General features: G+C 40.1%; 63 protein-coding genes, 1 long non-coding RNA gene, 1 other non-coding gene and 1 pseudogene across 92 annotated transcripts; 36 read left to right on the plus strand and 30 right to left on the minus strand.

The window, feature by feature from the left end:
• Positions 1-15,502: 15,502 nt before the first annotated feature.
• Positions 15,503-23,754, plus strand: LOC133839339 (beta-alanyl-bioamine nonribosomal peptide synthetase ebony). The gene is made up of 7 exons (XM_062270786.1): positions 15,503-15,836; positions 20,296-21,406; positions 21,462-21,629; positions 21,960-22,731; positions 22,792-22,882; positions 22,944-23,119; positions 23,180-23,754. The coding sequence occupies exons 2-7, from the start codon at positions 20,311-20,313 to the stop codon at positions 23,502-23,504; spliced, it is 2,628 nt and encodes an 875-aa protein (XP_062126770.1). The 5' UTR covers positions 15,503-15,836; positions 20,296-20,310; the 3' UTR covers positions 23,505-23,754.
• On the minus strand, positions 23,536-29,833 carry LOC133839337 (negative elongation factor A). Its single transcript, XM_062270784.1, has 7 exons — positions 29,430-29,833; positions 28,513-28,767; positions 26,934-28,454; positions 25,755-26,876; positions 25,205-25,630; positions 24,972-25,127; positions 23,536-24,904 (listed from the first exon to the last, which is right to left on the minus strand). Exons 1-7 carry the CDS (start codon positions 29,637-29,639, stop codon positions 24,773-24,775), a joined length of 3,822 nt encoding a protein of 1,273 aa, XP_062126768.1. The 5' UTR covers positions 29,640-29,833; the 3' UTR covers positions 23,536-24,772.
• Positions 29,834-30,028: 195 nt separating this feature from the next.
• Positions 30,029-31,414, plus strand: LOC133839340 (ATP synthase subunit C lysine N-methyltransferase). Its single transcript, XM_062270788.1, has 2 exons — positions 30,029-30,472; positions 30,531-31,414. Exons 1-2 carry the CDS (start codon positions 30,205-30,207, stop codon positions 30,890-30,892), a joined length of 630 nt encoding a protein of 209 aa, XP_062126772.1. The 5' UTR covers positions 30,029-30,204; the 3' UTR covers positions 30,893-31,414.
• LOC133839338 (protein O-GlcNAcase) lies at positions 31,350-34,822 on the minus strand. The gene is made up of 6 exons (XM_062270785.1): positions 34,446-34,822; positions 33,610-34,369; positions 32,831-33,551; positions 32,697-32,773; positions 32,222-32,643; positions 31,350-32,161 (listed from the first exon to the last, which is right to left on the minus strand). Exons 1-6 carry the CDS (start codon positions 34,702-34,704, stop codon positions 31,350-31,352), a joined length of 3,051 nt encoding a protein of 1,016 aa, XP_062126769.1. The 5' UTR covers positions 34,705-34,822.
• Positions 34,823-35,320: 498 nt separating this feature from the next.
• LOC133836721 (uncharacterized) lies at positions 35,321-37,381 on the plus strand. Its single transcript, XM_062267312.1, is given in 3 exon segments — positions 35,321-35,768; positions 35,770-35,978; positions 36,626-37,381. Coding segments are annotated over 3 exon segments (1,314 nt in total). The 5' UTR covers positions 35,321-35,354; the 3' UTR covers positions 37,317-37,381.
• Positions 37,382-38,245: 864 nt separating this feature from the next.
• Positions 38,246-38,972, plus strand: LOC133838492 (glutathione S-transferase 1-1-like). The gene has a single exon (XM_062269613.1). The coding sequence runs from the start codon at positions 38,281-38,283 to the stop codon at positions 38,911-38,913; it is 633 nt and encodes a 210-aa protein (XP_062125597.1). The 5' UTR covers positions 38,246-38,280; the 3' UTR covers positions 38,914-38,972.
• Positions 38,973-40,211: 1,239 nt separating this feature from the next.
• Positions 40,212-40,935, plus strand: LOC133837251 (glutathione S-transferase 1-1-like). The gene has a single exon (XM_062267936.1). The coding sequence runs from the start codon at positions 40,248-40,250 to the stop codon at positions 40,893-40,895; it is 648 nt and encodes a 215-aa protein (XP_062123920.1). The 5' UTR covers positions 40,212-40,247; the 3' UTR covers positions 40,896-40,935.
• Positions 40,936-41,957: 1,022 nt separating this feature from the next.
• LOC133836722 (uncharacterized) lies at positions 41,958-44,635 on the plus strand. The gene is given in 3 exon segments (XM_062267313.1): positions 41,958-42,320; positions 42,322-42,604; positions 43,732-44,635. Coding segments are annotated over 3 exon segments (1,353 nt in total). The 5' UTR covers positions 41,958-41,973; the 3' UTR covers positions 44,455-44,635.
• Positions 44,636-45,608: 973 nt separating this feature from the next.
• On the plus strand, positions 45,609-46,298 carry LOC133838468 (glutathione S-transferase 1-1-like). Its single transcript, XM_062269584.1, has one exon. It carries the CDS (start codon positions 45,633-45,635, stop codon positions 46,263-46,265), a length of 633 nt encoding a protein of 210 aa, XP_062125568.1. The 5' UTR covers positions 45,609-45,632; the 3' UTR covers positions 46,266-46,298.
• A 1,098-nt stretch (positions 46,299-47,396) lies between these two features.
• Positions 47,397-48,118, plus strand: LOC133836974 (glutathione S-transferase 1-1-like; the record flags this gene model as incomplete). Its single annotated transcript, XM_062267608.1, has 1 exon — positions 47,397-48,118. A coding segment is annotated over one exon (663 nt), but the record flags the coding sequence as incomplete, so codon positions are not given.
• Positions 48,119-49,105: 987 nt separating this feature from the next.
• LOC133838731 (glutathione S-transferase 1-1-like) lies at positions 49,106-49,835 on the plus strand. Its single transcript, XM_062269951.1, has one exon. It carries the CDS (start codon positions 49,138-49,140, stop codon positions 49,768-49,770), a length of 633 nt encoding a protein of 210 aa, XP_062125935.1. The 5' UTR covers positions 49,106-49,137; the 3' UTR covers positions 49,771-49,835.
• A 1,383-nt stretch (positions 49,836-51,218) lies between these two features.
• LOC133837913 (glutathione S-transferase 1-1-like) lies at positions 51,219-52,177 on the plus strand. Its single transcript, XM_062268827.1, has one exon. The coding sequence runs from the start codon at positions 51,261-51,263 to the stop codon at positions 51,891-51,893; it is 633 nt and encodes a 210-aa protein (XP_062124811.1). The 5' UTR covers positions 51,219-51,260; the 3' UTR covers positions 51,894-52,177.
• An 816-nt stretch (positions 52,178-52,993) lies between these two features.
• On the plus strand, positions 52,994-53,787 carry LOC133837912 (glutathione S-transferase 1-1-like). The gene has a single exon (XM_062268826.1). It carries the CDS (start codon positions 53,048-53,050, stop codon positions 53,681-53,683), a length of 636 nt encoding a protein of 211 aa, XP_062124810.1. The 5' UTR covers positions 52,994-53,047; the 3' UTR covers positions 53,684-53,787.
• A 1,558-nt stretch (positions 53,788-55,345) lies between these two features.
• Positions 55,346-56,093, plus strand: LOC133837389 (glutathione S-transferase D1-like). The gene has a single exon (XM_062268133.1). The coding sequence runs from the start codon at positions 55,392-55,394 to the stop codon at positions 56,034-56,036; it is 645 nt and encodes a 214-aa protein (XP_062124117.1). The 5' UTR covers positions 55,346-55,391; the 3' UTR covers positions 56,037-56,093.
• Positions 56,094-56,243: 150 nt separating this feature from the next.
• LOC133837388 (uncharacterized) lies at positions 56,244-58,322 on the plus strand. The gene is made up of 3 exons (XM_062268132.1): positions 56,244-56,465; positions 56,548-56,703; positions 56,757-58,322. The coding sequence occupies exons 1-3, from the start codon at positions 56,343-56,345 to the stop codon at positions 57,222-57,224; spliced, it is 747 nt and encodes a 248-aa protein (XP_062124116.1). The 5' UTR covers positions 56,244-56,342; the 3' UTR covers positions 57,225-58,322.
• On the minus strand, positions 57,901-69,699 carry LOC133837380 (actin-binding LIM protein 3). Of its 8 annotated transcripts, none has more exons than XM_062268118.1 (10): positions 69,148-69,699; positions 62,523-63,541; positions 62,194-62,250; positions 61,464-62,032; positions 61,231-61,404; positions 60,434-60,573; positions 59,531-59,637; positions 59,250-59,316; positions 58,433-58,674; positions 57,901-58,367 (listed from the first exon to the last, which is right to left on the minus strand). In XM_062268118.1, exons 1-10 carry the CDS (start codon positions 69,149-69,151, stop codon positions 58,254-58,256), a joined length of 2,493 nt encoding a protein of 830 aa, XP_062124102.1. In that variant the 5' UTR covers positions 69,152-69,699; the 3' UTR covers positions 57,901-58,253. The 8 variants fall into 8 exon arrangements, with proteins under 8 accessions (XP_062124102.1, XP_062124100.1, XP_062124101.1 ...); XM_062268116.1 differs by lacking the exon at positions 69,148-69,699 and adding an exon at positions 63,668-63,906; XM_062268117.1 differs by lacking the exons at positions 59,531-59,637; positions 69,148-69,699 and adding exons at positions 60,198-60,286; positions 63,668-63,903.
• A 332-nt stretch (positions 69,700-70,031) lies between these two features.
• Positions 70,032-74,675, minus strand: LOC133837382 (ubiquitin thioesterase trabid). The gene is given in 10 exon segments (XM_062268125.1): positions 70,032-70,843; positions 70,927-70,988; positions 70,990-71,076; positions 71,134-71,345; positions 71,406-71,650; positions 71,714-72,440; positions 72,511-72,736; positions 72,800-73,478; positions 73,537-73,767; positions 74,512-74,675. Coding segments are annotated over 9 exon segments (2,445 nt in total). The 5' UTR covers positions 73,665-73,767; positions 74,512-74,675; the 3' UTR covers positions 70,032-70,764.
• A 101-nt stretch (positions 74,676-74,776) lies between these two features.
• Positions 74,777-77,882, plus strand: LOC133837381 (protein dalmatian). The gene is made up of 3 exons (XM_062268124.1): positions 74,777-75,455; positions 75,520-77,162; positions 77,412-77,882. The coding sequence occupies exons 1-3, from the start codon at positions 74,912-74,914 to the stop codon at positions 77,679-77,681; spliced, it is 2,457 nt and encodes an 818-aa protein (XP_062124108.1). The 5' UTR covers positions 74,777-74,911; the 3' UTR covers positions 77,682-77,882.
• Positions 77,220-77,350, plus strand: LOC133839726 (small Cajal body-specific RNA PsiU1-6). The gene has a single exon (XR_009894136.1). It is a non-coding gene; the product is annotated as a small Cajal body-specific RNA PsiU1-6 (non-coding RNA).
• Positions 77,883-78,305: 423 nt separating the features above from the next.
• LOC133837384 (protein VAC14 homolog) lies at positions 78,306-81,369 on the plus strand. Its single transcript, XM_062268128.1, has 9 exons — positions 78,306-78,472; positions 78,548-78,698; positions 79,073-79,303; positions 79,365-79,830; positions 79,887-80,213; positions 80,284-80,383; positions 80,444-80,740; positions 80,793-81,035; positions 81,092-81,369. Exons 1-9 carry the CDS (start codon positions 78,375-78,377, stop codon positions 81,231-81,233), a joined length of 2,055 nt encoding a protein of 684 aa, XP_062124112.1. The 5' UTR covers positions 78,306-78,374; the 3' UTR covers positions 81,234-81,369.
• Positions 80,878-82,867, minus strand: LOC133837386 (pre-mRNA-splicing factor RBM22). Its single transcript, XM_062268130.1, has one exon. The coding sequence runs from the start codon at positions 82,758-82,760 to the stop codon at positions 81,477-81,479; it is 1,284 nt and encodes a 427-aa protein (XP_062124114.1). The 5' UTR covers positions 82,761-82,867; the 3' UTR covers positions 80,878-81,476.
• Positions 82,868-82,942: 75 nt separating this feature from the next.
• Positions 82,943-85,051, plus strand: LOC133837385 (ATP-dependent RNA helicase abstrakt). Of its 2 annotated transcripts, XR_009893804.1 has the most exons (2): positions 82,943-84,969; positions 85,036-85,051. XR_009893804.1 is itself a non-coding variant. In XM_062268129.1 (1 exon), the coding sequence occupies exon 1, from the start codon at positions 83,032-83,034 to the stop codon at positions 84,889-84,891; it is 1,860 nt and encodes a 619-aa protein (XP_062124113.1). In that variant the 5' UTR covers positions 82,943-83,031; the 3' UTR covers positions 84,892-85,002. The 2 variants fall into 2 exon arrangements, 1 of the variants encoding a protein (XP_062124113.1); XM_062268129.1 differs by lacking the exon at positions 85,036-85,051 and having other exon boundaries at positions 82,943-85,002.
• A 167-nt stretch (positions 85,052-85,218) lies between these two features.
• LOC133837383 (gelsolin) lies at positions 85,219-91,595 on the plus strand. Of its 2 annotated transcripts, XM_062268126.1 has the most exons (8): positions 85,219-85,327; positions 86,882-87,174; positions 87,656-87,848; positions 88,449-88,523; positions 88,906-89,101; positions 89,166-90,892; positions 90,952-91,077; positions 91,380-91,595. In XM_062268126.1, the coding sequence occupies exons 2-8, from the start codon at positions 87,131-87,133 to the stop codon at positions 91,437-91,439; spliced, it is 2,421 nt and encodes an 806-aa protein (XP_062124110.1). In that variant the 5' UTR covers positions 85,219-85,327; positions 86,882-87,130; the 3' UTR covers positions 91,440-91,595. The 2 variants fall into 2 exon arrangements, with proteins under 2 accessions (XP_062124110.1, XP_062124111.1); XM_062268127.1 differs by lacking the exons at positions 85,219-85,327; positions 86,882-87,174 and adding an exon at positions 87,181-87,350.
• Positions 91,596-92,115: 520 nt separating this feature from the next.
• On the minus strand, positions 92,116-94,441 carry LOC133837387 (serine protease snake). The gene is given in 7 exon segments (XM_062268131.1): positions 92,116-92,672; positions 93,255-93,419; positions 93,475-93,584; positions 93,712-93,827; positions 93,893-93,968; positions 93,970-94,122; positions 94,189-94,441. Coding segments are annotated over 7 exon segments (1,197 nt in total). The 5' UTR covers positions 94,330-94,441; the 3' UTR covers positions 92,116-92,236.
• Positions 94,442-94,455: 14 nt separating this feature from the next.
• Positions 94,456-94,970, minus strand: LOC133837390 (uncharacterized). Its single transcript, XM_062268134.1, has 2 exons — positions 94,819-94,970; positions 94,456-94,743 (listed from the first exon to the last, which is right to left on the minus strand). The coding sequence occupies exons 1-2, from the start codon at positions 94,831-94,833 to the stop codon at positions 94,507-94,509; spliced, it is 252 nt and encodes an 83-aa protein (XP_062124118.1). The 5' UTR covers positions 94,834-94,970; the 3' UTR covers positions 94,456-94,506.
• Positions 94,971-96,145: 1,175 nt separating this feature from the next.
• LOC133838885 (uncharacterized) lies at positions 96,146-97,085 on the plus strand. The gene is made up of 2 exons (XM_062270134.1): positions 96,146-96,288; positions 96,356-97,085. The coding sequence occupies exons 1-2, from the start codon at positions 96,274-96,276 to the stop codon at positions 97,019-97,021; spliced, it is 681 nt and encodes a 226-aa protein (XP_062126118.1). The 5' UTR covers positions 96,146-96,273; the 3' UTR covers positions 97,022-97,085.
• A 1,285-nt stretch (positions 97,086-98,370) lies between these two features.
• On the plus strand, positions 98,371-99,709 carry LOC133838346 (bromodomain-containing protein DDB_G0280777). Its single transcript, XM_062269418.1, has 2 exons — positions 98,371-98,482; positions 98,546-99,709. The coding sequence occupies exons 1-2, from the start codon at positions 98,459-98,461 to the stop codon at positions 99,617-99,619; spliced, it is 1,098 nt and encodes a 365-aa protein (XP_062125402.1). The 5' UTR covers positions 98,371-98,458; the 3' UTR covers positions 99,620-99,709.
• Positions 99,710-101,199: 1,490 nt separating this feature from the next.
• Positions 101,200-102,813, minus strand: LOC133838378 (transcription factor SPT20 homolog). Its single transcript, XM_062269452.1, has 3 exons — positions 102,619-102,813; positions 101,830-102,556; positions 101,200-101,602 (listed from the first exon to the last, which is right to left on the minus strand). The coding sequence occupies exons 1-3, from the start codon at positions 102,631-102,633 to the stop codon at positions 101,400-101,402; spliced, it is 945 nt and encodes a 314-aa protein (XP_062125436.1). The 5' UTR covers positions 102,634-102,813; the 3' UTR covers positions 101,200-101,399.
• Positions 102,814-105,898: 3,085 nt separating this feature from the next.
• Positions 105,899-107,207, plus strand: LOC133837398 (GATA zinc finger domain-containing protein 10). The gene is made up of 2 exons (XM_062268145.1): positions 105,899-106,220; positions 106,286-107,207. The coding sequence occupies exons 1-2, from the start codon at positions 106,206-106,208 to the stop codon at positions 107,126-107,128; spliced, it is 858 nt and encodes a 285-aa protein (XP_062124129.1). The 5' UTR covers positions 105,899-106,205; the 3' UTR covers positions 107,129-107,207.
• Positions 107,208-108,459: 1,252 nt separating this feature from the next.
• Positions 108,460-110,475, plus strand: LOC133836723 (odorant receptor 82a). The gene is made up of 6 exons (XM_062267314.1): positions 108,460-108,801; positions 108,948-109,144; positions 109,621-109,965; positions 110,024-110,128; positions 110,191-110,343; positions 110,425-110,475. The coding sequence occupies exons 1-6, from the start codon at positions 108,492-108,494 to the stop codon at positions 110,473-110,475; spliced, it is 1,161 nt and encodes a 386-aa protein (XP_062123298.1). The 5' UTR covers positions 108,460-108,491.
• A 1,277-nt stretch (positions 110,476-111,752) lies between these two features.
• LOC133838215 (omega-amidase NIT2-like) lies at positions 111,753-113,127 on the plus strand. The gene is made up of 5 exons (XM_062269233.1): positions 111,753-111,821; positions 111,884-112,224; positions 112,328-112,508; positions 112,600-112,833; positions 112,901-113,127. Exons 1-5 carry the CDS (start codon positions 111,779-111,781, stop codon positions 112,990-112,992), a joined length of 891 nt encoding a protein of 296 aa, XP_062125217.1. The 5' UTR covers positions 111,753-111,778; the 3' UTR covers positions 112,993-113,127.
• Positions 113,128-114,097: 970 nt separating this feature from the next.
• Positions 114,098-115,458, plus strand: LOC133838257 (uncharacterized). Its single transcript, XM_062269303.1, has 2 exons — positions 114,098-114,398; positions 114,451-115,458. Exons 1-2 carry the CDS (start codon positions 114,191-114,193, stop codon positions 115,410-115,412), a joined length of 1,170 nt encoding a protein of 389 aa, XP_062125287.1. The 5' UTR covers positions 114,098-114,190; the 3' UTR covers positions 115,413-115,458.
• Positions 115,080-130,946, minus strand: LOC133838260 (ankyrin repeat and protein kinase domain-containing protein 1). Of its 2 annotated transcripts, none has more exons than XM_062269308.1 (4): positions 130,497-130,946; positions 116,565-116,810; positions 115,797-116,001; positions 115,080-115,729 (listed from the first exon to the last, which is right to left on the minus strand). In XM_062269308.1, the coding sequence occupies exons 1-4, from the start codon at positions 130,506-130,508 to the stop codon at positions 115,482-115,484; spliced, it is 711 nt and encodes a 236-aa protein (XP_062125292.1). In that variant the 5' UTR covers positions 130,509-130,946; the 3' UTR covers positions 115,080-115,481. The 2 variants fall into 2 exon arrangements, with proteins under 2 accessions (XP_062125292.1, XP_062125291.1); XM_062269307.1 differs by lacking the exon at positions 130,497-130,946 and adding an exon at positions 118,122-118,716.
• LOC133838264 (complexin) lies at positions 120,590-153,644 on the plus strand. 11 transcript variants are annotated; one of them, XM_062269317.1, is made up of 7 exons: positions 120,590-120,604; positions 124,563-124,818; positions 126,946-127,108; positions 131,011-131,022; positions 142,493-142,650; positions 143,016-143,148; positions 145,758-146,559. In XM_062269317.1, the coding sequence occupies exons 3-7, from the start codon at positions 127,054-127,056 to the stop codon at positions 145,829-145,831; spliced, it is 432 nt and encodes a 143-aa protein (XP_062125301.1). In that variant the 5' UTR covers positions 120,590-120,604; positions 124,563-124,818; positions 126,946-127,053; the 3' UTR covers positions 145,832-146,559. The 11 variants fall into 11 exon arrangements, with proteins under 11 accessions (XP_062125301.1, XP_062125300.1, XP_062125297.1 ...); XM_062269316.1 differs by lacking the exon at positions 120,590-120,604 and adding an exon at positions 120,809-120,824; XM_062269313.1 differs by lacking the exon at positions 120,590-120,604 and adding an exon at positions 121,454-121,568.
• On the minus strand, positions 139,726-142,124 carry LOC133838253 (uncharacterized). The gene is made up of 2 exons (XM_062269300.1): positions 140,865-142,124; positions 139,726-140,808 (listed from the first exon to the last, which is right to left on the minus strand). Exons 1-2 carry the CDS (start codon positions 141,760-141,762, stop codon positions 139,913-139,915), a joined length of 1,794 nt encoding a protein of 597 aa, XP_062125284.1. The 5' UTR covers positions 141,763-142,124; the 3' UTR covers positions 139,726-139,912.
• Positions 153,645-158,460: 4,816 nt separating the features above from the next.
• LOC133838258 (melanization protease 1) lies at positions 158,461-160,327 on the plus strand. The gene is made up of 5 exons (XM_062269304.1): positions 158,461-158,666; positions 158,984-159,147; positions 159,210-159,426; positions 159,495-160,067; positions 160,125-160,327. The coding sequence occupies exons 1-5, from the start codon at positions 158,609-158,611 to the stop codon at positions 160,274-160,276; spliced, it is 1,164 nt and encodes a 387-aa protein (XP_062125288.1). The 5' UTR covers positions 158,461-158,608; the 3' UTR covers positions 160,277-160,327.
• Positions 160,328-160,471: 144 nt separating this feature from the next.
• On the plus strand, positions 160,472-161,573 carry LOC133838262 (large ribosomal subunit protein bL9m). The gene is made up of 2 exons (XM_062269310.1): positions 160,472-160,633; positions 160,701-161,573. The coding sequence occupies exons 1-2, from the start codon at positions 160,562-160,564 to the stop codon at positions 161,391-161,393; spliced, it is 765 nt and encodes a 254-aa protein (XP_062125294.1). The 5' UTR covers positions 160,472-160,561; the 3' UTR covers positions 161,394-161,573.
• On the minus strand, positions 161,410-163,092 carry LOC133838259 (39 kDa FK506-binding nuclear protein). The gene is made up of 3 exons (XM_062269305.1): positions 162,937-163,092; positions 162,508-162,720; positions 161,410-162,448 (listed from the first exon to the last, which is right to left on the minus strand). The coding sequence occupies exons 1-3, from the start codon at positions 162,950-162,952 to the stop codon at positions 161,604-161,606; spliced, it is 1,074 nt and encodes a 357-aa protein (XP_062125289.1). The 5' UTR covers positions 162,953-163,092; the 3' UTR covers positions 161,410-161,603.
• A 439-nt stretch (positions 163,093-163,531) lies between these two features.
• Positions 163,532-165,138, plus strand: LOC133838255 (ferrochelatase, mitochondrial). The gene is made up of 5 exons (XM_062269302.1): positions 163,532-163,674; positions 163,733-164,114; positions 164,175-164,276; positions 164,341-164,662; positions 164,724-165,138. Exons 1-5 carry the CDS (start codon positions 163,560-163,562, stop codon positions 165,036-165,038), a joined length of 1,236 nt encoding a protein of 411 aa, XP_062125286.1. The 5' UTR covers positions 163,532-163,559; the 3' UTR covers positions 165,039-165,138.
• Positions 165,139-165,532: 394 nt separating this feature from the next.
• LOC133838254 (solute carrier family 52, riboflavin transporter, member 3-A) lies at positions 165,533-170,030 on the plus strand. Its single transcript, XM_062269301.1, has 3 exons — positions 165,533-166,209; positions 168,435-169,602; positions 169,671-170,030. The coding sequence occupies exons 1-3, from the start codon at positions 166,112-166,114 to the stop codon at positions 169,866-169,868; spliced, it is 1,464 nt and encodes a 487-aa protein (XP_062125285.1). The 5' UTR covers positions 165,533-166,111; the 3' UTR covers positions 169,869-170,030.
• On the minus strand, positions 169,971-170,912 carry LOC133838263 (uncharacterized). The gene is made up of 2 exons (XM_062269311.1): positions 170,773-170,912; positions 169,971-170,712 (listed from the first exon to the last, which is right to left on the minus strand). The coding sequence occupies exons 1-2, from the start codon at positions 170,807-170,809 to the stop codon at positions 170,048-170,050; spliced, it is 702 nt and encodes a 233-aa protein (XP_062125295.1). The 5' UTR covers positions 170,810-170,912; the 3' UTR covers positions 169,971-170,047.
• A 1,086-nt stretch (positions 170,913-171,998) lies between these two features.
• Positions 171,999-237,706, plus strand: LOC133838250 (DDB1- and CUL4-associated factor 5). Of its 3 annotated transcripts, XR_009893920.1 has the most exons (8): positions 171,999-172,364; positions 172,424-172,610; positions 172,673-172,939; positions 173,002-173,276; positions 173,336-173,466; positions 174,236-174,893; positions 177,647-178,509; positions 178,556-178,942. XR_009893920.1 is itself a non-coding variant. In XM_062269295.1 (7 exons), exons 1-7 carry the CDS (start codon positions 172,148-172,150, stop codon positions 237,696-237,698), a joined length of 1,740 nt encoding a protein of 579 aa, XP_062125279.1. In that variant the 5' UTR covers positions 171,999-172,147; the 3' UTR covers positions 237,699-237,706. The 3 variants fall into 3 exon arrangements, 2 of the variants coding, with proteins under 2 accessions (XP_062125279.1, XP_062125276.1); XM_062269295.1 differs by lacking the exons at positions 177,647-178,509; positions 178,556-178,942 and adding an exon at positions 237,694-237,706; XM_062269292.1 differs by having other exon boundaries at positions 177,647-178,942.
• On the minus strand, positions 174,888-177,715 carry LOC133838252 (uncharacterized). 2 transcript variants are annotated; one of them, XM_062269299.1, is made up of 2 exons: positions 177,611-177,715; positions 174,888-176,013 (listed from the first exon to the last, which is right to left on the minus strand). In XM_062269299.1, the coding sequence occupies exon 2, from the start codon at positions 176,004-176,006 to the stop codon at positions 174,921-174,923; it is 1,086 nt and encodes a 361-aa protein (XP_062125283.1). In that variant the 5' UTR covers positions 176,007-176,013; positions 177,611-177,715; the 3' UTR covers positions 174,888-174,920. The 2 variants fall into 2 exon arrangements, with proteins under 2 accessions (XP_062125283.1, XP_062125282.1); XM_062269298.1 differs by having other exon boundaries at positions 176,549-177,647.
• Positions 178,237-184,686, minus strand: LOC133838245 (bromodomain adjacent to zinc finger domain protein 1A). Its single transcript, XM_062269285.1, is given in 6 exon segments — positions 178,237-179,157; positions 179,225-179,666; positions 179,728-179,906; positions 179,973-183,328; positions 183,331-183,589; positions 184,225-184,686. Coding segments are annotated over 6 exon segments (4,455 nt in total). The 5' UTR covers positions 184,347-184,686; the 3' UTR covers positions 178,237-179,060.
• On the plus strand, positions 185,425-189,995 carry LOC133838251 (histone-lysine N-methyltransferase Set8). 2 transcript variants are annotated; one of them, XM_062269297.1, is made up of 3 exons: positions 185,425-185,625; positions 185,954-186,432; positions 186,637-189,995. In XM_062269297.1, the coding sequence occupies exons 2-3, from the start codon at positions 186,099-186,101 to the stop codon at positions 188,364-188,366; spliced, it is 2,064 nt and encodes a 687-aa protein (XP_062125281.1). In that variant the 5' UTR covers positions 185,425-185,625; positions 185,954-186,098; the 3' UTR covers positions 188,367-189,995. The 2 variants fall into 2 exon arrangements, with proteins under 2 accessions (XP_062125281.1, XP_062125280.1); XM_062269296.1 differs by having other exon boundaries at positions 185,428-185,625; positions 186,538-189,995.
• On the minus strand, positions 188,361-196,379 carry LOC133838246 (uncharacterized). 2 transcript variants are annotated; one of them, XM_062269286.1, is made up of 5 exons: positions 195,782-196,379; positions 194,470-195,728; positions 194,233-194,410; positions 192,695-193,111; positions 188,361-192,435 (listed from the first exon to the last, which is right to left on the minus strand). In XM_062269286.1, exons 1-5 carry the CDS (start codon positions 195,951-195,953, stop codon positions 190,784-190,786), a joined length of 3,678 nt encoding a protein of 1,225 aa, XP_062125270.1. In that variant the 5' UTR covers positions 195,954-196,379; the 3' UTR covers positions 188,361-190,783. The 2 variants fall into 2 exon arrangements, with proteins under 2 accessions (XP_062125270.1, XP_062125271.1); XM_062269287.1 differs by lacking the exon at positions 192,695-193,111 and having other exon boundaries at positions 195,782-196,351.
• LOC133838265 (ATP synthase subunit e, mitochondrial) lies at positions 196,519-197,309 on the plus strand. Its single transcript, XM_062269324.1, has 2 exons — positions 196,519-196,669; positions 196,787-197,309. The coding sequence occupies exon 2, from the start codon at positions 196,820-196,822 to the stop codon at positions 197,057-197,059; it is 240 nt and encodes a 79-aa protein (XP_062125308.1). The 5' UTR covers positions 196,519-196,669; positions 196,787-196,819; the 3' UTR covers positions 197,060-197,309.
• LOC133838261 (DNA repair protein XRCC3) lies at positions 197,434-199,405 on the plus strand. The gene is made up of 4 exons (XM_062269309.1): positions 197,434-197,635; positions 197,715-197,876; positions 197,933-198,276; positions 198,333-199,405. The coding sequence occupies exons 1-4, from the start codon at positions 197,581-197,583 to the stop codon at positions 198,792-198,794; spliced, it is 1,023 nt and encodes a 340-aa protein (XP_062125293.1). The 5' UTR covers positions 197,434-197,580; the 3' UTR covers positions 198,795-199,405.
• On the minus strand, positions 200,115-240,926 carry LOC133838249 (GATA zinc finger domain-containing protein 14). Of its 3 annotated transcripts, XM_062269290.1 has the most exons (5): positions 221,594-221,742; positions 221,468-221,526; positions 217,495-218,615; positions 214,663-215,039; positions 200,115-201,724 (listed from the first exon to the last, which is right to left on the minus strand). In XM_062269290.1, exons 3-5 carry the CDS (start codon positions 218,570-218,572, stop codon positions 200,657-200,659), a joined length of 2,523 nt encoding a protein of 840 aa, XP_062125274.1. In that variant the 5' UTR covers positions 218,573-218,615; positions 221,468-221,526; positions 221,594-221,742; the 3' UTR covers positions 200,115-200,656. The 3 variants fall into 3 exon arrangements, with proteins under 3 accessions (XP_062125274.1, XP_062125275.1, XP_062125273.1); XM_062269291.1 differs by lacking the exon at positions 221,468-221,526 and having other exon boundaries at positions 221,594-221,743; XM_062269289.1 differs by lacking the exons at positions 221,468-221,526; positions 221,594-221,742 and adding an exon at positions 240,783-240,926 and having other exon boundaries at positions 200,166-201,724.
• LOC133838247 (dynein axonemal assembly factor 5) lies at positions 232,103-235,048 on the minus strand. The gene has a single exon (XM_062269288.1). It carries the CDS (start codon positions 234,860-234,862, stop codon positions 232,325-232,327), a length of 2,538 nt encoding a protein of 845 aa, XP_062125272.1. The 5' UTR covers positions 234,863-235,048; the 3' UTR covers positions 232,103-232,324.
• On the plus strand, positions 236,822-367,536 carry LOC133836724 (uncharacterized). Its single transcript, XM_062267316.1, has 3 exons — positions 236,822-236,842; positions 365,879-366,899; positions 367,363-367,536. The coding sequence occupies exons 2-3, from the start codon at positions 365,934-365,936 to the stop codon at positions 367,534-367,536; spliced, it is 1,140 nt and encodes a 379-aa protein (XP_062123300.1). The 5' UTR covers positions 236,822-236,842; positions 365,879-365,933.
• On the minus strand, positions 254,792-255,516 carry LOC133838000 (male-specific protein scotti). Its single transcript, XM_062268922.1, has one exon. The coding sequence runs from the start codon at positions 255,306-255,308 to the stop codon at positions 254,841-254,843; it is 468 nt and encodes a 155-aa protein (XP_062124906.1). The 5' UTR covers positions 255,309-255,516; the 3' UTR covers positions 254,792-254,840.
• Positions 268,699-364,874, minus strand: LOC133839304 (uncharacterized). Its single transcript, XM_062270730.1, is given in 18 exon segments — positions 268,699-269,968; positions 270,037-270,216; positions 270,284-270,556; positions 270,618-271,104; positions 271,166-272,819; positions 272,889-273,040; positions 277,086-277,157; positions 286,127-286,169; positions 287,324-288,278; positions 288,351-289,009; positions 294,347-294,904; positions 305,362-305,669; positions 305,725-305,901; positions 305,904-306,104; positions 310,391-311,718; positions 330,736-330,781; positions 342,259-342,427; positions 363,742-364,874. Coding segments are annotated over 15 exon segments (7,137 nt in total). The 5' UTR covers positions 311,694-311,718; positions 330,736-330,781; positions 342,259-342,427; positions 363,742-364,874; the 3' UTR covers positions 268,699-269,853.
• Positions 296,323-300,911, plus strand: LOC133839302 (uncharacterized). Its single transcript, XM_062270729.1, is given in 4 exon segments — positions 296,323-296,600; positions 296,602-297,059; positions 299,250-299,653; positions 299,897-300,911. Coding segments are annotated over 4 exon segments (1,839 nt in total). The 5' UTR covers positions 296,323-296,423; the 3' UTR covers positions 300,697-300,911.
• Positions 367,537-387,612: 20,076 nt separating the features above from the next.
• LOC133838516 (proteasome subunit alpha type-7-1-like) lies at positions 387,613-388,466 on the minus strand. The gene has a single exon (XM_062269642.1). It carries the CDS (start codon positions 388,360-388,362, stop codon positions 387,613-387,615), a length of 750 nt encoding a protein of 249 aa, XP_062125626.1. The 5' UTR covers positions 388,363-388,466.
• Positions 388,467-402,888: 14,422 nt separating this feature from the next.
• On the minus strand, positions 402,889-404,638 carry LOC133836004 (serine protease HTRA2, mitochondrial). The gene is made up of 2 exons (XM_062266243.1): positions 403,462-404,638; positions 402,889-403,403 (listed from the first exon to the last, which is right to left on the minus strand). The coding sequence occupies exons 1-2, from the start codon at positions 404,559-404,561 to the stop codon at positions 403,238-403,240; spliced, it is 1,266 nt and encodes a 421-aa protein (XP_062122227.1). The 5' UTR covers positions 404,562-404,638; the 3' UTR covers positions 402,889-403,237.
• Positions 404,639-404,985: 347 nt separating this feature from the next.
• Positions 404,986-412,349, plus strand: LOC133836002 (phosphatidylinositide phosphatase SAC2). The gene is given in 14 exon segments (XM_062266242.1): positions 404,986-405,405; positions 407,116-407,344; positions 407,408-407,525; positions 407,527-407,619; positions 407,621-407,824; positions 407,886-408,007; positions 408,065-408,430; positions 408,488-408,815; positions 408,877-408,947; positions 409,421-409,636; positions 409,902-410,135; positions 410,190-411,272; positions 411,646-411,796; positions 411,861-412,349. Coding segments are annotated over 14 exon segments (3,441 nt in total). The 5' UTR covers positions 404,986-405,308; the 3' UTR covers positions 411,990-412,349.
• Positions 412,350-417,007: 4,658 nt separating this feature from the next.
• On the minus strand, positions 417,008-417,703 carry LOC133839006 (C-type lectin 37Db-like). The gene is made up of 2 exons (XM_062270296.1): positions 417,578-417,703; positions 417,008-417,515 (listed from the first exon to the last, which is right to left on the minus strand). Exons 1-2 carry the CDS (start codon positions 417,663-417,665, stop codon positions 417,082-417,084), a joined length of 522 nt encoding a protein of 173 aa, XP_062126280.1. The 5' UTR covers positions 417,666-417,703; the 3' UTR covers positions 417,008-417,081.
• A 927-nt stretch (positions 417,704-418,630) lies between these two features.
• On the minus strand, positions 418,631-419,386 carry LOC133838651 (C-type lectin 37Db-like). Its single transcript, XM_062269821.1, has 2 exons — positions 419,257-419,386; positions 418,631-419,201 (listed from the first exon to the last, which is right to left on the minus strand). Exons 1-2 carry the CDS (start codon positions 419,345-419,347, stop codon positions 418,765-418,767), a joined length of 528 nt encoding a protein of 175 aa, XP_062125805.1. The 5' UTR covers positions 419,348-419,386; the 3' UTR covers positions 418,631-418,764.
• A 1,637-nt stretch (positions 419,387-421,023) lies between these two features.
• On the minus strand, positions 421,024-421,652 carry LOC133838652 (C-type lectin 37Db-like). The gene is made up of 2 exons (XM_062269823.1): positions 421,548-421,652; positions 421,024-421,483 (listed from the first exon to the last, which is right to left on the minus strand). The coding sequence occupies exons 1-2, from the start codon at positions 421,636-421,638 to the stop codon at positions 421,119-421,121; spliced, it is 456 nt and encodes a 151-aa protein (XP_062125807.1). The 5' UTR covers positions 421,639-421,652; the 3' UTR covers positions 421,024-421,118.
• Positions 421,653-422,382: 730 nt separating this feature from the next.
• On the minus strand, positions 422,383-423,053 carry LOC133837191 (C-type lectin 37Db-like). Its single transcript, XM_062267867.1, has 2 exons — positions 422,913-423,053; positions 422,383-422,847 (listed from the first exon to the last, which is right to left on the minus strand). The coding sequence occupies exons 1-2, from the start codon at positions 423,004-423,006 to the stop codon at positions 422,414-422,416; spliced, it is 528 nt and encodes a 175-aa protein (XP_062123851.1). The 5' UTR covers positions 423,007-423,053; the 3' UTR covers positions 422,383-422,413.
• Positions 423,054-441,983: 18,930 nt separating this feature from the next.
• Positions 441,984-453,070, minus strand: LOC133837964 (homeobox protein slou). The gene is given in 6 exon segments (XM_062268879.1): positions 441,984-442,501; positions 442,564-442,841; positions 450,094-450,268; positions 450,270-450,359; positions 450,466-451,698; positions 451,700-453,070. Coding segments are annotated over 6 exon segments (2,157 nt in total). The 5' UTR covers positions 451,790-453,070; the 3' UTR covers positions 441,984-442,210.
• Positions 453,071-465,217: 12,147 nt separating this feature from the next.
• LOC133836725 (fatty acyl-CoA reductase wat-like) lies at positions 465,218-468,949 on the minus strand (annotated as a pseudogene).
• Positions 468,950-485,274: 16,325 nt separating this feature from the next.
• LOC133837321 (uncharacterized) lies at positions 485,275-485,790 on the minus strand. Its single transcript, XR_009893798.1, has 2 exons — positions 485,422-485,790; positions 485,275-485,358 (listed from the first exon to the last, which is right to left on the minus strand). It is a non-coding gene; the product is annotated as an uncharacterized LOC133837321 (long non-coding RNA).
• A 1,220-nt stretch (positions 485,791-487,010) lies between these two features.
• LOC133837645 (salivary glue protein Sgs-5) lies at positions 487,011-487,743 on the minus strand. The gene is made up of 3 exons (XM_062268483.1): positions 487,478-487,743; positions 487,218-487,406; positions 487,011-487,153 (listed from the first exon to the last, which is right to left on the minus strand). Exons 1-3 carry the CDS (start codon positions 487,695-487,697, stop codon positions 487,092-487,094), a joined length of 471 nt encoding a protein of 156 aa, XP_062124467.1. The 5' UTR covers positions 487,698-487,743; the 3' UTR covers positions 487,011-487,091.
• Positions 487,744-508,779: 21,036 nt separating this feature from the next.
• Positions 508,780-521,319, minus strand: LOC133838164 (homeobox protein Hmx). The gene is given in 4 exon segments (XM_062269160.1): positions 508,780-511,070; positions 513,127-513,236; positions 519,889-519,992; positions 519,994-521,319. Coding segments are annotated over 4 exon segments (2,214 nt in total). The 5' UTR covers positions 520,714-521,319; the 3' UTR covers positions 508,780-509,790.
• Between the last annotated feature and the right edge of the window lie 6,603 nt (positions 521,320-527,922).

Consider the following 527,922-nt stretch of genomic DNA (forward strand, 5'->3'; position numbering starts at 1 on the left):
CCCAAAGTTTAAGTTTGGACAAAGCCACAAGGAGCTGGAGTTAAAGTGGTTATCAATATGGCAGGCAAAGCTGAGAGTCAGTTTCATGGACAGCACAGCTGCCCCCCCAAAGCAAAAACAAAAGCAGCAGCTGAAACAACAACTAAAACAACAACAAATGCGACCACAAACAGGCGGCGGCCTGCATGTAAATCTCAAACGGTTTATGGTTACGAGCAAATCCCAACTGCTTACATGTCGAGCGTGTTGATGTCGAGTGTCGAGCGGCAGTTTGATGGATAACTTGTGGGCGTGTGTGTAAGCGCCTGACTGCCTGTCTCTGTCTCTATGTCTGTGTATGTGTGTGTGTTTAAGCTCAGATGTCTGTGTGTGTGTGTTTCGTCAAGTATTTTTGGTATAATTTAGACGAGATTTGAATAAGGTTCAAAGCTGTTGATGATAATGGAAATTGAGCGCTTTGGCCTGCTCCACACGAAATGCGACTGCGACTACAATAAGAATGTGTCGACTAGCTGCGTCTTACATATATCGATGTGTGTGTGTGTGTGTGGAGTGTGGAGTGTAACGTTTTTTATGGTATTTAAGATTGAAGGCAATTTATAGCTGACACCCCTAATAAAATTAACATTGAAATGGCAATTCGAGGCAGCAATAAGCATCACTGCCAGCCAGCCAAAAACTCAAGAAAGTTGTCATCAACACACACACACACACACGCACACACTGCGTATGCGTAATGCGAGTGTGCGTATAGTATTTGAAGACACACACGCATATCTAATCAATTTATCGTTCAATAATGGTCGAGTTAGTGGGCTTGCGAAGCTACTTTGACAAATCGCAGTGTTGGCTAAAATAAAGCCGAAATACAAAAATAAAAATAATAAATTAAAGACAGACAGCTAAATTGATTTTGATCACTCTGCGCGGCTTTAATGAGCTATGTAGATGCCAACGCCCGACAGCAGCTCCATCTCAGTTCTCAGCTCTCAGCTCTCAGTTCTCACTTCGCAGCTTCTTAGCTTCTAAGCCAACCCCAGCCATGTTTGTGGCACCCTCATTGTTGCGGCTTTTTTGCTGGCTTGGGGTGCCATACGCTAAATAAATTGAAATGACTTCGTAATTGTATTTGTGACTCTCTCTCTGGCTGTGGCTCTGGCTAAATTAATCTAACTAGTTCGCATGCCAGCGCAGCGCTCGTGTGGAACCAGCAACAACAACAACATTATTTGGGACTACAAAACACTTGACGAACAAAGCGCCATAAAACCAAAAGCTTGTTTTTCAATTGAAGCCACCAAGTGGCGGTGGTAGCAACCAATGGCTCTCTCTTGGTCTCTGGTCTCTGGGCTCTCGTCTCTCGACTAAAGGTGATGGGGTAGAAAATTGGTTTTGTGGAAGCCCCCCAAAAAAAAATTGACATATCCCACGGCCAAATTGCCGCCGTTCATGGCCATGTTCTTGATGTTCTTGGTAATAGTCCTTTCAATGGCAATTAGTTTACGGCTATCGAAACTATTTTTGGCCTTTGTCGTGACTCCTTCTCCTCAGCGACTGTTGCTCTGTGATTTAATTCGAGTATACTATACTATATATATATTTATTTTTTTCGGGGTGTCTATTGATTGTGTTTGAAAGTTAAGTTAGTTTGCGCCCTTGATTGTTATTCATGGAAAATACCAGAGCGCCAGACAACTGTCAAGAATTTTCCATGCTTTGCTATTTTCAATTTCAGTTACAGTTTCATACCTAAAATTCCAGTTGAACTCCAGAGCTAAGCGCAGCATCGTTTTGATGCAAGTCAAGGATATTTGCTCGCTCTAGTTGCCACTTGCCACTAGCGCTTATTTATGTGTGTTCTCTTTGCCCTGTTTCACCTCCCCCTCCCCTCCCCTCTATGTCACAGACTGTGCGTTACAGTTACAGTTACAGTTACTGCGACTGTTTGGCACTCAAACAATGCTAGAACAAAGCGAGTTGTGTACTACAAGTTTTGCACTTTATTATCATTTATTTGTTGACTACTTTTCAAGCACACCTCGCTTGGCACACACAACTAGTGAGTATTATTCTTGGTCGTTCAACTAATGTGCGTTTGGTCTGCACTTGCTGAGCCATCTCTTGTGCTGCCAGATAAAGGCCCGCTGCTTTTTAACGCGAAATTTCACTTTAAGTTGCGCATACGTCGCGTTGGCCCCGTCGCTGTTACATCTTGGCAGCAACTGATGAATGAAATGGCATCCCTTTTCTAAGTATTTAGCGTGCGTTGGCATTGATAAGGCATTGGCCCCGCAGGCAGGCATTTTATCGCCGCTGTCCTGCAGCGGGCCAAGGCGGGGGTCAAGGGGAGCGGGGGCGGGGGCGTGTGTGGCCATTGGCTGCGGGCCGGGAAACTCGGCAGCTGCTGTTGCTGTCGCTGCTGCTGTCTGCTGTTTGCTGTTTGTTTATTTGTTTGCCATGAGAATTCAAACACTAACACACACGTACACACACAATAAAGCATAGAGGATAGATAGACAAACCATATATAGCAGAGAGATAGCAAGTGCTATTGTTTTACGATTGCGTGGAAATTGAAAACAAAAAAAGCGCAGAGAAAAAAGTCAACAGCATGCACGGTTATTGGGCGGGTGGCTCGTGACACCCGACGCTAAAGACACTTTAATTGCTTCGATACACAACAAAAACATAAACATAAAAACACATTTTCGTGTGTGTGTGTGTGTGTGTGTGTGTGTGTGTGTGTAAATATCAGCATGACTGTTTGAATATCTATCTCCCGAATATAGCTGGCCCTAATGTGCGTTCATTTCACATTTGCCTGACCTTCAAACTTATCAAATTTCCCACACACAGACAGAAGCAGCAGTGTGTTTCGCCTGATCCGCATCCATATGGGATGCAATGCAATAAGCTCCCATGGCACACTTCGTCTTTATGTATATATATAGTATGTATATGTGATTGGTATGCGCGTATACTTAATATTGCATTGCTATGCTTTGCCATTAGTCGCTGCCCTCTCGACCGCCTGACTGCTCGACTGCTTTGTCATTTCCGGCGCGCGCGTACAAATTGAAAAATGGCGCTTGCCGCACTTCCGTTCGCATTATTGAGCAGCGCGTCGTTAACTTGAGGTTAAGCATCTCCTACAGGTCGTCGGGGGTTAAGAGGAGCAGCCAGAGCAGCACATGCTGCCTGCCATTTCACTTAATTTGTCAAAGCGTGCCCCAGCGTTGTGTCCGCCCACACTTGATGGGGGCGTGGCCAAGTGCGTGTCGCTGACGTCAGCGAATGCTCCCCATCAAAGTGCCACTTATGACTAACTCACTTATTGAGAGCGAGCTATGCCCAGCAACTGTGTGAATTTGTGAGTGCAGTTGCTGGATTTGAGTGCAAACTGCAGCAGCAAGACAAAAGCGAACACAACCACTTGATTAACTATTGATATTAATATTGTTATTGCTATTGTTATATTGGATGACAGCCAAAGTGTTGCTCGGTAATTACCATTACCAGTTTATTAGCTGCAATTTAATGAGCCCGCTGGTTGCATAGTTTGCCAATGGCTCGCTTTCACTGCTCTTTTCTTTTTTGGCCAAAAACATTTTACGAGTTCACTGACCTCTGCTTAAGCAGAAGCTGCTGCTGGGCATATGCAAAGAGCACATTGTAATGACCGCAGGATACAAGTGCAAATGGCTGCGAACGCAGCGCATTTTGGTTACATTCCTCGTTTGGTTTTTGGCCACACATTTTTTATGGCCATCACCCGACGTCGTCGTCGTCGTCAAGTGCGCCATGAAAATTGTATTTATTGTGGCATAAAAATATTTATCAGTAAATTAAATACTTTATGCCGTTTTGTAGCCAGTGACCAGTGCGAAATAAAAAGTATTTGACAAATGCTCATCAAGCCAAAAGATTGCATCATAAAACCTGCAGAAGTGCTCACAACACACACAACAAATTTTTGCTAAATTTAAACTGCAATCTCAAGTCGAGAATCGCAAATCGCGGAATGCGAAACGCGAATCGTGATTACTTTCACTCGCTTCCCTGTTGTTGTACAACACACGAATCTCAGGCAATTAATTTGTGCATTTGCAGTGTATATGTGCTTCGGCTTAACTGAGTTATCACGCGAGTTCTTCCTGTTTTTGTTACCAATACGAAAATAAAACCAGAAAAACGCGTTAATACGCACCAAAAAGGAAATGGCATTCGAGCAAAAATATTACAAACCAACGGCCTCTCGGACGTGTGGCGGGGGCGGACGGGGGGCTTGAGTATTTTTTTAAATTAAACGGGCATCTGTTTGCAATTAGAATTGCAAATGTTTGGCAGCCAGCGCGCGGTATGAAGTCCAAAGGGAGAAGGCTGAAGTGCTGGAGAAGGCCGCCTACCAAAAATAACTACATTTAAAACGCGCACTCAGAGGATGGGAGGATGGGGAATGTGAGATTGCGACTGAGATGCGATGAGAGTGATGCTGATGCTGAACAAGAGGCGCTAAGTAGGCGTGGCTGCCTCAGCCGGAAACCGACGCCAAAGTGCGGAACAAGTGGCTGCGCCTCGATTCCAAGGATTGCGTAGGCTGCACATTTTTATATACTCTGTAAAAAGAGTATACAGACCTTTTGGTAATACCTTTTAGTAACAGGGAACTTAGTTTTTAAGCAAAGCTCTCAGTTAATTATAAAATTAACTAAAATTTGTTGAATATTGATATTAACTAACTATTTTCCCATAAAATAAACTATCAATTAATTCATAAAATCGCACTTTGCTTGACATTTTCAACTAAAGTGGTTAGTTTATTATAAAATCAACATTTCAAAAATATACTTTATATCATAGTTTGATACCATATGATTTAAATATTTCAATATAAAAAAGTTTATATTTATTTAATTTCAAAACTAGCAAAAAATTTAATTTGCATAGCATTAAAAATTGACTTTATTTCACAGTTTGTTAGTCAGAAGCCTTTTATTCGGGTATATTAAAAATATGTTATTTATATTAAGTTACCAAAAAGTTTTACTTTGAAATTTTAAATTAACTTTATTTCACCGTGTCTTTACATTAATTATAGAGCTAAGTCTAGCCAACAAACCAATAATTTGTACATACAGAAAACCTTTATTCACTTCTATTTAAAACTAGATACAAGTCACACTTTTCCCCTGCATATTAAATGATATTTTTTTGGTTGTTTGACACTACAAAACATTACATTATTCATATAGTTGAATTGGTCTAATTAAGAAACTGTTTACATATAAGGAAAACTGTGTCTCATTTCTAAAAGTTCTACTCTTTTTTTTACATTTTAATTTTACTTTCTTTCACTGTTTGTCAGTACATTATTTTCATAGTAAATTTAACTAAATAACTAACTATTTATACCCAAAGAAAGCCTTGATAAAAAAGATTTTTTTTTTGTTGTTGTTAGGCACTATATTGTAATATTTACACAAGAAGAAAACTGCTTCTTAATGTGAAACCTTTTACTTTGTTTGCCACTTTAAATTAACTTTATTTCGCTGTTTGACCCCACATTATTTCTAAAGCGAAGTTGTTCTCATTAACTTAATTCTTTCCACATAACAACCAACTATATTCGTTTTTAAAAAATAACAAATATTAAATTTTCAGCCTATTAAATTTAAATTTTTTCACTTTTCGCCAGCACATTATTCACACAGTTAGAGTGTTTAATCTTCTGTTTGCTGTCGTCTGCAGTTTCTGTGTGTTTCTCTTTTATTTTTTACTTGTTGTAAGAAATTCTGATGCGCCCAGAAACAATTTGAACGTAATGACGAAGAAAGTTGTTACTTAGCCTGTGGCTCATTTGTCAGCGATTGCTGAACACACAGAGAGAACCCAGCCGAGCAGAGAGTGTTGTGAAAGGGAAAAGGAATCCTGTAAGGAGGAGAGTGGAAGCATAATCCGAATGGCTCATACAAATAACCATGCATAAATTTTATAAGTATGGCGTGAAAAAGCGGCTGTCTGTTTACTTATAGATATTTGCTTAGTCGAATTTTGCTGTTGAGTTGCTTTTACACTCTCTCTGGCATTCAACAGAAATAGTAGAAAAGGATACATTCGCAGCTGTCCTTAGAGGACTGCGAATTTGACTGAACTGAATCAATATTTCATCGATTTATATTGGTAATTGCCCACTTACAAAGCTCCCAATTTAATTGGATTCTATTTAAAACGAATTAAAGTCCATTTCCACATAAATAATAACTTAAATAGGCCATGTTTGTCCTTGTTTCGCGCGCCATAATGATGGAAATTTCCCTACGAAATTTCTTTGAATTATTTTTGCAAAAGTCTATGAAACTTTCGACACATTTCAATTGATTTTTTTGGCCAGTTCGGATGAGTCCAGAGCTGGCCAATAAACTTAATAGGCTGAATCAATAAATATGCTATAAATAGTGTGCTTAATTATGGTCGTAAAAAGACGCTTCCTCTGCCCCCCTGCTGTCTTGTTTGCTCCTCAGATCAGGTACAATAGGTTCTAATTGCGGCAATTGCCACTGAATGGGAAATTTGTTTCTAATTGTTCAGTTTGACGTAGACGTAGCCAAAAATGAGTTTTGAAGAAATGATTATACATTTTAGTAGTAGCCATATGGCAAGCAAAGCCTTTACAGATTGAGTTTATTAAATGGCAGTCATAATTCAACTAGTTGCCCAAGGAGAAAGGAACGAAGAGCGAGAATCGAGGAGCGTGTGCTTTTATCCTGGACGTCAGGAAGTCACGGCACAATCTTAATAACTCATTTGTTATAGCGCACAACACAACAAGCTGCAGTCGAGTGTGGCCATAAGACCCATCATAAAAGCCACACACACACTCGCCCACACACACACAGACAGACACACACACATATGCTGTGCTGTGCGTAAAAAACAGTCGAAACGGCCTTGCCTGGCAGCAAACATTTGACTTCTAATTAAGAGCCAAAAGGCCAAACAGCATAAGCTCAAGTGGCAAACAGAAAAATACCTTCACACACACAAACACACACAAAGCACGAAGCACGGCGATGATTAAGTGGCCCACGTAGAGAGAACCTTTCAGCAGAGAGATGTTCCCACTGTTGTTGGTCGAGTGGGTGGCGTGGGGAGGCGTGGGGGGTGGCGTTGGGTGGCGTGGACGACCGCCTCCTGACTTGGCCTTCATTTGCTATGCGCGTGCTAATCAAATTGGGTCTAGTCCGTGTCTACGCTTTTGTCTATGCCCCCCACCGGTGTTTGTTGTTGTTGTTGTTGGTGTTGCAAGTTACGCGGTTGTCTTTGGAGTGTGTGTTTGTGCGTGTGAGGTCGCTTTCGGGTTGTTTATCAGTTGTCTGCGCCTAATGTGTAAGTATGCCAAAAGTGATTGCATAATTATGCAAATGCCTCGGCACAATATACCTCTAATGAATTACTCAGACACTCAGCTCTCTCTATCTCTCTCTCTCTCTCTCTCTCTCTCTCTCTCTCTCTCTCTCTTTCTCACTCCTTCCTCAAAAGAACAACGTCTCAGGCATCTGTCGAGTCGAGTGTAAACAATTTTCAACTGCCAAAGCTGCCAAACTGTCGACTGCCAAACTATGTTAAAAGAGCTGGCACCTCCTTCTAAACTTGATTATGTAATAATTTGTTATAGCTCCTGGCACGACAGCCAAAACGGCTTGAGACTATAATTACACGCGACTCGTTGCGGATTGCCTGTTAATCGAATTAGTAGTGAGACCCAAAAACTAAGCCAAACGTGTTGCGAGACAATTAACAGGACCCAACTACGATTAAAGATCAATAATTGGGCACGAATTGGAAATGCAAATGGCTTTCGATGGGTCATCGCTGCTTTCAACAGTTCAGTTCACATACTCATACTCATAAACTATATACGATCATTTTGTTCCATGTTTTTGTTTATTTAGCCAACTATAAAGAACGCATTCGCCAAAGTTCTATCGAAATTTTAGTCATAAAACTGTTTTAGCACGTCGGGCAAAGAAAGAAAGAAAAACTAAAAGTAAGGTAAATAAATATGATATGAATAACATAAATTGTATATTCCAATGATGGGTTATAGTTTTTCTACTATATATTTTTTCTGGGTTAAACAAATGCAATAGGCCCCGCCCCAGGGCGTCTTTTTTTGTGTGTGTTTTTGGGAGGGCTGTAATAAAAAACAAAAACCACGACACGCCTTTTATTTGCATTGCCTTGTGACAGTTTGACTTAATTTTGAAAAGAAATTCACGATGATGAAAATGTTTTCGTTTTTTTTGCGCGTTTTGTGACTCACAATAGCAACGATAACAACAACAACAACAGAAGAAATTTCTTATTCAAGTGGCGTGCAGGCGCGATCAGGCCCAAAAAAGAAATACAACGAAAGCAGATATTCGAAAGGTCTCTTCCACACGCGTGTGGCAAATCAAACGGACAACTCACTAACTGTCTGACTGATCGCTCTCCATTTCATCCTCCTTTCCGCCCCTCCTCCCCTTGGACAACTACATGATTTGTCTGCCTCACATTTTTCCTTTCGTTTGTTGTGTGTCTATGTGTGTGTTCGTTTTTTTTTTCCAGCTCGTAATTAGGCACAACAATATGCGTAAAAAATGAGACGCTGCCAAAACGCAAGCAAAGCAAAAAAGATAAATTCGCAACATGAAAGAGTAGCGCATAAATCAGCATTTAGACTCGTATAAATAAAGTCATTTGATTTGGAACTCTGGCGGCTCTCTATCTCACAAAACGTATCTTTCTGTTTGTCTGAATGTCTTTCATTCTCTGATGAGAATCGCAAAAGGCAAAGCCCAATCAACTTGTGTGTGCTGCATGAGAAAGATGCCCAAAGACCAGTCAAACAGTCAGAGTCACAGCCACAGAGTGAGGCGCCGGTCTGCGTGGCGTATACGCAATAAATTTTCATATTTCATATTCGTACGTTCTGTTTCATATTCGTACGTTTTCGGACTAAAACTGATCCATATGACGTTGCAAAGCAATAACAAAAACAAAAAAACAACAGCACAAAATTATAAACAATAAACTTGCCAAATTTTCGAGGGGGGGTGCCGAGGGGAGGCGTTCATAAAAAGTGTTTGGTATGAGTAGAAATTTTGTTGGATTGTAAACAAAAGAAAAGGCGGTAAAGCTGGCTATAACAGATGTTGCATATATAGGCATTTAAGTACGCTGATGATGTCTTCTTAAACAAATAAAGCGCCGGGTATTTATATTTATAAATAGCACGTGCTTATAAATATTTAGTTGATTGCCACACATATTTCATGCACTCGTACTTAGACTAAGCCAATGTCAAAGTTTGCTTAGCGTCTGTCCATATGTGGCCACAGTTGGCATATGGAAGTCGAACACACACATCTGAAATGAAGTCGAAAAATGTTGTGCGACAGCTTGCCGGAGGCTCAAGTGCGTCACAAGGTCTGATAAGGTAAGCGAGGAGAGGCAGATGAAAAAAAGGCTGCCACAGTTTCTCAAGTGCAACAAATGGCAAGGCAGCAACATCAACTACTTCAGCTTTAAAGTTGAGGGGATGATGACGGAGCGAATCACAATCGCAAACGCAATTGCGATTCGCAATCGCATTCTCATTTAACAGGCAATGGCATTAATTTGTCAATGTTTATATTAACGTCTTGAAATCAATATTATCAACAGAATTAACATTAGGCATTAATAATGATGCTTAAACGCTCTAGACTCGAGACTACGACGTGTTGGCCTGGCCCAGAAGGTGGCAGCTCGCACTTGGCACTTGGAATTGAGAGTACGGGGCGGGGTGGGGGGCTAGAAATGTGATTAAAACACGTATGTATGCAAATGCCGGTGAGCCGTGAGTTTAATGAGTTGTGAATCAACAAAAGTGACAGCGCCAACAAGCGAACAGCCTCTCAGAGGTGTGTTTCAATAATATTCGCTATTATATAGATACATATATTAAATGCTGCGATCGAGAGAATGCTTTTACTTGGGGGAGCATGGTTGACTCATAGATAAAAACAAAATATATTCTCTGCATTTTTATCGCTCACTTCAGTTTTATGTTATGCTGTTAATACTATTAAGCTTTATCAGCTCAAATGCAAACTTTGCTATCATTTAAACAAATATACAACGATTTTAACCGCATTTCAATCACGAATAAAATACCCGAAAAATGGAACTTACCTAGTTTAATATTTGCAGAAACGATCAAAGGGAATTTCCGTTGCGTGTTTAGAATGTGCAATACTCGTATGTGGGGAATTGTCTTTGCGTTGCATTAATTTCAGAGATGTCAAACTTCACGGCAACAACGAAACGAAATACTTTTTTTATGTTTTGAATATAATTAAGAAAACATTAACACGGCGACCACGACAACCACAACAACCACAGTGGGGCAGTGACAACGGCGTTGACATTAATGGCAGCCACAAAGTGCATCGAGAAATAATAATCACACAGACAGACAACACGCACTCACACTCACACTCTCACTCACACACTCACGCACTCCCTGACACACTAGAGCGATAAAGACAAAGCGAAGAAGTGGCCCCAAAATTATGTCGGGGCATGGACAATGCAATGCACCTGTCACTGCCACTGCCACCCCTGTGTTTTGTGTCTGCCGGGATGTCACTCATCCACACTGATGTACCATCAAATTCAAAATGCGACCAAACACCGGCAGAAGTAACGCGCTATTTTTTGTGTTTCTTGTTTTGTGGGCCACGCCAAGTGATCCAGTCAACCGCTCGACGGCAGGTTTTCCAAAAGACTGAAAACACAACATTTTCTAGCAAAACAATTTTCATACACCGACCACAATTTGCCGGCTAGCTTCAGCCAACTGTGCGTTCGGCAATAAAAGCTTTTCGTGGTCAAAAAGCTTTCGCCAGCTAGCAGCACAACAGTGGGGAGCTTTTACGGCCAATGCTTTCGACTACTACTATTGCGAATACTATGCATGTCATTTTATGTTTTGGCGCGCAAAAGCACAGCATGCCATGGGCTTTTGTGAATGGCGGAGCACAACAAAACGTTGCGCTAATTGAGCGTGACAAGTGCTGCAGGGCGAGAGCGAGTGCGAGACGAAGACGGAACGATGCGATGCGATGCGGCGATGGAGCAGAGAGAAAAACGTAACAGTAGCAGCAGCGCTTGAATAAAACGTGCGTAAAAGCTGATTTAGCTCGATTACGGTACAGGGTGACGATGACAATGTGAATGATTGAAAATGCGACTTGCGACTACGACTGCTCTTTTGTGTGCAGGCATTTGACACGCCATCCATCATTATCGAGGATTTGGGTTTTCAATTGCAGTAATCCACCCATCATAGGGGGGAGTCTCAGCTGTATACTTGGTCTTAAATTATGTTTTGAATATATTTTAATGGAAATTGAGTAATAGCAACATCTCGTCACATCGATTCTTCATAGTATTTTCGAACTATTAAGTAAATTATTCAAGATAAATGTTGGAGGAACAAGTATTTCATTATGTATACAGAAAGTCAAACCTAAAATAAATTTTACATTAATAAAATTTATTAACTCATAATTTTTTATACTTTTTGTTATATTATTAATTTTAATAAAATTTCAGGTTTTTATAAGCCTTTTTAAATTTATATGAATGTCAACATAAGTAATTATTAGACTTTTATATTGTTTTTATTTCTTTAAGTTGAAATCCATTTACTCATGAATGTAAACTATTAACGTATACCACATTTATTTCTCTAATCAAACAAATTAATTTAAATTTATAATTTTATTATGTATATATTAAAAGCATTATGTAATACTTTATATTTATACTTTTCATTTTAATTTTAATTAATAAGAGTCAAGTTGAAAGAAACAATTTAAATATTATTTATTACTTAAGCCTACTCAGCATTTAGGCTTCTTTTCATAAGCAAGCTTGATCACTTTACTTTTGTGTTTCTATTTTTAGCTGATATTAATATTTTATTGGCATTTTTGACAATAGAACTTCCACGCGTGGGAAATGTCAGTCGAGGTTATATTTGCCAAATATAGTGCAAAGAAAATCTATCATTTGTTATTGAAAAGATGACAAATGGGCAACACCCAGTTTACGGCATAATAACAGTTATACTTAGAAGAAGATTGCTGCAATTAAAGTGAAAGACCAAGATCATGTTTTTACCTATTAGGTAAAGCAATTGCAATTCAAGTTCATAATGAGGAAGTCTGGCTAGATAAATGATTGAATATGGCAATTGGGTGGAAAGTAGTAGCTACGATTAAGTATCCATTTAGGCGCAGTGCAAATCTTATCTTGTTGTCAAGTTAATGACGGCATAAGTATGTCGTTTTCACTATATTGATTTAGCAAGTGTTAGACTGTGAGATAAACCGTCTAATGTGAGGCGTGGGGCGAATCGGTTGTTTTAATTACTTCATTAACATTTTGTGACAGTTTTGCATAGATTTTTATCGAAAGTTGTTGGAGCTTGTTTTAGCTCGCTGAGTGTTTGCTATTACTATTAAGCAGCTGCAGCTGCGTGCACGTAAGTCAAGCAATTTTAATTAGTTTAACCATTGCACACACATTAATAAAGCAGAGCTCAGTTGGATTCTAATGATTATTTAATTGCAGCTGGATTTAACTTATGGATATGTGTTTGTAGTCGAACATGTTCTAAGCCAGCGCAGCGCAGCGGAGCTCAGGCGAAGGCGTTAAGAACTTCACTTCCGTATGAGAATAAGAATTCTTGCAAGTAATTCCGCACGCGAAGCCAATTTCTGTGGCGGTCATGGCGCCAAAATCGACAAACAATACAAGAATTGCCATAAATATTGATAGCATGGCCAAAAATTGACATATTGTCATTGTCATTGTCATGTTTATCATGACGTATACTTGATATCTGGGAACTAATCAACAATTCGAATTTGGCTCGGATTAAGCCAACGACACAGCAGCACAATAACAACAACGTATTTGTCTAGCTGCTGCAAATATGGAAAACAATTAACACCGTCGAAATGTTTGATTACTTGCAGCCTCAATCAAAAAAACTGTAAATTGTCTTGTCATTGTTTTTGTTTGTCTTTTTTTTTTCTGTTGATACAATGTTATTAAAGTTGTTTGTCATTTCGCTGCGGGAATAACTTGCAAGACTGATAATAAAAACAAGTTGGCCCGCAAGTGCCAAAAGCAAAAAAAAAAATCACAAAACTTGCAACAACAAGATGAAATTCGAATGGCGTTCGAGGAAACATCTCGACGTCATGAATGCGTCACACTTTCTTTGGGGAACTCCACAATGTTTTGACCGCAAAGCTGTTTTAAGTCGCTCGCGAACGTGACTTTGCCACGAGCCACATAAAATCACGATTGTGATCTCGTCCCGACTGTTTTACTGGATTTTGTTACGACATGTAGGAGTTGAAAGTCTGACCGCACCCAGGCGACTCATTTGCATTTGAGATGCTTCAAATGATATTGATAATTAGAATTAAGTTTTCAATTTAATGCCGGATAATTGCTTGACAGCAGGAATTAGAGAGAATCAGAATCGCCAACGATCTGAAATAGTTGAAATGCTTAGAGAGCATTAGTTATATAAGAATTCGATTCACCGACATGTACATACGTATGTAACTTTTAGTTAAGACTTGATAATTATCGACACGTAAGTGTTAAGAAATCTTGCAGTAAAAATGCACATGGCTAGATTAATTAATTAACAATGGCATAAAAATCATTTAAAATGCAAATTATGAATTCGTTTCGACAATCAGAGGAAGCAGTCGTTGCTGGTTTATGGTCAGTAAACAAGAAAATCAACAAACAAAAAAGAAGAACTTCAAAATGGTTAATTGCATTTGCCACAACAAAACGAACATTATTGTATTATTAATAGTTGAATTTTATCATTATTCTGTTGCTGCAATTAACTACTCCACTATAAAAAAAAGAATAATACTAATGTAGATTTTATTTATGCTTCGATGTACATACGAGTGCTTTGATATCCTATTTGACTATGAATGCTAACACACTGTCAATAACTCAATAAGCAAACTTAATGCGGGTCTAGCTGAAATGCAAATCGTGTGATCATTTATTACTTATAGAATGGCAATTATTTAACGGAATCAATCAATATATTTGAATAGTATTTGCATACATTCCAATTCAGATCAAAACATATTAAGCCACATCATATCACATCAGATTAAGTCAGCCCACTTGCATGTAACTTAATAACCAACTGCAATCTTTTGTAGTCTTCACTTTGGTCTCTTGCACACACTCGTACATATACAAATAATAGAAAACTAAACAATATTATTGAATAAAAAAATATGTGTATTAAGCCCATGCATTATTTATGACTGAGCTGTGCGCGAGTTTATTTTTAATGCGCCATACATATGTATATACCATTATTTATGATTGATCTTAAGTATAGAAGCTCGACGGCGACGCGGCTGCAATTTTCACACTATTCCTACTTAAATAATACAATGTTCGTAGCAGTAGTAGTAAAAAACGAACAACATAAGGTCAACTACTGTAGGAATATTATTGAATATGCTATTAAAACATTCACTCGTATATGGACTCGAGATCGAGATCGAGAGTGCTAAAAGTGAATGACAGCTAACAACAATGATTTACAAATTGTTTCGAGAGTGTAATTGAAATTTCCCCCAAGCGATTTGCACGCACAAACAATTCCAGCTAAGAAGGCGCAAATTTTTAGTGTTGCATTCGACACAATCTGACAATCTGATTTATAAACCGCAGTGCTCAAGACCTTTATCGTATGCGTCATTAGATGAGCTACCAAGGGATTTCCACAACGTTTCGCTTCTAACGAGAGCCTAAACTATTTAGTCATACGCTGCACACACTTGCGATCACTTAATCAGTCTGGGTGTGCGTATGTGTGTGTGATCAACCAATTAGCGATTGGCATTGCCAGGAATTCAATTTCATTTCCTACGTCACTGAACTCGAATCGAATCGAATCGTATACGAAACAAGCGCACATAAGTTGACTCGTAAAAGGCAATGCAGCTCGAAAATAGTTAGTATAAACTCGAGTATATTATGCGAAAGGCAACTGCAGGTGCTTTACGTGTAAGAGCAGGAACTGGTTTCTAGTGTCAGCCTCAGCAGCAGCAGCAGCACCAAAGCGAACCAAGAGCAAAGGCGCCGCTGCCGCTGCTGTTGCCGCTGCCGCCGACGTCGAAGCCGTCGTTGCCGATGCTCTTGACGATGTCGATGTCGCTGTCGCTGTTTTGCTGCCGCTGTCGATGCTGAGGCTGAAGCTGAAGCTTAAAACTGACAAGAGAACAACGCTGGCGTCGCGATGCCGCGCTGCCCGCTGCCTGCTGTCCGCTTTCCGCTGCCGCGGCGCTGCGCTGCCGGTGAGCGTCCCCTTCGGTGGGATATAAAAGTTAGTTGCGTGCTGGGGTTCTGATTAGTCTGCGAGCGCCGTTTACGTGTTGATAATACGTTCCAAAATACAAACGAAGAACATTTTTTGGGCTGCCACAAAAGCAAAGTGAATCACAAGTGAAGTGAGCCAAGTGCTGGAAAACCCAAAAAAACACAAAAGAAGCATACTAAGAACATAATCTAAATTCAAGTAACGCATTGCTGAAAGAAAATTTAAAATTTCCTCGAATATCGAAATAAAAAAAGGAATTATTAAATCGGAAACTAAAACGCGTAGTGAATTTTGCACCTAAAACGAAAAACGGATAACGCTTGCAAATTAATTTCATTTCACAACAAATAAATATCTAAAAGTACGTATACGTAATATTTAAGATTTATATTTTTTAATGAATGCTAATCGCTCTATGCTTAGTTAACAATATTTTCTCAACATTAATTGAGATTACACAATTTGTAATGTTGGACATAATACTTCACGACATGCAAATTATATGAATAGTTGGCAAAACTTAATTGATTAAGACGGAACCCCAACTATGATTAAATCAAAATATTTTAGTTCAATGCACTAAAGATAAATGCACATAGAAATCGTGAAAAATGCTTCCCAAGCCAGTTGCGTGATTGCGAGCAATTCATAATAAAATTCATAAGATTCCTATCGGAATGAGCTTAATTCTCAATTCTAGAGATTATCTAATAATCCTAAATTCACTTTCAAATTCAAAAACAAAGCGTTTTCAAGTTATACAGAGTGTCGCTGAAAGTGTGTTGGCGAAGTTAAGGAAGTGCAATGAATGAGAATTCCGTTTAATTAGCTAAAAATACGCGCAATCTGAAAGTCAATTGACAACACTCGATGTTGAGATGTGAGATGTGAGGGGCCTGTCGATAATGGGAGGGGTAATGAATTTATGCCAAATGCAAAAAGCAAACAAAAAATCTCAAGGCGAGGCCGTGTCGTAAAAAAAAACACCAACAAAATAATACAATTGCTTAAGGAAAAATTTAATTAACAAATCGTTAAAAAAGCTGGCAAAGTTTCATTTCAGTTACAAACGAGTGCCAAGTTGTCATAAAAAAAATGCAAATAATACACATACTTCGAACAGTGGTGCAACTTTTGGCCAAAGCAGCGAACTCTTAAGCTCATAAGCATGTTGAGCATGCAAGTGAGTCGTAAACAATCAGCATGATTTATGTTATCCCCTCTGTACAATTGACATTTAATTTGTGTCAAGCGATCACTTGACTAATGAGCGACTAACACTGCGTATACATAATCAGTGCTACTCACTTAGTTTGATGGCTTTTTAATTGCACTCGCATTCGAAATTTCGAATTGAGTCATTTACAATGTTTACCGACTATTACCACTTATTAATTATGACAAATACACATATTTCGCACTTATGCAAAGCGCATAACTAACTAAATATGATATATGGCTTACAAGCGATTTTCAACTAGCGAACGCTTAATGATTCTACTCGCAAGTTGTTGATGATGATGAAGGGTATTTGCACTTGACGTAAGAACTGTTAATTTTCTGCAGAAATCTGTGTTGTTTCTGTGACTGTGTCTGTGTTTGTGTGTGTGATTCTCACAGTGCAACTTGTCATTCAATTGACTCACAATCGGAAATACGAAAAAGCGACAAGCTGGAAAACAAAAATCACAAATATAGTCACAATGTTACCCCGGTTCCAGAACCATATCCAGACCTAGGTCATGCCATGCCGTGCACCCTGCCGGGCCATAAATTGGACACTTTTTACTCAATTAAGCAAATCAACAGCCTCAACAGCAGCAGCAGCATGCAGCAGCATGAGGAACAATAATAATAACAAACATCGCACAGCCAACCAGCGAACGATATGATTATGATTATGATTGGTCTGCTCTGGTCTGGTTTGGTAACTCTCACGAATCTCACGACTCGAAGCGACAATTCGACAGATAGAGAGAGACATAGATAGGCTGACATTCAGAGATTTTAATTGGATCTACACTCTTTGCAATTAACCAGAGAACGGAAACAGATTCCCTTTAGATAGCGCACAAGTGCTGTGCGACTGCGAGTCTACAATATGTAGTCTGGCAGGCTTTGGCAGGCTGGCCAACTGCCTGATTGATTGGATAGCAGTGACCTTAGGCAATGTTGTTGATCTACAAATTGTTGCTTGGTCACTGCAACACTGCTAACCGAAAAGCAGTTAGTAATTATGTAAATTACAAATTACATGGCACGCTGTTAATTATGGAACGATTTTCCTAAAGCCTCAAAACTCACTGAAAACAATCTAACTCAAATGCAACCTTGAGCGGAAAAATAATAAAAAAAAATAAAAAAATCACAAGCCACACTACTCTAAACGATTTTCAATTGAGCTAGCTGCTGCACAACGGAACCGAAAAGAATAAAACCAAAAGAACAGCAACAGCAAAAAAAACACATTAAAGTCACTTAGATTTCACCTCATCAACAGAAGCAGCGATGCGATGCGGTACATTAAATCGATGATGTGAAAAGCCAAAGCCAACTAGGCAACAACTATTGCAAGCTATTGCCTTAAGAATACACATGCTCACAACAATGGACAACGACAGCGACAGAGATGCGGATAGAGCGATACTTACATACTTGTTCAACGGACTTGTTCAACGCTTTGAGTCTTTGAGCATTTCAGCGCATGCGCCCAGCTTGCATTGTATGCAGATGTACAACAACTCACACATAATCACAACATGTGTGTAACACTGTGCAGCATGCCCAGCTAATTGGGCCCACACGGCGCATACGTAATGCGCGCGCTGGGAAATGTTCTGTGCGCATTGAATTGCCTTTACTTTTGCGCCTTTAGCATATTACGTATACGTTGTGTATACAGTCCCATAACCATTTTGTCGACTGCTTAAAAGACAAGCCAAAGCCAAAGCCAAAACCAAAGACAAGCCAAACAACAACGGCTGTCAGAAATGTGTGCCAACTAAGCAAAAAAAAAATTAAATTAAAGAAAAAACAAGAACCAGAAGCCGACGACGTGTATTAAAAGTTATGCCGAATATTCAAAGCCGTTCTCAAAATTGCGCAATTTTCCAGAGGAACTTGTTTGCCACCATTAGAACAAGCAATTGGCCGAGTTTCGTAGAAAACGCGCCCCACCAACAAAGCGCCATTAAAAATCGGAAACAATTTAGTAATTATAAGTATCACCTACACTAACATATGTTCGATTCAAAGAATTAGTTACTAAAGGGAAGAAGAGAGCATCCGTTTGCTGCTTCCTGAATGCGCTTGGGCAATGCCACAAATTGATTCACCTCAATGCACTTTTTTCACGCGTAATGAAAACAGTTTGCAAGACAACAGACCGCAGTCAGAGATTTCAGGGAAAAAAGACTACCGGCTATTAAGGCGAGTGAATTTAATGAGATTTGAGCTGTACAGTAACACAAGTAGTGTTTCAGTGTTTTAAGCGCAATTTAAATTTGAAATGAAGCCAGACTAAGGACAGAGTAATTGCCACTGTGCTCCGCTATACACCACTAAACATATGAGTTTATGTCTTTGATTGGAGCGGCGACTCGTGCGTTGACGTTTGACATTGGAGGCGACAACAACTAAAGACAGACAGAGAGAGAACTAAACACATATTATGACTGAAACACAGATGGAGATGGAGACAGAGAATTGGAATTGAGATTGGAATGAGAGTTGAGTTGAGTTGAGTTTAGTTTGTGGCTCGGAACCAGAAGTTGTCTGCTCAATGACATTCAAGTTGGATTTTATGGCATGAAGCACATTCTTGATGTGACTGTTGCTGCTGCTGCTGCTGCAGTGCCTAAAGAGCTTTAACCAACTAAGTCCGACAGTTAAATGAGGTTTAATATTAACGTTGACGAGGGTCGGGAATCGCTTTAATTTATTTCACAACTCGACTTAATGCAATTAACAAGTTTTCAACAAAATTTGTTGGATTTGCAACAATATAGTTAATCCATTAATCTATTATTAGACATCGCTCCATAAATAAGCCAATCACTATGCCAATAATATTCATATATTTAATTCAAATTTTACGATCGTTTTACGTACGTCTTGCAAAGGTCCATTAAGAAAGATAATGTCGAGTGTGCTCGACTGTGAGATACCGGCTACCCATTTTGAATACGGTATTATTCCTAAAATATATTATTATTATTATTACTGTTCCTATTAATATAAAAATACGAGAATTTACCGAAGGCAATAAATCGAATCTTGATATATTACTATATTTAAAATATTCCATAGAGTACAAAATATACCAGACTGTCAGCAAAACATAACAAATGTTGTCGAAAACATTTATACTTTATCTTTTATAGTCTGTTAGAGCTAGGTGTTCATGCGGATGGATAGACAGACAGAACGATATACAGACTATATCGTCTAGGCTGTTGACTCTGATCAAGAATATATATATTTTATGACTCCTTCTGCCTGTTACATACATTTCCTAATCACACAATGTTATAATACCCTCCTACCCTATGAGTATCACGTATAAAAGCTCAGCAACAACAATAGTCGATAGTTTAGTTGAAGCCCTGCTGAGTTGTGAGCGAATGGAGCTTGGGCACGCATCCATCATTAGCATTGAGTTCGACTTCGAGTACGAGTATTTCCCCTTCATTCAAAGATCGACTCGTATACTCGTATATGCATATAATTAGCACTTTAATGCCATTACCTCAATTGTGTAATTGAATACAAATGATGTTATCTACTGACTAATCAAATTATACCGCATTGTTGTTCCGTAGAAACTCTAACGCAAAATGGGTTCGCTGCCACAGCTGTCGATTGTCAAGGGCCAGCAACAGGACTACGTGCCCCGTGCGCTGCATCGCATCTTCGAGGAGCAGCAGCTGCGACATGCCGACAAGGTGGCACTGATCTCTCAGAACCAGGGACTGGCGCCCAGCCAGAGCAGCTATCGTCAGATGAACGAGCGTGCGAATCGTGCTGCACGTCTCCTCGTGGAGGAAACGCATGGACGCTTCTTGCAACCGAATAGCGATGGTGATTTCATTGTTGCCGTCTGCATGCAACCATCGGAGGCGCTGGTGACCACGCTGCTGGCCATTTGGAAGGCTGGTGGCGCCTATTTGCCCATTGATCCCAGCTTCCCAGCGAATCGCATTCATCACATTCTCCTCGAGGCGCGTCCCACGCTGGTACTGCGCGACGATGACATCGATGGGCAACGCTTCCAGGGCACACCGACGCTCTCGGTGACCGAACTCTATGCCAAGTCGCTGCAGCTGAGCGGCGCTAATCTGTTGTCCGAGGAGATGCTGCGCGGTGGCAACGATCACATTGCCATCGTTCTGTATACGTCGGGCAGCACTGGTGTGCCCAAGGGAGTGCGTCTGCCGCACGAGAACATCCTCAATCGCTTGCAGTGGCAATGGGCCACGTTCCCCTACACTGCGGCCGAGACAGTGGGCGTGTTCAAGACCGCCCTCACCTTTGTGGACTCGATTGCCGAGCTCTGGGGTCCATTGATGTGCGGTCTGGCCATTCTGGTGGTGCCCAAGGCAGTGACCAAGGATCCACAGCGTCTCGTTACCTTGCTGGAGAAGTACAAGATTCGTCGTTTGGTGCTGGTGCCGACTTTGCTCCGTTCCCTGCTCATGTATCTGAAGATGGAGGGCGGCGGTGCGGCCCAGAAGTTGCTTTACAATCTGCAGATCTGGGTCTGCTCAGGTGAGCCTCTGGCCGTGCCGCTTGCCAGTAGCTTCTTCGATTACTTCGATGAGGGCGTGCATCGTCTGTACAATTTCTACGGATCCACCGAGGTGATGGGCGATGTCACCTATTTTACCTGCGAGAGCAAGAAGCAATTAAGCATGTACGACAATGTGCCCATTGGTAAGTCGACTGATCTTTGTATCTTTGAAGGTGTTTATACATATTCTCTGCTTAGGCATTCCTGTGTCCAACACGGTCATCTATCTGCTGGACTCGGATTATCGCCCAGTGAAGAATGGCGAGATTGGCGAGATCTTTGCCTCTGGCTTGAATCTGGCTGCTGGCTATGTGAATGGACGCGATCCGGAGCGTTTCCTGGACAATCCGCTGGCTGTCGAAAAGAGTAAGTGATTTAAAATTTCCTAGAAGTAGAACAAATCGAATTTAAGTTCCGGTTGCAATTTATATTTAAGAGAAAAGAATATTGAAAGTACAAGCATTTAGTTGAAATTTTTATTACATAAAAACTTCCGAATAACTTCTAAATTTTCAATACTAAAAACATCAATTAAAGTGAACTCGCAAATGTTTTCCGCTTCAAATAGAAATTTATTGCAGTAAATTAAGTAGTCATCATTTGAAAGGTACTTTCGATTTGCGGTTGTGTCACAAGTTTTTTATAGAACCCATGTAAAGCCCCCATTTAATTATAATCTATTTCTCCACTTCTTAGAATACGCTCGTCTGTATCGCACTGGCGACTTTGGCTCGCTGAAGAACGGCAACATCATGTATGAGGGTCGCACCGACTCGCAGGTCAAGATTCGCGGTCATCGCGTGGATCTGTCCGAGGTGGAGAAGAACGTCGCAGAGCTGCCGCTGGTCGAGAAGGCCATTGTGCTCTGCTACAATGCCGGCCATGTCGATCAAGCCATTCTGGCCTTTGTTAAGCTGCGCGATGACTCGCCCATGGTGACGGAAATGCAGCTGGAAGGTCGCCTCAAGGACAAGCTGGCCGACTACATGACACCCCAGGTGATTATACTGGAGCATGTGCCACTCTTGGTCAATGGCAAGGTCGATCGTCAAGCGCTGCTCAAGACTTATGAGACAGCCAACAACAACGAAGGCGATTCGAGCATTGTGCTCGACTTTGATTACTCCGAGGTGCCAGAAGAGCTCAAGCTGACGGCACGCGATCTTTTCGAGACGGTCGGAGGTGTCATTGGTCGCTCCACGCGCGCCAGTCTCTCGCCGCACAGCAACTTCTATGAGCTGGGTGGCAATTCGCTGAATTCCATTTTCACCGTCACATTGCTGCGGGAGAAGGGCTATAACATTGGCATTTCCGAGTTCATTGCGGCCAAGAATCTGGGCGAGATAATTGAGAAGATGTCCGCCAATCACGATGCCGTGCAGCTGGAGGAGGAGACGCTTAACGCATGCCCGCATCTCAAAATGGAGGCGGTGGCATTGCGTCTGGAGCATCGTCAGGATGTCATCGAGTAAGTCTATTTTGCAACGGCAACAGCAAACTTTACATTCAACTATTTCCATTCTTGCAGCATTATTGTATCGAGTTTCTACAACAAGGCGGACTTGGAGCAGTGGCTTAAGCCCGGAGTTCTGCGCACGGATTACAGCGACATTCTCAACGTAAGTAATTCCATAAAAATTGGTCAGCCAATATATATAATCCACACTTCTATCTCTGCAGGACATTTGGACCGCTTTGGTGGAGCGTGATCTGAGCTTTGTGATATATGATCGGAATACAGATCGCATCATTGGCACTGCCTTGAACTTTGATGCACGCAATGAGCCCGAGGTGGACATCAAATCCAAGCTGCTGACTGTCTTTGAGTTCCTCGAATTCTGCGAGGGTCCCATACGGTAAAGTGTTATACTGACTAACTTCACAACGTCAACTAATCCTTTGCCCACTCTTTGTAGCGACAACTATTTGCCCAAGGGTCTGAATCAAATACTTCACTCGTTCATGATGGGCACCGCCGAGTCGCTGAATCCGCGCGAAAACATTGCCTGCATGCACTACATGGAGCACGAGGTGCTGCGCGTGGCACGTGAAAAGAATTTCGCCGGCATCTTCACCACCAACACGAGTCCACTGACCCAACAGCTGGCCGATGTCTATCACTACAAGACGCTGCTCAATTACCAAGTCAATGAGTTCGTCAGCGCCGATGGCAGCCGACCCTTTGGTGAGGCGCCCGATGAGCAGCGTGCCATCGTGCACTGGAAGGAGGTGGGCAAATGAGCTGGGAAGGGGACCATTTCGTGTCGCCAGAATCTATAACGAATTTAAGACGCACCTGTGTTGTATGTAACTCGTAGCATAGTATGTAGTTAAACGTACCTTCTAGTATTAGCCTTAGGCATCGTATTCGTATTCGCATACGCAAACGTAAACGTAATTTGTACTCTCGTATATATGTAATTCCATCAATTTATGTTGACTAGTTGTAAGCTTTCGAATGCAATTAAACAAAATAATCAACAATAATTAACGTGACTTTGTCTCGTTTGTCTTTCGATTATTGCATTTGGATAATTGATCCAGCCTTTCTATTGATTGCGTTAGTCAAACGATAGACGACAGGTTTAAACATTAAAGCCATAAATATGGTTGGTTTATTCTAGACTATTACACATTTCTCATGATTACAAGATAGTTTTGCTGCGGTTGCTCTTGCCAATGGTTTTTTTTATACATATACATATATATTCATATTTAATAATTAGTTTTTTTCTTGTGTTCCGTTTTTGTTTATTTTATTTTTTTTTTTTTTGTAATTTATAGTGAGCACTTTTCGTAGCTCGAAATATTTATGCTTCTTGCTAAATTAATTATACACTTTTTTCGCAAACTAATTACATAATGCTAAGTTTATAATATGCATCTGCATACACAAATAATTATATATATATAAATTTATATAACTGTGTGTGTTTTGTATGGTTGTATGTGTGTGAGTGGAGGGTGTTTCTGTGTATGGGTGTGTGTATGATCATGTTGCTGTTCGCCATTCCCAATGTTTGCATGCCTCGATCATTTATTCCTCTTCCACTGCACTCCAGTCAAGCGTGCAGTCAAAGCTGAGTGTAATCATATGTATCATATGCATATATCTCTCTACATACATTTTTGCTTTGTGTATGTGTGATTACTAAACATTTTAAGCAATAGCATATACTATATATTATGTATATATACTAAAAACTGTACAGCTACTAATTTACGTTAATTGTTTTATAGTTCATTATTACTTCCCGCATGCAATTTGCATGTGAAAATCGGATTAGTTGCCTAATTAGCGAAGCTGTTGCCCATGCAGAACGGATGACGATGACGACGACGGCGACGACCACGACGAGTAAAGCCCAGTATCAGAATTTAGAGTCCGAATCAGCATTCAGCCCTTAGATAAAAGCATAGCACATGGAAGCGTATACGCAATGTGTCACAAGTAAACTGCCCACAACAAATGCCTATTACTTGCGCACTATGCGTATAACCCTTGTGGACTATGAGGCCGCGCTCTGATCCATTACACTGTAGTTCTGGAATGTCTTCCATTCGCCGGTGTTGTAATCCAATCGTATGTGCGACTCCACCAGGCACAGTGCCGTATTGCCATCCTCCTGCTGCACTTTTTCCTACAGACATACAAATACAAATGCATTAGAAAATGTTCGTAAATGGTTTTCGAAATTAAAAACTAACCTCTGTTTCACCTAGTTTAATGACCAATACATTTTCTGTATTGGGCCGCGGATTCTCACGCAGACCCGCCATGAAGCCCAAGATGAGCGCCTTATCGGGCCGCGAGACACGATTCGCCTTGCGGAACATCTCGTGCGCTTTGTGTACGTGTTCGTTCTAAATGAAAGTGAGATATAAACAAATTTCAGCAATGCAATGGATTGTAGCCAAATTGGCAGTAGTTTCGTGCTCACCGAAAGTGAAAGTCCTCGCCTCTGCGGCGCTTGCTGTGTTTGTTGGGCTGTCGGCGCAGTTGTTTGCTGTTGTTGCGTCTGCTGCTGGGTGACCTGCACTTGAACTGTGCGGGGAATGGCCGTATTGTTGCCGGGCTGCAACTGGGCGCCGCCTGTCGTGCTCGTTGAGGTGACCAAACGCTGCTGCAAGGCCGGCTTATGCTGTACCAGTATCTGTTGCTGCTGCTGGCGCGGCTGCTGTTGCGGCGCCGACGCGGCTGACTGCGTGATAATCGTACGCTGTGTGCCATGTGTTGGCGCCGCCTGCACCTGCACCAGCTGCGGCTGTTGTCCTGGCCGCTGTATCAACGTCAGGCCCTGCGGCAGCGTGGTCAAACCTCCACTCACATTCGTCATGACCGGCCGTATAATCGTTTGCTGTGCCGACTGAAAAGGCAATTTATATATTAATCAAATTTCAATAAACAAATGTGAATAGATCGAAGCACAACAATCTTTCTATTCTTGCTAAGATTCCCACAACTGTTACTGCTTCGGTTCTGTCACTTACATTGCCAATGACACTCGTTGGCGTCTGCTGTTGCACAATAACATGCTGACCACCTATGGGATTGGTTGGTATTAGCGTGGGCATCATCTGCTTGCCAGACTGTGTCTGCTGCTGCTGCAGTTGTATAGTTTGTGGCTGGGCGCTCGTCGATGCCGTCGTCTTCACCAGGCTGGGCGGACCGGCCGCCGATGTGGTTACGAGCGTGGTGCCAAGTCCCGGCAAAGTGCCCACATTACTCATGGGTATTTGTTGGTACATGTCGCCGCCAATGTTTCGCAGGATGACGCCCTTCTGGGTGAGTATGATCGTTTTGTTTTTACCCGCTGCCGCCGGCACATTCAATGTGCTGCCCGCAATGGTGCCGCCTGGTTGCATCAACACCTGCGACAGCTTTGGCTGTTGCGTGGTCGTTGTGTTGGCCACAATGGTGTGCTGCGGATGCGGCTGCTGTTGCTGCAACTGTGCCTGCAGATGCTGTTGCTGGGCAGCCTGTGAAGCTGGCTGTATGGTGACCGGACGATTTGGCAACTGTACATTCTGTATGTTGAGCGTCTGCTGGCCAGGCTGGCCCACAGCTGCCGTGGTGGCCACAAGCGGGGGCGGGTTATTGGATTGCACCAATGTGGGTGCTGGTTGTTGCTGTCGCAGTGGTGTCATTACCACTCCCGATGCTCCACTTGTCTTTAGCAGTATCTTTGTCGGCGTGCCGCTGCTGCCGGCCGCTGAGGTCTGGTAAAGCGTTGTTGTCTGTGGCGCTGGTCGCGCCTGTGTGAACGAGGTCAATGTGGGTAGCGTAGGTTGCTGTTGCGGCTGTGGCGCTGCCAGAATGTATTGCGTTGTAGTCTGTGGCTGTGACGAGGTTGCAATCAACTGTTGCTGCTGCAGTTGTTGTTGCTGCTGCTGCTGAATTGCTGCTGCTGCTGCGCTGGATGTGCCTGCCTGTTGTTGCTGCTGCTGCTGTTGTTGCTGCTGGGCACGCTTGGCCGGTTGAATGATGGTCTGCGAAATAATGACCGGCCCACTGTTGGCTGCTGTCTTCAGCTGACTCAGCGGCATCGTCTTAATAGCCTGCGAAGGTATGGTTGTGGTAGTTGTTGCACTCGTGGACGCCACAATTGGTTTCTGCAAACAATGTGCTATTAATGACAAGTCTTTGAAGCATATAAATCGTACACTTACCGCACGCTGCGTGCTTGGCGAGGAGGCCAAGATGACGGGCGTCGAACTATTGATTAGTATGGGTTGTTGTTGTTGCTGCTGCTGTGACGTGGCTTGTGTTCCGCTGCTGCCAGCACCACTGCCAGCAGCTGCTGCGGCGGCAGCCTTGGCCTTTGCCGATGTTATCTTCACAGAGATATTATTGGGCAGATTGGCCAACGGACTGGCTGCCTGTCGCAGTTGCTGTGGCGTCAATATCGTAGTGGTGGTGTTGCTGCTGGTACTTGTATTTGGTGTGCTGCTTGAGGCCGATGTTGCTGCTGTTGCTGCCCGCAGTATGGGCTTTATTTCCAGTTTCTCCATTTTTATAGTCGTATTGCCAACGGTAGTTGTCGTTCCTGTTGTGCTGGCAGTGACTGTGCTATTGTTGTTGTTGTTATACGGCCGCTTCTGCTGCTGAGTGCTGCGTATTAGCAGTTGTGAAGCACGCTGCGCCTGCTGTGGCTGCTGCTGAATAATGATTCGCTGCTGTGTTTGAGGAGTTACTGGAGTAGTTGGCGACGTTGTCTGCGCTTGCGTGGCGCGTGTGGGCGTCGTTTGCGACGGAGGATCAATCTTTTCCACCTTGATGTTGGCTGGCACAATAATTTCCTCGCTCTTGATTTCAATCTCCTGTTTAATGCGTTTCGGCGTATTGTGATAGCTATTGTTATTGTTATTATTGTTATTATTTGCCTTGGCCTTAGTTGTCTTTGCTTTCGCTTCCGCTTTGTTGGCCCTTGTGGGCGTTGTGGCAACAACAGTAACCGCTGGCGTTGCTGCTGCTGTGGTTGTCTGTGCAAACTGAAGCGTAGCAGCTGCATATTCAGGTGTTTCAGGCGTCTCTGGTTGCAACGCCTTGGCCACCAGCTCTGGTGTCTTGAAATCTTCATCTGGTTGCTCCTCCAAGCTGCCGGTGCTTTGATTCAACTGTGGCTCCAACTTGATTTCGAAACTATTGTTAGCCGACGTGGGCGTTGTTGGAGTCTCGCCACCAACTGCAGCAGCATTTACAGCAGCGCCGCCCTCAGCAGGCGGACTTTCATCGCTATTGTTATTGGTGGCCGCAGCAGCTGCAGCAGCCGCCGCTGCTGCCTGTTGCTTTTGTTCCTGCTTCTTGGCCTGCTCCTCCAGCTGTTGTTCACGTTTACGCTTTTTAGCCGCGGCATAGCCTAACGGCTGCTCTGTGAATTCGAGTATCTTGATGCCACCATCCTTTCGTCCGGCCGGTGTGCGACTGAGATTTGGACGCTGCGCATTGCCGGGCACACTAGGCGAACGGAAGCCTGTGGTGGGCATGCGCGATGGAATGCCCTTTAGTGGCGTAGTGTCCGTCATCTTACGTGGCATGCCACGCGAACGCAACGGAATAGTTGGTGCCGATGATTTCTTGAGCGACGATTGCGCATCTGCGGATTTGTGCAGCAACTCTGTGCGCAGTTGAGCGCTCTTGGGCTTGCGTTTAAGTGTGAAATGCTTCACTGGTGCCGGCTGTTGTCCAACCTGTTGGATTAGAAATGGAATTAACGATTTGCAATGTTACAAGCATAAGTAAACTTACCACCGAGATCAGTGTGTTTTTGTTTAGATATTGACACTCTAGCGGCAACATGCCCAGGTCAGAGTGTTTGTTGACCAATTTACGTAAATCGTTAACCATGTCGGTGAAGATTGGTCGCGTATCCTCGTAATCGGAGATTTCTGTATTCAGCGAACTGGTCGCCGGAAATGTTTTCATTGTTTCCGCCAGCATGGAGACCCATAACTCGGAATCGAGACCCGCAACTTCGATCACCTCCTCTAGCTCGCTTTTCCACTAAGAATAAGAAATATATTTAAAACCCGATACAATAATAACAAAATTCCACTGCAAACAGGTTTTCCAGTGATGATGCTACTTTAACACCACTCTTATTTAACATGTATAATTAATGTAATGTCTTGAAATTAAATTCGATGGCATCTATCTGTATTCAACAGATTTGTGTTGACCACCCGCTTAACGCCCACAGCACATACACAGAGATACACAGACACACACATGCATTGCCAATACGCAAACACACACTTGTATATCAAAAACACCAACACCAACACTGTATTGAATTGTCACACACGCACGCATACATTTGCACACACACACAAGTCGTTCGCGCAGAAGTGGCGGGAAATATTTCTTATTTCTTCGGGGCCACAAAACAACAACAGTCCGACTTAAGTATGTGTGCGATACAGATAATATAAATATGAGGCAATTTGCAAGCATATTTGCCATTTCATTTAATCACATATATAAACCGATTTCCACGCATCATCATAAATTTAATATACACTTTACTTTACTTCATTCACCAACGCAACGTAAACGCAGCATGTAACTGAGCATGTGTACGTATGCGTGCATGTGTGTATGCGTGTGTACATGCTAGTGTACTTTTTTCATTTCATATTACAACAACGACAACGAGATAGATTTACCTCTTCGACCAGACGGCGCGGTATATGTAGAAAACTGAGTAGCAATTTTAGCTTGACTTGTGTCTGCAGATCGGGAAAACACTCTTTGATGTTGCGCAAAACCTCTTTGTTTAATTGTGAGCATATTGAACCATTTATCCACGAATCATTTGATGTGCCCAGTTTATTATGCAGCCACAGTGATGTGTCGCTGTCCCTTACGTTCGCCATATTTTTAACGTTTACGTCAATTTACACGCGGCGCACATACAACTTAGCACGTCTAACGTTTAAACACTTTATTGCACCGCAATTATCAATTAATATTCGTTTTTATTTTAGTTTTCGACGAAAACACACACAAAAAACCCGTGAAAATTGTAATAGGAAGCTACGACTGAAAAAAGTGTTGCCACATCTCGACTAAAAGTGTGTACTCCGAATGCTGTACACGATAAAGGCATTGCAACGCTGCACTACCGATAAATATTTTACGGTCAGTGTGTACACATCCAAATATTTTTGAATTATATCGATAAATATCGATTTATATTTTGATTAAAAACTAGGCAGTTTTTAAGTAATATGAAATATTAAATATTTATTACTAAATTTGATTTGTATTAAAGGTTTTAATTGTATGACAATTAATAATAATATTTATTAAGGTATCGATTTAAACCGATTGCTACTAGTTAGTTGCAATCATAGTACAACGGCGATCAGCTGTGTTTTGTTATGCGAGTTTTCAGAATTCTTATATGAATTTATCATAACAAATACATAAATATTTACAATGGAAGTGTTAAATGAAAGTGATCATAAAACTGTACCTAAGCGGGGTATGTCAACAGGTGGCAAAGTTCTGATTGGAGTTACTGGCGGCGTGGGCCTTGGACTATCTATTGTTTGTGCTTCGTTTGTGGCTCCGGCATTTCGCAAATTCTGTCTTCCATATGTGCCGGCAACAACAGAACAAATACAAAACGTGCTCAATTTCCTCCCCAAAAATGCCACCGGTAAACTACTTGATATTGGATCGGGAGACGGACGCATTGTTGTCGGTTAGTTGTCATACTCCATCACACAGCGACTAGTATGCACTTATGTAATCTTTTCTAGCGGCGGCTCAGCATGTGAAAGCCCTGAAAACTGATGGAGTTGAACTCAATCCCTGGCTGGTCTACTACTCCAGGCTAGCTGCACTACGCTACGGCGTTGGCAAGCAATCCCGTTTTTTTCGCCGCGATCTCTGGAAATTTAATATTAAGGAGTACAACTATGTGGTTATCTTTGGTGTTGAGCAAATGATGCAGGATCTGGAGCACAAATTGATTGCCGAGTGTCCACACAATGCCAAGATTATTGCCTGTCGTTTCCCATTGCCGCAGCTGGAGCCGCAACGCATCATCGAGGATGGCGTCAATACCGTATGGTTCTATGATCTAAGCAAACAATCCCGTCCAGAGAACAATAATAGTTGATAATGTTATTTCATATTTAGTCATGTTTTATTGCTTATGGCGCAAAGAGAAACTAAATAGTACGTTCATTACTTAAGTTTAAAATGCTAGAGAATCGACAGTCGGCATACGCATTCATGGGTACGCAGGACTGTTTGGTCAATACTACGCGTTATACAAAAATAGGAGGAGATACACGATAATACAATAAATGGATGTTACCAATGAGAGACACCTAATTATTAGTAATGCACATACAAAAACATTCACACATACAGTCAGTAGATTAAGTATGTCGAACCGATTAAATAATAAGGAAACCATGTAGATCAAGATTAAAATCAAAATCAAGATAAGCAGCATAGGCAGTGATAAATTGGTGACCGTTTACCGTCTGGTTGAGAAGCTCTTCGAGTTTTGCTTAAAGAATCAAGCAGCACTTTCTGAGCACAACAATGCATAATCTTAGTCCCGACTGCTAAAAGCGTCGTCCCAAATAAATGCACTTACTGCTCTCGTTCCGATAAATCTCAATAAAGCCAATCCGTGTGTAAAAACTCAGCTGCTCCCCATCATTTTCGGGAATGCAGACGTGCACACCAAAACAGCCATTGGCACGCAAAGCGGCCAGTAAGACTGTTAACAGTCTTTTGGCGAGGCCATTATCCCGCTGCTCTGCTTCCTTAAGGGTGGCGGCGCTAATCACCGCTGGGAAGGAACCGCTAACCTCTGTGGGACATGCTGCTGGACTACTGTGAAATGCTTCCACAAATTGTGCCACTAGTTTATGTGGATTTGTGCCTACATCACCGTCAGTTTCCAGCAGTGTTTTGGGATACTTCTCACGTAGTTCGGCCAGCCAACAAATATCCATATTGCGTTGAAAGACATTCACATCCAAGGCACCGCAGGCATAGCCAACCAAAGCATTCGAATTATCGTAGGCAACCACACAAAACTCTGGATGCAGCGTTAAATGAGCTCCCACAACACCATCGGCTACAATGTCCGCCAAGTCAACGGGTAGCAGAATCTCATCATCATCCTCTTTGCTCTGCCATTGCATATAGGTGCGCGTACAGATCTTGTAAATCTGAGTTTCATCCGTATTGCAATAGGGCCTCAATTGATAATAATTGGCAGTGGGCTGTTCAGGTAACTTGTAAACAAACAAATCATTGCCCGAATCGACGGGCATTAGGCGTTGCAAGTCAGCTGTGAGTCCGCCACGAAATACCCACGGTTCCTGATCTCCAGACATGAAAGCCTCTTTCCAGCCTTTGCTAAACCCTGCAAGCAAATAGTGTAAGCAATTTTTCAAAGTACAATTCAAACTTGCAGTGCACTTACACGTATAACTGCCCTCAGTGTATGAGGCTGTATTCTGCGGGAAGTGTCCCAACGCCAGCCACTTGACGTAGCAATTTAGCAGCGACAATGCCCCCAAGATGTCCCACACATATGAGTACAGATCATGGCTGATTTCCTTGTTGTCACAGTCAGCGATTTTCATCAGCAGCTCTTGAACCCCAGCGCAAAGTTTTGAAAACATCTCGCTGCGCTGTAACCATTCGCTAACCTCCGGTTTCATGGATTTGGCAGCATCACCACCACTGCCTGAAGCACGATCCTGGAGCATTACATTTGCATTGACTTTTATCCATTGAAACTCATTGAGCAATTTCAAGCCACGTATGCCGTGCTCAAAGGGTAAATAAAATAGATCACAGAGCAGACTTAAATCATCTGCATTTATCCTCAGTCGGGAAGATCTGTAAACGTAAATATCAATGAATAAAGCTTTGGCATTAAATACAATGCTTACTTGGCGTCCAGCTCGTCTTCCTCATGCATCTCAGCAGTTGATACAGGTGACGAAGAAGGACTTTCTACGTGCATGCTCTGTAACGAAGTGAAATTAGTTTTGATATATTAAATGTATCCTAATGACTAGCTTACGTTAACATCGTTAGTCGAGTCTTCCATGATTACGTCATCTGCAACCAGTTTGGTGGCCTCTTTAGGCGATATCTGCGAGTTAATGCTGCTGCATTCCATGGGCTCATTGACGCCTGCGCTCAATGGACTCAGACTGCTTTCATCCAACATTGTTTCCACGCTCAAATTATTCACTTGGTCTCGCTTCTCATCTATTGGAATATCTTCTACAACAGGCGAGCCGTCCAACTTGCTGCTAGCCTCGATGACAGCCTCAGTGCCCTTTGCCAGCGGATCAAAAAGATCGCAGCTCAGCTCAATAGACTCTTCAACTCCTTTAGCCTCCATAATGGGCACTGGCACAATTGAAATGGGAATTTTCTCGGGCAGCTCAATATTAGACGCAACTGTGGTTGGTATGGGATTTATAATCTCATCGTTGGTTACAACTTTAGTTGGCGAAACTAGGGAGTTCATCACCGGATTAGATATGGGTGTTAGTGTAGAGCTAACGGTGCTGCACACATCCGCAAGAGCTTGCAACTGCGTGGTGTTGACTTCGGGCACTGTGCGCGTGTTCGTGGACGTTGTTGTGGTTGTTGTTAAACTCATGCAGGTGTTAATCGACGGTATGATAGGTATAATAGGAATCACCATTTCCACTTGAGGTTGCGGTTTTGTAATGGGTCCCCAGGCTTCCTTTTCCACAAAAAACTCCGGCAGCCATTCGCTAATGGCATTTCTAAATACGTAAAAAGATATTAATTAGGTTTACAAAATAAATGTAGTTTCAAGTATACTTTAGAGCTAGACGCGGATGATATACGTTCTTGGAGATGCACTCAACGGGTAAATCGTCTTCGTTCTCTGTTTCCAGCTTGATATCCGCACTCAGCGAGCTATCCATCTTGGAGTCAATGCTGCAGCGTGACCAGAATGCCAACGTATGAATTGCCACAAAATTGCCATAAAACTCACAATTAGGGTTAGTCATGACGCCGCGCAGATGCGGTATCAGCTCTGGTGAACGACCCGAGTAAGGACCCAGAAATACACGCTTTTGATCGTAATCGTTGGCATGCAAATTATCCCAGATGACCGGCGGGCGCCGTAGAATCTCAGTTATTTCTCGTACCGATTCGATTGTTATAATCTTGGATATCACTTTGTCGCCAGTCCAGAGAATGTCAATATCATTGTTTAGCTTGGAGCCCAATGTGTTCAAGTATTCAGAATCGACGACGCTAGGCACAGCACGTGACGCACAGTATTGGGTGGGGCAGAAGAGGAACTTTGGACCACTTAAATGCGTAAAGATGTCATTGGTAACCGACACTTGGGCGTTGGCGAATGTTTGAAACACTTCTTTGTCGGCTTTCGACAACTCCGATTCAATATCATCAAATAGTAAAGCATATGCTTCACAGCCGAATTGTGACACTTGATCCAGTTTGCGTTTAAGCGTTGCAATCTCCTTCTGACTGCTATAAGTCATGTCCAGACCTGGCGATAGCGCATAATAAAACACAATACCCGCCTCTTTGGCAGCCGAAATCAGACCTGCAAAAATAATTACAATTTGCAAACTCAATTTACACGAAAAACAAAAAAGTACAAAAGATAACAAGATAAATACTTGATAAGTGATCTGCTTCTTCGACCGTATACAGTTCTCGCCAGTAGGCTCTGTGCTTGTAATCATCTTTCGGAGCATACATATACGAGTCCATGCCCATTTTTTTTAATTTGCGAAACAAATCTTTTCGTTGCTCAGTTGTCCAGGGTCGACCATAAAAGCCTTCGATTACACCGCAAATAAACTGTCTTTGCTGATCCGGCGAGGCATGCTCCAAGGATGCACATTTTTCCCCCATGTGGCCGTCTTCCATTTTCATAGAAGCAGGATGATATGCGAGTTAAAATGCTAAAAATGAAGAACGTAAAACGCGAATGCGGCAAAATGAAATTATTAGTTTTTGTCAGTGTGACCGACGCCAGCAATATTAAAATCGGCAGAACATAATATGTTTGATATCGATATTTATTATTTGTTGACGATAGAAATGACCGATTAGCTTGTGGCACGTTGCTATCGCAAATTTAAAATTCAAATTACAATGTAAACAAAAACAAACAAAAGGTTAATAGCTGATCAATATGGAAATCAATGAACCTATCAAATGCTGGGGTAATAAATACTTAGATTAAGTGAATCTTATCAATCTTAATAAAAATAGTGTGTCCAAATAGTATTTATTTACTATATGTGGTCGTGTTAATGCAGGCGAGCTGTTTTCCTGAAAATTATTTTTTTTTTAACCAAAGGTGAGTAATGAAATATCACAAACTTTCCCAAAAATAATTATCATAATATACATATAGAAAGTTATGTGCCAGTCATTACCCCTTAATGACATACAAGTGCATGAAAAAAAAACATAGAGAAGATAACAAACGAACATACCATCAGTGAAGTGAAAGGTATATAAACCGTACTTCCCTACAGAGCCGAAGTAGTTATTTCTCAACTTGTAGCACCATCACTATGGATCTTTATTATTCGCCTTACGCTTCATCGACTGGTGCCATTCTTTTACTTGGCAAGGTTTTTGGTGTGGAAATTAATAAAATTCCGATCAATATCCAGGCAAAAGAACAGCTAAAGCCTGAGTTTGTGAAACTGAATCCTCAGCACACCATTCCTACAATCGTCGACAACGGATTCTCTCTTTGGGAATCTCGTGTTATTCTCACCTATCTGATCGAGAAGTACGCAAAGGATGATTCCCTTTACCCTAAGGACCCTCAAAAACGTGCTGTTGTGAATCAACGACTCTACTTTGATTTGGGAACACTACACAAGGCTCTCGCAGAGTACTACTATCCACAGTTCCGAAAGAAAGAAGCTGATCCCGAGCTATTCAAGAAGGTAGAGGAGGCCCTAAGTTTCCTCAATAGTTTTTTTGGAGGGCCAACAGTACCTGGCAGGTGATTCTCTCACCGTTGCTGACATTGCCATTCTCTCCACCCTTGCTTTCTTCCAAGCCGTCGGTCTAGACATTAGCAAATACAGCAATGTTGCCAAGTGGTACGAAAATGGTAGCAAAGTGACTCCTGCATGGAATGAGATCGAGAATACTGTGGCTGCTTCGAAGAAATTGATGGAATCACTAAAATAAAACTCAGTATACTCATTGTACTAGTCCTTAAATAAATTATTTAATTGCAATTCAAAAAATAAAAAATAAACTGATATTTAAGAAGGTTTGGAAGAATAATTTTGAATTTCCACCATTTGTACAGAACCAATTTGGAAAGCAAACCCTCTAAAAATACATTGCTTGATTTTTTTAATGATATGTTTTTAAATTTTCATTTATTATTAGAAGTCTTAACTATAAGAGTTTATTCTGAGACTACTCAACTTAGAATATTCTCTTCTCTTTGTCTATCAAACAGTCAACATGACCATAGCATTTAATTAAAGTAATGAGCAGGAGCATGTGAGTAAGTTAGACCGTTTGGGTATTCCTTCCTATACACCACATTTTCACATTCTGTATGAGGTCGGTTAACTAAACGGATCTTCATTCGACCCTCACTTAAACCATAAGTGTAAGAAAGCAACCGTCGAGGGAGCTCGACTGTAAATACCCATGGTGCTTTTGCTTTTTTTAACAAAAGGTGAGTTATTATGAAATATCACAAACTTTCCCAAAAATAATTGTCATAATATACCTGTATTCGCAATCTTATCGTATGTTTGAGGAGCATGATAATAAACACCTTATCTGTGTAGCGACACGTATAAAAGTAAACCTTTTTGCTGAATCAAATTAGTAAACTTTCAGCTCGGCAACCCATCGCAACAAACATGGATTTTTATTATTCACCTTACTCTTCAATGGGTGCTGCTATCCTTAATACTGGAAAGGCTCTTGGTCTCGACATCAATAAAATTCATGTCAACGTTCACCAGCAGGAACAACTGAAGCCGGAATTCGTGAAGCTCAATCCACAGCACACCATTCCCACGCTCAACGACAACGGTTTCGTTGTTTGGGAATCTCGAGCGATTCTCACCTATCTGGTTGAACAGTACGGAAAGGATGATTCTCTTTACCCGAAGGATCCTCAGAAACGTGCTCTTGTAAATCAACGCCTCTACTTCGATATGGGAAAGCTTTATAAAGCCTTCCTGGAGTACTTCTATCAACAAATCCAAAAGAAACCAGAAGATCCCGAGCTATTCAAGGAGGTGGAAGCTGCCCTAGAGTTCCTCAACGTTTTCCTCGAGGGTGAAAAGTATGTGGCAGGTGATTCCTTCACTGTTGCCGATATAGCTATCCTCGCAACCGTGGCCAATTTAAAAGTCATTAATGTAGACTATAGCAAATACACAAATATTGTAAGATGGTATGAGAATGGTAGAAAAGAAGCACCTGGATGGGAAGAGGTTGAAAATACCGCTGATAATTTCAAGGCAGTCATTGAAGCAAGAAAGTAAAAAACCATATATTAAGAAAATCTATTAAAAAAAATGTAATACTCTTTAAATAAATTATTTACACATAAAACGATTTTCTATTGGCCTTTCTCGTAAATGTTGTACTCCATACAACATCTAAATATTCCAGCTAACATATTCGAGGGTGGACCAATTGGTTAAAGATAATAACAAAAAATGTTTTACGCTAAGTTATAAGTTAATTTATAGTGTATGCCTTTAATAAATAAATAAAGAAATGTTTTCTTAGCCGACAAAAGCTGACTGACGTGATTCATTCTACCCTTGCACAAATTCAATAATATTGGGATAGGTTCTGGACATTTACGCACGCCTTAACACTCATGTTATTTAATAAATTATAAAAGATTACTTACGAAATGGTCTCAGAACTATTTCGACAAACTGTGATTATGAATTTCATATTAGAAATTAATTGAATTAATTAATTAAATTAATTAATTTATAAATTGGAAATAAAATCTATTAAACTGTTTATAAACTGAAGATTTATTAAGGCGTTCTATATAATACCTTAAAATAGACTTAGATAAAACAGTGTATATACCTGCATGCATTAATGATCTTTACTAGATTAGAGTTGATTGGTGGTCCGATAAATATAAATACATATGTGTGTTCAAAATATATTGAACACGTATTTATTTAGGTTGAACCTTCTAGAATTATTTTATAGCGTCGAAACTGTGGTAAATAATTATGAAATACTACTAGCATAGTCAATTTATTCTTAATGTATTCTAATGATGATATTTCAAAAACTCACAATCATAACAAACCTACTATATGTGCCAGTCATTACCCCCTAATGACATACAAGTGTATGAAAACAATATTTAGAAGATAACAAACGAACACACCTTATCAGTGAAGTGAAAGGTATATAAACCGTAGTTCCCTACAGAAGCGAAGTAGTTATTTTTCAACTTGCAACACCATCACCATGGATCTTTATTATGCGCCTTACTCTTCATCGACTGGTGCCATTCTTTTAGTTGGCAAGGTTGTTGGTGTGGAGTTTAATAAAATTACGGTCAATACCCGGGAGAAGGAACAGCTAAAGCCGGAATTTGTGAAACTGAATCCTCAGCACACCATTCCTACAATCGTCGACAACGGATTCTCTCTGTGGGAATCTCGTGCCATTCTCACCTATCTGATCGAGAAGTATGCAAAGGATGATTCTCTTTATCCTAAGGACCCTCAAAAACGTGCTGTTGTGAATCAACGCGTCTACTTTGATTTGGGAACACTCTTCAAGGCTCTCGCAGAGTACTACTATCCACAGTTCCAAAAGAAAGAAGCTGATCCCGAGCAATTCAAGAAGGTAGAGGAGGCCCTAAGTTTCCTTAATAGTTTTTTGGAGGGGCAACAGTACCTGGCAGGTGATTCTCTCACCGTTGCTGACATTGCCATCCTCTCCACCATTGCTTCATTCCAAGCCGTCGGTCTAGACATTAGCAAATACAGCAATGTTGCCAAGTGGTACGAGAATGGTAGCAAAGTGACTCCTGCATGGGAAGAGCTTGAGAATACTGTGGCTGCTTTGAAGAAATTAGTGGAAACACTGAAGTAAAACTCTGTATACCCATTGTACTAGTCCTTAAATAAATTATTTAATTGCAATTTAAAAAACTGATATTTAATAAGTTTTATAATAATTTTGTATTTCAGATGATACGTTTATTTTATGGTAGATAATGTCATGCTTTTAAAATTTAACGATTTAATTTTAATATATTGATTTGAGCAAGTATGAGATGGTACGACAATGTTAGTATAGTTGGTTGTCGCTAGAATGAGACCATGGAAACTGCTTCCTAGAATTATTAAAGTCAACAAATACTCTAAACCCTCCAAAAATGAGTTGATTGATTTTTTAAAAAAGTGTTTTTGAATTTTTTTTAACAACATTATTGAAAGTTCAAACTATAAGATGATCAACTAACGAGTGTATTCTTCTATGTCAGCCTATAATATTTTATTCACTTTATCCATTAAACGGACATAAACTTGATTATGTGAGTAAGTTAGTCGATAGGGGATTCCTAAACGCAACATCTTCACATGCTGTTTGAGGTCGGTTAACTAAACGAATCTTCATTCGACCCTCACTTCAACGAAAGAAGTAAAAAAGCAGCGGTCGAAGGAGCTTTGACTGCCAATTTCCATATTGCGAAACATTTATGTAAAAAGCGTCATAAGCAACAAATTTTTAAAAAAATATACCACATATAGTAGGTTCTTAAAGCTGGTGTAGAATACATTTAGTATACTTCTTGTGATCTGAAATGCTTTCTTCTGACTGTTAATAATTCCTTTCTACCCTGCGGATAGTGAGTATCAAGATAGAATTTACACAAATGCATTCTGCGCACATGTGTATATGTGTATAATTTTTAAAATAATAAAAATCGGATTACTTGGCGTCAGTTTGTTAAACATGAAATTTATAAAGCTCTAATAAACTTTAAAGCTTTTTAGAAGACAACAATTAAAAACAGAAATTAACTAAATTATGCGGTTATTTATTTGTATTCATTGACAAATTGGTTTAAAGATAAGAGGACTTATCTTATCCGATAGTAATACGTGGGAGGACAATATATATTTGTGCTTCGATTTGTTAAGCTGCTAACGTTATCAATCCATTTGTTAAATAGCGAGGCAACTGCAGGGAGTAATTATGAAATAGGACTACCATTTAAAAATTGTATTCCGCATGTGTGGTAATGATGATATTTCAGAAATACAATACACAATCATAACAAAAAGAATTACGTGTCTATATCCCTCTACTATATTGATAGAAAACCAACGCATTGACCTAATCACCAATGCAAAAACTATATAAGCACAATATCTGTGCAGAACCGCAATAGTTACCTATCAACACTCACTACCGTCACGATGGATCTTTATTATTCGCCTTATTCTCCAACGACTGGTGCCATCATTATGATCACCGCGGCTCTTGGCCTGGAATTCAACAAAATTCAGGTCAATCTTGCTGCGAAGGAGAATCTAACGCCAGAATTTTTAAAGCTCAATCCTCAGCACACCATTCCAACTATCGTCGACAACGGATTCGCACTGTGGGAGACTCGCGCCATTCTCACCTATCTGATTGAGGAGTACGGAAAGGATGATTCCCTTTATCCTAAGGATCCTCAGAAACGTGCTGTTGTGAATCAACGATTATACTTCGATTTGGGAACACTCTTCAAGGCTCTCGCAGAGTATTATTATCCACAGTTCCAAAATCAACCAGGTGATCCTCAGCTATTCAAAAAGGTGGAAGAGGCTCTGAATTTCCTTGACAAATTCTTAGAGAGTAAACAATACTTGGCAGCTGATTCATTCACCGTTGCTGACATAGTCAGCCTCTCCACTATTTCATCATTCCAAGCTCTTGGTCTTGATATTAGTAACCATGAGAATGTTGTAAACTGGTACGAGAATGCCGGCAAAGTTGCTCCTGCGTGGAATGAGGTCGAAGAGGGCGCGGCTAATTTGAAGGCGTTGTTTAAATCATTTCAGGAAAATGCAACCGATTGATTGTATAGCTCTTTAAATATTATAATAAATAAATATTACTTGCATTCATAATGAGATATTTTTATATGTTATATAATATAATATTTCTATAGGTTCGAGAAATTCAAGCACACATTTATTAAAATCACACATTTTTAATCAGGCGTATTTTTATTTTTTGAGAAATACTGACGATCTTAATCACAGTTTCAGCATGATAGCACTATTTAAATTCTTACTTTTGTTAAACGTTAAAAGCTCGAATAATTTTAAACTTAAACTTAAAGTTTTTCGTAATGAACCATTCATAGTAAAAAGCTTTCATTCATTAATCAGTTCGTGTATATGTATAGTACTTTAGTACTCTGATAAGTATATATCATTTGTGCATAATTACGAGAACCATTTCTATACCTGTCACATGTAGGCTAGTAGGGTATTATATATAAATTGCATACATATGTATGTATGTATATATTCTTGATCAGTATCATAAGCAAAATAGATTTGGCGTGGTGCTTTTTTTTCTCCATCTGCATATGTAAGTGCGTGCAAGAGACAGGTACACCATATTTAAATAGTTCCCACAACTTATCATTATTAAAATAAAGTTAAGGATGGAATATTGCTAATAATTTCAAAATTTAATGATATATAACATAGCTATTTCCTAAAATATAATCTTTCAATAAATTGAAAAACAACTACATTAATATTTCTACATTTGGAAAATATTTATTGCTTTGAGGTCTATGTATGTATGCATAAGTTTTATATGTGACTAGTGCGATTGCAAGCCAATGAGCACGAGGTATTTCGTATTCTAAGACTCAAAAGTAATCCATGCCAGCGATGAAACCGGGTTGAGTAATTGTGAAATATTAGTATCATTTCAAAACGGTATTCCTCATACATTATAATGATGATTTTCCAAAAATTCACAATCATAACAAACAAATAGATGTGCCAGTCATTAAACCTTATGATCCCGCAATCAAGAGATAAAAAAAACGCTGATTAATTTAGTAGAAGAAATAGTATATAAGCTGCATTTCTCCATAGAACCGTATTAGTTATCTTTCAACTGTCTACTACCACAATGGATCTTTACTACTCGCCCTATTCTGCATCGACCGGTGCCATCCTTGTAGTTGAGAAGGCTCTTGGTCTACAATTCAATAAGATTAAGGTCAACCTAGGCGCAAAGGAGCATCTAACACCAGAATTCCTAAAGCTCAATCCTCAACACACTATTCCCACGCTCGTCGACAACGGATTCTCTCTATGGGAATCTCGCGCCATTCTCACCTATCTGATCGAGAAGTACGGAAAGGATGATTCTCTTTACCCCAAGGATCCTCAGAAACGTGCCCTTGTGAATCAACGTCTCTACTTCGATTTGGGAACTCTCTTCAAGGCTCTTGCCGATTATTATTATCCACTGTTTTACAAGAAGCCTCTTGATCCAGAGTTATTCAAGGAAGGTGGAAGAGGCCTTGGATTTCCTTGACACTTTCTTGGATGGCAAGCAGTATGTGGCAGGAGACTCCCACACCGTCGCTGACATTGTCATCCTGTCAACGATTTCTTCATTCAAAGCATTTGGGCTGGACATTAGCAAATACAACAATATTGTGAAGTGGTACGAGAGGGGTACTAAGCGTGCTCCCGGATGGAATGAGGTCGAAAATATTTTGGCAGATTTGAAGACATTGGTGGAATCGTTGAAGTAAAATTCTGCGGAAATATTCTACAAGTGCAAGTGGCTCATCAAACGATTATTCGTCATCGGTCTGATGACTTGGATTCAGCAAATTTGATCCAACTAGCTTGGCAGCTCTCATCAGTTATTGTATATCCAGCAGTACACGGTCTCGGATCTAAACTCTACTGCATATTCCCATTTTGTGTATCGAACCTTTGTATTTAATTTCTATGTATCCTTGCCTGTCCCTTTAGTCTAAACTAATTTTTGCATTTTTCTTAACCATGAACCTTAACTAACATAAAGCTTATATCATACGATTTAAAAATAACTCTCGAGGTTCAAAAGACGAGAATTTAGCCTTTTAACAACAATTTTCTGCGAAGAGTTTAAATGTGAGATAATGGAAGAGATCAATCTGTATGAAGAGCCCTTAGAAATTTAAAAATAAAAAGGCAACATATAAACAAACTAGTACTTTAAACTTTGTTAACAAGAGTTTTTATTCTTTAAGAAACAACTTCAATGGATGTCTCTAGCAAGGGATGTCTCAATTGCTTTGATTGTTGTTATTAACAACTTTTTGAATTTTTGCGCTTAACTTTTTCTCAAAAATTGGTATATACCACACTAAAATACCTTGAAACAGGTTGGTAGCTACCGCGTTCGAAATGGTTATCGATAAATCGATTACCTACGTGTCGTATGAAATATTTCTATTTAGTGCGGATCTAAGCTTAGAACTCTAAACTTAATTCATTTGTATTCAGTTGTGAAATAGTGAGAGCCCAAGCGTGATCTTTTCTTCGACATCGTGAGTATATACAGGTAATTAAAATGATGTCATGACATCAAACTTCGGAGTTTTAGCAGATTATGAAGATTCTCTTGAGAAGTTGGTGTTCTTTCTTATCACTAACCTCAACAATAAAACAAATTTAATATATTTTATTACTGCGTTTAGCGGAGCCGAATAATTCAAAGAAATCTTTCAAATACTAACTAAGCGAGGGTCGCTCATAAACTTAATTAAAGTTATACCTAATGCATATTTATTTATGGTTTCGAATTATTATGAAATGTTCACTCACAACGTGAAAAAATTATCATCCATGGCATTATCGTATGCATTAATTAGCCTGATAAAATAAGCCTTATCTGTGTAGCGACAAGTATAAAAGTACACATTTTTGCAGAACCAAAATTAGAAATCGTTCGGCTCGCAAACCAATCACAACAAACATGGATTTTTATTATTCACCCTACTCCTCCTTGAGTACTGCCATTCTTATGACTGGGAAGGCTCTTGGGCTCGAATTTAACAAAATTGTGGTCAATGTCCGCCAGCAGGAACAACTGAAGCCGGAATTCGTGAAGCTCAATCCTCAGCACACCATTCCCACTCTCAACGACAACGGATTCGTTGTTTGGGAATCTCGAGCCATTATCACCTATCTGGTTGAAAAGTACGCAAAGGATGACTCTCTTTACCCGAAGGAACCTAAGAAACGTGCTCTTGTCAATCAACGTCTCTACTTTGATTTGGGAACCCTTTTCAAAACATTCGCTGACTACTACTATCCTCAGATCCAACAGCAACCAGCTGATCCTGAGCTACTCAAGAAAGTGGAAGAGGCCTTGAGTTTCCTCAACATTTTCCTGGAGGGTCAAAAATATGTGGCAGGTGATTCCCTCACTGTTGCCGATATTGTTTTGCTTGCAAACATTGCCAATTTCAGAGTCGTTAACATTGACTTGAGCAAATACATAAATGTTGAAAGATGGTATGTGAATGGTAAAAGAGTAGCACCTGGATGGGATGAAGTGGAAAAGACTGTGGATAAGCTGTCGGCATTTCTGGAAACATTGAAGTAAAATTTGTCTCTCTTAAAATTATGCAACTCTTGACATTATGTAACCCTCGTAGAAATTCAAATATTCAATTAACAATATTCGATAATATCTACATATCTGAACAATGAATATTCGAAATGTGTATCCCAACTAGTGCTCTCTCCAAATAAAGTAATCAACTGCAATTTAAAAAGTAAATAACGTATATTTGAATTGTTTTTGGGAGAAAAAAGTATACTTCGAATCGTTGGTGACTTTGGTAATTACTCGTAAGTTAATAGATGTTTGATTGTTGTTGTGAAGGTCCAGCTTTTATTTTTATAGACTAGTTTGTTAACATAATATATGTAGTATGTGTGTAATGTATGTCTCAATTTAAATTAAACGAGTGTTCAAACCACCCATATTCAATCGTAAAAGCTTTTTCAAATAACGTATATTGGGCTAGGTTAGGCACAACAAAATGCGGTAAACATGTAATACAAAAAGCTCTAGAAAACTTTAAAGCTGTTTTGAGACAGACATTGAAATTAGATTAGATTAGATTAACGGTAGATTTTCAGTATTCATTGATAAGTTCGTGAGTAGTATGTGTTAAAGCACTTTAGAATATTTAACAGTTGATATATCAAATCACATGATAGTAGTAATATACTATGTACTACGAAAATTAAGTTTATTGCCATCGACCGAAACTCACAAAAGTTCAGAACGAATCATATTTTTTATGCAAATTTCATATACTTTAAAAAGCTTTTCATATAATGATGTATAATTTGGTAAACATAATAAACATACATACATACCATACATGGAAACAAAATTTCTTAAACACCAAACATTTGCAATACGAGTATGTTTAATGCTTATGATTTTAAGTTAATGGCCGTAGGGTATTTCGAAGTTCAGCACTCTCGAGTAGTGTATTTCTTGCCAAAAAAATAGCCAAGAAACCGCAGTGAGTCATTTGAAAATAGTAGTATCATCTGAATGGTATTCCTCATGCATTGTAATGATGATGTGCCGAAAATACACAATCATAACAAACATCTGAATGTGCTTATCATTGTCCCACTACTTTTTATGAACAAGCTATTGAGTGATAACAAAATCGCAAACCTAATCAGTCAAACAAAAGGTATAAAAGGCCAATTTTTCTAAAGTACCGTGTTAGTTATCTTTCAACTCCCGGCATCAGAATGGATCTGTATTATTCGCCCTATTCCGCAACAACTGGTGCCATTCTTATTCTAGGCAAGGCACTTGGTCTGCAATTCAATAAAATTGTGGTCAACCTTGCTGCGGGGGAGCATCTACGACCAGGATTTTTGAAGCTTAATCCTCAGCACACAATTCCTACTCTCGTCGACAACGGATTCTCCCTGTGGGAATCTCGCGCCATTCTAACCTATCTGATTGAAAAGTATGCAAGGAATGATTCCCTTTACCCCAAGGACCCCAAAAAACGTGCCCTTGTGAATCAACGCCTCTATTTCGATCTGGGAACACTCTTCAAGGCTCTTGCAGATTATTACTATCCATTGTTCTATAAGAAACCTCTTGATCCAGAGCTATTCAAGAAGGTGGAAGAGGCCTTAAACTTCCTTGATACTTTCTTGGACGGCAACCAATATGTTGCAGGAGATTCTCTCACCGTTGCCGACATTGTCATCTTGTCCACGATTTCTTCTTTCAAAGCTTTTGGTCTTGACATTGGTAAATACAACAATATTGTGAAGTGGTACGAGAATGGTACTAAAGTTGCTCCTGGATGGAATGAAGTCGAGAAAGTTTTGGCTGATTTGAAGACGTTCGTGCAATCATTGAAGTAAAACTCAATAGATCTATATAAATAAATTATTTAATTGTTTTAATAAATTAAACGATTTTGAATTACACTACATCACCTATAAGCGAAGTTTAGGATATCTATGCTTTAGTAACTGAGCGAGTTGGGAACAACATTTTGCTATGGATTGAGATAGGTGTGAAATGAAACACATTTGATAATCTCGAGCGGATTAATCGATGACTAGATGAACAGATGTCTAACTGGCTTCATTGTTTACTCGCAGGGTGCCTGAAAGATGAGTTTGTTCTGATGCTCTCCTGGCTCAGTTCTGGCTTACTACTTGAATGTCTAAATATGTACGCTCTATTTATCTTTTTACAAATTTTAAAAAATTAACACTTAAACTTCTTTTTACTCGCAGGGTGCCTAAAGATGATGTATATTATTAATATACATACTTGTTGATATAAAGTTAATAAATCTTTTATTAATTAGTTACAAATAAACTAAACCGTACCCTTATATGCGTAAATAGATTGCTATATGTATATGGTTTATAAAAATTAAAGTAAATAAAAATGTAGACTTATTGACATTAATCTGCTGGTACGGAATCTCCCATTATTTCAAATTTAAATGCGGTTATAATTGAACATAAAAGCTCTAAAAGGAAAAAGTCGGGAAATTTCAAGTTAACAACTTTCATTCAACAACTTTTATTAGCCCTGGACTCGGGCCTGGAGTCGTTGGAAAAATATCGATAACCATTAGCTGCTGACTGTCGATAAATTCAAACTGCGATAATTGTTGATTACATTTTAGTGCGGCAATTTTCAAAACAATAAGGGGAAGCTTCTCCTACAATCATTGCTGAATTCTTGTATGGATTATAGCTATTTGTTGATATGATTACTTTACTTGAGTGCACAATACATAGTGCATCTCTTTCTTCAGCCTCGATAGTTCGAGACATTTTTTTAATGGTGATAAAACCGTGGTGAGTTATTATGATGATGATATTTCAGAAATACACAATCTTAACATACACATGCGCCAGTCATAACCCCTCTTGAATGGGTTGACACGGTATTGAGAGATAATAAAATTGCTGACCTTATCAGTAAAACAAAAGCATATAAAAAGAAATTCCCTTCACAATTGCAACAGTTAACTTTCAACTTGCTATACCATTACAATGGATCTTTATTATTCGCCTTATTCCGCATCGACTGGTGCCCTCCTTTTAGTTGGCAAGGCTCTTGGTCTGGAATTCAATAAAATTGAGGTCAGCGTTGCCGCGAAGGAGCATCTGAAGCCTGAGTTTGTGAAGATCAATCCTCAGCACACTATACCTACGATCGTCGACAACGGATACGTTCTGTGGGAATCACGTGCCATTCTCACATATCTAATTGACAAGTATGGAAGGAATGATTCCCTTTACCCCAAGGATGCTAAGAAACGTGGTGTTGTGAATCAACGACTCTACTTTGATGTGGCAACGCTTTATCCGGCTCTCGCCGATTATTATCACCCACAATTTCAAAAGCAGCCTTTTGATCCTGAGCTATTCAAGAAGGTGGAAGAGGCCCTAAATTTCCTTGAAAGTTTCTTGGATGGCAAACAATACCTGGCTGGTGATTCTCTCACCGTTGCTGACATTTCCATTCTCTCCACCATTGCTTCATTCCAAGGTATTGGTCTGGACATTGGTAAATACAACAATATTGAGAAATGGTACAAGAATGGCAGTAAGGTGGCTCCCGGATGGGATGAGATCGAAAAGAGTGCAGGCGCTTTGAAGGCTATACTCAAGGTTATACAGCAGAGTTAATTGTAATACTCAAGAAATAAAAATGTCATTGCTATTATAAAACAACTGTTTTTTATTCCACTTAAATGTTTACAGCTGGCCAAAGAATCACAATTAAATACTACCATCGTACTATTCGGTTAATAAGTTTATTATCATTGCTTATAAATAAAACGACTTTTAATTCTTTTTGGGTGGTCAAACTACAAGCCGTTTAACTAAACTAAAGCGTCGATGATTGCTAGATGATTGTTAGTCGTTAGAAAATGATCACATGACATATAGACAGTGGCTTGATGGCTTACACCGAAGGTGCATTTTTTATTTTATTTTATTTTTGTTAATTGCTGCACTTGTGCACATGCGCGAGGGATAACGCTTCTTCAGTGGGTCCTGCCGCACTGTGCATCCTTACGGTCGAAATCTTGTACGGATGTTGTGAGGTGGACACAACTAATGCTTATGCAGCCTATTCTTTTAAATTTAATTTTTCCATTGCAAACGTCAATTGATTCTGAAATGTTGAGCTTTAACTTTTATATTTGACGACACTTTATTCTTTGTGCTTGCTCCTTAATTCACAGAAATTTATAATAGGGTTCGCACTTAGAATTTATTAAACTAAGTTCTTCAAAAAAAACTTGGCAGATCTTGAGCTATCAAGCAAAAGTAACTTGTCTTCCACTCTCTACTTAGTACATGTAAATATCGATAACAATTATCTGCTGCCTGTCGACAAATCTAACTTTTTTAATGATGAGTTCGAATATGGATTAAAGAACTTTATTGCTATGATTGAACACGCAGTAAAGCTGTTCAATAAATCTTTAATTAGCTTTGATCATTCTAGAAAAAATGTTCAAAATGATAAAATTGGAATAAATGATTACGATGATGATATTTCAGAAATGCACAGGCTTCACTTACGTATTAGTACATATACATACATACATATGTGCCAGTCATAAACTCCCATCAATGGGTCGAAACGATATTGAGATAACAAACGCGCTGACCTTATCAGTAAAACAAAAAGCATATAAAAAGAATTCCTCTTCACAACTGTAATAGTTAACTTTCAACTCGCTATACCATCACAATGGATCTTTATTATTCACCTTATTCTGCATCGACTGGTGCCCTCCTTTTACTTGGCAAGGCTCTTGGTCTGGAATTCAATAAAATTGAGGTCAGCGTCGCCGCGAAGGAGCATCTAAAGCCTGAGTTTGTGAAGATCAATCCTCAGCACACTATACCTACGATCGTTGACAAAGGATACGTTCTGTGGGAATCACGTGCCATTCTCACATATCTGATTGAGCAGTATGGAAAGGACGATTCTCTGTACCCCAAGGATCCTAAGAAACGAGGGGTTATAAATCAACGCCTCTACTTTGATGTGGCAACGCTTTACCCGGCTCTTGCAGATTATTACCATCCACAGTTCTACAAGAAGCCTCTTGATCCTGAGCTATTTAAGAAGGTAGAAGAGGTCCTAAATTTCCTTGAAAATTTCTTGGATGGCAAAAAGTACCTGGCTGGTGATTCTCTCAGCGTTGCGGACATTTCCATCCTCTCAACTATTGCTTCATTCCAAGGTATTGGTCTGGACATTGGCAAATACAAAAATATTGCGAGGTGGTACGAGAATGGCAGCAAAGTCGCTCCCGGATGGGATGAGGTCGAGAAGAGTGCAGCTGCTTTGAAGGCTATACTGAAATCATTGCAGTAGAAATTAACCTATTGCATTACTTAAAAAATAAATAAATAAATTGCTATTATATTTAAGAAGATTTTTATTACGCTTGCTAAGCTAAGAATGTAGAAGAGGATCCGATTTTTAACTCTTGGGAATGTTTTTTTACAACTCTCCTTTAAATATATTAACTGTAAAAAGTTACTTGAAAGTATCCAGCTTACCAAATAATCATAGCTAATCAAATACTATTAACATACATACATCGTGTGAGAATGGTGGATGCGTCTATCCGGAATAAGGTCAAGAACCGTTAATGTTATGAATTATTTCCTTAGGGAAATGCAGTATAATTTGTATATATTGCATTCCACATAAAATTGTTATTACACTTTAAATAAATGAATTGTAATATAAATGAAATGACTTTTATATGTTTCTTGGGAGCTCCAACTAAATTCAATTAGGGTCTCAACGATTGTTTCACAGCTTACTATATTTCAGATTGTCCCTAGTAGTTTTGTTCATTAATGTAGCAATGGCTTCAAGGTTGTATCGTAGGCTGTTTTCCTGTATTTTTACTTGAACATCATCAAAAGTGGTGAAATGGCAGTTGTTCTGTTTGCTGTGTTAGATACTCATAAGTTTACACAGAGCACCTGGTCGGGACAATTTTAATTCCGTCTTGTCAATTCAGTGTTTTAAATAATATGGGAAATACACAATGCAAACTCAAGCCAATATTTCTACAGATTGGGATGTGCTTGGAACAAATTATTTTAGTTAGTTGCGCGTAAATACACAAATTATACAAAAATTTAGATAGGTCTATAAAACGCCGTGTAGCATTAAATTTACCTAAATTGTGCCAGTGTGGAATCATTAGTCGCCGAAATTTGTGCGTTTCTTTCTTTTCCTGACGCTTCTTGTTTCTGAAATTGGAGCATATTTGGTAAATAATAATCAATGGAATATTTTTTGAATAAGTACATATTTTTAGAGGACAAACATTATATGACCTCTAAAATGCACTTTCAAAACTAAAACGAAAGTTTTCCATTAATGTTTTCAACAATTCAAGCTTTCGACTTATCGACCTATTTTAGTATTTTTTTTTTTAAATAAGTATAGCTATAAAATAAAATTGTGTGTTTTTATTAAAATATCACTTAAATGAAATCCTGAGCAGTCATTTTATGCAATTGTTATAGACGAAGTTAGTTCTGCAAAAGTGGTGCTCAATTTTTCGATGAAGCCACTGTAGATACCAAACATATTAGTATATCTGTTCGATGAATATTCCAGATCGCTGAGTATTCCAGAACCATTTGGAAAATAGCGATAATACTGTGGTAAATGATGATGATGATTCTTCAGAATCACATAAGCTGAACATATCTGCCAGGTGTCGACACAGTATTAATAGATAACAAACGTGTTGACCTTATCAGTAAAACAAAAAGCATATAAAAAGAATTTCTCTACACAACTGCAATAGTTAACTTTCAACTTGCTATACCATCACAATGGATCTTTATTATTCACCTTATTCTGCATCGACTGGTGCCCTCCTTTTACTTGGCAAGGCTCTTGGTCTGGAATTCAATAAAATTGAGGTCAGCGTCGCCGCGAAGGAGCATCTAAAGCCTGAGTTTGTGAAGATCAATCCTCAGCACACTATACCTACGATCGTTGACAAAGGATACGTTCTGTGGGAATCACGTGCCATTCTCACCTATCTGATTGAGCAGTATGGAAAGGACGATTCTCTGTACCCCAAGGATCCTAAGAAACGGGGTGTTATAAATCAACGCCTCTACTTTGATGTGGCAACGCTTTACCCGGCTCTTGCAGATTATTACCATCCACAGTTCTACAAGAAGCCTCTTGATCCTGAGCTATTTAAGAAGGTAGAAGAGGTCCTAAATTTCCTTGAAAATTTCTTGGATGGCAAAAAGTACCTGGCTGGTGATTCTCTCAGCGTTGCGGACATTTCCATCCTCTCAACTATTGCTTCATTCCAAGGTATTGGTCTGGACATTGGCAAATACAAAAATATTGCGAGGTGGTACGAGAATGGCAGCAAAGTCGCTCCCGGATGGGATGAGGTCGAGAAGAGTGCAGCTGCTTTGAAGGCTATACTGAAATCATTGCAGTAACGATCAACAGATTCATTTTACTTATAAAATATAAATTATTTGCTTACTATTTTAAATTAACACATTAGAAATTTCGTTTGAAAATTATAAATTGTATTCAATTTGCTCTTTAACTTTTTGTATATTTTTGTTTCAAATATTTTAAATGGATGAATAAATTGAAGATAAATGGAGTAGCTTGATGCCCACGTTGCTGAGCTTTCACTTTTAAATTCGATATGTATTGAATATTACAACTTTTGGTAAAATTATTATAAATGAACTGCCTTGGACAAGTTATACCTTCTAAATGAGTAATCTTTATTGTTTGTAGAAATGTATTGGAAGATAAGAACCGATAGAAAAATAATTGTTAAAATAGATTTTAAATCGAATAATTTCCACATCTATTGTATTTTTCACTCGATATCATTAAACATCGATACTACTGAGAATGTTGTATGGTAATAATGTAGAACACGGTCGCCCTAATTACTGATGTATTCGATTTGAATTTTGATTTGCTTTATCTTAACCGAAACTCTATGTGTCCGACTCGACAGGTACATATAAATAGTTATATTTCTTTTCTCAAAATTCTTTCTATTGCCAAAATAGTTTCTGCTTCCAAGAGAAACATTTATTTGCTATTGCTATTTTACTTAAAATTTAATACATCTTTAACACAAAATTTTATTTAATATTTATCTATATTTTTAGCAATATTAATTTGCAGAAACAAATACTATTAATGATAATTTTTGAAACCAGTACAATACTATTGTTGCTATCAATAGGCATATCAATCCATGGTTAAGAGCTCTTGTATCTCTATTCATTTATCAGTTCAAGTAAGAGAATAATTTTGAATTTATTACCGAAACAAATTTCGAAAATTCTAGCAAAAATATTCTCATAATAATTTAATTGGGGAATAAGTGTGTTTAACTATTATGAAATAATATAGACATTTATTAAATTTTAGTTAGACTTCCGAATTGTAATGATGAACTTTCATAAATCCACAATCTTATCGTGTTGCTCGTCCAAAATGCATAAACGAGAGAATAAATGACTTGGTCTTATCAGTGAAGCGAACTGTATAAAAATCGAATTGCTCTGCGGAACCGAAATAGTTATCGTTCAGCTCGTTAGCAATCACATCTCAAATTAAAATGGATCTTTATTATTCGCCTCTTGCCGGCACTAGTCGTGCAATCCTTATGATTGGTAAGCCTCTCGGCCTCGAATTCAACAAGATTGAAATCAACGTAGTCAAGGAAGAACACTTGAAGCCAGACTTTGTTAAGATCAATCCTCAGCACAGCATTCCCACAATTGTCGACAACGGTTTCACGCTGTGGGAATCCCGTGCCATTCTCACCTATCTGATTGAGAAGTACGGAAAAGATGATTCTCTCTACCCCAAGGATCCTCAGAAACGCGCTGTTGTGAATCAACGTCTCTACTTTGACCTGGGTACCTTGTATAAGGCACTCGGAGATTATTACTATCCTCAGTTCCAAAAGAAAGCTCCTGCTGATCCTGAGCTATTCAAGAAGGTGGAAGATGCCCTCGGTTTTCTGAATGCATTCCTGGAAGGTCAAAAATATGTGGCAGGTGACTCCTTCACCGTAGCTGATACTGCCATCTTGGCCACTATTTCTTCATTTACCATTGTTAATCTGGATCTCAGCAAATACACAAATGTGGTTAGCTGGTACGAGAATGCCACTAAAGTAGCACCCGGATGGGAGGAAAACTTGAAGGGCTTGGCTGCTTTGAAGGCATTGGTTGAAACAATGAAGTAAAGCAAACAAAAACCTAATACTCATACTTGATTTACAAAAGTGATATTCGTACACTGAAACAATAAATTATTAAATTGCATGCATAAACCGATTTTAAATTTCATTTAAAATAACAGTTGGTCTGCTGACAATGTTACCGATAACAATAACGCGACACGCGACAAGCTTGTAGCAAATAAATTCATGAGTATTTTTAATATTTTCTACTGAACTTACGTTGTTGTGGTCGCACTGCTTGCTGATGTTTTGACTTTGGTTTTTATTTTCGTTGGAGTCTGGGTTTAAAACATTTTAATTTTGTATTCATAACTAACGAGAAGATGGCCCCAAGGACCCTAAGAAAACATGCTGTTGTGATATACCAACGCTTTACCTATAGAAACCTTTTGATCCTTGGCTACTTAAAAACGTGGAAGAGATAAATTTCTTTGTTCTTCTCACCGCTACGAACATAAGCATCCTCTCCAATTTACAAGACTCTCACTACCCATTGTTTTTCAAGAATACATTTGATCCTGAGCTATTCAAGAAGGAGCTCTCAATTTCGTTGTTAGTTTCTTGGAGGGCAAACAACATCTCGCTTGGAGCCCAATAAATAAATAATTTTCTTTCTATTATAAATCAACCACTTTGTAATTTTGATTGACAGTTAAAAATTCTTTTCGATTTAAGCTTTTCAATTAATTTAATTTATTTTTATTTGCATCGAAGAATACATGCAACCGATAAATTGATTTTAAATGGAGTAACTCTAGGAGTAACTAATGCTCATGTTATCGAAGTTCAAACTATTTTTAAAATTGCGACGAATAAAATAGATAAAAGTTATTGAAACTGCAAATATGTTTTTTTTTACCGTAGTGCCGCGGGCAAATTATACCTGTAAATGAGTTACTTTTCTTATTCGCAAAACATTTTGGAGCGATAATCGATTGAACAAAATCGCTTAAGCTGATATATACATTGAATGATTGTCATGCACCACGCGATACTACAAAACATCGATATTACCAGAAAATGGTATTGTATAGTATTTGTTGAATGCGGTCGCACTGGTTACTGATATTTTCAAATTGAATTTTGTTTTGCTTAAGCATAACGAAAATGGGTATGGCAATGTGATTGATTCGACAGCTAAAAATGTATATAAAAAGTTATATTCTCAATTGGTATCATTATTATTTCATTAAGCTTATATATAAATTGTATATCTTAACTAAAAAAATAATATATAAAATAATATATACAAATTATTGTTTAAGAACTTTTAATTACTGTGACACTATTAATGATAATTCTTGAAACTATTAAAACTCAGTAGTTATTTATCATTTCTTTTGGTGACTAGTTTTCAATTTATAAAAATCATGTAAAATATAATAATTATGCAATAAAATAAATTTCTATCGGAAATACTTTTATATGAGAATTCTATTTGATGGTAAATGTGTTTAACTATCATGAAGCAGTTCAAACTTTTTATTCAATGTTAATCGTAGAAATACCCCCGAACTGTAACGATGAACTTTTAGAAATCCACAATCTTATCATATTGAAAATAATGCTTGCCCAAAATGCATCATCGCGATATTGGCAGATAATAAAAGGCTTGGCTTATCAGTGACACAAACAGTATAAAAATCGAGTTGGTTTGCATAGTCGAAATAGTTATCGTACAGCCCGTCAAACAATCACATTACAAAGTAAAATGGATTTTTATTATTCGCCTCTGGCCGCCACTTGTCGTTCCATCCTTATGATTGGTAAGGCTCTTGGCCTGGAATTTAACAAGATCGAAATAAACGTAGCCAAGGAAGAACATTTGAAGCCAGAATTCGCTAAGCTTAATCCTGAGCACGCCCTTCCTACGATTGTCGACAACGGATTTGTTCTGTGGGAGTCCCGTGCCATTCTCACCTATCTGATTGAGAAATACGGAAAGGATGATTCTCTCTATCCCAAGGATCCTCAGAAACGCGCTATTGTGAATCAACGTCTGTTCTTTGATATGGGTACCTTGTATAAGGCTCTCGGAGATTATTACACTCCTCAGTTGCAAAAGAAAGCGCCTGCTGATCCAGAGCTATTCAAGAAGGTGGAAGAGGCCCTCGGTTTCCTGAATGCTTTCTTGGAAGGTCAAAAATATGTGGCAGGTGACTCATTCACCGTAGCTGATACTGCCATCTTGGCCACTATTTCTTCATTTACCATTGTTAAGCTGGATTTGAGCAAGTACGCTAATATTGTGCGATGGTACGACAATTGCTCTAAAGTAGCACCCGGTTGGGAGGAGAATGAGAAGGGTTTGGCTGCATTGAAAGGGTTTATCGAGATAATGCAGAAAAAGGCCTAATTCTCATATTTGCTTTATAAAATTGATGTGCGTACTCTATAAATAAATAAATTTGATTGCATACACATAATCCGGATTTTAAATTCCATTGGACGTTAAAATAACAGTTGGTCTACTGATAATGTTATCGATAACAGTAACGCAACACGGCGATATGTTCGTGCAAATAAATGCATAAGTATTTTTAGTATTTTGTACTGAAATAATGTTGCTGTGGTCGCACTGCTTGCTGATGTTTTGATTTTGTTTTTTATTTCGCTTGGAATCGGATTTTAAAGATTTTTAATTTGTGTTAAGTGACATTAGATGCAACCATTTATTGTTATTCGCAACTATCGGGAAGATGATGAGCTCAAGTGCCAGGAGTTGGTGCGGGACTACATTATGTCATTCTCCTCAAAATCTTTCTTTGCCTTCTGCTTTCGGGAGGTGAGCTCAGCTTTCTTTTGCCATACGTGACTTATCTGACTCGGGCGTGGATGCATCTTAATAGCCTACATCTTAATTACAGATAACACTACAATTTATAGTCATCACTTGGGCAATATTCTTCATTTTTCTGGGTGTGCCACTTCTATTCTGCGTCCTCACAATACCCGGCTGCGTATTCTTCCTCTTCACCAGCACCTACTTCTCCTTCTATGCTAAGGCAGTGGAGCTAATGAGGGTAAGTACTAATGGTAATGTAAAATATTTTAATTATTCAATTTCCTGCCGCAGGTGAAACCCTCGCAATCGCTAGTTGCTGAGTGCTATGAACCATTCATATTTCGCTGTGCTCCCAACGAGGCGAGCTATCAGATATTCATGGATGAAGCGCCTTTTGATGAGACGTACAAGAACAAGTTTCGACGACGCATTGTGGCCACGATTAGCGTTAAGAATCACCATGCTGTGTACAATGCAGCATGGATCTATCGTTTCGCCATTGCCAAGGACTATCCGCATCAGAAGATCATGGAGCCAATGATTAATCAGATTTCAAATACATGTACAAATGCCGGCTACGCCTCATTGGAGTGCACCATCTCCGAGTGGCAGGAGCATGAACGGGACTTTTACGACGATATGGGATTTGTGACACGACAAATCTATCACAAGCAGATCATTGGCAGCAGCGTTACCGTGATGAAGACGCAGCTAACCTTCAGCTTACGCACAGATGACACGTTGCAAAAGCAAAACTAGTGCAAAACACTCAAGAGAGAAGCCATCAATAGAATCTCCGAATAACTGTGAAACATAGCGCAATATATATTTATATACTCGAAATGTTTGTATGTCCTCCATTAGTACATTCCAGTCACGCAAAGCAGGCAAATTTTTATACTTGACACAGCATATAAGATATTCTATATATTATAGATGTATTTATTGAAACACATTTGTAGGATATTGCTTCGTTTTGTCCTGTTTTATTATATCTTGTTTATTCTTTGACATATTCTATTTAAATAAATAAAATATATAGTAATAAATTAAAAAGTTTGCAAGTGTTTAGCGTAATGTTTTATAATGCCACACATCTAATTGTTGCTGTTGGTTTTTGAATTTGTTTTTGTTTTTGTAGGTACATTCATTTCTCGTTCTTTGATGCATTTTAACTGGATTAGCCGCTGTTTATAAAAAGCTTTCATGCAATTCAGGACTTGCCTTGACTGCCAAAGTTTAACTTATTGAAATTTGTATACATTGTTTTGTAATACCTCTGCAGATCGCATTTCACTTTCAATACATTCAAACGCAAATAGCTTTCAGATTGATCTAATTAGTGAAATATTAGTTCTTACTCTAGGAACAATATGATAAGTGTGACGATCTGCAAGAGTATTCAAACTTCGTCCATGCCGAAGTTGAGTTTTAGTTCTTTTTTTTTTTGGTTTTCTTATAGAATTTAAATAGTTATCTGCGCAACTAATGCTTAAAAAAATAAACTGGATCTGCAATTACTGCAGTCCGCACTTCAAATGTAACTATTTCCCTTTCTTTCAATTATATATTTAAAGCGTGTTTCAAAACTGGCTGTGAAATTAGCATAGTTTTATCAATTCATTAACTTTTGTATTGTTTTTGATGTTGTTGTTGCTGTTTTGCTTTGCTGCCATTTGTTTTATAGTTAAGAACCCTCAAATGATTAGGTAATTGTTTTTTCTTTTGTTTAATTTGGTTTCGTCGCAAATAGCCAATCTGGATCTGGTTCTATCCAGGCTGTAGCATTTAGAAGAGCTTCACACGTCGCTTGAGCTCATTGCGCCTCCACTGGGGCAGCCTGTAGAATTCGGATCTGGCGCACTGTAAAATGTGCTCGAACTCGATGTCTGACAAGTGACGCTGTAACGAAAAAGATACAACTCGATAAGTATCTCACAGATTGACAAATAATTAATTTCACTCACCTCCAGGTTGCAGCGATCAACGTCTGATGGGAGACGATAGTTCGTAATTAGCAAAATGTGATAGGGATAGATTTTGGCAGGCTCGTGCACCAGCATCGAGTGCGCCATGTTGGGCAAACTGCGTCGAATGAGTCCCGCCTGCGGATAGTGATAGGACAAGGCGCCCGAGTATGTGCTTGAGGCGGGCAGATCGCCGCCCATCAGAGCACGCCTATCGCCCTCAGTAATCGAATCCACTGAAGCTGTAAGTTAAAAAAAGAAATTCATTATTAATACATTAATTTTACATACACAAAACACAAGTAGTCTTCATTATTTAGTATTTTCGTTTGAATATTTTACTAATTACATTTTTATTTTACTTTATTTTTTTTTAGTTTAGATTGAATTTTGTAGTTGCACTTCACATTTATGTTAATTTTGATTTCTTTTTATATAGACTTTAATTTATTTAGATTTTTATTTATTATAATTTTTTTAGTTTTTAATTTCGGCTTCAATACTTATCACATTTTACTTTTTTTTATATTTTTGCCATCTTAATTTAATCCATTTCGCTTGGGATTCTCTTTTTTGGAAGCTTTAATTTTTCAATTATTTAAATTTGGATTTTGGTTTTTTAATGTGGTATTAGTCGCATGTCATCTTAATTTAATTAACTTCAGGTTTATCGTATGTTTTTCTATTTTAATTCAATGTAGTCTATACATAAATTTATTGTTATTTCTTTTCAGTTATCGAATTGTATTTATTAATTTCTTTATAGTTTTGAGTCGTGTTTTTTCTTTTAGTTATTTTCATTAGTTGTCGAACTTACCCTCTGATTTGCCGCAGCTCAGATCTGTGCTATGTGTTTTGTCGCCCAAACCTCCATAGGAGAAATCCTGCATAAGATGACAAAGCAAAAGAGCGATTAATTCCCCATATTAAATTGTGATGGAAACATGCCAAACCAAAAACAAAACTAAAATTGTGCGTTGCTACGAAACGTGTGAGTGTTGAGTTCGCCTTTCAGAAGGCAATAGATTGGCAACCAAACTAATCTAGAATAAAGGATTACAACAAAAACGGGATTTACAACAACAAAAGCATTCTTACAGTGGCACCATGCATCGTGACGGCGGCTGATGTTGTGGAACTGAATGTGTGAGAGCGTGGAGCCAAGCCGTATCCAGGTTTGGGCACATGACGCAGCGCACTCACCACTGGAGTCGCCAAGGTAATAGATGATGTATGTTTTGTTATGTTATGTTATGTATGATATATGTTGAGTGTTAATGTTGTGTTAGTCAAGTTGTATTGTATTGTATTGTAGCAACAAATACGAGAAAGTAGCATATAGCAAACACACACAGAGAATAGTCGAATAGGAAAGATACGAGTGTAGTATGTTAAGGCACAACACAATGAAGCAGCAGACCAACCAACCAGTTGAGTTATTAACAATATTATGTATTGTATTAGTTGCACCCAGGCACCAAAAGCAGTCATCATCAGTAGTAGCAGCAGCATTTGGCATATCAGCAGCAGCAGCAGTAATTACAAATTACAAAAGAGACAAATTGATCAAGAGTGAGCAAACAGATGAAAGTGAGAATATGATAGAAATTGAGATAGAGAGAGAGAGTACTTAATATCAAGTATACGTAATGCTATAGATTAGTGGATGGCCCCAGAATAACAGAGTTGATTATTAGCTAAACAGATAAACGAATCTCGCACCATGAGCAACAGGCAATAACAAATTGGCCAAGTCAGCACTTACGGAGCTGTAACCATTGCGTATGTAAGGCGGCAAGGTTGTGGTTTTGAATCCATATCCGGGCTTGGGCGGCGAGCGATAGGAATGTATGGCTATAAACGTAATTGGGCTAAATATAATATACAATTTGGCAAAAAACGGAAAAAGGAAACAAAAACAAAACTCTCTGCACAGCTTATAGTATGAGATAACTCTAAGCTAACTCTAAGATTCGCTCGCTAACAGTTCAATGTGTTTACCATTGTAGCTGGGCGCATTGCCCAGAGATTTGCCCAGGGAGCCGCGATAACTGGTCGAGCGATCGAACATCTCGTCCTCATAGAATGGCTTCTGGTGGTCCAGATTGCGTGAAGGCGATGCGCCAATGGGCGATTCATATCTGCAAGGGAATGAAAGAATATTAGTACTAGTCTATATATTAGAAACAGTGAATTACTAATAAAAGAATTTCTTTTATAAAAAATGTTATCCAACATAATAATTAACAAAAGCAATATTCATTTAAATACAAATATCGTTTATCCAGTTTAAGAATTTTTAAATATCAGAAATAATCATTATAATATATATTAGCATTATAGTAATATTCGTATAAATATGGTCTAAAATTTGAAGTTCTTTTTTATAAACTTTCGAGTATTCTTATTAAATATTCATTTTAAGTTTATATACTTAAGTGCCCATTAAGTCATTTTAAAATACTCATTTTTAAAAATGAAGAAAATGTCTTCTTGAATTTACGTCTTTTAATGAACTTTAGTTAATATAAAATTCTATTCTATTTTATAAGAATAATTCTAATAAAAATGTAAAAAACAATACTACGCATCTCATCCTTTAACTACAATTTTACTACATGAAATGAGAGCAATCAATTCTGAAGTTAATATTGTTGTCACAATGCTTCATTAATTTAATTGCTGGTTTAGGAATTTGTGTCTTCTCTTGGCCTATGCAAACTTGCTATTCTACATTCCAGTTTTATTATTGTTAATTTTTACTCCAATTTAATTGCTGATTTAAGTCTGTAGCTTACCTCAACTTGTAGATGGGCTCCTTGGAGGCTGAGGGCGTGCGTGATGCATTGCGTGGATCTAAATTGTTTTGCTTCCATTTCCTGTACTTGGCATGCTCTTTCAGATCCTTGGCAATCACAGAGCCAATGCCCGAGTTGAGTTTCTCCAGTTGCTCAGCCTCGCGTTGCAGGCGCCTATTCCAAAGATACAATTAGTCAAGTAACTTTTTTATGAATGTACTTCATCAGCTCACGTTTGCTCCTCGCCATTCTTGGCCTTGCCATTGGTTTGTTTGCCGTTCTCGCCATCCTCGTTCTCCACATCATCGTCGTCATCCGAAACAGGGACTCCCTTGTACGTATCGCTGTAGCGTCGCCGGCGCTCGGGATCCGTGTAGGGATAAGGAGGTGCTGGGAAATCATCTCGCTCGATTTTGGGCTGTTCGCCTGGTGGCGGCTTCTTGGCGGCCGGATAATGCGACAGCTCAATGGGCTCCTCGTTGTTCATGCCCGGACTCTTGGGCCGCGGCGTCTCCGATCGGATGGCATCCACCAGCACCTTCATGGCGCTGCGCGTGCGCGAATGTGGACGCGATGGGGATCGACTGCCGGCAACGGAGCCGGCATTGCTAGCGGTCGTGGCATAGGAGGCGGGCCTATGGAAATGCGGTGACAGCGGTGTCTTGTCATATGGATCGATCGGCTTGCGCAGATAATGCGGCGCATCTGTCAGATAGCTGTAGGTATAGATGCGCGATATATCCTCGCCAATGGGTCGTCCATATTCGCGCAGTATCAGCCCCGGGCTGACGGTGCGATAATGCTAGAAGGGATTAGGAAGTTGGATTAGTTGAAATGTGATAGGGTGAAAGTTAGGCGCGGTGTTTAGCATGCAGTGCATGGGGAATTAATCAAGCCAAAGTCTCGAAATCATAATCATCGTAATGCTAATCGGAAATCATAAAAATTAAAACGAAAACAAACCTTGCGGCTACTGGAATAAAGTGAACCATTAAAACTCGGTGTTCTGGAGCGGATGTACTGAAAAAACGAACGAAAAATCGAAAGAAAGAAAGAAAGAAAAAAAAACGCAAGCGCAAAAAGAAAACGAGGTTAAACAAACGTAAAATGCATAAAACAAAATCGAAATGAAAATCATAAAAATCATAAAGGTGCAACACTAAGGTCACTCGTTTGCGTGTGTGTGTGTTGAAAGGTGTGTGCGTGTGTGTGTGTTGAGCATTCTCTTGGGTCGCAGGGAGAGTGGAGGCATTCCCCTTCCTCTCCCCCTGCCCCACTCTCCTCTTACATACCATATCGCTGAGCGCACTCGAACTCATGCGATCACATTCGGTGTCTGTGAAGTTGCCATTCGAGGCGCCGCCCGTGACCGATGTGGTTGTGCCTGGCCTGCCACCAGTTCCGCCTCCGCCATTGAGTATGATGCCCGACTCGGAGGGACCGGGACCGCAGCGGGGATGCCAAATGGCGCTGCCCTGCAGGTACATTTCCTCGCCATCGCCGAATGGATCGCCGCACTTGGTGCAGCGAGCGCACGTTGGATGGAAGTGATGATTATCGCCGGCCTGCAGCACCTTGCCGCTGATGAAGCGATTGCAGTAGGCGCACTTCACGCCAAAGCTCTTCTGGTAGCACTTCTCGCAATACGGCACCGCATCCTTGCCCATGTACTCGCCATTGAGCACCGCATTGCACGCCTTGCAACGGAAGCACCACACATGCCACTGGCGATCCAATGCGACCAGCGCCTGGCCCTCCTTCAGCAGCTCCCCGCAGCCGGCGCAATCATTCGGATCGTAGTCCTCCTTGAGGTGCGCCTTATGCGACAGCACGCCGCTCGTCACCTGCTGATGCGCTGTCGCCCGTGTTGGACTCTCGGCCGGCGGAGCGGGTGACGTCACAGCCGCCTGACGGGCAGGCGATGCCGTGGCGCTGCCCGTGGCTGGGGCGCCACCGGAGACGCAATTCTCGCAGAGCACCTCTTTGCCGGTGTTGGTCACTTTGCTGCCGGACTTGAAGGGCTGCGAGCACTTGGAGCACGTGAAGCACTTCTGATGGTACGTTTTGCCCATCGTGCTGACCACCTCGCCCTCCACATACTGCTGGCAGGTGGCGCACTTGGTGCCATACAGTCGCTGATAGTCCGGTATGCAATAGTAGGCGCCATCCTTTGTAAAGAAGCCGCCGGTGGCCAAGGACTTCTTGCACTGGCAGCACTGGAAGCACGCCTTGTGGAAATGATTGTCAGCCACGCGCAGCACTTCGCCGGAGCATTTTTTCGTGCATTTCGCACAGTAGATCTTTTGTTTACCTGCAAAATATAATGGAAACGGAACATTAGTTGAGTTTACGCTCGCGTTTTTCATTCAATCAACTTAAATATTACGTATACGCATGCGAATGCGAATGCGAATACGTATGTAGAATATCAGTTTACGTGTTGTATTCGCTGATGTCATATGCATGTGATGCGATAATAACGGCCCCCTTCAGCCTTGTGCCGCTTTCCCAGAGCACAGCTCAAAGCCCCAGTTCAATACGAAATATGTATTTATGTATTTTTATGTATGTTTGTGTGTTTTACACACGCTCGCGACTTGTTTTGTATTCAGATTTCTCAGAGTTCTATGTGGGTGTCGTTGTTGTGGCTTGTATCTTATGTGACAGTCAATCAGTCAATTTGGAGTTTGCGTTCATGTATTTTGTGTGTCTTCGAATGTCGAATGTCGAGGCATACTCAGACTTTTGTGTAGGGTGAGTCATGACTCATGAGCGTGGCAAGCAATTAATCTTATCATTGATAAGGCCAAGGGCGACACACACACTGAAGTAGTCTTGACAGATACGCCCTACACACATTCGCACACCACCTCAAGTGGCCCCAACACTTTTGTATCTCTTCTGTGTTATGTACACAAGTGTGAGCAGCGCACTCTCAACAGGTACAACTCAAAGTACTCTAGCTCTCTCTCGCTTGGGGCACAGGTGAACAAGTTTCTCAGCAGCTGTCGGCTATATAAATATCGTTATATAGCAGATACTATATGGAGAGTCAACAGCAGATAGTTAAGAATGCAAAGATATAGATGCAAGTATAAGGAAATCTATCTACAGCACTATCTATATTGTTATATAGTTAAAAAGCAAAGAACGTAATGATCGTAGATAAAGATCGTAAGTTAAAGAAATGTTTAAAGTAGAAAAACTTAAAATGGGAAATTACTAAAATAAATTAATAAATATATAATAGGGAAGTGAAAAAATATGAGAGATGCAAATATATTGATCTCCCTTTGTATAAGAAATTTTAATATAATATATAAAATTATTAAAATAGAAAACATGATGAATTAAATTTGTATTGAAGATGGAAAAATCTTAATATAATATAAATATTTTTATTAAAGATCTGAATTAATTAAGAGAAATTATTAAAAACATGAAAAACGAAATATAAAGAATTCCTTTCATGATGAGGATCGAAGCATTTTAATACATTTAAAAGAATATATATCAAACTTAAAAATCTTTAAACTTTTAAAAATTAATATATCATATTCCTTTAAAAATATTACATATACATATGTTTATAAATAGACTTGCAGAAGTTAAATCCAAGCAGATATGATAAAAGCAAATATTTGCAAATTTAAGGACAGATTAAGATTGGTAAACCAAGCGAATGATCGATAAGCGATAAGCAAGGGTTTAACCGATAATGCACACCATAAGTTATCTGTCCGAGGAATAAGCAAACGGATTGTTTAAAGTTTATTAACCGAGCAACAGGCAATTCAATCAACTTGAATATCATTAAACAACTTTGCAACGCTTTCACGTTGCCCCAAAGCGAATGCTGATAAATAATCTAGCAACTCCCTTGCCTATAAATATTATTGTTTATAACAAATTACAGCTTAAAATTTACTATAATATATAGCCGCGGCAGTCGTGTAATGAAGGCGGCATTATAAAATCAAACAAAACGAAATGCCGGCCATGACGACGAATCTGTTGATCGCTTGAAAGCCCCAACCCCAAGTCGATTGTTTCTATAGATAAAAGCAGAACGACAAAAAAAGAAGAAGCAAAACGAACAAACCGAACAACAAAACAACGGCAACAATTCCCCCTGTCGTTTTCATGTGAAAATTACAAAAATACTCGACGAATATTTTTCATGGAAATAACAATATGCCGAGACCTTTTGGATATGCTTATTATGAACAGTGTTTTTATTTTATATATTATATTATATATACATCTTTTTTTATTGTTTTTGCTCTTTACTTGTTTTCATTTTTAGCCTTTTTCGGTGTGTTGCTTGTTTTACGTGCCTTTTGTTTTGTACGCGGCCATTCTCTTTTGTGTGGCTGCTTCGTCGCTTTGCGGGTTTTACGTTTTGGGTTCCAAAATAGAATTTATTGATAAGCTAAAGCCCCACAATAGACGAGAAACAACTACAAAACCGTTAACTAGTCGCATTATAATGGTGACGTACGTCTAATGAATGAGACCCGCACAATCTCACACACACACACACACACACACACAGACACAGACACACATGCAACGGCGCGACAATCTTACACATATAGATATTACGTATACGTACGAGTATACACATACGTGTTTCGTTTTCAATTAATTTTATTTATGCTGCTGTCTTTTTTTTTTGCTGTTTGCTGTTTTGTTTATTATGCAATCACAGACAGTTTTTTCCAGCGTCTCTCGCATATTGATTTTGGCATTTTGTTTATTGACTTTTCAACAGTTTTCCCCCATTTAGCAGTGCCGCGTTAATTACATTTGCCGCAAACTCTAAACAGATCCAGATGAGCATGTAAAGATGGCGAAAATTAAATTTTCATGCCAGTTCCTCATATATGATATGTTGTACTTAGTATAGCTTCCATCATGGCACGACTTTGAGTACGATTGCGAGTCTCGAAGTACGAAGTATACATAATAAAAGTTAGAGCGCTCAGTTTGTTTCTTTTTTTATTGTAATTACGGCAGCGATTTTAGTGCCCCCGGTCCGAATGATGTCATCCTCATCGTCATCGTCGTCGACATCGTCGACAGCCAAGCAAACCAACCACGAAGCGTGAATAGAGTTGAAGTTGTGAACGCACAAAACTGGTTATAACTACAACCAAAATAAAAAAGCATTCGAATTTGAATTTGCATTTCAATTCGAAATTCGAAGCTGAATCTGAATCTGAGCAGCAAACAAGCGCAAACAAAAAAGAGACACAAACAAACGGGGGGGCAAGTCCAAGGTTAAATTGCGAGTGTGTTTTGTGTCTCTGCTCGCAGTTGATAGTTGTTCTCTCACCAAAGGTCAACTGCAGGCCACACTCACACACACATTTGTGTGTGTTTAATTAATTTCGACCGCGCCCCAAAAAATATTTCGCATTCCTAACCTCAACAGTGAAATGGAAATGAAAATGGAAAGAAACTGTGTGACGACCCTGAAGAGGCCAATGCCAAACAGACACAACAAAACAGATAGAAAGCATTTCCCGTACATTATGTGCAAGCCACACAATTCTAAGCGGAAAGTGCGTCAAATCCCTCAACAGTCTGACTGCGCCAGGATAATGTCGAGGACAATGCAGGTCAAGGTGCAACACATCCACAAACAGCTCTCAACACACAGCAAACTCAAAGCAGATGATGACGCTCGGTGGCAGTGGCATTGCCATATTTTCCGAGCATTTTCCGATGAATTTCGGCGAAACGAGAAATAATAAAAACACCTCGCATTCGTTTTAGTATTCGCATTCGCATTCACATTCAAAGTTCTTTGGCCACTCCCACACACTCACAGAATTTTGGGCCATGGAAATGGCGGTGTTTATTTATGGGAAAAAAGCAATAACATAATCAAACATCGTCCGATTACTCATTCAAATGCGAATTGCGAGGCAAGTGTTTCTCGACTTTTTATGTGGCTGCGTTACCTGGCGTATACGCAACATTTTCAATCTAAAGAGTTTCAAGTAAATGCCTATGCATAAATTATGTTTGATTTATGGCTTAGCACTTGGCAGCACTTGTAGTCGAGCATGCTCTGGCTTTTATGTGTTGTTGATGCCACAGCCCAAGTTGAAAGTGCTTCCTGTATGCTTATTAGACGAAAAGTGAAAAGCGCAGCGCAGCCAACGAAAATTACGTGAGTAGATGTTGTTGTTGATGATGATGATCACGATGATGACGCTGCGTCTACAAAAATAGCATTCAATTAGTCGAACGTCGGACGTCAAGTCGTCTTCGCTATGTGTGTGTGTGTGTGTGTGGAGGAAGAAGAGGAGGAGGAGACCATCGCCACTTTCTATGCAAATGCTCTGACCTATATAACCCCAGCATAAAGGGGGGAGCAAGAGGGGTTCGAACAAAATGGGATGCAGGCAGGCAGGCAGGCAGGCAAAGCGAATGCACACGATGTGAACAAATCAACGATCAAATAAATGAGAAAAATGCCCCCAAAGTGGGATGTGCGGAGGAGTGGGAGGGGGCAACTCGTTTGCCCCTTTCGTTTTCATTTGTGAAAAAGGCAACTACTAAATAAAAAACCACAAGCAAAACCAAAAGCGAAGCCGACGCTGAAGCTGAAGCCAAAGCTGCAGCCCAATGGAAGTCAATGTGCTTGTCATGAATTCATGTTGAGCATTTGTTTTGTTGTTGTGCTGTTTTTTATGGCTATTGTTAAGCCTTTTGCGTAGAGATCGCTGGTCGTTGACTGCTGCACATCTCCCTCTCTCTCTCACTCTCTCGCTCTGCAGTATTTGGGGGGTAGCCCAAGTCAATTAGGCATTTTGAGCACGCACACAACTACAAGTGTTTGCTGTCTCGCTGCCGCTACCGCTGCCGCAGTCGACGTCGCTGCCCAAAAGGCAAAGCATATGAACTTAATTAGGGACAGCGAACAGAGAAGGAGAAGTAGCTATAGAACGAACAATTAATCATTGACAATGGGCTCTAACAGTATGAAAGAATATATGGCTATGGAATTACGTTACATGTAAGCGACTAGAGTTACAATAGCCAACATCGGTTCCCACAAGCTGCCAAAGCAAACGGTAAATTTACAGGTATTACTTGTGACGACGACGACGCCCTAACGGCAACGTGTGTAATTGCAGTCGCCCGACTCAATGACTGATTCACTGCCTGACTGCATGCTATGCACTTTGTAGGTTTATTCGGTCAGGTATTCTCAGATTCTCTGATATCAACTCAATTTGGGGCGCTGTCGGGCAGTCGGCAAAAGCAAAATCAAAATCAAAAGCAACACTGAAAAAACTTGTTCTTACAACAACACTGACGTCATCGCAGCTGAGAACATAAAATGGGGAGTGGACGAGACCACCAATCATATGTGTATGTGTGTGCGTGTCTGTGTATTGTTGTCTCGTCGTGCGAGCGTGTGTGTGTGTGCGGTTTCAGAGTTGCCCTCTCAGATGATGATGGGCTCCACCAGCTGGCCAATATTGATTAACAAATGCAACAACGCAAACGACAAGCGACAGCGCAACTTTACTGCCTTTTCGCCTTATGCCGTGCCATAATACGCTACTAATGCGATAATACCATCAAGTAAACTAAGTATATATGTACACACAAATACACACACAAGCACGTTTGTGAGTAAAAACACGGGAATGTACAACAACACAACAGCACAGGAGTGTCCAAAAGGGAGAGCGAGCAAGAGCGAGAGCGCGTGCTATGCAGAGAGAGGCGAAGCCAGGCCACCCTCTTTCACTGGCGCTCATCTTTGCCTTTGCGCAATTTTGTTCGCTCACATATGCACATACACAGCTAAACAGTAGTCTACGTGAGCACGCGTGTATGTGTGTAGCTAGATAATCGTATTCACTGTCGGCATACAACTACAAACAAACTTACCCATAGCGAGGAGATACTGCTATGCTCTTCACACTTGCGCCAGCAAAATGGGGGAGGGAAACACACACGGATAGAAAGCACAACAACTACAGGCGCACAGGTCACCACTACTTCTGCCTTCCCCTTCACTTCACTTCACAGCACAGCACTACACAACACTACACTTCACTAACAATTTTTCTTCTGCTTAGATTTTGATTTTCTATTTGTATCTTTCTCATATGCATTCGCAATTCACTTGTAGTATTTTTATGAGGAATTTGTAGGTGGCTTGCGCTTCAGAACCGAATTGTGTGTGAATGTGTGTGTATATCTGTGTGTTTGTCGCGAGCTCGATGAGTATTCGGCTTTTTTGCATTCACAAGAATGCTTATTTATTTGTGTCCAAATTTACCGATCAAATCACAGTGAAATTTATGGGGTTTTTCTTCTTTTTCTTTTTATAATATAAACTTCTTGCTTCGGCTGCTTAGCAAATTCATGTATATATTCCAATTTTAAGCTATCAAAAAAAAAACCCCGCGCACCAACAAACGGCACCGACAAGCGACGACGACGGCAGCAACAAAACGACTAAATATCCATCTGAAATGAACCGCAATGTGAGAGAGCAAGTATCTCAGATACAAATAGGGATGAGCACTCAACACTATCGATTACCGAAAATGTCTATCGATATCACAGTGCACTACAAAGGCGGGTATTATGAACCTGAACCGTTTTTTGTTTGTTTTGGTTTTTCAATATTTTTTCTTATATGTTTTATTTTGTTTTTAATGCGTTTTGCGTGTACATTTGCACAATAAGCTTTCTTAGACATTAGAATAATAATAATAATAATAACATTACTAACAAAACTATTACAATTAGAATAAAATTCATAATTCAATTCACCCCATGGTGCTTTTTCACAAGTTAAAATTTAATAGTACATCGAGATTTTTTGCGTAGTTTAAAAGTACATACATACTTAGATAAATATATATAAGGATCATACATATATATACATACATATATCTGGATATATATGTATATGTTTTGAATTTTTTTTGCTGTTTTTTCTTCTCAATTTGAATTCGCGATTCGGCCAAGCATTGTGTTGACTTAAAAAAGATTGTTTCTCAAATTTAATCTACTACTGTATAATATTGAATTATGATTTCATAATGTTTTGACAATGACTCTCGTTGACCCACGGCGAACAAATTTGACTAAAATCCACTAACATTATTGTGTATGTGTATGTGTGTGTGTGTGGAAACGGATATGAAATATTATTGTGTGTGTATGTATATCAATTTATGTATTTTAGTACTTTTTTCGCATAACCTTCACAGTTTTGCCTGCAACTACAACTTAATAATTGCTGTATATGTGTACATATATGTATCTATATATACGTTTTTTTGCTTTTTCTCTATAGATTCCATTAGCTAATTGCATGTGCATAGGAGCTGCTATCATCGCATTTAAATCAACCGTTTTCAACCGTTGCCTGCTACCAAAAATTAAGAATAAATTTGAATAATATAATAACCTTCATAACCAATTCAATTATCCATTGATCGATCAAACGAACTTGCATTAAGAAGACCTTTGACCTGTGTATTTTGTGTGCTATTCCTCATCAGAGTCACCATCACTCGAATAATGGGTAATATGTGGTCGACGTACAAATGGTGCTGTTATCACTTGTCTGAGAAAAGAACGTGGGTCAAAAAATCAATCAATCAGTCAATACAGCACGCTATTAATAAGAATTAATTGAGCTATACTCACGCAATGCGTCTATAATGATTCAGCCACTCCTCCAGCATTTGTGCCACGAGAAGTGGTCGCTTGGGACAGCTTTTGCTGGGCCACCAGCAGACCGCCATCGGTTACACAGACATCCAACCACTGCCTCATCATCGTCTCCTCGTTGCCCACCTGCACGAAATGTGACGTTTGAATGTCTTCAATTTGCAAATCATAAATGATAATTACCTCGGACTGAGACAGAAAGTGGATGGGCAAGAGTTTCAGCTCACAGTCCATTAGTGGCAAATAGGTAACGTCCTCGGCATCATCCCGACGCCCATCAATGCGTGAGAATGGCTCCATGGGCACCAGAGCACTAAAGTGGCCCCTAGTGTAGCCTAGTGCAATGGGTGATTTGGTACAAAAGTTTTGTTCCCAGAATAAAGGTAGATAGACGCCTAAAAAATCAAATGGTTAACATTAAAAGCCTGTTGAGTGCGGAAATATTATTGTCTTACCTTCAAATCGGGCATAGCCAATGTCCTCGCCTCGAAAACTCTTTACGTACTTGACGCCATACACAATTATCGGACGTCGCAGGATGTGGGCGAGAGCAAAAATGTGCAATTGCTCCAAAGAGGAACCCGGCTGACTTGCTAGCGATAGCAAGGTGCTCCAGTCCTCCTCCCACTGCGAATCCTCCAGGGTAAAGTGTAACATGGACGCCTGCAGCATTTCATATTCCTTCCAACGCGCAAAGAAACTAAATGCATAATTTGAATAGTAATTAGCGAGGAATAATTAAAAATGTTCTCCTTCAACTTACACATGTCCGCACTGATGCAGAGTGTCGGCGAGTGCACGTCTCAAGATGTTGTCGCGATCGAAAACGCCCCAAGTGGCTTGCATAGCTGAATCCAGCAGACAATCACCAGCACTGCGATTCCATAGCACCAGCAAACGTGAGCTCAGACGTGCTGTTATCTCCAGCGACCAGTTTAGAGCCGGCGGTGGCATTTCCAGCTGCTTCTGTGCATCACGATCCAACAGCTCATCGTACAACTGTTCTTGTATGGGTATGGGCAACTCCTCGATCTCCGAGGGCAGCGCAAATGTGGCATGTTTCTGCACATAGTGACATGGGAGGCCGGATTTACGAATGCGCAGTGTATTGGAAAAATGTCGACGTATATCTGCTGCCAAATCGGGAGCAACATACGACGGAACACGCTTTATACCCGGCCCAGAGCCAGAGATCTGTGCGAGCAGCATGGGTAACATCTCTTCCCGATGAAAGCGTATTGCCAAATGGATGAGAGTGTGGCCCACATCGAAGGCCGAGTTGCGATTCAAGGCGGCAATCTCGTTGCTGGTCAATGATCGCGCCGGATTGCCGCCACATGACAGATACGCCTCGACGGCACTGTAGTTGTTCTCGACGACTCCCAGGCAAGCGTTCAACCACTGCCAGTCGACCTGCCGCCTGATCTGACGCTGACGACGCTCCTGGCGTTCCTGCAGCGTATCACAGTTGTTAATGGTTTCCGAAGAACCTGAATAAAGAAGATAGAAGACTGCATTAAAGACTTGTTCTATAATCGACTGTGTCTTATCTTTGTTTACCTAGTTGGTAAATATGCTTTTTATTGAAGGAGTTGTTGACACTGACAGTGTCTGTGTTCTGTTGTTGTTGCTGCTGCTGTTCATCCTGCAGGTTCAACTGCTTATTGCTGCCCGACATGCTGGCGCAAGCATGCAAATCCCCCTGTGATCCAGAACCGCAAATCTCTCGCGTCTTACCGCACATCGAGCACTTCAAGCTCTTGGGCCAGTTCTCATATGTGCACGACTACGAACACAAGCAAAGATTATCAGATTTACATTGGAATAGCTATCACAGTTGACGACTTACGTTGCAGGCCCATTTGGCGATAAAGCAATGCTTCTGCAGTCCGGCGGACGATGAGGAATTCTGCTGCTGCTGTTGTTGTTGATGTTGCTGCTGCTGTTGCTGATTTGTCAACTGTTGCTGTTGTTGTTGCGGCTGGCTTTGAGATGTGTTTGCTAGATTATTGAGATGCGTGGAGTTGCTGCAGATTTGCTGATGATCAATGCTCGGACTGAGGTTGCGTCGATTTGAATTCGAGGCAGTTGCCCCAATTAGTTGCCTGCCACTCTCTGCGGCATCCACGCCGCCACGTGCATTAAGTTCAGTGTCAGACCCACTGATGCGCAGTGCTTGCAGCGCTTCGCCAGCACGATCCACACAATCGATGGCGTCTTTATCGCTGGCCGTGGTTGCATATGTGTCCATGGCGGCGCCGCCGCGCTTCGTGCAGCACTGAACACAACGCAGGCTGCGTGGCCAATTCAAATAGGTGCAGACCTTGCAGGCCCATTTCTCGCTGTCAGCTACATTGCTCTGACGCGCCTGTTGCTGCTGCTGTTGGGGTTGTTGCTGATGTGGTTGCTGCTGACGAGCAAAGCACGTTGATGTTGGCTCCACGGGCAGACCAGCTGCCGCCTCCTCTGCGCTGTAGCTGCCGCTGTCTTGAATTGTTGTTGCTGGTGCTGCTAATGCTGGACTGAGACTGCAAAGGAGACACAGTGATGAATCGGGATATTGTGGGGTAAATTTGCAACAACTACCGAAAGATATCCTCGTTCAGCAGCGGCTTGGACGCCTGGCACATAGTGCATTTCAGTGAGGATGGATAGTTCTCATAGGTGCAAGTTTCACATTTCCATTTCTGCGCCTTGTCGCTTGTATCGCACATCTTTTGCGCGACAACACAGCTCGGTTCTTTAGCTTATCGGACTTGGTTCTTCTGCTGCTGCTGCTTCACTCTTTCCTTGCTCCCGTTCGACTTGGACGGCCAACTACAGTTATTGAAAGAAAAACACATACACACACACACATATTTAGATACACATATTGAATTGTATTTGTATTCCGTCTGAGTATTTGTTTTGTTTATGTATTATATATACAGAGGGGGGAGGACGACGATTTAATTGAGCAAAAGCATGGCCTTGACCCCCAACAAACATTTTGCAGATATGCGAACAATTCGTTCGATGGCTTGATTTTCTTCTTCTACTGTCGTCACAGGCAGCCTTCAGCTTCAAAAGCAGCGCTCTGCTTGCGCTGCTCTGCTGACTGCAGCGAGTGTGGGCGGAAAGGGGGAAGCAGGTTGTGTGGGCTATGCACGGGATTCGATGTAAATAGTTTCGCGCTACTTTTTTTGCTATCTCTTTTATTGCTGGTACCTGGCGCAAATAACACAAGGCCAATTCACGGGGACGCGACTCACGTTTATATATACATAACAACATACACAATAAGTGAGCGAAAAAAATTAATGTCAGCCACACGAGAGTCGCTCACACTGTGTGAATATTATTTGTTGGGCTCAAAATGGCAGCAAGACGACAGCCAACTAAATGTAATTGCACTGCTGCAAATGGCAGCCAGAAACAGCAATAACAGCAACAACAAAGCACAATTACAGTTACAAAACAAAGGCGAGAAAACTTTCACTCGTTGTTGGTGCGTTTTCTTCTCTTCGTTTTTGTTGAGTTAGTGGGGGCAACAAAAACAATTAAATTTTTGGTCCAACTTGCCCGTGGTGCTGGAGAGAGACTGGCTCAGCACAGCACGCAGTCTTTGTGTGTTTTGCAAGCACTCGCGCACTGCACAATTTGGAAATTTTGAATTTTATTTAAACGTCGTAGCGTAGCTGTTATGTTACATATTAATAAAACGTCGAATTTTTTCGTTTTTTTATTTATCGTCACATCACCTATCAGCTGCTGCTGCTTGCAAGACGTACCAAAAGCTATCGATAACAGTTTGTCGATAAAATGATCAGCTGCAACACTGCGCATAGCTCTGCCCCTGGCCACATAAATAAAAATGGCGGGAACAAGATAGTTGAGCTGTTTGTGTTGTGAGTGTTTTTGGTTTGTTTTCAATCAAATCAAAATAAATAACAATGTATGATATTGTGAAATGGTTAAGTAAATGCAAGAAACTATAAGAAAAATGCCCGCTATAAGAAAAGCTGTAAGAGACCGCAATTCAAAATGCGTTGGGAGCTTCGCATGCGCCAGTGCCGCAGAGACCGTCCTCGTACGAGTTAGCGTTAAACATATTGCGCATAAAGTGAATACCAATATAAAAAGCGGTTCTCGAAAAAATATGAAGAAAACTGAAGCAGCCAATGCAGAGGAAGCTAACACGCAAAAGTCGACTTGTAATTCCAAGAGCGCAGATGCTTTTCACATTCGAAAATGTTTTGTGCGTATTAAACGCTTCCCTATTAAATTAAATAAACATCCCTTGAATAAAACAGGCATTGAAGAAGAAAATGCAGAGAAAGTTAACACGCAGAAGTCGGTTCCTAAATCGAATGGCGCAGAAACTTTTCACATACAAAAATGCTGTGTCCGCATTAAACGCGTCACGCTAAAATTAAATAAAAATCTCTTGAATAATACCGTAGCCGACAACAGTGTTTTTGAACCCGCTCGTAATTCTACAATGTACCTGACCAAGCCCCTTAGAGGTAAAGTTTTTTGTCTGATATATGGATAAAATATCCTTATTAAAGTTTGATATTTTCCAAACAGTTAGTTTGAAACGTCTGAAGACTCCGGGGCCAACTGAGGCGACAACAGAGAATATACCAGAAAAAGCAAAGACAGCACATCGTTTCTTTCACAGGGATCAGCCGCCCACAAGAACGCGATCGTCAGTGACGCGCAACGTTTACGAATTTCTCTCGGAATCGCAGATCGATGACACAGCGACGAATCATCGCAAGGATGCAGCTGCTGATATCATCAAGAAAATGGTCGAGGATGGCAGAGCGTGTGCAATAATAAGATCAAAAACGGGCAAGAATCGTGTACGACGCGTCGTGAAGAAAGTTCGTCCAGTGGGCAAAAGAAAACAATGCTCATTAAAAGCCACAACAGCAAAGTCGCAAGTTGAACAGCCGATTCACATGGAAATGCGACCGTTGTCGCCCATCTATGAACCAGAACAAGATGAGCAGGACAATCAAAGTGATGCTGCCCCCGTTGCCATTGAGGCAGAAGCTCAGATTCAATCGCAACAATTACAGGAGCCTCTAAAGCGGATATCAATGAATAAGAGCAAGACAACGATGGAGGGCGCTTACAGCCCTTTAGCTCGTTCGTTGCTGTTGAATCAAACCAACAATCAGAATGCTCAGAGCTCATTGGATCGACGACGACAGCTTCTGCAAGTTGCAAGAAAATTCTATAGCACGCCAATGAATCGTAAAAATGTCACGGCCCAAAACAATGTAACATTTTCACCAATTCCCCATCAAGCGGAGAATACTCAACCAGTAGTAGTAAGAAGCCCCAGTGGAGGCTCATCGCCCTGGCGAGTTCCAGACGAGGCGCCCTTGCCGAATACCTTCATGTTTGGTTTCAACACATCACAGTTGCCTTCGTATTCCAGTGATCATATTCGCAAAAAACATGTCTACATACCTGATAAACCCCTTGAGCATATGGAAAATGATGGCAATGATATCGTAAGCGAGACTAGCATTGACTCAGCTGCCAATGATTCAAATGGCGAAAATGTACCACCAGCTATGCCATCGGTTAATATAACAGATAACAACAATTTGGAGAAGACAATTCCGCCAATTGAATTAAGCGGACAGGAGAATGAGAACGATGAGAACTTTGTGCAATTACCAAATCCACGACGAACGCTTCAACAGCGCACTCCTCTAAAAGATATAAATATATTGGACGTAGTCGTGTTGCCATCGTGGAAGAACAAAATGCAGCTTCCTAAGACGCCAGTAAAAAATCATGTTCATTTCGAGAATTCCATTGATAAGACTATAAGCAAAAGTCCGCGGCAGCAATTAGGTGTTCAGGCTGCAAGGCAAACGCAATCACCTCGTAATCTCTTTGGCTTTGAAGAGTTCCTTAACGAGGATGAACAGCAATGTAATAGTGTGCACACAAATCAAACGAATATTACGCTAGTTGATAAAATGCAGCGGCTGAAGGACTTACGCCCTAAAGACAGGGAGCTGCCACAAGTGTCGAAGGCACCACTGCGCTACGACTACGATGATTTAACAGCTGGAACGCCCAAGCAGCGCAACATTAAAGAGATGCTATGCTCCACCATGATTGCGACGCCGCTTCCTGCTCTGGCAGCTAATGAATCAATTGGTTTGTTTACGGATACGGATCCAGAAGTAACATTCGATGAAAAGGTGAGGCTACATTGTACATTCTATTCAGCTAATGCTCTCGAGACCCGATAACGTTGATTAGTTTCTAGCGCTGTCGTTTCTCATGGAGCTAAATTAAACAAAATTGAATAGTTAGTCATTTCGATTGAGCCAACAGGGCCGTGAAGATTTAAGCTTTTCTTCAATCGGTAGTAAGCAGCTCGTACAATTCAAATATTACTTTATTTTTTATTCGCAAATAACTAATTTATATACTTTTTTGCTCTTCAGAAACCAAGACGTACCTATGTTCGGGAGCGACCTAAACGGAGGCGAAAACAACGTGTGCAAGTGTTATTTATCGAAACTGATTCATCAGACAACGATGAAAACGAAGAGCAGGACTCAAATGACAAAAGCGCCGATTCTCCAAGGAAAGCGGCGCCCGAAAAGAAACGTGTGAGGAGAGATGTGGAACATGAAGCCAAGTTGAGGCAGTTCATCAGTAGTTTCAGGCAGGAGTGTGAAGAAGTGGAAAAGTTTCCACTCATCATCGAATAATAGCTGCCCCCTTTAAAGTGGGATTTTTTTGTTTTGGGTTTAATATTAATAACTTAAACATTAACTTGAAGTTAAATATCTATTAGTTGATAATTAAGAAGTCCTTATTTTATCGAGATAAGTATATAGTATTATCTACAGCAATACATGGAACATATTTAGTTTATTGATAACAGCATTAACGTTATATGCCCGAAATTGAATGATTTGCAACTTTCCTTTAACTTTTCAAGAAATTTTCTAATTTTTTTCTAATATTCAAAAATGTGAGCATCAGTTCTGTTTTTGCTTGGGCACATGAAATATGAAAATTATGGCAAACTAAACTATATTATTGTGTTAGTTTAATAAACTATTAAATGAAAATTAAACGAAATTGAGGTTCTTAAAAATGTTCGCTCTCTATTGGAAATTGATAGAAGATAAAATTCATAATATTCAGAATAACTCGAAAAATAAAAAGACAATTTAAAATTTTATTTGATTTCTTAAATTTTATTTTTCTGTGTAAAGAAAAAATAATAGGGTATTTTGAAGCGAGTCGCATTAATGAAGACCGTTTTTAGTTGCTTAAGTGGCAGCACTGGCAAAACAGCTGTGCCAATTGCGAAATATTGGCAACACTGTTTTACAATCAAACAAGCTTTGAATAATTATCTTGTGCTTAGTCTTAGAATACATTACAAACAAAAAATGGAGCCGCACTATGCGCCTTTAAGTGAGTCCTGTGCCAAGGCACTGGGTGACAAAGTGTACGAGAAACGAAAAGTTGCCTCCCAGGAGATTGAGAAGTATATAAAAGCAAAGAGACGCCCACCTGCGGCATTCCCAACGATGGATGATTAAATTGTTTATTCCCTGAATAGAATGGTCATAGAGTTTAATAACAAGAACAATGCTGGCCAAATCAGAAAGCTGATCGAGGTGCTCTCCAATGACTATGCCACATCACGCGATGCAAATCGACGTAAGGGCGCTCTCATCGGCCTGGCGGCGACGGGCTTAGGGCTGGGCAAGGTATGTGGTTGTATTAGTCACGGTTTCATTTATACAATCATTTATATACATGTACATCATCATCCTATACCTGAATAAGGTTAAGGGGTATTTCCGGACATCGGAAAATTTGCCCTGATACAATGATATTAAATGCACTATTGTTTAGCTTCGCCGCGACTCTAAACTGAAGAGTCCTTTGATCCAGCTGCAGTGTAGATGTATCAGTTCTGTTGACTACAGCTCCTAAGCTAAAAAAAATCTTAATCTTCATAATTATTATTTGTGTACTATAAAAACGTGCAGCGGGTATTACACAGTCGATCATTTTATATGGTAGTTTTCTAACTTACTTGCACATACTTCACTCGTTTTTTTTTTTATCGCTCGCTTAGGACTCTGATAAGTATGTGAATGAACTGGTGACGCCCATTATGAACTGCCTCTCCGATCCAGACTTGCGAGTGCGCTACTTTGCCTGCGAATCTCTGTACAACGTTGTTAAGGTGGCTCGCTCAGCAATCATACCATTCTTTCCTGAGATGTTTGCGGCGCTCTCTCGCCTGGTTACCGACTCCGATCAGATGGTCAAGGACGGCAGCGAGCTGCTGGATCGTTTGCTGAAGGTTTGAGAGCAACAAAGTCTGGCTAACATATTTTAACTAAATGTTTCCTTTACTTTTACAGGACATTGTCACGGAGTCGTATGAGACCTTCAATTTGGAGGCATTTATACCGCTGCTCAGGGAGCGTATGTACGTAAAGAATGCGTTTACACGACAATACGTCATATCGTGGATATCGATTCTGAATGCCGTTCCTGACATCAACATGATCAACTATCTGACGGAGATTCTCGATGGTCTCTTTGTCATGCTTGAGGATAATACGCCCGAGATACAGCGCATGTGTGAGAACACAATCAGTCAATTTCTTAAGTCCATACGCAAAGATTCGTCCTCAGTGAGAATGGAGGACACGATCAATACGCTGATCACACACGCACAATCTCTCAATGAGCTTATCAAGTTTATTGCCATTTCGTGGATACGCGAATTTGTCCAGATCTTTGGTCTAAATGTGCTGCCCTATGCCAGCGGCATCTTTACAGCTATTCTACCCTGCCTCGAGTATGGTGGGGAGTCTAAGCGCAGTAAGTGGAATGGTAAAATGTCTTTATAAAATTGATGCTTTAATTGCTTTTAATAGGTATCAAGGAGTGCGCCGTTTCGGTGAACCAATCAATGACGGATTTGTTTTCATCAAAGGAACTCAAGCCACAAGATGTAGCCAAGATTGATTTACGTTCAATTATGGAAGTGCTGTCACAGTATCTCACACACAACTCCATGCACACTAAGATTGCGGTGCTCAAGTGGATACATCATCTCTTTACCAATTTCCCAAAAGAAATGTCTGCACACGCCAACAATTTAAATAATAATTTGCTTCTGACTCTTGCCGACAACTCGGACGAGGTAGTGCTGCAAAGTCTTTATGTGCTGGCTCAAATCATCAACTCGCAGGATACAGAGAGTAAGGATAGTATATATATATTTCCCTTAAATCAATTTTCTAATTACTAATTATTTGTAATTTATTGTAGATTTCGATAAGACACATTATCGCAAGTTTTTGCTAAGTTTGCTAAATTTATTCAGCGAGGAGAAACTGATATTGGAGAATCGCGCCAGCCTCATTATCAGGTAGATTTGCAAAGACAAAACATACAATAAAACTTTCTACAATAAATTAATATTCCCCAGACAACTTTGCGTGCTGCTTAATGCAGAGTATATTTATCGCACATTCGCTGAGATCATCGCTGAGGAAATCTTAAACTTGAAATTCGCATCGACAGTTGTGCGTTTGCTAAACATGATTTTGCTGACATCAACGGAACTGTTTGAGTTGCGCACCAGCTTACGGGATATATCCAATGAGAAGTCAGCTGATTTATTTCAATGTCTGTACAAAAGTTGGGTTCACTGTCCAGTCTCAACGCTGTCGCTTTGTCTGGTTGCTCAGTGCTATCAGCATGTCTCCGAGTTGGTGATTCTATTGTAAGTACTTCAACAAAAATTTATTCAATGATGTTAATGTCTAATCTTGCAGTGCTGATGTGGAAATCACTTTGGAGTTGCTTAGTGAGCTGGACAAGTTGGTGCAGCTAATTGAGTCACCCATTTTTGCTCCACTGCGTCTAACGCTAGTGTCTAAATCAAATAAATGTGCTGATGCCCAGTATTTGGCACACGCACTTTTTGGAATTCTCATGTTGCTGCCACAAACAACTGCCTTCGATACGCTGCGTAATCGCCTGCAATGCGTGCCCAACTATTGGGGCCAACAGCCTGTGTGAGTGCATTTTAAATCTAAGAATTTTATATAGATTAATTGTTTATATTTTACAGTGATGAACGCAATTCGCTGGAGTATAAGAGCGGCATTGATTTCGCAGCACTTCGAGAGCATTTCATCAAGCGACAAAAGGCATATCGGGATCAGCGAATAACTCTGCGAAAGCGCAACGTTTCTATGCCAGAAAGTAATTAATTATTATTAAAAAACAAAATATATTTTAGCACATATGTATGTTATATCTGTGATTAAGCTGCTTATTAGGCATATATGAAAGTGTAATTATTAATTCAAATATATAATTGTGTATGTGTCGCCTTTTGAAATTTAATTGAAATTACCATTTGTATAGGTTTTCCTTGTTTTTTTTTTTATTACGGTCTTGTCTTTCATATACAAAAATAAAAACGAAATTCCCGCTTGTCGATGCATCAAATATTATTTCTTTAGAGCGCCCATGCGACTAGCATCCTGACTAGGATACGGTATCTGCCCTGGCGGCGGTGGAATGGAATCGAGATTCACATTTGATGCCGCCGCTCCAGATCCAGATGCGGCTGCTGCTCCGCTCGTGCTTGCCACACCGAGCCCACTGTAGGGCGCTGCGTAGCTGGGTTGGGCGTACATCTGATAAGCAGAGGCAGGTACCAGATTAGAGGGAAGCTGATGTAGTTTCATGCCCGCCGGCATCACATTAATTTGCTCCTGACGCAGATTGAAGTAATCATTGGGCTTCGCACTCGGTGGTGGAATGCCGGCGACATCGAAGCGACGATCCGTCTTGGCTGCTGTGCCCTGTTTGGCTTGGGAATGGGCCCACTTGATGCTGACTTTGCGACCATGAATGACCAGTTTGTTGAAGGTGCGTTCGGCAGCCAATTCGGCGGCACTGCGTTTTGTGTACTGCACAAAGGAGCATTGCTGGCGCGGCACTAGCGCAATGGAGCGTATTTCGCCATACTGATAGAATTGATCGCGGATTTCGGGCTCAGTAATCTCTTCAGGCAAATTGCCCACATACAAGGTGGTTATATTGCGATCCTCAGGTGGTTCTAGCGTCGGCAACGACGCAGCACGTTTCATAATTTTCTCAGCCACAGGATCATTACGCCCATAGTAGCGATCTTTGATGTTCTGCTCGCACAACGGATCATCAGGTTCATTGGGCTTGTCGTGGCGGTAGGGGCACTCCTCGCCACGCTTACACTCGCCCTTCACCCAGAATGAACAGATATGCGGTCTGTTTCTCTTATAATAGGGTGCAGTACGTGCCAATTTCGACAGCATTTCATTGGCTGCCAGGGAGCGACCAACAGCACCGGCGGCCTCTGTGCCATCGCCATCCTGCAACTGGGCATCGATGTTCTGAATGTAGTACTCCTTGTTCACATCACTCTGTGGCATGTTGTCAGCCACCTTCAAGGCTGCATCACGCACTTGAATCGGGAGTCCGAATTCCAGATCCAGCAAGCATGTTTGGCATACATTCTTGAGACGTGCACAAGTCTGGCAGACCTCAGTCTTTTTGAAACGCATTCGGGCACCAGGACACCAACGGAATATGGTGAAGGGCCGCGTGCAGATTTTGCATTCTTTGCCAAAACGCTCTTTTATCATGCGCACATAGGGATTGTCGCCCAGGCACGTCTGGCACAAAATGGGGAACTCCGCATCCTCCCAATTCTGACGATTGTACGTATTGGTTGTCTTGGACATAGACATGATTGCAAACTGTACACTATTTTTCCACTATTTAATTATATCTTTAAGCAAACGAAGTTCAGTCGTAAACGAAAATTGTGTTGCTTACGAAACAGTGTGACCGCAGTATGTATTTCTAAAAATGGCAACTTATTTTCGATAAGTATCACTATGTTTTGTTATCGATATTGTGCTCACCGTATACTTCTAGCCGTCTGGCAACGCGATATTGGCCAAAACGTTTAGTTGAGCAGTGTTTGTTATTGTTTACAAAATAAGTAAATTAAGTAAAATGGCTACGCCTGTTAAACGTTATAGGCGCGCCTCGAAGTCCTCTGAAGATGAGGAGCAAGATGACAATTATGTGCCCTACGTGCCCGTGAAAGAACGGAAGAAACAACACATGGTGAAACTTGGTCGGATCGCTCAACTAGCTACAGAGACAACACAACCAAAGTCGTCGAGCGAAAATGAAAATGACGATGACACACAAGGCGCCCAGGATGCGGAGACATGGGGCCGCAAATATAACATTAGTTTACTTGACCAGCACACCGAACTTAAGAAGATTGCCGAGGCGAAAAAACTGAGCGCAGTTGAGAAACAGCTGCGTGAAGAGGAGAAAATTATGGAGAGTATCGCCCAGCAAAAGGCTCTGATGGGTGTTGCTGAATTGGCCAAAGGAATACAGTACGAGGACCCCATCAAGACCTCATGGCGACCTCCGGGCTACATCGAAGCCATGACCGAAGACGAGCGGCAAGCGGTCCGCAAGCAATTGAGAATTCTCGTCGAGGGCGAAAATCCCAGTCCACCAATCTGTAGTTTCCGCGAAATGAAGTTTCACAAAGGCATACTGAATGGCCTGGCGGCCAAGGGCATTAAAAAGCCAACACCTATACAAGTCCAAGGACTGCCCACAGTATTGGCTGGACGGGATCTCATTGGTATTGCATTTACAGGCTCCGGCAAAACGTTGGTTTTTGTGCTGCCCATTGTGATGTTTGCCCTTGAACAGGAATATAAATTGCCCTTTGAGCGCAACGAGGGACCCTATGGCCTTATCATTTGCCCATCCCGCGAGTTGGCCAAGCAGACGCACGAGATCATCCAGCATTATAGCAAGCATCTGCAGTTGTGTGGCATGCCAGAAATTCGCTCCTGTCTAGCCATGGGCGGACTGCCGGTGAGTGAGGCACTGGATGTAATCTCAAAGGGCGTACACATTGTGGTCGCGACACCGGGTCGCCTCATGGATATGCTAGACAAGAAGATATTGACGCTGGACATGTGTCGTTATCTGTGCATGGACGAGGCAGATCGTATGATTGACATGGGTTTCGAAGAGGATGTGCGCACCATTTTCTCCTTCTTCAAGGGTCAACGACAGACGCTGCTCTTCTCCGCTACTATGCCCAAAAAGATCCAGAACTTTGCGCGTTCAGCGCTCGTCAAGCCGGTGACCATCAATGTGGGACGTGCTGGCGCTGCTTCGATGAATGTGACACAGCAAGTAGAGTATGTGAAGCAGGAGGCGAAGGTGGTGTATCTGCTAGACTGTCTGCAGAAGACGGCACCGCCTGTGCTGATATTTGCAGAGAAGAAACAGGATGTGGACTGCATACATGAGTATTTGCTGCTCAAGGGCGTCGAGGCGGTAGCCATACACGGTGGCAAGGATCAGGAGGAGCGTTCGCGTGCCGTCGACGCTTATCGCATTGGCAAAAAGGATGTGCTCGTTGCCACCGATGTAGCGTCAAAGGGTCTCGATTTTCCAAACGTGCAGCATGTTATCAACTACGATATGCCTGATGACATTGAGAACTATGTCCATCGCATTGGTCGTACAGGTCGTTCGAATACCAAGGGATTGGCCACCACATTAATTAACAAAATCACCGAGCAATCGGTGCTGTTGGATCTGAAGCATTTACTGATCGAGGCCAAACAGGAGGTGCCCGACTTTCTGGACGAATTGGCGCCGGAGGCGGAACATCAACACTTGGATCTGGGCGATTCACATGGATGCAGCTATTGTGGTGGCTTGGGTCATCGCATCACCGAGTGTCCCAAGCTGGAGGCGGTGCAAAGCAAGCAAGCATCGAATATTGGACGACGCGACTATCTATCAAACACGGCAGCCGATTACTAAGAAACATGATTCCTGTTTACTCAATTTGACGAAAGCACTTGAAATAAACATTTGGGAATTGGGATGCATACTGCAAATGTATGTGTACCTTTTAACCTCGTCTTCTAGGAATGCTTCAAAAAATTGTTTTCATTTTGTTTATAGCTTTCGGAAGCTGCGACTCGCGAATGGGATTTTTTCTTGTCTCTCCCGGCTTATCGCTTCAGTTTTGGGGTCTTATCAATCATCGGTACTTGCGACGCAATCGATCCAAGTCTAGAGAGCGTAGTCTAAGCCACATAAACAGAGAGCTCGACTTTGACGCTGAGCGGCCATTTATAAAGACGACGGCGATCGACGAGTTTCGTTCAGTGTCACAAACTGTGTTGTCTCGATCATACCTCAGTCACTCTCCCAACCTGGAAGCGAGCAGTTCAGATTGATCAGATCCAAAACCGTAAGTCGTGACTGATTTGCATACATAACATAGTGTGTGTATGTTTGTGTTTGCTGTGTATATTTTGTTTTATTGCTGTGGCTTTCTTGAACGTCATCGCGTTGATTTGATCAGTGTTTACAATTGAATCAGTTCTTATTGAAGGCAATTAAGTGCGATATCATTATAAACTCATAAACCAACTGATAAGTTATGCAAGCCTTAAAAAACGTTTCCAAATTGGGTTAATTGGGTTAGACAAGACAATAAAAATTATACTATAATATTTACATATGTAGGTAGGTAGTGATCGATAAAGTATGTGCCTATTTAATTGAATTAAGTGCCGATTGAGCTTATCAATTCTTTAGAGTCAAGCTTATCTCGGGTGACAACCTTCAGGATTATATTTGTTTAGTTGTTGGTCAGTAAATAGAATAAATACAACAGAGACTACTTAAGTATATATGCTTACAATCTGTATACACACATTTTTGGATTTTCTAGAAAAGCATTGCTAATGCAATTAAAATGGAATAACATTAGTATATTCATAAATGGTTTTTTCTCTATGCACAATGTTTCATTTTTCTCAGAAAATATATAGATGAAGTAGACTACAAACTGTAGTATAGCAAAACAAATTTAATTGCCGAATAGCACTTAATTAAGATCCTATCTTTAGAGGACTATAAATTGCAAAATATAAAATGAAATAATTATTGAATAGCAAAAGGTTAATGCTGACACATTCGCAGACTTCAAAGTTTTCCAAAATCGTTTCGCAATGAGAATCTTTAGTACATTTTTAATGACATGTTATTCAAACAGAGTAATTTTTAGTGTTATTTATTTCGAAGTTAGCAACTTTAAAGTAAACTCATCAATAACTCGTTGTGTTATAAGGAAATTTGAAGAACCTTTTGTTTGTTTTGTTCTCGAAGTACAAAATAATGGTGATCGATGATCTAGCCGGAGTATTGTCAGATTGTCAGCTCTGTGCGTAGCCTACAAAATATTTATTAGTAGTTGTAGTTGATGATAATTAAAATTCAAAAGGCATCCGCATCGGCGAGTCGACTTCACGCTAAATAACAAGTCGAACTTGAAAATGGCACAGAAAGTGAACGAAAATGGCAAATTAACGTTGATGTTGTTGTGCTGCGTGATCATAAATATAGTTTTTATTGTATTGCTGATGACCCACATACGAGTAGTTGTTTTTAAAATTATCAAGAAAGAAAAGGGCTTGCCATATATGGCATATATACATACATAACTATCTGCGTTTGCTATCTCTTTAATTGTGATATCATACAAGACAACCCATATCATCATCATCATCATCGTGTTGTCATACCGCAAAAACTAATTACTTTCAAAAAAATAATTTGCCCAAGAGTGTGCGTGACATTTTATGATTTACGCCAACATAAAACTTAATACATAGCGCATAAAAACAAATATTACATGTGTAGCATTTGTTTACAATTATGAGTAGGGTGGCAAGAACTATTTGCGAGCACTGTGACAATTCTAATAACTTGTTGATTCTCTCTCTCTTCTCGTTTGCAGCTGTCACTTGCGTTCTCTTTGGGAGACGATAAAAACAAAAAGTCGAGAAAAGGCAAACACAATATAGAAGCAACAATTAATAACGAGCTATTATATATAGTATTTCGTTATATACTACAAACATCACAACAATAAACAAAAGCGCCGCTGTGCGTTCACATCCAGCCACTAGCCACCGCACTCCCCACACCGCAACCCAACCACAGCACCCCGCATCAGCGACGTTAGCGCCGCCGACGACGACGCGAAATGGCAACGCGAGGCGACGCCAGTCATCTGGCAGTCATCTGCAGGTAATGCAAGCGAACAGTTCACTGGCTAAAGTAGCCGCTCTCTATTACTAGTGTAAACAAGATCAATTTCACACCAAATTATACTATTTAAATCGAGTGCCAAAAAAGTTTTCCCCAAGAGTTACTCATACGCAGTGTGCTCAGCAAATAAACCCATTAATCATCGTATTATAATTGTAAGTTAAGGCACAAATATTGTATATGTGAATATGTCGCATAGTATATTCATCTGCTAAGTAAATTCTACGCATTTTGTGCTCTCTATTTTAACGACCTTTTATGGTCATGACTCATGACACGAAGGCTATTTCGGCTGTTTGCCTGTACAAGGCGTCGTTATTGTGTGTTTGTCGACGGATATCAACTTGACAATTCGATGTGCTTTGCTCTTGTAAATATTATTTGTACGCTGCCCCGTTAGGCAAACACACAACATCGAGGAAATACAGAAATTATTACGTTGTTTGTGTTTACTTTGTAGGCTGCTGGTGTTTATCTCCATTTCGGCAACTCTTTGCTCAGCCGGCACCTTTAATACGCGCCCCGCATTTCCTGTGCAAACCGGTCAGATACAGCCGTCGAGTGGTAACAGCAAGCAGCCAGGTCGTCGCGTCATGCATCCCGCATTTGCCAATGCCGGCCGTACTCCTGGCCTGGAGATCTGGCGCATCGAGGTAAGTTTTAGTTCAAAATTTCACTTTTCATACTTGCCCCATTTCTCGAAAGAAACATGGAGTATAAAAATAGTTGCTGCATGTTTACATCTCTTTGGGGGAAAGTTCGTCCGTCGCCCACGCACGAATGCGTTGCTCATCCAGCGGTGCCCAGTGGCAGTGGAAGTGGCAGCAGCTGTGCGGGTGCCATTTGGCATGCAAAACCCAGCGCCATCTAAAATGAGTACACACATGAATACATATTCGAAGTGTGAGGGAGACTTCATTTGTCTTCTTGGTATTTCTTTCGACTCGCTGAATTCACGCAACATGAAAACAAAAAAAGCAGATGTTTGTTTAGCGAGTGCCCACTGTAAACAGTGCCACATGCCGTTTTCAACGCTCGTGTTAATTAACTCAGAAACATTAGCGAAATTTATTAGCTCCTTGGTGGCAGCAACAAAGCTTTCTGTTTATACGGAATTGCTTTCGATTTCGCTAAGAAAAATGTTTTGACAGGGCGCCGAAATACCAAAATAGAATACGCTTATTAAAAAAAGAGCCTATAGAACAATGCAAATTCGACATATATTTAACATATGATTTCTCTCATATTTCCAGAATTTTGAACCCGTGCCATATCCCAAGAACAATTATGGCAAATTCTTCACTGGCGACTCTTTCATTATTCTAAATGTAAGTAATTGCTTTCAAACTGCGGTTAGCTTTAAAGTTTTCAATTTAATTTTAGAATTTCTATATGTTTATAAGAAATTAATCTTACCATTACGGTTTTAATTCTTGCTTTAAAAAACCAAAATGTAAAGATTATTTTGTTATGAATAATTAGAAATTATATAATTTGGACCTGTGTGACTGTTGCTGTTATAATTAACTAACCTCAGGCGCGATATAAATCACCTTGTATATGCTGTGTCATAATTAATCATTTGAAAAATGTTTCTGAAAATAATTTGGCTGAATTCAAACAGGTTCTTGGGAACATCGAATTCATTAATTTCTCTTTAATTATACATATATTTTAATATGAAATATATGAAATTAATATTTTCTTCAGACCATTGAAAATCAAAAAGACAAAAAACTTACTTGGGATATTCACTTCTGGCTGGGTTCGGAGACTTCCACCGATGAGGCTGGCGCAGCTGCTATTCTCACCGTGCAATTGGATGATCTGTTGAACGGTGGCCCAGTGCAGCATCGCGAGGTGCAGGATCATGAGTCGCAGCTGTTCCTTGGCTACTTCAAGAATGGTAAGTCAATCTTAAAAGATTAAGATCTTTTATACATTTGAGCTAACATGTAAACCTTACGTAGGTGTGCGTTATGAGCAGGGTGGAGTTGGCACCGGCTTCAAGCATGTGGAGACGAATGCTCAGGGCGAGAAGCGTCTGTTCCAGGTCAAGGGCAAGCGCAATGTGCGTGTGCGCCAGGTGAATCTTTCGGTGTCCTCGATGAACAAGGGCGATTGCTTCATTCTGGATGCTGGCAACGATATCTATGTCTATGTGGGCGCTCAGGCCAAGCGCGTTGAGAAGCTGAAGGCAACCAGCGCCGCCACCCAGATTAGAGATCAGGATCACAATGGACGTGCTCGTGTGCAGATCATCGATGACTTCAGCACCGAGGCCGACAAACAGCAGTTCTTCGATGTGCTGGGCTCTGGCTCGCCCGATCAAGTGCCCGAGGAGTCTTCGGCCGATGAGGATGGCGCCTTTGAGCGCACCGATGCCGCCGCCGTGACGCTCTACAAGGTGTCGGATGCCAGCGGTAAACTGCAGGTGGACACCATTGGCCAGAAACCGTTGAGCCAATCGATGCTCGATACACGCGATTGCTTCATTCTCGACACTGGCTCTGGCATCTTTGTCTGGGTGGGACGTGGCGCCACACAGAAGGAGAAGACCGATGCCATGGCCAAGGCACAAGAGTTCTTGCGCACCAAGAAATATCCCGCCTGGACCCAAATACATCGCATCGTTGAGGGCGCCGAGTCGGCACCATTTAAGCAGTACTTCTCCACCTGGCGCGATGCTGGCATGGCGCACACTCGTCTCATTCGCTCCGCCTTGAGTATTGGCTCCGACGAATCGCTGGATGCGGATGAAATCGATTCGGTGGTGCAGAAGTTGAAGAAGAGCGGCGGTCGCGCAATTGGTTTCATGCCCGATCATGGACAGAACCCCATCAAGATGATCACACAATACGTGCAGCAGCCTAACAGCAATGAGGTGGCCACTCACACCGTACCCTATGCCGAGAACACGCCGCTCTTGGGCTTCGCCTCCTATGTGCTGACCTACAACTTTGAGGCCAACAACGGTGAAACTGGCACCATTGTCTATGTCTGGCAGGGTGCCAAGGCTGGCAAAGCAGCCAAGGCGCAAGCTTTAAGTGAAGGCTTGTCGCAGGCTATGAGCCATGCAGATGCTGGAGACAGTGCTCCCTATGTGATCACCCATCAAGGACACGAACCTCGTCACTTCTACAAGATCTTCAAGGGCAAGTTGGTGGCTTCGTACACAGCTCTGCCAATCAGCGCACAACTCTTCCGCATTCGCGGCACCGTTGAGAGCGATATTCATGCCAGTGAAGTGCCAGCCGATAGCTCATCGTTGGCTTCGGGCGACGCCTTTGCTTTGGCTTCCACCAAGACACACAAGGTGTTCATCTGGAATGGTCTGGGTGCCTCTCAGTTTGAGAAGGATGCAGCCAAGGAACGCTTTTCCCACTATTGGCCCGATTCGGAAGTCGAGATCATTGAGGAGGGTGCCGAACCAGAAGAGTTCTGGGATGAACTTAGCGGCGAGGGACAGTATGATCGCAGTCTGGAGGATCGCTCGGCGCCATTGCTTGAGCCACGTCTCTTCCACTGCCGCCTGTCACCCCGTGGACGTGTCAAGGTCGAGGAGGTGGCCCAATATCAACAAGAAGATCTCGATACTGACGATGTTATGCTGCTGGATGCTGGCGATGAGATCTACGTGTGGGTTGGCTCGGGCGCCACCCAAGAGGAGAACGCCAAGATCTTCGATATGGTCAAGGTAAGACATTGCTGAACCTACACAAGAAATTCCTTACTTACTTCCATTATCTCTTACAGCGTTACATCGAGGTGGAGCCCACCGAGCGTACCATGGACACCGTGACCATTGTGCGCATCTCTCAGGGCTTGGAGCCGCGCTCGTTCAAGCGCATGTTCCCCAGCTGGGAAGATGACTTGTGGAAGGTTAGTAAATCGACAGCCGTTTGAAGCACACTCAACTGCATGTTAACTCTATAACTAACATAATTTACAATTTATCATTGAGTTTGTCGCCTTGATCAAATCAATTCATTACGTTGCCTGCTCATAATTGAACTTAATTAATTCACAAAACACAATTAAAACCAGATGACAGCTGACAAAGCTCTACGTGAGTATTGAAGCGCTAAAAAAAACATTAACACACAAATCGATGCATTTAATATAAATTGTTGTTATTGCATTCTTTATAGACCTATCGTTAACTGCTTCTACTCTCTTCACAGAATCAGCCCTCTTACGAGGAACTCAGACGCCAAGTTTTGGATGCCAACAATGAGGTCTAAGCTCCTGCCCACGATGCTAGAATACTCAGCAAAATTGACCAAAAATCTATGTTCGTTTTTTGCCTTACATACAAAAATAACAACTCTTAAACAATATAAATGTAATCTAATTGTATATTAAATGAAAATGTTTTTTATGGAATTTGATAATAATAATCTTATTTGTTTAATTACTATATGTTTAAATGCAAGTTGTTTTCAAATTTTCCAGAAGATTTCATTCTATTATTTAAAATTCTCAAATAATTTGAGCTTCATACAATGTTGATATTCCTATTAAATATAAAATCGATGTCTACTTGTAATTATTTTAAATACACAGTTTGAATTGACTTTATTATTTCTCTAGATTACCTAAGTAAGATACATATATTCTCTGTATATTACATTACCTTTTGATGAGTCTGAGGCCTTAATGAGTTTCCTTGTAATGTGTTGTTATGGTACTATATGGCTTGTAATAGTTTAATTACTCAATATGTATACTTACAAAGAAAGAAATCGAAATATCTTAAGAGGTTGAAGCATTGAAGCTATTCTAGAGACGAGCCAGATTTTTAGAATTCCTAATGAAAAATATGTATTTAATACAATTTAACTCTCGAATTTCAAAACAAATTGTAATCTCAAGAAATTAGCTTCTATCCATCCATCCAAGATAACCTTCATTCAACGGTTATATTTTTGCTTAAACCTTTATTTGCATTGAAATGATTAAGTTAAGTTTCTTATGTTTCTAGATTTGGTATCAAAATTTGATGTATTTTTATTCTTCAGACATGAGTAGTTTAAATGTATTAACCCGACGTACCCCACGTCATTTGCTCGATCCAATCCAAGTAGGTGAAGACACGCGTATACACACTTGGGAAGCTGCTGCGACAGAAGACACCATAGGAGGTGATCCCGATCAGATGATAATGTATATGGCGACGTCGTCTTCCGGGTAAATTCAATTGAAGTGGACCACCCGAGTCGCCTTGACAGGTGTCGCGACTTAAGATAAAGTCCTGGGCACAAATCTGACTGGCAATGATGCCGTCGGGTGTCTCTGCGAAGGCGGGCAAATCCCTGTTGCACTCATCGTTGGGCACAATGGTCAGATTGAGATGAGTCAAGCGATTCGTCATCGATTTGGTCAAGCTGGTCGACCCGTAGCCCATGGCAAAGGCAATTGATGTGGGTATTTCTTCGGTGACCCAAAGTCTTATCGGACGCACAAACTCCGTAAGCCTGAAATATGATGGTATCAATTCGTTTGTCATTATAATACATACAATATTGTGTCGTACATTTAAATAACGTACTTATATGCGAAATGTTGACCCAAAATTTATAACCGGGTTTTAACCTGACATTTTGTTTTTGTTTAAAACAGACAGCGAAAGATGCGCATAACACGAATCGACTTACAGCGGGACTTTTTTTTTTATGGATTTGCTTAATTTATTAAAACGTTTAGTTTATACAAGACCGCACCTTTATTTCAAATGAATTTTGAAAGTATACTTAAGAACTTAAGAATACTCTTTTATTTACGCGAAAGTAGTATATTCTGGAAATATTTTTAGATTGCCGGATGCCCATAAAATAAGCGCAAGTCATGACGAAAATAATCTAGTACAAACCCGAATCTATTACCCCATTTGAACTTTTGCAAACATTAAATTCATTCATAATTATATTCGTATTATCTGCGAAAGAACAATCACCCCGTATGGAAGTGCATTACACATTAAAAAAGTTTCAACCGAGGAGATTCAACTTGTAAAGTTTAGTCAAACAATGACGATGATGATGATTAATATTACTCACTTGACTTTGCGCTCCAATTTGAGTAGTGCGATATCATGATAGTAGGAGGTGTCTTTGTAGCTGGGGTAATTGTGAATGGTTTGAATGCCAATAATTTGGGATGTTCCACTCGTCTCATCGACCAGCAGATTAAGTCCGCCAATGCGCACCCATTTTGGCCCCATGCTACAAAATATTGAATCATAGAGTTGAAAATCCCCAAAAATATGGAAAAACTCACCCTTGCTCATCGGTGCAATGAGCTGCGCTCAATACAAAGTTCTCACTTATCAAACTGCCTCCGCATTTGTATTGGATTTTCTCGGAGTCTTGCTGAAAGCCAAGCGCTGCCTACGAAATGAAATGAACTGGGTTCAACATTTTGTTTTTTCTTTGTGTAAACACGCATAAAACAAAAATCAAAACAAAACAATATTGTTGGCTTTATCAGCACAAGGGCAAGGGCAAAGTCGATTACCATATGTGGGTATTCGCCAGGCTTGGCGAGTATGCGTCCATCGAAATCTTCATCGTTGGCGTCTTCAGCAATTGCCGTATCATTGGGAAATATGCGTTCAATGTACTCCGAATACTCTTTAGATGGAAAGAATTCATGAATACACACAACACTCACACTACGCATTTGCATTCACACTCACTGCGTTCGCACAGACGACGTCGGGTTCTCGTCTTGCGCTTCTTGTGCCGCCGACTATTCGGAGGCGGGGGGAAAGGGTTGGCCAGGTCTATGGGGTCCCATTGGTGGGGGTGGTCTGGGGCGTGGTATATTCTCCATATTTTCAAATAAAAAGTCTTGTATCTTGTACAAAATGAATTCCCTTCTCAGCTCATCTGCTTGCCTTGGGTCGGGAAACACAATATCCTGTTCCTGGGGAAATTGAATTGCATCAAAATCTTGCCGTGTAGGCCGATGATGAGAATGATGATGATGTACTCTCTGTGGTGGTGGTGGTGGCCCACGATGATGATTATCTCCTCTCGGAGGCGGTGGCGGAGGCGCACGATCTGGTCGTTGTGCCTGTGTGAGGTAGCAGCACAAAGCAAGCGATAGCAGCAATAACAAAATATCGCGCATTTTTTCTGAGCTCGGATTTTTTTTGGGGGATCTTGCGAACGCGACGAATGTTGAAACAAGACTAAAGCAGCACTCAAATAAGCGAATTCGAAACAAGCTCAACTGAATCACCTTATCACCATCGAGTTGTCACAACAAAAATTCACAAAAATTTTATAATTTATTGTCATACAGCAATTAAACGTTAAAGTTGGCGGCAAGGGGATTAACAGCATTGGCCACACGCGGGGTATGGATGACGGTAGGGCCGCTGTATTTCGACTCGTATTGTGCAATTATTGCCCGCTGCAGCGCCTCCAGATCTTGGTCATTGTTGTACCTCAGAATCGACACCTGGGGATCGTTGCGGCCAGGAGCAGGAGCAGGAGCTGGGGCGGCGTAGACCACAGCCAACAGGGCGAACAACAGAAACAACTGTAAAGTAGAATGCAAATTTTCCTACATTACTTGATACATTCAGAGAGTATGATGGACATTTTTTCGACTTACGCAAATAGTCTTCATACTGTCAAAACTAAACCGCGCGCTCGAAGTGGCTGCCGCTTTTATAGGCAAAAAAATCGGTGGACCTAATAAAAGTTATCATTGTGATAATAATCAAAATTATAATTTGCGACGTTGAACTTGAACAACTGGAAATGAAACTAGTTTTTAGACTCATCTTTAACTTTATCGACCAATCCGACTGGCCAAAAATCAAGCAAGCACTGATTTTTCCGATAATCAACGCAAATGTGGCTCATTATATATTTAATTATCAATTATAATTTATGCTCACTTGTTTGTTAAAGAGCCGGCAGATATTTAATGTGATAAAAAAAAAACAAATTGGCGTAACTTGATCGAACATTTAGGAGAATTCAATTGTGGCTGCTGTTTATGTGAAAGCGAAAATGTCGAAACTGGTTTTGATATGTAAATTAGTTTAGAATCTGGGCTAGCTAAAGATTGATCAGACACGCTGGCTTATTTTAGTTTGAAGTGTTAAACTTGTCTACCACACACTTTCATTCGTGTCAATGTATCTTTGGATCTTAGTCGAGCGGCTTAAAATTTGTACTGAAATTACTCTAATCAAATCGCAATTGTTCAACTTTTTTTTATGTTTCCACAAATAAAGACTTTTTGTATAGGCATCTTGATAGAGTTCTTGTGTACTCTGAACTATTAAAAAGTACACTTAACAATATTAACGAACCAATTCTGTTAAGAATTCAGTTGCCCTCAATATATTTTTAACAAAAAGTATTGCATACTTTAAGGCAGCTGCAAAAATTATTCGTAGTTAAAATTCACATCGAATTTCTTCCTATTAATTTATTTAGCATCTTTAGAAATATATTTATTAAGTAAACAAATTTAAAATTTTATTATAGAAAATTACTTAAAGACAACGCAACATCCAAGTATGTAGAAATTGTTGTGTAAAATTCCCAAAATGCAAATCATAACCAAAGTTGTCGGCGGGTTTTCTTAGATGGTGCCAGAAAAGTCGCGAGGGGAACATAAGTTGACATCTTACACAAATGGTCAACCGATGCCGCAAATGGACAAACCCACAAATCTAGTGACCAAATTGGACAGCAAGCCGTAATTTGAATATATTTACACATTTTCCACCTTACAAAATGAGTTGCAGTCGTTGGGATTTTTTTCTTTCTTTCTTTACGAAAGTGTAAACTATTTGATCCAATTAAAAAACCGATTGGCATTTTAATTGGAACATTGGGGTATCGAAGTTGCCCAATCGCCGCATAGAGACAATGAAATTGTTGGCGACACATTTGCATCTCTGCTGGGATGCAACTTGCATCGACTTGCATCGCATCCATATAAATATCAGCTGGCGTTGCAATTGCCAGACACAGAAAGCTCAACAGCTGCACAGCATATACAACCAATACCTTTAGCCTTTCGGTGTGGAAACTCAAACCCAAGCTCAAAATGCGCGCTTTTCTGGTAAGTTGTCTGCTCACATTATTTAACTGGATATCAAACTGAATACGCAACTTCTTACCATCCTCAGATGATTTGCTTGTTTGCCGTTGCCAGGGCCCAGTATGATTATACACCAACTTCTCAGGCTGGCGATGGTCGTGGTGGTCTCATAGGCCCAACTGGCTCCGTTGGGGATGAGGGTCTTGTGCAGCAGGGTTCTGCCCAGCTGTCGGAGCCCATTCTCATTGCCAATGAGTTCAACAAGGAGTTCTTTACGTACAGCGCCCCAGAGCAGGAGTTCGACAATGGACACGCCAACGAACAGATTGCAAATTCGTTGCGAAAGAATCTGCGTGTGCTGTTCATCAAGGGTCCTGAGAACACAGGTCTGGAGCAGGCTGCCCTGCAGTTGGCCTCATCCGCTTCCGATGATCGCACGGCCATCTATGTGCTCAACAAGCAGGCCGATGTTGGCGAGCTGACCAACAAGTTGAACCAAATCAAATTGCAGTCGAACAACAAGCCCGAGGTGCACTTTGTCAAATATCGCACCCAGAGCGATGCTGAGAACGCACAGCGTGTCATTCAGGCTCAATACGATTCACTGCCCGGTCGCTCAAGCAATCACAATGCCGGCTCCTCGGCTCCAGTGCTTGACTTTGCCTCGAAGAGCAGCGGAGGCGCCATTGGCGTCACTGGCGATGCACAGGCACCATCGACTAGCGCGTACTTGCCACCCAGCCGAAGGTTTTAAATATAAGAAACTGTCCAAACTAGTTATAAGTCACTTAAATAATAAAAATAGTTTATGAAAAATACTTCACTGCCACATTTTATACTGACGCCACAAAGTATGCAATGGAATTTTGGCTTAATATCTTCACTACTGTTGAACTATCCCAACTATTTCAGACGCTACTGTAGCATTGCTGTGGGTGAGAAACTGACTATTTATATTCGCAGCAGGTTTGCTTAGTTACAAATGTAGATGAATTGTGGGCTGTAAAATAATTACAAAGAAGGTAATTTTATGCAGTTCAGTTTCTTTACGCTTCAGCGATTAAATTAAACTCTGCCAAGGAGCGTTCTGTGCGAATAAGTTTAAGGACTTTGCGAAATTGTAGCAACTTCTAAGTTATTCGACCTGCAAATTAAAATTGTTGTAATTACCGAGCAGCTTGCCACACTTTGTCTACTAGAATAATTAGCATAATGGTGCTCAAGGCAGACAGTGACAGTCTGACTTAGCTCTTGTTATGTATTTCGAAAGCTAACGACACTCAAATTGTGTAAAACTAAAATAAAAATTGTAGGCAAAAACCAAAAACCCTCATACTCGTAAAAAAGCAGACACAATACTACATAGACATCGCAGATGGACCCATAAACTGCTTTCTTTGGCAACAAACACTTTGTTTACATGTTGCTTTTTGTATCATTTTGTTGGCCTTTGATGTGATGATGGTTGTTGTACCGCAGATAAATAGATGTGAAATTAATTTATGCAGTTTTTTTTGGTGGAATTGGTGGAATACGCAACCGGTTGAGGTTCGTCGCACGGCATCTGATCCCCAGATCTCAACGGGCTACTAATTTGGCGATCAGCGTTGGAGTTTTGCTGGCTGGCTGGCTGACTCTAATATCGATTTCATCGCAGCTGCATATGCATAAGAAATGACTTTCTTTTAAACTGGGCCTTGTGTGTGTGAAGATGTTACCCATCTTTTACGTTTTGATCCAATCGATATGGCGCATTAACTAATAATATTTTGCATTTATACCGACTCGGCGTTGAATTATTATGCTCTTATGTGAATTCGAATTTAAATTTGAATATTTTCAAGTCGATATTTTGGCCATTTTGGTAGGTGGGCCATGTTATATAACGGACTATGCGATGCATCCGTAATGTGAATATTTACGAATATGGTTCCGTGATTTGGCAACCAAACGGCAGCTGCTGGATGTTACAGCTGCTGTTGCTGTTGCTGTGTTGCTGCTGCGACAATAGGTTTATATTGATAATTTTATGTATGCCAGCGCCCAAAAATCTCATTGGGAAAACGAAATGGCATTCCCAATGCCCGGACAATCTTATAAAAACATTGATATCGCACTCTGGCAGCATCAGTTGACTTCAAACTGCTCGGTCCGTTCGAAGTAGAAGTGTACAGCGTCTATCCCCAAAAAAATGAAACAATTCGCCGTTCTAGTGGTAAGGCCAAAGGCTCCGCGTTCGCTCTCTTTGTGGTATTAACTATTCGTTTCACTTTTGCAGTGCCTCTCGTGCGCTGTGCTCGCCGCAGCTGCCCCACAGGGCTACAACTACAACAAGCAGCAACAAGTGGCGCCCGTCATCCAGACTGGCAATCTGCGTCCCCAGACTCCCGTCTCGACAAGTGGAATATACAATGTGCCTGCCCAGCAGCAGCCTCAGCAGCAGGTCATCCAGACAGTGTCGCCACCCGTGCAGACTGTTGTGAACACCGTTGAGCCTCAAGTGCAGCTCCAGGTTCAGTCGCAGCCTCAGCAGCCCCAGCAGCAGATCATCTACCAGGCACCACAGCAGCCACAGGTGATTCAGCAGCCTCAGCAGCAGTTCGTGCAGACCATTCAGCAGCCTCAGCAACAGTTCGTTCAGACCATTCAGCAGCCACAGCAGCAGTTTGTGCAGTCGCAGTATGTGCAGCGTCCTGCCATCGTGACCAAGGATATTTACATTCACTCTGCTCCCGATGACACCGAGGAGATCACCCGCGATGCTCCTCAGCTCGACAATCTGCCCATTCGCAAGAACTATCGCATTGTGTTCATCAAGGCGCCCACACAGAACCTGAAGCACACTGCTGCTGCTCTGAAGCGTGCCCAGGCCAGCAACGAAGAGAAGACCGTCATCTATGTGCTGTCCAAGAAGCCCGACATCACCGAAATCCAACAGCATCTGCAGCTCAGCCAAACCGAATCGAAGGTACACAAGCCCGAAGTCTACTTCATCAAGTACAAGACCACCGAGGAGGCTCAGCGCGCCCAGCAGGAGATCCAGGCTCAATACGATGCTCTCGGCGGTGCCACACACATTTCCGATGAGGGTGTTGCTCCCATCACCAGTTTCTCGGGTGGCTCCCTCAACCTGGGCAGCATTGTGCCCCAGCAAGTCCAGACCCAGACCATTGTCCAGCAGCCTCAGACTCAGACCATTGTTCAGACCACTCCCATTGTGAGCCAGAATGTGCAGCAACAGGGATCGTTTGTGCAGCAATCTGGTCTCCAGAGCTCAACTGTGACTTCGGGTGTCAACTTCGGTGTCAACCAGCCTCTGAAGAGGTACGTGCCAGCCAAGACCTTCAAATAAGGTGGCCAACTACATGCAGGGCAACTGCTGCATATCTCCCATCGAGTTCAATTTTAATCGCATCGCCCATCGCCATTGTAGTTTATTGTAATTTATTATAAAAGCATATCAAATATATTTTGCATATTTCTAATCAAAATTTGAGAGTTTATTTTGTTTAATTATTTTGGGATAATGTGAAATGATAATGCATATTTTCTAAGTAAATTGTTAAGATGATTTAATTGAAATCTTTTAGAAGGTGATTTCAACTAGTAAAGAGAGACATCTCCGATTCGCTCTCAACCTTTCCTAACTCGTTTCAAATTGAACACATCAATCATTTGGTATTTAGGTTCTTTCAACTATATAGTATTAATCAAATTAGATAAAGTTGATAGCTAGCCACTCTTTCTCTTCCTCAATCGAAACTAGCTGTCAAGATTTATGCTATCAATTTGCATGTCATCTGTCTGTCTTCAACATTTCGAGACGCTTCAATCTGATAATGCAGACAAAAGTTGGCCAAGAAACTTGTTGATTGGCATGTGCTTTATTATTGGCGTTATTTAATTTGGCATTATATTCGTGATGTTTTTTTAAGAGGTGTCAAGTACTTGTATAGATTGTGTTGGAACTAATAAAAACGATTAATTCAGCAAGTTTTTAAGGCAGCAATGAAAAATGATTTTAAGCCGCTTTTCAAGCTGCCTAATAAATTGTTATTAATTAGGCAATAAAGTTATAAAGCACTTTGATAATTCTACTAAAATGTTGAATATGTTTAAAATATTTTCAATATGTATCGAACTTATTGGTCTTTGGCGCATATATTTAATATCAGACCGTTTTAAATTAAATTTTCATTAATTTAGTTTTGAATTCTATTAATTAAACAAATTTTATGTTTGGTCGACCTTCAGTGAGTCATGTAAATATATTCATATTTATTAAAAATTTTATTTAAATACCAAATTGGGAAGTGTGATAGATGACGTTAGTTTAGTTATCATTCGATTCTTTGTATCAAAAAATTTTTAATATGTTTGAGGCGTTTGCATAGGGAGAAAATATGTTGCCTGCAAGTATTTTACAGATTAAGAAATAAATAGAAAAATACGAATATATGCTTCAAATTTAATGATACAATATGAAGAGTACTTGGGAAATGTTGTTTTCAGTAAAAAAATGTCTATCTTTTATGCAGGTAATTTTTCGGTAATATTAAGTATACGCAGAGGAGACATTTATGCATATCAATTCCCCGCACAATTTATGTTTATATTTTGGCTTTGTATTATGTATTACGTTTTATTATTTTTATACAATCGTGTATTATTGATTTATACCATTTTTTATTAGCTTGTGTTAATGGTAAGCCTATAAAATGCGACGAACAATCACTTTGTCGGTGCATCGGCAAAAGTATTGGGGGTATTCGGGTTGTGATGATTATGCATTATTGTGAAAGACAAATCAAATGCTAATCGATATGACCGGTTTCTCCCCCCGCCCCTTCTTCGGCTAATCGATGTGGCAATGCAGAGGCATATAAAAATATTTTCGTGTATTGTTTTTATAACATATTGTGCGTGTGTGTTTGTGTGTGTGTTTTGAACGCCTTTGTCAAATTGTTGTGTTAATTGGGGAGTTGTGAAAGATATGAGAGTGGGAATTGCTTGATTACGATTACGATGAAAAAGGGAATAAGGGAAAACAACTCGTTTATTTAACTACAATATGTATTTACAAAATTGTTATACTTATGGCTATTCACTTGGCAGTTCAGTCAAATATATTCTCACGCACGCAGATGCGACGGCAGATATTTACTCGGTATGGCACCCGCGAGTCCCCCAATGGCATTCACATTGCCCGTGGCAGTGGCTGTGGCAGTGGATGAGACGGTGGCACGTTGGTTATCTAAAGCACCGATCACTGAGGTGACTGGGGCGACACCCTCATCAGAGATTTGTGTGGTGCCGCCGAGCTGATCGTATTGAGCTGCAAAAAGTAAAAAGAGACCGAAATCAAAGGTTAACCGGTGAGTGATGCTTTAGCGCACATGTTGGCCTTAAAAACAAATGCTGAATGCTGGGCGAAATCTAACAGCATTAACCGCAAAACTAAACATGTTGACAACTCATCAAGGTCTTGGTCAGATTAATACAACAAATTTTCGTTTGTCACTGCTTTTTGGATAGTTTCCAGTTTCCGTATGTTTTTATTACCTTGTATGGTGCGTTGAGCATGCGCGGCTTCCTCCTGTGTCTTGTACTTGATGAAGAAGACCTCCGGTTTGCTGATCTGCTTAGGCGCCGCCTCCTCGATGGCCGCCTGCAAATCAAGTGGATCGGGTTTCTTGGTCAGCACATAAATGATGGTCTTCTCCTCCACTGGCGCCTGCTTAACGCGGACTGCCGCCTTGCTGGCGCTTGGCGTGGGCGCCTTGATAAACACAATGCGATAATGCTTGCGTGGTGGACCAATTGGCAGCTGAGGCTGGGGATAACGTTCTTCGGGTTCCTCTGCGGGCGGAACATGCACATAGATATCCTTGGACACAAGCGAGGCGCTGGGATTGTAGTTTTGATACTGTTGCTGCTGTGGCTGCTGCTGCTGTTGTTGCTGGAAGTTGAAGCCAAAGTTGGCAGGCAACAGCTGCTGTGGCTGTTGCTGTGGTTGCTGCTGGAAGATTTGCTGCTGCTGTGGCTGCTGGTAGATGGTCTGCGTTTGTGTTTGCTGCTGCTGACTGCCCACTGATGATGTGCTCAGCAGCTGCTGCACCTTGGGCGCCTGCAACGCCTGTTGCAGCACTCGCTGCTCATCGATGCTCACCGCCTGCTGGGCAATGTTGGGAATGCCGGGCAAACCTGGAATGCCGGGCAGCTGCAGATTGTTTGACTGATAGTTGTATCCTTGGGGCGCTGCCAATGCCAGGCCAACTAGGCACGTGAGCTAACGGAAAGCACAAGGAATTAGAGAATGACAAAGGCGTCGATTCTAACTTTAATGCTTACAATAAACGCGCGCATTTCCGATTTGATTGATGGCAAAAACTGAATTCGATGGCAAAAAAAAACTGATGGAGTTTGATGGACAGAGACCGTACCAAGATGCTTGGCAAACAGAGACCAACTAAATGCTAATCACTGACCGTCCCAGACTTATAAGTCGCTCACGAGAAAGAAGATGAAGAGCTGATGTGCTGATGTGCGACGTGAAGTTCAAATGAAACTGAAACTAAAACTCAAAACCACAGAAACGCGTCCGAAGAAAAAAACCGCACGAAGAGCGAAGCGCCAACTAATCTTACAGCTTTTTTTTTCTTCTGTTTTTTTCATCGAACAACCTTGAGATGATGGTGTCTTTAGTGGTAGCGGACTCACACTCTCCACACACACTCGCACACACTCTCAGGGAATTGACTGCGTCATCTTTTGGGGCTTACGAGTCGCCGGAAGTCATATGTGAATTAACATATCTATTGTTTGGGGCCATAATTTCGCTGGCTCTGATCGTGCATTTCATTTGGAGATTTATGGATATTTATATTTCAGCTTTTTTTGAGATCTTTTTTCTGTTTTTTTGTTTTCTTCATAATTTGTCGAGCTTTGAGTTTTCAATAATTAAACATAACTTGCACAAATCGCGCAAGATAATGGCATTAGCAACGGACCAAAATTGCAGCTCCAAATCAATCGCCTCGATGACCCAGTTGAATTTTTTTTTGCGCAGATCTTGCAATTTTAATTGGACTATGCACGGTTAGACTGAGCACTTACATAATGCTGCTGGTTTGTTTGCTTTTCAAATCGAACAATTAAATCAATTTTTTGGCAAATCAGCTCGCGTCTCGCGTTCGCTAATCCTTTTGCAAGCGATCGGAAACCTCAATCAATGTCCATCAGTGGCTATGAAAATTTGGGTCATAATTTAACCGTCCGCAGCGGTTAAGTTCGACTGGATGAGTGATGATGATGATGATAATGATGATACCTTTGATGTATGGGTGCAGATTAATCAAAAGACAAATGCTGTGGGGCCCGAGCTCTCAGCTCTCAAATTACACCGTGACGTGAATAAGGTTTTCATATATTACATGTATAAGTATATACACGATGTTTTGCCTGATTATGTAAGGTAGCTGGAAGGGGGCGTTACAATGGCCAAATAAATAAACAAAGCTACAAAGAGTTTAATGCAACGGATACAACGCCCCGTTCTTTTGTATTGCACTCGAGGAAAGCAATAATAAATAAAAATACGAAAAGTTTGTATGGATTGCCGTCTTAAGTATTGCGTAATGTGATTAACGGCATTTTAGCGAATTATTGTTGCATAATTATTGTATACACCCGCCAAAAGTCATAAGTGCGATTATTATATTATTATTTTATTTTCACATTTCAACCGCCATCAATTTCACTTGATGGCTTTTTGGCGTTAGTTTTGGCTTTGGCTTTGGCTTTGACTATGATGGCGTGTATGAGAAATTAACATGGTCAAGGCTATTGGCGCTAATATTCGACAATTGCCAACACCATAAAGAAAATGTGCAGACATAAAACACAAATTAGATAATTAATATAATTTGTCAATAAAATGATACAAATAAATAAAAAGAAAAATACCAAACCAAAATAAATGCGAATAAAACACAATATCATATTTCTACGAATTGTGCGAGAATTGAAAAGGTTATCAAAAATATATAATTATTGAATATGACTCAAGGCATTTTAATATACATATAACATTAAGCTATTTATTTATCGTACAAAAGTTTCATACAATTAATATTATACACTTTTTAATTAGCGATTAATAAAGTAAGTTCTATTGATTTGAAGGCAACATTTACCTTGCTCTACTTCCACATTCGCACTGCTTGCTTGTACTAAGACAGTAAGGTAGTGCACGGCAAGCAGTGCGTTTAATGCTATTACTGCTTTCTTTGACCGTCGCTTATTAACTTCGTTGTCTTTAATCATTTAAATGGTTTTCAATAAAAATAACAAAGAATTTAATTAAATTTTATATTTAATTAAAAATAAATACACTATTTTTATAATAAATATAGTATAATTAATTTCCATAGTCTCTCGCCTTTAATAACACGTAAAATTCAAATGTAAAGCTCGAACTTATCAATGAAAACTTTCGGTTTCGATATTGAATAACGGTTGTTGGCCGTGGTTGAGTCAAAAAGCTTAAAGCTTTGCACAAACCCATTGACTCGTTAGTCGCCACAAAACATAATTAATAACTCACACAAGCAGATTTAGACATTCCCAGAAGATGACCGCTTCAATGGGGCACAACTTGCACAACTGCAGGTTGAATTTGTGGTTTTGAGGCCCCGAAACTAAGTCTAAGCAATTCTACGTTAATGAAGAGCAAATACAGCATGTTCATTAGCCGGGTCTCGGTCTCGGTCATCATCTCCATCTCTCACTCTCCTGCCCCTAGCTAGCTCGGTTACCGTTTGAAGCAAGTAAACGGCTCATTACACACACCGCAAATTGTTGGATGGGCGTCACGTTTAGTTCGAAACAATTGCCGAAGACTTCATCTTCGTCTGCGTCGCCATCTTATTGACAAAGGGCTGTGTAGAAGTAATCAAAAGTAAATTTATCTTTAGACAGTTGGTACAAAGTGCTGGACAGGCGCTAGATTATGAATGGTCGCCCATGATAAATGGGTAACAAACAACATTGCAGGCCGCAAAAGAAGCGATCAGCTCGCTCAGACAACACATGCAAATTTCCAACTCGACGGGTCATTAATTAAGCCTGACAATGCTCATACGGCCAGTTGGCCAGCTGAGCTTAAGCTCATCGCCCAGGCGGGGGTCTCAAGCAGCAGAAAAATCTGACAACCGTTTAGAGTATCTAGAGTCTGGGTGAATGGCTTACGAGACCTCAGCGACTGACTCAGCCAATTTCTAGCTTGGAAGTTAGACCGAAATTGATTAAGTGTTTATGCAATTTTTGGTTTTAATAACATTTAATCGATGCATGGTGTAGCTGTGTGTTGCCAAGGGGCAACCCCAAGACATAACATAATGAGAGCTGTACCCCTAGTCGTAACATAATGAGAGCTGATACCCCAAATCTATGTCGAAGTCTGGGTCGGTGTCAGTGTCGGAGTCTGGGTTGCTGCCAACAATTAAGCTCTATAACAAAAGTAGCCAAGGCATCTTCAAGCGGGGAATCACGCTAATTGGCCGTGTATTTCTCGCAACTACACAAGCAAGTCGCGGTATTTAATGAGAGTTTTTTTTTGTTGTTGTTGTTGTGGCGAAGGCGAAGGCGACGGCGAAGAAGCCCCGAAATGGAAGATGAGACGAAAGCAAAGTGAAACAAAAACAATGAACATGCAACAAAAATTGAAGCGTTGTGCGCTCCATTGGCGCCTCTTGTTGCTGGTTGCTGGTTGCTTGTTGCTTGTGTTGGCTCATTGCCTGAACTTCACTTATTAAGTTGTCGAAACGCTGTATAAAAGCCGGCTGAAGATCAGCAAAGTCACACAGTTCACAGCGAACAAGCAAGTAACCCAAACCTTCTCCAGTGTGCTCACTTCCTAGTCTCAACCAAGTTCAGAAATGCGTGGATTCATTGTAAGAGCAACTGGCACCCAAGGCAACGGATTTACCAAAATAATCTACTACAATCTCTCTTCCAGGTACTGTGCCTGACCGCTGTGGCGTTCGCTGCGCCCCAAGGATATAACTACAATCCTGGCCCATCGGCTTTCGGCAGTGGCCTGAGCGCGGCCAGCGGCAGCGGTGCAACCTTCTTCCAGGCTGCCCAGCAACAACAGGTGGCACCACAACAGCACTACCAGCAGGCTCAGCAGCAGGTCCAGCAGCAGCAGCAGCAGTTCTTCCAGCAGCAGGCTTCCGTTCAGGTGCACAGTGGTCACCACCACCAGCAGCAGCAGCAGCAGGTGGAGCAGCAGCATCAGCAACCCATTGTGTCGAAGCGTTTCTTCATTCACTCCGCTCCCGAGGATGTCGATGAGGAGTACAAGGAGCGTCACATCACCGTCGGTGTGCCCAAGCGCAACTACAATGTGGTGTTCATCAAGTCGCCACAGCGCTCCAACAAGAAGACCTCGATCAAGATCAGCCCCGCCATCAACGAGGACAAGACCGTCATCTATGTGCTCAGCAAGAAGGCCGACAGCTCCGATGTCCAGGCTGAGGTTGTTGAGCAGGCCTCGTCCACCAGCAAGCCCGAGGTCTTCTTCATCAAGTACAAGACCAACGAGGAGGCCGCCCATGCCCAGCAACAGATCCAGGCCCAATACGATGCTCTCGGCGGAAGCAGCCAGCTCACCGATGAGGGTGTTGCTCCCGTCACCTCCGTCATTGGCGCCCTCGGCAATGGAGACGCTGCAGCCACAGCTACAGCTGTGGGCAGCACTGGCATTGGCGCTTCTTCTGCCGGTCAGGTTATCACCCACAATGCTGGCTCGGCTCATGCACAGGGCACTAGCAATGCTTACCTGCCACCCAGTTTCTAAAGCGGTTGAGAGCTGAGAACCATAACCTCAGACATCATCATTAATATTGTTGTTAATAAATTGCGAATTGTTGTTAAATCAAAACTTTTGCTTTCTGCTCTGGGGCTCGTATTAATTACTTTTTTCTTATATATTTCATAATTATTATTAATAATGTGTTGGCTTAGTCGAATCTTCGCATCTACGCAAAACATCTCTTATTGGCATTTTCGACTCTTTCACATTAATTAAGTCTTTATTACGTTTGAGGTCAGGGATAGACGCCGGTGACTGTCAGCAGTTAGACATGAGCACAAACATCAAATCTGCCAGTCAACGCAACATCAAAATCAAGAAATTTCGGGGTTGTGGCTACAAAACAGACAACTGAATACACTTCCAGTTCAGTAAAATAATATAATATTTATAGTTTCAAAAGAGTAAACATGGCAAGTCGAGTGTCGGAGTTTAGAGAACAAGCAATTTAAGTCTGCCGCATTTAAAGTATGTTAAGTAATATTTCAGAAATATATATCATCACACTTATGTAGGTACAAATACTTAATCAGAACGTATACATAATATTTATTTCATACGCCATGTCAACCGTCGTATACACAATATTTCAATTACACGTTAACACGTCGTATGAAATAATTAATATATTATGTATACGTATTATTATTACGTATTATGTATACGTACTGAAAATTCCTCAGTCACTCTTCTACAACAATAATAATTAAATATTTTAAATTACAAATTTTCATTATTGAAATATTCTTTATTGTATAAAAAAAGCTTTAGTTTAATTTTAAACTCAACCAAATATTCAGCATTCTTATCGTAATTATGCCGCCCTCAGTTAGGGTATAAACCAAAATAATAAATGGCCAAAAAGCGAAAAAAAACAAATGTAATTGCAAAGCAGACTTTTTTGTTGTGTTGTTTTTTTTTATGGCGTGTGTACATTGATTAGGTTTTGATTGCCCACAGCGAGTGGCTTTCTGCTTTCTGCTAGCTGTAGCTGTTGTGCTTATACAACAAGTGCTTGCTTGTAATACAAATATTACATCAAATGTGATTTTAAAGCTTTCGCTTTAATGCATGCATTACACGGGAAGCGAGAAGAAGCAAGGGGAAGCGACGTCCAATTTGGCCAATTAGTGTCGCAATGATAATTTATGATGTCAACATTTCATCGGATGTCCTGGCAATCACAGTTATTAGCTGTAAATAAGTGAGGAGTCCTCATAAACAATGTCAAATGTACAATTAATTAAACAAGCTGGTAATTAAAATGCTCGCTCTATATATATACATATATATAAGGGCAGACTGCACCATTTGAATCCTTTGTCAGTCCCAGTCCCCACGTCAGGTCATGGGTCGTCTATTCCTGTTGCAGGAGCAGTGCCTGCGATTGATGGGTCACAGCATGGACAGTCAGAGCAACGATGACAGGGCCCTGACCCTTGGCCTCAAGCACTTTGCATCCCTGTTGTTGGTTATCTCAGCGGAATATCCGATGATGTCGTATGTCATGTATAATCGGGATGACATCGAGCTGGTTACGGCCAGTCTGAGTGTTGTGTTCACCAATCTGTTGACTGTCATCAAGATATCGACGTTTCTTGTCTACAAGCAAAACTTTTGGCAACTGATGCACAGCTTCAGGCAAATCTATCCGAAATGTAAATGAAACGAGTTAGCTGGCTCAACACACAGAAACAGCAATAGCAACATCAACAGCGAAAGAGAGAAGCCGATTAATTTATGCAAAACTTGCATATTACTTTACACTGTTTGCTTTTAATCAAATGTCTAACTTTCTTGACAGCTCATCAAAGCGCTTCGGATGTTGTTGGCCACGATTACATAACCAAGGACAACAATTTTGCGGCGCTACTTGGCAAGGCTTATTGCATTTCCTGCGCCTGCACCGGACTCTACTTTATGCTGGATCCCATTCTCAAGATCATCAGCAGCCACTGGCGGGGCGAAATCTACATACGAGAGCTGCCCATGCCCATGAAGTGAGTAGCAAACAGCAAACTTAATCATAGAGTAGAAGGGTATTATAACTTCCATTACCAAATCGATAAAGTATGTATATTCTTTAGCAACAACAGCCAAGTCCGTCTGTCAGTTTCTCCATATGGAATTCTTAGTCCCACAGACTATAAAATAAATATAGATGAAGTTTTAGTATTTTGTATTGACCACTTCCGCCCACGAAATCGAGAAAAAATCAAAATAACATCTAGCACACAAACACAGAAGACAGACAAAAAACTTAAAAATGTATTAAAGAAATAATTTGATATGGCAAATGTCAGATCTTAATTGCTTACCAATCTGATATATTGTATATTTTGAGTCTTATATATCGATATATAAATCTTTTGGTATACATTAGAATTCTGAATAGTATTGTCGCATTTCTTTGCTTTTATTAATAATGTTGCTTTCTTAACCTTTTTATTTAATAACCTTCTTCATGTCTTATAGATTCCCCCTTCAATGATGTCAACACTCCCGGTTATGAGTTTGGCTTTGGTTACACAGTACTTGTAACCATTGCAGTAGTGCTCTATGCTTCTGCTGTCGATGGTCTCTTCATCTCATTTGCTTTCAATTTGCGTGCACATTTTCAGGCACTTCAGCAACGCATTCAGCAGTTGTCCTTTGACCAGTCGGCTGAGGAAGACCATGAGCAAATGATTCATGTGGTCCAGTATCATGTGAAGCTGCTCGACTTGTGCAAGCAACTGCGCATAACTTATATGCCCATAGTATTTGGACAGTTTTTGATTACTTCGATACAGGTTGGCGTCATTATCTATCAGATACTAACGGTATGTACACTTCTGAATAGTTATATATAGCAGCAATTGTAGTGTTTGTCTCCTTCAGCACATGGACAATGCCATGGCTTTGATGAGATTCTTCTCCTTCTTTGGTTCCATCATGCTGCAGCTATTCCTCTACTGCTATGGCGGCGAGCTTATCAAAAACGAGGCAAGTCTTTAAATTGAAATGCAATTAGTCAACTGTTTAATTAGCTCCATCTTTGCTTATAGAGCCTGCAGGTTGGCGTCGCTGTGCAGTTGGCCGACTGGCATTTGGCCACGCCCAGACAGCGACGTTCCTTGGCCTTCATCATGCATTGTTCGCAGCGTGGGATGCTCATCAAGGCGGGTTTTTACGAGGCATCGTTGGCCAACTTTCTGGCGGTAATTTCAAGATATCACTGTTGTTTTTTGTTTGCTGTGATTGATTGATTGACCGTCTGACTGATGATTGATGTATTGCAGATCTTTCGAGCTGCCATGTCGTTTATCGCTGTTATTCAGTCGGCCGAGTAAAGTGGAAAACAAAAAAGTGCAGCCCGCATGCCAATCAGTTAGCATAAGTGGAACAACAATTAGTTTAAATATAGCACATATACATACATAGTTCAAGCATACAATGCTAACAGACACTTGTCATCTAGTAATAAATGAGTAGTCGAACAACTTGACACTAGTCGCAGTAAATCTTGAATAATTACAAACTGAACACACGATATGAAAACCACACGATAGAAGATACATATCAACAGCGATAATTGCACACGGAAGAAGTCGCTTAGTCAACAACTAGACTGTAGATTGAAATATGATAAAATGCTGTTAATGTTTTGTTAAATATTTTATTTAGAAGCAAAAATGCTAGTCACTTATAAGCCAAATAAATACTAATTCTTATATTAAGCGGTATTATTATTATACATGTTAGGTATAAAATATATATATTTGTAGTTTTCTCATTTGACTGAAAATTGATTAGAATATTATTATATTACTTTAACAATAGGTATATATTTTTTTTGTATATTGAATTAAAATCTATTTATATTGATTGGAACTAGCGCTCTAGGTAAAGAGGGTCAGAATTTAAATAAGATTTTAGTATTTGTAAATACTCTTTCCTCTAGTAGTATGTTAGTATAACTTTCCTAGTAGTGTATTCTTCCCTACATTGTTTTTATTTTCATCAATTTGTTTAAGTCTATAAACCTTTACTCTTATTTTATTGAAAAATGTTTTTTTGTTGCATACTATGAATAAAATATTATCTATAAGGCAAACATAAAAAATATAATAACTAAATTAATTGCTATCACTTTAATGCTTTAACTTAGATGACTTATTTGTTAGTTAACTTTTAAAATTTCGTAAGCTATTTGCCAACTCAAACGAAAATTCATTGCTATTACTTTAAATTACACTTACATATATATTTAATGCTTTAACTAATGTGTTATTTTTTTTTAGTATTTTTACTCAGTATTTTTACGGTATTTTTATAATTTCTTAATCTTTTAACAAACTCAAACACAGTTTTTCATACCCTAAGATCAAGCAGCAACGTTGATAATCTACATACACATAAGCAATTAAATGGCCGGTATTAAATTGCCAACAACAATTTATTAAAAACAAGTAAATACATAAAAAGAATATATGAAAATCAATCAGTGAGAAACCGCATCTGGGATCGATTGATAAGCAGTCACCGGGTGCACTGGAAAATTGTTCTATAAATTCGCAATGCAGCCGGGCAAACTCGTCACTTGGCAACTGTGTCGAGTGTCGAGTGGTGCACAGACCGTGAGGGGACAACAACATGAGCAAAGGCAACAACACCAGCAGCAACAGCAACAGCAACAGTGAGCAAGGACTGAACTTAATCCGTTAGAATCCCTAATTAAACCCTTTGGCATTTTTACAGAGCTTACGCTGGCCGTGCTGCAGCTGCCCGGGGGCAGCAATGTGTCAGCGAACGTTCGCCAAGCTGTGGAGCACATAGCCCAGTTGAAGGCTGCAAATCCGCAGCTACAGTTGGCCATATTGCCGGAGAGCTTCAACGGTCCGTATGCGATAGAGGAGTTTGGGAAGCATGCGGAAAGCGTACCGGATGGCCCAACGTGCCGCGAGCTATCGCAGCTGGCGAAAAAGCTGGCCATCTACATCATTGGCGGCAGCATAATCGAGCGGGATGCCAACAATAAGCTCTACAATACGTGCACCGTTTGGTCGCCCACTGGCAAACTAATTGGCCGACATCGCAAGGTAAGTGTGCGGAGTGTGAGAGTGCTGGCTGGATGGCTGGCTGGTAAATAATTAAGCAGCTCATAGTGACCTTTCCCCATACATATATTCCTTCTACACACAGATTCATCTATTCACGATGCACATTGAGCCCGACCAACTGGGTGGCGTCTACTTTGATGAGTCGGCCGCGTTGACGGCGGGCAACGAGCCAACTGTGGTGGAAATTGGTCCGCATAAGGTTGGCATTGGCATTTGCCACGACAAGCGTTTCGAGGAGTTGGCCCGCATCTATCGCAACATGGGTGAGTAGTTGCAACGTCTGTTGCTGTTGCTGCTGCTGCAAGATGCACAAATAATCCCTTTGGGGGGGGTGGTTGCTCGTTTCTTATGCAGGTTGCAGCATGTTGGTCTATCCATCGGCCTTCTGCATTTGCCAGGGTCCCATGCACTGGGAGCTGCTGCAGCGTGCTCGCGCCCACGATAATCAGCTCTTCGTGGTCACCTGTGCACCGGCCCGCAATAATATGTCCGGTTATGTGGCCTACGGCCATTCCATGATTGTTGATCCCTGGGCTCGTGTGCAGCGTGAAGCGGGCGACGGTTTCGAGTTGATGGTCGAAGAAATCGGTGAGTTGTGCGCACAAGTTGTGTTTCTGCAATGGCTGCTTAATTGACTTCACTCCCACGTTGACAGACTTCAATAAAGTGGACGAAGTGCGTCGACAGATTCCCATCTACAAACAGCGACGCACCGATGTTTATGATCTGGCCAGAGCGAGCACTTGAAACTGCGCTGCGACAACAGAACAACTAGAAACTAAAAACACAACTCTTAGTAAAGTCAAGAAAATATCAAGTAAGAGTTTGCTCGATTCGCAGATACCTTGTAAAAAGCTAAGAATATATGTGGTTGTTTTTATAGTTTCACAAATTTATTTGTTTGTTTTGGAATTAAATACAGTTTATGAAACTATTTATAAGGTTTCCTAACATTTCCATTCAATTTTCAGTCACACTTTAATTCAGAGGTTTTAAATTTTCTTTTTCTCATTTTTGTTGATTGTGGGAGATCTAGAAAACCTTTACATCGAAAAACCTGACATATAATTACCCAGAAATATATTAGAAAAGTTCAATATCTTTTGTATCGAATTGATTATCTACAGATTCTATTTGACTTATAGTTACCCTACAATGCATAGAAAATATAGTTCTTTGTACTTTCTATAAATATTATGCTTATAACTTATCTATATTTTTAAATTAGTGCAGTATTTATGGAAACCATATTAAATGAATTTCAAAGTTTTACCTCAAAACTTTGGCTTATATATTTTTCTTTTATTTAGCTTCACATTTTTTCTATATATTTGACTTCCATATAATATGCATTTACTTACTTTATTTCCCCCAACTTGTTGCTTATTATAGGGATTACTACTAAATGAATTTCAAAGTCTTGCTTTAAAACTTTTGCTCACATATTTTTCAATTTCTTAAGCTTCACATTTTTTTATACATATAATATGCTTTTATTACTTTATTTTCCCAACTTTTTACTTATTATAGGAATTACTACTAAATGAATATCAAAGTCTTACCTCAAAACTTTGGCTTATATATTTTTTAATTTTTTTTCTTCCATATACTATACTATAATATACATTTACCTACTTTATTTCGCCCAACTTGTTGCTTATTATAGGGATTCCAACCCATTTCTCTGGCTTAACTCTTTTCATAAACTGTTTTGCTAATTCTGCGCAGTTTAATCAACCCCTTGCACCAATTGGCTTGTCTACAGGGTATAATTAAGTCAAATGAACAGCGGGAGAGCAATTCACTGATAATTCCACAATGCTTATCGACAACAAAATGCTAAGCTTAAGCAACAACGGCGGATGCCGTTGCCACTGTCGAAGCTGCGTCTCAATCGCGTTGAGTGTTTAGTGTTCCGCTAGTTTGTGATTGAACTTAGGCAAGAATGTTGTTGTGGTCGCTGCTGTTGTGCGGCTGTCTGGGATTGGGTGAGGCGCAGATCGCCTACCGGGGTCATCTGTCGGAGTTGCGCATCAAGGAGCTGAATAATCTGGCACAGCGCATGGAGCAATCGATCAATCCGGAGAAATATGCCTGCGACAGCTACTTTGACTACGTTTGCAGTCGCAATCGTCCGCTTTTTTCTATAATGGGTAGGTCAAAACTACGAAAAGTTAAGAAGTTTTAATTGAAAGTACTTTGTAGGTCACATACCACAGATGACGGATCTCATACAGTTGCTGACTGATCTGCAGAATGATCCCGAGCAGTTTGAAGCCAAGCAAAAGCTGATTGATTTCTTCATCTCTTGCAACACTCAGAAGTCTCTGCAGGATTGCTATCGCGAGACTTTTGATTATTTCAAGCCGCTTTTTGGGTACATCATTACAAAGGATTTAGTTGAGGGCAGTTCGCATGAGTTGAACGACTTTCTGGGAATTCTCAGACGCTTTGTTGAACGCACCGATTCGATATTCAACAGACGGTCGCATCCAGTCCGTGACAAGTTGGTAACCTACAAGGAAAAGTTTCGCACTCCGCGCACTTATTTCTATACCGGAGATCTGAATCGGGAGTATGCTTCATTGCGCATCTATCGCGAGAGTTATGAGCACAACCTACGCAATCTGGAGCAGCATCGCAAAAGGAATTCAACTTATGAGTTAGGCGTGCAACGCACAATGCTCGATTGGAGCTTGTATCTTTATCAGAGTCGCGACAAACCCATGTCCTATTACTATTCCACCTTCACAGTGCATCTGTACATGACCATGTTTAATATCACGGAGCGAGAGCGTGATTTCATTCGTTTCCGGGAGCAAGTCGAGTGTCTCAAGTTGCCGCAGTATGTGAATGTCCTGGATGAGGCAAGAATGCTGGCTGTGATCTATCTGAAGAGTTTCCGCCAGTCGTGGCAGGATTACAGCGAGTGGATAACCATTGCAGACAAGCATCGCGAGATCTACGATCAGGAGGATCAAGTTTTGAAGACACATCAACTGAGCAACAAGCGTTTGTTCTTCACACTCTACGCTCAGAATTTCTGCGAGTTTGGGAAAGAGTTGGCCGAACACGTTTTCTATTTGGGGCTGAAACAGAACGACGATTTTATCAATGTTTATATGTGCGGGCATCAGACCGAAAACTACTCAAATTGTATTGTATAAACTATGTTAAGTGGCAAAACTTTAATAAAAACGCAGACTACATTCTTATTAGTTTGGTGTAGCTCTTTTCTATCCTATTACGTCGACCGCTGCACTTAATCCCTTTGTGGTTGCCTGTTTTGCCGCATTTAGTGCTGCTGCCTTTGCTGCCTTTTCCAGTCGAAACGTGTGCACCTTGTCGAAATAATCCCCAGCCTGCTGTCGGCGATAAAGTTTGGCCAAATCGCTGCAGCTTTTGCCCAGGCCATCCACGGCCAACAAGTTGGCGCCGTGCGTCACCAGCAACTTGATAAGCTCCAGGCTTGCATCCATCACCACTGCACGGAGATTCGGAAAATGAAAATCACACAAGTACTAGTAAGAGAGGCGTTTCCCTAGACTAACCTGCACGCATCAGTAGTGTCCACTCACAGGCATCTCTGGCCTCCAAATTTGCGCCCGACTCGAGTGCAAATTTCACCATTTCCAGCTGATTGGCATCAACGGCACAGTGCGCTGGTGTCATGCCATTGCAGTCAACCGCCTCCAGCTGTGCCTTTTTATTCAACAGTATCCGGGCCGAGGGCAGATGACCATGGTAGAAGGCCAGCTGCAAAGAGAGTCAGCGACATAAACCGGAGGTGTAAAAAGAACAAATATCAAAGTGTACTCGAGTGTGCTCGACTGTGAGATATCCATCCATTTTTTTCAATAATAGTAAGAGAGAGAATTCTGTATTTATTTTAAAATATACCAAGAATCGAAAATATACTGAATCTACTTTGAATTCTGTATTTGGTATATTGATATACTATTACCTTGATCATATACCATAGATTTCAAAATTATTAATATACCAAAATACCAAAATATACTGAATTTACTTTATTGGGTATATTAAATTCTGTATTTGGTATATTGATATACTATTATGTTGAACATATGCCATAGATTTCTAAATATACAAGATTGTGTCTGAGAACTAATTTATTATACGGACGGAAAGCCTGACCGAAGGACAGCAGACAGATAGACAGATAAACGGAGAGACAGACATGACTTTTTACCTTTCCCATTGATGCCTGTTACATACATTTCCACAAAGTAATAATACCCTTCTATACTATGGATAGCTGGTTTAAAAAGGTTTACTCTTTTTTTGTTTCAACTAACGTGCAACGGCGTGCGTCCGTTTTGTGGATTCCCGAGGTGAACACTGCAGCCGGATGAGAGCAGCACATCGATAATACACATCTCGCCCTGAATAATTGCATTGGCCAGCGGTAGAAAGCCATTCGGACCGGGATAATCGACCAGACTTGGTCGACGACGTAACATGCGCTTCACCAGAAATTGCTGCGATTTGCGGATGGCGCGATGCAAACAGTTTGTCGAGGGCGGCGCAGCTTCTGTGCAGGCCTGTGGAACGATAGATAATCAACTTTAATTTGCCTGGCTGTAGTCGAGTGTAATCAATTTTGAATTATGCTAATATTTGGCACTGGCTTGAAATGTATAATTTGGAAATCTGTTTTGGGTTTTTGTGCTCGTAGAAAACTAATCAATAATAAGCTAATCGGCTAGAAATATCATTTAAATTTATTTTTGTGCAGTGAACTAATAATAAAATATAGAAATTAATGTATTATAAATTGACCCACTTTGTTATTTAAAAATAATTATTTCGCTTTTCAATTAAAGCTGAATTAGTCAGAAAAATGTTCTCAACTTCAGTATTTCACCTTTAAAAGTTTAACCTTTTCCAATTAATACAATCGAAACCTTATTTTTTAAATAAAACTGTGTTGTTAAGGTACTTCTTTTGAATAAAAGGGATTCTATACTAAAATACAACTAACAGCTAAGAAAGTTTTTTCCAAGTCACTTAAAATTTAGTATTTTTGTGATCACATTTTACGTTAGTATCTATTTTTTTCAATGAAATTGAATCAAATTCAAGATTATAAAATATTAAATGTAGTTGGTTTACACTAGAAAAATATTTGTATAGTACATTTAATCCTCAAAATACACTAATGAGCAAATTTGAACCTTAAATATAAGAGATTGATTGCGCTATTAAATATTGCGCTTTAAATTTAGATTTTTAGTAGGAGATAAATCAGACAAATATGTTAAATCAATTAATACAAAATCCACTGTTTTAAAGGTCGGCTCAGCACGATTGAAAGTGGTTAGAAAAACGATTTATTTTGGAATTATTTTTTCTATTTTATAATAAATGCAAAAAAATTTGTCGTAAAACAGAAAAAGTTTTTAAAATCAATTTAAGCTTTAAACATAGTACAAGTCATGAGCTATAAGAATAACCTTCACTTATTTTTGAAATGGTTTCAGTTATTGTATTTTCACTGACATTTTTTGACAGGGAATTACCCATGTAGTATAAACCTTTTTAAGGATCTGCATAAAACAATTGAAACTGGCATTTAAAGTGACCAAAACTACTCTATTATATTGTAGTATCTTAAATCTTCTGAGGAAGCATTTATATTCCCTCTACGATTCAAGCTACTCAGTTCCTCAATCTCTACTGACGATTCACAGTTTTCAAACTTGCTTTCAATTCTCTTCGAAATGAGTTTAGCAAACGCTTCACACCACATCCTAATTAGTTGCTATTAATTGGCAACTGTTGCACAGCTCGAAAGCAGTTCGTAACCGAAGCCAAACTGACAACTGAGCTGACTTTAATGCAGCTACTCATACAATGACATCCGGTGAAATGGCGAGTATCTCATAGTGGCTGCAATTCCCTCCCTCTTCCTCTCCCTCGACCAATTGGAGCGCCTTGATGCGCAGTCGATAGCCGAAATTCTCCTCCAATTTGTCGATGGTGTGTGGACTTGTGCTTGTCCAGGCCACCTGCTGCCAGTCGTAACGTTTGTGATACTTCTCAATGCTGTAGACACGGGCATTGTCATGTGGTGTCCAGTCGAGGCAGACGCTGTTCACCGTCGACTTTAAAACGCGCGCCTCAAAGTTGCGCCACACGGAGGACGACGACGACGACGACGATGGCAATTGGTTTGCAATTTTATTGTTATCCATGTGTTGCTCCATGTTGATTGTTGTTTATATTTTTGGACATGTTGCTTTTGCCTCCGCTTGGTCGTATATACACATTTGGCCAATTTGCCAGCTTTATTGGTTTTGACCACATGCCTCGAACTGAGCCGGACTGAGCTTTGATTCCGATATTCTCAATCCCATTTGCCACGGCAACAACAACTTTAATATCAACATAGCCATGGCAATGGCTTTGTCGATGCCATTTCCTTTCTCCCCTCCTCTCTTTTCTCTTTTTTGTTAAATCAATAAATTGTTGCAACATTTTGCTGGCTGCTGACTGTTGACTGTTGATTGCGACGTCCTGTGCCCCAACGAAACCAACTCTTTTTATAGAAGCAGCACTCGGGGAGATGGGGAATGAGGAGGAGGTGAGGAGGTGGCAATGACAGCGACAGCATGTAGTTTTTTGATGTACTCTCTGAACTGAAACTGAAACTTTTCCGTATATATCTCAATATACATATATATACGATTGTATGTGTGTGTGTGGCAGCTTACTTACTTAGCGACCCTTTGACACACTCGGCACTCGCTGCTGGTTAGTGTTGAGCGAAGGCACGAGGCACAGAGAGAGGGAGAGAGTTGGCTGTATAGATAGAGTGAAAGACTGGGCAAATAGTGGTATGTAGGGGGCGGGGGAAAGTTGGGGGGGATTGTGGCGTTTATCTGTTCGCGCATTGTGCCAACTCATCGACCACTACAAAATTACAGAGGGAGTGATGGGAGGAGAGGGAAGAGCGGGAGCGGAACGAGATATCATACTTGTAGCTCGGATGACATGCCAAATACAAAAGCTATCTCACATTGCCTGCCTCACACACACACACACATGCATGCATAAAAAAATTTATCATTTGTCAAAATCACAACATGAAACCGTTTTAAATTAAGCCACTCTCTGCTTCCTCTTCTCGCTGCTTCGCTTGTGCTTTTGCTTTTGCCAGAGTTTTCGTTCGTTGTGTGTGTGTGTGTGGGGGGGATTCCCACAAAATGACATTGTCTGCGGGTGAAGTGAAGTTTAGTTGTCATCTTTGGCGGCGGCTGCTCTTGAATTCTCATTGATTGACGACGAAGACCGCAAGTCGAGCTGAGCCTCATCCCTGGGGAGCGGGCAGTTTGTGTTCGTGCTTGTATTTGATATCCTCTAACTGCCTGTCAGTTGCTATATCATTATTATGAGCAAGTAGCGAGGGGTAAATTAACTTTATCATTCTGCGTGTCATTCTGCTTTCAATGAAATCAATCTAGTTTACTACTTCAACTCCGTTCAAGTTAAATGCCTAATCAATGCAATTGACACTCGCTCAATACCAAACTAGAGTATTGGCAGTGCGGTGAGTGTTTATTAAATTGATTTTTGTATACTTATCTACCTGGGGATAAACTCCTTGGTGTAATGCTGCTGCATCAGCAGCTCAGCAGCTGAGACTGTTGCCGAATTCCCAGCAGTCATTAAAGCATTCAACAAAGCTGAAAACTGCTGGCACGCGCCAAATGTGGCCAATTTGCCTTGACGGGAGGCGGGAAGACGGACGGATGGAAGGCGTCGGCAATGCCAAAAACAATCATAACAAAACCAATAGACGCCAGCAAATGGGCCTAAGCAAATTCCTTTCTATATAGTATTATAGTACATCCTGCCAGGAATAACAACGATGGATACGATGAAACGAACGAGCGAAGGAACGAACGAAGGAACGAAGGAAAGCCACAAGACAGGTGGCATAAAACGTAATGGGTTTGATTTTAATCTAAATAATGGGCTCTGCGCCGCGTGCTGACGTACATGGCTTAATTAAATAATTTATATAAATTACCTATACGCCTCTTACACGCACACACACAGGCACACACACACACACACACATACAGAGAGCTATGTGGGCGTAAAGCGCGCGCGCGTTCTCGCCAAATTCTCCGTGAGTGAATGTGTGTGTGTGTGTGTGTGTGTGTGTGTGTGTGTGTGTGTGTGTGCAAAAAAGTGTACCAAGTATTTTTTTTTCTTGATTTTGTTTCGCTTTTTATTTTTTTGGGTAAACAAGACACAAACGGCACGACACGGCACAGCAGCAGGCCTTAGTCTGTTTTATCAGCGCTCTGTGTACGCTCGACATCTTCCGGTTCGTGTGTAAAAATTTACAAGCGGAACAAATCTATAAAAAAAATAAGAGAAAAAACACAGAAAACACAGACAGACACACACGCATGCTGGCATAAAAATTAGCAAACGCCTGTCGCCGGTTCCTGTTTCCGAGCGGCAAAACTCATCCGTCGGATGAGCATAAAGCGATTTGTTGATCAATCAACAACAGACAACAACAACAACAACAACTTGCATGTGTAAGCAGCAGCGGCAGCAGCGGAGGCAGCAGCAGTTGGCATAATTCACAACTCGCATCTCGCTGGCGTGTTAATTAGCAAAAGGACTTTCCAACACATAACATACGACATTACAATTTACTATCAATTATTATTTAATCATTTTAATCATTTCATTGTCAGCAGGCACTATCAGCTTTTAGCTAGCGATTTAGCCAAGCTTTCGTTCGCGAAGAGAGAGAGGAGAGCTTTTGCACAAATGTGTTGTGTTGTTGTTGTTGTTGGTGCTGTTGCTGTTACTGTTGGGGTCAACTGTCAAAACTGACGGCAAAGTAAAATTGAGCGACGACTCACACACACACACACATACACACACTCAATGGAGCGCTCTCTCTCTCGCTCTCTCATTTATACTAGGCCGCTGTAAGCTTGCTAGCTATCCCTGTTATGCGTGCTCTCTAACTATTAGCTTGCGCTCGCTCTCTTTACATATTTCGGTGGACAGCAGCAGCAGCAGAAGGAGAGCAGCAGTGAAATAACAGTTTTTTTGGTATTTTCGTTGTATAGTTTTGCAACGAGTCGAGTGAACTTTCGTCTTGTTGTTCCTGTTGTTGTGTTGTTTTTGCTTTCGGTATGTATACAGAGTGTCGACAACGGTGCCAGTTACAGTGACAGACACAGTTGTTGTTGTTGAAAGTAACACGAAAATACAAGTCGAGGAATTTTGTTGTTTGTAGTGTGTTACGGTGCCTTCAACGGTTGTAGGTAAGCGCGCTCGACAAAGAGCTCCTCCAAGCTTTGGCAGCCCCGTGGCGAGCCATCAATAATCAAGTGAAAAATTTCAACATTTGCTCGACTGCTAAAAACAATGTTACGTCTCATCTCCTCTCCGCCTCCGTGCTCTTTCTACTTCGTCAGCCGCCTTCGCAGTACTCAACGGACGCAATTCACTTGTGGCCACTACGTGACATTCATCTCAAGCAGAAGTAGCGCAGGTGAAGGAGAGAGAGGGGGAGTGTGAAAGAGAGAGCTGGGGAAAAGGGCTGTCTGCGGATGTAATAAGCAATTTGTGGCAAAAAATAAGTTGAAAGGCAGCGCAAAAGGCAGCAGGAAATATAATTGATTGGTATATAAAGCACTGCCAAAGTCTGTTTCGCCACCGCAATCGCCACCGCACACTAAGCTGCTCAAAAAAAGAAGGAAACGAAGAAAATGTTAAGAAACTATAATTGATGGAGTGCAAAACAATAAAGTCCCGGCATTTGTTGGATTTATATCACACTAATTAGAATTCTCGTTGCCCCGCCAACCAAGCCAGAGAGAGAGAGAGCGAGCTCATGAGACCCTTAAGGCAATTGATGCACTTGTCATGGGCTGACCACAGGACGAAGCTGATAAGAGGGGCAGCGGGGGAGGAGGAGGAGGAGGAGGAGGACAGCTGGCTGCGGACGTGGCCAAGAACTTTGCAATTTCCTTCTTTCAAGCTGTGCGTTTCCGATGCGCCACAAAACTTCTGGCTGCCGCTTTGTCTAGCAGTCTAACAGTTCCAAAACACACACACACACACATGCCACACACACACCCTCACATACGAAAGTGAGCTAATGGCAAGTGACAGGCAAACAAAGGCCAAAGGCAACACAGCAAAGGCACAGGCAAAAGCAAAGGCTGGCCTAACATAACTCGTTAGCAGATGTGCCATATGGTTGTTTAACTTATCAGCAAGCAGGCATTTTATTTGCTGCTGCTGCGACTAAAATTACAACAACAAATCAATAACGCATAATGTACGAGTCGAGTTGTACTTACTTACTTGACTTGACTCTCATTTCGTACGTTTTTCTTGCTTTTTTTTTCTTCTGTGGGCCTTCCGGGCGCAAGCGCCATGCGCACAAAAGTAGGCAACGCTTTTCATTTCAAAGTCAAAAAGTCAAGCCAGAGAGAGCGCGAGGCAGGCAGCAAGATAGCGAAAAAAATGGAAACACACATATTATGTAATAGAAATAGAAGTAGACGAAAAGCGACGGCAGATAAATATATTATTAGTTAAAAAGCCAAAAGCTATTATGTACACACACACTCACACAAACGTTCGTGCTATCTTCGCGTATGTATTGCAACACACTCACACACACATGTATATTTTTATGTGTGAGTGTTGAGAAACAACAACAACAACGCATAGGGAGCCCTACGGCTATTATCTGAGCGCCTTGAGCGCTTTACCTTTCTGCCCGAGTGTAATACATTTTCGTTCGCTCTGCTTTGGCATCAAATGGCATGCGCCATGCGTTAGAGCAGTGCAGCTAGCTTGTTAACGCACTCAAAGCGAAGCCAGCACAATAAGCAAAAGCTTTGGCAGAATTGAGTGAGTGAGCGAGCATTGTTGAGTGTTTTTCGTATTCGGTTATTGTTGTAATTTAGGCGCCTTCTTTTTCTGTGTGGCCGATGTCGATGCCGATGCGACGACGACGCCGACGAAGCCGATGCCGACGCCAGCGCCGACGTCGCAGCAGCCTACAGCTGTGACTATGGCAACGACTGGTGGCGGCGGCGACGGCGCCGCAACGGCCCGAGTTTTCCATGTAGGGAACTCGGCAGTGCGACACAGAAGAGTGCGAACATAGCATGAAGTAAGAAGCGCCGAATAAAATATAGCAAAAGTAAAGTGCCAAAGCAAAAGTATTAAATAAAAGAACTACCAACATACGCACCTAACATACATATGTATTTATCATACATAGTGTGTGTACGTGTGTGTGTGCGTGTGTATATTATGTACTTGAACGCGTGAATCCATGTATAATAAAACAAAGCCTCACACACACTCTCTTACACACACACACACACACATATGAGGCAGCAAATCCGTTGGCTTTGGTCACAGCAAACGCACTACAACAAAAAAACTAAAGGCGAAACAAAAACAAAACTAATTCAATTATAAACAATTAAATTGTTTACGAGTTAAATGCACTGCGAAAAACGCAAAGAATTGAATTGCGTCGACAGCGAAGGCGGCTTTATGTAATCCAAAATGCCAAATTGGGGAAACACACAAAAAAGTGTCAAAGTTCTTAAAAAAATTTGATTAAATCAGTTAGCAGCGTGTGTTACGTAAAAATGTTTTAAGCAGCGTCGTGTGTGCTGTGTGTTGATGTGTTGGTGTGTGTGTGTGTGAGCTACCCTGCTCCTACTCTTCCTCCTCCTGGTGCGCCTCCTCTTGCTTCACCACCCAGATTCGTAATGGGCACTTACGTGCACGCTCGCATAAAAGAAACCCTAATAAAGAAATATCGATAAAAACAACAAAACACAACAACAACATCAACAACAACAGCAGCAGTAGCAAAAGAACGAACGAAACGACAACAAAAAAGAAACACACACACACACACACACACGCTGAAAACAGTAAAGAAAACAGCACAACACATTCGCATACACACGGCAGACACAATGTGTGTGTGTGTGTTTGCTCGCGTGCTTACATGTATGTGTGTGTGTGTGTTTTGCGTCTGTTTAAATTAGGTGCAATGTCAATAGGTTGTTATGTTATGGAGGGTCAATGGTTATTGTACTACTAACCAAACTATGCAAACTCATCAGTATCAACTTTAACCCCTTCTCTTTACATTTTTTTTTTTTTTTTTGGTATTCTACTGTCTGTCTCTTTCGCACTCGATATTGCTTGCCTCTAACTTATATAAGTTTCTGTTTTCTTTTTCTTCTTCTCTCTTATCTATATTTACATTGCAGAAAAAACTCTATCTGTCTGATGCTCGCTCTTCTTAGTGGATTTCTTTAAAACAAAACAAAAAAACAACAACAAGCCACACACAAACAACAAATTTTCCAACTTTTGCCTCTTCTACAACAACAACAAGAAAAACGAACAAGAATACAAGGAACAACAGCTGATAACAACAACAAGAACAACAACAAACACACAACACGCATCACATAAAAGAATTTCCCAGCGGCAAATCTCAACGGAATATTTACTGAGTGCCAGGTAAGCTTTGGCCCAGCTGTCCAAACTAGCAGACAACCCGCTCCCACTTCTCTCCTCCCTCCCTCCCTTCTCCCTCTCTTTACCTGTGTGCACCCATCTAAAGCTGTCCAAAGTATTTGAAAGTATCTTAAAGTATTCCCCAAGCGTCTAAAGTATGCGACAAGTATGCTCCAAACTCGAAAACTCTAAACTCAGCAATTCACGTCAAATGTTTGCATAAACTTTTGCGCATTTTCACGCGTGAAGTACCAGTTTTCCACCTCCCCCACACTTCATCCCACCCCCCACTTCATCCCCTCTCTAATACTTTACTGCAGTTTTAAACAAAGAATGAAAGGCTTTCCATTTTGATTTGCATTGATTTGCAAAAAAGAAAAAAACTAAATGAAAAGGTTCACTTCATTGTAATGCTGTTGACTTTCGAAAGGCTTACGTTGCGTATACTTGATATTTGTGCGCTGACCCCCATTTGATAGGTTGGTTATAAAGGTGCCCATAGAAACGCAGCACAGCACAGCACAGCAAAACTCAACTTGGCTTATTTGCGTGTTTATTGGCTTTAGCTTTACGTTCTTTATTTTTATTTTTCTGCTCATATCAGGTAGAAAGCAAAGAAAACAGCAAAAGAACTTCAAACGTAATTGGATAGCCGCCGTCGCCTGGCCACAGAGAAATGCGAATTCGTTTTTTATTTCTCTGTTCCCTTTTTTTCAGTTCTGCGTTGTGTTGTGGCACACCTTGAGAACAAGAACAAGAAGTAGGAGCAGCTGGCACATCAAATTCTAAACACGAAACCCATAAATTTGTGCTTTTATTTACATATATTAGGGCCGCAGCTAGGTTGGTTCCGTCCGTCTGTCCGTCCGTCTGTCCGTCAAAGCCGTTGGCTTTAGCTGTGGATGTGAAAACCCTTCTGTTTCGACAATGTTGCTATCCTCTTGCCAAGTTGCAAATTAAAGAGAATTTTCGTGAATTTCGTTAACGGCCAAATGTGTTTTGCTTTTGCTTTGAGGAGGAGGCGGAGAGGAGGCGGATAACGCCGCAGAGGAGTTCTACGTCGTCCAATAAACAATTCTGCTGACGCGTGGCCGCAGGGCACATGAAAAGCTGAAAATTCTTTTCAGCGCCAGCTTAATTCATTAGCTTGGCACAGACAGGAAGCAAGAGAGAGAGCGAGAGAGAGAGAGAGAATGGAGCTGAGTCCTGCTACATCCTGCCGATCTGTCAGTCTGTCATTTCGAGCGTCCGTCTGTCTGTCTGTCCGTCTGTCTGTTTGCCTGGCAGGCGTATGCTTTTTATGTCAAACTAATTTCGTTGCTCGTTTAGCTGGTGTTGTTTTAATTTGTTGCAACTTTTTCCCTGCCGAAAAACTCTCGTCTCTCCATCTCCATCTCTGTCTCTGGTTTGCCGTCGGCTTAAGTTCGTTAGCCCAATTTGAGCAAATATTAATATATGGTTATAAAGCCTCTGCAGCTAGTAGATGGGAAATGGAAATGGAAATGTAAGCTAAAGTTAAGGGCCGCCTCCTGCTGAGCTCTGTTCTCCTCAGCTCTCCTCTCCTCTGCTCTGCTGTGGCTGGCGGCCTTAACAAAATTGAAAATTTTCTTCTTTCTTCATTAAGTATTATTGTGCCGGGCCTCAGATAATATTAGATTATGTAGTACAGCAGCAGGCAGCCGGCAGCAGGCAGCAGGCTGGAGCAGCTGCGTGGTAATGTCAGCAATGTGTTCCCCATACCACAGGGAGAACAACAACGCAGAGTAGAGAGTCAGCGAATATGTCAGCGACAGAGAAATGTAAACTGCGCGATAGAGATGAAGATGAAGATGGAGACGAAGAAAAAAGAAGGCGAACTTCGCTGCTAGACAGAGGCAACGAAGCGGGCGGCATTTAAGCTAATCGGCTTAAAGTATCAGCGCTTGAAACAGGTGACAGGGCCAACTTGGCGGCGAGTCCAGCGAGAGATGCCTGTACTCGAGTTGCTTGGTCACTCTCTTGATGAGGGGGAGACGCAGACGCATTGTCCTCTTGGGCATTGTCCTTTCATTATTCTCATATTTTTTGTGTGTGTGTCTTGTTATGAGCATCATTTAATTTGCTGCCTTTTTCTGCACATTTCTTTTCCAGTTTTTGGTCTCGAAAGTCAACCGCAAGTGCATTCTATATACATATATACATACGCCAGAGTCACGCCCACATACGCCCATAGAGAGGAGTCGCAGAGCGTAAAGAAAAATGGCGGCGTTCATAGCGAAACAGATGGTGGGAAACCAATTAAGTGCCGTTAAAGGTAAGTCAAAGTCGAAAGCCACTCGCACAGATATATCTTTGTATCTCTCTCTCCCCCCTCACTCTCTCTATAATCGCATCTTATTAAGCTCATATACATAATACACACACACGCACACAGAGATACACATACATGTATTTTTGGCATGCGATCGATACACATACATAATTCATTTTCAAGCTGCTGCACACAGCGCGCCAAGAAAATTGCCGCACATGAAAGTGGCCAACGCTCAGCGTTTTCTACTTTTCCCCCTCCCCCTCCCCCTCTTAATGCTCGACTAGTAGTTGCTGTTGTTGTTATTGTTTAATCATTGGCTGTGCAATCGCTTGGAAAATCATTGAATGCTTTCAAAAACGGTGGCGCGAGTTAGGATATTTTATTTAAAATGCTTATCAATTGGCAGCATGCGACATGCCACATGCTACATGCTACATGCTACTTGCTAGATGCGACTACATGCCACATGCCACATGCCACTTGCCATTATGCCACTTTGCCAGTTGCGAAATGTGAAGCTGCGACATGCGAGCAAAAGGCCGAGCCACCATTTACATAATGTATCTCACAGACTATGTGTGTGTGTGCGTGTGTGTGTGTGTATCTAGGAGAGAAGAAGAAGGTGGCAGGCAGGCAGGCAGTCAGTCAGTCAGTCAGGCAGTCTCGCTCAATTTGCAAGCGCCATTTGCTGCCCCAAGGCATCGTAAACAGCTCTCGGCCAGCTAGCGGGGGTCACCTCTACTCCCCCTCCCATCCTCCCTCTCTCTGTGCTTGCCTTTTCATGTTGCCTGAAACTGAAACTGAAGCTGACGTTGGCCGTGTCGCTGCTGTCTTTTAAGACTTGCGAGAGAGACTCGGAGAGTCGGAGAGTCGCTTATCAAGCGCAGAAATTCTGCACGAATGCGTCGGGAAGTGGTTCCAACAAATTGATACACTTAATTGCGTAGATTGATGCTAAATTCACAGCACTTTCATAGTCGAGTCGAGTCGAGTCAAGTCGAGGCGAGGCGAGGCGAGTCCTTGGTCGACTTATAACAGGCATAATACCACTTACACATTTTACCAAGCAGTGACAACCAGGCAGCTCAATCATTGCTCTCCTCTCCTCCCCACCCCTCATGCTAGCTGCCACTTACCATCCATACCACTTGCTGCCACGAGCAATGTCAAGCTGTCGTCGGTGAAAAGAGTGCGGTTAGGAGGAAGAAGAAGAGGAGGAAGAGCAGGAGGCGAAGCTCTGCGCTCTGAGGTTCGTGTGATTGCGATTGGCAATTGAGCATTAGGCCGTCAAAGTCTGGCAGTGATAGACTAGCTAAACATGAAAATGCCATTAGCATGGTCATAAAAATCGAGAAATCAAATCGAAATACTATACTATATAATACAGTTGCTGCACAGTCCTCGTAGTCGTATACGTAATGTATATATAATGCACACATAAAACACCAAAAACGTGTGTGTAACACACGTATGTCAATTACCCAAATACAAAACTGCAGATGCTCTCAGCAGTCTCCGTCTTCGTCCCTCAGCAAGCACTCAAAAATCGACATAAAAATGCGACAAATATGAGAAAATAAAAATAAAAATAAAGAGCACAAATCGTAAAACATTCGAACTACTTTTTAACTCAACTGCAACCGAAGAACATTGTTTAGGAATTGTACTTTTTAAAGTTGCCACATGTGTAGGGGAACAAAACAGTTGTAAGAAGCAAATCAAGGAAATCCCTTGACTTGGGGTTGGGATTGGAAGGTGGAGGGTGGAGGGTGGCAGCTAATGCGTTTCTATTGTCACCGAGTATCAGAGAAATTTATTTGAGCTGAGCTTTTCACATCGTGTTAGCCTTTATTGCCATTGTAGGGATGGATAACTTACTATATATGTGGATTTGCCAGTAATAAATGTTGCAAACGTGCAGTCCGAGCGATGCAATAAAATATCATTTTCGTTTCGTTTCACAATTATCATTCAACATGACATTTATTGCCATTCGTATGTGAATTTATTGTCGTATTCCGAACTATCCCTAATTGCTTTAGTAAAACCCATTTCCATTTCTCTTCTTTTTTCTTTTCAGGTAAGCGTTTATTGTTCAGCAAAATTGCGAAGAATTTTTCATTGATTGCGTAAGTTTTTGGCACCATCATTAGAAGTGGTCATTGAGCTAATCGAAATAAGTTTCATAACTATATAATATTTTGATGATATCGTATATACAACTACTATATTATTATATCTGGCACAATTCCGTTTAGTTATAATTTTAGCGCTTGTGTTTCAGTTTTGAATGAAGATCGAGACTTTTGTTGATTGGCGATAAACTAAAATAACAAAAACAAAAACATAGCATGAAATATGATGAAAGAAATTTTAACTAGAAATTTAGACTCGTTCAAAATTGAAATTGATTTTCAAGTTACAACAGCATAAGAAAGTATTTAAAAAAGTACTTTTATTTAAGATCTAGCGTTGCACATAAAAAACACACACACGCCAAAGTGCAGTATATTAAAATACTAAAACTCTACACTACACTACAAAACACACACACAATACACATAAAAGATCGCTGATCCATAAGAATCACTCTCTCTCTCTCTCTCACTTTTTCCCTTTTCGTCTAGTTTCCACTCCCATCCCAAAAATAAAATAAACTACGTATTCTTATAATGTAATTGTAATTGTATTCTCTACTTAAGCTTAAGTGCACCACACACAGAAATCATATAATGCTCCTTTTGATAAAAATACAGCAAATACCCAGAAATGAACAAAAAAAATAATAATGTGTGTACATATTTGTACGCTCCTCCTCTTCAAAAAAAGAAAAACCTTCACAGCCGAACTTTACCTCATTGTAAAACACACACAACACCAAACACCAACACACACACATACACATACACGCACAAGAGCTTGACACAACACAACACAACACAGCACAGCATAACACGGCAAACAAAACACGGCAGCAAAACTCAGCAAACACCTAAAACGATACCCAAGTGCACAGCACAGCAATCCTTAGAATCTTCATGCACTTCACTGACACAAAACATATACAACAACAGCAACAGCTACAACAACAACAACAACAGAAACAAACACACGCCTACTTTCACGCCCACGCATACTGCCACGCCCATAACAGAAGCAGCAGCCGCTGTGGCAACAATGAGCTCAGCTGCCATCGGCTTTATAAAAAAAGAAAAAAAATGAAAACACACAATTCAATTTCTTCTATTACAATTTCCTTCTGCCTACCCTCCACTTCTCTCTCTCTCACTCTCTTTCTCGATAAGGAGGTTATTTGATTCTTTTCATTTTTTTCCACTTGTTTTCTTTTTTTTTTGATATGCTTCTTTTATTTTGTACTTGTACTCACTAACATTAACATGAATGCCACGTCAAGTCACGCCACGACCACGTCCAAGATTCCGTCCACGATTCACTTCCACGTCCACGTCCACGATTCACGTCCGTGTTCAGGACACACGCCGCCCACATTGTACTCGTAATACTTCTGGAATACAACGGAAATTTGAGCTTGGTGGATGCCAAAAGGCGGCAGCTGTGCCGCTTATATCAAGTATACGCCAAAGTGTACGCTTTAAAGATTGCGCCCAAAGGCTCGAGTTTCTCCTGTTTTTCAATCAAAATCAAAAACACACAAACCAAACACACACACAACAGCAACAGCAAACTACACTTATATACACACTTTACTACAATCTTTTCAACTTATTCCAATTTCTCTTGCTGATATGTATTTTACTAAAGCTATCAAATTCATTTTTCAACATGAAGTTTTATCGAAAACTTTACTACTCAAAATACTATATACAATATTAATGGTAACTTTAACCTTTACTTTCCCCGACAAAACACACGCTAAACAGATGCTGCAGGCGGTAATATTCAAATCAAAATAAAATACCTTTTATATAATCGTTTCTTTGCATTCAACTCGTACTCGTACTCCTTTTTGTAATACTATAATAAATACAATAATATTAACCACAACACCAGCAAAAATCATCTTTTGATTCGAATCTATATGATTGTATTGTATATTGCATATATGCTATGAAAAGCAACAAATTCCAAATTAGCGACACCTTCCCACATATGATCAGCATCCGTGTTCAATATATATAATATATAATGATACTATATGCCATGCCACATGATATGATACCATACTCGTATATGATATGCTAACCCCCCAAAAGCATTTTTGGGCTTGATTGCCTTTTAGTTTTTACTACAAACTCAAATTTATTCCATCAACTTACATATGTACTCGCATTTTACTTGCTGCACAACTGCCCCCCGCCCCTTAACAACAAAGCCAAAAAGCGTCTGCCATAGTTGCACCCAACAAAAAGTATATATAAAATGAGCTTTTCACTAACGTTAATTATGCATTCCCGAAACTTTTGTCAACAAAACTTTTTGCTGCTGCCATCGAATTCAATTTGAATCTGCTTAAAACGAAACTATAGCAAAGAAAAATCAAATCAAATAAAAAACATTACCCTAGAGCAACAACAATGATAATGCGCGCGAACGAAACTATTTTAATTAACATTTATTATTTAAATTCTTTGCAACAAAATTCAATTTGCATTTTTGAGTTCGAAAACATCATTTAGAGCCACATTTTGTATAGAGAATTTGAGACCCAACCAACCATTTGTACTATATACTATCGTTCTACTATAACTTTTTCAACTATTTGAGAACACCACATACCTTAGCATTGTGATGAGTTTTCTGTTTCTGAATTCTGTTTCTGATTTCTGATTTCGTTAACCAAACTAACAAAAGAAAAACAAAAAGCCAAAACTATAAACTAAACAAACCAAATACCAAATATATACTTATACGATTCCAATTTGATTTTGCATTCAACAAATTACAATTTCTATTGAACGTTAACAACTATTACTACTATTTCCTATCTCTTGCTTTTCACTACTATAAACCTTAAAAAGAAAACAATAAATATATTCTCTTTTTGGTTCTAAATGCTTTTTCAACTATTTATATTTCAACTTCTACTTCTTCAACTACTAACTTCTACTACTACTATCGTACTACTATCGTACAACTATCGTACTACTATCGTACTACTACAACAACTACTACAATAACAAAATATGGAACCATACTAACTACAAAACAACTTACATCTTCTACTACCTATTCTACTATAACTACTCTTAACTACAACTACAACTACTACAACTACAACTCTACAACTAAATATACAACGTATTTACAATGAGGTAAAGTATAAGTAAATATTATTGCTATGTACATATACTTAACTATAACATATACATATATATATAACACTATCTCTATCTCTCGTATGTATAATACTATTACAATCTATTCTATTTTAAATCCCTAAACAAAAAAAAGAGAACCCTTTTTGCCGTCCCCCTAAAATACACTTAAGTTAGCTAAGCCTGTCAATACAACACACAAATGCTGAGTCCTCAATAAAAAACCAAACAACAACAAAGCAAATATATGTGTAGTACATAGTACACACTCTTTACTCTATTCTTTCTCTCTCTCTCCCCACTATTCTGTCTCTCTCTCTCTACTATTCTCAGTGCCCATTTTGATGAGCAAACATTTTGACACATGCGACACATGCCACTGGCATGCAAGACACGGGCACCTACATGACAGATACAGATACAGATACAGATACATTCACAGATATATAGATACAGCTACAGCTACAGCTGCAGAGATAAACATATATACTAGATATGGAAAGCAGCTACAGCTGTCCACAACATGTGCAATTGATGTATATGTAGTTTTTATCCCCCCTACTCTCCCTCCGTCCTCGTTCTCCTTCGAGCACCGTTTATACTCGTATTTGCAAATTTTCAATTGCTCGACACATCTGTGTCCATCATGTGGAAAACCAAATGGAAAATTAGACACGACCTGCTTGCTTCCCAGGATTGTGGGTGTCTCTCTCTCTCTCTCTCTCTATCTCTGTGTCTGTGTGTGGTTAATGCTTAAATTCAATTATATAATCTAACCTTGATTATGGTTGTGTCACCATGCGTTCTTGTTGTTCTAATTGTTCGCAACGATTTCATTAGTTCAATAATTTAACATGAATGCAGCAGATACTCTTCGTCTAATGTTTTTGTTGTGTTTGTCTTGGCATTCTTATGCCAATTTTTGTGGTCAACACTTAATTGTGAAATTCAATGAGTGCTAAACAAATGGAAATGCTTTTTGGATTGATTTATTGATTGCTCTTGTGTGATAGTTGAGAGATATTCTTATTGCGATTAACAGCTTTAAGAAGTTAAATGCTTGCTAACAGCTCAACTAAAAGTTGGACAAAAAACATATATCTATTTTATTGACTATAACTGTATTGATGGTGATTAGATTCCTTTGACTTTATTGACAATTCTGTCTAGAGGCACATTATTGAGGATTAGCTTTGCTTTATGGTTTCTTGGCAATTCAATTGCTGTTAAGAACTATGCAAATTGGCAGCAATATGTCTAGTCAAATATGTATTCCAAATGAATTTATTGAATAAATCTGTAATACAGTTAAATGCAGTAGTTGCTTTACAATATTTATTAAATAAACTCAAGTTATTTATGCGAACACTCTGTTGTAATACTCAGTCTCAATAATTCTTCTTATTATTCTTATTATCTAGAAATGGAGAAATCTCTTTTAGAGTGTTATCGCACTTACTTTAGCGATAGCAGTTTATCGATATGTTTGTGCTAATGTTAGTATATCAGTCTGCTACAAGCCTCTTAAGAAATTATCGATATGTTTGTTTTAATACTGGTTTATTAGCCTGCGACTTTTAAAAATGTAAAATGAAATTAAATAAAACTTTCGGAAACGAATGAAATTTCGGGAATTTAAGAAAGTTTTGATGTTGTATTAAAAATTATACAACAATTTGAAAATACTAAAACGGAAATTGTAAAACAGTTGACTAAACTAATGATTATATAACAAAGAAAACTAGAAAATAAAAAAAAAGTCCAATAATAAATTGCGTCTCTGGTTTTTAACTACCTATAGGCATCGTTGGTTCCGAAAGTGATTAGAAATTGTGTATCTCGACATTTAACATTATTTATTAGATAATTCAATTCTTTCTCTCGACTGTTTCTTAACCTCTTCACTGTTTAACTACAGTTTATATCTAAAAGCATACACGCCTCCTCAGCACTTTAACCTCACATTAATTCACAAATTGAAAAGCGTTTCTAATTCTCACATGAACAGCGCGCAAAAAAAAAAGTAGTTATGTCTGGCCAACGTGACGTATGCGTAATTAATTTAGCAGCGTTCAACTGCAAATGCTTTGATTGCTAAAACCTCGTGTCAGTGGCAAACTGGAATGCGGTGCATCATGAGTTGTCGCCTCTCACGTAGCATCAGCATCGTAGCATCAGCTGCGTGGCATAACTAATCCCATCGGGACACAAAAGGACCACAGAACTATACGCAAAATGACGCATTAAATTCTGACTGTGTGCCTAGCAAAAAGGAATGAGATGGGGAGGAGAAGGAGGAGGGGTGAAATGGTAGTCCCACATAAATGGTGCATATTAAAAATTCTTTAAATATTTGTGCTCGAACAGCTGGCAGAGCGACCAAAATATTTGCATGCAGTTTATCAGCTGTCGTTCGGTCCGAAGAGGGATGGGGAAAGGGAAGGGGGACAGAGGGAAGGGAGGCAAAGTCTGCAGGCATTTTTGTCAAATTTCCAGCATTCAACTGACATGAAGGCACATTCCTGACATTGACATGCCTGCCACGCCACGAGTTACGAGTGTGGGGCGGGGTCCAACATGCTGATGATGGAGGCACAAAGAGGCGGGGGGAAGCAGATGCGGGTGTTGGGCATGCGGGCAGCGGGTAGAGGGGTAGAGGGGTAGCAGGGGGCAGGCGGCAAGCTTGTGGAGTGTTGTCGGCTTACAACTAATTGCTGGCGCTAGAAAAAAAGAATTGAGTGCAGCCAGCGAAATGGCAATGAGATTTACTTGCGTCATTATGAAGAGCCATAAGCTGCGAAGGGGGCAGGACGAAGGCGCAAGGCAGGAAGGATCCTTTTGGCACAAGTACAAGTACACACACACAACATCTTAACACTTGGCACACGCCCACTGTAACGCCCCCTTCCTACTGCCCCTTCCTCCGGCATCTTTGTGCCTTTGTGCAGAGTCGACTTTTGCGCTTACTTATGCACACGCACGCAGCAGCCACAGTCACAGTCACAACTAAAGATACATTCAGAGCAACAGATACAGATACAGATACAAGTGTAAGACTCGACGTGGTGTGTGTGAGAGTGTGTACTGTGACCATAAGTAAATATTCAGGCTCTTTGAGGCTGTTAAAATGTAATTACGCCAAGAATATGGTAGTTGCTATTAGCGACTATGACAATGAAATCATCGGGGATGGCAGGCGGAAAATGGAAGTAGCAACGACAACGCTCTCAGCTGCTTAAGCCAGTCGAAGTTGAAGTCGAAGCAGCCTCCACATCCTCATCCACATCCTAGTTATAGAGCTACGCACACAGGATTGCGAATAACCCAAGCTGAAGTCAAGCCATTGGCAGTGCCCGCTTCCTGTCATTTGTAGCACGTCGCCGCCCAGCCTCTCTCCCTCTCTCTCTCCCCCTCTCTCTCCACACAACCTCTGACCCAGATGCGGATGCGGAAGGAGTTGGCGGGAGAGTGGAGAGGGGAAGGGGCGGTGGCTGTAACAAAGCTCAGCGGTCTTGAACCGGATTAAGCAAGAAAATAATTTGACGTTCGTGCCTTTTCACCAACTCCTTACAATAAAACGAAACGCAAAGAGAACAAAAAAAAAGAAACGAGAAAAAAAATGAAGCGACGAGCAGAAAAATTACGCACACACAAGGCAAAGAGAAGGGGGTGCAGCATGAGAGCAAGATGGATAGATAGCGAGTGAAAGAGAAGTGAGCGAGAGCGAAAGAGAGAGAGAGAGACACGGAGTAAAGTAAAAGGATGATGGGCAACTGAGGCGCTGAGCACTCGGCACAAATGGTTGCTGCTTCCTTTTTCCATTTCTTGTCATTTTATATGTTTATAAGTGTGTGTGTGCTAGTATGTGTGTGTGCCAGTGTGTGTGTGGAAATGGAACTCTAATGTAGTATTCCCACAGCGTGCGCGTATTAAGTCGCATAAATGTCACCCAGTCATCCACATTCAGATTCAATGCGACATCCATATCCACAGCCTAAGACAATTACTAGAGAAGCCTCTGCTTCCCCACCCCCTCCCCCACCTTCTCCCCCAACCCCGTTCAATTCTTTGCCATTTGGCACCAAGCTCTGACGTGTTGGTATTCAAAATAGCAGTCGAAGCAATAAAACGCAGCGTGCGACTTACTTATCCGCTCTTTAGATCGTATATCAGACTTATGACTGCCGACTGCCGGACAGCTCCACATAGCACTTAGCCTCGCTCGCTTGCTATACATATAACGCATAACGTAGTATATACTCCTTGCCACGATGATATATCACGGCCCGGCCGCAGGGCTAGGTATTAAGTACCCTCATTATGGCCAAGACACGCAGCGGCAAAAGTAAAGCTTTTAACGGCAGCAGCAGCAACAAAAAAAAAATGGAAAAAAAAACTGAAATGAAAGCAAAGAAAATGAAAATAGGAAAGCGCAAAAAGAAAAAATGGTCTTAGAACAACCAATTTGTATACTCAGATTCAAAGTGATTTCATTTCGAGTAAAAAGGGAGAAAAAAGGTGGGAGAAGAGACGCTGTCAAGAAAATGCTGCACACAAATTGAAGGCTTCCGTTTTTCTTTGCTTTTTTTCGGTGTATGTGTGTGTGTGTGAAGCAGTCTTTAAGGGGCCATCGATGGCCAACGGGTTGTCCATTAGAAAATAAATGAAATATGCAAAATAGCCGGCAAATTGTAGTAAAAGAGAATAAATGGGAAAGCAGTAAATGAAGTTGATGGAGCGATGCTGTGAATGGGAATGGAAATGGGAAAGAGTGGGAAGGAGTGGGAAGAGTGGGAAGGAGTGGGAGGTGAACAGCATGCACAAGCGGTGTTAATTATGCTGTCATGATAATTATATTACAATAGGCTTGATTAGTTTTTAATTGAGTTGTGCACTTGCCATGCAGCGTGGCATCTAAAACTCGCAACTGACTTTCTGACTTTTAAAGGACTTCTTCTTCGTCGTCGCAAAAGATGCTTTACGACCACCCAAAGAACAGAACAGAACCGAAGACGAAGAACTTGGCTTGTTTATTACAAGTCAGTTGCAGCCACAAATAGAAAAGAAAATCTCAAAAATAAAATCAAGCAAAGCAAAGCGAAGAGAACAACGGAAAGGCATAAAAGGCAAAGTTCATAAAGTTCATAAAGCAAATTACAAAAGTCGCATAAAAACGCAACATTTCGGTAGCAATTGTGGAGGAGTGGGGGGGAAGGAAGTGTTGAGAAGGGATTGCAACATTTGGCAAACATTTTTGGGGACAAATCAATTTTTATTATGAAAATACTTTGACTGATTTAAGAAAACAATAAACGAGAGCGTTGAAACACAAATCAAGCGCACCCTAAAAAGTTAATTCACAAAGCTATTCAGCAAATTGATGACTATAAATTCAATTTAATGTGCGTTGCCTTTAACACATAACACATAGACCAAGCGACCAACAGACCGACCAACAACATGCAGCGGCAGCGACAGAGGCAGCGACTGCGGCAGAGGCAGCGACAGAGGCAGCAATAGTAGCAGAGACAGCGACTGCGAAATTGTGGCAGAGACTGTGACTGATGCTGCGACGCTGCTGCCACGACGAAGCTATTTAAACGCGCTTAAGCAAAAATGTGGTCACTACGACACCCCCAAAAACGCATCCCCCTCCCTCCTCCTTGCTCTGCCCTTCGACTGCTGCCCGGAAAAGCGCTCAAGAGCAACGCGTGGGAATTTTTTGTGCGTTTGCGCCGTTTTTCGGAGGCTGCGACGTCGACGTTAAGTGCGAGACAACAATAATTAGAGCGAGCCAAAGCGCAACTCGCAGTCGCTGTCGCTGCTGCTTCGACTGCTGCCTCGACTGTCGCTGCTGCTGCTGTTATCAGGCAAAAGTGTTTTGCGGTCCTGCGCAGGCGCTGGACTTGGGCTGCTCAGTTTCCTAGTTGCAAGTTAAGCGTCATCCCCTGCGCTTAGGTCATCCTGTGTGTGTGTGCTCAGAATCCAAATCACGACGCGGTCCAGGCGACGTCGACTGCGAACTGCGAACAGCGAACAGCGACTGCGAAGCAGCAGCAACCGCAGCGACAGCAGTCGCTGTTTTTGGCATAAAAAGCCAGGCTATCGCTGACAATACTCCTACTCCAGCTCTGCACTCCAGCGACTGAAGTTCACTCACTCTGACGCAATCAGCAGCAGCCGAAGAGTCGAAGAGCATCCCAGAGTCGCAGGCAGCAGCAGCCTTAAGCCTGTCAGGCGAGGAGAGTTCGCGCAAAAGTCGGCAACGAAAGAAAGAAACACAGAGTCAAGTTCAGTTCAGTTCAGTTCAGTTCATTTGCGTGCATTCAGTTCGTGTGCGCTCGTGACCGCGTTCGCACTTCGCCAGCTCAACAGCTCAACAGCTTCGCCAACAGAATCGATTGTTCGCCATGGCAACCAACGGCACTCAAAGCAAACGAAGGCACAGCCGAAGTTCAACACAACAACAACAAGAACAGCAACGAGGAGCAACACGAAGAAGAAAACGATGGCAACGATGACGACGACGACGATGAGTCGCTGGCTGAAACCGCAGCGTTCAGTGTGTCACAATTGCAGCAGTCGCAGGCAGCAATAGCAGCAACAGCAACAGCAGCTGCAAAACGCAGCCATAGTTGACTTGCGACTTCCACTCAGTTCAGTGTGTGTGAGACATCGTCATCGTCGCCGTAGTTGTCGTTGTCGTCGTGGTTGTCGTTGTCGTCGCTGTCGCAGTCACTGACGCTGCAATTATCGTTGTCGCATCGTGACCAAAGCACACAAAAAGCCACAACTACGGAGAGATAGCATTGGCCTAAAAGCGCCCCGAAATTATGAATTTCATTGGTATGCAAACAACATCACTCGATACGTTGCGTTACGTTACGTTACGTTACGTCTTACGATATTCAATTACGATATTCGGTACTTCGGTGTTGTGTGCTCACTATTTACATACATAATTTCTCTATATATTTCTATTAACTATCTCTACTACTTCAACTACTAAACACTGCAACAACTCTTGACTGAACAACTCTTCTCACACTCCAACGTAAGTCCACCAAAAGAAAACGCTACTCGAAACAAACAAAACTACTCGCAACTTTCCTTTAAACACATTTTTTGCATTACAACACACAAAATGCCTTCCATATGCTCTGCATAATCAACTAAGCAACAACCAAAAACACACAAAAAAAAATCAATCACACTTTGGCGGCGGCCTCTAACCGAGAACGTGGCGTTCTTTGTATCGATTTTTAACGTTCAGCATAAAATATAAAAAAAAAACAGAAATGGAAAAAGAAAAGTTCAAGGTCTGGCGACAGCGAAAATCCTCAGAAATCTTTTGCTCAGTTTTTCGACCATTTATTATGCATTAAAGCTGCTGACAACTTTTTTAACTTTGTCCAATCTGCCTGCTGTCTGTCTGTCTGTCTGCGTATGTGTGTAAGTGTAAATGAGTGCATGTGTATGTGTGTGTGTTTTTGTCACCCTCGGTGTGCTATGGAGTGAGCTTGCAGCGTTGCTGCTGCGCGTAGAGCGCATCGCCATTGCGGCAACCAAAGGCCTCGCTAAACTCGACCGAGTTACGCAAGATGGCGTGCTGCAACTGCCGCTGCTGCAGTTGCTGCTGTTGACTGCTGTTCTCGCGGCACTCCACCAGCAGGCTGCCAATGAAGTAGAGTCGCTGCAGTGACAACTGCATTCGGCCACCGCCAAGTTGGGCATTCAAACGCGACGCTGTCTGTGGCAACTGTTGTTTGTAGCAGGTCCAGCTTTGTCGCTGCGCCAGCATGCCCAGCAACAGATCATTGGCATTGGGCAGACGCTCAGTGCTGAGCGTATTGCTGCAGTTCTGGAACACGGCAAACTGTCGCTCCGAGTCCATGCTGCGCCAGGCGCCAGGCGTCCGACTGTTGCTGCCGGCGGCAATCAGTGAGCGTGCAAAACGCTCGCCAATCAGCGCATAGTTCAGCGGCGAGCTCAGATTCTGCAGCTGCGGCAGCAGTCCGTTGATGGTGTTGAAGACTTGCACATATTGCCACAACGCTTGCTGCGAGCTGCTCGTCGCTTGCCGCTTGTGCTGAAAGCGACGCAACTTCTCCATGTTGCGATAGAAGCTGCGACGTCCAAGCTGCAGCTCGTGATAGGCGGCATTCAGTCGCTCGTCGCCGTTCAGCGACATGTGCATCAGTTGGCCGAGAAAACGTTGACTGGCCTGCTCGGAGATCTCATCGATCCACACACTGCCCGCCAGTTGCGTCTTATACGCCCGTCCAATGGCCGCATACATTTGTGTTGTCTGCACACGATTCGCGCTGACGCGTTGCAACAGATGAGCATAGACATCGCCAGCATATGTGTCCACCAGTTGTTGGCAGTCTGCGGCAGCAATATCTGCGAAGGAGGCAAAGTGTAAGCATTAACGTATGCGCAATATTACGTATACGCACCCATCACATAGTCAATCCACAGCCAATTGAGCAGCCGATGCATGCTCGTGTTCTGCAACAGCAGCAAATAGTCCACCAGTCGAGGCAATTGCTTCACCACCACCGCATCCGTTGGCTGCAGCGTTTTACCGCCCAGCTGCTTCCTGAAATAACCATCCCAATCGAGGCGATTCAGCGAGGCGTTGCCAAACGAGCTGCGCTTGAAATTCATATAGCTGAACTGCACCTGATCGTCGATGCGTTCCGTCTTCACAATATCCCGACGACTGCGCTCCAAGCTGAGCACCTCGAGCGACGTGACATGAGCGCGACTCTGCTCGACGCCAAAGCCTTGCAACAATTCGCCCACTCGCTGCTCAAACTTGCGCATCGTGTGGCGCCTCGTGGTGTCCGGTTGCAAGGTAACCACTCGCTTATTCGACTGCATGCTAATCTTCGTCTCGAAGAAATACGGTGCACCCATCTCATGGAAGTTGCCAAGTACCGCCAGCCAATGCAGCGACTGATTGTTGGTTGTTGCCTCCAAGGCTGGCCAACCGCCGCTGCTTTTGTAGAGCGGGGAAGAACGCAAAGCTTCTGCACCACGATTATTCTCGCAGGACTTGTAAAAGTTAATCAACTGCAGTTCCATGTCCAGCATCTGCACGGGATTCGTTGATTTCAGCAGCTGCTGGAAACGTTGTTGCTCCTGCTGACGACGCAACGTTTGATTCCCATTCGCACTGCGTCCACAGACGTAGCCATAAAAGTCCTGGCAAGGCGATCGACTCAAGTCAAGCAACTGTTCGAGTTGCTCCTTAAAATGCAGCAGATTGTTGTCCAAGCTGCCAGCACCAGCAGCAGATGCAGCACTAACAGTGCCTGCTAAAACTAACACTACCAGCACTTTGAGATACATTTTGTAGCCTGTTTTTTTTTTTTGGTTGAAGTGTTTAGTGTTTAGTGTGTCGCCTCTTTGAGGTCTGAGCACGGAATGCAGTTGGTAGACGGCGTAAACAACGCGTTTTCACTGTCACTGTCACTCGACTGGTCACTGGGTCTAAGGTCAAGCGGCGTTTGCAAAAAGGTCACACGCACACTGACACTCACACGCACACACACACATGTAAATTGCACACACACAGGAAATTGCCACAATTTGCTTCCGCAAGTTTTTGTGGCACGTTTCACTTTACTGTGCTTTTCGACTGAGCCCAAGCCGAACACAATGTCTCGCCCCAATGCTGTTGTGTGCCCCAACTAATCGCGTTTCCCCTCCCAAGCGGCTCAATGATAAGACTGAGCGAGCAGCTTAGACGAGCTCAGTTCAAAGTCGTTGTCTTTCTATGTTATGTTTTTTGTTTTGTTTTTTTTTCTTTCTTTAATCAAATGGGGAGAGACTGTGTCAAAATGTCAAGCTAAAATTGGTCTTGACCGATTTTGATTTGCGTTTAATCTATAGCATTTGTGAACGGGCTGAATATCGACAGTATACAGTATATACTATATACCATATACAATCAACAGTATATACTATTATAACATACAATATACCATATTTTATATTATATTATTATAAATGATTGCATTGTTAAACGTTGTCTTTGCTTCGTTTCACACACAAAAAAAAAAAAAAACAGGCGCTGTAGGAGGTGATGGCGGTGATGATGGCGACGATAAGGAAAAGGCAGAGGAGGAGGAGAGAGAGCGTCAGGAGGCCATACGTGAGGCCGAAGAGCGACGCAAGGAGAAGCATCGCAAAATGGAGGAAGAGCGCGAAAAAATGAGACAGGACATACGCGATAAGGTAAGCTGCCATTCTTTTCCCATTTTCCCCTTCCCCTCTTTTACCATCATCGGCGAGAACAATGTGCGGTAATCTGTGGACCGAATAATGTGTGTACATTATCTAAAGTGTGTGCTTCTGCTTCTGCTTCCTGCTGCTGTTCAAATTGACTCTAGTAGGGAGTCCTTTTTACGAGCGACTCCCTAACGGAGTCAGATTGAATTTCAAAGGACCAATACAACTAGAGAGAAGATGATAAGTGACACAAAGAAAATGAAAAGTGTTGAAAGTGCCAAGTTCAAAAGTTCAAAAAGTGACAATGTCGATGTCGATGTCGATGTTTTTTGTGCACCGCATAACCGATTATCGTCATTGCCCTCTTGCAGTACAACATCAAGAAAAAGGAGGAAATCGTTGAGGCAGCGCCACAAGAGGAGCCCAATCCGCTGATGCGAAAAAAGAAGACGCCCGAGGAGTTGGCCGCCGAGGCTGAGCAGGAAGAGCTCGACGATTTTACAAGTAAGTTCAGCGTGTTTCTTCTTCCTCACAACATAATTCTTCCACTTCTCCACTTCTTCGTCACTCTCGTACATTGAGAGATATGTGTATGTATGTAGCCTGAGACTTGTCTATATATGTGTATGTATCTGTCTGTGTACACATGCTATAATCCCACCATATATATGTTATCTATATGTATGTACCTTGAACTGGTCTTTAACTATATTACTGCTATTACTTCTACTATACTACTTACTATATATATATTGATAATCTAAATTCATCAAAGGCGAGCTGCGTCTATTCTTAGTGCTATGTGTAACTGTAATTGTATGGAACTCCTTTTTAGTTTATCTTCTTTTTTAGTTTTGATTAAGTTAAGATCAAGCGGCTGTCAAATCTACAATAAACTACAAACAACAACAATAAACAATGAAACATTACAAAACAATATAAAAACAGCTAAAAACAAAAAATAATAATACTCGTACTCTCTGCGACGCTTGAAAGTAGTAATCGTAAATCTGTGTGTGTGTATATCTGTGTGTATGTCTCTCGTATCTTCTCGTGCTCGTCTAATCTATCTATAAACTATAAACTATAAACTATCAACAACTACTAACTATCTACTTCAACTACTACTACTGCTATATCTATATTGTTTACCTTTCCTGTGCGCTATCTAATGTAAGAACTATCCTTCGTTTAAATGTAAGCTAAAACTCTGCTATAAACTATCTGAAGGGAACTCTTCCAAGTCTTAAAGCAACGAATGAATAACTACTATATTATCTCTATCTCTGTTAAAGCCTATCAAGTGTGCACTCCATTCTCTGATTTACTTTTATCTGATTTCATTCATCTTTTGTTGTCAACAACAATTTCGTTTCTTTTTAATGGTTCTTATAACTTTCAATTTATGTGTTGTATTCGAATTGAAAACAAAAAACGAAAATGGGTTTATCAATTGATGTTAGTTGACGCTCGAAATGCGTCGAAATATATTGTAATTAGGTTTCATGTCGAAAGCAAATATGTAACTAAGAATTTCATTAATTAGACTAAGGTAAGTGCGAAATCTCTCCTCTCTATATATATGTGCGTGGTAATCTCTACTTAATTGCAATCTTTGCATTTGTAATTCATCAACTATTCCACTCAACCAACCACCAGCAACAAACAAATATCAACAACAACTATTTCCAATTACTCTCTATCTCTCTGTCTCTCTTACTCTCTCTCTATACTATCTACTACTATCATTCTCTTCTACTATCTGTGATTAAACAAATGAATCGTTGACCAGCCAGATTGAATGCCATACCAACTCTTACTATTTACTACTTCCGAAAAAAACACTCACTCACACTTAGTCGCTCAGTTTGCGAACAATATTTATGGCTCTCTATGGGAATACCCATACTATACTATACTATATGTTATATAGCGAGAATATTAATATTAGATAAGGGGTCTTAGGTGTCTAGGTCTAGGGTAGCTAGCAATAATTATTCAATTATACTTACATTATTTTACAACTTTTTCATTTTGTACAACATTTTACAACTCACCAACTGCACCAACTAATTAATAGAACTTTTCATATAAAATAACGAACAACTTTTGTTTGAACTATTTAATGGCTTGAGTGCTCAATTACATCTGAAAACTTAACACGCATAACATAATAAATCTCAAATGAACCTGATGAAACAAACTTTTCCTCTCGTAATTGTGTTTGCTAACTAACTAAACTAAAAACCAAAACCAAAAGAAACCTCAAAAGGAAAAAAGAATATAAATAAACATTGAAAATTTAAATCTAAAACAAGAAAAAAACAAAAAAAAAATACATACAAACTTTTTCCCTCTTGCAACTGTTTACTCTCTTTCCTCTTTAAAATGTGTGTAATATATGTATTTTACATAATACTTCTCCCTATGTACAATATATATATTGCATACATGCTGTATATGTATGTGTATTTCCCACACACCATCTATTTATTTCATTGCACTCTGTCTCTCTCACTCTCGCTCTCTTAATCTCTTTTGACTCTACTAACTAATGCTTTCTGTTGTCTATTAATTACACATACTAACTAACTACTTATAAACACAAACACAGACACACACACACGAACACGAACTTACTAAGAAGACTTTGTTGAGTTTTTTGTATTTGAATTTATGATTTAGCAAGCAAAACGAAAATAAAACAATACGAAATTATTTATTACGTTCTCCCCCCTTATTCCACCTGCTGCATTGCATTTTGAGTGATGTCTCTCTAAATACTGCTACTATATATTGAATTGAAAAACACATTCGCATTGAAAAGTTCGTTTAACTACTACTACTATTTTTTATCATTTAGAACAAATACTTACTACCTACTACTTATATTGTCTCGTACAAAATAAATTGCACTCTTACTCGTGTTACGTTTTGCGTAACGCTGCATTGACGTTACGTTATATGCTAGTTATATTTTAACAGTTACTACATTGAGCATCCATAAAAAATAAAAATACATATACATACCAGTTAACATACATAACATTTGTAGTCTACTCTACAAAATATGCTTATTTATTGCTGTTTCCATACTCAATTTCTTTTTACAGAACTGAAAAATCAAATAGAAACGCAAGTAAATGAGCTAAAAACTCAAATAGAGGGAAAATGTGTCATGCAGTGATATGTCAGTCATCATAAAATAATAATACAAAAACCCCAAAAAGAAAATGCATAAAAAAATACCAAAAAAAAAAAACAAAAAAATGAATACGCATAATACAAATATAAAAAGAAAATGAAAATGCAAATCACATAAATTCAAATAAATGAAGTATAACAAGAAAACGAAACATTTATGAAATGCAATTGATTTCAATCACTTAACTTCAATTTGTTGATATAACGTTATAAATATATTATGTTCAATCGTGCAGCATAGTATTGGAAAAGCATAAAACAAATAATCTATTTACCATACATATAACCCAAAGAAAAAATAAATAAAAAACAAACAAACAACTCACAATTCGGCAGCAATAAATCGAGCAAATATATAAAACGCCGCAGATTGAGATTATGTGAAGCAACTTAAGGATTAAATATATATATATACATAATAATAATAAAAGTATAATATATAATGATAATGAAATATATATACAAAAACATATATATGTATACATATATATATGAATATATGAAAACAGGACGGTGAAATCCTATTGAATTTTAAAGTAGTTAAAACATAAACCAAATTATGTATAAACGAAATATAGTAAACGCCTTTAATAATATTCAAATCACTTTTGCTTCGATGATAATGTAATATACTCAATGCCCCAATATACAATACATAACCGTTGTTTAGTTGATAGCATTACGAAATTACAAGACAAAAACGAAAACGAATTACGAAAACAAAACAACAAACGAAGCGAATTCCAATTCCAATTCGAAATTCGAAATCCCCAAAATCGATGCAATATCGAATTCGAAATCGAAACTAAACAAAATGCGAATGGTGCGACAGAGACAGGTCACAGTCACAAAGTCACGAGACACAGACCAGACAGAGACAAACAAACAAGGAGGTTGCTGAATCATGTCGAACCGTCGAAATACGTTGCTGAAATCTTTTTTGGACTTTAAATAACATTACAATGCATACTACAAACAAAAATACATGCATACTTACTTACATACCACATAAATACAATACGTATATACACGAGTATGAGACGAGATGAAAGGAAATGGATATGGATGATATTTATAAATCGACGACATATATTAAATCATTAATATATATAATTCTTTTGTTGATACATATTTCCAAATCAATTCAAATAAATTTCAATTAAAAAAAAGAAATCAATCGAAATCGATATCGAATAATTGACTGCAGAAATGTTAAGATCATCGCTGGTACTCGAAACGATTATTCCAAGAAATCCACAAAAAAACAAAAACAAAAACCAAACCGACAAAAAGTATTCACGATCGTTTGTTTTTTTGAAACTCAAAAGAACTCTTCTTTAACAGCTGTAATATTTTGTTTCTTTCCTATACAAAAACAACATACACACAACATCAACAACTACAACAACAATTGAGACATTCTAAGCTATTTGAGATTTGAGATTCTTATTGAACAAACTGATTGATGCTTCTGAAATGTAAGTAAACTGCCTAAACTACCTACTATATACCTACTAAACTACTAAATCTCTATATACTTTACTACTCTCGTAAATTACAAAAAATATACATTATATATTTGAGTTTTTTTGCATTATTGAAAATTGAATACATGAAATTATATTGGTTAAGTTGGCAATTAAATAATATATAACCCTTTAGGCAATATTGTATAACGATATTATAAAAAGCAAAAAAAGTAAACAAAAAAATACCAGTCTTAGATGTACTATGTAGTCATTTAGCAAAGGACAATAGTTCATAAGAAACGCTAGGCAGTTCGAGAGCATAATGCTGTGATACATTTAGCATACATGTTTTTTTTTCCTCACCGCGAAACGCACACAAAATATATATTGCAAGCCACCCAATAAAAATACTCCCCAAAAAGAAATGATAAACACGACACTTTAAATAGAGTCGCATGCAAATCTTGAATTACATTACAAAACACGTACAAAATACGTAAATGCCATAAAATACATAACTTATTACTAACAAGCAATGCCAGCAAATATTTAAAGACGGAACCAATAAATTGAAACAGTTTTAAATAGTCTTGTTCCGCATATCAATTCTCTCTCACCCACCCACTGCCTCTTACTCTCTTTCTCTCTCTGTCTCTCCCACTCTGTTTCTCTCACTCTCTGCGTTGTCTGCTTCACGTTGCAAATGTGCTCCCAAAAGGGTAGAAACTGGCCTACATAATACCTTGTTCTACGAATACAACGAAAAACATACATACAAAATATATAGTACATAGTACATAGAACACTCCAAATTGTATATAAACGATTTTTCACCAAAATTTGAAGTACTCTGGTACAGAATGCAACAATGTATGCATGAATGTACATACTTGTATGTATACATAAGTCAACAACGCACACATACATACATAAACGAGCCATTCTCCACGATGCAAATCGCTTGAATTGTCAAGCGCAAAACGGGTGAAACGTTGAAACGCTGAAATGGTGAAATGGTGAAACGGTGAAACGGGAGTTTAATTACTTGTAAATGGTTTGCTTTATCGATTGCCGAAGCACGAATACGCAACACACGGAATGGTTCGTTTATGGAATGGCTGTTGTATGTATGTTATCAATATTACTATATCACAATTATTTTCGGTTTTTTTTTTCGTTCTTTTTTTCTGTACAATGTCATGACCTTTCCAAACGTTGTACACGATACCGTCTTTACATCCGCCTGTAGTTTGCCTTATAGAGATAACCAAAATATCAATCATATCAATATCAGTAAACGAAAACGTTTTTGGAAAGGACATTTGTGCTTCGGTCTTGGCCGAATGTAAGCATTACTCTTGTTGATTATTATTTCAATAAAATAAACTACTAATCGAAATATACATACTTAAAATATATATATATATACCTATTATAAATATACATATGAATAAATGTTTTAATCACACTGCATTCTCTATATCTCTCTCTTTCTCTGGTGTCTCTCTCTCTCTCTCTCTTCTTTTGATTTGAAACACTCTTTTGAATCTTTAATCTGCGCCACTCTACTACTACTACTACTACTACTACTACTCTGCCTAAAAATCAAATCTGAATACAACACGAAACATCAACAACATCAACATCAACAACAACTACAACCTACAACTACATCAACAATAACTACTACTACAACAACTCTACAAATTCTCCACCACAACTACGACTCGCTGGTCTCTTTCAGACATATGTACTCTCGGTGTTTTATATGATATATACTCTCGTATCATCAACAAGAACAAGAACAACATCAACATCCAACAACAGCACAAGAAAACAACAACTACAACCAGTACAAGTACAACAACAACATCAACCTACATCTACAACAGAAGTAATCTTATATGTACTATATAATAAAAAATAAAAAAACAAAACGAAACAAAACAAAATTCCAACAAAACCAAAAAAGAAGAGAACCAAAACACTTCAGATTAAATACAATATGCAACTAATTTTATTATACACAATTCTTTCTGAACGTTGTGACAAATTTGTTTTCCTTTTGTAAATGATGAACGTTTTGATTCACAGTCGATGATACGATTACACAGATACATACATGCATACATATACCTATACATATACTAAATACAACTCATATATAGTCACATGCATTTAAATAGCCAACAAAGAATATGGTGTTGTAAATGTTAAAAGTTATGTACAGATTCAAAACAAATACCAAAGAAATAAATGTACAATTTACATAAATACCATCATATACTAGCTACCAACTAATGAGTATTTAATAGCTTAACCGATACTTACTTATCGCGATTATCATAATGAACAATGAACAATGAACATACAAAACCAATATCCCCAAATACCGAGAATTCTATGTCCCTTTTTTCTCTTCAACTGTTTTTTTTTTTCTTGTCAGACTATCGACGACAACAAGAACAAGAACAACAACAACAACAACTCTTCAGCTTGAGTTTCAGTTTCGGGCTTTAATGCCGCTCTCTGTCAATCTAATAAAGCAATCCTATAGTGCCCCCTTCGCTCCATACAAAGTTAGGAACGATTGAATGCCTTAATGTGGCTTCTATGAAAAGCGTATAGATTCTATCCGATGATGAAAGCTTAATCTCTTTAACATCTTTAACATCTAGTACTACTACTCTAGAGCCTATATCTACTACTACTATATTCGTATAGCATTATACTTACTCGACATGTACTACTACTACTAACTACTATTACAACTATGTACTGTTTTCCCCTACATACAGATTTTACTAGTTTTACCGAACCCCGAAGTCTTATGCTCTTTCCAATTCTTAGATCTAAACAATCTTAAATGAGAAAACGCTTTCTACTTACATACTACTTAACATATAGCGAATGTTTAACTAGATTCTATAACAAGCAAATATCTCTATTGCGTTTTTCAAATACATACTATATGATATTGAAGTTCACTTGAATTGTTTACGAAATACAAAAGAAAACCAACCAAAAAAAAAAAATCAAATAAAAAAAATATATACAAAAAAAAAGAAGGAAAGTTATGAAAGGAAAGAAGAAAAGGATGACATATTATTTAATCATAAAAAAAGAAAAGATTTTAACGTAATCATAAATGTTGAAAATGTTAAATGGTTCAGATGAATTTTTGTTTTGACGTTTAATATTTATTCTAGTTATGATAATGTATGTATATGTATATCGGAAAGTTTATAGCAAACCAGATTATTGAATATTATTAAAATATATATACATACTTATATATGAAAGTATATACATATATATGCATATGTATATGTGTAACTAAATAGGGAAATGAATTTAACAACATCAAACCAAAAAAAAAAAAAAACGAGAATAATGTTGAAAAGAATACCATTCAAGTCATTATTACAAGTAGATGTGAAAGCAGTTCTACACACAACAAACCAAAAAAAAAAACCGAAAAACAAAACAAAATGCAAGAAACATAAGGAAAACGTTAATAGTTGATTAATTATATTGTTACTTTGAACATTTAATTAAAAGAAAAAAAAAACAAAAAGTAAAAAAAAAACAAATGAATAATAAAAACATGATATATATGTATAAATATATACTTATATGAGAAAACACAAATAATACAATGGGTTTTTTCTTAATTTCTGGGCAAGCACAATTCACCAGGTTGCACCAGGTTACGGTTATCCTCCATAAAAAGTACAACATCCGCCAACCAACCAACAACCAACCAACCAAATACACTACTGCGACTACTCAGATACTCTACGTATAGTGAACTTGATTTGGCATGACTGTTAGTCTAAATGTTTTTCCAACTTCCATATCTTCCGTATATGTGTGTGGCTGTGTCTATCTCTCTCTCTCTTACTGTCTGACTCTCTCTCTCTCTCTGTCTGTATTACTGTCTATCCAACTTCCTCTCTGTCTCTACCTATCTTAACCACTTTCCTGTTCCTATCTATGTTCTCTTACCTATGTCAATAAGCTCAGGTGCTGCTGTCTATATCTTTTCTACTACTACTACTACAACTGTTACTACTACTACTACTACTATTCTACTGCTAAGTATACTCTACTCTACTCTTACAAACATTGTGTAATGGAATGTGAGCTGCGTTTTCTACTACATAAGTATTAAGCACATACTCGTACTCTCTCGTACAAAATGCAAACGCAATCGCATCCGTATCTGCATCTGCATCCGAGATACGTTTGTATCTAAAGCAAAACCAAAGCAAAGAAAACTGAAAGCGGTTAAGGTGAGTTATGTGTAGCTTGTTTGGAGTCTCTATCTCTCTATGCAACTCTTCAAAATCCAATTGGCTGGCAATCCGTGTCCGATCCAAGTAAGATGCGTAAGTATTAAGGTGTTAACTTTTTCGTTTTCTTTCGATATGTATCTTTCCTTTTTCGTTGTGTTGGTAGAAACCACATCATAACTAAGGCTTAAGGTAGGTGGTGGCAATGCCAATCTGTGTCGTGTCCATACCTCATCATACCATGAACACTTCCAGACGAAAGACAAACTTGCAAACCACAGAAAAGCAAAAAAAAAAATAAAAATAAAAAATTGCGAAAAACACAACAATGAAAATCGAAAAAAAACCCTTAGGGAAAAATTGTCCTGTCATGCTCGACTCGTAGAGAGGGTGAAAAAGAAAACAAAAGCAATCAAAACTCGTAAACAAATTTTACTCTTTCATTTTCTTCCTATGTTTTACATGTCACTTTACGTAGGCAATTTTCCTAAGTTGTAAAAGTTTCGTGCCTCAGCTCGTTCACAATAAACTGATTTGTATTTGTTTTATATTTTCAGCGAAATTGAAAAAACGCCTCAGTGATGCTTTTAAAAATTGCCCATTGAGAAACTTGTTCTGAGCAATTCCAAAAATCCAGCAATAAAGTGAAGTGGGATCCTCCATTGATAGTTTCGGTTTCAAAAGTACATGCAAAGTACATGTACATGTGTGTATGTGTACTTTGTATACATATACATACTTACATGCACACATAGATACACTTTAGTTTAAGGATAACCAATCAACCAAATCGCTTCGGATAGCTGAAATTTCCATGCGCTTTTCAAAACTTCAACGTGCATTATCTGCCAGATCTGGTTTAGCAGACTTTCTATGGTGACTATAACTTTTGTCTGAACTAGGTTTACATACGATTACATACGATTATATGATGATTAGTACAACCCTACGATGTGCCCTTGAACGCATTAGCAGCTGCACAAATAAATTTATTAGATCCTCTCCTTGAGATGGGAATAAGTCAAAAACTTATGAAATCATTTTAGTTCATTTTTGTCATTAGTCTTTTAAGTTTTAGCAAAGCAAATTCACACACAACAAATCAAAACTATTTTCAATACGTATTCGAATGAAAAGAGAAAAGCAAATAGCGTTATAGACGATCCAGAAATTTATTGTTAATTTTGTTATTTGAAAAACAGCCCCGAGATTTTGTTGTGTTACTTAATAAGTACAACGATAATAGGAAGAATAGAAATCTATTTATTATATAGTGAATAGAGAAAACGAAATAACCAACGTGTTGCATACATGATGAATAACAAACAACGACATTAGTTTAAAGCAATTAGAGAGTAGATTAACTCACCGCATACCAAGACGTCTTTCATATGTATGTGCCAAGTGCGCTTTTCTTAAGATATTCAATATATATTGTAGACGATTTAAAGTGTTTTCGTTACTTGCCAAAGAAAATAATTCATAAGATTTTCAAAGTACCTGAAATTCCAATGACCCTAGTGGAAGTCTTAAATTAGGTTAAGGTTCTTCGACAAAAACAATTGCAGAATATTATTAATGAGTTTAGATCATTTGAGAAAGTATTGTATCGACATACATACCTACATAAGTACGAGTTTAATAATAATAATACAATGCAAAATCGAAAAATCGAAATGAAAAAAAAAAAAAACAAAAAAATATATAACAAGAACAAAAGCTGCTCAAACATTATTTCTGACTAATTGTGTACTTTGATCGTCTTGAATACTTTTAAGAGTACCTCTTTATGTATTTGCAATATATATATGAACTTTTTTCACACTGGACTTACTATACTTGAAATCACAGTGTTAATCTTAACAATTTAAATGTATTTTCCATGTCATGTGTTTCAAACAGCCAGTCGATATTCGATATTCGACCGGTTTGAGCATATTCTTACACTAATATTTGACAATTTAAAATGAAGAATCCATCGCTTCGGCGCACCGAAGTTGAAATATCCTTTTCAAAAGCTAAAGCTGGCAAATAAGAACGAAAAACGAAAAACAATGGCATATTCTAACAGTTTCGACGAGCTTACTTGACGCAGTCAACATTAAATTCCGTACCGTATTAAATATGATTCCTAATTAAACTCATGGATTTGGAGACAAGTTTCTCATTTAATAATAAATCTGTTACAATTTTGGAGCCTATGTTTTTGAGGGGGATACCATACTAAGGAAAAGAATTTTACATCAATCATTCAAATAACAACAATCATATCTAAACCTAAACGATTTCGTGTCTTAATTTAAAATATTAAATGATTTTACAAGTAAAAGTAAAAATAATAATGAAAAAGAAAATGAGAAAAAACCACATAAGCAAAAGTTTCGAAAATGCAAACGTAGTTTTATCGAAAGCAGCAAAAATAATTTTAGTCTAAGTATATATAATTTACATACCAAAATGACCGACTGAAATTATTGTTAAAAGTTTTATGAACTATACTTGCATATATACATATATTGATATGATCAAGTAAATGAATGAATGAAATGAATAAAGAAATATATATACAACAAATTCATATAAAAAACGCAAAATAAAAACAAAAACAAAATGAAATATATTAAAGTTTCTATACCTTAATCAATCATAAATTTGCGATTCAATATATACATACAATATACATACATATACATATTACGATAGTTGAACGAAATCTAATTTTAAACAATGATGATGACGATGTGCATACCCCAATGAAGTCGATGAAAACCATGACGACGACGACGTCGACGTCGAAGTCAACGATGGATTAGTTATATAGGGCCATTTACAATTAAAAATAAATAAATCGAACAATAGTTTTGACATAAGCAAATCGATAAACGAAGCATAAAGTGTTATTTACTTTTATAAAATAGCAAAAAAACGAGTACGGCAATTCAATCCTCATCAGTGCAGATCTATCCTCTTGGTCATGAATGTCGAAGTGAGAAGCAACCCAAGACTAGTTCCAAAACAAAAAAAAAAAAAAAAATTCTAAAGATACCGTAAATCAATCGAGATAAAACGAAGCGAAACGAAATGAAAGAAAAACTTCTGCGTTATTTAAAAACTTAAAGACGAAAAAAAGAAAACAAAAATAAAATAATAATTACTATCCTAGCGATTATTATACTTAAAAATTAAAAAAAAAACTAAATGAAAAAGAAAAGAAAAACATAAATATTCAGGCATTTCAATGATGATAAGATTAGCATCACTAAGACCCTCGTTCTATGCAATGAATACTTGAAGACACATACATACATGCATACACACACACATACATACGAGTGTGTGTGCGTGTGTAGGTGTGTGTGTGAAGCGCGTTGTATTGCATTGCTTTGCATGGCATCGCAATCCATTGGATCATATTGTATGGTATTGTATTGTATTGTATTGCATTTTAATATGTTGTATTGTATTTACTGTTGGATTGTATTTTAATATATAGAAAGAGTTAATTTCCAATAAAGAGTTTTTAAATGCAATTTCCTCCACTTTCGACTTTTCATTTCAAGGGAAACCAAATAAGTAAGTATTGATTTGCAGCTCAGCAAAGCAAACTTAAAGCAACCAGAATTGCTTAAGAATTGCCCGCATTTGGCTTTCATTCAATTTTAATTCAAATAGTTTTCCATCGACTATTCAATGGGAGCACCGCAAGGCAACTAGCAACAATTTGGATTCAGTTGAAAAGGAAAAACTCGAAAGCCAATAGAAAATGCTTAAGAATTGCCCAAAGCAAGCAGCCAAGCGTATACCATGCATTGACATTGGATTATATTGTATTTGTATTTTATTCGAGTTTGTAGTTTAATGCATCACAAAGAGTTAATTTTCAATAAAAAGTTCTTAAGCATATTTCCCTAGACTTTTCCTTTGTTCTAGCATTGAATGCAAGCCGCAAGTACAAGAGTGAGAGTAAACAAGCAACGAAAAATACGAAAAAGAAAAATTCAAAACAACTGGCTGCAAAATGCTTAAGAAGGAAGGAATAATAAATATGTATGCGAAGGACTCGATTCTCGATTCTTGATTCTTGTGCTTTTATTGGTATTTTGTATTTGGTATTTGGTAAAACTCTTCGTTGGCATTTCATGCTGCTGTCATTATGCCGAGGCCGCATTGTTTAGAGATCACATTCCAAAGTGTTTGGAATTTAAGGACTTGCCTGATGCTGATGCTGACGCTGACGATGTCGATGTCGAAGTCGCTTTCGCTGGCTATGTGGATGATGCTGTTGTTTTCATCTTTTGCTGCTGCTGCTGCTGCACTTTGAGGTGGGCAAAGCAAAGAATTTAATTCGAAGCGAATATATATTGGAGGGGTTGATGCCAAAGGGGGAGGGAGAACGAGCACGTACTACAAATCAATACGGAAAGTGCGCATCTTCCTGGCATATTTTGTTTAATTAAAAAAGTTTAGCGCTGTTTTTCTGAACAATTGATTCCGAAATTGACATCGTTGACATTTTAATGCGTTTATTTCCGCTTGTCACTTAATGTGCGTTTTATTTACTTGCCATTAACATACATATTGACTGACTTAAGCCCTAACACGATTTGACCTTAAATGCGTTGCAATTTGTCACGAATCGAGCTAAATAACAGCGCATCATGTTCATTTCTTTTCTCTCTACTTGGGGAGTAGATCTCGCTTGTTCTTGTGGCTTATGAATAATGCAGCGAATGCTTTTAATTATACAAACGTAGCTCTGGCTGCTTGTATCTGAGATCCCATAAATGTCCAGCCGACATTGTACACAGAAGTGGCAACACTTTGCCTTCAGCCAAGTGTAAAGAGTCGTGTTTATTAGCCAAAAACAAACCCCAAGATGTGTATGTGCGTTTGTATCTGTTTGTGTGTGTGTGTCTGTGTGTGTGTATGTTTGTGGCTCTGACTAAAGTTCCACTTTAATGTAATAGGAATTACCCGAGCAAGCTGAGGAAAACCCTAATGAAATGCATTGTCAAATGAAATGGTAAAATTGACGACGTCCACTCTTTCCTGAAGTGGCGAACCGCATTAAATCAGCAAACTAACCGCCACTAAATAAACAGACCCGCACACCCCCAAAAGTACACACACTCACACACACACACGTACAGACACAGACATGCAGGAGAGAGTACAAGATGATGCCGACGTGTTTGCCAGCAGCCCAGGATCTAAAGTTAAAAGCACTTGTAACAAATTGAAATCATTCATCTTACTTTTCGCATTCATTTGCACACTCGCCTGAACATTCGCACACACTCACACTTGAATACATTGCTCTTGCTCCCCTTCCACATCCCCCCCGATTGCAATTGGCCTCACTGAACACTAATGTGGGCATTTCTAATTCACCCGGTCAGCCAATAGCATTAAGTAGTTGGGATTTCAGACTTTGGGCAACACAACACAGGTATTGCCCGTCGCTTGTACACAGATATTTATGGGGAAAGTACAAGCATCTCGATGTGCCCGGTAGTCAACAGATTAAAGCAAATGATTATTGCAGGTTTTGCACTTATTGGCAGCTACACTCTCGTGTATTACTCATACGCACATATGTACAGACTACTTGTATGCATACGGATGTGTATTTCAAGTCTACAACTTTTATTTACTTCGAGTTCCGCATTTGAATTGCAATTGACATTTTAAAATATTAGACTTAAAACAAGCTTTTTTAATGTTTATTTAAATACATAGATTCCCAGTGTACTCTTACTTATTTGCTTATTTAAAATGCAAAAAACAAGTGTGTTTCATAACGAAATGAGGCGTTTGATGACAAACGAGCTGGTTAATAAAAAGAAACAAGAATTTTGAAAATTTAATGATTAGATTAGCGCCATCTAGCGCTCGTTGCGTAATTTGATGTTTAAATTTAAAGCGTCTGAATTTTAAAGCTTTCAAATGGTCAAGTATTAAAGTGCTCTGAAGAAATGTAATGCAGGGTGACTTGTAGTCAAACATCCTATTTACATTGTGAAATTTGTATAGTTTTATATTACTAGAAATTGATAAGAGTTTGGCATGCATAATTTGTTTACATTATCGCACTTAAAGTGGGGAATTTGCCACCCCAAAATATTCATTCACACACAAGCACGCATATAAGTGATGCTTCACTCTAATTAAATGACCACTTATAAACAATTAATTAACATATCATATTTCATGCACAAGCTTGAATTCAATTCAATTGTATACTACTTAAACTGTGTATTATATTACAACGAGTATACAAAATAGAGAGATGGCAAAAAGAAGCGAAAAAAAAAATAAATAAAGATATGAACTTCAGTTTTCGCTCAATCGACTTGTCGACTGCAGCAGCAGCGGCAAGCACTTTCAAGTGGATGGCTATTAAAACGGGCCAAGACCTGTCAGGCTCAAGTAGAAGAGAAATCATCGCTCCATTCAAGCAGAAATTGCATTGATGAGGCAACAGCAAAGGCAATAGCGAAGACGAAGGCGAAGGCAAAGGCCAAAACCAAAGACTCAACAGAGCACAAGTAAATATGAAGAAGACACTCAGATCCACACGAGAGTAGAGAGACACAGAGAGAGAGAGAGAGAGCGTAGCCCTCCATTCAGTTGTGAGTCTTATGCTATTTCTTGTTTACAATATAAAATTAATCACTTGCCGCCGGAGAGCAACTGTATTTTTTCGCACGATTGCCTGATAAGCCCGGTCGGTCAGTCACTGTCTCCGAGCTGCGCTTCGATTCTGAGTTTCGAGACTCAATTTCAATCTCAATCTCGTTCACGTTCTCGGACAGAGCGTAAATTGAAACTGATATTTTGACGCCGCTCTCAGTCTGATTTGAACTGGCAAACGACAGGCGCACGACAAGCTCGCATCATTTATATAGATAAAGAATTAATATTATTAACAAAAAAAACATTAAGAAAGAAAGAAAAATAACTGCTTGCGTTTTTATTAGCATTGTTTAAAGCGGAATGAAGCTCCTGCTCGGGTTGTTATTGCTGCAAAGCACATTTCACAGCTATGCACAAGGTAAGTTCCAAAGAATGGGAAGGGAGGAAGATCAGGTCGGGATGTCTCTGGGTCTGGTTTGTTTTGTGGTAGCAGAATCAGAATCTGAGAAACAGAAATTGAGTCACAAAGCTGCTTGAAAACAAAGCAACACAGCAAACAACGCAACTGGTTATCACCATTGAACTCGACCCGCTGGAATCTTGACGACTCAAACATATCCGAGGGGGGTTTTTTGTTTTTTTATTTTTGTTGCTTGTTTTATTTGTATTTTGTATAAATATGTTAATATGACGTCGCCTTGTAATTAATTACCTCCCGATTTTAACTTGTTTCAGAAATCTTTGGATATTGCACAACACCTTCGGAGCAAAGCGGAACCTGCATTTATCTACAAAGTTGCAACTATCTTTATGAGCTGGTTCAAAAGCGCTCGGTTTCGGCCAGCGATCGTACATTCCTGGCAAACAGTCAATGTGGCTATCGCAACAATCAGGTTATCGTGAGTATGCCAGTGGCAATATATTCAATTCTTAACTATTGATGACGACCTTGAACTTGCAGATTTGCTGCGCCAACAGTCGCCGCTTGAGCGACGCGCCAGTTTGGGGAAATCAAGGCCTACCTCAACCACAGCCCCAACCAACGGTTCCCGCGAAACTCTCTGGATTGCTGCCCCAAGTGCCCAATTGCGGTGATAACTTTGGCAATCGCATTGTGGGCGGTGTGAATACGGGCAAAAAGGAGTTTCCCTGGCTGGCTCTAATCGAGTACACCAAACGTAAGTTTAAAATACTCAAACTCACATTCAAATTAACTGCAATACAAAGAACAATTCTATTTTCAAAGCGGGCAATGTTATCGGTCATCATTGTGGAGGCTCGCTGATCAACAATCGATATGTGCTTACTGCAGCGCATTGTGTATCTGCTGTGCCCGCGAATTGGCGGCTCACTGGTGTGCGTTTAGGTGAATGGGATACGACCATGAATCCCGATTGCACCAAGGAGCGCAGCGGACGCAGCGACTGCAATGATCCGTATGTGGATGTGCCCGTTAGTGAAGCAATACCACATCCACAGTACCCTGGCAATGCTCGTGATCAAATGAATGATATTGCATTGTTGCGCTTGCAAAATCAAGTCACCTTAACAGACTTCATCTCCCCAGTTTGTTTGCCCACGCGGCCAGAGCAACGTAATACCATTTTCCTGGGTAGAAAAATGGTTGTCGCTGGCTGGGGAAGAACCGAAACGAATGCCACATCCAATATTAAACTAAAGGCTGAAATCGAACCTGTGACCTCAGAGGCCTGCAACAATCGATATTCATCTCAACGACGCTCCATTTCCTCCAGCCAAATTTGCGCTGGCGGCGTGGAAGGTGTCGATTCATGTCGCGGTGACTCGGGCGGTCCCTTAGGTATAACATAAATTCCATTCTTAAGACAAATGAATTGACATCTTATTTTAATTACAGTTATGGAAGAAATTACTGATGGATATGGCAACTATTTTCTTACCGGCGTGGTGTCGTATGGTCCGACACCTTGCGGCTTAGCTGGCTGGCCTGGCGTTTACACACTTGTATCCGCATACATTGAATGGATTGACAGCACAATTAGGCCATAAGCATACACAAATATTGTCATAAATATGAATAAATGATTATTAAACACTGTAGTCTAAACTTTACTCACTCAAACTTTCGTTACGACTTCTTTGGCGCCAAAACAATAATCGATACATAACTTGACTTGATACGGAAATCGATATTTGTTGAAGCAGCCTTGCGTTAACAGCTGATAGACTTTCATTAACCACTGTTAGCTGATTGTACGTTCCGCAACACTGGCGCACGTTTTATAATAATAAATACTCATTTTTAGTTGCCGGGCCCAAGAACTTTGACTTAAAATGCTGAAAAATATCTGTGTAACACAGTTCAATCTGCTCAAAAGTGTCACCAGCCTGCAGCAACAAGTGCGAGTAAGTATTAATCTCATCGTTGCAGTTGTAAATTGAGCTAAAACAGCATGTTTTCTTCCACATTCAGACCACGTTCGTGTTGAAGCGCAAGTATGATCCTCTATTACACAAGACCAATCAGAAACCGCGTCGCATGCGCGCTAAGCACTTCATTTATGAGCTGGTCGAGGACACGCTCGTCAAGAAAAGCCCCAACATGGAGGTGGTGCTAAAGACCTTCGTCGAAGGCGTTGGCGACAAGGGCGACGTTGTTTCCATGAAACCCAATTTCGTGTACAACAAACTTTTGTTGCCCGGATTAGCTACCTACAAAACACCCGAGAACATTGCCAAATATGCCAAGACAGAGGCGGAAAAGTCTGCGGTGAAGCATAGTTCGCCCTACGCCCAGCGTACCGTCAATATGCTGGAGTCCATTGTACTGGCGGTGATCATGAACAAGGACGAACCTTGGGTAATTGAGCCATGGCACATTAAAGCATCGTTGCGCAAGGCAGGCTTCCATTGCCGCGAGGAATGCATCACGTTACCCAAGGAGCGCATCGAGGGACCCGATCTACGCAAAGAGAACAAGGAATTCAACTGCACCATCACGATCAATAAGTTGGAGCAGGCGAATCTAAAATGTCGCATTCATCATTGGAGCACTGATCCCAGCGAACGATTGCCCTATGTTCTGGAGCATTGGAAACTGCCATCCGAGCCTTTATTGGATGTGGGTTTACCCGAGCGAAGTGAAACCCCCGAAAAGCAAGCTTAATTTGCACACATTTAAATACTGTTGTAATCTTATAAATCTGTTTTTATTTTAAATCAACGTTTCATTTAACACGCTAAGTGCATTACAAATATATGTTATATATCAAAAAAAGAGTTGTGATGATGTCACCAGAAAATATTTCATTATGCTTAGGCTACTATAATATTTAAGTGTCTATTTGTGGGGTTAAAAAGAAAATCGCACAAATTATTAATGAACAGCCTTCAGCTCCACGTCAAAGACCAGAGTCGAGTTTGGTGGAATAGTGGGCGGATGACCACGAGCACCATATGCCATATGGGCGGGGCAAGTAATGCGACGCTTGCCGCCAACCTTCATGCCAGCAACACCAACATCCCAGCCCTTGATAACTTCGCCACCGCCGAGGGCAAACTTAAATCCGTTGCCCTTTTGCATGCTGTCGAACGTCTTGTTGTTGGACTTGAGACGACCAATGTAGTAAACCGAGACGCGTTTGCCTTGCTTGGCCTCAGGACCATTGCCGGCATTCAAATCCTGCACCTTAACGCCGCCAGCAATTGTGCGTTCTCCACCAGATTGCTGCTGCTGTTGCTGCTTGCCCTCCTTGCCCTTGGGCTGCTCCTTCTTGTCTTCGCCAGCAGCTTTCTTATCTTTTTTTGACTTCTGTTGCTGCTGCTGTTGTTGCTGTTGCTGCTTCTTGTCGGCTTTGGCGACACCGTTTTGTGCCTTGGCGGGTTTCTTTGCACTCTCTGCAATCTTGGCTTTCTTGGCCTTGGGTGTATCCTCTTCATCGGATTCCTCATCCTCCTCCTCCTCTTCTTCATCATCATCATCGCTTTCCTCTTCTTCGCCAGATTCATTATCTTCGAGGAATGATGAGTATTCAGCAGCTAGTTTGCTGTCATCCTCGTCCTCCTCATCGTCGCTTCCTTCCTCAGAGTCAGACTCATTCTCTGCACCTTCGCCTTTCTCAAGGCCTTCGGCAAGGGCTGCATACTCATCATCCTCGAAATCTTCATCGTCAGATTCCTCAGCATCATGTAGATAACCAATCAATGAAACGCTAGCATTGCCTAGAAAATTTGACATTTCATTAAAAAAAATCCATATCAAATTTATGTATTTAGTTTACCAGTTGTTTGGAACATGATCTTGTCGCCTTTGCAGAAATTCAAGTCCAATGCGATCTGTGGGATGTTCTTGGATAATGTCGCCACAATAAACTTATTTTTATCGGCCGTAATATAAAGTTTGGCCAAATCGCCTTCTTCTAAAGCGGCACCAGAAATGTGGAAGGATTTCACAATGGTTTGTGTGTACTTGCGGTTAGGCTTCATACTTAATCCTGTTTAAAGAATAAGAGATCATTAAAATTCATATTAAAATCGAAAGTGGAAAGTGGGAAAGACGAAGATTGGAGGGGAGAAATCCACGCTGATGCTTTAGCTGCAAGCACGTGGTGCCAACTTAGTTCATAAAGGAAACTACTTATCGCGCGTTAATTTCGTAGTTAAACGCGAGTCGGAACAATTTAAATAGTTAAAAGACTCTTGAAACTTACCCCAAAACATCGACATGTTGAAGTTTTTGATTTATTTGTCGCGGAATTTAAAGAAAAAACGTGCACTACTGAAATGCGCTACGACAGAAGACCGACGCCGGCTACTCGCAGTGCTGGAAAAGATGTAATGACATTCCGGCGCCAACGTTATTGAAATTGCCATTCACCGAGAGTTCAGCATTTAAACGGTTGAGTGGCAACCCTGCATGGCCGCTTAGCTAACGTATTTATGTGTTCTCGAAATTCAGATTATTTCGGAAATTTTACAGATTTGTTAGTATTTAAAAAAAATAATTAAATATTCATTGTATTTTTTTGGTAAATAATAAACATTAAGCATAGCTTACATATAACCGTCGCATATAGAGCCGTTACTCGTGTTGATTCAAAAATATGGTATTTTTACGCATTATTAGAGAAATTAATTTATATTGCTTTTCCAATAGCGTTAGTATTAATCTTAATTATAGCTAACCTTTTAAATAAATAAATAAATAATTTATATACTTTATATACTTTAAATAATAATAAAGCCTCCATTTACAAATACACATATTAAAAAGTAATTTAAATCGACATCGCTTAATGCATTTTTTCAACAGACAAATTTAGTACATTTTGCAATGCACTATGGTAAAAATTTGAAATTCAAGTGGCGGTCACACGTTGATTACAAGTTTCTCTCTGATAACAAGAATGCTTTTTTTTTGCATAAGACAAATTTAAGTAGATTGGCAAGTAAGTAAAATGCAATATTTATTGCAATAACATAAGTTGTACCGGAATTACTTTACAGAAAATGCTGCCAACTTCGCAACAAGCGCTGGCCGCCAGCAACAGGCCAAGACTGCAATTCTCATGCTCAACATGGGAGGACCTCAGCATACAGATCAAGTGCACGATTATCTGTTGCGTATTATGACTGATCGAGATATGATTCAACTGCCAGTGCAGAGCCGGCTGGGCCCTTGGATTGCCCAGCGGCGTACACCAGAAGTGCAAAAGAAATACAAGGAAATCGGAGGCGGTTCGCCAATACTCAAGTGGACAGAGTTGCAGGGTCAATTGATGTGCGAGCAACTGGATAAAGTGTCGCCGGCAACAGCGCCCCATAAACACTACGTCGGATTCCGTTATGTTAATCCGCTTACAGAGGACACGCTGGCCAAGATTGAGAAGTTAGTCAAGTACTGCTTAATACCGAAGCATATTAATATAATGATTCCCCTTTAACTTAGTGATAAGCCGGAACGTGTGGTGCTCTTCTCACAGTACCCACAATACAGCTGCGCCACATCTGGCTCTAGCTTCAACTCTATCTTCTCCCACTACCGCGATAAGTAAGTGATAACCTTCCTGATTATAATCAATAGATAACTTATCAAGTTTATTGCTGTATTGCAGTTCGCTGCCCACCAATATCAAGTGGAGCATTATCGATCGGTGGGGCACACATCCGCTGCTTATCAAGACATTCGCTCAGCGCATACGCGAAGAACTGGCCAAGTTTGTGGAAACCAAGCGCAATGATGTCGTCATACTCTTCACCGCACACTCGCTGCCCCTCAAGGCGGTGAATCGAGGTGACGCTTATCCCTCTGAGATTGGCGCCAGTGTTCACATGGTCATGCAAGAGCTGGGCCAGAGTAATCCTTATAGCTTAGCTTGGCAGTCAAAAGTGGGTCCTCTGCCGTGGCTGGCACCGGCTACCGATGATGCAATTAAAGTAATTACAAAGCTGGAAACATTAAGATAATTCAACTCAATACATGAACTCCATTTCTTAGGGCTACGTCAAGCAAGGACGCAAGAATTTTATTCTAGTACCTATTGCCTTTGTGAATGAGCATATTGAGACGCTGCACGAACTGGACATTGAGTACTGTGATGAACTGGCCAAGGATGTGGGTGTGGAGGAGATTCGCCGAGCTGCCGCACCGAATGATCATCCTTTGTTTATAGAGGCGCTAAGCAGCATTGTGGCCGATCATTTAAAGTCCACTCAACCTGTGAACCCAAAGTTCTTAATGCGGTGTCCAATGTGCACCAATCCACGCTGCCGCGAGAGCAAGAAATGGTATCAACAGCTCTGCTCGCATTGAGAGAAAGACATGAAAATTACATATTTATGATGCACCTACTGTTCTGTAATTTTAAAGTGATGCAGCTTCAAGCTATCGTTAATCACATTCATCCAAAATCTATCATTTAGTTTTTAATATGTGGGCTATGGCAAATTCTATTGAGCAGTAATAATAACAAAACTCTGAAAATAAAAACAAATGCTGCACAAACAATAACAAACTGTTTTAGCTTCTCTCTCTCTCCCTCTCAGACGCTCACGAATGCTAATCATAATCACAAATGGCATATCATGCTGATTCGTCATCATTAGACTGGCTGCTACGTCACTCATACAAAGCATTTGAATGTTGAATGGAAATACACGTTTACTCACACTCTCCCGCTCTCTCGGTGTGGGGGCTTGTGACGTCACGCGTGAGTACAGTGTTATTGACATGCGCAATATAACAACCTTTTTATTGTGTTAGCACCGGTTAGTGGCAATCAGCTGTTTTATATCACTACTGTCAGTTTAAGTATTAGTATTCGTTTTTTTGTATATTTATGGTGGGCCCATCATCATTTCAATTGTAATGGCCAACGGAGTTCTTAAAGGTTACACGCGCTCTGCCACAGCAGCAACTTGTGAAATTTCTAATTTGGTAACATTCACCAAATGTTCAATTGCATAACAAAATTGTGGCACAGTTTATAAAATACATTTCCAAAGCATTTCTTTTGTACGCAATAAATAAAGTTGGGATTTCGATTACATTTAAATGAATCAATCGCTGCTGAATTCTCAGAAATCACAACAACAAAAAACATTCTTCGTTGGAAAATAAATGCGGTTCATTGCCATTCGCACTCTCTCGCTCTCGTTCTCCGTTTGAAACGTTCTCCAATCAGACGTTTTCTTATTGCCCGCCAATTAAGCCACGCTCGAAATTGCCAAGCAATTAATGCCCAGTATTTGTGTAAGCGCATCCCACTGTAAAGAGTGCTCTGCTCTCCCATATAACACACAATCTAATCTACGCATCGGCATATTGATCATAAATTAATAAGGTAAATCCAGTTATAATAACCGTGCGTAATTGCAACACCCGGCATGTCGTCTGGGACCAAAAATAATGGCCACTCTGGAGCAGTTTACGCCGTGCTCTCGACGCCGAACGACGCCGGATTTGGAACGCGCCAGTTCGACAGGTGAGTGTTGCCGCGTTGTTTTTTATATATCATTGTCAACACCATAAAGTGACAATTGTGCTTAAAGGCAGTGATATAAAGTGTGTCAGAGTGATTCCTACAGCCAGCATCACATTTATCTCAAAACAGTGATTGCCAGAGATCAGAGACGAAAGCGGAACAATGTGGACTTTGACACATGCTTATTAGAAGAAGACAATTTCTTATCTAAGCTGCATATTTCAAAACCATAATAAAGTTAGATCATACGCACAAGATTATATAGATATGTATATATGTATATCAAGCAAATTTTGTACATTATAATAGCATTTCCACTTATATTAGGCAACGAGGCAACAATAAATTCCTATGAACACTTTGTATAAGGGTATAAAACTTCTCTTCCAATTGGACTTGACACAAAACGACGTTTTTATCTAAACGTAGTAAGCGTAATAAGCGTTGAAGATATTAACGATATGCATATATAGCCAACCATTTATAATCCCATTTGAACACATAAATTTAGCGTTACCACTTATATAAAGCAACGAGGCAACAAACAATTCTTATATAAACAAATTTCCCTTCCACGCTTTCCATATTAGGTACATTTCTGACTCAAGTTCGGTACATTTTTTGATGTACGGTACATTAAAATATTCACAAGCGAATGTAATAAAATAAGAATAAAAGAGTAAAAAAAGCAAAAGTAGATTTTTTTTAATGTAATATTAAACTTTTTTGCAGTAATAAAAGCTTAATTTTAAAAGGAATTTGTGCTTTAAACAGCATCCATAAAAGTTAAGTTTAAGAACGTATATTAGGTTTGGGAATTGCTTAAAAACTAAGATATAGGGTATCCCAGAGTCGAGTACGCCAAAATTAATCTTTTTTTCATTATTTTTTGGTAACTTATTTCACGAAAATCAAAACCTGTTTTTAAGTATCTGAAGCTTGAAGACCTAAAATTGTTTATTAGCCAGCGTGACGTCGAGCTCATAAACTAATTCAATTCAGAAATTATCTCGTTTTAAAAATACGTGTGGAAAGTCGGGTGAGAATTGCTCCACTTCAGTTTATAGCTGCAGACGCCCACGTTACTATCTTGATTAGAAGTGATTTGTTTCTAATTGAAGCGTCTTCCTTTCTCAATTATCAATTTTACTGTTATCTAACACTTGACGCTAATATCATAGCACTTGAGCAAACTCTCGCTTTTCAGCAACAAATGTAATGTAAAATATACAAATAAATATTATATATACAAATACTTTTGTATATTTCTGGTCTGTCTTGTCAACGACAGCACAATATTTGATTTCGAAATTACTGATAATATTTCAGCATAGGTCAGCTATCGTATTTCACACAGCAGTGTCATGGATTATAATATACAGTGCACTTCAAAAGTATGTGCTTATAAAGAGCGAAAATCTTTTAATACAAAATTTCACCGCAAACCCCAAACTTTTCCATTATCTACCAAACGAACAAAGAGCGTAAAGCTTGTATAAAGCTCATAAAAAAACCATTATCAAAGTTTATTTACATTTACAGCCTTTATTTAAAAAATAAATGAATCTGTATTTATTTGAAGTACTTTTTCGAAATTGTATTTATTAAAACGTCTGATAGCATTATCAAAAAAAGCTTTTTGGCGTGTAATTAAAGGTAAACAAAGCTGTTTACTCGACAATTAATAAGGAAACCCGAGAAAGCAAAAAGATAGCCATTAACAATTATGCTGACTTAGCAATACCCGGTACTTAAAAGATACAAGATATTAAAGAAATATAATTTAAAGCAAAGTTTAGTTAAAAATATAGTTTATTTCTATGGAATACGAGCTTATGAAAAATTTAGCAAACCGATTCTTGACAATCAAAAAAAGTTTTATTCAAAGTTACTATCTTATGAATATTGAGATGAAATTGAATCGTTTTAAACCTGATAGATAGATAGAAATTCTTGTTTTATATTCTGTGCTTGATCAGCTGGACATTATACCCTACTCCACATATTTACTGGATATGTGTAAAAACAGTTGATTAGATTCGCAGCGGAAATTGTTCAGACTACACTGAACTACAATTTCAGGGTAATATGCATTGTGCAACCGCAGAGCTGCAGACAACATTTGTGGCCTGGCTTCATTCATTGTGAGGCAAGGCAAAGCATCAGACTGCTCTACGTAAATCCAAAATAAACCTTATCTAAACAGCATTTTCGACTCTCTACAGATGCGCCAACGACGAGCCGAGCGAGCTGAGTGCATTCTTCAGGAGAGGCTCACGCCACATCATTGCCAACAACAAGATGGAGCTTAAAGCCGCAGGCAATGCGTTCAAGAATCGCAATTGGATCGTCGATCTGCTGGCCATATTCTTTGGCATCGGCACTTGGTTGGGCGTCAATGGCAGCTTCATTCAGTTGCCGTTGCTGGTGAACGAGGCGCCCGAAGGCTGGAGTCTGCCCTCGTATCTCAGCGTCATGGTGCAATTGGGAAATCTCGGACCACTGCTCTACACTGCCTTTCAAAAGTACTCACCGTGGAAGCTCAACGATGGCTGGACCATCCACGCAGTGCTCGCCATTGGCACGCTCTCCTGCATCTTCACTGCCTTCTTCTACAACAAAACAGCCACGATCATGGGCAACGAGCACAGCGTGGCGCTCTTCATTCTGACCATCTTCACGGCGGTCAATGCGTGCACAAGTTCGGTGCTCTTCATGCCCTACATGGGACGCTTCAAGGAGCAGTACATGGTCACCTATTTCATTGGTGAGGGCTTGAGTGGTCTGCTGCCCAGTGTAACGGCTCTCATCCAAGGCATTGGCAACACGGGCAGCTGTGTGCTGGTGAATGTGACCGAAACAGGAGAGGAAATTTACGAGCAGGAAACTCAGCCGCCGCTCTTCGACACCAAGGTGTTCTTCCTCATCTTATTCGGTCTAATGGTGCTCAGCTATATTGGCTACACGCTGCTCCATGCGCTGCCCTTATCGAAGCGAGAATACGCTCAGGTGACTGTGAGCAAGGGCAATAAGTACGAGTATGGACAGGATGATAATCAGCCCACCAAAGTGGAGAAACTAAGTAGGGGACAATACATTGGCATGCTGCTGTTGATGGGCGCCATCTCGTTGTTCAGCAATGGCATGTTTGGCAGCATTCAATCCTACTCGAGTGCTCCATATGGCACAAGGGCGTATCATCTGTCGGCCACGCTGAGTGTGATTGCCAATCCGGTTGCCTGTTTCTTGGCCATGTTCCTGCATTTCACATCACTGCGCGTGATCTATGTGCTCTCCACGCTCGCTGCAATCCTCACCGGCTATGTGTTTACCACCGCTGTGCTGAGTCCCTATCCGCCACTCTATGACCAAACTATTGGCATGGTCTTGGTCGTAAGTTTGCGTTCAATTTGCTGCGCCATTCGCTGTTATATTAATGGTGCAACTTTCTTTTATTACAGGTGACAGCTTGGACTCTGGTGCTCGGCATTGTTAGCTACACGAAGCTGGGCATCACCACGGTTATGCGTGCTCAGGGCGGACAATCCTTGGTCTGGGTGGGCGCCATTACGCAGCTGGGTTCAGCCATTGGCGCCGTCTCCATATTCTTTGCAATTAACTACACACGATACTTTGTGGCTGCAGATACGTCTTGTTGACACACACACACACGTGATTTTTTATCATCATCTTTTACCTCGTAGTCCATTTTATTAGTTGATATTGTAGTTTAGTTCATAGCGTTAAAAAAGTTGCAAGAATTTATATCAAATATATATTTGTACTTAAACAAGTTCAATTTTGAGCTTGCATTATCAAAACTGAAATTTGTTATGTATCACGATTGCAACGACTTATCCACTTCACTGTCCACATCTCCCTCGTAGCCGGAGTTCGTGTGGGATCGGCTGGGCATAATATCTGTGTTGCTCTTACTGCTGAAGCACATTGCGAAGTTTTGAAGTGGATTCTTGCCCTGCTCAGAGGCTTGATTGAATGCCCGTATCTTCTCTCGCAAACTGCAATTGGCACTCGGATTAGCACCTAAAATTAGACTTCCCTGTGGCGATGCTTCACTCGTTTTCCAGCCATTTGCTGTCAATTGATTCATCAGCGTTTGCACTTTGTTCAATGATTCATTGGCCAGTTTACAACACATTAGACTGTCTTGCAGCAAATGACTCTCGTCCAGACGTCGATAATCCGCAATAATTCCCTGAAGATTTCTCACTTCGTTGCAGCTTAGAGCTTGACCTGAGTCGCCAGAGTGCATATTTTCGAATTCCATGATCAAGCGCTTGATTTTCGTGATCTGCAGATCTGAACCCGCTTGGCTCAATGTCAGCATTGTGGACACCTCGCCCAGCTCCTTGATCAGACTTACCGATGAGTTAATTATTTGGGAATGCTGTTTTACGGTCAGTTTGAGACGATCCTGTAGATTCTCTAAATAGCTGCAAATGTTGGTCTGCGGATTTTCCCCATCATTTGCTTCGAATATAACTGATGAGATTTATTATATAGTGGATTCATATTTCTGATTGATTTACGTCGATATCATACCACGAAGTTTCTCTTCACTTTTGTCGGCATTGTCCATTGAACACAGGAAATAATGTTTTTAACTACCGAAATTTAATATTCTGATTTAACTACTGCTCTGTTTAACAAATTATTTACTTCAAATCATAGCTAGCCCAGATTGAGTTACATTTTGAATTTTGTAATTTTTAGAAAACATAAATTTAGTTTCTCAATCGAAGAGCCACTTTTTAAGAAGAGGAGTTCCAATTTGAGGTAATTTGTATTTTATAGAAAATAAATAAATCATGCACATTTTTGTATTACCTATATTTGATAAATGCCAGCGCTATTAAAATATAAATTCTAATTTCTGAAAGATTCAAAGATCTACAAATTTTATTTTGAAAACTTATTTTATATTTAGACTTAGACCTTTTGTTATTGTCTTATTAAGCATCTTTCTGTGCATAATTAAAAAAAATATTAAATTATTTATTAATATTGTAACAAATCCTACAGAGCATGGTATTTCTATAGAATCTTAAGGCTCTTAAAAATGATTTATGTAAAATAGACTTTTATTTTATTTGTTAACTCTAAATTTATTAAACACGTTTGTCACTGTAAGTAACGCCGTTTTTATTTGTGCACTGTATAATAATAATTAATAATATTATTGTAAAGTTTACAATGTAAACGCAGTCAAAACATTTCATATTCAAATAAAAACGTCCAATTGGAACGTTCGGCCATCGACACGAAAGCATTTGACTTCGTGTTGGAGAGCCGAGCACGCTGACATCTCTAATGTCAATTCGGCACCGTCGAACAGCTGTTTTTTACGCTTCTCGCGTATACTTTCTGTTTTCATTTTGATTAAAGCATATTCCGATGATTAAACCAGTCGAGAGTCGCAGTCGCCGTCGCAGTCGTCGTGAGAAAATCGTAGCGGGAGTTGTTGCGTGGAAAAGTCGCATTTTAATGGAAAATTGCAGCGTAAAATGAGCAAATCGCTGTCATACTCTATACAAATAAACAAAGTATTCAATTACAAATAAACGGTGAGAGAGTGAAGAGTGTCAATTGAGAGAATTAACAGTAGAATACACCAACAACAAATACAAAAGAAAAAAATCTAACGCCAACGCAAGAAAGCGACAACTACAACAACCAGACGAAGACGAAGGCGTCAGCGTTAGCAGCGACGTCAGCGTCAAAATGTATACAATGGCGTTGCAATGGCAGCAGCAGAAACAGCAGCAGCGCCTCCTCTGAACCCGAACTGAACTGTTGCTAGCAGAGCAGAGGGCAGCGGCAGCGCAGCCCAGCGTTAGGGTTGCCTGCGAGTGCGAAGGAGACAATTAACCATCTAACAAGCATTTGCCATAAAACAGACGAGATCAAAGCATCAATCATGAGTTATATGAGAAGCAGCTGTGGCTCCAGCCTCAATCTGGATCATGCGCTGGCCGCACGCGAACTGGATCACACGGAGCGCAGCAATCTGGAGGCGAGCATCTTCAGGCAGCGTCTACATGCGGCCGAGAATCTCTATCAGCGAAATTTAGCCGGCCACTATGGCTGTGTGAATGCGCTGGAGTTTAGCCATGGTGGCGAATACTTGGCATCTGGTGAGTCTCCTCCAACCTGTTGCTGTTTGCCACTCAAATTAATCTTCATCCCTTTTCAGGTGGCGATGACAAGCGTGTGCTGCTTTGGCATGTGGATCAAACTCTAGCAAGTGTGGGGCAGGAGCAGCCCAATGTCATGTACGGGGAACATGCCAGCAACATCTTCTGTCTGGGTTTCGATAGCCACAACAAGTATATCTTCTCTGGCGGCAATGATGATCTGGTCATACAGCATGATCTGGGCACGTAAGTAAAGTAGCTGCTCCTTTTAACTGTTTCCAACTTATTTAAAATTAATCTTATTTTAGTGGCAAGAACTTGAATTACTTTTCACACGACGGTCCGGTTTATGGCCTCAGCGTGGACAGGACGAGCACGAATTTGTTCAGCGTCGCCACTGAGCATGGCGAGATTCTCGTCTATGATCTGCGTGCGGGCAAAACGGATCCTTTGGCCATTGCCAAGTTTCGCACGCCATTCAATGCTGTTGAATTTCATCCACTCAATGGCAACTTTTTGGCCACGGCCAATGCCAAACGTGGCGCCCAGCTTTGGGATCTGCGTCATCACACACAGTAAGTGGCCTTTGTCAGCTGATGTAATCGCTTTTATAAACATTTATATTGCTCTTTTGCAGAGCTCTTTGTCAATACAATTACATAACCGAATCTCCCAGCTGCATGAGCGTGCGCTTCAATTGCAATGGGAGCTTATTGCTCACCCTGCATCGTCGCTTGCCACCCATTTTGTATAGTCCCAGCTCATCGGAACCGTTGTGCTCCTTTTATCATGATGAATACTTTAATTCCTGCACCATGAAGAGCTGCACCTTTGCTGGGCCACAGGATGAGCTCGTCGTCTCTGGTTCGGACAACTTTAACATGTTCATCTGGCGTCTGGATGGCGTTGATTGTAAATACTATTTTCTGAAGTTGTCATTGCATTATTAATTAAATTACTTTTACTTTTAGTGGAGAAGAAGAATCAGTGGATAGATACGCTGCCTGTGATTCTGACTGGGCATCGTTCCATTGTCAATCAAGTGCGCTACAATCGTCAACGCTGTCTACTCGCTTCCTCTGGTGTGGAGAAGATTATCAAGGTGGGAAAGAAAATTTAGATATATATATGAGCTTGCTTAGGGATGCCAATCGAAACTGCATATAACATACAGCAAAAAATCTTTTTGCTGCCATCTAGAATTTCTAATCAGAGGTCTATCTGTACGCCCGTTTAATATGTTAGACCTCAGTGACAAGAAATTTTGGAACAATAGTCTCGTAGGTTCTACACAGTTAAAACTGAATTTAAAATTTTCTTTCTACGCATCTTAAATTAAATAATAGAATTTGTAGACGCGGTTAGAAAGCTACAAACTTTAAACTTTGAAATGGAAGATGATCTTAGTACTTTCCATTAAAATAAAAGCGTAAATAGTTTAGGAAATTGGAAATCAAATACAGCTTTAAATGAAATATTAACTTCTTAATTTTACAGACCATTCCATAAAATAGAATAGTGTTTGAATCTAACCTTAACGAATTTGTAATCAGCGTGTCTATCTCTCCATTGCTATGAAATCTTAGATCTCAGATCCTATAAGAGTTGGCTCAACTTAATTAGGAGATATTTGTCTCTGCAGTAAAACCTTGTTTCGACACGCCCCTAATAGAATAACATGAATTGTGAACGCTATTAAAAGCCAAAAAAAAGCTAAAAGTGGGGTAGACATGATAATAGGGATACCCTAAGAAGTTTCCAATGCTTAGACACATATATGAAAGCAGCTGTATCGCTTTATACAAGTCAAAAATATGCTCAGATCTCTCGACTAAAAATTTTTTAACCTAATCTTCATTTCTTCTCTGCAGTTCTGGAGCCCCTTTGCCCAACATGGCTGGGAGGGTTCGTTGATGGAGCCTTCTGATACGCCTTATTGCACGCGTACACTGCATCGCAATGCGTCGGATCATGTGTCTCAGGATTTCAGCACACGCAATATGGAAGAGGATCAGGTGATGCTTGCCTTCTTCGACACGTTGGTACAACGCGAGCTGGAAGCGTGGAACTGCATGAGCAGCACAGGCAATGCCACTGGACATCAGACAATCAGCAGCGACAGCAGCTCGGTCAGCTCCACAGAGCACAGCGAGAGCAGCACACAATCGGAGGAGGAACAGAGCGAAGTTGATACCCCCAATGTTAGTGAACTCAGCTGGCTAACGCATCCGAATCGCATCTTCTATCTGATAGCTAAAAAGCGCCGAGCGTTGTTGGAGCTGGCAGTGAAGGGTACCGGAGGACAACATCGCAATGTGGAGCAGCTGCTGGCACGACTGATGGGGGAACAGCGACAAGTGGCCACACAGGCGCGCATCAGCGAGTGGCTGGAGGAGACGCATCGTCTATTTGGCGATGACGATTTACCCACCACATCCGCTGAGGCGGCGGCAAGGGAACGCAGTCGTCGGGAGTCTATTTCGCAGCCCGCCAGTCGCAGTCCCAGGAAGCCGCCCGAGCTGCGTAAGGGTAAGTAAAAAAAGTGCTTCAAATACTTTATTTAAGCCAGAGCTCTAAGAGCCAAACAACTGCAGAGAGCGCACAACCAATGGCCAAGGCATAGAAGGCCAATTGCACATCCTTTAGCGTGAAGACCTTCCATCTGCTCGCATTTAGTTCGGCCAGGTATTCGGGGTATTGAAAGATATTCATCTTGGCGCGTTCCTTCATCTCGTCAATCCAAAAATCCAAAAGACCGCCGGCCAAGATCTGCTGGAGTATGGCATTGATGCCTTCCAAGTAGGCTGACGGCTTGGGCAGCACATAGCCAATGTGATAGGTCTTTGGGCACTCGGGTATCTTGTGCACCTTGTGCGTCTGAATGTAGCGTCTGTCGCTCAACTCCAGACTCGCTGAGCGTGTCACGCCAGCGAATTTGCCCAGTCTGGAGACCATATTGATAAGGCGATCCTCCCCCTCGCCCACCAACATCATCTTCGCATCAAGCCGACGATAAACCTCCGAGTCGTGGCCATAGAACAAATCATCCTTGAACGCCGGATGCTTAATGTAGATGGGCAATTGCGATGCATCGAGTTCAGCCAATGTATTGGGATCACGATAATATAGCGGACGTATGTAGGCGGTGGCCAAGCTGGACTCCAGCAGAGCGCCGAAGATAACGCTGACCAGGCAGATGGAAGCGAGAAAAATTCGCTCCGAGTTGTAGGGCGGATATTGCACAATATTGACGCGCACCCAAACCACCCAAGTATCGATGAAGATGCGCCAAGCAGTACTCAGATAATGCACATCTTTTCTACTGCCCAGTTGCTGTTCTTGGATACGCTCAATGCGCAGGCAAAGATTCAGAGCACGCAAACACATCCAGATAAAGGCACAGATTATGCCGACAAGCAAAAAGCAGAGCCAGACATCCGGACGAACAGCAAAGAGAGGTACAATCGATTGGGGAATACGCTGAGCCTTTTGCACATAGAGACAGAGATCATCCATGTAGACAGCGGCCGAGAACTGAATGCGTGTAGTCAGGTAATCCTTGATGAAGAAGCCCGCAAAGATGACGTCCAGTTCGTGGCGATGGGCACGTCCCACGCCGCCGCTATAATTGCCATCAGGCATCAGACCGCTATAGAGGAAGGGAGGACACATCATTAGAAATGAGTCAATAATGTTATTGTATATCCGTCAGTCTGTCTAACCGAAGATATATCTCAGCAATTATATTACCGGGCAACACCAATGATAAAGTTTATTTAACATTCTATAATTTAGAGTTATACCAAACTACCAAAAAAGCATATTCGAAAGGTTTTTCAAAAACTTTCATTACTAAATTTGTTCAATACAAGACGAAAGTGCAAAACTGTCCTCTATTTTTATACCACTGGGGAACCACACATTATATTAAGGGATAATAAATTAATTAATTAAGCTTATAAAGTTAAATTCAAATGGGTCTAAACAAAGAATACAGTCTAGAATGAAAAGATACTATCCCTATACTCAAAGCTGGAATACACCGAATTTTATTTAGAGATTCCCCGAAAAAAGCTAGATGTGTATTGGTATTTTTATTACAGAAAAGATTAAAAAAAAAAACTGAAGGAAAGTTTCTATTGTTGTGGTCGACATTAAACCAGCTAAACTCAATAGCTACTCACCCGAAGAACTCGTCGTCCGGCCACACGTAGTTCAGGGTTAGATTGAGCTTCTTGGCCACAATCTCGCCTACATTGGCATCGGGACCAGTTACTCTTAGGACCTGCTGTTTCTCACCATCACCATAGAGAGCCGAGTAGACGGAGTCAAAGATGTAAGCACGCAAGGCATAGCCATGAAGATTGGCGTAAATGCGTCGATAGCTAAACGCATCCTGCACCAGGACAATGCTATCTTGAAAAGGGTTATAAAGTAGCAGTTGCTCTGCCTGCTGTCGAATGTAGTAGATGCGATTGTGTCCTTGTTGATGCCAAATTGTCTGCATGATCTGCTGCAAACGTTGTTGCTCCTCTTCTATAGTGTGTAGCAAAGCAATTATATAGAAGTTGCCAGTATCTGAGAACTGATAAAGCTGCTCTTCTAGTTCCTGCACAGTGTCATAGATCAAGAAATGATGCAGCAACTTGGAGACGAATACGGACTTTGTCACTGACATATCATTGGAGACAACTATAGGAATATTCGTTTGTTGCAGCAGACACTTGACCAGCAAGTTATCGCTTTCCCTTAGATTGTTCAAGTGTAGCTGAAGCGTATCGTTGAGGTGCTCGAGTATTGGTGCCACAAGTCTAGAGTAGCTATCGATGGTAGTCGCATTGTCCTGCTGTCCAGCATTGGGTCTGATTGCGACCACGAGAAACAACACAATTAACTGTAGCTTTAGGTGTGCCCCCGGCGCCATTGTAAGTGCAACTGAAGCCGCCGCAGGGATTGACCAGTATTAACCTGTATCTCAGGTGGGCAAACAATAGAGCAGTGTCCAGTTGACATCTGGGGCTGGCTAGCATTTGTTTGCCGACTGTCAGCAACAGTCGAGCTAACAATAGTCAAGGCGGACACAGACACACACACACACACACTGAGGTTCCAGCCTTCTCACGGTGACACCCACAATTATTGGCAAGCGTCGGGGTTTTGTTTACCTAAGCAGCAGAGTCAAGCTTCCGATTCAAAAGGCAAATTGAGTCGAACGCCCACCACGCCCTCAACTATTTGTCACTTACTATTTATATTGTTTCTCTCTCCCTAATTCTTGACAGTGGAATCGCTGCAGACCTCTTTTGAGCAGCTGGATCGCAAGCGAAAGCTGATGCGTTTACGGTTTGCGGCCATCAAACGAAGATGCACGGTGCGACGTCCAAGAGTTGAGGTACAGGAGAATGATACTGCTGACGCCTACGATGCAGACTGGGCTGAAGAGGAGGATGATAATTTGCCGCCTTTGGGGGCCCACGAAGCTAACGATGTCAACAACGACGACGATGACAGCAACAGCAATCCTGATGACAGCACGTCCAACACATCGATGGAGGCACAATTGTCGCAGGCGCCAAGCACCTCGAATTCACTGCATTTTGTGTTGGACGCCACCGAGGCCAACAATAATAGCCAAATGGCCGAGAATAACAATAATAAAATCAACAATCAAATCCCGACCACTGGGACCTGTCACTCAGAGACAACCACATCCACTACGTCCTCCTCGAGTCAGACAAACATTTAAATTCAATTCGGGAGCAACATGTTTGTGCTCGAAAACATTTGCGTTTCAGTTTTGTAAAACTGCTCTTCCGTTTTCTAATTTTATTGTTGAAATATTCTTCAATCTTTTTCACTACACACTACACGCTTTCTTTTTTTTTGCATAATTTGTTGATCTCTGAAAATGTTGAAATTCGGGTAAACTAAACAATAAATTCATTACATTCTGAGTATATAAATTTCATGTATTCATTAGATCTAAGAGCTGATCATTACAAAGAAAAACAATTGCAAATGGAATTTGGATGTTTAAATGTGATTGAAATGAATTATACGATGTGTGTATGTCTATCTATTAACATATTTAATATAAGTATACAAAAGTATGCAACTCTAGCGCAGAAAACCACAAAGAAAAACAGTAACAAGTAATGGCAAAAGAAAATATTTATATGTTGCCGTTGAAGCTGTCAACAAACTGATTAAGCTAAGAGTGTGAACTTGAAACAATGCAGCAACAAATTTGTATAAGTGTAAAATGTTTCGATGTCAAATCGATCGCGTATTGTACTTACAGATAATGAATGCATCTCTATGCAGGGGAGAGTACAGATAACACAGTTTATTATAGATTGCAAGTATTCTGTTTAGATTTTATTGAATGCTAGAACATCTGTGAACTGTATAATGCCTACAATAATTTATGCATAATATTAATAATAAACTCTTAATGAAAACATACTAATGGCTAAACGGTACTGTACGCTACTACAATTGAAAAAAGGTCGAGTATGCATGTTGTGTATAAGTGTGCTTAAGAAGAAGAATGCGGCTGATAACTGGTAAGTAAACAATACTGTCTTGAAATGTGTACGTTGACAACTTGTTTGTTTGTCTATGGCCTAAAGCTAGCTTAATTAATTAATTTACACGATCGCGGGTAGAGGGTCGAGATGCGATACGACGACGGACTCAACAAATTGCGTCAACATTCATGTCACTGGGCCTAAATGGCAGCATCATATCCTTGCAGCGATCCATGACAAAGCGTTCCAACTTGGAGCCAGCACTGCAAAGCAAAAGATTCAAAATTTTATTATAATGCTTTATAAAACAGTTGTACAGCGTCAACTTACTCGTAAATCTCATTGCCTCGGACATTGTAAAGATCGCAATTCTTGAACACTAGCTGAATATCGCTGAGCAACTCCTCGTTCAGCTGATATTCGCCCATATTTAGTTTCGACTTTATTTTGGCCAAGTCCATGGGCGTCTTTATAATCTTATGATAGTCGGGCACCTCAGAGGACATCACTGGGCGCAGGAATGGCCACGCCGCCTGATGCTTCATCGTTTGCTCCAGCAGAGAATACAAGGCGGCGCTATTTAATGGTAGATTGTCATTTGTGCGACGTCCCGAACGTCGATTGTTATTCTGATTGCTCGTATTGTTGTTATTATTATTGTTGTTATTGTTATTGGTAGCAGATTTGTCCAGAGAAATGCGCAACGAATTGCGTGATGAGCGTGAACGTTTGGCTTGCGGCTCCTCCTCATCATCGTCAGCATCGCCATCAACTGTAAATTGGAAATATAGATTGTAATTCAAGCTGGTTTTTTTAACTGACTGTTTGCTTACCATGACTGGGACGGCGTCGCGTTCGTGAATTGTCATGTGATTTGCACTTTTTGCAGACGAAATCGTTGCGCGGTTGTCGCTTCAATTTAACGCACTCCAGATGATACCATTCGGAGCAGCGAGCGCAGCATATTTCGCAGCCATCATAGAAGCACTCCTGACAAGCCTTATCCTCCTCGCTGTCGTTAAAAAAATGGACCATTAATAAAATTTCGATTACCAATTGATGTATTTGATCAACTTACGTGTCCTCCTCTTCATTGTTGTCGTTCTCATCGTCCTCATCCACTTCCATAGAGCTGTCATCGGCCTGCTCACTGGCCTCCTCCTCCATTACCTCCTCTATCTCCTTGGACTTCAACCGACGACCCGAGCGTCGACTGGAACGTCTTGTAGCTGTGGGGGCCTTGCCATTTACCTTTACAGATATGGCTGTGGAGGAAGCCTCGCTGTGGCGATCGCTAACATCTGCCTCTTCTTCGCCCTCATCCTCATCGTTGTCATCGTCACCATCGTCGACGCCCTCATCAACATCATCATCCACTTCGTCAACAATAAACTTGCGTTTCTTTTGCTGCTTGTTGCTCGCCTTGGTATTGTTGGTCAATCCCAGTTCACGCACACAAGTGTGACAATACCAATTGCCCTCGGGCACCGTGCGCATCTTTGGTTTCATGCAGAACATGTGAGTTCCACCATTGCATTGATCACACAGCAGCATCTTCTCGGGATCGGTGCCACGTCGGCACACTTTGCATAGTGATTTGTTTGTCGATCGACGCCAGAGGATACAATCATTAAGGACATTTAAATGCAGAAACACTTGCGCATAGCTGGTGCTCTCCATGAGTGAAACTTCCCACTGCTGCAGTCGTGCCTCGCAGATGAGTTTAAGATTCTCCTGCTTGGCATCGCGTTTCATGTTCACGCCGAACGGCTCCTTCATGAAACGACGTCCAATCGCCTGCTCCACCTGCAGCAATGCGCTGGCCATGTTGCGCACTTGTGTCTGATGCGACTTAGAGGTGGATTCGCTAATAGCTGGCACATCGCTACCATTCACATATTGTCCAGGATCGCGATAACTGCCGTATTTGCGACCCAATTCGCGCAACACCGCAGCCTCTTCGGTTTCATCCTCCTGATCATCGAAGTCCTCGTGCGATTCTTGATCCGAATCGGCGGGTTCTTCGCTGTGCGCCTTTCGCGGTCCCCACTGCAATTTGCACTGCGGATCGTATTCATCTTTGAGCAGATTCTGACGCCACTTCTCCATGTCCTTCACACTCAGCTTACCCAAGTCACCCGAGAAAATGTCATGCTCAAATTGTAGAATACGATCTACAAGATGAAGTCGCATCACCTCATTGAGATTCATGTCGTCGGGCAATCCAAAGTTGGCCTGATTGTATTTTCGATTGGTCTCGGTATGCATAGTGTGGACAAACTTCTCGCGCTTCTTATCGGTGTCCAAATTGAGCATATCTTCTGCGCAGTTTTTCACATGTTCCAGTATCAGAGTACGCAACTGACTCAGCTCGTCCAGCAGCTCCGATTCACGCCAGCCCAAAGGATTGAGAGATTTTATTAGTGCATCAATATCCTCCGGCTTGTACAAGTATGTCCACATGCGCCGCTGGGCATGAGTTTGATTGTGCACCAAGCAATTGCTTGGATCACCGCTGCACATGAGCAGCTCGGATTGCGTTGGCGGCGATTGCTCCTCGTCGTCACCACTGATGTCAATGGGTTCCGTGGAAGGTGCATGACCATTGAGACGATTCTCCTGGTTCTCCTTGTTCTCCAGCGACTGTTTGTTGGATTTGCGTGACTTCTTATCGCTGTCGCCATACAATTTAAGCAGATAAAAGCGCAGATCCTTGCGTTGCTTGGGCATCTGGGCACGCTTGCGCAGCTCCTCGGCCGAAATGTTAAGCGGTGGCTGTTCCAGGCATGTGTCGATCAGATTGTCCGCCGTGTGCTCCACAAAGATGCCCGGCATCGACTCCAGAACATAGTATTTGCGATAGCAACGATCCATGCCCAAGAACACCAAGAAGTTGAACAACTCCGACTGCAGTTTCATCACCTGCTGTTCATGCTTGCGCTGCTCGCGATCCGATTGCGCCATCAGATCGGCAATGCGACGATTGAGCTGCTCGCCCAGCTCCTCCTTCTGGCCGGAGTCCAGCTTTAGCTCTTTGTTCATACACTGTTGATGATGCTCACTCGTGAGCTTGCGCTTGTTCGCCTCCACAGCCGTAAGACGACGATTCTCGGCCATCATCAAGGCACGCAAATCCATCTTGGCCTTTGCCGTCTTCTCCATGCGTTCCTCCACAATATTGATGGTCGCCGAGTACGTGAGAATCTGCGCCATCAAACAATTGACCACGCGACAAATATCTACGAAATCCAATTGTGCAATCGGCGTCGTTCTGAGCGCATGTAGAATATGTGGATGCTCCAAGCGCAGCTGCAATCCAGGATCCTCGCGCGAAGAGTAACCATTGCGATACATGACACGCCACTTCTCTGGCTTGTCCGAGATAACAGCGCCCGAGGCAAGCAAATGCAGGCGCAGAACTTCACTTAGAGTGAGTGCATCCATAGGCATCTCGTGCAGCTTGAATGAGAAATGTCGCTTCACATAAAACTGAGTACGCGAAGCGTTCTTCATGCTGTCATAAGGTTCACCCACTGCGTTGCCATAGCGCAACAAATATTTGACAGGACATTCGTCCTCCTCCTCCTTCTGCAGATCAAAGATGGTGCCCAGCAATACGAGGAGTATGTCCGACAGTGGACCAGCCACTTCACGTGCGCTAAATGCACGCGACATCTCGTAGAAATTGAGATTCTGTCGAAACACCTCCACGCCCGACAGCAACCCGCTGTAGGTGTGCATGAATTCGCGCAGCACAAACGCATCGCCAAGTATGATCTCGGGCAGGAAGGTAACTATTGGCTGGTATGTGGGCAACATGCGCTGATCATTGCGCTCCAAATCATCGGTCTTTGTTGTTAGATACTTAGTTTCCTCCTCCACGCGCAGAAAGAGCTCCGCTTTCTTTTGCGCCTTTGCCAGTTCCAATTCAGCGATTTTATTTTGCTTCTCCACGCGCATTCGTTCCATTTCATCGGCCAGCGACTTGGCTCGTGCTTCAGCTGATTCTTTCTTCTTGGCAATCGATTCTTCGCCTTTGACAATGTATTGATTGAGTGTTGATTGTTTCTTGGCCTCTTTAGGCTCGGGTCGCTTGATTTTCGCTGGCGAATATCGCGGCATTTTACCAATGAAAATGGTGGAAAAGCTTAACTTGGGCTCGGTCACATACTGCTTGTACAGTTCAGGCTTGGGACGCAAAATGCCATCGACACGGATCACACTGTTCTTGATAAACATTGACAGATTTTCCATATTGAATTCGGTGCGCTGGCGACGCAGCTGGTCAAAGGATACAGTCATCTCAGTGCCGTTTGGCGCACGCAAAACATATTCAAGCTTATCTGTATCCTCGTAGACACCGGTATTCGGCTCTTGCATTCCTTTTCCGGGCGTAATGCCCACCACCGTGTAGATGGTATTCTTTTTTTTTGATTGACGGTGACCTCCTCGTTGAGAAAGAAACGTTTGCGCAAAAACTTGTTCACTATCAGATTGAGCATCTTGACGGCGGATTGGCGGGCTTGCTCAATGACCAGCATCACTGGAGCTCGTAAGCTCTGTTTGAATTGTTCCAGTTTTTTCCGAGCAGTACGTTCACTCTTGAGTGCCTCTTCGAAGGTGAGTCCATCCTTGCCCGTGGCCTCGCACTGCCAAACTGTCGAATTAATAGCCATAACATGTCGGAAATAGTGTCTGTAAAAGTTCAATACATTAAATATTTAAGGAAAAGTTTTCTTAATTTTATAAGGCTTCTTACTTTGTTACAAAGTAAAATCAAGAAAAAAAAATACAAGTAACATTTAAGCAGCGGAGGGATTGGCTGAGTTTATTTATTGCTTTGGCATATTCAACCATATTAAAATTTGAATTTTATGTTAGCCTCTTATCGATCTTAACCATTAGCCATTAGAATCAGTTTAATTTATATACTTGAATATACACTATATTATAAGATACATTATTTTGCTCTATAGGTCGAAACAATTCTTGTTTGAATATAATTGCGACAAAGTGGCAACGCCGCAAACAGCAGCTGAGAATTTGGTTCGCGCGCTTTCCGCAAATGCCGCCGCCTTCGTCGCATTGTTGCTGCCACCCCGCCTACCAACGAAGCACACTCTAGACAAAATGTTTTTTTTTGCTTTTGCATGTATCGCTTGCGTTTGGCGTGTGAAGCATGCGTTCATCTGCGTCGCTTTTGTTGTATACTTTAGCGCAATGTTTGCTTTGTCATTGCTATACTTTGATTGATGCATCAGCAAGCAACATTTCGAAGATAGTCAAAACAAATTGTATGTAATGAAACATAAATTAATATTATTACTTACTCGTAATCACGAAATATGCGTTTGGTAATATAACAACAAAATACCAAGTCGTTGTCGTGGAATGTCTCATTTTTGGATTCTGTGTTGTTGAGATCAAAGCCGTCGCGTTTGCAAATCGGCATTTTTAAATTGTTTATGTCCTTAACACTTAGTACGAATTAATTATTTAATTGCAAACGACGTCGACGGCGTCTTCTAGGCAGCACAAGGCAAACTGGCACAGTGTCTGAGGAACAGACGCGAACGAAACGAATCAAGTAAAAGGCGCCTAATTTTTTTTGCAACCTGCGAAATGTAAACCTTGTTTACCAACGCACATTAACTTGAATTTAACGATTTAATGCTGTTGGCAACTTGTAATGCTGCTGGCACTATTTTTCAACAACTTTTTTACAATAATGTTCGCTTTTCCTTTTAATACAATAAATTTTCCACGCGCGCCTCGCAAATTTCGCTTGGCGTTTGATGCTAATGCCAAATCTGCTCAAGACTCGCGACTTCTCGACTATCGATATCGCATTTGTAAACAAGTAAAAGCGTCGCTGTTTTTTTTAATATCGATACTTTGCGCGGCACAATTCAGGGTTGACAATATCTTAGCATATCTGGCATGCTTTTTTACGATCGACTGCTGAAAACTATTAAAAGTGAGAATTTTAAAAAGCTCCCTTACATTTAGCAAACTATTTTGGAAATACAATAAACATGTTTTATTTCAACTGCTGTAGCTGTTATACGGAAATCACTTTAAATGAATAACTTCTATGATAATTTGACACATTTCTTATAGTGGGCGGGTATTAAAATTCCATATTAACAAAAATTTCTTAACGATATCTATCTAAATGAATTTATGAAACAACACTTTTTATAAAGGTTTGCTTATATTTATTATTACTGTGATTTTATTTTTTGCGCACGATTTCTCGCTTGAAGCAATAATTGTCAACACTGGACAGAACTAGCAAAGTAGTGTTTAAAAATCAAAATCGCACCAGCATTCAATACGTTTGTTCTTCTCACGTATTTAGGCAGATTAAATAAAAGTTAAAAATTAAAAATCTAATCGCTCTGGAACTTAACATCCCTGCATTGAACGATGTGCAGTGTTGCGAAGTAAATTGCAGCTGTGAGTTCGATCTGCATAGATATCGATGCTCACGTGTATCGATAAGACATCAACAACTCTACTGCAAAACGGAATATAAAACACACACAAAAAAGTTTGCGGAAAAAGAAAAAGTGCATTTGGCCTGACTGCTGACAGTAAAAATAATATTACACGGCGGTCACATAAAGTTGCGATGTGTGCGATACAGTGTAAAAAACATAAAAACATGCGCTACTGCGTATGACGATGGAATTTTAATTTGCAACAAAACAAATAAATAATAATCGTAGGTAGGCCTCAGTTTCAGCAACGGACTAGCATTCAGTCAATCAGTTGCTGCGCTGCTGCTTCAGTTCATTCTTTCGCTCTCTTGTCTTCCTCTTCTACGTTTCGTGCGACACAAGCAACAGTAACACACACAGAACGATATTTTTGTCGAGGGGCAAAAACTGTACGCGCTCTTGTAACAGTGTGTGTAAAAGTGTAATTGTGTGTGTTGTGTTTGTGTTGAGTGTGGGTGAGTGAGAGAGAGGAGGGAAGGAAGGAAGCAGCGCAAAAAACCAAAATAATGTACAAAAGTTTAATGTCTCGTTTTGTCTCTACTTATGCAAATTGCAGTCTGTTTTTCACGCGCTCGTAGTGTGTGTGTACGTGCGTGTGTTTGGCCTGCCTTAGTGTAATTTACTAAAAGTACTCCAGCAAACCAACCGATATATTCGTGAGGCAACAACAAAAAACCTGATATATATACTACTACCTATAAATGATGATGGTTCGTAGACGAGCTCGGCCCGCCAAAGAGCAGCCCGCCTTAATGGTGGTAACCTCGAGTGGCCATGTTGCAGCTGTTGACAACGAGATGGCGGCGGCGTTGCCATTCAACAATGTTTCTGCTGCTGCAGCTGCAGCGGCGGCTGCCACAAATCTGCTGGATGATCAATATTTTGCGAGCCCAAAGCGAAAAGACTGCCGCCTTATGAAAACAAATGAAAATCTCAAGGCGCTGAATAATAATAATACTGCACATATTTACAACAACAAAGACAACAAAGCAAACACATCAACAACAACAAAGCCAGACACTGGCCGCGCAATAGGTAAGAATTATTTACTCTTTATTTTTTGTTTCATTTTATTTTGAGGTTAACTTTTTTGTTTTGTCGCACTTTCCCCCTCCCTACCTGCCTTCCACCCTCCCTCAGGCGTACCACTTGCAACACGCTCACAGACACGCACCATTGAAAACTTTTTCCGTGCGAATGCTGCCAAGAAAATGACCACAATTCTAACACTACCAACAGCAACAACAACAACGGCAAACGCAGAGCAAAAGACAATAAATGACGAGGAGCTGCTCGAGGAAGATCATGAGGTGGAAGACGACGACGAGGAGGAGGCAGAGTCAGAGTCCTACGATGCAAGGTCGACAGCATCCCCAGCGACCAGCACAAGCAACACAAGCTCACCAGCATATCATCAACAGCTCGACGATTTGGTGGAAGTCGAGCCGACAACCAACAATGACAACATCAACGTTGCCTGCAGCTTCATGCCGAGCACACAGACAACCGATATACACATGCATCGCTCGACGCTGCGCGACAGTCACAGTTCGTCGCACAGCAGCAGCAGCAGCAGCGCTGCCACATCGGAGAATCTATTTCTACAGGAGCCAGTGTTGACGCTGGACATTGATCGTACACCCACCAAAGCATCCAGCATACGCATTAACAAGAGCTTCGAGATGGCCAACAATGCGGTATTCTCATCGCCGCCCTCAGTGCTCAGCGCTTGCGTGCTGAATGGTCGCTTCAATCAGATTGTCACGCTCACTGGCCACGTGTTGGATGAGCCAGATCAGCAGCAGCAGCAGCAACCAGGTGTGGAGATGCAACTACAACAACAACAGCCGTTGAACGGCTTCGAATTGGACCAACATGACAGCAGTTCCTGCGACAGTGGTGTCGCCTGCAGCCTAACGACGGGCACATCGCCCGCTGTATCAGGGATGCGACGACGTAAACCTGCCACGCCGCATCGCATACTTTGCCCCTCGCCGATTAAGACAATGGCACGTGATGCCGGCACATTGCTCAAAGGCGAGACGCAATCACCGAGAAAATCGCCACGTAAACTGCAATCGCAGTTGGTCGCCGCAGTCGCTGCAACGGGCGGCTGCAAGTCGCGACGAAGACTGAATCAGCCAAAGCCACAAGCGCCTTACCAACAACAGCAACTTCAACTGCAGCAACAGCAACAACAAGAAAGTTGCCTGGCCAACGATGAGATTGTTGTGCTGGAGGACGACGATGATGATGACGATGTGCACGCATTGCTGAAGGCGGCAGAGGAGCGTGAGAATCAAAACAAAGCTAAACTAATGCTCAAGCCAAACGCTGTACCCGCTGTTGCTGTGAAGCCAAAGCCCAAAACTGCCAAGGCGAGAACAGCAACAGCAGCCGCGGCGGCGGCCAAATCACAGCCTCTGGCTGCGACAAATGGGAATCGCGAGATGACCGATTTCTTCCCCGTGCGACGCAGCGTGCGCAAGACAAAGACCGCTGTTAAGGAGGAGATGATGCGCAATCTGGAACAAGCAGTGCTCGAGGAACGTTGCGAAGGTCTGCAGATACGTCATTTCACGGGTAAGGGGCGTGGCGTTGTGGCAGAGCGACGCTTCAAGCGTAACGAGTTCGTTGTCGAATATGTGGGCGATCTCATTGCCATCAGTGAGGCGACAGATCGCGAGCGACGCTATGCGCTGGACGAGAACGCGGGCTGTTACATGTACTACTTCAAGCACAAAAACCAGCAATACTGCATTGATGCCACCGTGGACACCGGTAAGCTAGGACGCCTCATCAATCATTCGCGCAATGGGAATCTAATGACCAAAGTGGTTGTTATCAAGCAACGGCCACATTTGGTTCTGCTAGCCAAGGACGACATTGAACCCGGCGAGGAGCTCACATACGATTATGGCGATCGTTCCAAGGAATCGCTATTGCATCATCCATGGCTGGCATTTTGAGCCGCCACTGTGGCAACTATCATTACCGAAATACATAACAAATAATATTAGCTAAGCATATATTCATTGATGAGAGAGAAGAGAGATACTTGATAAAGATGAAGAAAAAAAGAGATGAAGTCGATGGAAGTTGTGCAAATTAACGTCACTTCATCATATTTTTTTTTACGATTTGTTAACGTTTTTGCTTTGTGTTAAGGCATCGATCGATTGAATTGAAACTGTTAAACATTTAGATGAAGAAGTTGAAGAAAAGCAGTATGCTGATGAATTATGACATTAACATTGCATTCACATTTATAATGAACGTACATACTATTTATATAGGTATAGAGATATGTAATATTAAATTGCTAATTATTATATTATGTACTATTTACTGCCATAGTGCTATCTATATACACCCCGTGCACCTCGCTCGCCAATCCCAAAATCCAAAAAACAAAAAACCGCAAAAAAGAAAAAAAAAAACAAAACAAATTCTGACTAGATTAGACAAACATATGTTTATAATTATTGCATTAAAAATCCATTAATCCCCTCACATACATACATATATTGCACACATTTAACGAGGCTTTCTGTAGCGTCCTCTGGCAACTCGCAACTTCCTGAGAGAGTGAGAGACACAAGGATGCGTACAAATAAGAGACGGCATTGGCCATCTACTTGTACCCATTCACTTCTCCCCTTGAGCTTCCTCAGGCAATAAGTGAGCCGCATTGTTCGATGTAGACTATAAGCAGGTTTCAATGACACCACGCCTCCCTCCTTTCAGAAGGATCACATAAAATGAATCTATTTAATATGCCGCAGCCCTTCCGCCCATCACCAACGCCTCTCTCCGTTCCCATAGAGACGATCCCCGCCCCTCTAGATATTGATAAGTAAATAAGTGCAAGATTGTATTGCAGACAACAAAACTTGGTTCAAATTATCAAATAAATAACAAAATTCATTTGCAATTATGATTTTTATTCATTTTTGTTTTTGTTTATTTATATCTCTGCGCATATTTATACAGTACAGTACATTATCTATTAGTTGTATAATATATATATATAGTTTGTAGCACATAATACACATTTACTTTTAATTTGTAGTCGCAATTGAAATGAAGCAGCAAAACCAACATTTAATCATGTCGCATGTTTAGGTTTTATTTTAATTTCATCTTTGTTAGCAAAATAAAAAAATACATAAAACAAAATAAAATATACAAATCACACTCACACAAACAGACACAAATGCATAATTTACAATTTAAGTCTACGTTTACGATCATCGATTGAATTTAGTTATAATTTATTACATTTTAATTGTTTTAAATTCACACACACACGCACTCGCAAGCAGATAAAAAATAATAAAAAAAAAAAAAACAAAGAAAACAAAAACATTACGCAAAATAAATAAATGAAACATTTAACACAAAAAGTGCGAAGCCGACGATTGTTCTTTGTTTCACTTCGGAGATCATGGCAGACTATATATGACTACTCTCTTGGAATGCACGGCGCTATACAGTTCTAATATCGTAACAAATTCTATTCAACTTACACAGACAGGCATACAAGACATTCACAAACATAAATATATTTATATCGAAATATATTTAAATATTTATATTCATTTAGAAAACAAATGTCGCTTAGGCGGCGGGCTTCATCTGGAGTATCTCACTTATGGAATGGCTGGGACTCTTTTTGTTGCTTAATTTAAAGTGGAAACGGTACCAATAAAATTGACTAAACGACTTCGGCCTAAACTGGGGACGATACAATGTTAATATCCTAAAGGTTTTAAAACAGCGAAAAGAATTGAAAATCAGAAAAATTCAAGAGGTATAATCATACTTCTACACACTAAAACTATAACAATAGCAGCTCTTAGAGAACTATTATTACTATTAGTACTAGGTTGCTGAGTAAGTTAAGTATTCGGGGCCTGCTAATTTCAAAAGTTTCTCACAAAATATTGCACTAAGGAAATTCATTTTCCGACATCGAATTCTCATTCATTGCTTTACTATTTTTTGTTTTGACTATAACTACGGCCTAAGAGTTAAACAACAACGACAACTGCAACGGCAACAACGATGACGACAACAACAACAGCAACAGCAATAAGCTATAGCAACAATTACAAACTACGCACACTCACACACATTCTCTCTCACACACATACACACAGTTCAACAATAACAAGGAGCAAACATTATGCGCAGCTTCTCTCAAAACTTATTTAGCAAATGAATTAAATATCAAGACGGATTCATAATACTGACTGGAGGACGCGTTAATTCTTTTTCTATGCCTTGCCTACGTCAAGATGCTTGCCTCGGCTGTTAGGGGGCGTGGCTGTGGCGCCACCACTAACAACGTTGACGACTTTTTCTGTGGCCTCCGCAGCTTTTGTCATTTCTTGGCACTAAAACTGGGCTTTGGCAGCGAACTCATGAATGCTCCAGCATTCGTGGGAAATGCCGGTGCCACAAAACTCAGATCGGGTATCAGAGAGATGCGTGGCGCCACCTTGGCATTGCCCAGATGAAACTGCTGACGCTGCTGCTGCTGTTGTTGTTGTTGCTGCTGCTGTTGCAATTGCTGCTGATGGTGTTGATGATGCTGCTGCTGATAAGTTGCAGTCTGCGCTGTTAATGGTGTCGCTGTTGGCGCCGTGGAAAAGTCATGCATCATATGAATCTGCTGTGGTATGGCTGGCACATTGTTGTTGTTGTTATTGTTGCTGCTGCCGTTGTTGCTGCTTTGATATTTGGGAACCAGATTGCTGTGTCCGCCCAGTGGCTGCTGCTGTTGCTGATAGAGGCTCATGGGATTATTGTAAAAGTTGGCACTCTGCCAGGCGCCCGAATTGAATTGGGGCGCAGCACGTGAATTGAGCGTGTTGTTGGCCAACGGTGTGCTGCTCACAAAGTCCGACCAGTCGTCCTCTTTGGCTGCAACTGATTGTTGTTGCTTTTGCATCTTGACAACATTGTTGTTGTGGTTGTTTTGTAGCTGCTGCTGCTGTTGTTGTTGTTGCTGCACAGGCACAGACACAAAGTCCGACCACTCATCATCCTCCTGCTGCTGCTGGTGTTGTGGCGGTGGCGCCTGTTGCTTTGGCGACTGCTGCGCCACCGTTGCACTTATCGTGGGCGGCTTGGACTGATGCGAGAATAGCTCCTCGATGCGCGCCAATTCCTCGGCATTAATGCTGGCCAACGCATTGTCGCCCCACTCAATGCTTGGCTTGGCCAATGGAATTGTTTGCGGCAACAGAATGGCCGGACTAAGTATCATCTGCTCCCCAAAAGTAGGTGTGCCATTTCTTGGTGGCTGCAGCTGCTGTGCAGTCGTACTCTTAATGGCCGAAACAGTCGCGGTTACCGACTGGAAATCACTGAAGTCATCGTCCTCGGCAGCTGGTTTGCTGCCCAATTTGGTGGGCGAATCTAGGCCAAATGGCGGTGGTTTGTATTCCACATCGCGATACTCTTTCTTGACGACTGTTTCGTCTATGATAATGCCAGCCGAAGCGATCTCGTAGTCAAAGTCGATGGGCGCCAGCGTTGTTGTCTTGGCCACCGCCGTGTCTGACTTTGAGGGCGTGTAAATATGCGTCTCCTTGAGGGGCAGCGCATAGGTATTGCTGCTGCTGACTTCATGCAATTGCTGCTGGTTGCTATTGACTGTGGTGGTTGTTGTTGGTGGCGGCGATGGCGTTGGGGAGCTTCTCAGATCAAGCTGCTGCTGCGGCTGAGCGAGCTGCTCACTGTCGTCGAAGTGGTGGCCATTGCCGTCTGCTGATAGAGCAGGCGATAGCGTCGCTGTTGCTGCTGCAACAGCAAATACTGATGCTGTTGCTGCGGTGTCATCGAAATGGGCGGCATCGTTGCCACTTGTGATTGCTTCATCGATGCTGTTGTGGCTGCTGCTGCTGATGTTGTCGATTGCTTCGCTCTTCCCTTGCCCATTAGCAATGCCAGACTGCGTTTTAACTTGGCTCGTTTGTGGTGTTGCTGCTGCTGCTGTTGTGGCTGAAGTTGTTGCTGCTGCTTCCAGTCCTGTGAACCACACAAAGAGATCAAGCATTAGTTTGAGGCATTAACAATAGCTGAGGACAAGTGACAACATGAGAAAACTAAGATACGAAGTTAACTAGTGCAGAAGAGGGTGGGCCTGAGGGTTAAAAACAGTTGGGAGTTGCATATAAGAGTATATATAACAGTAGTAGAAGAACAAATTGAAAACGAAACGAAACGAAACAAAATGCAATTATTGAATAAACAACTCTACAACACGCACGAAGCCAACGAAACTTACTAAGATCCAGCAAGGCGACGTGAGCAGTGATATTTGTGTTGTTTATTGTTGTTGTTGTTGTTGTATTAGTTGTAGTTGTTGTAGTTGTTATTGCATGATTGTTGTTATTGCAGATGGTGGCAAAATGTGTGACAAAATTGTGCATTTCATTGGCATTGTTGTTGTGGATGTCGTTGTTGTTATTAAAGTTGTTGTTATTGTTGATTGTCATATTGTCATTTAGATTATCAGAGAGGAGTTCCATCGCATCCCAGGCATCGTGATTGTTATTGATATTGGAGTAGTGGGAGTAGTTAGAGGTAACAAGATTTATTTTATCAGCATTAGCCACCATCGTTACTTGGTCTAGTTGTTGTTGTGGTTCTTGTTCTTGTTGTACTTGTTGTTGTTCCAATTGTAATGTCTGTACATGTGATTCTAAATACAATTTATCATAAGGATAAATTTTCAGTTCAAAGATGGTGGGCACAAGAAACAAGTGAATCAACACGGATACCCTTACAGAACAACATTTCAACATTCCAACAAAAATAAATAATTCACAGAACAACAAAGGGCGGACGAATTGAGATTTTTCCTTATCTAAATACTATATCAAGTTCTAAGCGAGTTAAATAACAGGGGAAGTTATTATTTTTCTCGACTCGAGAACTGAAAGGGCGTTATCTCTATAAATTTAATTTATTACTTTTTTTTTTTGTAAACTTAAAGTGATTTACTACCTACTTAAGCATTAAAAATAAATTGCAAAGAAATTGTGCTTACGTTATCTTTAGAGGAAAGACCTAAATTTGGTTTATCGATTATGGGTGACCAAATTTAATGCAGCAAAGGTTTAACAATAAGACAGACATTTAGTGACGTATCATTCGTCTGTTTATTAAAAAACATATGTTGCACCTATTTTATATTTAAACTGTTCAAATATATATAGAAATACTTAAAGATTATTCTTCAAATAGATTACTAATTAAAACATCTTATTTTAATCAATCGGATCAACTTTAAATCGATATTGACTATATGAAATTGTAAAAAATTATAATTTTAAAAGATGTTTTCGCAGTTGAATATATTAGTTGTTGTAATTTAATTTCTCAGCTTATAACCGATATTTACTCAAATTAATGACAATAATATCAACAGCATTGTGAAGGTTCTGCAAGGGCATTTGGAAATCGGTGCTTGCCGAAGCCAGAGTGTATTTTGTCAATTGTCATTAAAACAGTTTGCGAGGTAATTAAAACAGAAACGAAATGAATGTGAAACAAAAATAAAATCAAAACTTGTCGGGCAGATAAAAACAGCCAATAAACTGCAGGCCAATCAATTCAGTATACTCAGTTGGGTTGTTAAGCGAAAGCATTTGTTGTGGATCAAACTAAAAGCGTATTGTTTGGGGATTCAACGAGCGAGAGGCGGTGGCAAAATTTTGGTAACGAGAGCATCGTGTGTGTAGCAGTTTTCTTTTTTTCATTGGCGGCAACTAAGTGCTAAGTGTGAGCAGGGTCAATGACCCAACTTGACTGGCCACTTACCCTCTAAAGGCAGCTGGCTGGAGACGCTGTTGCTGTTGTTATTGTTGGCGGGTTGCCAGCTGGAAATGAGTTGAGGCTCCAACACAGTTGCTGGCGTTGGTTTGAGTGGCTTCAGTGGATTGTAGCTCAGATTGGCGGCAAAACGTGGCATCGATGAGTTCCACTTGTCGCCAAACAACTGCAAGATCAGAATAGTTGATAAGCATTGAAAGGGAAAACTATTTCTTTACTACTTACAATATTACGCGAGTCAATGCCCAAGGAACGCACCAGGGAGTGTCGCATCTCAGAATTCACCCACTGATAGTCCAGAGCATGTGCTTGCTCAATAGCTCCAAACTGCAAGCTCTGCACATCCGCCAGTGGCGTCTGTTTTACTGCTGCCTGCTTTTCGCCGCTGCTCGCTTCTACGTTAGGGAACATAACATCCAGCACTGGCTTCACACGCTCTGTGATACTGAGCAGCGCAGCAGCTGGCGGCGGTGGCTGGGGCAATACAATTTGTGGGACAACTGCAGGTTCAGCTGATACAAATGAGGGTTCTGAGAAGTCGCCAAAGTCATCATCATCGTCACCATCATCCGCCACAATGGCTGCTTCCATTGGAGGTGTTGCAAAATCTTGGAAATCATCAAAGCCATCATCATCATCATCAGGCTCTGTTTCAACTGGAACAACTGTAACTGGAGCTGCAACAGCTGCTAGTGGCGGGGGTGCACCTGACACTGTAGCTGGCGCTTCCGCAACTGGTGTTGGTGCAGCTGACACTGCAGCTGGCGCTTCCACAACTGGCGCTGGAGCTGCGGCAAAGTCCGCAAAATCACCAAAGTCGTCGTCATCATCTTCATCTTCAACTATGCCATTTACTTTCATCTCCATTTGAGGTAGATCTTCGGGCGGCGTCTCTTGGAATGCAGCAAAGTTGTGGTGCTCCACATGGGGCAGCTGACTGCTTAATGCAGGCGGGTCTTTAACAGTGGGTGTGGCTACAATCTCTATGGCAAAAAAGTCATCAGCACCCTCAGGTATGAATAGTTCTTTGGGTTTCTTTGGCGAACACTCCTCGTCACTGTCATCTGTGACATCCTCCAGCGTAACCTGGTGGCACAATACAGGTGCTTTGGTTGTTTCCTGCTGTTGTTCCGACCGCTCGTGTTGCTCATCGGCTACAGGTGATAAGGTGCCACTTTCGCTGGAATACAGACTTAGGCTGTCAAGTTTGAGTGAGGGTATGTTATCATTGGTATTGACTTCTTCCTCGTCTGCCTCTTCGTCTTCCTGATCTTCTTGATCCTCTGCCTGCTCTTCTTCAGCTACTACTTCAAGGGTTTCCAAAGGTGGCGGCATCTCTGCTTCAATTGTTGTTGCTTCCAACTCGGGCGCCTTCACCTGATAATTGAAAGCCTCCACTGTTGGTTTGGCAGTTGCCGTTGCATGACCATTGCTTAAATCTTTCGCTGCTTCTATTGATATGGACAGCTCTGGCAACGAGGGCACTGCAAGGTTATAAGATTAGATTCACTTCAAAAAGGCATTAAAACGCAATTACCTTTTGCATGGAGCGTGGCTTCGGTGACTAAGCCATACTCTGAGTATTCGTCAGCGTCGCCGTCAGCGTCTTCTAAGTGTAGCGTCGATGGCAGCCCCGAATCGTCGTCATCCTCGCCAAAATCAATCGGGGGTGGCGTGCTGCATAATAGCGGCGGCGGCACATTCACCATTTCGACGTCGTGAGTCCTTTGTTCTAATTTCCTGTTCTTCTGCTTGTTGTTGTTGTGCTAATTTGGCTAACAGCAGCTGCGAAACACTTCAGGAACTCTCGCTAAGTGACGTTTCAACCCGTTTATCAGCGTCTGTGTATTAGTTATTCTCTGTGTGTGTGTATGTGTGAGCCCACTCAAGGTCTGTGTTGGAATTTTCTTACTAGTTTTGGAATTTATGCGAACGCTTACACTTGACCGTCGGCACTTTGTCTACACAAATATCACTTTCCAAATATTATATGGCTACACTATCGAAATCAATTGCTTTTATATGCAAAAATAGCCATTTCTTTTAACAAAACAAATTTTTTCCAGGTTTAGTTCTGACATTCACACTTAGAGATGTGTGACATGTCACAAGTATTTACACAGAAGTAACGAGTCAAAGTTGTGCTGCACCACCAATAAGCAAAGCAATTGCGCCAGCAAACTTGATATTAAATTTGGCTATAAAGAAACGATTCCAAATTTAGAATAGCAAAATGGAATAATGAAATCTGTATTTATAAAAGTTGACTATGAATATATTTTTATAAAAATAAATTAGAGCATTACGTGCTTTGCAACACTATAACAACGATACCTGATAGTTATCGATAGGCCACTTGTCAGTCTGACAGCTGCTTTAAGGTTATACTACAACAGTAGAGAATTTGGATTTCCATTGATTTTCGGTAAATAAATGTTATTTAATACGGTATTTGCATAATTACGCATTGTCGGCATTGTGCAATGACCAAGGCTACTTTTGTCAGTGACCACCCAAATAACCCATTCTATTTGCATTACAGATTACGCTGTGCATATTACATAACTAAGCAAAAATGTCTCAGGCTCCAGTTCGTGTTTCGCCTCTGATCAAGCTCGGCAGATGGTCCCTGCTTCTGGTAGGCATTGCCTATGGCGCTGCTCACCAAAGCCGCCTGTCCAAGAAGGAGGAGAAGGTGCGTGAAATCGAGGCTCAGCAGAAGGTGATCCGTGATGCCAAATTGGCTGAGGAGAAGAAGCGTAACGCTGCCGCTGAAATTAGAGCCCTGGAAGAGCTCTCCAAGCCCAAGAAGTAGATGATCGATCGCCCTTTATAAGTTTGTTTTAAGTTCAATTGCTATGATACTCGATAACGAACTATTCAAGGACGACGATACATAAACATCCAAATTCCGAAAGCCAAGAAAGGCGATCATCAACATCAAAGGCAGAGTTGCCTTTCTTTTTGAAGTATCGATCTATCGTTTTTTGTGTTTACTACGAACAGTTTGTGAAAATTATTGCAGCAAATTAAATGATTAAAAAACAAATATGTAAAACATAAAAGTGTGTCAGTATGTTGTGTTCTTTATTGCAAGATAATTGTTTGTTGTTGGTATTTATGTTTTATATAATTCGCCGGCGAATCTGAAGTTCTAGATTAAACAGCTGATCGTTGCCCGGATTTTAGATTTGTGCCAATTTTGGCGAATTTGTTTTGTTGTTGAATCAATAATAATTCGCTGCCTAGGCGATAATTTAAAGGTGTTGAAACACACACCTAACGTGTTGTCAGCACACGCAAGTTATTTAATACGCCATCACATGCCAGCAGGAGATGACCAACTTTTTGGAGGAGTTGCCAAAGCACTTGCAGGAGATTGCGGAGCGAGGTATAACGCGGGGGAAGGGGAGGAACCTCTTCAAAAGAACTCAGCACTTAATATATGATTTTAATCTGCTCTCACTTAGTTAACATACGCACTCCGGAGGCAATACTAACGACGCCCCAAGTCAAATTTTTGGATACGCGACTTCGTCCATTGGACACTTGCGTCCACAGCTGCACTCCAGAAGATGTGCGCATCCTAAAGGAGGCTGCTGCTAAGTGGCTGGCCGAGACGCCAGCATCAGGTAAGCATAACCTACCAATCGACATTATATCTATCTATTTCGCATCCTTCTTTCAGCGGATTCACTCTTCAGACCACCCGCTAGCTTGAAGTGGTCTCGCTTGACATTTGGCTGTGCTGCACTTGATCGTTGCTCCGGCGGTGGCATTGTGACGCGCGGCATTACCGAAATTTGTGGCATATCTGGAGCTGGCAAGACTCAACTGTTATTGCAGTTATCGCTGGGCGTGCAGCTACCAACACGCCTTGGCGGCTTGGGCAAAGGTGTCGCTTTTATCTGCACTGAGGATGTTTTTCCATCACGTCGCCTGTTGCAAATAAGCAAGGCATTCGAGTCACGCTATCCCGAGGAGAAGCTCAACTTGCTGGGCAACATATTCATCGAGCATCAATATGAGAGCGTAAGTTAGTGAGGCAAAACTTTCCATTTATAGTTTAGTCCATATTTCTATTATAGCAACCACTGCTGGACTGCGTGAACAATCGGTTACCCCAATTGCTGCAGGAGCATAGCATTGGGCTGATCATTATTGATTCAGTTGCAGCCATCTTTCGTTTGTATACCGACTTCGCGGCACGGGCGCGTGACATGCGTCGCATGGTCAATGCACTGCTCACCTATGCGGACAAGCATCACTGCGCCGTGGTCTGCACAAATCAGATGACGGCAAGTCTTAAGCAGGACGATCAGCAGTCGTCACAGGATGTGCCCTGCTTGGGGATACAGTGGGCTAATTTGGGACGCACACGCATGCGCATTTCGAAGGTGCCCAAGCAGCACAAGATCGCTGATGATTTGCTGACAGTGCGCAAGCTGGAGATCATCTATTCGCCTGAGACGCCAAATGCATTTGCCGAGTTTCTAATTACCGCAGACGGTATTGTTGATGTACCGCAGCCTGGCCCAAAAAAAAACTAAAAATTGTAAAATGATCAACTAAATTTTTTTTGCTGAATTTGTTTATTTTCTTTACGTTTTGAATTTAAAATATGTAACGGCTGCTGATCTGCGCGTTTCTTATGTATTTAATTGTAATTCTTGTTTTGTTTTTGTACAAACACTCACATTGAATATGAATTTTTATTTTTCATTCAATTGTAATTTACACTTAGTACAGTACTGTAGTTTATCTGTTACGTTTAGTATAGTTAAATTAAATTTGTAATTAACATGACTTCACCAATTGTTGTTGTTGTTGTTGCTGTTGTGGTTTATTCTTGCCTTTGCTGTTATTACTGCGCTCCCTCTGTAGCTTCTCTGTCTAGCTCTTTCGTATACTTTATCACATGAAATTTCCGAAAGTTCAAATTACATTAGTTACACAATATATTTATATATATTCTCGTATGTAGTTGTTTTGAATCTAGTTCTTTTTTTTGTTTATTAATTAATACAGCTCATTAAACATTTAAATGCGTTTCTAATGGCAACATTTACAAAGCCTAAACTTAATATTAGTGCTTAAATATTACAAATACATATTGCACTCATAACTCACTTAACGGCCTCAATTGTTATTGTAAAAACTAGACCGAAATGTCTTTACCGTTAACCGAAATGTCCTTAGATTGACAACAAAATTTGTCCGTGTTTGCTAGTAGCAAACTCTTGAATTTCAATTTAATTACAAATCCGTTTTTCTTGTTGACATTAAATAAATCAAATCAGATGGAAAAGCTCGTCTAATTATTTGTATCACGGCTGATGAAAACCTTTTTTTACTAAATCCTTTCCATCTATTGCGGAACTTCTCAATGGAAGACTATTATAGACCATTATTCTATAATACATTTCGATTCGCATAGCAAGTAATATTTAAAAACAACATTGTAACAACGCTTTGGAAGAATGTCCTCGACTTCAAGATAACCGGTCAACCTTGCTTTATAATTGAATTCCTTGAAAATTTGTCGATTAATATTTTACTTTGTATAGTGGTAGAGCTCTGAGGTCCACATATCGACTGATAGTTGGACATGGCTTTGTGCTTACACGAAATGTAGGTAATAGGAAGGAAGCAGTGTCTACAGCAGAGTTGATGTAGACATGACAGTCATTCTTTCTGTCTGTTAGACACTTCAATCTCAGAGAGACACACTTAAAATAAGATGACCATTTTTGACTATACCCACTTCTTATTATTGCATGCAGATAAAGTTCAAATTCAAGTTCAAATTGTACATACATAAAAGAAATACAAATCATCAACATTATCTGTTGAAACTGGCTCAGGATACTTTTATTTGGATTGCTTTTATCGACGATGGATTGCGAGTATTTCACCATCGATTCTATTGCACTAAAGCCTAATTGTTTTTATTCTACTGGTCAAGAATATATGTATATACTTAATGGAGTCGGAGATAGCTCCATTAACTCGCTATGCTTTTAGTTAAAATGCCAACGGGATATACAAAAAATTAATTTACTTTTCGCATCTATTTAAAATAATTATGAAACAGAAATAAGAAAATATTAATTCACTTCTTGGCGGCATCAATTCGGTTGCTTCCCTTAACGTCTTTTTGCTTAACGGCCTATTCATTTGGATCGCAGTTGAGGCGGTTAAATGAGTTATGTATGTGGTGTGTATGCATGGATTCAATAAATTACATAAATATATAGTATGTAAATGCCTAAGACTAACAAGCACACACAACGTGTGCTTGAGCAATATTCGACTTTTTGGCACAAGTTTTAATTTGACTGGCTATGTGTGTTGGTTGTGGGGTGTGGGGTGAGAAAGTGGGGGATAAAGAGAACTTGCGAGGAGGCTTCTCTTAAATCTCACGCATCTGCACATCATGATCCTGCGAATCCTGCGCCTCTGTCGAAGTGCCTGGATCGCTGGCCGTCTCCTCATCCTCCGATTCGCTTTCGGTTTTCAGCTGCGCATCGACAGCATTCACTTGCAACTTGTTATTGGCCATGGCCAATATCTTTGAGGCAGCCAATTTACTCTCGAAATCCATTTCCGTCGCCTGTGGGCTGTGACCATTCTCCTGCTGCCCCGATGATGACGATGACGAGGCAGCTGCCGCCGCTGCTGCTGCTGCAGCTGCAACACGTTGCAGACTCAACGCTGGCGACTCCTCCAGCTTGATGTCCAGCTTCTCAGTTTGCTCCAATGGTGCCGCCGGCTCCACTGTTAATGGTATGGCATGTTGATGCAGTCGATGATGATGATGTTGATGCTGATGCTGGTGATGAAATGCTTCTCCTATGTTATTGTTGTTGGTGTTGCGCTTCTCTGTTGTCTTGTTGTTGCTGCTACTATTGATATTGTTGTTGTTGTTGCTGCTGTTGCTGTTGCTGCCAGCAATTGTCGCTGATTCTCTGGGATTATTGCTGCTGCCCGTGCCATTGGTTGTCGGACTGTTTGTTGTGGCTTTTGAGGTCTTCTCTAGCAATTGTTTTTTAATTTTTGTCGTCGAGTGCTTTGTTTGCAATTTGCTTTCGACATTATTTTTGGCTGCAGCTAACACATTGTTGTTATTGCTGCTGCTATTGTTATTATTATTGTTGTTGTTAGAGTTGCTGATGTTGTTATTATTATTGTTGTTGTTGCTGCTGCTATTACCACGATGCTTCTCCGTCTGGCCGTTGGACGACTTTTTTGGAGTTGTTTCCACAGCATTGGCCGTAAACGAAGCAGAGTTCGAACCATCATCGTTGACATTATTATTGTTGCTATTGCTGCTGCTATTTGTTTTGCCTTGCTGCTGCTCCGTTGTTGCGGTTGCTGCTGCTGCCGGTTTGTTGGACGATTTGTGCTCGGCAGCCTCGTTATTTGTGACATTGTCCTGCTTTTTCCATTTTGTTCGTCGATTTTGAAACCATATTTTCACCTGCAATGCAAACAACAAAATATATTGAATATATATATTTAAAAATTGCTTAAATAAACTATAAAACGTTAAAAACAACAATAGAAAAACTGTATTTTGAATATCATTTAATATTGTTGCATATTTATCTTCGTTCTTTTAAAATGGTGGAAATGTTGCGTATACGTAATATTAAATTATAATATATTTGAATCTAGCATATGCTGCAATTTATAGTATGAAGATCTAAGCTGGTCTTTTAATAGGAAAAGCATTTAAAATTAGAGATCGTCTTCATTAGTTATCATTGACAATATTCATAACAAAGGTACATAGATAAAACAAGTAAGAAAGCTATAGTCGAGTGTGTTCGACTACCCAATTTGAATAAAAGCAAAATATTGCGGTATTATTTTCAAAATATACCGAAAATATTATACTACAAAATACTGAAAATATACTAAATGGTATATTTGGTATATCGATATAGTACCACACTCAAAATATACCATAGACGGCACAATATACCAGTTTGTCAACCAAGTAACTAAGACCCCCAGTAAAATATACCTAATGATTATTCTGCAAAAATACTAATACTACTACTAATACTATATTTGGTATATTGATAAAGTAATAAATTCAAAATACACCAGAGTGCCAAATATACAAAAATGTCAGCCAAAGCAATTAAGACCCATAGTAAGCAAACGCTTTGGCCCATCAATAAGTAATTCTTAAATACCTTCTATAAAAATTATAGTTAAAAATTAACTTTTCGCAGAGGAGGGTAGAATAACTTTTGAAAAGAAAATTAACTTGAATATAAAATGAATTCCTCGAATTTTGCACTTTAGAATTCAATTGCAAGTAAATAAAAATACATACATAAATGTTATGGTTTAGTAAGAAATCGAAAATGCATAATGACTCAACCTTTATATAATAGAAGATGAATAAGTATATGAATATTTTCATAATTTGAAATACTGATGAGTAATCGGGAATAATTTTATAACTTTATATTTCACATACTGAAAATTTCACATTTTACTTAAGTACAGTTGTTAAAATTTATAACATTCTACTTGGAACTAGTAAAATCTTCAGAGAAGTTAATTGAGATTTTCGAAATGTACTTGCTGTACCATTTGATAAAGTACTTGTGTGCACACACTACATATCAATATATATGTACGTAAAGTGTTATGAGTCAGATATTCATATTCGAGTGCTGGGCCGCTATAATTAGGCAATGTTTATGCCTCATTTGCCCTTATTAGTGTGCGTAAAACAAATAATTAAAAATTATGTACGAGTATCGCGCGCGCGTTTCTAACTCGATGTGTGTGTGTGTGTGTGAGTGTGTGTGTCTGAATGTGAGTGTGTGTAGTTGGAAAACACTTCCGCTACGTCAGCTACAGTTCACAACAAGCAGGCAGGCCAAGAAGTTGAAATGATGTGGGCCTGTCAAAATGCAGAAACCGCCCATCAGCAACCCCATCCCACAACATTCTCATTCTCATTCCCATATACATTCCCCCATTCCCATTCCCATTCCACAGCAAAGACAACATTTCATTTTAATTCTTGCTACTTGCGATGCTGCTCTGTGCCTCATAACGACGACGCGAGACGATTCGGCAGGCAGCGTCAATGGCGCAACATAAAACATTTGCCTCTAATTTCCATTTCATCCAAAATGATGGCCTAGCTAAATAAATGAAAAATCTATTTAAATCGCGCACATAATTAGTATTTCAGCGGCATGTCTGCACACGCACACACTTGCACACACACAGTTCAACATTGCATATATAGAGTACAGTATAGAAGAGAGGAAGGCAAAAATAAGCGCCAAAGATAGATGCCGTCATATGACATGCTCATTTTGCCGGCGTAGCGTAAAAATGATGAAATTAACATGAAAACGTTTTTCCTCCACTTAGCTGAAAACCCAAACCCAAAAAAAAAATCGAGTGAGACGGAGAAGGAAATGAAAATAAAGAAAATATTTGAAATTTGAAATTTTTCGTTAATTTTCCATATTGAAAATCAATTAATTGATTGCCAAATATTTTCGAGTACTCACAGCAGCAGCACTTCGTATGAGTTGAGTTGAGTTGAGCGCTGGCTCAACCAAAATAGACATCAGCACATCAATGAAATGTACTTGTCGATGGATTGATGTGTACGCAAATTGTTTGTTTTATCGATGAAGATGGATTATGAGAGATGTCTATATACGATGTTCTGAGTGTGCGAGTGTGTGTGTTATCTCCTCCTCCTCTCCCCCCACTGTTTATATCTCTATTCGCTATTCGGTATCTGAATGTGTATCTGGCAGTTCGTTTTGAACACAATTACAAGTTGGCTGGCCAATTACTCATCGGAATAGTCGAATTCAAGAAAGACTGTTCATTAATTCGTTAATAAACAATAAAACAACAGGCACACACACATTGTTGTGTGTGTGTTTACCTTATGAGCAATTTTAATGGCTATTCCAAAAGCATCATTTTTGTTGTACATCAAATGGGCTATTTTAATGGGCCTCTTCTTGCTCTTCACACTACTCCGAGTGTAAATATGCGGGCCAATCTTTTGGGGGCACATGCGGCGCACTGCCTACATTTAATTATTTGATTATTTTTAAGTATGTCTGGCCCAATTTGACCATTTGCTCTGCTTTGCTTTTGCCTTGCCTTGCTTTGCTTTATGTTGCGTTTAATTGCGTGTGGCATTTTTTATTGCATTCATTTTGCTGATTAATTTATTTGGCATACATAATTTTCGAATATCTCGCATTCAAAGCGATTGCGAAGGGATTTCATAAATAAACGTCTTGTTTATTTTGTTGTGATCCACTCTAAACCTCATTAAGCCCACCTCCTCACTCCCCCTGACTTTTTCATATGCATAAAGAATGTCTAAAAATACAAACAAAAAACTTTGTCAGCTAAAAAGAAAAGTTATTCTGCTCTCTCTTTCTCCCCTTCCAAATTTTCTTTATGATTTATTGACATTTAAATGTAATGCTCTGATTCCCTTTCAAGCGGACCCCAAAAAAGAATTCCGAGCAGCAGGTTAAAACCTGTGGGACAAAAAGCAACCAAAACCAAATGCGAACAGATGCTTCTTTTGCTTTTTGCCTTTATCACATTCTCATCATATGTAACGAGCGTATTTAGATGAATTTATGTATGTACGTTACATACTCTTGTTGTTCAATCAACGCAACTAACAACTGCTTTAGTTCACTCCCTGATCATTAAATAATTGTTTAATAGCTGCCTGACTCAACTCTCCCAACACGCAATGATATCCTGCTGTGTTGTGCGTGTGAGGTCTATGAGGATATTTACTTCTCTCTGTGTGTGTTTGGGTGGGTGCTAAGTATAATTAATTTTCACTTCGCATTCGCTTTTGCCAAGGACTATTTGAAAATAAAGTGAATCAAGTTGTAACGTGTGCTACGACTAGATAATACCTATGGCACAGTACGAGAGTTTATTCTGTTTCTTTATAGCAGATAATTAGTTTTATTATATATAAATATAAATCAACTAAATTAAAGTTATATTATATTGCTTGAAAATTCTTTTTCCAATTTCAATTTTTATTTATGACGTGTGTAAGTCGTTCAATTCTCGAATAATCTGTATTATATCTTGTATATATTTGCAAATTCCATTAAAAATAAATCTTAATTTCAATATACTTTCGAACTATATTATATCTATTTTTAAGTGATGTGCAATATGAGTTTAATAATATGTAGTACAATATATTGTTTTGATTTATTCAACTTTGTATAAGTAATAATATAAATATAAAACCTCAATTTAAATTCTTATTTTAAGTACTTTCAAAATATAAGATAAGAAAAAGAAGTGATGGGAGCAATTATTTCAATCGCTTCAAGTCAATATTGTAGATACATTCATATAAATGTATATGGGTACTCTTTACAGTGAAAATAACAAACTAAAACAATTTTAAAAATAAGTGAATTCAAAATAATATTTTACTTTTACCAATCTTTTCTTTCAATATATTTATTTATTTTTAAATTCCTGTTTCAAAATCCAATCAATTATATTTTAATTATTATTGAATTCAAAACAATTCATCAGCAAAATAAGCAACACAATTCGAGAATCTTTTATTATTTTAGCCACAACAATGAGTAGCTAAATTGGAAGTGGAAAATTAGGTGCAATCACGCCTTGGCGGAAATGGCAGCGAGTGTTTTTCCTCGAACACACTTTTATGATGTTTTTTCTCCAGTTGCGTGCCAAGAAAAACTCAGATTTAAAGGCGGTAACTTAGCATATTTTGTTGTGTTGAGCGCAAAAAATTATGATAATTGCCTTAGGAGTTTTTTTTTCTTGCCTGATTAGCACAAAATTACATAACGAAGTGTGGCGGGTGAAAATTCAATAATGTGGAATAATTACACAAGTAATTATGTAAGTGTTGCAGATTAAATAACCATAAATTGGTTAGCAGACATTCTTAAAATTTCCAATGAGTTTGCCGCTCTTCTTCTCCCCTTTGCCATTTCCCCCCTCGCCCCCTCACTGTTGTCGATTTAAGCGCAAATGCAACTTTGCGCCCAAAGGCAATTATGCAATTGGCAAGCAAATCAAATATGTAGCTGGCGCAAACAGGCGAAATGAAGTCAAGTAGTTGCAGTTGCAGTTGCAATTTGAATGCCCGCCGCTGCTGCACTCTCATTCCCCATTCCACATTCCCAGCATCATATATTGTTGCTGTGCAGTAAATCACTTTGGTCCATGCAAATATGCGCACTACAATGACATTATTAATTAATAACATAATCAGTGTGCTGCTTGTCAGCATACCCCGCGAACATGCCTCAACGAATGAAAACGAGGCCATATTAGCTGGAAGGTTAGAATGTTATTACAACTTGATTAAGCTGGCACATATGTGAAGTATGCGTAAAACTAAAAAATAAATAAATAATAATAATAATAATAATATTAAATAAATAATAAGTGTAAAACATAAAAAATTTAAACTTTAACTGTCAATTCTTTATTTTATTATGATTATTTTGTGAATTTATTTCAATAAGTAATAATAAAAAAAAATTTAAAATAAAAAGTAAAATAAGTAAATAAAATAATATTAGTAAATAATAAATACACAGTGATAAAAACTAAAGAATAAACAAAACTTCAATACAAGTGGGAGGAAATGAATAATAAAAAAAATATAGCATACTTTTATGGGCTCAGTATTAGAATTGCATGCAGAGTGACTAACACTCTATGCGACTTCTGCTCACTGTGTCTGCACTTGATTGTTTAGGATTATGCTCACCATATCTCATACACACACACACACACACATACCATCACAACTGATGCTGACTGTGTCTGGGAATATTTGCATCAATTTGTTTTGCGTTTATTAATTAAATAGACTTAAATGCAACTGCTGCCAAAATGGGTAATGGCAACACACAACAATGTAACAAAGCTGCAGAGCACCGGATGTTCATCACTCCCCCTCTCCCCACTCCCCCTCTCTTGCAGTCAGGCGAATTATCGCATTGTGTATTTTGGGCAGCGGCTGTTGCTAATGAACGCAAAATGCTGACCAAATTGCAGTAAATGCCATTTTATGCAACATATTTTATGTTGTAATGCGTAATAATTGTGCACATAGCATGCTAGTTGCTCTTATTGTTTATTTTGCCATTATTATCTCACTCGCTCTCGCTCTCGCTTTGGCTCTGGCTCTAAACTGCAGTCAAAGGCAAAGCATAAATATTTACTTTAGACAACACAATAAGAAGAGCTAAATAAAACTTTATACATATGTATATATAATTATTTGCTTGCATTAGCTAGTTTCGTATTTAAATGAATTTCAATTGCAGCCAGTCGCAAAAGTTTTGTTTCTATATTTTTTTGGTTTCAGCTCATGTGTGAAATTAAAAAGCAGGCGCAATGAAAATAGAAAGGAATGCAATGCCAAATATGAAGAATGGCCAACAGATACTCTCCTTAATTGGGGGCAAAAGTGAATAGCCAAAATGCATACAATTACAGGGCATCTACACGTTGTGCTTACCCCGCCCCCCTCCTCTTCATGCCACTTTTAACTTGTTAGAATTGCTGTAAAAACGAGTTGTTGCTGCTTTTCTGTTTTGAGTGCATTTGATGCGTTGCGGCTTTTTAATTTTCATTTCATTTTATTTTTACATTTCACTTTTGGGGGCCCAAAAGGCATTAGGCTAGGCATAAATTAATGTTATTAGCCAACTCTGTGAGTGGGACAGCAGCAGCAGCAGAAGCAGCACAAAGAGAGCTCGTCGGACAACGCTTTTTGCCACTGCCTTTCACTTTGTTCGCTGCCGCCCTTTTTGGCCAGCCGCGTTTTTCATGTTCGCGCGCTCTTGACTTTTAATTGGCTCATTGTGTTGATTGTCAAAACGCTTTTTGTCATAACACGCTCTCTTCTCCCCCTGCCACTTGGCTTGCTTTTATTTGTATACCCACAACCCATAGAAGGGTGTAACTTTTTGCTAGAAGAAGGCATTCTGGGTTTGAGAAATAATACACAACAAATATTGAAATACAGTTATCTTCAAAATATACCATATAATAAAAATGTACTAAAATATACCAAAACCTATATTTTAACTTTTTGCTTGAAGAAGCCACTCTGGGCTTGACCAATAATTAATATACAAAAAAATATTGAAAAACTATTATATTCAAAGTATACCATGAATAAAAATTGAGAAAAATGTTCCAAAACATATATTTGACATATTCATACAATGTTGTATTAAAAATATACCAAGAGAACAAAATATACTAAAGGCAAATTTTGAAAATAGTGGTATATTCAATATATTAAATTTAAATTTTGGTATATTTAGCATTCTCAATATATTAATTCGGTATATTTTAAGAGAATACCGCAATGTTTTGCTTTCATTGAAAATAGGTAACGAGTATTTCATATAGTAAAAATCGACAAAAAAAATATACCAAAACATATATTTAATATATTCATACAATGTTGTATTCAAAATATACCAAGAGAACAAAATATACTAATTGTATAATTTGGAAATAACGGTATATTGATATATTAAATATAAATTTTGGTATATTTAGCATTCTCAGTATATCAATTCGGTATATTTTAAGGAAATACCGAACTGTTTTGCTTTTATTGAAAATAGGTAACGAGTATTTCACAGTCGAGTGTGCTCGAGTGTGCAGCTTTCTAACTTGTTTGTTATTTGTTGGGCCTTTGCAAATGATGTGGTTTAGCAAGTTCTTAATGTGCCACCGCTGCTGGCCACAGATCTAAAGATTTGCGCTCTGCTTAACTGAAATGTTTACTACACAAGTATGTCTATACATATTATATAGTATGTATAGTATATATTTTGTGCCAAAATCATTTTCAGCTGAAATTGTCTCAAAAGACGACGCCCGCATATTGCCTCGGGGCCGGCTGTCAACAGTTGTTGATTTGCTAATTGCCCGGCGTTTAGCAGCTAAAATGTTTCAAGCACGCCCACCCAAAAAGACAGCGATCTGCCGACGGCAACATGGCCAAAGAGAGACCGAAACAGTAGAGATATAGTATGAGAGAGAGAGAGAGAGAAAGAGAGAAGAGAGCAAGCGAACAAACGAGCGAGCGAGCGGAAGATTTGACTCCGCCTTTTATTTTAAAATATTTCTACTCTACGCTCGCCAATCGACGAACGTTGCTGACGTTGTTGTTGTTGCTGCTGCTGCTGGTGTTGTTGCGGCACTCAAATTGTGATTTATAAATAATTAAACGGGGGCCCCACCACATAGAACGACAGCTGGCCGTCAACTAAACTAATTTATGCAAATTTTCAGCCAGTCAAAATTAATAGTCCAAATTGGTTTCATGCGTTGTCAAGTTGCAACTATTGCTGTTGCTGCCGCGCTCTTTGATGCTGCCCCATAGCGACAATTAATCGATGATGCTTGTTGTTGCTGGTTTTGTAATTAAATTATTGTGTACATAGTTCGCATACCGCTCTTCACTGTGTGTGTTTGTGTGTGTGTGTATGCATATATTAATTGCCCGCTTGGCAGCGTTGTGACGTATGCGCAATATTTTAATATTTAATTAATTTATTTAATTTAATATTTTAATATTTAATTAATTTATTTTATTTTAATTGCGGTCAATAACAATAATAGTAACAACAATAATAAGCAAAATTATATTTGTTATTTTAAATTATGCAAACACACACACACACACACACACACACACACACACACACACACACACACACACACACACACACACACACACAAGCAAACACTTGCTGTGTCTGTGGCCTTTTTGGCACCCAATTGTTTGCTTTTATTTCGCAACAAAAATGCGAGCATAATCTGCTTTGTTGCAATTTTATTGATTCAACTGAGAGAATTAACGCAAAATGAATTTTAAATTTCTCAACTCGCATATTTTTCTCTCTAAGTGGCTGCTGCGTAATATTTGTTTACTAATTTATGCTTAATATTTTCATATATTATTCAGCAACTGATTCAATAATTGACATGTAATTAAATGATTATTAGCCTAATTGGTTTACAAATTTGCCAAAAGAAATTAAATGCAATTGTAATTAATGCACACACACATACACACTCGCTAACACATATTTGCTTTCTATGCAAAATTCATATGCTATTTATGGATTAAATTTCTGTTTGCTGCGCTCTCTCTAATGGATTATTCGAGGCTGCATAGCTTTAATATTAATAGCAACAGCAACAGCAGCAGCTTTTATTTGCGTCATTTGTTCGAATCCCCAAAACAATATCCAAGTCATAAATATTGCAGAGTATGTGATTGATTGTGAGCCATGTAAATGCCTCTTGCCTGAGAATATTATTGTGTGTGAAGTGTTTATTTGCATATGTCAAATTAATTAAGAGAGCATTTCAAGTTGGTTTCTTTTACAATGCACTTTATGCGAGCAATAACAAAGTCTACTCTAAATATGTATGTATATAGAGAGCATTGTCAGTGTTGTCCTCGCCAAATGATGAATTGCCATTTGATTTGTTTGTGCTGCTTGTGGCAGCAATTTAATTTAATTATCGTATTTGCCACTTGGCCAAATGCCAGCAATAAGCACTTGCTGGCTGGTTGGCTGGCTGCTGCTGCTTTTCCCTAGCCAGTCAGTCAGTCAGCCATGTGTGTGTGTGTGGCGGGGTCAAATAGCAGTCAGCATTAGCATCACACACACACACACACAAACACAGTCAGTCTGTTCGTCCTGTCCACCTGGCTTGCAATTACGAGGGATTATGAACAGCAGCAACGACGGCAGCAACGACGGCGGCGGCAAACATTTAAAATGAAATGCCCAATGCAAATTGTCAGCAGCGTCAGAGTTTTGGCCCTAAGCCGTTATATCAAGCGCACAAACGCAAACTAGCTACAGTCCTCTCCACTCCCCTCCCCGCGGCCCGTTTATCCACGCAATCTCCTGGCTCTTATCCCCACTCATGGCCATGGCTCGCAGTCGCCTCTGGCCCTAAAATGCAAATGCAATTTGCCGCGTTTGGCGCGTGACGTTCGTTGGGTAATCGCAACACTATTACAATGTTGTCTATCTCTGAGTGTGTGTGTGCGTATGTCAGTGTGTGCAACTGTGCCATCATGCGTCGCTTCATTGCAACGCTAAAGGGCGAGGCTGCGACGCAGGGCAGCCGCATGCACGCGTAATTAATTGATTTTTATCTGGCTTAAGGCTATTTTACAGTTTGTTGATGACAGACGATGCAGACACGTGGGCGCAGCCGGACTCTCTGCCTTTCCCTTTCCCTTTCTCCCTTCTCCCTTTATAGGCTGTGCCTCTGCTTTACTCAACCACATTATCACCAGCATCATCATCAACAGCAGCAGCAACAGCAGCAGCTCTTGCAGACATCGACTCTTTGCGTCTATTTAAAGCGATTTATATTTTTTATGACTGCCACACTTTGTTCTTGCCTCGAGAGTTGTTTTCCATCTTTGTTTTGTGTGTTTTTTCTTTTACTACTCTGCTTTTTCGCTTTGCTCTCTTGCTCATTGTCAGCGCCTGGCGGTTGGTTGTTTATTTTTGGTCACTTTGCTGCGTTTAATGAGGCGTATACGTAACATTACATTGTTGCAGCAGCGCTTACTACATAAACTTCCATGTTGCACGCAGCACGTCTAGACACGGCGAGCACTCTGCAAGATTTGCGAGTGCAATTAAATGAAGTTTTCTGAATAAAGTACAAAATGAGATCAGCCATGGGCTAATGTAACAAATATGTTTCCCTTTCCCCCCTCTATCTCTCTCGCCTTTCTCTCTCGCTCAGCAGTTGATGCAGTTAATTTGCAGATATTATTGCTGTGATTAACACATAGATGTTTATGTGCACAGCGTTGTTTTATATACAAACACACACATGCCTAAAATAATGCTGTGAAATCAGTGTGCTGCACTTGCAACATTCACAGGACACGCACAAACAGCTGCTGCTCGACCGTCCTGTGTGTGTCTGTCTCTGTGTTTGTGTGTGTGTGTGGTCAGGATGATAAATAGCTGCCAAGCTTATAATATTAATAATACAGACAAAGCACTTGAACATGTCGGCATGCATAACATGTTAGCTCACACACAGATAAGCAGCAGGACACACTCACACACATGGACAAATGGACACCTACAGAAGGACACATGAGTGGCATGCCGTGTGTGTTGCTGCTGCTTTGCTTAGTGCTTAGTGCTTGTGTATAAACTTGTAATTAATTGACTTGATGGAAAATGTAATTTAATTAAGCAGACATTTCAATGTGGTTGCCATTGACGACGACGACGACGATGAGGACAAGTTGCCAGTTGCCCCTGGATGCCATTTCTCTCTCTCTCTCGCTCTCCTCCCTCTTTCTCCTTCCTCCCGTTGTCATGGCTATTGTTATTGTTGCCCCATCTTCTGCCTGACGCTCTTTAAGAACCAATTAGTCTTATGGCATTTGAGTGCACATGGCGTATACGTAATCTGGCTCATTAATGCAATTTTGATTTGACTTTAAGCCGCAACATAAGCCGCATACGAGTCGATAGCTGCTGCTATTGTATTTATATTTGAAGCGTAAGTTATAAATAAGCAGCTTCAACGTTTCAAGTACATCAGCTGATAAATAGCCTTCGGTATCAATTTAGACCACAAACTAAACTCTATACTATATACACATATCAACTGCAATCGATAAGCTGCTGCTGCTGCCACTGCTATTATTATTTTTGGCATCTTTGCACTTTAATTGCCAGCTGCTGGAACACGTTAGGCAGTTCCTGCCACGTCCTTGTTGCAAAGTTAATTTATTCTAATTAGTCAATAAATCTCAATTTATATCACAATGCCGCAAACACACGCATCTGTATGTGTGTGTGTGTGTGCGCATTTGTGTGTGTGTTTTTGTTCATTTAACCTTGCAAAAGGCAAATGCTGCAACCCATTTCCTCTCGCATGTGCTGCCAGCTGTTGTTGCACTTACAACATCTTCAACTGTATTATAATTTGGCATTAGAAATGCCATTATATTTACTCGGGCATTAAATAGAATCACACCTTGTGCCTGCCTTTATTGTGCATCTAAATTAAATTATAATAGACTTTTGCTTGAGGAATTTACTCGACTCGTCGTCTAAACAATTATTGCACAACTATTAATGAATATTTTAAGTGCATTTTGCATTTTGTATTATTTCTCATATTCGTTGATTATAAACAGAAATTCTTCAAAGTCAAATTTTGATTAAAGTGTATTTATAAAACAAACTGATGTATTATTTCACATTTTAGTTAATTATAAACAGAAATTCTTGAAATTTTAATTAAATTGTATTATAAGTTTCTCATTATAAAATCAACCTTTTGATTTTGTTATTGTTAAGAATTATTTAATTGAGTATATCAAAAATATTGCACTATGTACTGTTAATGAATATTTAAAGAAATTTATTTATGTTCTATGTTTATTTTCTAAATTTTTCTATAATATCAATTAAGCTAAATGTGCATAATTATTTTAAAATTAACCAGAAATGAATTAGAATGACAATAATAATAATAATCATCAAACGTTTTAAATGAATTAGTTGTAAATTAAGAAATCAATAAGAATCAGATCAGCTTAAACTGACCATAATTAAGAACTTCATTAAATTTGTTTTTTATTAAATTATAATGAATGCGTTGTTATTCGAATTATATTTGCTAGGTTTAATATGCTTCACTATAAAAACATTTCTGTTTTTTTATATCAGGTTGTCCTATCTATATTAGTTTTCTTTGAATTAAAGACGCAAAACTTTTAAATCACATACATAGTTCTTTTAAAATGAATTAATTAATTAATAGATGGTATTGTTAAACTCCTTAAATGTTTCTCTCATTAATAAACTCAAAATAACTTCATTATTTTAAAATCATTAAACAGTATCTCTCAATTTAATGTAAAGTCTATTCGCTAGAATTTAGATGTTGAGTTCAAATCAAATTCACAGCACAAAAAACAGGCATTAATATAATTTTAATTTGTGTAATTAGTATTAAGTGCACTTTGAAATGATATATCGACGCTGCTAACACGGATTTATTTTCATATTAATTAATTAACAGCTTTTGTTGTCCATTGTTTTTTTTGCATATTGTTGTCACGCATTATACATTGTTGTCGACGTCTCAATTAAATATGAATTCAAATATTTAGTTTAGATGTTGTGTGGATTATAGAATTTCACGAAATGCAATTCAATTAAAATCAAATGAAATGTGTGGAAATGCCTGCTAATTAGGCCAATTAAATATGTTGTGGAAAAATTTGCATTTTTTTTATAAGAAGTATAGAAATGGGAAATTCAATAAATTTACCTGTGTTTCGGTCACGTTTAGCAGCTTGGCCAATTCGGTGCGTTCGCTAGAGCTGAGATACTTTTTAATCTCGAATTGTTTCTCCAGCTCAAAGATCTGGCGACCCGTGAATGTGGTTCGTGCTTTCTTCTTCCGTCTGGCATCCGTTGAACCCGAATCAGAGTCATCCTCAGTAGTCTCCAGATTGCTGTTGTTGATGCTGCTGCTGTTGTTGTTGTTCAATTGGGTTGAACTATGCGGGGAACTGTTGTTGGCCAAGAGACGATCTCGCATTAGACTATCGCTGCTGGTGTTGGGACTTATATCCGGCGGCAGATCGGCGGATGTGTTGCCAGACATTAGTTTCTTCTTTTTCGCAGCCGGTTTGCCCGAGTTCTCTGTGGAATACAAGAAATGCATTAAAACCACACTCAAGTTGTGTTTGTGTTTTGTTTTTTGCAGCTGTTTAACCTCAATTGGCTTTCAGCTTTAATCGCTGTCATTTTATGCAACCTTTTTGCATTTGCTGCCTCTCTGCTTTTGTTGCAATTGGTCCGTCAAATGGCATAACAATTGACTGGCCAATCGGCCCCACTTTGGTTATGCATTGTTACCTCTCAGCTGAGCTGCAATTGAGTTCAACTTATAGCGAACTTTTTTAGTTGCCAATGTGTAAAATGGAATTCGCTATAAGTTTATGACTGACTCGCTAACTTGTTTTGCAAATTTGTACCCTGTGTTTAACTACAAGGGTATATTGTTTGAATGACTCGCTTTTCTACACAGAGTATTTTCATTTCATAGTCGCCTGTCGAAAAACAAGTGTTAACAACATCAAGTTTCAGCTACACCTATTACAAAACGTGTCTGGCATGAGTCGATGTCGATGTCTTGGTTGTAGTTGTTGTTGTTTTGGTTTTTGTTGTCGCCTGGACAACTTCAATTGCCAATGCATAATTGAAATCTAATTGACAGTTAAATGTAAACGAACGTCGCCGTCGCAGTCGTTATTGCTAATACGCCGCGTGGGCCGCACGGCCTCATATGGCGGGGCACATATGCATGACACTGTGATTAATTAGGCGGCCGACTGACAGCCGCCGTTGCTGTCGTGCTTGCTTGTTTTTGTTGTTGTTGTGTTGTTGTCGCGCCCCCGGCATTGGGGCACTTAAAGCCAACCCCTAGCCTAGCCCAGCTAGCTAGCTACTACTATAAACGAGTCTAGTGGATCACTCAGTGAAAAGGGCGCCCCATTGGCACGAAATCAATAAAACTAAACGGCAAGCGACAAACAACAGAAGAAGAGAAGAAAAAAGAGCAAAAGCTTAAAACAATGCAAGCGTAACACACAATGTTTGATTATTTGTTTTGTATTGTTTTCTCGTGTTCGTGTTGTGAGTTTTGTTTTTTTTTGTTGTTGTTCGCCAATTGCCAATTGCCCTGTCGCTTTGTTGGCGACATTTTAATGCCACTGTCCTCCCCCCACTGCTTTAGGCGACTGGCCACCACCCCCGCGGCCATTTATGGCGGTAATTAAGCGAAAATTAACAGACGACAGTTGCAAATCACTAAATGAGTCTCAAACGACATTCATTTCAATACACAAACACACATTCATTTAAGATTATTGTTGTTGCACTTGTTTGCTTATATTTTTACGCCAAGTCAACTACGTGATTTTAATAACAATAAAAACGTTCCGAGCACAGCATTCAGCAATTAACAGCTACACAACAAACACTACTACAAAACAGCAACAACAACAACAGCAGCAACAACAATCGTAATAATAACTAAGCAATACACACAATTCCAATTCCAATATATTGCTCTCAACTTTGCTCATTTCAAACTGATTTTTATTGCTTATTATTGCCGCTTGCCATTTGCCGTTTGCCAATTGCTGTATTGCTAATTGAATTTGTTATTGTTTGCTTCCCCTCCTCCTCCTTGCGTCTCTTTCTCTACACATTTCCATGACCCATTGGAGAACAATAAATAAATTGCATTGACAAAAACAATAAGCAGTTAATGAATGTTCGCATGAATAAATGTTATTCATACTTCTAGTTGATTGATTCACTCAGCCTACCCTTGATGGCATAATTTCGAGCAATTTGTTTGTTATTGATTTGCAAACTAAATTGTAAGAAGAAATATAGTTTGTTAATCTCATGCCAAAAACTAATGAAATTGTAGAGTTGCTTCTTTTATTATTGGTTAATCCTTATACAACACTTGAATTAAGTTATCGATAATCACTACTCAGCACATAAATGAAGTCATCCTTACGACTTACACAACACTTGAAATAAGGAAGTATCGAAAGGAAGAATTAAGGTAATCGATAATAAATTGAGTGATCGACGCGAAGAAAAACATTGTAAAAAAAGGCAAACTGATACAAATACAAATACAAATACAAACATAACCAAACGAAATAACTCTATTTTAAAATAGCTGTTAAGTAAACTCCTAATCAATGTTCTGTGTATTAAATGGAACTGCTAATGACCGAACACTTTTAATAATTTTGGCACGCGAAATGCAATTTTGGAGACGCGCACTCTCGCTCGCTTTCTTAGTCGAACACCATTTGCGTTTGGCAGAACACGCATACGACGCGTTGGTCGCCGCACGCTTCGTTGAAGCGTGTTGAGAGCTTCACGCTGCGCTCAATTGGCAAGCTCGTGAAGCGTCAAGCTGCAAAATTTGTGCCTGGCGCCAATATTAGAAATTAAGCAAAAGGATGCGGCAACGAATAGCAGATGCTCTGCACATAAATTACACAAACGTCTAATCATACAATGTTGCAATTCGCAATTAGCAATTATTATTGGCAATTCCACTTACCCTTCTTATTGCTGGCTGTCGTCTTGGCCAACACTTGGTTCTGCCTGGCTGCCGGCATCGGAGATGAGGCGTTGCTGTCGCGCGACTTTTTGGCCACACACAGATTCAATGGCTGATCGAGTGCAGCAGTTGATGGAGTTGCTGTTGGTGTTGCTGTCGGAGTTGGTACCGCTGTTGGTACGGTTGCTGCTGCTACTGCTGCAACTGTTGCTGTCACATTCACGGCCGTCTCCTCTTCGCTGGCATCGCTCATCGAGGCGCTGCGATGTGTGCGCTGCTCCTGCTCCTGTGGCTGCTGCGCATACTGTTGCTCAATGCTGCGCAGTATGCTCTTTGGTGATGTCGCCGAACTGTTGGCGGTAACTGAGGCAGCAGCAACAGCGCCAAAGTACGCCAACTTCTCGGCCGTGTCCATGCCCAGTATGTCGGCTATGGAGTGCGGCGTGGGACGATTGGGCGGACGTGCATAAACATGTGGATGCCAGCTAGCCGCTTGGCTGCTGCTGTTGCTGATGCTGTTGCCAAAGGGCGTCATGGAGCGTCGCTGTTGCTGTTGTGATGCTGTTGCTGCTGCTGCTGTCGCTGCTTGGCGACTGCTGGGCGGTGCCTCGAGTTGCTTTTGCAGAAACGTTGTTGGCGAATTGCTGGCGGAGATGGGACTGGGACTAACGCTGCTGTTGCTGCCATTGCTGTTGTTGCTGTTGCTGCTGTTGTTGTTGTCGCGCACGCGCAACAAATTGACCATCTTCTCCTTGCTGCTGGGACTGACCATGGTCGCCGCCGATGTGGGAGGTATGCTCAGTGAGCTGCTGTAGACATACGAATTGATAGCCATATTGTATGGCGATGTGGCGAGAATTGGCTCCAATGATTGCAGCTGCTGATGATGCTCCTGCTGTTGCTGCAGCAGCTGTAGCTGATGTTGCTGCAACTGCTGTTGATGCTGATGTTGTTGCTGCTGTTGTTGATGTTGATGTTGCTGCTGCTTATCCTTGACGATGCTGCCATAAGCGTGGGGCAAGACACCACTGATCATTTCTGCTGCCACCAACGAGTCGCGTTCAGTTTCGGGCATCATTTAGGGGGCGCACTTTAATTGGCCTGTTAAGTGGGCGTGGTGGCTGCAATAAACATGAAAACAGAAAACGAACATTAGAGCAGACCAAAAATTAGCCCAACAGCTGTGCGCAGCATTTGTCGTCAGATTGTTGTTAATGGTTTTCTGTTATTTTTTTTCTTTTTTGTTGAGTGGTTGGGGCTAACCTTCAACTTTTTAGCTCCCCAGTGCAATAAAATACAGCAGAAAATAACCCAAACAGTTGCTGCTACGGCCTGGAATGTAGTTCAACTTCCAACTTATTTAGCCCACAACACGCCTGCCCCATCCGTCTGTCCGTCCGTCCGTCCGTCTGTCCGTCTGTCGACCATTTGCCATTTCCTGGCGCACTGCGTTCTGATTTGCATAACAAAATGCTGGAGAGAGCTCAGCAACAGACGTAGCCTCGAAAAGGATTCAGACAGCCGCACATACGTTAGGGCAAGAGGTTTCGCTTTGCATATAGCCTTGTGTATATGTATGTATGTATGTAAGTGTGTCTATGTATATATTTGTGCGACTGCTGGCTGAAGTGTTGGCATGAATTTATGGCACAACATTTGAGTGTGACACAATTTAACTTAATTTCACCAAAGGCAAAAAGCCACAAACCAGCCGAGAATCGAGAAGCGAGTTAAAAGTATGAAACTAAAATGCTAGTTATACACACACACACATACATACATATATAGTATCTGAATAATGATTACTACAATGCAATCAGAGCAATGGCAAATCTGTAGTTAATTTGTTGCCCGAACTTAGCATGGCATTTAAATGCCATCGTTATGTGTCATATTTCACGGTTGACAATCCCAAAAGCAATTTAAATTAATACAAAGTGCAAACTTATACCCTCACACACACACACACACAGTGGCTGTCCAAATGTCAGTTTCAAGCAGCGTGCGCTCAATAACGTATAACGTAATGCGTGCTTAAATGTGTTTTATTGCCAACAACAACAACAACAACAGCAATAACAACATCAGCAGCAGTAATAATGGGGATGACATAGTATAAAAGGACTAACTTTACCCTGCCAGTCACCCAAACCCAACACACACACACACATCTCTCACACCCATTGAAACCTCTCTCGCGCAGTGCGCTCTCAACATTTGGCAACATGTTGCTGCTTCGGGACAACATGTTTCGAAGCTCGTGCAAAATCACTTACTGCTCAAACAAAATAAATGGCAAAAAAGCAAGCGGTAATTCAAGTCTGTTGAGCTGCTCAAAAGGTTATGTGGGAGGTTGGCTGACTATGTGTAAGTGAGTGTGTGTGTGTGCTGGGTAGGTGTGTGTGAGTTTTTGGGGTGGACATATTCAAGCAGCGGAAGCGAGGCAGGCAAGCGGAAGAAGTTATTTCAATTGCCTGCCCCACGACGACGACAACGTTGGCTACGAGAGCGTGTAAGAGAGAGAGGAAGATGAAGAGCGAGTGAGAGAGCGAGCTTGCACACAACTGAGGCACGTACAGTGGCTTAGTGTGTGTGTGTGTGCCAGTTTACCTGGCACGCTTTTGCCTTCTGCCTTGTCTCCTTCCTCCTCCTTTCGCCATCCTTTGCCTAGGTTCAAAACGGCAGCTACTAATGGCATTTAAGTTTTGCTGGCCTGTCACACACACTTGGCTACACTTGCATATGCGAATGTTGTGTTTGTGTATGGAAAACTCTTTTCGCCTCGCATTATTATCCTTGAGGCTTCTTTGTGTGTGTGTGTGTCTGTGTGTTGTCCTGCTCGCCTGCCACAATTTTCACTTCATTTTATTTCATTTCATTTCGTTACGTTTCGTTGTCGCTTCCTTGTCATTTTATTGCACACGCATTCCATAGTAGGAGTTGGCGACTCCTGTCTCCCAGTTTCTCTGACTGGCTGGCTGGCTGGCTGCTTCCTTTTGGCTGGTATTTTAACAAGCTACTGTCGATTCTCCAACTCCAGCTCCAGCTCCAGCTCGCTGTCTGTACATAATTTGCCTTGCGGCTGTGTGCCCAGCTCGTCATCGTCATCATCATCATTATCATCATCATCAGCAGCAGCATCAGGCATCGTCCTCGTCCTCATCGTGGTTGTCTTCCCATTCCTCTGCTCCTCCGAGTTCTGCCTTTTTAGCCGTGTGTGTTAGCTTGACGTTAAACATGGCTGACTAGCTGCTTCTCTGCTGCTTTTTGGCCAATTCGCCTTGTCAGCATAATTTAATGTGGCTCGACTATGCTTTTTGTGCTCGCAGCCTGACATTTATGTACTCTCTCTTCCTCTCACTCTTTCTCTATTTTCTCTCTCTCTCCCTTTCTCTCTCTTTGTGTATTGTTGTCAATCTGACAGCTAAAGTGTGTAATTTGTCATTCATATTTGCTTTTTGTTGTCTGGCGACCTTTTCGAAATATTATTCTATATCGATAAGGGACGCTTGGAATTTTAAGAATTTTGTCGCTGCACGCTAATTGATTATGATGAGGCGTTAATGAAGACTCTCTAGCATTGCAGCCAAGCAATTTTTGCACACGGCAACAACTCAGTTGCCGCAGCCACGTCTGCGTCCCTTGGGGCAGATGTTGTTGCCGCTGTTGCTGCTGCTGTTGCTGCTGCTGTTGCTGCTAGTGTCTCCGGGGGAAATTGGCTGTCCAGCTCACACAGCTGAGAGAGCTCAAGAGCTGCGCATATTTCGCTTGAAATTGCTTGAATATTTTATAGAGTTATGTGCTCGCTAATTAAATTGATGTGCCACACACAGAAGCTGCCACAACCTGTGCCACAGGACATCCATCGCTGCAATCGACAGTCTTCTGCCGCGCATGTGAGTGCCAATGTGTGTGTGTGTGTGTGCAAGTGTGTGTGTGTGGTGTGTGTGGCTGGCAACTTTAATGAATTTACCTGTGTCATGCGCAGAGTTTTGTGTCTTGCATCGTCGCATGTCTTGGCCACATTGTTGCCTAGTTTGTTTTTAATTGCTTTAATTTTCTACACCAAATTACTTTTTTATTAACACTCGGTACTCACATGGAACAATTGAATGTTTACTGAAACTGTTTCTATTCCTTTTTTCCTTTTTTTGCTTTTTGCTTTGCTTCTGTCTTTGCTGTGCAAATTGGGTTAACTTTTGTGACCGAGACACTGGCATTGACTGAAAATTAAATTAGTTGAAAGTCAAAGTTGAAAACCGAGCACCGAGCAACTGACAACTCGATCAAAGCACACTGTGCGACAAACAACACTCGCTTGCATTTCCAGTTTTATTCTATTATTGTTTTCTCCTACTTACGAGACTTCTACTTCTCTTTTTTTCGATTTTACTTTCGACTTTATCGCAAGTCCAACTGCGTGAGCTGTTGTTTGTGCCAAGTAATGCCAACTTCGGTTTTTATTCTCCAGCAAACAGCAGCTGAGCACTAGAAAATTGCGTCTGCTGCAACCCGGGTCGTATACGTAACGTGAGTTCGCTCATGAATGCATAAATAAATCATAAGCGTTGAAAATGAGTACGCTTCTTTGAGAGACAAGAGCTTTCGTTATTTAAGCTAAAGTTTTCGCTGCGGTAAACACAACTTTAATTTCAATAATCTGCTAACTACATTTGTACTTTATTCAAGTGTAGTTTTATTGGGTTCTTAAAATGAATGATTTGAGAGAAAATGTTTAAAATCGTTTGACGTTTAACTATCAGTAAGTTAGGAATAACAGTATTATTGCTTATTATACTCTTAACTACTAATTGTGCATTATAACAACTTTTAAATTATATGCTAGCACATATTTTTGATGAATTTTTATGAAACTTAGTCACTTAAGCTAGCTTTTGAGACAGTAAATACGAATTCAATTTAAATAATCTCCCAACCACAATAGTACTTAACTCAACTTAAGTTTTTATGGGTACTTGAAATAAAGAATGTTGCACAAAATGACTTAAACCATTTGTAGGATTAACAATTTTATTTCTTATTAGTATCTTTACTTGTTAAAATTCTTTAGGTGTACCATTAAATTCAATGCTAGCAGATATTTTTATTGAAATTCGATCAAGCGTAACAACTTAAATTTGTATAATTGATCTTCTAACTACAATTGCACATAACTTGAGTTTAATTGTTATGGGTATTTGAAATAAATAAAGTGGAAGAAACTTAGTAACTAAATTTGTAGTGATTGTGATATTTTTCTTTTTATTCTCTTTGCTACAAATAAGCAGTTAAATTAAACTTTATTTGTAGCATTAAATTCAATGTTAGCACATATTTGTAATGAACTCTGGCCAAGCTTAGCCCGACTATCACTTAAGCCACTCTACAGTCAATTATTTATACACCACACACTTAGAATGGCAATCTTAAGCCAAGCTCGAATTGTGCTTACGTCCATGCGAGCAATCCTCCACACTCGGAATAGAGCAAATGCTCCATGTATATGACAGCATTTCAATGAGGGGCACAGCAGACACAATTCGGACAGGTTTCCACATCATTTCCACAACGCTTTAAGGAGCACACACATTACTATATATCTAAGGATAACACATCCTGCGCAGTCGTGCTGATATCAGACACACGCACACACACACACACACACACATTCTCATTTTGCACACACCTTTAGCTGTCAGCTGCTAAGCGCAATACTTTTCAGTTACTTTGTTTTGTTTTCCTTTATCCACATCACTTTTATATAATTCTATACAGACACAGACAACGAGTTGTTGTTGTTGCTGTTGTTGTGCTGTACTGTGTTCTGTGTGTTTGTGTGTGTGTGTGTGTGTTGCGTGTTTGGCCAAATCTGAAACGCACACAGACATTATGAAGCTATTTTGAGTGAAGCATTTAAGATTTTAGCTGGAATTCCCCCAACGATGCTTAAAGCATTGACTATTTATGCTTTGGCTACGGCAGAGATGCCAGCGAGGTTTGACTTAGCAGTATTTTATTTAAACCTTTTCAGTATATTTTTTTAATGATTTATTTTATGTATTTTATTTTGTTTTATTTAATTTTTAATTTTATTGTTTTTACTAATTTTATTTCATTTCGATCCATTTCATTTCAATTCGTCATTTCTTTATATTATACTTTATATATTATTTTTTTTTGTTTTATTTTTTGCTTAAATTGTATCTTGTTTTGTATTTATTTTTACATTTCATTGCATTTATTATATTAATTTTATTTATTATTTTTCCCTTAAATGTTATTTATTTTTGTCTTTATTTTGTATTTTATTTAACTATATTTTATTTTCTTCTATTTTAATCAATTTTATTTTATACATTATTAGTATTTTATTTATTTTAAGAAAATTAAATGTATTTTCTTTTATTTTAATCAACGTTTTTTTTTAATTTCCTTATATATATTTTTTTTATTTTAATTTCTTTTTTATTTCTTAAGATTACTTTATTTATGACATGTATACAGTTTCTCTTTTATTTATTTTTATCTCAACTTTCGAAGCGACCCTCGCTGTTGGTTCACGTTCGTAAGTATTTACTTATTTTTATTGACAGCATTATATTTTATTTATTATATTGAATTCATGTCATTGTGCTGCCACGACCAGGCAACCAAACTCAGCAAGGAGCAAGTGCCAGCAGCACGTCCTGCCATGCTCTATCTCACTCTTTCGCTAGGCGAGAGTGTGTGTGTGTGTGTGTGTGTGCTATTATTGTCAAGTCAGCACATAAAGCTGTCGAACTGAAGGATGCAGGGTGGATTTTTCGAACATTCGGACAAACGTCAACTGCGTTTGCAGCAACATTTTTGTGCTGTTCGTCGAATCTTTAAACGGAAATCGTTATATAAATCAAAGACAGATTATAAATGCTGCGCAATTCTCAAGTTATTTCAGACGTAGTTTGTTGTTGTCCCTCTTCTTCTTCTTCTTCTCTGCTAAGGGGATGGATTGAAGGATTGTCAGAAAAAAGGTTGAAGCCCAGTGATGCGTTGCTGTCAACGCACAGTTCGATGATGTCGAGCTGCTGAACTCCATCAATTTGCTTGCTCATTAACAGAGAAATTATTCGTACTCTGTGAATTTTTCGGTTTGAAAATGTCAGCTAATTATGCGAGCATTGTTGTTGCCTCCAAAGTTCTCTTCTTTTTGGGGCGGAAGCAGCGTTCGCCTCGTTTCCGTTGCGAATGTTTCCTGTCATAATTTTTCATAGATTTGTTGGCCCAGCGCATTTTACTTTATTCTTGATTTGATTTCTTTACTCTTTGCATTGAAGTGGCTTTTCAAAGACAAGTCAAAAGTTTTTTCCTCTCTGGTATTTTCGGGGCCAACTTTTATTTAAAGCCCTCTCAAATTGCCGAGGGTGGCGCCTTGCCTGTCCGGCTGCCTTTGCCTTGTCATGGCTTATTTCACTTGAACTTTGCAGTCGGCCACTTTGGGTCAGTTGGCCTGTAACTCCCCTCTCCCCTCTTTCCGCTTCCCTCATTCCCCCAGCTCCTCAGCACTTCTGCTCTTTTGGGGGCAAAGTTGGCGTGCTTAAGCTTTATTTTTAATTTGCCTGTGCTGGCAGTTTTTAAACGTTTTCGTTTTTCTTTCGACTCTTTTTTTTTTCGCTTTGGCCATTAGTTTGGCTCGCCTTTATGCCGCACACTCAAACACACACACAGACAGAGGCACACACAATTGGCCGCAATTAACTAACTGGCTATGATTGATGATATTTTAAATGAGTGCGGCGGCAACAGTAATGAAAGTGGCCACCAGCGAGCAACCAACACAAATGGTCCCAAAAATTCCTATGTCATCAGCATAATTTGATGTGATTTGATTCACTGCGGGGACGTTGCGTCCGCTGCTTCGTTGATCGACCCTTAGTAACACACACAGACACAGAGAAACACTCACTTCCATTCCATTTAATCTATCCAGTTTGTAGGCAATAATGTTGCCCCCAAAAATAGCTACAAAACATATAAAAGCGTTATATCTGTGACATGCCCCAAAAAAATAGAATAAAATTAACTTGTAGTCGTTTGTAGTCGATATCAACATTTTTATGCAGACTAATAAAGTGCAGATAAGTTTTTGTCAATTGCAAATAATATTAAATGAAATTGGATTTATTTTCAGTCATTTTGCTATGAATAACTTTTTGCTTTGTCATCTATTTGTGGCACATTTTGAATGTCACAATGTTCGTCACTCTAAAGTAATAGATATTCCATTTTATTTATAGACACTTGCAAAGTCCTTGACCAAGACTTTGCTTCGACCTGTGACCTCTCAAGCCACAAGTTAATTGTTATTTAATAGCGCACAAGTTGTGTAAGAACTACTGATAAAACACAAAAGCCACAAAAAAACAGGTTGAGGCCAAATCTCTGAGTACAGTCATGACTGTGCTTAATTGCGAAATGAATACAGGCTGGAATGAATGCATTCATTATGCACAGATGCCATCAGTTATGAGTGAGTGTAATGGCTTTTGTGATGCTTGCTGCCTGCTGCCATCAATCAATCGCTTGCTGGCATTATAAATTATTCAAAAAGTCCATAAAATATGCGCAACTATAAAGTGCGACTATTTAAAAGCATATTTATTTTAAAACTGCATTCTGCATACACTTATCCAATGGGGTACATACACTATCACTATTTTATTGACGAGCATTCAACTCGAAGGTATTTAAATGCTTGTTTTTGTACATTTTAAATGACATGTATAACAATTTATGCACTGGAATTTTTGTTATGCTTAAATATTTCTGCACTTTTAATAAGCTGCTTTCAAGTGCAGCATTTAGAATGCATTTAATTGCAATGTGAACTGCGTCGCTTGAGCTGTGATTATCAAATGAATTTTAATTTGATCAGCTGCTAATGCAAATACATATATTGATTCTGTGTTGTATTATTACAATAATATTACACAACAGCAAAGTATTGGAAATGCGTTTTATTCGGCAAGTGTTGCGCATTATCAAAAGAATCTAACCTAATACGGGTCTCTCTCAAATAAGACGTCGCCATTTGCAAATTACAATTGAAATACGATAACATTTTGCTCGTTTGTCGTTGTCGTTATCGTTATCGTTGGGGTAACAGTTGACTCGCTCTTGCTCACTCTCTCTCTCTCTGTGTCGGCATCTGGGCTGAAATATGAGTCAATTATACTTCCGTACGCATAAATTAATGATTAATTGCAAAATAAATTGACTTGCGTCACTTAATTACGTGGCTCGCCGTGTGCCCGAGAAGTAAACTGAGCGCCTGTCAACCATTCACGCCCATTCGCCCGCCTCCCTCCCCCCCTCAACTTCCCTCCGGCAAGTGTGGCCCAACTTGCCAGCCTGTCAACGAACACACTCACACATACACACACACGCGCGAGCATTTGCTGCTGTTGACATTCACAGTCAAACATGCTTAATTAATGCCAACGTTGCTCCCATCGCTCAGCCTCAGCCTCAGTCTCTACCTCTCTCGCAGTCGCAGTCGCAGTGACAGTCACCGTTTATGTCGCTGTCTCTGTCTCAGCCGACAACTGTAATGAGAGCGTCTCTGACAACATTAACGGCCACATTAACGAAACGAAGAGAAGAAGAAGTGAGCAGAAAAGAAGAGAGCAACAAAACAAAAAAAAGTGAAGCAGTGAAAAAAAAGAAGAGAATAAAGAAAACTGCTGCTGGCAGCCAAAAATAAACACTTGCAGGCATCATAATAATGATACATAGCCAGCCAGTGAGTGGCACTTGCCAGCGCTCCTTGCCACTTGCCTCTTGTCGTTTGCCTCTTGCCACATGCTCCTTTTCGTTTTCGGCTGCTACTTGTGCACGGCTTCCGTTAGTCAGTTACAGATTCAGAGTCAGAGTCAGCGTCACAGCGTCATCAGCATCAGCATCAGCATCCGAGGCGATTGTCGTCTTCGTCATTGTCTGGCAAGCGCTCATAATTAAACACAATGTGCCAGCGACGCCATGCTGCACAGTGGTGACAGAATGGCGCAACAATGTATTTAATTAATACAAAAACATTTTGCATTCAACATGCCATTTACATTGTCTTAGACACTTTGTATCTGCTGAGAAACTGAATTTCTAAATTTAGCAATTTAAATATTTGTATATTATTTATTGCAACCACTGTCCTCATTATCATCGCTCATCCTGCGTTTCTGTTTGCTGAATTGCCGCTGGCGATGTTACGTGCAAAAATCAATAAAAACGTTGCCAAAATGGCTTTCGCGCCTTCGCTCGCCAGTTTATCCGCTTTTGCCCTTTTTGTGTCTTGGCACTTAACTTTCACATTAACTGCACAGACTTTGGCACAATTTGGAGAGCTGCTGGGCTGGCGAGCAATTAACGCTGAATTGATACGCACAAACTCCGGAGTCCGGAGCATTGAACCGCCCCAAACTTAAGCTCATTCCCCTCAGCGGGAACTGACTGTGGACTGTGCTTATGCGTCGACATTAAGACGTAATTAAAACAAACGCCAAACGAGCAACAACGAGGCGCCACAAAACCCTTTTGTTAGAAGGAAGAGGCAATCGGAAGGGTAAGCGGAAGGGTAAGCGAGTCAAAAGATTATTTGTATTTAATTTCAATGTGCGATGCTGCAGGAGACAAGTAAAGCGACAGTTTCATGTACTTGCCTTGTACACGAAACTTAATTATAATTAAGCATTTAAGTGGAACTAAGCGAAGCTATGCCAAATGAAGCGCACGTCCAGCTTTCGTTCGCTTCGAACTTGAAACTTCCCCCCCAGCTTGAAAAAAATAACTTCGTAGCGTTGGCAACGACAGTAAGTGAGATGGGAGAAGTTGAAAATGCCGGAGAGTTGGGGAGATTTTTTGGGCAAAGGACTGAGCTCGTTTTTATTGGATAGCTAGCCTTGCACCCTAATTGCTAAGCGCAGCACTCGAAAGTTGCTTTTTGGACTGAGGTGGATATTTAATTACCGTTCATCGCTCATCGGCCCATTTCGCGCCGAGCTGGAAGGAAGATATTGTTATACAAGTGTTGCCAAGACGACGGCGGATTAATTGTTACGTTGACTAATTTTACTTATATGCGAAAGGTTGTTACATAATGAAATGATACAAACACACAAAAAAAAATGGAGATGGAACTTCAGTCAAGTGAAGTTGACGGCGCAATTTAAAAACGTTAAAGCGAGTGGCAAGCAGACTGAAGGATGCTGCTGCAACGGCAACGGCAACGGCAACTTGTGCAGAAAGTATCTCAATTAGTGATGATGATGAGACTGCTATCGTCCTGCCAGAGACTGTAAGAGGGAGGCATGTCCTTGCTCTCTCCTCCATCGCTCGCTCGTTTTATTCAAATTTGCAGATGGTTGCCATGAACAACAACATGAATAAAATGGCCCGAAACATAGTCGACTCTACTTAAAATGCTAGCCCAAAAAAAAGATCATGGCATAGCTTAAAATTCTTTGGGAAATGGGTCAGATTGCAAGCAACATTTTTATGTTTAGCCAGCCGAGTGTAAAAATGCGACAAGTCGACGAGTCGAATAAGTTAATGTGCAATTTCAACTCACTCACTTTTCTTTTTTTTGCGAGTGTGTAATAAAAGTAAAATTCAAATTGCCCGCAGCAAATACCTCTTGAGTATATATTTTAATTTGATATTTACACTTTTTTGCTGCGCATCTCTTCATTTCCGCTTTACAGGGTATTTCTCGCTGCTGGCAACCTTGGCAGCTGTAGTTGATTTTCGTTTTCTCTTCACATTTTCTGCTTTTTGTATTTATTTGGTAATGGGTTAGGGCGGTCTAACGAAATTCAATTGCGGCAGAAGTCGGGCAACTCGAGTTGGCAACTTTCTAGCTGCATCCTGACAAGTCGCCAGCCAGTCAGCCACCCTTTCACCCTCCCTTTTCATCCTCTGCTCGGTTTTGGGGTCTCGGCACTCGAAATGATTTCAAAATGGCATTGAATGTAGCATTTAATTTGTGCGCCACCAAGGACGACGACAATGAAGTCGTCTGTCTGCCTTTGCTTTTGCTCTGGCTTTGGCTTTGCCTTCGCAAGGCATTTATAACTGTTTACTCGATGTGCGCAGTAGTCGCAATATCCATGTATATAACTCTATGTGTATGTGTGTGTGTGTGTGTGTGCTTTTGCGTCTCTGCCTGAAAAGGATTAATTAAACGTTCGTCGTTTGTGGATGATGCTCTCTACTCTACTCTACTTCATACTCCAGACCTCAGACTCTCCCTCGTTTGCTCTCGTTGCATCTCATTTTTCCGAGTCTTTGAAGTTTGAGTACGACATAATTAGTTTAATGAGCTTCACTATAACAATAATGATAATCCAACACGATGCCACGCCCAGCATCGACAGCTGCATTTCCTCGGAATTATAACAGCAATTTCTTTACGTTTTATATTTTTTCATTTGCCTCGCAATTTATATTCGCAATGAAATTAAAATTGGACTCGCTGTGCTGGCGAATTTTTAATTACCCTGACCAAAACCAAATGCAATTAATTAAGTGCACATCAAGGCAAGGATATGTGTGTGCGAATGTATGTGTGTGAGTATGTGTGTGTGTTGGCGCTTTCATTTATTTACAGTTAGTCATTTAGATGTGTTTGCTTTCGCACACACAAAAAAGCTACGCTCATTTGCTGGCAATTAAGCGCACATAAAATTTCCATCCATATGTGTGTGTGTTTGCCAGTGTGTGTGTGTGTGTGTGTGTCGTGCTGTGAGGCGCCTTTGCGTCATTTAAAAGGGCGAACAGCTTGAGCGAGGGCGTGGCAATCAAGGGGCGTCATAGGAAGCTTGTCATTGCCTGTCTGTCTGTCTGTCTGTCTTTCACTCTATCCGCCCTTCATTTTTTGTGTGTGTATTTTAATTAGAAACTTGTACGCTTTTGCTTAATTAGACAAATTGTTTTAATATTAAGTGCAAACTTTTTTGCCAGAGCCAAACTGTGACAAATTAGTTTTATATCTGGGTCAAAACATCGGGCTTACATGACAAACCCGAAAACCAATCAAATGCGGCTTAAATTGCACTTCTAAAAGCAACGCGCACAAAATTATGCAACACTTTCTGTGCGAAGAACTTCCTGTTTGCCAGCGGAAACTAGCGAGTGCGATAGGGAAGGGAAGGGGGGCGACGTTTAATAACGTTTCTCAACGAAAAATGGCAGTTTAATTAAACAATTCATTTCCAATGAACTGTAAATATATTAGTGCATTCACATGTTGTTGACGGCGGGCAAAAAGTGTTTTCATTTTTTTCCACATAGTTTTTTTGTTGATGTTTTTTATCGGCAAAAAAAATGGAGAATCGATGCGTATTTGTAGAACGTCAAATATGAAACATTTTTGCCATTTGCAGCTTTCACAGAAATACAATTTCACAATTTCAATCGCAGACCTTTTGTTTACTGCAATAACTGAATGCATATTTGTTTCATTTGACAGAAGCATGTAGATATTACATTTTTTCTCCCCTCTGAATGATGCACAGTATGGAAGAGAAAAACTGGCAAATCCCTTAAAACTCAATGAAGGACAAATACTGAAAGGCGTCAAGGCTTTAAGTGATTTTATGAAATTTGAAACCGTGAATTGCTTTAATAATCTTTTAAATTATAATCTAAGGTATTATTTGTATAACAAATTTGTAGTAAGACTTTAAAACCAAAAATTCCCCAGCAGACTCGAATTAGTATTTATTGTAACTATTTAAGGAACTACTTATTGATTATTCGGAATGAAATTATTAATAAAATTCATATAATTCCATAATAAATTTATCTATCAACCTAAGTTTATATTGCAGTTTGCTTAGAATAGAATTTTAGGTAAAGCTCCAAATGATTTCACAAATGCATAACATTTAAAACCATGCTTTTTTCTTGTTATTGTATTCTTTGAAATTATGATTTAAGTAATTGCTTTTTATTTATTACTTTTAATAAGAATTAAAAGTGCAACTAAAAATGTTAAATGAATTCAGGAATAATAAACTATCGTTAGTTTTCTGTCACTGGTCATTTTACTGTACATTTGTTAGAAATAATTGTAGTTCCTATGAGTTTCAAGTTACAAATTTAAATTATTTTATTAAATTCATTAGATTTATATATGTGAACTTCTTCAATATTCGTTTAAATAATAATCTGGATAAAGTATAGAAATAATTTCTATACACTTATTGAAATCCATTAATTTCTTGAAAATTGTAATCCTTAATTTTTTGCAACTTTTGTTTTTAAATGGAAAATAAACTGGAAATCTTAAATGATTTCAGAATAATAAAAAAATATGCAGTTGGAATAATAAATTGCTCTATCAGTGCTCAGTTTGCTGTGCTTTTGTTTAGAATAGTTGCAGTTCCTTTGAGTTTCCCAGCAATTGGCCCCAATCCGAATGCGATTTATTTGTACTTTAAGATGAAATATGCGATCGGGGCTGTAATAACTCGCGTCTTATTGGCCCCCCCGCCTTCGACCGAGTGCTAGCCACAATTCATCAAGCGAATTCATCAAACAAAAAAATGTGTAGCGCAGCGGGGCAAAATAAACAAAACAAAACACACATTTGATGGTGATTTGGAAATGCTTTAATGCTTAATGCAATTTCATCAGTCGCAGCTGCACATTTTGCTCGTTGTGTGTTTACAATAATTTGCTACTCAGAAATTCGACAGATCGGGCAATTAATGCAAAACGCGGCAAATTGGGAACGCAATAACAGCCAAAAAGATGTGAATGTGAATGATTTACAAAATTGCTAAAAACTACACTAAAGCTAATCCTTCACATCGGCTTCAGCCTCATCTTTGATGCTCATTTTAGAGTAGAGATTTGTCAGCTCGTCTTTACTTTGTGCCATGGATAAAGCACGTTTGTAGCGTTCCTCCCAAGCTTCTGGATGGGATTTGGCTAGCTCTGTGAGTGACTTTTGAGCCGCCGCCTTCATGTCCTTCTCGGGACTCTCGTGGTAAAGCAGCAGCAGATCCATGGCACGCTTCACAAACGCCTCCCACACTTCACGTTCGTGCTCTCGCTCTCCTTCCTCTGCTGCCGCTTCCTCCTTGAACACTGGTCGCATCTTGCCCACCGCTGTGGCAGCTATCACACGTATGCCGGCAGAGGGATCATCCATGCGCTGCATTGTGGCATAGGCCAGAGGTTTGAAGTCCTCCACAGACATGCCCTGGAAGTAGCACATGGCCTTGATGGCATAATGCCGCGTCGTCACATTGCGATCCTCCAGCAAACTGGGCATATGCTTGGCCAGCGTGGGCAGCACCTCACGTGCCTCTTCTCTGGCGCCTTGGGCCAGAGCACACAATGTGGCCATGGCCATGGAGCGCATTGCCTCGCCACTGGCGCCCGCCTTCCATGCCAAATAGGGTTCCACAATGGCAGTGATGAACTCGCTCAACAGCTGAGTGCTCTGCTCGCGCTCCACGCAAACTGTGCGTCCCCAATCCAAGGCGGCAATCGAGAGGATGCTGAAGATGCGCACCTGCGCGCTGTCGCTGCAATGGCCAAAGACTAGTTGCACCTTCTCGATGAGTTGTGGCAAGTAAGTGGAGCGTATGCCACCCAGGTGAATGAGACCGTAGAGCATTAGCACTGGCTCCGCATTCTCGTCCAGCGCTGCATCCAGATTTTCCACATCGAGCAGCGCCAAGTGGAACCAACGTTCGTGCAGCTGACTCAGCGTGATCTCTTCCAGTGCCACAATGCGTTTGAGGATCACTTGGCCGCGTTCGACATCCGCATTCACATCGCCAGCCAGAGCATAAGATAACGACATTACCTTCATGGCAGTCACATAGATGAGTTCATAGAGATCGCGTAGCTGCTCCATGCTTGCTGTAACCTTGCTCGACTTGTCCAGCACCGTCTCGAGCATCTTGAGTATGTACAATTGGAAGCCTGGCTTCAAAGTGTGAGAATAATCGGAGCTCTTCAGCAGCTTGCACAGACGCATCAGATGATCGTAGCTGCCGCCCAAGGCAGCGGTGAACATGTAGTAGAAACACTTTAAAAACGATTCACGCGCATTGCGCTCCAGCCCATCGAAGCCATGCTCTATCCAGGCATTGAATGCGAGCACGCGTCCCAGGAGATCCGCCACCTTCTTGGCCTCGGCGCTGACAATCGGCTCGCGATCGCAGCAAGCGTGCGCCACTTGGCCGTAGATCTCAAAGAACTTGGCCGTCATGGCAGCCTCGGCGTGTAGCACGAACTGATAAAGCAGCTTCAGTGCGTGGAGACGCACATTGTCCTTCCAGTCGCTGGTCTCGCGTGTGATCAACATCAGCAGACGCAGTGATCGCTGCACAAGACCGCGACAACCGATCGTGGGACGTTGCACGCCCGCTGGATAGTTCTCCACCTGAGGATCACAGATCTCTTGCTGCGACAGCTCAGCTTCGTTCTCATCGTAGAACTGCTCGCCACACTTTACCCACAATGGCTGAATGAACGACAACACCTCAGGCGAATCATCCTTCAGACAACACAAGACGAGCGGCAGAATGCGCTCGAAGAACGAGTAGCGATCGCGCAACTCCAGCAGCAAGAGTACGCCCACCTGGCCGCATTCGCGACGCACTAGCGGCATGGAGTCCATCAGCAGTGGCGACACCTCCATGAAGAACCTTCGCATGCTCTCCCCGCTGGCATCCATGTGCAAGCAGACACGCCCCAAAGCCTCCAGGGCGGAAATACGTGCAGCGGAGTGGCGATGATTCAACATGCCATACAAGGAGACCACCAGAGATTCAGTGTATGGTTGCAACTCGTGTGTGTCTGCCACTCGCGCAAGTTGCACGACCGTGGCGCAAGCTTCGCGCTGCACTGCAGCATAGTCATCCTTGATGGCCTTGACGAGCACCTTCATCACCTGCGCATAACACTCACGAAACACGCCCACATTGCCCATCTGGGCGTATTGACGCAACATCAGATGCAGCTGCTCCACGTACAGCAGACGAATCTCTTCACTGGGCTCCACTGTCTCCACTTGACCCATTCGCTCGGCCAGCGTTGAGACCACATTGAGCAAATGGAAGTCCGAGGGTGGTAGACGCTTGAGGAATGCGCTCACGGCGAGCACGGCACGATCACGCACGCTCTCGAAGCGATCGTCGTAGCACTTGAGCAGATGCAGATAGAGTTCATCGAAGTCGGCCGCAATGGCATCGCTGCTAACGGTTTGTGGCGCCTGTTCGCATTGTTCGCGCAGCTTCAGAAGAGTTGCGCTACGTTTGCGATGCTCGCTGCTCTCGAGTTCGCTGCAAATCGCCTTTGTGTCCAGATCGAAGCTCATTTTTGATTTTAGTTGAACAAAATATTAAGCTGCTGTTTTCTCAACTGAATTTGTGGGCAGCTGTAGAAGGAAAGAGGCAGAAAACGAAACGAAAACGTCAAAAGGCAAACGGCGATAAATGCAACGGTTGCTAAGTTACACAAAGTTTCAATTAATCACACATTTTGTTTATGTTGTTTAAACGCGGAGCCATTGCGTCTCGCTTTCTCACATTGACAACACACCGAATGCCGGCGATCAGCTGTTTTCTTCGCACACAGCTGACTCAACAACAGCAGAAGCAGCAGCAGTGCTGCGAATTGCCAATTGCTCGTGTTGACAGTGTTGTCAAGCGTGCGTTTTGGGCGCACTTTTTTGAATTTCTACCGTGGACAGTTATGTGTATGAAGTTGTTGTTGTTATTGTATATGTTTGTTTGCCCAACTAATTAACAAGTCATAAATGAAATTTCTCTGGAAACTCCGCTCCTCGAGCTGCGTTGCGGTGCGCAATTTGTGCCGCTGTCTTTTATGAGCGGCCGCGGTCGGACTCATTAAAAGCGGTTCGGTTTGCTTATCTTCGATGCAGCTATCTAATTGCGGTGTCGTTTCTTATCAGCAAAGCAACTAGCGAACTAACGAACGAACCAACACAATATCTAAGATTGATTGCCAGCCAGCCCAGCCAACGATGGCTGTGTTGGGGGGCGGTGTGGGCGTTTCGACTTCCTGATAAAAAATCACATAAAATGCCTATTTTTATCGAGCAAAACTTAATTGCATTTTTGGGTCACTAAATTGGGTTATAAAAGAAAAAAAAAAAATGGGCCGGGCAGTCCAAATCAACTGGTGTATACATACATAAGTTGATAAGTTAAGAGTTAAGGCATCAAATGTTATTATGCTCGGCATAATAAGCGGCTTAACAATACATTTGTTAATTCAATGGACTAGTTTAAATAATAGTTAAAATGAAAAAACAGAGTGTGGGTGGCTAAGAGCACATTTTATGTGTGTGTTGTGCTGGTCATAAACATTTTAAAGAGTTGAATTTGAAAAGAATACACTCGGAGAAGATCAGATAATCAGCATGTTAAATGTTTGTACGCAACACTTTGGCACACACAGTAGTCAGTAGTCAGTAAAAAGATATATCTGCATATCAGACAGCTAATAAGGTTTATGGTTCGCCCTCCCGGTTGTATCTGAAGATCTTTTCCCACACCAGGGGGGCAGTTAAAACTCGAAATAATTTGATGCCCTTGCGGCATTTTTCAATTTCGCTTTTGCCATTTCATTTGTATGCCCCATTTGAAGCTAGTGTGGCAGCTTTATATGACTTGTTCCAACTATCCAGCATATTTTATAAGGCACTTTTTTGTGTGTCGGTTCTCTGTTTCTTTTTTTTTTTCTGTTTCTCGTTTTGCGTTGAGTTTTTTTCTCGGACTCTGTCAAAAATTGTGGTTGTCATTTTTATTGAAAGCCGCCGCTGCACATTGCGAGTTTTGGACCCCAGCAACGGGCAACGGGCAACGGCAATGGGGCAACATTTATAACTTTTTGTTGCTGTTATTTGTGCACACAATTCGATTTCATACCTTTTTGTAGGTATGTAGATGGTGGGGGAACAAGAGGTGGAACAGCAGCTGTAGCTGTAGCTGGAGGTAAAGGCACCGTCGCACGCTCCAAAGCAATTAAGCGCATGAATCAGGTTCAGGTTCGTTCCAATGGGCAAAAGGCAGGGCAATATGAATATATATTTGCAAGTGTGCGTGTGTTTTTCTTTTCGCCTTTTTTTTATATGACTTTAATAAAAACACATACCAAAAACAACACACATACAGATATACAGACATGGCACACACACCGGCCAATAAACTTAATTGATATGAAATGAAGTCATTTGGCAAAATCACTGGGAGAGTAATGGACCGCGTTTATTCAATTTGATTTGATGTCTGACTGGCAGGCAGACACACATACACATACATATGTACATATACTGTACATAGTATATGCTTATATGCATATAGAGATACATTTTTTTATTATTGCAATTCGAAAGCAATGGCGCATATGTGTGTGATTTTATGGTTAAAATGATTCAATTAAAATAACATTTTAGCCGCGCAGCACGGAAGCCGCATGACTGCATTTTAGCCACATTGCAAACTCGTTTCTGTGCTAATGATAAGTCCAAAATTGGCTGCACTTATAATAACATACTCGTTAAAAAGTCGATACACTCGCAATTAATAATAATCATACGCACCGTTCTCCGAGCGCAAGATAGATTTTTGTATTCATGCACACTTCACATTTCACATTCACGTTTGCGTTTTTAGTCATGCTGCGCTCTAATTTGTTTTTACCGACTCTGAAAATGGACTTGTTACAGCTGTCGTTGCATTTGCAGTTGCTGTTGCTACTGCTGCTGCAATTGCCGTTGTCATTTGCCTGGCTAAATGCAAATTTTCCAATTGATTGCCATGGAAAAAAAGGGGCAGCGACGTTTGCCACTGAATGTTGTTTGCCACTGCTCGCTGCTAATTAGTTTCATTTTTGAAAAAAACGACTGCGTCGATTGCCTGCTTAAGTGACAGACTTAATGACGACTTGACTGACGGCACCAATCAGTCAAATGGACTCTGGCTTTAACTTGTGCGTCAAAAGCATTGCTTAGAATATATTGTGCACGCTCTCATCTGTTGATAGCGTGTGTGTGTGTGTGAGCTGACAAATTTCTGGGAAATCCATTTTTTGATTAGAGCATCCATACATGCTCTTTGGCTTTGATTTGTTTGTCAATAACTGTGCAGCAATAGTTGCGTGATTCCAATAGCTAATCAGCAGCTTAATCACTGCAAATTATTGCCCGCATAATGAAGGCATTAAACAGTAATAAATAATTCCAATTGCCTTATAATATTTTGCACTTTTTTAAGCGCTAACCGGGAGCAAATGTTGCCAGCATAAAATGTGGCGCATAGCTGAAGAGCCGAAACATAGAACGCAATGTGGTTCATGCTCATATAAACAGGAAGAAAATAAGTATGGCAACTTTAGTTTCTCTCATAAGAAAGCCTGTTGTCCTCAACATTATAAAATTATTAATTTATGGAAGATTTATGTTTATGAGTCTTAAAAATTGAAGGAAATAGGAAGTAGGGTTAAACAAAGACACACAATTGAAATGTTCTTGTACCATTTTGAGTTTCTTTAAGCTCTCACATAATTAGCTAGACTGCAAAAAGTATTAAGAGCACTCAAAATGTTGCAAGCATGGAATGTGCCTCAGTTGTGTCCCGCAATTCGCATAATTGCTGCATGTCTAGTCTGTTTTTGTTGTTGTTGTTGTTTTTCCACTGCACGTTCAGCCAGTCAGTTGATATTTATTTTTTGTTGCTATTTGCATTGCATTTGCTGTCAACGGCGCTTTGTGCTAATTTACTGGCTGTTCTGCTGTGGCAACACTTCCCGCAGCAGCAGCAACCAAAGCAAGCAGCAGCAACCGAAGCAGCAGCTGCCACCATGACAACAGCAACTACGACAACAAGAGTCAGCAGTGAAGTATTTAAAGCGTCGCATGCGGTTTTCATTTTGATTTAACATATGCCTTTATTATTCTTTTTATTCATTTATTATTCGATTTGTTTGTTTGTTTGTTTTGTTTGCGCGCTATTAGCGAGAACGCAAAAAAATGAAGTACGGATAAAACGGTAATCGGAGACGCAAATGGTTTTTGCATTTTGCGTAATCGGCGGCGTTATTTAAATGCCGACAGAATTTTGTTTATACAGTCCGCATAGTTGTCCGGCAAATGGAGACTGACCGGTCCGGTTCCGTTCGCTTGGCTTCGGTTCGCTTTTCTTTGGATCGATTCAATCTGTCAATCGAGCACGCTGGCAGTCTGGCAGTCTGTCAGTCTGTCAATGTGCCAATCACTCAATCGCAAAGCAGTCTGGCTCTGAGTAACAATTTAATTAATTTAAGAGTGTAATACGAACCAGTTATGCGATAAATACCAACTCGACTTGTTTATTGGGTATGAGAATACACTCGCTTGCTTGTGTATGAATACGAGTATTAGCTCGCGATGCGATGCGACGCGATGAGTATCTATGGCTGTGAATGAGTCTACAAATACCTTTTAATTATGAATAATACTTATGACATTCTATTTAAAAGCCACAGCGATAACATCGCCGGCGACAGACTGAGAAGCTTCAATAAATCAAAGCCAAACAAAAGAAAACAAAAAGAACGTAACGTATCAAAATATAGTTTTGATAGATAGATACGAAAATGTTAAGAGAGAGAACAGGCTGATAAAGAAATGAGACTGTTTGCACTCTTATCGCAAACTATCTGAGAAAGTGCTCATTAGCAACTAACCGACAAATCAAATGTATCTGTGTATCTACAAATGTATCTGCGAGTTTCATTTTTTTGCTGTCGCCGCCGCTTGACTTCAATTACAAATTGCAGCTAATGTTCATTGATAAGTTTTGGAGCAGCTCCAAAAGAAGGTCAACATTTTCACACTCGTTACCCAACTAGTAAAAGGTTATTATAACTTTGTGTCTATACGAAATTTTATGTTATTTCATTTTATATTTAATTTCTTATGGCAAATAACGGAACTTGCTGTCGGGTCTTAAATGATTTGGTTGACAATTGGGTATATTTTTTACTCTTTGGTAAGGTTTATGTACTAGTATATCGATATACCAATTATTGCGTTCGGTATATTTTGAAATTTTTTATTTACCAAATATACCTTTTTGTATATTTTAGTATTTTCTCGCAATATTATTTGTATATATCCTACAAATAATAATATTGAAATGATATATAAATTATTGCCTTTGGTATATTGATATAGCTTTTGGTATATTTTAGTATTATCTCGGTATAATATTTTGAAAGATTTTACAAATAATATTGTAATTATATACCAATTAATGTCTTCGGTATAATTTCATATTTTTCTATACACCAAATAATACTGTAATTATATACCAATTAATGTCTTCGGTATATTTTCATATTTTTCTATACACCAAATATAGCTTTTGGTATATTTTAGTACTATATCGGTATATTATTTTTAAATATTCTACAGAGAGAGTACTGTGCTGTAATTTTATGGAAAAATATCTCACTGAATAAAAGTCAGTATATTGATTAGGTATATTTGAAGAATAATACCGTAAGGCTTTGGTCTTATGGATATTGGGTAGAGGGTATCTCACAGTCGAGCACACTTGACTGTTGATTTCTTAGTTCTTTCAAACTATTGCAGATTTGCTACTCTAATTATCAAAACAAAATTATTTGTTGGGGGGTTTAGGGGGGGTGGGAGTGTGTCAGTGTAATATATAATGTCAATATCGCAGGTGTTATCAGCGAGCAAGTGCAATTACAATTTGCAACAATAATCATACAGATTGATAAGCACATAAGACAAACGCGACAATTCTAAGCGACCAATTACAGTGGAACATGGCTAAGATGTTTCCACCTACCATTAATTAACCCCGAAATGGCTTTATTTATTGTTTTATTTGTGTTTTATTATATCAATCGACTGATAAGCAAGCATAGTTAGTTTCGACTGTAACCTTTATATTTATAAGCGATGATTAATTAAATACCCAATTAGTTGAGTTGACTGATAACGTGAATAAGAATTATGAAATTCAACGAATTGTGTTTACTACAAAATTCACACTCTGATTTCCCATTAAACGGTATTTACTATACAAACTATTGAGAAGTGCATCTCAAATGGCTTGTTAAACATGTAATTTGTTTATGCTGACATTCTCTTATCGCCCCGCACTTTGAATGTCACTTTGCATTTACTCGGAATAAATACTACTATACTAAAGTGCTACTATTAAAGATGATTGTCGCCCACATTGATCGATGTCACTTACCTCAGTGGAAAGTCGAAGGGCGTCTGAATGGTTAATTGTATCCGAAAAGTCAAGGCGAGCAGAGAAAATCCAATTAAACGTTGATTGGTTGCTTTTTTCTTCACTTTTATTATTGTTTTTCTTTCTTTTTTTGTTTTCTATATATATAGATTTTAGTTAAAAGGTCACGTTATATTTGTTGTGTGCTTGTAATTGATTCACATATCCTTTTTTTTATTTTTTGGTTGATTATGTTTAGAGGAGCACCTTTTTGCACCCTTTATTGTTGTTGTTGTTGTTGTTGTAACTGTTGGCGATAATCCTTAATTAGTCTAACGAGTCGCAAATTAATCCACTTTGCTTAATTAAATTCCTCTGCCGACGCAACAGCAGCAACAAAAAAGCGAAACACACACAGAGAAAGAATAGTATAAAAAATGCGAATATCAGAACATTGTAATTGAAAAAAATGACAAAATAAAATGAAAGAGAGAGCGAGAGAGAGAGAGAGAGGTAGTGCAATAGATGTAATTAATTCATTAGCCTGGGCCAGTTGACAATTATTGATTATGGTTTTCGGCCAGATTTCAGTTCTGTTTTGTTTTGCGAAATTTATTTAAACACATTTCGAGTTGATTTTATGCATTAGTTACACAATTTGTTATTGTTTCGCCGTTTCCATTTGATTTTTCAATTATTTTTCGAATGCGTTCAAATGAGTGCTTTGATAAGTGGCAAAAGCCACTGCGTAATGCTTTTGCTTTTGATTCACGTATTTGAATGCATTTTTGTCATTACGAGTTGAATTGAATTGAATGAAATGAGATTTGTCTCCGTCGCGTCGGTGCTTTTTTTCAATTTCAATTAAACTGTCAGCCGCATTTTAATTTAAATATTTCGTTTGGCTAAATATTTAAATTTGGCAAACACTTAGCATATTGTATATTACATATTATTTGTCGTTTAATTATTTTGCCATTTGACATTTGGCGAGCTAATTGCAAAAAGTTTGTTGCACAAATCTGTAATCTGTGCTAAATGCTAATTCAATTTATTATATAAATACTAAGCATGAATTTCTATTTCCTAAGTAAATATAGAAATATTCAAATAAATGTATTATGAAATTGTTTCCGATACGCTTTTGCTTGGAAGGAATTAGCAGATCATTTATGAAGTATTTATTGGCGTGTCAGACATATAAAAGCAATTTAATTTATTGTTATTAAAAGCGCAGCTAAAGTTATTAGCAAAAAGGGTGGGAGGGGTGGGAGGGGAAGTTATGCAGGTCAAATTGCTGCGTTGTTTAACTGGCTTTAGCTGCTTTGCTTGCCAATTTAAAATTAATTACGTTTATTTAATTGTTTACTTTTGTTAACGTTGTGCACGTTCCGACAATTAAAACTTGAACTTTTTCGGGGATAAAAAGCAATTTCTGCATTTTCACATATACATTTATGTATTTTGTATACGCGTATGCATTATATAGTTATTTATTTTTAAGTTGTTATTAACATGCCAGTACACAGCAGCAACAGCAACAGCGACGACGACGACAACGTTGGGTAATTAATGAGGAACGAACACACAACGACATGCGGCCATAAAGTGGACTTCAATTTGCGACACACACACACACACACACACACACACACACACACACACACACACAGACGCATAAAGTGTATAACACCTCGACCAAAACTGAATTTAATTGGGTAATTGAAATAATTTTGTGAAAATTACAATTTCCATTTTTGCGCACACGGCAATAACTTATTTATTTATGAACAAACTTCGAATGTGGATGGGACAACAGTGCGGCTGCGTAACCTGTCAGCGGCTCAATTGACAAATTGCTGGCCGTTGACGTTGACGTTGCCGTTGCTGTTGCCGTCGGAGAGCGTGCGAACCGAATAGCAAACACACATACACATATAGATGAATTGGAGTAAGTAGGCAACAACAATAGAAGCTTCAAGTGTGAGTATCTTTGAGATACACAGACGCCAGCCACACGGCAGCAATTAGCGCCGTGAACACAAGTGTTGTGTGTGTGTTTATTGTTGTTGCCGCGCGCGTTGACTGTTGCCATTGTTATTGTTGTTGTTGTTGCTGCTGTTGATGATGATGATAATTGAGCACAAAAATCGTTGTCGTCGTCAACGTCGTCTTATAAATTTCATTGCTGATTGCCGTCGGCCAGCAAAAGCGCACACACAATATCAACAAATTAATGAAAATGCCAAGCAAAAATCACATAAAAACCAGACAGACAAACTCATGTGTATGTGTGTGTGTGTTTGGGCCATATGCATAAGTAAATAAGTATATCGCGAAATGAATGCCGCTTGACGTCGCTTGTCGCGCTAATTCTTTTGGCCAGCAAATGCGACAATAACAAACAGCCGAAATGCTAATTAGTTTCATGTGTGACTAATGGATACAAAAGCGGCACAAACACTGCCGCACACACACACACATTCGTACACACACACACACACACACACACTGTGACACACGCTCAGATACATCTACACATGCGTGACTGCTGCGGCTCTCTTGACAGTTGTTGTTGCTGTAACACACTTAATTAAAATAGTACACTCTGTCCATGCTTTCCCCTCTCGCTCGCACACACATACAATCTCCCTCTCTCTCTCGCACTCTCTGTGGGGGTCGTTCCGTTTGCTGTTGATGCTATTTTAATGGCCTATGCCTCATTATAATTACGTTTATAATAAGCCGGCGCGTAAATTGAATTTGACTTTCGATATATATCAAACGTCCGAAATATGCTTCACTATCTTCTGTCCGACGGTCCGTGTGTCCGTCTATCCGGATCCGGCCGAGCCACTTGTGTTTATAGCGTTAAACGTTTGTGTTTTTGTTTTTGCGCGAATGGGTAACGCGTCGTCGTCGTCCAAAGTTATCCACGCCGACGACAGCGACAAAGAAACGACGATGACGATGACGCTAGCAATTTGTGAGTGTGCTTCAAATGGGCACCGACAGCACAGCACAGCACAGAAAGCACAATCCGATATCGAATACCCAATACCGACCACGACAACGATGGCAGCGATTCTAAACGACTTCTGAGTGAACGCTATAAAGCACGAAAACGATGTCGACGACAACGCAAACGACGTCGGCAGCGACGACGACGACGACGACGACAACAACCAAAACAGCCAACGACCGATGACGATTGGAAACTGTTGCTGCTGTTGCTGTTGCTGCTGCTGCTGTGAACTGCGCCGTGCAACTATTTAACGACGACTGAATGTGGCAATTATGTATCTAGATACATTTTGGCCAAGCGCAGCGCCAGCGTCGCTGCCGTCGTCGACGCAAAAGCATCGCGAGGCAACGCGCGCGCTCTTTGTCTGTCCTGCCGTCTGTCCGTCCGTCTGTCTGTCTGCCTGTTTGTCTGTCTGCCTCTGTGTGTGTGAGTGGGGATTTTGTGTGGGGGTTGCTAAACGAGGCAACCATCATAAAACATATTACTATAATTACAATTATGGTGCGCTCTCACACACACACACAAACACAGAAACTCGGATACAGATACTCGCTCTCATAGCATAGCTAGAGATACAAACAGTCGCCGCGCACGTGAACATAACGCACGGCTATAAAACACACACAGAAATATCCACAACAACATTTTCATATGCATTACGGCTTAATTGTATCTCTTATTATTATTATTGCTGTTGCCAGTGTGTGAACTCATAAATTTATTGCTGTTGCTGCCGTTGATGTTGCCAGCAACATGTTGCTACGACAATGTGCTTAGGCTTCACTCTCTTGTTGTTGTTGGGCAGATGATTATTAAATGCTGAATGTATTTTATTGCTTTGATTGTTGTTGTTGCTGCTGCCGTTGCTGTTGATGTTGCGCATTGTGGCAGCCAGCTCCCTCAGCGTCGCTTCGCCTCACGTTGCGTCTGTATCTTTTTTTGCATTGCAAATTGCCAACGTCGCGTCGCGTTGTTGGCATCGCTGGCATTGCTTTGCCTCTGAGTTTGTTTTTAATTCTCTATAATTGAGTTATATGTACTTTAATAAGTTGGCGGCGGATGCTGCGCTGTTCAACTGTTGTTGCTGCTGCTGCTGCTTTGGCTGCTGCTGCTTTGGCTGCTGCTGCTGGTTTAGGGCGTTCGCTCACAGCCATTCACTTGGCTTGTTGTTGTCGCGTCGCCGTTTAGCGCTAATTAATGCTGAGCCAACGGTTTTCCATTTGCTTTTTATTGCCGATTGCCGCCTGCTGCCTGCTGCCAGTTGCTTTTGTCTCTCGCTCGTTTGTTTCTTAATTGTTCACTCAGATTTCTTATTTGATTAATTATTTCGATTCGCATTCAATTCACATAGTTCATATGCATTCAGTTTTGACTTATTTCAATTTCAATTTCAATTCTCTCCTAATTACTTACTTTATTTAGCTCTTTTTTTTACTTTGACTTGTTGTTCGTGCAATAATTGGTGTATAATTTCATTTCCTGAGAACTCTGTTGAGACTTGGGTCGTGGGCTACCAACAAATGCTTTCATTGTATCGTATTTTAATGTCGTAACTCGCCAACAGCAAAAGCAACTCTTGGGGCGAATTAGTCAGCTAAGCAATTTGCTAGTTGTGTACACAATTTTTATGTATTCGAGCTCAATTAGCTATAAGGGTGCAAGTGTTCTTTCCTCCATGTGTATGTGTGGATGTGTGTGTGTTTATTATTAGGCTATCGATAAGACGGATTACTCATCACACACACACTCTGAATAATTCGACATGTCAGCGAATTTAAATTGGAATTGAGTTATGAACTCGCAATTATACAACAAGTGAAAGTACTTACAATAAAAAAAAACTATGAAAAGCTTTGCTTATTGATGTTCTGCTGTGATTACATTTCTTGGAAATTTACAGCGATTAAAATTGTTTACTTCGATTGCGAATACGAGTGTTGTCTGATCACAAAACACGGCTTAAATTCTGTGCTGTTTATTAATGATGTATCAAGCAATGAACTCTCAATGACCTCTTGTAAAATGAGCAAAAAAAATAAGAAGAGGTAGAAACGAATACAACAACAACAAAAAGAAGCGAGAACATCATTAGCAACAATCCATAAAAACAACAATAACAAAGGCAATGTGATTTCTCATTTAAATAGAATTGAAGCTGAAGTTGAATCTGAATCTGAAGCCGAAGCTTAGCACAATTTGCTACTAAAAATAACAGAGGAGAATAAAAATAAACAGATGAATGTGTATAGTACTTGGAGTTATAATGATGTTGCTGCTGTTGTAGATGAAGCAATTTAGATGCACTCGAGCACTTGATGAGCGAACTTGATGGCGGAATGGAGGGGGAAGGGGGAGATGAAGCATATTCGCATTTAACTAAACAAATTGTGTTTGTTTTTCTTTTTTTGTGTATGCTGATTGATGGCAAAACTTGGCTGGATTATTCGATTGGCTTACTTAGTGCGATGAGTTCGACATTCGACAACAACCACGACAACGACGAACGTGAACGCGAACGTGAACGAGAACGAGAAAAAGAAGCGAGGATGACTGCGACGGTCGTTAACGCAAAGCGTCAATTTACAACTGCGAATGTGATTGTGAATGTGAATGCCCAACAGCGCCAAACGAGCCATGCAACATCAGCAGCAACGGCAACAGCAACAGCCACCGAGTAATGGCAACAGCAACTGGCAACAGCAATGGCAACGTGGCAATGGCAACATGTTGCGTGTCAAGGATGGGGCTTCGCAACATGCGGGGCCAATGCAGGGCGCATCGCAAAAGTACAAGCAAATAAACTTATTATAAATATCTCCACTTAAGCCAAGCGCTTGTTGCCGACGTCGACGTTAACGTCCTCTGCTGCCTCCGCTGCCGTTGCTGCTGCCAACGTCGCTGTGGGGGGCCCCTCATTTATGCTGCAGACAAATCCCAACGACCAGTGAACCAGCAATAAGATACAAATGCGCACACGCAAAGCTAAATGTGCTCTCGTTCACACACAGAGACACACACACACACACATACAGTCGCACACACAGGACTGTGTAGGGGAGGAGTACGGCAGATGGACGGCTGTCAAGTCGCAATAAGCAACAAAAGCATTAAATGATGACAACAACATTGCGCTTAATGGACTGCCACTGCCGCGTTTCGCGTCTCAATTCAAAGTGCATTTTGCCTCTCACACTCCGTGTTCGCTCGCTCGCTTACACTCTCTCTTCTGTGTTGATTCGTTCTCTGTTCCACTCGCAGTCACGCTGCCTGCTCTCAATTTTTACTCTCTTATTTTGGCTTCGCTGTGTCTCGTTCGTTTCCTACTGCGCTCGCATTCTGGCACACAGGCTGTGTGTGTGCATGTGTAGTTGTAGTTGTAGTTGTGGAGTGACTGTTTGCTCTTGGCTTGCGTTATAAATCCATTATAATAAAATCATTTTGTTGTTTTATTAGTTCAGCAACAATGTTGCCGGCGGAGCAGTCAAGTGCCTTGGCAACATGTTGCGCTGCTCATAAATATTGCAAGTGTTTTCAATTAGCTCACATTCTGTGACTTTCATATTAAATGAGAGCTGCTCCGCTGGCGAGTTGAATTGAGCACAGCGCGCCTGCATGTTGCTTTATGTGTGTGGGTGTGAGTGGGTCTTCTGTGTGTGTGTGGGGATGTGTGCGTGACTAGTTTGAATAGGGTGCTGTTTGCAATTAGAAATTGCAAGGCGCAAGTGACGTAATTAAAATCAGCAACTAAAAACTGCAAGTTGCAGTTGAAAGGTCACAGCTAGTGACCTCAGCAAGTACTCAGTTGCAAATAAAAAAAGGTCAATGCAGCAGTTTTCTTGCTCGACCTAAAATGGCAGCTGGCAATCAACGCACTTCCGCAGACAACTACAACACCCACAACATGTCAATCGAGTATGTGTGTGTGTGTGTTTCTGAAAGCAATTTCCGCTTGTGTCCGCAATTAAAAAGCAATATCATCCCGAGTAGACATAAACAGAGAAGCGAATTGAATTTTTATGATGTGTTTGTTAAATGGTTTCATAAATGGCACATACGACAACGACTATAGCGTAACGAGCAAAGAGTATTCTAGTCAGAGAGACAAGCTCAGAAATGCATTCGATGGTCACAGGCGCACAGCAAACGAAGAAGAAGAACTCATACTCTTGTTCTCTCCCTCTTTCGCTCGTTGTGTGCATAACTGTAACTGCAAAAGTTCAAATGAAATGAAATCAAATTGCAAAAGTCAGGGACAGAGTCCAGAACCGAATTCGAATCCGAATCCTTTATTGAACTTACTGATGGTGGTGTGGTTTACATGTTGCAAGTATGTGAGTGTGGAGGGTGCAACTGTGTGTGGCACTCTGTTTGCCATGTGTTTCATTAGCGTATTTATGGAATTTTTATATGCTTTGCGACATTCGAAATGTGTGAAACATTTATGTTGAATGTGTTTGCTCAATGTATTTTGTCAAATTGAATTCCTTGCATATTACAAAGAAAAAACAACGATGAATATAATGTGGCATGATATGTGGCAGCCATCGTTAATCAACTTTGCCACTCGCTGCTAGCCTGATTAAGCTTGGCCCTGATTAAGCTGTGGGCACAATACACAATTTGCAACCCTGTTGTTAACCCGCTCATTAAAATCGTTTCAGCCGAACAGAACAATGGGGTTGTTCTTGCAACAGCAACAGCAACGTTGCTGTTGTCATTTTGGCATTAATGTTCACTCAATAAAATGTCATAATTAAAAAATAATTTTGCCCATATGCAGAATGTGGCAGTTCCTGCTGCTGCCAGAATGACCTTAATTGCTGGCGTACGTGTGGCAGCAATGCATGTGTGTGTGCATGTGCATATGTGTGGCAGTGGCAGTGCACTATGGGAAATTTGACCACTTTCTCTGGCCAAAAGTCATTTTTTGAAAGTTGGCAGATTGAACTAATTTTATGTGCAATGTGTTCACAATAGATCATTCATCAATGTTGCATACCAGAATTTTCGATAGATGGCGCCACTCAAGAAATATCAGCTGATAAACACAGCTGTGTGAATGGCAGTTCACGTGTTTTTGCATATTGCATTTTTCTTGCAATTTTCCAATTGTCAATAATGAAAAATTAAAGCACATTGTTCAAATTTTTGAAATGAGTTGTATCCACAGTGGTTTGTATTATGTGTTTCTGCTTGTGAAATGTGTAAAAAAATCGTGTTGTCCCCTGAATAGATTAAAATTGTTAATAACCTAAAAAATGGATATTTTTGATGGAGTCTCATTTTTCGAAAGCTGTGAAAAGTGACTGCACCAGATTGCCTCGATGAAATGTTTTCTATGCTGTAGAGTATTTCATTCTTGTTCAAATGAGAGTAATTAAAAAGATCACAAATAACCACAAATCCCTTAAATTTTAATTTTTAGAACGTAATCTTACAGCAAAAATTTAGAGTTTTAGGTTAAATGAAAATTAATGTCGAGAAAAAAAAAACAAAATTGATTTTTTTTGTTAACTCTTATATGTAGTATGTGATATAAGTAGGAAAAAAGTGATTTTACCACCAAAAAAAATGAAAAATTTTAAAAAACAAATTGCATGAAATTTTTTGTAATTTTTATTAAATTACAACGTGCCACGCCCACTAATGTTACAAAATATATAAAATAATTATTATAGAAACATTTCTTGTATATTAAAATAGTATTTTAAACATTTTCGCAAAATTACTTAAATTAAAAAAGGGGGCGGTGCCACACCCATTTTTTTTTTTAATTTCAATAGATAATGGTTGTCTTAACCTAATGCAAAAAACCGATTTGAATTATCTTGCTCCGTTCTTGAGATATTAATTTTGGCCAGAGAAAGTGGTCAAATTTCCTATAGTGCAGTGGCACTAGCAGAGTGGCAGCCAGTGAGGCAGTGTTGCAACTGTCAAATGAATAAAATTAAGTGTAGCTGTATCCCTGTTGTTGTTCTTGCTGCTCGTGTTGCTCTTTCGCACAGCAGCAACAGCAACAGCAGCAGCAAGCAGCAACTGGATGGCAGGATATGTTGTTGCACTAATTGAATGTGGCAGGCATGCTGCAAGTGAGACAGAGAGAGAGAGAGAGAGATGAAGTGGGGCAGAAGTGCAGAGCTGCAAAGGCAGGCAAAAAGTTGAGCTTGTCTCTCGCCACAGCATGACGCTCGCACTGTCTCACTCCAACACACATTTGCATCTGTCTGTGTGTGTGAGTGTGTGTGTGTGTTTGTATCAGTGTCGGAGCACACAAGTAGCTTCATTTTGCGCCACAATTCGTATTCGCATTCGCATTTTAAGTGCAACGGCACACAGATTGCGATTGCTGTTGACATGGCAATGCAATAAAAGTTTGCTCCTCGCTGCTGCTGTTGCTGCTGCTGTTGGTGTTGCTGCTGCAATTGCAGTGGCAGCAAAAGGCATCATGCAGCATCATGAGGCAGACAACAGACGGCAGACGACGGCAATTGTTTCCCATTATTGCTTATGCTGATGATTAAGAGCGTCAGGCGCAATGCAGCTCAGCTTCCATTCGACGACGACGACGACGACCACACAAAAGCCATCAGCCAGTGGCAGATTAAAATGTGTTAATGGCCCCCCTTCCACTCCCCCTTCTTCTCCCTCCACTCACTTATTGGGTACAGCTGGAGATTTGAAGAGAGACAGAGAGAGAGTTGCAAATTGCCATCAATTAAAATTACAAAAGGCAATTGCATGGCGCACTAAATACGAGAACGCATTCTATGTGCTTTATTGACTGTCACAGCCAAACACAACACAACACACAACACAGCATAATACAACAGTTAAGACAATTTGCTCAACATCAATTTGGCATTTTCACTGCCGATGGCAAATGCGAAAAGCGAATGCAATAACTGTCAGGTATTTTTCCTATTTATGAGTGCAACCTTAAAGTTTTCACATATTTTCCGAAATATTTATAAACAAAAATTCTGTCGTTGCCGTTGTCTTTCTGCATGCCACTGCCTCATTGTGTTTGTGGCAGCATTAAATGTCTGTGTTTACTTTGAGAGACAGTCTCAGCCAAAGCCCAAGTCTATTTATATCACATATGCATTCAAGAGCCTAGCTGAATCTATGTGCACAGAAAAAAACCTGCTTAAATTAAGAAATTAAATATAAAGATTAAATTCCTCTTCATTGACAATTTCTTAAATCAATTATCAAGATTCTACAATAATTCTGAAGCAGCAATTTTTGTATTTCATGGATTAAAAAAATGTTAAAGTCAAACTTGGAAGATAACATCTTAAGCAAGATTTAACATACTTGAACTTCGATTGTTAAGAAATTACAATTTGTTTTAGTTTTCTCTACAATTTAACATTTCTGTAATTAACACATTTTTCAATATTAAAATTATTAGCGACAACAAGTTATAATAATATAATAAGTTATAAGAAATAATAATAAAATTCTTGATTTTGAGTGCTGTTTGATGTCTACTTTAAATGCATTAGTATAAACATAATGTAATCTGTGGTATATTCTAGTATTTTTTTGTAAATTAATTTGGTATATAATAAGAGTGCTTACTGAGCTCATAGCGACAACAGCGACATCGAGTTTTAGTTTTAGAGGAGGGGTATTATAACATTCGAAAAATTTAAGAAACAAAAATTTGATAACTTTTCGATATTTACTCTATGGTATATTTTCAATGTAGTAGTGTACTCATATACCTAATATAATCTGCGGTATATTAAAGTATTTTGTAAATTAATTTGGTATATCATAATAATAATTATGGTATATTTTGATTGATTGATTAATATAAAGTATGGTATTTAAGTATTATTCGGTTAGGTTAGGTTCGAATCATCTAAGAAAAGAAAATTAAATTTTTGATATTGGGTGCTGTTAGATGTCTACTATAATGTATTCTGTGGTATATTTCAGTATTTTTGTGAATTAATTTGGTATACAATAAGAGTGCTTACTGAGCTTATAGCGACATCGAGTTTAAATTTTAGAGGGAAATTATAACATTCCAAAAAATTTAAGAAACAAGAAGTTGAGAACTTTTTGGTGTCTACTTTATGGTATATTTTGAATGTAGTGAATGAATATACTCATATACCTAATATAGTCGGTGGTGTAAATTAATTTGGTATATCATAATAATACTTATGGTGTATTTTGATTAATTGATAAATATAGAATATGGTATTTAAGTATTATTCGGTTAATTAATTTGGTATATCGGAATAATACATTTTTGTGACTTTTTTCTCTCTGTGTAGTCATACATTCAAGATATTGTCAGCGAATAATATTAGCCAGAATATGTCTATATAGAAGTTGTGTTGAATTATCTAATCAGCCAAGCTTGCTTGCTTGTTTATCATTTATTAAACTTTAGCTTAGCGTGTTGTCAACCAAGTTGGTTGCAATTTAAGCCGTTTCGCTTAACTTTTTTACAGCTGGTTGAGTTACACCTAAGACCAATGTTGACTAGCACTTTTGGCCCTAAGCAGAGGAGAGAGAGAGAGGGAGAGGGAGAGAGAAGGAGAAGAGTTGTAACCAAGGCAACACACACAGTTTGCAATATTGCATTTTGTGCTCACATTGAGACTTATAAGAATTCTCACTGGCAACTCAACACACAAAACTGGGATTTAAAAGGAATTTAGCAGCAACCTGAAAGAAAGAAAGACAACAGCAACAACAACAACAACAGCAACAGCAAGTTGCAAGTACAATTGTAGCAGCTGTTGCTCTGTTGCCAACTGATGGAATTCTGGCTCTCACTGACATTGCAGGTACACTTGGCTAGTATTTAGACAGCAGAAGAAGCCAGACGACAACGTCTTCGACTTCGTCTTCGTCGTCGTCTTCATTGGCCACCCACGCTACTTAAGCTGGAAAAAGCATGTTTAAATGTTGCCTCTGCTTTTGTTTGCTATCCCCATGGATGATGTCCGATGTCCGAGCGAAGCTCCTTCTCCTCAAGTGTAGTTACTTTATTTTCCAGCAATTTGTTACATGTGTTAGTCGCAACATGCTGCAGGGGCAACACTTCCTTGGCTGCTTGGCTGATGTTGCTGCTGTTGTTCTTCTAGTTGCTGTTGTTGTTGTTGTTGTTCGTCGCCCACGCTGAAAGACGCTGCCAAGGCAAAAGTCAAGGTAGATATTTTGCTGCTACTTCAGTTTGTTGCTAAGTGGAAAACTTTGCGCACAAGTTTGGCAATGGACAGGAAATACACTGAAATTTCTCCCACTTGACTTTTCTGGTTAATATAAAATTAATTAGGCATTTAAGTTCATATGTCGCATTATAACTTGGGGTACTTCTACCATTAAGCGTATTGTTTGTACAACAGATATTGAAATGTGAATAATTGATTAATTTGATTGAAATTGAAGCGGGGCTCATTAGGTGGGGCTCAGGTAAAGGCACCATCAATTACTCAATAAAAGTCAGGTACGAATTTGCAAGCTGTATGCGGCCATAGATCAAAGACGTCAAACAAAACACACACACACACACACACACACACACACTGACGTAGAGAGCAATCACATTTCATGCATTCACTGTCATTGTCGGGCTAACAACCCTGGACCTGGACCCCCAAACTTCCCCCCTCTTGCTCCCTCCTCTCGCATTGACAAATGATTGTAAGTTGAAGCAGCAGCAGCCTTGCCACTGCCATAGTCAGATTGCTGCTGCATTTGGTAAATTAATCAACCCTTGTTGAATGATAGAAGTGGAAGGCACTGAGATGGGAGCAATGTCTGCAGGGTGACAAGCCATAATTACGTTTTAAATGCAACCGTTGCCGTTCTTTGTCTGTTGCCTGCCACACGGGTTTGGGGGCAAGACGCAGCCTGCGGCCAAAAGCTGAATAATTTGCAAAATCAATTGCATGCGATTCAATTAGAGATGCGTTCGTGCCACACATTGTTGCAAAGATCAAAAAACCAAAAGCTTAGCTTCACCACAAATATGAAAGGCTCTTTTGGCCACTTTGAGCGTATTCAAAAGCAATAAACATGAATGCAATCAAACACTTTGTGTGTTGCTTGCTAATCGATGTTCATTTTTATTAAATAATTGCCACTTAATAAGACTTTAGTTTATTTGCCAATAAAAATACTTAATTCAGTCTCTTTATCGATTCCTTTTCGATCATTCGTTCATCGGCGAGCTGGCAGTAAAAAGTACTGCACAGTGTTGCCAACTGAAACGAATTATCGAATGAGTGTTTAAATTATCGATATATTTAATTTACACATACTACACAATAAAATTTGCATTTAAATGTGATTTTAAGAGAGTATTTAGTGAGTCTATCAATTTAAATTTGTTGTTTTGGTTGCAACTGCAATGCGTGTAAGCTGCAATTGTCATTGCTTTTGTGTTGTTGTTACTGCTGTGATCTGCAGCAATTGTGCGTTGCAGTTGCACAATTCTGCAGCATTTACCTTCTGTTCGATTTCGATTCGATTCGATTCCATTTGTTTAACTATCCTCACACACACACCCACTCACACATGCACGCCCCCGACGACAACAAAAAAATAAGAGCCCACAATTTATAAGCCTTTTGGCAACATTTTGTGGCTTTGATTGCAATTATCTTTTGAATTTTGTATTTATTTGCTACACTTTGGGCCAATTGTGTTCGTTGCACGGCTTTTGTGTGTATTGTCATTGTCATTTGTTGCCCATGTTGCATGTGCAAATAAACTGCAACCACGTTCGTTGTAACACATTCGAGGGGGGAGGGAGTGGCCAGAGCTCTTTGTTTACGCATCGATTGTGTTGTGTTGTGAAGCCTTTGTGGAGTTAGTTTTACAATTTGCCGTTTATTAATTGGCAATTTCGTAAAGAGTGTGTGTAAGTGATTCATGATGGCCTCGGGCCATCATCATCAACATCATCATTGATGAAGAAGTCACATCAACAACAACAGTAAGTAAGCAACCCCCCGTTTTGTGGACATCTCGTATCGTTTCGATTTATTAATTATTCAATCGGTTTTGCGCACAAAGTTCATTGTCTAGAGCTGACCCCAGTGATGCGGCGGCAATCCCTGGCCATTGGGATAGTTACTCGAGTTGAGATGCTCCAGCAGATAGTTGGCAAAGTATTCGCTGCGCTGCTCGTGCGGCACAAGCTGCACCGCCCGCCAGCCATTCACAATGGGAGCGCACCTCTCCGGCTGCATAGGAAACGGCTTGCAGATGGTCCAGAAGCTGCGTTTCTTGCGCGGTCGTTGAGGTACGTTCACCGTCTCTAGCATGTGGTGTAATTCGATTGGCGGCTCGTGCGGTGCATCCAAGAGCATTGCCACCTGCGGATTCTCTTGCCGCATCGCCTGCAACTGCGCTGCGTCCAATTGTCGCTCCCAGGCCTCGGCATCGGCATCGCCGCCATCGGCGGCAGCCGGCAAATGAACAACATTCGCCACACCGACCTCGGGCAATTGGATGCGTATCGCTGCTTCTTCGACTGCCTCCCGATCCATGAGTTTATCGAGGGAAGAGGGAGGTGGGGGGTGTGGAAGAAGGAGAATGCTTGCTCTGTTCCTTTGGCACAGTCAACAAAATGAGAATGGGAAAGAAAAGAGAATACGGCAGTGGAAAGCGCTGCTAATTGAGTTTAGTTAATTTATGTTGTATTTGTTTTTTTTTCGTTTCTTTTTATTGTGTTGCTTACTGCGAGCTTAATGTAAAACTGAAATATGTTCAATAATGTTATAAGCGCAGCCTGCTCAACATAACTTTTGTAAATTGAAAAACTACATACATACATACATATGTACATGTGTATTGAGTTTTGGTCGAGCAAAAGCCAATTTCGTATGCTATGAAATAGAACTGTGTATCCATTAGGTGCAAAACACCCACACCCACACCCTCTCACACACACACACACTCACACTCACATTCAGTTAGGTGAAGCATACATATCCATATCCATATCGACAACTTGAATGTCAGACAGAGAGACGAGCTGCCCAAAGGCAACTGCTGCTGCTGCCTCTTCTGTTGCTCCCCAGCGTCCAGCTACAAATGGATAAATGCTGTCTGACATTTACCCACTTACCCTCCCCCCACCTCCTTCCTCTTTGCGCAGCAACACACTCGCAGTCAGAGTCAGAGTTGCCACCCACAATGATTGCACGCATTTAGCCCTCTTTAACCCAATGGCGACTCACTTTTGTTGTGAATGTCTCTATGTGTGTTAGTGTATGTGTGTGAGTGTGCTTGTGCTGCCTGCGTCACCATCGTCAGCACACCATCGACCATCACCATAAGCATTACAAGCAATTTAATTCGTTGTAATGTTGCCATGAAGCACACGCCGCAGCTGCTGTCCCATGTTGCCATTGTTGTTACTGTTGCTGTTGTTGTTGCTGTTGCCTGCTCTCATAATGCACTGTAAACGATGCCATTATGCCAGTCCGCGCAATTATTCATTTCGCTTATTATATAAACACATTTATACGCCTATTATAATTAAATTCGGCAATCTGCAATCTCAACTTTTCGCCAGAGCTTAATCAATTTGCGAGTGCTTAAAAACCATTTTGCCAGCCAAAGCGCCAAATTGTAAGCTTTTAAATGAAACGCAGGCAAGCGTGTGACTGACACACACACACACACACACCCACAGTAGCATATACTCACACATACATGTACAACGCGCATCCAACAAGTTAGCTGTTAGCAACATGTTGCTGGCAACATTTGCACAAAGCGCCGACGCATTCGCTCGCAATTTCCGCTCTTTTTGCGCTCTCTCGCTCTTGCTCTTTCTCTGTCTAATGCTGCTGTCTCGCTCGCCAGTTGGCTGCAATTTATTGAGGCCCCTTCCTGCCACGCTCTGTGTGTGTGTAATCACATTGTTGCCATTTTCACTTCATTATTTTGCTTTTATATGTGGCAATTTTGTTTTATTGCTGGCGGCCCGACAGCATCCTTCGGCTTATGTTTGCGTAAGCTTTGGCGCGCGCTCTTGTCTGCGGACGAATTTTTAGCGCAATTAACCCTTATGCTCTCTCTAGACACGGATAGAATTAAAATATTTAGCTTAGAGAATTCTCATCTTCATTTCAAAAATATGCTCTCTTCAAAATATGCTGCTGCTGCTGCTGCTGCTGCTGCTACTCATTGACTTACCTCTGCCACGGCCACTTGCGATTTAGTTGGTTAAGCAACAAGGCCAGGATGCGCCACCTTCTGCCACCCATCAACAGCAACAACAACAACAACAGAAACAGGAGTCACAGCCCAGAGGAAGTCGACCCTCAATGTCGCTTACTCGCTTCAAGCGACCTTGTTTGTGCACATGTATAAATGCGTATAGTGTGTGTGTCTCTCTGTATGTGTGTGTGTGTGTGTGTGTGTGTGTGTGTGTGTGTGTGTGTGCATGAAGCAGACAGTAATTATTATGCCATGTCCAGCGATAATTGGATTCAATGGAATGCCTCCATGTCCGTGTAAAGCAGCAACTGCAAGAGCGAGACTTTGTCAATGTGTGAGTTGGGTTATTGCATTCACACTGCACTCACTCACACACTCACTCACTCACTCAGTGAGTGGCAGCCATTCAATCAGTGTTTGCCAGTGTGAGTTTCGGATTTGTATGTTTATTAAATGCTTGGCTGACAATTAAATATTGTCAACTAATCGCATGCAGTTGCTTAAATGCTCAAATATTCCCACAATCTACGATTTAATCTACACACACACACATTCTCTAGTCAAATTTCGCATTTACTTAATTATTAACAAGCATTATAAGCTGACAACTATTGTTCTATTAGCAACATTTATGAAGTTTATTCAATATAATTGCTTGGATTAATTGGAATATGTATAATATTCCTAAATCTGTTCAAATAGACAATTCCAAATTAGCCTTTACTTCTTTTTTTGTACTTTAAAACACGTTCAGTTTTAAACATTTTTTTTGCTATTATCCCAATAAATTCTAATTGCAATTACATTTTGTTTTTGTTTTTTATGTTTCATTGTTATTCTAAAACTTGTTCGTATAACTTCTATTTAAGAAATACTCAAAATAATTATTAGTTTTTTAGCAATAATTTGATTTAATAATGTACTTATTAGAAGTAATGTATAAGATTTTTTTTTTTTAACATAATTGTAGTTGCAATAATTTGTATATTCGTATAGATTCCTTATCAATAAATTCATCAGTTTAAATATAAACTTAAATTTGTTTGTAATATAATTTTTGGTAATTTAAAACACGATATAAAATCTCATTTTCTATTATTCCTATACAAATTTCTAATTATCTTTTGTTTTTCTAAAGTTCTAGTTTCTAGTTCCATTGTTATTTTGAAACTTGTTCGTATTATTTATCTTTTAATGCGTCGTTTTAAATAACATTTTAAATAATGATTAGGCATTTGAAAATAAATTTAATTCAAAAATGTAATTAATAAAAAGTATTGTACGTAATATGATATTTACTTGAAATTATCCTTCGATTCATTATATTTATGAGTTTTTTCATAATATTATATAATCCCTGCATTATTTTAAATTATTTTTCTATTGAAAGAAAAAGCCAAATTATCCCGCAGTATTTTTTATTTATTCCATTTTTAAATACATTGCCTTAAATAATATTTACTTGATAACTTCTAAAAAGTCTTTTACTATATTTCTAATAAAATGTTCCAATCATCTCGAATTGTTCTCTTAAATTCCATTATTATTATACAACTGGTTGATATGATTCATCTTTAAATGCGCTGTTAAAAACAATATTCTAAATAATTAAATGACTAACTAAATAAACATTGTTATGCACAAAGTAATTTATTAATGAGCTCGCGTATTTTCTGTGTAAAAAGTTGATAGCATCTCGACGTTTGATTAACCGATAAGAAATCGACAAATTATGCGTATTAAATGGGATTTGACGCAACGATTAAAAAGTCATATTAAGTAAATGCGCTTGTTTTAAACGATAAAGTTTCGAATAACAACACCCTCTATATATTTGTGTTAAAATTAAACGAAATTCAGCTGACGCAACTGATCAACCTGATTGTTTTATTAACCGTATTTATATTCGTTTATGAATTGACTTGCAGCCAAATACTGGATTGTCCAGCTAAAATAAATTAATGTTATGAACAAAAGCGACTGCTTCTCGATTGAGAAAGGTCAACCGAGAGAATTTCACTCTCCCTCTTTCTCTCTCTCTCTCTCTCTCTCAATCAGATTTGTTGAAATCATAATCTACATAAATTGACTTCTAAGTGTGTGTTTTGGTTAATTCATAAATTGGTTGGCATTTCAAAGCAGATTCATTTGCATCGTAAAATTGTCATTATGATGGATTCGAAGGCATTAGCATAACCCAAATATTCGACTAATGAATCTTTTAATGCTTGCAGGCGTCTGTTTAAGCTGTTTTACCAGCTGCCAGCTAATTAAATTGAAATATTATTGCATTTAATTATCGGCCAAGACAATTGTTTTAAATACTCCTTTGCTGGCTCGCTGGCATAAAATGTCAACTGCATTAGCGTCATCATCGTCATAATGTGGCAACACTCGGGATGCTTCAACCAGGGGCCTTTGATCTGTATCTTTGTCTGTCTGTCCGTCCGTCTGTCTGTCTGTTGGCTGCTGCGCTGGCGGCAACGTTTCGCTTGTTGAATTCAATATAGACAAACATATTTTTTATGGCACCCAGAAGAAGTAGAAGGGCGATGCAAGGGGACAAACTGGGTGCGTTTTGCTTTTATATTTTCGTTTTTAATTACTTTTGCGCTATTTTTGAGCAGTCTGTCTGTGTGTGTGTCTGAGTGCGTTATATAGGCCTAGACTAGTACACTGAAAAAATTTTTAGGAAATCCTAATTTTTCTAGCCCTAGTACTAAGAATTTTCTTCTAAAAAGAGCGTCAAGAACATACAAATGTTGAAATCAGATTTTGTTAATAAGAAAAGAATTCATATGCTTTTAAGACCACAAACTTTATATAAAAGATATAAAATATGTTGCACTATATTGTATTTTTTTTTTTTTTTTTTTTGAAAATTAAATTAATTTGTATTTTAAAAGCGCATTTAGTCAGGCATGTTGAAGACTCTACTAATTATCGATACGAACAGCATTTATATTAGATTCCTGGAACGACTTTAATTAGATTACAGTGAAATCTGGTTCGAGACAAAAAACTGCTGAAAGTATTATATAGTAAAAACTTTTATACAAATTTCGATGGATTCGAGAATTTTGTTACCTAAATTTAGTATTTTAAGTCTTATTTTGAGAGACATTATTCAGATTAATGTTCTTATTTTGTATTATTTGATCTTAAAGTAATCGTATTTTAAAAACTTAATTTTTAAGATGAATGTTCTAGATCTTTTCTTTCAGTGTATAGTATTCCATAGCAAAGTAAACGCCGGGGCAGAAACAGCAACAGCGACTGCATCTCTCTTTACTAGGTGTTAATTTATTTTTAATTTTTATTATTTATCTGCTCGCTGCGATCGTCGTTCCCCTTCACTGTTTAAGTGGATCTCTGTATGGAAGAGATCTATGCTATTCAATGTTGACGTTTCTATTGCATGCCACTGTCACTGGCAACTGGCAACTGGCAACTGGCAGTGGCACATTCTGGCTTCCAGGTCTCCAGACTGCGCTCTGCACTCTAGAGCTCGCATGCAATTAATATCATTTTTATGTTCTAATGACATACGTTGCGCTGCATTTCGTATGCATTTAGTGGCCCCTCAAATATCATCGCTCAAAACGGCGTGGCAGGCACGAATCTTTCAAGTTGTAAAAACGCCATTAAATTGCCAGCGAAGTGGATGCCCCCTGAATGTCCCCCTCCCTCTCTATCTCTCTAAATACTGCTTCTAGTTGCAACGCCCTCTACCGGACTGATCTGGCATGATCACTCAACACCCATGCCGGGCAAAAAAAGAAGAAGAAGCTCAACTGGCGGCTTGCCCATTGCATTTTCTCTCTCTCTTTCTCTCTCTGTCGGTCGTAAACTCAGCAATGCGTAGGGCGCCCCAATTAATGGGTTGAGGCGAGTCGCTGCTTCTGCCTCTTGTTTATTGGCTTTAATTAATTTGTATGTTTTTATTTCAATTTGAGTAAAATTTCTTCGTTCGTTTCGTTTCGTTTTTGGCTCTCTTTTGTTGTAAATATCATAAATACTTCGTTCGCTGGCCTCATAAACTTGCTGAAAAAATAATGATAATAAAACTCGAAAGTACGTAGAAAGTTCCACCAACAACTCAGTGTGGGTGTAGTGTGTGTGTGTGTGTGTGTGTGTGTGTGCTAGCTACTGTGGCTGCAGTTATCATGATTGGAATCTTAATGGCCAATAAAGGCTAATTAAATGCTAAGACAAGAGATTCTTCTTTTGGGCCAAGTCGATCAAATATTGAAAACTGTGGCATAAATCAAATCAGCCCAAAAAGCTGATTGCCTGCACACACTCACACAAACACACACTTGTGACAAAATTATTCTAATTGTGTGTGGTTGAAATGTGAATGTGTGTGTGTGTGTGTGTGTCTGTGTGTGTGTGTGTGTGTGTGTGTGTCTTGTATCGCAATATCCACTTCAAGCTTTGTCGTTGACAGCAAACCAAAAGGCGAATCGAAATTGTTGAATTGTGCCGTGGGGTTGCCCCTCCCCTCACCATCGCACACTCCCTTCCTTCCACCCCTTCCCCACTCTCCACTCTCCTCTTCTGCTGTTTGTCAGCCTGGCAATAGCAACCGCCTGCATCTCTTTAGCATCGAGACAACGTTGTGCCTCTGTTGACTTCTGTTGCCTGTCTTTTGAGTGCCTCTGCCTGGTTGTATAGTATGTGGCAGCAACACTTGGTGGCATGAGGCATGTGGTAGCTATCGGGGGGGCAGGCAGCAACTGTGTCTGCTCGTCCAAAACTCACAGCACAACAAATCGTCTTCAATGCTTGGGCAAACGCATTTTCAAAATTGATGCGGTGTCTGCGTTTAGGTGGAAAATTGAATTTTCATTTTCATTTCGAGTTTTCATTTTATTTTTTTTCCCCTCCTCCCTCCACCACTCTCCACACTCCCTCCTCGCATTGCGTTTGGGTGTGTAAACTTAAATTTGATGAGCCTGAGGTATTTAAATAAATTGTTGCATGCGTTCTGTTTGACATTTTGTTATTTTCGCTGTTTGATGGCTGAAGTTTGAACTGGCACTTGCCTCCCTCCCTACCTCCCTCTCCCTTTTAGTTGCCCATGTCACCCTCTCATGCATTTTGGCGCCCCCCTTTGTGCACCTGCAGCGCCTCATTCTCCAGCTCCTCTCTGAATTCGGTGTGGTATAATTTTAGATAGATGGCCCCCCACTCCAACGCATAAATCTTGTTTTGGGGTGAAAATGTGTAGTGAAAAATGTGAAAATGCATTAATAATACACATTTTGGTGCAGCACTTAATTGCCGTGGCAAAAAGGTCAGCGAATTAATAAACAATATTATTGTTTAACTATAAATAAGTTGAATGAATTCTTGACTTTAAACTCGATACTCTAATTAAGTGAATCATCGTTAACTCTTTTTCCACTCTGATCGAATTCCATCAAGATTATTTTTAATGGCTAATTATAGGTAATTTCCAGTAGCTAAATGCTTTTTGATTACTGCACTGAAAGACAGAAAGAGATTTACGAAAAAATGTCAGATAATTTAACTACATAAATGAAATGCCATTCTCTCCAAAACGTGCTCAGACGAAAAGCAAAAGACAACGATGCGTATTATTCATATGTATTACTTTTATGTTGATCTCAGGCACAATCAAGCGCAGACGTTGCTAATTGCAGGGCACTTTCATTAGGCTATCTATAGGCAATATATGACCATAGTTGGTTGGTTGGTTGGTTTGTTGGTTGGGGACAGACAGTAAATAGAATCATCAGAGTCCGATAAAAGCGTTATCAGGCCCCATCACATTTATAGCTGCTGATTAATGAAGTCAACCGTCGATTGCCGGCGGCTGGAGCTCATTTAATTGCTCCGTTGGCGACTTTGCTTGTAAAGAAGACAAAGAGCCACGAGAGTCGAAAGAAGAGAGAAGAGTAGAGTAAACTGCACCAAAAAAGAGCGAACGACAAATGGCAACTGTTGCCGGTGGCTGTTGCCGATGTTTTCGCTGTTGCTGTTGCTGTTGCTGCTGTCGTTTCGGCTCATTGTCTCTGCGAGTCTCTGCCTGCTGCCTGTTTGCTACTTGCTGCCTGTCGGCTCTTAAACGACTGAGAGACCAACGGACGGACAGACGGACGGATGGACGGACTGACTGCAACATTCTTTGCTGACAACGCAGTAATTAAAATTCAATTGCAATTAAAAGTGCGCACGCAAAACGGGCAACGACAAACACAAAAATGAAGCGGGGCACGAGCTCTCAGTTCGCAATTCGCAGTTCTCAGTTCTCGCGAATGCCAATGCGACTCGCATTGAGGATTGAGGATTGAGTTCGAGGGGCCATCGAGGGCGCATTGCGTAATACTGTCGCATCGCCAACAGTTTTGTCTGCTGTCTGTTGGCTGTTGTTTGTCCTGCAGCCTGTTGCCACTTTGGAAATAGTCTCATGCGACTCGTTTGGCTGCTTTTTGTGCACTTTTGCACATTTTAGGCGTAGGCGTAAGCGTTTGATTAGCTTGCAATTCCCACTCTCTATCTCTCTCTGGTGATTGCCAAATCCACGTTATGTGAGCTGCTGTTTGCCTAATGCGATATGAGTTACAAGTCAATGACAATTTGACATTGGCCTGGGAAATGTTTTCCCCGCTGACATCACAAGTGATTCCATGGAAATACTGCAAACGATCAACGAACATGCCAATTGATACAATAACAATAACAATAACAATACATAAAAGTATCAACATTAATTGCGACCCTTTTCATGGGCTTCTTTGCCTTCAGTTTTGAAATTCACATGAATTTTGTGTCGCTCGTCGCTGTCAGCAGAAAGTTTGGAATTATTAATAAGTGCAAAATTAATAGGAATTATAAACAATTATTGTACAATGGCTTTGCTTTTTGACTCGGCATTTTTTCGTGTACATTTTAAGGTTTTGTTTTCTGTTCATGAAGCTAATGACCGTTTAGACAGGTGGCAAAGTGAAGCCACAACAAAGTGTTTAAATTCGTTCGATGTCGTGACTTGAACTTGTTTTAATTAATATCATTTTGGTAATTAATTGTTATTATCAGCAACATCATCATCATCATCGTTTGCATTTGCATATATTGGAGTATTATGTTTCGTTTATCTGCGGATGAAGTTTTGCCTCATATTTCATAATTTCCATATATGCAAATCCAGTTCATGGCAAACTTGTTGCGAATTTTAACTGAACTGAACTGAACGTAACATGAAACATGCCAATCAAACCGTTGCTGTTAGTGATTATTGTTTTTGGTTCATTAAATAATTGCGAGCACTGTTTGCCATATGATCTACATGCATATGTGCATACTCACACACTCTCTCACACACACACGTACTACACTCATATATAGTATAGATAGATTGTGACAAGAGGGCGCTCCGTGGTGTGGATGAACATAATTAATTGCAGGCTGTTGTTTAAATACAATTTCTGCTTTATTATTTGACAGACACGCACAACTTTCCTGCACTCGAAACAATACTCGAGTAACGTTAACGTTAATCCGTGAGATACTAAAGTATCTGCAGACGTGTGCGAGGCTTAATTAGCTGCTTATATTCCATATAATTATTTAATATGTTCAAATTTACTATAAATATTATTTTTATAAATTTCTGTAATTTAATAAATACATTTACATTTACCAGTTCTTTTTATTTTTTTAATTTCTTCTATAAAATTTCAGTTTTTTCTAGGTATTTTCAAATTTATAGTATAATTATTTGAAGTGTTAGCATTTTTTAAATATATTCAATATTTTGTAATTATTATAAATATTATTTCTATACATGTCTTTCGTGATATAAACTGACATATTTTGTATTAGATGGTATATTTTGAATGTAATAGTATATCGATTTTCCAAATCAAGCCTTCGATATATTTCAGTATTTGCAGTATATTTTTTAGAATATTTTAAGATAAATTTAATAAAAATTGAAAAGTATATCAATATACCAAAATGAGCATTAAGTATATTTTTAGTATATTAATTTAGAATAATTTTAAAAACTGGGTAGCGGGTATCTCGCAGTCGAGTACCCTCGACTGTATCTATATTACTTGTTTTCAGTATATTTTTTTTTACAATATTTTAAGAGAAATTTATTAAAAATTGTAATAGTATATCGATATACCAAAAGAAGCATTCGGTATATTTCAGTATTTTTTCAGTATATTTATTTGGAATATTTTAAGATAAATTTAATACAAATTTTAATAGTAAATCGATATACCAATAGGAGCATTTGGTACATTTTAGTATCTTTTAGTATATTAATTTAGAATAATTTAAAAAGAATGCTGCACTGTTTTACTCTAATTGATTGGGTAGCGGGTATCTCGCAGTCGAGCACACTCGACAGTCACTCTCCAGCTTGTTAATTTTCCATCTGTATTTCTTGAACAAGTCTTTAAGTTGTATTATTTCAACGCTCATTGTAATCTCGTTACTTACACTCTTTTGCATTGCTGCACAAGTTACTCCAGTTTTTTCGCTCAGTGCATTCGCACGCACGCACATTGCGAAGGTCCCGCATAATTGTCACGGCACATTTGGGAAATAATTCTTAAATAATTTCATCAATTATGGTGCTCAGCTGTAAAGCGAGGGCGCGGGAGAGGGCGAGGGCGAGGGAGCGGGTGTGAACGCTGGCTGCCTGCGTTGCCATTTCAATTATGTTGATATTAATTTTCATATTTAATTTAACGCGAAAATAAAATGGCAACACGAGTGACCGACCGCCAATGGTGGCATGCAACGAGACGAGTGCAACCAGCAACGAAGAGGGGGGGGGGGAGAGGAGTAGGAGCTGGCCATGTTTCGGCCCCAAGCGTGAACTGAACCATTTACAGAATACGTCAAAAACAACAACAACAACAAGAGCAAGAACAACAAGAACATTTGTGAAATCCATTTTGCAGTAAAAACCGCATGCATTATTTAATTTTTAAGTGAAATCAATTACAAACTCGTTCGGGGCTGCTGGCTGACTGCTGGCTGGCTGACTGGGACCAAGGCTTTTGATGTTAAATGCCAACCGCGCTGCGCTGCGTCGTTGATGATGTCGCCCAACAACAAAATAAGGGAGAGTGAGTAGGAGAGTGTGATAAGAGAGAGGGGGGGCGACGGAAGTGCGCATAAATGCAGTTGCAGTCGAATAAATAAATAAAAAATATATTTTGCCATTAAATTTCAATTAATAACAACGCAAACACACACACGTGCAGCGCATCAGCAACTGTTGTTGTCGTCATAATTATGGTTGTTGTTGCTGTTGCATTCACGGCTGCGGCTGCTGCTGCAATATTAATACATTTTGGCAGTCGTGCGTGCGCTGATTGCCGCAAGCCCATGAAATTAAGTCACAAATTAATTAATTAATGCAATCAATACGTGCGACATTTGCATTCGCAATTACAATTATGCATTCGCCGACGACGACGACGACGATGACGACGTTGCAGTCACAATTTAAAGGCGAACATTTCTTACGCTCTAAATTTAGTAAACACATAGACAACTACTATGTGTGTGTGTGTGTGTGTGTGTGTGTGTGGCCTAGCTGGCCATACGAATTGGACACACTTTGCACACACTCTACACTCTACACTCTACACTCTACACTCTATACTCTACACTCTATACTCTACTCCACCTAAACAGGAGCACACAGCACGCCATGGCGAACATAATTTTTTAATGGACTTTTAATGTTTGTCGCATGCATTCGCCCTCTCTCTCTCTCTATCTTTCTCTCTCACACTCTCTGTGTGTGTCGCGTGAGCTTTTTGGGGTCAACTTAGTTGCCTGGGCACAATTAGCGGACGCCTGTACTTAACATGTGTAAGCTACATACATAGGTGGGTTTTCCGCCAGCTTTTCAGTTACGAGTGTTCGCATAATATGCACTTTCAGTGGCTGTAGTTATAGTAGTTGAGGTAGCACAACCGTTTATATTTGCAATAGATTAGCATATCATTTATTGTGATTACCATATTATCGGGGCTATTATTTATATGCGCCTAGATTATTTTAAATTAGTTACTATATTTTTACAAGCAGAGTACATTACATTATTGCCACGAAATGGCGCAAGTGTGTCACATAATATAATTTATCAACTAGGGAGTGTGGTTGACTGTGAGATACTATTTCAGATAGAACAATCAAATTAACTGGGACTAATAGAAACGAAGTACACTATATAGTATAATGTTGATTATTCAACGATTCCTGTATACTAATCTTTGTCAGGTTTACAATTGTTAGAGAGTCCCACTATTTAGATTCGCTAAATGCAGATTTCGATATAATACATTTTATATTATAGAAAGAACCATTTTTAGAATAAACTATGAAATTAACTGTGACTAATGCAAGTTACACTATATTATAACTGAATAATATAATTGAAAGTACAAACTTTTATATACTAATCTTTGTCAGCTGTATAATCTCCTACTACAAAAAGAGTAACAAACTGCTTCAATTAAATTCATTTTTAATGCAGATTTAAATTCAACAAATTGTATATTTCGGGAAATTCCTTCTTCTGTAATCCATTTGGCTGAAGGCGATTATTAAAATTATTGAAATATATGCGCATACTAATGCCTTATCCCAAACAATTAGTGGCTTTGTTAAAACACAAAAGCAAAAGTTAAATGATAATAAGTCTTGCTAATCATTTAAAAATCGCTGAATAAGTTGATTCAAATTTAACGATCGCTTGGACAAAAACAAATGAGCAGAACGTCACAATTTTACCGTGTCAAATTTAAATGAACCGTTAAATATATAATTTGCTGCTTTTTTGCTGTTCGCCTGCTAGTTAATCTGAATATGTAGTAAATGTTGTGTGTTTGTACTACTGTTTATCTATATGGATATAGAATATATAATATTTATGTAATTATGCGCGAATGGATATGTGTGATAATACTGTACTTCTGCATTTTTCTTGCTAGTGTTAAACAACTGAATTGCCAGATGTATACCCAAGCGAACAGAAAGTAAGAACAACGATTTTGCTTGTAGCAAATTTGAATTTAAAACTAACCGCCAAGAAGTACTGCTTGCACTGCTTGAAAGTGCTGCCATTGACGAACAATGTGCCAAACGACGAAAAATCCCTGTAGCAGAAATTAAAACCTGTTTGGGGTTCGGCTGATTTTGAAATATCGAAAATAAGAAGCAGTGCGAAGAAAACGGCGAATTTAGTTCAGTTGCGGATGGACGGCAAAACATGATTTGTTTCTAAATTGTGGATTTATATTGAATTATTTTTTCTCGAAAAGAAGCGAAATTGTATGGTAACTTTTGTTTTATTGAAGGTCAACAGACCCGTGTATTTCGAATTGAGGCGAAATAATAGAGGTTCAAATCGCTGCTAAATTTTCGAAGAGTTAAACTGCTTGCGCATTTGCCCATCGAGAGTTTGAATATTACCTTCTGTCGATAGATGGCAAAGTATATGTTCGTATGACGACCAACAGATGTCGCCACTAATTTTTCGGTATGTGTTTATATGGAACATTGCTTTTTGCTTAAATATTTATTTATTATTAATAAATAAATTTATATAATTTGTTGCAAATTCGATGCCATTAAAAAATTTTAATAGCAAAGTTCTATTAATACTGTAAACGTTTCATAGCTAATTAATAAAACAAATAATTTGAATTTATTTTGCACATTTCATAGTAATTTTATTGTGTTTGCTTTTTTGCCTTTTAATTTTTTTTTATATATTTTTGTATGTAATACATAATTATATGCTCCATTTATTTTTTTGACATTGGCTTGTTAGTTCTTATTTGTCATTACGGCCTGTAGTAGTTGATAACTCGTACACATATATGTTTCTATGATACGATTGGATACGATAGATAGATATACATACATATACATAAATAAAACTATATCGCCAAAATGGGCATTTACAGTATCTCGATCAAGGATCATAAGGTTCATACTTGTATATATCCTACATACATACATCGTACATTATACATCAACAATATATACGCGCAGTGCTTAAGACTATCAATAACTCCGATGCTACACACATATTTCATCATTTCTTATCAATTTTTAATAATATTACTCAATCAAAATTAATTACTTGTTCCTCTCAGTGGAATTTTTCGACAACTTGTTGCTTGGTAAACCATTTAGTTGAGTGTAATTGGGGTTAGTAGTAGTTTAACTTAAGTTTATAGAATTTGACTAGTTGATTTTGCTTTACACATTAAAATGTTGCGTTTCTTTTGTTTTTGCTTTCATTTTCCATCAGATTTCATAGAACAATGTTGTTTTTGTTTTGTAATGTTGCTGTAACGTTTTACACATTGAGAAGACTACAAACTAATTAACATTAAAGATATAGGGGTGACATAAACATAACTTGAAACTTTAGTTAGAAATCGTAAAAGTACATTTGTGATATTTATGTATTGAGTATTTTGGATGTTAGATTTCGGTTTGTAAAGTAAGTGATAAAGTAGTAAAGTATATATCCGTATATAAATTAAGACCACATATATAAATATAATACAGTAAATTATAGTTATACGCGACGTTCGGAAACGTATTGAAGTTTTTGTTTTTGCTTGCAATAAAAAAGATTTGGAATTATCGTAACGTGTTAAATATTTACAAAAATATATATATATATAGAAATGTGTGTAAATCTATCATATTTTGCTTGGCTTTGAGTTGCGAAACTTAAGCTCGTCGTGGTCCAAAATGTTGTTTGCATTTGGATTTCTATACTCGTTGGGGTTCTCGAAATGCGTGCGGGTTTTCTTTGTTTCGACTATCAACTAAACACTCAGATTACACTTTGCTCTCGGGTCCATCGGCTACATGCTTAAAGGCCAGACGAATGCGGGATAAGTAGTGGGAACAGATATGCCCATAGTTCTTGTTGTACCACTCTGGTGTCTTGCCCCTGAAAGTAGGCAATAGTTTTGTTAGCAAGAGTTTTCAAGAGTAAGTTTCATTTGTTGTTGGACTTACTTGACATCCACACGTGCCAGATGCATGACACGTGATCTGCCACTGCCGCAGGGTTCGATAAGGTAACGCGAGGCGAGCACAACGCCACGCACGGCACAGAACAACGGCTTTGCCTTGGCATGATCAATCGACGTCTCCACAATAACGCAGGCGCCGCGCGGCAAATCCGTTTGCCAGGAGCTAAGATAGATGATACAAATAAAGTATTTAGCAAGCTATTTTATTAAAGATTATCCTCTGAACTTACCGCAGCACACAGAAGTCGGTGGTCAGCTGGCCATCGAGCGCATACTGATAGATCTCGGTGCGATCGTCCAGCTTCTTGACCGTCTGACACTGCAGCAGATTTGGATCCCAGGAGGCGCGTTGCTTGATGATGTACTCCAGCACTTCGCGTGGTGGTCCCTCGATCTCCGTGGAGCAGCGCCACAGACGCAGCGGATGACCATCGCCCACCTTCTTGTAGGAAATGTCGACATTGCTGTCGTTCAGCGAGCTGATGGTGAACCAGCCTCGAGTTCTAAATGAATGGAAGAAATTCCTTAATTGGGATTCATTTTATTATAATCAAAGCAACTTACTTCTCGCGTCCCTCTTTGATGGTGGCGCTGGTGCATTCGTAGAGATAGCCACGCCAGTTGTGGAACTGCATCCCTTCTCCTAGTGCTTCGAGGGGCACCGGCTTGGACTCCTCCATGTAGCCAAAGTTGCACTTGCCGAGCTTCTCCTTGGCGGCAGTATAGATGGGCTTGTAGTGATCGATCATGAAGGAGAGACACTCATGCGAAGCCTTCGCCTCGGCCAGCTCCTTCATGTCCGGCATGCCGGAGCCCTTGCCCTTGCGACGCGGAGATGCGGAGACGGAGGCAGAACCCGTGGAGATGGACGAGTGGAAGATGGACTGTGCCAGGCAGACGCCTAGATTATTGCTGGTCATTTGGTTCTGCGCCGAATTGGCAGCCACAATGGTGAGGAACTCCAAAAGCACATAGAGTATTTCGCGATTCTCATCGGGCAGCAACAGCACCGCACATTGCACCGCATCCAGACGCACCTCAGCGGGCAGATCTGAAACGAAGAAATAGTTTAAGCTTATCTGCCAAGCTAGAGAGTATTAAAGTTCACTTACGTTGGAAGATGGCCACAAAGGTCTCGGACATTTTGGTGGTCAGCAGCGATTCGGGCAGCTCGCGGAAATATTGCTTGAGCATGTCGGCAACATCGTACGCCTGCTGCAGATCAAAGACATCCATGCACTCGGCGGTCGATTCGGTGACCTCGATCTGTTCGCGCAGTTTCATGATGCGTGACTTGCCACCGCTCTTGCGGAAAAGTCCCACCTGATCCAGAGCATTCAGCTGCAGCCAACGGAGTGCAGCACGCACTGCCAGCGGCAGCGTTTGTCCGCTGCGTTGGAGAATGAGCAGGAGGGGAACACCGAACACCTTCTTGTCCTTGTAGTCGGGCATTTTGATCTTCTTGATGAACTTGGGCAGCTCCCAGTTCCAGCCCGATCGATGCGTAGGACAGTAGCGTTCCATGTGACCGGTGAGCGTGACCAGGGCCAACTTGCGAATGATCTGTAGCTGGCCAGCGGACATGGCAGCGAATGGGATGCCGGCATCCTCTTGCTGCGCCTGCGGCTCGATCTTTTGCGAGAAGCACTTGCGAAAGATCATGTTGGGACGCTCCTCCATCTGGAAGCTGTGATAACGCACCACCGGCTGTCGCTTGGCGCTGCTGCTGCCGTGTTCCTCCTCGTTCTTGGGCTCCTTGCGCGATGTGCTGCGCGAGCGGAACGATGAGGAACGGAAGCCATCGCGCTTCTTGGCGTCCTTGCCCAGATTGAGCGAACCGCCGCGTGTCAGCTTCTTGATCTTGACCTCGGTGGTATTGGAATTGGCATCCTTGATGAGCAGCTTGCGTCCCTGATGACACTCCGAATCCGAATGCGCACCAATGTCATCCACCTTGCCCGAGCGCTGCAGGAAACGTCGCGCCTTCGAGGGTTTGCGCAACGATAGCGAAAGTTTGCCGCCCGTGGATGATTCCTGGCTGTCGCTGTAATACGACGAGGAATCATCCGACTTGCCCTCCTTCAGCTGGGTCATGGGACTCGAGAAGAAGTGCAGCGGACTGGTGCGCATCGAACGCGGCGTGGTCGGCGTCCGTTTGGGGCTGGCACGATTGGGACTCAGGAAGTTCTCGCTGTGGCTGGGCACCTTCAGCTCGTTGCCAAAGAACGGCGCCTTGGGGAATGTGTGTATGGGACTCAGCGCCGATGGCGAGGGCGGTGTGGAGTAGACGGCATCGGGTTTGCGTAAGCTGCTGCGTTGTCCGAGCTGCGCCAGATCGAGCACTTGCGGTCCACTGATGACCACGTTCTCGCGATTCTGTCGCTTGCGACGTCGCGATTTGATGGACTCCACACGACGCAGGAACGCCTTGGCGCCATCCTTGAAGCGTTCGCTGCCGGTGCGACGCAAGCGAGTTGCGGCCGAACCATCGGAGCCATCGTGCAGGGAATTAGGATCGTTGGGATCGCCTTTGCTGCAGCCGGGTATCATCAGTGTGATGCCAGCGCCGCCCAAATCGTAGCTGTCGTCCTCGAAGCGATCTGGGCTCGACTCCTTTGAGCTGCTCTCGGTTTTCTCGAGATTCAGATGTCCTGGCGGCGGCAGCTCGAGTCCCATTTCGCCAATGCGCGACCAGCGTCGAATGTGTGGTTGGAATGTCCAATTCTCGCTCAGCGCAAAGTTCTCATCATCCGATTCCTCCTTTTGCTGCAGAGTATAGGTAAAGGCCATTAATCCCTGCTCACTTGGTTGGCCAAGTCCTCGGGGGTAACTCACCTGTGGCGTCTGCGGCTTGTGGGACTGATCCAGTCGCATGTTGGCGCAGCGATTGAGAACGCAGAGTCGACGGTAAAGCGACTGGAGTTGATCGTTCTCTAGATTGGTGTGATCTTTGGCTACATTGTTCAGTTCGATGGGGAACTGATGATCTGCAAATTCGCAAGGAGAAATACGATATTTTTATTTAATAATTAACTCAAGTTGAGGTCGCGTCCGATCGTAACGACAGCGCGTGAAATTCTAATTGCGAGACCAGAAAAATCGAACGAATCGGCGAGGCGCCGTCATTTACACTCACACACTTGTATGTGTGTGTGAGTGTGTGAAATTAAATAAAGTCGCGCTGCAAAATTTTCACAGAGTTTTTCCACACATATTTTTGCGTGGCCAATTTGCACGTAGGAAATCAAGTTCCCCAGTCGAAGTCGCCGTCGCAGTTGCAGACGTCGAGCGACCGACCACATAAAACAGATACGCCAGACGTTTACACATGTCGCGTCGTACGCAAACAAAGACAGATAGATACACCTATAACTACATATGCACAAGATGCAGAGATACAGATACATTTACAGCTACAGCAGGCGATGCCGTGAGATACGAGCAGTTGCAGTTCCGTAGGATGCACGACGCCTGGAAAAGCTGCTGACTGGCTGCCAGCCTAGCTGCCTAGCTGGATAGCTGGATCGATGGATGGATGGCTGCTGGGCCGCTTTTGTTTGTACAAATATTGTTAGCATTACAACAAATAAGCTTCGCAAGAAGTTTAATGAACTCTGCGAGTCCAGAACCCGCATTCGAACAGAACAGAACAGAACGAAGCAGCAACCGACGCATCCCTGTTGCAAAGCTTTTTTTAGTTTTGTTTATTCGGGACGAATGCTTTTTTTTCTTCTCTCGTTTATTTATAATTTCATTTAAATGTTTTAACAAAATGCTGTGTTTAGTTTCTAATTGAATGCACTTTGATGCTAACGAAATAAACAGCATCGCATGAAGACCCAATTTCTCGAGATTGTGCCACTTAATTGGTTGCTGCTCTTGCTCTTGCTGTTGCTGTTGTCCGTTGGTGGGCCAACAACAGCAGCAGCAACATCACACCCTCATCGCTGACGTCAGAGGAGAAATTCTTGGGAAACTAATTTGAGTTTTTCGACAGTTTACAACACAGTTTTACAGGGCAGCAGCAGCCACAGCAGCAGCGACCGGCGGAACAATTCATTCAATTCGAGTTTATTGGGCCAATCATATGATTAATTTTTCGCCGCATCGCACAATGGGAAAGAAATCACAAATTGTTTGTTTGTGTTAGGAAGCGGCTGTTGCTGAATGCCGATCTGTTGATGACGCAGCCTGCAGAAAATATTCTGCTGCTGCTTTTGTAATAAAGTTCAAATTTATGGTGTGAACTTTTTTGTGGGGGGAAAATTTTGTTGGATGAAAATCATTTTTGGGGAGATTATTTTCGTAATCAATTGAGTAATATTTTTGACTTCCTTGTGCGCTGGGCAATTTATTCCTTTAATTATTATGAATGTGCACAAATCGATGCCATAATCGAACATCAATCAGTCTTGGTGCAAGTCACACCCTCGAATTAAAGCTGCCACTTTTGGTGAATAATGTGTGAGTGCGTATGCTGAAGAGCATATAAAACAAACAGAAATTACACTCGTTCCTTTTCGCTGAGCTTTCTCATTTCTTTTGCTGGGTTTTTTTCTGCCAGCGCTGCTTTTCGCTTAAGCAAATTAACAGTCGCTTACAACTGCTACACCTCCTTTCAGCAGAATGCAGACTTGAGTCGCAGCCAAATGACAGAGCAATAAAACGCTGAACACCTACGGCATTTCAATCTGTGAAGCATGCAGCATGTAGCAGGCAGCAAGGCAACAAGTCAGCAAGGAAGGAAAGAAAAGAATCCCCAAATCCTGGCGCGATGCATTGCGAAATTTGAAACGCGCCTGCGTCGTTGCCTTGTTTACACGAAACTCATTAAAATACGCATTTATCATTTGTGGCACAGGGTTCGCTTCACAGATGGAATGAGAATGGGTTGGGCTAAAGCCGCGGCTATATCTTTAGCTTGCTCTGGGGATGTTGCTGTTCCGTTCGCTGTGATGCAATTTAAATGCGCGCACAAATTATTTCGCAAAAGATACAAATTTGGTTGCATTTGCCTCGTCGAATTTATGCAACGAAATGGGCATATTTCAAGGTCGGACGACAGCCACATACATATATATATATATATATATATATATATTGCAGATCGTGCTGGTCTTTTGGGCGCCTGAGGATATTGAACCCTAACAGCGGGTTCTCAATTTCAGATTCACTTTTTTTCTTATTCTCGTTCTTATGCTTGGCTCATAATTCAACTGAAGTCGCTGAACTTTTGGCCGCCTCTTAGGAATTCATTTTCGGGGGGCTTTTTATTTATTTGAATTTACAGATTCGGCGTCATCAATCTGCGCGGCCTTCAGGCGTTAAATGCAAAGCGACGGCGCACCACGAAAATTCGGCGACAAAATGTGAATCGAAAACGAGACCAAAGCAGGTCTCGAGGCATAAGAATCCGGCGCGATTACGATTACGAGACCCAAATTCGCATAAATATGCAGCTTGACTGGAGTTCATTGAACCTTTGCTAACATTTTGGCTAGTGGTTAAGCAACACAAGTAAAAACTGCTTCAGTCGAATGAGCTCAACTGTGAGATACCCGCTACCATTTTGAATGAGACCAAAATATTCCAAAATAGTATTGTTATACTAAAATATACCATATGAAATATGTGATATATATACTATTCTTTTCAAAATATACCATAACATAAAATATATTAGACTGTTAGCAAAGACAATGACCGCAACAACCGTTTTTGCCTTTTCTCTAATAAATTGTACAATATTATCTGATCGTAACTTAATTTTGAGAAATCATTAAGACTTTAAATATTATTGTGGGTACCTAAAAATCCTCATCACTTTAAAAGTATGCTTGCTGTTAGATTTTCTGGGGCGAAAATAGCAAGTCTCTAAAACAGACTTGATCTGCGTGCAACAACAAGTGCAGCCGAAAAAGTACAGCTCTATCTTGTAGAGTCTCTGCGATCTAGGTGTTTATACGGACGGACGGACAGACGGAGATAGATATATGGTTCAGTGGGGTCAGATCATGCCGCCTTCTGCATGTTACATATATTTCCTGTCATCACAAAGTTAGAATACCTTTGTAACTCACGGATAACGGGTATAAAAAGGGTAAAGAACGAAATCATTTTATTTTCGCAATATTCTTTTTAGGCTGTTTTTTGTTGGCTCATATAAAGGTGGTCTTCATAAATTCTTGCGCAACGTGTCCTTTAGCCTTTTATTATATTTTAGCTGCGCTGCCTGACGAGTTTGTTTTTTTTTGGCTGTGTTGTCTTCTGTTGCCTCTTGGGTTTTTTGTTTGATAAATTCTTTGTGGCAGCACGATCTTGCGTTTGGGGCGTTGCTTTGGCTTTCGTTTTCGCTTGAAAGGATTTCAATGAACGAACGCTGCGGCGATCGCTCCTAATTGTTGTCGCGCCGTCGCGTCGTGCCTGGGATATCAGATTCATTTGGCGGTTGTTTTTTGTGTTTGTTATTTCATTTATTTTTTTTGGGGCTATCATGGAGTATCATGGAGATGGTGTCGCTCGCTTTGGGATGCCTGAAATGCTTTGGAACAATGCGCGCTGCGCGTGATCCAGCACTAAAATTGTGTTCTGTGTTTAGCAACAACAAAACAACGAACAAAAGGAAAAAAAAAACAAAGTTGCCACGTCATAATCGCTCGAAATGTGGGCAATTTGATGGCTATTTATTTTAGTGGCAGGCCAAAAGTGAAAGTGCGCTTCATGAAATTAATAAACGCCACTTGGGAAGCGTAAAATAAGAGTGCTTGTTGTACGTATAGTATAAAAAATATAAAAAAAAACTAAATGGCGAGCAAAGCGAGTCACTCTTGATGACGTCGTCGTCGACATCGTCATTGTTCGCGTCAAGCATAACCATCAATTACCAGAGTACAGTGCTTCAGTTGCTGCTGCTGCGGCTGCTGCCCACATTGCCACGCCCCCACAGCAACAATGTTAACATGACAAGGCAACGAGACGGAAGTGCGTGCTTTTGCGATTCGGCGTCAACTTTGACTTTGACTTGCAACTTACCTTCGTACATCTGCGCGTATTGCGGAAAACCTGCCGCCCGCAGCCATTTGCAAGCTTCCACGGCCTCGATTTCTGTGGGCAAGAGAGGGAGAGAGAGAGAGAGAGAAAGAGTATTAATATTACGCATACGTTGTGCTGCACTACAAATAAAGTTAATTGTAATTAAATTGCTGCTGCGAATTCTCGCGCCTGACAAAACTCAATCCGTTTCGCTGCAAACCAATTACCACAGTCAAGGAGTCAAGCGTAGCACATTCGAATTCGCATTCAACTGAACTCAAGAGTGGAGAGGATTGAAGGGTGTTGTGTGGTTTGGACACTGGTCACTTGATGGATTATGTTGTAAACTGTCCAAATGATGTCGACGTTGAAAATTATGTTTGCTGCGATGCGCCGACTGACGGCGTTTTAAACTGTTTCTTTTCATTTCTTTTCTTTTTGCTTTTTCGGTTTAGCCGCTGGCAATTGCTGATTGAACAACATTTTTTTGGGTTACGGAGATGACATGAAAGTAAAAGTTTCGCAGAATCTTTCAAAGATTGTGTGCGATGCAAAATGATGTTGAAAAACGATAACAAGACTGACAGAATGTGCTCGAGGCGACGAAAAAAAAAGAGAAGGTCTTCTCAACTTCGTTAGAAGCAAAATAAAACACAATACTCGTACAACAACGAAAATACTCAATCAATGAACTGCAAATAATTAATTTATGTCAGGCCACAAAAATAGGCAACATTCTGTGTAAGCAAAGCAATGAATATAAATGGCATTACAGACATTACGTCTGCCGCACAATGAAGCAGCTTCACGTTGCGGCATCAGCATCGGCAGCATCAATTGAATTGGCAACCAATTTGAGGTAAGCCAACAAAAAAAGCATAGCTAACGTAACTAAGCTGCTATTTTAAATGCTAATCTGTTTGGTGTTTTACATTGCTCGTTGGCTTTCACAACGAATTCAATTTGAGACACATCTCCAGGCAGCAGTCAGTCAGTGAGATAACCGCGCCAACCAGAAGAGAGCGAGGGGGCAGAGGAGAGACTTGAACTGGATGCTGTTACCTGGGCTATTGATTTTTTAATCAACTTTGTCGACCATGCGAAACACATAGAAACACACATCCATCCATCTAAGCATCCGTCCAACATAGAACACATCGAGCGACAAACATGAAACACTTTCCGGCTGCTTACTGTCAAAGCAGCGAATGGCTTGGGGTTGGAATTATTATTGAATTTTGCAAGCGATTAACTTGCACGACTGTCGGAAAAAGGTGTGCACGAGGGCTTCCTGTGAAAGGGTTGCTTTCTATCTCTCTCTTTCTATCTATCTGACTCTGGCCTTTATTTTTAAATAGCATCAATCCTTAGCTGCAAGTGTAGAGAAATTGTTGGCATACATATTTTGAGGCTTACGTGACTTGAAGCAGCTTCAACTCGAGTTCGATTGCATCAGGATTATCGATGAGTAAACTGACCTGCTCTACATGAAATGACAAATAACTAGATGTATGTATGTGTATAGGGCAAACGAGACAATTAGCAATAATACGCCCATAATTACACAAAGTGCTGGAGTGGAGCGCGGTGCTAAAAATAGCTGGACAACAGCTCATTAATTATCCATGCGTGTGTACATGAAGAACACCTAGGCGACATCAATGGCAAACAACAAACATCTCAACCAGGCATTGAGTGGACCCAACAACAATGCAAATGCCACTTGAGCGTTATTAAAATTGCGCATACGCCGCGTATGCGCAGGCAGCCTGTGGCTCGACCTGGCGACTTTTGCTCATCCAAAAGCCATTTAAAGTGCGCACATTATTGTTATGGACGCTGTTTGTCAGCGAGGGCGTGTGCCACGCCTCCTTCACCTTACTGTCCACGCAGTTTATTGCGCCAGAGTCAATATTAGTTGTTGTTGTTCGCCCACAGCCTAACAGACTCTCTGTGTGTGTGGGTGTGTGTGGGTGGGTGTGCGTGGGTGGGTGGATGGAGGACAATGTCTCTTTGTTGTTCTTCCCATGCCAAGGCAGTCATCGTCTCTTGCCTCATTTTGGCCATTTCGGCCATGTTAAAACACATTTTAAAGCCAGCCACGCGCAAATTCATGCAGTTTGGCCTTACGCAGGATAATTATTATCCTGCATGTGCGGGCGGACGGACAAAGGTTGGCTTACGCCAACATGTTAAGCGTCTAATTAAAAATATAAATGCGAATGACCTTATATACGCTATCGATTAGTTGGTAAACTACGCTGGTTTGATTAGTTTGCCAAAGCAAGCCGCTTCAGATTGTTAATTGAAATTGAAGCCAATTGTTTTCGCAGTGGCGCAAAGTGTCAATGTAATGCGAGGCCTAACACAATTGTGTGTGCTTTGCTGCCAAGGATTCAGGCTGTCATCGAGGCTCACTACATGTGTGTGTTTTGTGCTGTCTGTGCCACTGACATGCTTTGTCTTTGCGCGTACTCCAGAAAAAAGTTAAGTGAACCAGCACACAACATGCAACACACACAGAGAGAACTCGCCCACGCACACACAAATGAAAGCTGAGAAAAACACGCATTGCATGCAAATGACACACACTTCCGATTATGCCACATACGCACACACACACAGAGAAGAGAGATGGGGAGGAACTTACATAAAGTGTTCAGAGCCAAGGAGAAATATGTCTGTGCTCTGGTATGCTGCTGCTGCTGTAGCATTCTTTGCGTATACGTAACGTGCTGGCCATGCGTATGCTTAATTTATTTATCCAAACGAACTTTAAAGTTCATGGCATTAAATGAAGTTTAGTCTAGTTAATTGAAATGCCATTGTGCGGTCGCTAAAACCATTTTTCTTCTACATATTTTGTTGTTCAACCTTTTGATTAAATTTGCAATTTTTTTTGTGAACACCAAAACTAATTGCACTTTAATGCAGTTAAACGTTTATGCCTGCAGCATTTTATTGCAGCCATATATTATTATTAATACGCTGCCGAGGCATTGTCAGTAAACAATTTTCTAAACGAGCCAATTGGCCACTTTTAAAAGCTAATTGCATGGCCCCAGGAGCAGCTCATAAGTGATATTGGATTGGCCAAAAACAGTCAATGAATTTCAATGAACATAAACGTTGGCGGCGATGGCGGCATACACTTCCTTGTGATGTGGCTGGCGACTGACAATTATCTAATGCATTTCTGCTTTGTTGTAGGTGTTTTAATTAATTGCCTTGCACATGGCCGCAGATCTAAGAAAATCTTTGTCTTTGTTGTTGCTGCTACTGAAATGTCATTTGCAACATAAATTTTAGTCAAAGCTGACAGCAAATGACGCATGCAACTTGTTGTTGTTTGTTGTTTCCTTGCACTGAGATTAGCCATTAAATGGCAGCACAAAAAAAGAGCTTTGCAAATTTTTAATTAATTGCTCAGGTTGTGCAACAAACAAACAAAAGACCAGAAGCACATGCGGGAGGAAGACGTTTGCTTATGCTCCAGCAGATTTCCTGAAATGCAAAACACATTCCGAAATAGACTTCTTTGGAGCATTGTAAATAGCCAAGCGTGCTTATATAAATAGAGAGAGAGAGAAAGAGCTAGAAGATGGAGGCAGCAGCTTGCACGCATTTCCTCTTCAGTGGGCACGACAGGCAAAGGATCAAGTTATTTATAAATCACACACACAAGGTGAGCAGTTGTCCTGTTAACAGGCAACTGGCGGATGAGCTGCTGCTTTGAGTCCATCGTGATGGAGACTGAGACTGGAGGCAGAGACTGAGACTGAGGCTGGTGGTGCAACAAGTGGCAGGCTGTCAGTTCAATTTGCCGTAAACTTGACGATGAGCCACGCGTACTTGATTTTCATTTGAAATTAGCTGTAAGCCAAAGGCACTTCATTGGGATACTTTGAACTTGCCCACTTACCCACCTGCCTTTTGGCTCTCTGCTTTGATATAAATATGTGTATATACACTCGCATATTCCAAAAGAAATAACAGATCATTGAGCTTTTAATGCGTTTTTAATGTCAGCGTATTATACGCCGCATATTTCCTGCTGTGCTTGCCATGCGAGCGGGCGGTCGTCTCTCCTCTGCTCTCCTCTTCTCTCCGTCGTCGTCGCATTCGCCGAACACAATAAAAATAATTCAGGCAACTTTGCTGTTGTTTTGCTACCAAAAACGAATACAAACAGCAAACACACAAAAGCGGGCAGACAGACAGCGCGCAAAAAAAATTATTCACATATAAAAATAATTACATTTGAAAGGAAAACAAAACAAAACAAAATCAAATTGAAAATACAAAACACAAAACACGAAACACAAAACACGAAAATAATAAAATAATGCGAAATCAGCACGGCTTTGGCCAAGAGGCGGAAAATTTATGCGTTTTATTGTTATAACACGAAATGGGTTAAAGAAAAGCCATTTAAATTAAACGTGTAGCCTCAGCCAGTCGGTGGTTAAAATAATTGAGGAAAATAACTTCGAAAGGGCTAAAAGATACTTGTTGGTTTCATTCTCATTTACATATTTTTCTTTGCCAATGCCTAACAAACGAGAAGAAGGCAAATGAACTTTTACTCTTGGGGTTGTTACTCAGCTAGCTGGTTTGTATTACAGTAATTGGAATTTCATTATATTTGTTTTTGCTATTTTTAGAGGATTTTCCATAGGCCGAAGACCGAGTTCATTTCGAGATTTAATTCGATATTTCCTAGGGAATACATTTTCATTTTCCATTTTGGAGGCAGGTGCACAATAATAATATATATGTTGTGAGTATTAATTGTATAATAATTTTTACCATTTATTACTACATGCAAAACAATTTTCTTTATTTAAATGAATTGCCTCGCTTGACTGGCACGCAATTTCACTTGCGTGGAAAAAAGAGCAACAAACAAGTACGAAAGCTACAGTCGAGTGTGCTCGATTGTGAGATACCTGCTACACATTTTGAATAAAAGCAAGACAGTGCGGTATTATTTTAAAACTATATCAAATACTTAAAAATTCTAAAATATTCCGTACATTATAAATACTATACACTGAAATGTACCGAATACTGTATTTGGTATATCAATTTATACAAAATATACCATAGAGTACTAAATATATCATACTGACAACCAAAGCAACTAACCACATACAATTATTTTTTCAAAAACTTCTACAGTTTTATCTGAATATTATTAACACTATATAAAAATAGTTATATGTAGCGAATATTATATTCGGTATATAAATATACTAATACTATTACAAAAATACAAAATATTCCAGATTGTCAACCGAAGCACGTAAGCTCACACAATTATTTCATAAAAAAAAATAACTACAGTTTCTATGACATCTAAGGACCATAGTTTTAATGGTGGAGGCACAAAATTATAATACTCTTCTACCCTATGAGTAGCGGGTATAGAAAATGAAGCGAAATCGTAGCGCAAATGATGATGGGGAAGACTGCGGACCGCGGACTGTCTGACAAACTGACTCGCTGGCTGACTGACAAACTGACTGCAGCCAACTGACAGTTGTGGTGGCCAGCTGTGTAACAAATGCAAATACTAAACACAGACACACACATTGTGCATGATATGACAGCAACTTGTTGCAGCCCTATATGTTGCATGCCCAGACTAGACATGGACATGAGAATGTGCATGGCTATCGCCTAATAATGCAATGAATAATTCGATTAAATTGTGCGCCACGCGGCGTCGATTGATACGAACAGGCAGCTGAAAATAGCCAACGGAGTGCTCCTAAAATAGTTGGCGGGGGGTGCGTCCAGCCAGCCCAACGCCTAATGGGGTGTGGAAGAACAATAAACAGCAAGCGGCACGCGTCCATACCCAGAGAAATAGAGAGATACAACCACATAACATACTATACATGTATAAATACGCGTATTTATTGTTTGTATACAATTGATATGAGTTCAAAATTTTCATAATTTTGCGCCCTTGGGGCAAGTGGAAATGTTTGAAATCGTTTAACAAATTGAGTGGGAGAACACATATGATATGTAGGTGAAAGAGGGAAAGTAAGATGGAGAGTTATCTCACCTGCGATCTTGCGCTCACGCATTTTGCGCCACAGCGCTTCGGCCTTGCGTTTGGGCCAGTTTTCGAACTTTTGCGAGAAGCTCCTGAAGAACTTGTACTCGCGTATCGTAACGGACATGCGACGCTGCATTTTGGCTAACGTGGGCAGCGCCGTTTTGTCACCTTTTTGTTCCTCAAGCGTATTTCCCCAAACAGTTGCAGTTGCAGCTAGCACTTGGCTGCACTTTTTTTGAAGAAGTATTGTACGAGTCGCGTGAACTATTTGGCACCAATTGATAGCTTACATTCTGCTCAGACACTTGCACGCATTATTGCACATCACGTATACGCACTGTGTGTATTGCACTGCACTGCACTGCACTAATCTTATTTGAAATGCCGTTAAGTAAATTGAGTCGCTGGCGTCGACGCGAACAACCGTGTCTCGACGTTTTGGCCCCAGACTCGATGCGGTCACGAATGCGTCTACCGTGCACGGCGCCTGTAAGAGCACTAATGATTTTGCCCGCGCGCCAAGCAAATTGACGAGCCCGAGCTCATAGTCCGTGCCCGCCCGACACGACTGCCGAACAGTGTCGAACAACGAGCGAGGCGATGCCATGCGATGTGAGGCAGGCGAGGCAAGGCCTGCCAACAAAGCATTGAACAACGGGGCGTATGAGCAATGTTGCTGTCTATCTATCGAGCTGTGCTGCTGCTGCTGTTGCCTGTTCCTTAGATGTGCCTTGGTGCTGGTGTGATTCCCTGCCCATGCAGATTTAACACAGCATCACAATCGCTTATTATTATTATTATTACAAATATTATGTGTGTGTGGTTGTTACTTAGTTCGCTTGCAACTCGGACGACTCCCCAGGAGAGAGTCGAAGGCAAAACCAAACAAATAAATAACTAAATGAATAAATAACTGCTGTCATATTGTTATTCATGATGTTGCTTATTTCATTTCAATGTTTATTGAAAGGACTCACACACACACACACTCAACTACTTTTGTCAGGCTTTGTTTTGAGCAGTTGCCATTTATGGGAAATTTATATGAAATTCTCGTACACGACGATTGTGAGAAAGTTACAACAAACGCCGCTGATGGCCAACCGCACCTGTTGCTCTACTGTACCGCATTGTTATGTTCAGTTGTGTTGTGTTGTGTTGAAGGGAGGGGCTACTCTGTGGCCATTGGCATAGTTTCTCTGCCATTGAAGGTTAAACTTTTCATATGTTGTTGTCAGTTGCAGTCGCGGCAGCCTTGAGATATTTCTATGAAATTAACTGCATTCTGCAGCATCAATTGAACGGGCCAATAATTTAAACAACAAATTAATGCACACATTTCTCAAAAGGGGCGTGGCTAAATAAAGAGACATGACATTGACACATGCGAACAGTCGTTGCATATATTGTATATATATGTATGTATATATTGTATCAAAGTATTTACTCAGACGATGAGCAAGATAAATAAAAATAAAATAAATGCTGGTAATTTTTATTTGTGCAATATCTGATATAAATCATGAAATACTGCGTGTTAATCTTTCCAACCAAAATAAACAAAAAACCAAACAACAACCACAACAACAATAACAGCGGCTACTTATGATGACTGTTTCCGTTATGAAACGACAACGATAACCACGACAACAAAACGCTCTCTGCCCAGTCTCCAACTCAGTCCCAGTCTCAGTCCCAGTCTCAATCTCAGTCCATTCGCATCTCGAGCTCCACATAATAATAAATGGAGTGAGTGTTGGGTCCAAATGACCAAATGGCCATAATGCGAAATTGGCTATATAAATAAACGCAGCACATGTAATGCTAAAGGCCACACGACACAAGATTGGCATCAACAAGAACACGACTGACCGCTGACCTTTGTCGACGACGTCACACTTGTGACGTCATAACGCGCCGTGTGTATGTATTTGTTTGCTCGAGTCGAGCTAATCGTGATGAAAAGCTCTTTACGCTAAAAACATGGAATAGGATGTTGTATGACGTCATTGTTGAAATTGCCGAAATTGAAGCAGCTCACTTGCAGAGCAATTCAATGGTTCAGTTAGTTAAGTTGACTGACTGAGCGAAGAGCACTCTGCTCTGTTGATTCAATTGCTCTGCTCTGCTCGCTGGCACAAAAGGAAACCCAACCCAACCACCCACCACCTGACTGGACATTCACAATGTGCATGTGAGAGCATTGAATGTGTATGTGTGTGTGTGTGTGTGAGTGGCATGCACATTGACAGATTGACAGCCATTTTTGGCCTGGCATTTGTGTGTTGAAGTGTGGACGGAAGTGTTGGAAATTGGCAAAAGAGCTGCGGTTGTCCGTTAGCTCTCTCGCACTCACTCTCACTCCTGCTCTTCCTTTCATCTATTGTTGTATGCTGCTGCTTGCTACTAGGAAAAGAACACGAAAGTAATTTAAATGACAGTTACCCCCACCTTTAAGCACCATCAATAGGTTTCTGCTGCCATTGATTGCCTTCAATTGTTTGCTGCGAAAATGAAATTATTCCCTCGCTCCCCGTCCCCATCTCCATCCAGCTCGAGTGAAAACGAAAGCTGTGATTTTCGTTGTTGTTGTGTGGCAAAAGAACCTTTTTAGGTACTTAATACCACTAGATAGATGATGCGTGTATGCGTTGAGTTGATTATAGAAATTATGAAACGCACACACAAACAGTCCACGCAGTCTGTTATTATAAACCACTCACGCTTAATAACAGGCCGCTAATTGGATGGCAGGACCACCGGCGCATCAAATCAACTCTTTGCAAAACTCGACTCGACTCGACTTGGCTTGGCTTGGCTTTATCGCAGCCTGTTCCTGCAACCTGCTTGCCTCGATCTCGGCCAAGCCATTTAAATAACTCATTTAGTACACATCTACGGTTAAAGCTAAGCAAAAAACACAAACAAAAAAAAGAAAAAGAACAAGACTCGTTGCTGTTGAGCCACTCACCTGCTAAATAGCGATCACTCTGTGAACGAGAATAGCGCAGCGTCTGTGGGGTAGATGAAAAAAAAAGGAACACAGTATTAATGTCTGATGCACTGATCGAGTTGCCGATGCGAGGGTTGCTCTATCACTAACCAGTTTGGCAAGCCATCTACTACTATACAACTGATTTATATCTATCTGTGATTAAAAATCAAGGTTTTCGCATGGATAGCAGACAGATAGATAAATAAAGTGATATGGATCTAAGCAGAGACTCCACAATCTATTGTTTAACTTATTGATAATTTTGCGTTAGTCAAATAATAGATAAATAAATACTAATCTACTAATAAATTGAGAATTAATTGCATTGCTAAACAATAGATAAGCAAAGTTGTGAAATTATTTAAATATCCTTTTGGGCACCAGATTAAAATGATAATTACTAAACTAATGCCATTTAAAAGTAGACAAACCTACATTTTATGGAATAATACTTATTATAAAATAAATTTATTTACTACATCTTGGGTATTTATTTTGAATTCTTCTTGTATTTTCTGGTATCTAATATCTTCTAATAGGTCCTCATGATAATTAGTCTGAGGTTTGCCATGTATGAGTTTCCTTATAATGTCTTGCTTGCACTGGTTCAATTACTTTAATCATAAATCTAAAATCTAGTAAAGAGTATCTATCTACTTTAGGTAATATATATTTGTAATAAGTTTTTACCCCATTACAATTCTTTATCATCTCATAAGTTGCCACTGTTTGGTTCTCTTATTGATTTAAAGATATTCTGCATATTCTCAATTCTATTGTCTGTTGACTACTCAATTCTATTGTCTATTACAAATTCCGTTCTTTCTTTTAAATATTTTGTGTTTAATATTTATAGCTAGACTATTACTGCTGCTTCTGTTGTCTATCAATTGTATTTCCTATCATTTATGCATTCATTTTTTTAATCACAAGCAATTCATTATCTGTCAATTAATGAATTTGTGTCTCTACAATCTCTAGTAATTGGAATATAATTCCTTGCTCACTACTCTATCAATTCCGTATACTGTACATTCATTTCTATTCACTATTAATTTGCATAATAAATTGCCAATACTTTGCCAAACGCTTCTCTCATTTAACGCTCTACTCATTGAGCATCTTCTTATCGATCGATCGATCGATCTTCTCATCTTCCGCCTTGATACTAACCAAGTGCTGGGCGGCAAAGTCATCACAGCGTCGACTGTGCTCACGCTCCTTGAGCAGCAGCGGCGCCGAGTTCGATTTGGTTGTCAGTTCCTGAATGCCGCCTGTGTCGCTGTGCAGCGAAGCGCTGCTGGGCGACGGCAGCTCCACGAAGTGATGCAGCTGTGTGACGTTCGTGGCGTTGGGCGAGAGCAGCGACTGGAAGGGCTCCTGGCGCAGTGTCAGCGACAGTTGAGCGCGCTCCTTCTGATTGTGCCGCGCCAGCAGCTTGCGAGGCTGCAGCAGAAACTGTTGATGTGGCTGATGATGGTCGAGCGACAAACTACGCAGATTGCGACGCGGGACACTGGGCAGTGGCACCATGATGGGCGGCGCAGCGCTGTACTTGCGTCGCAGCACCACAGGAGTGGTAATCGAGGCAGTTCCTCCGCCTCCACTGGCGCTGCTCGCATCGCCATCGGTGCAATCGCAGTCGTAGTAATGCTGCGGCAACTCGAACTCATCCTGGCACTCGTCGTACTCGCCAGCAGCAGCTTTGTCGGGCAGTTGTTTGCCGCCTTGATCGTCCAGCATGTCGTCTTGGGACTCGTTGGCCGCCTCGCCTCCGCTGCCGCACAAGCTAAGCACCTCGAGCAGATCGGGATCATCGGAGGAGGCCACCGAGCCGCTCTTCTGGAATTTCATTTTACGCAACGCCTCCAGGCTGCTCACGGATTCGTTGTCGGGTGCGCTGCTACCGCCAGTGCGATGATGATGATGATGGTGGTGGTGATGATGAAGATGATGATGCTGCAGATGGTGGCTCTTCCAGTAGGACATGTCCTTGGGTGGCGTTGCCGTGCCAATGCCGCTCTCATTGTTGTCGTTGTCCAGTCCCGAGGAGTCAAGCGAGATGCCCGACTTGCCGGAACTCAGCACTCCAGCCGCCTCCTCGCATGCCGAAGACGACGAAGTCGAGCTGTAGAATAAAGAAAGAATTGAGTTGAGTTGAGTGATGTGTAATGACTTCATTGGCTGGCTGTGTACTCACTTGTTGTCTTCATCGACGGCGCCAACGCTGCGCAGTATGGACTCCTCCGATGTCCATATGGTTGAGGTCGAGCCTTTTTTGGTCACATCCACCAGATAACCAGGCGTGGCGGCGCCTTTCCCCGAGGTCAGTTGAGTGCCAGCTGAAGCTGAAGCCGAAGCGGCTGCCGTTTGCTTTGCTGACGCCGGCGGCGGCGGGGTTATAACATTTCTGCTCGTCAATGTTGGCGACGTTGTTGCAAGATTAATACCCACCCGTTTTGGCATTGGCATCGTCGCCGTTTCTAGCTGTCGCCTAGATTTCAAATCATCCATGGTGGTCGTCGTCGCAGTTGTTGCAGTTGTTGCTGCTTCACCTGTTGCCGCCGTAAGCTCTTCGATTTTCAATGCACTTTGGAAATTTGTCAGCTTATGAGTTGTTGCTGACGATGGCAGCGACGATGACGACGACGTCTCTGCATGCCCATTAAACGCGGACAACGCGATACTCTTGCGCTGACTTGGACCCCCAATTGAAGCATTACGCGACGGCATGGCGGCAACTTGGCCGCCGGGCGCCGACAGAGTTCGCATATAGGCAACGCTTGGCCTGCTGGCTGCTGTCGGTGTCGCCTCAGTGCGTCCGCAACCAAGGTTAAACGATTGCAAAGGAATGGTTGCCTGGCATAAACGAGAGAGAAGTAGAAGAAGGGAAACAAAGTATTAAAATATAGTCAGTCAGGTTTAATATAGAAAAGTCGAAAGACAACGCTGACAGATTCGAGGGCCACAACCTCAACCTTTAGACGAAAGGACCTTGAATGCATAATGAGACCAGAGACAAGAGACCTGAGACCTGGAGCTCGAGCTCGAGCTGTTGCTGTTGCTAGCTGTTGCCTCGTCTTTAAGCGAGGCGTTTTCACGTTTTTCAGCAGACTGCACAGAAAAAACAATGCCAAAAGGAAATATCAATGGCATTTTTGAGCGTTGTCAAGTGGCGAAGCAGCAGCAGCAACAGCAGAAGACTACAGCGACTACAATCAGAATTTGTATTTTATGCAAATCGCCATAAGCGAAACGCTTTCCGAGTTAGTTTTCTGTGGAATCTCCACAAAGCCGCAGCCGAAGACCAAGATGAAGTCAGAGCCTGGCTATTTCAAGTGGCCGCTCGAGAGAGAAGAGAGAGAGAGAGAAAGAGAAACATTTGCTATTGTTGTGCCATATGATTTATATGGCTGAATAGCTGCAACGTGTTCCACGAAGCATCTTCGATGGCAGCCAGAATTTGCGTATCTTTCGCATCGACGTTTGTCGTTGTTGTCGTTGTCGTTGTCACCTGTCTCCGCAAGGAGAGTTTGGCTGGCAAAATTGACCAAAATGGGTGGTGCAGCTGCCAGTTTTTCAGTTTCAGCTGAGTTAAGTTCGTTATGTCAATTCGATTTACAAGCCTTTGGCAAGCGATTGACAATTTGGTTGCAGTCTGGCTAACAAGGCTATGCGATGCGATGTGATGTTGAGGAGGCTGCGAGCGTCGCGAAAAATTCATTTTGTAAAAACAGCAACAGGCGGAAATTGATTTAAATGATTTATTGGTGGAAAAAAAAGGTAACAAACGCAGTTGCCCCTGAGCAACTGTGTACAGCAGGTTGTTGTTGCCGCTTGTTGTTGCTGTTGCTGCTGCTGCTGACGTGAGCACTCAGCCAGCGCTCCTTAGGGGCATCTGTAACGGCAACGAAATGGCCAACAAAAACTGTAACAGAAGTGCGCCAAGAGAGCTAAAAGAAAGAAAGGTAGAGCGAGACAGCAAAGGGAAGAGAAATTTTTTTTTTGGGGCTGTCGTATAAGTTGTAACCAGTTTATGTTTATGAATTATTACATAAATAAAAGAGCAGCTGTCGAAGATGCAAGAGAATTAGTTAAGAATGTGGCACAAAGTTTAAATTGAATATGCAAAAGCACAACAACTTTGTTCTTTTTGTTTTAAGACACTCTCAAATCTTGAGCTCAATAATTGAATCAAGACTTTGTCTGTGCACTTTGTGCTGACCAAATATGGACTCGGTTGTAATATAATTACATTGGCCAAGAAAGACACACACAGGATGCGGTTGGCAGGCGTGTCCTTGGGGATTGCTAAGCCAAAAACGTTGCAACATGTGGCTGCCACAAATTTGTAATGCATTATGGAGCAGCCAACAATAACAACAACAGCAACAGCAGTTTCTATGAATTATTAATAAAGTCGGTTGGCCATCAGATATCGATACTTCTGCGAGTGTTGTGCGCTGGCCAACTGCGTGTTAATGAGCCGCCAACTCTCGCCGGCGACGCATTAATTGGACTCTGGCAACCGACGCTGCTTTTATGGGCATCCGATCCGACACATGACTATATGTATAGCCAGGCGGGCGCCAGCAGCAAAAGCAAGAGCAGCAGCAGCAGCGATATCCTCCATATATGTAGATCGATTGAACCAATAAAAACTTTTACATTTTACGGCTATTTATTCGTTCGTTCTATTAATTTAGCGATTTTATCAGACTAAACAAAATTCTCAATTATGGCTCCAACTTGTTTTACATCTTTCTGATTTTTGGTTCATTCTCTCTTCCTCTGCGTTTAAATTTGATTATTCGTATCGTATTTGGAAACTTTGTTGTTATTGAAATTGAAGCGTTTTACGATCTTACGATTTTTCTCTTGTGGTGAGAAATAAAATAAATTTTATGTATTGCAGTAGAACTCGATAGCCGAAACGCTGGCAAAAGTCAATTTAAATGCAATAAAAACTACAGATTTTTCTCACAACAAACTGACAACGGGGCGATAGTCTTCTTATATTTCAATTCCAATACCAATTCCATCTCCAAATTATTCGAATTCGAAATGAAATGTTTTCTTCGGTTAGTTAATGAAAAACGCAATAAAACGACACATAAAATGAAAATTGTAGTTCGCTTATCTCGGCAATGCATTTGAAAATAGGAAAAACTGTAAATGCCACTAATTGATCATAAAAGTGTCCCTCGAAATTGAATCAAGAAAACAGTCGAGGGGCATGCGAAGCAAGGCGGTATTTCATCTGTCAATGTTCGACAAAAATTTAATGACAAATGTGCAATGTGCCACATTTTATTGATGTATGACCCAGAAAGCCAGACGTGGAGAAAGAGAGCGAAGGCAACTCGACTCAAGTTTATGTGCCGACTATCGCAAATCGATTGGACATGCCTCTGCCTGCGGTCACGCATGCCCACTGATAATAATTATCAAATCAAAACACTTAAACGCCTGCCCAGCCCATCGTTTTGTTGCTTCGACTTCGACTTCGACTGCGACTGCGACTTGAACTCCTCTTTTTTATTTTTGTATTTTTTATTTTGCGTTGTGGCTCGTCATGTTTGTTTGCCTTGCAGTGATTTGCAAGTTCTACTTAAGTCACAAAACTGTCCAATGGCCGTCGTTGATGCAGCGACTTGTTGCAAGTTGAGCTGCGTGAAAAGCTTTTGTGCGCGCCTTGCCTTTTGTTCCATTCTTGTTGTGTGTGCATGGTTCGTCATCATTAAGCGTGGATTGGATTGCACTCTGTATGTTGACTGCCCCACACACACACACACACACACACACCAACACCAAGTCGAAGATTCACTTTCGTAGCAATCGGAGCGCGCCTCATAAACATCACTGGCAACTAAATTGGGGCGTTGGGTTCCACTTGGTCTGCCACAACAGGAACAGCAGCAGCAGCTCCAGTTCCAATGTGCTGACAGCTGGGGCAGAGTGAAGTGCTCTGTGCTCTGTGTGTGCAGGTAGAGAGCGAGCAACAACGACTCCATCTCGCTCGGATCTTTGCTTTTTGGTGTCTCCTGTGCCGCAGGGCGGCATATTGACCCAATTCGTTGGCAACTCACTTGCGAGTACCGAAGAGAAAAACATCTGTTTTCGTCTTGACGTGCTTCTTTTTTTTTGTTGGCTTTGCTTTACTTTCGTTGACAGTTTTGTCCGGATGTTTTGGGTCATTTTGGCAAACGAGGCACGCACTTGTGTCCTCGATAAGGTTGCTGCTCGTCTGCTGGTGTCTTTGATTTATACTGTCGCTGGAAGCGCATAAATCAATGACTGACTGACTCACTAACTCACTGACTGACTAACTGTGGCGAATGCCAAAGTGCAGAACCGCATTCTCGGTGTTAATTATTGGCACTGCAGCACTTTTTCTCCAGGCTTAAGCGTTTTTAATTGGCACTTTTACTTGAGCGATTACTGCGAAATATGACAGCTCGATACAGTCTCGATTTCTGGTTGGGGACAAGCTGCCTCCGTCGCTCCATCGCTGCCTTGGCTAAATGTCAAACATGCGCCCACATTCAGCCTGCTAAAGGGAAAACAATTTCACACAGCAGCAGCAACAGCAGCAGCAGTGAGCAGCCTGGCAACAGATTTTGTGAACTGCTTTTAGCATGGATCATGCCCGAAATTGTGCCAAATATTTCTCATGCATGTCATGGAATATTTAACAAGCGAGGCAGAGCTCGACATGAGTTTCCTGTTGCCTGTTGTTTGCCCTCAAATCGGAGGCTGGTCGAAAGGGAGAGCAACAAGAGACGAGCATATGCATATCATTATTATCATTATCATCATCGGCAGCAGGATAGCAGCAGCAGCACAGTGACTGCTAATAATATACGCGTATTACCAAATTTATACGAGGTTTATTTTTTGTTCGTTCGAACAAATAATTAGTTGGGCGCAAGTTTGTCGCTTGAAGTCGTGTCTATTTCAGTTTGGTCACAAAATGTATTTTGGTTTTTTATTTTATTTTTTTTTGTGGTCGTTGTTGTCTGCGGTGTGTTTTTCCACTGGCACGCGTTTTGAAAATTAATATTTACTTTGTTGTTGCTGATGTCTTTTTGAGGTTTTTCCACTGATAATCACAACGTAGCTCGTAGCTGAGCGAAATGTATGCTAAGCATATGCAACAGACAACGACAAACTACTTCAGCAATATAGACACAGAGGAAAGAGTGAGATATAGAGAGAGTGTGGGAGAGAGGGAGAGAGAGCGAGAGAGAGAGAAGGGGGGAAGTGAGACCGCAAGCTCAGTGCCGTTTATGAGTTGGCTCTGGCTTATAAATGTTTTAATTAGATCTATTTGATATGATAAGCCAGCGACAGAGACTGAGACAGAGACAGCTAACAAGTTGCTTGGGTTTCTGGGCTTTGGCTTTATGCTTTATATGTCTGCATTAAGTGGGTCATCGTGAGTTGAAACTGAAGTTGTAGCTGAATCTGAATCTGAGACTAAAGATATGTTAACTACGTGTGTGGTTTGCCCGCTGACCGCAGTTGCAGTTGCCGTTGCTGTTACTGTTGCATGTCTAGTTTGTGTTGCAACTGACAGATATCAATTGTATTCCCCATTTGAAAAAGCGAAGAAGAACTTTAGCTGCTGTTTAATGGCTTTCTTCATTCTATTCCTTCTTCTATCTATTCAACAGAGTTCAGAGTTTAACTCATTCAAGTGGCACACAAACAGCACAGTGACTGACTGACTGACTGCCTTTACCCCTTTTGCCACACTTGCCACGCTGCGGCACATACTCGTACTCGTAAATTTCACGCATCCGGCGGCATCGCAGTTTTTTCTTTTTCTTTTTTTGGGTGGGAAACATATGGCGGCAGTTCTTGAAGAGAACACCACACATTCTTGCATTGATGATGACGATGATGATGATGATGATGGGGGCAGACTTCTGACTCCAAGTGTGTGCGTGACTGCAAGGGGGAAGGGGGAGAAGGGGAGGGACTGGCGTTATGTGTGGACAACATTGTTTGGCTTCAGATTAAATGCCTTTGCTTTAAGCGCTTTTTATCTAACCTACATAAAATATATGCTGCAGCAGCATGTCGAAATCGTGCCAGAGATTACATTGGGATTCCAAGCGACTTCATGCATACATTCTTTGGCTGTATATTATGAAATCACAGTGTGAGAATTTATGTGCTCATTTGACTTACATGCTTCTCCGGTTTCAAGACGAGTCCGTTCTGCTGCTGCTGCTCGCCGTTGTTAGCTGTGCTCTTGCTGAGGCGACTCTGCAACGCTGCGCTGGCTGCCGCTGAGAGCAACATGGGCGCAGTCCTCGATGTGGGCGAGTTGCCAGTTGCTCCTGCTAGATGTGGTGGCACCTTATCGCCACCCATCAGATTGTCCAAATCACGTAGAAATTTGTTTGCCCAAATGTTCACATCATCTGGTTGCGACGCTGTGTTTGCTGTTGTCGAAGGGCGGCGACTTGATTGTTCAGCGGGACTTAGAGGAGGCGGTGGCAATGCTCTAAGTTTAGTTGTCACTGGTTTGCTTGTTGCTGTTGCTGTTGTTGTCACTGTCGCTGCTGCAGTTGTTGTCGCTGTTGTGCTGCTGCTGTCAAAGCCGCTATCAGATTCCGTAGAACGCGACAATTCATCAAGCTGCTCGGTTGCTGCTGCCGCTTGCCGCGCCGCGTCCAGTTGATCCATCAGCTGTTGGTGCAGACGCTGCGCTTTGCGTAACTCGAATACCTCGTTGATTTCCAGCTGCAATTAGAATACGACTTGTTTAGCATTTTCAGATGCAACATTAATTCAAAGACTGAAAGCGAAAGATAGAGCTGCGATTGGCTTTGATTAGCGCTCTAATTGCGTACATATATCACGGCAATAAGCGTCAGTAGCCAGGCAGTCTATTAATCGCGCGAGCCTCGAGCGCCAGTTTCTAATGGGGCTGCAGCTATGATGTATGTTTGCTTAATTTACCCAACAACCAAATGGAGAAGGCAAAGACACGATCAGAGCAGCGCAGAGCAGAGACAGTGCAGACATTACTCAAAGGCTGCAGAGAAGCTGCAACAACTCCTAGTCGACATGGGCACAATCAAAGACAAATAAATTAGAACACGACCGCAGAAAGGCAGAAAAAGGTTTTTCCTTTCCATACGCTTAAAGAAAAAGAAAAATGCAGACACACGAAAACTGTGCACAGACAACAAACGACAACAACATGAAGAACAGCCAAGACGTGCAGCAGCAGCCGCAGCAGCAGCAGCGGCAGCAACAACTGGCATTAAAGCCAACAACAAAACAAATGCAAATAAACTGAAATGAAGCAATTTGTTAGCCAGATTAAACAACAGTGCAACAGACTGTAGAAGAGTTTCTAAAGAAGATCAGACAGAGGAGCCACAGGGCTAACAAAGTCAGCGAATTACTTAATTAAAAATCGTGGCCCTGAGATACAAAAGAGCACGAGAATGAGAACGGGATTGAGAACAGGCTCCAGTCGCAGTTCCAGCTCCAGCTCCAGTCTCCATCCCAATGACATTAATAACGTGCCGCGCTCATTACTCAACAATTGTGTTTGTGTGGCAGAGAAAGAGAGAGAGAGAGGAGGATGGAGGAAGCCCTTGCAAGCAGCGGAGACAAATGCGATCGAGCATTAGCAAGTAATAAATTCACATAGGTAGCCCGGCTCAACTATTGAAGCAGCCGACTTTGGTCTTCGACTTCGCTCCTCGGTCTTTCGGCCACTGATTTTTATCGCTGCGAATGTTTTGGCAGCGACGCTGCCTCATTTGTCCTGCCGTGTGAGAAGTTGTCGGCTAATTTGCAGCAATAAAAAGAGAACTTTCCCAGAGTTGAGCAGCATAACCAAAAAAAAGTAGTTTACTTTAGCGCCCCCACAACATATATTTTCAAGATATTTTCTATTTGTGTATTTGCTCAACTGGTGTGGGAGAGCAGAGTTCTCTCTGGTGGCTGCATTCATATTTCCCAGTTTGCCATATGTAACATGCGGCATACAATAACAAATTTCTTATTTAATTTCATGGTCGAATGCACTGGCCAAACAATAGCTGAAGAGCTGCAAAGTATTCCCAAAACTCCAAATGCAGACGCTGGCTGCGGCGGCTATAAAAAGTGAAGTTGCTGAACGGGCCACTTTCAGTTTCGCAGAGCAGAAGAACGCAACGGACACAACGGACGCAGCATCAAAGTGCCCGACGACGACGACGACGAGGAGCAGAAATTGGAACGGTCGATCGAGGGAGAAGACAGCATGAGGCTCACGCTCGCCTGGCTCTGTGTCTGCTTTGCGATTTATTGCGGCGGTGGCTTCGCCAACAACGGTCATGGCAATGTGGTCTTATCTTTGCCACCATCGCTTATCGCTGCCACGGAGGCGGTGGCCTTGAGACAGCTGCAGCAACAGCAACAACAGCAACAGCGGCACGAGCAGACTCGTTGGAAAAAAGGATGCACGCGTCCTGTTTGACAGCGTCGGTGGCAGCGGCGATGCACTGCGCGATATGCTGCACAGTAAGGAGTCCACGACGTCGAGCAACAACAATTTGCCCTACAACGACAACAATGGCATGGAAGTGGAGCAACAACAGTCGCAACAACAGCAACAGCAACCGCAGCAGACGGATTTTAATCGAAAAGCATTGAGCGAGGCTTATGATTTAGAGGCACGACAGCAATCAGCGCCGCAGGAAATTGCAGCGCGACGTGGCCATGGTCATGGCCGCGCTGCTGCTGCAGTTGGTGTCCAGTATGCCACGCCCACACCCACATCCAACTCCAACTCCAACTCGAATTCGAGGTCTGCAATACACAAATACTGGAGCAGACTTTGTCAGGCGGCAAACGGCAATTGTCCGCGGGAATACAATCGAGCGATGCTGGCGGTCAGGTGAGCTAAGTACTTGCAACGAGCTAAGGATGTGGCAGCCACAACTGGGTGGCAATCTGGCGGCTTAAATCTACATGGGCAGCAGAAAGTGTCCGCAAAAAAACTTTCTCGCCTCAGTTTTGCCTTGACTTTGGCTTGGCGTTGGTTTTTGGGTTCACATGTAAGCCAATTAAAGGCGGCCTGCAATTTATCAATCGCGTTAAGGTTCGGGGTTAACCCTTTTCGAATATACATATACATATAGTATACTATATATGTGGGCGCCAGTTCCGAGTACACTAAAATCAACAACAATAAGAGCAACAAATCGTCGACAATTTGGCTGTCGGCCAAAAACACGCAAAACCAATTAATGGGCGTGAAAAAATCAGTACAACGATTGCAGTTTTGTTTTTGAACTCAGCGCCATACATGATGAGGAGGAGGAGAGTCTGTTCAGAGTATACATATGTTGATTTATTTTATAAAATACCAACTGTCAGCAAATTCATTGGCCCGAAACGAGAATTGCATTGCGGAGTGGCGCGCGAGTTTCACTTTTCATTCAGCTTAAAAGCTGAAAAGTCGAATCAGTATCTCTCTCACTCTCCCTTTTTTTCCACTGCCCACCTGAGAGAAGTGAGAAATATATATATTTGTGCCAATGAATTACAGTCACAATGCTCTTACTAAGAGTACTTTAGTTATGTTATTAAGTATTTGGCATTTGCCTTAAGTTTAATAGTGCTATACGAATTATCTTACTCAAGAACTAAAATTTGTTGGATCTATAATGCATTATATAAAGGCATAAGGAATCTTCTCCGACCCAACAACATATATATGAATATTCTAGATAATGCTATGTCCATCTGTAAAGCTATAGTGGCTCTTTTTGATGCCTAATTAAGAATTTGGTTGGAACTGGATGAAAATCATAGAAGACCTTCAGAAAATAATATTAAATGATATGTTAGAAAATGATTGCTGCAGTCGGGTCGAAATGGTATATTTTGTAATCTTTGTTATATTTTGCATGTACAGCATATTAATATACAAAATATTGTATATTCATTTAATATATTTCAAGAATAATACCATCCTGTATGAGAGATCTCAACTGTAGCTTTCTTATTTGATTTATTTTTTGAAATGATAAACGCACTAGATTAAATTAGTAGAATTCAAGACAGCAGACTTTTGTCTGTCAACCACTTTAATCTTTAATAATGTGAAAGATATTTACTAGACTTAACTAAAGTGTAAACAATCTTCGTTACAACTGTTGATTATTCTGCATTCCTGTTTATTATGTGCACCCACCTTACAATTATCATTAGTTAGGCAGAATTTATTTCAGCACTGATCCTGTCAGTTTGCTCACGTTAATAGGGTAAGTCAGCGTGATGCAGCCCCATGTAAATGGTGTATTTATAAAGGGGTATGGCGATGAAAAATGATTGGACTTCGGGGTGCTCTTGCTATTAAATGACGATTAATCATTTCTTTTCGTTTCGTTTCGTTGTATTTCATGGTTTTCTTTTTTTTTGGTTTTTCTGTTGTGTTTTTGTTGATTTGTTAAATGCGTCGATTAATTGGCCTTAAGCCCGCATACTCGACAAAAAACAAAAACATTTCAGTTGTATTTTGTGCTTTTAATTTGTAATTTTACACAGCAATTTATATATATATACAGTTTTGGGAGGGAGAATTGCCTAAAATTGACTATTGATTGGATGAGCAGACATGACAGCCAGATTAACTCGCCGACTGGCTAATTCTGCATAACATTTTTGTGTTGTGTGTTGGGGGGCTCTTTTCTGGGTCAGCTGTTCGATGTACATATATATATAGATCTCAGATGACTGCCCCATTGTTGCAGGCAACCCACGTGAACATGTGTTCATCAATTTACGAGTACGAGAGAAAGAAAGAGAAACGAGTATTGCAGACGAGTGTAATTGAAACCTAAGCAGCCCACGCACATCACACAAAAAGATGAATGTTTTCAGAAATGATGCACAATGACGATCCTTAAACGTAAACTGACGTCGCGTCTTCGTCTTCGTCTTACAAATGATGCGTCATTAATCTTAACATAGACATCATCTCTCACTCTGCATTGAATTTCAAACAGCAGTTTTCACTTCCCCAGTTCTCACTCTCCCACTCTCTCTTTTCTCTTCTTCTCTTCCGCCTTCCCCTCTTTAGAAATAGAGAAGCTGTTGCACGTTTGCAGCGAGAACTGCATGAAATGCAGGATCAATTGGATTCGGATTATGAAGATGGCAACGACGATTACGCGGACATGGATGATTCCAGTGAAGAGCATCACTTGAAGAACAGCAACAACGAAGTTTTTCTGCTGCTCACTGGCGAACAGGATCTTGTGAAGTTCCTGCACTGGGCCATGCAGTTGTTGTATCCCCATCAGCATGGAGCAAATGGTGGCAAATTGGATGCAAATAGCGCAGACTTTTATCACCCGGGCATGTTCATCTGGAAGAAGTTGAATTTTTCTGGGCACTTGGAGCCGCCGCTGATTGTGGACGAGCCGCGTTATGTGCTGGTGCGGCGCGAGAAGCAGAATCCAAAGGAGGGCTACCAACTGGGCGGTGAGCAATGCATAAATCATAATTCCAGGGGCGTAACGCGAACCAGGGTGTTGAAATTATAAAGTAACCAGCCTCTAGTTGTTGTTCGTTGCGTCCGCTGTGTTTTGCTGCATTTAAAATGCATGTGGTGGCTTGGCGTATTCTTAATGATAACTTGCAACGCACTCACTAAGTGGAACCCTTGCCACAAGTGCTAAGCATTGTTTCACGTGCTCAACTTTTCTCTTTTCCCCACCCCGATAGATGAGCTGAAGGGACTCGACGATCCGTTTATACCGCCTCGCGGACGCAAACAACACAATGCCCCGGATCTGGATGCGTTGCTCAATCGCTATGAGACTTTTGTACCGAATCGCGGCAAGCGCGACAAAGTCAAAGATCTCTTCAAGTATGACGATCTATTTTTTCCGAATCGTGGCAAAAAGCATCGCGACATTTTCAAGCTGGACGATCCATTCTTTCCGCATCGTGGCAAAAAACTGCAACTGCGTGATCTGTACAACGTTGACGATCCATTCTTTCCGAATCGCGGCAAGCGACATCTGCCGTCAGGCAATAACAAAGTGGATGACATCGACAGCAACAACGAGAGAGACAGCGACAACAACGACAAAGGCGACAACTGGCCGCAAAGAATGTCAACGCATGAAATTAATAGTAACGATCAATCAGTCAAGTCATCAATGTCAGCAGAGGATGCTGGAGCAGCAACAGCAGGATTGCCAATGCAATGGCAACTTTCAATGCCAATGTCATTGCCTGCTAATAGATTACACTCGACAAGATCAATGTCAGCCTCAACCTTAGCTACATCACATCCTCTGCAGCGTTTGAGGTTCATTGTCAATCCGAGCATGCGCCAACAGCAACAACAGCAGCAGGTGAAAACATCCTGGCCAGCTGGGATCCAACTAACGCGTCTGCAGTCAGCTCTCCACGATGCCCGCGAGACACAATTAACGCGGGGGCCCAACACTGACGGGGACTCGAATGGTGACAGCGACAGTGACATTGACATTGATTATGGCCAATTGGACATGTAAATGCAGCAATCGCCCAGGAGATCGGCAATTGGCGTTTAGTTTCGATTCGGTTCGCTTCGTTTCGTATCGGGCAACAGCAATTCCTTCAGGCGCACTCTCAGGCGTGTCGTTTTCTCTACTTTTTTCAGTGCACACAAAAGGGTCAGCCCCCACACCACAACAATGTATACCAAAAAAAAGAAACTTAAATAAAGCATGCAATTGATTTTGAGAAAATCGACAAAATCGAAGGTTACATCGACATGCCCTTGGGGGCCTTTCTAGAATTGTGCTGTGAAGGTCTCTGCCCTTGTGGCAAGATATGCTGCAGCCTTTAGCCAGCCTCCAGCCTCCGCAGTCGTTGTATTTTTAATTGTATTCATTGGCTAATTTATCGCTAAATGTAATCAGCATTGTGCGCTAGCAGTTCAACTCTACGACTCCCAGCTGCAGACGCGCGAGACAAGACACAACACAACACAAGACACAGCTGCAACATGCCGGGCGTGGCACGCAGTTGCCGATGCCAAGGCATCGATATGTCCGCTGCGCAGATATGCAACCAGATAGAACAACACAAAATACAAAATACAAAACACAACAGACAACAGACAATGACATCAATACAGAGGCAAACAGTTCGTATAAAGGTCAGACTCGCTTTGGTTGTTTCATGTAATCCCCAAAACGCACATCAATCAAGCGGCGGCTTGAGGCTTAGCTTATTAGCAAGCATTGAACCTAAAATATCATACATACAGTCAGAGGAGGAAACTCTGTTGGCTAAGCCGCCTTCGTTACAACGGCAGCAAACTCAAATTTTCCACTTCAACAAATTTCTGACATTGACATTGACCAGTCGGCAACCAAATCGACAACAGCGACGTCAAAATATTTTCGTTTTTTTTTGTGGACAGAGACGCAAAGTCTGCTGGTTAGCCAAGTCAGCCTGGTTACTTGCAGGCCAGAGTCAGAGTCAGAGCCAGAGCAGCTCTTTGTTTTGTACAAATGACCATTGAAGGTCATAGCCAGAGAGTCAGCAAAGCGGCCAACAACAAATTGGTTAAATAATACTCGCACACACACCGAAAGCATAAAAAAATGTTAAGCAGATGCGCGTCAACGTCTTCGTCTCCCCTTCTCCCACTCCAACTCGATCGATGTCTGCTTTTTTTTTGGGTTTTGTTGGTAGCTTGACGTTTGCTCGATCAGTCCAAAAACATATGAAGATCATTGTAATTTCAATGGCACTTCAGGCTGGGGGCAACCACCACAACAGTGAACCCAACTCTGTGTCTGTGTTTGGTTAGAAAAAATGAGTGCAGCAGTTGTGGCTGTTGTGCGGTACTCAACTGGGCAATGACACTTCGAGTGATCAACAACAGCAACAGCAACAGCCAAAAGTGGTCAAGCAGGCCAAAGAAGAAGTTGATGCAGCCCTGGTTAGTATCCGATTCATAGGGTCAGCTTTTTCGAGTTGAGTTAAACAGAATAATGTTTTATGAGGGCTTAACGTCATTTCTTTGACTTTGAAACGGATTCTCAATGGAGGGAATCGCATGTGATTACATAAGCCAGTGAATCCGCCTTTCGCCACTCGATGATTGCCAATTGCCGAAAAATCCCAGATGCTCAAATAAAAAATAGTTCAATTGACGCTTTCAACTGACTTTCAAAGCATTTGGCTACTTTGTGTCAATTGGGCATTGGCGAAAAGAAAGTCCCTGTCAACTGACCAACTTCAGTTCGAGTTCGAGTTTGAGTCCAGTCTCAGTTGCACAGTTGCAAATTGGCGCAATTTTCGTGGCAAGCGTTTTTTTTTGGTTGCAACTGATTTGCTTGTCGGAAAATATCAACGCATTGTCAGCCAAATGCCGTTGACAACACACCAAGCACAGTTTCGGTCAGGTTAAGAGGCGAGGGTGGTGCGAGGTAGCCGCTGCAACGTGCCACATGCAACATGCAGTAACTGCAACTGTAACACGAACTGCTTGAGTAGCTGGCAACATTTGACAGCAGCTTAATTGCTGTCTGCAATTATGATTGCTGCTGGTGAAATTGTAGAAGCTGCTCGGACAATCGGACACTCGGACACTTGGACTGTCGCTTCACTTTCATTTGATTTGTTGCAATGACAGCGCAAGCAGCAGCAGCAACATTTTGTTGATTGTTGACTGTTTGCTGTTCACTGTTGATTTTTTGGCTTCATTTGGCGCATGGCTGCGATTTCTGGTTTATTGTCTGCATCTCACGGCAAAGCCTGGCGGCAGCCTTCGTTTCAGACTTGCAGTTGACAAAAATAGTAACGTGCAGGCTCAAACAGAGCTTGGCACTGCCTTTTATTGCCATTTGTTTGCCATTTACCATTTACCATTTGCAGTTTGCAGTTGCTGCTGCTGCTTTTGCTTGACGTTGACAAAAAAAAACGTCATTTGCAAATTGGGCAAAGACAACTTTCTCTAGGCAGCAGCAGCTGCAGACGCAGGCGCAAATTACCCAAGCTCAAGCCGAAGTTGAAGCTGCAGTTGGGGTTGCATAAAGTTATAGACTTTTAGATAAGTTAAAGGCAAAAAAAAAAACAGTGTCGCCCACATTCATTAACAGTATTCGCATAATTGGCTGATATTTTCTTTCTTCATTTATTTTTGGTTTTTATTTGGTGGGTTCGTTGAACCAAAATGATGTTGACTGAGAGACAATCCCTGAGCTTGTTGAGTTTTACGTCTCAATTTCACATCGATATCTATAATTAAAATCGCTTGAGAACACACGCAAGCCTTTGCTATGGTTGTTGTTGTTGTTGATCAGATCTTTGGAAATGGCCAAAAACGTTAGACGTTGAAGGCTTGATTGAGCTGCTGATGGACGACTCGTCAGGCCAATTATTATTGCCGTGTATCGATGTTTATTACTATGGATTATGCATGCAACTGTGTGTGAGTGTGTGTGTTTGAGTGTGTGTATCGAAATGCAACACAAACGCGCTAATTGATGCAGGAAGCGCGAAGCGAAAAACGAGTTGCCAGCGCTTGTCATGTTGCATCTGTTTCAAAGGCTGGCCTGCCCACCAGATTCGCTGCACGCTTCGCTGGCTGTCGCCTCCAAAATGGGTCAGGCAAACGACAACAGCAACAAACAGCAACAACAACAAACAACTACAATCATAATGCCGACAACTACAACAACGAACTTTTGCTGCCGCCTCCGCAAAACGCATTTCATAACTAGGCAAATTAAGCCTAAGGCCAAGCGTCTTACCGACTCTTACGAGTAACGGCAATTTGGAGCTAAAGTGCTGCACTATTTGTCATAATAAACGCGCCGCACAAATGAGGCCTGCAGGGTCTGCAACGAGGCGCGGAGGAGCGGGGAGGGGGGAAAAGAAAGCAGCTAAAGAGACTTTGGCCAAAGCAGTGTGTGGGCAGCAGTGTGACACATTTTGTCATCATTAGCCACAGTTGCCGGCTAATAATTTCAATTTAGCCAAAAAAATTAGTTGCATTCACAGAGTTGGAGAGAGAAATAGGCGTTAATAACTGGCTAGTACACAAGCCAGGGCCATCGGCCATCAGCCATAAGCCATAAGCTATAAGCTGTCGACCCACGCGAGCTAAGCAATGCTCGCAAAGAGCGCAAGAAACGCATGTGACGCCCCTCGGGCGTGGCTGGAACGCTTTTCGCTGGGTGTTGAGGTGATGACACTGATTATAAAATGTGTATATGTTAGATGGCGTGCTCTTTTGATCCTCCCCCTCTGCAGCGAGATTTCTGTGCATTTGACATAGAAAAGAAATAACACACATACTTGATATATTTATATAAACTAGATTCACATGGCAATGCGCATTATTAATTGAAAATGCATAAAAATGGAGCATGGATAAGTGAGTGCCATTGCAGCGGCCACTTGTTTGGCCTGATTACTGTCACCGTTAGCTGATTGAACGCATAGTAGCTTGAAAAAACGCGCGCGTTTCAAGCGCGTTTCTGCGTTGAAGTTTGCGCAGAACCATAAACCCAATGCTAATGAAGAACGAACGCGTGTGCGTGCAATGCTTCCGCTGTTGCTTGGCTCTTCGACTAAAATTCATGCGAAACAGTTATAAAAATAACTAAAGTTGTCGCTAGGCCGTTGACGTTGATGATGTTGTTGCCATTGCTGTTGTTGTTGTCTCTCTCTCCTTCGCTTTGGTGGAGTGCGAGTGTGTAATATTGCGCTTTCCGGTACAGAAACATAAAATTTTATGTACACGACGCTGACAACGCTAACGACAAACGGCAACGACAACAAAGGCAGCAACAGCAGCGGCAGCACCAGCGGGAAAAAAAGTCGGGCGTGCAACGCGTCGTATGCGTTACACATTACGAATACGCCGAGTGTGTGTGTGTGTGTGCGAGTTTTGTTTGGTTTAACACATTTTTCTGTCACGCAAAATAATCATTTGCAAAATCACGCCGTGTGTTGACAGACAAGGGGAACACGAACTTCGGCAAAGTGAAATGTGTATGTGAATGTGTGTGGCGACAGCAAACTGTCGCTTATCGTCGCATGTGAAAATGTATGAAATTGAATCTTGTGCCGCTCATGTAGCTGCAACAAGTGGCATGTCACCCTAATACATGTACTCAATTCAACATGAGAACGGAAGTGCCTATGAATTCACAGCTAATTATCTCAATACTCACTTTGACACGCTCCAAATAATCCTCGAGTGGTCCATATGGATCCTCGGCATCGTCATCGATCAGGTCGAAACGGTGCGCCAAGTCCAGATTGTTGAGTGCAGCCAATTGCGATTCGGGCTTATCGACTAATTGCAGCTTATGATGCACATGTTGCTGCTGCTGCTGCTGTGTTGCAGCGGGTGCAAGGCTTAAGAATTTCTTATCAGCTGTCACGGCGTTGGCTGCCGCTGTTGCTGTTGCACCAGCTCCTGCAGCATTGCTTCCGTATTGGCGAGTTCGCGGCATAGTTGCACAACCGGTGCTAAAAAACGCTTGCAGCTGCCGCAGGAGTGGCAGTTGCCATAGATGTTGTTGCTGCTGGAGTTGATGGTGCTGCTGTTGCAGTTGCTGTAGATGTGGATGTGGCTGTATCATCAACGTCCTCGTCGGCCACAACATCACTTAATCCCGATTTGTAGCGCGTCGTGTCAGTGGCGATAGTCGCACTGCAGACTGACGTGTTGCCAGCTGTTGTTGCTGCCGGCGATGGCGGCGTTGCGTTGCTGCTGCTGCTGTTGCCATGCCATTGCCGTTGATAAGCGTTTGATGTTGCTGCTGGTTGCTGGTGTTGCTGCCACCGCTAATTGCACTTTTCACATCGCTTGTCATGTTGTTTTGATTTGTATTGCACTGAATTTTACTAAATTTCTTGGCGCTGTCATGTTGCCGCGCCGTGTTGCCGCCACTTGGCTGTTGTTGTTGCTCTGCAAAGATAGAGAAAGATGGAGAATGAGTAAGAGATTCAGACGCCAGAAATATATTTCGTACTGTGTGATGTTAAGTTTTGGCAATATTTCTTTAGCAAGTCATATAAAGTTGTCATTGCCGCCATTACGCTGTGCACAATTGCTGCAATTATTGCAGCAACAGCGGCAACATGTTGCAGTCACACTTTGGCGCGCCCCAAAATACACACACACACACATCCATATTTTCATAATCTCTTTTAGCAGCCAAAAATGAAAAATTGCGCCAAAATGTGCCAAGACACGGCTGCCACACATGCCACATGTGGCAACAACAAACATCGGCCGGCTTAAGCCAAATGCGCGAAAATTTTCTGCGCTAATCGCCTCAAATTGTGCGCCGAATGTGTGCCATTTAAATTGTCATAAATTGTGCAACATGCCCCGCACACATGTGCCACACGCTCTCAACGCTCAACGCTTAACTCTCTTAACTTTTAACAGTTGGGTTCAGTTCACAGTTTGCGCTTCGGCATTTGGCGAATGTTTTAATTAATTTCTGGCCAGCGAGAAAATGGCAAGCAATTATTTACATATTTGATTATATTGCTCACACCATTTATTACCGACTCTATATCCAATGCCCAATGCCCAATGCTGCCCTCAATTGTCCCCAACAACAACAGTTCTCGTACTCATTTATCGTTCACATTGTTTGCTTTATTCGTTGTCGGTTCCCGTTGCTGCCACACCCAACTACAAAGAGCACAGCAACAACAACAATTACAACTACAGCTGTCTCTGTCCATGGAATTACTTCATTCCGGATAAAGTTCTTCCACAAGACAGACGACATTCGTATTGAACTTATCTCTAAATTTATACGTTACTTATTTAATTTGAATTTAAGTAATAAATGCTAAGGAACAGACACAATCGTTGTATACAAATTGCATCGCGTTTATTTAAAATTAATCTGAAATATTTTTCAATGGAATTTTGCTTAACGGAATTCTGAAATTCCCGAATTTTATGATTTGGCAAATACAAAATGTAAAGAGTACTTAAAGGGATTCCCAATTGCAAATGTATTTAGACAGATAAGTGAACATATTTGAAAGGTTATTTCTTTGTCAGTATTCAAGAAGACTGTCAACTCTTATATTGAACTTATCTCGAAATTTATACGTTACTTATTTGAGTTAAATGTACGTCATAAAAGTTGAGGAATGGACACAATCATTATATAAAAATTGCAGTGCATTTATTTAAAATTTATCTCAAATATTTTTCACTGGAATTTTGCTTATCGGAATTCTGTAATTCCAGAAATTATGATTTGGCTTGCAAGACTTTTAATGACATATTGACAAATAAGAAATTTTAAAAGTACTTAAAGGGATTGCAATTGTATTTATACAGATATGTGAATGCTATTCCTAAGATTTATTCTTCTGTCATTTTACTCTTTAACACCTAGAATAAACTTTGCAGTGCTCAACTTATCGCAGCCTTCGCTTTCTATTCAAGCAACATTATTCACCATTCGCTTCTGGTTCTTCAATTTCCATTGAAAAGCCGCTGAATATTTGCAGCAATGCCATTAAGATACAATGCTGTGTGTGTGTGTGCAACCTATGCATAGATAGACATGTATTTAAGTTGGATGGGGATTCCAAAACGAATGCGAAAACGAATACGAATACGAATGTGAATACTTCTTCGAGCTTTGTGCTGCCCACATGGATATGCAAATAGTTTGCAAAGGTATCGCCATAAATCGTATTAAAATTCGCATAGGGGCAAAGCGAGCGAAGATCAAGTGAACTTTTTCGATTTTATTTTCTTTTCTTGTTTTTTTTTGGGTCTGTCAGCCACCAAAGAGAACGCTGGAGACATTCAGACGGAATGTGTATAGTAATGGAACTGTTTGCCTCTCCCCGCTCTCGCTGTAGTTGATTTTATAGGTTTGATTTTATTTTTGTTTTTATTGCGCATGCGTGCGTTCGATTGAGTTTCTTGATTAAAATGTCGCCGCCACCGTCGCGACTTGGCGACAACAGCAACAACAATATCAACGACAGCCACAGCCACAGACTCTCTCCTCCTGTTGGGCTCAATCTTGAGCTGCTGCTGTGGCTCTGGCTTTGGCTCTGGCTGGTGGCTGTTGGCTGGTCAACGGTTGGCATTTAAAAATTCTGAATCGCATGCGTTACACAACGACAACAACCCGTGGCGAGCTCGTAAATCAGCGGCGCAAACGACGTCAGTCAGTCCGTCGACAGGGGACAGTTTGGCCACATTTTATGGGGGTCTCGCGGCAGCCAAGCCAAGCATCGGAGTCAGCTGGAAAGCGTTCGCCAATTGATCGTCTTGTGGCGATTGGCAGGCCGCCAGCCAGCCCAAAGCCCAAAGCCAACGGAGGTAGGCCAAGCCGAAGCTAAGACCCAAGACCCACACTGGGCTGCAGCAGTTTTCTTCTGCCTTTTTTGGCAATATTTCAATTGTGCAACGCTAACGGTACATTCGCCAATTGCTGTGGCATGCACTCGTAGGAGGCGCGCGTTGAAAGTTCATGGGAGGTCTCAGTCACAGAGTTGTTCACAGTCCTTAGATCTGGCGACAACATACATATATCTATAGAAGGCAGTTTTATACGGTTTTTGTGTGTGGCCATTTGAGCTTTTAATTAACGGAAATAACTCTCTTCTGGCCTTTGTTCTACTATTTGGACGCCCAATTCTGTTTTTAGACTTTGCGACAACCAACACAAAAATATGCAAACAAACTTAACAAAAGGCAATGCGAGAAAACGAGAAATATTTGTACTTATTTGCTTATTTACTTAAAATAAAATTGTTTGCTGGGTGTGTCCGCTAAATGGCCACTGTCCGTCATCCCATTGTACACAGCTTGGGCGTGTGGTTGTTGTTGTAGTTGTTGTCAGTGCTGCTGCTGATTGATTCTGCGACTGAGGTCACTTGAACGTGATTAATTGCTTATAGCGGTGTCACAGCTCATAGCGAGGGCTGCGCACAAAGTTCTGGCAGCATCAGCAACTCATTTGCCTATCAGATTGATATAAGACGCGATCGCGGTGCGTACGTGTTTCCTGTTTTGCAAAACCAGGCAGTTGACTGCTTGACTTGACAGTTGGCAATTGCCAACTGCCAATTGGCAGTGGGGCGTGCCAAGCGCGATTGGTGTCTGGTTGACATGGCCTAAGGCAATGGCAATGTTCGAGACTCAAGTGCGTTCGGTATGCACTGCACCCAAACGCAGTGTCTGGGGTAATAATTTTTATATGCAACTCTGTTTTTACGGCATTTTCAAATGCAGACGGCATTAAGAGTCGTAGAAGTAGTAAAAAGCTAAATACAAGCATGCATATACCATATATATTTTTTCCTTTATTATTAATCACAATTTCAAGTGACTTTCCTCGAAGAGCGTTTTTTTACGTCGCTTTAAGTGCCTTTTTATTAAACATTGCGGCATTTAATTGATTTGTAATAGACTTCAACTCTGCCTATCTATTTCCTTCTCTCTCTAGTGCTGTGTTATGCAAAAGGTGTGTCAGGCTAACGGAAATTCAAAGCACAACGTCATGCATAATTCATAACGAAAAATTGCAGTCAATTTCTTTTTTTTATTTCTGTTCATGTAGTATTTTGAAATTAATAAAAAGGGAAATAAATGATATGCGTAAGTTGCCCTTTACAGCTGCTGGCTTTTAGTCTTTGTCATTTACTGCAAATCTTCGCTTAATCATCGACTAACAATTGCCTTTAATTGCCCGGCATTTAGCATTGGTAATTGCCCTGAATTGTGATTCAGAATCTCGACTCTCGAAATCTTATCTTACATTTAAATGGCGTGGAGAATGCATTAAACGCTCTATCTGAGATCTTGATGAGCATTCAATAAACAGGAAATGACTGGACAATGCGCTGACTGACCTTCAAGTCTGTTGCCCCCCAAGGGATGAATAAGAAAAGGAACAGAGAGAGAGAGAGAGAGAGCGCTACCAACTGTTGTAGGTGTGATCTATTCTGACTCATCTGCTAACTTTCCCCCTTATGACTGCGTCGACTGGGACAAATCAATTAATAACTTATTGTTAGCTATTAACTAGCCTAATGATTGTGTGCCCCAACCATGCTCGATTTTCCCACAGCAGCAGCAGCAGCGGCAGCAACAACATTTCCGCCCAGGCGACTTTGTTGCTGAAGCCAAAGCTAAAGCTGATTAAGCGGCAGAGCGACAAAAACTGTAAACGAAAAAAAAAAGAAGGAAAAACTTACCATTTCCTGCCGCAAAGGCGGCGATGCGCTCCCTAACTGAACGTCTGGGCTCGTCGTGTTGGTTGCTGGTGTTGCAGCTGTTCGGTTGTTGCAGCATATGCTGCATCGCAGCAGTTGCTGGCGCAGTTGAGTCATGGCTAGGACTACGCTTCACCATTGTCGTTTTGATCACAGTCTTAAGGCGGCTGGGCGTGGTCGGACGTGCTGCTATGCTGGGCTTAGGTGTTGTTGCTGTTGGTGTTGTTGGTGGCGTCGGCGTCGACAACATCGATGTCGCTGTCAATGTTGGTTTATCGCTGCACAGCACTTCTGTGGCAGCACCCACCAACTCTTCTGCTGTTGCCGTTGCCGCTGCCAGTGTCAACCCACACTCGCTGGCTGTCGCTGTTGCGGCAATGTTCGTTGTTGTTGCCGCTGTCGTAATTGTCATTTTATTCTGCGACGACTTCGGTGAATCAATTTTCGAGTTTGTATATGTGTTTGTGTTTACGTTTGCGTTTGAGTTTGTGTTGTTCGTTTGGGGCTCGGCGTCGTCGGGTAATTTACAATAATTACAGCGCGGCTTATTGTAGTTACTTTTGTTGTTGTTGTTGTTGCTGTTGCTGTGGTTGCTCTTGGTGTTGCTTAGTGTATTTTCCTTATTGCTATGTTGCTGTTGTTGCTGTTGCAAGCTATTGCTAAGTCTTTGGATTGTTTGTTGCTGCTGCTGTTGCTCATTGCCACTCTGCTGGCTGTTTGTGACAGCGCAAGTTTTGCTTTGAGTTGCAGTTGCTGCTGCTAGTTCACTGCTGTTACGCTTGTTGCTGTTGCTGCTGCTGCTGATGTTGCTGCTGCCTTTGTTGTCCTGCCGCCATTGTTCAGGCACATTTCGTTGATTCATTAATATCAGCGCCACATTTCCGTCGTTGCCGCCTGAGATCTCTGCGATATCATTTGCCTCATCATCATCAACGGCATCATCATAATCATTGCAATCGTAATCACTGTCGCAATCTTGGCGTCGTTTGTTGCTAAAGTTGCTGTTGCTACTGTTGCTCTTGTTGTTGCTTTTGTTGTTGGCGCGTGGCACATCATCAATATATGTAAAATCGTTATCAACGAATATATTGCGAGCATGCAGCGTATTGGCCGTCGACTTGTATTTCGGCTGCTTCAATGAGTAACGCCTGCGCTGTGGACAACAGCAGAACTTGATGATGGTGCTCGGCGATGTTGGCGATAGCGATGTTGGCAGCGTCGGCGTCGGCGGCGTTGCAATGTCAGCCCATTTCTCTATCAATGCCAGCTCGCGAGCATTGGACATTGTTGTATGGCCATGGAGTGTGATTCTGTAAACAAAAACAGCGAACAGAACAAGAAACTCAAATTAATTGCAAAACATCAAAGGAAAGTGCTAAGGAGAGACAGAGAGAGAGAGAGAGAGAGAGAAGGCAAGGTGTCAAAGGGGTGGTAACAAAAATCAATTAACCACATTTTTCAACGCATCTCAGCTTTTCACCTAAAGTTTCCTCATTCCTGCGCCGACGCTGTTGACGTTGAAAACCAATTCGCTGCGCACATCAGCTGCTCTGGCACAGCAGCGCCATCTGTGCGTCATGGTTGCTGCCTCAAAGTTGGTGCTGTCGTCTAGACGACAGCAGCAGCAACAGCAACTGTTGCTGTTGCCAACATGTTTTAATTGCAAACTGCTTTTTGCGCAACACTTTCGAATGGGGGCTTAGAAGTGACCGCCAAACGCGACGGCGACTGCGAATGTGTTGCCAGCCGGCAGCAGACCCAGTCTGGATCCAACAGCAACCACAGTATTGGTTGCTGGTAACTTGGCTGCCTGCCACATGTCGATGCATGATTAACTGCCGCGTTAAACTGCCTGCGGCATCGGCCTGCATCCATTTAATTGCATTCGCTGCGGCTGCCACTGCAGCAACTATTTGCCCGCAGGGCAACAGCAGCAACAACAACAACAACCGCAGCAGGTAGCAATGCCATTGCCTACTATCACAACCACGCCCCATTCAAGAGGTTCGAAACTTGACTAGCTGCCAAACTACCCTTGGGGTTGACGTTGACCTTTTGTGCCGCCCCAAAAGCTTTTCATCGTTGTGAAAGTCTCCACAAATTCCTTTCACCACATACAAAAAAGCTGCTTCTATTGTGAATTGAGCGAGTGTGTGATGTGGTGTGTTGTGCGGTGTGTGTGTTTGTGTGTGCCACGCCTGTTGTCAAATGTTTGACAAATTAATTTCAATTGTTTAATGCACTCGGCTTATCTTTCACTTTATCGATTGGTCGGCCGACAGTGAAAATAAATTAACAATAAATAATTTTAATTATTTCATGAAGATGTCAAATTACACACACCCACGCAAAGAGGCGAAAGCCTTTAATGCCGCCAAAAGCCGCACAACAAAAGCAACAACAACAACAACAACAACAACCGTTTGCCATGTGTGTGCCAGGCCCAGGGCCGAAGTCGAAGTCGAAGCTGAATCCGAGCTCAAGTCATAGTCATAGTTGTAGTTAGATGGAGACGGAGTCGTCCACTTGGACCCGTGCCCCTATCTTGCAACGCGCTCTGCGCGATCTTTGCCACCAACTGCCAGCTATTTTTTTTTGTTGCTTTTGAGGCTTTGCACAGCTGCAAACACAGCGCACTCTTTGTATTTATTATTATTTCTTTTGCCTTTTTTTTTTCTTCACTTATTTATTAAACTTTTGCCAAGGCTTTTAGCTGTTAGCTTTTAGCCAGCCTATGGAAACAGCTCGGACAGCTCTAATAGGATTTTGTTAAGTTCGCTCAGCTCAGCTGTTGATGGCAATACCATAAATACAATGAGCTTAAAGCCACTCTCTAACGCCTTCTCTCTGCCTCTCGATCCATCCATCTCTGCATTTCGCCTTAGGCACTTTTCTTGTTTGCTTTTGTGTGACGCCCTATTTATCGTGTATATATATTGAGGGGGCTATTTGGGGCTCATATTACATCGAACATACATTTCGGCAGCCTTTAACAAAAAAAAAAAAAACACAAAACTAAGAAGCTGCCAACAGAAATGCTACCAACGATTTGTCAATAATTTTCTGTGGCATTTAATGACAGGGCGAACATAGCCGAAAAGTGATTATAATCAAATGAGAACGCCGAAAGAAATTAAATATGATCGACTGCCGAATATTGTGTATTAACTTTAATTCAAGGTTGGGAATTTATTTATTGTACACTATATAACAGACTCATAAATAAGACTACTTTGAGAACTAAAAGTAATAGTAATAATAGTAGTTAATTGATTTATATTCACAGTTCGGCATCTGCCACTTCATTATTCGTACGAAACAACACAGTTTTCGGCACAATTAAAACATCGAATTTTTACCAATTATAGAGCTGTCTTAGCAGTGGCAACAATTGACTTTGTTTCTCGATTTCAACTTTGATTTATGTTATTTTTGTGTTCCCGAAAAAAATCACAACATTCGGACTACTAATATACCCCTTTATGGCGCATATGAACAACATCATAAAATGCAGAAAAAACAAACATAAAACAACCTCAAAATATGCCGCAGCTGAAACCATTAAAAAAACTGGCAACTTGCCTCCTTTTCCACCACATACAATGCCGAATATATATATTTAATAACATAAATCCAAATACGGCATATAATCGTGTGCTTATGCATGATATTGTGATTTATGGGCTCCGGCTCGGATGTTGTTGTCATAAGGAGCAGACAATTAATATTGAAAAGCTACTAAATCCAGACTTACGCATAAATTAAAAACTTAAGTAGGTTGCCAAAGATGTTGTTGCTGTAGCTGTTGATGTTGCTGTTATTGCTACTGCTGTTGTTTTGTGCTATTTGTATGAGCAATAAATGCATGTAACAGCAGCGACAAAAACTGACAGCAATGAGGGAAGAGTTGGGGAGAGGGAGGGGGTGGAGAGGAGAGGGGAGACAAGCACCCTTCTCATGCATGCTTAACTCGTAATTTATGGCATCGCTTGAAGCTCGACAAAAACATTTTTGCACATTTGCAATGCATTTCAATGCGTTTGACATCGTAAATACATATTTGTCAATGCATTTCGAGTCGAGTATAAAAATAACCAAGTAAATAATCGCATATATAACACATGTTTGTATATTTGTTCGATTATATGGCTGGATGATTGAGCGCATGCGTGGCACGTACCGAGAGAGTACAGAGGCTATATAACAACATACTATACTATATAGTAGCTGCGATGAGGTTGTTTATGAAGTCTAGACGCCCGATTTGGCATAGCTATAATTAGCATATACCATTTGGATTTATGGCAAAATGCTGCTCCAAGTCTCCAAATAGACATAGCAGAGTAACGGTAGCTTAAGTTCTATGAACTCTGGAGCTCGCAGGCAGAAACTGTCCGACTAGACAGTTTGTCAGTCAGTCAGAGCTTAGGCTAATTGAGGCACTGCGATGTCGTTGGCAGCCGCTTAATGTCAGCCAGTCCGTCACTTTGGCGGGGCCATCGATCAATCAAGCAATCAATAAGTCAATCATATGCCTGAGCAACTCGAACAAAGCGCATACAAATTGATGCAATGTTCGGCGCGTTGAGTTTTAAATGCATTACAAACTGCAGCAGAGTTTGGAGAGTTTCGCTTTTTTAATGCCAGAAAAGAAAATATTATGTATAGATACCATACATACATATATATTTCCAATACGCATTCGATTCGTTCGCTCTGAGGAAAACTTTTTCCAACCTCGGGCATTGGCAATCAAAGCGACAGACATTAACGCTCCGACATCGACATCGACTGCGACTTCGACTTCGACTCCAACTCCATCTCCGGCTTTGCAGTTGCATTCAAAATGTTGTTGGCCACGTACGTTGGCCTGTTAATGCTGCCCATTAACCTGCTGACCCCGTGGAATTGACTGGCTGCTGCCGTTGCTGCATTGCTGCATTGCGTGGCACCAGCTGGTAATGACTCTCTTTCTCTTTCGATGGCGCGCTCTCGGTTCACGCAAAAATGCGCAGAAGCCAAACACTTTGCTGGCACCTCGCCTGGCCTTTTAAAGCAAGTTCGAGTATTGGCCCAGTCTAGAGCCTACTTGCTGTACTCGAATTTGTTGGCAATTTGTTGCGCCACAAACAGCGGTTGCTGTTGTTGTTGTTGTTGTTTCGGTTTTTTGGTAGTCGCCCAATTAATTTCCGCATTTCCCATACAAAACTTGGCAATTAATTTTTTCCTCCTGCTGCAGTTTGCATTTCTTCAACCTTGTTGTCTGACCTTTTGGCTCAAGTGATTCACGCCAACGCCATCCGCCAACCAGCAAACCAGCGAACAACGACAAGCAAACAACTGACATCCTCCATCCTCCAGCACGTCATCGTCATCGTCGTCGTCTTTGTCAGCGACAGCATCACTTTGGCTCCTAACGAGAATGGCCCAGGCTCTCTAAGTCGGCAATTAATCAAAGCGCCTTTGGCCACAGACAAATCCTTTTTGTAAGCTCGCAAAGCACTCGCATGCTCGCCAACAACTGACAACGCAAATGGCCAAAATGACAGCGGACAGCAGACCGCGATCCGCGAACCTCGTCCGCATCATGAGTCAGCCAATGCGCACAACGGTAACATTAACATGCGTTTTAGCTTTTTTTTTGTTCGTTTTTTGGGCGGCCAGCTTTAGCTTCCTTCACTTCCATTCAAATGTCAAAGGCCAAGCGAACAGTCAGAGTTTGAACATTTATTGAAATTAACTTGGAATATCGCGGCACACATAAGTGACGTTTTTCTAGCTAAATCAGGCAAACAAACATGCTCTTGACAATCAATTCAGTTATCAGACGCGGTTAATTGCAAATCCCGTTCAAAGACAGAGAACTGCATTGTATTGATTACCACAACTCATGGCACAACTGTAGCACTCAATAGTCAGGGACAAGGACAAGGACGCATTGTGCAAATAACAAAGCTCGAAACCACAACAAATACTTTGACGGCATTACTCGTAGTGTTTGACGCTTTTCGATAGCCACTCAACGGCCAGCCGATTAGTGGAGCTAGAGCCAGTGCCGAGGAGTGAGTGCTTCACCTGCAGCTGTTTGAATTGAGTTTCAATTGTTTCGCGCGGCCAAGCAACCAGGCAGCCAGGCAAGCCGGCTGGCCTGACAGCCAAATGCGTGGTCGTGGCTATTGGCAAAGGCCAAGTTAATGAAAATATCATTACAGTTTAGCCCAGAGCGTAACAATAAATTTTGTCTACAGCCAAAACAAAACAAGTAAGAAAGCTACAGTCGAGTATGTTCGGCTGCCAGATACTCGCTACCTGTTCTTATTATTCTTAAAATATACCGCATTTATATACTGAAATGATACTGAAATATGTTAAAATATACTAGATACCGTTTTGAATAGATACAGCATAGTGCAGTATTATTCACTAAATATACCGCAAATAATATACCGAAAAATATACTAAAGGATATACTTGGTATATTGATACACTACTACATTTAAAATAATACAGATATGTGTATATATACTTTATGGAGTCCGTGACGCTGTCTCTTTTTTCTATCTTCTGTAGACACAACATTATAATACCCTTCTCCCTATGGGTAGAGGGTATAAAAAGGCGCGATTACAGCTCACAGTTTTGCGCGTGTCCCACTCAGTTTATTGACTCATGAAATATGAGCACTTCTTAGGGTGTGTACTCTCTGTGTTTGAGTTGACGTTGCGATTGCCATTGCGATTGCTAGTCGGCGAGAGATTGAGATTGAAATTGAGGCATGGCACTCAGTGGTCTGTCTCTCTCTCTTCAGAGGTGCGTGCTAAGCTCGCATTACTCATGACAAAACGCTCAGCTCAACTCAAATTCTGCGCGTGCTTCACCAAATTCGAAGATTAAGCGCAAAAGTGCGCAATCTTCGAGCTGCTGCTGTCAATTTGACAAATGCCCAGAGCTCAGCGATTGTGACAGTTTTAGTGAATTCGTAATTAAGCATGGGCACACATGCATAAATACGAGAGTGTACTCGCTAGTGAGTGAGTGTGATGTTGTATTTGGCGAAACACAAAAAACAAAACACAAATTCAAAACATCGTGCCACATTTTGTCCGACTTCGTCGCTGCCTCTTTTGCCACAACATGGGATGACAAATTGCTCACATCACATCACTGACTCTGCCTGTGTCTCTGCCTTGCATGCCATTTGCGCATTTTAAATCGCTGCTTGCTGACTGCTGACTACCAGCGAAGGTAATTAAAATAATGCAGAAAAAGGTGTCAAGGACTTGCGACGTCAAGTGAATTTTAAATTGTAACAAATGGACAGCTTGTGGATAGTCTAAAGCTGTGAGGGCGTATATTTTGCATATTGCCTGTCAGTTTGCGAAAACAATGAGATATTGATAGCAGATACGTACGAGCTGGCGCGCAGTGCGTATACGTATTATTTATTAACTTCAGCTCACGTGTAAGCCCGACCCATACCTTAAAAACTTGTTGCGAATTTGTTATACAACTGCGCGGCGATATAATCTAGCTGATATGGATTTGTTGATAACCATGTGTGTTTACATTGGGATTATGTGTGATTATCTTTCGAGCTGAATCAATGCAAATTTTTGGTGAAAATTTGTTATATTGTCAGTGATTCATCAAAGCACGATATTGTCATCGCTTCACACTTCGAATGCGTAATACGAGATTATAATCTATAACACTATTCAAATTATTGCAAAGTTGTGACAATGTCCAATCAAGATATTAATTTAAAACACTTATAATATAAACTCACTTTACGTACACGCATGATGATCAAATTCCGAATTTAATACCAGCAGTAATTCAACAAACATGTTCAAATTTCGTCTAATTTATGGCGGCTTTCAAGTCAAGTGTTAGTCATACACTGCGTATGCGCAACATTCTCGAATCGTAGCTTAAATTCCCCCTTTTGCAGTGACATCATATTAGCACGTTCGCCTTTACTTCTACTCCTCTATAAGTATTTATACTCACATTTACCGACACACGCGTATATTAAACACGTATCTTGATATTTCATCTTGGCAAAAAAAAAGCAGTTCAACAAATTTGCATAATTTACCTGTAAAGAAAACAAGAGAAACATAAATTATTTTTGGGGTACTGTTTTTGTATTTCGTATTTTATACATAGCGTACGTATTTAAAACTATAGCCACACCTTGTGCAATAAATTGTAGACATTTCGCTGCCACACACATAGTAATTAAATGCAATAAAAAAATGATATAAATTTTTATCGATTAAATACGACGGCTTGCGAAATCTTCGTCGCGTCCAGTCGCGTCTCTCGCTCGTTTTTTTCGAAGACGTGTGCACTGCCGGCAACTTCATTGACAAATAAATTGAAATTTCGTTTCCCCAAAAAAAAATGCACGCCCTGTAGGCAGAAAAAAATGCGGCAACAACATGCTCATAACTCGACATTGGCTTCCTGCACACAATATGCAACATTTTGCTGCACGTCCGGATGTTTACAACAAAATAAACAACAGGGCGATCGCGTGAACGAATGGATACACTCATGTTCATGCTCATGATTTGAATGCGCATTCAAAGTCGATACTCGTAACTTGTTACAGTTTTGTTTAAGTTTTTTTTTGTTGCTGCTGCCGCGCTCTTTGTGATCACTCTGATCAAAGTCACATGGAAATTTATTATATAAGCCCGTTAACAAACAAAACCCCATCAATAATTGGGCTCAATCAATCAGTCTGTAAATGATTTGATCAATTTCAATTGAAATCGATGCAGCTCCACAGCCAGCTGCTAATCTGCCAGTTGACCCAGTTGACTCTCGCAAGATCCATATGCAATGCACGTAGTATAATAAGTATTTTGTAGTATCGATCGATCGATCGCCCGATCGATCTATCTATTTCGAAGATAAAAGGCATTTTCTCAAGCAACGTGTGTGTTTGCAGGTGAATGCACTCACGATTCGTATACGTTTTTTTTTTTTCTCTTCTTATTTTGTTTACTAATGAATAGCACAATGGCATACCGCAAGTGCGTTGAAAGATCCGTTTGAAGAGCTTTGCTTGTAATTGTTCTCTAAACGATGATTGGGGCGAGGCCTTGTCGTCTGCGGTTACGCCATGTGGCTTTTGGGTCGTCATAATGAGGTGCCAAAGGTAAATAACGCTGCACACACTGCACACGCTCTCTATCTCCCTCACTCTCTACGATATTTCTGGCTCGCCACAAATTTGTTTTCCCGGTTCTCTAATGAGCTTTGCAGCTGAAAAATCTCAGAGGCACATGCTTTAGGTAATTAGTTTGCTGGTACCTTGGATCGTTAATTTAACTCTCTCTCTCTCTCTGATCTGAGCTCTTTTTAATTAGATTTCCGTGTGTTCTTCTCCCTCCTCTCTCTCTCTCTCTTTGTGAAGACAAACACAGCTGCCATTGGAGCTGACAATTGTTTAGAAATTGCTGGCCCCAAAAAGAAACACATATTTCAATAAATACTCGTTTAGGAGGAGAAACGAGAAGATGAGAAAACCATTTGGCATGACTGCAGATTGGGGACGCATCATTCGAAACCCAATTTGTTTGTTTGTTTTCATTCGTTTTTTGGACAAAAGCGCAGCACATTGCTGATAGAATTGTAACAACTGTCGTCGCATAAATAAAGATATTTTGATTTATGCTCGCAACGATGATTACGAAATTGCTGTTAGAGAACTCTTGAGAGAGGGAAACGAACGAACGAGCGAATGAAAGAACGATCAACGACGATCTTCCAACTGGTTGCCAACAGAGATGCCGTGCTGCATGGATTTGCATGTCTAGCGCCAATAATTCTAAGGTGTGCACTTCGATGATATTTGAAGTGGTTGGCGGTGCGCCGAGATGTCGACGTTTGATATGGCGCGAGGCTATTGCGAATACTTTTGTGCATCGCCAGTCGCCAATCGGCAATCGGCAATCGGTAAACGGCAATCTGTGGGCCCATCCATCGATGAGAATGTGCGTGGAATTGTAAGTTTTCTGCAATTGCAATTAAAAGCAAGCAGCTGCAATCTTTTGAGCATGGCTTTTGTGCATGTAAGCGGCGCTTTTTTAAACTCTCTTTGCCTTATCAAGCAGCAAGTTGTCGTTGTTGTTGTTGTTGCTGTTGTAGTGTTGTGATTGCGATTGTTGTTATTGCAGATGCAAGAGTCGATTGGCACGCCGGCACGCAAATAACCAACGCACGCCCAGTTTTAGTCGCCGTCTGAGTCTCAACTCCATTCCCAGTTCCCAATACAAGTGAGAATCATTGTGACTCACAGACAGACAGACACTGAGCCAACAGACAAAAGCCTCCTCATTAGGCGTCGTAGTCTGTAACATTATCTTTGCTCTTGCTCTCTCGCAGCAGCAGTTCAAGCCTCAAGAGTGTGAGTGTCTAGGTCTGGGGCTCGTTTCAATTTCAGCGTTGGCGTTGAAAGCGCGACGAGCACTCCTCTTTAAGTACATAGTTATAGTCATTGCAGGAGCAGGCAGACATTATCATCATCACCAGCATCGCATCATCGTCATCATCATTAACTTCAACTTCGCTCATGAAGCGAATTATGCCATTTGCGTAAATTATTGTCAAGTGCCCCGACATGCTAAATCATAGATAGATAACCATCATCAAGCAGAGCTTAAGTTGCTTTTCACGCCAATCACGCCAACTGTGGGTAGTGAAAACAAAAGTTCAGCTGACCCACAAAACACACAAAAAAACAAAAGTTCATATTCAATGGCCTATTAAAATATAATACTTTATTCGAATAACTTGTGCCAGATTTGTTGTTGTTGACCAAAGAACGGCAACTTTCTTATTAAGAATTATATATATGCACTCATAATGAAAAGCCATAAAAAATGATACTTATATGAGGTCCAGCAACCCCTTTTGCTGGAGTTGCTGCAGTAAAAATAAAAAAATATAAAAAAAGTAACGACTGCCGCTGTCTTCTCCAAAATTGACCCAGAAATGGGAATGGGAATCGCTGTTGCTGCCGCAGTTGCACTTCTCAGTTCGCAGTTTTGCTGTTACGCGGAAGTTCTCTTGGTCCATGTGGAGCCTTTCGTCGCGTATAAATAAATTTAATGACTCAATTTGTAATGAAAAATGTGGCTGGGTCTTAACCCACAGCTTGTTTGCTCTGCTCTGCTCTCTGGCTCTGACTCTCTTGGCTGAGCTCGCCATAATTTTGCTTAAATTGCTGCCATCGGCATCGCCTCCAAAAATAATATTGACTTTCTGTTTGGTTTTAATCAAAAGACCATTCACCACAATGTAAATTCTTTGCAGTTAATTTTACATAAATTGCACAATTTAGGGATGCTTTGCACTTTGTTCTTCTTGCTAAGGATTCCAAATGCATTCATAATATGCAAATAAATGCGATGTATTTGACATCATCAAAAAACATTCGACTCGAAAACAGGTTTGCTTTGTTTTTATTTCGCTTTTGTTTATCGCATACAAATTTTTATTTGCCATACAACAAAATTCACTTAATTGCAAATTGTGTTACAAGCAGCAACAACAACAACAACCGCTTTGATAACCACATTCTTTTTAGACTGCTTTTATTTTTATGGGGTGGAGCAAAATGGCAAAAATAAAATACCAACAACAACAAGCACAGCCAGAGAGCTAAAAAAGTGTCAATAGGCCACAGCGCATAAATTTTACTAATTAACATTTATTGTTTGCCGATTGTACAACAACAACAACAACAACAACAGGCTACAAGCTATAAAAACAGTATTCAATTTGTATGTCATAAAATTTTATGAGTTTGCAATTTTTCAATTGTTGAAAGATTGCATGTAAATAGTTTTTCGAAACATTAGGCAATCGATTTATGCAGGAATCTTGTTAGCGAATGTTTAATCGTGGAATTTGAGTACTAGGAAACGAACACAAGATGGCGCCACTAATGATTTCCCTGTGTTTGACTACATAAAATAGTTGATTAATAAATGCCTTATGTAAAATTAAATTTTAGTATGACAAATATAATTCGAAAATTCATGTTACTTTCAATAACTGTTTTATATAGTTATTCAAAATTATTAAAGAATTAATATACCTCAAATAAATTTGCTAATTTGTTCTTCAACAATTCCAATTATCATTCTCAAATGGAGCAAAGTCTGAAATCTTTTTCTAAGCATTCATGGCATTCCTTGTCGTCTAGTTGATAAGCAGCTTGGTCCATTCGCATTGTAATCAGCACTCAATGATTGCTCGAGTGTCTGGCTGTAAATGAAGACTGGCGACTGGTAATTAACCCAGTGCATTATTGACCGTAACTCTATACAAATGCAACAGCAGTAAAAAACAACAATTTCATATAACGCACACACACAATTTAAAGTTATTTAAAAGCGGAGTATGACAACGGCTGAGGATCAAATTGATATGATTGGAGGCAATGACAACGCAGTGCGTGTTGTGTTGAGTTGTGTTGTGGGTTTGTCTTTGTCTTTGCAATGGTTATTATTTTATTATTATTGTGGCTGCTTTCGTTGTTGTTGCTGTGTAAACAAACTAATTAAAACTGACACTGACAGCTGATGACAATTTACGCAGCTGCCGCTGCCGCTGCTGCTTCAGAAAGGGAGACACAGAGAGTGTCTCTTTTTACATTCGAGCTAAGCTCCCAATGAGCTGCGCCTTGTGAGTTTCTCCACAAGAATTTATGGTGACTGCGTCGCCCCACTCCCTCCCCCCCCTCTCGGGTTTGTCTCCAATAAAATGTCGCTGCAATGCATTTGTTCAATTGAAATGTTGCACGCGTAATTGCGAAAATAAGAAAAACTTCAGCTGCACTTCAAAGTAGGCATAACAATCGAGGCAAAGGAGTTCCAACAGCAAAAGCAACAGAAGAAATTTTAAATAGAAATGCAATTCAAAAGACGATCAGTTAAATTAGCGGCAACTGTGCGCGGCATACAAATTGATGAGGCGCATTGGCAACATGTTGCCAACAGCTGTTGTTGGCAACACATGTTGCACACATTGCGTCTAGCTAGCAAGAGAGGAAGGAGTACACTATAGTAGTATAGTATATGACTAGCTGTTAGAACAAACATGTGGTTATATTGCCCGTAATATAAATGCCCCCAAAACTGCGGCAGAGAGTATCTGCTATCGGCGACACACCTTTTGAGCAACTCTCGACTCTCTCGAGGCGACTTTGACGACAGTCAGTCTGGCAAAACATGCGAAACGTGGGCAAATAATTATATGTGTGTATGCCAAGAGACAGAAAGAGAGACCCACTTGGCATTGCCGCTGTAGTTGCTGTAATTGTTGTCTATTTGGTGTTGGCTTTTAGCGTAAATGCAAAAAAGTAACAAAATGAAAACAACAACAGCGAATACGAGAGAGGTAAACAAAGCGCATGTTTAACTTGAAATTGTTACACATTTCTGTAGCAGCAACAATTGTTGTTGTTGTAGTTGTTGCTGCTGCAAGCGAGCAACCGTCCAGTGACAATCATAATTTTTCATAACTCAACCGGTTTTTCGGCGGAGCCTGACTGACGTTTTATGCTTTGCTTGTTTTGTGCTAGCGGCAGTTTTTAGCTTTTATATGCCAACATTTTCTGAATGTATTAGTGTGTGTGTGTGTGTGTGTTTGAGGCTGCACATGCGCACAAGTGTCGTCGGTGTTGGCGTCTGTGTCCGCATCAACTACAGCTACTTACATGAAAACCGCTAAGCGGCAAGCGGAGTGCGAGTGCTCGATGTCGTGCTCATTGCACAAAAGAATTATGTGGCATGTGCTCGCTCCGTAATTACCTGTGGGCACACACACGCATTCAATACCCACACACACACATACACATACTTGTTGTGTGTGTGTTTTTTGGGCTCGATCGCGTAATTAGCCGCATTTTTATTTCATGTTGCTGCTGCTGCTGCCGCAATGAAGGCCCTTGTCTCAAGGTACAAGTATTTTTGTTGTTCATTAAAACATGTTGTTTGCATAATATTTGTTATTGTTGTTTAGGATGGATTTGTTTTCTGTTTATTTATTTTTTTTTTTTTGACTGTCAAGGTGAAGCTTAACGCTTTTTTAAGCAGCATTTGACTTGATTCCCTTAAATAAATGTCTTTGGTATTTGCTCGCTTTGCTTTTCTTCGACCGACATCTGTGAAATGTATACGACAGTCGAGCAGTCAAGCAGTCTATAATTTTCAAACGTTCAAGTGCCCATCAGACAGCCATTTTTCTTGGCTCGCTGCTTGTGAAAGGAAGTCGCCAGTGAACAGCGAACAGCGGACAGCGGACAACAACTGTCTGTATATTGCCAAAAAGGCCAAAAGGAACTTGGCCAGGTCTGGAAGACAACAAAACATGAAAAACTATTGCAGCTGCAATTACTCGCACTTCAAAATGCCAACATTTTGCACAAAGAGAATTTTTTTCGACATGTTTGTTTTTCTTGCCCCTCCTTACCCCCTCGGAAAAGGTAGCTGCAAAATGTGGCAACATCAATCATTTCGAAAATTTCTGCATTTGCATTTGCAGCAATACGGTAGTCAAGACAACAACAACAACAACATGAAAGAGAGACAAAGAGATGCAGATAGAGTGAGAGAAATAAGACATAAATTAGCTGCAGGGTTTGTGTTAAGTTTTTTGTTTAATGTTGCTGCCCTCCCCTTTGCAGTTAAATGAGGGTGGCAAATGCAGGGCAAGTGTTCTCTTTGGAAGCCATAAACAAGAACTTGGCATGCCTCAGTGCACACTTAAAGCGAGCTATAAGAGGCCAGTCCCAGGTTTGTTTTATTGCCATGACTCACACACTTCCCCTATGCCAAAAGCCCAGCATTGTCATTTAGCTACTCGTCACAGTTGCTCAATATATTTTGCTGTAGTTGTTGTTGCTCCTGCCTTTAAGGTGTTTTCCACTCACCCACACACACTCGGTTTTTATGACAAGCCTAGTCGTCGATCCCATTGACCACATCCGCTGCTTATTTGGTGAGTCATTCTCTGTCTTTGGACTGCCAAGTTTTTAGTTGTGGCTCTCTTGCGAAAATTTGCATTTGGCATTTAGCTAAATAGACTCGTAAAAATCTTTCATGGGGGTCAAGGCCTCAAAATACTCGCAAATCGTTTCCATGTGAGAAATACTTCTATAACATTCCATTTGCAGCTCTAATGTACCTTGTTTTCTTTGTTGTAGTTTTTATTATCACTTTCTCTCAGTCACTTTCGTTGCAACTCGATAAGAAATACGAGCCATTAGCGCTTGTTATTATTCTTGTTGTTTTTACCTGATAAAGCAAACAAAGGTGACTAAAAACTGTGGCCAATGACCATTGAAAACAAATCGAAACTTGCATACTCTTCTAGAACACAATTTATAATATTTAAAGGTGAAGAAATTAGGGCTCATCAGTTGTCTAAATTGCAAAATATATTTTTAAAGATCTTATTCTTGTCCATCAACTGTCGAAGAATTATAGAAGATGTCTTTAGTTCATCGATGACAGAGTTGTCTATCTATTCACATAAATCACAAAGAATTATAAATGCATTTTGAATATATAGAACTCAAATTGCTTTGCCACCTCTTCAAAAACACAAGAGTTGTCGATCATTTTGATAATCCCACAAAAGAGTTTCGTATTCGAATAGAGAAGTTAGTTAGTTAGTTCATCATGATCAATAAATCAGAATGATATCCATTCTAGTCCCCGCCGTGAAGAGCCTTTTCTTGTTATTGCTTCATTGGAAAAGCTGCTGACATAACATTTCGCATAGCCATGATTTATGCAAAAACCAAATGCGTACAAACGGACAGGCTTATCTCAATGAGCTGTTGCTTTTGCTGCCGCTGCTGCTGCTGATGATGCCGGCCATCGGGCCAAGCACGCAGCCAAGAGTTTTGGCTTTGCTCAGATGCGTGCTGCAACAGCAACAGCAATAACAGCAACAACGACAACAACATCGAAGACATAGCAGCGATATTGATAGGCGCAATTAATTATACTCGCCTCACACTGACAGTAAGCGTTTTGCTTTGGTCGCACCGTGCCGCGTCTGCCCTCACATTGTTGCACCTCCCTCCCCTCCTCGCCCCCCTCTTCACCTCACCCAACACCTAGTGTGTGTGTGTGGATCGGACGTCGTCGCACGTATCAATGACCAAATGACATATTAGCCTTCGTCTTAGTGTAAAAAGCCGCGATAACTTTGGCAGACGCACACGCAACGCGCTCGCCGCCAACAGCAACCACAACAACAACAACAACACAGCAACAACTATAAAAGCGTCTGCGACGTTGGTAACAACAACAATGTCTCTTAGAACTGGGCGGTCAGCTAATCGTTTATTGAACCCGTCTGACAAAAATGCGCATACGCAACGTGCACCATGCAGCGCAGCTGTTTTGTTGCCTGCTCTTTTCGGTGCATTTCCAACTGTGTCGCACCGCTGGCCCGCTGCTTGCGTTGAGTGCTCCAAATTACTACCAAATGGTAACCCGGAACCCCACGGGGCGGCTCTGATTAGCAGCCGAATATGGTCTAGGAATGTGCTATGTGTAGTAGTAGTAAATGAGAGTGTGTGTCTCTCTATGCTTATATGCTTATGGTTATGCTTATGAGTAGGCAGTTTGATGTGCACGTTTTGAAATATGAACAGCTAAGTGAGTCTAGAAAAGGGTTCAGCTGCAGCAGGCCACTGTCAATGGCGCCTTCCCATGAACTTCGGCCACGTCAAGAGAGCGTCAGCAACTCCCACGCTATAAAGTAGCTCGTTTAGTGCATTTGTCACGTCTTTGTTCAGGTTGGGTTTTCTCATTGTACTCCTTCCAGATTCCACATATATATTTATGAGCGCGAAGCGTGTTGCAGCTGCTTAGAATAATAGAGTAATGCACTTCCTCACTTGTAACACTAATCAGCAAATACCTCGAATGTTATCTGGCCATAGAGATGCGCTTCCTCCTTTAATCATGCTGCCGAAGATGTTGAAATTGTAGGCAATTCAATTCAGTTATTGCATTTCCTGGCTCATAAACGAATGTTATTGCAAATTGTCAGTTACTACTGTGTAATCAGGCACAACAACAGCAGCAACAACAACAGCATCGAGCACTCAATGCAATGCCACAGAGCTCAAAGCTTCTCCAGAGCCCTCTCAACTGATTTGCTAAACAATTACGAGTACGATGAGTACGAGTACGAGTACGAGTTCGAGTTCGAGTTCGCTCTCTGGCAAAAGCGGCAAATAGGCTGTACAAGCACTTAAGATAAAAATCTTAATAGAATTGCAAGGCGCATTGCAATACAAATACAAATACGAATACAACGCAGAGAATAGTTGCACAAATAAAAGCAATGGAGTTGAGTTGATATGGGGAGGGGGGAACCTAATGATATTTATCAGCGATTTATACAATTTCCATGGGGGCATCATCATATTTACAAGTTAATATTTGCGCTAACAAGATTTGCCTTTGCCACAATCCAAGCACAAAAGCCGGTGATCAGAGAGCCAGCCAATGGCTCTCGCTATAAACTGCATTCAAGTCTAGCCTGGAATCCCACACACAAAAAGATCGGGGAATCGCAAATCGGGCAAGAGCGAGAGCGAGACCGAGAGCCAGAGCGACATGAGTAGACAAGCAAAATGCTTGTTAAAGCACAAAACATGCAGATTTCATTAAAGTCGCTGGAACTGCAGTTGAAGGGCTCCACTTTGCATGCAACAGCAGCAGCAGCAGCAGCAGCAATGTTGCTGTTGGAGTGCGGCTGTTGTTGTGGTGCTATATGTGTTCTTTGACCATTTTATTTGCTGTTCTTGATGCGTAAATGAAGCACCAGAGCTTCGCCATCTAATGGAGTACAAGGCACGATTGTCAGTGTGACTGCAACTTTGGCTGTAGCCTAATAGTTACAGTAATAAAATGGCAATTAAGTGTATTTATGGTCAGCACGATGGCTTCGTTGTTTTGGTCCATTGCCGCTGGATATCCTTTTATGCGTGCCAGCAATAAAAAGACTTGTTTACCCATGTACCAACAACTTCATAGAGAGGCAGACAGATAGAGAGACACCTCGAGTCCTATATAGTATATATTTTTTAGGGCTTGTGTGTCTGGGCGATAGCTTGTTTATGTTTATTGTATGCATAAGTTTGTGCTATTTTATAGTTTTATAGCTTACACATGTCCAATGCCCTGGCCGTCGTTCGTAGGTGGGCAGGCGTTGCCCAGTTTACGTTTATTGATTTTAAGTGTGAGTTTATGTTCTCGACTCGGCCAGAGATGGACTCAGATTGCAGACAGACAACAGCATTTCAATTCGTTCTGCATGTCAAGTTCATAAGCAGCGCGCCTCACACAATTAACATAACCGAGGGCTGCAGAGACTGCAGAGCTGCAGAGCTGGATGCCCTGCTGTGCCTTGTAATGGCAAATGGCCCAAAGAGGCATCAGATGCGGACTTTCATTCGTTGTTTTTTTGTGTTTTTGGTAGGCATCACAAAAGCGGCGTTAAGATTAACGCAAATCAAAGCAACAGGCGGGCATATTTAGACGTGCGTTCTGCTTTAATCAGAAAACAAGAGCGACACTAGGGTTTACGACCTAAAGCAGCTGCTAATTGCATAGTTTATTACACAGCCAAATCGATTCGATCGAATTGAATTGCAAACGGAAAATTATGCTTAGCATTATTGCCTTTACTTCATTGGAATTGATTGTAAGAACGATCGTCAAAAGTGCAATGAATTTCATGTGTCTGAACTCATTTCGGATGAGTCATGAGCGAAGAAACAACAAACAGCACACACATCATGGGGCGTATGCGTAATATGTTAGTTTTACAGTTGACTGCTCTCTTTCTCTTTCAGTCTTCGCCATTCTTATTCACTCAGTTTCGCTCAGTTTCAAAAGCTGGTTCTGATCTTCTCCTCTGGGTGACAGAAGCGCCGCCATCGTCGCAGTTGACGCTTTATGGGCCGCCTTTATCTGCGCTGTCATTTATGGTTATTTAAAAGTGTTAGTTATCATGGTTGTTATACTTGTTGTTGTTGTTGTTGCTGTTGCTGTGTTTGCTGTGTTGACGTTGTCATAGTTGTTGTCATTGTTACTATTGTCGTTGTTGTTGGTTTCTCTGGATATTCAAGAGCCCGCAAGCTAAAGTTGTTTTCACCTTTTACGCTCAACTCGTTTAGAAATTAATGCGAATTCGATTTTGAAATGTATGTTTGGCGAGTTTGACGAGCTCATTTTTTTCTGTGATTTTGACTCACAGCGAATTTCGCAAGAATCTTCATCCAATGTACACAGTTGTATACGTAGTAGGTGCGTTATTTTTTTTTTCATTTTTTGAGCTGCAACCAACTCGAATAATACAAACAGTTGGAGAGCAACAGTAGCAACAACAGCAACAGCAACAACGACAACGACAGCAACTGTTTGTTCATTGGCATTGGCGCTGCATATTTGCATAAGAATTAGAAAACCCGCAGAGCGACAAGACACGCAGAAATCTTGTTCGGCATGGGGCATGGGCAAAAAATACAACAACAAAAAAACACAGCAGATGGTGGAATGGCGTTTGGGGGCATGAGGCGGTCATATAAAGTCGGCAGCACACAAAAATAACTCTCGTGTCTACACCTTCAAAAAAGCGACGACGACACAGCAAACTGGCCCATCAAAGCCGCCAGAGGCAGCAGCAGCCACAACAACTACAACAACAACACAAATGGCAACATTAGCGCAAATTTCAACGGCGCACAATTTGAATTTGATTTTGTTGTGCGACACAAACACACACACACTGAGAGAGATGGGAAACACGTTTATTGTATATATTTATTTTGTTTCGGTTTTTTGGGCATTTTAATATGCATACAGCAACAACAACAGCCACAGCCACAGCAGCAACCACAACAGCCTCAACAACAGCAGCAGCAACAACTCCAGAAAGACAGACACATTACATTAGCCAGATCTCTTGGCTGTCTCTGGTCTCTGGTCTGGTCTTGCTTTGGCCTGGCCAATGACTTCAAAAACATGTGTTGATTAACATAAATGATTTCTGTCTGCCTCACAGCATGTTGTTGTTGCTATTGTTGTTGCTGCTGCTGCTGCTGTTGTTGTCTCTCAGCTATTTGTAAAAAATATTTTTGGAAATCTTTATTGCTATTTGGTGTCAAAACGCGAATAGCTTCGTTTGACATCAGCAGCTGGCGCAAATATTTATTGATTTAATTGGCATATTTGTTCATCCCATGACTGCAAATGGCTTGCGAAAGCTTTCCTTACCTTTTTTGGTTGCAATTTTCATGCAGATTTTACTCCCAGTTGTTGACTGCAAAGAGAGAAAGGTAGAAGAAAACAAAAGGTTAATCAATATGAAGTTGATTTCAGCATACAAATTAGTCGAACTTTAACTATTTGATAGATACTTTGCTACTCCTACTCGTCTTTTGGCCATAAATCTCGGCAAAGTGTCGAAATTAGCATGCTGTCAATGCCCGATACTGTTCGAATGCTCGAAAAACCAATTCATTAGGCTGATTGATGTGGTATTCAATTCTTTTTCGGAATATACGAACATACGTGAACAACTCAAGATGATTGCCAAATGTATTCTCGCTCTCCTAGCTCAGATTTTGCAATTCAATCGCCTGACATTGGAATGAAACGGAACGGAACCAGACGTCATTTGAAATACAAATCACAACACGTAGCACATCAGGTTTCGCCATGGTCAGCAGAGTCCGACCGACCGACAGTCTCTCAGTCTGTCAGTCATTTTATAGAATTTCTAAACTGGTTGCAGCCACATGGTAGACAAAAGGCCAGGCACATACTAAATGCAAGTACAAGTCTAGAAAAAAAACATCTAAGAAAGCAACAGTCGAGTGTGATCGACTGTGAGTTACCCGAAAATAAGTAATTTTCAATAAAACCATATATTGAAAATATGTTAAAAATATATCACCAAATACTAAAATATTCCGAAACCTTGTTTTTTATATTACATTCACAATATGCTGTAGAGTACTAAATATACCAGATTGTTAGCTAAAGCAGCTCAGACTCAGACTTGCAGTATGTGTTTTTTGTCCATACAAAAGTATTTTTTGAAGAACTTTTAATATTTGTACGCGATCCCAACCAAAAACCGTCTATATCGTCTTGGCTGTTCAAGAATATATATCTGCTATATATCTTTATCTGCCTTTCACATACATTTCCTTCAGGCACAAACTTATAATACCCTTTTACCCTATGGGTAGCGGGTATAAAAATTCCAGTAGGTGCTGAACTGTTTTTACTTTCAAATGCCGCGCATATTTCGCATGCAACAACTGGAATGATCAATGGACCAGTGAGGAATGAAGCTATGACCAGCTCTTTGGATAATTTGCGTGTGTTAATTGAGACTAAATGGCAGCTGGCAATTGACGGCGGCCCTAACGCTTTGATTAATTATAGACAGACTGTCATAATTTACATTGGATCGACAGTTGTGACTTTTAATATGCTGTAATTGCTGCTGCAACAGACAGCGAAAGAGAAAGAGAGAGATAGAGAGACATGCAACACAACGAGGCATGCAAGAATTCAATTAGGAGACGAGAAAAAATGGTTGTTGCACAATGAAAACGAAAGCTTTGCCGCTTGTTATTGTAACCCACAAAAAACAACGTATCGAATGCCACTCGAGATGAGATGCGACAAATCACCATCGACATCGACATCTACAGATTTACTTTTCAAGAATTAATCCGTGAGTGATGAGAAACCAAATAACGCCAACTCATTGCCTAATCAAAAGTAAGAGTAAAGAAATTGTTAACAAAAGCTGCCAGCAACAGCAGAGCACAACTATAAACAAATGCGAAAACAAACACAAATATAAATATAAATAAAAATACAATCAACAATGAAAACAAATAATCGTTGGTTGCGCATTAACCCATTTTTCTATATACATATATTTTTTTGTTTGTTTTTGCTTTTTGCTATTGCCACAGTTGAAGTCGAGCTGGAGAAGTGCCTGCTGCCTGCCTTGCGTGCCTGAAGCTTATTGATCAGAGCCACGTGATCGAATCAGCAGTGAAGCGAAACAACGGCAACCGTGGCAGCAGCCGTGGCAGCAACAGCAACAGTAACAGTTGCAACTACTACTGACACACCTAGCAAAGCAACGGTTGCAATAATGAGCAACTGCCAGCTATATAGATAAGACAATTGTGTGGGTGCCCATGCCACAAATTCGTTGAATGTTGAATGCTGAAGCCACCTGCATTCGTTTGCTTGGTCTGAGCAATTTGAAAGCCTGCCAATCAGCAGAAAGGCAAAACCAAGCCAAAGAAAACAATGCAACATTGCCACAGCGTGTGACTGCCAAAATGTTTGCCAACTCACACACGATTTTGTTATGCATTTCAAATGCAAATTGGTTTTGAAAGGTAATTGATCCCAGTTGCTCGTTGACAGAATAATTCTCTATGACTTTCAAATCAAATGCACACAGGAAATGTACAGAAAAAGAAAAAATATACGTAAATAAATACACGAATTTCGGCTATTGACTGTTTGTGTATGCTGGCAGTAAAATCGAACAACAAAAAATTAAATAAACTCTGCACGCGCCGTGGCACATTTATAACTTTGAACTTGACAGGGCCAAGAGATCGCGACTGCGCAGTTTATAAAACTTTAAAGCTGGCCAAGTCAGTGCTTTTTGTGCGCCTCTCGTTTTTTTTGATATGACAGCGTTAATTGATTTTCGTTTTCATTTACATTTTCCATGCGTTTTCTTTTCCAGCACGCATCGTTTAGAAATTTGGAAACTTATCACAAGCAAAGTTCTCGCTTTATTTCTTCGTTCTTTGTAATCGGGTTAAACGCTTCATTACGCATGCAGGCAAGCGTTACAAATTAACCCAGTTATTTATGATTATTTAGTCTTTAATTTTGGTTGCATAGATGAAATGATTTAGATGCCGCGACAACGAATGACATGAGAAATTCTTTAGACTCCGCTCCGATGGAAAGAGTATAAAGAAAAGATCATGTAAATTGCATAATCATTGGGCAGCTGGGCAACAGCAACAACAACTCTTGACCAATCTCTAATGTGCAATTGGGTGAGGGGGAAATAGTTACAGATGCTAGACTAGATATTCTTAGAGTTGTGGCCGAAAACAAAAAAACGAGTTTCAAGTGTTCGACTTGCTCCATTTTCCAGCCAGGCAGCCAGTCAGTAATTGGCCAGGCAATTGCCAATTGCAATTTGCAATTGTGTTGTGCCCCATCAGATTGATGCCTCAGTTTGATAATGACCAATGCCAAGGCATGCAATTTTAACGGTTGCAAACTGACAGCTTGCACAAAAGTCCAGCTCGTGGGAGAGCGAAGTAGAGAGAGAGAGAGAAAGAGAGAGAGGAGAGCGAGCTAGCTGCTAATGTGTTGATGATAATTCGCAGTAGCTAGGCAACAATAAAGCTGCGCATGTTGCACTTGACTCGGCTTATAAGCAAATTTATGTATATGTTGTATATGGGGTTATAAAACAAATGAATAGAGTAATAGGCGTCATAAAATTAGCTAGAAATACACAACAGCAACAGCAACACAAGCAAAAGCAAAACAAATAACAAAACAAAGTGTTATGCGCGACAATTGCCGTCGACAATTAGGCGCATTTTGTTGTCGACACTTTTCCAAACTGCCCCTCTCTCCCCTCTCGCTTCGAGAGCAGGCCAAGACAGGCAGCTGGCAGCGATTGCATTGAATTCCCCAAAAACGAAACGAAAAATTGTGCAACGACAAAAATGCGAGTCGCAGTCGCTGCTGAAAAACAAAGAGAGAGAGACCGACTGCAGTATGTTGGCCTGGTCGAAGCTGGATTTTTATTGTTGGTGGGTGGATTGGCAATTGCACACACATTGAATTCGTTTCACACAGTTCATTAAGGCGAAACAAATAAATAAATAAAGCTTAATTGAAATCGAAATTGTCAACACAAGAGCCTAAGCCTAATGAAGGTTAATGGACAAAACTTCGAATTCAAACTTCAAATGTTCAAACTCAAATCATTGCCATGAATGAAACGTGCAGAGAGAGAGAGAGAGTGCGAGAGGTGAGGAAATGTTGTGAAGTGTTGGTGTTGTGAGTAATGCAAAATAAACACAGTTAATAAATCGATCGAATTTCATTAATTGTAAAATAAACTGGAAACCAAAAGAGACACAGATGAGGTGGCTTTTGGTTTATGTGTAATCTTGAGGAAGCGTAGACAACAATCATGCGGAAAATGTGCAGAGACTCTTGGCTGTCTGCAACTTGGTAAACTGCAAACTGTGAGATGGGAGACAGAGCGACACATGGTCATAGCATCTCATGATGAACGCATTGGCATGCGTGTGCAGCAACAGCAATAGCAACAGACACAGATACAGATACACATAGCCGCATAGCCATAGATACAGATAGATACAGATACAGATGCTGGCATTGTTGATTGGTAGGCTGTTAACTGGCGACGTTAATTTCACTTTAACAAACATTTCGCTTGTCTCCAAGCAGCAGCAGCAACCACAGCGAGTCGCAGTCGAAGACTTTTGTGGCTTTCAGCCTGATGTCTGTGACAGATCATATAGAAATGTGTTGCATTTTTAATCAAAACGATCGATCAAACGGTAGTTTTATGTTTGACTCTTCCCTCTGCCACACACTCGCTCGCTTACTTGCCTCTTGCTTGCTTTTTGTATGATTAGAGAAAGAGCTGTGTGTACGTACGCACACTTATGGCGCTCACTGTCTGCTTGCTGTCTGTCTTTCAGTTTTGTCTGTCTGTCTTTCTCTCTGTTTGTTTGTTTATCTAACCGGGTCTGGCTTGGTCCCGGTGGCACTTTTTGTGCCTGCGAATGCAGCACATTGACATACGATACACCCAACAACCACAGGCTGCTACAGTGAGGCCTGCATATGTATGTATGTCTAGCTCTGCAATTTCATTTCATTTTGATCGATCGCCATTGAAAATGTAATGCTTTTAAGGAAATTTCAGATACTCGCGGCGATTATGCGTTCTGCTGGCAAACCCTAAACACACAATGCATAAAAAAGGATCAATTTCAAATTGAGAAATCGGAGACTGCAGCTGCCGCTTCTTCTGCTGCCAAATGAGTGATAACTAAACACAGTTATTAGCCCTTGGGCTAGACAACCCTTAACCTTTAACTTGACAGTTGGCAGTGTTTATGTGTGCGACTTCATTGGACAACCTTGAAGTCGCAACCATCAAAAAGCCATTAACGCCTGCTCCATACAACCTTTGGCGCTGCCGCCACCGCCGCTTGCCGCTTGTCCCCTGCCACTTGCAACACTCTCATCACCATAGAGAAGCCTGGGTTTGTTGTCGTTTTGAGTATTTACCAACATCATTACGATGAGGCTGCACATTTTCTCAAGAACTATTATAGCAACTAAACAAAATTATACAATGCATGCATGCAGCAAGCGGCATGATGCATGAGCCAGCACTTGGTGGGGGAGTACAAAGAGGGATGGGGATACTGAGTATGACCCCGAGACGGATTCTCCACCCACCGAGCGCAATGTTTGTTAGAGATACGAGCGAAGAGCGAAGAGAATAAAATAAATGTATCTTTACATTTCTAAGAAGCATTTAATGCCATCCACACGCCGACGCCAACCAGGCGGGGCATGCGTGTTGTTGTTGCTGTTGCAGTTGCTTCAAAGACTTTGTAATTTCAGCTTGGCTGCAGCGTCTGGGGCCTATTGCAAGTGTGACTATTAAATTGGCGGCGGTAATTTTAGGTTATTTCTCTTTTTGTTGCAAGTTGCAAGCCCAAACTCAAACACACACACACAAACATACACAGACTGCACGCAAAGCGACGTCGCCTGCAGCAGCAGCAGCAACAGCAGCAACCATTGCTTGGGCTTGGCCAGCGTCTGGACCACACAACCAAGTCGACTCATTGCGTCGTCATCGCTTTAGGTTTGTTTGCCTTTTGCTGAAATTAACTCTGTTGTAGCTCTGTCTCTATCTCTCTCTCTCTCTATCTCTTTCTCAGTCGAAATTATGCAATCACTGCGACTGCGTTGCACCCGCGGCACATATATGAAAAGCGAGTCTGGGAGTTGTTCGATTCTCAATTGATTTTTACGACGAATCTTTTATGAGATCGTACGTCTAACAATTTTTTTTTTTTGGGCAACTGGTCAGTGGGCCACCCAGCATTTAATTGCCTTGTCTCTTGGCTTTTGGTTTGCCTTGTCTTTTGCTATCGATTGTGTAATTAAAACAGGTCTTTTTCCCACTGCATCTGAGGATGCAGCATCTCGGCTGCAAATCTGATTAGCGACCTACGCGCGACATTTCAGAATCTTTTGCGGCATTCTTGAGTGTCACAGAGTGCTGCAGCTTGAGGCTCTTGCCTCGCTGGTTGACTGTAAGCTGGAGGCCTGTCCAACTGTCAGACATTGCCCACACGCTTCGCTGCACATGTAAAGCAGCTTTGGCGACTGTCAGAGCTATTTATTTGCGCCGAGTCTAAAAGGAGACTGGCTGCCAGTCGCAGTCGCATCCACTGACAAATCAATAGCCAGAACGTAGGCCGAGAGAGACACGGTCCACGGTTCGTTCAGCCAAGTGTAGGCATTAAATATGCTGCTGACACTTTTAAATCTTGTCACACTGTTCGATCGCCATCGCCTCGCCATCGCCATCGGAATCGAAATCGGAATTGCAATAAGCCATCGACGATATTGCAACATAATCGAGAATCTATTGCGTGGGCAAGCAGCAACTAATTAAGCAACTCTTTCTTAATCGCTTTGCCAAAAACAGAAAAACATTTTGTTCATTTTTTTTTGATGAGTTCAAAACCCGCCCATAAAAACTGAAGCTGAACTGAAGATAAAAGACTGCCGCAAAACAGCTTGTTACAACTTAATGAGCCGAGCTCACTTTAAACAATATAATAATAATACACTTTAAGAGCGGTAGCCATAAAAGGTGGACGTGAGTGAGGCTAAGCACTAAAGGTCAAGGACTGACGATGTTTCAATCTACAAAAAAATCAAGCGGAAATGGGTCAGCGTTAGATTAAAACAAATTAAATGGAATGCTACGAAATTACTTGTAGCTCGAGTTAAAGCGGAATCTTTCTACTCAGCAATTGATTCTAATGTTTGTTTTGCTAAAGCAAAGTTGAGATCCATCATAAAATTAAGTAAGATGTCGAGTGTGCTCGACTGTGATATACCCTCTATACTACATATTATATTCTTATTCTTATTGTCTATTAGTTTATAGATACACTATTACATTCAGTTGATATACTACACCAATATACCAATAAATTTTTGGCAAGGAGAATTATTTCTTAAATAATTTATCTGTTCACGCTGATCATGAATATATACATATGTGAATACATAAACATATATACCTAACTGTAGGCACAAAGCTGTTATACCCATATACTATACACTATGGCTAACGGGTAGAAAAAGTAGCGAAATGGTTTTTTGTACTGACATTAATTCCGTATTTGGTATTTGGAATGAAAGTTGGAATTGTTTAGTAAGAATTCTGTTTACTATTTCTGAGATTTGTTTATACTCCATAAACTTTAAAGTATTTTGTTTTGCTTGACCCAGCTTTGCCAATTTACTGACCACAATAATTGCCCAGCTGTGTGAGAGAGGAGCCCACATAATTTGTTCCAATTGGCAATTGCAATTGCAGATTCGCTTTTCAAGTCGAGACGAGTCGAGAACTCTAAGATTTAAATGCATGGCCAATCAGCAGAAGAAGAAAAAATCATTTGATTTACATTTTATGCGCCTGCTGTTGAAGCTGAGTTGAGTTGGAGTTGAAGCTGAGGCTGAAGCTGCTTTCATTTCAATTGCACATTCTGAATTTATTAGTGCAAAAGCGCTGCAAATGCTGAATGCCAAATCTAATTTATGCGATTTGAAAAGACAAAGCACAGACATGGACTTGGACTTGGACTCGAGTCGAAGTCGCATTCGCAGTCTTGGGGCTCCAGCCAATTCCAATGCCAATGCCAATGGCTTTTGGAATACGATTGCGAATGCGAATGCAAATTTGCCGTTGTCTTTTGAGCCACTTGAACTTTTTTTTGCGCCGCTTTGCAATTGATGCTGATGCTGATGCTGATACTGAGATACAATGTTGGCATCGCAGGACGTTGTTGTCAGTCAGCATTGCAATGCGATGGCAACAGCCGAGACGGGCACAAGCCAAAAACAGAAACTGAAGCAGTGCTACTTTGGCCTGCCGATGCAAGCTTATCTTGCCACACAGAGCCATAGATATAGCTGGTGGCTTGGCTTTGCCCTGGCGACGAATTGACGTATGTTTCGGGGCACGCTCATGGGACACTAGGAGGAAAATCGAAATGGAAGAGCATAGAGAGAGAGAGAGAGAGGTGAAGAGAACGAATGTTGTTTTTTTATTTGGAGGAAGTGATCTCATCGTAAATTACAAATTACACAAAGTCACGATATCAATTTCAGATACACTCTCGAACAGCTCTCTCACTCGTGTAGACGTCGTTGTATCTGCTGCTGTTTTGTTGTTATAATTAAATTGTCGCCGTTTTTTTTTTTTTCTATCTCGATTTTTTTGCTAACATAAAACAAATGCTAGCCATGGGAATTGATTAATGTATTCGAATTGATTGAGCGTGGCAAACAAAAGCCACAAACTGAAAAAACCCGCTGCCAATTGAATAAGAATCTTTAGAGCCGACAGACAAAATTTACATAACTTAACAAGAATTCCGTTTGGCTGAGGGTCAAACACCTACACCAGAAAAACACACACAAAACAGAGAAGACAGTGGAAGAAAAAAACAAGTTGCTACCATTGGCCGGAGCATGAGAACAAGTTCATTAGGAGCCAAAGCAACGCGCGCTCTTTTCATCCACATTACTTAGGTAGTGTTTGGTGATTTGCCCCGCCGGAATGGAGAATTCTCACTGCCTCACTGACTAGCTAGCTAGCTGACTGGCGAAAGGTGACCCACATGCGGTGAAAGCAACGGCATTAACTCAAAAGCGCCTTTAATCAGCCTTTGACTAAAAAAATTTCTCAATGAAAAATGCCTCAAAGTGCGCGGTCATGGCATAAGTCGAACGCTAATAACTAACACTGACCCACAAAAGTACACCTACACCACATACATATTGTATGGGTGTATTTTAATTGAAATTGAACAAGCAAAGTCTTGATTTTTGATTTGTTCTCGGAAGCAACATTTTCCATTTGGCAATCAATTTCCTGTTAGCGGAACGAGTTCTCTGTAAACGGTTATTGGCCCGGCCCTTTGCATTCAGCATTTACGTAATCGCATCGTAAGGCAATAATTTATAACCAAAACAAAACAAAACGAAAAACAAAACTCAACCCAAGTCAACTCAACTTAAATGATCGTGCCCTTCCGCATCGCAGTGCTTTCATTAATCATTAATGCACATTTGGTCGCATCGTCTTTGTCAGTTGTTTTTGTTTTTGCTTTTTTGTTTTTGTCAATTTGTTTACCATAATTGTTGACATTTGGCTAAGTGCATAAATTTTAATCACAAAGACGTGAGAGACTTGCGGAGCTTGGCTTTTCATCTCGACACAAAAACGCATTGCCAAATATTGTACCAAAACATAAAGCAAATATTATTGATAAACATGGCAAGCAATCGAAAGGAGAAGCTTAATTAATAAAACAAATATTTTGCTATTTGCAAAGCGCAAAAACGCGCACTTATGCAACATGCAACAGCAATGCAGCAGCAACAACTTGCAACGACTGTCATAAATTTGCACATTGTCAGGTGCGCAAGCATTTTTTTGCGTTTCGCTGTTGCCAATTTTCTAACAAATTCTGCCAACAAATTCGTAAAATATTTGCATGCACAAGTGTTTCACTCTCGACTTTGAGGCAAACTCGTAACTGTGCCACATTTGACACACACACGCAGACACTTGTAGGTGGCAAAAAAGGGAAAACGTCACTGAGCTTTTAAGTGTTCAGTGATCAAGCACATGGCATAGGCAATGTACTTTTTATACCCACTATCCATAGAAGGGTATTATAACTTTGTGCATATCATAAATGTGTGTAACAGGCATCTCCGACTTTTTAAAGTGTATATATTCTTGATCAGAGTCAACAACTGAGACGATATAGCCATGTCCGTCTTCCAGTATGATTTACAACGTCACAGACTCTAAATGTAGTACTATATCGATATACCAAATATAGTCTTCGGTATATTTAAGTATATTTTTTAGTATATTAATAACAATAGACGTCAGAGACTAAATGTACGACTGTATCGATATACCAAATATATTCAGTATTTTTTTAGTACATTAATTTGGTATACTTTAATAATAATACTCTATTACTTCTATTGAAAATGGATATCTCTTAGTCGACCACACTCAACTGTAGTTTTCTTATTAGTTTTTTTTTTTTTTTTGTATATACTATGCAAATATGCAGTTCGAGTTATGTCACCTGGGCAGCACCTGGACGGTCCAAGGCATTGCTTTTTTTGACGTGTTGCAGACTTGAGCAACAAAAAGCGAAAGAAAAACAATGCCAAGCTGCACTTGTTGTTGAGGTAATTTGAGACGCTGCTTTGGCTTAGCTGGGCTGCAAGTTAAGTTGCAAGCAGCATAGTTTTTGTTAAAGCTGACCTTCGGTATTTTGTAACTATGATAATTTACATGGCAAAACCAAAAACAAACACGAAAACAACAACAATGCAAATAATAAGCCACAACACAACAACAGCAGCAAACGATCCTGATTTGCAGCCAGGGACAAGGTCAACTGCATATAAAACTGTGCTGCATTACAAATCAATATAAATCGAAGAGTTATAAAAAGCTGAGCAGACCATAAATAAAAGGCCATACAATGAAATGTCTCAAGATGCCACCAGCAAGCTGCCAGCCACAAACTGGAATCGCACGGGTGAATGGCACAAAACTGAAGCTGAAGCTGCTGCTGCTGCTGCTGAAGCTGGAACTGGAGTCTTGCATCGTCTCTCTGGCTGGCTGCTGTGGGGCCAACGCATTGATAACTGCAAAGATGCTTTGCCAGCCACACATAAATCTTTTCACACCCAAGTCCAGACCCCAGACTACGACTTAGTATCTGTGCAAAGTGCATGTAGTTTTGAAATTTGAGCTATGCATGCAACGCTCAGGCAGAGCTAATTACTAGACCAAACTCAAAAGCAGGCAAACAATTCTGAAAAAAAAATACATACAACAAAATAAAATAACAACTCTGCGGTGTTGTATGATTATCGCTAGTCATAATTTACTCAACAACAACAACAACAGTAGATATTTTTCTGGTTTTTTAATTGGCAAAAACGAAGCGGCATGATATCATATTGTATACTATATAAGCAGTAATAATTTATTTTTAGCCAAATTGACAGCAGTTGAACGAAGTTAAAAAGCAGCAGCAACAAAAAAAAAGGCCAGATAAAAGTGTTTAGTTAAGGTCGAGACTGAGACTCTGAGTGGAAGGGAGAAAGAGAACACTTCAGAGTAAATAATCAGACGTTGATTTCGCTTATCAATTACAAATTTTGTAGGTGTGAATGATTGCTGCTCGCAGTGCCAGGGTTCAATGTCGATAAAACGCCAATGAAATTTGAATAAGCTACTTAAAACAATGAAATTCTCTGTTATAGACATTACCCAATTTCACTTTCATGTTAAGTACGTTTGAGTAAATGCAAACTCACCTTCCACTTCAAATGTTTTTGCTTTGCACAACGTTGCGTATGATTGACATGCGACGTGGGTATGAAGAAATGCGGCAGACAATTTCAACTCAACTAAATTATACGCAATTGACCGCCTGCTGCAAAGTTAAATGAAATGCACCTTAATCCACGGAAAAACGTCTCGAATCTGTAATGAAACCAAAAATGGGAAAGCCACAATGAAAATTAATTGTAAATTCAATGTTTTCACTGTCTGTTGTGTTTACAGTTTTACATTTAGGATTTTTTTGCTATTTGTGCTTATGCGGCGTATGCGCGATATGAACTGCCAGCCGCATGCTAGACTGCATGCTAGACTCCAAGTATTTGAAAACGCATCGTGTCGTCTGGCAATCAGCGCGCGCAGCTGGAAGCTTCTTAGTTTGTTTACAACAACAACTAAAATGTAGGAAATATGTCGTGATGCTGCAACTTTCATGACGCGTTGCACACGCAATTCGAAAGGCAACACTTAAAAAAAAACCCCATCTCAACTCAATTCAAGATTTAATAAATGGTTTATTTTTAAAACAGATTTGATAGTAGAAGTCAAAGTTCAACTGATAATCTCTGTGGCGTCGCCTAATCAGGCGATTCTGTTTCAGTTACTTTTGAGTCGAGCTAATATATAGACGAGCGCAATGAGAGCTTGGCAACTTATTTCACTGCTAGTTTTGATCTCGTCGTATGGCTTTGTCAATGCCATTGACAGAATTCAACTGAGTCCGCGACTCTTGTACAGCAGAGAGGACGGCAACTCCTCGCTATACGGTAGCCGAACAAACGCTGTGATCTGGGCTCGCCAATTGCTGGATAAGTTAGGTCTGACCCATTTGAAGAGTAAGTTGGTTCAAGCCAAGATCGTGGAATTCACAAATGAATTACTCTTCGAAATGGAAACTTATTTATATGCGCTGGAAGTGAAGCGAATGTGGGACGGAAAATTGGAGGAATTCCAATATAATGAGGAGGCTGATAGAAAATCCATGGACTGCGCTTCAGATTGCGTAAACAAGGACTACAAGTTAGAGCAAACGGAGAAAAAGTTCTGGGAAGAAGTGAATATTGATTTTAGAATTCGATCATAAGAGCAAATAATAATAATAAAGAGTTTGCTATGCATTTAACATATGCTAACAATATGTGTGTGTTATTGACTAGGTGTTTTAGGTGTTTATCTTATCACAATTTGCATCCGATAAGATTTCTCACTTGCGCTTTCTATGGAAAGCTTTGTTCGGGAAACGTTTCGAATTGGCGAGCATGATACGGGTATTATTTTGTAAGATGATGTGCTGAAATCGAATACGAGAGAGAAACACCGTCACCCACATTTGAGTGCGCATTTGCAAATGGAATTGCAGTCGCACTCAGCACGCTGAAATTCGATATGCACGAAGCTTTGAGTTTATGAGTAATACAATTCTACAGCCTTGACTTAATTTGCAGCGTCTCTTTTTGCTTTGAAAGTTGCAACGAAAACAGAATTCACACGCTTGGCCAGTCAACAATGTGGCAACAACAGCGGCAAACAGCAACAAAACAGCATTCAACCCATTTTCAGCTTGGCACTTGGCTTTTATTTTCAATGTCAAACTCGAGGAGGAAGACGAGTAAAGAGGAAAACTAAAAGAGAGAGAGAGAGGCACTCTCATGGAGTTCACAATCGTTTGTTGTCCCACAATAAATCACTAATGGCACCGTGCTTAGCTGTCTGTTTAAGGCGCCATAAATTCTTAAAAGCCAAAAGCCAAAACCCCGAAAAGGTTCTAACACCTTCGACTCCAAAATTTAAAAAGCCAAAACAAAAAACTCGCGGCTGCAATCAACACAACATTCATAATTTATGCGATCTGCAGGCAAACTCGCTTTGATATCAAATTGTTTGTGCCACAGCCAGCCAGCGACATGAGTTATAGCCATTCCATATAGCCATATCCGCCGACCAAAAATTTATCCCAGATCGCTTCTCTTCTTGTTCTTATTATTGTTGTTGTTGTTGTTGTTGTTTGTTGTGTGCCATTTCCTGTCGGCGCAACGCAATTAAAGTTATGGCCCAAAACGCATGCCAAGCCCCAAAAAGGCATCCTCCAAAAAATACAGTGAGGAAATTTACACACTGCAACGTTGCCAAGTTTCTAAACAAGTTTCGTTATATATTACGAAATTTGCATAAAAATTACGAATAATTACGAATAGTGAACAAAAGGGACTAGTCACAAATCAGACACTGCGAGAGAAATAGAGATTAGCTCACGAAACGAGCGCGCATTAACATTTCAAAGAGTAACACGAACGAAATCTATGAGCTTAGCTGCTGATAATCGAAAGCAAATTGAATTAATAATAACGAGCCAATAGCTGTCCACCATACAGAAATCATTTTGAATTATTGTATTGGGAAAATTGTCATAATTTCAACTAATGTGCCACGAGATCTCGCCCCCTTCCATTCCACTCCACTCCACTCGGATTGCGTATACGCAGCGTTGCGCCGTTTGGCTTTCAAGTCGAGGCAACTTGTTATCGAAAAGAAATTTGTATTTTGTATTTGTACTTTTTGGTCTTTTTTTTGTGTGTGTATGCCATGCGTGCTTGTCAAATAAAATGTAAAGTTTATGTGACAGTTTGGCGATTAAAAAAATGCTTTGAAAAAACTGCATTTTGATGTCAAATGGGAAGCCCAAAAGAAAAAGAAATACACAGAGATTAGAAACTGTCGATCGATGGAATATTAAAAGCAAAATTGGAAATTATATATTTAAATGCAAATTAAGTGAGCCAAAAAATTACCAAATATAAGTTATTTTAGTGTTTTAAGTAGTGAAAGTATGATGAGCTGACATCTCTCTCTAGCTCTCTTTCTCTGTCGGTTAAGTGGGTGAAAAGTGAACGCATAATTAAACAAGCATACTCGTATTGTGTTTGATGTCTCCATGGAAAATTTCAGTCGCATGCGAGCACTAAACTGACCCTTGACACTTGAATCGCTATTCTCCCTCTCTCTCTCTCTCTTTCTCTCTCTTTCTCTGTCTATTATTGCGTGCCTCACTGCTTAACTTATGCAGGTAGCTCAATTGCAGGCGAAGACTTTGACAATGAGGGTTGCGGGCTGCGAGGAAAGGCAAAACTAAGCATGCCAAAAGTGCTCAGAGAGAAATAAAAATAAAAATAAATTAAAATTGAAGCAATAAAAATACGACCCCAAAACCAGCAGCATGACAATTGCGCATGAGTTTCCCCTTGCCCCCTGCCGCTTGCCACATTCTCTCTACAGAATCTGAATGCCTGAAATTACCACCATGATAGTCGCCGACGTTCAAACAATTCCTTTACAGCTGTGTGTGCATTGCTGGAAACATTCATTTCGTGTGCAACCACAAAAACTCATTGCATTTACAAAATGATCGACGATAATGCGGTCCCAGCGAAAAACAAAACAACAACAAAACAGCGATCGATGTCGACGACGTTTTAAAGACAATGTTTGGCAGTCCCGCATTTAGCGACAATTAAGAAATCAAACCTGCGCCTGTGCCTGCCAATTGCAATGGAAAACCGCTTACCAGGAGCTGACAGTAGCTTTATTTTTTCCCCCCGATCCGACAGGCCCAGGCATCATTGGGATTGCAACTGAGACTGCGACAGCGACTGAAATTCAGACCTAGACCCAGACCCAGCTGGCCCCCTGGATGGTTGCCAGTTGCCAGACAGTCAGCTAGTCAGACAGTCAGCCAGTTTTGGCTTTCCACTCTAATGCAAATGTGCAATTAAATTGTTGACGTCGCCTGTCGTTTGCTGCTAATCAAAATTGTACGATCATAGGACATGGAATAGACCCCCAAAGCCAGCCAAGTCAAGAGAGCGTAACGGCAACTGAAACAAACAACGACAACCAACTACGACGACAGACACACAGACAGGCAGCCAAACACTTTTGATGGCTTTTTGAAAAGCGGGCAATAAGTTGTAATTGACCTTTTTAACATTGGCAAAGCAAATAAATTTTGTGGGCGGTCGTCGATCGTCGATTGTCGTTTGGCAAATGATTTAAAACCAAATTGGGTATGGCAAACCAATAGGAAAGCCATTAAACAAAATACTCGTAGTTGTAGTGTGTAAAACACATAAAAATTCCTCAAGCAAATAGGAAATGCATAAAAAAGCAAACAGCGTTGGAAATATTTCCACAATTTGTAATTCGATAATTAGATTCACATATCTGCGCAAATTAATTATCAAATTTGTCGTTTTGCAGTTGTGTCGAGCAGTTTTATAGCACAATTAAAATGAATTTAATGAGCTGACTGTGAAGTTCTTGAAGAAATAGTCTGAAATAGCCTAGAGCCAGCCTCCGGATAGAGTATGCGAGAGTTGACACAGCCATAAAGCAGCATGAAGCATCAGACACATATGGTTACAGTTCAGTAATTTTCATTTTATTTTCAAGAGAGAAAGAGGGAAAGGCAGAGGGAGAGGGAGAGATGTGTATCTGTTTGTTGTGCCACACACAGACGCACACGCATAAAACTATAAATTGAAACGGGTGTGTCATTATTTTCAACTGAATTTCATGCCACATGCAAGGCACAAAAAAAAGTTGTGGTTGCAGTTGCAGTTTGTGATTGCTGTGGGCAGGCGCAACACATTTTGACAGAACAGTTAGTCAGTTAGCCTTTTTTTTTTGCGGACAAGGTGTTGCACAATTCAATAGAACATTTATTGCCCAAACACTTGGCAGACAATTTATAGTAACGACTGCGAAAAGGGGCAAGGTGCAGAGGTACAACTTCACTCAGTTTAGTCAATTGCATAAATGAGCTGCTAGCTTTGAGTCGTAAACCTGGCCAAAAGCGACGCCAGTTTGATGGCAGCTAAAACGTCTACAAAGTAACTAAAAGCTGCTAAGCTTGTGCGCAATTAGAATAGCCAAGCAGCCGGCCGGTTGTTGCAGTTGCAATCGCAGTTGTTGTTGATGTTGTTGTTGCAACATGGCAACACATGTTGCCAGTTGGCAGAGCTCAACTCAGCTCAGCTTGACTTGGCTTGGTTTGTTTGTTTGTTCGCCATGCGCCTAACTAGCTATCTATATTTGAGCAGATTGCGCCGCTAACCTCATTGCAATCTTGGCCCAAACTTGCAGTCGCAGAGTCGTAGACTAACTGACTCTGGCCAAAGTGACTAACTGACTTACTGACTGCAGTTTGAGTTGACTCTCGTTGGATATCACTTCTACATTTATTGCTCACATTTTGCATGTGTGTGTGTGTGTGAGTAAATTGTTAACATGTAGACAAGTGTAATTTAGTTGTTAGAAGCACGAAGAGAAAGAAGTAGCGAGAGAGAGAGAGAGAGAGAGAGATAGAGAAAGAGAGAATGCTGCATTGACAACACGGTGACTACAACAAATTGAAATTTAAAACGCGCCTTTTTTTCGCCAATTGGCCAAAACTGGTTGGCAACAAGCCAAAGACGTTCGACTGCTTGTCGCATTTATTTAAATTGTATCTAAACTGCAGCGACTAGATTTATTATTAGCCTGTTGGCGGCTTAATTAGCCCCAGCCAAATGCAAAGCCAATAAAACACAATGGAGAAGACTCTCTGCATTATCAGCTGTTAGCCAGCTGCATTGTTGGCCTCTGCTATTGTTGCTGTTGCTGTGGTTGTTAATGTTGTTGTTGTTGTTTATAAAGCTGAAAGTCGTTAACCTTCGTTGTAACACATTCATCATCATCACTCACCTCAGCAGCAGCGGCAGCATCACGCACACAACTTTAGCCAGAGCAACAACTTGGTCTGCGTTGTCGTCGTCGTCAATGCAGCTGTAAAAAGAAGTCGTCTTAATCTTAAACGACGTCTCCATCCATCTCAGAAGGCAGCAGCAGCAACGGCAACAGCAACAGCAGCAGCAGCATCAGCAGAAGAACATCAACTGGGCAGTGGCTGCCTCTTAGCCAGTTTTGTGCTGTTGCTTTTGTTTGCAGCAGCGCATTTGAAAACAAGCAAGGAAGTTTACTGCCAACAGACAAACTGACGCAGTGAAGAATTGACGGGCCGGCCTTTAGAAGGCAACAGCAACAGCAACTGCTGCTGCCGATGTTGTTGCTGCTGCTTCGAGTGCGACACATACAACAAATAAGTAAACAGCGCGCACTTATAACAAATTAGCTTGGCACAGAAAGAAATAAAAAAACAAAACAAAAACTCAGTCAAAAGAACTAGGCAACCAGATGGATCAGGCAACCAGCAACCAGCATCCAGAGTAAGAGGAGGAGGAGGAGGAGAAAAGTCAAGCTACAATTTGGGAAATCGTCATGCTTCTCGACGACATTTGAAAGCGTTTGAAAGTGTCACGTTTGGTGAAATGTCTAGAACTAAATATGGAGAAAATTGGGTACACAACTCAGTACAGCAATGCAATGCAATGCAATGCAATCATTTGACTTGACACTTTCTAAGCCAGACGCCGCCTGCATCGCCACCGCCGACGACGTCGCACAAATGAAGAATGCAAACAGAGACAGACGGAGCCACAGCTGAGAGAGTTGCTGCTGCTGCTGCTGTACAGACTGATGCCACAAAAAGGTTCGGCGGATGTTTGCTTCGAGACTGCTGAAGGCAACCCAAAAATAACTGTAAACGAACTAACAATGCAACGTGCGGCAGCAGCAAGCAACAAGAACAACCAACAGCAGTGCCGACAGCAGCCACTCGAGTGAAATAATTAAAATTCCATGCTCATAACTTCCGCAATTAAGGCTGATAGACGACTGAAGTGCAAAGCGAAAGAGAGAGAGAGAGAGATAGAGATAGAGATAGAGTCCTACTCCCAACTGTCCAACGAACAGGCAACTGGCAACAGGAGTCGGCAACAACAGCTAATTTCCACGCACAGTTGACGCAACTACAAAGTGCCAAGGCAAGCAGCGGTGGCAGCAACAGAACTTGCCACAACGTCGCAACCGAGTCTGACAGGCAAACAGCAGACAAACAGCGACGCAGTCGAGACGTTTGGATTGTTGGCTGTTCTCTCTCTCTCTCTTTCTCTTGTATCTTAGCGAGACATGCTTGCAACGTCGTCGTCGTCGTTGTTGCGACGACCAACGCATGCCACACAGTACACGCCTGCACTAATGAAGTAATTCATTGAACCGTGCTACGCTAGCGCGGTTGCCATTAGTTTAGTGTTGGCTACGCTGCAACCTGGCAACCATTCCCTACCCTCCCCTCCCCCTCCCCGCACCCACGCCCTTTTTGTGAGTGCTGCATTTTGCCGTGTTTACGCTTAACCCAAAGCTGACGTTGTTGTTTACCTCAGTCAGACAGTGGCAACGCTTCCTGGATCGCACATTAGATCATTCGGTGACAGCAGCCAGCTGCTGGCTCTCTGGCCTGACTATCTCACTGGCTGGCTGACTGGCTGGTTGGCCTGACCTCGCCTTAAATACATCGAACCGGACCCGGGACACTCCTTCACTTTGCCTTAGCTCACTGCGCTATCAGCTGACCAAGCCCAAAATGATGGCCGTGCAGCAAAAAAATGTCTTTGATAATTAAGCGGGCCACAGCAACACTTAAAAGTCCAAACTCTCCACAGTCCACACTCTCAAGAGTCCAAACTCTCCCCAGTACACACTCTCCACTCTTCTCAATTCATTTTCTATACACAGAAAAAAAGAGTTGAAAAAATTACAAGTTAGCTCATAAGAAAAATTCTTCAACTTCATTGAACATCTAAATTCTAAAATAATTTTAAATGTGCAATTCTTTAAGTCGAAATATATACTCTTATTTCAAAACATGCAAATCTGTCAAAATTAAATTCAAAACGAAAAATCTCAAACCAAAATCAAACGTAAAATAATAAATATATATTTTGTTTTCTCATCTTAAGAGAAGATTTTCCAATCTCAAAACAAAGATCGAAATTTTGTTTTATGTTTTAAAAATTTTTTTAATTTTGAATTCTTTAGTTTACGTTTCTTATTTTTGTAGCGTTTTTTCTTTTTTCTATGCAGATTTAAAATTAAAGATTTTAATCCTAAAAAAGAAATTGTTATAATCTTAAACAAAAAATAATATAATAAAATAATAATATAATCTTATACAAAACAAACATTTTTCAACTGAAATTCTGGCTTCAAATAAATTTTATTGGATCGAAAAGCTTACAAAATTAATTCTTGTATTTAGAAAGTAATTTTTTCACTCAAACTCAAACTTTTTCTAATCCACACTCTCCACAGTCCGCATTCTAACGATTGCACTTTCTCGAAAAAATGCGCAAGAACTTTATCTGGCACTCCGCGCTGCCGCTTGCCGTTTGCCGCTTGCCACATGCCGCAAGTAGCCACGAGGCTGGCATAAAAAAAGTTGCAAGTTAAAGCGGAGAGTTGAGAGAGTGGCCACTGACCAAAGGCACATCATCTTAATAGAAATATGCGTGCCATATACAAGAGTGTGTGTGTTGTAAGTGTGTGTGTGTGTGTGTGAGCTGCTGTGTGTTGTGCATATCAAAATCCATTAGTGGCTTTTGTAGAAATAATCAACAACGACACCAAAAAAAAAAGGAGACTGCAAACTGCTGAAGTTGCGCGAATGCGAAGTGCGGCAGACGATGCGGAATTTCCGCTGCGAAAAGGGGAAGGCGGGGGATGATTGGCTTCAGTGCTGCAACGAAGCGATCTGACGGTCGCTCTGTCTGTCTGTCGCTCACTCGCTCGATTACTGGCGGTATCTATGGTCCGGGCTAAGTGAACATTTGTAATGGTCACTCAGGCGGCCAGTGCGTCCATCGTCTCTATCAGCAAACGCGTTTGTTACGCTGTCCACACACACACACACACACACACACACATAGTCGTGTGTTGTTGTTTGTTATTTACTCATTGCTATAAGCAGCGAAAAAAAAACAACAACTACGTATTCGCATCTAATCATTTGTTTTCGTTGTTTATTTCAAACAGAGCGTATCGAGCGCATTTTGTAAAATATAATTACAATTGCGGTTATTTGATTTGATATAGCTGAGTGTCTGTGTGTGTTTGTGTGTGTCTGTGTGTGTGTTGTGCGCTGGTCAGTGCTCCTCTCGCCGCTAGTTGTAAAAAATTGCATTTAATTATAAATTCTATAATGAGCCAAGCGCAAATAATTTCCCTTGTGCGGGGCACAATCTTTTTTTTATTATTATTTTCCAACCAGTCAACAACAGAGAGCCGCGAGTCGAGAGTCGAGAGTCGTTTGTCCTCAGTGGCTACGATTAAATTAATCAGCGTCATGTGGTGATTGACTTGTCGGCATGCAAAATATGTAAATACAGAAATGCATATATGCTTTTACTATACTATATAAATGCAATGCATTTGCATAGTCGCCAGCCAAGGGCTGTAAATCATATTTCTGCTTATAAATAATCAAGACAACTTCAACAGAATTTATGACCTGGCTTGTTGTAAATAACGCAACTGACAAGCGCTGACGTCACAAAAGGCACGCAAAGAATGCATAATCTCTAATCAACTTTATAGATACTAGGTACACACACATCCGTTTCGTAGATACTATTGCGGCGTTCAATAAATCCATTCATAAAACGCAAACACAAAGAAAAGTCATCAAAGTTAGCTCATAGAGATAAATATACATTTTATTTTATACAATGCGGACAAGAAAGTATCTTAGGGGGGCATCTATATCATTTTCTATATATTCTACACAGCGATAAAAGTCTTTAAAGATACATTATTTGGTATATAGATATCTGCTGCTACGTGCCATAATCACACACACACACACACATACTCGATTCTACTTGCCACGTTTCGTTTGCCCCAATAGATTTATGTCCGATTCGACCTTAACCAATTTATTGAGGCATTTATAAACGACGACTTTTGTAGCCTTTTCTTCGACTCAATATAATTTTTACGATGCTCCTGACCGTGCCACAAAAAACAACAGCAAATAGACGAAGACAGACAAACAAACGAATCAAATGAAGACAGATGAATAATATATAGAAATGTTGATTATTTGTTGTTTGTTATTTTTAATGTCAGAAATCAACAAGATGCCTTCTATTAGTCGCTCTGGTCTAAACTATAAATTTATGGCGTCTTCAACGAATACAAAAAACCGACACCAACAATTACTAATCTGGCAAAATTTGGCAATTGTTCAAGGTTGCAACAGCAACAAATTTGTACACAGAAAAATTAAAGCTAATTTCAAGAGACACCAAACTAATTTCTCATAGGCCTCCCTAGATGATCATCGGATCATCTCATAATGGAATTTCGGTTTCTGTTTTCTACTCTCGCACCCATCAGCTAATCAGAAGAAAGTTCTATCTGTAGCAGCTAAAAAAGCGAAATTCAGACTGCAGCATTTGTTTTTCGTTTTTGTTTTCGTTTTTATTTATTTATTTTTTTTTTTCTGTTGTATTTACTTATCACTGCTACGGCGTCTCTAATTAATTTCTTCTACTTCTTCGCTTGCTCGACTTGTGGTGTTCGGACCGACTGGCGATAGAAGAGATCCAAGAGATCCGGTCTTGACGACAACAGCTCCACTGCGCCCACGTAGGCAGAGCAAACTAATTAAGTCGCATATACATAACGCCAGTTTTTTTTCTTTTTTTTTATCAAGCGATAAAATAAAACACAACACAACAGCAACAGCAACAACAAATAAAAAGGAAAAACGTAAAACAAAGCAAACCAAATGCTATCTATGTGAAACCATACCAAACACACTCACACATTTCACATATATATTGTAGATAATCGACAGAGAAAAACGAAAAAAGAACTGAAAATTGTTTATCAGCCACCTAATGAATGGAGCTTGGCCAGTGTGATAAGAGGTCCAAAACTCTTTAAGCCACGCACGTGTGCAGCCAACAACAACGCTCACAATGAACAGCATAAATACGAATGTGGTTTTTACGCGCATACCCTGTAAATATGTCTAGAGAAGGGGAATAGTCGAGGTATAATCAAGTTGGAACTTTTAATACAATTGGTAAAGAGGCATAAATGGCGCATACTATGAAATTCATTAATTGCAAATTGTGCTATATAATATATATTTTTATATGCTTACAGATGGCGAGTAGTCGAGCTGTAATCATGATGAAATTCAGCCATTAAATGCAATTGGCAAAACTGCATTTAAATGCATACAAAAAAGCTCATTGGCAAATGCATTATCAATTGAAATTAAAGTTGGCATACATTACTATATATGTATTTGACTATATATGAAGATTACTTGAACTATACTCAATATCAAACTCTGCCAGTAAATGCAATTAACAAATATGCATTTAAGTGCGTGCAAGAAAATTCATTGAAAAATGCATTAAAAAGTAAAGTTCCAATTTTCCTAATTAATTTAAAATTATATTACATAAGTTAATCTTTTAATGCCAAGCACATATAATAATTAAATTTAAGCAAAAACAAATTAAAGATAATAACTTTGCTTGCCAAAAAGTCGACGAAAATTAAAATTTCTTTAGATTACAGCATATCTCGACTGACGGTCAAAGTCATAATTTTCATTTCATGTTTCTTTTTTTTTTGCTGCTTGTGGTTTTAATAATATTTTTGTATAACAATTGCTGACGCTGCTTGAACGCCCATCAATCAAAGCGCTCGAGTGTCTCTCACAAAAATATTTATAATAACTTGAATTTATTTTCAGTTGTTTTTTTCGCTTTATAGTATTTTTTGTTGGTTTTGTTATCCGTGTTTTTTGCATGAGTAGCTTTCAGCGTTTTCAATTTCATTTAGAGGCCTTTAATTGCCGAAATCAATTCAAAAGCCAGTTGAACGCGTTAAAAGCAGCCACAGCAGCCGCAAAAACAAAACAACAACAATTGAAAAAACGTTTTTTTTTTTTTTAATAATTATTAACAAGACGACGGCGAGTTCATTAGCGCCGCAGGCAAAAAGTACAGAGAAAAAAATGTTGTTAAAAAATTTGAATAGAAACACAAATAAATGTTGGGTAATTAAGACTTGGTCTCTTCTGAGTCTCGCTGTGAATGTGAATATTACGGGTACTCGTAGCATACACTCATACAATATAATGCTGTATTCTGATGAGAGAGGGGGTGACTCTAAAAAGGCGTCTCGAAACTTGTTCTACAACTTGTTTTTACATACCGACTAGAATTGAAAAGCAAGGCGGCAAGGCAGCAAGTGGCAAGCAGCAAGGCGATAATGTGTAGCAGCCGCACCATATGCGATAATGTTGCGAGCACATGATATAATAAAATTGGAATGCGCTGCAATTGCTCACACAGACACAGACACCAACGCATACACTTGCACTTTATAATAAACTATTGGCTTGTATTACACTTTATCAAGTCATGAGCTTGGCTCGACTCAACTCAACTCGAACTCAACTCAACTTGGTTCTGTTTACGTATAGAAGCATGCTTGGGCTGCAGTAAATTTCCATAAATTTACATGCCATAAATCAAATTGAAAATGTTTTCTGAGATCTCTTTCTCTCTCTCTCGCTCTATCTATCATTTGTTATCTGCATTGACTTGTCTATCTGCTGCTGGACTGGGCTGCTGATGCACTGAAGAAACTAAACAGTGGGCTTATCAATCCAACGCTGACAAAGTGCAATCAACTCTCTGCAACTGCGTTTCCTCGTAAGCAGCGATCGTGCTGATGCTGCTGCTGTTGATGTTGTTGCTGCAGTTGCTGTTGTTATTGCTTTTGGCTGCTGCTGTCACTGATGGGCGATGGCGATGGCGTTGACGATGACTAACCCAACAGTTGGACACCCCACGCACTCAACACACACACACACACACACACACAATGACTGACCGCGTGTTTTATTATTTGGTTAAACAAAACACAGCCGGCTAAAATGGCAAAACGCTGACGTTGACGCCGATGAACTCATTCATTCAAGAGAGATATCTGAGAACGGAGAACTGCGAACTGCGAACGAAGAATCGAACGACCACAGACAACAACACACAAACACATATAAACACACACACATAAAACAGTCGCCCCCAAAATGGCAGTCAGTCAGGCAGTCGGTTTATTGACTGGCTGCTAAAACATGGCTAATGGACTTCTCTCGAGTCAACAGGGTCCAAAAGGAAATGCAACCAGCAATAAAAACGTGCAAAACAAAAAACATCAAAGTAAAAGCCAAAATGTGCGATTCTCTTGCTCTCTCCTCTGCTGCTCTTTTGTCGCTTGACTCAGTCAATGACTAATTCAAGAAACTGCAACGGGGCGACAAAGTCCAAGAACAAATGAACACACTACACCGTGTGTGTTTGTGTTTGTGTGCATGATGATTCCTCGAGTCACCCGACGAACGACGACGATATGCTAATTAATATGCAATCTAGATATATTTTATTTGGGGCAGCGCTGCCATGACGTCATCAGTTGCAAAGTGTCGCGATATTCGCTTATTCTTCTCATACTATTACAATTGGCAGACAGTCGCAAAATATATCTCGGGGTCTTTCTGGCGCTACACACATCGCAGTTGCTGTTGCTGTCGCTGTTGCTGTTGATAGCAATTTGGCGAAAAATGCACGTTTCGGAAATTTTTTTATTTCTCATGTTTATTGTTTGTTGTTGTCTCTTAATGCACATGTGTGGCTACACTCAAAATATAGATCGCATAATACTTACGATTCGCATTTTGTAAATTTTTATAAGGAATAACCGATAGCACGTACCTGCAAATAAAAATAGTTATTATTAGTTGAAAGTATTTTAAGTATACCTTAATGTTACCTAACTAAAAATTCTACAAAATAAAAGTAATTGTAAATTGAACATTCTATATGAAATCTAGTTTTAATCAAACATAAAAAATGTTATTCTATGAATATATTTTAATGAATTTGGCTAAGTTATAAAATTGTAAATTGAATTTTTTATATTCGAATGCGACTATAATCTATTATTGGAAGTAAAATTGTATATAAAACAAGTGATTGTGAATTGAAATTGCTTTTATTTAATTATTAGTTGAATTCCTTTCTATGAATATTGAAATCTAGTATAATAAATAAGACTGTGTGAATGTGAGATATCCTTTACTCATTTTCAATAAAACCATATTCTAAAATTATACCACATTAATATAAAGCTAAAATACTTTAATATACTGAAAGCTCTATTTGGTATAGTACTAAATTAAAAAATTTCAAAAATTGCCAGAATGTCAGATTGTCATACAAAAGTTGTTCTTAAATAACTTCTACAATTTTTCCCAACAACATTTTCAGGAATCATAAATACTGTATGTATAAACGTATGTATGTAAAGAGTGAAAATAATTGATGTATGTATGTAGACCTTGAATGTTTGTCAATTATTATTTCTTAGCAAGAACTTCAAAAAGATACTAAACTCAAATTCTAAACGAAAATAAAGTAAATAGTAAACTAAACATTTTATATTTAAGTTATAATCAGAGAAATTACACTTCAATATTTATCATTAGTTTAATACATTTGAAATGCTACGCAGAAAGTAAATAGTAGATTCATCATTTTATACAGAAATTACATTTATATCTAGTGCTAATCAAACATTTCGTGTTTGACAATGATCTATTACGTATGTTTAGGCAAATAAATATATGTAGCTATCTAGTTGCAATCGATAAAGATGGATCATCAGATTTCATGCCAATTTTTGGATAGACGCCAGCGCAACGCATTAATCATACGTCCCGTAGGAAATAGCCACGACATTGCGCAGCGCAGCAAGCTTATCTATATCTACAATAAATGGCAAATACTTCGACATACATATGTATGTTATTGAATGTGTGTGCATTGCCAATTATCAGCTGCTAAACACGAAAGCTGATTCACACGCCAACCCTATAAAATAAAAATCGTAAACAAAAAATAGAAGCAAAAAATGCAATAAAGAGTTTTACAATTATTGTTAAGGAAATGGGAAAAAAACTAACAATCGAACCACAAAAACATACTTAATTAAAAATCAAGTCAACAACAAACCTCCCACACACACACACACACACACACACACACACACAGACAAACACAGTGGGGCAACTTCACAAATTGAAAAAAGAAGCGAATTGCAGTTGAGCGTACAATGGCCATAAATATGAAATCGTATGGTAAATTAATGCTATTATAGCGTCTAAAATACAACACACGTTTAATATGTAGAAGAAAAATGCTTAGAAAACAACAACAACAGAAAAAAAAGCCATATTTGAAGACCTTGTACGTGTGCTGCCTACACAACCAGTTCGCAGTTTCAGTTGATTTCAATTTTGTGCCTGGTCTGGTCTCTAGTCCGGCTCCACAGACTGGCTCTGAGACTGAGACTGACTCTGAGACTCTGACGTCGTTTTGGTTTCTTAGCTTATGTATACACGTATGTATGTATGTATGTATTGTACATAACTTTACATACCATGGCTATGTATACGGCACTTGATTTGCATAACAAATGTAACGGCAGCAGCGAACTGCTTCGCTGGAGCATATCAACAAGATTGTGTTGTTGTCTTTGTTTTTGCCAAAAACAAAACAAAACAACAAAAACAACAACAAAAACCGTGTGGCAAAATTCACTCTCAAGATTCATCAAATGCGCACCCAAAGCTCAAAGCTCGTCGCGCTCAATTACGACAAAATTTCACTCCATTAAGACACACACCTCGCTCGCCCATAAAAAGTGAATGTCTATCATTAAGAAATGTTTTTTTCTTATTTTTCGCTTTTTTTTTTTGTTTTTTGCATGCCATTATCAATGAATGCTCTCAGCGAGCGCGACAGAGATTTTCCATTTCCGCTTTTATGCAAAATTAATTGCACTTAATTATAAACGAAAATTGCCAGCAATTGAACGCCTTGTGATTAGCTCGACTCGGCTGCAAAGCGAAGCGTGAACTAAAAATGCCAAAAATATCCAACAACAACAAAATCGACGCCAAAAAAGTAAAATCATTTTTATTAAATGACAAATTTGTGGTGAATAAAAACGCGCATTAAATATGTTAATTTTCATATTTTCAACAGACATAATTGGCGACACTCTGACGCCCCCGCATCGCAAAGGGCACGCAACAACCGTCTGACACCTAAACAACAAACGAGACACGTGTCAGTTATTGGGTAGAGCCGCCCTCTATATAGGGAATGGCTTACGTGTCAGAGAGAGCAGCCCTTATTTGGGAGGGATAGAAGGGGAAAGACAACCGCTATTAGTCAGCATTTGACGCTACGCGATTGCGTAGCACGGTTGTTGTGATTTGTTTGCGTTTTCACATTCAACTTGCGGAATATAAACAAATTACGCTGTAAACAAACAGTCGGACACACGGACAGACAGCTGGACAGGTGAGTGAATATCATATCGACATGAAGGTATGGCAAATATGCATAGCATGGCAAAAGGTTAATTATGCAGGACTCTCAGGGTATATTACAATACAAATTTCTACATGGAACAGTCAGTCAGTCAGTCAGTCAGTAAGTCCATCATGCAGTCAGTTCGTCAATCACTTTTTTTTGGTGTGCTGGTTGCGCTTTTGCTTTTGCTTTTTTTGTAGTACATGAAAATCGTGTTTGTAGTTTTTATTTCTTACTTGTTTCCCCCTCGCTTTTTGTTTTGGCTTGCTGGATTTTCACTGCACATTTTCGAGGCAAACAAATTTTTTGACAAGCAACTGACAGAAATTGACAAGCGCACGAGCAATGGACCGGCAAATGTACGAACAGATCACAGATCACTGCAAGAGGAGACTCAGTCCGCAGTCCACAGTCCCCAATTCCCAACGAAAAAAAAAACCACAGACTAGACCCCAGACTAGACCAGAGCGTAGAGTATCTCAGACCGTAAACAGAACCGTACGTTGTGTTGTGCATGTGAAAGATGATTCCAGCTGTGAAAAGGTCAACACACAGAGACCCAGGCCATTTAGCCATTTGGCCATTCAGTCGACTAGACATGCTGTGTCTGTCATTCATTCAGTCAGTCAGTCAGTCAGTTAGTCAACTAGTCAGTCGCCCAGTCGTGTGTCGTGCAGAGTTATTGCTGGTGCTGTTGTTGTTGTTGTGGTTGCTTGCCTCACTTTCCAATGCTCGAAAATACTCCGAAAGAAATGAAAAGTGTGGCCTGAGAACCGATCAAGCCATATTTTGTTTTGTGTTACCTCCGACCCAAGGGTCCCCGCTATTTCTCTCGTTCACGAGCTAATATTGACAAATTAAATGCAGGTTAATGTGTGTTTAATGTGTGCGCAGTATTGAGATCGAGAAGAGATTTTCAAGAGGACGCAAAACAACAATGCAGCCAATGAATTGAGTTAGGTTTCGTTCGTTTTTTTTTTAAGAAAGTCCCAAAGAAAATATTGCCGGACTGGTTTGTTTTCCTTTTAGGAGAGAGGATTTATAAAACTGAATATTTGTTTGGGAGGATTGACAAATGATATGAGAAGATACTTTTCGATCTTAAGCCGGCATCGATTTCTTATATAAGATGGCAGATAATCCAAAATCAATCAAAGTATGTTAAGCCTTTAAAGAAGAACTTGTCAGACTGCTGGCTTTGTATAACATTGACATTTTATTTGCTGACAATTATCAAATAGCCTCATAATGAAATCGAATCAAAACGAGTTTGTATATAATATTTTAAAAGTCCACAAAATTATTAACATTCGTTTAAATCAAAGTATTGCATAATTTTATAAAAACCCGCATATTTCTTTGTTAATACATTTACATAGAACTGCTGATAAAATTATTCATATGAATTATGATTCATACTTAATACAATTTATGGAATTCGACTTTAAAAGCCAAGAAGTAAAATGAGATTGCTTTAGAGATTGACTCTTAAAATTTTTATTTAACGTACATTTTTAATATTCATTTCGTTTAGTAAGAAATATATTTCTACACAATTTACATGATAGAATAATCGAGTAAACACTCAAATGAATCGTATTGCAACACATATTAAAATACAATTTATAGAGTTAAACTTTAAACGCGAAGAAGTGAAATATAAAAAGTGTGCATTCTAATACTTTAATAATCTACAGATTGAAATTTTCCAGCTATTTATTAAGTTAGTTTGCGTATTTATGTATTTCAGCTAAAAACTAATTTTTATAAAGTGAACTTAAAACTGTCGAGTAATCATTTAAATAATACATTCATATTGCAACACTTTTTATATATATGAAATTAAAATTTAAAACACTAAGCTAACACTTGGAATATTAAAAATGTAATTTATCTGCTTACTTTTTAATGTATTTTTCATATTTTTCAATTGTTTCAAAAAGCCTATTCTAAAATTATTCATAATTTTATGAACAGCTGGTGACAAATTATCAGTTATTAGGCTCTCTTCTAAAAGGAAAATTCCAATACTCGAAAATGCATCTGCTTGCAATTTGAGGCAACATATGTGCGTTTTGCCTGTGGCACAACCAGCAACAACAAAAATAAAAGAGAATGAAGCATATGTGTATGTGTGCGTGCACAGTATGTGTGTGTGTGTAAAAACTGGCAGCCAAAGGCAAGGCAATTCAAAAGTCATTGAGGCGCAAAAGTCAAGCATAAATAGTATTTGAAATAATGTTTGTTGGCCCCGGCCACAGCCCCAGCCAGGGCTGTTTGATGGTGTTGTTGCTGTTGCTGTTGCTGTTGCTATTGCTGTGGCTGTTGCTGGGGCACCACACAACGCCACTGGGCACTGGCACTATAGCTATGACTCTGACGATAACACTGGGTCTGGGTCTGGGTCTGTTCGATGCTCAGGGCAGCAGCAGCAGCAGCCGCCGACGTCGTTGTGTTGTGTGGCATAATTTGGTGAGAGTTCGAGTTCAACAGCTGAAAAACAGCCACAACAGCAACAACAAGAGTAACACGAGCACATTAACTTGAAATAAGAACAACACGAATCTGAGAGCATCAGAGGAGAGCGAGGAGATGTGAGCTGGAAAATGGGAGAGCAACGTTGTAATCGCCGAGAACGAAAACAACGATGATGACGACGTCGACGGCGACGCCGACTGCGACGTCGCTGATGACCTCAGTTAAAAATAAATAATACTTTACATTGTTTGGAATTAGTTGCTGTTTTTGGATAGAATTTTGTTGCATCTCTACATATGTATCTTCTGTGTTTGTATCTGTATCTATGGCTGTGTGTGTTGCTTGTAAGTTCAGGGTGGCGCTCAGTGTCGTTCCCCGTTGATGACAACGACAACAACGACGACAACGTCGACGTCGACGGCATACAAATCATTTTGTCAAGTCAAGTTGTTCGTTCGGCAGCTGTAGAAGGTATTTATGTAAATTCTTGTACGACATTTATCACATATGAAATTGATGAACCTGACTCTGATATATGGCAGCATTAAGACGGCAGCGACTCACAAGAATACCAAAATGCAGAACATCAGAAGCCATTCTTAAAGCTAACTAATTAAAATCCCAAATCCCATACAGATCTACTACTAAAAGTACTAATTAGCGGGAATTAGGGGATGTGGCATCAGATACCGTACTGAGTATTAATATCGAGCGTATTGTTTCAGCTATATTTACTCGAGTTTGCCGTTGTATTAAACACTTCGCATCACGCACAAGTGTTTCTTTATAGGCTTATTTATATTGTACTACAAACATATGTGGAATATGTTGTCTAAACAAAACACAAAAAAAAGGCGAAAAATCAGTTTATACACACACTTTTATCGAGCAGGTTTTTATGTTGTAAAATGGGCAAACCACGCCACACTCCATAAACTAACCATATCGTCATAATATTCCTATTTATCGGAATAAAGAATAAAAAACAATCTCCCTTTTGCAGCAGCTACGAGAGACGGGGTAATGACGCATAATCGAATCGAATGAATGGAACCGGAAATCTTTCAATGCAAAATCACAGAGAACCGCAACTCATTAAAGTATTGTGTGGTGTTTTGTGTTTTGAGTTTTGAGTTCATTCCATCAACAGAACTAAAATAAAGTCTGAAAATTTCCATGAATTCCAGCAGATCAACAAGTCGAAACATAAAGCCAAGAAAACAAGTAAAACATTGAGCGATATATCAATATGTTCACCCGATGTGATTATGATTAAGCGAAGAAAATGAACTGGAGATAAGTGTGAAGTGCGATTTGGATTGCGTGTGACTGATGAAACAACTAGAAGGCAGACAGTTAAATACTACAGAGCGGGGGAGACTAACTAACAGTTGTAGTACTTGTATAATATAGGTTATCACTATATCATTTTGAAGTTTGAGAGACGAAACCACACCGCTCACCACACACATCACAGCACAGCTGACAAGATAAAGCGGTCTGGGTCTGTCTGACTAAAAAAGGAGAGACAACCACCCGACCAGAGCCAGACTAGAGACCGACCCATTCCCAACAGTGTTGTCAACTCCAAGCATTAAGTTGTAGCGAAGTAAGTGTTAGAAAATATAGCTAAAAACTAAATAGCTTTCTTAAATCAAATATTTAACCAAAACAAATTTGAAATGTTTAAACAATTCTTCTACTTCTCTTTTTTAAAAACAAAACAATTCTTTTATGAGTTACAATTAAAAATTCTTAAAAAAAAAACTAATGAATTTTTATCATAATTCGATTTCACATAAGCTAAAACTACCATGAAGATACAAAATATCTTATGTGAGACGGACAATACAGTATAGAATTTAATTGATAGTGCTACAAAAAAACACAACTAATTGATTTTCACAATTGTCGAAAAATTGTAGCGCGAAAATTTCACACCCAGCTTTATCTTAGACTTGCAATTAAATGTGGCTGCATTTATCGACAATATAGTTCACAGTATCTTCTAAATTGTCAGGCTTTTGAAAATAGCCAGACTTATCGGGTAAATAGCCAAACCGGCAACACTGATTCCCAGACCCAACTCAAGCCCATAGCGAGACCCAGGCGCAGGCAATTGCGATACTGATAGCACACAGTACATGTGTGTGTGTGTGCGTTTGTATGTGTGTGTGTTGTGCTTGTGTGGCATATGCCGGTTTGAGCAGAGTCTGTGTGGCTTCAGCTTCTTCTTCTTCTTCCACTTCTGCGTTTCTGTTTTTATTTATTTATTTTTTCTTTTGTTAATTTGTGTTTTTTGTTTTGTTGTTGTTGTTGTGTTTTTTGTTTTTGTTTTTTGGAGTGAAAGTAACTGCAAACATAGCGACAACAACTAACGCTGACGTCGCGTTCTAGGAAATATCTGGTATTAACTTTGGCAACTGCAGATGTGGCTGCCACACACAAAGCAAGAGCGACTGCGAGAGTGCGATGGAAGAGCCATAGAGATAAGCTAATGTTTACCCACGGCTAATGATAAGCTCCTCTTCTGCTTCTCCTTCTTCTTCTTCTTATTATTATTCTGTTACTTGCACTTACCTTTAATGCGAGAGAGCGAGAGCGGCAGTTAGAGTTGAACGATAGAGCAGCGAAAGAGAGGCGGTCGTTTTATCTCAATAAGAAACTCAAGTTTCGTTGCACAAAAATACAAAATATGTATTATTCTTTATTTGAAATTCACTCAATTTGATTACTGATTTATTTTGGCCACGAATGTGTGTTTTTCCGATAACACTTTTCACTTTTCACGCACTTACAAAATTGCTGCTGTCGTTGTTGTTGTTGTTGTGGTTGCTTAGCGCTCGTTTTCAACAATTTAATTTCAATTTCAATTTCGACATGTTTTTTCGTGCGAGAATTTGGTAATCTAAAGCAGCAACAAAAACACACGCGAGGCGCTCTCCGCGCTTCTCATTCTATTCAGCGCACTAACACTCTCATACACGCACACGCTCCCGCATACGCACCTCGCACAGATACACTACCACTTACTCCCCCACACACACACAACGCAACCGAATCGAAGCGAATCGCACAGAAAACAGATTTTTACGCACTATTTAGCTTTATATTCGTATTTGTGCTGTAACTTTTTCCTGGTTTGTTATGCACACGAAATACTACACAAATGCAACAAGCAAGATGTGGTGATAGAGAGAGAGACACAGAGAGCGGGGTAATATGTGTGTGTGTGAAATGCAAAGCCGAAAAAAATAAAACCGCGAATATTTGCCGCGTCTTTGACAATCGAAACGTTTGTTTTCTTTGCAATTGCAATTTCCGTGCTCGTTTTTTCGACTTGTTGTTGTTGTTGCTGGAGCAAAACAAACGTTTTCTTTCTTAATAAACTTTTACCCTCGGCTATCGTTTCGTTTAGTGTGTTTTGTTATTCTGTGTTTGTGTGTATTTGTTTGTATGTGGGTCTTGTTGTTTATCGTATATAAGAAGTATTTTTCTCGATTTTGTTTTGTAATTTCGTTCACGTTTACGTTCTCGTCGTCAGCTGCGTTTGCTGCTTTTGGTTTTTTTTATGGGAATTGAATGTCTGTCTCACGCTGCGCGACGCTCATTCATAAATCGTAGACCCCGTTTGGCAATCAGCGACACAATCTCACGACCCGTCTGCACGTCTGTTTAGCTTGGCAAGCGGTTGCCGACTAACGGTTGCAACAAATCACACTTCAACAAGCGCGATCGCTTGTCGTGTTGCGAACGAACATGTTTGAAGCGCAACGCAACCGCTTGCTGTTGTTAAGATTTTAACAGCGGAGTTGAGTTTAAAGTGTTTCAAAAAGTTTGCGATGCAAACTTGTGAACTGAGCAAAAGCATTTAAGAACTAAAACATTTATTTTTATTGCAATTGTCAAAAAAAACCTAAAAACTTTTGCCAGTAACAAACAATTAATATTTTCGAAATTAAATAAAGAAAAAAAATTTAACATTAACAAAATGCTGTAGATTTGCATTTAATTGTTAATTTTATAATATTTAAGATTGAATGCAGACTACTGCAATAATTCGCCTTCGGCACTTAGTTTAACAGACTGCTAACAGCAACGGCAAACATAACTAAACGAACTTCTGGTTCGATAACCGTTTCGGTAGTCGAACATGTTGGCTGTGGAACCAGCGGCGGGAACGGTTAAAGAATTGGTTGCAAGAACTTTTCATCATTGAAAGTAAAACCAAAATGGGGAAAACTCCACCTGCGGTGTTTTGGTGTGTAAATTTACACACTTTCCCAACGTTAACAAGCGGCGATAAAAGACCATGGAATTGCTGCAAGTTTTATGAGGGACACAGCTCACAGCTGGGCATAGGGCAACTGGGCAACTGTGTGGCATCTTGTCTGCCTGATGTTGCAGCCTCCGTGTGTGTGTGTGTGTGTGTATGTGTTTGTGTTTATCTGTGGTCTTAAATCATTTGCTGTTATCAGAGCTTCGTTGTTCTATCTGCCACATTTTATGACTCTGGCTTTAGCACTTCATTGTGTAAGTGTCAATTTCCAGGAAGACGTCTTAACACTTTCATTGTCTCAATTAGATTGCAGTGCCTTTGTTTACCATAGGATTAGGAAACCGAGCATCTTTGAGACTAGTGTCATTTACGAGTTTCCTAACATGTATATATTTTTTGTAGATCATAAGAATCTCAAACATCAAAGAATAAACATACAACAAAAATTAAGATAAAAAAATATTATTAGAGTTTTGAATTTAATACTGGCAAAATGTTTTCGCTATTCCGTCGCCTTGTCGGTCGTTCTCGAAAGGAAGAAACCGCCATTGCAATCTGCAACAACGCCAATCCAATTGATGAGGATGTGGACTCCACTTTGCGACGCATTGCTTCGCCTGATGCTTTCACTAATTTCCTCAACGAATTCCGGCTGGAATTTCTGCGCAGCAAGGGCAGAGACCGACTGACGCTTCAGGAATCTTCTAAGCTGCGTAAGGCAGCTTCGGTCGAATGGTCAAGGCTCTCAGATCGCCGTAAAAGAAAGTATAAACAGCTGGCAACCGACTGGAGGAACACTCGGGTGTCCGTAACTATTATGGCCAGGCCTGAAGCCGCAGAGTCCACGAACACGTCACAATCGCTAACTCTAGTTCATGTGGACAACTTAACAATCGCTGAGCCAGGGCCAAATCGAATTCGCAGCAATCTCGACGTAGGAGAGCGAGCATCTACTTCAAGAGCTTCAAGACTTGCAGGATTACAAATAGGTCAAGGAAAACATCGAATAGCTCCAAAAGTTATGGGACTTAGATCTAATAGAGCTAATATGCTTCAAGCACGTAATAGTATTCGAAGAAATGGAAGACTTCAAGGAGCTCAAGCAATTTTAAAAGCTGGAAGAGTATCTGGAAGAGGAAATGGAAGAGCTCGAGGAACTGGAAGACTTCGAGGGACTGCAAGAGTTCAAAGACCTACAAAACTTCAAAGGACTCCACAAACCTCAAAACGAACCTTCGCCATTAGATCTGAACAATTTATTCCACGAGCCCTAGGAGCTGCGGCGATGCGAAGAAGTCCAGCGCTACCCTCGATCGAGGACTTTGCATCGAATGCAGCTCGAGTAAGATCTCGTGCTCCGAAGAGGGCCCGACTTGTTCAGCCAGTTGATCCCAGGTTGCACGATCACACCTCATCAACGGAATTGGCACAGTCAATAGTTCCACGGAAGATGAAGAAGGTAGAGTCGACTGAAATTAGGATGCCAGAGGAAATTGTTCCAAAAGCATTACAAACAAACAAGCCAAAAGCTCCACGAAAACCCAAGATGTCTAATTCGTCGGAAATTAGGATGCCTGAGAACATTGTTACAGCTGTTCCAGTAGCATCACAAGCTTCACATACATTTGAAACTTTACAATCATTAGCTACGCCAAAGAAGCCAAGAGCTCCACGAAAACCAAAAGGTGCTGATTCGTCGCCAATTAGGATGCCTGAGAACATTGTTACAGCTGTTCCAGTAGCATCACAAGCTTCACATACATTTGAAACTTTACAATCATTAGCTACGCCAAAGAAGCCAAGAGCTCCACGAAAACCAAAGGGTGCTGATTCGTCGCCAATTAGGATGCCTGAGAACATTGTTAAAGCTGTTCCAGTAGCATCACAAGCTTCAGATACATTTGAAACTTTACAATCATTAGCTTCGCCAAAGAAGCCAAGAGCTCCACGAAAACCAAAGGGTGCTGATTCGTCGCCAATTAGGATGCCTGAGAACATTGTTAGAGCTGCTCCAGAAATCCCAGAGACTTCACAATCATTACCCGTGTCAAAAAAGCCAAGAGCTCAACGGAAGTCTAAGGAAACTGGAGTTTTAAATTCCCTAAGTAACTCTATAGAATTAGCAGCTCCAACAAACTCAAGAGCTCCTCGGATGCCTAAGAAGATAGCACCGAGAGACGGTAGATTGCCAGAGGTCATTGTAACAACTGAATCAGCTGTTCCAGAACCCATTGCAGCGCAAAAAAATCCAAAAACTACCCGGAAAAGTAGGAAGGTCGAAACAACTAAATTAACTGTTCTAGAAGCTTCACATGCTCAAGAATCCTCGGGAAATTCAATGGCCTTGGCTCCTATTGGCTTTCCTGAGATGATTTCAACAGTAGAAAGACGATCTCGCCTACCACCGACTCGTCAGCTGACCGACCCCATAGAATTAATGAATCGAGGAATTACAAATACGACACAAGCTTCAATATCAGAGCATCCCAGGAAGAGGAGGCGCACTACGGAACTTGTCGAAGTACGGAGCAGTTCCGAGACCTTTCGTAGTATGTGCATTCAAATTGATCGGTTTAATGCGCTGCCCAGAGAGATCGCAGACAACTCGAATTTGGAGCCGATACCCAACAGTGAGGAAAATAAACAAAATGTACCGGGTTCTGATGGCCAGTAGTTTCATGGTTCACAATGATAGGAAGCGTGGTTTAATCCATGTTGCATGCAATGGAATTGGTTTTATTCACGTTTCATTTGCTTTTTTTCTACCCCCTCCTTTTTAAGCGTTCAACGGGTTTCATAACTTTCTGAGGTGTGTTAGACGACGTGCGGACGGACGACGACGAAGAGAGGGATCGACGGACAACATCCTTATCGAAGGTGCGCATCAGCGTCACACAGAAAATCTACGTGCCTTTGAAATCGAAACCCCCGACGTCCCATTGTGTTAAAATCTCAACTATCTCCGCGTTGCATGTTGATCGATAGCGTCTTCGTCTGCGCGTTTTTTGATTTCCAATGAAACCCGAAAAAAAAACAAAAAGACAAAAAAAGAAAAAAAATTTGAAGGTTTCGTGCATATCTGAAATTGTTTTCAATGCCAGCCAGCAACAGGAATTTTCGATGTGCCTCTAAAAGCAAATATGCATGAATTTCCTTTTTATTTTCGATAGAACGTGCTTTTAACTTTAAAAGCAATAGAAAACCAAATTAAAAAGTAAAAATAAATAAATATAAAAAAAATGTATTTTAAAAATTGAAAAAAATAAATAAAAATAAAATAAAAATAAATAAATAGAGTATTTTAAACTTAATTGATTACTCTTTTTATAATTATCTATTAAATTCACTTATTTTCTTTGCATTTAACATTATTACAATTTTTTTTATCAAATTTAGTAATAATTTTTTTATTTTATTATTAAATATAGTATTAAATACTACATTTAATAGAAAAGAGTACTGACTGCTGGGGCCTTCGAGTGGTGTAAGATTTTAGTTTCAAGTTTTGAGTTCAAGTTCAAGTTGAAGAGGGTAGTCTTCCGAGTCTCCCGTGTCTCCCAAGCTGTGCACAGAATGGATAAACAGTAACTACTTTTGTGACGGTGGCAGGATGTGTGCTTCAGGTCTATGTTTAAGGACTATGCTGGTCATGCCTCGACTGCATGAAGTCTGTCCGAATTCTGTCCGGAGTCTGTCCGAAGACTAGAGTCGCAAATTGACAATCTGGTATATTGTGCCGTCTATATTTTGAATGATGTACTATATCGATATACCAAATATACCATTTGTTATATTTGTAGTATTTTTGTATTATTTTTGATATATTTTGCAATATATTGCTTTTATTTAAAATGAATAGCGGGTATCTTATAGTCGAACACACTCGACTTGTTATTAAGAGGTCGGTTTTGGATCTCACGCAGAAAGAGAAAACATATTTTGCAAGGAAAATCAGTTTTACTTTTTAACAATTATTTTAACCAGCTACTTTTGCAAGTATCACATTTATTTTGAGCGTTTATAAAGTGTGTCCAAATAATAAATATATATTATTTCTGTATCCGTATAATTCGCGGCAGCTGTAAAACGCACTTTTCTCTCTTTGCATAAATAATGCAAATAAAAGTGGTTAAACGATAGTTTTTGTTTTCTTTATATGCAGCGCTCACAGCATGCGAGCTGGGCAATAAAGTTGGCGGGGATTTTCCCCACCTGGCCATGGCCACCCCATTAGCCTGCCAAGTGAAAATTGCCATAAAAAAAGGCAATGCTCGCACACACTCTCTCAGTCTCAGTCTTAGTTTGCATTTTGCTGTTAGCCGGCGACATCGTTCTGTTAATGGTCACACTCTGTCCAATGCACTTGCGATCATCCTTCGGCCGCTGCCATTTGAGTGTGGCGGCGGCGGCGGCATTGGCTGATAGTGAGCCAAGTTTTTTATGGCTGTGCGCGCATTTAACTTGATTATAAACGACCACAGGCGGCCGGGCAATATAAAATCGCTTTTCATTATGGCCAAGGCATGTGAAATTAATATGCAAAGCCAAGCCAAGCTAAGCTAAGCGAAGCCAAGCCAAGCCAAGCCAAACCATTCAGTTCAGACTGCCGAACCGAAATTTCTCAGTCAAGTTCGCTGCCTAAGTCTTTTGTTTTGCAGTTTGCTTTTTGGCCAAATCGAACTGCCGCCCGCTGTGTGTGTTTGTTGTTAAACAAAATCAAAAGTCGCCTCAAAATGTTCATTAATTCAAATTGATTCTAATCGTGGCATGCTCATTAATCGAAGCGCCTCGCGATGCCCCACGCACCTGACCAGACTCCTCTATCCTCCCTCCCCCTTGGCCACCTTCCTCCATCGAGGATTGCGCAGTTTATTGATGAGCCACAGCCAGCAGTCGCAGTCGGTAGCAATCGCAGTCACAATTGCATGATTAATGTGCCCACTGCTACAGTGGTAACTGCCTGCCACGAACAGAAAGACACTATCTTATTCCATGACAAATAAAGGTAAGTAAGACACTTACATAGTTGCATTTCTCTAGGCAGGCAGGTAGTTGAGTTTTATTTGCTATAGTTCTTTTGCTTGTTTCTTAAAGACTGACTTCCGCTTGACATAAACAAAAGACAACACATTTTAAGTGCTGTTTACTTAGCAGATAAGCGAGTAGAACCCGCAGATCCTTCAATTATAAATGCCAGTCAGACACCTTCGAAGCGGAAGGCACAATAAGACACAGCAAACTATGTGTGTGTGTGTGCAGGATCGTGTCTAGATCGAGCTAACAAGCAAATAACATATAGTCTGACAAACGGACAGACAGACGGACAGCTGCCGTTATCCGGCGGGCCAACGGTGCACAGCCTCTGTTGGCCGTTGGCCGTTGGCTCAAGGTTGCCGCCAGCATTGGGTCAACCTGAAACTGCGAGTTGCATTTGCTGTTGGACTTTAAGTTGAAGTTGGAGTTGGAGTTGGAGTTGGTGTCGAGACTGTGGCTACGGCTCGACTCAGTTCGGCTCGGGGCGGAGATGACGACGGCGATGGAGACCGTGTTGATCGACGCCGTGTGAAAATCTTGTTCAACATTAAACGCCAATGAGCAAATACGAGCATAAATCAACATGACAAATGACTAAATGCAAGTATTCTGTGTGCCGACAACATCACAAGCGGCCAAACGCAGCAACGCTTGAACGACTCGCTGATACCCTCAACTGAATGCAAGATTTTTTGTGATGAGAAAATTTAATGAACTAACTTAGAGCAAAGTGAAGAGTTTCCATGTTTATAAGAATGACGGTCTAGGTTAGTAAGCCTTTACATGAAAATACCGGGTATTACGATAGACTATTTCTGGGAGTGCTGTTATTCTAATTTGTAAGTCACATCTTTTGTGGCCTACTCTGAAATTACAGGGTATTACACTTGATTTATAGACATATCATTTGATACCTATCGTTCGACGTTTTATTAAAAGCAGTGTGATTTGTCAAACATACCCATTCATGCTATCACAGGGTATTACAAGTCTATATCGATTGACTGCCTTAATAATAGATGTAGTTCACACTAATGTAGTATTGTATTTTGGTAAATGCAATTAATCTAGTATTCCCTTGTCTTGCCTGCCATAATACAACACTTTTGCTCTTGTGTTAATAACTAAGTATGCTCCTAAGTTATTTCTTTCTTTTAGATAGTTAAGCTTACGCTACTCTTCAAGTTTATACAGGGTATTACAACTATAATGCGATTCTACAGTTTCTTTAGCTGTGGCACAGTTTTAAAGTTTGTTATACTTTTGTTGTATTAAATAACAGGATATTAAAATCACTTTGTATAAAAATGGTTTAGTATCTGCTGTAATTGCTTTCTTAAAGCTTTTCTTAAATACTCCTTTGTCCCTACAGGGTATTTAAGGCTAACATTCTAACAATTAACAACACTTCAATTGCTTCTAAGTAATATGTGCTTATTTTAGAGCACCTAGTCTCGCACACCCCATAACCCTAAATATACAGGGTATTGCAGGCGTGGTGTACTTGTCGCAGTACACGGCTCCCGTGGTTGCTGTTCAGGTTGTTGCAGTTGTTACGTGCAGTTTGCCGCACATGCCCATTGTTTTGGCCAACGAAATCTGCATAAATGGGTCAACTTTTGTTGTTGCTGCCGCCGCTTGCTGGATGACGGCAACAACAACAACAGCAACAACAACAACAGTTGCAATTGCGGCAACTGCCTTTATGTACTTGTTGCAGGCTAAAGCGAAACATCGATCGAGGTGCATTGAAAGTTGTTGCTGTTGTTGCGCTGATTGTTTTAATTTCCATTCACAACTTGCAACAGCAGCATCGATTGTTGTTGTTGTTGTTGCTGCTGCTGTTGTTATTTATGGCTTGTTAGTGCTTGGCTGCAAGTCGCATATTTTGACGCCAAGTCATGGCTAAAAACTGCTATCAACACCACAGCCAATGGCAGGCCACATTCTGGGAAGAGAGCTTATATTTCCAGCATCTTTAGAGAGTGCGAATCCCGTCGTCATCGCTTGCCATCGCCATTGAGGTTGCCCCTTTGCCACTTCGATTAGAGTTGGAGGGTGTTGCGAGTGCTAAGTTCAGAGACGCTATGAAATGTGGCAACCTATGAGCTGCTGACAACATTAGGCCTCGACAGCAACAGCAATAGCAGGGGCAGCGGCAACAACATCCGCCGACAGCAACTGTTGCTGCCAATTGTTGGCTGATGACAGCAGCGAGCAGAAATTTTTCGATTCGCTTGCCATTTGTTTATTTAATTATATCTTATAATGCGAGCATATCTAATATTAAAGTATTAGTGCTTTAATTATATATTATAATGCGAGACAATTTCGATTTGGCGTCGCCACAAAGTCTGCTGCAAGCTCGGACATTGAGCTACTATAATTATAGAGAACGCTGTGCGCCATGTCACAGTTGCCACATAAATCAAAATGTTGCTGCTGCGGCGGCGGTGGCGGTGGCGGTGGCGGCGGAAAAGTCACTCGAGCGATTGCCACGCGCTTGGCTTGGCTTTCTGAAATCATAATTCTGTAGAGCGGCAGAGTGTTGCTGCAACCAGTTTGACTTTATATTGTTTTTGCTTCTATTTTTCTGTCGCTTGTTTTTTGCACAACCTCTTTTGGCATCCGTCTTTGTAATTAGGCGCTCATAATTAGTCGAGCTGAGCGATTTTTTATAACGCACTTCACATAGAAGCCACAAAGGCTGCGTTGACTCTGACTCTGACTCTAGAGCGTTGCGGCTTTAGAAAGTTTGTAAATTTGTTGATTATTAGCGCGATAACATTTAATTAGATTTTGCCAGACACCCTGGCGTTGTGAAAGGCAGCCAACCAGCAACCAGCAACTAGAAACCAGCAACTAGCAGCAAACCCATTCGCAGAGCTAAGCCAAGATTTTTGGGCACGGCTCATTAGGCAAAGCCAACAGCACTAGCTTCAGCTTCAGCTTCAACTACAACTACGACGCCAACACCAAGTGGGTTGCTTTTGCATATGAATGTTTCCGTTTGCAACCAACAACAACAACAACAAAATGTAGAAAAAGAGGTAACAAAAAATATATATACAAACTTGTAATTTATAGTACTTAAGCTGAAAGCTGCTCAGCTGCTCAGTTGCTTAGCTGGTTAACGCGGCCTTGATCGACTGTGCAACGAAGTGTGGCAGCAACGCTGTGAATGTGGCAACGTTTGTTCTGCTGATTGTTTTGTTTATTTGGCAAAGTGTTTGTTTGGCCAAAACAGCATCATAAAAACTGTAAACACGAAAATCATAAATTGCAGCTCGAGAGCAGCACCGTACTTAACCCAGTTTTACCGCAAAATGCCCATTGCAGCAAGTTGCTGGTTGCTGGTTGCACATTGCACGTTGCACGTTGCGTGCAGCGCAGCAGTTCTTTTGGCTGCCAGACAATTAGACGTCCTTGTTGTTGTGGCTTCCCCCTCCTAACAAATGCTGTCAACTTGCCACAAAAACAAAACAACACGCAAGACAAATATTGTTGGTGCATAATTCAAGAAATCAACAAAGCTATCAAAGATATTATCACCTGACGTCTGTTTTCTCATTTTGTTTTTGGGGTGGCCAAAATGCGGTAGCCAAATGACAGCAGGATGCAACACAGCCGTCAGCCAATGCAACGCGACAGTCAGCTGCTTTGTGTGTGGCTGCAACACACAGGAGGAAACACAAACACACACATGCAAATCACATAGACGACGGCTTAATCACCTGCGGGCTGATAAACGGATAGTCCGAGAGACAGACAGTCACTCAGGAGAGAGAGAGAGAGTGAGAGAGAGAGAGAAAAACAAGGGCGTGGCCAGAGACAAGCCAAGGCGACGGACTGGCTAATTTCTATAAACAAATTTCATAGCGCCCCCTACGCGAAGTGAATGAAAAAAATGTATAAAATAAAAAAGCAGCGCCAAGTTGTCTGCAAGTGTTGCACATCGCACAGATGCCAGTGCCGCGTTGCAGCAAGCCAAAGGCCAGCGACAGCAACATCAAAAACAAAAAACAATGGTGGCAGCATCATCAGCAGCAGCTGTTGTTGTTGTTGTTGCTACTGCCACAAAACATAATCTCTGGCGATATCTCAGCAGCCAGAGCAGCGGCATTCGTGTGGCTTCCTCTACGAATCCCAACAGCAATTGCGATTGCAACAGCAACAGCAGCAACAGCTGCTCCTCCTCAGCCCCTTTGCTAACTGTCTAAGTAGCTTCAGCCGCTGCCAGTTTTCCCTCCTCCAGTTGTTGTTGCTGTTGTTGTTGTGGAAGCGCCGGCGGGCCAATGCTTTGGTTTGCTTTTTTGCTCAACGTTTGCCGTTGCCGTTGCTGTTGCTGTTGCAGTTGCAGTTGCAACAGTTGCTGCCCGGTTGCCCGGTGTCCGTAACTAATAAAAATTTCAATTTGTACGCTAAACGGTTATTGACGTATTACCGCTTTGGCCACAGCCAGCTAGACAAGCTGAGATGGCCAAGAGCCATACAACAACAGCAGCAGCCGCAGCCGCTGCAGCAGCAGCAACCAACAGACAAGCAACAGCAGCAACAACAACAGAGAAGGCGCATTCGCACAAGGTAGCAGCAACGCCTTTAGTTATTGTTTCTTTTGGTGCATGCAACGCCTTCGTAATGTTTTATTCATGCCACCAACAACAGCAACCGCAACATCAGTTGGGGAGGCTTTCGCCTGACTTTTGCCAAATCCGAAAATTTGAAAGCCAATTTAATATTGTCTGCTCATTTAAGTTATGGCCCATCGTACACACAACTACGACGCCCTTGACACTGTTTGTGCCGCACCTGCAACTTGCCCGAGTGCCCGCTGTGGCAAGTTTTGTGTCACATTAAGTATACGCCACCAGTTTGTGTTTCGCTTAATCATGTCGATTTTGATATCCGGCCGCATCAGATCATCAGTCGCAATAGGCCAAATTATTGTCTATCTTTATGGTAATTATTTCCATGCTACGAGTAACTGGCTTAATTACATAACCATCGCGCAGAGAGACAAGGCGAGGCGAGGCGAGACGAGTCTTTTCCCTCCTTTCCTGCCGCGGCATACGAATTAAAGACAATTTGCTTTAGACAATACCTGAAGTACGCCTTAATGTCAAATCCAATTGTCGAGAGCCGTAGCGAAAAAAACACAACAACAAAGTAAACATAGAAAGACTAGCTAAATTTAGATGTTGCCGACGACGACAACGACGACGATGAGGCAAACAGATTATGCTCAACTCGTTCGTAATCAGTGTGAAACTCGGAACTCTTCACGATTTTTGTTTTTTTTTTTTTGGGGGTAATGACAATCGCAATGAAGATTCATTGATGGAAAAACGACTACGTGTCTGGGTATAAATAAGTATGAGTATGAGAGTCACCAGTTGCTCATTTACTTTTCAAGCAGGCAATGCTGAAAAACATTACTTGAGAAATATGTGTTTTTCAATGTGGCGACAATATGATACCCTAGCAAATGGTTTCTATAAAACAGGATGATTTTTAAATATTATTTAATATTTTACCTTTTTATAAACTGCTTTCCTGGAAAACGTTTGACTTTAGTATCATTATATTTCCATATACATAGGATTAATTTAAACTATTCATTATTTGCAAGAAAATTAAAATTTCACACGATTTTGGGGATCATTTTAGAAAAGTAAGAGGAGTATAATTAATTTCCTTATCTACCTACAATAACTAATACATATAATATTATAATGTAATAATACATGGCGCAAAACGGTTCTGCGGTAGGGGTTAATTTCTTTAGTATACAGGCTGGTATTTTTGTACTCTATAGTATATTGAATTTATCCTTTGGTATATTTTAGTACTTTTTTGTACATCAATTCGGTATATTTTAATAATAATTATTGAAAATATGTGCCACATTCTCGACGGTAGCTTTCTTACTTATTTTCTATTTATTATATCACATATTTTTATTTTTATACCCGCTACCCATAGGGTAGAAGGGTATTATAACTTTAACAGGAAATGTATGTAACAGGTCGAAGGAGGCATCTCCGACCCTATAAAGTATATATATTCTTGATCAGCGTCAACAGCCGAGACGATCTAGCCATGTCCGTCTGTCCGTCTGTGTGTCTGTCCGTCTGTCCGTCTGTGTGTCTGTCCGTCCGTCCGTATGAACACCTAGATCTCAGAGACTATAAGAGATAGAGCTATAATTTTTTGACAGCATTTGTTATGTTTGCACGCAGATCAAGTTTGTTTCAAATTTTTCCACGCCCACTTCCGCCCCCGCAAATCAAAAAAATCGAATAACAAGCCTGATTTAAAAGCTGGAGTTGCGAATTTTGGTATATACAATAATTTCTGTAGTAGTTATGATTCCTGAAAATTTGGTTGCGATCAGATAAAAATTGTGGAAGTTATTAAAGAAATACTTTTGTATGGGCAAAAACGCCTACTTACTAGGGGTCTTAGTTGTTTGGCCGACAATCTGGCACATTGTGCCGTCTATGGTATATTTTGAATGGTATACTATATCGATATACCAAACATACCATTTGGTATATTTTTTTAGTATTTTTAGTATTTTCGGTATATTTGGAAAATGATACCGCAATATTTTGCCTTTAATAAAATGGGTAGCGGGTATCTCACAGTCGAGCACACTCGACTGTAACTTTCTTACTTGTTATACTTGACTTTCAAACTAATTAAAATTTGAGGTAATAGGGACTCACTTTATTGCCAAATACAAAAGTGTATTACGTAATCGACTTCATGACTTCAACAGAACTCCTTTATCAAAACCTTAAAAAAAGTTACTTACAGTATTAAAACACATTTTAGGCTTGGAACGCGTGAGTGCAGGAAGCAATAACTAAAATACCGTTAAGCCCAAAAAAAAAACAAAAAAGTGATGCCATAAATGGGAATTGCATATGAAAACCCGGAAAGAGCTTGATTAACGACATTTGACCATAAGTACGGAGGCAAAAGTATTGTCGCCAGTTCGTCAAAACAAAGAATCCTGATTGCCTCCCACAGACAATTGCCAATTAAGGCGATTCGCGATCGTTGAAAACACATTTATTTTCCATTTAATTAACTTCCTTGAACGCTTAACATGTTTTTACATAATTATTGCAGCAGCAGCAACAACAACAACAACAGCCAACGATGGCAAATTAAATTAAACAATGACAACAACAACAACTGCAAGTTATGTAGGTCACACAACAGACAGACCAAAAAGCAAGGGAACCAGCTAAAGCAGCAGCAGCAGCAACAACAACAACAACAACGAAGCCGATCAACTGACAGAGAGACGGAGACGGGCCTTGCGACTCGACATAAAAGGCTAAACACATCCAACTGTACAATCGCATAAAGATCACGATTAAATGAGTGCGCAATTGGATCAAATTTGCGCCAAGAGTGAAGCCAAAAACTAAACGAACCAACAACAACAACAGCAACAGCAACAGCAATAAGCTGTGGAGGGACCCAAAGCTGAAGCTCTTTTTCAAATGGCTCATAAAACTGCAGGCTTGTTGCTTTGGCTCTGTTGTTGCTGTTGCAGTGTTGCATGGCAGTAAAATTGAATGCGTGTGGGTTGCAATGTGACACATACTGTCATTATTACCAGGCAACAACCTCTAGCGGCATATGCCTGCCTGCTCTGCCTCCTATGCCTGGTTGTCCAGGCTCATATTACCGAAGCTCAACGCGAGTTGGCGGCTCGTTACAGGAAAAGCTCTTTTCTGATACCCGTTACCCACAGAGTAGAGCGGCGTCAACAGCCTTCGATATATAGCCATGTCCATCTATCCGTGAGAACCCGTAGATCTCAGAGATTATAAGAGAAAAAGCTGTCTTGAATTCCTGATGCGATCGGATAAAATATTCGAAGTAATTATAAGTTAATCGCTTTGTTATATTTTAAATGAAGTAGTTTATCTATTTATCAAATATACACTTAAGTATATTTTAGAATTTTTGGTATATTTATTTAATATATTTTAAGTTTTATTCAATAATGTTTTGTTTTAATTGGTAACAAGTATCTCAGAGTCGAGCATTCTCGACTATAGCTTTTTTACTTGTTTGTCGCTGCTTTTGCTTTTCTTTTTGGCCATAGAAGCCGAGAGTCGTTGCCATAGAAATTTATGCATTATGCAATATGGCGACATTGCCATTTGTTTATATTATTTAATGAAAAAATAGCCAAAACAAATGTTGACAATGGCTGAGGATGGTGTCCAGCTTCAGCTTGTTATTAATGGCACCTGAAACTGACACAGCCAATCAGTAAAATTGCCAAGTTGGCTGTTATTAAATTTTAAACATATATTATTTAAGGGAAGAGGTGCCATGGCCAGACTCGCAGAAGCCAACTTCAACTGCGAAACAGCTTTTTACTTAAAAGTTGTTAACTTGCCGAACATATCATAAAGAAAGAGCAGTCATCTTGGCCTGTTAATAAAATGCATTATTAACAGTTTTTAACATAAAAATTAATAGAAAACTAGCAAATTTTTATCTGAAATAGCATTGTTATTTTAAAAAATGTTTTTAAGAATTCTAAAAAAGGTTTCAATTTGTTGACTGTATAATAATAACTAATAGTCGATGGCCTTAGTTGCTAGCATTCCCTTCTTTTAAAATAGTTATTATATTATTTTGTATAATAAATTAATAATAATAATAATAACTAATTTACAATCTTAGTTGAGAGTCGGACGAATAAAAACTGATTTTAAAAAGTTTACGCGAAAACAACAACACAAAAATGTCGCAAAAACGATCCCGGTTACTAAATTTTCTCAAATTAAGTAGGTCAACTTTGATATTGTAAAAATCATCAAACATATTTTAGAAGAAGCGATAGAATTTTATAAGTCACATTTCATCTCCTTTATTTAACAACTTTTTTGCCTTTTGTGACTTTTTTCTTCATTTTTTTGAGCCGTTCAGTTTTTACCAAAAGCAGATAAATATTAGTTAAAAAGATACAAGAACATAGTTGGAATTATTTCGATGTATTTATTCCGTTTTTTGTTGATGTGCTCGTACAGCCACTAAGACAATAGACTAATAGTAACTATTTTTGGAACCGACTTTTTCATTGTATAAATTAGAAATTCCAATTGCAAAATAGCATCCGAATCTATCCGAAAATTAAGTAGTGGCATTTACAATGCACTTTCAAATCCTGTTGAACTCTGCAACAATAAAACTAATTGTGTGGCCCGATTTCTGGGACGCAGACACAACGAGAACGCGACAACGAAGACGACGACGACGATGACAATGACGATGAAGAGCCAAGTGCCAAGTGCCAGGAGATCTATGGTGTTAATTGAAAGGCATGCCAGGCTAGTCGCCATGCAGCTGGCCAACAGTTTGCTTCTTCTAGTGAAAGCCAAGGAAGCAGCAGCAGCAACAACAACAGAAACGAGTGAACAACGTGCAACGTGCAACATTGCCACTGATTAGCCAGTAGCTGAAGCTGGCCATTTGGCTCGCACCTTGGCAAATGGCAATAAATTTTGCACTTGAAATAAAAAGTAATGTTGGAAATTGTAACATAAAGCAACTGTCACACATAAAAAAATCAAACGAGTGCAGAGACCAGGTTGCAACTGCAACTGCAACTCCGTTTGCCAAGTCCAAGTGCGGCAAGGAATTTTCAGTTGCAGTTGCAGCCGTTGACTGACTTGCAACTGTCACTTTTTTGGCCAAGTTGCATGTCCACGCCAATTGCTACCATTTTCATTTCGTTTGCCGCGAAATGTTGACAATTTTATTTTGGTTTTTCTCTAAGATTTCATGTGTGTGTGAGTGTGTGTGTGTGTGTGTGTGTGTGTGTGCAACATTCACCCAAAACGGGCGTCGACGACTGCGTGGGCTGCGCTTAGTGAAAATTTGCAAAAATATTTGGTCAAAATGTAAAAGTTATTGGCAACAGCAGCCAGAGACCGAAGACCGGAGTGGCAATGGCAACGGGAACGGCAGCAGTGGCATCGTCGTCGCCGTCGTCGTCGTCGCAGTCGTCTGGCAAATGTTAATTTACGATTTCAATTTGGCGGACGCTGCAACGGCTGCAGCATAATTTATGCGCCTTAATTGAACCGGCTCATGGTCTGGACAATGCGCAGCAGTCAGAGTCAGAGTCAGAGTTAGAGCTACAGTTAGAGAAGCGGGTGGCATGGCGGTTGCTTGCAACAACTTGAACTTCAAAGAGCGCACTAAGTTATGACATGAAAGTCGGTTAGTCACGTCTGCAACATAGTCGACGTCGACGTCGTCGTCGTCGTCGTCGTCGTCATGATGCATTTGACACACATTCGAATCGAGTTGCAGCTTCGATGGATTGCCGTTTTGCCCAAGCTTGTGTGAGCTTGTTCCAGCGCTCAAGGTCAGCTCGAGTGCCGTGACGCGCAGCTTTTGTCAGTGAGCGAAGCGCAGCACAGCACAAAAACTCGATATGATTTTAAGCTAAGCTTGTGGCTAATTCAAGGGCAACACAGCTGCGGGAGTTATATATTGTCTGGCTGCCGTTCGTTTGCAGCAATTTATTTCAATTAGAAACTCGTGTGCGGCCAGAGCCGAACAAAAGGGGGGCAGCAACAAGAGATATAAATGAGTTTGTAATTGAAAAAATGCCTCATTAAAAGGCTGTTAAACTTGAGCTATAGCTGCATTCATTCGCATATGTTAAGCAGTTAACGAACCGTATGCAGATGTCGATATAAGGAAGTTATTTTTGGCTTTTTCGTTGGGCTGACCCAACAACCTTCAAACAACTTTCGTCTGGCAATTCGAATCCCAAAAGGCAACACCTTTCATGCACCTTTCGCTGCATAGCTGCAAGTTAGTCAGGCATATCAGGCTGCAGCAACAGGCTGTGGTGAGTGCTTTCTAAAGTGCATTACGGCAAAATGCAATGCGAATCTCAGCTAATAAGCCGCGCCACACAAATCTTGACCATAATAATGCAAATTGAGCAACTGTTGCAACTTGTTGCAACCGATCATGATTGTAATGATAATGATAATGATGATGCAATGCGAGACCCAAATCAACTGTGCAAAATAACAGCAATTGCCCAAGTGTAACTGTGTGTATTTGTGAATAACAAAAGCCGAATGGAGAGTGGAGAAAATCATAAGTAAATACTGTTGCAACCTAACTGCGATTGCGACTGTGGCAGGCGGGGTAATGGCCCTCTATTATTGTTAACTCGATTTGGACAAACACAGAGCGTCAAATTATTGTTATTATTTCCGCCTCGCCAACAAATTGGCAGCCAAAATACAAAATAGAAAGACTCGAAATTGGGCGCATAAAATTGGCATGCCACAAAGTCTGCTTTTGCTGTTGCTGTGGCAACATATGTCTATGTGTTTAATGGATAAATGGCAAAAAAGCATTTTTTGCGGCTCGTTTCGTAGCTGATACAAATCAATCATTATGCTTTTTGAGGCACAGCATAATTTGTACCCTTTTGCTTGTTTTCACTTCCTATTAAATTATATTTGGCATTTAACGTTGCCAAAGTGGGCGCTCCACCACCTCCACCTCAACCATCACCGCAACTGGGACCACAACAAATTGACATCAATTACACGACAAGCGACTCCTGGTTGAGCCGAGGGCTTTTGTCTGCCAGTACCAGCCTCTAGGAGTCCAAGTGGGCGCGGCGGCTTTGACGGCTTTTTGGGTTGCATTTGACGCGCGTCCAAAAAACGTTGCCAACTTCACAAAACAGTTCACAAAGTGCCAGGCTCTCAACGTGATTGAGTAATTTCGATTGTCTTGTGGCAGAAGTTTATCAAGCCAAATAATATTAACGACATGCCCCGACATCGTTGCTGCTGCTGCTGCTGCTGCTGTGCAACAACTGCAACCAAAGTCTCTTTGCAAAGCAAAAGGCCAAAAGAAAGGCAAATAATGCGACTGCCGCACGTCATTTTTGGGTGGGTCGGTGTTCACTTCTCTCTGTTTTCCCTCATCTTTCTACTTCTTTCATTTTTATTTTGGGTGTCACAACGTTTTTAATTATGCTCCTGCCAGCTACCAAAAAGCTATTGAACTGCAAGTCAGCCTGGGCAACTTTACAAAATCACAAAAAATAAATTGCTTTCAGCCTGATTGCATGCTGCTGCTGCTGTTGCTGTTGCTGTCCGGCTGCCTCATCGAAGGGAGTTCAAATTGTTAATGCATATTAATCATGCGGCAAGTCGCATGTGTTGCATTCTGAGCGCATGTGTGTTGCATTTGCAACACACGTCTCTCCAGAGAGATACTCTAGATTAATTCGCAACTTTATTACTGACTGCATCCGCTGTGGCTTTACATTAATCTCATTTTCAACGAGAAAGTGCAGTTAACGGATCGAGCATTCAACTTTATATGATTCTTCTTCGGTGTTTTTTTTTTTTTGTTATCGAATAACTCATCAATTGCTCGCATTGACACAAATTTATCATCGTGCTTGTAATTCAATACGTGTCAATTATCGTTCCTAAATCAAAAATGCTCAACGGCAGCATACACCCTGTACATGGCGTTTAAAAGAGGGAGTATTATATTTTGAAAGTAAGCTTTGGTAAAGTTGCTTACTTTTTGTCCGTTAATCTTTACAGCACTTAAATTAAATTATCGGGCTCACTACTTAACGCTTAAGAAAGTCATTATTACGCACTACTAAAAACTTAAATAAATTAATCATTGTGTACAATACAACACTTCAAATAAAGAAGTATCCATAAGAAAATATAAGGAAATCGACAATAAAGCATCAGTTGTGAGCGAACGGCGCTAAAATAAGCATTGTAAAATAGAATAAGCTTATTTAATTTGTAAAATTTAAACCTAATAAAAGAAAATAAATATAATATCACCCTTCTTCACTTTTAATATTTATTCTACATAATAATAATAATCATTATTCAGAGACTTAAACTATTTCTATTTACTATTCATAAAGTTTATAATTTTCTTTTCTATATTTTGAAAATTTCTTAATTATTTTTAATTTTATTTATAAATTGATAATCTGTCTAATCATTACATTTAGCTATCTCCAAAACTTCGTGATAATTAGATAATATGTAGAAGTAAAAGCTAAGTTGAAAAGAAACTTACCATGATATCTTCTAACTTTATGCCATCACTTTGTACAAAACTCTTAATATTATATCAATAAACTACCTGAATAAGTTGCACAGCGTATGTCGCAGTCGAGCATCCCCGACTGCCGCATTCTTTTCTCATACATTTTAAAGCGTTGCCCTTTTGCGGCTTATGCAATTTACTGGGTCAACTTTGGGGCAGCACCTGGAAGTAAACACGACGTGCTGTGCACATTTTCAACAGCGCTGTACGATCTGATGATGGCGCATATCAAATTTCACACTGATCGAGCGTCGTCTATATACCACATACCTTTTAAAGCCTTTTAAAGACCATTATCAATGCCCCCAAAAGCTCGAAGTACAAATTAATGAGGCAAGCCGTGAGTGCGCCTTCCTTTTTTCTGTTTTTTTTTTTTTTGTTCGGTTTTTTTCGATCAACCAGCAGATTGAATGATACAAAACAGTTAATAACATTAACAAGAGTACGAAGTAGTTGGTTGCAGCTGTACAAGGTCAGGCTGCGTAAAATTATTAATTAAATCATTAACGTAATAAATTATTTATTAAGCGATCCATTGAGATATGGCCACACAGTTGGAGTCGCAGTCGAAACATCACGCATGAGTCATTACATGGCAACAAATAGCTGGCAATGTGCGAAAATGCTGCAATTAGCATGTTGCAGCGGTGCAACAGCAACAGCAACAGCAATAGCAACAGCAGCTGCTGTCAGCGCAAAGTTGCAAGGTAGCTGTGAAAACACTTTCCCAATCATCACAAAAGCCATTCAAACGCTTTTCAACTGCACGCGCGCTGTGGCGGCGTATGTATCTGCCAGATACATATTGTGTTGATATATTAATGATGATTTCTCGTTTTTGGTTCGTGTCTATTGAATTGCATGATTCAACATCACACACACAATGTGTGCGGCTCTCTCAACTTAACTCAACTCTACTCAACACAACTCAATGGTAGCTGCGTATCTGTTTACACCATTTGCAGTTTGTATCTGTATCTATAACTGCAGCTATCGCATCTCGTGCTGCTGCCTTTTGCTTTTTGGGGGGCGTCAATTTGGTAATCCAATTAACGCGCCTGCATCACAATTTTCATTCAAAATCAACAAGAAATTTGTATTTAATGCCAAAGGCACATAAACATCACAAAGAATATTCAAATACTCTTACTTATCACGAGCAAGCGCGAAAATTTGCAGAAAACGCAGTTGTGCAATCGAAAAGATGAAGAGAAATGAAAGAGATCTCTTTTTGATCTCTGATATATGCCCGTTGGAATGATCTAATAATATTTGGCAGCTACCTGCGAAGGTCACTCGAAAATAGATGTGGCGTATATTTAAATAAATAAATAGATGCCCCAAATTGCCAATTTGATTTGGCAATAGCAAAAATATCTTTCACTCTGCTCTATATTAACACATAATATTGAATGGCTATATTTATAGTATAGTCAAAAGGCAGACAACGTCTCTGAGTGAGTCACCTTTTGACGTCGCCGTCTTTTGCCATCGTTGAGTGATTTGTTGTTTGAAGATTTATTCATGGCGAAAAGCGAAAAGCGTGAGTATTGCCGAGGCATTAGCTGCGCGAGACATTTGACACTAAATGCAATTTAAAGGCAATAAAACAAAGCGCAAAATCCATTTAAATAAATGCTCATTATGCATGCGGCGTCATATCTCGAGAACGGCTCAAGAATTGCTTAAAAACCAAAAAAACAAAAAAAATGAAAAACTACAAAAATTTGCATACAAGGGGCCAGGTAAGATGGAGACTGACATGAGATGCAAAAGGGAGTGCCATGTCTGCAAAGGTTTATTTTTTATTTTATTTCTGTTTTTTTTTTTTTGAGTGAGTTCTTGGAGGCCTCGAGGTGACAACGACGCCTGACACACTGACTGACTGACTGACGAATCTGGAGAGTTGAGGTAGCGAGGGCAGCGCTTAATTGATTAATTGCAAAACAACAGCACAACACGATTTGCATTTGGATTTTCAGATTTTGTTTTTATTTGTTCGTATTTGGGAATTTCGCAGTGATTTTAGAATGCAATTGGAACTGTCAATTTGCATTTAATTCGGCGAAAATAAATTGCCGACTGACTCACGACTTGGCTGCGGGGATTTGCGGCCTGCCTGGCAATGCCAATTTTGGATTTAAATGCTTCCACAAGGCTGCAAGATTACTGCCCAGATACGACGACGAGAACGAGTATTCACGTAAAGCAATTTGATTTTCAGTTGCAATAATTCAATTTGTTATTGTTGATGCGTATTGATTTGCATCATTGACAGGCTATTAATAATATATGTATATGTATATGTATGTATGCGCAGTCTTTAAAGCCGATTGACCTTTCACTCGCTTGCGTTGACCTTGGCAACAAGTCGGATAATGCAACCGATTACAAGCGTGGCAACAAACAAAAAGCTCACATTGTTTAGCAACCAACTGGTCAACAAAGTGTCGACAAAATGAAGCAGATAGGCTGCGGTTTTTAATCAATTCAAATGCACACAACACACTACAAAATAGTACAATCGACAAGCCGAGAGTGGTAATGTAATAGCCACAGCAACAACAACAGCAACAATAACAATAAACAACCGAATGGGAAAGTGTTAAAAATCTGATTATCATGCGGTGGCGCTGTTTTTCACATGCATGCACATTTTTCTTCCCTCTGGTTTTGCATGCCAAGTCGTCGTCGTCGTTGTCGTTGTCGTCGACATCGTCGTTGTTGCTGTTGTTGTTGTCGCAGGTAAATGAACTTATAATTGGCCATAGACTACACTCCTCTTGTTGCCATTGCCACAACGCAGCACAGCAGTCGACATGCATGCAGCAACAACGAAAGCAACTAACATACAATAAAATTGCTTGATGTACTTACGGCAATTGTTGCATACAAGTCATTTTAACACTTTTTGATTTCGATTGAGTTCACTTTTTATGGTCTATCGATTATCACGCAATTTGGCAATAGCTATAAAGCTAATGAGATCGTATAGCATCTGCAAATTTGCATGACGATGTCGTAAAATGGTTTGCCGAATTTCATGGTTTCCCCAAAAAATTGATGTTTTATATGCCATTCTCTATGCTGGAATTAATTGCTTTAGGATAAATTAAAGACATTAATTGTATATCCTGCTGTTAGGATTCGCTATTAAAAACGAGTAAGAAAGCTACAGTCGAGTATGCTCGACTGTGAGATACCCGTTAAACTTTTTAAATGAAAGCTAAACAGTTACCAATTATAAGTTACCAAACTAATGGAATCATGACTGTAGTTATTTTCTGTATGTACCAAAAATCACGGCTGTATGTTCAAAATTACGGTTGTTATTGGATTTCTTTCAAATTATATCTTTATCCATTATTCTCTCTCAGATCTAAGTATTCATACGGAGGAACGGACGTTGAAGCCAATAAAAAATATTATATACATATATATGTGTATAAAGGGGTCTGAGATACCTCCTTCTGCCTGTTACATAAATTTCTAGCAGGCATAAGTTATAATACTATTCTACCAGACTTCAGAAACTGAAATAAATTTGAAATTTAACTAAATTCAATAAACAAATTAAGAAAATCCTGCTGAACATTTAAACAGCCTTTGAGAAAATGTTTCAACTCTTTTCTCCTAACTGCTTAATAAAATACCTAGACATTCAAATAGGTCTCTATGATATAAACTATCTTTAAGATACCATTAAGATTGCAGAGTAGTTTACATTGATTTTGATATCATTTCTTCTTAATAAAAAATCTAGTATGCAACTAGAATTGGATAATTGCGACTATTATAAACAACTAATCTATATTCTTCTAATTTACAAAAAAAAACGTGTAGAGACTTTCCATTGTTTCAAATAAAATCTGAAAATATTTCATGTTTTAATGTTTTTTGACAATAGTCAAATATGCAAAGTGGTTTTCTATTTTGAAATGCATAAATCGATTCTTTTCTTTGAGATACTACTTCTTCTGTTTTTTCTTCTCTAGTTCCGCTTCCTTCTCCTTCTCTATGATGCCGATGTACTCGTGAATAACACTCTGCTCGAGTAGTTGCTGAGGCTTGTCCCTTTCCATGATAACGACATCCAAAGTATTGTGACTCAACTGGGCCACCTCGAGCAGACCTTTAATAGCCATCTTCGCGGCATCACTAGCAGCCTTCATATCCTCCTCTCGATAGTGTTTCTCGAAGAATTCTCGCACAATATTATCGTATCGTCCCGTTGCGAGGGCCTTGTACTCGTAATAAGCGCCAGATGGTTGAGTTTTGAATAGATGCGGCGAGCCATCAGAATCGAATCCTCCAATGATACACGAAATGCCAAACGGACGACGTCCATTACTCTGCGTATAACGTTGCTTGATGCATGCCAGATATCTGGTTATGTACTCCACGCTAACAGGATCCTCCACATTGAGACGATGACTCTGACACTCGATCTGAGCGCGATTAATCAGAATGCGTGCATCGGCAGTTAGGCCAGCAAAAGCCAATGCCACATGATGGTCGAGAGCGCAAACTTTGCGCACCGTGCGGTCCTCCTGCAACCTGGCTCCGGACTTCTTTTCCACGCCAAGAACAATACAGTTGGCACCACGAACGCCAACAGCTGAAAGACCTCTCCTGACCGCCTCCTGTGCATATTCCACTTGCAGCAACTGACCGTCGGGTGAAAAAGTGGTTATAGCACGATCGTAATGAGAAGACATCTTTACGTATTTTCAATTGTGACAGTCAAAAGAGAATATATTTTAGTAGGGTTCTCTTTCCTAATTTTACTTAATGCAGTGCTGCTTTGTGTTAATCGAAATCGAAAAGCTCATCGATTCGAATGGTGAAGGTTATGGCTGAACGATAAGGAAACTTTTTTATCGTAAAATATGTCATCGCTAATAAGGAGAATTTCTCCAATCAAATAAATCATTCAATTAAGGCATCAAGCGAACCGGAGACTTGTGCAAACTGAAACAAAAAGCAGCGAATTATTTATTTTGCTAAACTCAGTGCTACATTTTTGTACCAAAATTGTGAAAATCTGTGAAAAGATAAGCGAATCTGACAAGAATATATTATCGCTAATAAGCTGAATTTCTCCAATCAAATAAATCATTTAATTGAGGCATCCATCGGAGAATTGTGTAACATTGTGTATCAGACTGCAACTGCAAAGATCAGCGGTTTATTTATAATGTTTTCTTTAATATTTTGCTAAACTCAGTGCTACATTTTTGTATCGAAATTGAAAAGCTGACAAAAGTTGAATGCTATTTAACTTTCTGCGAAGCGATAAACCAATCTGACAAGAATATATCATCGCTAATAAGAATTTTGTAAATCAAATAAATCATTCAATTGAGGCATCAAGCGAAACGGAGGCTTGTGCAACATTGTGTGGCAGGCTTGCAGCAGCAGCAGTTTAATTAAAATGTCGCTGCATGTGGCAGTCAATTTTTCAGCACATTTCAATATTTATCGCAGCTGCCAGGGCAAAGCAAATAAAATGATAAATATGCGCCGATATATATTTTGTGCTGTCCATTGTTGTCGATAACACATACAAAAAGCCGAGTAGCCAAGTTTGCAACTGCCACTGCCACAGACCCATTGCAGCCGCTAAGCAAATGATAATAAACTTTCACGCCCATTAATTGGCTTTGCGTGTTTTTTTTCGTTTTTTTTCTTGTTGTTGCTTTCTGTAACTCGCAAATGGACTGTGGACGTCGACAATGACGTCGAAGTTGGCGCTGCGCTTGGGCAGCTTTTGTTGTTGTTGTTTTTCGTTTTTATTGCATGTAATTCGTCAGCATGCTATGGGTAGTAATATTATGGCGGCAGCCATGAAGCCTGCAAAATGCAATGCCATGGCACAGAAAACAGCACAAAAAAAGGTCATAAAACAACGGCAAACAAAAGTAAAAACACTTTCACTGCAACCTTGAGATAACTCCCAGTGGCAAGTTGGCAGCAGTTGGACGCATCGTCTGTCAATGGGTCACTTGCACGTACATCAACCTCAGCATCAGCATCACCATCTGACTGATGTGGCCAATTAACCACATTTGTTTCTGCCTCGTTACATAGTGATTTCATTTCAAGTTCGATTACGCAAAAGTTCTCTTTTGGTCAGGACGAAAAGACAAAAGACTTAGGCAACAAACTCGTTTCGTTTCGTACACATCATGCTGCATCTGCATGCTGTGCCACATGCTGCATGCTGTATGCGCTTGCATGCTGCCTATTGAAACGAACTAAATTAACAAAATCATATATCACCGGATACTTCGGCGACCTCCCAGCGCGTTGACTCCCCTCGAGTGGCCGCTTGTTGGCTGCCCTGATTTATGTCTTGCCACAAATGAAATGAATTGTGTAACCCTTTTTTTGCCAGGCCAGACCAAGTAAGTAGGTATGCAGCAAGTTAACGCGAATTTCTTGTTTTTGATCGTGGGCAGCATCAGCAGCATCTCATGATGATGATCAGCAACAGGAAGGCAGCCTGCTGCATCTCAGCATCAAGGAGTTGTTGCTTCTGCTGCTGCTTATCGCTGCTGAATGGCGGCTCATCTCGAGCACGTTGCGGCCATAAAGCAAATCAAATTGCAACAATTGTTGGTAATATGTTAATAAATTTCATCTGCTTCCCTTTTTTTTTGGGAGTCCTCATCATCATCTTCACTTTCATTAAGCAGAGTGAGCGATTCTGAATGTGGTTCGTTTACGCCGAATTTATTACAAACTTGCAATGAGATAACAATCGCAGTCAGACCTACGCAATATCAACTTGTATTACGCTGATTATTATTCCCCTTATTTGGTTAACTTTCCAAAAAAAAACAGCTGCCAGACTGACAGAAAGATCGTATCGATCAAAGCTTGCAGCTTTTTGCGTCGTTCAAGTCTATTGACAATGGGAAATTTTTGAATTCCAGAAAACTATTTAATGCCATAATTAAAGCCATGACTAATCAGATTCCCAAGGCTTTGTGTTGCTATTGAATTGACATAAATATTTAGTAGATGAATGCTAAAAGCTGGGCAGGTACTCAAAAGGGGAGAGTTCAATCTTCAGCTATATGCGCAATTCCATTTAATTGAAAGCAATTTAAACTTATATCTAACACGAGTGAAATAATGTTGAATTAAGTGATTAAAACAATGACTAAGGTTTCTGTGAATTGACATAAATATTTAGTAGTCATATGTTAAAGGTAGACAAAGGGCAGAAATTCTACTTAATAGTGCATGAAATAATGTTGAATTTAATGATTAAAACAATGACTAAGTATCTTTTGAATTGACATAAATCTTTGTTATGCTAAATCTCAAAGTTTTTCAAAGGGCACAGGTCATCTCCCTTCACTAAGTAATTAGAAGTAATTTAATGGAATTGTGTTTAATTTGATGACTAAACAGAATGCAAAATATTTAGCAGCTGCATGCTAAAGACGCACATTGTGCAATATTTAATTGCAAATTGATTTTTTTTGGCTAGAAGCTCATCTCATCATCGTTAAACTATGCGCGTAATTACTTATTGCTTATAAAATCAAATAATAATTATTAAAGCCACAAGCGAATAATGATCGGGCGACCGCATTCGAAATTGAATTGAAACAAAAGGCGGCGACCGCAAAAGTTCTCATGCTTGTCAAATTGACAACGATCAGTCAATGTGTTTGTTGGCCAAGCGCAAGCGCAAGAGTAAATCGTAAAGCAAGTTGCAAGTTAACTTATGAGTATTAGCCAGGCAGTTTGGCATTTTAGCCAAATATGGCGCGGGATTTGAGCGGCGATTTATGTGAATTGTGCGAGATTTTGGCAAATGTTGCGCCAGTGTGTGTGTGCTGAATTGACTTGTTGTTCGTTGAATGCAACGTGCAACATGCAACAATGACCGACACGACTTGACTTATGTATGTATGTGCAGTCGAGTGCGACTAATACAAAACTTTATGGCTCAAATCGCATTTGCTCGCATCAGAACAAAATCAGCTTATGCCCAACTGACAGACAACAGCGAACAGTAGCCCTCTGTTAACTTTTCTATTTTCGAAACGAAAAACGAAAAAGAGAAACGCACTCGCTGCAGTCATAAACTTGGCTTAGGCATTAAGGCTTAGGAGGCGTAGGCTGAAAAGCTAAAAAGAGCTTGAGTTGTGTTGGCTTAGGTCAAGGCAAAGGTGCATTAACTAAATGCAGGCACTGTTCAGGCACGACCTTGATTCCTTTCGCGGGGGCCACGCACAACAACTTAATTTACCCATAATGAGAATCAGCTGGTTGACTGACTGACTGACTGACTCTCACAAACAAGCGTTGCTGATTTACCACATCGCACCACAAAAAAAAAAGGTAAGAGAGTGCTCAACTGTGAGATACCCGCTAACTATTTTTAATAAAAGCGGAACAGTGCTGTATTATTCTTATAATGTAGCAAATTAATATTCCAAAATAATACCAAGATATGCTCAAGTCTATAGTTGGTATGTTGATATGTTACTACATTACAAATATACCAAATTGCCAATAGGTGTAGTTGATTCTACTACATTCTAAGTATTGTCAAATTGTCAATGTAGAGAAAAATTCAGTTGGTATATATACCAAATTGCCAATTTACCGAAAATATAAATGAAGACCGAAGTCTACAGTTGATATATTGAATTACTACTATAGTACATTTCAAATATACCACATCGTGAATATACCGAAAAAGTATGCAAATATACGGAAGGCGTTATTAAATATATCAAAATACTACTTTCCTTTAAATATACCAAATTGTCAACTTCGAAGAAGCCTCCCTTTTCCTTTTACATACATACCCTTCTACGCTATGGTTAACGGGTATTGAAAGGCAAGGCGACGCTCCTTTTCGTTGTAATCCTGTAACCATGAATTATGTGGCCCCAACCACAAAACCATTTAACAAAATGCATAACCACAATGCAAACCAAAAACGAACGAACGAGGCGAGCCAACCATAATCATTGTAGAACCTTGAAGTGCATTTTTAATGCCAGTGCTTGTCTGATAAGATTAAGTCATGAAAAGGCTGCGCCCAACACACACAGTTGTTAGCAGCTCAGCTCAGACATAGGCAGGGTGAAGAGGGGTGGAGAGGGGCGCGTACTGTTTGCGAAAGTGCTTAGGTTAGGGTCTCAAGTGTGTCTACATGACTCTCACTTTTAGGCCAAAGGAATGAGTTTCAATTGAGCGTTGGCCAGAATGGCAAAGCACTTTCCTGTGGCACGACAACCGACAACAACAACAACAACAATCGAGTAACAACAATGCGAACAACATTTTTAATGTACATTTAAATGTCGATTTTGCAAATTGTTGCCTGTTGTTGTTCAATTTCAATTATGTTCGTTGCGCAATGCGTTGAAATTGCGCGTACTTTTATTTTCGTGCATGTTTACGTTGAGCTTGATTGTTGTTGCTGTTGCAGTTAGCCAAAATAGTCATTGGCTTTTGTCTTTCAGTTTGTGGCTATAGCTTTGGGCCGCCAGCAAATTGTTTCCGCCTCTTGCTTACTTAATTGTCTTGAACAACATAATTTCGGCCACATTTACTAGCAAGCGCCAAAACGAACAACAAACATTGCTAGCTGCCAACGAATTTTATGTAAGTTAATTTTAATTTGTTGTACGAAAACACACAACATACGAAAGTCTTGGCCTGCCAAATTCTCAGCAGGATTGAGGGCGGCAGCGAGGGTGGCAAAGACACGCTTTGATGACGACCCAAAAAAACAAACAAAAAGCAGACAACAACAGTACGAGTAAGAGCAACTACAGAAAATGCCAATTCATGCAGTTTAAAACATTTGTTCGACATTTCAAAAAAGCGGAATTCAATGGCTCCACAACAAAAGAAAGAAAGGCATTCGAGAGGTCTCAATTCCAGCTCCCGCCCGGAACGAGGTTGTTGACCTTGTTGTCGTCGTCGTCGTCGTCATCCACATTCACCGCCATCGTCATCGTACTTCGATATCTCCTCCTCCTCAGCACGTGAAGAGTGCGCGACTAAGTTTTGTCCAGCCGGCAATTAACTTATTTTTGCAGCTGACTAAGACAAGCTGTAGATGTAGCTTGAGCTGTGCCACTGATTGCAATCACCCCAAAACACCCGAATCACCCCATCGACATGCCACACAAGTTGCCCCCGGTCTCTGCGACGCTGTCTGGCGCATTTCAATTTGATTTCGATATATCTTTAAAATGGCTCAGAGCCACCTGATGCTAGTCGTAGCAGCACGTGCTGCTGCTGTGGGGAGAAGCCACAAAATGAATTTGCCATAACATACTTTGGCTATGACTCAGGAGATGAAGTCGTTGTTCTAACTCGAAAATATAGTCATCTATATGTGTGAGTGTTTGTAATCTTCTGCATCGCTAAATCATCGACATGCAAAACGCTGACTAACCAAATGAGACGGCCAATGAAATGAAATGGATCGCAGACAGATCGCAAGGCATTTGGAAAGTACTACTCGAAAGACACAACCGAATTGCCAATGTGCTTGCTTGCTCTTGTTATACTATTGTTGCTTGTTTTTTGCTCTCATTGTTGTTGTTGTTACTATTGTTGCGATTTCCGCGAAATGTTTGCCATGATTCACTGAACAGACTGCGGCTTGTTCGTCGTCTCGTAGTTGTCCGTACTTGTGTACTCGTAATTTATATGTAGATTATGGCAACAACAAAAAAAAAAAAAGAAGAAAAAACTCAACCATATGCTCAATTTGATTTTCAACTGTCAATATGTTTGTTAGCATTGTCATTTCGCAATTGTGATGGAAAGTTGCAGCGATTGCAGCAATTGCCAAGTCACTCGACTCTTGTTGCTGCTGTTGTTGATGTTGTTGTTATAACCGCCTGACCTAAGACACAACAAACAACAACAGTAACAACAACAACAGTAAAGAAAAGAAAAACACAAATCTAGACAGACGTCAACTAAAACAAGCAGCATTGACTGATCTGATACCCTGTAAATAGCGAGCTTAAGAAAGTAATGTACCATAACTTTGAACAACACTTTAGAAATACGAACGAACAGCTTTTCGACCCTGAATTAAATCCTGTCTTACAAATTATAAAACAAAATAAGAAACTGATTATTTAATTGTGAAGAAAGTTGAAGTATTTTCGGACTTTCGTATAAGTGCTCTAACTATCTTATAATATCTTATTTTCAATTCACAAATTCATATATCTACTAGATACACAATACATTAGTAGCTAGCATTTTAGCATTTGGTTGATAACAAAAAATTTGGCTTTGGTTGAAATTCTTTATGAGGAAAACTCCTCCTTTAAATATTAAATATTTTAAAGTTTGTCTCACCATTTAGGGGGTAACTCTTAGTCGACCTTCTTAACTGTTCACTTGTTGTTTTTATGTTGGCTGCAAAACATTTTTACTAATTGCACATGAACAACGTTTATCAGTTCGACAACATCAACTGTCAACAACAGCAACAAAAACACACACACACACACACACAGCTCAGGAGCAACAGGCGAGCAACAGTTGTCTCTCTCTTTCTCTCTCACTTGACACTCTCTCCCACTCTGCGTTGTTGTTACTGGAGCTGTTACAAGGAAAACTCATAAGCATTATCATTAACAATATTATTGTTGTTGTCATCAACAACAGCAGCAGCAACAGCAACAGCTCTGCAGCCACAGCAACAACCAACTCCTGCATCATCAACAAGCACAACAAACAGAGAGAGAGACGAGCTGAGGTGTTGTTGTTGTTGTTGTCGCTGAGGTGCTTTAATGCTTTCGAACGCTGCCTTCGCATAATCAGCAAGGCATTTAATAATTTTTTATGTTTATATATTTTGTAAATTTTCATACGCCCACGCAACAAGAGTCTGGGAAAGTTGTTGCTGTTGTCGCTGTTGCTGTTGCTGCCGCTGATGGTGTTGCTGTTGCTGTTGCTGTCGTTGTATTGTTAACGGCGTTGATTTGTCGTATAGTTTGCGTTAAGTGGTCATCATTAGTTAAATATGTGCATTTTTCTTTAAGGATTTTCGCGGCCTCAGATAAACTTTGTGTCGCTGTTGTTGACGCCGTTGTTGATGTTGTTGTTGCTGCCTTCAAATTGCCATAATTCATGACTGCAAGGCTGGTAACTTTCCTTTTCATAGCAACAATTTCACTGAGTTGTGTTTGCTACCTTAATATTTTTTGAATGCAACGCCGCAAAATGTGTGTCAAAGAATTGTGGTTGTTGTTGTTGTTTGATGGCGGAAAACTAATTGAATTAGCTGGCAGGCGATCACATAAATTGGCAAGTCATTAAAATGAGTCAACTTCTGCGAGTACTTAACGGAAGCTAGTCAAATGAAATTGAAAGACAATTAACCTGATTAGCGTGCGACTTGCAACATGTTGCAGCAACATGCATAAGTTGCTACTGTACTCTGTGCTCTGTCCGATAGCGGTACATTTTGTATCGTTAGGAAGTCTTAAGCCTCGGCTGCTGCTGCTGTTGACCAGGCGAGATCATTAATCACCAAGTTGGCCGGGGAATTGCGCCGCACGGATACGTAATTTAGTGACCATAAATAAAAGAAAAACTTTGCCGAGTGAAATTGAAATGTTTTAAGCGATGAGACAAATGCTCGACTTGATTGCAGCTCAGTTTCTACTTTTTTTTCATACTTTTTTTCTGCTCTGTTTTGGCACTCGCTGAGTCTGGAATTAATGACATTTTGTATCAATTTCGATGTTGTTTATGAAAACAGCGCTCAATTCGCATTTACAGTTGGCCAACTGATTGATGCATCCACTGAACCAAAGTAGCTTACACACACACAATCACACACACACACTCAGCACATATATTTTACTTGAGAGATGATGCCCACACAGTTTTTATGCAGCGTAGTTCACGCCCATAAAATTTGTAGTGAAAAAAACAAAAGACTTAGGCAACGAACTTGCGTGCTATATCAATTGTTGTAGCATTTTATAGCGCATGCGACTTAGGGCCATTCATAAGCTTTTATGACAGCAATAGAACATAAAATGCGCCAACTACAACTACAACTACAACTACAACTACAACACTATCAACTCATAAAATTGCCTTCCGTGTGTTGTCTTGTGCTGCGGAGTGAAAGTGTGAGTATTTCTGTTGCTGTTGTTGTTGTTGGGGGCCCCAGTGTGTCTGGGACTGGGACTGCACATTTGCCGCATTGTCAACGCAGTGACATCTGCGAGAAAATACGCGTAGTAAAAATAAATTATTGCTAAAATAAACAGAAACAGAAACCGAAAGAAATAAAGAAATGCTAGGCGCGTGTGTTGTAATTTCAATTAATGCGCCATACTCAAAACATCAACTTTTAAAGCTTTGTGCCTATTTCGTCTGCTGCCTTTCTGCCTGGCATTTAATTAAAACATGTGACGGCATTTATGATGGGCGGCCAACTTGAGCGCATCATGCGTTATAAACAAAGGCAGACAGACATCAACAATATAACATCAAGATCAACAGCGAGTGCCAAAGCGATAGAAACACTGAGAAAAAGTGTGAAAGAAAGAAATGCCCCAAAGCCCCAAAAGTCTTTCGCCGCTTCGATCGCCCGTCGCGACGACGACGACGACGGGCTGCTGCGGAATTTCAAAAGAAGTGAAATTTTTTTTGCCTTGCTCTTTTTGAATGTGTGTGAGAACCGCAAAGCAATTAATTTGTATAAAATACCCTAGAGCCATCAAAACGTGCTACAAGGGTATTAGCAACTGGGCTAAACAATGTGCGTAGAAATAAATAACATAATAAACAATTAAATAGTAGTGTTTTTGACATGCAGATAAATACTTGAATACGCGAAATTCAATAATTGTCTTAGCTAATTATCACACTTATAAGACTGAAATTATAATGAAGATACTTTAATTTGTGAAATTCAAATTGAATAATGACCGACGTTACTGAATAACACATGCTTTAAATTGGCACAAAATAATAAAGCTGTAAAATTCGATGATTGTATTTATTAACTTTCATACTTAACGCCATCTTTTAATAAATACTTTACTTTAATTCAAATAACGGAAGATGAGCAAACTATTGTAGTTAATTCATATTCTTAATGGCATGAAATCTCATGACAAAGTGGAAACTTTTATTGGTGTAGTTAAAATTCACAAACTGTTTCCTATACTATTCAATTACTAACAATTAAAACAAGAGTAAGATGTTTTAGCATGCTTTAGAACCCAAAATTACAACTTAATAATAGGCTTCGTTAATCCCTATACTTAACGTAATTGAAATGAAATTATAGAGGCGATACCTAAATTTGAGAAATAAAATTCAAAAATTGTTGTTAGTTAATTCCCATACTTAAAGGCACGGAATACTATAATAAAGAACGCTTAAATATACAAAAAAAATATACTGACAGCAAATAGTTTAATTTGCAAAATTAAGAATAAATAACTGTCATCTTGATATCCCATAATTTACGACACGAAAAGTTTTAATGAAGAACACTTGTGTTAAATTCGCACAATTCAATAATAACAACTCCCACTATAATTGAAATTAAAATTGATATTCTTGGCTTATTAATAAATTATATATTTAATTAAAAGGCACACAACAAAGATTTGCCGCCAGCAATCAAAGCAGCGAACCGAGACCTGATACAAGAATAATAATTATTGAAATAGTTGTGGTTTCTATTGTGCTGGCAGCTATTGCTCGTGCAGAGTATCAATTAGTTCATCAGACATGGGCATCTAATGGCACTCTTAGTGCTTTTTGTCTTCCACACTTCTTGTTTTTTTCTTTTTTGCCAAGTTGGTAGCAGAAAGTATTTTATAAATTAGAGCAACACTTGCTGCGCTGCTGGCGGCTGCCGTTGTCGTTGTCGCTGTTGTTGCTGCTGTGGTTGCTGCTGATGTTGCCGTTGCTGTTTTTGCCGCACCTTGCATGCGAAAATCTTTTCACGCCTCGGGCCAGGCAACATGCGAAAAACTAATTTCGGCGCACACATCGTATGTCTTGCTCTCGATGGCCACGACTCTGACTCTGACTCCGACTTCGACTCCAAGTTTGGGCCCGGCTCTGTCTTGCGCCACGCCACAATGCCGGAAGATGTTTCAATTTTGTGAAAAATCGCAACAATTAAGTGATTTAGGTGGCCCGATTTCTATGCAACTCCAACAGCAAACACAACGTATGGCAGCATTGGGTCACATTTTGCTGCGACATTAAGCATTGGGGATGACATCATTTTGGAGAGTCAATCGAATTCAAATGACAACTTGACTAAAAAAAAAAAACCTGTGCTGCTTTTTGCATAATTTGTCTAAAATTGGTCAAAAGGCATTTATCCATTGAAATCAAACATAAATCGTTAGATGCTTGTCTCTATCTTATTTTTTGTCTCGTCACAAACGAAACGTTAACAAATCAATCAATTGATTGTAAAGCGAGCGGGGGCGGGGCTGAGGGGGGGATTGTTTGACATTTGACAGATAATACAAGCAGATTTACAATCGATTTAAGTCGAGCTTAGAAGCATGGCATCAATCTAAGCAGTTGTAATATTGTTCCAAAACGAAAGACTTAGGCAACGAACTTGAGGCCTCGCGCACTTGAGTATAATTGATGAAAGAAGCAAAACAGTTTTGAAGCCTTGAGCAAGTCAAACGCTTTTCCAAGCAGGTGAAATTTCCATCATTATTAATGATGATGACTTTTTTACGCGACGGCGGCGGCGGCGGCGTCGCAAATATTTGACCAACACTAGACGAAAAACAGCAGAAGAAGAAGAAACTGCCACAGACCTCAGACCCCATTACAGAGCCAGATGTGCAAACTGACCCACTAAACGTGGCCCGTTGGCGCTGAAACTGTAGCTGCTGTTGTTGTTGTTACTGCCTTGCACTCTGTGTTGGGCATTTTCCGCAATGCGAATGAAAAGCGCATAAAGCGCCCTGCAGGCGACCCGAACAGAGAGCAGAGCAGACACCTTGGTTAATGTTGGCAATAATTTTGCAAATATCAAACAAAAAAAATTGCAGCCTTGTGCAATTTCATAAATTCGCTGCAAGTTTTTCGTATTACTTATGGCCCAGCCCAGTGGCAAGGAAAAAAGAAATAAGAAAAAAGAAAAGAAATACAGTTGCCACACATTTCCGCGTAATCATCATAATTTTTGGCATGAAGTGCACTTCGTATCCATTACAAAGTGTTCGTACATACAATTTGGCACGCTGCATTCAAAAATGGGCACATTAAAATACATTTCAATTTGGACAGTTTGCTGATGATGACGATGACTTCATTAACCAACTCGTTTCAGTTGTGGCCAAAGCAAAAGTTTTCCTCAATTTCTTGATTAATGCCGGCCAATGACGAGATAGATGCCAACACACACACTCATACACTTCCACACACTCTCACACACACACATATGTCTATTGTGCCTCCATCTGCATGTCGAAGCTTTGACTCTTCCCCTTGCCACTTTCGTGTCTGTCTGTTTGTCAATTATCATCAACTTGAGTCTCTCGCGCTTTTTGATCGCTTTGGCCAGAATTATTATGTAAGTTTCATTTTGGCATATTTAAATGATTTATGGCCCACGGCATTGGCCATTCGCCATTGGCCATTGGCCATCCGTCCAGACCAGGTCTTGGCATGCTCTTGGCTTCAATTTTGTGTGTCGGCGTTCGGCATTCGGCCGTCGATGACTTCCTGTCCATGGATCGTTTGCTTTCGACTGCGACTTCGACAGCGACTGCGACTTCGGAGAACTTTTCATATGCGGGACATGAACTTTTGGGGGCGCTAAGTCGCAGCCATTTGTTATCTGGCGGTAAAAGTTTTGCCAGCTCTGAAATGTTTTACAGTTGTGTGTCATGAACTTTAATGTTAAGCATTGCAAGCAATTGCAATTGCTGTTTGGCGTTTGCTTGCTGTTAGCTGTTTGCTGTTTATGAAGTTTTCATTGCGCCCGTCGATACCTTTAAATGTGAGCAGTTCATGGGAACAACAGCGTCTCGAGAAAGTCGTTGTTATTGTTAGTCTTGTTGTGGCATCTCTAGGTGCCAAAGCTCGCCGACGTGCTGAGGTCGCGTCAAGCAACAACATCAACATCAACCTCATCGAGCAACAGCACAAGCGTCAAATGGCAACACATAATTACACGTGCAAAATCTTCATGTCTGACATTTTTGGGTTAACGCGACAAACCATCACGGTTTCCACTTGACTTGTCAGCTAAGTTTGGTTTTTTTTTGTTGTTGATCACTTTTTGTGCAATTAACAGTACGTTTAATAACTCAATCAAAAAGATTCACCAGACACACTCAACTGACCCTCATCAGATTATAATAATGATTTGGAAGCTGTGCGAACGCCAGTTCACAATTTATAATTATTGCCATTTATGAGCGCGTATTAAATACATTATATATGTACGACTCGCCAAAACATCTCTATATAGTCGTAATAATTGTTGTAAGCCATAGACGAAGCGTGTGAACTTGATCAGCCACAAAAATAAAACAAAACAAAACTAGACAAAAGGCGCAATCGAACCGCAAAATCGGCATCAATATGAGCTTAATTGTGAGCACAACACAAATAATTCAACGAATTACAGTTTAATTGCCTCGACGAAGCATAAATGCTCTTAAGTTTTATTACGGTTTTCAATCATTACATTGAAGAAACCAAGACAAAGTTTTTAAGTGTTATTCGTTTTAAATATTATTTTGCTGAATACAATATTGTTAAAAAATTTTAAGCCACAAATTAAAATTTTGTAAAACCTAAAACAATTATAAATTTTTGATTTTAAAGAAAAAAAATTATAAGTAAATAATAAAATAATAAATTACCTAAGTAAATTGTCTACTATGTTATTAAAGTAATAGAATTTCTACAAAATTTAAATTGAGAAGCAATTTAAATATCAACAATTATAAAATGTAAGTTGTTCAGGCCATATCATTTTATTTTAAGAATAAGCTTTATTATAAAATAAAAAAATAAATAGATTCCAACAAAATAAGGAAAGAAAACTGTAAAATCAAGTGCCATATTTGTCACTAATATATTTTCTCAATTAGAAAGACCACAACCTAAAGATTTACTACAATTCCTTAAACACAAATTTCTGGAAGATTTAAAATTCAACGAATTATAATTTGTCAGCTTCACAATAAACAATAAACACTCTAATAACAATAATAATAATAATTTCTGATTATTTTCTTTGCAAAAATAAAGTCTGTAACCCACAAGCAGCATTTCATAGGCCATGGACAATGAGCTGAGCTTTCTCACAGTTTTGAAATTGAAACGGAGCAATAACAACAAACTTGGGACCACAAGTTAATTGCAAACGTTTGAATGCGATAGTTTTGTGGTGCATTTAAATATTTCAATTAGTTTCAGTACTTCTTGTCGACTAAGGGGAGGAGAAGAAAATAAGGTAATGCTTCATGGAAGGAAGTCCAAGCGCCAGGCAAAGGCAGCAACAACAAAAAATAAAAAGGTCTGTTTGCTTAACCCCGTCGAGTATTGGCAAATTTATGAACATAAAGCCGCATTTATGCGTGCGGCTTATATGCAATAAAGGTAACTTAGTGCCAACAGTGTCATAAAGGCCGCTGCCACATAAACAACAACAGCAACAACAACTGCTGCTGGAGCAAGAGCTAAAAGTGAATTCAATATGTGAATTTATGTGCAAAGGCTGAAAAAGCGTAGCAGGCAAAGCAGTCAGGCACTTATTGGCCAAAAGCGAAAATAAAATTAATAATCACAAGAATTTCACTTTTCACGCAACGACAGAAAACAGCAACAACAACAACATCATCATCATCATCGTCGTTGTTGTCGTCGTCGTCTTCCATGTCACCCACAAAAAGCGAACGCAGTTGCATAAATTTATTGAAATTTGCATTTCGGTTTTCGACGCTGACGCTTTACTTTGTTGCTCCTCTTGTTGTTGTTGATCGGCTCGAGGTTTTGGCCTACAAAAAAAAAAAAATATGGCATCGATTGATCGAAACGCAAGATATTTCAATTAGCGTAAATACATTTTTGTCGTTGTTCGATTGGACAAACAGCCAGACAGCTTGTGTGGAATCTCCAAGCACGAAAGAGAAATCGAACACACAACACTGTAAATGATGCAAAAGAGATGTCACTCAGTCTGCTTAACTACAAAAAATCTACGCAAATTCCATAGAAAAAAATATGTAATTGTTTTATACTACAAACTTTGTTTTAACAACATTAATACTAAGTGTCTGGAATTAATTGATATTTTCATGCTTAAATGGAATTGTGCAAATATTTTAATCATTGTCAAGAGATTTCTGAGACTGCTAATTTTGTTTTCGAAATTTAAAATATTAGCCAAGCTGGCGCGCAGTTTGGCTGACAAATGCTGACAGCTACGTGTCAACGAGCAAATTAGCGGCAGCATTGTCTTTGGTGGCAATTCCCATTTTATATTGCAAATCATAACACATTATACAGATTGTGCAAAAAAGAGCATTTAACCAACAATGAGAGCGTTACAAGAAATCAAGGATCCTCCGGTGTGATGGTAACCTTCAACTGCTTCACACCTCGCAGTATGACCATATCCAGTTCCTTCTTGGCATCCGCCAAAGCATCGTAAACATCCGAGGAATTCTTGATCTCCTTGCTGTTGATGTGGGTTACAATGTCACCCGGCTGCAGTCCACCACTGGAAAAGAAAGAGGATTATTAAAGTATGCATTACTAGACGAGATGCTCCATGTTACCTATGTGCTGGGGAGCCCACAATAACCTTCCAAACCAGCACGCCATGCGTCAGATTGTTGGGCATATTCTGACTGCGCGACTTCAGCTCAAAAAGTATATCGGGCGTCAGTGTGAGCATCGTTATGCCCATGTAACGCTTTACCGGATACCCCGTCTTGTAGGCCGATCCCTTCTTGCGACGTTCCGCTGCCCGTTCGAGGAACACCTTTACATAGTCAATGGGTATGGCGAAGCTAATGCCAGCGGTGACCTTCATCGAGTTGACTCCGATCGCCTCGCCATCCAGATTCACCAACGGCCCACCAGAGTTGCCAAACGTGATGGCCGCATCCGTTTGCAGGTAATTGATGTCGCGATTGCGCAGTCCCAGCTCCTGCGAGGCACGTTGCGTGGAACTGATTACGCCAGCTGTGACTGTGTTGCTCAACGCCAAGGGGCTGCCCAGGGCAACGACCCACTCTCCGGAGCGTAAGGTGCTGCTCTTGCCCAGCTTCATAACCGGCAGATTGGTGACTTGAATACGCAATGTTGCCAGATCGGAGGTCTGATCCACATCCTCAATGGTGGCGGGGAAGGTCCGACCATCGGAGAGACGCACCTGAACCATAGTGTTGGGTTTGTTGATGACCACATGGGCATTGGTCAGTATGAGACCGTTTTGTTCAATTACAAACCCAGAGCCATTGGAGGCAGTGATAGGCTGGCCGCTAAAATAATCAAAATGCCGGGTATCCTTAATCTCAATGTAGACGACAGAGTCGGCGCAGCCGGCAACAACGTCCGCAATGAAATTGAACTCACGCCGGCGTCCGCTTAAGGAGCGTGCCGAGATTGTTGGTGTTAGCTCCTCGCGATTTGTCACTATGGTGCTGGCCAGCGCTCCAAGCGAGAAAGGCACAAAGAATCGAAAAGCGCCGCGCCAACTGAAGTTGCCACTAAATCCATTGTTGTTGTTGTTGCCGTTTTTGTTGTGGTTGTTGTCATCGTTGTTTGTACTATTGTTTAGGCTATGAACAGTGCGGCAAGTGCAATGGTACAACGTGGGGACACTGCAACGCTTTAAAAACAACTCCAACTTGTTAATGCTGCGCAACGCCATTAATTTGTGTGATAACTGTGTGGAAATATTGTTGTTATTGTTATTCAATTTGTGCTCAGCTTGCTGTCATTTTTAAGCACAGCTGACTGATACATGTAGCAGGCTGTTTGATATAATATCTCAGAATTGTCATTTATCGATAGCAGATTGGCGTTCAGCAGTATATTTTGGTATGCAGTGCTGGTTTTATTTTGATTTTTTTTAATTCTCCTTATTACACTTTAATTAATTATCAATAATTTATAAAAATAAATTTATATGACTATTCTGCAAAAATACGTCGTCGCTTGATAAAATAAATGCAATGTTTCAGTACGTGCATCGTTTGTGCAACATCACAGCATTGAACCCGTTATCGACGTTTAGGAAATCTGGTATTTTCTATCAGCGATAATAAGTTTGTTTAAGAAATGTTGCTTGTGGTCACATACCGTCAAATGAAACAGCTTTAAGAAAGCTCTGTTTGTAACAAACAAAAGTCTGAATTTATCTAAAAGAGCTGTTCATTCAATTATAAATGAATAATTTATATTGTTAATTGCCAGCCAAAAATCGATATTTAATATAACAATAAATCGATGTCTTAATTCAATTTAAAACATCGATGCATCGATTTATTTGGTAAAAATAGTTGAAGAGTGCGTGTGGAAATAACCATGAATTAATTGGTTGTTAAAATTACTCAACATAATAAAAGAGTAGTTGTGAAATGTCGCAAATAATATAGTAAAGGAAAACGAAAGCACTATGGAGGTTTTCCAAACGGATACACATTACATTTTTGTGAAACGCGATAAGAGTCTCTGGTGGAATCGCAAAACATCGGAATTCACAATAAAGCCAGGTAAAAAAAAACAATGAAACGAAGATGAATCATTTGTGTGCGTGTATGTGTGTTTATTTAATGAATGCAGCTGCTGCTGCCTGCTTTGTTATTGTCGTCTGTTTTGCACGTGATTGCTGTTGTTGTTGCCGAGTCTCATTTAGCCTTATCAGCAGTTCGCTCACGTTTCTGCTCTTGAAAACGAGGCGAATAGACGCCCAGCGGTCTGTTGAGCTACACTTAAACACTTGTAAATAGGTGTGAGAGTTGCTTGTGTGTATTTGTGTGCTAGTTATTGCTTGAATGTCAAGGCTGTGTTGTGCGGTCCAGCTTCTGTATGTCTGTTCTTCAATTTTAAACATGAGTTTGCTCTTTTCCCATTCTACTGTGAGCTCGTCTTCGTTGTGGGCGTCTCTGTCTCGCTTTTTGCGCGTTTATTATCGCATTGACGCAGTTTGCCGTCTATTGTTGTTGTAGCTATCAGCTTCTGTCAGCATTCCCTTGACGCGTGTTTAACGACATTATTATTTATAGTCCCCATAAAAATAGCCTGGCCATCAATTAGGAAGCATGTCCTTTTAAGTTAACAAGCGCTTCTCTCACTACTGACTGAATTTTGCTCCCAACTGGAAGTAATTGCTTGTTAATTGTGCAGTCATTATTACAGTGGCAGTCATTTCATTGGCACGCAAGTGTCCAATCATTTTAGCTTTCACATATCCTTGGCTAAAGTCCACTTTACGTATGAGTCATGCAAACAAAGGACCTGCTCTTGTTAAGTGCTTTTCTCAATCATAAATCTCGTTGAAGGTCATCTAAACTTTTGATTATCAACTTTGTTTTTTCGCCTTTGTCATCCAAGCAGAAATTGTTCATTAAATTTATAGCGATAAAAAATATCTCTATTTGTATTTCGTTTGCTTTCGCTGTTTAGTTTGCAAATTGAGTCAGTATAAACCAGATAAATTCATTTCAGTTGATAAGATTAGCAGGAAATTGCTCTGACTACTGTAGAACTACAATCTTGCTAAATATGTATACTACGCTAAATTTAGTCGCCTTGAGGTCACAGCGTCTCAATGAGTGTCCCCCACCGCAAGGATGTAAGGAATGTAAAGTGCAATTTGCCACACATTCGTCACACTTTTGTTTTTTTAGCTCACGTTAAGAGGGAGATTGAAATTGAATATGCGGGGTTACAGATTATTTATACGTGAGTTCATCGCCAGTTTATAAATACAATATAATCCGCTAAATGAGACACTCATTGCTCTTATTCCCAGTTGATTGTTCATCGTAATCATCATCATCATACTTTTGTTAGTCAGGTTGCTCTACATTAAAACCTTTATGTTTTACTCTTACTTTACTTGGCATATATGGAAATTTTCAATCACTACCCATTTGCCTAAGCAATAACTCTTATTTACACTTGAGCGTTGCGTGCTTTTATTGTAATTGTTGTCTAGTTAGTACCGCTGATTGTTCAGGGGGGCGTATGCGCAATATGAGCGTGGCGGCAACGTTGCATAGTTAATCAAATGTCAATATAATGACCAGCTGCCATTAGACGCCACATTTTATCATTAGGCGGTAATAAAAGCAAAAGCAATAATCAACAATTGCTACTCTTGATGGCAATTGCCTCCTTTAATGACCCTCAAGGACACGCTACTTGATTGCTCTGCATGCATATTATACTTATTCTCTTTCCAATCACTTTCTTTGCAGGATGGGATCTCAGCTCGGTGGAAGACATTGAATGTATTGGTGTCACGCATGGCATTGTGGGTGTCATCTCGCTGCCCAACGTTTATGAGCCACATTTGGTGGTCATTAAGGAGGCAACAGCTGTGGGCGTGCTTTATCCGCCGCACTTGGTGTATAAAATCAAATCCATTTGCGTGCTCAGTGCTGATGAGCCGGACACTGAGTTGCCCAACTGCACCAAGCATACCAAGTGAGTTTGAGCGGCTCGTTTGGTAACCAAAGTTCTTCTATTAATATCCTTAAACTTTTGCAGAAGCAATAGCAGCACGCCGACGCACAGCGCCTCATCCAACAACAATAATGGCAGAACAGCAACTGCTGCACCCGGCTCAAAGAGCACGAAACTCTTTGAGGGCATGAACAAAACTTGGGGGAGCTGTCAAGAGTGCTGGCAATACGATCAAGAACACCACACAGCAGGCGGCCAATTTGGCCACCAAGCAAGTGAAGAGTTCGGTGGGCATAAAAAGAGCCAAAGCACATTGAACGACGCATAACCGAGGAGTTGCACAAGATATTCGATGATACGGATAGCTTTTACTTCAGCTTAGATTGCGATATTACAAACAATCTGCAGCGTCATGAAGTGAACGCAGACGATACGCAGCCACAGCCTGATGAGAGATTCTTCTGGAACATGCACATGATCAGCGACATACTAAAGATGAATGTAAGCAGTGTCCTCGACTCTTAGAGAATATGGATAATCTTATTAATGAAATGTCTTGCAGGATAAAACATGGATACTACCCATTATTCAAGGCTTTGTGCAGGTCGAGGCGTGTGTTATCGGCAATGATTGCTTAACTTTGGCTTTGGTCTCGCGGCGTTCGCGTCATCGTGCGGGAACACGGTAAGTTCTCTTATCAATTCATGTAAGGACCTATTCAATAAAGTTTTTAAATTGCAGCTATAAGCGGCGTGGCGTGGATGATAAAGGCAATTGTGCCAACTATGTGGAAACGGAGCAGATACTCTCCTTTCGCCATCATCAACTGTCATTTACGCAGGTGCGTGGCTCGGTGCCCATTTATTGGAGTCAACCCGGTTACAAGTATCGTCCACCGCCGCGTCTTGATCGCGATGTAGCTGAAACACAGCATGCTTTTGATCTACACTTCACCAAAGAGCTGTCCATCTATAAGCGCGTGTGCATCGTTAATCTTGTAGAGCAGAGTGGCAAAGAGAAGCTGATTGGAGACGCCTACGCAAAGCATGTGATAAAATACGACAACGAACTCTTAATCTATGTCACATTTGATTTCCACGACTATTGGTGAGCACTACATTTTCAATCTGCAACTATCTATACTAAAGTTTATTTTGTTCATAGCCGCGGCATGCGATTTGAGAACGTCTCGGCCTTGATTGATGCAGTTGCACCAGAGGCAGGCGCCATGGGCTTTCATTGGCGAGATCAGCGCGGCATGATCTGCAATCAGATATCAGTATTTCGTGTCAACTGCATGGATTGCCTGGATCGCACCAATGTAGTGCAAACGGCTTTGGGAAAAGCTGTGCTGGAGTCACAGCTGGTTAAGTTGGGACTATCGCCACCTTACTCGCCAATACCAGAACAACTGAAATCACCATTTATGGCGCTGTGGGCAAACAATGGAGACATTATCAGTAGACAGTATGCGGGTACCAATGCACTAAAGGTGAGTATATGAGTAAATATGCGAGTAACTGCATGACAGTGATGTATTTGATTATTTTCAGGGTGATTACACACGAACGGGCGAGCGTAAGATTAGTGGAATGATGAAAGACGGCATGAACTCGGCAAATCGGTTGGTATTTCCTTATATATTGTAGTACAAATGAATGAATTACTTATTTATTTGCTTACACCTATTTCGTTATCTAATTACCCTCATTTGCTATTGATTAACGACTGAAATATTCCTTGGGTTCCACATGCTAAATACAGTAGTTGAGGTTGGTCATCGTCAGCCTATCGCACCGTAATCAATCAACTTTCAAGTTGTTTTCCGTTTTGTTAACTATCAAATTTGGTGAAGAACATTTGAGCGTTGTTTACACACTTTACTAACACTGCATGCTTGTTCCAGTTTTCTAACTTGATATATCTGTTCAGTTGTACGCTTCACCCAACGATCATAGAGATTAAACTTTATACGACATGCTCTGCACTTGGGTGAAGGGTATGCCAGACCACCCACCTTCAACCCCAACGCTTTCTTTGCTCTCTCTCTATCTCGCTGTCTGAATATAAGCTAATGCCTTGCCCACTTCTTCATAGCTATTTCATACAAAAGTTTGCCGATACATACCGTCAGTGTATTATCGATCTGATGCAAGGCGAACTGAGGCAGGCGTCTGAGCTGCAAGACGATCCAATCCTAGAGACCATTGTGCACATACTTTTACCCGAATCCCGTGCACCCTTGCGAGGCTATTACAGCGCAGGCGTCCTGGGACCTGAGCTCAAGTTGATCGAATCGCTTGTATCGAACAGGTGCGCAATTAGGAGTGACAACCTTCCAGAAGATCAGATTGATGACCATCATAATATATTCGATATCTTGACTTTATTAGTTGCTCCGATTCTTACGATTTATTTGAATTTTGATTTGTAAATTGTATATTATTCGTATCCTTCCATTTAATATCTATTGTATCATAGAGTATTGTACTTCATGGGCACTTGCTTGTTTTTGAATTAAATTTAATTTTGAAACCTCAATTAAAGCATGTGTTGTTATGAATTGCTTTTGTTACAGCTACTACCTGGCCCGATTCAAGGATTCATATCGACAGGCCACCATCGATCTAATGCTGGGTAATCAAGTGTCCTCAGAGTCGCTCAGTGCCTTGGGTGGCCAAGCGGTGCCTGATGAAAATGATGGCGAAAACGCTGAGCAGGCCAAGATGTTGGTCGAGGATTGTCGCCGGTTGTTGTTAAGCTCCGAACAATATCCCGTGGGCGCTTGGGGCCTTATCGATGCGGATCCTAGGTAAATATACAAAACGATCCTTTGATTTCCTCATACTAACTATTTCGCCCTTAGCTCTGGTGATGCCAATGAAACCGAAGTGGACTCTGTGTTGTTGCTAACAGATGATTGCTATATTGTGGGCGAATACGATTCGCATCTCGATAAGATTGCGCGCTTTAATAAGGTTTACCTATGGCAGATGCGTCTCATTGAGCTTGGCATGCATCAAGAAACGAAAATCTTTCAAGGATCAGCACCAGCTCATCTATGTTTGCGCTTGAATTACAGCATCGATGATCAAGATGGATACTTCCACATGTTTCGCTCGGCCAATTTGCGCTTCTTCAACAACGCTGCTTATGTTATAAAAACTCAGGAGGAACTTGCCGAATCTCTGACAGCCATTGTTGAAATGTTTCGAATTGCCCTCGAAAATGCAGGCAATAAAAACGTGCAATTTGTAACTGGCGGCGTCTTGCAGAGACGCAAGAGCAAGCTACCGCTTCTGGAAGTGCCCAAGGGAATGCCACGGAATCACTCCGAATCTCAGCTGGTGCAATTTAGTTCCAAGGCGCTATCAAATGTTGCCGGTCAATTCTCGAAACTAGGAAATACCTTTAAGAAACCGCAAAGTGCTGCCCAGCCTAGCAATCTTGCCGCCACAATTAATCCTCAAGTAATGCGCCACGGCGAAGGAACTGCTGTAGATGTGGGCCAGGAGGCCGAGAAGGCTGTCTTCACTGTAGGCGTCAAGAAACGCTCCTCGAATAGCACCAGCAGCACCGATACCGAAGAACATGACAATAGTTTGTACGAACCCGATGTCGACTCGGATGTTGAGATTGCCATGGATAAGCCGACCTACAATGAGAATGCCTTTCTGCCCTCGGTGGGCATCGTAATGGGCAGCCAAAAGGAGCCGAAATCATCGAATAGCATGCAGCAATTGGAGCAAAAGGATAGCATGGGAAAAACATCTGAGGATGTGCTCACCATATCCATCACAACTGTGACAGATAACGTTGGATTGCCCAATGGTCTGCTGGAGAACGCTCCGCCGGTGCGTCCAATTACGCCAAATCCGCAAATTTGTATTGAAGCGCAGGAGGCAAGAGAGGTGGATGTGGATGAAGAGTTAGTGAAGCCACTGTCAAGGTCTGTATTCTACTCTTAAATGTAAATATTAAGTTGTAGTTTGTTTTTTTTTCTGTACCCCTTTGTTGTGGTTTTAAGTTCGGTATTAGTCGAGAGTATTTATGCTAATGCTTACCAATTATTTGTGTATTTGAATTATTATGTGTTCTTAAAAGTATTATGTGTACTTTTCTAGTATTTAAGAATTATGTGTATTATTTTAAAGCATGTGTTATAATTGTACAGAATACTAGTGAAATTTAAATCCTTGTGCCTGTTCCCCACAAACAATCAAAGTGCTTTTATTATATACCAAATGCTCAAAGAATAAACCAATAAACGAAAAGCTATATCGCGTTTTTCTTCCTATGATTTTGTATTTTGCATATTTTAGCGGTGCTGCCAAGGAATTGAGTTTGCCATTGGGTCAGCCGGCCAACTTTGAGGCCAACAAGCTGAAGCATCTGACCAGTCCGCTCTCCAAGCTGGCCAAAGGCATGCAAAATATAGGCCTTAATCTGGATCCACGCAAAATTGTCACCAAGGTGAGTAAGCTAAACTGTTCTATATTCAATTATTGTAATATTAATTCCTTTTTTTTGTTTGCAGACTGGTGTGCTTTCACCCACAAATACTTCGGCGGATAATTCTCCTCCAGAACGTAGTCCCGGCAATCGTGATCTTCTGCAAGAGATGTGGACAGCGGAGCAGTGCAAGTCCAAGCTGATTGCGCTCTAATACAGTGATAAACATATTTATTCTTTATTTATTATACAAGCTTAAGCGCAGCAAAGTTAATTCTAGGTGTTTTACGTAGCACTTCCATCTTTAGGGAAACTTATATATTTATTATATTTATGATACTCGAACGTACATGCACGCGATATTTTGCAATGTTTGTGATTGTTACTAGGATTTTACTGTAGTCCGTTGAGAGATTGATTTGTGCGTGAAGAGAATATACGCTATACTTCCGGCAAGTTGAAATGCTTTAAACAATTAATCACCAAAGAGCAATTGCTTAAATTATGTAGATTCAACGAATATTAATTATTATTCAATTAAAGCGAAATTAATACAATGCTTATGAAGTTATATTATTATATATACAAAAAAAAATCATACGTACATCGGATTTGTAACATTATAACACTGAACAAACCAAAAGACAAGCAAAACAAACAAAAGACTTGGCCTTAGCTACATTTTTTCTACACGAAACACAATTTTTTGGCTAGCTATATACACACACTGCGGACAGAGAAACGAATTCGATTTAGAGCCGAGTTCCCAGTCTTAGATTAAGGAGAACACCAAACAATAATATTTGTGAAAAGACATAACGTTATACACACACACTTTATTGTAGCGCGATGTGATGATGAGTAGTAGATGAGCAATTGATTAGTAATCCTTATGCAAAGAAGTATTTTACTAACCGTAGTCATGTTTTCTGTAGATGTAATATGATGTAGTAATACTATATGTACATATATGTGCCACCGATTACTTAGAAATATACTCATGTATGTGTTAAACAGCTTAAAATATGCAATAGAGTTTTTCTTACTTTATGAGTTCTTTTTGACTTCCGTTGCGAAACGTGTCAGTCGCAAGTATTGTCCCGCTGCTTGATGGCCCTTGTTTACATAAGTGATAAAAGAAGAAACAAAAAAAAAAATAGGAATTGCAGCGAACCGGGAGAAAGTCACCCTCAAAGTTGGCCAGCAAATCAAAAATCCATTAAAACACCACGAATCCGGACCGGACGAAATAACGCTGCCAATCATCAGCTTATGTATGTGTACATAAGTGTGTGCCACTGCTGCTGCTTGACTCTGTCTCTCTGTCTGTATTGATATTGGAGTTTTATTTATGCGAACTTTGGCCCGGGCATTGCGAAGACCAGCGATAACGAAGCGAACCCATATTGAACTTTTCGTCCGCCAGCTGATAACAGCCCACAACTGTTGTGTCTCCTTGATTTCTTTCTTTTTGTTGTGTGTTGTGTGTTGGCCAATATCATGCTAATGTTGCCACACAGTTGCATCAATTGTTTTTCAATCAAAGTGCCATCAATCTTTTTGGAATGTTTGTTTAATTAACGCACACGCCGCATTGTCTACCTTGGCCAGCAGCAGCAACCCAACAACCAACTGGGCATAAATAAGTATAGATTTTTCATGCCAACCCATTTGACCCCCAGTCACGCTTGATTGCCACGCATCCTGGCCCGCCTCGAATGCAGTTGCCTCCCCCCAATCCTTGTCCTTCGACGTCGTCTGCTTTACTTTGCCATTTTTCTTTCGCATTTCACTTCTTAACTTTGTCCATGTCTTTTGCGTCCATTAAGTGTGTCTGTGCTAAGACTTGGAAATTGTCTTTTGAATGTTTCAATTACACGCCTTCTTAAGCACAGCTTCTCTTTCAAATTGAACCCAATGCCGAAGCACAGTGTCACAGTTCCCAGTTCCAGTTTTGCAGTATTTCTCTCTGTGCTCAGCTCTCAGCTCTTGGGTTGACAGGGCTGACTGGCTTGTCGTGCCTTCAGTATTTTTTGGCTTTTATGCGCCAATAAAGTGAAATACACAGATAGTCGAAGAATTTACTGCCTTCCATCTATCCTCTGTACTATGTGTTCTGCTCTCCTCCTCATCCTCTGGGTTGTCCTCATCATCGTCCTCGCCTTGGCACCCGCCTGCCACTTTCGTTAAACACTTTTGCCTTAAACCATTAATTTCCTATACGTTCGACTTGTACGTGTTGGTTTCCCCATTTTGCCCCGAAAAACTGAATCGGGGTCTATAGAAAAGTTAATTTTATTGCTAAAAGCGGGTTAAGTGCTTGACGCACAGCTGAGTGCCTCTATTATGTAGCACACTGGATTGCATCTCTATCTCTTTGATAGGAATCGAATTTGCTTTATGGCATGTATGCTAATTTTATGTCTACTAAACATTTGCCCATCAAGTGAAAGCCTCTTCCCCCGTTGTCCCCGTTTGTCGTTGGCCATTGCGTACATTTACTCTGATTGACTTTTAATTTACATTTGAGCCTGATGAACGATAAAATTGCAATAGTTGCTCGTAGGGATATTACATTAATAGCATAATTTATCAACGTTTATCAAAAGGGATACATTTTTCTACAAATGTTTGAACTACATTTTTAAAAAATACCATAAATTTCTTTTTATAGTATAATAATTTTCATTTAGCTTATAATTTTATTAATATTTTTGAAAATATTTTGAATATTTGAAAAATGTAATACATAAAATCAGTATTTATGACTAGCATATTTTCAATTTTTTTTTTTAGTTGATCAACATATCAATTATGCATTTTAAATTCTTTAGAAATATGCTAAATAAAATAAAATCCTTTTCGTCCTGTGTATACAATTTTCTTGATGACTAAATGAATATTTTTGGAAACCATCTTTTTATTATATTCAGTATTATTTAGTTGCATAATATTGAATATCTTTGAGTCAAAACTTGAAGTACAATAAATATTGATATTTTTTGTATGTATAATAATAATTACATAAAATTCATAATTTAAGAGTAACATTTTTCATCTAATATTTATAATTGGTGAATATTTTGAGTTAAATAAATATACATATTTATAAACTAGATAAAGTAGGTAGATAAAATAATAATTTTATCAATTCAATTGATCAAAAGCAAAGTCAATTTATGGGAAAGAGTTTATAAATCTGCTTAGCAAATTCTGTTATCTGCAATAAAGATATTCTCCCTCACACCTCCTTCCATTTCCTCTCCTCATTCAATTTGCTTTAATGTGCTAGTGATAATATCTCTCCCCTTTTATTTGTAGTTTTCCATATGAATTGACTTTGTCGCTTAGTTCGATAAATGATTAAATGCATTTGCGTGAAACTATAAAATGCGAGCAATCGCACAATGTGAATGAAATCAATCGCAAAAACCTTAAACTCAAATGATGCATAAATGGAATGAAAGCTATAGAGCGTTAGGCCAAACAATATTTGCTATGCCAGCTAACCTTAAAGGTCAAAGTGCAGAATATAGACATATGTGTGTGTGTGTGTGTGTGTGTTTGTGCGTGATATACGAGCAGAGGATTTTATGGCCACAGGCAACCAGATTGACACTTGAAAGCAAATTAAATAGAAAATTGCGTTTTTGGGCAAAAGTGAGCCAAAAATGTTGTGAAATTTTATACATAATTGAATTTATGGTCAAGAGACAGACAATATGTGCATACCATTAGCCAAACACATAGACAGCTGAGGTCAGATCAGCGCTGGATGTGGATGCCTCAGTTGCCCATTGGCCTGTGGCTATTGCACCACACGCCAAACAATCGGAAACCGAATGTCATCTTCAATTTCAAATTCAATTATAAAACAAATTGGTTTGAGCGCAAATAAATATGTACAAGGATACAGTTAGGAAGGGAGGGAGGTGAGGATGGATTGATTCACACATACACATCGACACACACACACACTTGAGACAACATCAAACGACAACGTCGATGGCAAATCCATTCATCCACTTTGCAATTGTGTCCAGTCGGAGCGAGGAGTGAAATAAATGTAATGAAATGTTAACAAATGACAACAGGCTGGCAAACAAGCAGCAGCAAAGCATTGGCAAAAACCGCAAGGGTGACTCGCAGTCTCCTGCAGTCCAGTCAACCACACACACACACACACACACACACACACACACACACACACACTCATACACACATGGCCTACACGTATCGAATTAGTTTGATGAGATTTATTGGCTCAAGTCCCACTTGACCAACAGCCAAGCAGCGCCTGGGCAGACAATTATGGATTAGTGCCATTTGTTTTTTGGTTCGCTAAGTGACTGCTTTTGGACTTTGATAGAATCACATTCGCATTCACAGTCACAGTCACTCTTACAATCCCACTCTCAATCCCTTACCCAATCACATGGTCATGGTCACATCATGCTAATGATGATTCTATGGCATTATATGGCACAGATTTTGCCATTCCTTTCGCCACGGTCTCGTGTCTATTACCTAAACGTATCGGATTACCATGCGGACAAGTCAAACCCGAATCTGAATCTGAATCCGAATACGAACCCCAGAGCTCCTCCTCTGGCCAGTTGAGCCCACGCACGACGCATGTCACCAGCTCCCTTTGCAGCTGAGGTCCTTTGGGGAAATTTGTCAGAGCATCAGCAGCGTTAAGGTGCCAATTAAGGGCTTTTTAGTATCAATTACAAAATCGCACGTTTCCACACCTTTGTCAACGATGTGTTGTTGCTCGGAGGAAGTGTCTCTCATCCACTTTCTCCCACTCCTCTTTTCTCGTCCTGGGAATGTGTATGTGAGGTGTTTTGGGGTTCGATTATATTACGTGGTCGCTGTGACATGCTGGTCAGTCAGTGGCTTGGGGTTGCTGCTGTTCTTGCCAAATTGTTTTGTGTCATTGTTTTATTTTGGCTGTTTCTTCGTTTTTTGGTTGGCATTGTTTTGGTTTATTCCTTTCTGTCACTCTGCATTTGACAGCGTCATTTTGCCAGTGATTTATTGTCTCGAAGTGGGCAAATTGGGTTTGTCATTAGAGCAGTTAGATGCTTGAAAACATAATCGATAGATTACGAACATTTTATGCAACTCTTCAACTATTATGATTCGATTTGTATGCCACAGTTATAATTATTAGTTTTAATATTTGACTTATAAATCAAATGTTCAATCTAACTTACATTTATTTCTAGTTTAAAATGGTTCTTTATTAGTGTTAACATTTTGGTAATTTATGTATATTATACATGTTATTATTAATTTTGTTAGCAGCCATCCCAGCAGCGAGTATAATCCTCTCTCTGGCAAATGTAACGAGCCAGGTTAGTACAGACCCAGTTGTTCATGGTAAAGCCTCCTTCTTTATTCCACAAATGGATACAGTGCTCGATTCCAGGACTGTTTGGTTCTCCAGAGGACCAAGCAGTAAAATTCAATGACAAACCGTTTGTTAATGAGACATAATCAAAAACATTAACAAAATCGTCACCAGAGATCCAAAAGAAATCATTTAAACGATTTAGTGTTAAGTAATCCGAAATATTTTGCCATTCCTCGGCTGTTTCGATAAGTGCCAAATTTCCACCAAGTCGTCGACATATGTGAGCTGCTTCATACCAATTGACACTTGTTTCACCTAGGAAGTAGTATTTCTCTCCAATCCGAATATATTCTTGGGACTGCCCATTGCCACAAGTAACTGTTTCAAAAGGAAACACATAACTTATTTTAAATCTTAGCTTTTTGCTTATTAATATTTACCTTGAGTTGTTGCTCCACTAGGAGAGTTCAAATTGTAAGCCAGTGTAAGGCACAAGGATAGTGAAAATATTACAATGTGAGAAAACATGATTTTGAAACTGTTCTTGGAAAACGACTATGCATCTCTCTGGTCTGTCTGGCATTATATATTTGTGGCTACTGGCAATTAGTACTCATAGATAATCATACACGTGATGATTGTTCTAGTGACCCTTTCTACTTCAAACACTCATTCAATGCGAAATTAATCAACTCAAGAGTATAATGCTACACTTGTTTTAATGAAGTGATTCTCAAGAATAATTAAATTACTAATTGAGGCACATTTTATATAATAAAGCAGATAGCACAATATAAAAGCTTTGCTATCTAAAATAAATATATAAATTAACTTTGTCACATTAATTATTTTGTAAACTACGCATGATTTTTTAATTACCTCTTTTTTAATTGGTTTAGGTGGGCACTCAAAATGTTAGAAAATTTTTATATGAAATACACCAAAGATTATTTGGAAAGTTTTAGACATTAGGATTTCAATTAAATGAAAAAAAACAATAATAATGGTATTATCTATCTTTGGTAAAATCTAAATACAGTAATAAAAGTTAATCGCATATTTTCTTGGGTTTCGGTTCATTTTCAATATTCTTCATAAAATATTAAAGAATGCAAAGTTGAAGAGAGCGCTCATCAAAAAGATTAGTTTAGATTATATTTAAGAAATTCTTTATATCATTTTTATTGTAATATTACAACAATGGAATTTTTAAATATTATCTTAAGTACTTTTTAAGAATTTTAACCTGGATTTTAGAAAGTCATCTATTTTCTCTGTATAAAATGTATGTGTTTATTTATTTCAATTTAAGATGTCTTTTTTACAAATTCGCAAACACATTTATAGTAGATATTTCAACAAATAAGCTTAAGATGAACTTGAATGTTTAAAAAGACAAGGTTATTCATTTATTCTGCTATAAATTTAATACACATTTATATCGAATAGCTTTTTATGACTATTTTAATTTATAAAGGAAGAAGACTTGTAAATAAGTTTAAAATGACAAACCAAGTCTTACTGGTAATTTTAATCATTAAAAGGTATTTATAGAAATGCGTTTTCATTTTTAACGAGCGAGTCTCGATTTCGTTGTGAGTATTGAGTATTAAGAGTATTCAAACACTTAACAGCCATCCCAGCAGCGAGTATAGTTCTGTCTCTGACAAAGATAATAAGCCTTTTGAGTGCAGACCCAGTTGTTCATACGGAAGGCGCCATCTCTGAGCCACAAGTGCATGCATTGCTCTGTGCCTGGAAAATCTGGTTGTCCAACTGACCAAGAGGTGAAAGTTATAGGCAATCCAGTTGCTAATGAGGCAAACTTGTGGACAGTGACAAGATCATTTCCCGCTATCCAAAACCAATCATTCTCATTGTGTTCTTTTTTGAGATAAGTAGAAATGGCATCCATTTCTTCGGCTGATTCGATATCGGCCAAGTCGCCGCCATATTGTCGACATATATGAGCTGCTTCGAACCAAGTGATTTTAGTCTTTCCCAAGAAGTAATATTTCTCTCCGATTCGGCTATACAATTGAGATTCGCCCTTGTCACAAGTGACTGTGAATTTGGATATCCAGATTATTTATTAAACTCTATCAGTTACATAAATTACCTTGAGTTGTTGGTCCATTGGGATAATTAAAGTTATATGCCAAGGCAAGACTCAAGCAGAGTAAGAATACTGCAAACTGAGAATAACTCATTCTGAAGCGCAGATTGATCAACGACTAAAAACTGCAAAGCACAGCTGTCTTTATATACCTGGGATTTGGCATGTTTGGCATATTGACCCAAGAATAAACTAATATTTATTTGCCTCCGCTAATTAACATACAGTATGCATTATCTGTCTCTCTTTCAAAGAAGTTCTATACGTTATTATTTGCACGTTTTAGCAACGAGTCAAAATTATTTGTGAACGCAGATAGCAAACCTAGCTTATATTCAAGGGGATTTTTTAATGCATAACTTTACTTTAATTGTCATAGGTCGTAAACTAATGAATATACTGTAAAAGTTTTAAGCTTATAATTGATTTAAATAATAATGCAATCATACAAATACATATTTAATATGTTATGTTTGATTTTACGCGCTTTATCAGATATCTCTGACTTATTTATTTATTTATTTAAAATTAAATTAAAGTTAGTAAATGTAAATCATTTTAAATTCACAATTTCGCTTAATAAAATTTAAGTTTAAAGTTAAATTTAAAATTTGAGTTTAAAGTAACATTTTTAAACTAATATAGACATAATAATTTATTATATAGGGTATACGATCTTCAGAATATTCGTATATACGTTCAAAGATTTACTTATTTGGACTTGTGAATAAGCCGGCTTATCAGCAAATATGCAAATGCATGTATACTAGATGTTTTAACAAAAAGGTACGCAAAGAAAGTCTTGGTTGATTAGTTATTCAAATGGAGTATTTGTTAAAGAGTCTTAAATTGCTCTCTAGAAGACAGGTAATGATAAACAAGAATAAAGTACATAAAACAGGTTATGATAAAGAAACAAGGAGATAAATATATTAAAAGTTTTTAAATTAATATTTGTTTATGACAGCTGATCAAATCAAATACCATTTTGAGGAATTGATATTTGACAAAAATAAAATCGTAAAACACTTTTGATAAACAAACAAGTAGGAGAGATAAATTAAGTGAGCTCAAATATTTGGAGCAATTATTATCAAATATTCTTAAAATGAAAGTCCATCAAAGATATGATAGCGCGGACTTTCCTGTATTTGGCAAATATAAAACGCTTTCAAAGTTGTTCATGCGGCAAGTTTTATCTCTCAGCCAGATGTGCTGATATTGATACGATATATGTATGTACTATGTTCATGCATTTTCCATATAAATTATTTGTCAAGGCGCAGCAGATGAACAAATTAAAATATAACATTGTAGAACGTTATTTAATTGACAAACAACAGATAGCAAATGTCCCTGAGTGATGAGGTAAGTTTATTCATAAAATCCACTTCAGAATATCTACTACACATTGTATTCCATTCAAAATATGCAGTAGAGTTAAAAATATTTTTGATTGTCAGCCAAAGCAACTAAGACTAGATTGCAGTAGGCGTTTTTTTTACCATAAAAAAAAAAAAAATTTTTTTTTTTGTTAATTTCTATGATTTTTATTTGATTGCTACCAAGTGTTTAGAAGTAATAAGTAATGTAGTTATTTGCGAGTCTTTTCGAATTTTTTCGATGTTCAGGTTGGAAGTGTTTGTGATAGACAGACTAAATAGTTTAACTAAAAAGCTCAAAATGTGCTTGTTTGTTTAAGTATTTATTTATTCATTGCAAAGTTTAATTATCTAGATTACTCTGAATTTTAACAAGTGTGAGTAAGTATGAAGAGTTTTGAAACACTTAACAACCATCCCAGCACCGAGTATAGTTCTGTCTTTGACAAAGATAGAAAGCCTTTTGAGTGCAGACCCAGTTATTCATTCGGAAGACAAGACTTCACCGCTGAGCCACAGGTGCATGCATTGCTCCGTGCCAGGAAAGTCGGGTTGTCCAGGTGACCAAGCTGTGAAAGTCAAAGGCAGACCAGTTGTTAATGAGACAAACTTATGAACAGTGACAAGATCATTTCCCGCTATCCAAAACCAATCATTTCTACTGTGCTCTTTTTTGAGATAAGTAGAAATCGCATCCATTTCTTCGGCTGATTCGATATCGGCCAAGTCACCGCCAAATTGTCGACATATATGAGCTGCTTCGAACCAAGTGACTTTTGTTTTTCCTAAAAAGTAATATTTCTCTCCGATTCGGCTATATAAATGAGTTTCGCCCTTGTCACAAGTGACTGTAAATTATTATTAGTATAAAATTATGATTATTAATAAATCTGTATTTGATCCTCAAATTACCTTGAGTTGTTAGTCCGTTGGGATAGTTAAAGTTGTATGCCAAGGCAAGACTCACGCAGAGTAAGAATTCTATTAGCTGGGAATAAAACATTCTGAAGCGAAGATCGTTCGACGACTAACATCAACCTGGCGCAACTGACTTTATATACCCAGAATTGGGCATAATGTGAATGTTGAACCAAGAAAAAAACAAATGTTTATTTTCTTCACCTAATGACTTGCGTTAGGCATTATCAGTCTCTCTTTCTCAAATATATAATTAAGAAATTTTTCGCACGTTTAGAATTAAGTGACTGCACGTGACCACGAGATAGCTAAGCTAGCTTATAATTAAGCTTGCTCATTTAAATAAAATACAATTGAAATATGTTTTAGTTGATCAGTATCCATTAAATTAATAATTTCGTCTTTACACACACTTTCTCAGAGAATTCCAAATGAACACTTATTATATTTTTGAATGGTTTAAAGCTCTTAAATGAAAGACAAACTGATCGCATTCAAAAATAAATTTGAGTCAAAAATTTTAATTAGATTACAAAAGAGTACATATAATCCTCGGAATGCTTATTTGCACTTTCTAGTAAGCAAGTTTGCAAATATTATAATGTGATTACTTATGAGTACTAGATGTTTAAATAATGTTCTTGTTTATTTTATGGAGTAGCTGCACCTTTGCTCGAAACTCTTAAATTGCTTTTAAAATAATTTATAGTAAGGAAAAAGGTAAAACAAGTGATTATAAGGAAATAAAGAGATATGTAGATGAAACTAGAATTTTTTAAATCAACCTTCGTTTATAACAACGATCAAATCAAATTACTTTAATCAAGATTAGACAACAGCCTATTTTATTTATATAATATTTAATATACTACATGACAGCGCGGACTTTCCTGTATTTGGCAAATATAAAACGCTTTCTGGGTGCAGACCCAGTTGTTCATGCGGAAGGTTCCATCTCTCAGCCAGATGTGAACACAATGCTCTTGGCCAGGAAAATCTGGTTGTCCAGCTGACCATAAGGTGAATGGCAATGGTAATCCACTTGTCAGCGAGATGAACTGATGATTGGCGACGAGATCGTTTCCTGATATCCAAAACCAAGCGTTGCCATCGTATCCCTTGCCCTTCAGATATTCTGAAATCCTGGTCATTTCTTCGGCAGATTCAATCAATGCCAAATCTCCGCCAAAGCGACGACACAAGTGTGCGGCTTCAAACCAAGTGACTTTGGTGTCTCCAAGAAAGTAATACTTACCACCAACTTTTGAGTACTGTTTAGTCTCGACACAGGAGACTAGATTATTGAAAAAGGGTTTCAATAGTTTAATTCATTTCATTAATATGATATAATACATTTACCATCTATAGTTGGCTTTAGCGTGGCGTAAACCTCAGTATTTGCGAAAACGCAGCAGATGGAGATGGCGAAGAGAAAACACAAAATGTATTTCATTGTAGAACGTTCTTTAATTGACCAACGACTGACAGCAAATGTCCCCGAATGTACTTCACTCATTGACGAGGAAAGTTTATTCATGAAATTCACTAATTGACATTAAAACATTTGCATTTAAACCTCGAATTGAGCAAGGGTCAAAAACACTTTGTTTGGTTTTTTGAATTCTGAAGTATGAGCTTAAAGTAAGATTTTTAATTTTTGCTGCTATTTTTATAGCTTAAAATAGAAATAAAACAAGTAAGAAAGCTACAGTCGAGTATGCTCGACTGTGAGATACCCGCTACCCATTTTGAATAAAAGCAATATATTTTGCGGTATTTTCTCAGAATTTTAAGATTGTTACTACTTATAACATATGTATATGTATTTAATACGTTTTCGAAAACTGTATGTTTTCAAATACATATCAATTTATAGGTGGGCGTGGCAAAATTTGAAACAAACTTGATCTGCGTGCAAGCATAACAAATGCTGTCGAAAAAATTATAGCTCTATCTCTTATAGTCTCTGAGATCTAGGTGTTCATACGGACGGACGGACAGACGGACAGACACACAGACACACAGACGGACAGACGGACATCCAGATCGTCTGGCGTTGACGTGATGTGCATTAGCTATTTGAATTATTCAATCATATCTGGTTTTAGAATTTTAAGATTGTTACTAACATTTTTAATTCATTCGCGTGAATTGATTAAGAATCGGGTGTTTGCGATGACAAGAGTTTAGTATCGATTGCTGCTTTGGAAGTACTAGACCAGGGTAATCTTTTTAGTTGTCTCTAGATTCACTTACTTGGAACTTGCAAAGGTTTTGCACCCTCAGCTTTAGTCACATTTTAACACATGTGTGTTTTGTGCCTTTATTTTTGGGAACTGTCGCAGTTTTAACATGCAACATTCAACATCTAACATCTAACACCTAACACCCAATCCGAAGCCGAAAACTCCAACATCACATCATCCCGATGGCAGTTAGTTTCGTGTAATCCACACCTAAAATCCATGACAGCGTGTCTAAAGTTACACCCAATTTCGACTCGTATTACAAATTAAAATGTGCCGCAACCCAACGCACAAAACAGACAAACACATGGACCTCCATTCCGGTGGCAAAGACAGCATTTTAAACTGATTAGCTGACACCTAACAGTAGCTCCCTCTCCATTCGTGTCTTTGCCTTTCACTTTTGTGCTGCTGTGAATGCCACGGGTCAATGAGATGCTAAGCATATGACAACCCATTGAAAGGATGCCGTGCAACCTTCAAAATAGATTCTTTAATTTTTAAACAAGTCGAGCAACATGAATGGAAAAGGATTTACACAACTTTGCTAGCTGTTTCGCTTTGTGGCTTTGACATTTCCAAGGGATTGATAGATTTGATTTTTTAAAAAAAGGGAGCAGACTCACACAGTTCACTGCACAACAGCATCGCAGGATATGCCCATTCCCTGCTGTCGATGCTGATGCCCATTGATTTATTTCCACTCATTTGTAATTTACGCATAGTTTTATTTTTTTTTTGGGGTTTGCTGTAAGTTTCTTAAAAAACGCCCAAAACTGTCAACAGTTTGTGTCTCAATATATCATACGCCGCATATGATTAATCGCTGGTAATTATCTTGATTAATTGCCTTATTAGAGGCGTTAGTTGCTGCCCGCGTTGCGCGTGAGAAGTGCAACTTAAGTCTGTTGAGCTGTGGCGGCTGCAGTAGATCATGTTTTCATTTTTGGAAAGCGTGCTCTGATTTGTAGCGCTGGAATGGGGAAAATACCTTCTTAAAATAGCTTGATTCCTGTGCAGCATCTCAGAGAGTCGCTCTTTAATTACCAGAAAGCCATTTGGCACAAATGTTTTCCTTTGTTCGCTTGTCCGCACGGCAAACAGCAAGTGAGAGAGTGAGAGAGAGAAACAAGTCCTGGTCAAAGCCCATAATATTTCATTACAAGCTGCGCTTTGCTTTCGTTTTTGTGCTGTGCCATTTGGACGGGCACTTAAAATTAAGCGTGCCCAAATCCCCAAAGACCGCAAGCCCAACATAAACAAACTAACCGAATGAATGCAGCTCTGAATGCTCAGCTTTATCCTTCGGGAATTCGCCGTCTCATTGCGAGGGTGCGACTCTCTCTCGCTCTCGCTTTGGGTGTGTGTTGAGCAGCCGCAATCATAAAAATAATAACCACATTATTGTGTTTAATAATGAAAAATATCATTTTCGGCATAACTTTTGGCTTTTGTTTGTGCAGCGTCCAACTCTCCAAACTCCCCCCCCCCAAGAAGAAATACTGCGAACGCCCGCATTTTGGTTGGCTGCCCTGGAGGGCGAAGCAACCCTTAAATACGCTTAAATATTAACCGTTAGAACATATTTTCTAAATTATGTTCATTTACTTGCTGGTTGCTGTTCCCGCAATCTTCAGATTGAGTGCCTTTTGCTTAAACCGTCGCCGCCGCCGGCAGCCATCAAAAAAAGGGGTGTGTTTTTAGCCGGCATCTTGAGTACCTGCCAAGCCACCCCCTCAATAACTGGCTGAGTGAATGACTGACTGGCAGTCTGAGAGAAGACTTTGTTGTTTTTATTGGCATGTTGACTTTTGAAATTAGTTTTTAATATGCGCAAATACTTTGCATATTTGGCTCAACTTCACCCCCTCCCTCACTTCTGCTCCTTCCTCGACAACAAACTTGAGCTGACTCCTCAACAACTTCAACACAATTGCGCCATGTGTCCTTATCGCTTGGAGATAAAAAACGCAAATATTTGTAAACAACCAAAATGAGATCTACAAAATTCCCTCCCTCTCTCTCTCGCAGCTTGTACATAAAAATCTCTGCATATTGACATCAATAAAAGTGCATCAAGTCGACACTCAAACAAACAACGTAATTCACAATAAATGTGTTTTGAGTGTTCCCGTTTTACTTCCGTATGCCGACTACAACTATTCATTAGCTACCACCGCGGGCTACAAAACCAAACCCGACAAAAAAAACAGAGAAAAGGTTCGAAATGCGACAAAACAGCAGCCGCAGCATCCTCTCAGCCCGCACCCCTCAGCCGGGGGTCCATGTTGTTACCCTTGTTAACTGCTGGAGGCGACAGGCGAGTTTGAGTTTTGAGTGCGTTTGATTTTGCCTTTGGCTGTTTTTTGGGCGGACCATGGAGGTCAACTGGAATAGTTCTATAATGAACAAAAACACATTGTAAATTGTCCTGCACAAGTGTGCCGACGAAGACCTTTTCAAGTGAGCATACACTGAGCGAAAAGTTAGCTGGAGAAAAGTCTCCATATAAATTGTAGTAAATTATATATGCTATGGCCTACCTATTTGCCGCAGTGTATGCCAAACAAAATGTAGCCGAAAGTTGTTGGGCATACAGCTAAATGTATCCTTTGCCTAATGTAAGGGGCAAATTAGCAACAACCAGCCCGGCAATTTAAAACAAAATGAGCCTGGCAAATGTCCTTAACGGCGTCTGCCTTTTACTCTATTACAAAACTTGTCCCCAGACAATTCAATTTTGACTAACCCGACAGAAAGCGACTGAAAAGGACTCTTCGCAATTGCAGGCAACTGCAGAACAAAAGCCAGCACAAATCAGAGCGCGTCTCTCCCCCCTTTTTCTCCTTTCGTCCTGGCCACCACCCGAATTGAATTGAAGAACATGCAAAACTGCCGCCACAGCTAATTTAATAATTTATCATTCTCGCTGCAGGGCAACAACAAAAGATTATTTAAATTCGCAGCTCAGATCGCATCGCTTCGGATCGTGTCAGGGTTGAGTTTAGGTATTGGGATTGTTCGGGCAATAAATGACGTGTTTGCCCGCTGGCAATGCAGGGCAATAATTTAAAAATTTCCACACCCCAGAAGTGGCATGAGTTTGTCGTTGTGTTCAATTATTTCAAAATTAAATGATCTGGCAGAATTCAAATTTTTCATAAAATCTTCACAATTCTAATTGCCGCAACAAATTGCAAAATGCAACGAATTGTAAAGTTCGTCGAGAGAGTTGAGAGAGAGAGAGAGAGAGAGAGAGAGAGATAACCCTTTTTGGAGAAACAAACACTCGAAACAAATTTGTTTACGCACAGTTGTGAAATATTTTGATTTATATATAAAGGCACTCGAAGAAAGAGCTCTCACTCTTTCGCTCTCATTCTCTCTCTCACACACTTGCATATGTATGTTTGTAATCCTTTCGTGCCCAATTCAATTGTTCGATTTGACAAATTGATTTTCACTTTAACCGATTCGCACTGATTGCTTTGGATTCGGCTTGTTTGCTTTGGAAATTGACAATTTTTTTTTTATTCTTTCTTTCTTGTCAATCGTTGTTCGTGTTGTTCTCATTGTTGTTGTTGTTGCTGACTGATTGCTGCCGTTGTTGTTGTTGTTGGTGTCTCTATTTTGCATTCTGAGCCACATGCGCGTAAATATTTATTTAGTTCTGGACACTGAAATCTAGTTACGCTCTTGGGTCGCCTCTCTCCCCTTCGCCCCTCGTCTCGCCCACCATTTAAATGCACGTGAAATTGCTGCTTGCTTTTCGACTTGGCCAATTGCGGCAGCTGTAAAGCCAGACCCAGACTCGATTACCAGATTCAGATTCAGATGCGGTGACACCACAACTTCTTGTTGAAATTTATGTGCCATTGGGCGGACTCTAACCGAAAAAAATTAATTGCTTTTGCAAATAGAGTCAGTGCGCCGCAGTTTGTGGCGACACCGAAATGGCTGTCCCATATAGCTGCTAACTTGGCCTTTTGTAACGGGCAAGAGAGATGCTTTTTTTTCTATCTTTGTACTACATATAAATACACTGTGATTTGGAGAAAAGAAAATTCTTATTAAAGATCTCTGCGTAACTCCTGATAATTTTAAATAGTTTAGTTTGATTTGAGACTTTAATATGAATTTATTTAAGTAATCTTTTATAATTTAATATTGGTATATATTTAATTTAATTTTTATGATCGTTCAGTGAATGAGATTTGAAAAATATCTTTTAAATAGTTGGCACAAATACGAATTTACTTATATTCTATTTTTAACTAAGCAATTTATAATGCGATTCATTAATGATTAAGGGTTAACACTCTTGATTCAATATCGCATTTAACTATATCACATTTTTATTTTCTACAAAAATTATTTTTCAAATTCTTCCAATTATTGTGCACTAAGATTTAAAAGAAAATCCTTGAAATGGTTTTAAATTAATTTATCAACCATAGTTAAGCACAGTTACGTATAATAATTTCATTAATACGAATTCTTTTTACCCAATTTTGGAATTTGTAAGTCAAAAATACATTTGAATATAATTAATTATAGCAGTAAAGATAATTATTTTTAATCTATGTCTCTATGAGATGGCGCAGTACTATAAAATTCAATAATTAATTTATTTCTCCCTATTTTTCTATTTCAGATACACTTCGATTCAAATAACAGACGATTCCTCGGTTTATTTTAAATATCCAAATAAAGCTGATTTTAATTTAATCATTTAAATTTACTTAGTTTTCCAACTTCCTATGCAAACTATTTATAAAGAAAATATTTATTAATTGGATTATTCTTTTATATAAAGTATTTTTGCATTAGAGAAAATCAGATGAATGTTGAAAATACTTTAACAACAATTTTAAAAATGTTTTCTCACAGTGTCGTTATTTTACACTCCATATTGCCATATTTTTTACATCATAGCACTCTAAGCCCGCCATTGTTTTCCAACTAAACGAGGCAATTGCAGGTTGTGTGTCTATGGCCCACATCTCTACCCAGCCTCAGTTCCTGCCACAGTTTCCCTGCTTCTTTTAGCTCTTGTTACCACTTCTAGATCTCCCGCTTCCACCTTTTGCAGGGGGCAGCGAATATAAATTGCGGCTTTATCAAAGCGCACGTCAAATCTCGTTTAAATTAATGAGTTTAAGCGTTGTTTTTTTTAGCGCTTTGCAGTCGCAGTCGCTGTCGCTGTCGTTGTTGCTGCTGTTGTCGTTGTCGTTGTCTTTGTCGCTACATAGTTTCAAATTCAGTTTATTTATGCTTCATAAATTGCCAGAAAAAATGATGGCAGTGCAACAGCCAGTTGTTGGGAACTGGCTGCAGGGCAGGAAGCTGAAGGAAGCAGGAAGCAATTCCGCCAGCTAGCGGCACTAAAATTATGAAACATTGTTTGCCACTTTGTGCTGAAGGCTGAAATCGATTAGAGGCGGGGTGAGAGAGACACTCGAAGGAGTGCCGAGTACTGAGTGTGAAATGAGCAGGCGTTAAGTAGTCATAAGCTGGCGAACGATGCCACCAGAGCCAAGGCCTACAGCACTTAACAAGCAGCGCCCCAAACTCGTCTGCATCGAGTTAATTAAAATGTTTATCGTGACGAAGTGTTGATGCCGGGCAACAACAATAGCAACAACAACAACAGCAACAACATCGCATCGCATCGCGACGCGACGCTTGCAAAGTTATTAAACTTATTGTGGCGTGTAATTAGCTGACGAGCTGTCAACAATATAAGCGCCAGCCAAGATTCTATAGCCTCAGCCTCAGCTTCGAGCTTTGGCTCCAATGTGCCGCAAGCATGGATCATTTTATAGGCATTTGCTTTGTTTGTTCGCCCAAATTGTCGGCTGATAAATCAATCGTGGTTGCGCCTCCGCCAAGGGTTGGTGTTGGGTGTTGATGCTGGTTAGATGGTTTGCTGGTGATGATGATGATGATGGGCTCCCTCTAGCGAAATCCTTTTAACTGAATGGCTGTTTATTTAATTGACTTGTGAGCATCGCATCACAATTTCCTCCCCCTCCACCTCGACGTTCCACACAACAAATTCCATAATTTGCCGTGCCGTGTGTAAATTGCGGTTCCGATTACAGCGGCGCTTTGGCGGCCCTTCCCGGGTTTGGTTTGGTGTTTTGGGACCCGGCGTAACAAATGGCGAACACAATTATGTCACGCCAATCCAATCCTCCTCCTGGGCGGCTTCCTTTAACGTGCATTCCACGCTTTTGTTTTCGTTTCGTGTTACATTCACTCTGCTATATATACCGATTATCTGTAGCTGAAATTTAATAGTCGGAACAGCGAGCCCAAACTTATGCTAGACATACGACATTATGATGTTCTAATGGTCGACCTGTTTTCTTTTTTTGATTGGGTAGGATGGGTACGCAGTAGTTTATATATAGCACATCGGTAATTACATGATATGCGCATTATGTATGACATAAGAGTGCAGCTGTTTCTAAAACAAATACAATATATATTATTAAAACATATTGACACTAAAGAGTGATCTTGTTTCCATAACTGTTAAAAAAAGGCCGCTTTAATATTTAAAACATCCAAAATCCGACTTCATATTTTTGATTAATACATTACACAAATAATCACATGAACATAAACTTTCTGCAATAAAATGTTTACAAAAGTTCGACATATTTCTGAGTATGCCGGTTTCTTAGTATTATTAAAATAAAATATAAAAACATTAATAAAAATCCCATTTTTAGTTTAGCTTAGAGTAAATATATAATATTTACTATTTCAAATTGAATTCATAAATTAGTTTTAAACTATTGTGTATGTATTTTATAGAAATTATTTAAGAAATAACTTTAACTTTACAATGTAGTACTGTATGTTATCGATATATCAAATATAGCAATCGGTTTATTTTAGAATTTGTTCGGTATTTGAACATTTATTGTAAGAATATCGTATAGTTTTGTTATTTTATTGAAATGGGTACAAACGCTTACTGAAATCCAATCTAAGATTCTAGTTTCTAGTCATAGGTGAATTGGCTGACAATCTAGCATATTTGTACTCTATGGAATAATTTGTAGTAGTAATAATAATAATATATTTTAATTTGTTTCTTTTTATCTAATATGTCAAATATTCTTTCCCTTCATCTTTCTTATTATCGAGACAACATAATCTTGCTATCTTTGCCTGATTCAACTTAATGTAAACATTCCTCATTCAACGTTCGCTTATAATAATCTTAAATACCTGTTTCTAAAAGCCAAAGATTAATTTGATGATTTCTTGATATGAGTTTACTTCATTTTCGACTGTCAATTGGTTTGCCATTAATTAAATTAGTTTGCATTTCGGCTTGAAAGTTTGCAGACTTAATTGAAAAATGAGCTTAAGCTGCTAATTAGCATATTACTTGTAAGGACGGGGGAAGGCAGCAGGGTAGAAGAGAGTAGTGTGGGGGGGATTGTCTCATTTGCAATTAGCAGCATAAATGAATCAATTACTCATACTTGAGGCGTGAAATGAAAAGTTTTATATATATTTTTTTTGGACATTCCGAAAAAGTTTTACCTCAGCTGGCGCTTCTGTTTCTGCACTTGCCCCATGGACGCTGCCCTTGAAGTGACCGCTGTTGCAACTCTAATTGGGCACGAACACACACACACGAGAGGGCGGAGAGCAGGACATGCAGGACATTCAGGACATCTGGCCAGTTGCAAAGCCTTTTGGTGGCCGCAACCATGCGTCAAATGGCAAATTGTTTTATTACAGTTTTGCAACAACTTTTGTTGTTATTGTTGTTAATGTTTTTTTCCGTATTTTATATTCTTCTTTTTTACCTCCCACTCGACAGCACAGCACACACTCAATTAAAACTCAAGACCCTTCATAATGCATGCGCCTTTTAGTCTTGATGTTTTAACCTTTATCTCTTCTATTCCTTTCTTCTTCTTTTTTTTTGTTGCGTGTCCTGTCGCTTGGCAGCAGCAGAGAAAAAAAGGATTATTTTGGTGTTTTTTTCGACAAATTTTGCCATGTTTTTCGGTGCTTGGGGGGAAGGAATGACAGCGTCTAAAAGTGTGTAAAGTTTAAAGAGCCTTAAGGGATTATGCGCGGCAAATGTGTTGAAATTCGGGTTCTAATGAAAGAGCAAGTGGCCAAGGCGCAAAAAGGGACGAGAACAAGGGTTTTCTGCAGTGGTTTATGGCTATTTATAGATAAGAAGGTAGCTTCCCGAATTGTTCAAGCCCCAAAACTCAGCACTTTCCACCATTGACTGGGCCACTTATTACTGTCTAGTGTCCAGGTCCAGTGTCCAGTATCCTGTACCCGATGCCCAGTCTGCCGTGTCCATTGCGCCAGCTGCGACTGGGATAAGTGGACATAAGCCACAAAGGATGCCTTTTGCTTGAGCCGTTGAGTAACATTTATAAGAGGCCAGGCTAGACGGGCGTTAGTCGCCGACTGCCAACTAATTCTCTTTTAAGAATTTTGTAATTTCAGTGTAATTACATTTATTTGTTTGCTCAGCATTGACTCGCTGACATTTGGACTCTTTGAACTCAGTTTTTGTTTGTCCAATGCGAAAATCTGTCAACCTTCCTCCCATTTCAAGTGGCAGCTCAAGTGGACTCTCTCTCTCTTAAACATGAGTGCTCGCATTTGTTTGTATTATGACAATGACGCGTGCTCTCAAATATTATTGTTTATGCAGCTTGACGAGGACATGGCCAGTTGGCAGTGCTAGCAAACTAAAGTATGCCAGGCAGTTGATCTTGTTGAAGGATTATTGAGGATCTCAATTATACTGCTTGATGTAAATACGATAAGTCCAAATTGAATTATAAAGTTGTTTTATTTGAATTAAGTTATTAAGCCCATATCGATAAATTGATCAAAAAAAAGTTTTTTAATCACACTCTTTCAGTAAGTGGAAGTTCAAATCTAGATTTCCTTAGATTAATCTCTGTTCAATTTTGTTTTATAGAGAAATTAATTCCATTTTCAAAATAGATCAGTTTGTTGCAACACTAGAAGTTCAGATTATTCTTGGACAGTTTTTATTTGGTATGAAATAATTTTAACAAAATTAGTCAATTTTTGAATAATTTATTTCTCGATAGATACTTAAGTATAAATAAAATAAATCCATAATATATAATTTGAGGTCTACTTCTACACATATTAGGTCGAACTTTTATCAATATTGAATACCCAATATATTATATATTGACAGGCTTATTGCAATTAGTATAATTTAGGGTTGGACTGATTTTGTTTCAGTTCTAGTTAGGTTTATGTTTAGAAAATATTTCTTTAAAAATGTAATCATTTTGTTGATGATTCTATTTCCCTATTTAATAGCCTAGTTTAAACTCCATTAGCTTTAGATTTTACCAATAAATATATTCTTAAAAAAATTACATAATTATATTGAAATAAAAATATTTTAATAATTTCTGTTATTTATTCATTCAACTATATTATGACCTAATTTAAACTTTCCTTAATTCATCAAAAAGATTTTCTATATCTACTCTGTAAGCATTAAAACGATCGTTTACAATTGTTACTCTTTTAACTTGGTTACTTTTTAATGCAATCGCGCTTTCTCTTGAGAAATCTAATCCACAGAATATGCTACAATCTGCTCGGATACACGTGCTCGTCATTCCTCAGCTTTGAGCTCCACTCAGATATCTCATCGCCCATTACAGACAACAACATTAGGAATGCCCCACAGTCAAGCAAGAGCCGAGAGCCCCAAGAAGAAAAAAAAAAAACACAAAAGGCAATCAAAAAAGGCCACATTGGGCGCAAGGAACGAAGGAAAATGAAAAAAAAAGTGAAAGAAAAGAAACGAAGGAAATAAAATAAAAACTCATAGAAAAAAGTTGCAGCTAAGTTTGTACTTTTTATTGTGCTCGTACTTGGTTGCGCCGTGTTGAGGGTAAATTATACTACGTGAGAGTGCACATGCTGAATTTCCCAAACTCTACTTAGTCCTCATCAACAGCAGCAGCAAGTGGAGGAGGAAGAGGAGGCGAGGCGAGGCGAGGCGAGGCGATGGTTTGGTGGTGCGTTACCAGAATCAGATATAAAATACATTTAAAAAAGTAAACTCGTAGGTATTAAAAAGCAGAAAGACAAAGCCAAGTGTAACTAAGTAGCAGCGCAAGAGTGAGGAAAGGAAAAGGCAAAAGGGAGGGGGGGACACTAAGTAGTCAGAAATCGACAAAATGCAACTGACTCTGTGGCAAGTGGCTTACAGCTGATGCTCTGCTGATGTTCTGTTGCCAACCCTGACTATGTTAATTTGGTTGCTACACAAACGAGATTGATTTCGGCATCCGCACACTTGACTTGAGTCGATTTAAAATTTTGCACCACAACAGCATGAAATATTCAAATGGCATTCAGTCACCAACACACACAAACAAACACACACACACAGACACACACAACACACAGAGAGTTCGATTTGTTTTGGAGTGGCTCAAACAAACTGTGAGAGCGCAGAGCAAACGAAGTATCCCAAAGCATTCATCGATAGCAGCAAGGAGCCGCATCATCTGTTGGTCTTAAGTGCGGTTGCAAATGTCAATTGGCCGTTTGGCCAAGAGACCGAAGAACGTCGACTTCGGTAGGACTGTAGGTAGCAGGCTGCATTTTAATTTTCTTTTTTCCGTCCCGTTGCGGCAGAGATTCTTCATGGAGTTGGGCAAACGGCAGCATCGATCTCGTTTTCTTATTTACATTAAAAGCTGTTTGCATTCACTTAAAAGGATAAGCAATGTCCTTTTAATGGGTTTCAAATTGAATAAAGGATTAAGTTGTTAGTTTAAAATTGAATTGCGTGCGCTCAAGTGAAAGGCTAAGACTACGTTACGAGTTCTACAACAGTTCGAGTCGAAAGTTAGGGTTACATTTTCTGATATCGTGACAATTTCACGCCGCACATTGTATGCGTTTCGCATTCGTTTAACGACCGCCCCGAAAAAAACCAATAGAATTGATAACCGAAAATCGTCATGTTGTACTAATTAGCAACGGCTTGCACATTACCAACACCAGGACACAACATAATAGTCCTGACAACTACTGCGCGAATCTCGGTCTGGGGGTTGCCAACGGCAATTATATGGCAATTTTGGGCAAATCAAATGGCAGCGCGCATTGCGTATAGCGGATGGATGTATTGTCATAACGACCACATGCGAGGATTTCATACTTCAATGATGCTGCAGGTGTGTGTGTCAGCAGCGTTGTCCTTTTGCTCTTTTCCTGTCAGCGTAAACTTTAACGAGCACATTAGCAGCAGCTACAATAAGTCACAATCATTTGAGTGGAAAACTAAGTCGACTACAAGTACTTCACAGTAATCTGTACCTCATGCTGGCAAATGAGTCCACTCGTAATTAAGTTTGGTCTGAAAAGAGAGCTTTGCTCATTTTAAAACTGCCAAGTGTTGGGCAGCCAGCGCTTAGTTGTTGTCTCCTTTATATGATAACAAATTTGCTCATTATCCGAACTGGATTCCAGACATTTGCAAATGTCCTGACTGTGGAACTGCCTATTTGTTTTCGGTGTCTCTAGCTGCTTAGTTTTGGTTCGGCTAGGTAAACAACCACAAAGGCGAACAAATAGGTGGAAAGAGGGAATCGTTTCTTCCGTCTGCTCACAATTTGTATGCGGATTGAACTAGTTTGCTCCCCAGGGTATTAACATTGTGTGTGTGTGTGTGTGTGTTATTGAGAAAAATCTAGCGCAACAAATGAAAACGAGACATGAAAGGTGCAAGAAGAAAGGAAAATCAAGCTGGCAAATAGATGACATCGACGCTAGTCCGTAATTGTGTGACCTGGCGAAGCTGTAATGAGTTGGTTTTTTCGACTTGAATCCTTGATGAACTCTTTAGCAAATGTAGCATGAACTACACTGTAAGAAAAACAAAGGGAACTCTCTCGCACATTTGTAAACGTCTTCAAAGAAACTCTCAACTCGAGGTTTTCGTATAATTACTGTAGTTTGTTTGCTGTCTGCGGCCAAAGTTTGTGGCACGCAACTGACTCGAGTGTCTGTCCGATTTTAATTATGGCCTTGTCTTTGTTTTGATTTGCTTGTAATGTCGGCTTAAATATGAGACACACATAAGCGGATTTCACAGCAAAGGGGTGCAACTCAACGCAACTCAACTCAACTCGATTGCTGATAGTTTTATGTTTGCAGCAGGTGGCGGGGGTCACAGGACAACACTTTCCCAAATTTGCGAACAATGCCTGGTCGCGTGGCACTTTGTGGGTCTAAACAGAAGCAACAACAACAATGGGAACAACTGCGACTGTAACTGATTTGCCAACGACGCGCATCTAAGCATGCTTCAACAGCAACAACAACAACAATAGCAACGGCAGCAACTCGCTCCCAGTTGACCGCTAACGCCGCCCCGGCAGGCGTCAAGCGTCAAGCGAAGGATCCCTCGACATTCGCATACGCCCACAGTATAAACAACTCAATTTGAATGCATTTAACCGCGTAATTGTGCCACGTGTTGTACGCTACGCGTGCGCTATTTGTGGCTGCATCAACCCGCGGGGCTAACAACACGCATCCCCCCGTAGACTTCAACCCTCCCCCTCCTCCCACCGTCGTCGTCAACTAAGCACAGCAAATTGCAAACCAATTGGCATGCAACTGGTCGAGTAATGCGATGGCAACTGAAATGCCTTTTAGAGCTCGCTGCGCGGAGAAATTAGTGCGTAAATGTTTTCTCACCAAATAAAAAGGTTCGACGGACTGTTCAACGGCATTTCGTGTGTGCCCCATTTCGTTGCGCTTGCCGGCGAATTAACTGCGAATTAGATGGGCACGCGTTTAATTTTGTTGAATTCGCAATGCTTTTCACTTGACAGGTAACTGCGCCTGCTAAATGGTGAATGATGAATTACTAGATGAATGCGACTCATGCTTAGACTGTCCAAGAGGTTAATAAGGCTAAATGTTGCATGTATTAAGCTTAACAAATTTTTAATACTTTTTATTCCTAGGAATAAAATGATCTCAGGCTAATGTTAATAATTTGGGCGTCCATTAAATAACACCTTCATTCAAATTATTAACATTAGCCTTATAAAGAGCACCAGCATCATCATTCTCTGGAGAAAATGTAACGGGACAGTATTCAAAGTAAAAAACAAAATTTTTTTATTTTTAATAAAGACTAATCATATAGCTCTTGATTAGCATTTTAATTAGAGATAAGTATGTTTTGGGAATTATTTCTCTGTTTCATCATAATTGCAAAAATGAATGTGTTTTTACAAAAAACAAAATATGAACGAAGTTATTATATTTTATGGTAAAACAGAAAAAGTTCTCAAAATCAATCTTAGCTACAAATGTAGTCGTAATCCAAAGCCATTACTTTTTTAAAAATATTTTCGGTTTATGTTGGTTTCACTGTAAATGGTATTGCACGTCACATTTTTCGCCAGAGAATTTCCCACATGTACGTATATGTATTACAAGAAAACGCATAACTAAATAATAATAATAAATAACGAATTGACTGCCCAAAAGGCTAATAAGTCAAAATGTCGCTTGGGCTTCGCTCAGCTAATTTTACAGATTCTTGACTACTTTGCCAACGAAAATAAGTTTGTATCCACTGTCTTCTAATATAGGTTGCCTAGAATGCATGTGATGAATTCAAAAATATTTTTTGTATGAAAAACTATGATTATTTTATACATTGTATCCTAAGTGTAAAACTATACTTAAGTATTACAGTTGCCTAACAACTTTGCCTGGGGAAAGTAATTTTCAAAAGAAGAAATCCACTGCATTTTTTACAGAGTTTTGCCAATGTACATACATATATGTATATAATTAATTTTATTATAAAAGACTATGACTTTTCAACATTTTTAACCTCAATCTAAAACTATATTAACCAATCTAAAACTAACTAACCATATTGGTAGCAGAAATTTCGTTAAATAAAGTGAAATTTACAAATAATGAAGTGCCCTCAAAAGTATGATATAGAAATATGAACAGTGATCGTTGCCCTCTCTTTCGTCTCTGGTCACGCATATCGGTTAATTGACCATAAAAATATCAAATGTAATTTACAATGCGTTAGCAGTTTACAATTTTATTGCTCCACAAAGCACTAATAGCAGCTGGGCAGCGACACCAACAATGAAAAAGTGTTACATTTATGACTTGAAGTGCTCTAACTTTGTATCTCTCTCTCTTCTCTCTTGTGTAGAGTAGCTTCAATATTACATGAGCACAAATTGCAATTTAATCCACAGATGTCAGCATTGCGATCAGTGTGTCTCTGCAAGTCAGCCAGCCCTTTCGCCTTATCGCCCAGCCCTTCACACAGTGCACGTGCCAGGACCTTACATCCCCTTCGTCCTTCGTCCTGCCTGCTGCGTCCCACGAGCGTGTCAAGTTGAAAAATGGTATTAAAGTCACATTGACAATCATCAAAATGTGATTCGCTTGCAAAACAACAAAGGGCAACCCCGGCGTGCCTTGACTCAAGACACATGTGGCAGGCAGCGGATTCATTGCCCAGCTCCCTGGTGACACTTTAGCGTTTCCTGCGCGTCCTTTGCTCTTGCGCTTCATCAAATGCGCTGCGCAAATCTGTCATATATAACTTTGGCAAAAAGGGACTCCAGGGAGCTTGTTTATGTCAAGCTCTGGTCATAATTTATATGGACGCGCACATATGCAAGCATTCTGGCATCGATTCGTTGGGGGCGTGGCAAACGTATTAAACTTTAATTGCCACGCGATGTTCGACTGCGAGCCACAAATAGCGAAATAAATGAACTAAACTAAGTCGCAAGTTGATCTACCACTCCCAATTAAATGTTTCTAGGGGCGAGAAGAAGTTGCCACTTCTCCACTCTGCTTTCCAGCTCCAGTTATCTGTGCTGTGGCAGAAGCTTCTCTTGGCGTTCACTCAGTCGCGAAATTGTCGCCAGCGTCGACGACGACGACGACGTCTTTGCAGTCGCAACGCGGCAATCCAAATTCAATTAAACAAACACAATAAGTTCTCGATAAAGCCGAGCTGATAAGCGCAGTAAACTAAATATTCGCATAAAATTTACTAGTAGAGACAGACCCAGAGATAGAGAGAGAGAAAATGAGTCGAGTGACAAAACTCGCATGAGGGTCGCGCTGTAGAAAAGTCAATGGTGCAGATTAAATGTTGCCAGCGTGCCACACACACACACACACTGTCACACTCACACACACACACAGTCTCTTCGAAATGAAGTATGCGTAATCTGCAGCAATTCAGGCGCAAAAAAAGGTTCTCGTAAAATACGTAAACACAAAACAGGGCAGCAAAAAAAAAAAAAAACAAAACAAAATAAAGAAGGCATCCAAAATAAGTCGCATAAAATAAAATTCAAAGTAGTTTACGCAAAATACCCAAAACAGTGAAAGAGAGAGAGAGAGAGAGAAGGAGAGAGAGACAAGCTCGGGAAACAACTTAATTGCGTGAGTGTCGCGTTTTGATTCTGCAATGAGTTTTCCCCTCATCCCCCCCGTTGACAAAACTGAAGTACGACAAGCAATTCGGTCTGGAACAGAACTGTCATTGCTGTCTGTTGTTGGTGGTGCGAAATGCTTCAAATGGGATTTGCTTAGAATTGGAAAGCAATTGTCTTGGATTTGCGTTTAGGCGTTTGCCAACCAACTCAGAGAACACTGAGTGGAGGAAGGATAAGGCTAAGTATTAGGGTAAGTATTACTTTAAGTGGGCAGGCGTCTCGTTAATTTATCGTTTCACTGATTTGTTTGCGGGTTGAGGCACAGCAAGTGTCGCGACACATTGCAGTAAATTGTATTTAGTGAAGTAGTCATTAGAGTCCTTAAAATGATTATAGTAATAGTATTTAATTGCTGAGCTATAGAGAAACAGAGACAATATGTTCTATAGAGGAAGTAACGTGTGATAATTGTTAGGATATCCGAGATTGCGAATAAATGTTAAGGCTATTTTAACTTGAAGTTGTTTAAAAATTTATACGTGTTCATAGTCGACAGTAAAATAAAGTAGAAATATAGAAAAAATGTTCTTTCTTTTGCTAAAGAGAAATAAGAATTTAAGCATTTTCGTTCAAAAGAAAATTTATTAATGTGAAGTATCTATAAACAATTATTTTAAAATCCGTAATAATGCACACATTTATAATTACATCTAATTTTGTTATTTTTCTTTTTAAAATACAAAAAAGTCATGGAAAGCACATATTAACAGTTATTTTTATCAATTACTGTTATCTTTTATAAATTTACTAACAAGTGTTCTAATTTCTGTAATAATTATTATTTTGTATCTTAAAAAAGTAAAATATATCAGGAGAAAATTCATATTTTGTTAAATTGGTAAAATATATATTTTTTAATAATTTTTTTTTTTAAATTTAAATAAATCTTATTAATTATTATTTCGATTCCTATAATAATATTATTTATTTAAAAAAGAAAAGTAAATCACACATGTCAATAATCGTTTTTATTAGCACTGAAATCGAAATCTGAAATCGTTCCCAAATATATTTCAATATATATTATCGATATTTGCTGCACTTTATTAATATATTTATGAATTTTATTTTTATGAACGAAATTTCAGTGCAATTTCGTTTATAAAAATAAAATTGATAAATAAATTGATCAAGTGCAGCAAAAATCGATAATATATGCATTCTTTCTTTAAAAGGTAAGTTATTTTATTTTCTCGAATATTTAATATTTTTTCTTAAAAATAAAAATAAATTATTACTTAATTTAAATTTCTAATTTGCAGTAATGCATTTTCTATCAGATCTTGTCCCATTTGTACTATGATAAATCAAACATTATTAGTTTCTGTTCAAGGAACTTTTGCCATTTAGAAGCTGCTCTTACTGTGAGAATAGAACAGGTTAAACTCCCGCATTGCAACTGAAATTAGCATTTAATTGTATGCAAATTAAACTCCACCTACTCTCCCCCCCCTCTTGTCAGTCTCCTCTCTCGCCTAGGACTTCACGCTCTTGCTGTGCACATCAGCTCGCAGTTTGTTGAATCGTGTGCGAAATGCGCTGGCATGTCTGCAGTTGAATAATTTAGTGACTTACATTTACAGAAATTAACGTACACCTACACACACTCACACATGTGAGGTCATGCATAATATGCATGTGTGTGTGAGTGTGTGGGTGTGCTTCAAATAGGATTTGTGCGACTAATTGCAAAGTACTTAAGCAAAAGCTTAAAACAAATGTAAAAGCAAATTTTTAATAAATTATTTATGCAAATGGCCGCTGCAGCGAGCAGAAAAAGCATCGCATATCCTTGTCGACAGTGGGCGCAGTGGGCGTGGTAGGCGTTGCCCGCAAATGCAATCAAATTTGTGGAAAATTTTCATACGCTACTCGCATGTCGCGTGGCTTTTCACACAGAGCTCAAGCTCAGGATCAGACTCAGTTTGGGGGGGGTTTGTTTGGGCGTGGTGGCGTAATAGATATAAAAGGATTTTCAGGCTGAGAATCCTTGTTTGTTTGTTTACCTCGCGCGTCAATGCTGTCAACGGCACTCGTCAATCCACAGTTCCTGTTGCTGGCCATGCGTAGATTTCTGTTTCAATTATCCGTGCTGGCCAGAAAGGAGTCCAAGCTTGAAGCTCGAAGCCGAAGCCGAAGCCGGAGTAGTTATTATAATATCAATGGGCACGAGGTGTGTGCCCGTGAATTTATTCATTTGCGCTGTCTCTCTGTTTTGACAACAACCTACCCGACTTTTTGGGCTCGCACTCGTATATGTGTGCTCCGCATTGTATCATACAAATCGGATTAAGAAATTTCGTATTTGTTTGCCACATAATTGAATAGCCTCTGTGACTCCGAGTGTGAGCTGAGCTGCACGCGGCAAATGAGAAGCAAATTTAAAATTTTACACTTGACTTGACATTGTTGTCCTGTCATTTCACACGCTCAGCCAGAGGGTCCTTCTTCCCGTCTGTCCGTCTGTCTGTCTGTCTGTCTGTCAGTGTGTCTGTTTATCAGTGTGCGTCATGGCGATAAATTGTTTTTACCCACTCCACAACATATGCAAAATCTCCATTTTCGTTTGTGTTTCTCATTTTTATAATATTTATTTTAATATATTTTATACTTAATTTATGTCTGGCATATTTGGTTTCGATTTGGTTTTCTTTTGATTCTGCATGTCACTTAGGTGCTAAAAATAATTAATATTATCAAGTTAATGTGACTTAGCAACATCTTTGGTTAAGCACTACAATATTTAGTTTAATTATTTAATATGAATTTATACAAGAACTATTTACAGGTGCGACGACAACATTTAAAGCAATTGGACATTTACAATGCGTGCTCAAGGCGCCTCCGCTGTTGCCCCCTTGGCACGCTTCTCGAAGAGTTGCAACAAACGCTGTTGCATCTTGCAATTTTATGAGTGCGAGTGGCTCAAGTGATGCGCCCCCAGCGGATGGAAATAGGGTCCATAGGGCGGATAGGGCACGGCATGGGGATAGAGCAGACTGCTGGCATAGGCGCCGGGTCCAAAGGAGCCACCGGCGGGCGGCGGCAACGTCGGACTATTCACATCCATGCCGGGATTCTGTTTTTTCCACTTGGTGCGTCGATTCTGGAACCAGATCTTGACCTGCCAAACACAAATGAAAAACTAAGCATAAAGTTGCTAATTAGTTTCTCTTCGCTTCTCACCTGTGTCTCGGTCAAACTCAGACTCAAAGCCAAGTTTAAGCGTTCACAGACACTCAGATAGCGCGTCGTCTTGAACTTGTTCTCCAGCGACACCAGCTGCTCATAGGTAAAAGCTGTGCGAGCACGTCGTGGCTTTGAACCGCCGCTGCCTCCGCCTCCGGACTTGCCATCGCCATTGCGACTGCCGCCTTTTTTGGAGTCCGTTTCACTGCTGGGATCGTCAATGTCGCTGCCATCGTCGCACATATCATCCTGATCCATGTCATTGAGATCCTGAGCTGTAAGAACAGAAAGAAAAAGCGAGGTCAAAATACGCAGCATGTTTTTGTTTTTTTGCATAAGCCAAACACAGAACAGAACCGAATCGAACAGGAGCATCATCAATCAAGTGATTGTGTCCCAAGGGACAGTGCCAGATTTGTAAGCGGAAATCAATCACATTGTGAATTAATTGGAATTTTTGGGCACATGTTGGCGCACATGTGAATGGTGGTCATCGTGCAATCCTGGAATTGATTGCAATGATGCGGCAATCAAAATTCAATTAAGCCCACCACTGACCAGCGAATTGTCCACTGCCCATTCAACCACCCACAACTCTGTCTCACACTCTCTTTCTCTATCGGTTGGCATATCGATTACACAGATAGAGTAAGAGAGTAAGAGAGAAAGAGAGAGATTTCTTTTTCCCACAGCGCATATTTTTGGCTTGATTACCTGATAAGTATTATGCACGTTTCTCTTGATGTAATCGAATGGCCATAACAAATGATGCAACTCAGCGATTATGTTCACTTATGCAGTCAGCACTTATGCTTGTCTGCCAAATTATCTAACAAGTTACGTGCTCTGTTTGTGTTAAATCCTTTTCCATAGGCATAGGAAAAGTAACTTCACAAACTGTCAACTTCCATTGCAAAATAAATCACAATCTGTCTCTATCTCTCTCTCTTTTGTATGCGACTGGTAATTGGTCAACATGATTGGGCGTGTTTGCATGTAATTAGCATGGCCAGAGCGATGCCTAAAAGCGCGGCGGCAATTAAACAGAAAATTAACATGAACGCTTCATTTAATATTTAACGAATTTGCTGGCCAGGCAATGCCAACGTGCATCCCTTTGCAAATGCAAATGCGACTCGCACTGGTAATGGGCTGTGGAGTGTTTGCAGCCACTTTGATATGCATTAATGGCACATTAGATGCTCGAATCTCCTCTTCGATACTGGATATTCCAACTCCATCGATGACTGACCACAATTGGTTTGAGTCAATTGAATTAACTGCGTCGAGCTCCGCGTGGGGCATGCCACCAGACGTTTAATGTGTTGGCAAACAAACGCGAAAAAGTCGAAAGGCCAGCAATCCAGACAGCCAGACAGCCAGACAGGCAGACAGCGTAGAGCGAGTCAACGGGGGAGGCTAAGGGATTGAAGTTCTCGTATTGTTGCTGCCCGCCTAAAAAAGGGGTTGTGTTTGAGCCCAATAAACTGCAGTGGCAACCGCAACCGCAGCTGGTTAATAAGCGCTGAAACCACAAAACTGCAAACGGATGGGGAACGAGAAACGAAGAACGTAACGCCCAAATATGCCAGCAAACTGTCTGTACAACATGGCGTATGAGTAACGAGTTGTCTGGCAATCAAAATTGAGCTAAGTTTGATATGGGTAAGTTATTACTATTTCATTTTTTATATATATTCATTTAAAACTCCCCGTTGGTAAAAAATGAGTTAAAGATTTATAAAAGTGAAAGCGTTGTAAAAAATAAATTGAAATTTGATTAACATGATTATTTAAAATCGTATTGGAGAATCACGTCTTTTAAATGTTATTTGAAATACAAATTTTCGAAGATTCATGAATTGAAAATTTATATAGTTTTATGATTATAAGAATATTACGAATATTGATTAATTAATTGAAAACCCATAGAAAACACTTTAATATACTTTCCTTATAAACCAAGAGTTCTTCAAAGTTCTATTATGTTTCTTCCATTAATATTATACTTGTATTTATAAAAGCCTTTTCAGTAAAGAATTATTGCTACAAATTGAATGAATTTTTTCCATTACTGATAAAACTTTTCTTAATATTCACCCCAATTTTCCATGGAAAAATTTTTACGAAATATTCATCACTAATTTGTACAATTTGATGTACATAAAAGTTAATAGGAAAAGCAATATTTGCCAGTCCTTTGATAATGCTTTGGTAGAAATATTTATATATTATTTCATATGTAGTAAAGTCTCATTTCGACTTATCGCTATCATAACATGCCGCAACTCTGTCCCTTACTTATCACTCGCGCTGGTATATGTGTGTGTGTGTGGATGAGTGTGTGTGGGACAGATGTAAAATAACTGCAGTTAATTATAATTACGCCGAAAGCACTTCATAAGCAATTTTGATGATATGGCGCGTCGAAGATAAAGCGACGTTTATGAAAGCACAAAAGCGCAGACAAGGCTCATTTACCAACCCACAGAAGTGTGCACACACACACACACATACACATATATGAAGACCCTCTCGAGCGACTCGTTGGTGCAATTTAAAAGCCAAACTCAACTCCCCCTCGGGTCCAACAACAACGATTTAAATTAAAGCGCAAGCGAGACAGCAAGCGCGTATTAAAAAGGAAATATGTGAGAAATGGAAGCCCAGAACGAAGCGGAAATGCTCTGCATTATAATTGGAGCATATAAAAATGTATATTCAATATCTAAAATGAAATGAAACATAGTATTGATGCAAAATAGTTTGCAAATCTACTCTGAAAATAAGTTTGCATTTGACACAGCGAATGTACTATAGACAGAAAATACGAGCTGAAATCGTGAAAATAATATTCCAATCTTAATAATACGATGTAAATATTGAACACAGAAAAATTAAAAATTTTACAAAATACTCCATTGGCAATTCTTGAAATTCAATTTACAAAAAGCATTTTTAAAATGAAGAAATTCTCAAACTCAAAATATTGATTCTTTTTCCTAGAACTTCCTTTTTATACCCACTATTCATAGGGCAGAAGGGTATTATAACTTTGCTCCTACAGAAAATGTATGTAAAAGGTAGAACGAATCATATCCAACCCCACAAAGTATATACATATATTCTTGATCAGCGTCGACATCTGATACGATATGGTATGGTTAGTACTTATTCTATATCATTCTATATTCTATATCAATACACTAAATATAGCCTTCGATATATTTTAATATTTTTGCAGTATACAAATTTGCTATATTTTACGAATAGTACCAATATCTCACAGTCGAGCACACTCGTCTGTATCTATCTTATTTCATTCTTTTTATAGATTCAGCTTATTTTGAGCGGCAAATAAACATGGCCGACAACAAGCTAGAGTTTTAAGCCATAAACTTAATTATGAAATCCGAGTGTTAATTACCACCACCACCGCACAATTTACCAGCACACACACCCTCAAATATACGCATACATACAGAGATAGTACACTTATGGTGGATGGTGGGGAGAACCCTTACAAAATAGCTTTTAAATTTGGGTTCTGTGTGGCATATTCATGGAGCGCCATTGTCGCAATCATTATAATCGCATACGCCTGGCCAATGCGACCCCGGGGAGCATTTGTCGTCTCATTTTGCCATTTTCATAAAATAATAAATGAGTTGCTGATGACGGCGTACTATAAAAACCCGACTCTGTTTCTCTTTTTGGCTCCTCAACGAAAATTGTCGCCTAACTTTACAAAATTTACAGACACGCACACACGAATGCCAACGTCCATGTCTCCATGTCTCCCCAGAGCCGCACGATGAGAGTCTGAGCGCAGTCCATACATACAAAGTGCTGCTATATACATACGAGTGAAAGAGAGAGGGAGTGACTAAGAGAGAGAGAGAGAGAGAGCGCCAAATTGAGTGCTGAAAAGAATAAAAGTTTTCGCAGCCATTTTACTTTTCCGGGGGTTGTTTCCGGCCATGTCCACCCACATTTAAATGTTGCCACATAACCATTTTATTCCAACTCAACCCCAAGGATCAGCAGCGGCAGCAATAGCAACAGCCCCCTGTCTCCGCCTCCTCCCTCCACCGCTTGGTTCGCTTAGTTATCGCATGTTTTTTCATATGACTTTTGGGGCGCATTTTTGCCTCGGCTTTGGCTAGGCTGTGCAGGGCATGTAACAGTTTTTCATGGCATTCCCACATAGCTTCAACTACGAGTAGTATCCATGTTGTTTTTATTTTCCACTTCCGCCTCCTTCTCCCCCTCTGTTCTGCCCTGCATCTGTTATTGTGTATATACATAAGTAAATGTGTTTTGTTTTGTGGCTTTCGTCGCTGCTTTTAGTGCATTTGCTAGTTGTATGCTTTTGACTTTCAGTTCGAGTTGCTCTCAATGTCGTTGCTGTTACTGTTGCTGTTGTTTTGCAATTTAAATTAAATGCAAATTGCTATGCGCCTGGCGACCAGTGCAAATGAATGGCGCCTTAGAGACTTGCGACAACATATGCGTAATATTTATTAAATATGCACACAATGCACATCCTCGATATGATGTCATATATATTGTGCAATAGATAGAAAGAGAGAGCGAGAGAGGGAGAGAGAGAGCGGAAGGTAAAGTGTCATAAAATCTAATTAGTCACAAAGACAAAAGGCCGCATAATTACGCTAATATAAACTGAAGCGACCAACAGCAACATTAGCACCTCCCAGACCATAAAATTAAGTGCTGTCCATTCCTCCCTCTCTTTCTATCTCACTCTTGCTCGCTCTCTCTCTCTCTCTCTCGCGCTCTCTGTGGGTGACAGCGTTATTGAAGCGGCTAATGAATGTGCGGTAATTAAGTACCTTGCTAATTAATGACTACAGCATCACCAAGCAACGAACAATCGTTGAATCACGGTGCCGCAAACAACACACTCTGCGTATACGTGATGGTTGCTCCTGGCTTTGCGTTTGCTGTAAACTTGAACTGACTGAATAAACTGGCAGTAACAATAACACAAACAACAACAACATCGGTAGCGGCAACAACAATGCCAACGACAGCATCATTATCCTCGCTGCCTCTAACTGTCCGTCCGTCCGTCCGTCCGTCCGTCCGTCTGTCTGTCTGTCTGTCCGCATGTTGTTGCCGCAGCTTGGGGTCGTTGGCGCGGCCATTGAGTCTGTTTTATTAGCAGTTATGTTCGAGTACTGCGACACCACAACCAGCAGCAGCAGCAGCAGCATCAGCAGGCAGCTGTAGACTCCGCCGCCATCTCCATTTGCTGCGCCATTGATGAAGTTAATTGTGTTTTATTAACACAAACACAAATGCACAAACAGCAAAGAGCAACAACAGCAATGGCCGATAATTTGCTACTGATAATGATGTTGCTGTTGCTGTTGCTGCTGCCTGTTGTGATTGTTCTTGTTGTTGTTGTTGTTGTTGCTGTTGCTGTTGTGGTGTGCGCCATTTCCAGTGTTTATAATTTCGTACATAAGCGCTTACCGAAGTGGCCAATAAAGTGAGTGGATTGTTTGTCTGTGTACGTGTGTGTTAGTGTGTGGTTGCAAATGTCTGTGTGTACTTACGAATATGTGGGTGTTGGCCCCAACTGTTGGTGTATGTGTGTGTGTCTGTGTGCAACTGGCACTTTTGAGCCAAGTGAATTGCTGACAAGTTGTGTGTGCTTATTGTCTGTTATGGCCCACGATATTGAGAGCTCTAATATATTGATTAAAGACAAACAATCAATTGAGATGAATCGTCGAGCATATAGAGAAACTATGTGGCAAAACATTCAGTCGATTAATCAGTTTCTCACAACTAAGGCGAGAGAATAAAGGATTGCTCTTAATTCTGCTTATAATACTGCTTTAAGTTGTTGGGAAGATTAATTCTAAAGTTATAGCAAATTTGAATTATATGTAAAGCAAAATAAAATGTGTTTCAAAATTTTAAATAAACACATTTTCGCTAAGGCAGACTATTATTCTAATCAGGTGAATTTTCCGTAGTCAACTTCAACTTCAAATGTCATACCATACATATAAAAACATAAATTAAATGCAAAAATTCACAAATTCATATCAATTATTTGATTCCTAATAAATCGTGGATCTTAAAAAATTATCTAAACCAAGAATTACATTGCTAATAAAATGATTGTAAACCATTTTTGTTGAAAATATGATAGTACATATGGAAATATAAATGAAATAAAATAAATGAGACAGATAAATATAAGTCAAATCATTCATTATTTGAATTTTTCTAACGAAATGAATTATATTAATTATTATCATTTAAACTGCTGTTATTGAACACATTTTCAATTTACTCCTTCATTACTAACTTTCTCGTTTTCATCTCTTGTGCTCATCTCGTTAGTTCTTTGCCAGTTTCAAAAGATTTGCGCTCATTTAAAGTGCTTAATTCAAAAACTTGGTTGCTCATCAAACAAACCGCAATAACGAATCGCAGCGAATAGCTTGACTTTTTGTGTATTATTTTGCACAACGAGTATAATAAAGCATTTTCCCCCACAAACCTTTGCTCGCTAACTTTTCTGCTATCGTTTATTTTGGCGCTTTGCAGCAGCAGCTTAGCAATGCTTTTCACTTCGCCTTCCCTTTCCCCCATCTCTATCGCCATCGCCATCGCCATCGAGATCGCCCCCATTGCCAAGTGCACCACAACAACTTCAATCAAATTTGCAAATTTTTATTTGAGCAATTTCTTTGCAACGAGCCAAGCATGAAAATCAATTAATTTTCAGCAAAAATGTTAGCCAACAGTTCCGCAGCTTTACCTCCCCCGCCTCGCTCCGCCCTGCCTCTACGGCAACAGGAAAAAATAAGCAACTAGATCCAAATGCCAAAAAAAAAGAAGAGAAGAGAGCCAAAAAAAAAAAAAGGAAAATGAAATGTAGCCAAAGGAAATATCGGAAAATTCCACACAGCAATTGCTTTTCCCAATTAAAACATCAATCAATCAATTAAAACAAATTCCATGGAAAATCCCTGTTGAATATGAGTGCAGTTTTCTTTCTAAACAAGTTGCGTCATCCTCTTGTGTGCCGCACGTTCCTCTCGCTCTCGCTCTCGCTGGCATTTCGTTTTCGTATTGTTGCCACATTTGTTTGCCCGGTGAATATACGCAAAATATAAATGCTTTCATAGCCCCAATTCTTTCCCCCACTCCAGCAGCTGTCTGCATGTGTGGGCGTATATGTGTGTGTACGTGACTTGCGCCTGAAAGCAGGCAACATACAATTTATGCTTGTTCAATATGGCAACTTGGCTGCAGAACGAGTTAGGAAATCATAGAGAAGGGGTTGAGAGTGAAGAGTTTGGAGTTTTGGCACCAGCAAAAAAAAACGAAGCAATCAAAACATACAAAAGCAGCCCACAAACATCCCCCCATACATAAAAATGGCTGTTCACATAAAGTTGAGAAGAGTAACAACGATTTGCAGGTCTGGCAATCGTAGAGCAAAGTGGAGTGAGTAGTGAGTACACTCAGTCAGACACTCACCAGACATATCCTCGCTGTGCTCATCATCCAGATGCTCGTGCATTTCATCATCGCGCTCATAGCTCCATTGCCGCGGATGGCCAAAGGGTGGCGATGTTGCAGCTGGTAGCTTGTTGCCCGTAAACTTATTTGGATCCAATATGTTCTCCACGGAGAAGGCCAGACGCTTCGTTGCCGGCCTCCCTGTCGCTGCCCGTCGAGGTCGAGGCGGAGTTCGCATTGCTCGCACTGCTGGGCACAGAACGCGTCAGATCCACGGGACAGACCTAAAGCGAAAGAAAGAGCAACCAAACCAAAGCAAAGGCAAAGCCAAAGATAAATAAAATTGAAGTGTGCGTCTTGTGGCAAGTGGCAAATTAAAGGAAAACTTACCGACGGCGTGCTGTGCGAACCAGAGCCATCGTTGCTATCCTCGTCATTGCCATCGACATTGAGCTCCTCGCTGGTGTCGCTGCGCGCATAATTAGCGGCCGCAATTTGCCGCGATGTGGCTGCTGCTGCCGCAGCCGCCGCTGCCAGGCCGCCCAGTTGTATTCTGAAGCCATAATCGCTTAAGTCGCGGCCAGTGGGCGAGGCAGACGCGGAGGCGGAGCTGGTCGAGGCTGCTGTGGCCGCTGTTGAGTTGGAGGCAGAGGTGGAAGCAACGACTGTGGATGTGCTGGGCACTTGATGTTGCTGATTGGAGCGTGCAGCAACCGCAGCGACCAGCTTAATGCGTTCCAGATCCATGTCGTTGCTACCAGGCTGTGGCGGTGGTGGCAGCGTTGACTGTGCTGCTGGAAGCGCGGAATGAGCAGCCAAAGTGGTTGCTGTTGCTGTTGCTGTAGTCTGCGGCTCGGAATGTGTTGTCTGCTGGACGCCAGTGTGCGGCGATGTGGGTGGCGACAGTGGCGAAGTGGCGGGCGATGGTGGAGCTGTTGCATTGGGAGCGCGCAGATGATAAACCGAAGCAGCTGGATGATGTGGCAGCGGATGCGCAGGATGATGGTGATGATGATGATGCATGTGTTGCTGCTGCTGCTGCTGTTGTTGCTGTTGCTGCTGCTGCTGCTGTTGATGATGATGCTGCGCGGCAGCAGCCAAGAACTGCGGATTCTGCAGCAAGTGTGGATGCTGCTGCAGCAGTGCCGCATGTGGATGCTGCAGTGGCTCGGGACGCGCCAAATGACGCACGGCATTCAACTCGAGCAGTTTGCGTTGTTGCGCGGGCAACGTGAAGCTGCCGACGCCAGTTGGCGGCGATTGCGAACGACGAGCATTATTATTGTTGGTCAAATTATTGTTGTTATTGTTGTTGTTGTTGAGTTTCTCCTTGTCGCTGTCTTCTTGGGTGGGACTCAGGCGACTCAGCAGCCCCGATTCGCTGGTCATTTGCTTCAGCCGCTCGATGGAGTAGCGCAGTTCCTGCTCCTGCTTGGCAGCCGAACCGCTGGCGCTGATAATGAACTTGGGTATCTTGGCTGCTGCGGTGCTAATGCTGATGCTGGTGGCCACCGCCGCGGAGGCGCTGCTCGAGACGCTGACATCGACAGCAGCTGAGCCGAGCTGATTGCCAGCAGCATTCGCCAGCTCGGGCGAGGTGTTGGACTTGGGCGAATCGGGATTCCGAGTTGGGACTCATGAGGCCGCCGACGGCCGTGGGCTGTGCCCCAATTGTATCGCTGGGCTTTTGCACTGGCGATTGCAACATCACCATGTCGCAAGTTCGAAGCACTTTGCACTTTTATCACGCACTGTAGTTCTTTATTACGCTTAGTTCACTTCACTTGTAATCAGTTCTGTTCTGTTTTTGATTTCTCTATAATTGACTTGACTTCGTTATAAAATTGCCGCGACGTGTTGTTGTCACCTTGATTGCAGCCAATCGACTGTCACTGATGCCGGCGCGCTATCTCTGAATATCTCTAAGGCTGCTGCTGTCGCTGCTGCTGCTGTTGCTGCTGCTGCTGCTGCTTCTCGCTTATCCCGCTGCTGGCTGAGCGTAATCCGCGCGCGTGCAACACTCTGCTCAGAGACGGGGCTGAAACGGAAATGGAAATGCTCGACAAATTTGTTGAGCTCTCTGAGTTTGAGTTTGAGGGTGGCTGCTGATGCTCAGCGTTCGCTCGCGTTCGAGTCCAGATGCTGTGACTGTGGCCCGTGGCAAGTCAACTAAATGGAAAGTGAACAAATCTGTTCTGGCGTCTGTTGCTGGTGGTTGCTTTGAGTGAAACTGCGAGAGCGCTCTCTCTTTCTCTCTCTCTCTCTCTCTGCTTTGATTGCACACGCCCCTTGCTGGGTTTGAGTGCATTTCTGTTTTTTTTTGAGTGTAGTGACTCCTCCTTTTTGACATTGTTGGAACTGTGAGGCTAATCTCGACTAGCATCTAATGATTTAATTTGCCTTGTACTCGTTAGCAAGCGTAATGGTCTGTTCTTGGGTCTTAGCCACATTGAGCCAGAGTGGCCAAGCTCTCGCTCTCTTCCACTCTTTCACCACTCTCCATCTCACTCTTGTGCTCCCTCTCCTTCTCACTCGCTTAGCCACTGCTTGCAGCTCTCTCTCTGTCGCACATTTATTCCAAGTATTACATAGTTTTTCACTCGCTTGAATTGCCACCCAAAAATGCGCTCGAGGATGTGAGTAATTGTCAAATTATTTAGCGCAAAATTTGTTTGCTTATGCGCTTCGTTGGCTACGAAATGGATCTCAGCTTTTTATATTTTAAATGTGTGCGATGCGAGTGTGTGCCCCTCGTTTTTGTTGTTCTTGTTGTTGTTGTTGCTTTTGCTTATGCCTGGTTTGTTCTTAGTCATATATGCATGAATGCTTTGTGCTCTTGTGGCTGGCAACGGCAACGACAACGACAACAGTCAAGGCAACGTCTAATGGCCAACAGGCAACGGCAACAACAACAACAACTCTAACATTTGTATTTGCCAATTTTTGTCAAGCTTAATTGAATTTTAGACAAATTTTAATTTGTAATCAGTTTATTTATTAGTTGTTAATTCTTGTCAAAGAAACAATTGACAAACATTCAGCTCCAGCCTTGGCTTTTTCCTTCCTCTCCCTCAAACTTTCTTTTTATACTTTTTTCTCTATGTAAAACTCGGCGCATAAAACTCAAACCGCCCACAACACGCGCCTGACTCTCTCGCTTGCTTTCTCTCTCTATCTCTCTCTCTCTTTGTATTGCTCTCTCTTTCGGCTACTCTCTTTTAGCTTCGAAGTGTGCAGAATATTTTAAATTGAACAAAAATTTATATGCGCTTTGCACAGACAATTTAATATCGCATCCAATTTGCGGTTTATACGCATCGCAGCAGAGGCCCTCATGGACGATGACGATGATAACGTCGATGCTGATGATGATGATGATGACGACAAAGGGAATGTGGGCGAGCAGAGAGAGAAAGAGAGTACTAAGTGGATGGCCTGGCCATCAGCAGAGGCTGGCTGACAGCCTGGTTGGTTGGTTGGTTGGTTGCTCGTGCTCTTCGGGTCGGGTTTGAGCGCACAATGGGGCGTATAAGTGACATCGTTAAGTGGACGCAGGACGGCACGAGGACGTTGCTTAATGAACTTCAACGGCATCCTCTCGTCTCGCATCTCTCGTCTCTCGTCCTGCACCCCCAGCAAAAGTCTCGATCGTCTTTATGTGCTGACGTTGTCGTTGGCAGTCGGCATTTTTAAGCGTATTTTTCCTCAGCTCCTTTTGCGTTGACTTTAGTTGTTGGAGGGAGAAGGCAGGAGGGAGAAGGGATGAAGTGGAGCTGGGCGCTCGTTAGCGCTGCTCGGCTTCGCTCCTCTATAATTAACCACAAAATGAGGGGAGACGACGGCATTCTTAATGAGCAGCTTGTTATGCCATTTTCGTTTTAATTACTTTTAAGATGCTTGTTACCAACACCAGCGTCAGCGTCGTCGCTTTAATTGGTCCATTGATGAAGCTGAGTGTATAGCACACACACACACATACATATATACATACTTATATCTATGTGTGTGTGTGTGTGTGTATGTGTAGGGCACACTGTGCAAATTGGCTGTGCGTTTTGCTCAGTTTACTTTACGGGGCAGGCGAGCTAAGCAGCTTTGGATGCTTCACTGGCGAAGCGTGGCCAGAATGTAGGCTACACTATACACATACATACATAAGTTAGTTACTAATTTAGGGTTTATTGCACCTATTTTTGTGGCAGTGTATTAAGCGCTTTACTCTTTTGCATGTAAAATTAAATGATGCGCATACGCACGGTAAAACCGCAAATTATTTTAATTGCCTGTCTCGTCATTATTCATTATTTAAGTGCGCCCAAACAGTCGATGTGCGAGTGTGCGACTGTTCGACTGTATGTGTGTTTGTATGTGGTGTACTCACACACACATACGCGTTGCACACAAAGAGAGTTGGGCAACCCGCCAGACACACACAAGCTGCTGTTTACATAGACATGAAACTTGCGCAACGGAAAAGCGGAAAATTGCTGTCGCTTGCCGCATCTGCATACGCAAAAGTCCTCTCTCTCTCTCTCTCTCTCTCGCTCCGTCTGCCTCTCTCTTTCGCTCTCTTTGCGTTGCTATCTCTTTCGCTCTTTTAATTAGTGAAAATAAGTATTAAATGAGCAGCTCTTGTTAAAATAAATAGTGCATGCAATAGCGACAGTTTTCCTCGCTCCTCCCACACTCTTTCGCTGTCTGCTGTTGGCTTTCAACAGGCTGCAAAAGATTTACAGCTAATTAAAAGGCGAATGTGCATAAGGAAAATAATCGATAATCGTTGTCGAAAAGCCGCTGACCTCGCGACAAGCCCAATTAAAATTACAACTGCGGTCAGCTGCGTAATTATGCGCTAATTAAATTATTTTCCAATTATTCGCATTGCGTTAATGCGCAATTTTCTACTCAAATCGCATTGTCTCCTCTCTCTCTCTCTCTCTCGCTTACTCCCACTCGCATTCACATACATATTGTTGAATATTTGAATATTTGTATATTTAATGAGCTGCACACACTGACCACCAAAAATGCGAGTGCAAGCGAGATGGCGAATGCCCAATGCGAAATTATCCCATCACGTACTCTCTCTCCTTCTCTGTCTTGCTCCCACTTGGCTCTGTGTTTATTCGGCCATTTTGTTGTTTGCACTCCACTTGCCGAGCGCCCCACGTTAATTTGTTTGACTAATTAAACTAATGAGCGTTCAAAGTTAATACATAAATTAGTCAACCAGTCGACGAGGTGAGCGAGCACACCATCAAGCATTGAGGAGGCGTGGAAAGGGAAAAGGTGGGGAGTTTAATCGAACGGCGGCAGCTTTGCTTTGCTAAGCGCATTGCAATTTTGATTGCGGTTTACCAATTTATTGGCCATGGCTTTATAATTGATCGAATTATGGATGGCGGCAGCAAACTTGACAGTGCAGTATGAGGCATGAATTAAATTTAAGCCTTTTTATTTATAATTTACTATTTACAGTAATCTAAAAATAAGTTGCCTACAGTGTTACAAGTTTAATTTGTTAAAAATACGTTAAATCGTTAAGCTATACGTTCAAATGGTAAGATTCATATTCTATTATTTTCTTATTGTAGTAATCAAAAGATGAGTTATGTAAACAATTAGGTATTCAAACACACAAATATACAGCAAACATATTAAAATATGCCTCTATATTTCGTATATCGATATTGTACTGAATTAAGAAATGGTATATGGTATGGAGTACAAAATATACTAAATTGCAAAACAAAGTAACTAATAGCCAATTGCACTACGCATTGTTTGCAATACAAAAGTATTTCTTAAATAACTTCTGCAATTTTTATCTGATCGCAACTCAATATTCAGAAAACTTAAATACGATTACTATATTTATTATTATATATTCTCTACTTATTATTATTTGTACTCTAGTTTTAAAATTACGCTTGCTATTCGAATAGTGGGTGTCACTATTCGATATCTGCATTATATTATGGTATATTTGAATTTTATTAAAACTGCAAATTTTACAAAGTTAATTTTTATTTGTAGTCATCAAAAGAGGAGTATTTTATATAATCAAGTATTAAAATAATAATATACATATTTATGAGGTCATTGAAAGTAAGACTAAAAGATTAAGTTTAAATGTTAATAAATGTTTAAAGGTCGTATTTCGATTTTGAAAACCCAGTTTATTAGAATAAACTATAAATGCATAACAAAATTAAAATAAGTACAAAAATAAATATATGTATATACTTAAAACATAATTATACAGAAAAATATAAAATATACTTTCTAGCAAAATATATATTTAGTATCAAAACATAATAGAATTCCAAAAATGTATTAATTTTTCGCTAATTTTTCTTTGATTTATTTTAATGTTGAATTGCTTTCTTTCTGATTATCCTTTAATATAACACTCGTTAATTCGTGACATATCCTTTGTAATTTTCATACATAATTGCACACTTTTAATATCGATGGTGTGCGAATATCTCTGCACTATGCTGCCCCCGAGGATCAGAGCTTTTGCCTGCGGCCTCGGCCATGGCTTTTATTGGCGAATTAAATATGCTGCGCTAATTCCTCCATCAATTTGCAGCTCATTTCGTATGCCAACGCATTTGGACCTGGTCGTGGTCCAGGACCTGAGGACCTGAAGCTAAAGCTGGCCGCGTACGTGCGAAAAATCCAAACGGTCTTCGAATTGCCGCCGGCCGACGTGTCGGTCGACCAAAACGACCAGCGACCATCATCGTCATCATTCGCTCATCATGATGTATGACGAAAATCATCATCATCAGCCGCAGGGGCAGAGAGAGTGGAAAAGAGCCTAAACTAGTTTGCATTCAGCTTGTAATTAGAAAATTTGCATGCCAAGCGAGGTGCGCGAAGCTGGTGAAATGAAAACAAAAAACAGAAACGTGCTAATTGCAAATTAATTATGCACGATATTGAATTTGCACTAAACGCAAACGGTAAAAAGCGGAAGTGGAAGCGAAAACGGAAACGGAAATGGAAGTGCCAACTAGCAACTGTGAACTGGTCATGGCCTGGTAAAATGGTCGAGCAGCTGAAAAAGAGCCGCTAAGTGGCCCAGACGACGTGATTTGCATGAAATGCAATTAGATTTTAGGCAAATGAATGCCAGCTTTGCACACGCTGCTGCTGCTGCTGTAGAGAGTGTTGTTGCTTGTGGGTGGTGCGCTAATGGCTGACACACTTAAGCAACAACAATAACAACAACAACAACAGCAAGCAGCAACTACATTCCATGCTTTTTGCGCTGTCGCAGCAACAGCAGCAGCAGCTGAGAGCAGAGGAAGCAGCATATAAACAGCTAAAGTGTTAATTGCCATAAATGCTTGTCATTGTAGCGGTAAACGACAGTAGATATTTGCCACGTTGCCACTGCGCCAGCGCCAGCGCCCACACACACACACACCCAAACACTCACACACACACACACACCTAGACGTAGCATCGTCTGAGACCGAGAAGAGCGCACGTTGCCTGAGCATTGCACTCAAATGAATGAAATGAACTGCTAAATTATGCACGCGATTTAACCCTCATTTCGTTGGCCACACTTTACCTCCCCCCTCCCCACACTCCTTGCTGCGCTCACAGCGCCGTCGCTCTGCAGTCTGCTCTCTGCACTACAAAACTCACTCATAACCTATTCTTCATGACCACGCCCATATTCACGTACGCCTGGGCAGCCAATGAACATCGCTCATTTGCCTCTGCAGAATGTGCTCAGAATTGAGCGTGAGAGCGAGAGCGAGTTTTGTTTCCAATATGGCCGCCTGCAGAACGCATTCACTCAGTCTCAGAGTACCAGAGTGAGTGAGTGCGAGAGAGCGAGAAGGCAAATGTTAAACAGCAGAGAGTGAGTGAGTGAATGTTCGCTCTCTCTGCTGTGTGGCCATGGCATGCAACTATTTCAGAGTTTTGCACCTTTTTATTTGGCCATTTGTGTGTAATTTCGGAAAATGTTGGCGACATTATTCCCGCCTGTCTTGCCAGGTTGGGTAGCCAGCTGTACAGAACTCTGCTTGTATCTGTGTGGGGGTCTCTGTGTATGTGTGTGTGTGTGCTGTTGGGGTCTGTGGGGTCGCACGCTTAAGTGTCCTCCAGGGTACTTACTTCGTTAGCAGAAGTTTCTCGCCTCGTTCCTTTTGTTGTTGCTGGTGGTTGCTGCTGTGCTTGTCGTTTTGCGGATATGTCTCTTATTTTCATAACTGTAAATTGCTTTAGATATTAAGTCTGCTCTGCTCTGTGCACTGTATAAGATGACAGAGGGAGAGGAGAAGGGAAGGGAAAGGGAATGGGGAAGGGAAAAGTGGAAGTGGGCGACGACAGCTGTGTAGTGCACAGTGCGTTTTCCTAATAAAGCTCTTGTTGTCAGGACATTACGAGTATGACAAGTTCTTGTGGCATTCCTATTCACACTTATATAAATGAGAGTCTGTATGTATGTGTGTGTGTGTGTTTGTGGCACATTTTTAGTAATGCAATCTTTGCAGCAAGCAATTTAAATTGTCGTTTGCCAGCTTATTAACAACAACTCAGCTTGCAATATGTTGTGTCCAAACCTTTTCCAAAACTTTTCACCTCAAAAACACATTTAAAAGAGAGAAAAGAACGAAGAAAAAAACAAGCGAAAAATAAAGATTTTAATATGCGCAAAATTGAGACATAAATTAAAGGCACATAATGCTCATTAAAAAGCCGTAAACGCTGTGCAGACACACACATTCACTCACACATAGACATCGTGGATCCCAAAAAGAACAAAAGCCAGAACAACGAATAAGACCTGAAAGAGCAACAACAACGCGACAGACAGTCATCATAATAACATATAGTACTACACTGTCATTTGGCAGCAGATCAAAGAGCAAACGGCAAAAAAACATTTTGCTCATAATTTAATCGTTTCGAAATCTGAAATTAATTCATTTTGAAGCCGTCTGCTTAGGCAAATCAAAATAAACTATGCGCAACGGGCAACGGGCAACGCACACAAAACAACTGCTAATTGGCAAGCGAGTGGGAATGAGAAGGACAGCAAAGGCAGCGAGAGAGTGAGCGAGCCACCCACTGTGCAGGCGCTAAGTAGGCGGCGCAACACACGAGAGAGAGCGAGACAGTGGGATTGCATTTGTGTTATTTCTTTTGCGTTGGTTGTGGAACATTTTTTACTGCGCGCGCAATTTAAGTTGAAATTTATGTGGGGCGCAGCAAACAAGCGCATTAAAAATTGAATGAAATCAACAACGCAACGCGAAGCAACGCAATGTGTTAAACGGCACATGTTATTTAAAAGCATATTTAATAATTTTCTCAATGTTGGATTTTGCTTTGGATTTTGGCAAACACTCGAAAGAAGAATGCCTGTAGCTCAGATCATTTGTCTTCGCTCAAGCATGCAATGTTTTTGGCATAAAGAAATTTGTTAATTCGTATTTGACTGTGAAATTAATGATTAAACGCACACACACACACATTCACTTGTATCTCGCACACAAAACAAAGCCATAAACTACCAATATAAATAAATATGGCTTTGCTCTGCATGTGTGTGTGTGTGTGTGTGATTGTGTGTATGTGTGTGCTGCACACAAAACATGCGCATAAAATATTTAGCAATGCTCACACGAGCTTAGATTGCATAATGCATATTTTATGAATGTTTTCCAGTTCTGTTCCCTTCTGCTGCCACGAGAAGCGGCGCCACAAAAAGTGTTGAAAATAAAAATAAAGTGCGGCGCTGCGCTAAAAAAGACCATTTTAAAGCCAATGCGGCAACAAAAGGAGCTCAGCAACAACAATAATAGAAACAGCTACAACAAAGAGAGCCACCCAAACAAAACAGCAAAAAAAAAAAAGAAGCAGATTGTGTACTCGCAACAAAGTACAACAAAGTGCAAAAGTCGCCTTGTTGTAGTTGCCTGCCAGGATTTAGGATTTGACCCGCAGTCGGCGATGTTTGGCTTCCCGGCTGACTGCCTGAGCAACTCCTCACTCCTCACTTCCACTTCCAACTCCCTCTCAGCTGACACAGCTGACTAGCTGCAATCGGCAACTAGGAGCAAGAGAAAAAAGAGAAGGGGAGATGAGTGTGCGCATGTGTGTGCCAATCCATCATTTGTTGTGCTGATTTGTTTATTTGTGTGTGCTGACAAGCTCATATTATTTGGCGAGATAAAACTGAATTGCCTTTCACACACTCACACACACTCGATGACCGACCATTTGGCCATAAATAAATAATTTTCAAATCAGACACAGCTCCGGGATGAGTTCACACGTTTTTGCAAGTGTTTCGGCATTAATGATTAGCCATCAAGTTGGGCATAGTTGAGTTTTGCCAATTGCCACGATAAATGAATCATAAATATCTGATTTCTAAAAATACCAAAAGGCTTTCAACTTGAATGGCAAATGAAGTTAGCTGATGGATTTTCAGTGAGAATAAAGATATATACTGGAATGATGAATTAAATGTTAGTGAGCTTTATGTTTTAGTTATTAGTTTCTTAAATGTAATAATTTCTAAAGAAAAATTCACAACATTTAATGTAATTTTTAAAATGTATTAAACGTAAAAGTCAGCTCTTCATATACTAAAAGAATTGCTTTAAACCGTGCCTTTAGAATTTAAAATAACACATTAAAAATTATCAAATTGTCTATTAAACATTAATACTATTTCAAGTGTACAGAATATTCTTAATCACAACTTTTTATACTACACTTTTTGTACCCTCTACCCATAGGACAGAAGGGTATTTTAACATTGTGCCTTCATGAAATGTATCTATATCAATTCTTGATATTTATTGATTTTATATATTCTTGATACGAAAAGAAAACGTTTACTTACTAAAAGTTTAAGTTTATTTGGCTGATAGTCTAGTATATTCTTTACTCTATGGTTTATTTTAAATGTAACACTATGTCAATATACCGATTATAGCATTTGGTATATTTTTGTATTTTTATCAGTATACTAATTTGGTATATTTTGAGAATAACCGCACTGTTTTGCTTTTATTCATAAAGGATTAGCGAGTATCTCACTCTCGAGCACACTCGATTGTCGCTTCCGCGACTGCGACAGTCTATTAAATTAGACTTATTGAGATCATTATTTAATTTTAATATTATTCTCTATTTATTTTTATTTATAGAAGGGGTAGAAAATTTACTAAGCTATTCATAATATTTCATTTTTAACTTTAAATACTAATATAATTTGTTTTGTAAATACCTCTTTTTCGAATATAAGTACAAACTATTTTTGGTTGTACTTAACTTTTAGCTATAGTCAATCAATCTCCTCAATCTAAATTTCAGCTAAGTGCACTAGCTTGTCCATCACCTGAGACTTTAGGCAATTGCCTCTGAAATTTATGGTTCAATGTGTTTTTATGACAATAAAGGGAAACAACTTCCTTTAATAAGTTCATAAACTTGTTGTCTGGCAATAGGCCGTGAATGAGAGTGAAAATGGGAATAGGAATGGAAATGAGTTGTTGCCGCCAATGCGGCATAAATGTCAGTGTCACATGACACAACACTTCGCCCCCCCCTTTGCAACTCCCCTTTTCAAGGAAAGGAGAAGAAAACTTGATGTTGGGTTTTTATAGAAATTAAATGACTTCAGACAAAATATGAAACATAAAGTCAACACTTCAATAACGTTTGGCGAAGGCGGAGACAGAAGCGAACGGGAACAATGTGTCACAGAGCGCAGAGCAACCAACAACAACAACAACAAAATGAACAACAACAATAGCTCATCAAAAATCCCAAGCCACATTTGTGGCTGCTCCCGAAAGATGCAAAGACTTTTTAACACTTTCGTTGCGACAATGCGGCGACGTCGACGGCGACAGCGACGAAGCAGCCAAGTTGTTAACATATTTTTAGTGTCATTTTAAAAAATTTAAATTGTCGTAATCGTAAATTAATTTCATGGCACATAAAAACGCAAGGCAACGCAGCAAACCGCAGCAAAAGACAAAAGGGGAAACGGAAACGTAATCAATGTCTCGACGCTGAGGTTTTGTTATGACAACCTACAGAATTTGTGTTTTATAACGCAACTGATCCAGATACAGATATAAATTCAGTAGCAGACACAAACACAGATTCCGATTCCGTTTTCGATTTTGATTTCGATTTGCATCTCGTATTTTATGCCCAAGCTCAGTTGGCGCTTTACCATGGCAAAAATTTGCATGTTTATGATGTGAAATGAAATAAAATGTAGCTATCAAAATAAAGCAACTTTGTGGCTGGCCGAAAAATGAATGTGACAAAATTCATGTAAAATTTAGAAAAATGCATTAAAAAGTCATAAAAACATTATATTCAACTGTAGCCTAATTAGCTTGGCAAATTATTTGTGTTTCGCTTTCCGCATTTGGCCTGCAAGCGATATTTGTGTCAACACCTCGGCATAATTACGCGAAAAATATCTTATCGTAGTCGCATGTTGCCAATGCAACGACGACACAATTAGAAGAGATGGCTTGTGGCAGGAAATGCCAACAACACAAGAACATGCAACATGCACAGATGGTAATTGCAACGAGGTGACAATAAATGTATATAATACAGAATGCACTTCGATTTCCGGTTGATCGAAAACTAGATGTATTATTGAGGCACAAATTGGACAGCGCTTAAATATGTATTTATGATAAATGAATATGCAGTAAATGCAACTTGTAAATCTGTCACGCGTCACACTAAATCATCGTGGCATAAGTAATATGCAGTTTAGCCACACAGATACACAGCTCAAGATACAGATACTCTGAAGAACTGAAGGGCGTTCGCCCTCTCTGCTCTTGAGCAAAAGATGCTGCCACTAAATCAACAGATGCTCAGCAGGGAGTGTGAAAATTATGTGCGCTACCGCAAGTGAAACACGCCTCGAAAGAGTAAACTGAAGAAGCGAACTCTACTCAGAAGTGGAACGGGGTGTGGATGTGGATTGTGGATGTGGATGTCGAGTGTGGGTTGTGCCGCGGCTAATCTATGACAGAAAACATGTAATCGGAGCTGCTGACTGCTGAGGACCCGAAAATAGCGTGATATACCCCTTTGACTGCCATCAAATCGAATGGGGAAACCTTTGCCACCATTCACAGCTAGTTGCAGTGCAAAAGATACATTTGTATCTGTGCATTTGCCTGGGCAATTCCCCAAAGGCTGCGCTGCTCATCGTAAAGTGCTTTGGGTGGCCGCTTAATACGCGACCCTGTGCCTAATTAAAATCACAATCAACATTTACAGCAAAATGTTGTACAAATTAATTATGTCGCCGCTGCCGCGAGACTTCGAAGTGAACTCCCAACTGAGGCATCGCTCATGCTCCGGCTCATTGGCAAAAGGAGCAGCAGCGAGAGACATGGGAATCGGATGGGAACATCGGATTGGGCATCTGGCAGGGCGAGACGGGGCGAGGCGGGGCGGCACTTTCTTTTTATGAGTGCGCCGCGGCATCGCCTAATAAGTGAAGCGTGAACTAATTGAAATTTGTTGCGCTGACATCTTGTACAAGTTTCTTCTTACAATTGCTTGCTGCTGGCTGGTGGCTGTTGTCGATCGTCTCCAGCTAATTAGTATGCTTCCCGTTGCAGTTATTGTCTCATTTTAATTAATTTATCACAAAACATAAAATGGCGCAACTTTCTCTCTCTCTATCTCTCACTTTTCTTTCTCTGTCTAACAAATCACTCACACGCCTCGTTGACTGCCGCATTCTAAAGATATCAATAGCTGCGATCCACGATCCACTCTCCTTACGCTTTTCCCTTCGCCCCCCGTCGCATAAATTTCCACTTGAGATTCTTGACATTGCACGACAATCAAATGAAATTTATGATGAGTTCTGGCCAGAGTTCTCAATTCCGAGCGAAGGGCCGCGCTGTCAGTCACTCCAACAACTCAACTGAGTCCATGTTTTTGGCATTGTCAACAGACAGGCATACAAACAAGCAAACAGATACTCAAGGGCCACCAAATGACATTTCTAATGTCACTTTGATTGTGTAATTTAGATTTTATTGCTGTCATTCAGCGCAAGATGCAACCGAGGCATGCAACAGTCTCTCCAACATACACACGCACACAGACACAGCAGCAGCGTCTACAACAGGTACAAACAAAATGAGGAGCAGGGTGGCTGCTGGCTGCTGGCTGCTGGCTTCTGGTTGCTGTTGGCATAGCTTGAGATCTCGCTGGTTGCTCTTGTGTGTTGCTTGTTCACATATCGTTCCATAGCCGGAAGTTGTTTCATTTTATGCAAGTGATGATGGCGCAAGTACGACAAACACATTTTCTAACAACTTTAGTTATTAATGAATACTTACGCAAGGCAAGAAAGAATTTGATAAAATTGTCAAATTAATTAGAGTAATGAAGTCGATATGTCTATATAAAGCGTTGAAGTTTTATTTATAGTAGTTAGAGCAATTTAGTTATATATAACTAATCAAATTTAGGGCAGATTTTTTAATGTCTATTGACTAAATTAAATTATAAATCCTAAAATGAAGTCAGTGGTCATCATGTATGAAACCTATTATTTATGTATATATTTGTAAAGTTAATTCTTTACAACTACCACATATTCTAGCAACTTTAGAAATATAATTCTATAATTACAGTAGAATCCGGTTATAACGACTCAGCTTATAGTGTTTGTCCGGTTATTGCGACGAAAACTCGATGTTTTGATTGGTCCCCATACAAACGAATATGAAAGGGCCTCCGCTTAGTACGTGTCCCTTTTGCACGACAAACCGCTTATACCGACGAAATTGTTCACAATTCAACCGGATATTGCGACAAAAAAATACAGCAAAATAATGCCAAACAAATTTAAGTATCAAACAACGCTCTTAGAAATGTATGCATTTATCAGTCTTGCTCGTGTGTTTACCACGGACACGAAGGTTCTTACATTCTCACTAATCTCTGTTAGTTTTAGCAGTCGCCTTAGCTTATGCTAAGGAACATGCAGGTATACGATTTATTATAAAAAGCAATGCGCCTCTGGGTAGCCTCTGTGGGCAACTAGTGCTCCATTCAACCTCTGTCGCAACCCTAGAGAAATCCATTGGTATCACGACAAGGTTGGCTGCTCATCGGAGTACCATAGACTCAGATTCTTGACAATCCCCACATACTCGCTAAAGATCACAACCTAGCTTGACCTAGTCAATTAACGGATTGTGTATTCCTGATGACCAGAAAAACACGGAATGAGTAGTGCTTAACAAAACAAATAAAACAATCCACATGCGACAACAATAGATTCTTTTATATACAAGTAGTTCGGCAATTATTCCTTATTTTTTGCTTTGCTATGGTTTGCTGATAAGCTGACACGAATTACATCGTGTGTGTCTTCTTGTTAGTCTTACTTGGCTGATGACGCTGATCAAGAATATATATGCTTAATGGGGTCCGAGATACCTCTTTCTACATTGATACTAAATACAATTTAAAGGCCAATCTATTCTCAAATATCTTGTGTAGAATAGACTTACAAAATTAAAAAGTTGAATCAGTATCGTATTGGCTTGATGGGAACAAAAACGATCTGTACTCAGTGTAAACGCATTTAGAGTTTAAAAATGTACATACATACATAAATATATATATAAATACGTACATGTGTATTTATTTATTTATTTCCATTCTCTGCTCGAAAAGTTTATGATAATCGAATGCGAATAGTGGTTTGCACTGATAAGATTTATTTTATTATTGTTTTCGCAATAGAACTGGGCCACAAATTTGGAACTGTAGGTTTTGCTTTTTGGTATGTGTTGACGTTGGGCTTTTGTCCAGACCATAAAGGCAGCGAAACGATGTAGTGGAGGCGGGCAGGCCGAAGTGTGTACTGTAATTGGCGCAACGCCGCAGAGTGGAGGGGCATTTATACTTCCGTTTGTGTTTAGATATTCCAATGAACTCTTTTGGTGTGTTGTCTAGTTTGGAAATAAGCTGCATAGTTGTCTCTACGATGCGATATTTTATACTGCGAAGGCCAGATTTCCCTAATATGCAGCGGATGGGGAGGAAGGAAAAATGTTGATAGATCGTTGAACGCTAGAGCACAAGTGATACTTACAAGCGTATTGATGTGTATTCTAGCTTAGAAATTTAATAATATTAAAACGAGACTCTTGTTGTTTTTTTAAATATAAGCTTTGAGTCGAGATTATGCCCAGTATATCTATTTTTAACAACACTTTTAATACAATTGCTCTTAGAAATTAGGTCTGGAAATTTACAACGGTGCTTACGGCAAATATGTATTATTTTACATTTCTCTATAGCACCCGAGAAGACGCAAAAAAAGACGTATACCCGATACCCATAGGGTAGAAGGGGAGTGTAACTTTGTGCCTCCAGGTAATTTATGTAACAGGCTTACAGAGGCATCTCCAACTCCATATATATATTCTTCATCGTGGTCAACAGTCGAGACGATATAGCCATGTCTGTCTGTTATAATACCCTTCTCCTCTACGGGTAGCGGGTATAAAACTATTTAAACAAAGGTTTTTCCAAACTCGGAACGAAAGAGAAGAGTATTGAATTGTCAACTGGGAGTCTCTGGATTTCACTTCCACATAAAATCATCATCGGTCATAGATAAATTTTACAGTAGAGGAGAATTCAACAATAATATATTTTTATTATATTTTAATATATTAAACATTTTTGAAGTAAACTGATTTATATACAAATGCAATGAAGACGATGTTTCGGGCAAAGCTGCCTAGTCCTTTATAAGTAGAAACCAAGAAGCCATTTAAAAATGAAGATGCCGCAAGCGCAAATAAAAAGTTGTAATACCCGATGGCGCCTTTCGAGTCTGGAGGTATACGAAAATTCAAATATTCCTTGTTAGCTTTGCTCACCAATTATTTTATAAAATATAGACAATGTTGAACATACCGTTTCATGTGCTTGCGAGCACGCATTATACTCTCATCGCTTGGATCCTCTTTGGCCATATAGACACGCATGCCGACTAATGCATGTGTGAAATAGTCATCCCAATCGAATGTTCTCATATCAAATTCGAAATGTTTTTTTATCTTCATCAGAAAGTGATTGCCAAAGACGATCCGTATTTGTGGTTTCATATGTCCAGAATCTTGTACCGAAATAGTAGAGTGCGTTCATACTTTTGTGTACCTTTTGATATAACTTAATCATTCGGGGTTTTTTGGCCTTGCAACCGTAACACCAAATCAATGGCATAACCGGGTAACGTATGGTAGAAGATAGCTATTAATTTGAACAGCCAAAGAAAACGTGTAGTATGTAAGAATGGATACCACAGCGCCTGTTCTAATGGAACAAGATGTCGATACTTCGCCAAAATATCTCTGAAAGCCCTATTTGATATCGAATTACTCTTATGGGGCACATAATTATAAATAGTCGGAGGCAATGAGCGATGTCTCTTCTCAGCTGATTCGTTCGCCGTTTGCATTGCACAAGCAAGAATGCAGTTGGCGCAGTAGTCGACGGGCACTATTGGATTTAGAGCTCTTATATTCATAGGCGCAATTCGTAAAACACCAATTCCAGTACCATAAACCATAGCAAGGGGTCCGTAGATGTTGTCTATCCATCCTGACATCGGCTCTTTTTTAGTTGCAACAACTAAAAATTATTTTACAATTAGAATGGAATCGAATTAACTCAGTGATGACACTTACTTGAACCTGGTCGGAAGATGCACACCGGTAATTCTCCCGACTCGGTCTGAATCACATGTTCTGCTAGAGCCTTTGTATAAGTGTAGGTGTTAGGAAACTTGCCCATGAGAGTCGATGCCATTGTGTCTAATAGAACATCGCCGCAAACTTTTCTAATCGCTAAAACCTTGTCTGCCCCAGCAATCAGATTGTCCGGATAGTATTGTTCCGAAATGTGTGAAATTACACAATTACTAAAAGATGTGGAGACGTGGACAAATCCCACAAGTCGACTCATTTCCTTGGCCAGATTCAACATAAGCTGTGTTGCACGAGTATTAATATCCAGTGCCTTGTGCAAAGGTTCAGCAAAGTTCACTGTGGCTGCACAGTGAATAACCACTTGCACCTCATTCTTGAGCAGCTCACGATCCTCTGCACTGATTCCCAGATCTGGTTCTTCACAATCACCAGATATGGACACAATTCTCTCCAGAGCATTTGGTTTAGTTTTGAGCATTACTCCAAATAACTGGATTAAAATAAAATTGAGTTCAATTGAAAGTTTTTGGAAATATTGATCAGTACTCACTGGATCTGTTTTCCATTCGTCTATGCGGTCTTGTGGACTTTTCCCACGCTTTGATCGAATTAACACATAAATACGAGATGCCTCTGTTGCCCGTAGCACTTTCTCAATCACAACTGAAAAACCGATCAGAGTTCGAAAATTTGTAATGCTTAGACGAACTACGATCCCAATTTGCTTTTTAATATAAACAATAATTTTTAATTTTTGAAAAAGGGTCATGCGTGTTATTAAAACTCAAATGGAGAGAAAAAAATTATTGATCATATCATTCGTATTGATTCAATGTATTTGTTACATTTATATATGATTTAATTTACACTGGCAGTTTGCATTATCACATTTATAGTTGTTCTACCTCTTCCCAAAAATCCACTTCCACCTGTCAGGAATAGAGTCTTATCTTTGTAAAAATCTTTTATTGTCGAATTCATTTTTTCTAAAACTTATTGCCTTTTTCACTTTCGTTTAAAGAAAAACACTACTGATCTGTTCAGCTCAACAGGTATAACGTGCACGCGACGCTGCGAATCAATACCGGTTCGCCTAATGCTGTTTGACTTTTTATAGTAGAAATTGTTGTGTAATTAAATACAAAGTACTTAAACTTGCTACACAAAGTATACTGGCTGTACTATAGTATATATGTATAGTTAAACAAGTTGAGTAAATAAGTAGTTCGGGTTTGTGTTAGCAATCAGCCTTATCGCCCTTAGTATAATACTGTGTCGATATAAAAATATGAAACCATATTCAATATCAACTCAACTGACACTTTAAATTAATTTCATGTTTTAAAAATCAGAAAAAGAAGCGAAATTTAATGGTATCTTAATCCATATATTAATAGACAGTCCAATATTTATTATTGAGTAGTTATGCATTTCTATGTAAGCAAACGAATGGAGATGAAGACTCAGACTGCTTAGCGCTTTGTAAGGTTTAAGAATTAATATTTATATAGGTTTTTGACACTTTATTGTTGCTTTTAAGTTTTATGACAACATTTTGTATGTAAGTATGTACGAGTACTCAGTGTAAATGCATTTAGAGTCTAATCAAGGAATATACATATGTACATACATACATACATATGTATGTATTTCCATTCTCAGCTCGACAAGTTTCTGATAATCCCTTGCGAATTGGGAATTGCGCTGATAACAATAATACTACAGCAAATGCAACAAAGTATTAAATTTCCATTTATATTTCCGTGACCTCTGTGTTTTGCCCGCGTTGAGTTTTCATATACATAATGTCATAATGTTGATAATAGACCCACATTAAATCAAACAGAACTTGTCTAATAATAGTAGTGCAGAGTATATCTTCTGAATTGCGAGTTCTATTCTCGTTTATGTTAGTGCATATCCACTAAAAAATAAACTCAAAAATATTGCTATCACCTTTCATTATTGTGTTTATTTGTATACAAATAGTTATTAAAAATTCTTTTTTGACCTTTTTATTTTTGTTTTGTTTAAAACAACTAACATTAAAAACAAAGTAAGAAAGCTACACGAATTGCTTAGATCCGAGACGACTCTGTTGCCCGTAGTGAAAGGTCGATTAGCGTTAAAAAAAATTTGAAACACTTCGACAAAATACTATTCAAATTTTCTTTTCAATACAAAAAAATAATTTTTATAATTGAAAAAGGCATGCTTGTATAGTCATAAGGAGAAGAGAAAAGAGCATTGATATATCGGTCTATCATTCGTGCTGATACAATATAATTGTTAGATGTATTTATTTTTCAGTTGACCAGATACAACGTCAATGCGACGCTTCAAAGCAATATCAGATCGTCTAATGCTGTTTGACTTTTAATACGGTAAAATGGTATTATAATATTGCAGCACAGCTAATGTAAGTAACAAGCAGAATGAGTCATTTTGAACCTGATACAAATTCTTAATCAGCGTTATAAGTTTTATAGCTCTGTTCGACTGCATGTTTGTATGTCTGGATTTCAGAGACTAGAATAGATAGAACGATTAGTCTTAATGCACGTAGATGATTATTGCAAATCAAAAATATTTAAAAGGCCCAATTTCTTTTTATAAATATAAAAATGTAATGTAAATCGAGGCTGTGAGTGTGTAAGACTGCGATAGACCCGCTACCTATCCACAATTAAAACCAGTACGTAAAGGAATATAATAAATTATAACAGGGAGAATTATTTGGTATTTTTGTAGTCTTTAAAGTCTCGATGTGTTAACTTCATAATGTACATTTGTCTGTATGAAACACAGGATAGTCTCTGAGATCCAGCTATAATTTTTTCAACACCATTTGTTATGTTTGCACGCAGATCAAGTTTGTTTCAAATTTTTGCCACGCCCACTTCCGCCCCCGCAAATAAAAAAATCGAATATAAGCGTAATTTTGCGAATTTTGGTATATACAATATCTACTATAGTATTTATGATTTCTGACAATTTGATTGCGATCAGATCAAAATTGTGGAAACTATTAAAGAAATACTTTTGTATGGGCAAAAACGCCTACTTACTGAGGGTCTTAGTTGCTTTGGCCGACAATCTGGTATACTGTTCTGTCTAGTGTTTTTTTATATCCGCTACCCATAGGGTAGAAGGGTATTATAACTTTGTGCCGGCAGGAAATGTATGTAACAGGTAGAAGAAGGTATCTCCGAGCCTATAAAGTATATATATTCTTGATCAGCATCAACAGCCGAGACGATATAGTTAAAACAATAAGAGTCAAATTAATAAGAGAGAAGCATTCAATTATCGGAATACCCATATCTTCCAAGGCGAATAAATATATTTTATATGATAAGTTGTATAGTGATAATAATAATTGAGCCACGCGAATAAAGTTGGAAAATTAACTAGAAAGAAGACAATTGATCTCCTAACTTTATACATAAGAGACATTTATAATTACCAATGCCAAAAGATGATCCTTTTTATGCTTTGAAGTTGTATTTATAGTATTATATTTCACTTTTTTTTTGGTACACACTTAAAATACTTTCATTTAATTCATTCCACATATCAAATGACTACCACTTGGGTATTAATTCCCCAATGATTCACAACTATTAAATGAAGCAAACACAGAGACATTGTTGGACTGGATTAAGACGCCACACACAGAATCTGGCGCTACAGGGACCTACCAAGAGCTATCACGGCGCTGTGCTTCAATAAACGGGGCATGAAATTTGCATGCCGTGTTCGAGTGTCGGCCTTGGCTTTGATCCTGTCAAAGATGCGAAAATAAATTGCTCAATTATGAAATATTAACTGCACACGATGTCGCTGACAAGAAGAGCGAGAATAGCTGCGCCTTCCAGGCGCAAGTTAATTACTCATTTGTTGATTGTCGGCTGCGGTTAATGAAGTATCCAACTAATTAGATTTTGAGACAAGCCTGAAGTGTGCATGTCGTCGAGAGTTCTCCAAGGAATTTGTATTGAAAAATGCCGCCGCGGAAATTGAAAGTGAGCGCAATGTTCTTCGACGAACGTTTTATTCTTAGGAGTCAACTCTGCCAGCTGCTGAGAGCACTGAGTATTCAGCGCTGACTTGGGGCCCCAACAGGCTTGGCAATTAATGGCCTTTCACTTTGACATTTTGACATAATATCGCCTATATCGTTCCCTTTCTGTATATGTTATTGTCTCACTCGCACTTTGAGTAGTTTCTTGCGAACGTCGAAATTAGTCGCATGCGTCTTTGACAGTTGAAACTCACCACTCTGGTGGTTAATTAGATTATTTGTCAGTTTGTTTGTTCAGCGTAGAATCGTTTTACCCGTAACGTTTATAGCTTGCTACTTATTAAACTAAAAAACATCACATTCGACACTTGTAGAGGAAGTAACAGAAGAAAGAAAAGATACATACTTTAAATATGTAATTTTTATTCCGCAACTATTAACATATTTTTGGAATATTTTTCTATATTTTCATCTTTTTGCAAAAAAAACACGTTACAACCACAATTGCTATTCCAAAAAAATTTGTTGTACCAAAATTTTGAAAAAATGTACCAAACATTTTTCAAGAAAGATTTTTGTATTTCACAAATTGTGATTCACAATAAATAACTGTTTACGTAGTGGGCCTTACATTGGCGCATACATATTTTCTCAATTATCCTTTCAATTGTCATCGCAAATCGACTGTATGCGATATTTTCCAATGCTAGTCATGGTTCAATTTCTAACTGATACAAAATTTATGTCTGGTGGAAAATATTATGTGTGAACATTAAAGGCAGGCATATTGAAAATGTATCAAAATGAAAAAAAGTGATCCAATGTACCAACGCATAAAAAATGTACCAGTTTCGGTACATTTGTACCAAAAGTGGCAACCGTGTAGGATCGCAAGGACGAACTCTATCGACCAAGATCAACAAAATGTGGGGTCATCTAAGATCTCAACATTTGTAATTTTCGTCAGTCAGTCCGCTGTGTCCGCTCTGTCCGCTATGTCCGATGTGTCCGCTATGTCCGCTCTGTCCGCTCTGTCCGCTATGTCCGCTGTGTCCGCTATGTCCGCTAAGTCCGCTGTGTCCGCTATGTCCGCAATGTCCGCTGTATCCGCTATGTCCGCTATGTCCGCTATGTCCGCTATGTCCGCGTGGTTACAACCACGGCTGCCCTTCCATAAAAATTGTTGTACCAAAATTTTGAAAAAATGTACCAATTGTGATTCACAATATATAACTGTTTACGTAGTGATAGACCTTAGATTGGCGCATACATATTTACTCAATTGACACAATACATCGCAAATCGACTGTATGCGATATTTTCCAGTGACCATGAGTACATGGTTCAATTTCTAACTGATACAAAATTTGTGTCTGGTGGAACAGAGCCATTTGTTAAAATAATATGTGTGAACATAAAAGGCAGGCATATTGAAAATGTACCAAAATGAAAAAAGTGATCCAATGTACCAACACATAAAAATGTACCAGTTTTGGTACATTTGTACCAAAAGTGGCAACCGTGGTTACAACTAAAATTTTCTATGGTTCGTGGTTATATTTTGGTTGCTTAAGAAACTAAGTTGAGTTCAACACCCTTAACAAAGCGCCATCTCTCGAATGTTCTTTAAACTATTAAAATGAATCGTTTAACAAGAAAACTAGGAAACTGCAGCATACTTTTGGGCGCACACAAATTTGAGCTAAGCCACAGGGTGTCATTTATGCCAGGATAACAAACAAAGCGTGTTCTAAAATATATATTGTGTATAACATTCAGCTATTGACAGTAAACATGAATTGCTGTGTTGCCTGCGTGAATATTGGCTTAATGCTGTTTAAATAGAATTTTATTTATTTTATTTACAATAAAAAATGGTTAAGGCTTACGACTAAAGACTACGGCTGTTTTACATACAAATGGTTGGTTCTTCAAAATAGTGGAAACTTTAATCACAGCGAATAATGTAAAAACTACTTGCTGATCTAAAAGCACGGAAAAGAACCAAAAGTCAAATTGGGGATGATGTTTAAAAACGGTGCTTGGACAAACTTAGTCACAATCCTTATATTTCTGTGTTTTGGTATTAAAATGTTTATTTTAGAAATGTGGCTTAAGGTCACACTGCGAAACAATTGTTAAATAAAACAGCTTTTTAAAAAAGCTGTTATTTTTTGCCAGAAAAAAGCTGGTTATTAACATCAAATGACTCATAATTATTCATTTTGGATACAAATAAACATCGACAACTGCCATACAACTGACTAAAAAAAAAAAGAATTCGATTCCATACATTTAAATGTACGATGACTGAAAAGTGTTTTTATGAGTGCACTGCACTTTGACCAACAATTCAGAAGCATATTTTTCTTGTTGAGTTTAAAATTGACAAACAATCTTGTGAAGGCTCTTTTAAAATATTGAACCCTTCGGAGTTTAAGCAAACACTTGAAGTTCTTCGAGTGCGTTCATTGCCACTCAACGACGTCCACAGTCAAACGAAAGGAAATTCCGCTTCAAGTTTTCGACCAGGCGCACAGCAGCGATTAGAGGCAACCAAATCGCATTCCAATGCGCGTCATCGCAACCATCTGAATCCATAGTACAACCGAACAACAAATGTGTAAAAAAAGCGAAAGTCTAACTGTAGTGTACCATATATGTATATGTGTGTGTGTGTGTGTGTCTATGAGGGGTGTGTTCAGTTCAAAATTGATACTCGACTCGACGCATTTTAGGGGTGGGTTTTGAGAGCAGTGACAGCGCCTGCTGACAGGGGCACAATCAGATATAATATGTGGCCGGCGATAACGACGCCTCTGCACACTGACAGCTGACTCGCAGATGAAGGACCGCGAGTCGCGTCTCTGCCCGCCCAGTGGGTGGGTCACACGCAATCGTTTCTGGGTCCAGATCCAATAATGAGCACTTTGAGGCGAGTGCGGGAAATTTGGGTGTGGCACTACCATGGGCGGCTACCGCTCAACGGCAGCTCGAATGGTCGCCATGGACTCGCACTGGTTCTTTGCGATTTATCACAAGAACCCGGGCCAAGCACCTCTGCAGGCAGCAGCAGCAGCAGCAGCAACTTTACAACTGTGGGCACAACACTGGCACGCAGTGGGTGCGGCGCTTCCAAATAGACACGTGTCCATCAACGATTTAACCCTTCTTAAGGTAACGCCCGCCCAAGGATTACCAGGCGAACAGGAAACACAGCGAGCGCTGCTGCCGCAAAATTGCCACTGCGCATGTCACATTCAACTGCCTGGGCGCTGGGCGTGCTCAACGGGGCGGAGTAAAGGCCAAACACGAGTGTCAGTGGCAGCAACAATAGAGCAGGGAAGCGCACGAAACGAGAGAGAGAGAGTCGACAGTCCGCCCGGTTTCCAGCTGGGCCGGGTTTTTGACGTTAACACCGTCTCGGCATGAGCTGCTGTCTGTCTCTCGTCTGTCGTCTGCCGTTACATAACGATAACACACGCTGCCATCGCGAGCTATCAAGCGAGAGCAGTGCAGCTGCCGGAGTTAAGGCCGAAAAACCGGTTAACAGTTACGTCGTAACTAGGAGCAACCTTAGAGTAACAGGCGAACATAACCGACAACGCCAGCCCACATTACTACGTTGTTACATTGTCGGATTAAGGGTTGCTCTTGCTGTCGTCTATTGTTCGGCATTCGCATTATATTTGCTTGTACCTTGACTCAAGGTCATCTCTCATTGCTTTGCTTGCTTGCACGCCCCTTGTCCTTGTTGTGCCTTGTTGTGCTGTGTTGCCTGATATGTTCGCGACTCGCGACTCGTAGTTGTCTTCTCAGCGTGTGTGTTTCAACAGTCGCACACTGACGCACCTTGGCCAGACACACACTGGCACACATTCTTTCGTGGTAGATTTTCGAACAGGCGCACAGCATTTGCAGCCAGTTCACACGCATAGCATTCTCAATCTCTCACACATACATGCTCACACGCGTAGCATAATGTGTGTTCACGCATGCACCCCGATCGAATCAGTGTGACTATATGCAAACAAGCATGCCTACATATGCATGTTTGTTTGTGTTGTGATTGTTTCTTTATTTGCTCAAAGGGTGACTTTCGGGTGGTTAAGTATACGTACAAAAGCTAAGCGCTGAAAAGCTCCGCATGGTTCGTGTCCCAGCTAACTCGCAAAGGAGATTAAAGCTTGAAAGATGCTCAAATGCAAAGTTTATGCATTAATCTGTAATTCTTAAAAAATAATTCTTAATTCTTAAATTTAAAATTTGTTTTACTATTTATAGTAAATTTTACAAATTTATTTTTTGCTTTATCGATTATAATAATTACAACTTTAACTCTTTGCTAGTGATAACAATAATTATTCTAAGCCTCTCACAGAATTCAATCAGAAACATTTATTGCAGATACTAAGACTAAAATTCAATTAACATTTGGTTACATTTACAATTGCAAACAATATTTGTAGGCTATTTATTTCTCCATAACTGTCAACATCCCTCAAACTAACATAATCTTTATATATTTTCATTTTTAATAAAATTTACGTATGCCTGGAAAATTAATTATTACATGATTCATGTTTTAAGGATTATTGAACCAAATATAAATTTGTTATTATAACCAATAAGCAATGCAGCCTTATTTCCCGACCACTGCTATTTATAGATTAACAAAAGTTTTCGTTTTATTTCACTCTTTATATTCCTTTGTTGCCTACTTATCAACAATTCGCTAGTTTGTAGCTTTGCGAATGGCGATTTCGATTATCCCAAATGTGTGCTTGTTGTGGAGCATGTTTTGTGCTATTATCGGACTCAATAATATTAGCCATTTGTTAAATTGCTTGCCACGATAAGCAGCGCAACATAAACGCTTTTGTAGTAAACAACAATAACAATTGTGTGCCGGCCAACACTTTAAACAATGAAAAGTGTCAACTAAAAAAAAAGAAAAATGAGACGACACAGTCGAAGGACACACCCTGAGCTCTTGACTGTGGACAGTTGATGTCTCCGATGATGGCACTCACTTGTCATTGTTGCCTGCTCAAAATTGCTTTTATATTCGAGACTCGAGACGAGTCGAGTCGAGTCGAGTATCGCATATGCGAGCGAATGGCACTCAAAATCGCACAGCACGAAGACAACTTCATATAACATACTTGTAGAGCAGAGAAGGAGAACTAAGTTGTCATTGCGTGTTTTCAACAAACTGGCAACTGAGCTTATCTCAGATGGACAAACACAAAAGCCGTTTGCTACAGAGCTGAGTTCTTTGTAGTCTTTGGCAAGTCAGTCAGTCAATCAGTCAGCTATCGAGCTGCACAAAGGGTTTCGAGGGCGGCGCATCGAGAGATCAAGATCATATCAGGCTGCTGCAGACACTCGTCCAGCTGTCTGGCTATGTTTTCATTTCATTTTTTCGTTTTTTTTTTGTAATACTCATACAAAGTAATTAAAGCTAGCAAGTGGCTTTTAAGTGCCAGGATGCGAGTTGGCAACCGGTTGAGTGGGTGGGTGGTCAGGTTGTCTTCAACTGAAAGTCATAAAATTTATTGTCCTTCCGCTTAGCGCGTCGCGTCTATCACGGCACATACATTGTGTCCGAGACGCGGACTTAGCCCAGCCCCAGTTTGACTCTTCGTCGTTGTCGCTTATCTAAAGTCAAAACAATTTTCATATATTTTCCAGGCACTGGCAACAGCAACAACAACAAGAACAACTAGAAAAAGAAGCGACAACAAACAGATACAGATACATGGCGTGCTTTTCATAGCTGCCTGGCACGCCATTCCGCAATTAGCATGGCGTACAAACTAATTTGCGCTGCGGGATGCGTCCTGCACCCACATGTTAATTAACAGCTATCCAGTCAGACGGCAGAAGAGTCGGAGAGTCGGACATTCCGACTTGCTGGCCATCATTTGTACTTAAGTTGAATTTTATTTTGTGAACAATTATGCTAATTTGTTAAATAAATAGGCACGCACTGTGCAACGCTTGCAAAATGGCCGTCATTCAAGTTAAGTTTTATTAGGACTTTTTTTTATTTTATTGCCAGCTCATTCGCACACACACACAGACACATACACACAGAGACAGACAACGAAGAAGACGAGTGACATGGCCGCTCCAATTAAGTTTGCGTTTGCCATTTAATTACTCTAATACGCCATGGACGATTCAACCACCCGACACCCTAATGATTCCTCCATCTGTCTATGTATTTGTATTTGTATTTGTGCGCGTGCCGAGCATGGAAATTAGTTTGTACTTTTGCCGTGGAGCATTCAGTCAATCCCCCCCCCCCCAGCATAGACTGGCATCAGGCCACACCTCAAAATTGGCTACGCCATTTATTTCCGAGTCGAGCTGAGCCGCCGCCATTGCTGGCAAGTTATCAGAGCTGTTTGACATCCACATTCATTTGTCAAGCTGTCGAGCCAGTGGAGGACGACGGCGACGAATCTGTGCCAGGTCCAAATGAAAAATCAAGCTGACAGACTGATAGAATTAATTAGTTTTAACCTTGCACATTTTTATGTATGTCGAGCATCAACTCGAACATTTTTGATTAAAAACTTACAAAAGTCTTCGTATATAAATTCTGAGCATGCAGCTTCTTTTGGCTGTCACTCGCAGTCGAAGAAGAAGTCTAAATAAAATCATAAATATGCAAATGAAGCAAGGTAACCAATCAGACTTTTTATCAAGTGGAATATGACGAAATTGAGTGAGAGTCGAGCACAAGAAGAAGGAGATGAGTTCTGTCCTCGACCCACACACACACACACACATTCTCACACAAATGGATATACTGAAACTGAAATCAAAGTGGAATAAACCCGGCAACTTGAACAACAACAAAACAAGCCAAAAGGAACGCAAAATTCTGTCCTGTCCTGTCCTGGTTGCTGCTCAAAACAAAATGTATAAAAAGTCTGTTGCGGCGAAACAGCATCAAAAGTTTTTCCTCTAAGCGATGATCTACTATTGCCCCTCTTTCCTCTCCATCGCCATCTGCTGCTGCTGCTGCTGATGATGATGATGACTTTGGAGCAGCCTTTTATCTTTTAGCACGGAGAATGAGGAGAGTGTTCGCTCTCTCGTCAGCCAATTTTTGATTGCAACATTTCGCACCAAAGGCAAGCAGCATGTGGCATGTGGCATGCGGCATGCAGCAGCAACAAACGAAAAATGTTAATGCTAATTTTAATATTTTTTTCCGTGACATGGCTCACTTTGAGTTCGCCATTGCTGTCGTCACAGCTTTTGTTGTCTAATTTGTATATACACAAAACTCAAACATACACACACACAGAGAGAGGCACTCACAGGACTCGTGTGTGTGTGTGTGTGTGTGTGTGTGAGGTCCCATGCGTCAGTTCTAATTCTTCGCCAGGAGCGACAAGTAATTTTACTTGGCAAAATAAATTGCACAAAGTTTTTCTGCTTTCATTTGCCTTTGCTGTCTCCCCAAGTCTCCGTCTGACATTTTGCTTTGTGTCGTTTGTACGTTATCCTCATGTTATCCTTATACACACACACAATATGTGTGTGCTTTTCTTTGAGCTTATTGGCCACAATTTACGTTTTATTTGCTCTGATTTGGCTAAGTGCTTGTGACCATTTCTCGCCACCAGCAAAACATTTACAATCAAATGCACAACGATATTGAAATATTCCACAAAATTGATACAAATAAATATACTTTTATTTTGAAATTAATATTTAGTTACTTTACAGATTTTGTTACAATTAAAAAATAAAGGAAAAGGAATTGTCTCTCTGGATTAATGACATTTTCCGATAACTGACAAAACAAATAAACTTCGAGCATAGATGTGGGTCTCAATCTTGATGGAGGATGAGCATAAAGATGGTCTGGGGCATGCATGTCTCATCAGCATCTTGCCACATATTTGGTATGCATAAGCAGCAACTGTGGCACACACCTTTGCCGCATAATAACTGGCAATGGCAACGCCGACATTTTTCCATATTTTACGCAACACAAAAAAAAGAGCAAAGCTCAGGAAAGAATACCAGGCACAACTTTTGCCACAACTTGTCGTGACATTTCTTTCCTTTTCGGTTTGCCCTTGCCCGCTTCCCCCGTCTCTTTCGCTCTCTTTTACACGCTGTCGTTGTGCATCTCTTTCTAGCAATTTCAAATTTAATTCGCCATTTTGAGGCAGGCAAACCACCCAAGTGAGCAAATCCACCGGCCCAAACAGTTCTCACCACCCACCACCCACACCCCATCGCCCACTCACCCACTCACCGCCATCTTGTGGTTTCCTTCTTGTTGTTGTTGTTGGGATTTTGCATTGCCTTCGTTTTGCTTGCTTTTTATTACATTTGCTACTTCTCTGCTTGTGCTTCCTGCATAAAAATGTGGAAATTCCTGAAGACATTTTACTTTGCAATTTCCTTACGAGTCGTTAAACATTTCCAGGCTATGACAACAACAGCAACAACAAACAGCACACAACAACAACAACAGCAACAACAACAGAAAAAGCAACCGCAGCAAGAGCAGCAGCAAAAGTTAACAAAAACTAATTTAAAAATTCAAATTTGCTTTCCGTTTTTATATGCGCCACAAACTGTACATTTATATGGCTGTGTGTGTGTGTGTGTGCATGCATTTGTACATGTTCGAGTGTATGTATTTGCGGCGTATCTTGTGTCCTGGTAATTTGTATTCTTGTGGGTTTATTGTTGATCTTCTTGTCGTGCTGATTTCCCTCTCTTTGATATTTGACTTTTTTGTATGCATAAAACGTCGACAAATTCGTTATAATTTCAAATTATAAAAATGCGAATAAGAAAACTGAAATTGAGGGCACCACATCTCAAGATGAGATGATTAAAATTAGATTAGTAGTAAACTAAAATATAAATAAACACAATACAATAAGCTGCGTAAAACTTAGAGTGCTCTAAAGCATACATAATATATATTAAAATAAAAGACAAATACTTCCAAAAAAATAAAAATAAACAAATAAAAGAATTAATCAAACACAATAATTTAAATAATATAACATTTTTAAGCAACCGATTCTATAATTCTTTTTACCCTTTTTCTCCCAACATCTACTAAGCTAAATTGTATACCAAAAGGAATAGAACAGAATAGTATACCAAAGGACATTATAGTATAACTTTGTGCTTGCAGTAAATTTATAGTATATAACAATCAGAAGGATGCACCTCTGACCTAAGAAAGAAATACTTTTTTATGGCAAAAGAGGCTTCTGCAATCTGGTCATAGCCAATTTAGCTGACAATCAGTTATATTTAGTACTCTATGGTAATCTCGATATACCAAATGAACCCTTTGGTATATATTTTTTTTATGGTAGAGTATCTCACAGTCGAGCACACTTGACAGCAGATAGATACAAATTTCTAATCCACTTAAATAATAATAAAGTATTATATTTATATTTGTCCCCTTGGCTTCATTATTAAGCCGTTTAAATAGAAAAAGATTGTAATAATAAAGATTGTAATAATAAATCAAAATTCACTGACTAATCCCATAAGCAATAAATTAGTAATGCATTTGCTCAATCCATGAAATTAATACAAAGAAAAAGATTGTGAAATATATTATATATATTTTTAAATAGAAATTAAAAATGAATAAATAGTTTCTGCTTGGGTATTTTTAACTATACAACAAATAAACACTTTCTATTAATACATTTAAATCAAATCTATTATTATTTAAATTTGACGCATTATACGTTGAATTATTTATAAATTCTTAGCTGTAAGATGGAAGTAGGAATAGAATTGCAAAATAGTTGCATAATTAAAGCCTCAATAAACGTCATTGGCTTATTTATTGGCTTGCCAATTAAAATATGCCAATATTAGAGTGTAATATAATGCAAAATACGAATCGTGTCGCATGGAGTTAATTACCCCTGAAATATATGCAAACATTTTGCAAATCTCCGCGCACAACAACATTACAACAACACAAACTACTAAGCAGCAACGTTCGAATGCTCGAACGTTCGTGTGTTCATCATAAAATAATGCAAATTTCCGCTCATTAATATCAATCAAATGATTGATAACACACACACATAGAAATTCAGAGTGAAAGAGAGAGAGAGTAGTATATTAACCACTAACGAAATTGAGAATGCTGGTGGAGTGGCAATTTCGAGTTTGCTGCTGTTTCTGAGTGTGTTTGACACCCCTTTTGCTGGAGTGATCGGGCCTTAATAAATCCGGTGACAATTGTTATATTAATGTCAATAAGCCACACCCGAGCAATTTTCAAGCATTTACATGCGGTGGCTGCCTCGCCTGCTTGCTACATTTGTATCTTATTTCGAGCATAGGCCTTTTGCTTCTCAACCCCTTTTTGTCACAATATTTGACTTGTGGCAGCATAAACATTTCCACTCTCTGCCGATTGACGTTGTTGTTGATGGTGTTGCCGATGTGGATGATAATGTTGTTGGCATTGTTTGGCATTAATGCTGGCTTTATTACTTTGACACTTTGCCTGCTGTTGGATTTTCACCTCCCTCGTTCCTCCCGTTCCACTTGCAGCAATCTGTCAAAGTGTTAGATACAAGAATTCACTTTATCATTGCCGCTGTCTCATCAATCAATTTCATTTCACTCATTTCCCACACACACACACACAACATATACAAAATTTATTTGTCTTAGCTATGGGGAATTTACGCCGAAATGATGCTAATTCGTTTGCTGTGATTTATACAATTGAAAGGCTATCAAATAAATACGTATACGTAATATAATAAATTGTGTATTTATCTAATTCATAAACTATTGTTAATTGTGTGGAATAAGTGCATTTTAAGAGACAAAAAAATACGCTAAGCAATAATTATATTGTTAATTTTGATGCGATGACTGCTAGTTATTAGCCTAGCATAAACACAAAACATATTTTGCAATTTGCAGCAAATTAAATGCCAATTAACCCATCAACTAGACAAACAAGGGCTCTGGTATGACCGCATGACTGCATACGTAATTGCAATTATGAAATTAAGCAATTCGAGAAACAAACATAAAAACTGCAGCAACTAATACTATGATGGAGAAGCAGCTACCCTAAGTTAATTATTTTCTGTTATAAATATTTATTTTACGCTGCTCAACATTCCCATTACTAAAACGCACTTCCTACTGGGTATTAAGAGTTAAAAATGCAAAGCGTAATTATGCAATTTAATTGAAGCTCGGCGCCTGCAATATAATTAAACTGTTGACCGAAGTTGACCCTTGGCTGTCAGCGGGACGGGGCGGGACGGGGCGGGGCGGTGCGGACGCCTGCACAACTGACAGGCGCATAGGCTCGTGGGCAGCCTAATTAATATGTTGGCATTGCGCGAGATGCAACAGAAATATGAGTGGAGGACACACCCAGCCACATATCTGCTCAAGTGACATGGGTCCTGACTCCCTAACTCACTATCTGACTGCACTTCTAACGTGCATGCAACAACGGCAACAACGGCAACAATCGTCACAGCTTATTGAACACACAGCGCGAGAGATAGCGAGTGACCAAAAAGGGAAACCCCTCGAAATTTATCTACCTGAATTTTACAGCACACGCCGCACACACACACACACACACACACACACACACACACACACACATTTCTAAGCACCTTTTCTGTGGTTTTTAAGTGTGCCTGACAGTTTTATAGTTTGCCTCAAATTGCTCTAATTCGTTAATTTATAAAACTGGCCGCGACTTTGGCACTCTGTTCAACATTCTCTACGAGTATCTTTTATTGCCAAACGACGGTCAATGAACTAGAGGGTTGCCCCGAAAAAAGATGGGATGGAAAACACAGAGAAAGGATGACACATGCGTGTTAATCTCTAATTTGCTAGACGATCGTTGCCACTACAATATCGAGTATAACCCTTGGCATAGTCTTCAACCTAGTTATATATATTTATACAAATACAGGACTCAGGACTCAGGACACACACATCAGGAGAACCTTATGTTCGTATGAGTCGCATTTTAATTGCCAAAACTCGGCGTGTGTCGAATTTTCGGTATCTAAAGTTGTTTTTCTCATTTTAATGGCGCTATTTTCATTAGGAAAATGTGTGTCCGCATTTTTTCCTGCTTTTTAGATAAAAGTGTGCTTCTCATTAGCATATAAAATGTATGGATGGACGGACGGGCGGCAGGAGGCAGGGACAGGGGTAGTAGCAGCGAATTGTCCTTTTTTTTTAATGTGTATATACACATTTATTGCATATTCATCATTTTAATTGCTTGTTTTTATACTAAATGACTCGATAAGGCTTTTAAGGTTATTATGAGTGGCGGCAGGAGATGTCTCCTGTGTCCTTAGAAACTCAAGTGTACGTTGCAAGACGTAAGAAAAAGGTAAGAAACAAACAGATTACGAAAGCAAAGAAAACAGAATAAATTCTTAAAGATGTTGGTCATACAATATTATACTCTGTATTTAAATAGAAATATTTTCATTTTATATTATATTAAATTTAATATTTGTGATGTGAGCAAAACTAATAATAGGGGAAACTACTTCAAACTGTTTTATCCATTGATATAGTTTAATAGATTAATAATCAATCATTTTCAACGGGTTTAAAAAAGCTGTTCATTGTCAACTTTTTGTTTTACAATTATCGTAGAGGTTAATTACTATTAATTTTGACTTCGTTATTTCGAACTCATGAAATTGATTATTTTACATCCTTTAGAATTATATAATATTGAAATAAGTAACCAATATTCTATTTTTTTCGTGATTACTTTTTTTATTCATTAATAAACTAGAAGTGAACATTTAAATGAAGTGATGTATTTTAAGCTGAAACATTAAACTAAAATTCTGCGATTAAATAAATTCAATACCTATGTATCTTTGTTTAGCCAGTATAATGATTTTAAATGTTTAGTTAATGCTGATTGAACTAAGTTGTGATACATTCTATAAAGATAGTTCAATACACCCTACACTGTATTGATTCCAGGATATTCAAAGGAATTGCGAACGGCAGCAGCAGCAGCAGCGACGCAATGCGCAAGGTGCAGGATATGATTACTTTTGCCTTTGTCTCTGATTGTGGCTGTGAAGTCAAGAAAGCGTATCAGAGTCGTAAAGCGTAGAGCAAAGAGATTACTTTGCCAACGAATGAATGAATCCGAATAAAAAAAAATGATCAATGCAATGAAAATGATTGTCTGTGCATTGTAGCGTCCATTGCTTTACAATTGAGCGCACAAAGTAATGCAAAAGTGCTCCAAGGGTGCGGAATGTGGCTTCGCATGGAACGAGACGAGACGAGACCGTATGAGACGGGGGGGAAACACAATGAAAACACGCTTAGTTCAAAGGATAACAACATTTTAATGACAGCAAATGCACAAATGTTAAATAAAACAGCTCTCTCAGACAGTTCAATTCCCATTTGCTGTAATATTAAATATTTCAAATTATTATCAAATTATTAATTTGTATTCCAAACTTAAATTACCGTTAACCTCCGTTCTTTTTATCTGAGATAGGAATTCATCCACAGCAACCACAGCGACAACAACCGCAGCCGCAACCACAGCAACCGCATCCACAACCGCCATCCTCAGCAATAGCAGCCTGTGACGCAACTGGGGCAGGATTGGCGGAGACAATGCATTCCTGAGCAGAGCAAAGGATGACGGCCAACAGAATCAAGAACTTCAAGTTAAACATTGCGATCGTTATACTGCAACTGTATAACTTTCCAGCCATATGCTTGGCTTTTTATAGTCGAAGAATCAGCCCGATAAACTCGGAATTGTTTGAGCAGTTGTCACAGTTGCATACTTTGTAAAAAACTGTTTTATTTATAACTAACAGTAATAACCTTGTCGTTATTCCCCGTGTTTGACTAGATAACAGGCCAATATTTTTTATAAAATATCGCGTAAAATTCCATTACACTGAAAGATGTTCAACATTTGTTTATCGACTACTTTCACACAATATGGGAAATTTTTTCTTTATTAGTACACGTTCGTACGTAGTGAGAAGATAGTTAATTTTTTTAATTATTGAAAATTTGATTTTTTTTTTTATGTTTACAATAACATGATATACAATTCATTAGTATTATATTATTGCACATTCAGTGTATATTATTTAAAGTAATAACTCAAAAGTAATGATTTGAATATAAACATTCTGATTCACTGTTGCAAACTTAAATTATTTCATACTAAACCTTATTAACATCAATTAGTAAATAAGCATACATTCGAAATTATTAATTGTAGCTCAGCTCTTTCACATAAATTAAAATTACCATTCTAACTAAACTATAAATGTTTTAATGTTTAAACATATTTGCCATTTATTTATACTGCCAAGATGAATTTTATTTGCTATACAAATATTAAGACTCTTGCAAAACTTAACAACTATAAATTGATATTAGTAATTATTAAATTGTCAATCAAATGCCTTACAAAAATAAAACAAAAAAAATTATTTAGATTATTAATCGCTAAAAGAATTAATTTTTTTGAATATTTCTAAAAATATCTTTAATTTCCACATAAACATATTTTTTTACATAAATGTTTAATAGATTTATTTCAAAATGCAGAAGGTATATATTTATTTGAGTAATAAAAATATTTTTAGGTAAATTCGAAATTAAATTTTTTGATTATAAACTTTATTCAATAAAATATATATATATTTCTGAACACCGTCAACAGCCGACGCGACATGTTTTTCCGTCTGCCTATCCATTTAAGATTTTTTAATTTGAAAATATTATAAATTATTTTGGAAATACTTTTAAAATACTATGAAAAACCGCTTACTGCCATCGGGTCTTAGTTGTATTGGCTGAAAATCTGGTATATTTTGTACTCTATGGTATATTTTTAAAATGTTTTTTATTGAAAATGGGTAGCTGGTATCTCACAGTCGAGCACCCTAGACTTTAGCTTTCTTACTTGTGTTTTAATTATAGTTGTTCTTAAAATTCAGGAAATATAAAACAATTATTGGGAATAATTAAAATATTAATAGTTAAATCTCAATATTCGTTTATTTGTTTTTAAATAATTAAGACACTTGTTTTAAAATGCGCAAAATAAATAACTTTTATTTGGGATTAATAAAAACATGTAACGGTTTCAGCCTTTTCGATTGAGGTTAACAGCTCAGGAGACACTTCTTTCTTGGTGGAATCAGACAGTAGCTGTATGAAGTATAAGCTGTAAAGAGAAATTATTATTAAAATACGTCTCGATTTTTATGTTGTGTGAAATGTTAACATACCCTCTCTATTTAGAGCCGAGTATTTCCTCAGTTCATCCAAGTTGGCAAACTTCCTTTCGATAATGGTGCCAGGTTTATTTTTACAGCCGCATGCTGGTGGCTTAGGGAACTTGCCAATCACAGGTAAGCCTCTACGGCACTTCTTCCTAATGAAGCTCCTGCAGAGATATTCTGTCACCGGCACCAAAGCTAAGAACAATTTTGAAAATGAAATAAATATTTTTGAAAAATAGTATTTTTTTTATTTGAGCTGGTCTTACGTGTTTTTCCTGAACGTATCCTTGTGAGGTTCTCTTGATCGGCACAGCAAGGATTTTGAATGGGCCGGCAGACGCAATCCTCCAAGACCCAAACCAGTTGCGGTTGATAGATGTTACAAGCGGGAGCGGGAGCGGGCTGGCAAGTAGGCGCTGGACGAATCAGAAAGGTTCCATCCACCACACCAAAGATGGCAGCTCCCAAAAGCAGTAGACGAAACATAATGCAGAACTAAAAAGACAAATGAAGTGCTGCAATTATTATATCTACTTCTGTTTTGGGTCTTTTTATATCGTTTTTATAAAAGTGAATTATTTACACAGTTGTCGCTGGCAAAAACATGGCACTCGAATATATTTATATTTATAATTGAGTCACCAGAATAAATAATGTTTTTGTGTGGTCTGCCCGCAGGCAAAGTGGTTGAGTTAGATATGGAGGGCTCGTCTCTCTCTCGCATCTTTTTGCGACCCGCTGAAACGTTAAACCGGTTCAAGTTGGACATAAAAATCTGGCACACACAAAAAGAGAGAAAAAATGTTTAAAAAATGTACACAAATAAATAATTATGACACCTTTTCTGCGGTTGGTAATTACACGCGGCAGTCATTAGCTCATTAGCATTAGAAGTGGCAAGGACTGTGATGGCGACGACGATGACGATGGCGCAGAAACAAAAGTCAAACAACGCCATTAACCCTTTCCAGAGGAAACCCCCCACGGCAGAAGAGACAGCCACTGTTTGGCTTAGTGATAATAAAATAATAAACAAAAAGTGTCATCATTTGAAGGGCGGCGAATGCGAATGCTTCAGTCTCTCTGGCTGTGGCAAATCCTGACGGATTTCGTATGTAATTACTTCAATTAAACCATCTGTGACAATTGCCGCAGCCAAACATGAAATTCAACTTTACTTTTAAAATTCCCAATTGAGTTGAGGCGCATTATCCTGGCAACCAACCCCCAGGAGCTGTTAACTCAACGCGGTTTTTACCTTTTACCTTTCGCCTGTCGCTTGTCGCCTTTACCTTTGCGACGTTGTTACGTTGTTGCCTTTACGCTTTGCACTCGCTCATCTCCTTCTCCTTCTCCCTTCCTCCCCTCCTCCCCTCCTCTTAATGGGGTGACATTTATGGCACTTTATCAACTCAAAAGTCAATAATGCCAGCCAAGTATATTACTTAACTGTGGCTTAAAAAAAAAAACACCAACAACTGAAAGAAAAATATTGCAAAGAAAATTGTAATGCGATAAAAATGAAATTTTAAAATTTATGACGCTTATTGTCAATTCCTTGCGACTTCCCTTGTAACCTTAGACGAAGACGCAGACGAAGAGAAGTCGAAAAGCGGCTAATGCCAAGGCCTCCCAACTTTTTTGTTATGACAACTGAAAGACATTTGAAGTGCGGATGGAATGCTGAACTTGACGACGACTGCGAAATTGTTGCTGAGCATTAGGCAAATGGATCCCACAGGATCAGAACCCAAAATGCCGCAAACTACCCACACTCCTCTACTATACACCCAGATAAGTGAGGAAAGCATCTTAAGCAGCCATTTGTTGACAGTTAGGCGCTGCTCTGGGAATTTTGCCTGAAAACTTTTCGCGTAATTAGGGAGTATCATCATTGCGACGAGCAGATCTTTTAGCTGTGACGTTAGCGCTGACAACTTGATTACGTTTCAACAACATTGTAAAAGTTAATTGCTAGCGCAGCCTTAAAGCCTGATGAGCATTTATCACCCTGCTGCCGCTGCCCTCGCCAAAAGGTTCCGAAACAACTTCTTTAGGTTTGCGTGTCGCAATCGGAATCGGGGGTCGACGCCGTCGTGTTTTTTTTGCCTCGTTTCGTGTCGGAGTCATGCAAAATACAAAATAAAAAAAAAGCGAGGCATTCATTAGGCCCGCCACGTAGCGTCTTGTTACCACATTTTTCAATTATAGCACATTTCCTGCCATTTCCTTTGGCTTTTAGGACTTTTCACTCATGTGCGTTTTTTTTTGTGTTTTTTGCTCACACAAATGAAGAATTATTGCATTTTAATTTGGCAGCCGCTGTTCCACAAACAATGTGCCAAAACATGTGCAGGTGGTGCCAGTGATGCTTCTTCCATTGGCGTCGCAGTGAGGCACAGCGCCTGCTCCTTGATGCCGTTTTGCTGCTCTTATCGTTGGCAGCAATTTAAACGAATTCCAACTCTAATGAAGTGCAGTTCAAAGTTCAAACCGCTCGGCTAATTAGTTGCTTGCTTGCTTGCTTGCTTCACTTCATTAAAATGAGTGCCCTCAAAAGTGGAAAACCTCTCGCATTCATTCTCTGGGTCAGTTCGTTGGTTAGTTTGTTAGCCAGTTAGTCAGTTTGGTTAGCTTGGTCAGGTCAGTTTTTTGCCTGCGGCTGTCCCACAAAAATTTATTGTTAAAAGCCGCTAATGAATTATTTACTGCCCATTTTGTCTGTCCCCGGTACATCCTTCCTTCCTTCCGTCTCTCCACGCATTATTCAACCAGTTCACACCCTTAATTAACTGCCCTCGGTGTGCGTGTGTGTGTGAGAGTGCATGCGTGTTGCCAGTTAATGCCTTGACTTGACTGGTTTCGTCTGTTGGCTAAGTTGTTTGTATTGGCGGCCGAAATTTTGCGTGTTGTTTAAATGAGTTACGAGTGTATATTGGAAGGAAATTGACTAACCGAAATTATGTTTATTAGGCATTTAATAAGCATGACAAAGCTTGTTCCGGCCCGAGCTGGAGTCTAGGCCAATCATGCAACTACAAAATTATGTAATTACTGGTGTCTAGTCAGCTTTGTCCAAAATCATAAAACACAAACTCAACTTTATAATGGGCTTTTGTATCGATTAATTCCGATAGTAGTTGAAGTTCGATAATTTAAAGGTAACTTCGATGTTTGGTAATTCAAAGCGATAGTTAGTAATTTAATGTAATATGCTTAAATGCAAATTTATAAACTTTGCCACAATTATCCTTGAAAAATAAGAAAGTAAATGTTTGAGGGAAATATAAAATGCTTTCAACTGCTGTCTGAATATCAACGATTGTGCATATCCATTCTCATTGCAGCCATCAATCATGTGCTGAATATGAATAACCATTTTAATCACTCTGAATTACGCAGAAGAGCGCACATGATGAATTGCATATTATGACGTCGGAATATGGTTGCAAGAGTGGGAGATATATGTGTATGTATGTGTATATATAGCAGATTAGTTTGAGGATGGGAATAAGCGTATTCACTTGACAATCACTTTTGTTTTTATTGCGATTTGCCAGCCCTGAGTCATCCAACAATGAACAAACGGCAACGGCAACAAACCGCACACCGAAGAACAACGGCAAAAATTTCCACTTGGGATAACTTGTGAGCAATTGCAAACTGCAACTGCGGCTCAGCTGAGAATGAGAATGATGATGCGGATGAGGATGCGGTGTGGTTGTGGCTGTGGCTGCGATTGCGTCTGTGCCAAAGACAATGAGCGGTGCCTGCCAAATTGTTGTGGTGCAAAAATGCGGGCATATGTGCTGGCAAAAGAGGCAATCGACGACACCAGCAACAACGCCAAGCAAAAGGAGCAATTGCAGCAGCAGCAGCAGCAACAACAACGAACCATTTGCGAAGAAAATGAAAATTTATTGTCAGCAAAATGAAGGAAAGCACTCGACAAGCTTTGCGGTTAGTGCTAGTTACGAAAGCAATCATAGGGAGCAACCAGCAACTAGCAACAGCAACTAGCAACAGCAACTGTTGCAACTAACAAGACAATCAAGGTGCCTCTTTGTTTTTTGTTTCGTTTTCTATGGTCTAACAACTATTATGGCTTTCTTATGTCCTAAGCAAAAGAGTTGGCTACACACAACACACAATTGGGCCTGCAGTTGCATTGTCATTGAAATTGCCGTCGATTTGTAGCTCAATAGACGTTGAGCACATCAAAAGGCAAAGACAAAACAAGTCGCGTAAAGAAAAAGCAACGGAAAAGCAAAGCAAAGGCAAAGGCAAAGCCATTGGCTAATGGAAAAGATGTTCGCAAATGCCAGAAATGATAATGGCCAAACATTTAATGCACGTTATTGCTTAGCCCAGGACCAAAAAAGCAATTTGCGTGTAGATTTCGTGTTGGCCATTTTCCCCCTCATTTTGACTTGCGATGCGACGCCCCCCCCACACACACACAGAAAACGTCGACCTAATGCAGTGAAATATTTATTGAAATTGTCTGGTCCCTGGGGGCCAATGTGGCCTTGTCAGTAACTGCTATTAGGCGGGGTCTTTAGCCAACTTGCAGCTGGGAATTGGTTTGGATGCGAGTTTGTTTCTTCTTCCTTTTTTCGGCACCGACGCTAACAAAATGGCGCCGCCAAATGGTTTGGTTTGAGTGTGAGAGTCCGCACTCGCAATTTACGAGTCTCTGTTTGGCACTTTTAGCATTATTGCCCAGCCAGCAAAGAATGTTTGCGCAGGCGAATCGCAGGCGAATCGCAAGCGAATCGCAAGCAAATTGCAGACGAATCGCGCGCGAACGAATCGCGGGGCGAGAAAATGTTTGAAAACACAACTTATGTTATATTTTTAAAATATTTGAATATAATAATTGAAGTATTATTAAATAACAAAGGTTTGAAATTTTTAAAAATCGATTGCGATTCGCCTGCGATTCGCCTGCGATTCGTCTGCGATTCGTCTGCGATTCGCCTGCGATTCGTCTGCGATTCGCCTGCAATTCGCCTGCGATTCGCCTGCAATTCGCCTGCGATTCACCTGGGATTCGCTTGCGATTCGCTTGCGATTCGCTTGCGATTCGCCTGCGATTCGCTTGCGATTCGCCTGCGATAAGCCTGCGATTCGCCTGCGATAAGCCTGCGATTCGCTTTGCGATTCGCCTGGGATTCGCCTGCGATTCGCGCGATTCGCTTGCGATTCGCCTGGGATTCGCTTGCGATTCGCGCTTGCGATTCGCCTGCGATTCGCTTGCGATTCGCTTGCGATTCGCCTGCGATTCGCCTGCGATTCGCTTGCGATTCGCCTGCAATTCGCTGCGATTCGCTTGCGATTCGCCTGCGATTCGCTTGCGATTCGCCTGCGATTCGCCTGCGATTCGCCTGCGATTCGCCTGCGATTCGCTTGCGATTCGCCTGCGATTCGCCTGGGATTCGCTTGCGATTCGCCTGCGATTCGCTTGCGATTCGCTTGCGATTCGCCTGCGATTCGCCTGCGATTCGCCCGCCTTTCGCTTGCGATTCGCCTGAAAAAGCTGAAACCTTGGTTATTTAATAATACTTCAATTATTATATTCAAATATTTTAAAAATATAACATAAGTTGTGTTTTCAAACATTTTCTCGCCACGCCATTCACTCGCGCGCGATTCGCCTGCGATTTTTGAAAAAAAGTTCAAACCTTGAACACAACTTATGTTATATTTTTAAAATATTTGAATATAATAATTGAAGTAAGGTTTTTGCATATGAACTTTCTTTCAAATATCATTTAAATAATAATGCGAATAAATGGCGAGCGAATCGCGCGCGAATAAATCGCAGTTCGCTTGCGATTCGCCTGCGATTCGCCTGGGATTCGCTTGCGATTCGCTTGCGATTCGCTTGCGATTCGCCTGCGATTCGCTTGCGATTCGCCTGCGATGCGCGATTCGCTTGCGATTCGCCTGCGATTCGCCTGCGAATGCGATTCACAACGCCCGCCTGCGATTCGCTTTCGCGATTTTTGAAATTCGCCTCTTCGCCTAAATTCCTTGCGATTATTTAATAATACTTCAATTATTATATTCAAATATTTTAAAAATATAACATAAGTTGTGTTTTCAAACATTTTCTCGCCCCGCCATTCACTCGCGCGCGATTCGCCTGCGATTTTTGAAAAAAAGTTCAAACCTTGAACACAACTTATGTTATATTTTTAAAATATTTGAATATAATAATTGAAGTAAGGTTTTTGCATATGAACTTTCTTTCAAATATCATTTAAATAATAATGCGAATAAATGGCGAGCGAATCGCGCGCGAATAAATCGCAGTTCGCTTGCGATTCGCCTGCGATTCGCTTGCGATTCGCCTGCGATTCGCTTGCGATTCGCCTGCGATTCGCCTGGGATTCGCTTGCGATTCGCTTGCGATTCGCCTGCGATTCGCCTGCAATTCGCTTGCGATTCGCCTGCGATTCGCCTGCGATTCGCCTGCGATTCGCTTGCGATTCGCCTGCAATTCGCTTGCGATTCGCTTGCGATTCGCCTGCGATTCGCTTGCAAATATTTTAAAAATATAACATAAGTTGTGTTTTCAAACATTTTCTCGCCCCGCGATTCATTCGCGCGCGATTCGCCTGCGATTCGCTTGCGATTCGCCTGCGATTCGCTTGCGATTTGCCCAACAGCAGCTCAAAAGTAGGGCGAAAAGTTCTCACAGTAATCTCCCTCTCGCACTTGATTATAAATTACGCACATTAATGCAATTAACCAAGTAAAAGGCTCGCGCATTCACCTGAAAAACAGCAAAGAGCGTCCTTCACTCGAGTGCCACTTCAGCGCGGGCAAAAACATATTTACCCTGCCACATGCAGCAGGGAGAGGGTGAGGGAGAGGGAGAGAGCGGTGTATTGTTTATATTTTTGTGTGCACAAAATATTGGTACTGATATGTGATTAAGCAGTTTTGCCACAACCCGAAACGGATATGGATACTTGTAGCGCCTCAGCGTGCCACGTGCCGCATGCGCGGAGCATGCAGAGCTTGCAACAAGCGAATCATTATCACACGCTTGTGGGCGCGTGCAACGCACGTTTCATCCACTTGAGTTTTTCCCGCACTGCCAAACAAATTGTTGCAATGTTCTAATAAGTGGGCGTGGCCTGGATGTGAACTCTAACGAGCGTTGACAGCTCAAACAAGCAAAACACAGAGCGCTACACAAACAAATGGTTATGCGAATGACACGCGGCATGAAAGGAGACGCGTCAAAAAGCCGTTGATTATAGAGGTTACAAGATGTAATGGTTCAGTTGTTTGGTTTTAAGCTCTTAATGGGCACTTGATGCTTAGGTTGCTCCTGACTGTAGTCGAGCTAATGGCAACCTTTTAACTAGTGAGTGGATGAGTGCCGGATTAGTTGACACTCATTGATGTGCGACCGAAAGCAGAGCACTTGATTTGGCTTCATCTATATTTTTAATTCATTTTGATTAGTTCGCTGTTGGTGCTGTAAAATCCTTTCTTTTAAAGCTTATAGCAAAAGTATTCATATCGTTGGCAAAAACTGAAACTGTAACTGATATCGCGCTCTAATTAAAATTCATCAGAATTTGAAGCCATCACACACAAAAAGAGAATTATCTGGTCAGCACACAAACACAAAAAAAAAGGATTGCCAAATGCTATTAGATTCGCATGTCGAGGGCATGCATAGAAATGGCCTCCATACATATGAATATGAATTATTATTGGTTCGTCAAACGCGCAGCCTGTGTCTATGCCAGCATATAAAAAAAGCCAAAAAAAAAATAAAGAGAGGTATCAAAAAATATTTCAGAATTGAGCTTGGCATATGGCGACGAATAAAAAAGATAGCTATGCAAAATGTGGTTTTCATGCATGTCAACGAACCAGCAGAGCAGAGCAGAGCTTCATCAGAGCATCACAGCATCAGAGCCAGCAGCCAAATGAATATGGAATGCAGCCAACGACCGCAGCAAAAACCACTGAAATTTACTAAATAATTTGTAGCCGCACTCCGGTGCTCTTCCCTCTCTCTCTCTCTCGTCCTCTGGCCTGCGGGCTAGAAACTGCTTTATCATCTTGTTACATGTTTCAATTTGACGTCTATCAAAAAGGCATTCACCAGTTAGGCCGACCCCCAACGTCTGACATCATTGTGGGGTTGGGCATGGGGCAGGTACATAAATCAAACCCATGTTCGCCAGAACCAGAACCAGCACCATGCATGTGCTTCATATTATGTCTAACGGTTTTCTTGTCTCGCTTTCTTTTTTCCTTTTCTTTTTTTTTGTTGGTTGGCTATTGCGGGCCCAACTGTCAGCGCAAAATTTTGAAAAATGGCAAAATGCCATTGATGAAAGTAAGCTGGCAAAAAATGCCCGAAAACATGGTTAGCAACCACACGGCAATGGCGCAATGCAGTAGCGATGCCATCGCCATTGCCATCGCCATCACCTAAATCTAAGCAAGGCCAGAAAGGGCTCTTGGCCAAAAGAGAATACGTTGATCACCCAGCCAGCTGAGGGCGACAGGACGGCGGCAGCAGTGTCAGCTTACAATATCCCAAAGCGAAAAGTCATGTACGTATTTTTTGCTGCTTCGCTGCTGCTTTTGCTGCTTTTTACCTGGACATCCTATTTGCACTGATTAATTGAGCCATAGCTGGCAAAAAGGAAAAACGTAAACCTGCACACTTGCTATGTGATATTAAATCCTAATGCTATGATGCACATCATGCGTAATATTAAGACAACTATCTAAACATTTCCGCCGACAGGAGTAAAACAATACGAATGCGAGCTCAAAGCAGCCAACAAAAGTGCGCTGCATTTATCAAGGCAAATGAATGAATAACATGAATACTCTGTAATATTCCAAGATTCGCATATAAAGAATGTGACAAAGCATTATTTGAATAGAGCTTACTTTATACTAAATAATAACAACACAACAAATTATAATAAAATAATAAACATTTACTTTAAGGATATTTCTTGGAATGAACTAAGATGAAAAGGGAACACTGCAAGCCAATTTTATTTAATTAAAGTCACATAAATAGTTTAATAATAAATATAATAATAGATAAAAAAAAATAACACATAAATAAAAACAATAATTATATATTTAATAATAACTTTCATAGAATTCCATTGAAAAAACAAAGGATAAAAAGTTTGACAGAAGCAATTTTATCTAACTAAAAGATACACAAAAATAGTCGAACAATAACTATAATAAAATAATCAAAATAAATAAACAAAAAATACATTATAACTGTAATGATATACCATGGGGAATAAAAAAAATAAAAAGGATTGACGTCAAGCGTAATTTATGTAATTAAAAGTCACTTAAGGACAGGCAATTTATGAATAAAATAATAGAATTAAATAAAAAATATATATATTAATAATAATATATTAAAAAACTGTATTTAACATTATAATTGTATGTAAATTTTGAATATTAACCTAATAGTAATAAATTAAAGACTCAAGGTCACTTCAGAATAGTTTTTAAAGAGTATCTCGTATACGTAATATTTGTCTCAGCCTGAATTGCAGCGTTCTTCTCTTATTTCTGTTGGCATATGCTATTATGCGGCGTCTGCATTGTTAATAGTAGCTCGGGGCTGCCTGCCTTGGCAACTTTGTACATTTTTTAATGGATTTGAGCCAACAAAAAGAGCGCAGCAAGCAGCAGCAAAAAACAAAAAAAAAAAGAGGAACACAACATAGAACTCGGCGCATTGAAGTGAAGAATTCACACTCGCGTTTTGCGCGCGATTTTAAACGCGTGCAAGGGGATCTGGTGGACTTGTTGTCTATTGTCGCTCTTTGGTTGTTCGTTGTTCGTTGTTGGTTGTTGGTTGACGGTCGTCTGCTGAGGCTGGATGGAGTGTTTGTCATGCAAAATGTTGTTACCCGGACATCCTGCAGGCAGCTGCCTGACTGTTGGCTGTTGTCAATTTGGCCAAAGTGGTTTTTCAGTTGCTTTAGCGCGAAAAAAGGCGCACAATCTGTGCCCAAGGTTTGAGGGTTGAGACATGATGTGAATGCGGCGAGGAATGGGAGGAATGAGGTGTCGGGTAAATTGCACTTGTGCGGCATTTTAATCACTTAGAGGCAACGGAACGGCGCCTACATTGGCCCGATCTAGGCGTCGCCCCTCATTCTATTTACTTAATGACAGCGAAAAGTGGCAGCCTGTTAACGCTCCTGAAACCATACGGCTCAGCGCGAGTCGACAAGTGTTCAAGCTGCTTGCTTTTGTCCTTGCTCCTGCCTCCCTCTCTTTCTATCTGTATTACCCCTCGACTTTTAGTTTTAGCTTTTGGCTTGACGGCCATTTCATTAGACTAAAATGTTCAACCTACACAAACAGAGAGAGACGCGAAAGGCGTGTGTGAGCTTTTGTTTAACGCACTGCGCACTGAAAACAGAATTTGCATTTGGCTGCTCCATTGAAGCGTCGAACAATTGAGTTGTGCCCAGCTGTGCCCTTTTCTCTGCTCGGCTTTGTGTTTCAGGGCCGTGCGCCAAAAGGCGCGCAAAATATCTTTTCATTCCTTTTTGGGAAGCGCGCGCTCGCAAAGGAACAAAAAAGACGCGCACACTTCTCAAAGGCTGGCTCGCTTTTGATAGCTTTTATTTATGATTAGGATATGTGCTCATACTCGTCGACTGCCTGCCAGCCAGCCTGCCTGCCTGTCATCAATCAAAAAGTGCGCAAAATCAAAATCAAAATGTCATTTGTGTATGTGTAGAGCGAACTCCCCCTCAGATATTGTATGTGTGTTCTGTGTCTTTTCGCCGCGTGATTTGACGCTTTTGTAGTCGTGACTCTCGGGGGAAGAATTGCTTTCTGAGCCAAAGCGAAATTGCTCTTTGGCTTGCTTTTGATAACAAAAAAAAAATCAGAGCCAAACCATACCAACTCTTGGCTCAGCTGGCAGGTATATAAAGTACGCCCACAATAGAAGTATCAAATTGCAAATGATGTTAGTGTATTCTGACCAACAATCAATAACAATTTGAATGTTGCAGCTGGCAAAGTTCACCTTTTGCCTTTTGGGATTCATCAGCAATTAATTAATGCAAGCACAGACAGAGACGCACATAAATCAGGTTTAGTCTCAATGCCAACTTCACATATTAATTAAACTCTAATCAAATCGAGCCATCCAGCACAAACACAACAATTGTCCGGTGCGTTATCGAGCCATTGTTCAATCACTGGAAATTAATTGAGCTCAGGTAGAGGACGAGTATAACATAACACTGAGTGCAGTCAACCCCCTGAAACAAGGTGCAGTTAACGCCACATGCCACATGCTGCCGCCACACATGAGAAGCCAAGCAAAGTCCGAGTTGCACTTTAAAATTTCAATTCAATTTAATCTAGTTGGTGCTGGCAATGGCAACCGCAGGAATTATCACAATTTTACACGTAATAGCGACATAAGTCACCCAAGCGAAAAAGGATGTTGCCGACATATGTCGCCAAATGTCAAGCTAAACAACCAGGGGTTGCTTTGCTCAACCAAACGCATCATCAGTAAGCAGGTTCAGCTCAACGAGCCAGCAAACCGCCCACGCAATCAAATAATTCTGAATCATTACATTTTTTTAGCGAATCACTCTCCCTTTAGCTTCTATTGAGACAGTTAGTTTAACTTGATGTTCATTATAATCCACTCTAAGCTTGCTACAGGCTCTTGGTCTCTCTCTCGGCCCCTTTGCATGTTGCATGAATGCTGTCGAAGTCGAACGAGAACGAGAACGAAAACGAAAAAGAGAACGAGTATTCCCCGAAGCACTAAAGAAGCAACAGCAAAGCACAATCTCCATCTCCTGCCCCATTTCCGTTCTCCCCCGAGCTCTCAACTCTATTATTAAATGCACTTTTAATCTTGGTTGCCACTCTCTCTTCCTTTCCATCTCCATCTCCATCAGCGTCTCTGGTTGCTGTTCGCATTCAATGATTTTTCCATTTTGCACCCTCAAATAGCGAACGATTATCACCCTTAAATGGTACTTTACACACACAAAGAATGTCATGCATTGAATGGAATTGAACCTCTCTCTCTCCCCCTCTCTCTCTTTCACTCTCTGCTCTGATCGAAGTGCATGGAAAGGTAGCTGCAAGCTCAACTCTGACTTGTTTTTTTATTCATGCTGATATCATTTAAAACGTGGTCAGCAAAAATACAAAAGGGCAGCTCGACCAGATTAGTTTGCTTTGTCCATATTTATTTAAATTTTTGCCAGTGATTTTTATTTTCGATTTGCAAACTGGCAAAAGTGCATTAAACATGATTTCAAATCCTTTTCTAAGTGCATTATAAATACAACACATACTAAACTAAGTGTTTTTTGCCAAGAAAAACTTGAGTTAAAACGAGTCCATTTACTTTGGCTAAGAGTTAGCTCCTTAATAGCCTGTCATTTCGAATTTATGCCAAGTAACTGGCTCGTCTGGTGTCGATTAAATGAACTCTTACTTGCTTGCCAACCAGCAACAGAAACAGCAGTAGCCCAATCAGATAATCACCCCAACCTAATGCTCGACCTCGTCCTCGTCCTCATTCCTGTCTCTTCCCCACGGTGCGCACAGCGGGCACAATTACACGCCGCAGACCCTAAAAACATTGCACAAACAACTAAGTAGTCGACTCGAAGTAGAAATTGTGCCTGATGGCCAAACAGAGATGGATGGATCGGACTGGATGACTGACTGAATGGGTGGTGGGGTGGTTGGTATAGCCAAAAAGGAAAAAAAAAACATCCCTGTTGCTGTGGACTCTGGGGTTCTCTTAAAGAGCACATAATTGGTCTGTAATCTATTTTTGACAGATTGAATTTCGCTTTTATCTTGATTTTGATGCCTGATGTGCAGCTATAGCCGTAGTTGTAGTTGTCTCGCTGCCAGTCGTAATTGGGTTGTATATGCCAGAGCAGAGCAGAGAACATGCCACCCAATCTGGCCCACTTGTGGGTTGAGAGGGTTGCTCTGGATGATGTTACTTTTGTTGTCGTTCTCCTTGTTGTCTCCTTGTCTCGTTGTCGTTTGTTCAAGTAAAGATTTGCTAAATGGTCGCCGGGTTTGTCTATAGTTTAATATGATAAGTGGGTTCAGATTCGAGCCTCGCTTTGGGTTCGTGTTCGTGTTCGGGTTGATTTTTTGGGCTGCGCTTGGGGACTTCGATAACGGGTCTGGCAGAAACGGTTAAATGCCAATTTATGTGTTCGAAAATTGGTAATTTTAAACCGCAAAGATTTTCAACTGTAGATAAAAATGTTGTCAGTCAACCCAACATAAAAAAAATGGAAAGTCGTAGCTGGATTGTTGGACATTATTCATGGCAGAGCTCAAGTGTTTTGCATTTCATAATAAATTATATTAGCCTACAATGTGTTGGCAGGTATGCTCTCTCCTGGGAAATGCCTCTTGCTCATCTTCTGACTGCCAACAAAATGTAAGAGCAGATTACTGATAAATTCACACTTCAATTTCGCACATGGACGCGTTTGATTTCAGTGCGGCCTACGAAAGCGACAACTAAATGGATCTCGAAGGCAATTTTTTGTTGTACAATTTTATACCAACTGTCAATAGGGTTGTAGGGTATTATAAAATCAAAATCTTGGAGTTTATCAAGATATGATTTTAAATAGCAAAACCGGTTTATATATATATATGTATATACATTGAATGTAGAATTATCGTTACACCAAATGTAACTTTTGGTATATTACGTATACGTACAATATATACAAACGTACCTTTATCGCATTGCTAATTTAAAACGAGTATGTTATATATCGTTATATTTGGTATATTTGAGTTGTTTTCAGTATATTTGAACGATAATACCGCTTTGGAACTGCTTTGCTTTAATTGAAATTTAGAAAGTATCTCAAAGTCCAGCAATCTCGTTGGTAGCTTTCTTACTTGTTGTGTGTTCTTATTTTGCTGTGTTACTCAACATACACACAAATTACACACCACATGCAACCCATTTAAGTTGCCGTTTAAACAGCCTTACCCTCCAGCTCCGAACTGTCAACCCTTGCACAAAGTCAATTTTTGGAAAATGCTTCGCATAACCTGTAATTTTCACACTACCCAGTTGAACAATTTATTTTTTGTGCCGTCTACGCTTGTGTCAATTATTCATTTATTCATTTGCAGTGGCATTCAATGTTTTTGCTGCTGGGCGTTTAATGAATTGTGCGCTTGCGGCATTTGCATCACCAGGAGGGCAGTCATTACCACGCTGCTATGATACCCACTTGCTGTTAACCAGGAACGCGACGAGCAAGCAAAAACAAACAAATAATAATCTACTTGCAACAGCAACAGCAGCAACAGCAGTAGCAACAAAAACAAATGCTGCCTCAATCAGACGACTGCTGCGCTACAAAACTTTGTACAATTTTTTGCAATTAAAATGATTTTTGTTCACATGAAACCCGACTGGGGACTCAGCTGCGTCCTGTGTGCAAATCCTTTCACGAGTTGTCAGTACACACATGATATTCTATACGAAATAACTTTGCAATTGAATACTTACGATAGTCTATACATATGATGATGATTAGTTATGGCGTATTTAATTAATTTATGACTGTTGCTTTTGATAATAAAATCAGGCAAGCGAGGCAAAGCTTGTGCTTTGGGGCCAAATGCATTTCCCACAAATTGACTTTAATTGCAGCTCTGTGACACATCAAAATGCACACCTAACTCACATTCTCCGTCTCTCTCTTCCGGCAATGGCAAATAACACAACAATAACAACAGCATATTGCATGCTGAGCTCAGCTTCGTTGCGAGCACAAAGGGGTTCTTCGTTGCTTTATTTGGCCGCAGGCTAAATGACATTAAATTACAAACGACAACAACAACCAGAAGAAGGAGGAGGAGGAGAAGGTGTCCTGGAAAGGGGAACAATCAAGCCGAGCATAGAGCCGTTGACAACACTGATTTTGGAAAATGTTCAGCGCGCACAGACTGTGGCAAAGCGTTTTACAACAGCTTGCAGAGTGTATCCTGTGTGCCTCGTCCTCGTCCTGCCTGCCGCATAACTCGTTGCTCAACATTGTTGACTTCCTGTTTTCTCCCTTCCCCACCTATGTATGTATATACATAGACCCGCTGGCTCCGTAATTTGTAGGTACACGGTGAACGCGGCGTCCAAACAATGGCTGCGCATCAAATGACATTTCTGCAGGACTCTCAATTTGGTGATCCCCGACGCCGCCCTATTGCCAACCAACCAACCAGCCAGCCTGCCTCAAAAACAGCCGAGTGCATTTTTATTGTCATTCAATTGGATTCGAATTTACAGCGTGACAATTGACGCCTCACAAACAGGAAGTTTCCGGCTCCGCTTTTTGGATCGTCGCTGCTGTAACTTGAGCTGCGCTCACATTAAATTAGCCAGCGACTTGATCTTGCTCTCGCATTTCTTGGCCCAATTTGCAGCAAATGCATTTGATGTTAATTGCGATTGTGCATTAGTGAACACAAGTGTATGCGTGTATGAGTGTGATTGCGTAATTCGAGTTCACTGTTTGTGCATTGTTTGTGTTATTGCATTAATTTACAACAATATGGTGCGTAATGACCCAGAATTTGATTATGCCATTGTGCTGCTCTCTTTCCCTCCTTCTCCAGCATTTTCCCAGCTTGCTGAGTGCCTCTTTCTGTTGTAAGTTGTAATTGTAGGAGTGTCCCAAACAACTTAGTCTCGTATTACCTATTCACTGCATTCGTATAAGTATTCAAACAGTGTGAATACACTCTAAAAGGATTTTAACCGGCTCGCCTTGCTTATCAACATTAGCTCAATACTTTTCTGATATTCCCCATATTCTATCAGCTTCAGAAAAATTTGATTGAACTTAAAGGAAATTAGATATTTAAAAGTGTTTTGTCAACCAGCATACGTATAAAAATTGTTGCTCATTTACCTATTTAAATCATACGACGCTTTTAAAAATATAAAATCGAGAAACCCTATTTTATATGCCTTCCAAATATTTTCTTTACTTTTAGTTGATTAGACTAAGTAATTCAGCACCATTAAATAAGAAAAAAGAAACTTAGAGACGAGTGTACCCGAGTATAAGGAACCCTCTACCCATTTCCAAGCAACATAACAGTAAAAATATATAAAAATACCAAATATATATCGAAATATACTAAAATATATAAAATCTGCAATTGGTTTAACGCCATATTACTGCATTCAAAATCATCCAAAACAACAAAGTGTTTTATAATATAACATTATTTCTTGAATAACATTTTTATTGCATCTAAATTTTGTAGGCATGATAATTTGTATAAAAAATCAAATACATTTTGTTCCTATGGGTAGCGGGTATAAAAATTGTTTAATTAATATTAAGAGTCTATATTAAGTGAAATATTAGTAAATTATTATTATATTTTCAGATAGTATTGAATTGTAAGGATTATTGTAAATAAAAACTGAAATAAAAAAAAACTGTTATTTAGTTAATAAGCTCTAAATATTAAACTTAAAGAAAAACTATAATTTATTAATTATTAAACTTAAATATAATTGAATAACATGAAGTCAATAAGAAAGTGCAATTGAAAAAAGTTAAACTTTAACATAACTTATTTCATTAAGGCAAAAAAAGCCTCTATGTCGAACAACTTTAAAACTAAATTTATTGTTTTGTTCAGCAGATTTATTTTAATGATATATCTTCATTGTTTTTTATTATGTGCAGATACAAAACCGCAGTCTATCTGTTAAATTATTCCAATTAATCTTTAAATTAATACTTCCTATTTAGTCGTATGCAATTAAAATGTGAATTAAGAACATTTTTAATGCGCCTAATGCGATTATTTCAAAAAATTTATATAAATAATAGTTTAAGAGGCACGTTCGTAAATGAAATAAACGAAGGCTAGTCGCATCAGTCACGAACAGAAAAACAAGCCATAAGGTAAAAAAAAGCAAAAAAGCAACAGCAGCGACAGCAGAAGTCATAAAAAATGGATCGCAGTGGGCAAGAGCACAAATGCAAGTTGATTAATGCACCTCAAGCACAACAACAGTAACTGCAATAAAAAAAACAAAACAAAACAAAACTAAATGAACAAGCTACAACGCATTGCTGTTGATGAGTCTATTACAGGCAATAACAACAACACAGAACAGACAGACAGTCAGACAGAAAACATCAACTGACGCAATTGCAATTGCCCAAATGTTTGGGATGTTGATGCGTATGTGTGCGTTCGTGAGTGTGTGTGTGAATGTCCAACCCTCAGAGCAACCCCTGCTTAGTGCGAAGGACACGCGCGGTACGCACTAAAATAAAGTCCATAAACGAAGCGAAGCGCCAACCGCAATGGCTAAAAAAATAAAGTACATAAAAAGCATTAAATGCGGCCGTCATAAAAGGGAGCACGGGCTGAAAATTGGCAACGTTTTCGGGGCTGACCACACACACACACACATTCGCACACACACACATAATGACAGGGATAATGTGCAGTGAGACGCGCGAGTTGTGCAAATAAAAATAAATGTGCTAAATGGATAATAAAAAACAAAAAGCGACAGTCATAATGGCCACTCACAAACACTCGACAACAATTCGAGACTAAACGAATAAAATTGCACAAAAAATCACATTGTTGTTGCTTTGTCCTTTTTTAAGCGTAATTTAACTGGTGTGGCCATTGGACTTAATTGAACTGTCAACCAAAATACGAGCAGATAGATAAACATAATAGTCCACAACATGGACATTCAGAATGTTTTTGCTTTTTTTTTATGGCTCGCAAAATCGGGAATTCCATTTGAACGAGCGACAAACTTGCCATCACAGTTTCAGCCAGGTCAGACATAGTTATGTAGTGAAGAGTGACTGCGCAACGAGCAAAAAAAAAATGGGAACTAGACAATAGCCAACTTTGTGCTAAGCTGCTGCACTTCATGGCCAAAAGGGCTGCAATTAAAATAAGTACCTCAACGTTTGCCTGCCGTTGCGCTGATTTACATAAATACATACTTACAACACCCAAAAAAAAAATAAAACACTCACGAAAAAACGTTGCCAAAGTTACTCAAACATACCCCGAGATACGAGTACTATATAGGCATATACACACATATGTATGTAGCTAAGTGCTCACACACACACACACACACACACACAATCATATATGCTGGGTATATAAGCACATTGTGTTCGCAAGCTAATTAAGAAATTACTGCAGGCAAAACAGCGCCGCCCACGCCTTACACCCCTCGCACCCATCTCAAGCAACCCGAAAAAAAACGAGCGAATCACCGCGCTGCCAACAACATCAGCTCCTACTCCCCCCCTTCCCCCTTGTCAGCGCCATTACCGAAAAGCTATTCAATATATGTTTAAGTATGAGAACGAAAAATGATATTAACAAAAAAAAGGCAAGGCCAAGCATTAAAGTCTGCGCAATGAAGTCGAAGTCGCGATGAACTGCAAAGCACTTAATTATTTCTTTCTTAATTTATTTGATTTGAATCCTAGTAAAACTTTACCTTCCAAATTATGATGCCAATTTTTAATAACTATGTATTTTATTTCTATTGTAGTTATTTCCTATGAAACGTAATGAAGTATTAAATAGTTACAGAAGTAATTAATCAAGTTAGCATTTGCAAACATTTTAATTTATTCGAATTAACACAAAAGTCTATTTATTATTTTCTTAGTGATTTTATTTATTTTATTTAAGTTTTATTTTGTATTTATGGTAATTTTATCAAATCATATTTCGAACTCAATGTAATGTAGAATGAAATTCATTTTCTTTTTCGAAATTTCTGTTTTCTCTTTCTGAAAATTTGTTTCCAAATCATAGTATACTATTTAAACTAAAAGGAGTTTAAGTCTGAGGGGTTAAATTTTATAATAATTATAAAATTCTTACTTAATGCCTAAACAGTCATCCCGCCCTTGCAGGGTATTCACAAAAAAAGGCGCCCATATATGTATAATCCAGCAACCAGACACACAATCTCCAATTCTCTGACTCCGACTCTGAGGCCTACCGACTCCAAATCCGACTCCATCTCCCGACTCCTGTCAATTCACTTTACATATGAGCAAAGATACCGAAAAAATAGACACACAAAATAAAAGGCAAAAAACTGAAATTATGAAAAGCAGTCAAAAAGCAAAGCATTCAAAGTGCCATCCAACTCAAACCGAACACAACACAAACCCAAGCCAGACAATTTTCATAATTTCTCTACAATTTTCAACCATTTTATGAAATGAATTGAAATTTTTACTCTTTGCTTATTTTTTTCGGGTGCGCATTTCCTTCGACAAACAAACGCAAAAAAAAAGAGAAAAAAATAAATAAGAAAAGCCATCAAATCCATTCATGCGCTTAAATAAAATGCTCAAGCACTTGACTGCATCCATAGAAAAATGTTGAGCGCAACCAAAAAAAAAAAAAAAAAAAGAAGGAAAATATGCGAATACAGCTCAAGGATGCGGGAGGAAGAGACTCTCAGCCTAATTTGTTCAAATGGCTTCTATATAGTATAGAAAAATAGAGAAAGTACCCTTTATGAGTGTAACAAATGAAACTGTGAAGCATTGTCATTGGGATTTTGGCTAACAAATTAAATTTAATTTTTAAAGCGTAAGTAGCTTAGTGAAATAGGAAAGCTTAAGAAACAAATCTAAATAAATTCGATAAATATCTTAATCTCAATTTGTCAATTAATAATCGTTTGATTTTTATTGTCGTGAGTATAACTATTAATTACGAGAGACTGCAAAGCACTATACTACATACGTATGTGGAATCGATTAAATCGATTTAAAGGCTTAAATTTATGCGCAGACGTGTGAAATGCAACACCTCAAACAATTGCACAAACACATATAATTGCATGTATGCAACTGTAGCTGTAAATGTATCTGTATCTGCAACTGCATCTGCATCTGTATCTGTCGCTGTAGTTATCGCTGTCGTTCACGTTGTCGTTGGCAAGTTGTATCATTTGTATCTTTCTGGTTATTTAAACTAACAATCGTTTGTTGTATGTGTGCTCGCATAACCGAAAGCATTTTATGCATTTTTATTGCCATTTGTTCGCAGTGCGCAATTTGCAATTTATTTTTGCAATTTAACACGCGCTGCAAGCTACACAGAGAGAGAAGAGAGAGGAGGAAAGTGAACCAGGCAAAAAACCATTCAACGCGCTCAGTACGAGGAAATAAACATAAAGTGCGCACAATAAATGGTAACTTAAAACGCCCAACAACAACAGCACCATCGAGTACACAACAACAGCTAACAGCAACTGCATCAATTGTTATTGTGACTAACATACGAACATATGAGTGTACTAAGTGCATGTTACATACAAACATATTTAAATTGTACATATGAATACATATTTCCATCGGCAATTAAACGTAAATTATCGCTTCACTTATTTATATCCCAAGAGCCATTCGCATTCTACAAAGCTCTGTTGGAAATCGTTGGCAAATGGCAATAAAATGGGCTCATTTCTCGTGCGCGTGAATTGTCATCGCTTTCATCTTCAATTTCAGGCATGAGATAGCAACTTGGGGTCTGGCTAATTATAATATTATCAGTTCATGTTTAACACATGAAAAGTTGTGCGATTAAAAATTGGCTTTATTTATGGTCTACATACCATTTAAGGACAAGCCATCTTTTAAATAATTTGATAGATTTATTATACGAATATTTGTTTTGTCCCAAAAACTATATCTATTTGCAATCATTTCTTTTAACATTAAAAGTACGTCAGACTAAAAACTTTTGGGGTGATGATAACTTCAGTTAAAGATTCACTTCATCTAACACTCATTTTAGTTATTTCTCAATAAATCATCTCATTAAAATAATGTATGTAAATACGCATAGTGATTAATATTTCATCGCTTTCATCTTCAATTTTAGGCATTAGATAGCAACTTGGCGTCTGGCTAATTATAATATTATCAGTTCATATTTAACACATGAAAAGTTCTTTGATTAAAAATTGGCTTTATTCGTAGTCTAAGTACGGACAATTCAAGCCTTTAGTATTTCGATAGATTCATTATATGAATATTTGTTTTGTCAACAAAAATATATGCCAGTCTAAAACTTTTGAAGTAATATTAACTTCAGTTCAAGTTTAATTTCATCATAACACATTGAGTAATATTGAAAAACTCTACTCAACAGATAATCATATTAAAATAGTGTATGTAAATATGGATAGTGTTTAATACTTCATCTCCCTTAATATCTCCTATAAAAGATTTGTTAAGTACTTGAGCTACGATAAAGAATTCCAAATTAATGGAGGTATATAGCTTAGTATCTTTGGTATTACTCGTTGCGATATCTTCTGTTTGTGGTACTTAGTTCAACTTCCAGTAAAGCACACACTTGAATACAAATATCAAATATTAAATTCACCCACTACACATTAAAAAACTCAACTCCGTATATTGATTTATATTATATTGTTTGTTTTTATTGATAATTTTATTTTTATATAAGCATTTTTAATATTTTTTACTGATTTTTTTCAATTCATTTCCTTTTCTTTGTTCTCACTTAGTTTGTGTTGTGTTTAGTACATTGAAGTAATAATTTAACTAGTTATTTGGTAATTGCTTCACACACACACGCATATGTGTGTGTGTGTTTGTATATGTATGTGTATGTACATTTAGATGCGCATTGGCAACATTCGACTTTTACAGCGTACAATTAGACAATATAGTACATACAAGAGTGTAGTTTTATATAAGTTGTTTATTCTTTAATTGCTTGCTTATGGAAACCAACCGATAACTATAAGTAATTACGATTATAATACAAGTACTATAAATGTATATTTCTTTTTTTTTTTTTTCTTTTATGCATATGGAATTAACCTACACTTGACCAGCAATCGAAAGTTAAAGCGAAACTTAGTTCTTCATAAAAATAATTAAGCTGCAAACACGCAATTATTTACAAGTTTCATTTTTAGAAAACAAAAAAAAACGCAAAAACAGTTAAGGAATATGGCTTAAAAATTATTGAGCAGGAGGCATTTACAATGAGTGGCAGAGTAGAGGAGGGGAGAAAAGAGGAAGGAAAGTCGTACTTCCTACATTTCCTGGAAATGCTAAGCTGGATAGAAGAGAAAAAGATTGAGAGAGAGAGAGAGAAAGACTCGCAGATTAAGGTAAGCGAGCACATACTACTTAGTAAGTATATACAAAAGCTTTAGGAACAAACTATTCAAAAACTTTACAGCTTTTTATCGATTTCTATATATAGTATAACATATATATAGATAGTAGATTTACGAGTACGAGAGGGGAGAGGATGGAGGAGGAGCCATCCTCGATATTTGGCCTTTGTGTGTGTGTTTAGCATTGAAACCAATTGATGTGCACTTAGCCGCTGATCCTTTGGCAAAACTTTTCAATAGAAATTTACAATGCAACTGGGACAGAGCTTGCCGCACAGGGGGAGGGAAGGGGGCTGCTCAATAGCTGTGCGTTGCCTTGTGGCTTATCGATTTATCCAGAGCAGCAGCAGCTGGACTGACAGCAGCTTCCACACAATGATTGCTGCCCTTAACATCGTTGGGCGTTGGCAACGTTGGCAACGTTGGTGGCGGAGCCGTTGGTGGCCTCGAGTTGACACGCTCATTGGAGGGCGGGATTTGACGCACAAGTTCGGGCTCCTCGTCCGCCTCCACATCGATGGCCGCATCGTCATCGTCGTGGCACACCTGATGCTCCTGCTCCAGCTCGCCATCCGAGTCATCCATGTCCATGGAGGAGGGGCCGTGTCGCGGCAACTGCAGCGCAGGGGGAATTCGCGAGGGCAACGCAGCCATCATTGCGTTGGGCGGTGGCGGCTTCAGCAGCGTCATCGGCGCCGCCAAACAGCCCACGTTCTATACCAGCGACGACAGCGGCGGTCGTGGTGGACTGGTGTTGCGTGCCGCTGCCGCCGCATAGTACTGCATCGGATGGTGATGCGGTGGCGGTGGTGGCACAAAGCCAGCGGTGGTGCCATCGTGATACAACACCGGAACACGCACCAAACGCTGTGCAGCATGCGCCATGTTCGCCATGTTGGCTGCCTCTAGTTCAGCGGCCAGCTGACGCTTCCATTTGTTGCGACGATTCTGAAACCAGATCTTCACCTGGGTCTCGGTGAGACGCAGCGAAGCCGCAAGGCCAGCACGCTCCGATGAGCTGAGATAACGCTTCAGATCGAAGGTGGATTCCAGCTGAAAGACCTGAGCACGCGAGAAGACGGTGCGCGTCTTCTTCTTGCGCTTGGAATTGCTGCCATCGCCGTGCGGCGACGAGCTGTCCGAGGGGCCATCGGTGCCATCGTCCTCCTCGATGATCTCCTCGCCCTCATCGTCCGATTCATTGCTGCTGGTGGGCAGCATGTAAGCGGCACTCGGATGCGAACTGCCCAAATGATGGCCATGATGCGCTGAGAGTCCGCCGGCGCTGCTCGTGGGCGTGCTGGGCTGATGTGGATGCTGTTGTGGATGCTGTTGGCCAGCAAGTGGATGCTGTTGCTGTTGATGCTGCTGTTGTTGCTGATAGAGCGGATGATGTGGTGGTGACTTGTTGGCGTGGCCATTGCCCGAAATGCTGCTGCTGCTGTTGGCATTGGCAGTGCTGCTGTTGTTGTTGTTGTTGCTGCTGCTGCTGCTGTTGTTGTTGTTGTTGCTGCCACCGCTGGGACTCAGCGAGGTGGGCGATGGTGGATTTTCTGTGGTGTTTGTCGAGGAACTGTCTGCAAAGAGCAAGAGAGAGAGCGCGCATGAGTAAGAGAGAACAGGACTGAGAGAGAGCAAATTTTATTAGTTGATTTATCTGCCTGCCAGACTGTGTGGGTCTGTGTATGTGTGTGTGTGTGGGTGGCTGGTTGCACTAAGGGTTGTTTAAGATGTTATTGTAACACTATGTGTGCGCAAGTATGTGTGTGTGTGTGTGTGTGTAATGCACAGATTTAAGCTGCCACACTTAACCTCACACTTGCCTTCGTCTTTTCTTCGTTTTTCATTTTTTTTGTTGTAGCTGTCTTCCTTTCTTTCCCCCTACACTTGCCCCAAAACAACTTAGAGCGCAGACGCGGTGAGCAACACCAAATATATATATAATACATATATATGCTATATATGTTATATGCGCGTGTGTGTGTTTGTGTGTGCGTGAGCGTTAAATTACCATTTAAAATGGCTGTCAGTCAGCTGGACGATTTTGCTTTTATTGAGCTTTTAGTTGGGATCTCATTTGAAAAGTTTAAATTGCTGTAATTTGCCTCCCCCGGCGAACTATGTGCTCGCATCAGCAAAATTCCAGAAGCCCAAGCAAGTTGACCAAGCCCCTAGCCTAGCGGGGTGCTAAACTTAAGGCCAATTTACATGAACAAATGCTATTGCAATGACTTCTAATGCCAGAGGGAAAGCTCAAGCGACGAGGAGGTGAAGAGCTGAGTTGATTGCGTTTACCTGCAGGTGATTGCGAATACCAATGCCAATTGCAATTGCAAATCGCACTCGAACAAAGTCGAACATGTCAAACGCTTTGTTTGTTCCCCGCAGTCGTAACTCGATACTCGATTACAAATTGCAATTAATTGAAAATGGCGATTAAAGCAGCGGTGTTTGTGAGCAGCAGCTAACGCTACAACGCTACATGTGTATAGCATAATACATTACCACCTCCACCTCCTCCTCCCACTATCCCCCCCTTTACCATCTTCATTCCACCATTTTGCATTGAACTGCGTGACGTGTTTGCAATGTGTTGCCTACTTCAGGGCGCACTTTGCATTCGCATTTGCATTGCACGAATTCTTGGCGGCATTAAGCGCGTTTGCGTCGTTGATTATGCAAATTAAGTGAAAATGCTTCAAAGAATGCCAGCGACACAGCACATTCTTCGCCAAGCGAATCGAAAAAGATACTGACTGGCATTCTCAGTCGCATTCTTGGAAAACTAACAAAAATAAAATAAAAGGGCTAAGCTCATTGAGTAGCGAAATCCCAAGAAAACTTGTAAGACTATCAATCGCAAAGAAAAAAAAAACTTTCTTGAGTTCTCTTATGTAGCATTTAAAATAATTGTATTGTGTAGCATTAGCAACGTAAGAATTCAAAAACGGTTATGAAACTTGCAGAATATATGCCATTAACTTAAAGTATAAAAAGATGACGAATTCACACAATTGCATAAGTTTCAGCTAAAAATCTATTTGATATTAAAATATTCAATTATTAACCTGCATAATAAAACATTTTCTATAGTAATTTTGAAGATATTTGCGAATATTTAATACTAACAATTTCTCAAAAAATTGCATGAGATATTAGAAAACATTTGATAATAGGAATTTAAATAATAAATTCAGAAATGTTAACTATAAACCTATTTAATTATAAACATATATTTATTTTATATAGAAAAGGTCAAATTTGAATGTTCTCTTTTCTTGTAATATTCATCACAATCACTTGCAAAGCATTTTTAATGAAGTGCACAAATTAATCAAATAAAAAAATAGCAAGAAAACTACTAATAGCAAATCTATTCAAGAAATAATTTTCTTTAATCTATCTATTTATTTTCCGTAAACTTCTAACTGTATGATGGTACAATTTGCTTTACCTCTTTCAACTTTACATCTATTTGACAATAGAATTATTACCAGTAAATGGTCAAAATGATCAAATTTTATATCAATATAACAAAATGAATTCATTTAGTTTGTAGTAAATCTATTGACAGTCCGAGAATATACAATCTCTGAAGAAACTTTCATCTTTTAATGAATGCTAACAACTTACCATGTGTGGGACTATGGAAGGGCATACGCTGCGGTGCCCAGGGCCAGCCAGGTGGACAGAGAGCCGCATAACGTCCAGCGAGAGCGCCCCACTGTGAGATGAAACCCAATCTGTAAATGCCGAAATGGAGAGCGGTTAGTGAATTGCCATAAATGCGTAAATTATGCAGGCCGATAATTGCTGAAATTCAAGTTAAAGACGAGACGAAACCAAAAGCCGAGCTAAACATTTAATGTATGTACAAGAACTCGCATACATAAATGAATATTCCATATATTCTATATAGTACTTATATAGCAACACAAAAGGTTGAGGCGGCAAACGAAAAATGCAAGATGAGGCGACCCTTAAATGCTAAGCAACCCCACACCAGACATCATCATCATCCACATCATCATCATCGTCATCGTTGATGCCCATAACTGGCAACAGCTGCTGCGAATTTTCCTTGTTGCCCCAGCAAAGATATTTATGTACGTACACACACATATTTATTTTCATATACAATAAAGTACTTGTATATAGAAGTAAAGCAAAATAAGTGGCGGTATGTGTGTAACCTTGTTAGGTTGTCGCTGCCTTAAAAGCATCTTTATAAATACATTTATTTATTTATGTTGGCGCGGCAAAGTTTTCGCAAGACGAAACACTTTTCGGCGTTTACGTTTACGTTATAATATGCTCCATATACTTGAGTGTGTGTGTGTGTGTGTTTGAGGTTCGGGGTGGTTTCTCGAGGAGTGGCAGAGTGGGGGCAGTTTATTGTACTAAATCAAAGTTTTCAAGTCAAATCATTCGAGCAGCAGCTAATGCGAGAGGTAATTGGAAGAAAGCTGCTTTTGTTTTGCTCACGAGTGGGGAGAGGGTAGGTAAGAGAGGAATAGGGGGGAGGTTGGGGGTTATTGCCTGGTTGTGGCACTTAAGAGAGTGCCGGGTGGGCAATTTGATTGATTTATTGATATGTTTAAAAGTCTGTCTCATCGGTATTCTTAAGCTTCCCACGCACTCAATGAACTTTGCTGTTTAACAATGCTTCCCACCAGTCTCGAATGCCAATATACCCCAATACTATATATATACTCACATATATACATATATATATATCCAATACCAATGACGCGGCCCAAAACAATCCCCCTGAAAATTTGCTGTTTCAGCATGTTTTGTGTTTTGTTGTTTTGTTGCTTTTAAACCCTTTGACCGTTTTGCAAGTGACCCGTGGACAAGCAGCAGACTGTGATTTCCATCCATTACGACCCCAACTAGCCCCATGCTAGCCCTCCCCTTTTGCTAGACAGACAATGAGCTGAGAATGTGTGTGAGTGTGTGTGTGACATTAACATTTAGTTGACCTCTTTCACTGCGGCCAAGGTGCAGGTGTGGAAATCAATAGTTGCCAAGCTCTCGCTCTCGTTCTCTCAAATTCATTCTCTCTTTCTTTTCAGCTCTGTCTTTTTCTTTGTAAGTAATGCCTTTTCAATTAAATTTTACCTTTTTTGCCTACGTTGAACTGCTAAATTATGAGACCCGACTCAACTCGGACTCAGACTCAACTCAACTGAACGCTTCAAAGGCTTCCCCAACTTGACGACTTGGCTACTTGACAAACAGGCAGCTCAAATCACTTCTAATGGGCTTCATGTTTACAACGTCAATTGAGAGAAAGCCGCTTTTTGCTTTCGGCCAAGAAGCTGACGCCCCAAACCGCCGCTGCTCAAATTACAAAAGCAGCCCAAAAAAAAAAGCAAACAGTAAACGCTGAAAAGAAATTACCTCAATTACTGCGCTAATTTCAGTGGCTGTCACATCAGACGTGGGGGGTAAAATGGAGCCGCAATGAATTGCAAACAGCTTGTAGCTATTTGCTTTACTAATTATCCAAATCAAAGGCTCAGCCTCGGACTCAGACTCAGATTCAGATGCAGATACACATTGAGATTGGGACAACGAGGCATTTGTTTTCCGCCCGCGTCGCAATGAAATAAATACAACATTCCATTGCCTGGGGCACCCACAGGCAGAGTTCTCCGACTCTCCACGGTCTACATTTTCATTGGTGTCACTTTGTGGCGGAAGTGGATGACCATGTTTAAAATTCACTGTTTCGGGGAGGGTGTCGGGTGGCGGTGACCGCCCCCGGGTGCTGTTGGGCCGCTGCTGTCAGAAGTCAACGGTGGAGCAAAACCCAAGCGAAGTCTATCCTCAGAAAAATGCCATTCCCTGCTCAACTTGATATATTTCTCGCTCACTCCCTCTAGTTAAATGAATTGTTTGCGGTTCTTGCTTCAAGCTGCCTGTTTTTCTCCTGCCTTCCCTGTCATAATTCTTCTTCTTCGTCTTCTTCTTCTTCTGGTTGCGGGGGCGCTCTTTTGTTATAAGAACAGAAGTGCGCGCTATGCAATTGAGTTGTTCAACATGGCATTCTACATGGGTCGAACGCTTTTCTTCCACTTGATGGCGATTTCGCTGTCCCCATGATTGGGTCCGACTTTGATGTTATTTTCTTTTCGTTATTTGTTTCTACGTTAGAAATGGGTAAGAAGCTGTTATTTGAGGAGCTTTTTCTAGCAGTTAATTTCTTATAATTGAAATGTTGAAGCATGGATTGGACTTTAATTTAAATGTAAGTAATTTGTGTTTCAAATAAACTGTCTATTATAATAGTGTAATCTGTGTAATAGATAAGGTAGTTAATTTCTTATAAATGCAATATTTAAGTAAGAAAGGAATTGTAATTTAAGTGCGATATGAATTCCAAATAAAGTGTCTAAAAAATTTTAATTTATTTTCTATATCGAAAATATTAAAGAAAGAAACCAAGTGTAATTTAATTTAAATATATAATGTCTAAAAATATGAATTTTTAAGAATTTAAAAAAATGGAAAGATTTAACAAAATATTGAAGCCAACAAAAAAGTGTTGTAAGAACTTGTTTTGTGAAAAATGTAAAAAAAATATGAATAAATTTAAAAAGTTGAATAAAGAATTGCAATTGTTTTGCGTAGGTAATATATGTTTATTAAGAGATCTTAATTATTTGGAAATTTGAATTTATATCTTAAAATTTGTATCAGTAAAGTAAGAATTTTTACAAGATATGAGTAAATACACCGAATCAAAAAAGAATTTAATATTGTTATGAAATTGTATTAATAATTCTTAATAAGTATAATGATACTTCGTTTTGCAATTTAATGAATTCATTACTTCATGGTAATCTTATTGAATTTTGGAAACCCTTTTATAGAAAATGTATGAATTTTTCTTGACTTTCTTTATAAGGAAAATATAAGTGGAAATAAATAAATACTTTCTTGACTTGCTTCATAAGTAGAGATGCCCGCAGTTTTCAGCACTTGAATGCTCTACATTGTGGAAGTTCAACAGCTGCTTCAACCAGGTCAGCGCAGCCACTTAAGTGAACCCCAAAAATACTATATATAATGTGTTATATCATATGCAAAGCGACAATTGTGACACACACACAATTTCCAAGCGAATTAACGAAATCAATTTAAATAATAATCATTTTTAAAGTAATGGCGAACAATAAGCTCAGCGCAATAAACCGCTTAGGATGCACTCATGTATAAAAGATTTGCACACGCTAATTGGCTGCCCAAGAATATCAGTAGGAAACTAGGCACTCATGACATTTTGGGAACGGGTGTCAACTGTGCGGGCACTCGAAGCGACCGCAAAAGTAGCCAAAATATTGAACATATCCATTGCCATTACAGTTCACTAAGCAGGGGAGGGCAGAGAGAGAGAAGAGTAGCTAACTCGGTTGGCTTGCTTTTGTCATTAAACGGGATTAACGTGCAAATATTGCTAATATTTGGCTGAGGCCTGGAGCGGCTTATATGCTAAGTCGGTGCACTTGAAATATGGTGACATTTGTGTTGTGCTCAAAATTAGTTTTTCTCTTTTTTTTTTCATCATGCTTACACCGCAGGAAGTCGCACAAATGACACGAGTCAAGCCTCAAAATCTTGATACGCACACAACAAATATGGTTTTCATTAAATTGAAACTAAGCGCAATATTATATCATCTAGATAGCGACAATAAATCGCTCGAATCAAAGTACAATTTCACCACTGAATTGCGCTGCAAAGTTAATCCCCTTGTGATAGATAAGATTTGTCAGAGTCCCGACGCAATGCATTGGGACAGAAATTGGATTGTAATTACTGCAATATATAATTATATTGTCAGGGCGTCCTTTTGTGTTATCCTTACATAGCGTAAAAAAAAATACAGAACAGAAAAGGAAAAAATACTGGAAGAGTAAATGGGAAAAATGCTGCACAATAGAGATACAGACATTTCCTGGACTCTGTCTCTCTCGAGAGAGAGAGAGAGAGAGCACCCTTTCCTCCATGCATTTGGCCAGGACACAAAGCTGGCCCTTTTGTTGTTCTTCTTGTTGTTGGGCGCACTCACAAGCATATCAGGTTACAGTTACAGCGCTTAACTGCGCTTCTTGCTGCGCTATAATTAAACCGCAGTTGAAGAGTTGGGAGACATCAGACAGCAAAGAGACTGAGAAAGAAACGCTTTAACAGTAGCTGACCACTAATTAAAAAAAAAAGGAACGAAGGAAGCATTGTCAAAATATTAACTGATAGCTCCAGGTGAAAGTCACGTACGATATATGTGTATTAAACGATCACTCAGCGTTTTTATAATGAATGCGCTTGAATTAATCAAGTAAACGAACTCGAGTTCGATGATCAAGTGATAAGCACATCAGCAAGGCAGCCACACGTCAGCTGTAAGCGCCAAACAGCAGGAGTCAACACTTGGCGAGGGTGATTCTCCCTCTCTCCCTCTGCCGTTCTTTCGATTCTAAACTCGAGGGGTAACGCGAGGGGCACGCGACCCTCGTGACGGAACACTGGCTGTTAGCCTCACCTCAGCTTGTCGCTTTATCGCCACGATCGATCGGTGAGCGCATGCGTAAATGAAATGAAAATGATCATTATTAACCCAAAAACAAAAAACAAAAAAAAAGAACCCAGAGACAGACGCAGAGAACTTTGCATACACACTACTATAAAAAAGTGCAACATTTTTTTAATTCAACACATGCCTTAATCGAGCAATTGGAAACTCGATCTCTCTCGACTCATGTCCTTTTTTTATGCCCATTTAAATGTCGGCTAAGTGGGGTTAACATGACCCCATTTCCTTTAGCAAGTATGAATTTATTGATGAACTGAACTCAACTGCACTGCACTGCATTATGTAGGCGGTCAACTTTGTCCCGCCGTCCGTCCTTCTGTCCGTTTGGTATTACAAATGCATGTAGGTCAGTGTACGTTGAGGGTTCATTCATTCATTCAGTCATTCATAATAAAGTTGTGTTTATAACTCGTATTTTTGCATGCCGGATTATTGTCCGAACTTCGGACTGTCTGTCTGTCTCATTGTTTGCCTGTCAGTTATGAGTCTCTCGTATGTGTTTGCAACTTGCATTGAATTTCATTTAGCAAATGTTACGAAATTCGATACTTTCATAAATTGCATGACCAAAATTAAGCAATCGATATGCACTTCTATTGAACAAAGTGACCTAAGTGCAGTTTATGCAAAGTAACTATCTTTTTAAATGACGTAATATTTGGAAATTAAAATAAATGCCAAAAACTTATAAATAACATTCAAGAAACTAAAAACTGTTATACAATAATTGTTCGTATATAAGAAAGCTATTGAGTGAAAATATAGATTGAATTCTTGTATCATCTTTAAGTTATATACATGTGTAACTTCATTCACATTGTGTTAAGTACCAAAAAATAATGTCTGATTGTCATACGTTTGAAACGATTTTTGTTTTGGTAAAAAAAATGAAATAGGCATTTTTTAACTGAATGTGCATTGAATTTATTAATCATTACTGATACAACTGCATAAAGAAGTAAGATCAATTTATTAAGAAAGTGAGACCAAATGATCTTCAAATTCTGAAACCACACAAAATAAAATTGCATAATGAATTTAAATTGAATGTATGTGAAATAATATTGAAATAAATAGTTATTTCAAAGCTGAATTCGAATTCCTTAATTCTTATTTTTGAATTATGTTGACACAAAATTGATAGAATAATGAAATATCCCTTTTCGTTGAATTGTATTGAGCTTATACTGTTAACTTCCCTATGAAATAATTTTGATTGTAATCTTAACTTCATTTTCAGTGACCCTATTATTTCCTTAATAAGCATATCGCTTGTCGAGTATTTGTTCAATTCAAAGAAATTGTAGTAAAACAATAAGATGTCTAATGTTCCCAATGAATTGCTAAATTAACAAGCATTCTTCTTGATATTTATCTAATATGCTTCATCTTTGCATCCACTTAGCGTGTCCTGTGACAATTCCTTACTCAATCTCTCAACCATCCCATTAAGTATCCAATCTCGAACATCAGCTCAAATAAAACCAAATTCAGAGCAAATAATATCTGTAAGGATTCCTGTGTCTGTGTTTCTTGTGAAGCAGATTTGCGTCACCTTCTTCTTCAAGCTGCTGGAACCCAAAAGACTATTGTCTCAAAATTCGAGTACTTCAAGGATTATACAAAATTTACTCAATGTATTTTTGGGCACAGGACGAAATCAGGTGAAATTGTAGCTGCTTAGGCTCATTGAAAAATGAAGGAAGGCTTGACTTTTTGGTTTGCACGTTTGGCCAACAAAACAAAAGACGACCTTAAGCCGGGTCGGTCTAGAGCATCGAGTGTCGACTCACCTTGAGAGCATGGCCGCATCCTGTGGCCCGCCAGCGCCCACGCCTACTCCGGGCTGCGGCAGCTGAGGAATGGGCGTAATCAGCGCTGTGGCGCCATTCTTTTTTCGCCGGCTCACTGCGACTGAGAATGCTGGAGATGGAGAAGCTAGTGAAGCCCGTTGTGGCCTTGTTGCCATTGCTGCTCGCAGTGCTATCATTGCTATTGGCTCCCACTGAAGCTGCGGCTGCTGCCACCGCGGCCGCTGCTGCTGCCGAGGCACATGTGCTGTTGTGATTCAGCGTCTTGCTGTTGTTGTTGTTGTTCAGGCTGCTGTGCTCATCGCCGGCGTTGCTGCCATTGCGCTCCAAGTCCGGTGATTTGGATGCCAAGTGTGGCGGCGATCCAAGGCGTTCGCTGAGATGCGCTGTGGGTGCCACAGCATGTTGCAGCAGCGCCGGATGCGGTGCTCCATGTGCCGGGTGCAAATGGCCGAAACTGTGGAGAGCATGATGCAAGGCGACCGGATGACCGCTGAGCGAACTGAGATGATGTTGCAGATGATGATGCAGCACCGCCGGCGGCACCGAGCCCGCGCCGTTGGGGCTGTGATGATGGTTGTGGCTGTAGTGCGGCGGCGCCGCGGCCAACGTCGATGTGGATGATGTGGGCGTGCCGGCGGCAGTGTTGGGCGTGGAGCGATGCGTTGGCGTTGCCGGTGGCGAGCTGCCGTCAATGGAGCGCGCCGATGGCGTCTCGCGGCCATTGCTCATGCCGGCGGCACCCAACGGACTTGGCTCGGGACTCGAGACCACACTGATATCGACTTCAGCCTCAGAGGAAGACATGGCGCAAAAACACACACGAAACAAACACTGCGAAATTTGATTTACACACAAAAACTGTTCACTTTATATATGCGCGCAATTTAAATTTGAAATAAATGCACAATTGTTTAGGTTTTGTTTTTAGAATTTTTGTTCACTTTGCTATTCGCTATTTGCTGTTTGCAGTTTGCAATTTGACGAGCTAACGACAACGTGGCAAGTAACGGTAAAGTTGCTCAGGTGGCTGCGACCGAGACGTCTGCACCGTTTGATCAACGATTCGCATTTAAATTCAAATGTTTTCTGTTAACAGGCTCAAAGTCCTCGCGATGCCAACTGACTGACTGTCGTCCTCTGCCTGCTGCCTTCTGTCTGCCGCCTCTGCCTCTGCCTCTCTCTCGCTTGCTATTTCGCTCACTCGCGCACTTGCCTGTGCTCGCTCTCACTCTCACTCTAGCGTGCTGTGCGTGTAAGCGATCGTTTAGTAATTTTATTGTTTCAGTCTCTGGATTTTTAACCCCTAGTTGTAACGCACACACAAACACACACACACACTCACACGTTGAGAGAGCGGACAGCGAGCGAATGCGCCGACTGTCTTTCACAGCGCTCAACCGTAACTGAAACTGAAACCAAAATGAACTAAAACGGAACTGAACTCGAGAGCTCTGAACTGAACTGAACTGAAACTGTGCTGAGCTGAGGTGGTTGGTTGAAATTCTTTTGGTCTGTGCGCAAAATGGTTTTCCGCACACTCGCACTCACACCCTCCCAAACACAGGTATTCGTTGTATTTGTGAGAGAGCGCGCTCTCTCTCTCTGTCTGTTGTACAGGGTTGCAGGCTGTTGCTCTCTTGTTTCCATTGCCATTTCCATTCCATTTGCCAAAACTGAGTTGAGTTCGTTTATTTCGACAATTGTGTTGCAACCGCATCGACAGACACTTTGCGTATGTTCTTTTTGTCGCTGCCCGTAAATTGTGCCAATAAAAAAATAACACAGCCAGCCGATGTCTGAGCCGGAGAAAACACTGAAACACTTGGCAATTGGAACATGCCTAAGTGACGTTGGAGGGGCGTGCTTAGTCCCTCCCCCCTTTTCTACCCAAATATCGTTTGTTTGTGTGTGCTTGTGTGTGTGTGTTGGGCTCCTATTGAAATGCCAATATAAAATCAATCAATTGGCACCCACCAAGGGTCAAGTGCTGCTCTGTGTGCAATCCTGTTGCTCCAAAGTGTGCAAAACATTTTAATTGATGGCAGCTAAAAGGTTCCTTTCGGGTGAAGTGAAGCTGTAAATGAGAAAAGGATTACGCAGCAACACACACATTAATTGGTCCAAATTAAGCAATCAACATAACAATTTAGAAATGATCTATTGCAATGTATAATCTTTATTTATTTACTGACAAATCATCATGAAAGTTATTCCCTCAATTATTGATATGCTTTACCATATTATATTAGTAAGCATAAAACTGAACACAAAGAAATAAAGTTATGGTAAAAGTAGCGAAATTCGACAAATTTTATTAGTATATTATTATATTAATTTTCAATTCTACCAAACTACAATACATTCTCTTTAAAAAGCATTTCAAATCAAAATGTTTAATTATTGCTCAACATATACAATTATAATCTCATATTTCGATATCTATTTTATATATTCTAAAGGTATATTAATTAGCAAACCAAAATATTATATAAATTGTCAGAAAGAATTGCAAATCAAACAATATAATTAATTTGTAATATATAAAAATAAATTATAATTTTGTCTTTATTGTGTTAATATATATTTCAAAAATGCATTTTGATATAATTTTATTTTTATATAGTGCAAGTAAATCAACCTCAGTTCAATTCACAAAACATCTTAAGCGCTGAGATTCCAAATCAAAGCAATGCAATGTTCCAATTCCAAAACGTTCCACGTTCGCAGACTACAACCCCATGCGCACAGAGGCGGCCATTTTTACAAAAGCAAAAAGCTGAGCAAAAACTTTGCAGACAACGCAAAAGAGAGAGCGAGCGAGAGAAAAAGCGAGAGCGGCAAATTGAAAATTTTAAATGCTTTCAACTGAGACGACCACGAGGCATTCAAAAAGTGTTGCAAGCAATTTGCACAAAACAAAAAACCGTTCTACAAGGCAATTGAACTGAAACTGAGAGAGACAGCGTGCGACAGAGACAGTGGGCGTGAGAAAGGGAGAGAGGAAATGAATGAGAGCGAGCGAGAGTGGGCGTGTCGCAGGCAAACCAATGGGAGCACTGCATGGGACACCACTCACCACTGCACAGCTCAGCTGACACCGCCGGCAAATAACCAAAAACATTTGCCACTCTGTCGGCCACGTCGACGGGCAACATCAGCAATAGCAACAGCAACAGCAACGTCGACGACGACGACGACGGCGACGGCACAGAAAAATGCGTAGAAATTCATGCGCAATTACATTTATCCTGTTTAGAAGATTGCTTTGCCAAAGTGCGTCTCAAAGTGCTGGCAGTCACCGCAGACTACGCAACCCAGTTCGTCCCCGCTCCCCACTTCACTTGCGTCCCTCTGCAGTTGCTCCACTCTCTCAGTGTCTGGCTGGAATTGAGTCTTGCCCGCCTGCATATGTATGTGGAGTGTGTAACATATATTTTTGTGTAATTTCCCTCTACGCTTTTGCTTGCTTTTGCTTGTTTTTGATTCGTTTTCATGTTCCAAGTCAGCAACAGCAGCCCAATCGTTACCAGAGAGCAGCACAGCTCTGACGCTTAGATCAAAAGGTGTTGACACTTGGGCGCTGGCCCACTTTAATTTTAACTGAATGCACCAAATGGAAATCGCATTACTTGTGTAACACACAGAGAAAGGCCAGAGACAAGAGTCAGGCTTTCTTCTTTCTTTTTTTTGTCAATGCCACCCAGTTTTGTCTCCCTCTCTCTTTCTCTCTCTTTGGTTGAACAAAACAATTTCATTTTGATTTCGTTTTGACGATGCGATTTTATTGTAGTTTTGCTTGCTTGCTTGCTTTGCTGGCTGCCCTTATTTTAGCTGGCATTAATTTGGCAAATTGACATTGGCTATAATAGTCAAAGAGGTGCTAAACAAGATTCAATGTGGGCCTCTAAAAATGCGTCAACAAATGGATTTTGCAAGCCCCCCAGTTTGCGGCAGCACAAAAGTGATAATGAAAATGTTCTATTCAGCAGCAGCAGCAACAACGTATTACAAAAACCCACAAAAAGCAAAACACACACACATACAGTTGTTGTCCCTTCTCTCCCTTCTCCTCCTGCTTCTGCTCCTGCTGTTGTCGAGCACATTAAGCTCTCCAATTCCTGAACCGACCGCTGGGCAGCAAGCCACAAAAATTCCGAAAGCAAACGACCAAAGCTCTTTTACTTGGAACATTTAAAAGAAATAACAAACTGTTCAACTGTCGGACAAAACGATTCTACAACAAATTGCACTGCAATAAAAGCGAGTGTGTGTGCGAGCGAGAAAGAGAGAGAGAGAGAGAGAGCAAGCGAGCGAAACCAAAGCCAAAAGCAATGCAGACAAGCTTCAGAGCTTTTCTATGTATGTGTGAGAGAGTAGTTGTATGTGTGTGTGTGTGTGTGGCAGAGGCAAACAAGAAAAACAACTCTTAATTGACGTACGAGCAAAGTGGGAGTTGCAATTTTCATTGACTCCACTTTAGCTGGCAGACGGGCGCCTAAAAGTCGACTACAGAGCAAAGCAACAACTACAACTACAACTACAACTATGAAGCCACTTTTCCCCGGTTGGTTGGAGGTTGTTGGTTTGCCCCTTTGCTAAGGGGGATTTGCATAACTATGCATACGATTTTGATCGGCGAAGCAAATTCAACTCTTTTGACTTGTGTGCCGGCATCTGTTTACTTACCTACGTACTTCGATGCCCCCAAGGCTCTTGGCACATTTGCTCGACTTAACTGCAATTAATTTGGCAATTGACGTTTGTAGCACACAAACACACACACACACACATACACACAGAGAGAGATATTTCATCGTAAATTCGATAGCCATTTTGGCTGTTTAAGAGAGTTCGCTTTGGGGGGTATTCAGAAACAGTTTTGTAGCATGTCGATTTTGAGTATGCTCCATTACGTTATCGGACACATTAGGCAAATGGCTGTGGCTTTTGTTTTGTTATTAACATTTATATAATAGGCAAAAAGCATGCTAAACAATAAACTGCATGAAATGGCCATCGCTAGAATACATACATATATACTATAGACTGTGAATGCTTAAAAGCACCAAATGGAGTTGTAGTCCCTTCGCTCTGCTGTCTATTTCGGATATTAGTCGGCTAAATTTGTGACGCGCTATTTGGGCTTGGCTTTTGTCTTCATTCAAATGCAAACAATGGCTGACTGACTGAAATATGTAAGTTCCACCCACACATTGAAAGCTAGACCGAGTGGCGGGGATGTCAGTGTGAGTGTGAGTGTGTGTGTGTGTGGGGGTGTGTGGCAGGGAGTGGAGGCAAGAAGTAGCAGTCGTGCCACACGCAACCCCGTTGAAACCGCAAACCCCCGCGCCCACTCGATGCCCATAAATAACGCTTTAGACTTTGATTTAAATAAATTGTATTACGAACGCTCATATTTTATCATTTCAACAGTTTTGCGTGTGCCCACCTCCTCCTGTCACCCCCCTCACCATCCCCCTAATACGATTCGATTCGATTTTGTATAGCGCAGTCTTCGGTGCTTTTCAAATGACTTTTTTTAAGGCCAGGACAACGACATCCCAGTCTGATTGAGTGCCATTTTAGACACATAAATTTTCGCGCTAACAAAAGCAGAAGTCGTAAAAGTGTTAACTGCTTTCGCGACAGACGCAAAGTGCTACTCGAATTGCACATGGCTTTGACCTCATTACGTTGTCTGGACCCGATGAGGAGATTACATTGCTTAAAGTTCAATTTGCAGAATATTGTAAATGATAAAATGATTAAACTTTATTTTGTAAAGTATTCACAAAACAACACATGAAATGATGATAACTAAGCGAAAGTTAAAATGATTTAATGATTCAAATTTTGTCCATAAAATATTTACAAAATGTAGGTGTAAAAATGGGTAAAATGTTAAACTAAGGAAATATAAAGTATCTACGAAATATCAGAAGAAATTTTAATACCTAGGCCATAACCAAAATGATAAGAGGTTGTTCAAACAAAATGTTTACAAAATATCTGATAAAATATAGTAGTTTAAAAGATAGTTAACATTAATAAAAAGGGTTCAACAAAGTATTTACACAATATAATATCAAATGACGAAAGGTTAAATGATAGTAAACGTGAATCAATGATATTTTATAAAGTGTTTATAATACATTACAAATGAATGATGTAAAAGTATAAATATTTGATATTTTTTAAATACTCAGGCACAATAAATATAAAATTAAAATAATTTTAACTTTTTAAATATTTCACATTTATCTGTAAACAACTTAACCCTTTAATCTGTTTGATAGAAAACGTTTGAATTTATTACCCTGTAAATATTGGTCTTTATTATTTAGGATCATATTTTCCGTCTGCTTCTCTACTTCTACCTGTTCACCTACAACTATTAATTCAGTTAAATTCTGAAAAAAAAAATCGGTCGATAAACGTTTGAAATCTAATCGTGAATGCACAATAAAATGAAATAAACACACAAACAATGCTCGGTGGTTTTAATTTTAAGCAATTATTGTAAATTAGCTACAAAAGAGCCAGCAAAATCGTTGGCAGCAGCAGCAGCAGCAGCAGTAGCAGCAGCAAAAGCAGCGAGTTGTCGGCGGCCACCAACAAAGGCACCGCCAACAGTATGAAATTACCAATTTGCAATAAAAAGGTAGAACGACCAGCAACGGGAAAACCGAAGAGACGAGGGAAAAGCAATGGGTGCAGTGGACGTAAAAGGATGATCAAACAGCCAACGATTGTTGAGCGAATTGTATCCCATTTGGTTGAAAATGCTGATAAAGAGATGACCGCAAGCAAGTAAGAAGTCCTCGACTAGAAGATACCCTGCTATTAATGAAAAATTATTCCGTTTTAATAAACCATTTCAAATTATATATTCAACTTTTTATTGACATTTTGAAAATTTGTAAGAAATAAGAAAAGAAATGTAAATATCATAAGAATAGCTTTATGAACTTTATTGAGAACAGAAAAAAAGCAAACAGAGAATGCGACACATATTCATAAATACAATCAACTTATAAATAAATAAATCATACTTTTAAATTATTGATTATATATACATTTTTTTCTTTTTCTTTTAGAATTGAGTTTTTAGAATCATCTAGCTATAAATACTGTTTTATGTTTTTTATATTTATTTTTTTTATAAGTAAATTTTACTTTTATTAATTATGTTTTTCTAATTCACCTAGGTTTCAATTCTCCCATAAATTAGGTTCAATTTAAATAGATTGCTACACTCATCAAAAAGTTGTTTTTTTTTTTAATGAAATAATAAATGAATTTAGATGTACATTTTTAAGTATGTGAGTTTCATTACACAAAATTCTTGAAAAATGACAGCTGACAAAAAAAAAAAGGATTTCAATTTGCTAATAAAAAGGGTTGCTAAACTTCGCCTATTAAATTTGCCAATTAAGAAGCAAATTGCGACATCAATGCACACAAAAAATTGCAAATATTACGCATACGCCACAATGTCACCAGCTAGTGCATTGTGAGATTTTTCTTCTTAATCGGAGTCGTCATCCCTTATGTTGTGCTTAACCTTTTCTGTCTGATGCTGCCTCCTAAATTTTGCAACTGAATGCGTCGCAGTAAAAAAAAAGGATCACAAGCTACCAAGAACAAGATCCACTTGAAAAACGATCGCGGATTAATGCGATTAACTTACAGTTGATTTCAGCATAAAGAGCGAAGGGATGTTTAAACAGAGAGAGAGAGAGAGAGAGCGGAGCGCACGCATTTGATCAAATGAAATTAAAGTAGCACAGTAAAAGTTTCAAATTCATACGATGCAAAAGGATCTTTTTCCAGGGGGAATGGTGAATGGCAACCCTGCGAAAAATCGTGCTAAAGTCCTTAATGCCGCTAGGATGCGCGCATTCAAAGACAACAAACAGAAACAGCCGACAACAGACAACAGGCAACAGACAACAGGCAACAAAACAGTGGCTAAGACTTAATTATTTTATAAGGCGGACAACAAAACAAACA

This window comes from Drosophila sulfurigaster, chromosome 2R (assembly GCF_023558435.1).
Source record: "Drosophila sulfurigaster albostrigata strain 15112-1811.04 chromosome 2R, ASM2355843v2, whole genome shotgun sequence".
Lineage (NCBI taxonomy): Eukaryota > Metazoa > Arthropoda > Insecta > Diptera > Drosophilidae > Drosophila > Drosophila sulfurigaster.

What these genes read in the sequence shown, in the direction of transcription:
- LOC133837913 (XM_062268827.1), top strand. Translation starts at nt 51,261, where the DNA reads ATGGATCTTTATTATTCACCTTATTCTGCATCGACTGGTGCCCTCCTT.
- LOC133838265 (XM_062269324.1), top strand. Translation starts at nt 196,820, where the DNA reads ATGTCTCAGGCTCCAGTTCGTGTTTCGCCTCTGATCAAGCTCGGCAGA.
- LOC133837381 (XM_062268124.1), top strand. Translation starts at nt 74,912, where the DNA reads ATGCAAGAAACTATAAGAAAAATGCCCGCTATAAGAAAAGCTGTAAGA. An exon ending in CCTGACCAAGCCCCTTAGAG is followed by an intron (nt 75,456 to 75,519) that starts GTAAAGTTTTTT and finishes TTTTCCAAACAG; the next exon opens with TTAGTTTGAAACGTCTGAAG. An exon ending in AAGTAACATTCGATGAAAAG is followed by an intron (nt 77,163 to 77,411) that starts GTGAGGCTACAT and finishes TTTGCTCTTCAG; the next exon opens with AAACCAAGACGTACCTATGT.
- LOC133836004 (XM_062266243.1), bottom strand. Translation starts at nt 404,561, where the DNA reads ATGGCGTTGCGCAGCATTAACAAGTTGGAGTTGTTTTTAAAGCGTTGC. An exon ending in GTGGGCTCCCCAGCACATAG is followed by an intron (nt 403,404 to 403,461) that starts GTAACATGGAGC and finishes TTTCTTTTCCAG; the next exon opens with TGGTGGACTGCAGCCGGGTG.
- LOC133839337 (XM_062270784.1), bottom strand. Translation starts at nt 29,639, where the DNA reads ATGGCGAACGTAAGGGACAGCGACACATCACTGTGGCTGCATAATAAA. An exon ending in CGCGCCGTCTGGTCGAAGAG is followed by an intron (nt 28,768 to 29,429) that starts GTAAATCTATCT and finishes TCTTATTCTTAG; the next exon opens with TGGAAAAGCGAGCTAGAGGA. An exon ending in AAAACACACTGATCTCGGTG is followed by an intron (nt 28,455 to 28,512) that starts GTAAGTTTACTT and finishes CTAATCCAACAG; the next exon opens with GTTGGACAACAGCCGGCACC.
- LOC133838516 (XM_062269642.1), bottom strand. Translation starts at nt 388,362, where the DNA reads ATGTCTTCTCATTACGATCGTGCTATAACCACTTTTTCACCCGACGGT.
- LOC133838731 (XM_062269951.1), top strand. Translation starts at nt 49,138, where the DNA reads ATGGATCTTTATTATTCACCTTATTCTGCATCGACTGGTGCCCTCCTT.
- LOC133839340 (XM_062270788.1), top strand. Translation starts at nt 30,205, where the DNA reads ATGGAAGTGTTAAATGAAAGTGATCATAAAACTGTACCTAAGCGGGGT. An exon ending in AGACGGACGCATTGTTGTCG is followed by an intron (nt 30,473 to 30,530) that starts GTTAGTTGTCAT and finishes AATCTTTTCTAG; the next exon opens with CGGCGGCTCAGCATGTGAAA.
- LOC133837386 (XM_062268130.1), bottom strand. Translation starts at nt 82,760, where the DNA reads ATGTCTATGTCCAAGACAACCAATACGTACAATCGTCAGAATTGGGAG.
- LOC133838263 (XM_062269311.1), bottom strand. Translation starts at nt 170,809, where the DNA reads ATGGACAATGCCGACAAAAGTGAAGAGAAACTTCGTG. An exon ending in AAGTGAAGAGAAACTTCGTG is followed by an intron (nt 170,713 to 170,772) that starts GTATGATATCGA and finishes AAATCTCATCAG; the next exon opens with TTATATTCGAAGCAAATGAT.
- LOC133838378 (XM_062269452.1), bottom strand. An exon ending in TGCTCAACGCACCATACAAG is followed by an intron (nt 101,603 to 101,829) that starts GTAATAAAAACA and finishes TACTTTTTGCAG; the next exon opens with CTCAATACGATCAGCTCGGC.
- LOC133838651 (XM_062269821.1), bottom strand. Translation starts at nt 419,347, where the DNA reads ATGAGTTATTCTCAGTTTGCAGTATTCTTACTCTGCTTGAGTCTTGCC. An exon ending in CAATGGACCAACAACTCAAG is followed by an intron (nt 419,202 to 419,256) that starts GTAATTTATGTA and finishes CCAAATTCACAG; the next exon opens with TCACTTGTGACAAGGGCGAA.
- LOC133838254 (XM_062269301.1), top strand. Translation starts at nt 166,112, where the DNA reads ATGTCGTCTGGGACCAAAAATAATGGCCACTCTGGAGCAGTTTACGCC. An exon ending in GGAACGCGCCAGTTCGACAG is followed by an intron (nt 166,210 to 168,434) that starts GTGAGTGTTGCC and finishes GACTCTCTACAG; the next exon opens with ATGCGCCAACGACGAGCCGA. An exon ending in CTATTGGCATGGTCTTGGTC is followed by an intron (nt 169,603 to 169,670) that starts GTAAGTTTGCGT and finishes CTTTTATTACAG; the next exon opens with GTGACAGCTTGGACTCTGGT.
- LOC133836723 (XM_062267314.1), top strand. Translation starts at nt 108,492, where the DNA reads ATGGGTCGTCTATTCCTGTTGCAGGAGCAGTGCCTGCGATTGATGGGT. An exon ending in CAGGCAAATCTATCCGAAAT is followed by an intron (nt 108,802 to 108,947) that starts GTAAATGAAACG and finishes CTTTCTTGACAG; the next exon opens with CTCATCAAAGCGCTTCGGAT. An exon ending in CGTTGGCCAACTTTCTGGCG is followed by an intron (nt 110,344 to 110,424) that starts GTAATTTCAAGA and finishes GATGTATTGCAG; the next exon opens with ATCTTTCGAGCTGCCATGTC.
- LOC133838652 (XM_062269823.1), bottom strand. Translation starts at nt 421,638, where the DNA reads ATGTTTTATTCCCAGCTAATAGAATTCTTACTCTGCGTGAGTCTTGCC. An exon ending in CAACGGACTAACAACTCAAG is followed by an intron (nt 421,484 to 421,547) that starts GTAATTTGAGGA and finishes AATAATTTACAG; the next exon opens with TCACTTGTGACAAGGGCGAA.
- LOC133838255 (XM_062269302.1), top strand. Translation starts at nt 163,560, where the DNA reads ATGCACTATGGTAAAAATTTGAAATTCAAGTGGCGGTCACACGTTGAT. An exon ending in ACGCTGGCCAAGATTGAGAA is followed by an intron (nt 164,115 to 164,174) that starts GTTAGTCAAGTA and finishes CCTTTAACTTAG; the next exon opens with TGATAAGCCGGAACGTGTGG. An exon ending in CTACCGATGATGCAATTAAA is followed by an intron (nt 164,663 to 164,723) that starts GTAATTACAAAG and finishes TCCATTTCTTAG; the next exon opens with GGCTACGTCAAGCAAGGACG.
- LOC133837384 (XM_062268128.1), top strand. Translation starts at nt 78,375, where the DNA reads ATGGAGCCGCACTATGCGCCTTTAAGTGAGTCCTGTGCCAAGGCACTG. An exon ending in CGGGCTTAGGGCTGGGCAAG is followed by an intron (nt 78,699 to 79,072) that starts GTATGTGGTTGT and finishes TCGCTCGCTTAG; the next exon opens with GACTCTGATAAGTATGTGAA. An exon ending in CGCGCCAGCCTCATTATCAG is followed by an intron (nt 80,384 to 80,443) that starts GTAGATTTGCAA and finishes AATATTCCCCAG; the next exon opens with ACAACTTTGCGTGCTGCTTA.
- LOC133838259 (XM_062269305.1), bottom strand. An exon ending in GATCATGTTCCAAACAACTG is followed by an intron (nt 162,449 to 162,507) that starts GTAAACTAAATA and finishes CAAATTTTCTAG; the next exon opens with GCAATGCTAGCGTTTCATTG.
- LOC133839338 (XM_062270785.1), bottom strand. Translation starts at nt 34,704, where the DNA reads ATGAAAATGGAAGACGGCCACATGGGGGAAAAATGTGCATCCTTGGAG. An exon ending in AGAAGCAGATCACTTATCAA is followed by an intron (nt 34,370 to 34,445) that starts GTATTTATCTTG and finishes TTATTTTTGCAG; the next exon opens with GTCTGATTTCGGCTGCCAAA. An exon ending in ACTCGACTAACGATGTTAAC is followed by an intron (nt 32,774 to 32,830) that starts GTAAGCTAGTCA and finishes ACTTCGTTACAG; the next exon opens with AGCATGCACGTAGAAAGTCC.
- LOC133838346 (XM_062269418.1), top strand. Translation starts at nt 98,459, where the DNA reads ATGAAACAATTCGCCGTTCTAGTG. An exon ending in AACAATTCGCCGTTCTAGTG is followed by an intron (nt 98,483 to 98,545) that starts GTAAGGCCAAAG and finishes TCACTTTTGCAG; the next exon opens with TGCCTCTCGTGCGCTGTGCT.
- LOC133838246 (XM_062269286.1), bottom strand. Translation starts at nt 195,953, where the DNA reads ATGGTGAATGTGCCGCCGCCGCTATTATGCAGCACGCCACCCCCGATT. An exon ending in AGCCACGCTCCATGCAAAAG is followed by an intron (nt 195,729 to 195,781) that starts GTAATTGCGTTT and finishes ATAACCTTGCAG; the next exon opens with TGCCCTCGTTGCCAGAGCTG. An exon ending in CAGCCAGCTGCCTTTAGAGG is followed by an intron (nt 193,112 to 194,232) that starts GTAAGTGGCCAG and finishes AATTGTATTTAG; the next exon opens with AATCACATGTACAGACATTA.
- LOC133837251 (XM_062267936.1), top strand. Translation starts at nt 40,248, where the DNA reads ATGGATCTTTATTATTCGCCTTATTCTCCAACGACTGGTGCCATCATT.
- LOC133838247 (XM_062269288.1), bottom strand. Translation starts at nt 234,862, where the DNA reads ATGAGCTTCGATCTGGACACAAAGGCGATTTGCAGCGAACTCGAGAGC.
- LOC133838253 (XM_062269300.1), bottom strand. Translation starts at nt 141,762, where the DNA reads ATGTATCTCAAAGTGCTGGTAGTGTTAGTTTTAGCAGGCACTGTTAGT. An exon ending in GTGGATTGACTATGTGATGG is followed by an intron (nt 140,809 to 140,864) that starts GTGCGTATACGT and finishes CCTCCTTCGCAG; the next exon opens with ATATTGCTGCCGCAGACTGC.
- LOC133838251 (XM_062269296.1), top strand. Translation starts at nt 186,099, where the DNA reads ATGATGATGGTTCGTAGACGAGCTCGGCCCGCCAAAGAGCAGCCCGCC. An exon ending in AGACACTGGCCGCGCAATAG is followed by an intron (nt 186,433 to 186,537) that starts GTAAGAATTATT and finishes ACCCTCCCTCAG; the next exon opens with GCGTACCACTTGCAACACGC.
- LOC133839006 (XM_062270296.1), bottom strand. Translation starts at nt 417,665, where the DNA reads ATGTTTTCTCACATTGTAATATTTTCACTATCCTTGTGCCTTACACTG. An exon ending in TAGTGGAGCAACAACTCAAG is followed by an intron (nt 417,516 to 417,577) that starts GTAAATATTAAT and finishes CTTTTGAAACAG; the next exon opens with TTACTTGTGGCAATGGGCAG.
- LOC133837912 (XM_062268826.1), top strand. Translation starts at nt 53,048, where the DNA reads ATGGATCTTTATTATTCGCCTCTTGCCGGCACTAGTCGTGCAATCCTT.
- LOC133838258 (XM_062269304.1), top strand. Translation starts at nt 158,609, where the DNA reads ATGAAGCTCCTGCTCGGGTTGTTATTGCTGCAAAGCACATTTCACAGC. An exon ending in TCTAATCGAGTACACCAAAC is followed by an intron (nt 159,427 to 159,494) that starts GTAAGTTTAAAA and finishes CTATTTTCAAAG; the next exon opens with CGGGCAATGTTATCGGTCAT. An exon ending in TGACTCGGGCGGTCCCTTAG is followed by an intron (nt 160,068 to 160,124) that starts GTATAACATAAA and finishes TTTTAATTACAG; the next exon opens with TTATGGAAGAAATTACTGAT.
- LOC133836724 (XM_062267316.1), top strand. Translation starts at nt 365,934, where the DNA reads ATGTTTTCGCTATTCCGTCGCCTTGTCGGTCGTTCTCGAAAGGAAGAA. An exon ending in TTCCACGGAAGATGAAGAAG is followed by an intron (nt 366,900 to 367,362) that starts GTAGAGTCGACT and finishes TACAATCATTAG; the next exon opens with CTTCGCCAAAGAAGCCAAGA.
- LOC133837385 (XM_062268129.1), top strand. Translation starts at nt 83,032, where the DNA reads ATGGCTACGCCTGTTAAACGTTATAGGCGCGCCTCGAAGTCCTCTGAA.
- LOC133838215 (XM_062269233.1), top strand. Translation starts at nt 111,779, where the DNA reads ATGAGCAAAGGCAACAACACCAGCAGCAACAGCAACAGCAACA. An exon ending in CAGCAACAGCAACAGCAACA is followed by an intron (nt 111,822 to 111,883) that starts GTGAGCAAGGAC and finishes GCATTTTTACAG; the next exon opens with AGCTTACGCTGGCCGTGCTG. An exon ending in CCGCATCTATCGCAACATGG is followed by an intron (nt 112,509 to 112,599) that starts GTGAGTAGTTGC and finishes TTTCTTATGCAG; the next exon opens with GTTGCAGCATGTTGGTCTAT.
- LOC133838262 (XM_062269310.1), top strand. Translation starts at nt 160,562, where the DNA reads ATGCTGAAAAATATCTGTGTAACACAGTTCAATCTGCTCAAAAGTGTC. An exon ending in GCCTGCAGCAACAAGTGCGA is followed by an intron (nt 160,634 to 160,700) that starts GTAAGTATTAAT and finishes TTCCACATTCAG; the next exon opens with ACCACGTTCGTGTTGAAGCG.
- LOC133838260 (XM_062269307.1), bottom strand. Translation starts at nt 118,475, where the DNA reads ATGGAGCAACACATGGATAACAATAAAATTGCAAACCAATTGCCATCG. An exon ending in ACGGACGCACGCCGTTGCAC is followed by an intron (nt 116,002 to 116,564) that starts GTTAGTTGAAAC and finishes CTCTCTTTGCAG; the next exon opens with CTGGCCTTCTACCATGGTCA. An exon ending in GACACTACTGATGCGTGCAG is followed by an intron (nt 115,730 to 115,796) that starts GTTAGTCTAGGG and finishes ATCTCCGTGCAG; the next exon opens with TGGTGATGGATGCAAGCCTG.
- LOC133838257 (XM_062269303.1), top strand. Translation starts at nt 114,191, where the DNA reads ATGTTGTTGTGGTCGCTGCTGTTGTGCGGCTGTCTGGGATTGGGTGAG. An exon ending in TCCGCTTTTTTCTATAATGG is followed by an intron (nt 114,399 to 114,450) that starts GTAGGTCAAAAC and finishes AGTACTTTGTAG; the next exon opens with GTCACATACCACAGATGACG.
- LOC133837383 (XM_062268126.1), top strand. Translation starts at nt 87,131, where the DNA reads ATGGCAACGCGAGGCGACGCCAGTCATCTGGCAGTCATCTGCAG. An exon ending in TGGAGATCTGGCGCATCGAG is followed by an intron (nt 87,849 to 88,448) that starts GTAAGTTTTAGT and finishes TCATATTTCCAG; the next exon opens with AATTTTGAACCCGTGCCATA. An exon ending in GGGAAGATGACTTGTGGAAG is followed by an intron (nt 91,078 to 91,379) that starts GTTAGTAAATCG and finishes CTCTCTTCACAG; the next exon opens with AATCAGCCCTCTTACGAGGA.
- LOC133837191 (XM_062267867.1), bottom strand. Translation starts at nt 423,006, where the DNA reads ATGAAATACATTTTGTGTTTTCTCTTCGCCATCTCCATCTGCTGCGTT. An exon ending in GCTAAAGCCAACTATAGATG is followed by an intron (nt 422,848 to 422,912) that starts GTAAATGTATTA and finishes TCAATAATCTAG; the next exon opens with TCTCCTGTGTCGAGACTAAA.
- LOC133837389 (XM_062268133.1), top strand. Translation starts at nt 55,392, where the DNA reads ATGGATTTTTATTATTCGCCTCTGGCCGCCACTTGTCGTTCCATCCTT.
- LOC133837388 (XM_062268132.1), top strand. Translation starts at nt 56,343, where the DNA reads ATGCAACCATTTATTGTTATTCGCAACTATCGGGAAGATGATGAGCTC. An exon ending in TTGCCTTCTGCTTTCGGGAG is followed by an intron (nt 56,466 to 56,547) that starts GTGAGCTCAGCT and finishes TCTTAATTACAG; the next exon opens with ATAACACTACAATTTATAGT. An exon ending in AGGCAGTGGAGCTAATGAGG is followed by an intron (nt 56,704 to 56,756) that starts GTAAGTACTAAT and finishes TTCCTGCCGCAG; the next exon opens with GTGAAACCCTCGCAATCGCT.
- LOC133837645 (XM_062268483.1), bottom strand. Translation starts at nt 487,697, where the DNA reads ATGTTTCGTCTACTGCTTTTGGGAGCTGCCATCTTTGGTGTGGTGGAT. An exon ending in GATACGTTCAGGAAAAACAC is followed by an intron (nt 487,407 to 487,477) that starts GTAAGACCAGCT and finishes AATTGTTCTTAG; the next exon opens with CTTTGGTGCCGGTGACAGAA. An exon ending in CTCGGCTCTAAATAGAGAGG is followed by an intron (nt 487,154 to 487,217) that starts GTATGTTAACAT and finishes TTCTCTTTACAG; the next exon opens with CTTATACTTCATACAGCTAC.
- LOC133838250 (XM_062269292.1), top strand. Translation starts at nt 172,148, where the DNA reads ATGAGTTATATGAGAAGCAGCTGTGGCTCCAGCCTCAATCTGGATCAT. An exon ending in GATCTGCGTCATCACACACA is followed by an intron (nt 172,940 to 173,001) that starts GTAAGTGGCCTT and finishes GCTCTTTTGCAG; the next exon opens with AGCTCTTTGTCAATACAATT. An exon ending in GTGTGGAGAAGATTATCAAG is followed by an intron (nt 173,467 to 174,235) that starts GTGGGAAAGAAA and finishes TCTTCTCTGCAG; the next exon opens with TTCTGGAGCCCCTTTGCCCA.
- LOC133838000 (XM_062268922.1), bottom strand. Translation starts at nt 255,308, where the DNA reads ATGGATCGGGAGGCAGTCGAAGAAGCAGCGATACGCATCCAATTGCCC.
- LOC133838492 (XM_062269613.1), top strand. Translation starts at nt 38,281, where the DNA reads ATGGATCTTTATTATGCGCCTTACTCTTCATCGACTGGTGCCATTCTT.
- LOC133837380 (XM_062268116.1), bottom strand. Translation starts at nt 63,695, where the DNA reads ATGCATATGACATCAGCGAATACAACAC. An exon ending in GACATCAGCGAATACAACAC is followed by an intron (nt 63,542 to 63,667) that starts GTAAACTGATAT and finishes TATATTTTGCAG; the next exon opens with GTAAACAAAAGATCTACTGT. An exon ending in TTTATTCCAGTAGCCGCAAG is followed by an intron (nt 62,033 to 62,193) that starts GTTTGTTTTCGT and finishes AATCCCTTCTAG; the next exon opens with CATTATCGCACCGTCAGCCC.
- LOC133838252 (XM_062269298.1), bottom strand. Translation starts at nt 177,288, where the DNA reads ATGGCGCCGGGGGCACACCTAAAGCTACAGTTAATTGTGTTGTTTCTC. An exon ending in CCGGACGACGAGTTCTTCGG is followed by an intron (nt 176,014 to 176,548) that starts GTGAGTAGCTAT and finishes CTTCCTCTATAG; the next exon opens with CGGTCTGATGCCTGATGGCA.
- LOC133838468 (XM_062269584.1), top strand. Translation starts at nt 45,633, where the DNA reads ATGGATCTGTATTATTCGCCCTATTCCGCAACAACTGGTGCCATTCTT.
- LOC133838261 (XM_062269309.1), top strand. Translation starts at nt 197,581, where the DNA reads ATGACCAACTTTTTGGAGGAGTTGCCAAAGCACTTGCAGGAGATTGCG. An exon ending in GCAGGAGATTGCGGAGCGAG is followed by an intron (nt 197,636 to 197,714) that starts GTATAACGCGGG and finishes GCTCTCACTTAG; the next exon opens with TTAACATACGCACTCCGGAG. An exon ending in TCGAGCATCAATATGAGAGC is followed by an intron (nt 198,277 to 198,332) that starts GTAAGTTAGTGA and finishes TTTCTATTATAG; the next exon opens with CAACCACTGCTGGACTGCGT.
- LOC133838264 (XM_062269317.1), top strand. Translation starts at nt 127,054, where the DNA reads ATGGCGGCGTTCATAGCGAAACAGATGGTGGGAAACCAATTAAGTGCC. An exon ending in GACAGGACATACGCGATAAG is followed by an intron (nt 142,651 to 143,015) that starts GTAAGCTGCCAT and finishes GCCCTCTTGCAG; the next exon opens with TACAACATCAAGAAAAAGGA. An exon ending in AGAGCTCGACGATTTTACAA is followed by an intron (nt 143,149 to 145,757) that starts GTAAGTTCAGCG and finishes TTCTTTTTACAG; the next exon opens with AACTGAAAAATCAAATAGAA.
- LOC133839339 (XM_062270786.1), top strand. Translation starts at nt 20,311, where the DNA reads ATGGGTTCGCTGCCACAGCTGTCGATTGTCAAGGGCCAGCAACAGGAC. An exon ending in GTACGACAATGTGCCCATTG is followed by an intron (nt 21,407 to 21,461) that starts GTAAGTCGACTG and finishes TTCTCTGCTTAG; the next exon opens with GCATTCCTGTGTCCAACACG. An exon ending in TTCTGCGAGGGTCCCATACG is followed by an intron (nt 23,120 to 23,179) that starts GTAAAGTGTTAT and finishes CACTCTTTGTAG; the next exon opens with CGACAACTATTTGCCCAAGG.
- LOC133838249 (XM_062269291.1), bottom strand. Translation starts at nt 218,572, where the DNA reads ATGATGCCCGAAACTGAACGCGACTCGTTGGTGGCAGCAGAAATGATC. An exon ending in GACAGCCAGCAATAAGAAGG is followed by an intron (nt 215,040 to 217,494) that starts GTAAGTGGAATT and finishes TGTATTCCACAG; the next exon opens with AGAACTCGGGCAAACCGGCT. An exon ending in TAAACGTGACCGAAACACAG is followed by an intron (nt 201,725 to 214,662) that starts GTAAATTTATTG and finishes TTTGCATTGCAG; the next exon opens with GTGAAAATATGGTTTCAAAA.